This window comes from Callithrix jacchus, chromosome X, assembly GCF_049354715.1.
Source record: "Callithrix jacchus isolate 240 chromosome X, calJac240_pri, whole genome shotgun sequence".
Taxonomy (NCBI): Eukaryota; Metazoa; Chordata; class Mammalia; order Primates; family Cebidae; genus Callithrix; species Callithrix jacchus.
Genome location: NC_133524.1, coordinates 65230822 through 65807537, shown reverse-complemented (window position 1 = coordinate 65807537; position 576716 = coordinate 65230822). Strand labels below are relative to the sequence as shown.

At 40.0% G+C, this 576716-nt stretch overlaps 2 protein-coding genes, 1 non-coding gene and 4 pseudogenes across 12 annotated transcripts; 4 read left to right on the top strand and 3 right to left on the bottom strand.

The window, feature by feature from the left end:
• The first annotated feature begins 40579 nt into the window (after window positions 1-40579).
• Window positions 40580-40682, top strand: LOC118150755 (U6 spliceosomal RNA). The gene has a single exon (XR_004738903.1). It is a non-coding gene; the product is annotated as a U6 spliceosomal RNA (small nuclear RNA).
• Window positions 40683-43957: 3275 nt separating this feature from the next.
• On the bottom strand, window positions 43958-85543 carry YIPF6 (Yip1 domain family member 6). Its single transcript, XM_002762955.7, has 7 exons — window positions 85459-85543; window positions 71854-71982; window positions 70419-70497; window positions 65407-65449; window positions 62685-62810; window positions 61324-61481; window positions 43958-49250 (listed from the first exon to the last, which is right to left on the bottom strand). Exons 1-7 carry the CDS (start codon window positions 85513-85515, stop codon window positions 49132-49134), a joined length of 711 nt encoding a protein of 236 aa, XP_002763001.1. The 5' UTR covers window positions 85516-85543; the 3' UTR covers window positions 43958-49131.
• Window positions 85544-100950: 15407 nt separating this feature from the next.
• Window positions 100951-102159, bottom strand: LOC100404518 (nuclear distribution protein nudE-like 1; annotated as a pseudogene).
• Window positions 102160-138215: 36056 nt separating this feature from the next.
• Window positions 138216-564569, top strand: OPHN1 (oligophrenin 1). 10 transcript variants are annotated; one of them, XM_078363578.1, is made up of 25 exons: window positions 138216-138575; window positions 138719-138876; window positions 279568-279663; window positions 298011-298072; window positions 306558-306629; window positions 338984-339085; window positions 354301-354411; window positions 356366-356470; window positions 358366-358495; window positions 361543-361643; window positions 366423-366514; window positions 370852-370930; window positions 374040-374073; window positions 374583-374645; window positions 375567-375641; window positions 463708-463792; window positions 469460-469518; window positions 470498-470603; window positions 492352-492511; window positions 526392-526539; window positions 535142-535465; window positions 554111-554276; window positions 555330-555380; window positions 559387-559428; window positions 560664-564569. In XM_078363578.1, exons 2-24 carry the CDS (start codon window positions 138723-138725, stop codon window positions 559418-559420), a joined length of 2409 nt encoding a protein of 802 aa, XP_078219704.1. In that variant the 5' UTR covers window positions 138216-138575; window positions 138719-138722; the 3' UTR covers window positions 559421-559428; window positions 560664-564569. The 10 variants fall into 10 exon arrangements, with proteins under 10 accessions (XP_078219704.1, XP_078219707.1, XP_078219703.1 ...); XM_078363581.1 differs by lacking the exon at window positions 535142-535465; XM_078363577.1 differs by having other exon boundaries at window positions 138216-138876.
• LOC108589735 (akirin-1 pseudogene) lies at window positions 439976-452002 on the bottom strand (annotated as a pseudogene).
• LOC118150779 (U6 spliceosomal RNA) lies at window positions 480663-480726 on the top strand (annotated as a pseudogene).
• LOC108589840 (phosphoglycerate kinase 1 pseudogene) lies at window positions 527611-529412 on the top strand (annotated as a pseudogene).
• Window positions 564570-576716: the final 12147 nt, after the last annotated feature.

Below are 576716 nucleotides of genomic sequence, written 5' to 3'. Positions count from 1 at the left end.
AGGATTTGCCACACTGTCTTCCACAATGATTGAACTAATTTACACTCCCACCAGCAGTGTAAAAGTGTTCCTATTTCTCCACATCCTCTCCATCATCTGCTGTCTCCAGATTCATTAATGATCACCATTCTAACTGGCGTGAGATGGTATCTCAATGTAGTTTTGATTTGCATTTCTCTAATAACCAGTGATGATGAGCATGTTTTTAAATATGTTTGTTGGCCTCATGCATGTCTTCTTTTGAAAACTGTCTGTTCATATCCTTCGCCCACTTTCGAATGGGCTTGTCTGTCTTTTTCTTGTAAATCTGTTTTAGTTCTTTGTTGATTCTGGATATCAGCCCTTTGTCAGATGGGTAAACTGCAAAATTTTTTTTCCCATTCTGTTGGTTGCTGATTCACTCTAATGACTGTTTCTTCTGCTGTGCAGAAGCTGTGGAGTTTGATTAGGTCCCATTTGTCTATTTTGGCTTTTGTTGCCAATGCTTTTGGTGTTTTGGTCATGGAGTCCTTGCCTATGCCTATGGCCTGAATGGTTTTGCCTAGATTTTCTTCTAGGGTTTTTATGGTGTTAGGTCTTATGTTTAAGTCTTTAATCCATCTGGAGTTAATTTTAGTGTAAGGTTTCAGGAAGGGGTCCAGTTACTGCTTTCTGCACATGGCTAGCCAGTTTTTCCAACACCACTTATTAAACAAGGAATCATTCCCCATTGCTTGTTTTTGTCAGGTTTGTCAAAGATTGGATAGTTGTAGATGTGTTGTGTTGCCTCCAAGGCCTCTGTTCTGTTCCATTGGTCTATATCTCTGTTTTGGTACCAGTACCATGCTGCTTTGATTACTGTAGCCTTGTAGTATAGTTTGAAGTCCAGTAATGTGATGCCTCCCACCTTGTTCTTTTTGCTTAGAATTGACCTGGCTATGTGGGCTCTCTTTTGGTTCCATATGAAGTTTAAGGTGGTTTTTTCCAGTTCTGTGAAGAAGGTCATTGGTAGCTTGATGGGGATAGCGTTGAATCTGTAAATTACTTTGGGCAGTATGGCCATTTTTACTATATTGATTCTTCCTAACCATGAACATGAAATGTTTCTCCATCTGTTTGTGTCCTCTCTTATTTCATTGAGCAGTGGTTTGTAGTTCTCCTTGAAGAGGTCCTTTATGTTCCTTGTTAATTGTATTCCTAGGTATTTTATTCTCTTCGTAGCAATTGTGAATAGCAGTTCGCTCTTGATTTGGCTCTCTTTAAGTCTGTTATTGGTATATAGGAATGCTTGTGATTTTTGCACATTGATTTTATATCCTGAGACTTTGCTGAAGTTGCTTATCAGTTTCAGGAGATTTGGGGCTGAGATGATGGGGTCTTCTAGATATACAATCATGTCCTCTGAAAATAGAGACAATTCAACTTCCCCCTTTCCTAACTGAATACCTTTTATTTCTTTTTCTTGCCTGATTGCTCTGGCTAGAACTTCCAATACTATATTAAATAGGAGTGGTGAGAGAGGGCATCCTTGTCTAGTGCCGGATTTCAAAGGGAATGCTTCCAGTTTTTGCCCATTCAGTATGATATTGGCTGTTGGTTTGTCATAAACAGCTTTTATTATTTTGAGATACATTCCATCAATACCTAGTTTATTGAGGGTTTTTAGCATAAAGGGCTGTTGAATTTTGTCAAAGGCCTTCTCTGCATCAATTGAGATAATCATGTGGTTTTTGTCTTTGGTTCTGTTTACGTGGTGAATTATGTTTATAGACTTGTGGATGTTGAACCAGCCTTGCATTTCTGAGATGAATCCTACTTGATTATGGTGGATAAGCTTTTTGATGTGCTGTTGCAATCGGCTTGCCAGTATTTTATTGAAGATTTTCACATATATGTTCATCATGGATATTGGCCTGAAGTTTTCTTTTCTTGTTGAGTCTCTGCCGGTGTTTGGTATCAGGATGATGTTGGTTTCATAAAATGATTTTGGAAGGATTCCCTCTTTTTGGATTATTTGGAATAGTTTCAGAAGGAATGTTACCAGCTCCTCTTTGTATATCTGGTAGAATTCGGCTGTGAACCTATCTGGACCTGGGTTTTTTTTGTGTGGTAGGCTCTTAATTGCGGCCTCAACTTCAGACCTTGTTATTGGTCTGTTCAGGGTTTCAACTTCTTCCTGGTTTAGTCTTGGGAGGAGGCAAGTGTCCAGGAATTTATCCATTTTTTCCAGGTTTACTAGTTTATGTGCATAGAGTTGTTTGTAATAATCTCTGATGATGGTTTGAATTTCTGTGGAATCTGTGGTGATATCCCCTTTATCGTTTTTTATTGCATCTATTTGATTATTCTCTCTTTTCTTTTTTATTAATCTGGCTAATGGTCTGTCTATTTGTTGATCTTTTCAAAAAACCAACTCTTGGATTTATTGATTTTTTGAAGGGTTTTTCATGTCTCTATCTCCTTCGGTTCTGCTCTGATCTTAGTTATTTCTTGTCTTGTGCTAGGTTTTGAGTTTTTTTGATCTTGCTCCTCTAGCTCTTTCAATGTTGATGATAGGGTGTCAATTTTGGATCTCTCCACTCTTCTCATATGGGCACTTATTGCTATATATTTCCTCTGGAGACTGCTTTAAATGTGTACCAGAGATTCTGGTATGTTGTGTCTTCATTCTCATTGGTTTTGAAGAACTTCTTTATTTCTGCCTTCATTTCATTGTTTATCCCGTCAACATTCAAGAGCCAGTTGTTCCATTTCCATGAAGCTGTGCTGTTCTGAGTTAGTTTCTGAATTCTGAGTTCTAACTTGATTGCACTATGGTCTGAGAGACTGTTTGTTATTATGTCAGTTGTTTTGTATTTGCTGAGGAGTAATTTACTTCCAATTATGTGGTCAATTTCAGAGTAGGTGTGATGTGATGCTGAGAAGAATGTATATTCTGTGGATTTGGGGTGGAAAGATCTGTAAATGTCTATTAGGTTTGCTTGTTCCAGGTCTGAGTTCAAGTCCTGGATATCCTTGTTAATTTTCTGTCTGGTTGATCTGTTTAGTATTGTCAATGGGGTGTTAAAGTCTCCCACTATTATTGTGTAGGAGTCTAAGTCTCTTTGTAAGTCATTAAGAACTTGCCTTATGTATCTGGGTTCTCCTGTATTGGGTGCATATATATTTAGGATCATTAGCTCTTCTTGCTGCATTGATCCTTTTACCATTATGTAATGTCCTTCTTTGTCTCTTTTGATCTTTGCTTCTTTAAAGTCTATTTTATCACAGACGAGAATTGCAACTCCTGCTTTTTTTTTGCTCTCCATTTGCTTGATAATCTTCCTCCATCCCTTTATTTTGAGGCTTTGTGTATCCTTGCATGTGAGATGGGTTTCCTGGATACAGCACACCGATGGGTTTTGGCTTTTTATCCAATTTGCCAGTCTGTGTCTTTTGATTGGTGCCTTTAGTCCATTTACATTTAGGGTTAATATTGTTATGTGTGAATTTGATACTGCCATTTTGATGCTAGCTGGCTTTTTTGCCCATTAGTTTATGCAGATTCTTCATTGTGTTTATGCCCTTTACCATTTGGTATGTTTTTGGAGTGGCTGGTTCTGGTTGTTCCTTTCTATGTGTAGTGCCTCTTTCAGGAGCTCTTGTAAAGCAGGCCTGGTGGTGATGAAATCTCTGAGTACTTCCTTGTTGGCAAAGGATTTTATTTATGAATTTTATTTATGATTTTTTGAAACTTAGTTTCACTTATGAAGCTTAGTTTGGCTGGATATAAAATTCTGGGTTGAAAGTTCTTTTCTTTAAGGATGTTGAATATCAGCCCCCACTCTCTTCTGGCTTTTAGGGTTTCTGCTGAGAGATCTGCTGTGAGTCTAATGGGCTACTTTTTGTGGGTAACCAGACCTTTCTTTCTTGCTGCCCTTAGCATCTCCTTCATTTCCACTCTGGTGAATCTGACGATCATGTGCCTTGGGGTTGCTCTTCTTTCGGAATATCTCTGTGGTGTTCTCTGTATTTCCTGGACTTGAATATTGGCCTGCCATGCTAGGTTGGGGAAGTTTTCCCAGATAATATCCTGAAGAGTATTTTCCAGCTTGGATTCATTCTCTTTGTCACATTCAGGTACACCCATCAAACATAGATTAGGTCTTTTCACATAGTCCCGTATTTCTTGGAGACTTTGTTCATTCCTTTTCACCCTTTTTTCTCTAATCATGCCTTCTCATTTTATTTCATTGAGTTGATCTTTGACCTCTGATAGCCTTTCTTCTGCTTGGTCAATTTGGCTGTTGAAACTTGTGCATGTTTTGCGAAGTTGTCATGTTGTGTTTTTCAGCTCCATCAATTCACTTATATTCCTCTCTAAATTGTCCATTCTCATTAGCATTTCATCAAATCTTTTTTCAAGGTTCTTAGTTTCTTTGCATTGGGTTAGAACATGTTCTTTTAGCTCACAGAAGTTTTTCATTACCCTCTCTGAAGCCTGATTCTGTCATTTCATCACACTCGTTCCCCATCCAGCCTTGTTCCCTTGCTGGTGAGGAGTTGTGATCCCTTGTAGGAGGAGAGGTGGTCTGGTTTCAGGTGTTTTCATCCTTTTTTGTCCTGGTTTCTTCCCGTCTTTGTGGATTTGTTTACCTGTCATGTTTGTAGTTGCCGATTTTCAGATTGGGTCTCTGAGTGGATGTCCAGTTTGTTGATGATGAAGTTGTTTCTGTTTCTTAGTTTTCCTTCTAACAGTCTGGCCCCTCTGCTGTAGGACTGCTGAGGTCCACTCCAGGCCCTGCTTGCCTGGGGATCACGTGCAGCAGCTGCAGAACAGTTGCTACCAGTTTCTTCTTCTGCTATCTTTGTCCCAGAAGGATACCCGCCAAATGTCAGTTTTATCCCTCATTTATGAGGTGACTCTGGATATATGGGGGTCAGTGATCAGAGCTGCTGGGCAGGTACATTTAAGTCTGCTGCAGCAGAACTCATAAACTCCTCTTTTTTCCCAGGTGTTCTGTCCTGGGGAGTTAGGGCTTTATTTATGAGTTTCCATTGTACTGCTGCCTTTTTTTCAGGGCTGTCTTGCCCAGCAAGGAGGCAGCCTAGTCACTGTCTGCCTGCAGAGGCTTTGCTGAGCTGCCATGGGCTCCGCCCTGCTGCCATGTGAACTTCCCTGCAGTCCTGTTTATATGGGTGTAGTTAGAACTGCCTCGGCAATGGTGGCCCACCTCTGTAATTCACTTTAGTATATAGCGCTTTTAACATGCTGTTGTATTCAGTTGGCTAAAAATTTTATTGCGTAATTTTGCATCAATACTGAAAGAATATTGGTCTGTAGTACTCTTCTGGTGATGCTCTTATCTTACTGTTATAGAGATAATACTGGCCACCTACAATGAGTTAGGAATTTGATACTTTTATTACTAACACAATCTCTATGCTTGTTATAAGTCTCTTCAAACTTTCTACTTCTTTTTGACTTATTTTTGATAGTTTACATGTTTCCAGAAATTTCTATAATTTCTTGGCATATGTATTAGTCTCAGTTCTCCAAAGAAACAGAAGCACTGGGATATATGATGAGATTTATTATAAGGAATTGGCTCACACAATTATGGAGGTTGAGAAATTCTACAATAAGCTGTTTATAAGCTAGAGACCCAGGAAAGCTGAATGTGTGTAAATTTGGTATTACTCTTTTTTTCCTTTATAAATTTTTTTAATTTTTAATTTTTGTGGGTGCATAGTGGGTATATATATTTATGGTGTATTTGAGATATTTTGGTACAAGCATGCAATGTGTAATAATCACATTATGAAAATAGTGTATCCATCACCTTAAGCATTTATCCTTTGTTTTACTAACATGCTCCCTCCATGCATGGGTGCTGGCTGAGCCTGGCATGGTTTTATTCTCTGCTGTGACAGGGCAGCACTGAGTTCAATGTAAAGTACCCTAGTCACTGTGCTCTCCCTCCCACAAGTGCACAGATTCTCTCTCTACTGCCAGGGGATGAGAGAGGGGTGGTGTTGGTGACTTAAGACTGTTTCTCCAACCCTCCTTAGTGCCACTTTCCACAATATGTAGTTAAAACCAGGTACTGTGAGTGCCCACCTGATTGTTGGTTCTTATGATGGTGCTTTTCTGTGTGCAGATAATTGTCAAAAGTTCATGTCTCAGTGAGGGGAATAAACGATGTAGCCTTCTATTCCACCGTCTTGCTACACCCTCTCTGGTGTTATCCTTTATGTTTCTTAAATATCTAATAGAGCTCAAAATTATATCTGGGACTAGAATTTTCTTTCAAGAAGAAGTGTTAATCTTGTTTTCATTTAACTTATTCTGAATTGACGAGCCCTTTCAATTTAAATAGTCATGTCTTTCCAGATGCACACGAATGTTCATTGCAGCACTGTTTACAATAGCAAAGACTTGGAACCAACTCAAATGCCCACTGATGATAGACTGGACAGGGAAAATGTGGCACATATACACCATGAAATACTATGCAGCCTTAAAAAATGATGAGTTCGTGTCCTTTGCAGGGATATGGATGAACCTGGAAACCATCATTCTCAGCAAACTGAAACAAGAACAGAAAATCAACCACCACATGTTCTCACTCATAGGCTGGTGTTGAACAATGAGAACACATGGGCAAAGGGAGGGGAGCATCACACACTGGGGTCTGTTGGGGGGAACTAGGGGAGGGACAGTGGGGGATGAGGAGTTGGGGAGGGATAACATGGGGAGAAATGCAAGATATAAGTGATGAGGAGGAAGGCCGCAAACCACATTGCCATGTATGTACCTATCCAACAATCTTGCATGTTCTTCACACATACCCTGGAACCTAAAATGCAATAAAAAATATATTTTTTAAAAAATAGTCATGCCTTTCTTCACTTCTGAGAAATTATCTTTCTTTAAAAAGTTATTGCCTCGCTTCCATTTTAGCTATCCTCTTTTTAAGGAAAAACTATTAAACTAAAGTTGGGCTGATTCTCCATGTCTCAATTTTTCTCTTATTTTTTAGCTTTTTCTGGTTTTGCTTCATGTTCCTTGACTTGGTATTATAAATTTATAATATAAAGTAATAAATGTAAAGCATAAAACAATAAATTTTCATGTATTTATTTTTTAATTTGTAAGAAGTCTTTTTTTATCCATGATTATTCTTTTGTTGCAGCATCCTGTTCTTGCTTTATCAATTTAACATATACCTGAATCTCTGAGTGTATGAATTTGAATGTCATAAAAGCTACACTCCTTGTTCTTGAGTTATTCTCTCTTTCTCTCCCAATTTGTTGAGTTTTCTCATTTGAAACCTTCCATTTTGTTCTTTTTGTGTGCTATTCTTCCTAGTCACTCAGATACCCAGCCTGAGGAAGCAGCCATTATTTCTTTTTTTGGAGACAGAGTCTTGCTCTGTTGCCCAAGCTGGAGTGCAGTGGTATGATCTAAGCTCACTGTAACCTCTACCTCCCAGGTTCAAGCAATTTTCCTGCCTCAGCCTCCTGAATAGCTGGGACCACAGGCACCTGCACCATGCCTGGCTAACTCTTGTATTTTTAGTAGAGATGGTGTTTCACCATGTTGGCTAGGCTGGTCTCTAACTCTTGACTTTAAGTAATATACCCACCTCGGCCTTGCAAAGTGCTGGGATTACAGGCACGAGTCACTGTGCCTGGCCCCGTTATTTCAAATGATGCTGGTTGCCATGAAAGAAGGAAAGAGAGTCTTATAGGTTCTCAGTCCTCTGGCTTAAAAGCAATAGATGCCACTTCCATTCATAAATCTTTGGCCTGAATAGTCATATGGTGCCATCAATTCTACCAGGACTGCTCATTCAAGTACCAGAGTCATATAGAAATTAGTAAATTCATCCCACTTTCCTCACCACATAATTACCTCTAGGTGTGTGTTAGCCCATTCTCACACTGCTATAAGGACATACCTGAGATTGGGTAATTTATTAAGGAGCAAGGTTTAATTGACTTACAGTTCTGCCTGGCTGGGAGGCCTCAAGAAACTTTCAATCATGGCAGAAGGGGAAGCAAACACGTTCTTCTTCACAGGGTGGCAGGAGAGAGAAGAATCAGAGTGAAGGGGGTGGTGGGAAGCCCCGTATAAAACCATCAAATCTCGTGAGAACTCACTGTCATGAAAACAGCATCAGGATAATGACCCCCATGATTCAATTACCTCCCACTGGATCCCTCCCACAATACATGGGGATTATGGAAACTACTATTCAAGATGAGATTTGGGTGGGGACACAGCCAAACCATATCAGAGTGCTAACTAAGACCAGCCTGGGCAACATAGTGACCTAAACAAAAATTAGCTGGGCATGGTGATGCACACCTGTGCTTCTAGCTACTCAGGAGGCTCAGGTGGGAAGATCACTTGAGCCTGGGGGGTCGAGGATGTGGTGAGCCATGACCATGCCACTACACTGCAGCCTGGGCAACAAAGCGAGACCCTATCTCAAAGACAATGGACAATTAATATCATTGAATATCTTGCCAGTGTTCAAATTTTTGAAATGTTTCATAATATACAGATACATATACAGTTTGTTTGAAACCGGATCAAGATAAAATCCACACGCTGCAATTCAATAACGTCTATTAAGTCTCCTTTAATTCATAGATTTTTCCCCTCCATCTCTCTCTTCCCATTCTTTAAAGTGCATTTGTTGAAGAAATGGAGTCAGTTTTCCAGTACAGTTTCCCACATCCAGAATTTTGATCGCGGCCTCCCTTTGGTGTCATTTAAAATATTTCTCTTACTCTATATTTTTTGTAAATTGATAGCTGATACAAAAGCTTGATTAGATTCTAGCTTGTATTTTGTCAAGAATACTTCATTGGTAGTGTTAGGGTTTTCAACAGGAGGCACATATAATGTCTAGTGTCTTGTGATGTTATCAGATAGTAATGCTTAATATTAAATTCACTAACAATTACATTAGAATGGTTATATTCTAATTCTATCATTATTTTTCATTTCTTAGCTGGAATAAGAAGAAACTTCCCCACATTTATTACTTGATTATCCTTTGCATATTAGGAAAGAGGAAAAACGCTTGTATCTTTACCTTTAGTTTTCAGTTTTCAAAATGTTAAGTTGGTTATACTGGAATTCTTTAACGGTGACTACTGTCATTATATGATATCATGCATTTAAACACACTTTTATTACTTTATTCTTGTGTCCCTTTGTTGCTCATGCTGCTTCTATCACACCTGTGTATGCTCTCCTACTCTCTTCCCAGTGAGATGCCAGCCAATTCTTGAATTGTGATTGGTCTGGCCTAATCCCCATGAGGTTGGCTTGCCTAGCCAGTAGGTGATCTCTTCTTATTTTCTCTCTCTCTTTCTTACTTTGTCTCTCACCCTTGCCTTATATCTCTCCTTTGAGCATGATTCACAAGCCATCAGCCCCTAAAAAGCATGACAGTGCAAGATTGAGGACAGAAGCTTCCTTCCGATTTTCTTCAAATCAGAAGGGACCAAACCTTCTATGAATTGCTGTTGCCAAATTCTGTCCCTGTTGTTTATTGTCAAGGGACACAGTAACATCAGAGCTTCCTATGAGTTTGAGAATTGTGTGTAAGCCCCAGGAACCTCTAGTAAAAGGCTGAAACAGAGGTTGACTGCAGGTCAGCTAGAAGAGATGAGATAGCTTAATGAGCTACTATTTCCTGGGCAATGGTCTCAGTACCTTACATGTATTCTCATTTACTCGTCACAACTCTCAGAAATAGAGATTATAATTTACATTTTACAAACAAGGAAACTGAAATTCAGAGTTCCCCATAGCTATTTAAGAGCAAATACTATAATTGGAGAGCAAGCATCATCATAACAGAAAAACCAAGAGAAGGAAAATGAATCATCAGGTTTCATCCCATTCCCTCAATAAGTGTGTAGTCTTGGGGCCACATAACACCAGCGCACATTGTGAAGCAGGAGAACTCTGGCTGGGATTTTCACAGGCTGAGGTATCAAACTCCTGATCTAGGAGCTGAAATCAACTGTCATCCCCTGCTTCCTTCTAACTCTATTCAGGCAATTATCAGTGAACACCAAGGTATCTGTGAACTGTTTTGCTCCTCTCCAGCAGCCAATAAGACTTTCTTTCCCACATATTCATGAATTTGGAAATGGTGGAGATTTCTTTCATGTCTGAGAGAAGAGGCTGTAGGTTGACCATATATTACCTCATTATGGAGTCAGAGTGAGCCCAGTGGAGGCGTTTTCCAAAGTGGCCAGGGAAGGGCCAGGTGCAGTGGATCACACCCATAATCTCAGCCCTTTGGAAGGCCTAGGGGGAGGATCTCTTGAGGCAAGGGGTTCAAGACCAGCCTAGGCAACATGGTGACACCCCATCTCTACAAAAAACAAAAAACCCAAAGTGGCCAGAGGTAATGCAGCTAGAGCAGATAATAAAAAGCATTGAAGAGTCAGCATTATTGCTAGGAAAAAAAAAGTCTGAAATGTAGACAAGGACAAAAATGAAAGTATTGGAAAGCCAGAAGGGTGAGGAATGGGATGATATCAATTATGAGCAAATTGAGGAGTACGGCCCAGAACTAACACTGTCAGTGGTGAATTATGTGCTAATGTGCCCCTTTTATGTGGTGCATAGACGTGTTGTAAGAATAGGTATGAGAGGTTTTTTTTTTTTGAGACAGGGTCTCGCTCTGTTCCCCCAGGCTGGTGTGATCACAGCTTACTGCAACCTTGATATCCTAGGCTCAAGTGATCCTCCTGCTTCAGCCTTCCGAGTAGCTGGGACTACAGGGATGGGTACCATGCTGGCTGATTTTCTAATTTTTGGTTTTATTGTAAAGACAGAGTCTCACTATGTTGCTTAGGCTGGTTTTGAACTCTTGGGCTCAAGCCATCCCTCTGCCTCAGACTTCCAAAGTGCTGAAATTACAGACTTAAACCCAGTGTTTAAGTAAGCCACCCAGCTCAAATCCTTTCTGAAATGAGATGTAGTATAGAAAATAAGCAGGAGAACTCTGGCTGGGAATTTCACAGCCTGAGGTATCAAACTCCTGATCTAGGAGTTGAATACACTCATTCCTCTAGCCTCAGGCTTTTGCTAGGTAAGCTGAGGCTGCAGATGGATTGGCTTCATGAGTTTGCAAGGCTTCTGAGAGGTACTTAAGGGGAGACTTGGGCTCTTATGAGCATCCCTCGGGCCCAACCTGCTGGAGTCTATTGAATGGGCCTGGGAGTCCAGAGTCCCCGTAACCATATACTTAGGCTTTCAATTCCTGAAGGTATGGTGTGTGCAGTGGTCTAAGTGGACTGGGCCTAGTGAGGAATGATGAAAGACTAGGTGATGTGTGCAGAGTGAGGGATGAAGGCAGAAAACAGTAGGATTTATTCAGCCATTAAACAAATGAGTTCCTTCTGGGTGCCAGCACTGCTCCAAGTGTTAACAATATAGTAGTTACCAAAACAGATGTTATCTCTGCCCTCGGGAGCTTAAATTCAACTGGAGAAGAGGGGCAAAACAAATAGGCAAATTAACAAATATATGAAGTTATGTATGGTGAGTTCTGTGAAGAAAAATAAAACAGGACAAGGGGATTGAGACTGATGGCAGGGCAGCTACTTCAGATTGAGTTATCAGAGAAGACCCCTTTGAAGAGGTAGTATTTGATCAGAGACCCAAATTACGTGAAGTCATGGGAACGTCTTAGGGAAGATTGTTTCACATAAAAGAAACACCAAGTAAAAAGACCCTGAGGCAGGAATGAGCTTGGTCCTTTCAAGGAAAACCAGACAAAGCTGACTGACCCAAGGAAAGAGACGGGAGAAAGTGTTAGAGAAGTAGACTGAGGCCAGATTACACAGGGCCTTGTGGGCCATGGGAAAATTAGGATTTTATTTTAAATATAATACTAAGAAGCCATCACATGAAAGGTTTTAACTAGAAGAGTGACATAGTAAAGTTAAAAATTTTTAAAACACCATTCTGGGTGTGTGCGAAAAATTTTGATGGGGCTAAGAGTGAAATCAGGGATCCCAGTTAAGAAACTACTGCAGTCTTCCTGGTGAAAGATGACAGTGGCTTGTACTAGGGTAATAGCAGTGGAGACGGTGAGAGGTAGAGCTGATAGCTGCTGATGGATTGGATTTGGGGTTTGAGGGAAAGAGAAAATTCAAAGATGCCTGTCGTCTAAGAAACTGGATAAGTAGTGGTATCATTGACCATTGGGACAGGCTGGGGAATGAGCAGTTTTAAGGTAGGAGAAATTAGGGGCTATTTTTTGAAACAGTTTGAGACACCTACTAGATATGCAAATGGAGATGTCATATGTGCCGTCAGATATACAAATCTGGAGCTTAGCAGAGGGTGTCAGGGCTAGAGATATAACTTTGGAGTATATAGATGTTATTTAAAGGCATGAGATTGAATGAGATCATCCAGGAAGTAAATGTAGACAGAAGTCTGAGGACTGAAGCTTGAGTCACTCTTAACATTTTGAGATGAGGAAGAGGAGTTGGGGAAATCAAAGAGACTGAGGAAGAGTGGGCAGTAAGAAGGGAGGGCAACCAGGAGACTGTGTTTTTCCAGAAGCCAAGCCAAAAAAGTGTTCTAAAGGCAGGGTACGCTGGCTCACCCCTGTAATCCCAGTACTTTGCGAGTTGAGGCAGGAGAATCACCCAAAGTCAAGAGTTTGAGACCAGCCTGGCCAACATGGTGAAACTTCATCTCTACTAAAAATACAAAATTAGCTGGGCTTCGTGACTTGCGCCTGTAGTCCCAGCTACTCTGGGTAGGCTGAGGCAGGAGAATTACTTGAACCCAGGAGGCAGAGTTTGCAGTGAGCCCAGGTCATGGCACTGCACTACAGCCTTGGTGACAGAGTGAGACTCTGTCTCAAAAAAAAATGTTTCAAAGAGAATAGTCGAATGAACTGTGTTAAATGTTTCTAAGTTGATGGGATTTAGCAAGATGGTAGTCCTGGGAACCTTAATAAAAACTTGACAAGAAAGGTTGAAAAAAGAATGAGAGATGAGAAAGTGAAGCCAAAAGGTACAGTCAATTCTTCGTAGAGCTTCACTAAAGAGGGTTACAGAGAATTTGGGAGTAGTTGGTTGTGGGCATAAGGTGTAGACAAACATATTAGTAAGCTGATGAAAGTGATCCAGCATACAAAATGCTTATGAATGCAAGAGAAAGAGGGTTTGTTTTTTTTTTTTAATAGGAGCAAAGTCCTTGAATTGGCAGGAGGGTCTAAGTGCTGGGGCATAGTCAGTTTATCATTCGTATCAAGAGTAACAGCAGAAGGGATGAGGATAGATGCTAGTAAAGTGACAGATCCGATTGTGGGAAGATGAGCTACTTCTCTTCTGATTGCTTCTTTTAGGCCTAAAAAACAAAAGTGAAGCTATTGCTACAAGCAGGGAGAAGGAAGGGTTGATTAGGCGATGTACTAAGCTAAGCAAAGATAATGAATGGCCCAGGTGATAATGGGAGGCTTAAACTTCCTTCTTGTGGCAACAGATAAGTAGGAGTGTAAGGCACGAGGGGTAACTAGTTTTGAGTCTTTTAAATAAAAGGTGGCTCTCGTAACTCTAGCCTTCTTCCTGTTTCTCAAACACACCATGCTCATTCATATCTCAGGCCGTTTAGCACTTGCTGTCCCCTCTCTTGAAACACTCTTGCCCCATGGATTGCTACCTCACTGCGTTCAGGACTTTATTCAAATGACAGGATCTCAGAGAAGACTTCCCTGCTCACTCTATGTAAAACAGCAACCCCTCTTCTAGTCATTCTCTATTCCCTTACTCTGCTTTATTTTTAAAACAGCTTTATTAAAGTACAGTCAATATACAAAGAATTGCACCAACCTAATATTTAATGCATACAATTTGATGAGTTTGCACATATGCAAACACCCACAATACCATCACTGCAAGCAAGGTAATAGCCATATCCAACACTTCCGAAAGTTTCCTTGTGTCCCTTGGGTTTGTGTATGTGTGTGTGTGTGTGTGATATGTGTATGTATATATTAACAATGTTTACCATGAGATCTACCCTAAACAAATTTTGAAGTGCACTATCCCATATTGTTAACTATTAGTACTAGGTTATACAGCAGATCTCTAAAACTTATTAATCTTTCATAACTGAAACTTCATACCCACTGAGTAGCAACTCCCACATTAGCCCCTCACCCCAAACCCTGGCAAGCACCATTCCATTTTCTTCTTCTAGTCAACATGGCGAAACCCCATCTCTACTAAAAATACAAAAATTAGCCAGGCGTGCTGACATGCACCTGTAGTCCCAGCTACTCAGGAGGCGGAGGCAGGAGAACGGTTTGAACCCAGGAAGAAGAGGTTGCAGTGAGCTGAGATCATACCACTGCACTCCAGCTTGGGCAACAGAACAACACTTCATCTCAAAAAAAAAAAAAAAAAAAGAGGGTACATAAGAGTAAAAGGTAGTAAAGTAACTAGGAATTTATTAGTTTTGAGTATTTGCTATCTATGTTTTAATGTATTTAATAGTAAGTTTATGTACATTAATTTTTAATAATGGCTGTGACTAATAATCAGCAAGCAAAATTTCTTAACATTTCACAATCAGCTCTTATAAGTCAATATAACCTACCTCTAGCAACACCACTAGTCTCAGCTTTCTCACTCCAGTACCACTGTTACCCAATCAGGGCAGAGAGAACAGAGGAAGTATGAATATGTAAATGAACAATTTCCTTCTCCCAGTGGACTGAGAAATTTCTCAGCAGTGATAGCAGGGTACCTAAGAGAAAGCACACAATCTGTCCTAGAACAGGCAAAATGCTAGTGCATGTGTGTCTAAACGCAGACTTTAGGGAGACACAGCCCTTCTAACCTTGCAAGCTCATTCTTAGCCTTAGAAGTGACTCATGTCACATGTACTCCCAAACCTAAAATGCAATAAAAAAAGAGAGAAAAAAAGATTTGCATTACTTCCCCTTCAGCTTTTGTCATGACTGTAAGTTTCCTGAGGTATCCCCAGCCTTGTGGAACTGTGAGTCAATTAAACCTCTTTTGTTTATAAATTAAAAAAAAAAAAAGAAAAGAAATGACTCATGTAAGTCCTGAGTCAAGTAGGTGGCTCCCACGCATACTCAGAGACACCAGTTTAGTCAAGCTTCCATACTTACAGTAGAGGAGCTTGAAAACTCCTCCTAGAATTTCCTTGCTTGGTGCCATCATTCGAAAACAAGACCTGTGGATTAACTAATCCACCCTTCCACTGGAAAAGATAGAAAGTAGATATGTTGATGTGCTCTGCTCAGGGCAGCAGAAGTTTGACTATCCCCTCCCTGCTCACACACAGAGAGCTGCCAGAAACCACACAGAATATTTCGAGAAAAGAAAAGCCTGCCTAGGAAAAAGTCTTATCTATCAAATCTGCTACTGTCTGCAGTCATCTGAAGGCTTGCATGGAGCTGGAGGATCCCCTTCGCTGATGTGTCAGTCATGTGGCTGCTAGCAGGAGACCTCAGTCCGTCACATTGTGGGCCTCTCCACAGGTTACTTGAATACCCTGAGGACATGGCAACTAACTTACCCCCAGAGCGAGTGCTCCACTAGAGAGGAAGCCGCGCCGTCTTTTTTATGATCTAGTCTCTGAAATGGCACAATCACTTCTGCTTTATTCTATTCGTTACAAGCCAGTCACTGATGAATATCTTTATCCTATTTATTAGAAACAAGACATTAAAAGCAGCTCACCCTCAAGGGGAAGGGAATAGGGTCTTCCTTTGAAAGGAAGGAGTAGCACAAAATTTGTGGACAAATTTCACAGCTACTGCAGTTCTCCCTCTTCCCACCAGCTATTGATACTCCTCCCACATGCAAAATACACTCACTCCTCCCAAGGCTCCCAAAAGTCTCATCCCATTACAGTTCAATTTGAAGTCTAGATTCTCATCACTGAGATCAGGTCCAGGTCCAGGTGCACATAAGGCTCCTCAGATGTAGTTCTTTCAGTATAGTTTCTGGGGTAAAGTTCCTCTCAACCTGAGGATCTGTGAACCAAAGAGACAAGATATCGGCCACAGATGCACCCAACATACAATGGTGGAAAAGCGTAGAATAACCTCTACAGCTGCTACTATACAAGGAAAGGGGGAAACAGGCACAAAGGAGGCACTGTTTCATAAACAATTCTGAAATATACCTAAAGATATGTTGCGAGTTCCTCGATTAGGACTCACTCTGGGAATAATTCTCTGCACCTCTTGACTCTGCCTGCTGGGCTCTTGGTTCATCCTCCGAGTCATCTTTTCTTTTCACAAAAAAATAGTCTCTGTTTACAGGTGCGTGATTTTTCTCAGCTTTCTTCCTGCCGGTAGAATTTTGGAGATCCAGAGATCTCTTGTCATTTTGTATTGTATCTGTTCCTTTCAGTTCAGGCTGGAAGTGTTTCCATAAATATATTTCTCTTTAAAACTTCATGAGTGTTCTCTGAATCATATTAAGGTTTACCCCATTACACTAAAGACTTGTCCAAAAATATCTTTGAGATAAACCCTTCCTAACATTGGACATCTCCTGTGACTACTGAGGGACAGTGCCGTTAGGCTTCTTAAAAGCCCCATTGCTTGACTGAACAGCTCTTTAAGGCATGACCTTGGATCTTTCTGAGGCTTTAACAAAGGATTTTACAGTCATACCTCCAGTTTTATTTTTAGACTATGCTTTCCAGAGAGTACCCTGGATTTTACCTTTGTTCCAAGGCTATTTCTTAATTTTGGCATTGTTTACCCTTGGAGGATCTCATAGTTTTCAAAACCAGCACTCCTTATTGTTTACCATTTCTTCCTTAAGCGTATCTCTTTCCTTTCATATTTTACTATAAGCAACAAGAAGCAACCAGGTAGCACCTTCAGTGCTTTAGCTGGAAGTTACTTCAGCTACGTCATCCAGTTTATTTGATACATTTTCTACTTTCCAAATAATTTCAGGTGACAGTATAGCTAAACTTTCTGCTGCTACATAGCAAGGATTTCCCCTTCCTTCACTTTCCTATTAACATATTCCTTACTTCTATTTAAGCCCCCACTGGTAGCCTCCTCAAAGTTCAGACTTCTCCAGTCTATTCAAGAAATTTTAGCCTTTCATGTATACTCTCTTCAAAGTCCTTCCAGCTTTTGCAAAACTTCCTAATTCCCAAGCTACCCCCACATTTTTAGATACCTGTTATGATGGCACCCCTCTTCCCGGTAGCCAAATCTGTATTAGTTATCTGTTACTGCATAAAAAGTTACTCCAAAACTCAGTGGCTTAAAACAAAAAACATATATTATCTCATAGTTTCTGTCTGTCAGGAATTTCAGAGTGGTTTATTTGAAAATGTAGGCTCAGGGTCTGATATGGTTTGGCTCTGTGTTCTCACCCAAATCTCATCTTGAATTGTAATCCCCATGTGTCAAGGAAGGGACGTGACAGGAGGTGACTGGATCATGGTGGCAGTTTCCCCCATGTTGTTCTCATGATAGTGAATTCTCACGAGATCTGATGGTTTTATAAGTGTTTGACAGTTCCTCCTTCATGTGCTCTCTCTCACCTGTCCCCATGTAAGACGTGCCTGCTTCCTCTTCTGCCATGACTATAAGTTACCTGAGACCTCCCCAGTCATGTGGAACTGTGAGTCAATTAAACCTCTTTCCTTAAATTACCCAAGCTCTGAATCCTCCTCTCTCACCCTATACAAAAATCAACTGAAGATGGATCAAAGACTTAAATCTAAGACCTGAAACCATAAAAATTCAAAAGATAACTGATATGGTTTGGCTGTGTCCCCACCCATATCTCATCTTGAATTGTAGCTCCCATAATTCCCATGTGCTGTGGGAGGGACCTTGTATTAGTCATGGTTCTCTAGAGGGAAAGAATTAATAGGAATACTAGTCAGCCATAAAAAGGAGCATAATAATGGCATTTGCAGCAACCTGGATGAAACTGGAGACCAATATTCAAAGTAATGTAACTCAGGAATGGAAAACCAAACATCATATGTTCTCACTCATAGGAACAGGTACGCTATGAGGACACAAAGGCATAACAATGATACAATGGACTTTGGGAACTCAGAGTAAAAGGGTAAGAGGGGGATGAGGCCTAAAAGGCTACACATTGGGTACAATGTACACTGCTCCAGTGATGAGTGCATCAAAATTTCAGAAATCACCACCAAAAAATTTATTCATGTAACCAAACACCACCTGTTCACCAAAAACCTATTGAAATTTTTAAAAATATATATGAGGAAGAAAATATAACTGTTTATATTTAATTGTATACTGCATGTTTTAACAATTATATTTTTGTTTATGTTTCATATATGTAAACAAGTATAATGGATTAAAAATAGATATCAAGAGTGAGTGTTCAAAATATCTTAGTCATCAAAAAAGTTTGGATGCTATTGTCATGTGCCAATGAGAAGAGTCAAACTCTGTAAAACATTTGAAGAGATGTATTCTGAGCCAAATATGAGTGACCATGGCTTGTGATACAGCCCTCAGGAGGTCCTAAGAACATGTGCCCATGGTAGTTGAGGTGCAGCTTGGTTTCATACATTTTAGGGAGGCATGAGATATCAATCAAATACGTTTAAGAAATACATTGGTTTGAGCTGAACAAGGTGGCTCATGCCTGTAGTCTCAGCACTTTGTGAGGCCAAGGCAGATGGATCACCTGAGGTCAGGAGTTCGAGACCAACCTGGCCAACATGGTGAAACCCTGTCTGTAGTAAAAATACAAAAATTAGACCCCAAAAAGGTAGACCCACTGACAGCTTGCACTGTGCACCTGGAAAAGCCACAGGTACTCAATGCCAGCCCGTGAAGGAGCTGGCCAAGGCCATGGGAACCCACCTCTTGCATCAGCATGATGCAGGTGGGACCCACCTCTTGTATCTGTGTGTCCCAAATGTGAGACATGGAGTCAAATGAGATTATTTTGGAGGTCTAAGATTTAATGACTGCAAGCCGGACATGGTGGCTTATACATGTAATCCCAGCACTTTGGGAGGCTGTGGTGAGCAGATCACTTGAGGTCAGGAGTTCAAGACCAGCCTGGCCAATATGGTCAAACCCCATCTCTACTAAAAATACAAAAATAAGCCAGGCATGGTTGTGTGTTCCTGTAATCCCAGCTACTTGGAAGGCTGAGGCTGGAGAATCACTTGAACCTGGGAAGTTGAGGTTGCAGTGAGCTGAGATCATGCCACTGCACTCCAGACTGGGAGGCAGAACAAGACTCTGTCTTCAAAATATATATATATATATTTAATGACTGCCCTCCTGGATTTCAGACTTGCATGGGGCCTCCAGCCTCTTTGTTTTGGCCTGTTTCTCCCATTTGCAATGGGAACATTTATCCAATGCCTGGTCCCCCGTTGTATCTTGGAAGTAACTAACTTGCTTTTTATTTCACAAGCTTGTAGTCAGAAGGAACTTGCCTTGTCTCAGATGAGGCTTTGGACTTGGACTTTTGGGTTAACATTTGAATGAGTTAAGACTTTGGGGGAACTGTTGGGAAGGCAAGATTGGTTTTGAAATGTAAAAAGAACATGATATTTGGGAGGGGCCAGGGCAGAATGATATGTTTAGCTCTGTGTCCCCACCCAAATCTCATCTCGAATTGTAATCCCCATAATCCTCACTTGTCTAGGGAGGGAACTGGTGGGAGGCAATTTGATTGTGAGGGTGGTTTCCACCATGCTATTCTTGTGATAGTGAGTTCTCATGAGATCTGATGGTTTTATAAGTGTTCCACAGTTCCTCCTTCACATGCTCTCTCTTGCCTGCCACCCGATCCTTGGTGGCTTTCACGTGGTGTTGGGCCTGTGGGTGCACAGAAGAACATGGAAGATGTGCCTGCTTCCCCTTCCACCATGATTAAAAGTTTCCTGAGGCCTCCCCAGCCACGTAGAACTGTGATCAATTAAACCTCTTTTCTTTATAAATTACCCAGTCTTGGGAAGTTCTTTATAGCAGTGTGAGAATGGACTAATACAGGGTCTGTCATATTTAGGATTTAAGCAAGTCTAGGCCAGGTGCGGTGACTCACATCTGTAATCCCAGCACTTTGGGAGGTCGAGGTAGGTGAATCACTTGAGGCCAGGAGTTCAAGATGAGCCTAACCAGCATGGTAAAACTCCATCTCTACTAAAGATACAAAAATTAGCCAGGCACGGTAGCACACACCTGTGGTCCCAGCTACTCAGGAGGATGAGGTGGGAGGATTGCTTAAACCTGGGAGGCAGAGTCTGCAGTAACCTGAGATTGTGCCACTGCACTCCAGCCTGGGTGGCAGAGCAAGACTCTGTCTCAAAAAAAAAAAAAGATATAAGCAAGTCTACTATAATCTGAAGGCTTGAATGGTAATAGAGGATCTTCTTCTAGGATGGCTCAGTCACATGGCTGTTGGCAGGAGGCCTGAGCTCCTCAACACACAGACCTCTCCTTAAGTGTCCTTATGACATGGCAACTAACTTCCTCCAGAGTGACTGATCCATAAGAGGAAGCTCAGAAGAAGCCACACTGCCTTTTCTGACCTAGTCTCTGAAATCTCTGAAATTGCACACTGCTTCATGCTATTCATTAAGAGCAAATCCACATGGGAGTGGGATTTAGGTTCCTGTCTTTGCAAAGGCCAAAGAGTTCGTGGACATATATTTAAATCATCACACTCCTGCTTTTCTCCCAGTATGTCATGGCTAGGACAGACAAGCAGAGTTCTCTAACCTCGGCAGGAAAAAAGGAAGGCTCAGAGATATTAAGTGGCCTGACTGATATGCACAACAGTTTTCATGGATTAGCAGAGCTTTCAACCCAGGTATTGCTAGAGATGGCCAGAAGAGAGGCGAGGACACAGGAGTTGGACAACCCTGCATCTTCTGAGAAGGATGCCATATAATATCATCTGTCTTTTCACCCAGAAAATACCACATCTTTATGCCAAATTTTAGCATATGTCAGTCACCATGCTAAGTGCTTTAAGTGCATTAGCTTAGTCAAAACTCATAAAACGCTTTGAAGTAAACACTTTTATCATATTCACTTTACAGTATGAAATCCGTGGCTCAGAGGAAGGAAGAAGGAATTTACATGGTCACAGAGCTACTGGCAGAAAAGCCTGGATTCAAACTCAGGTTTGTCTAACACTAGAATGCTTTAAACAACACAAGATGAAAGTTTCTGTCTTGATGATCCAAGAGAAGTTTGAGTAAAGACATATCTATGCTCAGCCTGACTAGCAGTAAGTAGCACTATCAATGTATCTTGAGAAGGTATGGTTTTAAAAGAGCAAAGACCACCATTTGGTAAGCACCTGTTATTTTCTAGATGCTTAACTCATTGAAGTACATTTGATCTTCACAGCAGATATGTGGAATAAGGATAACTAGATACATTCTAACGGATGAGGAAGCACAGAGAGATGAAGTTACTTACTCAAAATGGCACAAATAGTCATGTATGTTTCCAAAACCTGGCTCCATGCCAGGGATTTTTAAAGAGCTCTATGTAGCCTGAGGGCTTAATGAGTCATTGGAAGGTCCTTGATTTTGCCTTATACAGAGCTGTTCCTCCTCTTTTATCTAGTTGACATATTGAGCTTCTGCACAATACATACTTCATTTAAATCAAGGATATCTTGGCTTTAGAAGAGAAAAAAACACACACACACAAAGCTATTTTCAAGTACACCATACGGCTTTCTTTGAGTGCTCAGGCTTATGAAACCCTTGCATTTGTCTCTCATCCACTCTTCACTTCTAACATCATCTTCAAGTAGAATAGTCACAAAGATCCTCAAGGCAAAGTAAGCATGAGCCTAAGGAAGTTGGGGTCTTCAGGGAATTGTCCAGATAGTACTGTCAGTAATTTAAGAATTTTTAGTCTGTGCTCATGACACTGGGATAACCATCATTGTATTTATTTCTGAAATAGTATTAATCATTTTAAGTAGTAATCATTTTAAAAATAATAATAATAATTAGGAATTCCTATTCTGAGTAAGCACATTTTACACTGTCTCTCTCACTGAATGCAACCGTAAAACCTTGTCAAATTGGGGACTCTGAAAAGTAAACAGTAGCAGGAGGGTTACGAAAGAAGACTGGAGTTGGAGTAGGACCACAACTGGCAGTGAGTTTACTATTTGCTTCCATTCAGTATCCCCCAGCCTGAATTCAATATGGCCCAGAATCCAGAAGTGGGAGTTAGTGGAGATAGAGTTTCAGGAGAAGCCCTGTAGTTCTGGTGCAAAGCTGAAAAGGGGTCTCTTAATGTTCAGAGACGGTGTAAAAAATCCTCCATTTTTTGCCCTTTGTTTCCTTTTCTCCATTCCCTGGTGCCCCAGTCCCTAGCAATACTGTGCAGTAGTGGCAGTGGGGGCAACTGTAGCCCATAGAGTGCAAAACATGGAGAGGGAGATATTCCTCTCCATCAGAGCTGTGGTGGTCCCAACCAGGTGAAGTGAACCCCCTTTGCAATTTTCCTCTCTCTGTCCTCTGCCACTTGGCCCAAATGTGGGCACAGTTGCAGGAATTACATGACAATATAGAGTTACTGAAGTCCCAGCTTTCTAGCTGGGGGATCAAAAAGGAGAGCTCCAGAAAAGTGGAAAATATCAGGAATATTATGGAGAGGGAGGAATTCAGAAAAGTGACCTTTAAAGCTGCTTACGAACTGCTGGGTTTACATCTCAAGCTGCATTTGCATGGATCTGATCCAAAATAACATATACAGATTTTGAGAACGGAGGGAAAGAACACACCACCACCACACTCAGACTGGCCACCGGGTGGAGCATCACTGGGCAGATCTGAAGAGCATTGCAAAGGCTTTGCAAACTGCATGGACACTGAAACCCATTTTCCTGATTAGTGAGCTTTTGTGCTCTATCCTTTTTGTTGTTGCTGTCTTTTTGTTTTTTTCCTTTTTGTGGAGAACAGGGTCTTGCTATATTGCCCAGGCAGGTCTCAAACTCCTGGGCTCAAGCTATCCTTCTGCCTCTGCCTCCCTAAGAGCTGGGATTACAGGCATGAGCCACAGCGCCTGGCCTCTGTCTTTTAATTTATTGATGGCATCATATATGTGGGCCAGACTGGTTTATATGAAAACAACATTCTTCATTTAGGAATAGGCAAAGACCTCCTTTTTCAGCAGTCAGTAAATCAAGACCTCTGTGGTTTTGGAGGACAGCTGCAGCTAGGGAATTTACTTAAGCTCGAAGAAGGGATAGTGATTGAGTTAATTCTGCAATGCTAGCAGAGAAATCACTAAAGAGGCTACGTAAGATGCCGATTGAAGTGGTAAGGCCTGTGCCAAGTGCAGCAGCAATTCCTAACCCTACATGTAAGGGGATCAACAGAATAACCCGCTTGTGTCATGTCGGGAACAGAAGGGGAACAGGGATGCTTTTGTCTCCACTGGCAAACTGGATCTGGGGAGTAAGGAAAACTAGGAAAGAAGTGCCTGTTCAGTTGGAAGGAAAGCAGATGTAAGAAGAAGATCCACAGAGGGAAAGAAGTACAGAACTGGAAGTGTAAACTGAAAAGGTGAGAAGGTGTTTTGAGGATCCTGGAGCTTTGGACCCAAATGCCAAGGGAACCAGCAAGGGGTGTGGCTGTTAAAGGTTGTAGCGGGGCTTGGTATGGTAACTGTGTGGAGGGAGAGCTTTTGTTTTCATTGGAGATAGAGTCACGGGATTCAGGGTTTGGTATTAAGTGAGAGACTGGGTTGAAGTCAGGTCCAAGAGCAATGGTTACTTTGGGGGTTTCAATAAAGAGTGCATAAAGCTGGAGAAGCCAAGGGGCTGAAAGTGTGTGAGGTGTGAAGAGGAAACTAAACTTTGGAGGTTGTGAGAGCTATACAGGGTAAGTGGGGCATAGCCTGTGACACTGAGGGATTCTAAGAGTATCATGGCGGCAGCTGCTGCCACACATAAGCACGAGGGCCAGCCCAGGACTGTGAGGTTAAGTTGTCTGGATAAAAAGGCTACAGGCTGTGGGCCTAGCTCCTGGGTAAGAATTCCAATGGTGCAGCCTTTTATTTCTGCTGTGTAGAGAGAGAAGGATTGAGAGGAGTTGGGAGTGCTAAAGTAGGAGCAGTCTCTAAGGCCTTTTTTAGAGAATGGAAGGAAGAATGGGGGAAGGATTTTTGGTCTATGGTGTCAGCTAAGTTTCCTTCTGTACGTTCATAAAGTGGTTTGGTTAGAGGGTCAAAACCTGGTATTCAGAGACGAAAGTATCCTACAATGCCTAGGAAGGAGAGAAGCTGTTGTTTAGTGGGTGGGTTTGGGGTTTGGGAAAATAACTGGATAAGGTTGGCAGGGAGAGCGTGTATGCTGGTGAAGGATTATATAGAGATAGGTAACAGATGGGGAAGAGATTTGGGCTTTAGAAAAAAGCATTTTTGAGATCAAGAACAGAGTAGTGAGTTGTGGAAGGGAATGTGGAAGATAGGAGGGTATAGGGGTTTGGTACAACCGAGTGGATGGGAAGTATAATCTGACTGATGAAGTGAAGGTCTTGGACTAGTCTGTAGAATTTGTCTGGTTTTTGGACAGGTAGGATAGGGGAAGTGTAAGGAGAGTTTGTAGGAATTAAAAGGCCATGTTGTAGTAGATGGGTAATAACAGGATTTAGGCCTTAGGCCTTTTAGAGCCTATTGTGGAATGGGATACTGGTGCTGGACGGGATAAGGGTGGTTAGGTTTTAAGGGGATGATGAGGGGTGAGTGACTGGTAGCAAGGGATGGGGAGGTGGTGTCCCACACCCTAGGGTTAAGGTGGGGGGACATAAGGGGACCTATTGAGGGAGGTACAGGTTCTGGGAGGAGGGCGACAATGAGGTGTGGCTGTAGCCTAGGAATAGTTAAGGAGACAGGCAATTTTGCTAGGATATCTCAGCCTAACAGGGGAACTGGACAAGTGCGGATGATTAGGAAAAAATGTGGAAAGGAGTGCTGGCCTAATTGACGCCTGGAGGCCTTGCCGTCAATTCCCATGACAGTTATGGAGGCCAAGGAGACAGGTCTTTGAAAAGAAGGCAGCTTGAGGTGGGTGGCCCCATGTTGATTAAGAAGGGGATGGCCGGCCGGGCACTGTGGCTCATGCCTATAATCCCAGCACTTTGGAAGGCCAAGGGGGGTGGATCATAAGGTCAAGAGATCGAGACCATCCTGGTTAACATGATGAAATCCCATCTCTACTAAAAATACAAAAATTAGCTGGGCATGGTGGTGCGTGCCTGTAATCCCAGCTACTTAGGAGGCTGAGGCAGGAGAATTGCTTGAACCCAGGAGGCAGAGGTTGCTGTGAGCTGAGATAGCGCCATTGCACTCCAGCCTGGGTAACAAGAGAGAAACTCCGTCTCAAAAAAAAAAAAAAAAAGAAGGGGATGGCCTTACCCTCCACCATAACAGTTACCGGAAGCTCGGCGTCCATGATGGTTCAGTGGCCTCCGAGATGTTTGGGTAGCCTCAGTCTTCAGCAGCCAAGCCTATTCAGTCTGGAAGCTTTGGGTTGGAGCTCCAGGAACTCTGGGAGCAGTGACATGAGTCAGACAGTCCCACTTTCCATGGGGCCCCGCCCTAACGGGGCAGGGCTTGGGAGGAATTCTGGGCTGCGGGCATTCCCTGGCACAGTGGCCAGGTTTCTGACACTTGAAGCAAGGTCTGGGAGGGGCGGCTGAACGCTGCAGTCTGGGCACTTTGAAGGTTTTCTGAGCTGGTGGTGTGGCTGGGGTTTCTCTTATGGCAGAGGGCAAGCATCTGTAGTTCTGAGATGTGCTGCCGCCGGGCAACTTTTTCCCTATTCTTGAACACCTTTAAGATGAGGTTGATTAATTCCTGCTATGCGGTTTGATGGCCAGATTCTAATTTCCATAGCTTTTTTAATGTTAGGGGCTGATCGGGTAATAAAATGCATATTAGGCATTCTTCAGGGTGAGAGTAGAAGGATGACATTTAAGTCACTCCAGGTGAGACTATAGGACTGGGTTAAGTATCGAAACTCTTGTATATATTTAGTAGGATCTGATGAAAAGGAGCCTAACTTTTGGCCAATTTGGGAAAGGTCTGATGAAGAGAAATGAACGTGCACCTTGACTATGCCTTTGGCTCCATCCACATCTGGACAGAGGAATTGTTGGGAAAGGGTGAAGGAGTTAGCTGTGGAACTAAACTGTAAGCTGGATCAAGTATGAGGTGTGGAGGTGACAGGAGGGGCATAAGGAGGAGGGTTGTAGGCAGAGGAAGAGGAGAGAGGCTCTGGGGGGGGATTGGTTTGGCCTCGATTGGGGCCTGGTTCAGACAGGCAGGGAAGAGAAAGGTCGGAAGGGTAGATGAACAAGGAGGATTCTGGGTTACTGGCAGAGGCAGGAGGGGCGGAAGGAAGGGAAGAGAAGGAGCAGAGATTAGAGGGGAGGGTTAGAGTGTAGAAAAAAATACCTGGATGCCTGACACCTTAGACCATTTTCCCATTTGTTGACAAAAATTGTTTAGGTCTCACAGAACAGAAAAATTGAAAGTGCTGTCTTCTGGCCATTTGGAATCATAGTCTAATGTGTATTGAGGCCAGGCCATGTTACAGAAAAAAAAATAAGACATTTAGGTTTCAGATCAGGTGACAGTTGAAGACGTTTTAGGATTTTTAAGACGAAGGCTAGAGGCAAAGACAGAGGAATAGAGGGCGGAATATTGTCCATGGCAATGGAGGTAAGTTTTAAGGAAAGGAGTAGAGACTAGGAGAAGGAGCAAGCAGCTACCAGGTTTTCAGTAGGCGTCCCTGACTGATTCCTGGGCTGTAACGTGGGTGAGTGATCAAGGCAGGCATCCCTGCAATTGACCCCACGCCAAGGGAAGACTGTCTTCCTTAGTCCGTGGCCCACATCAGAGTTTTTGAGCAAGAGGGAGAGACTTGTCTCTCTGGCTCTACATGGATAAAGAGTGTCTCTTTGTCTCTACTAGGAGAACTATTTGAAGGAAAAGAGAGAGAAAGAGGGAGGGACTGCTTACCTGATCTGAAGGTGGTGAGAGCACTAAGTGATCTGGTCTGGTCTGGTCTGATGTGTTGAGGTCTCAGGTGGGTCCCTTCACAGAGGGAGAGCAGGGATGGAGGCTGGTCTCCCCAAAGGAGTACCCCTGTCCCGGGTTTTGGCAACAAATGCTAAAATGCACACTCTGAATGAAGAGACCACCCAAACAGGCTTTGTGTGAGAAACATGGTTGTTTATTCACCCGGGTACAGGTAGGCTGAGGCCAAAAATGAAGTCAGCAAAGGGTGGTGGGATAGGAGTTGGTTTTATAGGTTTGTGGGGAAGGCAGTGGAAAGTTACAAAAGTTAGTTTACAGCATTTTTTTGCAAGCTGGGAGGGGTCGTAGGTTGTGGAGTCACGAGGTTGGCCAAGGTTGGTTACAAAGTCCAATGACCTTGTCAATTGAGGCTGGAATAAGGAACAACAGAAAAATGTCTCAGGTTAGTTAGACACCACAGGGGTTGATTTCTTCTTACAGGAACTCATCTGGGGTGTATATGCAGGTCACAGAGATTACCATGCCTTTCATGGTGTGGTCACACGTTACAATTACCAGGGAAAATTTTCACAAGGAAGTGAAATTATACTGGAAAGAAACTTGGACCATCAAAAATGAAGGAAGAGCAACAGAAGTGGTAAATAGCTGAGTAAAAGTAATAGCTCATTCTTGTATTGAGTTGTTTAAAATATGTTCCATATTTGAAAAGAAAATTATACCATTATCTGATGGTGAAGGTTTGTTTGCTTGTTTGTTTTGAGACAGGGTCTCCCCCTGTTGCCCAGGCTGGAGTGCAGTGGCAGGATCACAGCTCATGGCAGCCTCCATCGCCCCAGGCTCAATCCTCCCACGTTGGCCTCCCAAAGCAGTGGAACTACAGGCATGAAGCACTACAGTCAGCCTGATGATGGAGTTTTTACTTTATGTACCTGTAATTACTAAGGCAACTACAACATAAATGAGGGAAGATAAAAGAATCTATGAGATTATAAAGTTTCTAGATTCCGTTTAAAGTGGTAAAATATTATTGAAAAATACACTGTTCAAAGTTAAGTGTGTTTATTGTAATCACTAAAGCAATTGCTAAAAATGCAAATAGATATGGTAAATTAATATGGAGTACTAAAAATGTTCAAAAGAAGGCAGAAAGAAAAAACAGAGTCATGAAAATACAGGGAAAAAAAGAAATAAATACTAGTCCTAAACCCAAGCAAGTTAATAATTACATCACATGTTAATGTACTAAACACATCAATTAAAAGATGGAGCATGTCAGAATAGATAAAAATAATAATGTGACCCAACTAAATGCTTGCTAAAAGAAACTCAGTTTGAATATAATGATATAGAAAATTTAAAAGTAAATAGATATACCATATAATACTAAACAAAATAAAGCTGGAGTAGTTATATGAATATCAGACAAGGTACACTTCAGAGCTAAGAACATTACAAAGAAAAAAAGAGGGACATTTCATAATGAATGAAAAAAGGGTCCATTCACCAAGAAGACATAAAAATCTTAAACATATATGCACCTAAAATCATGGTTTCAAAATACATGAAACAATAATGCACAGATCTGAAGTGAAAAATAGAAGGCACTATAATTATGGTTGGAGCTATCAACAGTCTTCTCAGTAAAAGATAACACTAGTCAGCAGAAAATCATCAAAGATATAAAGGAACTAAACACCGCCATCAATCTGAACTTGTTTCTTAGCATGGACAGATTTTTATTAATATAATAGATGTTTGTTGATAGTTTATAGTTTACTTCCTTTCCAATTTGTATCCCTTTTTTTCTTTTTCTTGCCCAACTGTCCTGGATAGGACCTCCAGCACAACGTTGAATACAAATGGCAATAGCAGATGTCCTTGTCTTGTTCCTGATCATAGGAGGAAAGCATTCAATCTTTTGTCATTTAGTAAAATGTTGGTTGTTGATTTTCTGTAGATGCCCTTTATCTGGTTGAGGGCATTCCTTTCATTTGTGTGAAGGAATGTGGGATATTTTAAAATCCTTCTTCTGTTTCTATTTAGATGATCATGTGGTTTTTGACTTTTATTAAAATGATGTAGTATATTGATTTTTGTATGTTGAACCAATTTTGCACTCTTGGAATAAATGCCACCTGGTCATGGTCATGCTTCCCAATTTCAGAGTTGCAGTCATGAAGATTAGGTTGCAATAGCAAAAGTATAGACACATTAATCAATGGAACCAAACTGAGTCTAGAAGTAGATAATATAACAACACATATGGCCAATTAATTTTGATAAAGTTATAAAGACAAATTCTACAGAGAGAGGGAAGTCCTTTCAACAAATGTATTGGAACAACTGGACCTTCACATGCAAAAGAATAAAACTTGACCTAAACTGACACCGTACACAAAATTAATTCAAAGTGTACCATAGATCTAAATCAGGGCTTCCTGACCCATGCAAAATTGCCCCTGGTTAACAACCACTGATCTAAATATAAACCATAAAACTATACAGAAAAACTATACAGAAAAAATAGGGAAAATCTTCATGACCTGTGGTTATGCAAATAGTTCTTAGACACTATACCAAAAGTATGATTGATAAAAATTGATGATTTGGACTTCATCAAGACTATAAATCTTAACTCTGCAAGAGATGTTGAAAGGGTAAAAAGACAGACTGGAGACTGGGAGATAGTATTTGTAAATCACACATCAGACAGTTGACTTTTGTGCAGAACATATAACATGTAAAGAACTGTCAAAATTGAATGGAAAAAGTACAAGCAAGCCAATTAGGAAATGGGCTAGACATGAAAAGATATTTCACAGAAGAAGATACATGGTTGGCAAATGAGCACATGAAAAGATGTTAAACATCACTAGCCATAAGAGAAATGTAAATCAGAGTAACTATGAGATGGCACTACACACTAATTAGAATAGCTAACATTTTAAAACACTGACAATACAGAGTGCTGCTGAGAATGCAAAGCCACTAGAATTCTCTCACATTGCTGGTCAGAACACAAAATTTAATGGCCATTTTGGAAAACAGTTTGGCAGTTTCTTAGAAAGTAAGCTACACATTTACAACGTGACTCTGCAATCCTACTCCTAGGAAAAATATAATCATACAAGACTCGACAGGAATATTCATAGCAATTCTATTAGTAATAGCGCAGAACAGGAAACAACACAAATGTCCTGCAACTGGTGAGTGGATAAACAAACATGGTACATCCATACAATGGGATGCTAAACATGAATAAAAAGGAGTGAGCTATACATTCACACAAAAACATGGGTGAATCTTTCTTAAATTTTTAGAATTAGGGGTACATGTGCAGGTTTATTACATAGATATATTGTATGGTGCTGAGGTTTGGGCTTCAAGTGGACCCATCAGCCAAACAGTGAACATAGTACCCAATAGTTATTTTTTCAATCCTTACCCTACTCCCTACCTCTCCTTTCGAATAGTCCCCAGTGTCTTTTGTTGCCATCTTTATGTCCATGTGTACACAATATTTAGTTTCCACTTATAAGGGAAAACATGTGGTATTTGGTTTTCTGTTTCTGCATTAATTTACTTAGAACAATGGCCTCCAGTTGCATCCAACAACATGGATGAATCTTAAATGTTAAGTGGTAGAAGTCAGTCTCAAAAGGGTTACATACTACATAATTCCCTTTATATACTATTCCCTAAGAGACAAACCCTAGGGGTTCAGAACCAGGGGTTGCCGGTGCTCAGTGGGTAGGGAGAGGATGTGACTATAAATGAATAGCACTACAGAAATTGTTTTGGTGAATGGAAGTGTTTTGTATCCTGGTTAAACAAATTTATTTCTATGTTAAAACTCATAGAACTGTATGCACCATCAAAAGTTTATTTTAAGCCTGGCGCATTGGTTCATGCCTGTAATCCCAGCAATTTGGGAGGTCAAGGCAGGCGAATCACTTGAGGACAGGATTTTGAGACCAACATACCAACCTGGCCAACATGGCGAAACCCTGTCTCTACTAAAAATTTTTTTAAAAAAATAGCTGGGCGTGCTAGTGCACGCCTGTAATCCCAGCTACTCGAGAGGCTAAGACAGGAAAGTCGCTTGAACTGAGGAGGTGAAGGTTGCAGCGAGCCAAGATGGCACTCCAGCTTGGGTGACAGAGTGAGATTGTCTCAAAAAAAAAGTCAATTTTATTGTATGTGACTTTAGAAAATGAAACTGATAATTCATGTAAAGTAAAATATCTGTTCCTATTGTCAAATATACTAGGGAAAATAATACATTCAGAATTTATGTAGTACTTTATTACAAAGTGCTTTCACATACATATTTCACTTAATCCTCACAATGAATTGAGAAGCAGGGACATTATTCCCATTTCATATATGGGGAATATGAGAGTAAGTGGGATTGACTCTCCCATAATTGTGTATGTATGTAGTCGATGGTCAAGGCCAGGGTGAAACCCAGTCTGTCTGATCCTCAATCCAAACCTTTGTCCACTTTTCACGCTGCTTCTTCCAACCCGCAGATCTCTAATCTTCTAGGTCTGTAATGTAGAGCAAGGCATTATACCTCAGTTTCTTTCTCTGTGAAATGGGGATGATAATGTCCACTTGACAATGAAATTTTGCCTCACATCTTTTCCTTTTGGGACCTTCCCCTCCTCCGCTGTGTGATTCCTACCAGTGATCAATCAGTAGGAGTTAATCTCCACCACTACAGAGAGAGGCACCAGACCTAAAACAAGCAATCTGATTGCTCCAATTCCCCTGGACATAGTGAGCCAAGGAAGTATAAATTTCCCAGGCAGGATTCATCAGAGACCTTTGAAGAGGATTGTTGGTGTGAGAGAGAAGGTCCCGTGCTTAGACAGTATAATTTGAGTTCTAAGGACCGTGTACATTGTAAGTAGCTTGGGGGACATACTTGCAACACCATGAAGAGAGTTTGAGAATCAACCCCCAAAGCTGACAGAAGAGGAGAGGATACACAGACACGCAAGTCTTTTTTTTTTTCTTTTTAAGACAGGGTCTTGCTCTATCACTCAGGCTGGAGTGCAGTGGTGCAATCACAGCTCACTGCAGCCTGGACCTCCCAGGCTCAAGTGATTCTCCTGCCTCAGCCTCCCAAGTAGCTATGACTACAGGCACATGCCACTACACCCATCTAACTTTACAATTTTTTTATAGAGATGGGGTTTCATCATGTTGCCTAGGCTGGTCTTTAACTCCTGGGATCAAGTGGTCCTCCTGCATTGGCCTTCCAAAGTACTGGGATTACAGGCATGAGCCACTGTGCCTGGCCAACACGTGAACCTTAATGACGTTGTTTGAGCATGTGGATCCAGTTGTTTCTGAAGCTAACCCAGCCCTTTGGACTTCCCTGTTAAATGAGTACTTTTTTTTCTTGAGCTAGTTGAGCTTCTGTTACTTGTAACTAAAGGTTTATAAATGTTGTCATATTAAAGACGTTATAAATGTACAATATTTAGCCCAGTGCCTGACACATAGTTGACACTGAATAAAAATTAACTCAATTTAATCCCCATCTACCTTCCCTAAATATACTAAATTAACAAATACAGATCAAACACTATGGATTTTTTTTCCTTTTGCTATCACCTCATCTGCAGGCCACTTGTTGTTTATTTTTCCAACATTTCTGCATGGATCCAGATGGAAGCTTCAAAAAAACATATGGGACATGGCAGAGCAGGGCAGGTCTCCATATTCTGGTCCTATTAGGGACCTATTTCCTATGAAACATTGCTAGCTCTTCACTTCTTAGAGAGCTTTACAATCACCTATTCTCAATATTTCATATAAATGGAATCCTACAATATATTGCCTTTTGTTTCTGGCTTCTTTCACTGTGCATAATGTTTTGAGGTTGATCTACATGGTAGCATATATCAATACTTTATTCCTTTTTATGGCTAAGTAACATTCCATTTGCATATATATAGCACCATTGGTTTATCCATTCATCTGTTGATAGGCATTTAAGTTGTTCCCCTCTTGTTGAGTAGTGTGAACCAGTACTTTTGAGTAGCTGTGAACATTTGTGTACAAGTATTTGAGTACCTGTTTTCAGTTCTCTTGGTCATACCTAGGAGTGGAATTGCTGGGTTGCATGGTAATTCTATGTTTAAGTTTTTGAGGAGCTACCAAACTGTTTTCTAAGGCAGCTGCATTTTTATCTAATTTGACAAAGGTTTGTTAAGAACAAGCTGGCCAGGCGCGGTGGCTCACACCTGTAATCCCAGCATTTGGGAGGCTGAGGCAGGAGGATTACTTGAGCCCAGGAGTTCAAGACCAGCCTGAGCAACATAAGTAAAACTTTGTCTCTACAAAAATTTTTTTTAAAAAGTAGCCGGGCATGGTGGTGCATGCCAGTTGTCCCAGCTACTTGGGAGGCTGAGATGGGAGGATGGCCCCAGCCTGGGAGGTAAAGGCTGAAGTGAGCCAAGATCACGCCACTACACTCCAGCCTGGATGACAGAGCAAGACCTTGTCTCAAAAAAAAAAAAAGAAAAGAATAAAAGAAACAATTTACATAAATAATTCCATTTATTTTTACTTTGAGAGTCTTAATTATATGCTTGTTCATTTATATCTCCATTTACTTAACAGTCATTCATACACAAGCCTATTCTTCTCTATGTTGCCCAGGCCAGACCTTGAACTCCTGGGCTCAAGTGATCCTCCTGCCTCAGCCTCCCAAAGTGCTGGGACTGTAGGCATGAACCACCATACCCAGCCTAAGTTTATAAAATTGTAAATATCAAGTGTTGATGAGGATGTAGAGCAATGGATCACTCAAACACCTCTGGTGGGAGTGTAAACAGGTATAACTACTTGGGAAAACTACTGGGCAAATTTTTATAGAGTTAAATATACACTTACCATGTGACTCAGCAATTCCCTTCCTAGGTATCTACCCAAATGAAAGCACAGCCCACAAAAAGTTTTGAACAAGAATGCTCATAGCTGCATTATTCATGATAGCCAAACAGAGACAGAGAAGGGACTGCTCATGTGGGCCTGCTGGGTCCCCAAGAATGAAAATAAAGTAAAACCTTGTGTTCCTTCAAGTGGAATTCCAGGCACCTGGCTAGCCTTGAAAAGTAAATAAGCAAACTGATAAGCAAGAAGGCAATAATAGCTCAAAACAATAGCCAAGGAAGTAAGACCTACAAAATGTTTGGTTCCCTATAGAAACTAAAGATAGCATCTTAACATATGTCCCTAAGGCTGGGCACGGTGGCTCCCACGTGTAATCCCGGCACTTTGAGAGGCTGAAGTGGGCCAATCACCTGAGGTTGGGAGTTTGAGACCAGCCTGACCAACATGGAGAAGTCCCATCTCTACTAAAAATACGAAATTAGCCAGGCACGGTGGCGCATGCCTGTAATCCCAGCTACTTGGGAAGCTGAGGCAGGAGAATTGCTTGAACCCAGGAGGCAGAGGTTGCGGTGAGCCGAGATTGTGCCATTGCACTCCAGCCTGGGCAATGAGAGCGAAACTCCATCTCGAATCAAACAAACAAACAAAAAAGTCCCTGAGTTGTTTTTCAGAAAACTGGACCCCCAACAAATGGAAAATGTCTTTTCTGCTGAGAAAAGCTTGACCAATCACAAATCAGAAAATCTTTGGGCTGGGCATGGTGGCTCCTGCCTGCAATCCCAGCACTTCAGGAGGCCAAGGTGAGTGTATCATCAGAGCTCAGGAGTTTAAGACCAGCCTGGCCGACATGGCAAAATCCCATCTCTACTAAAAATACAAAAATTAGCTGGGTGTGGTGGCAGGTGTAGTAACCCCAGCTACTCAGAAGGCTGAGGCAGGAGAATTGCTTGAACCTGGGAAGCGGTAATCACAGTGAGCCAAGATCACACCATTGCACTCCAGCCTGGGTGACAGAGCGAGAGTCTGTCTCAATTAGAAAAAAAAATAATCCACCTATGATCTATGGGACCCCCACTTTTACATGTCCTGCCTTTTAAAGCCAAACCAATGTATAGCCTACATGTATTGATTTATGACTTTTCCTGTAACCTCTGTCTCCCCATCTTTAAAAACCCTTACATGCAAGCCATTGGGAGTTTGAGTCTTAAGTGCGAGCTGCCCGATTCCCCTTGCTTGGCTCCCTGTAATAAATGCCTCACTTTATCTTGGTCCAAATCTTGATGTTTGGCTTTGCTGCCCCAGTCGGGCAGATCCACGCTCATTTCTGTAACAACACTGGAAATAATCTGTGTTAGTCTGTGTCCTCTGAAAAGTAGATGTCAAGATTGGATTTAATAGACAAGAAATGTATCAAAGAAAATCTTGTGAGAGAAGATGAGTAGGGAGCTAATGGAGATTGGGAGAGCCATCAGACCATCATGCAGGTATGATCCTGAGTGAAGAAGAGGGGGAAGGAGGAAAGTCAGATAGAAGCATCTCAGATTGCAGTGCCATTCTGAAAAAAAAAAAAAAGTGAAGCAAGGCTGTTGAAGAGTCCTTAGAACCGAAATCACCCATCAAAGTAGTCCCCTTATCATAGGAATGGGCCTGTCAGTATGCCTATCCTACTTAGTCATTGCAGGGAGAAGCTCATGGGAAGTGTGGCTTCAGTGAGAATGTAGGATGGATTTTAGAACACAGATGAAACATCCATTAACAGGAGAATGATTTATATAACGAGACACTACTTGGCAATAAAAGGGAGCAGACTGCTGATGCACACAACAAGGATTGGCCACAAGAACATGCAGAGTGAAAGACATTAGACACAAAAGACCATACGAAAATTCTATAACAGGAAGAACTGATCTAAAGTGACAGAAAGCAGATCACTAAATACCTGAGGCCAGGGATTGGAAGAGATTGATTATAAAGGGACACAAAAGATCCTTTAGAAACAAAAATATTCAATATCATGAATGTAGCGGTGAAAATGTTCAACATCTTACATGACTGTTAACAGTTATCAAAACTCATCAGCCTGGACATTTAAAAATGAGTACTTACTGTACATAAATTATCCTTAAATTTATTCAAACAAAGAATTATGACAGAGTGTTTGCTGTACTCAATATCAAGTCTCCCTTCTTTAATAGCAATACTTTAAGTTTATTTGGGATAGCAATGTATGGAGCTAAAAGAGTGCATTTGTAAGCCCCCTTCCCTCCCTCCGCAACAGCTAGATTATGTCCATGTGACTAAGCTCCATAGCAATGACATGTAAGTAGAAGTGCTGTGTTTAACTTCTAAGAAGTGGCTTAAAGAGAGCTAACTTGCCTGGAAAAAATTGCCCTTTTTTCCATCCCTACTTCTAACTGCCGCCTGGCAGGTAGACATAATGAACTGGCCTCTCACAGCCATCTTGGACCATCAGGAAGGATGGTGATAACGAGGATGGTGGCACCAGGAATTTAGAGCTTCTTAGGTCCCAAATGACCAGATAACCATCATACCAGCTCTGGACCTCCCACCTTTAGACTTTTTTATATGAGAGAGAAATAAGCCTCTATCTTATTTAAGCCATGTTTGTTTTGGATTCTTCTGTTACATGCACCCTACATTCAGCTAATTCTAGTTGAATATGTTCTCTAGAATCAGACTGAATTCAAGTGCCAGCCCTGCCACTTACTAGCTGTGCGGCCTTGGATAAATCATTTCATCTCTGAGTCTCTGCTTCCTCATTTGTAAAATGGTGCTAATAATACACATCTTGCAGGGCTAATATGAAGGACTCAGTCAAAGTATACCCTAAATATCTAGAATATGGTTTCTCCCTTGTCAGCAGAGGAGCAGGTTTCCCCTTTCCCAGAGAAGAGTGTCAACATACATAGTGAATGGCTTCATGGCCCACCATCTTCACCTCAATGCATTTGATAAAAATGTTCCATCCTTGGGCTCTCGCAGCCTTTGGCCATACTTCTTTAAAGTGCTTTCCACATTGTAATTAATGTATCTCTACTTGTCTATCTTCTCCTGTTCCCCAGAGATCAGACATCCAATATCCCTTCTACTAGTTGATATAATTTGGAGGTTTGTCCCCTCCAAATCTCATGTTGAAATGTGATCCCGAACTTTGGAGATGGGGCCTGGTGGGAGGTTTTTGGGTTATGGGCGAAGATCTCTTATGAATGGCTTGGTGCCTTCCTCTCAATGATGAGTGAATTCTCATTCCATTAGTTCACATGAGATCTGGTTGTTTAAAAAAAAAACCTGGCATCTAGGCACAATAGCCCATGCCTGTAATCCCAACGCTTTGGGAGGCAGAGGAGGATCACTTACATACAGGAGTTTGAGACCAGCTTGGGCAATACAGTGGGACCCCCGTCTCTACAAAACATTTTTTAAAAATTAGCAAGGCATAGTGGTACATGCTGGTAGACCCAGCTACTCAGGAGGCTGAGGTGAGAGGATTGCTTGAGCCTGGGAAGTTAAGGCTGCTGTGAGCCATGATTGCACCACTGCGCTCAGCCTGGGCAACAAAGTGAGACTCTGTCTCCAAAAAAATAAGGCAGGGCATAGTGGCACATGCCTGTAATCCCAGTTCTAACTACTGGGGAGGCTGAAGTGGCAGAATCATTTCAACCTAGGAGGTGGAGGTTGCAGTGAGCTGAGATCGTGCCACTACATCCCAGCCTAGATGGCAGAGTGAGACTCTGTCTCAAAAAAAAAGCAAAAAAAATATTCTAGTTCTACTCTCCCTTTCTTTTGCTCCATCTCTCACCATGTGACACACCTTCCTCCATGAGTGAAAGCTTCCTGAGGCCTCACCAGAAGCTGAGCAGATGCTGGTGTCATGCATGTACAGCCTGCAGAACTGTGAGCTAAATAAACCTCTTTTCTTTATAAATTATCCAGTCTCAGGTATTCTGTTATAGCAACACAAAACAGAATACTATGCTAGTCTTCTAGAACAACTCTTGAGTCTAATTAATTGAACAAATACTGTGCCTACTATGTACCAAGAGTGCCTACTATGTACCAAGTTTCAGGCTAGATGTGAGGACAAAGAGGTAGTTCATCGTTGTGGGAGTACAGAATTCAAGGCTGGGAGAGAGGAAAGCTAAGGCCAGATGACAGAAGCCCTTGCGATCAATGGCATAAGAAGCTTCAGTTTTGTCCCAAAGAAGATGTGTAGGCAGTAGAGCAACTTAAGCTCACGAGAGATAGGGTCAAATGTATACTTAAAGTAGGTCACTTTGACAATAGTGTGACAATGGATTTGAGCAGGGAAAATGGAAGCAGATTACTTAGCTAGTTGTTTTTATAGGCCAAAAAAGAGATGAGAACTTGAATCAAACCATGGCAGTGGGACAGAGAGTAAGAGATGGAGTTGAGAAATGTTTATTGGGTAAAATTAGCAGGATTGGTGACTGAATGGATATAAGAAAGCAAAGGAGGGTTAAGGACAATTCTCAGACTTCTGACTTGCCTAACTAGATATAGTAGTGGTTCTCCAAAATAAGGAACACAGGAGGAGCAGGGTTTGGGAGACCTGCCCAGTCTAGTTGAGACATGACAAGTTCAAAAAGCAACTCAAGTGACTGTCCAGCAATTGTTTCTCTATCATTTTAGAAATCATATGTCAGAGTCATAAACTGGATATTCTGGAGTCTTCAGAACTCCTCAAGCTGATTTATTGGCTCATCCATCTGAGGATGGAGCTTTCTGCCTTCAGGCACAGCTGGACTCAGGGCTCAAACCTCATGAAGTTTCCCTCAGTACCAGCTTCTCTTCCTGTGATAGACTCTTTCTCTTCTGATATCGTGATGAAAAAGTTGGCCACTCACCACTCCAGGCCTCCATCTTTACAACTCATAATACAAAAGTAAGACAATCTTGCTTATTAGGTCTAGCAGAAAAAACCTAGAAAGGCCTCTGATTCGCCCAACTTAGCTCAAGTATTCATTACTTAATCGCTGTGATCAAGGAAAGGAGGTAACGTGGCTCAATCTAGGTCAGTCTAATAAGGGAGGAATTCTCCAGTGGAACTAGAGAGAAGATGAAAACGTATGCTGTGCAGAAAAAAAAAAAAAAAACAAATAGTTTGAATAGCTTGAATGGTAATTGAAATTATGAGAGTGAATTTTGATATCTAGGGAGAATTTGTAGATTGAAAAGAGCAGGAGGCAGAGAAAATAGTCATTTTCAAGGGCAAGGTGGAAGAAGAGGAGTACTTTAAGAAGAAATAGACTATTATGAGAATCAGGGGAGTTCGCTGTTATGGAAGACAAGAAAGAAAAATGTTTCCAGGAGGAATAGGAGTTAACCACAATGTCAGTGCTGTAGAGTAAGGTAAGGACTTAGCAATTTTAGTGAGAGCAGTCACTCTCTGAGAATGTTCATCACATGGGCATGAAGCCAGACTGCAGTTGGTTGAGGAGTGAACATGAATGTAGACAAGCTTTTCTGAGAAGTTTGGATGAGAGCAGGTTAGCATCTGGATGACAGCTGGAAGGGAACACATTCCCACTCTTGGATCTGAAGCTATAGCACCAGCCCCACTATCCTGGATTGTATATCTCTTTGGATTCTGGATGCCTGCCTGGACTACATTAGCTGAGTTCTTGATCTCAGTTTTCAATCCCTCTTCCACCCCTGCCCGCTCCAATCATTCAACATATTACCCCAGCCCATGGCTACCATTATTGCCTGTGAGCTTCCCATTCTTTCATTGGCTTGATTGCCCCTTCCTTCTCAACATGCCATATAGTTGGAACTATCAAACTGCATCCTATTGGCAGCTAGTACTGATAGCAGAATACTAGCCATTTTTTAATCCTATTTAGTGTAGTAGTTGACAGTTCAATAGCTTATTGAATGTGTGAACACTCATCATCCATGCCCTAGCCACTTATTCTTCCTTTCTGTCTCACAAAAGGTTTCTCTCCTTTCTCTAAAACTAAATCTACCACCTATATTCTGAATTCCAGCCCTTACTTTATTTACGGTGTTGCTGTTTTAATAAACTGTTTTCCTTAGAGCATATCACTTTTTCTCATGAGCTCCTTCCTTTTATGCTATTAAATATGCACATATCCACTGACTTAAAAAGAGTTGTGGGCCAGGCATGGTGGCTCACGCCTGCAATCCCAGCTACCTGGGAGGCTGAGGCAGGAGAATTGCTTAAATCCAGGAGGCAGAGGTTGCAGTGAGATCGCACCACTGCACTCTAGCTTGGGCAACAGAGCAAGACTCTGTCTCAAAAAAAAAAAAAAAAAAAGAGTTGTGGATTTGTTTTTTTTTTTTTTAACTTGCATTAGGTTATCATCCTTTTAGCTACTGTACTGTCATGTAGTGGAAAGAGCAGTGAACCAGAAATGAAAACAACTAACTGGTTCCTTCCAACAACATTGGGTAAATGACTTTCCCTCTCTGAACCTGTTTTTCATTGGTAAAATGAGTAAATTGAAATGATTATCTCTAACATTCTTTTAATCTCTAATGTTCTGTGGCTGATCTGAATCTACAAATAAGGAACAAATATTAGGAGCCTCCATCTCCTACCTATCAATACTTTTGGGGTGCTTAGGTAGCACATACACTAAAATTGGAACAATGGGGAGAACATTAGCATGGCCCCTGCAGAAGGATGGCACACACATTCATGAACACTTCCATATTTTTAAATAAATAAATAAATAAAATATTTGGTTGCGTGGTGGCTCATGCCTATAATTCCAGCACTTTGGGAGGCCGAAGTGGGTGGAATGCTTGAGCTTAGGAGTTCAAGACTGGCATAGGCAACATGGCAAAACCCCGTATCTACAAAAAATAAAAAAATTAGCCATGGCGGTGCACACCTGTAGTCCCAGCTACTCAGGAGGCCAAGGTGGGAGAATGACTTGAGCTTGGAAGGCAGAGGTTGCAGTGAGCTGAGATGGCACCACACGACACTCCAGCCTGGGTGACAGAGTGAGACCCTGTCTCAAAGAAAAAACAAAAATTAAAAAAATATATAAAAACTAAAATACATTTGAAGACTTGCTTCCTGAGAAATATAAAAATGGCCTTTGTATCCTGTTATCTATTGCCACTACAATACTGCATTTTGAAACACTCAAAATTCAGTAGCTTAACACAATAAGCATTTATTTAGTTCTTGAGTTTGTGGGTCAGCAACTTAGGCTGAGTCCAGCTGAGCAGTTCTTCTGGTCAAGGTGAGCTCGCTCGTATAACTGGTGGTCATTTGGTTGTATGCTGATCTCGATGACTGGGCTCTGTTCCATATGTCCAACAGTCTAACTTAGGCATGTTCTCAAAGAGACAGCAGAGAAACCAGAGACAAATGCAAACACACAAAGCCTCAAGTTTCAGGGTCCAAACTGACACACCATTACATCTGTCACTTTTTTTTTGAGACGAAGTCTCACTCTGTCACCAGGCTGGAGTGCAGTGGCACGATCTTAGCTCACTGCAACCTCCGCCTCCCAGGTTCAGGCAAATTCTCCTGCCTCAGCCTCTTGAGTAGCTGGGATTACATGTGCCACCACACCCAGCTAATTTTTGTATTTTTAGTGGAGATGAGGTTTCACCATGTTGGTCAGGATGGTCTCAAACTCCTGACCTCATGATCCACCTGCCTTGGCCTCCCAAAGTGCTGGGATTACAGGCGTGAGCCACCGTGCCCGGCCTACATCTGTCACATTTTATTGAGCAAAGCAAGCCATCAAGATGTAAGGAGTGGAGGAATGGAGAGGAACTGCAGGCACAGGCAAAGGGCATGGATTCAGGCAAGAGCAAAATATTGGGACCACTAGTGCAATCAGTTTTCTTAATTCTCATTTTTTATCGCGCCTCGGCATGTAGCTTGTAATATCTATTACTACCCACTTTCCTTTCCTAACTAACTCAACACATTTCCTGAACACCTACTTTGTGCAAGGCACAAAACTTTCTTTGAAAGGGTAATAGCAGAGCAGAAAGCACCAAGGCTTTGGAGTTCAGGCAGACCTATATTCACGTTCCACCTCTGCCACTTACTGTGAGCAAAGTATTGAATCCAAACTTCTTCCTCTTCTGAAAAAAAATGGAGGGAATGATCTCACAGAGTTAGTATTAGATGAAGAGAGCAATGCGAAAATCTGTGTTAGCTTCATAATTTTCTCCTCCTCATCTTCCTGGCTACTTTTCATAAGTCTATCATCCAGCAACTGTGGTCATCATCAAGACTGTGCCTGGGACACATTGTTCTCTCGACATGCATCACATCTGTAAGCTCAAATTTACACTTCTAGCTATGACTTCTATAATACTACCCTCCATGTGCCTATCTTCAGTGGTCTGTAGAATATCACCACTGTGACAGCCAAAGTCAGTTCCCCCACAACTGTTAGCACACCATTCTTCCCGACGTCAGACATAAAGGTTAGAAATCGATTCGCACTCTTTTCTTCCCTCCACCCTCCTCCAAATCCAGTTCTCACCATGTCCCCATTTATTCCTTTGAGGTCACTTTCATCAAGATACTTCCCTTGAAGGCACCCTATTTCCCACCACAGTAAGACCTAACGTCACAATTCCCTGGTTTTCAATACCTACTCTCAATAATTTGGTCTTATCTTAGCCAACTAACTTCTTCCATTTCCCAATTCAGTTGAATTCACTTGAACTTCTGCGTTCTCATTAGAAAATGAGAGATTGTATTAACATGAAGAACAACCAATTGCATTCTTGAGACTGCCTTTGTAACCCAGGAAATACTTCTCTGAGCCTATTTCTTTAGCTATTAAGATAAGCTAATTAGCTTTATCTACTTTGCAGAGTGACATAAAATAAAGGCACTAGGAGAATGAAGTGTAACAATGCATTGTGACTATGTAAAGAACAAGGTGCCACACTCTCACATGTGCACATGAACAGCTATACAGACAGACCTGCTTGCTTCCTCTTACCTTTGCTTAAAAGTATTCTCTACCATCAGGAATGCCCTTCCTCTTCTCCTCTTGGATGATACAAATTCTCTCAATACTTCACAAACTTCTTGTTTTTACTGATTCACCCTGCTATTTTATTTGGTACCAAAAAATAAAAGCCATGATATTTTTCAACTGTTATGTGTGTAGGGCAATGTGGAATTTTGTTTCTCCAAGTAGTTTATAAGGCAAAAGCAGGAACAGGTATAGTCCCCAGCAGAAATCTGAAAACCCAGTTTTTTCTCACCAAGCTCCTAAATTGCCCGATTGACCTGGCTTAGCTTCACTCAAGTGGGTAGGTATGGCTTTAATTTAGCAAAGAACCAATATAGAAAAAAAAAAAACAAAGGAGTTTTGCAGTCATAAAACCTGAGTTTGAATTCTGGTTGCACCATTCACTATGTGACTCTGGGCAATTTAATCTCTGAGCCCCGGATCTCTCATATTTTTTTTTTTTTTTTTTGACACAGGGTCTCAGCCTGCCACCCAGTCTGGAGAAGCACCATCGAACCTCACAGCATCCTCAAACTCCTGAGCTTGTGCAATCTTCCCGCCTCAGTTTCCCGAGTGGCTGGGACTACAGGTGCACACCACCAAACCTGGCTTTTTTTCTTTTTTCTTTTAAGAAACAGTCTCCCTATGTTGCCCAGGCTGGTCTTGAACTCCTGAGCTCAAGAGATCCTCCCTTTTCAGGCTTCCAAAGCACTGAGATTACAGGTGTGAGCCTCGAAATGCAGCCATATCCAACTTTAAGGATAATGCCTCTGATCTCAAAGGCTGCTGTGATCAGAGGAGATACTGTTTGTAAAGCAACTAATAAAGTGCCAGGCATGATATACAGCATTTGCTCAGTAAGAGTGACTTCCCTTTCTTACTTGCTCCCTGCACAATCTACACAGCATTCAATATTGTCAGATGACAATATATCTGAAATCAGTATGTAGCAAGTATCTCTGTGCCTTCAGTACAAGAACAGGCATGCACAAATTCTTTTTCCAGTGTTTTTATTTGCACATTTAATAGTCACAAATCTTTTTACAGATTTCTTTTCACAGGTTTATTATTTATAGAAAAAATCAAAATTAAAATGGAGTATCGAAACGGACCAAGAAATTACCAGCAGTGATGGCAAAGTACAAAGGCTTCGAAAGAACAGAGTAAACAAGAGCAGTGGTGTGGCCACTTTCCATCAGGCAGAACACTTGACTTCATTAAGGCAAAGCCTTTACTCTGTTACTTCTTCCTCCCACCTAGTTTAACCCAAATAGAAAGACATTCTATTCTCAAACTACCACTCTCTAAGGTCGTAGGAATATAACTGGCATGATAAGCAACCAGATGCATCCCTTGACTATTAATACCTAAATAGACAAGTTAAAATTGTGATGCATGAACCATCCCTCTGGGAGAATTAAAAACAAAGAAGCAGAAGTTGTTTGATTCTTAAGATTGAGAAAAAGGGTTTTATGTGCGTGGTGGTGGTGGAAGGGGGGAAAAAAGAGGTTCAAGGAGGGATAAGGGCAAGAAACCTAACTCTTTCCAATGTCTAACTGTTCTTATGTTCTCAAATGCTGCTGATACAGTGTTCCATTACTCCGAAAACAAATGGTATCTATATCCGGTTAGTTCTAGGGTGCAAAGACTAACAATATGGAAAATACCTTGGGGAAGGGATGTATTCATTTTAGGTACATAACAATGGAATTCAAAATTGTGTCCATGTTCTCATCTAATGCGTTATTACTGTTGTAAATCAAATTACCGTGTGACCCTGGACAATTTACTTAACCTCTCAGTGCCACAGTTTTCCACATAAAACGAGAATTGTAGCATTGGAATTAGAGGAGATGCATGAGAAGCATGGAAGAATAGTGTCTGGCCAAATCAATAGAGACAGAAAGCAGACTGGTGGTTGCCAGGGGCTGGGATGAAGGGGAATGGAACTGACTGCCAACGGACCTGGGGTTTCTTGGGGAAGTGACAAAATGATCTAAAATTGGATGGTAGTGATAGCTGCCCAACTTTGTATGTGAATATACTAAAAACCACTGAAGTGTACATCTTAAAAGGTGAATTTCAGCCAGGCATGGTGGCTCACACCTGTATTACCCGTGTTTTGGGAGGCCAAAGCAGGCGGATTGCTTGAGCCCAGGAATTCAAGACCAGTCTGGGCAACATGGCGAAACCCTGTCTCTACAAAAACTACAAAAATTAGCCAATTAGGTGTCGTGACGCATGCCTGTAGTCCTAACTACTCAGGATTCTGAGGTGGGAGGATCGCTTTGCTTAAGCCCAGGGAGGTTGAGGCTACAGTGTGCCATGATTGCACCACTGGCACTCCACCTTGGGTGACAGAGTGAGTCCTTGTCTCAAAGAAAAAATTAAATTAAAAATAAAAAAATAAAAGGTGAATTTCATGGTAAAGCGTATTTCAATAAAGTTGTTACTTCAAATATTTTTTTAAAAAATAGAATAGTGCCTGACACACAGTAAGTGCCAAATAAAGGTTAGCTATTAATATTAGTAATATCATTGTCATTATTTGGCCATTCTATGGTCTGAGTAAATCCCAAGAAATTCTCTATTTTTAATAAAAGCCTACAGAATCTAAAAAAGTGTTTCTAATTTATATAAATGAATTAACATTTATACATTTATTTCCATCAAATTTCTCAGAAACTAACAGTCTAAGGATCACAATTTCAGTGTTGTGCACTGAGCTAAAACAGCTGCATGCAATGGCTGTCTTATCAAATCACGATAAGCTTTAGATAAATTCTAATGACCTGATGTTACCCAAGAACTTGAATGGAGAGATTTTCATTTTTGCCTCCAGGAATAAACAGGAAGTCCAAATACAGTTAGTAGTTATATTATATAAAGTATACAATTAAGTGTCCAAATACAGGCTTGCTAGCCTTCTAGTGACATTTTGGGAGATACCGTTTATAAAAAGACAAATATAGTAAACAATAAAATGCTTACCAGTCTCATGTCCTGTGACCCCACCTTGCCCAACAACAGGAAAACCCCACCACAATGAAAAGATCAAAATCAACTAATGTAATAAACTTCTTCAGAGGCAAAAGACTTAATGATTAATGGTTGACTTTTAAGACTATACTGCACATTCAACTATGTTGGCATCAATTGAGTTTTTGTACTCTAAACAGCATTAAATCCAGTCTTTACCCTTTCTATTGCTAAAGAATATGACAACAGAGACTTGGTCTCAGACGTAGGAGCAGCAAGTGATTACTCATGATGGCAGTGATGCGCCACATTCTGCAGTGATGCTCGCATGCCTGAATTTCATCTGAAGCATGAAGTCCCCAATTCCTGCAACCGGGTTTCCTTTGTTGGAGTCCCCTGTCCTTGCTGTCTTTACTTCTATAATCAGCTATGTGCCTTTGCAGCAAATCAGGAAAAGCTACGTTGATGGTTACAACTTCCAGACATTCAGGTTTTAACTTCCATCACAGAAAGCCGTGCACTTTTTTGCCTACGCTAAGAAAATATTTATTCATCCCTTCAAGCCACTCATTTTCAGAAAGACAAACATTTTATCAACCTTCATTTAACCCTCTTCCCATTTAGAAAACAAAAACAGAGATAAAAAACTGCCAGTGCTAATTTACATAAACATACTCTTTGAGGCTGAAGCAAATCTAACCGACTTTCAATGTGAAAAAATACAAAAACTGAGTTATTTCTAAATAGAACATCAGAACTGTGTTTCAAAAAAAATGGATTCATCAAATGAATCTTCAGCCAACAACTTTTCGAAAATGATGTTAACGTCATGCGTAGGCATGCTACGTTTTCTAGGATTTGACATTTTCAGAGGTCAAGAATGACTATATTTTATAGCTGGAAATACCGCTACTAAAAAAAGAATGCTATAAATAGAACGATGTCTTTTGTTTCCAAAGTCAATATACTAGAACAATATGAAATATTTCATGGCAAAGTTATCTTGGGGTAAATGCTACAGCCACACATGCCGCTGGTGAGTATTTTCGAGGAAAACAGAAAAAGGGTTAAATCAAATCAATAAAATAAAATCATTCCCTAAGTCACCCAAGAGCAAAGATAAAAACACAGAACAAGCTGCCGTTAAGTCCCAATATGTGTAAACCACCCACAGTGTACACCTACACAACCTCCCCAAAGCTGTGGCCTTAGAATTTCTGACCAAACAATTAGCCTAAGTAAAATTCAATAAAGACTTAATTCCCTTTGAGAAGCATGGCTACTTCTTTAATTTTACATTATATTCATTGAGACAGATTATGAAACAACTTCGGCGGAGAGAGAGCTTTAGTGGGAAGTAAGAATTTCAGACATTGGAAAGGGATCATTAGAACCAATTTCAAAATGAGGATCAGTTCCAAAGTATTTTCTTTACTAATTCAAAGTTGAAACATTGTCTCTGTGTACACAAAGGTTTATTTTACAATTTAAAAGGTAAATTGTAATAAATAGAAATATGTAACAAAAAATTCTGGACAAGGTGGGAATCAAGGGGACCCACTTTGTAATGTTTTGTAATTACCATTCCAAGAACCCATTTGGCCCAGTATTCACTTGGCTTATGTGGGGATGGAGAAAATATGAGTTTGGAATCATATATCTACGTGTAGGTAGTCTTTAAATAAAAAAGGAATAAATATTTAAATTCTATGATAAACAAAAAATGTGGAATAAGAAAGTCCTATGTTTATCAACTAATAGTATATTTACAATGAGTGTTTTCTGCCTGACACCTAATCTTTGTCTGTTAGATGTGCAATTTATAGAAGGCAACAGTTCATACTGCTTTAAAGGAGCCCTGTTTAGCTCAGAACCAACCTGTCCCAGATGCTCTGCTCCCTGAAAAACCTTCACACTTGTGTGCATAAATATCTGAGAGTACACGTAGGTGCACATGTGCAAAATGTACTTGTCTAAAGGGGAGCTAATTAGCTTGACAAAGTCTAAAACCAAGAAAATAAACTGCTATTTCCCAACCCAAAAAACACATCTAATGGAAAAACTGCTAAGCCCACTATGAAAAGGCAGCAGCTGTACACTCATCCCATCTCACGTCATGCTCTAAGCATCTAGCTGTTCTATTAATCAGCCATTGGAACACTAAATCCCTCCCTGTTCACATGGTTAAATGCAAGCTTCTGATTTAGCTTTACTTTCTAGTTAAGAGGCCAGACTACAGAAAATAATAAAGAGCTCCTTTTAACTATGCTGCATCTAAACTGCCTCATTCCACCCTAAGAGAAGGTGCCCACATGATAATATGGACTAGAGATCTACCAATCTAAGCTTCCTTAGGTCTTCTTTTTGGATAAGCTCTAGCACTGGAACATTGTCAATTTCAGTCAAGAAAAATCACATGTTGACTACTAATATTTTAGACTGAATATTCAAAGCTAAAGAGCAAGATTAAAACTAGAGTGCCAACCAAGATGCTGTTAAACATGGCAGAAAGGTGACTATACACAGGGACCAAAGAGGCTGATTCTTTGGAGGCCCTTTGCTCTTTTTTTTTTTTTTTTTTTTTTAAAGCAACAAGTGTAGAATTTCCTCTGATCAAATTCTGAATATTGGTTAATGCATGTTTTCTCATTCTCCATGTATGAACCCCCTCCTAACCTCTCTCATTGCCTTTTTAAGCTTAAGAGAGAGAAATAAAAGAAAATGGATATAGACCATCCATTTTTATTTGTGAAAAGAGAGGCATATTCTAATAGTCATAAGGCAATGTGTTTAAGAGCTGCACCAGAACCAGTATTCTCAAAACTAAAAATATTTACCAACTCTATTCAACTTGTAAGTCATATCCATGTGCTTCCCAAGTCACTGATTGTCACCCAAATGGACCATGGTGACTCCATCATGCCTTAAGGTGGCATTGCATACTGTGTGTAGTATGCACATGTAGTTTTAAAGAAATGACATTAAGAGAGAAAAGAATAGCCTTTCAAACATCAGTTCCTCACAAAAGTGGTGACAGTGCTATACGGCTCCCTTTCAATCTCCTCACCTACCCAGTTACCAAATACCTCCAGAATTAGACAAAAGAGGGTCAGAGACAAAGTTCCATGGTGAATTGCATCTTTCAGATGTGCTTTCAATTCACTGGTTTTTAATTTTCCATTCTTGATTTACTGAGGAGTAAAGGTGAGAATCATCCAACTGATGACAAAGTAAAACAGGAAAACAGGATAAACAGCTAGGGCTCTGCGGTTTGGAGGCTGGCTATCAGCAAGGAAAGCTGTGGAGGCTAAACAAAACAAGACAAAATAAAAAGGAATGTTTAATGCAGTAACATTGTCACAACTACTAACATTTACTAAACATTCAAATGCTTGACATAATCTGGAACACAGAATTACACTAAAAGTTTAGTTATACTGGTGTTCCTCAGAGATAAAGGCATTCTGGAAGGTAGTTTTTCAGAGAGGCGAGGGTTTCTTATTTCAAGAACTAAACCATTTTCGATGGAAACCTTTCTAAAAGGAGTTTTTACTCTTTTCTGGAAAAGTTACTGAACTGTACTGAAAAGGCTTATAAAGATGTGTAAGGTTATTCACTCCTATGGTAAATGGCCTTGGGCTGCTGTGCTTTTGGAGCTAACTGTTCTTCAGAAATTATCAGCTCTTTTAAATGCAAGCCCTCTCTTGTCCATCTAAGAAAAACCTATTCATCATTTTACTCATCAAGAATCACCCTTCTGGCCAGGCGTGGTGGCTCATGCCTCTAATTCCAGACTTTGGGAGGCCAAGGCAGGTAGATCACCCAAGGCCAGGAGTTTGAGACCAGCTTGGCCAACATGATGAAACCCTCTCTACTAAAAATACAAAAATTAGCCGGGTATGGTGGCGGGCACCTATAATCCCAGTTACTCAGGAGGCTGAGGCAGGAGAATCGCTTGAACTCAAGAGGCGGAGGTTGCAGTGAGCCAAGATGATGCCACTGCACTCCAGCCTGGATGGCAGAGCAAGACCCAGTCTCAAAAAACAAAACAAAACAAAAGAATCACTCCTCTCACTGGGTGCCATGGCTTGTGCCTGTAATCTCAGCTACTTGGGAGGCTGAGGTGGGAGAACTGCTTGAGGCCAGGAGTTCAACACTGCAGTATGTTACGGTTCCACCACTCCACTCCAGCCTGAGTGACAGAGTGAAATCCCATCTCTCTTTTTTATTTTAATAGAAATAGGGTTTCACCATGTTGGTCAGGCTGGTCTCAAACTCCTGACCTCAGGTGATCCACCCATCTTGGCCTCCCAAACTGCTGGGATTATAAGCATGAGCCACCACACCCAACCTCTCATCTCTTAAAAAAAAAATAATAGGAGGTGGCTGGCAAGATGGCCAAACTGGAACAGCTCTGCTGTGCAGCTCCCAGAGAGATCAATGCAGAAGGCAGGTGATTTCTGCATTTCCAACTGAAGTACCCAGCTTATCTGACTGGGACTGGTTAAACAGTGGGTATAGCTCACAGAGGACGAACTGAAGCAGGGTGGGGAGTTGCCTCAACCAGGAAGCACAACGGGTCCAATAACTCCCTCCCCTAGCCAAGGGAAGCTATGAGGGACTATACCGTGAGGAATGGTGCATTCTGGCCCAAATACTATGCTTTTTCCATGGTCTTTGCAACCTGCAGAACAGGACTCTCCCTTGGGTACCTATACCACCAGGGCCCTAGGTTTCAAGCACAAAACTGGGTGGCCATTTGGGTAGACACCAACCTAGCTCCAGGAGATTTTTTTCATACCCCAGTGGCACCTGGAATGCCAGTGAGACAGAACTGTTCACTCCTCTGGAAAGGGGGCTGAAGCCAGGGAGCCAAGTAGTCTAGCTCAGAGGATCCCATGCCACTAAGATCCACTGGCTTGAAATTCTCACTGCCAGCATAGCAGTCTGAAGTCGAACTGGGACACCTGAGCTTGGTGCGGGGAGTAGCATCCACCGTTACTGAGGCTTGAGTAGGCAGTATTCCCCTCACTGGGTAAACAAAGCCTGGAAGTTTGAACTAGGCAGAGCCCACCACAGCTCAGCAAAGCTGCTCTAGCCAGACTGCTTCACTAGATTCCTCCTCTCCAGACAGGGCATCTCTGAAAGAAAGGCAGCAGCTCCCATCTCCCTAGGACAGAGCACCTGGAGGAAGGGGCAGATGAGGGCGCAGCTTCAGCAGACTTAAACGTTCCTGCCTGCCAGCTCTGAATAGAGCAGTGGATCTCCCAGCATAGCAATCGAGCTCTGCTAAGGGACAGACTGCCTCAAGTGGGTCTCTGACCCCAGTGCCTCCTGACTGGGAGACACCTCCCAGCAGGGGTTGACAGACACCTCATACAGGAGAGCTCTGGCTGGTATCTGGCAGGTGCCCCTCTGAGATAAAGCTTCCAGAGGAAGAAGCAGGCAGCACTCTTTGCTGTTCTGCAGCCTCTGCTGGTGATACCCAGGCAAACAGGGTCTGGAGTGGACCTCCAGCAAACTCCAGCAGACCTGAAGAAGAGGGGCCTAACTGTTAGAAAGAAAACTAACAAATAGAAAGAAGCATCAACATCAACAGAAAGGATGTCCACACAGAAACACCATCCGAAAGTCACTGACAGCAAAGACCAAATGTAGATAAATCCACGAAGATAAGGAAAAGCCAGTGTAAAAAGGCTGAAAATTCCAAAACCCAGACACCTCTTATCCTCCAAAGGATCACAACTCCTCACCAGCAAGGGAACAAAACTGGATGGAGAATAAGTTTGATGAAGTGACAGAAGTAGACTTCAGAAGGTGAGTAATAATAAACTCCTCTGAGCTAAAGGAGCATGTTTTAACTCAATGCAAGGAAGCTAAGAACGTTGAAAAAAGGTTAGAGGAATTGCTAACTAGAATAACCAGTTTAGAGAAGAACATAAATGACCTGATGGAGCTGAAAACACAGCACGAGAACTTTGTGAAGCATACACAAGTATCAAGCTAAATTGATCAAGTGGAAGAAAGGGTATCAGAGATTGAAGACCAACTTAATGAAATAAAGCAGGAAGACAAGATTAGAGAAAAAAAAGAACGAAAAGGAACGAACAAAGCCTCCAAGAAATATGGGACTATGTGAAAAGACCAAACCTACCATTGATTGGTGTACCTGAAAATGACAGGGAGAAATGGAACCAAGCTGGAAAACACTCTTCAGGATATTATACAGGAGAACGTCCCAAACCTAGAGAGACAGACCAACATTCATATTCAGGAAATACAAAGAACACCACAATGATACTCCTCAAGAAGAGCAACCCCAAGACAACTTCACCAAGTGAAACCCAAGTCAGATTCACCAAGGCTGAAATGAAGGAAAAAATATTAAGGGCAGCCAGAGAGAAAGGTTGGATTATCCACAAAAGGAAGCCCATCAGACTAACAGTGGATCTCTCAGCAGAATCTCTACAAGCCAGAATTCAACATTCCTTAAAAAAAGAATTTTCAACCCAGAACTTCATATCCAGCCAAACTAAGCTTCACAAGCAAAGGAGAAATAAAATCCTTTACAGACAAGTAAATGCTGAGAGATTTTGTCACCACCAGGCCTACCTTACAAGAGCTACTGAAGGAAGTATTAAATATGGAAAGGAAAAACTGGTACCAGCCACTGCAAAAACACAAATTGTAAAGACCATCAATACCATGAAGAAAGTGCATCAACTAATGGGCAAAATAACCAGCATCATAATGACAGGATTGAATTCACACATAGTAGTATTAACCTTAAATATAAACAGGCTAAATGCCCCAATTAAAAGACACAGAATAGCAAATTGCATAAAGAGTCAAGACCCATCAGTGTGCTGTATTCAGGAGACTCATCTCACATGCAACCCATCAGTGTGCTGTATTCAGAAGACCCATCTCACATGCAAAGACACACATAGGCTCAAAATAAAGGGATGGAGGAAGATTTACCAAGCAAATGGAGAGCAAAAAAAAAAAAAGCAGGAGTTGCAATCCTAGTCTCTGATAAAAGGGACTTTAAACCAACAAAGATCAAAAGAGACAGAGAAGGGCATTACGTAATGGTAAAAGGATCAATGCAACAAGAAGACCTAACGATCCTAAATATATATGCATCCATTGCAGGTGCACCCAGATACATAAAGCAAATTCTTAACCTACAGAGAGACTAAGACTCCCACACAATAACATTGGGAGACTTTAACACTCCACTGTCAATATTAAACAGATCAATGAGACAGAAAATTAACAAGGATATCCAGAACTTGAACTCAGATCTGGACCAAGCAAACCTAATAGACATTTACAGAACTCTCCACCCCAAATCCACAGAATATACATTCTTCTCAGCACTATATCACACCTACTCTAAATTGACCACATAATTGGTAGTAAATCACTCCTCAGCAAACGCAAAAGAACAGAAATCATAACAAAGTCTCTCAGACCACAGTGCAATCAAATTAAAACTCAGGATTAAGAAACTCACTCAAAACTGCACAACTACATGGAAACTGAACAATCTGCTCCTGAATGACTATTGGGTAAATAACGAAATGAAGGCAGAAATAAATAAGTTCTTTGAAACCAATGAAAACAAAGACACAACATACCAGAATCTCTGGGACACAGCTAAAGCAGTGTTTAGAGGGAAATTTATAGCACTAAATGCCCACAGGAGAAAGCAGGAAAGAGCTAAACTCAACACCCTAACATCACAATTAAAAGACCTAAAGAAGCAAGTGCAAACAAATTCAAAAGCTAGCAGAAGACAAGAAATAACTAAGATCAGAGGAGAACTGAAGGAGATAGAGACATGAAAAGCCCTTCAAAAAAATCAACGAATCCAGGAGCTGGTTTTTTGAAAAGACCAACAAAATAGATAGACCACTAGCCAAACTATCAGACATCAGAGAATACTATAAACACCTCTAGGGGCTTTACCCATGGGTAAAGTACCCAAGCTTAATATACAATCTTTGGCATATTAATTCTGGCTCTCACAAATCTTTATTGGATTACTTTTTAGCTTTCAACCATGTTCCAGAGCAATAAGATGTTACTACTTAAAAATATTAAGCAGTCAGTCTATCCATTAAAGCAGAAAGTGAACACTTCTAAATTTAAGCTGGAATTTTAAGAGAACGTCAGGAATGTAAAAACAATGAGCATACAGCATTCATTATCATTGCTATAGGCCCTTCCTAGTCTTTAGAAAAATATTCTACTGAAGCAGAAAAGTGCTATATAATGATACTTACAATCTACACTAGAAAGTGGTATAGTATAATTCTTAAGGATTCATGACTGCCTGGTTTGCAATTTCACTCCCTTACTCACTAGTAATGCAATCTAGGGCAAGGTGCTCAACCTCTCTGTAACTGTTCTTCACCTATAAAATGGAACTAAAAATAGTATTTCTCTATTAGAGTTGCTGTGAGAACTAAACAGGATAATATATGTAAAGCACTTAAACAGTGCCTGGCCTTTGATAAGCAATCTGTAAATGTTATTTTTATTTTAATTAGTTGGTCAGGAAAACATCAAAATCATTTCACAGTCACCTAATGCCTTGTATATGTCAGGACTGGGCTAAATGCAGTGTAATCTACTTTCCCTAAGTGGATTTTTTTTAAGAAAAAAGATATGACTGAGGGAGGACTCAAGATGGCGCTGTGAGAACAACCCAGGATTGGAGCTCTTCTCGTTGAATCCGCAAACGGTGAGTCAGAGCGGCATTTCCAGACTGATCTTTGTTGCCCACAGAACGGGGAAACTCCCAAGTATAAAAAAGACACGGGACGCCAGGCAGTAGGTCTGCCTGGCGAAGCCGGCAGCCGGGGCGGCGGCGGCCGGCCCTACCCAGCAATCCCCACAGGGCGCGCTTGTCTGGGGGCCCTGTTGAACCGGCAACCTGAGACTTGAGAGGGCTGGACTTGAAACTGAACGAGACTTGGACACTAGGCCAGCCCAGGGGATTGCAGGGATTGGGATACCCAGTGGGACCAACAAAACCGCGATTTCAAACTATCCCAAGCAGACGGTCCGAGACGCTCTGTGGGGGAGGGGCGTCCACCACTACCGAGGCAACCCGCCCCAACTGAGATACACGCCCACTGCTGATGCAGCCAGCCGTTGCCGAGGCAACCCGCCCCAACTGAGATACACGCCCACTGCTGACGCAGCCAGCCGTTGCCGAGGCAACCCGCCCCAACTGAGATACACGCCCATTGCTGACGCAGCCAGCCATTGCCGAGGAAACCCGTCCCTACTGAGATACACGCCCACTGCTGACGCAGCCTGCCGTTGCTGAGGCAACACGCTACAACGAAGAGACTCCGCCGCAGGGCGTAGCGGAGACCACAGCAGAGCCGGCAGGAACAGCGCGAATCACACAACAGCAGGGCGGAGCCTCGGCAGCCAAACAGTGGCTAGTCTGCCTTCTAGCTGGGCAGGACACCTGATCGGACATCCAAAAATAAAGCCCAAACCCCTCAACACAGAGTATTTGAGAAAAAAAAAAAAAAAAAAGGGTTTTTTAATGAGCTCTGTTGCAGCAGAATAAAACATAGCAGCCTAACAGCCCTGAAAGAACAACAGAGTGCACAGCTCAGCAATTAAACCCCTATAGAGTACAAACTGTCTCCTCAAGCAGCTCCCTGACCCCTCTATATCCAAAAGACTGACATTAGGCAGGCATCATCCTGGGACAAAGAGAGCAGAAAAAGAAACTGGTAGCATCCCTCGCTGTGCCACAGCTACTAGAGGTGCACCCCAGACAAGCAGGGTCTGGAGTGGACCTCAGCAGTCATACAGAGAAGGGGCTAGACTGGTAGAAGGAAAACCAAGCAACAGAAATACTTCATCATCAACATTCTGGGTGTCCACTCAGAGACCCAAACGAAAAGTCAGCAACTACGCAGACGACCAGCGGACAAATCCACAAAGATGGGAAGAAACCAGCGCAAAAAGGAGGAAAACACCCGAAACCAGAACACCTCGCCTCCTAGAAAGGACCAAAACTCCTCACCAGCAAGGGAGCAAAGCTGGACGGAGAATGACTGTGACGAAATGACGGAATCAGACTTCAGAAGATGGATAATGAGAAACTTTTGTGAGCTAAAAGATCATGTATTAAATCAATGCAAAGAAACTAAGAACCTTGAAAAAAGATTTGAAAAAAGATTCGAGGAAATGATAACAAGAATGGATACCTTAGAGAGGAATATGAATGAATTAAAGGAGCTGAAAAACACAATACGAGAACTTCGCGAAGCAAACACAAGTTTCAATAGCCGAATTGACCAAGCAGAAGAAAGAATATCTGAAGTCGAAGACCAACTCAATGAAATAAAACGAGAAACCAAGATCAGAGAAAAAAGCGCAAAAAGGAATGAACAAAGTCTCCAAGAAATGTGGGACTATGTGAAAAGACCTAACCTACGTTTGATAGGTGTACCAGAAGGGGACGAAGAGAATGAATCCAAGCTAGAAAATACTCTTCAGGACATCATCCAGGAAAATTTCCCCCACCTAGCAAGACAAGCCAACACTCAATTGCAGGAAATACAGAGAACACCACAAAGATATTCCACAAGAAGAGCAACCCCAAGGCACATAATCGTCAGATTCAACAGGGTTGAAATAAAGGAGAGAATACTAAGGGCAGCCAGGGAGAAAGGTCGGGTCACCCAAAAAGGGAAGCCCATCAGACTCACAGCAGATCTCTCGGCAGAAACACTACAAGCCAGAAGAGAGTGGGGGCCAATATTCAACATCCTTAAAGAAAAGAACTTTCAACCCAGAATTTCATATCCAGCCAAACTGAGCTTCAGAAGTGAAGGAAGAATAAAATCCTTTGCGAACAAGCAAGTACTCAGAGATTTTGTCACCAACAGGCCTGCTTTACAAGAGCTCCTAAAACAGGCACTACACATAGAAAGGATCAATCAGTACCAGCCATTCCAAAATCACACTGAAAGCTAAAGAGCTTCAACATAATGAAGAAGCTACAACAACTAACAGGCAAAACAGCCACTTAGCATCAAAATGGCAGTATCAAATTCACACATAACAATATTAACCCTAAATGTAAATGGACTAAATGCACCAATCAAAAGACACAGACTGGCAAATTGGATAAAAATCCAAAACCCATCAGTGTGCTGTATCCAGGAAACCCATCTCACATGCAAGGATACACAAAGGCTCAAAATAAAGGGATGGAGGAAGATTTACCAAGCTAATGGAAAGCAAAAAAAAGCAGGAGTTGCAATTCTCATCTCTGATAAAATAGACCTTAAAGCAACAAAGATCAAAAGAGACAAAGAAGGCCATTACATAATGGTAAAAGGATCGATACAACAAGAAGAGCTAACGATCCTAAACATATATGGACCCAACACAGGAGCACCCAGATACATAAGGCAAGTGCTTAATGACTTACAAAAGGACTTAGACTCCCACACAATAATAGTGGGAGACTTTAACACTCCACTGTCAATACTAGACAGATCAACCAGACAGAAAATCAACAAGGATATCCAGGGCTTGAACGCAGACCTGGAGCAAGCAAACCTGGTGGACATTTACAGAACTCTCCACCCCAAATCCACAGAATACACATTCTTCTCAGCACCACATCACACCTACTCAAAAATTGACCACATAATTGGAAGTAAAGCACTGCTCAACAAATGCAAAACAACTGAAATCATAACAAACAGCCTCTCAGACCATAGTGCAATCAAGTTAGAACTCAGAATTCAGAAATCGACCCAGAACCGCACAGCTTCATGGAAACTGAACAACTGGCTCTTGAATGTTGACTGGGTAAACAACGAAATGAAGGCAGAAATAAAGAAGTTCTTCGAAACCAATGAGAATGAAGACACAACATGCCAGAACCTCTGGGACACATTTAAAGCAGTCTCTACAGGAAAGTATATAGCAATAAGTGCCCATATGAGGAGAATGGAGAGATCCAAAATTGACACCCTATCGTCAAAATTGAAAGAGCTAGAGGAGCAAGATCAAAAAAACTCAAAACCCAGCAGAAGAGAAGAAATTACTAAGATCAGAGCTGAGCTGAAGGAGATTGAGACACGAAAAACCCTTCAAAAAATCAATAAATCCAAGAGCTGGTTTTTTGAAAAGATCAACAAAATAGACAGACCACTAGCCAGATTGATTAAAAATAAAAGAGAGAACAACCAAATACATGCAATAAAAAATGATAAAGGGGAAATCACCACAGATTCCACAGAAATTCAAACCATCATCAGAGAATATTACAAACAACTCTATGCGCATAAACTAGTAAACCTGGAAGAAATGGATAAATTCTGGACTCCTGTGTCCTCCCAAGCCTAAACCAGGAGGAAGCTGAAACTATGAATAGACCAATAACAAGGTCTGAAGTCGAGGCAGCAATTAAGAGCCTACCACACAAAAAAAGCCCAGGTCCAGACGGGTTCACAGCCGAATTCTACCAGACACACAAGGAGGAGCTGGTACCATTCCTTCTAAAACTATTTCAAACAATCCAAAAAGAGGGAATCCTTCCCAAATCATCTTATGAGACCAACATCATCCTGATACCAAAACCCGGCAGAGACCCAACGAGAAAAGAAAACTTCAGGCCAATATCCATGATGAACATAGATGCAAAAATCTTCAATAAAATATTGGCAAGCCGATTGCAACAGCAAATCAAAAAACTTATTCATCATGATCAAGTAGGATTCATCCCGGGGATGCAAGGCTGGTTCAACATACGCAAGTCTATCAACGTAATTCACCACATAAACAGAACCAAAAACAAAAACCACATGATTATCTCAATTGACGCAGAGAAGGCATTTGACAAAATTCAACAGCCCTTTATGCTAAAAACCCTCAATAAACTCGGTATCGATGGAACGTATCTCAAAGTAATAAAAGCTATTTATGACAAACCAACAGCCAATATCATACTGAATGGGCAAAAACTGGAAGCATTCCCTTTGAAATCTGGCACTAGACAAGGATGCCCTCTCTCACCACTCCTATTCAATATAGTACTGGAAGTTCTAGCCAGAGCAATCAGGCAAGAAAAAGAAATAAAGGGTATTCAAATAGGAAAGGTGGAAGCCAAATTGTCTCTATTTGCAGACGACATGATAGTATACCTAGAAGACCCCATCGCCTCAGCCCAAAAACTCCTGAAACTGATAAACAACTTCAGCAAAGTCTCAGGATATAAAATCAATGTGCAAAAATCACAAGCATTCGTCTACACCAATAACAGACTTAAAGAAAGCCAAATCAAGAGCGAACTGCCATTCGCAATTGCTACAAAAAGAATAAAATACCTTGGAATACAACTCACAAGGAACGTAAGGGACCTCTTCAAGGAGAACTACAAACCACTGCTCAACGAAATCAGAGAGGACACAAACAGATGGAGAAACATTCCATGTTCATGGTTAGGAAGAATTAATATTGTGAAAATGGCTATACTGCCCAAAGTAATTTACAGAATCAACGCTATCCCCATCAAGCTACCATTGACTTTCTTCACAGAACTGGAAAAAACCACCATGAACTTCATATGGAACCAAAAGAGAGCCCGCATAGCCAAGTCAATTCTAAGCAAAAAGAACACAGCGGGGGGCATCACACTACCGGATTTCAAACTATACTACAAGGCTACAGTAATCAAAACAGCATGGTACTGGTACCGAAACAGAGATATAGACCAATGGAACAAAACAGAGGCACCGGAGGCAACACAACATACATACAACTATACAATCTTTGATAAACCTGACAAAAACAAGCAATGGGGCAAGGATTCCATGTTTAACAAATGGTGTTGGGAAAACTGTCTAGCCATGTGCAGAAAGCAGAAACTGGACCCCTTCCTGACACCTTACACTAAAATTAACTCCAGATGGATTAAAGACTTAAACATAAGACCTGGCACGATAAAAACCCTAGAAGGAAATCTAGGCAAAACTATCCAGGACATAGGAGTAGGCAAGGACTTCATGAACAAAACACCAAAAGCATTGGCAACAAAAGCCAAAATAGACAAATGGGACCTAATCAAACTCCACAGCTTCTGCACGGCAAAAGAAACAGTCACTAGAGTGGATCGGCAACCAACAGAATGGGAAAAAATTTTCGCAGTCTACCCATCTGACAAAGGGCTGATATCCAGAATTTACAAAGAACTCAAGCAGATTTACAGGAAAAAAACAAACAAGCCCATTCAAAAGTGGGCAAAGGATATGAACAGATACTTTACGAAAGAAGACATATATGAGGCCAACAATCATATGAAAAAATGCTCATCGTCACTGGTCATCAGAGAGATGCAAATCAAAACCACATTGAGATACCATCTCACGCCAGTTAGAATGGCGATCATTAAAAAATCTGGAGACAACAGATGCTGGAGAGGATGTGGAGAAAAAGGAACACTTTTACACTGTTGGTGGGAGTGTAAATTAGTTCAACCATTGTGGAAGACAGTGTGGCGATTCCTCAAGGCCTTAGAAATAGAAATTCCATTTGACCCAGCAATCCCATTACTGGGTATATATCCAAAAGACTATAAATCGTTCTACTATAAGGACACATGTACACGAATGTTCATTGCAGCACTGTTTACAATAGCAAAGACCTGGAATCAACCCAAATGCCCATTGATAATAGACTGGATTGGAAAAATGTGGCACATATACACCATGGAATATTATGCAGCAATCAGAAATGATGAGTTCGTGTCGTTTGTAGGGACATGGATGAATCTGGAGAACATCATCCTCAGCAAACTGACACAAGAACAGAAAATGAAACACTGCATATTCTCACTCATAGGTGGGTGATGAAAAATGAGAACACATGGACACAGAAAGGGGAGTACTAAACACTGGGGTCTATTGGGGGGAAAAGGGGAGGGCCAGTGGGAGGGGGAGGTGGGGAGGGATAGCCTGGGGAGAAATGCCAAATGTGGGTGAAGGGGAGAAGAAAAGCAAAGCACACTGCCATGTGTGTACCTATGCAACTGTCTTGCATGCTCTGCTCATGTACCCGAAAACCTAAAATCCAATAAAAAATTTAAAAAAAAAAAAAAAAAAAAAAAGATATGACTCTCCACATCTTCTAAGTCCAGATATCCACCTCAGATAAGATAGACAGCATCCCCATCAATGCCTACCTAGGGAAGAGGGGTCTATGGATAATACTGGCAAGAATCATATCATTCACATCTAACTTTGGAGTTACACTGCTCCTCATCTGGTCTTCATCTTTAAATCATGTTTTTGTCTGTTCTACTATTGTAGAAATAAGCACATACTTACCAACTATAGACCAGGCAAACATCACAATCACCACAAAAAGCCGAACCATGAAGTTTACAGGTCCTGGTCCAGCCAAAAGTACCAGCCGGCAAATCAGCATTGCTACTGTCAAGGGAAGTATACAGTAACCCAACACACAGAGGCTCTGAAAAAAAGATCTTAAAAACAAAATACATTCATAAAGATCATAAATACAGCTGATGGGTGTTATGACACAGCTTATTACACACATTTCTCTATACAATGGACTGTTGCCTCCTTCTTAGTATATAACATCTATATCCTAACATTAATTATTAAGTACATGCTTTTGGACGGGTGCTGTGAGTAGCTCACACCTGTAATCAGGAGTTCGAGACCAGCCTGGTCAACATGGTAAAACCCCATGTCTACTAAAAATATAAAAAAATTAGCCAGGCATTGTGGCGGGCACCTGTGATTCCAGCTACTCAGGAGGCTAAGGCAAGAAAATCACTTGAACCCAGGAGGTGGAGGTTGCAGTGAACTGAGCTCGTGCCACTGCACTCCAGCCTGGGTGACAGAGTAAGACTCCATCTCAAAAAAAAAAAAAAAAGTACATGCTTTAATTTTCTTTCCCCATAGTCTCCTTCCTCTCTAACCCCTTAAGAGTCAATCATTTAACACCAGATGATCTGCTCTAATTCCTAGAGATATGTTTCTCTGAACCTCTAAGACAGTGGTCCTTAATCCTTTCTAGTGTATAGACCTATTATACTTGAGAATTTGTTGAAGGCTATGGACCACTTGCCCCCTAAAATGTACATACTCTTCTAACACAAGAAAATCTACCTATGATTTCAGGGCCTGGAGAGAGCATGTGAAGCTTATCAAAGGACCTCGGATTATTTAAGATTATTTAACTCAACAAGGTTATCCCTGTCCAGTGGTAGTGGTTTTAAGAGCACTTCTCTTTGGCCCTTATTTGATTTTTCTTTTAAAAAAATATTAGGCCAGGCATGGTGGCTCATGTCTGTAATCCCGGCATTTTGGTAGGCCAAGGTGGGAGGATCACCTGAGTCCAGGAGTTCAAGACCAGCCTAGGTAGTACAGTGAGACCCCGTCTCTACAAAAAAAAAATTTTTTTTAATTAGCCAGGCATAGTAGCATATGCCTGTAGTCCCAGCTACTCGGGATGCTGGGGCAGGAGGATCCCAGCTACTTGGGATGCTAAGATTGAGAGGTAGAGGCTGTAGTAAGCCATGATTACACCAATGCACTCCAGCCTGGGTGACAGAGTGAGATCCTGTCTCAAAAAAAAAATTCTAACTAGCTTGTCCTCCTTAATCTAAGATATATTACCTGCAAAGGAGAAAAAAAGAGTGCATTTTAATAATACTCACATGTTCCCTCCAAGAAGTTTTGAGTTGAGGGTGATGGTAACTGCACCAAACCAGACTATGACAAACACCTCTGCAAAATGGGGCCCTCCATCTTTTTCACTATCTGCAGGGTCTCTTTGCAGCATTCTGAGAAAAGGAAACAGCATAAGAATTGCTTAATCTTTTACTCACAGCAACAAAGTTAAGGCATAGGTTCTCAAACTCTGATTCAGATTGCCGTGCTACACCTCACCTGAAGATCTATAATATGCAGATTGTGCTAAAAGAGAAATGGCACAAGTATTTGCAAGGCCGCCTTACTGCAAATTCCAAATGCCTCAGGACTACAAGGGGTGCTCCATTTGACCTTGCTGAAATGTTTAAATGGATTACTTGAAGGCCTTTTTTGTTTAAGCAGTGGTTATAAACTGAAGGGTCAAATGTGGCTTACAGATATGAGCTTTTGGGCTTATATAATCTTTAAGATGATTTGGATTTAAGTTGACATTATTTTATTTCACATAAGAATATGAATTTCTGGATTTTCTTGAAAAAAAAAAATTATACTTTCTAACACTGAGCCAGCATTCCAACACTGCAGCAATCAAATATAGCTGACATAGGTGCAAGGGGCTTACAGTCACCATATCACTACTACATGCCTTTAGGTTACTTCTCTAGCCTTTAGACACATCTGAACTTATAATTCTTAAAGGTTTCAGTTGAGATATTTAAAAATGGAAATAGGCCAGGTATGGTTGCTCAGTCTACAATCTCAGCACTTTGGGAGGCCAAGGCAGGCAGATCACTTGAGGCCAGGAGATTGAGACCAGCCTGAGCAACATGACAAAACCCCCGTCTCTACAAAAAATAAAAAATTAGTTGGCCATGGTGGTGCACACCTATAGTCCTAGCTACTAGGAAGGCTAAGCTGGGAGAATTGCTTGAGCCTAGGAGGTTGAGGCTGCAGTGAGCTGTAATCATACCACTGATTCAGCCTGGGTAACCGAATGAGACTCTACCTAAAAACAAAATAAAAATAATAAATAAAAATGAAAGCAGTCTATAAACCTATTTAGTTGTTGATTTTTAAAAAATCAAAACATACAGATTATTACTAAAGGGTTTTGCTTTGGAACGGAGTAGTTGAACAGCCACTTAAATATCCTTTGTCTAAGAATTTTACAGATGTAAACAGTTTTGAATATTTGCACTTAGTGTTAATAGCAAGAAAAATAATAACTGTAAGCTCACAACCTCTTCTTATTAAGCAGTATAGAGAAGTCACACTGTAAGTCTTTCTTGCCCTGCTATGCTGCTTAGCAGTATGCACAGGCTTTTTTATTCTATGCTATGCATATTCCATTCCAAGTCCTGACAACCAGACGCAAAGAATGTGCCAGCACTCATCACTTGTTGTCTGGAATCCCTATTGCTTCAGCATGGTATGAAGGAAAGAATATTAACTAGCCTGGAAGGCAAGAGACCCAGAAACTGATCCTAGTTCTGTCACTAGATATGTCACTTGATGTCCTGGGACTCCAGTTTTCTATGCAACCAAGTGGGGTTAAACTACATAATCTATAAGATTAATCTTTCAAAACTATATATATATATATATATATATATATATATATATATATGCTTGGGACTTCTAATATAAACCCCCTCCATCAAGGCATTAGGCTGCTTCCCTTGACATGGTTATTAAAAGCATAAGAAATAACACTCTACATTATTACCTAAATTAATATATGCTCAATTTAAATTTAAAAAATTAAGAAGTCAGCAAGAAACTTAGTGAATTTAGAACCATAAAGGGTTAAACCTGGAAAGGATCCTTAACCATCTCCCTTTACAGATATGGAAGAGGAGAGCTGGAGTGACCAGGTGGGAAGAGAAGTGTAATGAACCGTAGAGGTACAGATTAGGTAGTGAGGAAACCTGAGGTTGAATCTCAGGTCTTCCACTGATTATGTGCTCTTAGTTAAATCCTCAACCTTTTTGAATCGAAGCTTGTTCGTCAAAAAAGAAAAAAAAAAAGAAAAAGAAAGAAAATAATTTTAATTATTGCTATAAGGTTAAAATAAGAGAAAGTATTTAAAAGTTTTCTGCAAACCGGGAAAAATTATACAAACATTAATTATTAGTAACCCAAAGTCACATAGTTATCTGATAGCAGAGTCAAAATGCGCACTCAGAACTGAATTCCAGGGCAGTATTTTTTTCCACTCTATGAATGGTTATATTCCTCTCTCTAGTGTAACCTTCCTCTCCTTCCTCTGTCCTCTTCCTTTCCATACAATGTGTATGGAAAAGTACAACACTCTGAAACATGATCTTGCTTTTAACTCTACTACTTCTATTCTAATTTATTCTCATTCTCATTCTTCTTTTTAGTAAGAGTTACAGAGAATTATGTTTGCAAAGCGTGCTTAAGCCTATACTTAATTCACTTAGTTTAATAATGGGGAAGAACAAGAAAGTAAATGAATAAATAAATGTTTGTAGAACAGACATGGCTAAAACAGACTAAAATACCATTGATTAAGGAAGGTGAGCCTAATTTCATCATTTTTTAATTGATTTGGAAAGTGACTTTCGAGGCTTAAATACCTGAGGAGTACAACATGTCATACAAGTCCTAAATGAAATATTCAATCAAGATCCCCCACAATTTTGAAAATCCACAAAAAAGTCTACTCTAGCTCAAATGATAAAGAAAGAAAATGCAAGTACTTACAATGCGAGTGTCACACAAAGGATCAAAGGGCCCCACAAATCCCCTACAAGACAGAAGCACAGGTAGTATTTTCTATCTTTATTCCAATAGCTACCTCTTGCACTCCTGGAATTCTGACATCAAGGCTCTCTTTGTTTGCTGAAGACTTCCTACCTCTGCTCTCCCACTACCTGCCCTCCCTGTCCCCTAATCCTGAATGCACTTCTTCGCATAGACTTTAAGTTTTGTTTGCTTCATATCCCACAAACCACACTTTCATTCTCCCCATCTACTAAGCCACATACTACCATGCTATAATTAAAGACCAATGGACAGTCAGAAGACCTAGGTTCCCTACCCGACACTCAGAAAAAAAAGACTACAGCCAAGGAACTTTACCGGTCAGAGACTGCATTAGACAAGGCAAATATAATCACACTCAGTTCACAAATACAAAAAATGAAGCTGAAAAGGAAATGACTTGCTCAACTTTATCTGTGGAGGTGGGACCAGAACCTAGGGCTTCCGATTCTGGTTTTTGTTGTTGTTGTTTTGAGATGGAGTTTCCCTCTTGTCGCCCAGGCTGGAGTGCAATGGTGCAATCTCGGCTTATAGCATCCTCTGCCTCCAGGTTCAAGTGAGTCTCCTGCTTCAGCCTTCCAAGTAGCTGAGATTACAGGCACTCGCCACCATGCCCGGCTAATTTTTCAGTTTTAGTAGAGACAGGGTTTCACCATGTTGGCCAGGATGGTCTCGAACTCCTGACATCAGATGATCTGCCCACCGTGGCCTCCCAAAGTGCTGGAATTGCAGGCGTGAGCCACCGCATCTGGCCTGATTCCTTTTTATTTTTTTTAATGTTTTTGAGACAAGGTCTCACTGTTGCCAGTGGTATGATCATGGATCACTGCAGCCTCAACCTCCCAGGCTCAGGTGATCCTCCTACCTCAGCCTCCTGAGTAGCTGGGAACTAAAGGTACATGCCACCACACCCAACTAATTTTTGTAGTTTTTGTAAAGATGCAGTTTTGCCATGTTGCCCAAGGCTGGTCTCAAACTTCTGGCCTCAAGGGATTCACCGGCCTCAGACTCCCAAAGTGCTGAGATTACAGGCATAAGCCACCACACCCTGCCTGGTCTTTTGATTCTCAGACCAAAACTTGCCGTCTGTCACACTGCTTCCATTTTATAATGAGTATATTGAATTAATATAGAGTTGCTGTTCTTCTAGGTAAAAAACAGCCCACTATGGGTAATTCACAAGGTTAAACTTTAATAAATAACATATGAAAGCTTTCTGAAAACTGAAAAAGGCTCTGTAGGCTCTACCAACATCAGGTCTAGCAAACATGGTCCTCAATCAAAGGCTGCAGGCTAGGTACAGTGGCTCACGCCTGTAATCCTAGCACTTTGGAAGGCCGAGGCAGGCGGATCGCCTAAGCTCAGGAGTTTGAGACCAGCCTGGGCAACATGATAAAACTCTGTCTTTACTAATATACAAAATATTCGCTGGGCATGGTGGTACGTGCCTGTAATCCCAGCTACTCGGGAGGCTGAGGCATGGGAATTGCTTGAAACTGGGTAGCAGAGGTTGCAGTGAGCCAAGATCACGCCACTGGCACTCTAGCCTGAGTGACAGAGCAAGATTCTGTCTCAAAAAAAAGAAAAAGAAAAGCTGCTGAGTGATTTGCCCTGTAATCCCAGCACTTTGGGAAGCTGAGGCAGGAAGATCACTTGAGGTCAGGAGTTCGAGACCAGCCTGGCTAACATGGTAAAACCCCGTCTCTACTAAAAATATAAAAAAAATTAGCCAGGCATGGTGGTACATGCCTGTAATCTCAGCTACTTGGGAGGCTGAAGCAGGAGAATCGCTTGAACCCAGGAGGCAGAGGTTGCACTGAGCCAAGATCACACCAACTACACTCCAGCCTGGGTGACAGAGCAAGACTCCATCTCAAAAAAACAAAAAAAGCTACTGAGTGATTTGTATGCCAACAGTTTAGTAGCACACAGCTTAGAACACAATTACCTTCCTCAACTCATTCCAAAAAGGCACATATCCCACCCACATCTAACTTTAACTTCACATGTATATAACCTTACCCAAGAGAGGTATGCAAATTTATATACTTAATAGTGTTTATTTTTAATTATATAAGTTAATTTTGACACCATTGTGGAAAGTTTAGAAAAGATGTAAAAAAACCATAATCCTACCACTTCTAATAAAACTGCTGCTTATTTCATTAATTTTTTTTAACTTCTCAACTTAAAAACTGAATTCAAGTATACAGTCATGTGCCACATAATGACATTTCGGTCAATGATAGTGGTCCCATAAAATCATAATGGAGCTGAAAAATTTCTATCACCTAATGACATCTAGTATAACACATTACTCACAAGTCTGTGGTAATGTTGGTATAAACAAACCTAGTATGTAGCCAGTCATATAAAAATATAGCACAGTTATGTACACTACATAATACTGTACTTGATAATGATAAAAAATGACTAGGTTACTGTGGTTTATTTATTATACTATACTTTTCATTGTTACATTGGAGTATACTTTTACTAAAAAAAAAAAAACGTTCAGCCTGGGTAACATAGGGAAACTCTGTCTCAAAAAAATAATTTTTTTTTGTAGAGACAGAGTTTCTCTCTTGTCACCAAAGCTGGAGTGCAATGGCACAATGTTGGCTCACTGTAACCTCCACCTCCCAGGTTGAAGTGATTCTCCTGCCTCAGCCTCCGGAGTAGCTGGGACTATAGGCGCTTGCCAACAGGGTCAGCCAATTTTTGTATTTTTAATAGAGACAGGGTTTCACTATGTTGGCCAGGCTGGTCTGGAACTCCTGACCTCAGGTGATCCACCCACCTTGGCCTGACGAAGTGCTGGGATTAGAAGTGTGAGCCACCGTGCCTGGCCAAATTTTTTTTTTTAATTAGCTGGGCACAGTGGCACAGGCTCTGGGCATGGGAGGCTAGGGTGGGAGAATGGCTTGAGCCCAGGAGTTTGAGGCCGTAGTAAGGTAGAATCACGCCCCTGCACTCCAGCCTGAGTGACAAGAGCAAGATCCTGTCTCTAAAAAAAAAAAAAAAGTTAACCATAACACAGTCTCAGGCAAATCCTTTGGGAGATATTCCAGAAGGCATTGTTATCATCGAAGATGGCAGTTTCATGTGTGTTAATGCTCCAGAAGACCTTCCAATAGGACAGATAGAGAGGTGGAAGACAATTGTACTGATGATCTAATCCTGACCCTGTGAAGGCCTAGACCAATGTTTGTACTTTTGTCTTGGTTTTTAACAAAAAGTTGAAAAAATTAAACATTGGCTGGGCACAGTGGCTCTTGCCTATAATCCAGCAATTTGGGAGGCTGAGGTGGGCAGATTGCTTGAGGCCAGGAGTTTGAGACAAGCCTGGCAACACAAGGAGACCCCTATCTCTATAAAATATTTAAAAACTAGTAAGGCATAGTGGTGCATGCCTGCAGTCCCAGCTACTCGGGAGACTGCGGCAGAAGCACTGCTTAAGCCCAGGAGTTTGAGGCTGCAGTGAGCTATGATTATGCCACTGCATTTCAGCCTGGTTAACAGAGTGAGAACCTGTCTGTTTTGACAGAACTCTAATAAAGAAAGCAGTCATCAGACTAAATGATGGGCTTGAAAATGGAACTGTCAATAAAGGTACTATTAATTTGTTAATTGTTTATGGGTATTTACTATTATAGTAATTTAACACCTATTCTTGGAGTTGTGACTCTTGCCTGTAATCCCAGCACTCTGGGAGGCCGAGGCAGGTGGATCACTTCAGGTCAGGAGTTCGAGACCAGCCTAGCAGTTATGGCAAAACCCTGTCTCTACTAAAAATAAAAAAAATTGGCAGGGTGTGGTGGCAGGCACCTGTAATCCCAGCTATTCTGGAGGCTGCAGCAGAAGAATCGTTTGAACCCTGGAGGCAAAGGTTGCAGTAAACTGACATTGTGCCATTGCACTCCAGCCTCGGCAACAGAGCGAGACTCCATGTCAAAAAACTAACAAACAAAAATTTAAACATTTGTCTTTCCTTGGAGATCATTAATTCTTTAAATGTCAGCAGCTTCCAGGAATATTATGTAATATATGTAGTATATATAAATATTATGTATTAACAGCTTCCAGAAATGTATTTAGTAGTAACCATTACAGCATTTTAAACATTTATATATTTTATTTGTTGAGATAGGTCTCACTCTGTCACTCAGGCTAGGGTGCAGTGACGCAGTCACGGCTCACTATAGCCTTGATCTTGGCTCAAGCAATCCTCCCACTTCAGCCACCCAAGTAGCTAGGAATACAGGCATGCACTACCAGACCTGACTAATTTTTTTTATTTTTAGTAAAAATGAGGTCTCACCCTGTTGCCCAGGCTGGTCTCAAACTCCTGAGATCAAACAATCCTCCTGCCTCGGTCTCCCAAAATGCTGGCATTACAGGTATGAGCCACCATGCCTGGCCAGTATACATTTATTGATGAGGACAATATAATAAGCAAAATCTTTCAATCTCTGAGATTCCAATCTAAATTTTTAATTTCTGCCTGTAATCCTAGCACTTTGGGAAGCCAAGGCGGGTGGATTACCTAAGGTCAAGAGTTGAAGACCAGCCTGGCCAACATGGTGAAACCCCTGTCTGTCTCTACCAAAAATACAAAAAAATTAGCCAGGCGTGGTGGCAGGTGCCTTTCATCCCAGCTACTCAGGAGGCTGAGGCATGAGAACTGCTTGAACCCAGGTGGTGGAGGTTGCCATGAGCAGAGATTGCACCACTGCTCTCTGGCCTGGGAGTCAGAGTGAGACTGTCTCAAAATAAAATAAAACCAAATTTTAATTTCTGCCAGTAGTTTGATTTACATATCCATTTACATATTCTTTAATCCTGCAAAATGATGTCAGTTTTATTACCACAGAGCCTTTGCCTTATAAAGTACTTATGATAAGGTACAGTGAGATAGATAAAGTAAACCCTTAAAAACCTCATATACTTACAATCTCTCAAAAGAGTATTACTTTTCCTTGGGTACAAAACATGCATGAATTTTTTCCCAACAGCTTTTAGATCACGCATCTGAAAAATAGAAACAACTTGTTGTATTGTGATGACCAAGGTTGTCAGCAGCCTTACTTAATTTGCTAAAATTTCTTTCATTTCAATCTCCTGGGAACTCTTCATTGAATCTTCCAGATAATTCCAGTCCAATTCCTGCACTACACAAACAAAGCAGAGAGGTAGGGCATGCTTTTTCTATTAACTCCTTAAGCCAACTTTTAATACTTTTCCACATCTGTTTTGATCTGTTCTGTTTTGATGTTGAAAAATTCATAAAGGAGAAACACAGCCCTCAGAATAGGCTGCTTAAAGAAACTAAAACAACTGCACTACAAAAAGCTGCTCTACACAAAATATAGTATGTAACATTCAGTTCGTAGAAGATGAGGTCCCAAGGACCAATTAACCTGCTCTCTAGCTATCATATTCTTTGAAATATATAAAATAAATTTCCAATATCCCCAATTTAATTGGTAAATGACTCTTAGAAGCCAGATACAAAAAAAATCAAGAAACTGGAGGAAGGGTTCAGTAATACAAACACAACCTCTTAAAGTACCACTGAGCTAATTCTGCTTTAGTTTTTTTCACCTAGAGTTTTATCCATCTTATTAAACACTTTGTAAACATAATTTTTAATAGTTGTTTAGCATCCCACTACAAAGATGTAACATAATTTACTTAACTAATACCTCATCTGTTGTTCATTTATTTCTAGCTTCCCCTATTACAAAGAATGCTATAATAAACATCTTTGTATATTGATATTTTTATGTTGAAAATTTCTGTTTTATTTTTGAAAACTTTCCTTATACTATATTTGGAGGAGTATGATAATATAATGATTTTAAAAGATTTGGACATTTTAAGATTCTTTTTGGTTTTTTTTGAGAATGAGTCTCGCTCTGTCACCCAGGCTGGAGTGCAGTGGCACGATCTTGACTCACTGCAACCTTCACCTCCTGGGTTCAAGCAATTTTCCTGCCTCAGTCTTCCGAGTAGCTTGGATTACAGACACATGCCACCATGTCTGGCCAATTTTTATATTTTTAGTATTTTAGTAGAGATGGAGTGTCACCATGTTGGCCAGGCTGGTCTCGAACTCCTGAGCTCAGGTGATCCGACTGCCTCGGCCTCTCAAAGTGCTGAGATTATAGGCGCGAGCCACCACGCGTAGCTAAGATTCTTAATATGTGTTATAACCAAACTGCTCTCCAAAAAAGCTGCAACAAATTATTCTCTAGGATAAAATATTAAACTTCAGTATATAAAATATATTCAAAATCAGTAAACCAAATGAAAATATTGCAAAGTACTATTAGTTACTTAGTCCCATGATACTGAACAGGAGTTCTTTCAAGTAGTCTAACTTACAATGGTATTGTGAACAGATTCGTTTAATGTGGAGCTGTCAAATTCCCGGATGCGAGATCTTATAGGAATGGTGATTTCTCCTTCTACTGGAATGTCTTGTGAGATGGTTATATCTGAAAGGCCTGCAAACTGAGAAGAGTCAGGGGAAAAAAAGTAAGCCTGTAATAAACTGCAGCATTCCTCATATATATCATCATTTCCTAGAGAGTAGGGACCATGTATTTTGCAGGGTTTTACAAAGGAAAGGAGGTGTTAGCTCAACAGACGTTAAGCAATGCAGTTAACTATAATTCTCAAATTTATTTCTTTAAAGATGAAACATAATGAAAAAACAAAAGTAAATGTCATACAGACCTTCTTGCCTATCAACATTTAGCATAAAATCTTCACATGGCACAAGCTAGTAAGACTGAGATAATAATTATAAAGTTATTAAAAAGTGACCTTTTAGCAATCATTCTTAGAACGGCCACATTTCTGTTCTGCTCCCTAGCAGGCGCTAGTGGCCTCTGCTGGCTACAAAAGAGCATTACATGAACCATAAAGGCAACTGGGAGGAACAGGGAAATGGCAAACACACCTTGATTACACTCTTTACAGGTTACCTGGCAATCACAGAGCAAATAAAATTTTCAAAGTGAATAAAGAATGTGAACTTTTAAATTCATGCTCATCTGCCAAATTTTATTACAACTGAAACTCGAATCTACAAATTCCTAAGAAAATAGAGGCAATGTCTCCTCATACAGTTTTTGGCCCAGTAGGCACAATTTTTTGTGGGCAACAGTTGCAGATAAATGAAACACAAGACAGTATACTGACATTTTAGAAAGAATGAAAATGTTCAAAAAACTTGTAAACTCCAGTTTACTGCTGGAGGAAGGGCTAGAGCTTAGAAAGAGACTCACCAGACATGGTGGCTCACGCCTATACTCCCTCCTTAGGGAGGCTGAGGTGGACAAATCACCTAAGGTCGGGAGTTCGACACCAGCCTGACCAACATGGAGAAACCCTATCTCTATTTAAAATACAAAATTAGCCAGGCATGGTGGTGCATGCATGCTTGTAATCCTAGCTACTCAGGCGGCTGAGACAGGATAATCACTTGAAACTGGGAGGCAGAGGTTGTGGTGAGCCGAGATTGGACCATTGCACTCCAGCCTGGGCAACAAAAGTGAAACTCTGTCTTAAATAAATAAATAAATAAGAAGAACTTATAAAAAAACAATTTCTTAATGACAGTCATATTTCTTAAATAAAGAAATATACCATATGATTTTTTTTTTAGGTTTTCCTGTAGAGGAAAGAATGGAATAGGATAGAGCAGGCAGGAAGAGAAACTAGGCTTTTTTCAATATGTTGTTCTATATATATCTCTTGCAATCACATAAACAGTTCATACAATTATGAAATAAAATTAAAATTCGAACAAAGCAATCCCTGAAACTGAGAGAAAAATTAAACCAATGAAACTACCATGCTTTGAATTAAACATACAACCACAAAGACAGAATCTATTTTAAGTAACTATATAACACTGTAATTTGACTTCTGATTAAGATACAGGAAGCTGGAAAGACCATTCCCCAACCAGAACAATGAGAAGAGGTTAGAGACTTTACTGAATCATAACTTCCCCTGAATTCATCAGAAACCTGAGATTGTAAGGGAGACCAAGTAGCCTGGATGAAATCTAAGGAAACCGAGGTGCTTCCACGAGGAGACATCAGCACTGGCTCAACAGTAGCAAAGCATGAGGAGAAGACAATGCTGTGCACCACACAAATGGGTAAGAATCAGTGAAAATTTTAAATAAATTGCTAAAGTCCAAGTATTGACTAGCATGAGAGTACAGAACCCCTGGAAGCAACAGACACAAGGGAGTTCACACACTTGTAGGCTTTTCGCTAGACTTCCACTGGGGACTCACAAAAAAAAGCCCCTACAGAGAAAGAGCCTTAAAGCCACTTAGACAAAAACAAGTCGCCTTCAGAACACAGGCGAAAACTCACCGTAGCTGGAGAAAAGGAAAAGAAAAAGCTCTCTACTACTAGAGGATGGACAGGAAACCATTCTGGGCCCAGACCATTAAGAGTTTCCTTCAGCTAGGAAAGGGACAGGATCACTAAGAAAGTGCCACCCAGGAGACTCAGGAACACATGAGTCTGCCTAAGGCAGCGGCTAGATTATGACAACAAAGAATCCCCTTTTCCTGGCCCCTACCACCAGGCTAGCAAGTATGGAGTAACAAACAGCAGTTTATTGCTGGAGGAAGAGCTAGAGCTTAGAAAGAGACTCACCACGACATGCAAGGGCAAAGACAGAAGCTGAGTATAGAATATGAACATTAATAAAAACACTGGGGCTGGGTGCGGTGGCTCATGCCTATAATCCCAACACTGGCAGGCTGAGGTAGGAGAATTGCTTGAGGCCAGGAGTTCAAGACTAGGCTGAGTAACATAGTGAGACCCCTCCCATCTCTACAAAAAAATGTTTTTTAAAAATTAGCTGGAGCCGGGCGTGGTGGCTCACGCCTGTAATCCCAGCACTTTGGGAGGCCCAGGCGGGTGGATCACGAGGTCAAGAGATCAAGACCATCCTGGCCAACATGGTGAAACCCCGTCTCTACTAAAAAAAATACAAAAATTAGCTGGGCATGGTGGTGCGTGCCTGTAGTCCCAGCTACTCGGGAGGCTGAGGCAGGAGAACTGCTTGAACCCGGCAGGAGCAGGTTGCAGTGAGCCGAGATTGTGCCACTGCACTCCAGCCTGGCACCTGGCAACAGAGGGAGACTCTGTCTCAAAAAAAAAAAAAATTAGCTGGGCATGGTAGTGCACACCTGTAGTCCCAGCTACTGAGGAGGATAAAGTGGGAGGATCACTTGAGCCCAGGAGATCAAGGGTGCAGTAAGCTATGATTGCACCACTGCACTCCAGCCTGGGTAACAGAGTGAGACCCTGTCTGAAAAAACAAAAACAAAAAAATACTGGTATAATGTAGCACCCACCCTAAACACAAGGTAACAGCAGATAAATCTGAAGCTGGTGATGCACTGAAGGTACCCATAGTAACAACAAAAAAAAATCCAAACAAAGCTCAATTCCTGACTAGATTGACTTAACCCCTACTGACAACTCAGCAGCAGAGATGTGTCACTTCTATCAGTGTATACATGATGTCCAGCATTCATTATTAGTAACAAATTATCTCCCTCATACACACATGAAAAAAAACCCCACTACAATGAGACAAAGCAATCAACAAAACCAGACTCTGAGATGACTAAAATGTTACAATTATGAGAAAAGAAATTTAAAATGACTATGTTTAATATTCTAAAGGCTATAGTAGAAAAGGTACAAGCATGAATGATGAATTTCTGCAAAGAGATGGAAATTGTAAGAATCAGACGGCAATGCTAGAAATACATGAACATAGTAACAGATGAAGAATGCTTTTGCCAGCCTTATCAGTTAACTCAACACCAAAGAAAGAATTCAGAGTGAGGTCAGTCAAGATTACCCAAACTAAAACAAAAGGAGAAGATTAAAAGAAGAAAAGAAAAAAGAATAGGGGATCCAGGAAGTATGGGAAAACATTAAATGGTCTTATTATGTAAATAATCAGAATCCCAAAAGAATAGAAAGATAATGGCTCTGAAGAGATATAGGCCAAGTGCAGTGGCTGACACCTGTAATCCTAGCACTTTGGGAGGCCGAGGCAGGCAGATTGCTTGAGCCTGGGAGTTCCAGACCAGCCTGGGTAACATGGTGAAACCCCATCTCTATAAAAAAATATTAAAAAATTAGCCAGGCGTGGTGGCAGACACCTGTAGTCAGAGCTACTTAGGAGGCTATGGTGGGAGGATCACCTGAGCCCAGGAGGTTGAGGCAGCAGTGGGTGGAGATCGTGCCACTGCACTCCAGAGTAAGACTCTGTCAAAAAAAAAAAAAGTAGCTGAAAAATTTCCAAAAATAATGACAGATCAAAGAACAGATGCAAGCCAAGAGAACCCCAATCAAGAAAAATACCAAAGGACAAAACGAAAAAATCCACAAACCTAGACACAAACTATGGAAAACCAAAGATAAAATCTTGAAAGTAGCCAAAGATAAAGGCACTGCATTCATAGGAACAAAGGTAAGCATTATAATAGAAGGCTGGGTATGGTGGCTCACACCTGTAATCCTAGCACTTTGGGAGGCCAAGGCAGGTGGATCATCTTAGCTCAGGAGTTCGAGACCAGCCTGGCCAACATGGTAAAACCCCATCTCTACTAAAAATACAAAAAATTAGCCAGATGTGGTGGCAGGCACCTGTAATCCCAGCTACCTGGGAGTCTGAAACAGGAGAATCACTTGAACCCGGGAGGTGGAGATTGCAGTGAGCCAAGATCGTACCACTGCATTCCAGCCTGGGTGACAGAGCGAGACTCTGTCTCAGAAAAAAAAAAAAGAATTATAATAGACATCTCTAACAAAACATAAACAAAGAAACAAACAAAGAGACATCTCACGAGAAACTACACAAACCAAAAGGAAGTAGAGGGATAGTGTGCCAAAAGAATAAAACTATCAACACAGAATTCTAATCCCAGCAATACTTATTAAAAATAAAGGCAAAGTAAAAACGTTATTCAGACAAGCAAAAGCTAAAACATATTCTACAAGAAATGCTAAAGGAAGTTCTTCAGGAAGAAGAAATATATCAGAAGGAAACTTGAATGTACACAAACAAATGATCTCTCAAAGTGGTTAAAATGAAGGTAAACATGACATTTCTTCCTAATTTTAATTATTCCAAAAGATAATTGCCTAAAGCAAGGGTCACCAAACTTTCTGTAAAGGGTCAAATAGTAAATATTTCAGGCTTTGAGAGCCATATGGTTTCTGTTGCAAATGCTCAACTCTGCCACTGCAGCATGAAAGCAGCTAAAGATAACACACAAATAAATAAGTGTAGCTCTCTTCCCAGAAAACCATACTTTGAAAAACAAGCAGCGGGCCAATTTTTAAATTGTAAAAAGATAACATTTAGGAGATAATTGGAAATTCAAAACCTAATGAGATATTTGATATTAAGAAATTATTAATTTTTACATGCATTAATTTATTGTAGTTATGTTCTCTTTAAAAGCAGAATTCTAATTTAGGAACTGTGGCACACACCTACAGTTCCAACTAGTTGGGAGACTGAGGTGAGAGTGTCACTTGAGGCCAGAAGTTGAAGGCTGCAGGGTGCTATGATCATGCCTGTGAACAGCCACTGCATGCCAGCCTCAACAACACACCAAGATGGCAAATCTAAAATAATACAAAATTTTAAAAATCCTTATTTATGCATTTATTTTTTTTTAAGAGACAAAGTCTTGCTCTGTCATCCAGGCTGGATTGCAGTGACATGATCATAGCTCACAGCAGCCTCAATCTCTGAGGCTCAAGCAATCCTCCCACCTCAGCCTCTCAAGTAGCTGGGACTGTTAAGCATGTGCCACCACACCAGGCTACTTTTTACATTTTTAGTAGAGACAGGGTTTTGTCATGTTGCCCAGGCTGGTCTCAAACCTCTAGCCTCAAGCAATCTGCCCACCTCAGCCTCTCAAAGTGCTGGGATTACAGGTATGAGCCACCATGCCCAGCCAGAATCCTTACCTTTTAAAGATACATACCAAATATTTACTAATGTAATGATGCCTGGGATTTGCTTCAAAATAATAAAGAAAGTAGGTAGGGCTGTAGAAGAAAGAAGATTCATCATAAGTAGATAATCGTTGAAGGTGTATATGGGGATCTAATGAACCATTCTACTTCTGTATATTTTGAAATGTTTCTTCATAAAAAGGTAAAAAACAATTTTTCCTTCTTTTTTTTTTTTTGAGATGGAGTCTCACTCTGTTGCCCAGGCTGGAGTCCAGTGGTGCTATCTTGGCTCACTGCAGCCTCTGCCTCCAGGGTTCAAGCAATTCTCCTGCCTCAGCCTCCTGAGTAGCTGGGACTACAGGTGCATGCCACCACGACAGCTTTCTTTTTTGTATTTTTTGTAGAGATGGGGTTTCACCATGTTGGCCAGGGTGTTCTTAAACTCCTGGCCTCAAGTGATCTGCCCATCTCAGCCTCGCAAAGCGCTTGTATTACAGACGTGAGCCACCACACCAGGCCTGGATCCCGATTTAAACAAACAGCAAAAAGGACTTTTTTTTTTAGAAAATTGGGAGATGAACCGATAGTGATTAGATATTAAGAAAGTATTAATTTTTTATGTATTATAACAAAGAAAAAGTCCTTATCTGTTAGAGAAACATAGTTAAGCATTTACAGATGAAGTTAATATGTCTGGGCTTTGCTTTAAAACACTTAGAAAAGACTATGAAAGATAAAACTCAAGAACCATTACAGATGAGAAGAAATGAAGGAAAAATAACAACTAAATGCAATGTGGAATCCTACATAAGATCCTGGAACAAAAAAGGCCATTAGTGGAAAACCTGCTAAAATTCAAATATGGTCTATAGGTAATAGGGTTGTACCAATGTTAATTTCTTGGTTTTGATCAGTGTACTATGCTTATGTACAATGTTGGCATTAGAAGAATCTGGGTGAATGGAATACAGAAACTCTCTGAACTTTTTGTACTTTTCTGTATGTCTAAAATTAGTTTCAAATAAAAAGACCAAAAAAATGTGGTGAGACAATAAAATAGCAGAATATTGATAGGTACATGAGGTTCATTCTACTACTCTTCATTTTATTTATGCATTTGAAAGCTTCTGTAATAAAATTTAAAAATATATCACTCCCTTGTTTCTGCCATTTGCTCAAACCACTCTCTTTCTTCTCTTGCTTGATCAAACTTCTCTTTACTTTCCCACTTAATCCTCTATAATCTGGCACTGGCCTTCTCACCACTTTACTAACATTGTGCTCTCTGATAGTAACATAATCAAGAAATACAAGGATGTTGATTCAGTCCTCATTCTCTTTGAATACTCTGCAGTATGTAATGTGTAAACAACCCTTTTTGTTTGTTTGTTTGTTGTGAGATGCAGTCTCTCTCTGTCACCCAGGCTGGAGTGCAGTGGCACAATCTCAACTCATTGCAACCTCCATTTCCCGGGTTCAAGCAAGTCTCCTGTCTTAGCCTCCCAAGTAGCTGGGACTACAGGCACACACCACTGCACCTGAGTAATTTTTCTATTTTTAGTAGAGACAGGGTTTTGCCATGTTGGCCAGGCTGGTCTCAAACTCCTGACCTCAAGTGATCCACCTGCCTCAGACTCCCAAAATGCTGGGTTTACAGATGTGAGCCACTGATCAGCCAAAACCAAGCCTTTTTGAAGCCACATTTTCTCTTCACTACTACAACACTGCCCTTTCAAGTGCCAGCACTGCTTGTTTTCAGTTTCCCTGCTGCCTGCTACTGCTAGGAGAAGCAGGGTAGTACAGTAGAAAAAAAAAGGCTTTAATGCCAAACAGGGATCTCACATGGAAACAACACTGCTATAAAAATAAATAACACCTGTACAGCACTTAGCACATAAGGCTTAACATGGCATTTGGAGAATACTGGTTAACAGTGCAGGCCAAATAGCCTGAGTTCAAATCCAGCTCCATCATGTACTACCCATGTGACACTGAGCAGTTATTTAGCCTCTCTGTGCTTCAGTTTCTTACTCTGTAAAACTGAGATATTATATGATACCATCATCAAAGGGTTATTGCGAGGAAGAAATGTATTAATACAAGAACACGGTAGGGGCTAGATAAATGTTAGCTCAAGTTCAATATTCCCATGGAGTCAATTCCAGTTCTGTCACTATCGTATAATAAAGAATTTAGCTGGTCTTTGTCCCCTGTTCTTGAAAGCCTCTAAATTTAGAATTTCCTGAATAATGGGGGAGTATTTCTGATATTCACAGGGACTCTGATAGTTTATGTTAACAGGTGAGTCACAGTAGGCCCTTATGTAGTTTGTGCTCTGGAGATGACTCAAGATGGGGGCTAACCACGTCAGAAACACCACATGTGACTAGAGGTTTGGGGCTTCAGGTCACAACATATAAGCCCAAACTTTGGGGAGTAGTGGGACCCTGGAGATTGAGTTCAATTATGTGACCAATAATCTAATTAATCATGCCTAATAATGAAACCCCAATAAAAACTCTAGACACATGAGTGATCCTCCCTGGTTGACAATACTCTGCATATTGTCACATAACAAACCAGGAGGGTAACATGCCCTGAATCCACAGGGCCAAGACAAGGAATCTTTGTGTTTGGGACCTTCTCAGACCTCACCCTGTGCATCTCTCTTTTGCATGTTTGGATTTGTATCCCTTTGCTATAATAAAATTGTAATTTTAAGTACAGTGCTGTTCTGAGTTCTATGAGTCATTCTAGTGAATTATGAAACCTGAGGGGCAGGACAGGAGTCATGGCTCATGCCTGTAATCCCAGCAATTTGGGAAGCCAAGGTGGGTGAATCACTTGAGATCAGTTCTAGACCAGCCTGACTAACATGGTGAAACCCCATTTCTACCAAAAACACAAAAATTAGCCAGGCATGGTGGTATGTGCTGGTAGTCCCAGATACTCAGGAGGCTGAGGCAAAGGCTGCAGTGAGCTGAGGTTGTGCCACTGCACTCCAGCCTAGGCAACAGAGTGATAATCTATTTCAAAAAAAAACAACAACAACAAACCTGAGGGGATTATGGTAACCCTTGAATTACAACTACTTGCTCTGAAGTAAGGATGGTCCTAGGAACCCCCAAAATTGTGGGTGGTATCTAAAGAGCAGTCTTGTAGAAGACTGTGCTTTTAACCTGTACAGTTTGGCCTAACTCCAGGTAGTTGGTATCAGAAGTCGCTGTAGTCACTGAAGTGCCATGTGATCCCCTACTCTCTCCCTCTTATCACTTCAAAAACTAGCAACATTGTTCCATGACCTGAGTCAGGAACTATGGCCCTTCAGCCCAATATAAAAGACAGGACTTCCAGGCCCTCAGCTAATAGACTCTGCTCTCTGCCAAGCCCTCAGCAGGAAAGGCGAATTAGCTCCATGCCCCTCCCCTTTCCCATCAGTGGGCAGACTCCAGCAAATATATACATGTGCTCACAGAAACACACATGCACACTGCTCTGCCTGGCTTGGGCCAGTAAGGGGAACAGGTAGAGGCAGGGCCAAAAACACAATAAAAGCAGGGACTGTAACCCTAAAAAAAATAGCTGGGAGCAAATGTGTTATACTATTGACCAAAATCCTGGTAAAAGGAATCAACAAAGGGAAACATGAAGCAGGAATCAGCTCAGTCCAAGAGGCCTGGCTCCCAGGAATGGATGAAGGGGTAGCTAGTAGCATGGTCTCCAGCCAGCGCCTTCACCTGGGGGCAGCCTCCTCATAGCCTAAGCTCTTGCAAGGATCCCTGACTATAGTTTGAGACCAGCCTGGCCAAAATAGTGAAACCCTGTCTCTACTAAAAATATGAAAATTTGTTGGGCATGGTGGTGTACGCCTGTGATCCCGGCTATTCAGGGAGGCTGAGGCAGGAGAATTGCTTGAATCCAGGAGGTACAGGTTGTAGTGAGCCAAGATGGCACCATTGCACTACAGCCTGGGCGACAAGAGTGAAACTCCATCTAAGAGAACATCATTCTCAGCAAACTGACACAAGAACAGAAAATGAAACACCGCATATTCTCACTCATAGGCGGGTGATGAAAAATGAGAACACATGGACACAGAGAGGGGAGTACTAAACACTGGGGTCTATAGGGGGAAAAGGGGAGGGCCAGTGGGAGGGGGAGGTGGGGAGGGATTGCCAGGGGAGAAATACCAAATGTGGGTGAAGGGGAGAAAGCAAACAAAACACACTGCCCTGTGTGTACCTATGCAACTGTATTGCATGCTCTGCACATGTACCCCAAAACCTAAAATGCAATAAAAAAAAAAAAAAGAAAAAAAAAAGATCCCAGACTGTAGCCACTGTTATAGCCTACCTAGTCTTCCTGCCCCCTAAATACAGGCATTACCCAAGGTTCTTTTTAATCCTGTGCAGATGACTCCTAAATCAACATCTCTAGGCCTGACCTCTTCTGAGCCCTGAAGTATAGGTTGCAAATCCAACTGTCTGTTGTGTATCTATTGAATGGTCTCCAGTATCTCAAACTAAACATGTCCAAAACTGAATTAATCAACTTTTAAGGTCCTCATCCAGCTAACCGTCCTTGTATACTATCTATTTTTGTTCAGGGTGTCACTATACTCTTGGATGTCTATAGCCATGCTCTTCAAAATGTGGTATTGGGAGCAGCAGCAGCAGCATCACCAGGGAGTCTGTTAAAAATGCAGATCTCGGGCCAACTGAATCAGATCCTGCAAATTAACAAGATTCCCCAGATGACTGCTAGCACACTAAAGTTTGGAAAACACTGATCTAAGACAAATCCTTCCTCACACACTACAAACCCTCATGGATTCTGCCTTGTCTCAAATCCTCTTGTCTCCTGCTACTGCTGTAGTCCAGATCCCTAGCATTTCTTCCTGGAAGTACTGCAACAGCTTCAGGGGTCTTCTAGATTCCAGATATCTCCCACTGTAACTCACCCTCTATTATGTTGTCCAATTCATAATTTCAAATTCTTCCCTCCTCAAAAATTTCCGCCAGCCCCTTGTAGCCCAGTAAGCCTCCCAGGTTAGTAGCCAATAATAAGAAATAACGCTTATTGCATTATTATGTGCCACATAGTCTACTAAGTGTGTTAAGTTATTCAATGTGTTAATCTGCCTAACAACCCTATGAACTAAGTGTTGCTATATCTCTATTTTACAGATGGGGAAACTGAGGCAAGGAAGGGTTTGGTAATTTCCCCAATATCCCACTAGTTAAGTGACAGTGCTTAGAATCAAACCTAAACAAGCTGACTCCAGAGTACACCTTCCTAACCACCACTGTTCCATACTGCCTCCCTAACTCAGTAGGCTTACCCCTGAAGGCTTATCTCCTAATAATTCCTTGTGCTTCAGCCAAAGTGATCTACCTGTTATTCTATAAATATATTAGCACCTTCCAACTTCTGTGCCTTTGTTCAAGAGAGGCTATGTAGCACAAACAGATATAGTCTGGGCTTCAGAGTCAGATCTAGGTTCAAATTGCAGGCCTGGGGACTAACTGGATGTAGACCCTAGGGAAATCACCAAACCTCTCTGCATCTCATATCCTCATCTGCACATAAAGTGTAGTTAAAAGCCACCTAACTGAAATAGTTGCTGTAAAGTTTAGAAAATATACAGAGGATGTCTAGCACAACACCTGGCACATAGCAGGTATTCAATTATTGATAGCTCCTATGCTCACCTGCAATTTCAAATCCTACCCATCCTTTTAAGTCCCTTCAAATGTAAGTTCCACCACGTAGCTTGGTTACCCCAACTGGACATGATAGCATTTTCCTTTAAATTTCTGTAATATTCTCTGTGTAACTTTCTCTTATAGACACCTTTATTTTAGCATTGTATACTTGTCTTATTTCTACAACTTAGACTGGTAGCACCATAGAGGCAGGCCTTCTGCATTCCCTGTATCAACTAGCACAGTGTATTACTTGTTGTGGGAGTTCACCAAACATTTGTTGAATAGAAGTGGATTGCATACTGAGTAATGAGTGTTCAGAACCACTGAAGTTAACTGGAGAAAGCTTCACAGAAGAGGGGTGGGGCATTTAGATGAAAGATAGAAACTAAAAACTGCCAAGCACCTATGACAATGTCATAGTAGGCACTACGTGTATATTATCTCATTTAGTGCTCTCACTAATTCAGTCATATGTTCCTATCACCATTTTCCAAATGAGGAAACTGGGGTTCAGCCTGATTTTACTCAAGGTTATAACTGCTCCGTGAGAGCGGTTAGAACTTAACACAACTCACTCTTATTGCCATATCCCGAGTGCCTAAAGGAGTGCCTGGAACATAGTAATGGATGCTCAATAAATATTTGTTGAGTGAATGAAGAGGTGAAGAAATGGAGCTAGTAAGCAGCAGAGCTAGGACTAGAATCAAGTTCCCTCATCTCCCAGTTCAGTTCACTATGTTAAGTTGCTAATTCAAAGCAGAAGAAAGGAGTCCAGGTGCGGTGGCTCAAGCCTGTAATCCCAACACTTTGGGAGGCTGAGGTGGGCAGATCACCTGAGGTCAGGAGTTCGAGAATAGCCTGGCCAACATGGTGAAACCCCATCTCTACTAAAAATATAAAAATTAGCCAGACGTGGCGGCAGGTGCCTCTAATCTCAGCTATTCAGGAGGCTGAGGCAGGAGAATCACTTAAACCCCAGAGGCAGAAGTTGCAGTGAGCTGAGATTGTGCCATTGCACTCCAGTCTGGTTGACAAGAGCAAAACTCTGTCTCAAAAAAAAAAAAAAAAAAAAAAAGAAGAGGAAAGGGAAGAACCATTTACTGAGCAACTACTATATAATGCAAAACAATGGGAAGAGGGACAGGAGCACAATGTTGACATCATTATACTCCTCAGTTCATGGTACTGATAGTATTAGGCACTTTACGTAAATTATGCCAGTTGATCTAAAAACTCTTTTGAGGCAGGTATTTTTATCCCCATTTTACAGATGAAGAAACACCCTCCATGAAATGACGCCCAAATTCACAAAGTGGGTGGATTCCATCCCAGGTTAAGTTTAACTCCAAAGCCTGTGTTCTTGAAACACTTGTCCACATTTTGGACTTGCAATGGAAATTCTGTCCCTTGCAGAGACAGAAGCAAGAGAGTACGGTGAAGATGGCTGGGCACAGTAGCTCACACCTGTAATCCTAGTACTTGGGAAGGCCGAAGCAGGAGGATAGTTTGAGCCAGGAGTTCAAGACCAGCCTGGACAACATGGCAAAACCCCATCTCCACAAAAAATTAGCCAGGTATGGTGGCACACACCTGTGGTCCTAGCTACTAGGGAAGCTGAGGTGGGAGGATCACGTGAGCCTGGGAGGTAGAGGTTGCAGTGAGCAGAGACCGCACCACTGCCCTCCAGCCTGGGTGACAGAGTGAGACCCTGTCTCAATTTAAAAAAAAAAAAAAGAGAGAGAGAGAGAGAGAACAAGTATGGTGAAGGAGATGGCAAGGAGCTGAGACAGGAAGGGCAGGGGTTAAACCTGGCCTACTGTGGTCACTGAACAAGTCAATACTAAACTTATAAGCAATAAAACGTTAATGTCCCATGGGAAGCAATCTCTCATTATTCCTTCAACAAAGGCTGGTGACAGGTTTTTGATAAAATGAGGGGACAGCAGAAGAAAAGATAAGAATTATCACCTAAAGCTTGCCATTTAACACAATGCTGGGGAGGAGCACGAGCCCTGGGAGGATGGAAAAGGAAAGATGGGAGTTACACAAAAAGATGTGGAAGGAACCAAGAGGGCAAGGGGCAAAGCGGTTAGCGCAAAGAACAGGTGCAGTGTTGGGACTGGTTCTGGCGACGGGTACAGGAAGCGCCTGCCGGGCGGAAGAGGCTCCGGCTCTCAGGCCACGAGCCGGTCCCCCGACTTCCTTAGGGGGCACTCTGCCTCACCCTCAGTCCCTTTTGTTGCAGATCCCAAGCTCACCAGGGGCCTGGGCGATGCTGTCCCCGGGTCTCCTGGAGACTCCTCCGCTTCCGCCATCTTGGCCCTCCTCCCGGGTCGCTCCCACAGGTCTTTGCGGAACCTGCGACGTGGAGGCCACGGCGGGTCAGCGCGTCATCGCATGGCGGCCGCGTCACCGAATGGCGCCCGGCAATTACTGGCGGCCCTGGCCCTACGCTGTCCCTCGGTTCTCGGGGTGTCGGGGACAGCTGCGCTTCACATTGTCTCTCTTCTTTGGGACCACGGGTCCCGCTAGACACCCTCCCGGTTTAAAACTCAAGCCCGATCCTTAGACCGGCCGGTAGCTGTCACGACCACTGCTGCCCTCTCCACGCCACCGACGGCCCGCCCATTTCCGGCTCTCAGGAGTTGGCTTGGCATGCCAAACCCTGGAGCACCGCACCTCTAGGAAAGAATGTGCCTCCTCCTTCACTCCCTGGCCGCCGAGCGACTTTAAATTTCCGTGCCCCGGAATGAAGAGCTCAACCCCAAATCTACTGCTCCCTCCGCCGCCGCCCCTGCCCCGCTGACTCTGCGCCGCTCCTCCCGTTCCTAAGCCTCTTCCTACTTTCTTGACTTTTATAAACCTCTCTACTGCCTCCACACCGACCCTCCAGGATTACTTTTCTCTGGCACCCACTTTGGTGGCGGGCGAGGAAGAAGCCAATGAATGGCCAAATTTGTTAATCCCACTTCAAAAGTTGTACTGAAAATGTTCAGAGTTCTGAAAGAGTAACTATATAGTGAGAATAAGTGAAAACAAACAAAAGATAATTTGCATGTCCCAACCTCTTTTCCTTACCTCGTCCTAGGGCTTTGCCGGTATTTCTGGTCCCAGTTTACCTTGGCCCCAGGCTAAAATGTAGTCAGACAACGCAGCCATAGTTGACAGCATCAGTATCCAGGATACCTGGGTGCCCTTTGGTGGCATTAAGCATTTAACCAGCAACGCAGGGGATGGGTGTGAAATAAAAATGTTATATTTTTGGATAGGCAATCCAAGTAGTAAACTTAAGGAGGAAGAATGTGGAATGTAGAGGGCCAAAATTCCAAACGAATGGAGGGTTTTTTTGTTTTGGTTTTGGTTTTGGTGTTTGTTGTTTTGTTTACGATAATTCCCCTTCAGACCAAGCACAATTTTAGTACTTGCACAAATACTGGTGGAAGTGATATTAAAATTGAAGCCAGTAGATATGAAATCTTCTTTTAATTGCAAGAGAATATCATGTACAAATGCCCCAACCCCAACTTCAGCCTCTCACCTCATCCTCCCACTCCCATTATTATCGGATCACCAAGTCCCATCCCACTTCCCTGAGGCCATTGATAACCTTTTCTATTTCCTTGCCAAACTCCAAAATTAGCTATCCCTCCCTAACCACAAGCCCCTAGCTTCTACCCCTTCTAACCTCATCTATTGGCCCTCTTGGCCACTTATTTCAAGATAGCCTTGGTGCTAGGTTAAGAGGAGGACTGGCCATAGAACAATTGAGTCAGGCAGTGCTCAGGTTACTTGGGCATTATATAGACTACCAATGTCTGTTCTCCCCATTTAACTAATAGGGTACTGGTTGGGTGTGAGACAATATGCTTTGAAGAAAGACAGGAAGGAAGGTTGTGAAGGAAGGGGCAGCATACGGACAAGCTCCCAAAAATAGGAATTATTCTATGTTTTTAGTTGCAAATGTATCTCAAAAAATTGCCAGAGTAACTCAGAGTTCTTTAATACACTTACAGTCATTACTCTGCCAAGACCATGGATATTTACAATACAGCAGGACTTGCATGACTTGCCCAAAGTTACTTAGAACCTTTGTAAGTGGTAGAAGTGGAATCAATATTTAAATCAATAGGTATGGAGAGCTTTGTTGGCTAATCTATGTTTCAGGACAATATAACATACAACTCTATGAAAATAACCAGGAAATATTAAGGAAATAACTTCCCAGAAAAATGGTCAGAATTGACTCAAAAGAAGTAGGGGAATTCATTAAAAAAAATTTGAGGAGGAAAAACTTAAAATATATACAAAAAGCTGGACGGGCATGGTGGCTCACGCCTGTAATCCTAGCACTTTGGGAGACTGAGGCGGGTGGATTGTCTGATCTCAGGAGTTCAAGACCAACCTGGGCAACATGGTGAAACCCCATCTCTACTAAAACTACAAAAGTTAGCCTGGCATGGTGGTGCGTGCCTGCAGTCCCAGCTACTCAGGAGGCTGAGGCATGAGAATCTCTTGAATCCTGGAGGAGGAGCCGAGATCACACCATTGCACTCCAGCCTGGGCGACAGAGTGAGACTCTGTCTCCTAATACATACATACATACATACATACATACATACATACATACATATAAAAAGCAAGATGCAGACAGTTTGTATGGTATGCTATCAACTGGGTAAAAAATGTAAGGTCAGTGGATAGAATCCATACACCGTACTTGAATATTCACAGTCCAGAATATACAAGAAGGCTATGCAAAAAGCTGTTAACTGGTTGCCTGTATGGAGAGAAACTGGCAATAGGGGTGGATCGACTTGCAAGTGAGAACTGTCTGACAGACAGATGCCACACGAGGATGGTTGGACAAGAACTTTTGCTTTTTCTCACATAAAAATATTTAAAAATAGGCCAGGCGCGGTGGCTCATGCCTATAATCCCAGCACTTTGGCAGGCCAAAGTGGGTGGATCATGAGGTCAAGAGATCGAGACCATCCTGGTCAACATGGTGAAACCCCGTCTCTACTAAAAATACAAAAATTAGCTGGGCATAGTGGTGCACGCCTGTAGTCCCAGCTACTCGGGAGGCTGAGGCAGGAGAATTGCTTGAACCCAGGAGGCGGAGGTTGCAGTGAGCCGAGATCGAGCCATTGCACTCCAGCCTGGGTAACAAGAGCGAAACTCTGTCTCAAATATATATATATATTTTTTTTTAAAATATATATATTTAAAAATAAATAAAATTTTCAACTAAAAAAAGTACATTTGTTGTAAAAACTGAGACATAGTTATATAAAAATATGAAGTTAAGTGTTCTGTGTCTGTTAGAATGTGCTTTGTGTTTGTGTGTGTGTGTTTTGAGACAGAGGCCCATTCTGTCACTCAGGCTGGAGTGCAGTAGCATGATCTCAGCTCACTGCAACCGCCAACTCCCAGGTTCAAGCTATTCTCCTGCCTCAGTCTCCTGAGTAGCTGGGATTACAGGAGCGTGCCACCACACACAACTGATTTTTGTATTTTTAGTAGAGACGTGGTTTCACCATGTTGGCTAGGCTGGTCTCCAACTCCTGACCTCAAGTGATCTACGTGCCTTGGCTTCCCAAAGTCCTGGATTACAGGTGTGAGCCACTGTGCCTGGCCAGAATGTTTATGTTTTTTAGTAAGACAAAATCAACCTACACTGCCAGTGATGGATTGGAGAGAGCAAGGCCCATGAATAGAGAATTGAGATGGGAAGCCTTGAGGTCAGACAGTTGGAAGGTGACATAAAATTATTCTGTCAGCAAAGTCAGGCCAAGGGGCTGAAGGAAGCTGAAGAGTAAAATGGAACTTGGATAAACTGAATGGTGAATGTTAGTATCTAGCTAGCCAACGGGAGATGTTCCTCCCCCTATTGTTTTCCATTGTTCCTCCTGCCTTTTTTTCTGGTCCTTCACTACCTTGCTTCTTGACAGCAATGCCTCCCCTTTTTGTAACTGAAAAAAAGGTGGACACAGGGCCACTATGGGCTAATGTATGGTCAATATTTGTTCTGAATGAGTTCATCTAAAAACTGAACTTCTGAAGAGCAAACAAAACCTACACAATTAGGTTGCCGTTAAAATGACACATAGTGCAAAGAGCAATGTGTCTGTTATGCTACACACTCCTACTTTCCACTTCTCCCCACACCACTTTCTTGAGGAAGACGAACCTGACAAAGAAAGAGGAAGAATAGCAAAGGAAAGGATACTCTTAGGAGTATGCAATGGCACCTCAGTACTTCCCATGCTTCCCAGGTTAAAGTTTGAAGCAAATTGTAATATAAAAAACACCAAACGAGGTGTTTTTGATTTAGCAAATGAGCACATAAACTCCACACGTGCAGTGGCTCACAGCTGTAATCCCAGAACTTTAAGAGGCCAAGGCAGGCAGATCGCTGGAGCCCAAGAGTTCAAGACCAGCCTGGACAATGTGGCAAAACCCCATATCTACAAAAAAAAAATACAAAAATTAGTGGAACCTGGTGGCAGGTGCCCATAGTCCCAGCTACTTTGGGAGCTGAGGTGGGAGGATTGCTTGAGCCCAGGAGGTTGAGGCTGCAATGAGTCCACTGCCCTCTAGCTTGAGCAACAGAGGAAAGAAAAGAAAGAAAGAAAGAAAGAAAGAAAAGAAAGAAAGAAAGAAAGAAAGAAAGAAAGAAAGAAAGAAAGAAGAAAGAAAGAAAAAAGAAAGAGAGAGAGAAAGAGAGAGAGAAAGAAAGAAGGAAGGAAGGAAGGAAGGGAGGGAGGGAGGGAGGGAGGGAGGAAGGAAGGAAGGAAGGAAGGAAGGAAGAAGGGAGGGAGGGAGGGAGGGAGGGAGGGAGGGAGGGAGGAAGGAAGGAAGGAAGAAGGGAGGGAGGGAGGGAAGGAAGGAAGGAAGGAAGGGGGAGAGAGAGAGAGGGAGGGAGAGAGGGAGAGAGGGAGAAAGGGAGAGAAAGAGAAAGAAAGAAAGAGACGAAACAAAAAAAGAAAAGAGAGAGGAAGGAAGGAAGGAAGGAAGGAAGGAAGGAAGGAAGGAAGGAAGGAAGGAGAGAACCACATCAGAATTATTTTAAAGTTTTCTCTCTAATAAGATTGGGAACAGAGAATCCTGTGAGTGGCTATGACAAACGGCAGCAGAGGCCACTGAGTTTCTAACACATTGCAGTCCCTTAGGATGAGTAGATGACTCACTAATATTTGAACTACTTGGATGCAGATGTATGTATGTATGTATGTATGTATGTATGTGTGTGTGTATTTTTTGAGGCTTATTGCAGCCTCAAACTCGGGCCTTCAGGTGCTCCTCTTGCCTTGGCCTCCTACAGTGCTGGGATTATAGGTGTGAGCCACTGCTCCTGGCCTACAAAATTTAAAATATAGTTAATTCTTCAGTCCAGCCCTCCAGATTATTTCCCACTTCTGTCTATGTGTGGATTCTCAGAAAAGCACAAAGCTTTAATGTATGTGACATAAGGTCTAAGAAAAATCAAGCAATAAAAGCTCAGGGAAAGAGACAAGACCACCTCATTCCTACACTCTAATCCTATTGAGACCTACAATCCACTGATTTGCCAAAGTTTTACTGTCTTTTATCCCCCAATCTCCACTTTTCTCTCCTTATTCAGTTTAAACTCCACTGGCAATCACCACAATCATTTCTTTGCAATATTCTCAAGTCCCTTGTCCCTCTTTTGCGTTTGTCTCACTCATTTGAAAAAGTACAGCCCTGGTTAAACCCAACACTCTATATGCTTGGTGTTTGCATGGTCAGCTAAATATGATCAGAGCAGAACACACAACTTTGCTGACCAGTCTCGCGTTAAGAGACCACAGAGCTTCGTAGACCCTTAATGTTGCCTGGTGATCACACCAATTTCTTAAGTACATTTACTTGCCCACTCACCTAAAGATTCTTTCACACTTTCTTTCTCTTCAAATCTTCAATGTCTCCTCTCCAGTTCCGAATTTCAGATGAAAACTTTGCCCCCTACTTCACTGAGAAAATGAAAGCAATCAAAAGACACCTTCTGTTGACTCCCACCACTGCGTGTACCTACTTGTTAGCATCTGTAACCACATTCTCTGCCATTGCTCCTCACAACCAAATGTACTATCTAAGGCACTTATATACTAGGTCTCATCCCACATCTTCCCACTTGAGGGTAACAGCTCAAGGTTGAAAGGAAGAGTTCACATACATGAAGTGACTGCATTTAAGTCTCCTAGCAGGTTAAAAATATTAATTAACATCTGCATGAATTCTACTATTTTACAAACTAATTTCACATACATTATTGTACCTTATCCTCACAAAAATTTTATGAGGTACCTTTTATTCTTATTCCCATTTTGCAAGATAATGAGACTCCAAAGAGGTAAATTATTTGCTCCAAACTGCTTGGAAATTTGGTTAGTGGTAAAGATGGGATTGAAATTTAGGGCAAGAATAATAATGGAAAATTGGTTTTTATTTTTAATTTACTTGAGAGTGCTATGTACAAATCTATGCAAATAAGTTTGAAAATGTCAAGGAGATAGACTGTTTCTTAGAAAAATTTAAATGATCAAACTGACCCAAGAGAATTTAGAAAACATCATCAGAACAACTACTATGTAAAAATATATTTAGGCTGGGCACAGTGGCTCACGCTTGTAATCCTAGCAATTTGCGAGGCTGAGGTGGGTGGATCACGAGGTCAGGAGTTCAAGACTAGCCTGGCCAACACAGTGAAACCCCGTCTCTACTAAAAATACAAAAATTAGCTGGGCATGGTGGCAGGCACCTGTAATCCCAGAAACTTGGGAGGCTGAGGCAGGAAAATCGCTTGAACTCAAGAGGCGGAGGTTGCAGTGAGCTGAGATCATGCCACTGTAGCACTCCAGCCTGGGTGACAGAGCTAGACTCTGTCTCAAATATATGTATATTTAAAACTGTCAGAGAATCAGGCCGGGAACCATGACTCAAACCTGTAATTGTAGCACATTGGGAGGCTGAGGTGGGTAGATCACTTGAGGTCAGGAGTTCGAGACCAGCCTGACCAAAATAGCAAAACCCCGTCTCTAGTAAAAATACAAAAATTAGCCTAGTGTGGTGGCATGTACCTGTAATCCCAGCTACTCCAGAGGCTGAGGCACAAGAATTGCTTAAACCCAAGAAGCAGAGTTTGCAGTGAACCAAGATCGTGCCAATGCACTCCAGCCTGGGTGACAGAGCAAGACTCCATCTCAAAAAAATCCCCCAAAACAAAAACCAAAAAACAACCAAGCAAAAACGGTCGGAGAATCAATCCCCTAAATCAAAAATTGACAAATATTTTATGTAAAAGGCCATATCATAAATGTTTTAGGTTATGTAGACCATCAGTTGTCTCTGTTGCACCTGACACCATGGCTCCTGCCTGTAATCCCAGTACTTTGGGTGGACGAGGCAGGAGGATCACTTGAGGCCAGAAGTTCAAGATCAGCCTAGGTAACGTGGAGAAAACCCATCTCTACAAAAAATTAAAAAATTAGCCACGTGTGGTTGCACACACCTGTAGTCTCAGCTACTCTGGAGGCTGAGGAGGGTGGATTACTTAAGCCCAGGAGTTCAAGGCTACAGTGAGCTATGATGGCATCACTGCACTCCAGCCGGGGCAACAAAGTGAGACTTTATCTCAAAAAAAGGGGGGGGGGGCTGGATATCACTTGTAGATGGACAGTCCTTGCTTTAGATTCAGCCACCAGTTTATAATACAGAAAATAGAACATCATGTTCAATGACACCATGGGATACAACCAAAATCCAAATAAAGGGAAACTCTAATTTACAAACAGCCCTGTTTTTGGTTTATCCTCATCTTCAAAACTTGAACATCATTTCAATCCTGACTTGCAAATAAATTTCAAGGGCAGAATTGTAGGGGGGAGAATCTATAATTAAATGAATGTAAGACCTATATAAATGAATTGTAATGCGTGGATTTTATTTGGATCCTAATTCAAAAAAGCAACAGTAAAAAAATTTTAGACAATCAAGATAAATTGAACACTGATGAGTTGAACAGTTGATGATATTAAGGAATTGGTGGATTTTTTATATGATAAAATGACTTGTTTATATCTACAAAAAAGTCTGCTGGGATTTTAATGTGAATTACGATTAATCTGTAAGTCAATTTGGAGAAGACTAACATCTTAATAGTATTGAGACTTCCAAAACATAAATACAGAATGTATCTATTTATTTGTATCTTTTCTTTCATTCATATTTTATAGTGTTCAGCAAGATAAATGCATATTTTGTTAGAATTATGCTTAAGTACTTCATTTTATTTGCATTTTGTTTGCAGTGCTATTATTGTAAATGACATTTAAAAAATTTTTAATTCCAACTACTCATTGCTGGTATACAGAAATATGATTGGCTTCTTTTATTTTTGTTTTAAGACAGGGTTTTGCTCTGTCACTCGGGGTAGAGGGCAGTGGTGTGATCATAGCTCACTGCAGCCTCAAACTCCTGGGCTGAAGGGATTCTCTTGCCTCAGCCTCCCAAGTAGCTGAAATGGATAGCTAGGGTGAATCCCACTCGGCAGGCATCTGTAGTCCTAGCTAGTTGGTGAGGATCCCTTGAGCACAGGAGTTTTCAAGGTAACAGTGAGCTATAATGTCGTCACTGCACCCTAGCCTGCACAGCAGAGTGAGAGCCTGTCTCAAAGACAAAAAAAAAAAAGTATGCTGTTTAATTTCCAAATATTTGGGGATTTTTCAAGATATCATTTTGTTATCAACTTCCTATTTGGTTTCCTTCTGGTTTGAGAACATATTTTGTGCGACTTATATTCTTTTAAATTTGTTAAGGTTTGTTTAATGACTTAGAATATAGTCTGTGTTGGTGAATGATTCAAGTGCACTTGGAAAAAATGTCTCTTCTGCTGTTGATGTGTGGAGTGTTGTAAATATCAATTAGGTTAAGTTGGTTGATAACGTAGTTCACATTATCTATATTCTTACATATTTTCTGCCCACTTGTTTTATCAGTTACTGAGAGAGGAGTGTTGAAGTGTCCAACTGTACCTGTAGATTTATCTATTGCTCCTTTTATTTTTGTTGTCTTGCCTCTTTTAGACCTATCGGTTTTGCCTCATAGGTTGAAGGAACCAAAGTTACCCTTCTATTATTATGTACTATCTGTATTTCTAGTACTATCTCTCTCTTGCTCTGAACTCTACTTTTTCTGAAATTAATGTAGATAATCCAGCATAATTAGTGTTCACATAGTATGTCTTTTGCTGTTTTGTTACTTTGCGTATAATAATAGATCTTTTTTTTGAGATGGGGTCTTGCTGTATTGCCCAGGCTGGTCTTGAGTTCCTAGGCTCAAGTAATATTCTCCTCAGCCTCCCAAGCATAGAATCACAGGAGCATATCACTGTGCTAGGCTAGATCTTTATACTTAAAATGAGTTTCTAAGAGACAGTATATAGTTGATTCTTACTTTTTTATCCAATTGTTTGTATTTTAATGGATATATTTAGACTATTCACATTTTAAAAAGTATTCACATGGTTGGATTTACAAATACCATCTTGCAATTTGTTTTATATTTGTTCCATCTGATTCCGCTGCCCTTCATCTCTTTTTCTGACTTTCTTATTATTTTTATCATTCTGTGTTTTTTGTTTGTTTGTTTGTGTTTTTTGAGATGGAGTCTCACTCTGTCACCCAGGCTGGAGTGCAGTGGCATTATCTTGGCTCACTGCAACCTCCACCTCCCAGGTTCAAGCAATACTTCCACCTCAGCCTTCTAAGTAGCTGGAACTACAGGCAGCTGACACTACACCCTGCTAATTTTTGTATTTTTAGTAGAGACAGGGTTTCACCATATTGGCCAGGCTGGTCTCAAACTCCTAACCTCAGGTGATCCACTAGCCTCAGCCTCCCAAAGGGCTGGGATAACAGGCATGAGCCACCATGTCCAGCCCCAATCATTCCATTTATTTATCCTTGTTAACCTATTGGCTATAACCCTTTGTTCTGCTGGTATAGTGATTGCTTTAGGGTTTATGTTAAATAGTTTTAGTATATCACAGTCTAGTCTATGGCCATACCACCCTGAACGTGCCCAGTCTCATCTGATCTTGGAAGCTAAGCAGGGTTGGGCCTGTTTAGTATATCACAGTCTAACTTCAAATGATGTATGCTATTAGATTTACAGTATGAAAGCTGTATTTACCAGTATGAGGGTCCTTCCATTTCTCCTTTCTGGTCTTTATGCCCTTATTGTTGTATATTTTACTTCTACATATATTATAAACCCTATCATGCATCTTACTGTTTTCCTTCTTTTGAAACAGGTTCTCACTTTGTCGCCCAGGCTGGAGTACAGTGGTCCAATCTCGGCTCACTTCAGCCTCTACCTCTTGGGCTCAAGCAATCCTCTCACCTCAGCCTTCCAAGTAGCTGGGACTATAGGCACGCACCACAGTGTCAGGCTAATATATATATATATATATATATATATATATATATATATATATAAATTTTTTGTAGTGACAGGGCCTCATTATATTGCCCAGCAGTCTAGTATCAGACTGCTTGGCTCAAGTGATCCTTCCCTCTCAGGCCTTCCAAAGTGCTTGAATTACAGGTGAGCTACCTTATCTGGACATGCGGCTGCTTTTTAAACAGTCAATTTTCTTTTAAAGAGATTTAAATAAGAAAGTTCTTTCTATTCATACATGTAATTACCCTTTCTGATGCTTTTCATTTCTGTATATAGATTCGGGTTTTTGACTGGTGCCATTTGTCTACCACTTGAAGAAATTAAAAAAAAATTTTTGTAGTGTGGGTCTACTGGAAATGAATTCTTTCAGCAGTTTCATGTCTGAAATAGCTTTATTAAAACTTCAGTAGGGCCAGGCATGGTGGCTCACATCTGTAATCCCAGCACTTTGGGAGGCCGAGGCAGGTGAATTCCTTGAGCTCAGGAATTCGAGACCAGCCAGGGAAACATGGCAAAACTCCATCTCTACAAAAAATACATAAAATTAGCCAGGCCTGGTGGCTGTGCTCCCAGCTACTCGAGAGGCTGAGGTGGGAGCACCACCTGAGCCCAGGGAGGTTGAGGCTGCAAAGAGCTGTGATCACGCCATGGCACTCCAGCCTGGGTGACAGAGTGAGACCCTGTCTCAAAAGAAAAAAAAAGAAAGAAAGAAACTTCAGGGCTGGGTGTGGTGTCTCACGCTTGTAATCCAAGCACATTGGGAGGGCAAAGTGGGAGGATTGCTTGAGCCAGGCATTTGAGATCAGTCTGGGCAGGATGGCAAGAACCTGTCCCTGCAAAAAACTTAAAAATTAGCTGAATATAGTGGTGCACACCTGTGGTCCCAGCTATTCAGGAGGCTGAGGTGGGAGAATGACTTGAACCCAGGAAGTTAAGGAAGTTAAGGCTGCACTGAGCTACAATCGCACCACTGAACTCTAACCTAGGCAACAGAATGAGACCTTGTCTCAAAATAAATGAAGAATTAAATAAATCTGAGTCTGATGTCTTCCCTGGAAAAACTCAATCAATAAAACTTCAAGGGTTTTCACCATGGCATGTGTATACTTATGTAACAAACCTGCACGTTCTGCACATGTACCCCAGAACTTAAAGCGTAATTAAAAAAAAAAAAAACTTCAAGGGTTTTGTAACAGCTTTATTGCAATATGATTCACATGTCCTATGATTCACTCCTTTGAAGTGTGCAATTGAATGATATTTAATATATTCACAGAGATATGCGTCTATCACCACAATCAATTGTATAACACTTTCATTGCTCCAGACAACAGCCCTACACCCCTTAGCCATCACCTTCAAATCCCTCATTACCCACCCCCAGCCCTGGGCAACCACTAATCTATTTTCTGTGTCCATATATTTGCCTATTCTGGACATTTTATATAAATAGAATCATACAATATGTGGGCTTCTTTCACTTGGGATAGTGTTTTCAAGTTTCATCCATGCCATAGCATGAATGTAGTATTTAATTCCTTTTTGCAGCTAAATAATATTGCACTGTACAGACATGCCACATTTTGTTTATCCATTCATTAGTTCATGGACATTGGGTTATTTCCATTTTTCAACTATTATGAGTAGTGCTGCTGTGAACTTTTGCATGTAGTACATGGGCATAAGTTTTTATTTTTCTGGAGTATGTATCTATGAGTAAAATTGCTGGGTCTTATGGTTACTCCATGTTTAACATTTTGAGGAACTTTCAGGCCATTTACCAAAATAGCTATGCCATTTTACATTTCCACTAGCAATGTATGAGGCCCTCAATTTTTCCACATGCTTACCAACATTTGTTGTTACATGTATTTTCATCCTAGTGGGTGTGAAGTGATATCCAATTTTGGATTCGATTTGCATTTTACAAATGTCACAGATACCACAATTAGACGATGTTGAGGATCTTTTCATTTCCTTATTGGCAACTTATGTAACTTCTTTGGAGAGCTATCTATTCAAATCCTCTATCTATTTTTAAATTGAGTTATTTGTCTTCTTATTGTTTAGCTTTTAAGAGTTCTTTATACATTATAGATAAATGTTTCTTATCAGATATATGCTTTGCAAATATTTTCTCTCATTCCGTGGGTTGCTTTTTCACTTTCTTTATGGTATCTGTCTTAATTCATTTCCTGTTGTTATAACAATACCAGAGACTGGGTAATTTATAAAGAAAATATGTTAATTTAGTTCATGGTTCTGGAGGCTAGGAAGTCCAAGAGCATTGCACCAGCATCAGGTGAGGGTCTTCTTACCATGTCATAACATAGCCAAGGGCATCACATGGCTAGAGGGAAAGAGCAAGAGGCCACAGAAAGCTTGCTTTTCTAGCAAAGCCACCCTCATGATAAAAAGCCCACTCCCATGATAGTGACATTAATCCATTCATGAGGGCAGAAGGATTAAGTTTCCAACACATAGGCTGGGCACAGTGGCTGACACCTGGAATTCCAGATGAGCCCAGTGAGCCACAGTGACACCACTACACTCCAGCCTGCACTACAGCGTGAGACCTTGTCTTAAAAAAAGTTTTTGACACATACACTTTTGAGAGATAGATATAAAACATAGCAGTATCCTTTGATGCATGAAAATTTTTAATTTTGATGAATCCTAATTTATTGGTTATCTTTTGTGGCTTGTGCTTTTTGTTTCATACCTAACCTAAGGTCATGAAGATTTGCAGCTATATTTTCCTCTGAAAATTTTGTAATTTTAGCACTTACTTATAGGTTTATGATCCATTTTGAGTTAATTTTCATATCTTGTATAAGATAAGGTCCAAGTTCAGGTTTTGCAGTTGGATAGCCAGTTATTCCAGCATCATTTTTTGAAAAGACTACTACTCATTCCCCATGTGAATTGTTTTGGCATCCTTGTTGAAATCAATTGATTATCAAAGTAAATGTTTATTTCTGAACTATCAATTAAATTCCATTGATCCATATGCCTATTCTTAGGCCAATACAACAGAGTTTTCGCTATATTTTTGTAGTGAGTTTTAAAATCAGAAAGTGTGGGATCTCCAAGACTGTTCCTCTTTTCTTTTTTTTCTATAAAATTTGTTGTATCCACATTAAAAGACTTTTTTTTTGAGGGGAAGTATTTTTGTTAACTGTGTTATGATCCTACACAGCTGCCCAGATTAGGACACTATCATAAGTCATTAACATGCTGTATGAGTTCTGAACAAATAAAAATTACAAAACACAAGTTACATACAAATGTCTTAGTCATATTTACAAACCTATGTATTACGTTAGTGCAAAAGTAATTGCCCTTAAATCTCTTGCTTCATCTTTTAACCTCTGTACAGAGACAGATAACATTCTTTTTCATGAAGTTCACTTTCTAAAAATGGATTTCACTTGTTTTTTTTTTTTTTTTAATTTTCTTCTTTTTTTTTCAAGATGGGGTTTCACCATGTTGGCCAGGATGGTCTTGATCTCTTGACCTTGTGATCCACCTGCCTTGGCCTCCCAAAATGCTGGGATTACAGGTGTGAGCCACGGCGCCCAGCCAGATTTCACTTATTAAAAGTAATGGCAAAAGTGCAATTACTTTCGTACCAACCCAATACAATAAAGCAAATGGAAACACTAAATGCAGCATGAGAGTGATCAAGCAATGCCCAGGGACAGCCACTTTTGCTCAGTCAGCTCCCCCAACGAGCCGGCACCAGCCAGCCCTGGAATCAGGCCACTCAACCCTTTCTAAACCAACTGGGCTAGCCCTCAGAAGAGAAAAAAAGATGATCTGAAGATGTCATAGACCCAAAGGACTAAAAAGCTGGTGAAGGGATTCCTGCCATCCCCCCACCCCCCGCATCTCAGGCACATGGAGAAGAAGACAGCACAGAGGCTTAACCTGTGTGTCCAGGCCCCAGAGGTTCCTGCCAGCTGGGGCTCAGACAGGCATTTTGCTGCTTTGGGAGGCAAGTCCATGGAATGGTAACTACTTAAGTAAAATCAGAAGGTGCAGAAAATGTTCCCTAATTCAGTAACCTTCCTGACTCTTTGCCAGAAATAGGCCCAAACTGTGAAGGGTAGAGTTGAGGGATACATGATCATGAGCACTGAAGATCCTTGATTGGGAGCTCAGGAAGAAGGCACACATTGACCTGATTTCCTGGAGAACTTCCAGAATATTTGCAATGGCCTAAACACAACTAAATCCTATCAGTACAACAGAGTGGGAGCTATGAGGCAGGTGTGATGAATGGGTATTTCTAGATCCAGTAACCAATTAATACGCATATGTATCACCTGTGACCCACAAAAGTGCAATCATATGGAAGCAACTGCTCTATATAGCCAGTATTGATATCACGCAGCTTCCTAGGGCTGGGCAGGGCCCAGCAACCACCACTGCATGCAGCCTGCCCCTGCCAGCCTTGGGAAGGCAGTTGGAGAGGCATGGGGCTGGGCCCTGGCACCAAGGGGTGAGGCATGGGTGTATTGGGTTGTTGGAGGAGGGCAAGAGCCTCCCCCTGGAGGCCACGCACTCACACTGAAAGGCACCATACCCAGTGCTGGCAACTGGCATGAGGAGCACAGACCAGGAGAAGGAACTGGATCAAAGCCGTTTGCTACATTATGAACAATGTGGGAAATATGACTTTTAATTAATTTATTTATTTTTGAGACAGTCTCACTCTGTCACCCAGGCTGGAGTGCAGTAGCACAATCTCAGCTCACTGCAAGTTCCACTTCCTGGGTTCAAGCAATTCTCCTGCCTCAGCCTCCCCAGGAGCTAGGACTACAGGCATGTGCCACCATACCTGGCTCATTTTTATAATTTTAGTAGATACGGGGTTTCACCATGTTGCCCAGGCTGGTCTTGAACTCCCAGCCTCTAGTGATCTGTCTGTCTCAGCAGGGTTTTTGTTTTGTTTTGTTTTGTTTTTTGAGACAGCTCTGTCACCCAGGCTGGAGTATGCGATCTAGGCTCACTGCCACCTCCGCCTCCTGGGTTCAAGCGATTCTCATGCCTCAGCCTCTTGAGTAACCGACATTACGAGTGCCCACCACCATGTCCAGCTAATTTTGTATTTATGGTAGAGACGGGATGTCACTGTGTTGGCCAGGCTGGTCTTGAACTCCTGACCTCAAGTGATCTGCCAGCTTTGGCCTCCCAAAGTGCTGGGTTTATGGGTGTGAGCCACTGTGTCCGGCTGGAAATAGGACTTTTTCTTGCCCTTCATCCTATTGGGAGAATGTCGTGCCATTGGCATTCAGCCCCCCCGACCGTTAACATTTCCTGAAATACAGGATTTTCATGTTTGGTCCTTCGCAAAATTCCTGCAAACTGCTAATTAGGATGGCAAAGTTCCTAATTTTCCTATGAGATCCCCCATGGTGGTTAATGCTGATAGCCCAGCAGAAGAAGGACTGCTACCAAAACCATTTGGTATAGCTTTCGGGAAGGAAAACTTTCCTTTCCTTTGCCGACAGGAGTGGCTGGCAAGAAGAGAGATCCTTGGACAATGGAGATTGTCTTTTCACTGTCTAGAGTTGGAGAAGTAGGAGCCAACTTTCTGGTTACTTCCTTTCCTGAACTGCTGGTTCTTGCCATTAAATCTCTTGCTCCATCTTTTAACCTCTGTACAGAGACTGACAACATTCCTTTTCATGAAGCTCACTTTCTAAAAATGCATTTCGTTCAATGGCCTGATTTCGCCTTTGTTCAAAGTCTTCTAGTGAAGTGAGGGTGCAGTGGCTCACGCCTGTAATCCCAGGAGGCTGAGGCAGGTGGATCACTTGAGGAGGAGTTCAAGACCAGCCTGGTCAACATGGAGAACCCAGAAGGCAGAGGTTGCAGTGAGCCAAGATCACACCACTGCACTCCAGCCTGGATGGCAGAGCAACTCCGTCTGAAAAAAAAAAAGAAAAGAAAACCAAAGTCCTTTAGTGAAACGATTGTTGCCCTTTTTGCTTGCTCCAGGTCATCACTGGCCTGTTCTGGCTCCCTCACATACTTAAGCAACCACACCTTAATGGCCTACATCTGACTTAAATCATCTAATATTGAGACCTGCTTGTAGCTCTGTGCATATTGATGTTCTGGTTTCTCCTTTAATGCCTCCACTTCATATTTCAGTCTTTGGCTATCAAGTTGCAAGTCTCTATTTCTGTGTTCAGGCTGTACTAATTGTGCTGCCAAGTCTGCTTCTAATTCTCTGTTTCCCTCCTGAAATTCAACTAGCTCATGTCAAGCTTCCTGGAAGATATGTTTATACTTCAAGGACATTTCCTTCCAATAAGTAGTTTCATCCTCTACACTTGAAAAATCTGGTATATGTTCATCATCCATGATGAAAAAAGTCTCTAATGTGTCAACAGCACATGTTCACAATTGCTTGACCCCTGTCTCTCCTTCACTGGCTTGGCCAGGCTGACCCAGCTGCTCAGCTTTGCTCCCTCCCACAGCACTGAGCTCCACTCCATTCTGTTCCTCTTTCTTGAGGTCGTTTAGCTACTCTGGGTCCCTTGAATTTTCACATGAATTTTAGAATCAGAAAATAAATTTCTGCAAAACAAAAAAAGTCAACTGGTTTTTTTTTTTTAATGTGTATTTCTTGCACAGATGGGGTCTTATTTTGTTGCCCAGGCTGGTCTTACAACTCCTGGCCTCAAGCAATCCTCTCACCTACTGCCTCCCTAAGTGCTAAGATCACAGGGGTGAGCCACTGTGCCCAGCACTGACTCGGATTTTGGTGGTGATTGCATTAAATCTATAGATTAATTTGAGGAGAATTGCTATCTTAAAAATATTAGGTCTTGGGCCAGGCACGTTGGCTCCTGCCTGTAATCCTAGCACATTGGGAGGCCGAGGCAGGAGGATCATGAGGTCAGGAGTTGGAGACCAGCCTGACCAACATGGTGAAACCCTGTCTCTACTAAAAATACAAAAATTAACCGGGCATGGTGGCACGTGCCAGTAACCCCAGCTACTCGGGAGGCTGAGGCAAGAGAATCGCTTGAATCCAGGAGGAAGAGGTTGCAGTGAGCCGAGATCATGCCATTGTACTCTAGCCTGGGCAATAAAGCGAGACTCCATCTCAAAAAAAAAAAGTCTTCCTAACACATGAGCATGGTATATCTATCTCTCACTTTATTTAGATCTTCTTTAATTTCTTTGAACAATGTTTTATAATTTTTGGAGTATGAATATTTTTATTTTTTATTGAATTTATTCCTTAGTATTTTATTCTTTTTGAAGCTCTTTTAATGGGATACTTTCTTAATTTAACTTTTGGATTGTACGTTACATGTATATAGAAATACAACTGCTTTCTGTATATTGAGTTTGTATCCTACAATATATGCCTTTTGTTTTTAGTTCTAATCGTTTTTTTGTAGGCCAACCATGGTGGCTCACACCTGAAATCCCAGCACTTTGGTAGGCCAATATGGAAGGATCTCTTGAAGCCAGGAGTTCAAGACTGGCCTGGGCAACAAAGCAAAACCACATCCCTACAAAAAATTTAAAAATTATCTGGCCATGGTGGCACATGCCTGTAATCCCAGCTACCTGAGGGGCTGAATTAGAGGGATTGCTTGAGCTCAGGAGTTTGAGGCTGCAATGAGCCATGATCGCACCACTGCTCTCCGGCGTGGCCACTGCACTCCAGCCTGGGTGACAGTGAGACCCTATCTCGAAAGAAAAATAGATTTTTGTGAGTTCTTCAATTTTTTTTTTTGTAAGAGACAGGGTCTCACTATGTTGCCCAGCCTGGAGTACAACAGCTATTCACAGGTGTGATCATAGTACACTATAGCCTTGAATTCCTGGGCTCATGTGATCCTCCTGCCTCTGCCTTCTGAGTTGCCAGGACTACAGGTGTATGCCAGTGTGCCCACATGGATTCACAAATTTTTTTTTGAGACTCTTCACCCCTGTTGCCCAGGCTGGAGTGCAATGGTGTGATCTCAGCTCACCACAACCTTCGCCTCCCGGGTTCAAGCAATTCTCCTGCCTCAGCCTCTCGAGCAGCTGAGATTACAGGCATGTACCACCACACCTGGCTAATTTTGTATTTTTAGTAGAGACAGGGTTTCTCCATGTTGGTTAGACTGGTCTTGAACTCCCAATCTCAGGTGATCCATCTGCCTTAGCCTTCCACAGTGCTGAGATTACAGGCTTGAGCCACCACGCCCGGCCAGATTTTTTATATACAATATCATGTCTTTGGCAAATAAACATAGTTTTATCTCTTCCTTTCATTTCTGTATCCCTTTTACTTCTTTTACTTGTCCAGCTGTCCTTGCTAGAACCTTCAGTACAATATTGAATAGAAGTAGTAGTCTTGTCTTGTTCTTGATTGTAGGGAGAAAGCATTCAGTCTTTTTCTTTTAAGTAATATGTAAAGTAATATGTGGAATTTTCACAGATGCTCTTTACCGAGTTGAGTAAGTTTCTTCTGTTCCTAATTTGTTGAGTATTTTTTATTATGAAAGCTTGTTGGATTTTGTCAAATGCATTCCTTTTTTTGCTTCTATTGAGATGATCATGTTTTGTCTCTTATTCTATTAATTTTTATGTATTATAGTAATTTTTAGATATTAAGCCAACCTTGGATTCCTTGAATAAATACAAGTTTTAGCCATGTTATAGAATCCATTTTATATGTTGATGAATTTGTTTTGCTAGTAGTTTGCTGAAGATCACTGTGTCTGTACTCATCAATCATATTGGTCTGTAATTTTCTTTCCTTTGATTTTCTTGTCTGGTTTTGATGTCTGGGTAATTCTGTCTTCATAGAATGAATTGTGAAGTTATTCTTCCTATTCTAATATTTGAAAGTACATGTAAAAATAAGCATTAATTCTTTTAAAAAAACTTTTGGGCTGGGCATGGTGGCTCAACCCTGTAATCCCAGTACTTCAGGATGCTGAGGTGGGCAGATCATCTGAGGTCAGGAGTTCAGGACCAGCTTGGCCAACATGGTGAAAGCCTGTCTCTACTAAAAATACAAAAAAAAAAAAAAATTCTGGTCTTGGTGGTGCATACCTGTAATCCCAGCTACTCAGGAGGCTGAGGCAGGAGACATCACTTGAACCTGGGAGTCAGAGGTTGCAGTGAGCTGAGATCACACCACTGCACTCCAGCCTGGGCAATAGAGTGAGACTCTGTCTCAAAAAAAAATATATTCTTGGGCTGAGCACAGTGGCTCACGCCCGGCCTGTTGTCTCAGCTCTTTGGGAGGCCAAGGCAGACAGATTATTGAGGCCAGGAGTTCGAGACTAGCCTGGCCAACATGGAAAACCCTGTCTCTACTAAAAATACAAAAATTAGGCATGGTGGCGGGCACCTGTAGTCTCAGCTACTTTGGAGGCTGAGGCATGAGCATCGCTTGAATCCGGGAGGCAGAGGTTGCAGTAAGTTAAGATTGCATCAGTGCACTCCAGACTGGGCAGCAGAGCAAGACTCCAACTCAAAAAAAATTTTTTTCTGAAATGTGTGAAAATAAATTTACTAGTGAAGCGATCTGGGCCTATGATTTTCTTTCTTTCTTTTTACTTTTTTTTCCCCCCCGCCCAGGTTGGCACCAGCCAGTGGCACGATCTCAGCTCACTGCATGCAACTTCTGCTTCCCAGGTTCAAACAATTCTCCTGCCTCAGCCTCCAGAGTTGCTGGGATTACAGGTGCTTACCACCATGCCCAGCTAATTTTTTTGTATTTTTAGTAGAGATGGGGCTTCATCAAGTTGGTTAGGCTGGTCTAGAACTCCTCACCTTAAATGACCCACCTGCATTGGCCTCGCCTGTGCTGGGATCACAGGGGTGAGCCACCGTGCCCCGCCTGGGCCTATGATTTTCTTTGTGGGAAAATTTAAAATTACCTCTTCAATCCCCTTAAATGTTACAGGTCAGGTCTATTGAAGTTTTTAATATCTTCTTCTTCTTTTTTTTTTTTTTTGAGATGGAGTTTCACTCTTGTTACCCAGGCTGGAGTGCAATGGCGCAATCTCGGCTCACTACAACCTCTGCCTCCCGGGTTCAGGCAATTCTCCTGCCTCAGCCTCCTCAGTAGCTGGGATTACAGGCAAGCGCCACCATGCTCAGCTAATTTTTTGTATTTTTAGTAGAGACGGGGTTTCACCATGTTGACCAGGATGCTCTTGATCTCTTGACCTCATGATCCACCTGCCTTGGCCTCCCAAAGTGCTGGGATTACAGGCTTGAGCCACCGTTTTTAATATCTTCTTGTTTCAGTAGTTTGTATTTCATAAGAATTTGTTCTTTTGAGTTTATCTGATTTGTTGGCATAGAATTGCCTATAGTAATCTCTTCTAATTCAGTTTATGTATTTATTTATTTATTTACTTCTGAGCCATAGTTTCACTGTTGTCACTGAGGCTGGAGTGCAATGGCAGGATCTTGGCTCACTGCAACTTCCGCTTCCCAGTTTCAAGCAATTCTCCTACCTCAGCCAACTGAATAGCTGGGATTACAGGCGCCTGCACCATACCCAGCTAATTTTTATAATTTTAGTAGGTATGAAGTTTCACCAGTTTAGTCAGGCTTGTCTCGAACTCCTGGCCTTGATTGATCTGCCTGCTTCGGACTCCCAAAGTGCTGGGATTACAGGTATGAGTCACTGCACCTAGCCAAGTCCATTTGATTTCTATCAGGTTGGAAATAATATGTCTTCTTTCATTTCTGATTTTAGGAATTTGACCCTTCTCTCTTTTTTTTGTAATCAATCTAGCTAAAGGTTTGTGAATTTTGTTAATTGTTAAAGAACCAACTTTTGCTGTTATTGTTTTTCTCTAATTTTATGTGTATTTCTATATATTATATTTCATTAATTTTCACTATAATCTCTATTTTTCCTCCCATCTGCTTGCTTAAGGTTTAGTTTGCTCTTCTTTTTCCAGTGTCTTAAGGTTGAAGGTTAAGTTATTGATTTAGATCTTTCTTTTGTAATGAAGGCATTTCTAGCTATAAATTTCCCTCTCAGTACTTCTTTAGCTGCATCTGATAAGTTTTGGTATTATATATACGTTTTCTTCATGTCCAAGTATTTTCTTATTTCCCTTGTGAATTTTTCTTTGAAGCATTGGTTATTTAAGAGTATGTTGTTTACTTTCCATGTATTTTTGAATTTCCCAAATTTTCTTCTGTTACTCAGTTCTAATTTCATTTCATATTTAGAAAATATACTTTATATTATTTCAGACCTTAATATTAAAGTGAGGCTTATTATATAGCCTAGCATATAGTTTATCCTGGAGAATGTTTCACATGCAGTTAAGAAGCATGATTGGTGGGTTCTGTAGCTGTCTGTTAAATAAAATTGGTTTATAATGTAGTTCAAATCTTCTACTTCCTCATTGATCTTGTGCTTAAATTTTTCTACTCATTATTTAAAATAGTGTGTTGAAGTATCCGATCATTTTTCTTTGGAGACAGGGTCTCACTCTGCTGCCCAGGCTCAACTGCAGTGGCATGATCATGGCTTACTGCAGCCTTGACCTCCCAGGCTCAAGTGATCCTCCCACGTCAGCCTTTCAAGTAGCTGGGACTACAGGCACATGCCACCACACACCCAGCTAAATTTTTTAGTTTTGTAGAGGCAAGATCTCACTATGTTGCTCAGGCTGGTCTTGAACTCTTGGGCTCAAGTGATCCTCCTGCCTTGGCCTCTCACAATGTTGGGATTACAGGTGTCGGTCATTGTACCTGGCCTATCCAACTATTGTTGTTGAGCTGTTTATTTCTTCCTTCATTTGTTTATTTATTTATTTTAATTATTTATTTTTTTGAGACAAAGTCTTGCTCCGTTGCCATCTCTGGAGTGCAGTGGCACCATCTCAGCTCGCTGCAACCTCCACCTCCTGAGTTCAAGTGAACCTTCTGTCTCAGCCTACTGAGTAGCTGGAACTATAGGCATGCACCACCATGCCAGGCTATTTGTGTGTGTGTGTGTGTGTGTGTGTGTGTGTGTGTGTAGTAGAGATGGGTTTTTGCCATGTTGGCCAGGCTAATTTCGAACTCCTGACCTCAAGTGATCTGCCTGCCTCAGTCTTCCAAAGTGCTGGGATTACAGGTGTGAGCCACTGCACCTGGGCAACAATATTGTCTTTCAGTTCATGAACATAGTGTAGCTTTCCAGTTATTTAGATCTTTAATTTATCTTACAAATATTTTTCAGTTTCTACTATAGAGAGTTTAGATGACTTTTGTTATATTTATTTCTTACTATTTCATATTTACTGTATTTGGAATTTGTTAAACATTTTTCACTTTCTATTTGCTAGAATTTAAAACAGTTTTTTATATATTAACCTTCTATTCTAGGCTAGGTGCAGTGATTCATACCTGTAATCCCAGCATTTTGGGAGGCCTAGGTGGGCAGATCACTTGTGGTCAGGAGTTTGACCAGCCTGGCAAATATAGTGAAACCCCCTCTCTACCAAAAATACAAAAATTAGCCAAGCATGGTGATGTGCACCTACAGACCCAGCTAGTTGGGAGGCTGAGGCACAAGAATCGCTTGAACCTGGGAGGCAGAGGTTGCAGTGAGTACAGATCATGCCATTGCACTCCAGCCTTGGCAACAGAGCAAGAAAGACTGTTAAAAAAAAATCCTTGCAGTCTAGGACTTGGCTAAATTCATTTATTATGAATTATTCTAATAGTTTTGTTTTTGCCATACCATACTTTTTCATTTTACCCAATCTTGTGGGTATGTAGCAGTATTTTATTGAAGTTTTAATTTGTACTTTTGATGATTAATTACATTTGTACGTTTTAACCTGAACATTCATGTATCTACCATTCATATATCTGCATTTGCTAGGTGACTGTTTATATATTTTGTACATTTTTAGTTATGTTTGTCAGAATTAGAAAAGTGTTTCTTTTTAAAGTTTCCTTTATTGTGAAGAACAAGTGTGCTAATAACTCTTTGTTAAGCCCTAACCTATGTAGCTGTTAGACATGCCATACTTACAGGCATGTAGTACATTCTATATCCTTGTACTTTAACCAAGATATCTGTGCTGGACATGCTCACAGGCATGTCCTAGCTTTCCATGGCTTTTACCTGTTTAGAAAAGTTTTACGTTGTTAGCCAATTGGGTTTTAGTTTCGATTGTGAGGTCTGACTCCAGCCAACGGAGATCAGACACAGCAGTAAGGATGACCCCAAATGCATAAGGGATAAATTTCTGTATTTTCCTTTGTTCATTGTACTCTCATGGCAAGATGGCTAGTAAGAGTACCCTTTCTGCAGTCCAGGAAGTAAAAATTGTATTGCTGAAAGGTCCTTTGTCTCAGTGCTAATTTTTCTTTGCGGCAATGAGCATCTATTTCCAACAATGTTGTCTGTCCTTTTATTATTGAGTTGAGTACTTTTTTATATATTCCAGGTACCAGTCCTTGGTAAGATAGTTGCTTTGTATTTACAGTATTTTCCTTTCTGCAGTCCAGGAAGTAAAAATTGTATTGCTGAAAGGTCCTTTGTCTCAGTGCTAATTTTTCTTTGCGGCAATGAGCATCTATTTCCAACAATGTTGTCTGTCCTTTTATTATTGAGTTGAGTACTTTTTTATATATTCCAGGTACCAGTCCTTGGTAAGATAGTTGCTTTGTATTTACAGTATTTTCTCCCAGCCTGTGGCTTATCTTTTCATTCATTTTTGTTTGTTTGTTTGTTTTAGAGACAGGATCTCACTATGGCACCCAGGCTGAACTGCAGTGCTACAATCACAGATCACTGCCACATCTAACTCCTAGACTCTAGCAATCCTCCTGCCTCAGTGTCCCCAGAGGCTAAGACTACAAGTATACATCACCAAGCCCAGCTAACTTTTTTTTTGGTGGGGATGAGGTCAGAAGGAGTCTTGCTATGTTTGACCAGTCTGGTCTTGACCTCTTGGCCTCAAGCGATCCTCCCACCTCAGCTTCCAAAAGTGCTGACATTACAGGTGTGACCCCAACCTTGTAATGGTATCTTTTGATGATGTTCTGCATTCTAACTATGACTCTTGTCAAGAATTTATGTTTTCCTGGTTTTGGATTTGTTGGGTCTCTTGAAACTGTTGATTGATATATTCATCAGCTCTGGGGAAACCTCAACTATTATTTCTTTATCCTCTCTCCCAATCTCCCTCGATTTTTTTCATTTGCTCTCAAATAGAGCATAGATTAGACCTTCTCATTGATTTATCTATGTCTATTACCCTCCCTTCTGTCGTTGAACATTCTCTGACACTTTCTAGATAGCTTCTTTTACCCTCTCTACTGGATTACTGATTCTTTCCTTAATTTCTTAATCAGTTCACTGTTCTTCACTTTCTTAATTTCTTGACCTGTTCACTGAATTTATTTCTTTCCTTTTTTGAGATGGTGTTTCGATTTTTGCCCAGGCTGGAGTGCAATGGTGCAATCTCGGCTCCACCTCCCAGGTTCAAGCGATTCTCCTACCTCAGCCTCCTGAGTAGCTGGGATTACAGGCACACACCATCATGCCCGGCTAATTTTGTATTTTTAGTAGAGACAGTTTTTCACCATGTTGGCCAGGCTGGTCTTGATCTCCTGACCTCAGGTGGATCCACCCACCTCAGCCTCCCAAAGTGCTGGGATTACAGGCATGAACCACAGTGCCCAGCCTCCTTTTTTTTTTTTGAGACAGTGTCTTGCTCTGTCATCCAGGCTGGAGCATAGTAGTGTGATCACAGTTCACTGCAGCCTCAACCTCCTGGGCTCAAGCCATCCTTCCACCCTATCCTCCTGAGGATCTGGGGCTACAGGTGTGCATCACCATGTTCAGCTATTTTTTAAAAAAATTATTTTTTGTAGAGATAGAATCTCACTGTGTTGTCCAGGCTGATCTCACACTCCTGGTCTCAAGTGATGCTCCCACCTTAGCATCTCATAGTGCTGAGATTACTGGTGTGAGCCACCATACCCAGTCTGTTTTCTTTTTTATCTACATGTTATATCCATCTCAAGCTTATATAAATGTGGGGGGTTCTCCTTTTAAGATGAAGTCTTGCTATAACATTGCCAATTGAACTCTAACTCCTAGGCTCAAGGGATCCTCCCACCTCAGCTTTCCGAGTAGCTAGGACTACTGGCACACATCACTATATTCACCTAATGCTTATATAAATGTTGAAAGTGCAGTATAAGCTTTTTTTTTCTGACGTATTTGAGATTGAGTTGCCATCAAAAAATGCTATTAGCTCTGAATGTTTTAGTGTGTATTTCACAAAAGCAAAGACATTCTCTTACATAGCTACGGTACAGCATTAAAATCAGGAAATAATCATCGATACATTACTACCATCTAATCCTCAGACCTGATGCAAGTTTCTTCATTTTCCAATATTGTTCATCAGAGCAAAGTGTCTTTTTAGTTGCTTTCAGAATGAAACAGTTTCTCAGTCTTGCCTTGGCTTTCATGATCTTAATACTTTTAAAGATTACAGGATCGATCCACAACTTGGATCTTCTAATTTTCTTCATGATTAGGTGTAGATTATGCATGTTTGGCAAGTTTATCAGAAATGATTCCACATTCTTATTGCAGCCTATGAGATGTTACATGATTTTTATTTGTTCCATTGTATTATTATTATTACTGTGAGACAGGATCTTGCTCTGTTACCCAGGCTGGAGTGCAATGGAACAATCATGGCTCACTGCAACATCCGATTCCTGGGCTCAAATGATTCTCCCACCTCCGCTGTCACAGTAGCTGGGACTACAGACATGCACCACCACTCCCAGCTAATTTGTTACATATTTTTAGAGACAGGGTCTTGCCATGTTGCCCAGGCTGGTCTCAAATTTCTGGTCTCAATGATCCTCCCACTTCGGCCTCTCAAAGTGCTGGGATTACAGTTTTGAGTCGCTGTGGCCGGCCTGATTTGTTTCTTTATTAATGATGCTGACTTGAATTACTTGATTAAGGTGGTGTCTGGAAGGGTGTTCTGCTGTAATATTACTCTTTTTCCTTTGTAATTGATATTTTTTTTTTGTTAGGAGCTATTTTGAGCCTAGGTAAATAGTCTATTACTTATCAAACTTTCAGTTTGCTCTTTCAATATAAGTTCGGCTTCATACAGTCCCATTTTATTCAATGAGTTTATACTTCTCAACCAGTATTATTTGTTTTGATATTCGGATTGTCCTAAACTTGGCCAATGAGAGTCCCTTGAAGCTGAATTCTCTGTCCTTTTGACAAGATCCCTTCGTTCTTTGAGCACTCCTTTGCTTTCTGGCATAAGAAGATCTTCCAGGCTCATTTTGTATTTACGATGCCTCAGGCCAGGACTCAGTCATTTCTCCAAGTATCCCTGCTTCTTTTGAGTAGAGAATGAGATTTAGAAAGCAATACTTGGGGTCGATTGCAGTGGCTCACACCTGTAATCCCAGCTACTCAGGAGGGTGAGGCAGGAGAATCACTTGAGCTTGGGAGGTGGAAGTTGCAATGAGCTGAGATTGTGCCACTGCCCTCCAGCCTGGGAAACAGAGCAAGACTTCATCAGGAAGGAAGGAAGGAAGGAAGGAAGGAAGGAAGGAAGGAAGGAAGGAAGGAAGGAAGGAAGGAAGGAAAAGGAAAAGAAAAGAAAGATTGATTTTGGTGCTAAGTGTGCATATTGCTATGGAGGTATTCCTATTCTCATCTATCCTAGTGCTCAGAGCTAGGGAATATACGTGGATGATTTCATCATCGCATGTGGGCTCTGACACTATGTGACAGGTCATTAATTGCTTCCACATTTTTTTTTCTTTCTGAGGCAGAGTTTTACTCTGTCGCCCAGGTTGGAGCGCAGTGGCGTAATGTCAGCTCACTGCAACCTTGGCCTCCTGGGTTTAAGTAATTCTACCTGCCTCAGCCTCCCAAGTAGCTAGGATTACAGGTGCCCCCCCACCACACCCAACTAATTTTTGTATTTTTAGTAAAGATGGGTTTTCACCATGTTGGCCAGGCTGGTCTTGAACGCCTTACCTCAAGTCATTCACCTGCCTTGGCCTGTCAAAGTGCTGGGATTATCAAAGTGAGCCACTGCAGCTGCCCCACCCTCCTCACTCTGATCTGTCTGAGATATCCTGCTTTGGGCCACCATAGCTTCCCTCAACAGTTCAAAAATCTGCTTTTCTTTGTCACTTTTAAAGTCTTCTGATCTGAATTATTCAGGAAGAAACGGGCAAAGTAAGAAAAGGAAAGGAGGCCAGGCACAGTGGCTCATGCCTGTAATCCCAACACTTGGGGAGACCAAGGAGGGTGGATCACCTGAGGTTGGGAGTCTGAGACCAGACTCACCAACATGGAGAAACTCCGTCTCTACTAAAAATACAAAATTAGCTGGGAGTGGTGGCACATGCCTGTAATCCCAGCTACTTGGGAGGCTGAGGCAGGAGAATCACTTGAACCTGGGAGGCAGAGGTTGCAGTGAGCCAAGATGGCGCCATTGCACTCCAGCCTGGGCAACAAGAGTGAAACTCCGTCTCAAAAAAGAAAAGAAAAAGAAAGGGAAAGGAAGGGGAGAGTAGAAAAGGGAAAGTGGGAAATTAGAAAGGGAAAGGGAAGGATGAGAAGGAAAAGGAAAAGGAAATGGAAGAAGAAGAGCTTCATTGAATTCTTATTTTCAGTTATTATACTTTTTAGTTCTAGAATTTCTGTTTCTTCTTTTTTTTTTGCAAATCTGGGATATATCTGTTTTGATGTTTATTATGGAAAACGTCTAGTATACACAAATAAAGAAATAGTATAGGCTGGTGGCAGTGGTTCATGCCTGTAATCCCAGTATTTTGAGAGGCCGAGTCTGGAGTATCACTTGAGATCAGGGGTTGGAGACCGGCCTGAGCAACTATTCTTCATTACTAAAAATAATTTTTTAAAAAATTAGGTGGGCATGTTGTCCCAGCTGAGATGGGAGGATCGCCTGAGCCCAGGAGGTTGAGGCTGCTGTAAACCAGGATGGTGCCACTGCACTCCAGCCTGGGCAAAAGAGTGAGACCCTGTTTAAAAAAATAAAATAGTATAATGAACTTCCTTGTACTCATCACCAGCTTCAACAGTAATTGATTCATGACCACTTTTGTTTAATTTATTTTCCCTGCTTTCTCTGATTATTTTCAGCCAATCCCGTATATCATATCTCTATTTTTAAATTTATTTTATTATCATTATTTTTTGAGACGGAGTCTTGCTCTGTAGTGGCACGATTTCAGCTCACTGCAACTTCCGCTTCCCAAGTTCAAGCAATTCTCCTGCCTCAGCCTCCCAAGTAGCTGGGATTATAGGCACCCGCCACTGCACCCACTAATTTTTGTATTTTTAGTAGAGACAGGGTTTCACCATCTTGGCTAGGCTGGTCTTGAACTCCTGACCTTGTGATCCACCTGCCTTGGCCTCCTAAAGTGCTGGAATTCCAGGCATGAGCCACCGGGCCCAGCCCATATCTTTTTTAAATAAACTTTTATTTTAGAACAGTTTTAGGTTTACGGAAACATTGAGAAGATAATATAGAGAATTCCCATATACCCCACATCCCGTTTTTCCTATTATTATTGTATTACACTAGTATGGTACTTAAAAAAAAAAAAGCAATTAATGAGCCAGTATTCATATATTATTGTTTCCGGAAAAAGGTCCCAATCTAGACTCATAAGAGAGGGTTCTTGGACCTTGCATGAGAAGGAATTCTGGGAGAGGCCACAGAGTAGAGTGAAAGCAAGTTTATTAAAGTAAAGAAACAAAAGACTGGCTACTCCATAGGCAAAGCAGCAATGCAGGCTACTTGACGGAGTATACCTATGGTTATTTCTTGCTTTATGAATTATTCGTGAGGTTTTGGGAAAGGGGGGCCAATTCTTGGAACTCAAGGTCTCGCCCCTTTTTAAACCATATAGGGTAACTTCTGGGCATTGCCATGGCCTTTGTAAACTGTCATGGCGCTGGTGAGAGTGCCTTTTAGCATGCTAATACACTATAATTAACATGTAATGAGCAGTGAGGACCACCAGAGGTCACTTTCACTGCCGTCTTGGTTTTGGTGGGTTTCAGTCAGCTTCTTTACTGCATTCTGTTTTGTTTTTGTTTTTGTTTTGTTTTGTGTTTTGAGACAGAGTCTCACTATGTTGCCCAGGCTGAAGTGCAGTGACGTGATCTTGGTTCACTGCAGCCTCCACATCCCTGGTTCAAGCGATTCTCCTGCCTCGGCCACCTGAGTGGCTCTTGCCACAATGTCCCACTAATTTTTGTATTTTTAGTAGACACGAGGTTTTACCATGTTCCCTAGGCTGGGGTTGAACTCCTGAGCTCAAGCAATCTGCTCGACTCAGCCTCCCAAAGTACTGGGATTACAGGCTTGAGCCACCATGCCCGGCCCCTGGATTCTGTTTTATCAGCAGGGTTGTTATGACCTGTATCTTGTACAAGTCATTAGGATGTACATGTCATAATGACCTCCTATCTCATTCTGTGACTAAGCTTGTCTAACCTCCTGAAAATGTGACCCAGTAAGTCATAGCCTTATTTTACCCAGTACCTATTAAAGATGGAGTCACTCGATTGGAGCCCTCGTTGAATTCGCAAACGGTGAGTCAGTGCTGCATTTCCAGACTGATCTTTGTTGCCCACAGAACGGGGAAACTCCCAAGTGTAAAAAGACACGGGACGCCAGGCAGTAGGTCTGCCTGGCGAAGCCGGCAGCCGGGGCGGCGGTAGCCGGCCCTACCCAGCAATCCCCACAGGGCGCGCTTGTCCGGGTGCCTTATTGAACCGGCAACCTGAGACTTGAGAGGGCTGGACTTGAGACTGAACGAGACTTGCACAGTAGCCCAGCCCAGGGGATTGCAGGGACAGATCGTTTGGGATACCCAGTGGGACGAACAAAACCGCGATTTCAAACTATCCCGGGCAGACGGTCCGAGACGCTCTGTGGGGGAGGGGCGTCCACCACTACGGAGGCAACCTGCCCCAACTGATATACACGCCCACTGCTGAGGCAGCCAGCCGTTGCCGAGGCAACCCGCCCCAACTGAGATACACGCCCACTGCTGACGCAGCCAGCCGTTGCCGAGGCAACCCGTCCCTACTGAGATACACGCCCACTGCTGACGCAGCCTGCCGTTGCTGAGGCAACACGCTACAACGAAGAGACTCCGCCGCAGGGCGTGGCGGAGACCACAGCAGAGCCGGCAGGAACAGCGCGAATCACACAACAGCAGGGCGGAGCCTCGGCAGCCAAACAGTGGCTAGTCTGCCTTTGAGCTGGGCAGGACACCTGATCGGACATCCAAAAATAAAGCCCAAACCCCTCAACACAGAGCATTTGAGAAAAAAAAAAGGGTTGTTTAATGAGCTGTGTTGCAGCAGAATCAAACATAGCAGCCTAACAGCCCTGAATGAACAACACAGTGCACAGCTCAGCAATTAAACCCCTATAAAGTACAAACTGTCTCCTCAAGCAGCTCCCTGACCCCTCTATATCCAAAAGACTGTCATTAGGCAGGCATCATCCTGGGACAAAGAGAACAGAAAAAGAAACTGGTAGCATCCCTCGCTGTGCCACGGCTACTAGAGGTGCACCCCAGACCAGCAGGGTCTGGAGCGGACCTCAACAGTCGTACAGCGAAGGGGCTAGACTGATAGAAGGAAAACCAAGCAACAGAAATACTTCATCATCAACATTCTGGGTGTCCACTCAGAGACCCAAACGAAAAGTCAGCAACTACGCAGACGACCAGCGGACAAATCCACAAAGATGGGAAGAAACCAGCGCAAAAAGGAGGAAAACACCCGAAACCAGAACACCTCGCCTCCTAGAAAGGACCAAAACTCCTCACCAGCAAGGGAACAAAGCTGGACGGAGAATGACTGTGACGAAATGACGGAATTAGACTTCAGAAGATGGATAATGAGAAACTTTTGTGAGCTAAAAGATCATGTATTAAATCAATGCAAAGAAACTAAGAACCTTGAAAAAAGATTTGAAAAAAGATTCGAGGAAATGATAACAAGAATGGATACCTTAGAGAGGAATATGAATGAATTAAAGGAGCTGAAAAACACAATACGAGAACTTCGCGAAGCAAACGCAAGTTTCAATAGCCGAATTGACCAAGCAGAAGAAAGAATATCTGAAGTCGAAGACCAACTCAATGAAATAAAACGAGAAACCAAGATCAGAGAAAAAAGCGCAAAAAGGAATGAACAAAGTCTCCAAGAAATGTGGGACTATGTGAAAAGACCTAACCTACGTTTGATAGGTGTACCAGAAGGGGACGAAGAGAATGAATCCCAGCTGGAAAATACTCTTCAGGACATCATCCAGGAAAATTTCCCCCACCTAGCAAGACAAGCCAACACTCAATTGCAGGAAATACAGAGAGAACACCACAAAGATATTCCGCAAGAAGAGCAACCCCAAGGCACATAATCGTCAGATTCAACACGGTTGAAATAAAGGAGAGAATACTAAGGGCAGCCAGAGAAAGGTCGGGTCACCCACAAAGGGAAGCCCATCAGACTCACAGCAGATCTCTCGGCAGAAACACTACAAGCCAGAAGAGAGTGGGGGCCAATATTCAACATTCTTAAAGAAAAGAATTTTCAACCCAGAATTTCATATCCAGCCAAACTGAGCTTCAGAAGTGAAGGAAGAATAAAATCCTTTGCGAACAAGCAAGTACTCAGAGATTTTGTCACCACCAGGCCTGCTTTACAAGAGCTCCTAAAAGAGGCACTACACATAGAAAGGATCAATCAGTACCAGCCATTCCAAAATCACACTGAATGCTAAAGAGCTTCAACATAATGAAGAATCTACAACAACTAACAGGCAAAACAGCCACTTAGCATCAAAATGGCAGTATCAAATTCACACATAACAATATTAACCCTAAATGTAAATGGACTAAATGCACCAATCAAAAGACACAGACTGGCAAATTGGATAAAAATCCAAAACCCATCAGTGTGCTGTATCCAGGAAACCCATCTCACATGCAAGGATACACAAAGGCTCAAAATAAAGGGATGGAGGAAGATTTACCAAGCTAATGGAAAGCAAAAAAAAGCAGGAGTTGCAATTCTCATCTCTGATAAAATAGACTTTAAAGCAACAAAGATCAAAAGAGACAAAGAAGGCCATTACATAATGGTAAAAGGATCGATACAACAAGAAGAGCTAACGATCCTAAACATATATGGACCCAACACAGGAGCACCCAGATACATAAGGCAAGTTCTTAATGACTTACAGAAGGACTTAGACTCCCACACAATAATAGTGGGAGACTTTAACACTCCACTGTCAATACTAGACAGATCAACCAGACAGAAAATCAACAAGGATACCCAGGGCTTGAACTCAGACCTGGAGCAAGCAAACCTGGTGGACATTTACAGAACTCTCCACCCCAAATCCACAGAATATACATTCTTCTCAGCACCACATCACACCTACTCTAAAATTGACCACATAATTGGAAGTAAAGCACTGCTCAACAAATGCAAAACAACTGAAATCATAACAAACAGCCTCTCAGACCATAGTGCAATCAAGTTAGAACTCAGAATTCAGAAACCGACCCAGAATCGCACAGCTTCATGGAAACTGAACAACTGGCTCTTGAATGTTGACTGGGTAAACAACGAAATGAAGGCAGAAATAAAGAAGTTCTTCGAAACCAATGAGAATGAAGACACAACGCGCCAGAACCTCTGGGACACATTTAAAGCAGTCTCTAGAGGAAAGTATATAGCAATAAGTGCCCATATGAGGAGAATGGAGAGATCCAAAATTGACACCCTATCGTCAAAATTGAAAGAGCTAGAGGAGCAAGATCAAAAAAACTCAAAACCCAGCAGAAGACAAGAAATTACTAAGATCAGAGCTGAGCTGAAGGAGATTGAGACACGAAAAACCCTTCAAAAAATCAATAAATCCAAGAGCTGGTTTTTTTAAAAGATCAACAAAATAGACAGACCACTAGCCAGATTGATTAAAAAAGAGAGAGAGAACAACCAAATAGATGCAATAAAAAATGATAAAGGGGAAATCACCACAGATTCCACAGAAATTCAAACCATCATCAGAGAATATTACAAACAACTCTATGCACATAAACTAGTAAACCTGGAAGAAATGGATAAATTCCTGGACTCCTGTGTCCTCCCAAGCCTAAACCAGGAGGAAGCTGAAACTATGAATAGACCAATAACAAGGTCTGAAATTGAGGCAGCAATTAAGAGCCTACATCACAAAAAAAGCCCAGGTCCAGATGGGTTCACAGCCGAATTCTACCAGACACACAAGGAGGAGCTGGTACCATTCCTTCTAAAACTATTTCAAACAATCCAAAAAGAGGGAATCCTTCCCAAATCATTTTATGAGACCAACATCATCCTGATACCAAAACCCGGCAGAGACCCAACGTGAAAAGAAAACTTCAGGCCAATATCCATGATGAACATAGATGCAAAAATCTTCAATAAAATATTGGCAAGCCGATTGCAACAGCAAATCAAAAAACTTATTCATCATGATCAAGTAGGATTCATCCCAGGGATGCAAGGCTGGTTCAACATACGCAAGTCTATCAACATAATTCACCACATAAACAGAACCAAAAACAAAAACCACATGATTATCTCAATTGACGCAGAGAAGGCATTTGACAAAATTCAACAGCCCTTTATGCTAAAAACCCTCAATAAACTCGGTATCGATGGAACGTATCTCAAAGTAATAAAAGCTATTTATGACAAACCAACAGCCAATATCATACTGAATGGGCAAAAACTGGAAGCATTCCCTTTGAAATCTGGCACTAGACAAGGATGCCCTCTCTCACCACTCCTATTCAATATAGTACTGGAAGTTCTAGCCAGAGCAATCAGGCAAGAAAAAGAAATAAAGGGTATTCAAATAGGAAAGGTGGATGCCAAATTGTCTCTATTTGCAGACGACATGATAGTATACCTAGAAGACCCCATCGCCTCAGCCCAAAAACTCCTGAAACTGATAAACAACTTCAGCAAAGTCTCAGGATATAAAATCAATGTGCAAAAATCACAAGCATTCGTCTACACCAATAACAGACTTAAAGAAAGCCAAATCAAGAGCGAACTGCCATTCGCAATTGCTACAAAAAGAATAAAATACCTTGGAATACAACTCACAAGGAACGTAAGGGACCTCTTCAAGGAGAACTACAAACCACTGCTCAATGAAATCAGAGAGGACACAAACAGATGGAGAAACATTCCATGTTCATGGTTAGGAAGAATTAATATCGTGAAAATGGCTATACTGCCCAAAGTAATTTACAGAATCAATGCTATCCCCATCAAGCTACCATTGACTTTCTTCACAGAACTGGAAAAAACCACCATGAACTTCATATGGAACCAAAAGAGAGCCCGCATAGCCAAGTCAATTCTAAGCAAAAAGAACACAGCGGGGGCATCACACTACCAGATTTCAAACTATACTACAAGGCTACAGTAATCAAAACAGCATGGTACTGGTACCAAAACAGAGATATAGACCAATGGAACAAAACAGAGGCACCGGAGGCAACACAACATATCTACAACCATACAATCTTTGATAAACCTGACAAAAACAAGCAATGGGGCAAGGATTCCATGTTTAACAAATGGTGTTGGGAAAACTGGCTAGCCATGTGCAGAAAGCAGAAACTGGACCCCTTCCTGACACCTTACACTAAAATTAACTCCAGATGGATTAAAGACTTAAACATAAGACCTGGCACCATAAAAACCCTAGAAGGAAATCTAGGCAAAACTATCCAGGACATAGGAGTAGGCAAGGACTTCATGAACAAAACACCAAAAGCATTGGCAACAAAAGCCAAAATAGACAAATGGGACCTAATCAAACTCCACAGCTTCTGCACGGCAAAAGAAACAGTCACTAGAGTGGATCGGCAACCAACAGAATGGGAAAAAATTTTCGCAGTCTACCCATCTGACAAAGGGCTGATATCCAGAATTTACAAAGAACTCAAGCAGATTTACAGGAAAAATCAAACAAGCCCATTCAAAAGTGGGCAAAGGATATGAACAGATACTTTACGAAAGAAGACATATATGAGGCCAACAATCATATGAAAAAATGCTCATCGTCACTGGTCATCAGAGAGATGCAAATCAAAACCACATTGAGATACCATCTCACGCCAGTTAGAATGGCGATCATTAAAAAATCTGGAGACAACAGATGCTGGAGAGGATGTGGAGAAAAAGGAACACTTTTACACTGTTGGTGGGAGTGTAAATTAGTTCAACCATTGTGGAAGACAGTGTGGCGATTCCTCAAGGCCTTAGAAATAGAAATTCCATTTGACCCAGCAATCCCATTACTGGGTATATATCCAAAAGACTATAAATCGTTCTACTCTAAGGACACATGTACACGAATGTTCATTGCAGCACTGTTTACAATAGCAAAGACCTGGAATCAACCCAAATGCCCATTGATAATAGACTGGATTGGAAAAATGTGGCACATATACACCATGGAATATTATGCAGCAATCAGAAATGATGAGTTTGTGTCGTTTGTAGGGACGTGGATGAATCTGGAAAACATCATCCTCAGCAAACTGACACAAGAACAGAAAATGAAACACCGCATATTCTCACTCATAGGTGGGTGATGAAAAATGAGAACACATGGACACAGAAAGGGGAGTACTAAACACTGGGGTCTATTGGGGGGGAAGGGGAGGGCCAGTGGGAGGGGGAGGTGGGGAGGGATAGCCTGGGGAGAAATGCCAAATGTGGGTGAAGGGGAGAAGAAAAGCAAAGCACACTGCCATGTGTGTACCTACGCAACTGTCTTGCATGCTCTGCTCATGTACCCCAAAACCTATAATCCAATAAAAAATTAAAAAAAAAAAAAAGATGGAGTTACTCTGATTCGAATGCCTCTGACATTATTATTAAATGAGTTCCATACTTTATTCAGATTTCCTTAGTTTTAACATGATGTCCTTTTTATGTTCCGAGATGTTATTCAGCACATCATGTCTCCTTAGGTTCCCCTTGACTGTGACAGATGACACGATATCTTTTTATCTATACATATTTCCATGTGTATTTCTACAATACAAGAACTCTGTAGGGGAGGAAAAATAATTTTCTCTCTAAACTTCATAGTTCTTAATTAAGATGGACCCCTGTAAAAAACTGATTAATGAGAAAAGTAAATGGAAGTTTATTGACATGTGTATCACATCTATACATAAGAGATCCCAAGAGAAATGAGTAAATTTCAAAGAGGTGGCTATGAATTCTGGCTTAAATATTATCATACACTGAAACAAAGAAACCAGGGTGCAGGCAAGGCCAGTTATGGTGAGATACCCAGGAAAAGCACAGTAAAAAGGCTAAGATTTGTTATGCATAGTTAAGTTAATGACTTCTCCTTTGATGAGTATCTAGTGATTTAGTCATCCTTCTTTTCCTGGAGCAAAGACAGGGAGAGATCCTGAAAAATGGAAATTTCCTTTACAAAAGGATAACTCTATGATGTTTTCAGACCTTCTAGGTCTACAGTTTCTGAAAATAATAAACTCGAAATAATCCTATATCAAAGAGGCATATTTTATTGTGGCATATTCTGGTCTCCTATTGAGGCAGGAGAATAGGGCCTGGAAGCAGGGAACCTAAAGGCTTCCTAGAACTAAATCAAACAGAAACACTTCAGCTATGACAGTAAATATCCTCTTCATTTACATAGGGTATACATTGAGTAAATAACTTGGTAACTTTACTTCATCCTCTTCATTTACATAGGTGTAACCAAATAAATAACTTTATAACTTCATTTTAACCTCTTCGTTTACATAGAGAATATACCAAGTAACCAAATGGAAACCTCTAGAAGGTATTTAAACCCCAGAAAATTCTGTAACGGGGCCCTTGAGCAGCTTGCTCCATAGACTTCCACCCTGTGGAGTGTGCTTTCATTTTCAATACATCTCTGCTTTCTTTGCTACATTCTTTCCTTGCTTTGTGTGTTTTGTCTAATTCTTTGTTCAAAATGCCAAGAACCTGGACAGGACACCCCCAACCAGTAACACTACAACTCTGTCAAAAATAAATAAGCCGGGCACAGTGGCTCATGCCTGTCTTCCCAGCACTTTGTGAGGCTGAAGCAGATGGATCATCTGAGGTCATGAGTTTAAGACCAGCCTAGCCAACATGGTGAAACCCCCGTCTCTACTAAAAATACAAAAATTAACCAGGTCACGCACCTGTAGTCTCAGCTACTCAGGGGGCTGAGGCGGGAGAATTACTTGAACCCGGGAAGCAGAGGTTGCAGTGAGCCAAGATCGTGCCAGTGTACTCCAGCCTAGGGGACAGAGTGAGATTCTATCTCTAAATAAATAAATACACAAACAAAATATCTTCATTACCTTAACAAATTAAATAATAAATCTTTACTATCATCGAGTTACTGTTTAAATTTCCCCAATTGCCTCAATTTTTTTTAACAGTTTGTTCAAGTGAAAATCCAAAATCCAAAAGTGGTCCATATAGTGTGATTGATAGTGGTCCATTCAGTATGATTGATTGATACCTTTTAAGTTCCTTTCTTTTTTTTTTTCTTTTTCTTTTTGTTTTGTTTTGTTTTGTTTTGAGACAGTATCTCACTCTGTTGCCCAAACTGGAGTTCAGTGGCAAGAACTCAGGTTGCTGCAAACTCCATTTCCTGGGCTCAAGCAATCCTTCCTCCTCAGCCTCCCAAGTAGCTGGTACTACAGGGCATGCCTCATCATGCCTGGCTAATCTTTGTAGTTTTGTAGAGATGGGGGTCTGCCTTGTTTCCCAGGCTAGTCTGAAACTCCTGGAATCAAGCCATCTGCCTGCCTCAGCCTCCCAAAGTACTAGTATTACAGGCAAAACCCATGGCACCCTACCTTAAACTCCTTTTTATCTGTAAATTCTTTGTCTTTTTTTTTCCTGCTCTCCATTTTTTTATTGAAGAATTTGTCCTCAGAGATTTCCACAGTCTGTATTTTGATGATTGTGCTCCTATGATGTTGTTTAACACATTCCTTTGCATCCTTCATTTCCTGAAAACTGGTAGTAAATTCTAGAGTCTTAAATAGATTCAGATTTGAACATAATGTTCTATTATTTCTCTTTCTGTGATGTTAGTAGCCAATGATGATCATTGCCCAAAGCCATTATTTTATTAGGAAGTTGCAAAATTATGATGCTCTAATTCTATCATCCTTTTTTATTTTGTTAGCTGGAATATTTCTTTCTTTAATGTTTTTTCTTTTTAGGAGGCAGGGTCTCTTTCTGTCACCCAAGCTGGAGTGCAGGTATGCAAACACAGCTCAGCTCATCACAGCCTTGACTTCCCAGGCTTCAGCGATCCTTGTGGCTCAACCTCCCAGTGGCTGGGACCACAGGTGCCTGCCATCATACTGGGCTAAGTTTTGTTCTTTTTGTAGAGATGGGGGTTTCGCCATGTTGTCCAGGCTGATCTCAAATTTCTGAGCTCAAGCCACCCTTCCCTCCTCAGCCTCCCATGGTGCTGGGATTAAGGCATGAACCACTGCACCCAGCCTATCTTTTACATTTTCTTTCTTTTTCAGGGTTTCACTTCCAGTTGCCCAGCATGCTGGAGTGCAGTGTCGAACTGTCTTCTCACTATAACCTCTACCTCTAGGGCTCAAGCGATCCTCCTACCTCAGCCTGCTGAGTAACTGAGACTAGGCACACACCACCATGCTCGGCTAATTTTTGTATTTTAGTAGAGATGGAGTTTCACCAAGTTGGCCAGGCTGGTCTTGAACTCCTGGCCTCAAGTGATCCATCTAGGGCTCTCACAGTGCTTGGATTACATGCGTGAGCCACTGTGCCTGGCCTACATTTTCTTCTTCAGACGTGGAATCACCATTTCTCCAATGAACTCTGGTTCCTGTACACTGTTTATTGAGTGGATCATAGCTTTTAGGCCATTTTAGTGGTCACAGTTCAGAAATATATGCATATATATGTATGCAGATAGATAAAGATATTGCTACACATAGATACACATAAGATATATAGATATGGTTATATATATGTATATGTAGACATAGATATTTTTAAGAGAAAATACATCACATTTTAACACAGATATTTCCAAATCAAGTGAGTTTTTAGGGCTGGGTACTAGTGGCTCATGCCTATAATCCCAGCGCTTTGGGAGACGTCAGCAGGAGGATGACACTAGACCAGGATTTTAAAACCAACGGTGGCTGGGCGTGGCGGTTCACGCCTGTAATTCCAACACTTTGGGAGGCTGAAGCAGGCAGATGGCCTGAGGTCAGGAGTTTGAGACCAGCCTGGCCAACGTGGTGAAGCTCCATTTCCATTAAAAACAAAAATTAGCCAGGTGTGGTGGTGCGCACCTGTAATCCCAGCTACTCAGGAGGCTGAGGCAGGAGAATCTCTTGAACCCGGGAGGTGGAGGTTGCAGTGAGCTGAGATCGCACTATCACACTCCAGCCTTGGCTACAAGAGCAAAACTCTGTCTCAAAAATAAATAAATAAAACCAGCCTGGGCAATAATAGTGAGACCTCATCTCTAAAAATTATATAATAAAATAAAAAACAAGTTTTTAACTGAGTTAATTTTATAATTGTACCTTTTTTTACACTGAAAAGCTGGGGGTTCCCAACATCATTAACATAATTATATATTTTCTTTATCCTATTGTTATACTATGAGTTTTGATACTGTTACTAACAATATTATTATAAGATGTGGGTGACAGGGGGATGGAGGCAGCAAATCACCTTGCCGTGTATGTACCTATGCAACAATCCTGCATGATCTGCACATGTACCCCAGAACCTAAAGTACAATAAAAAATGAAAAAAAAATAAAGAAAAATAAAATAAAATTATACAATCTTTTTAATCTCACAACTTTTTAAAATAAAAATTTGATATTCCTAATTAAAAAAACTAAGACTTACATTGTTCATTATTTTACAAATTTATGCCTTTAGGAATTTATGGTTAAATTATTATATTTCGGCCAGGCGCAATGACTCACACCTGTAATCCAAGCACTTTGGGAGACCGAGGCAGGCAGATCATCTGAGGTCAGTAGTTCGAGACCAATCCGGCCAGCATGGTGAAAGCCCCGTCTCTACTAAAAAAATACAAAAATTCCTGGGCATGGTGGCGCGTGTTTGTAATCCCAGCTACTTGGTAGGCTGAGGCAAGAGAATCTCTGGAATCCAGGAGGTGGAGATTGCAGTGAGCTGAGATCATGCCATTGCACTCCAGTCTGGGTGACAGAGCCAGACTTTGTCTTAAAAAAAAAAGAAAAATTACTATATTTCAAATTTACTTAAAATAATCCCCTTTTGTGGGTTATGCTACCAATATGATGCACAGGTTCATTTGCTTTTGACTTTTTTGATGTTTTAAAATTTTACATTATTTAAAAATTAATGTTTACATGATCCCAAAGTCAAATCTACCAAACAATATGTACTCAGAGAAGGGTAGTTTCTGTCCTCGTCTTCTCCATCCTATTATCTTTCTTTCCCTTCTCATATAGGTAACTATATAGCTAACCTTTTTCTGTTTGTATTTTCATCAATATCTACAGAGAATATATTCATGTTCTCTTCCTTTCTTCAAACAATAGCACACTATGCACACTTTCCTCCACTTTTCTTCCTCTTCTCCTTCTCCTTCTCCTTCTCCTTCTCCTTCTTCTTCTTCTTTTTTTGGTAGAGATGGGGACATCCTGATAATCACTATGTTGCCTAGGCTGCCTCAGCCTCCTGAAGTAACTGGGACTATAGGCACACACCAGGGCACCCAGTTATTACCCATCCTGCTTCTTTTTTTCACTTAAAAATATATCCTTTAAAGTAGCATATAAAGATATTCCATATTATTTTCATCTGGTTTCATTGTTGCTCGGTAATTCACTATTTGGATATTTCATCATTCATTCGTCTTGTGGCACACGAATAGTTATTTTCGTTGTTTCCAGTCTTTGACTATTACCCTTAATGCTTTGACACCTGCCTTATGCATACATTTTTTCATACTTTTTAGTGTGTCTTCGTGATAGATTCTTTTCCCTAATTACTACTGAATTTTAAGGCACTATAACAAAAGTTTTTCCCACTCCTAGGTTATAGAGGAATTCATTCATATTTTCTTTTACTTGCTGTGTCACCTTTTAGTTGCCAGTTCTCTGATAAAAACAAGCTTGGATTTTTATTTATTTGAACATTGAGAGAGTTATTTTATGGTATGTGCTTGATAATCATAATATCCATTTTTTTTGCATGTGGATCTGTTTCTGTTTCTTTTGGCTATTGTTTCTAAAGATACTTTTCTTATTTTGTTGTATGCATGTTTTTCTTTGATTACGTGGTATAATATATTTGTAAAACTAAGTGGAGGCAGCTGGGCGTGGTGGCTCACACCTGTAATCCCAATACTTTGGAAGGCTGAGACAGGCAGATCAGTTGAGGTCAGGTGTTTGAGACCAGACTGGCCAACACAGTGAAACCCCGTCTCTACCAAAAAATACAAAAATTAGCTGGATGTAGTGGCGGGCACCTGTAGTCCCAGCGACTTGAGAGGCTGAGGTGGGAAAATCGCTTGAGCCTGGGAAGTGAAGGTTGCAGTACTCTGAGATCATGCCATTGCACTCCAGCCTGGGTGACAGAGTGAGACTTCATCTCAAAAAAAAAAAAAAAAAAAGGCTGGGCACGGTGGCTCACGCCTGTAATCCCAGCACTTTGGAAGGCCAAGAAGGGTGGATCCCAAGGTCAAGCGGTCGAGACCATCCTGGTCAACATGGTGAAACCCCGTCTCTACTAAAAATACAAAAAATTAGCTAGGCATGGTGGTTCATGCTTGTAATCCCAGCTACTCAGGAGGCTGAGGCAGGAGAATTGCCTGAACCCAGGAGGCAGAGGTTGCGGTGAGCCGAGATCGCGCCATTGCACTCCAGCCTGGGTAACAAGAGTGAAACTCCGTCTCAAAAACACACACACACACACACACACACACACACACACACACACAAAAGATGATCATAATCTAGATACTAATGTGCAACTATTTTTAGCTAATATTGTTCATTTACACCCTTGGATGTATTTTCATAATCATTCTCTTTCACATGTGCATAATTTCCCATTGCATGGATGTATATCATTTGTATAACGATTCCTATAGTAATGGTCATTTGAAGGGATTCCAGTTTTCACCACTAAAAAAATGCTTAGCTGATATATTTGTTTATCTCTTTGCATGCTTCTGTGGAGAAATCTAAAGCACAAATTCTTAAGTAGACCCGATGGATCAAAGAGTACACGTATTTAACATTATGGTAGATATTGCCAAATTGCCTTCAAAAATGTGCATACCAGTTTACATCCCCAAAATCTATGAGAACTCCTGTTTCCTTTTGTCAACATCAATTTTTAGCAAACTTTTAAAGCTTGTCCAATGTGATGAAAATGGTATCTCAGCACAGAAGCAGGCTAGCACAATACTTGAGTGAGGGTCTCACAGCTGGGTGTGATGGTTCATGCTTGTAATTCCAATAGTTTGGGAGCACGAGACTGGAGGATCACTTGAGGCCAGGAGTTCACGACCAGCCTGGGCAACATAGCGAACCCCATCTCTACCAAAAAATGGAAAAACCAAGTAGTTGAGTGTGGTGGTTTGCACCTGTAGTCCCAGCTACTTGTGAGGCTAAGGCAGAAGGGCTGCTTAAGGCTGCAATGTGCCATGATTGCACTGCTGCTCTCCAGCCTGGATAACAGAACAGGACCCTGTCTCTAAAAAAAAATTTTTTTTTTGGCCAGGCGTGGTGGCTCATGCCTGTAATCCAAGCACTTTGGAGGCCAAGGTGGGCAGATCACCTGAGGTCAGGAGTTCAAGACCAGCCTGACCAACATGGTGAAACCCCGATTTTGTAAAAAATAAAAAAAAAAAAAATTTTAAAGAGTGAGGGTGAGGTTCTCGGGCCTCAGCAGCTTTGGACAAGTTGCTTCACCTTTCTAAGCCCCAGTTTTCTCATCTGGACATTGGGAATGACATAATAGTACCTACTTCAAAGGGTAGTGGTTGTAAAGATTAAGCACTTGCCTTGGACATAGTAAATGTTGATGTTCGTGTTTCGATTACCATTCAGTATTATTAACTTAACATTCAAAATTGTTCTTCTTAAGCTAAACAGGTAGAGTAACTTAGTGGTCTGATCAAGCTTTCTGAAGGCTGAAATGTGAATTCACCCACAATTACTCTTAGTAAGTTTCTGAAACCAGTTTCCTTCCTGTGGTAATGTTGGTTTAACCACGTGAGAGAGAAAGCATGATTGGCATGTGTCGGGGCCTTGCCAGAGCATTGCCACCACACTGTTGCATTCTTTTGACAACTATCTCAGTATCCATTGCCTTGTGTGGTGTGTCCATTTATAAAATTACTAGCATGAAAATTATTGTAAGTCTGTGAGAAAAATTAATATTGTGGAAAAAAATTAATGTTGCCCTTAGAATCCTTTCTTAAAATGCTTTATTTTGTATCTGTTTGGTTCTGCTCTAAGTACAGATGTACACTGTTGGAAATAGATGTTGGAAATAGATGCTCAATGCCGCAAAGAAAAATTAGCACTGAGACAAAGGATCTTTCAGCAATGCAATTTTTACTTCCTGGAGTTCAGGAAGGGTACTCTCACTAGCCATCTCGCCACGAGAGTACAATGAACAAAGGGAAACACACAAATTTATTTCTTATGCATTTGGGGTCATCTTTACTGCTGTGTGTGATCTCCGTTGGCTGGAGCCAGATCTCACAATTTAAACTAAAACTCAATTGGCTAACAACTTAAAACTTCTAAACAGGTAAAAGCAATGGAGAGCTGGAACATGCCTGTGAGCACCTCCAGCACAGATATTTTGGTTAAAGTATAAGGGCAAAGAATGTACTACGTGCCTGTAAGCATGGCATGTCTAACAGCTACATAGGATAGGGCTTAACAAAGTTATTAATTAGCATACTTATTTTTTAACGAGAAAGGAAATTTAAAAAGAAATTTTTCTACTTCCCACACACATCCATTTACAGTCATGACAAATTATGACTTTTGCCTATTGCTTGTTTTGTTGTTGAAAGGGAAAGATAATTAGATATTGGAAAGAATTTTGTATTTCAGCTTATGTCATTTTACTTTAAAAGAAAGTAAAAGAACTTTGTGGGGCTCAATTGCCTGAAAGCTTCTTCATGTTTTCCAAACCTCAGGGCCAGAAACTTGTTGAAAATATTTGAGTTGTATATTTTTCTCAAGTTATCATTCTGCTAAAGAGTATGCAATGTGCTCTGTGATGCTGGTGAAAATGACCACATATAAAATGTTACGCAAGTCAGATGTGGTGGCTCACGCCTGTAATCCCAGCACTTGGGATTGGTGGATCACTTGAAGTCAGGAGTTAGAGACCAGCCTGGCCAACATGGTGAAACCCCATTTCTGCTAAAAATACAAAAATTTACCAGGCATGGCAGTGGTCACCTGTAATCCCAGCTACTAGGGAGGCTGAGGCAGGAGAATTGCCTGAACCTGGGAGGTGGAGGTTGCAGTGAGCCTAGATTGCGCCACTGCACTCCAGCCTGGGTGACAGAGCGAGACTCCATTTCCAAAAGAAAAAAAATGGTAGGCAAATTCCACAGTTAATCATGTTTATTTAATTATTAGCTTTGAGTCAGATGCAAAATGAACTGAAGTAGTACGGAAGCCAGAAAACCTAATGTTGCCAAAATGAGGAATAGAAATTTTCACTCATGTTATTAAAAACCATTGTTGTAGGAGGACTGTCATATGCTGATCAGTTTTTGACCAGTTTTTAGTAGATAAAACCTCACACTGAGCAGAGTGTGGTGGCATGCTCCTGTAGTCCTAGCCATTTTAGTGGCTGAGGTGGGAGGGAACCGTTTGAACCCAGGAGTTTGAGGCTAGGCTGGACAACACAGCAAGACCCTGTCTCAAAAAAATCCCCCCAAAACCGTATCAGTGCATAAGACTGGATGCCTATATTATGGACATCCTCCATCAGAATCACCTGTTGTACTTATAAAAAATTTAGATTTCCCAAGGCCTTACCTAAGACCCCACTTCCCCAGCCACATCAGTTTCTGTTTCTTTTTTTTTACTTTTGGGCCTCAGTTCATATTGTCTGGCCTCAGCTCACACCTCAATCCATATCATACTAACAGAATCTCTGAGAGAGGGGTCCACGGAAATCTAAATTTTCAATAAGTCCCCTAGGTGATTCTCATACAAACCAAAGTGCAAGAATCATTAGCAGAACATTATAATTTAGTTTCCATGATTCAGCAGGCACCTCTAGGGGCTGCTGGGAAATTTCTGACCCCTCAGTAGAACGTATTATCTTCTAAGATGCTATAAAATGGAGTATCCCAGCAGGCTGTGCTGGGATGCTGGACATTAATATCTTCCTGGGAGCTAAAAAGTAATACAACTGTGCCTTTATTGCTCTTACAAAGCCTTTTAGAATTGAAATAGACCTTGTTTGAATTTTTTTTTTTGAAATGAGGCTTACTAGGAATCAATGCCCAAGGAAAAAATGCCCAGGTTGTTCCCAATAGATAGCTTTGATATGGTGCTGCTGGTGTGAAAATGTGATGAAAATGGTGAATTCTACAGATAAAGAATTTTGGTGGATATTGAATCACATTGATTCAAATAGATTATATTTTTAAAGCTGTACATTGGTGGCTTTTTTTTTTTTTACCAAGCAATTCCATAAAGAGAAATTTGAAGGGAGAGGGTAAATGGGGAGCTGGAGGTACAGAGAATTATAAAAGAGGATTTTTCCTTTCTTTGACCATTTGCAACTTCTCACTCCTAAAAGTTGTAAAATCTTGGCTTAGGTTGAGGAAAAAAACTAAGCCAAGTTCAGTCAAAGCACAGGATGGACCAGAGCCAAGCCTGGAGCTGGGAATGGTGCCAACAGTAGTAAAGGATTTAGACCAGGCTAGGACTAGGGGTTCGGCTAGCAGTGTTGTTGGGCTGAGGGGCAGTTATCCACTTTGTCTTATGTCTTATGCTGTGCAGGTCTGGAAATTCTAGAAAGCTGAGCATATGTAGCTTGGGAGCCAGTTCTGTCAGCTAGCTCTTCAGAGAAGTTCAACGTAAAGCCTCTGTTAATATTCAGCCTGAGATAATTTCAAATCATTTGCTGAAGTTACAGCAAGTGACCCAGAACTATTTTTTCCATATTATAGTTCCAAGTACATTCAGTCACATAAGCAGGAGAGAATGAAGATTAGATGCTGATGAGTTAGACTGAAAGGCACTGTAGTGCAATGGCACAACATGACTTTGAATTCAGACCTGGATTTGAATCTCTAGGACATCATTTATTCTCTCGGTGACCTTGGCCAAGTAGCTTAACTTCTCTGAGGTTCGGTTGCCTCATCTGTAAAATGTAAGTGACAATAGCACCTTCCTCAATGAGTTGCCATGGGAAGTAAATGAAATCATTCATGTAAAGTGCCTGGCATAGGAGAAATCATCAGCAACTTGTGGTGTCCCCTCTCTCTCCTCCTGTCACCTCTATTTTACCTCCAGGTTTTCTTCTTGTTATTGGATACAAACCAGTAACTTCCTTTACCAGGAATTTCCTCTACCACCTTTGTTGCTTGAAGAAAAACATTTCTTTTCAAAATGAGAGGCTTTCATTAAAGAAAAGGAAAAAACAGTTAAAAATTTTTTTTTCTCTACCTCCTTGTGAAGGAAGGATTATAACATTTCAGGACAAAGACCTTTAGGATCCTTTATAAGAAGCATAGGGTTTATAAAATATTACTTTATATCTTTAGGATCAAACTTTTTTTTCAGACACAGGTTCTCCCTATGTTGCCCAGATTGGAGAGCAGTGGCTATTCACATACGTGAGCATAGCTCACTGCAGACCCAAACTCCTGGGCTCAAGGAATCCTCCTGCCTCAAGCTCCTGGCGAGGAGGACTCCAGGCGAGTGCCACCACACCCACCAGGATAAAACTCTTTTTAAAACACATTTAATAAATTATTGAAGTCTAAACATTCATTTGGAAAATTGCCTTTTCTTTCCAGCCTCCCAGACCAGTTTTCGTATCTTTTTTTTTTTTGAGACAGAGTCTCGCTCTGTTGCCCAAGCTAGAGTGCAGTGGTGTGATCTCAACTCACTGCAACCTCCACCTCCTGGGCTCAAATGATTCTTATGTCTCAGCCTCACGAGTAGCTGGGATTACTGGCACACACCACCATGCCCAACTAATTTTTGTATTTTTAGTAGAGACAGTGTTTCTCCATGTTGGCCAGGCTGGTCTCAAACTCCTGGCCTCAAGTGATCTGCCTGCCTTTGCATCCCAAAATGCTGGGATAACGGACGTGAGTGACTGGGCCCCTCCTAAAATGGGATTTCTTTTGCTTCCTTGTAAAATAGTGGCAAACCCTGCTTACAAATGCATGTGTATGTGTATTCCTTTTATTGTCACAGACTCAAATTACATCTAACTAGTGGAGTTTGTCAAACTCTACTAGCTACATGAGACTAGGCAATTATTGAAATTCTCTGAGTCTACCATCCCTCACATATAAAGTGAGGATAATGATACTGTAGCAGCTGTCTTTACACTGGGGTAAGCCTAGCCCTGAAGGTATGTCTTAGTCCATTTGGACTGCTATAACAGAAGTATTATAGACTGGGAGGCTTATAAACAACAGAAATTATGGCTGTGCACGGTGGCTTTGGGGGGCCAAGAGGGCAGATCACCTGAGGTCGGAAGTTCGAGACCAGCCTGACCAATACTGAGAAACCCTGTATCTACTAAAAATACAAAAATTAGCTGGGCGTGGTGGCGTGTGCCTATAGTCCCAGCTACTCGGGAGGGTGAAGCAGGAGACTCACCTGAACTCAGGAGGCGGAGGTTACAGAGAGCCGAGATCCCACCATTGCACTCCAGCCTGGGCAACAAGAGTGAAACTCAGTCAAAAACAAAACAAAACAAAAACCCAGAAATTTATTTCTTACAGTTTTGGAGGCTAAGAAGTTCTATTACTGATAGTGGGTTTTGACTGCAACTTGTCTAGGTTATTGGCATTTTGAGCAAAGAATTGGACAAAACATACAGCAAAGCAAGGAAAGAATGAAGCAACAAAAGCAGGGATTTACTGAAAATGAAAGCACACTCCACAGTGTGGAAGCAGGCTGAGCAAGTGTTTCAAGCACCCCCATACAGAATCTTCTGGTGTCCCAATACCCCCTAGACTTTTCCCATTGGCTATTTCATGTCCACTCCGTGTAAATGAAGTGGTGGCCTGCAATCAGTCTGATTGATTGTAGAAAGCAACCAATCAGAGGCTGAAGTGATGTTACACAGAGTGGTATTGGTGACATATCATCTGATCCCATTGAGATAAAAGTTCTCAGCAAACTTGTGTGAACCAAAACTGATAGAATGACTGATGTTCCACAAGTGATAAAGAGACCCCTGGCATCAGACACTTAAGGAGGACTTTGCTTCTACATTTACACTCCTATGCTTTCAGCAACCAATCAGAGGTTCTTTCAATTTTCCATCTGCCCCTCAGAAAAGGAGGCATTTGCAAAGGGAGTAGCCTGTGGTCCTTTTGTTACTTAGGCATGGAAAGTTGGGATCTTCCTTTCAGTTTAGTTACAGGAAGTAAGTATGAAATGGCCTTAGGTTCCCTGCCTCCAGACCCTATTCTCCTGCTTCAGTCCCACATCAAGGCATATTGCAGATGAGTGTCTGCTGAAGGCCTGCTTCCTGCTTTGTAGACTGCTGTCTTATCTCTGTCCTCACATGGTGGAAGGGACAAGGGAGCTCTCTAGTGCCTCTTTTACAAGTCCACTCATCCGGCTCATGAAGGCTCCACCCTCATGACCTAACCAAGTCTCAGTGCCCCACCTCTTAATACCGTCATCTAGAGAGTTAGATTTCAACATATAAACTTTGGGTGAATACAAATACTCAGTCCATCTCAAGGTACATGGAAACTGTCCAAGGGCTTTGAGGTCACGAGGTAGCCGAAAGGGAACCAATTTCCAAATACACAATTTTCTTTAGTACTTTTTCTAAAAATCATTTGCCTGAGACCTTACCTCCAGTTTTCCTTTCCTATCTCCCTTGCTCAATAACTCAAAGGAAAGCATACCTTTCAAAGGTCAAGAACCTTACTATGGTGCTTTGGCCCAGAACATAAAAACCCTTGGGGCTAAACATAGAAAAAATTTAAAATATTGGTATCCAGGAATCTTCTTTAACTGAATGCCCTGAAACCTACCCCTTTCTCATCCATCTTACTAAGAGATGCAGTTCCAATAAATTTTGAGTCTCACTCTAATGCCCAGGAACTCTGTCTCAAAAAAAAAAAAAAAAAAGATGTCAACTTAAAAATGAAGGAGTACATAGCTCCCCAAAATTCTTTTAAGGGTTATGTGAACAAAATTTAAAGACTCTCAGCCACGTAGGGTTGCTGTGAGGATTAGGGAGAAATTCTGCAAAGCATTTAAGATAGTGCTTGATGAATGCAAGTATTATCTGAGGAACTGAGTTCTTTTTTTGAGACAGACTTGCTCTGTCACCCAGGCTAGAGTGCAGTGGCACAATCTTGGCTCACTGCAACCTCTGCCTTCTGGGTTCAAGCAATTCTCCTGCCTCAGCCTCCTGAGTATCTGGCATTACAGGTGCATGCCACCACACTGGCTAATTTTTGTATTTTTAGTAGAGATAGGGTTTTGCCATGTTGGCCAGACTGGTCTTGAACTCCTGACCTTAGGTGATCCGCCTGCCTTGGCCTCCCAAAGTGCTGGGTTTACAAGTGTGAGCCACCATACCCTGAGTGAGTTCTAATTTTACCCTGTTTCTTCTTCTGTATTTGGTCTAGGGAATTTGTTTTTTCTGTGCTTTAGTTTCACTGTCTAGATAAAGGATAACACAGATGACTGAAAAATACTTTGAGTATAGAAACTTAGATGAGTATGATTGAATCTAACACCAATAATGTCAAAAGCAGCTGGACAAGGTGGCTTGCACCTGTAATCCCAGCACTTTGGGAGGCTGCAGTGGGTGGATCCCTCTAGCCCAGAAGTTCAAGGCCAGCCCTTTGAACTTTTGTACAAAATCCCCTCTGTACAAAAAAAAAATAGCCAGGCGTGGTTGTCTGTGCCTGGAGTCCCAGCTACTTAGGAGGAGGCTGAGGTGGGAGGATCACCTTAGTCCAGGGAGGTCGAGGCTGCAGGGAGCCATGACTGAGGTATTGATTGCACGTTAGCCTGGGTGAGACCCTTTCTCAAACAAAAAATAAATAAAAAATTTTAAAATGGCAATGGCAATTTTTATAGTGATGAAAATATATGTATAGGCTCTATAAATAAAAGTATATAGCAGCTGTTCAAAAATGCTTGTTAAATGAGTGAATGGATGCTAAAAGGAAACTTACTAGAGTGAAAGACCATATACTTATTGAATAGGCACCTTCTTTTAGTACCTGCTGTTTTCAACCCATGGTGCATTTAAAACTTATTTTGGACAGTTTCCTATAAATTTACCTTAAAGATAAAAAGAGTAAGAAACAAAACTTCTCCCTGAGATGTGGCTACTTATTTATTTTCAGAGGGTGTTTTCTCATTGGACTCTGCCATTCTGCTATATAGTGTAGTGGTCAAGAGCGCTACCTCTATCTAGAACCAGCCGTGCTAGGCTCAAGTTCAAGTGCTGCTACTTAACTAGCTATGTGTCCCTGGTCAAGTCACTTAAACTCTCTTTGACCCAGTCTCTCCATCTTTAAATGGGTATAATAATAAGACCAGCCTCATAGGGTTGTTTGGAAGATTAGTGAGGTGGGCGATAGGTTGTGTGGGTAATGCTTCCTCCTTCACAGATGTCCCTGTTCTGATCCCCGAAACCTGTGACTATGTTATTTTACGTGGCAAAAGGAAATTTTCAGATGTGATAAAGTTAAGGATGATATGATGGGGGAGATTATCCTGTGACCCAGTGTAATCATGGGGGTCCTTAAGGGGAGGCCTGAGTCACAGTGATGCAGCATGAGAAAAACTTGACTGGCCAGTGCTAGGGGCTGTGAGCCAAAGAATGTGAGCAGCTTGAGCCAGAAAAGGTAAGGAAACAGATTCTACCCCTAGAGTATCTTCTAACATCTTGATTTGATCCCAGTGAGGCCCATTTCTGATTTCTGCCTTCTGGAGCTGTAGATTGTAACTTTATGTTGATTCAGGCCACCAAGTTTGTGGTAATTTGTCACAGCAGCAACAGGACACTAAGTCAGGTGGGTTAGCCACTATTAATAATGTTTACAGTCCCCTTTAGCTCTGGCTTTCTTCACAGTGCAATCTAAAAGACTTCTGCAAAATTAAAGGGATTTCTTCGTCCACGCACACACTATTTTTTAGTTTTTTGAGCCTCTAGCCACCCTTAGTCTCAAGGCTGTTGCCTTCAAGGCAAGCTGCAAGACAATTTATAACATCCTCTTCTTAGACTTTCCACTTACACATGGAAAATCAAATGCATTCATCATCGGCATATGCCACAAAAGCCATGCTGTGAGGTCCTATTCAGGAAAAAATTAACTCTGAATTATGGCCTCCCTTTCTTTGGCAGGGGGCTCTGAGCTTCACAGAGACCCTAGAGTAGGAGTCTACCCTTCAGGTCTAAGGCCCACGGGAATTAGAGCGTTTGGCGCAGGAGACATGGGAAAGGAAAACGGAAAAGAAGGTGATAGGTCCGAAGGAGCCTGGAAAGGGGGGAAAGCAAAAGAATACACAATCCAGCCGAATCATGGGACAAGACAGATGGCCTCCTGCAATCTAGTCTTGCGGGTTCTTGCTGTAGTTTCGGAAACTTCCCCGCAGAGTCCAGCGCCGCGCACCTGCCCCTGGCGGCCGGGCCCTGCTCTCGAGCCTGCGGCAGGCCGGGAATGCTGTTCTGGGAGAGCAGCCGCCCAGGCGGGTGGTGGGGAGACTGCAGGGAGGAGTCTTGGGGAGTGCAAACGGAAAGACTACATCTCCCAGGCCGCCACGCTTTCCAGCTGGAGTCCTAGGGCGCTGACTGCTCCCCAGTTTCCGTAGGGAAACGCTGGGCCACCGCGGCTATTGTGCGTCGCGCTCTTGCCCTCCTCTTCCCGCTGCGGTGTCAATGGAGCCAGGCTACGGTTAATTGCCGCAAGGCTTAACCCTTCCGGTGCCTAACAGGACGGCCAGCAGGCTTCTTTGCACCAGGAAGAAGTCTTAGCAGCCGGCGGGCCCTGGTCACGAAACCTTAGGGTACAAGGAAGACAGTTGAAGAAGGAGCCTGAGCGCTCCTGTTTGGTCCTCGGGCTTCACTGGGGCGGGGCGCAGGCGTTGGCTTTAAGAAGGGGGAGGGGACAGTGCAATCCGGGTTGCCCGCGGAGTTCGGCTAAGGAAGTCTTCCGCTTGCTTGGGAGCGAGGACACTGTAGCCAGGAGAGGCTGCTCCCAGCTGCAGCTCTCACCCTCGCCTACGCCCTGGGCGGGAGGGCCCAAGTGTCACGTTTGCAATTGCTCAGGAAGGATCCGGCCCGTCTCCGGAGGCAAGTCGGGCTGCGGTTTCTGCCGCCTATCTGGGGAGGCGATGCCTAGGGGGCATGCTGCTTGCTAGGCAGCATCCTGCCGGGATCCGACTGCGATAGTTAGCTCTCTCTGGCTCTGAAGCCACCGCCGGGGTGCCTGTTCTCTGTCCGGACCAGCCAGCGCTCCCCAGGAATCTCATTGAAACAGGTACCTGTCCTCCAAAGGGACAGAGGCTGTAAGCTTCCTTAAGCGGGTCGGGCGCTCAGTCCGTTCCCTCTACTTCCTCTACTGTGCCATTGATGCTCCCGGTCTTTGTGTCTTCCCTCTAACCCCCTACTCCCGGCCATCAGAACCATGGGGCATCCCCCATTGGAGTTCAGCGACTGCTACCTGGACAGCCCTGATTTCCGAGAGAGGCTCAAGTGTTATGAGCAGGAACTGGAGAGGACCAACAAATTCATCAAAGACGTGATCAAAGACGGCAACGCACTTATCAGCGCTATGAGAAGTAAGTGCAAAGCTTCGATGAGCTGTTTCTCTGAGCTGGTGGCTCTGGCCTTTAAGCTTTTCCACACCACCAGGGGAAGGGAGGTTGCAGGGTGACTCCCAGCCCAGATCTCTGAGGCAAATGGGATTCCCACACTTGGGGAGTGGAGATGGTAGAAGTGGAAAGTGGTGGATACAACGAGAACTTTGGGCCTTTCTCTTTAGTGGCTTTGACCTTATAAGACATGATAGGTAGCTGTGCCAGGGACCCTTTTGTTCAGCAATTACCCTTACTTGGCAGATGTTTGTTCCTAAGGGACAATCTGCTGTATTTTTAGATATATTCAACACGCCTGTCTGGGGCAAAGTGATATCTAAGCTGACCAAGGAACTACCACAGCACCTCCTAAACAATTGGAGATTAAGGTCAGCTGCTTGAATATTTTGTCCTGGTCTCTGTTTGCTACAGATAAGTGTGGGGGACAGTAAAAAATCCCCCATGGCAAGTTATTTTTTAAGGAAAACACCTTTGCCCCAGTGAATTATTTTCTTGATCACACTGAGCTATGGTTAGGTCAAGGTCAATCTAAGTTCAGGATTATTGGATGGCTTCACATGCCACTGAATTCTGCTTGAGTGTGGAACAAAGAGCTGCCTACTTACTCCCTGGCACAAGGGGCTCAGCCCCCAGAGAGTAAAACAGGGATAAGGTTGGAGGCTGCTGGGCTGAAGGAACTTCACCTAGCTTGGCTTTTCCAGTGGTCACAGCTGACTCAGCTACGGGAAGCTCTTTTCTTCCCCCATTGTGTGTGGAGGTTTTCTTTCTGCCGGTTGGCAGGAGGCTTGGAGTAAAAAAGAATAATAAACAACCCCAATGAGAGTGCAAGCAAGCCAACCCTTTATGCCAAAGCCTATACCCGGAAGAATGGAGGGTAATGATTGGGTGGAGTGAGAATTAATTTTTTCTCTTGGCTGAAAGATGACTGTGAAAAATAAAGTCAGAGTCATTGACAAGTATGTCTTATACGGTTATAACTTTGTTTTGAGTGGATTTATCACCAAATACAGAGTTTAGGACCAATATGGCAACCTTCTTAGGTGGATGCAGTGAACCAAGAGCAGGGACAAAGAAAGGTTTGAACGTGGTAGTGCAAGGCCGGGTATGGTGTCTCACACCTATAATCCCAGCACTTTGGGAGGCCGAGGCGGGTGGATCACCTGAAGTCAGGAGTTTGAAACTAGCCTGGCCAACATGGTGAAACCCTGTCTCTACTAAAAATACAAGAAAAATTAGCTGGGCATGATGGCAGGTACCTGTAATTCAAGCTACTCGGGAGGCTGAGGCAGAAGAATTGCTTGAACCTGGGTGGCAGAGGTTGCAGTGAGCCAGGATCGCACCACTGCACTCCAGCCCGGGTGACAGAGCATCTCAGAAGAAAAAAAAGAGAAAAAGTGCCGTGGTAACTGCTGCCAGCTGGTAGTTCTTGTGTAGCCCTTCTGATTTGCCCCTCGGAGTCTGTGCTTTTCCTGCATATGTTCTCTGCTCACTTTTGGTCAGAATATGTACACTGTCGAAGTTCCTGCAGCTCATTCGATTGCGTTTGATTATTTAATGGTTTGTTTTACTGTGGCCTGACCAAGAGAAAACTCCTGGTATAATCTGAAATGCTGATCCTTAAGAGGTTAAGGATATGCGAGTTGTGCTACATAAATAGAAAGGTGAAAGGAAAAGGAGGAATGTTTCAGCTTTGTTTTGTTTTGTTTTGTTTACACATTACAGTAAACTGCTTGGTGCTGTATCCACAGTAAAACGAATCTTATCACAAGCCCTAGGAACAGAATGGCTTTGTGAAGTGGATGCTAACTGAAAGTGTGCTAAAAATCACCAGCTAGTGCATATCAGAGAGATTAAGATTAGTAAGAAAAAAAAGCAGTTCAATAAAACATGGTTGAAGGACAAAAGGTTCATAAGCTAGGGGCAAGTAAGGGTTTTTATTCTTTTCTTTTTTTTAAAATTTTTGTTTTTTGACATTACGTCTCTCTCTGTCACCCAGGCTGTGGTGCAGTGGCGTGATCTCAGCTCACTGCAGACTGGATCTCCCGGGTTCAAGTGATTCTCCTGCCTCATCCTCCCTAGTAGCAGGCACTACAGGTGTGCTCCACTGTGCCTGGCTAATTTTTGCATTTTTCGTAGAGATGGGGTTTCACCACATTGGCCAGGGTGGTCTCGAACTCCTGACCTCAGGTAATTCAACCCCCTCGGCCTCCCAAAGTGCTGCGATTACAGGCGAGAGCCACTTCGCCTGGCGTCTTTCCTCCTTTTCTAAGACTCAAAGTGGTAAGAGTCAACAATTAAGCGGACAACAATTAAGCCAGGCCTGGTAATTTTTGTATTTTTAGTAGAGATGGGTTTCACCATGTTGGCCAGGCTGGTACTGAACTCATGGCCAAAATTTTGCATATGAGCAAAAGATCCAAGAGATATTCTAGATCAGGGGCTCCTTGAAATTTGTGGTAGTTTTCTGTTTCTGAGTATACACAAAAAGCTAAAAATAGGACAGGTAGAAGATAAAACTCAGCAGCTAACCCATTCTCCGTTTCTTTCCATTCAGTTGCTGGATTCTTAAAGTCTGATTAGTTAGAGGCAAAGGTGGGATGTTTCCCACTGTCTTGACCACAGTGATGTTTATACTCCCACTCTGCTTCCTCACAGTGTCCAGCAGAGCGACTTTCTGAAAGTAGGTAGGGTGGAAGCAAAACAAAGTTATGCTCTCAGTTTATGTGGAGAGAAAGAAACACTGGAATCGGAGTTAGAAGACCAGGATTACATTCTTGGCTTTCAACAACTTGGGATGTAACACAAATCACTTTTTTTTTTTTTCTGAGACAGAGTCTTATTTTGTCACCCTGGCTGGAATGCAGTGGCATGATCTTGGCTCACTGCAGTCTTCGCCCTTTGGGTTCAAGTGATCCTCATGTCTTAGCCTCCTGAGTAGCTGGGACTACAAGCACACACCACCAGGCCTGGATAGTTTTTGTATTTTTGGTAGAGACAGAGTTCATCATGTTGGCCAGGCTGATAGCAAACTCATGGCCTCAAGTGATCAGCCCATTTCGGCCTGCCAAAGTGTTGGGATTCCAGGTGTGAGCCACCGCACATGGTCCCACAAATCACTTTTCATTTTTCTTGTTTTAGAGACAAAGTCTTACTTTGTTGCCCAGGCTGGAGTATAGTGGCACAATCAGAGCTCACTTTCACCTCAAATTCCTGGGCTCAAATGATCCTCCCATCTCATTCTGCCCAGTATCTGGACTACAAGTACACGCCACTATGCCTGGGTAATGTTAAATTTTTTTTAGAAACTGGGCTCACTATCTTGCCCAGTCTGATCTGGAATTCCTGGGCTCAAGCAAGCCTCTCACCTCAGCCTTTCAAAGTGTTGGGATTATAGGGGTGAGCCACTACACCCAACCAAATCACTTTTTTTTTTTTGAGACGGAGTTTCGCTCTTGTTACCCAGGCTGGAGTGCAATGGCACGATCTCGGCTCACCACAACCTCCGCCTCCTGGGTTCAGGCAATTCTCCTGCCTCAGCCTCCTGGGTAGCTGGGATTACAGGCATGCGCCACCATGCCCAGCTGATTTTTTGTATCTTTAGTAGAGATGGGGTTTCACCATTTTGACCAGGATGGTCTCAATCTCTTGACCTCGTGATCCACCTGCCTCGGCCTCCCAAAGTGCTGGGATTACTGGCGTGAGCCACCGCGCCCGGCCACTTTTTTTTTTTTTTTTTTTGAGATAGACTCTTGTTCTTTTGCCCAAGCTGGAGTGTAGTGCTGTGATCTCAGCTTACTGCCACCTCCACCTGCTGGGTTCAAGCAATCTTGTGTGTCAGCCTCCTGAGTAGCTGGGATTACAGGCACCCACCATGATGCCTGGCTAATTTTTTTGTATTTTTTGAGTAGAGACAGGGTTTTGTCTTGTTGTCCAGGGTGGTCTCGAACTCCTGAGCTCAGGCAATTCTCCCCACTTGGCCTTAGCATGAGCCACCGTGCCTGGCCCCAAATAACTTTTACTTCATCTGTAAAATGGGGGTAATTATACCTCCCTCCCAAGATTGTTGTGAGGCTCAAAGGAATTAATGGATTATAAAAATGCTCTGTATATGGAAATGGCTAAACAAAGTTGTGAATAATACATCTTCAGATTATTAATGTATCTGTTGGTGAATGTGCCATTTTCTGTAGGTTTCTGAAAGGAAATCCATAAGCAGTAGTAGTTGAAACCTTCCTCACTTAAATGTGATCTCTTTATAATTATTGGAGTGCAAGGTGATTATAACTTAAACTAGTGGAAAATAAAAACACTATCCCTCTGAAAGGTGACTGTGTTACCAACTTTTCTGTTTGTCCTTTATTTTTATGTTGGCAGCTTCAGTCTCTGATGTTGTTTGAGTATTTGCTAAATAATGAGGCTAGGCGTTATTCAGAACAACTGATGTGGCCCCTACTTATAGTGCAAGGCAACATGACACATCTAATTAAGTGGCATATATAGTTAGCAAACACATACTATTAATTCAAAACATACTTGTGCACATACTGTGTTTAAGCCATTGTTCTTGGGACTGTCAGGCTTACAGAGTGAGTCACAGATGGATACTGCTTTCAAGAAGTTCTTAGGCTGGTGGGGGAGACAAGACATGGGTAGAAATGTGTGTCATATAAGGTAGCAGATACAGATGGGAGCCATAAAAGTGGGAACAGGTGGACATGATGATATATGACATGAGAGCTGATTTCCCAGAGGGAGCACAAGGGAGGAGCCAAGGAGGAAGCACCGTTGGAGTTGGGTAGAATTAGTAGCACTATCACTTGTTTAGCTGTTTCTATGTGCCAGGCATTACATCTTGTAACAGATTTTTGAGATAAGGATTATTATTGCCATTTTATAGATGAGGAAACTGAAGTTCCGATGAGTTAAGTAACTTTCTCAACTAGTAGGGTCAAGAGAACAATGAGAACACATGGACACAGGGAGGGGAGCATCACATACTGGGGTCTGTTGGGGGGAACTAGGGGAGGGACAGAGGAGGGTGGGGAGTTAGGGAGGGATAACGTCGGGAGAAATGCCAGATATAGGTGATGGGGAGGAAGGCAGCAAACCACATTGCCATGTATATACCTATGCAACAGTCCTGCATGGTCTTCACATGTACCCCCAAACCTAAAATGCAACAAAATATATATATATTTTTAAAAAGAGTCTGAATTGGAACCTAGACCTGACTCTAAAGGGCCTGCTTATCCTACTGCATGACACTATTCAGGAGAGGGCATTTCATGTAGCAGGGGTGACACAGAATATAAAGGGACAACAAATAATTTGAGTCGTCTGGGATGTAGGCAGCAGAAAGGGAGGTTTGGGAAATGAGGTTGGAATGAAAGGTTCAGACCTGACCTTATGGGACCTGTTAAGGGCTTCAGACTTTCCTCCATAGGAAAGGAGTGCTAAGAGAAGGTTTTTGAAGAGGGGTGTGGTTTGAGCTGTGTTTTAGGAAGATTCATCTGAGAATGATTGATGTATAAGGTGTTAGCAATCCCTCACAAGTATTTGTGACTTTCCAGCAATCAATTTAGAGCTTTAATTTTTATTTTTATTTATTTTATTATTTATTATTTTTCTTTGTCTTTTTTTAATTGCATTTTAGGTTTTGGGGTACATGTGAAGAACATGCAAGATAGTTGCATAGGTACACACGTGGCAGTGTGATTTGCTGCCTTCCTCCCCTTCACCTATATCTGGCATTTCTCCCCATGCTATCTCTCCCCAACTCCCCATCCCCTGCTGTCCCTCCCCTATTCTCCCCAACAGACCCCAGTGTGTAGTACTCCCCTCCCTGTGTCCATGTGTTCTCATTGTTCATCACCTGCTTATGAGTGAGAACATGCGGTATTTCATTTTCTGTTCTTGTGTCAGTTTGCTGAGAGTGATTTTCTCCAGGTTGATCCATGTCCCTACAAAGGACATGAACTCATTGTTTTTGATTGCTGCATAATATTCCATGGTGTATATGTGCCACATTTTCTCCAGCAATCCCATTACTGGGTATATATCCAAAGGATTATAAATTGTTCTACTATAAGGACACATGCACATGAATGTTCATTGCAACACTGTTTACAATAGCAAAGACCTGGAATCAACCCAAATGCCCATCGATGATAGACTGGACAGGGGAAATTTTTATTTTTTTGAGATGAAGTCTCGCTCTGTCATCCAGGCAGGAGTGCAGTGGTGTGATCTTGGCTCACTGCAACTTCTGCCTCCCAGGTTCAAGCAATTCTTCTGCCTCAGCCTCCCGAGTATCTGGGACTACAGGCGCGGGCTGCCATGCCCAGCTAATTTTTGTATTTTTAGTAGAGACGTGGTTTCAGAATGTTGTCCAGGATAGTCTCGATCTCTTGACCTTGTGATCCACCTGCCTTGGCCTCCCAAAGTGCTAGGATTACAGGTGTGAGCCACCGCGCCTGGCCAGCTTTAAATTTTTCTTGATATAGCTCAGGGATCAGTAAATCTTTTCTGTAAAAGACCATATAGTAAATATTTTGGGCTTTAAGGGCTGTGCAGTCTCTGTGGCAACTACTCAACTCTGGATTTTTGTGAGAAAGTGGCCATAGAGAATATATAAACAAAACAAGTGTGGCTATGTTCCAATAAAACTTAATTTATTGACATTGAATGTGAGTTTCAGTTTCACATGTCACAGAACATTATTCTTCCCTTCGATTTTTTTCAATCATTAAGAAATATGAAAAACAGGTCAGGCATGGTGGTTCACATCTATAATCCCAGCACTCTGGGAGGCCTTGGTGGCATATCACTTGGGGTCAGGAGTTTGAGACCAGCCTGGCCAATAGGGCAAAACCTCATCTCTACTAAAAATACAAAAATTAGATGGATGTGGTGGCGTGCACCTGTAATCTCAGCTACTCAAGAAGCTGAGGCAGGAGAATCGCTTAAACCTGGGAGGTGGAGGTTGTGTTGAGCCGAGATCACACCACTATACTCCATCCTGGGCAACAGAGTGAGACTCCATCTCAAAACAAACAAACAAAAAACAGCAACTATAAATATGTATTATATCTGCCCACCTCAGATAGATATATAGATATGTATTTGGAGAGATATATATGGATTTATATTTTACCTTTTCAGCTTAGCTGGGGGAGGAGGACATGCAAAATTGGTGGCAGGCTGGATTTGTCTCAGCAACTGTAGTTTACACACCTCTGGATAGCTAGTTAACCTGAAAGACCTAATTGGATTTTTATTGGTAAGGCAGTTAATGTAGCTATAGGTAGAACATAATGCCATATTTCACGTTTTCCATTAACCAGTTTTACTTTGGCGTGCTATTAATTATGTCTGCTCTGAATTCACGGATCTCAGGCTCCAATGCTGTCACAGGCCAAGGAGAAAACAGAAAAAGATAAAGCTGCTGGAAATGGACTAATAGCACTAGAATTATTGGGGTAAAATGTAGCAGCCTCACTCCAGTAAAACAGTGTTTATATTCTTATTTTATTTTTTGAGATGGAGTCTTGCTCTGTCACCCAGGCTGGAGTGCAGTGGAGAAATCTCAGCTCACTGCGCCCTCTACATCCTGGGCCAAAGCAATTCTCATGCCTTAGCCTCTTGAGGAGCTGCATTACAGGTGCACGCCACCATCCCTGGCTAATTTTTGTATTTTTAGTAGAGACAGGGTTTCACCATGTTGGCCAGGCTGGTCTCGAACTCCTGGCCTAAAATGATCCACCAAACACCTCCCAAAGTGTTGGGATTACAGGCATGAGCCACCGCACCCAGCCTACTTTCTTACTTAAAAAAAAAATTTGTGGTAGCTAAATAAAACATTTTCATAGGCTAGATTCAGTCAGGTTGCAACCCCTGAGCTAGATGATGCAGCACTACCAGTCTGACTCTTGGACTCTAATTGGCTAGGAGAATGGAGGATACAGTCTTTAGATAGGGGCTTTCCTGGGGAAGCAATACTGGATAGATTCTCTTTGCAAATGAACAGAGGTGGAATGATGGTATAATGGGAAAAAACCCTGGACATGGTATCTAGATACCTAAGGAGCTGATTCTGCTGCTAATGGGATCTGTGACCTTGATAAGCGATTTCTCTGGGACCCCAGGGTCTGAGGCTTTGCAAAGCTGGGGCTGAGGTAGGAGGTTTATAAACCTAACATTCTATGACTTATTATTTTTTGCATGGCATATTGTAGTTTTAACGATTTGAGACAGGAATAACTAACCCAATTACAGGATCTTATTTTACGCTTACATAAGTTTTCACATATTTTAATGGAAATGACAGTATTTAATTAAACAAAAAATTAAAACAGAATTTCTTTCTTTTTTTTTTTTTGAGACAGAGTTCACCACTCTGTTGCCCAGGCTAGAGTGTAGTGGTGCCATCTCAGCTCACTGCAACGTCCGCCTCCTGGATTCAAGCGGTTCTCATGCCTCAGCCTACCAAATAACTGGGACTATAGGCACATGCCACCATGCCCAGCTAATGTTTTTCTTTTGTAGAGATGGGTTTTCACCATGCTGGCCAGGCTGGTCTTGAATTCTTAACCTCAAGTGATCTGCCTGCCTCAGGCTCCAAGTGCTGCGATTACAGGCAGGAGCCACCGTGCTTAGGCTGAAAGAGAATTTCTAAATACCCTCTTCCAGACCAAGGATAACATGCTTTATAAGTCTGTTTTTGTTTTAAGAGTCAGTCTCACTCTGTCACCCAGGGTGACATACTTATAAATACAGTGGCACAATCATGGCTCACTGCAACTTCGAACTCCTGGGCTCGTAGGATCTTCTGGACTCAGCCTCCCAGGTAATTGGGACTACAGGCACACACTACCAATATCAGCTAATTAACTTTTTTGGAGAGATGGGGTCCTGCCATGTTGCTCAGTCTGGTCTTGAACTCCTGGGCTCAAGTGATTCTTCCTCCTTAGCCTCCCAAAGTGTTGGCATTATAGACATGAGCCACTGCGCCCAACCTATGTGTATGTTTATATATATAAAATAGATGTCAGAAAAAAATATATCGTTAAACCCACACATATACATGCACAATCACACATACATAGGCTCTCTTGGACTAATGGAAACTTATGTTTATTTTTTGTTGTTGGGATAGAGTCTTAGTCATCTATGCTAGAGTGCAGTGGCATGATCTTGGCTCACTGCAACCTCCACCTCCTGGGTTCAAGCGATTCTTGTGCCTCAGCCTCCCAAGTAGCTGGAATTACAGGTACGCACTACCATGCCCGGCTAATTTCTGTATTTTTAGTAGAGACAGGGTTTCACCATGTTGGCCAGGCTGGTCTGGAACTCCTGACCTCAAGTGATCCACCCATCCCTCCTGAAGTGCTGGGATTACTGGTGTGAGCTATTGCACCCCACCAAAAATGTATGTTTTAAAAGAATCCAGGGTCGGGCTCATTTGCTCATGCTTGTAATTCCAGCACTTTTGGAAGCTGAGGCAGGCGGATTGTTTCAGTCTAGGAGTTTGAGACCAGCTTGTGCAACATGGTGAAACTTTGTGTCTACAAAAAATATGAAAAATTAGATGGGCATGGTTGTACATGCTCGTAGTCCCAGCTACTCAGGAGGCTGAGGCAGGAAGATTGCTTGAGCTTTGGAGGCAGTGGTTATAGTGAGCACAGATCACTCCACTGCACTCCAGCCTGGTCTACAGAGTGAGACCCTGTCTCCCTGTATCCAAAAAAAAAAAAAAAAAAAAAAAGAAAGAATCCAGTCCAGGTGCATTGGTTCACACCTGTCTCAAAAAAAAAAGAAGAATCTAAAAGATATATTTTATACTCTAAATGTACATAAAGTTGATAAAGTAGAAATAATATAAATCTATAGTTTTAATAACTCAGTCTTAATTATTTAAAAAAGTCACTTTCTTACATTCTATACTTTTAAAGTTAGAGTTTTAGATGTTTACATTAAGGTCACCTTTTGGGGTGCCTTTTCAGCTTTCACTTTGGCAACCGGGACACCTATTTTTTGAGTGATTGCTTTACTGGAAGGATGGGTTGATTCCAAGTCTTCTACTAGCTAGCTCTATGACTTTGAATAAGTCTTTCATTTTGTTGGTTTCAGTTTTCCCATTTTATAAAATTAGAGGTTTGGCCAATAATATTTACAGTTCCTTCTGGTTTTATTTTGTTTTCTGGCTACCACTATGTTAGTCAAATAGTCAAACAATGTGAATTGATTCTATCATATTCTTCAAGAGCCAATTTATTTTTACTCTGGGAGAATAGGCAAAGGGAAAATCCAAGTAGTATGTCCAGCATGAGTAGATGACTTGCTGACCTACTTGACTATCCTCTCATTGAATGCTTCTTGGTAGGTCTCAACCTGATTCCCTATCCTGAATAGCTGTATAATGAGGGACACCAAAGCTTTTAATCCCTTTGGGATGGCTCTAGTGCCATGGTGTGTGAGAGGAGTTAGTGATATAATACGCATTCTCACTCAGCAGGTATCTTGTCATTATTCCAGTGATATTTTATCAGTGCCTCTGAGCACATGGAGTTATTTGACACCTCTCCAGAGTCACTCAGATCAATATAATGGGTATGTTGTTTGGTGCTGCTGTTACTATTAATAGATGTGAAGCAATGTTAAATGGAATTTGATGGAGATGAAATATTGCCATATTCATTGGAGACCCTCAGAAGATCAGATTCCAAAGTAGCTGGATTGTGGGTACTATGGGAACTAGGGTTGAAAAGTGAACCAAGCCAACCTTTCAGTGTGTCCATTTATAAGAAACTATTCTTACGTAGGGGTAGAGGATGGTGGGGTAGGGAAGATTTTAGCTTGACTTGCCCATTTCGAAAAGTTTTCCAATCAGATTTTAGAGTGATGAAGAAAATTTATTTTTCAGCCTCATTTTTATAGCCTTATTTTTTTTAAGCATAGCCAAAACCTTTTGTTTAATCTGGCATATGTTTCTCTAATCAGTTACTACAAAAGTTTCCTAAAAGCCTGTGAGGATCTGGAAAGTTACACACTTTTCCATGGGAGTACCCTGGAACTCTTGAGCTGATTTTATTTTCTAGTAGGGTGGAAGGCCCTCCTGATGCTTTACCAGGCTTGTATCAAGGGCTAAACCTTGGGCAATGTAAAGGCAATTCAATTTAATTCCAGAAGGATTTGCTAAGCACCTACTATGTGTCAGGCACTGTCCTGAAAACTGGGGATATAGTGGTGAATAACTATAGGCGCTGCCCTTTCGGAACGTATGTTAACTATCAGATTACCCTCTTAAATAATTCAGTGTGTATTTTTTTTTTTTTGAGACAGAGTCATGCTCTGTTGCCCGGGCTGGAGTGCAGTGGCGTGATCTTGGCTCACTGAAACCTCCACCTCCCAGGTTCAAGCGATTCTCCTGCCTTAGCCTCCCAAGTAGCTGGGATTACAGGTGTCAGCCACTATGCCTGTCTAATTTTTTTTTTTTTTTTGCCAATCAGTTTGAGCTTATGAGGTTGCTCAGGTTAGCCTTGAACTCATGACCTCGCCTTCACAAGTGCCACGACCTCCGGCGGGAGCCACTTTGGCCCCCCTGCCTAATTTTTAACTTTTCAGTTGAGACAGGGTTTCGTCATGTTGGCCAGGCTGGTCTTGAGCTGCTGACCTCAGGTGATCTGTCCACCTCGGCCTCTGAAAGTGCTAGAATTACAGGCATGAGCCACCATGACCAGCCTATAACAGAATTATTTATAATGGCCAAAAAGTGGAAACAACCTCTAAATGTCTATCAACTGAAAAATAGATAAATAAAAGGTAGCATATCCATACAATGGAATAGTATTTGGCAATAAAAAGTGATGAATTACTGATAGATGGTACAATAAGGATGAATTTTGAAAACCATATGATAAGTGAGGAAAGTGTTATAAATGACTGCATATTGTTCATGATTCCTTTCATATGAAATGTCCAGATAAGCAGATCTATTAGAGAGAGTATCAAGTTAGTGGTTGCTAAGCTGGAGGGTTGGAATATATTGTGACTGCTAATGGGTAAAGGGTTTCTCTTTGGGGTCATGAACATTTTTTAAGATTGGATTGCAATGATGGCTGTACAACCCTGTGAGCCATTTTGTTGGCTGTGAGTCATATCTCAGAGCTGTTTTAAAAAAACCCATTGTGTCTGGAGAAACAGGTGACAGGAGCTTGTCTTACATACCTACGTCTTCCTTTAGCTTTGTCTTATAGAACATCAGACCTGGAAGATTGTTTAGAAAGCTACACATCTACTCCACTGAGTTTATATGTAGGGAAAAGAAAGTCAAGACAGAGAATTACTCCTCCAGAGACCTAGACTTGGAGTCAAATTGTGACCAGAATTGGTTTCCCATTCCAAGGCTTCTTTCCTTCCTTCCTTTCTTCCCTCCCTCCTTCCTTCCTTCCTTCCTTCCTTCCTTCCTTCCTTCCTTCCTTCCTTCCTTCCTTCCTTCCTTCCTTCCCTCTGTCCCTCCCTCCTTCCTTCCTGCCTTCCCTCCCTGCCTCCCTCCCTCCTTTTTTCCTTCCATTCTTCCTTCCTTCCCTCCCTCCCTTGTTTCTCTCTCTTTTCTTCTTTCCTTCTTTTTCTTTCTTTCTCTCTCTTTCTTTTTCTTTTTTCTCTTTTTTCTTTCTTTCTTTTTCTGCCTCCCTCTCTCTCTCTCTGTCTTTCTTTCTGTTTTTCTGTCTTTCTTTGTTTCACTCTGTTGCCCAGGCTGATTGGAGTACAGTGGCAAGATCATAGTTCACTACAGCCTCAAATCCCAAGCCCAAGCAATCCTCCCACCTCAGCCTCCCAAGTACCTGGGAACCACAGGCATGTGCCACCATGCTTGACTAATTTTTAAACTTTTTGTAGAGATGGGTTTTTGTTGTGTTGTTGCCCAGGGTGGTCTCAAACTCCTGGGCTCAAGCATTCCTCCCACGTCAGCCTCCCAAAGTGCTGGGTCCAAGGCTCTTTCTGTACTATACTCTGAAGCAGGTAGCTTGCATTCAAACTGTCTTGATGTTCTTTATTGGGGCTGGGGGCGATTTTGTTTGAAACAATGCATTTGGCAGGAAAGATCTGCATTAGACAGCAAAGATCTGCATTAGTGGAAGGTGACTTTTCATTCTTTCCTCCCCATTAAAGCTGGGATCAGGTGATTTACCTGTTGAGCAATCTAGCTCAGTTTAATTAGGGTATGGTTATGTTTTGTTTCCTTTGTCATAGAAGAATGGCAGTACATCTTGGTGGTTTGACACCTGTTCTCTTTGTTTTGTGCTCCAAGAGCCTACACCAGCTGGTTGGGCAGTTTCCAAAGTCTCCCCTCTTCTCTGCACATCTGTCGACCTCTTAGGGCAAACACAGCTGCTTTTCATGTAGTGAGTAGTGTATATTGGGAAACACGTAGCATTACTAATGGATGACAAAGTCCTCTCCCCATATTATTTTTATCCTAAGGCAGCTTGGAATTTTTCATAAGTGGTGAGCAGTTAAGTCCAGCACTATAGTTCCATATGAGGAACTTCAAGGCAGTTCTTTACAAAAGGTTTTCATTAAGGACTTCCCAAAAGCAGGAGGGTCACGCTTCAACTTCTATCTCTTTCCAGAGCCAGGCTGTCATGGAAAAGCCTTCCTCTGTGATTGGAAAAATATATATTATGTATGTGGCAATTGACAGCTGGAGACTAATTTTGAATTCATCCATTCTGAATTCATTAGGTGGGAGTGAGTGCAGACAAAAAAAAAAACAAAACCCTGGAACATTGTAAAGTAAATGCCTCTGTCACCATCATCACTATGCTGAATTTCTTTTGCTCTGCAACATGGGAAATATTGATTTTTTTCCCCTGTTTGGTTGACGTGGAGAGAATTGTCTTGTAGAATCCATGCCCAGTGTTAGAGGGATTGTGGGGATGAGAGTTCTGTAATGGCACTAAATGGGAAAGCGAGGGGTGCCAGTGTGCTAATTGGGTAACAGCTCAGCCAGGGATTGGATAACCATGTAAGCAGAGGAGAAGGGGAGGGAAAGCTGGGGCTTCTGGGCATTTTATTTGCTTTTGCTTTGTGAGGAGTAGATGCTATTTGTATTTAACCACTTCCTTTTCTTTTTGACTAATATAGTATTTTGCTGGAAATGGACTCAGAGTTCAAAGGGCCTTTTGAACATTCATTTAACGCCTTCATGTTTCAGATGAGTAAACCAAGGTCTATGAGGGGTGTTCCTTGCCCAAGGTCACAGAGCCAGTTAGTCAAAAAATCAGTACTGAAACCAATAATCGGTCTTATTGTGTTTCATGAAAACAGTTTTTATCCTTTAGGAACCTCTCTTTGCTGAGACTGTGACATATATATATATATGTATATATATATACATATATGTGTATTTTCTGTTAAGAATCACTTTCTGCTTATGAAAGAAAGAAAAGAGTTGTTTTCTCTTCAATGCCTCTTGCCAAGAATGCACCTTCAGTGTCAGCCTGAAGGCAGCCACACATTTTACAGATCTGTAGGAATGAAGTAGGGGAAGGTACTGGGAGTCTGAAGTTACTTCTGGAGTTTTTCTGGGAGCTTGATTAAAATAGAAGATCAAGAGATAGACTTTCTTCTCAAGCAATTAAAAAAAAAGAAAAAAGAAAAGAAAAAAGATAGACCTTTCCCCCAAATACATGAAATCCAGAGAATCAATTTATGAATGAGGAAGAAGCAGCTCTAACACAAATTGAGTTGGGTTTTAGGATGTGGATATATAGGTAGATGTAGGTATAAACTATCATTTGCAGAGCTCATTATAGTATACAAGGCACTTTAACATATATTCTGTAATCTAACAGGGAAGAAAGATGTTATTACCTCCAATTTATAGATGAGGAAACTAGGATTTAGAGAACTTAAGTACTTCCCTAAGATTGCATAGCTAGTTAGTAGTTGAGCCAAGACTTTGATTTTCTGTGTATTCTTTCCACAGTTTCCCATTTTTTCCCCTTTAGTGATGAAAGAGAATATAAGTGCTGTTCAGAAGAATATGTAGTTCAGAAAGTAGAAGTATCAAGAAGACATCTGGGGTCTTCTGTAGATAAGTGGAAGTAGCCGTCAGTACACATGCCCATAGGAAGTGGCCACTAGAAAAGGTTTGAAAGCTGGAGAACAGCATTAGAGAAGTGGGTAGCTGACAGGCTTGAGACACCTGAACTCAATTTCAGGTAAGAATTTCCATGTACTGTTCTGTGAAGCCTGCTGAGGAAGACAGTCCAGACCAAGATAGATGTCTTTAAAGGAGAATTGCCTGAAGCCAGTGAGGTGGTTAAAAAAATTGGGGAAGATTCCTATTGGTGATAAAGGTAGGCTGAGCACTTTTCATTACGTCTTTAGGGTAGAAAACAACTTAAAAATTGTAAAGTAGTGGCTGGGCGCAGTGGCTCATGTCCATAATACCAGCACTTTGGGAGACCGAAGTGTGGCAGATTACTTGAGCTCAGTAGTTCGAGACCAGCCTGGCCAACATGGTGAAATCCTGCCTGTACAAAAAAATACAAAAATTAGCCAAATATGGTGGTACTCACCTGTAATCCCAGCTACTCAGGGAGCTGAGGGGGGAGGATGGCTTGAGCCCAGGAGGCAGAGGTTGCAGTGAGCTGTGATCATGCCACCGCACTCCAGCCTGAGCGACAATTAGACCCTGTTTCAAAAAAAAATAGGGCTGGGTGTGGTGGCTCATGCCTGTAATCTTAGCACTTTGGGAGGCTGAGGAGGGTGTATTGCCTGAGGTCAGGAATTCAAGACCAGCCTGGCCAGCATGGTGAAACCCTGTCTCTACTAAAAATACCAAAAATTAGCTGGGCGTGATGGCAGGCACCTGTAATCCCAGCTTCTAGGGAAGCTGAGGCAGGAGAATGGCTTGAACCTGGGAGGTGGAGGTTGCAGTGAGCCAAGATCGTGCCATTGCATTCCAGCCTGGGCAGCAGAGTGAGACTCTGTCTTAAAAACAAATTGTAAAGTAGTTAAGAAAGAAGAAAAATAGGATGATATTTTATATAGACCACTTGCTTTTTTATTCTAGAAGTTTCACAGATGGTGCAGACATTATTTAACCCAAGTTACCTGTGAATGGTGAGTGTGGGTATGATTGTTCTGTAATGGTGTTTAATGGGGAAGTGAGGGTGCCAGTGTGGTAATTGGGTAACAACTCAGCCAGGGATTGGATGGCCACGTTAGCAGAGTAGATGGCTCACGCCTGTAATCCCAACACTTTGGGAGACCGAGGTAGGTGGATCACTTGAGGTCAGGAGTTCAAGATCAACCTGGCCAACATGGTGAAACCTCGTCTCTACTAGAAATACAAAAAAAATTAGCTGGGTATGGTGGTGGGTGCCTGTAATCCCAGCTACTCTGGAGGTTGAGGCAGGAGAACAGCTTAAATCAGGGAGGTAGCGATTGCAGTGAGCTGAGATAGCACCATTGCATTCCAGCCTGGGCGACAGAGCAAAACTTTGTCTGAAAAACAAACAAAGAAATTAAAAAAAAAAAAAAAGATGAAGAAGGGGAGGGAAAGCTGGGGCTTCTACCTTGCTTGGAACTAGTTTCATCCTTAAATGGAGTTGTGTGTTTGTAGTGATACTACTCATAATACTTCACAAAAATAATGACAGTATAATTTCCTTCTTGGTATTTTTCAGTTCAACAACAGTTTCACCTATGATCTCAATTTGATCTTTACAACAACCCTTTGAACTAATCAGACAGGGCATTATTAGTGCCCTCAGACAGGTAAAGTAACCAAGGGCAGATAATGGTCCCTTGTTTTACAGATGAGGAAATTGAAATTCAAAGTTATTTGCTCAAAATCGCTCCACTAATGTGTGGCAAGTTGGGATTCAAACTCGGATATTCTGTCTCCTAGAGGTGGCAAATTTTTTACCCTATTATGATGTATTGTAGAAGGAGGTGAGTGGTTATGCCTTGCAGGGGGGTTTGGGAAGTCTGTGTCTCTGGGCTTTTCTGTATGGTCTCTTGCCATTGTAGTTACCTGATTCTCCCTGATGTCTGTCCCAGCTGGCCTGGCTTTGCACTTAGCCCTTTCCTGCTCCTTGAGCTTCTCTTCCTGACACCATCTTTGTACCCAGCTCACTCTCCGTAAAACCCTGTCATGTTCCTCCTCGGGGTTGCCTGTATCTGCTGCTATTCCTTCTCCCTCTAGGACCTGAGGAAGCCCTCTCAGAGACCTTGCTTATTGTGCCTTGTTTTTAAAATTGCTCTCCTAGCCAGCCATCCCTGCTCTAATGATTCAGCTTCAAACTATAATTTCAAGTCTTTTGGACCCTCTTATGCCATGTGGTAGGCAGCCTCTGACATTCAGAGGGGCTCATAAATATAGGTATGCTATGGTAGGATATTTAGCACCAGTTCTTTTGCCTTATTCTTACCCATATGCCTTTAATCAGCTTCTGCTTCTCTGGCAATATGGGCATAATTGGCATGTGTTTTCAGCAGAGTGTATTATAGAGATTTCCATTGCAGCAGGCAATTTTGTGCTAGCCCCTGTCTGGCACTATTACCAAAGCTATTGCCGTTGTTTTGTCAGGTCTAACAGGTCCAGCAAGGTCTGGCTGATTGAAGCATTCATTCATTTGGCCACTGGGCAGGGAAGCAGTTGCTTGGCAGGTCTTCTCTTCAGGGAGAATTTTCTTTTTTAGTAGCAGTCTCACCTCTAAGGAGTCAGCAGCCCCCTTTAGAACTGGCTTTCCCAAAGTGTGTTTCCACCCACCCCAACCCAGTGGCTTCCAGTTGTTCTGAAAGCTGCTGGTCAATTGTGCCTTTCATGTTTCTAATGACAGGAGTTAATAACGTGATGTTTAATAGAAAACATGTGTCATCCTATTGGCAAACTAAAGAAGGCAGCTATGGTCTCTCCATTAAACCAGGAAAGATTTTTATTTTTTAATGGTGATAAGTAGAAGTAAGTAGATTGGATACCCACAGGCATCTTTTACTTTGAAGTCTTCTATAGCTTCTGCTTTTGAGAATAACTGATGGAGGAAAACTTCTTAGCCTTGTACATTTTTGCTCCTTTCCAGAAGTTCTGGGCATAAGAGAGAGGGGATAAGGAATAGTAACTTGAGGCCGGGCACGGTGGCTCATACCTATAATCCCAGCACTTTGGGAGGCCGACTGGGTGGATCACTTGAGGTCAAGAGTTCCAGGCAAGCCTGGGCAACATGGCAAAACACCATCTCTACTAAAAATACAAAGATTATCTGGGCATGGTGGTGTGTGCCTGTAATCTCAGCTACTTGGGAGGCTGAGGCAGGAGAATTGCTTGAACCTGAGAGGTGGAGTTCGCAGTAAGCCGAGATTGCACCACTGCACTCCTGCCTGTGTGACAGAATAAAACTCCATCTCAAAAATAAATAAATAAATAAATAAATAATTTTAAAAATGGAATAGTAACTTGATTTCTGAAGGAGATCTATTTGTAGTAAAACAGGGGTCAACATGCTGTGGCTCATGACCAAATCCTGTCTACCACCTCTTTTCTTAAATAATGTGTTTTTGTAAATAACATTTTATTGGCACATAGCCACACCTATTTGTTTATATATTGTCTATGGCTGCTTTTGCAATAAAATGGCAGAGTTGAGTCACTGCAGTAGACACAGAGTAGCCCTCTGAGACTAAAATAAGCTGTGCAACATTAATTGGCTGTTGTTGGGTAGGGTAGTGCATTAAGTTCCTTAAGTGTTCCTTAGACCTTCTTGTTTGTGTCCAACTCCTGCTGAGTTTGTGTAGAGAGGTATGTAGGGAAATGGTTTTAGAAATGACCTATTCCCACATACATAATGAAAGCTTGGAATGCAGGTTGTGCTATGAGGTGTTTTCCTGTTTGAATGGGCAAAGTGTTCATCCTCAGAGATATATTCCTATTGCCTACCCCGGGGCCTGACACAATCTCAGTTCTGATCCCAAGAAACTCTCATACAGGGGTTTTGCTTTTCCCAGTGGTCATTTAGAAACACATTGGCTCACTAGTGCAGAAACAGTTCATTCTTTCTGACTGTCTTTGTGTATTTGGTCATGAACTCCTTTTTCATCTTTCCCATTATGGATACTAGATGGGATGTTTCACAAAGCCCTTGAATAGTTTATATATGTTTGTTGATTTTGAACTTTGAATTGATATATATATATATGTACAAGTATATATATATACATGTATTATTTTATTTTATTTTATTTCGAGATAGTGTCTAGCTCTGTTGCATAGGCTGGAGTGCAGTGGCATGATCTCAGCTCACTGCAACCTCTGCCTTCTGGGTTTGAGTGATTCTTCTGCTTCAGTCTCCCAAGTAGCTGGGAGTACTGGCGCCCACCACCATGCCTGGCTAATTTTTGTATTTTTAGTAGAGATGGGGTTTCACCATGTTGGCCAGGCTGGTCTTAAACTTTTGGACTCAGGTGATCAACCTGCCTCAGCCTCCCAAAGTGCTGGGGTTACAGGTGTGAGCCACGGTGCCTGGCCTTGAAGTGGTATATTAAACCCTAAAGTGTATTATACAATTGGATGATATATAAGTAGTTTACAGCTCCGTTGGCAGAGAAACCCATGGTTTTTGATATGTTATTTGTCATAAGATAACAGGGACCTTATTCTCTCTTTGACAGATTTAGAAAGTTCTTTATTAAAGGGCCAGACAGCAGTTCCCTTTATAGTTAATAATGATGTAATACACCAAGTAGTGAAGTCTACAGTACAGGAACCACAGAAGTCACCACAGGGCATATTGCCCAGTCAGACTTTCTCCAACTAGTCAGATAATATTTAACTGGGGTCTAAAGTAAAGGAATAATATGAACAGGAGCAACTCTCTCCTTCCCTGATTCTTTATTCCTTCTGATTGATTGGTATGATCTTGTTATTTCAGGATGATTATTTTGGTATGATTTAATATTGATTTTAAAAGTGTGGAAGTTACAAGTTTCAATCTTATGCTATTCATGGTACCTTTTCTAAAATGGAGCAATCTGGCCTCCAAAATCTAGCTTCAGAGAATAATCACAGGTTCCCATGTGTTAGTAGGGCAAAGAGAATCAGAATTACAGTATTAGAAAGAGTATTGAGAGGTCATGGAGCCAATTATTCTGCTTTCTAGTTACCTAAATCAGCCAAGACAGATGTGGCTAGAAAGCAAATGGAATTAGATTGTTGCCTTGTAGATGTCTTCTATCATTAACTCTGTTCTTGTGAGAGCACTAGAATCTACTTTGTTAGGGGAAATGATAACTTTTGGACTGCAGGACTTTAATTAAGTCTTTTTAAAAAAAAATCTTATGCACCTGAAGAACACTTGGGACTAAAGTGGTTAAAGACATAGTCTTGGTTGAAGTTAGGTTACTGAGCTTAGGTTTCAGCACATTCTCTGTCTAGGAAATTGAGCTCATCAGCAAGTAATGGTAATGGCAAGGCTTAGCGCAATGGCATTTAGTTGCCAGAATGAGCATTGGCTTGGGAGGCACACAGATCTGGGTTCAAATTTCCTATTTACTATCTGAGTGGCATTTGAACAAGCTATAAAATTCTTAAAGTCTCGGTTTCCTCAATTATAAATGGAAACAGTAATGCCAACCTTGGTTATGGAATGTATACAGGAAATCACATATTTGAAGGTAATACACTCTTAATAAATGTTAGTCTCTTTAAGAATATAATATATTTTTAAAAAACATATAGCAATGCTTGTGCAATAAACTTAAATTCTTGCAACTAATAACTTAGTTGGAGTTTGGATGTGGCTTATTTCTTGAAAATTCAAGAATACACTTCACAAAGAGAAAAGGAATATGAGTGCATATTTCTCACTGTCACACAGCCCTGCAGATATTCCAGTGACAGTAAAGTGGGGACTGATCAGAAAGCCTTCTGTGATAGCATATAACAGCAGCCACACTCACCAAGAAAGGATTGGTGTGCCTGATCCTCTTCTCCTTTTCAGTAATGACCGTTTCAGAAAGATTTGCATTGTTATTTATAGTGCTCTTGGGTCTGATGTTATATCATTGTGGTTCTACTGGCACTGAGAAAGGGAACAATCTTTAGTTCTGGTCAAAGTGCCTAACATAGCACCTGGCCCTCAGTAGTCTCTAAGTATTTTGTTTTAATGAATGAATAAGACCCTATTTTACAGGAGCTAAATCGAGACAGAACAGTTAAGTGGCTCATCTAAGGATTAGCAGAGATAGTAGTCTTGTCAATAATGGGACCTGGTCTACTGCCTTGGTTCTTAACACATATTCTTCCCTTTCCAGGCTGTCTTGTCCCATGAATATTGTGTAGTGTACTGTAAAGAGACTTCCTTCCCCTTCATCAGCTGGTGATTTGCTTGTACCTAAATTAAGAGAGTGCCTTATGGCAATTCAAAGTATAATGTTTTCTCTAGGATTTCATTTTCTTGCTTTTTTTGTTTGTTTGATTTTTGTAGAGATGGGGTCTTATTATATTGCTCAGGCTAGTCTTGAACTCCTGGGCTCAAGTCATCCTCCTGCCTTGGCTTCCCAAAGTTCTGGGATTACAGACGTGACCCACTGCACCTGCCCTATTTAGAATTTCTTAGTTGTTGGAATTGCAACAGATAGGGAGAACTTTTTTTTGTATGTTTCGTCTGAGCTGAAGTTGAACAAAGGGGCCTGGGTGGGGGTGTGGGGAAGGATAGGTGGTCACGACATGGATTTTATAGGCAGATGGTGTTGGCTTGGAAGAAAAGCACAGTAACAGTAACATGTGAGTGTGGGTGTAGAGGAATGTCTTCTTTTCCAGCACCATGTCTTTGAATCTGCCCACCTTCCCCTGAGAATTGGTTTTGTATACCTTGAGGTTGGTTATTCCGATAGACTAAGCTGCAGGGGAGAGCTAATGTACATTAATGGACATCTTTGTAGAAATCATCTCACAGAATATACAGACATTCTCTGCCTCTAGTAAGTTGGCCTCTTTTTGAACTTCACACTATGTCCTAGTTGTTACAGAAGTAATTTAGAAACCCCAGAAGAAATATATAAACAGGATCTGTTGCGTACTGGGCCTGAACAAGCTGGAGAGGAGTAATTTCACATTTGATGGCAGGCTATTTTACTTGTTTGTCTTTCTTCTCCCTTTGCTTTCTGCCTTGCTTTGAGTCACTGCAGCAGCTTTCTGTGATTGTAGGGAGCCTTGGCCAATGTGGGAATGGGACCCAGGAATTCGAATTTCTCATCTGACATCCGGAGTATTTTCAGAATGCTTCTGAAACTGATATAAATGAAGAAATACTCTAAAGATTACCATTGAACAACAAAATAAACAGTTTAGCATGAAAAACCATATTCAGTTGCATTCTTCCATTTTCAGGTCCCAAGTACATAGTTGAGATGGGCCTAGTGTCTTTCTTTTTATGTACCATTTTAGGCAAGTTCATCTCAGTTTGTAAATAGACTTTCTCATTCGCAACCCTTCTTATGAGGGCAGGAAAAAGCATATGTTTAATAGAGTCTGACAAATAATTTTTAATTGTTTTAAATTGTGATGAAATATACATAACATAAAGGTACCATTTTAATCATTTTTAAGTGTATGGTTCAGTGGGATTAAGTACACTCATATTGTGGCATAACCATCACCACCACCCATCTGTAGAACTCTTACCGTGTTGCAAAATTAAAACTATACACATTAAACTTTAACTTCCCAGTTTCAGCTGCCTTTATCCCCTGACAACCATAGTTCTACTTTCTGTCTCTATGAATTTGACTACTCTGTAAGTACAAGTACCTCATGTAAGGGAAAGTAGATAGTTTTTGGGCTGTTGTGACTGGTTTATTTCACTTAGCATAATGTTCTTAACGTTCACCTAAAGGAAACCCAAATATTTCACTTGAAAATATACTTCTTTGACATATTTTAAGATGACTGTTCAGAGCACCAGTAAACAGAAGTATCCCTGCAAAGCTGTCTTTCTGGGAAGATTTGCAGGTGTAGGGAAAATCTGCACTGATGTAGCCAGGTTTTCTCTGAGACCCTCCCTTGTCCACATCTAGGAAAGATAGTAACGGACAGTCTGAAACCTATAAAGGTCTGAATAAGCTTTCACCATCTATTCTGAGGGCTGCTGCCTGCGAAGTTTTATGTACATAACAAGATCACTTCTGCTCACCAGGCTTCCTCTTCTCTCTCTCCCCAAACCTGTCCTGCCACCATAACCTGATTTTCTACCATAACCTGTTTTTGGCCATGCCTGGATGGAGCTCCCATTCTTTCTGTAACCTCAAGATGGTATAAAAGCATCAACCCTATGCAAGCTCTGAAAGAAAACATAGGAAAATACCATTCTGGACATAGGAACAGGCATAGATTTTATGACAAAGACACTAAAAGCAATTGCAACAAAACAAAAAATTGACATATGGGACCTAATTAAGCTAAAGAGCTGCTGTGCAGCAAATAAAACTATCAACAGAGTAAACCAGCTATAGAATGGGAGAAAATATTTGCAGACTACACATCCAACAAAGGTCTAATATCCAGAATCTATAAGGAAGTTACACAAATTAACAAATGAGAAACAAACAACCTTATTAATAAGTGGGCAAAGGACATGAACAGACACTTTTCAAAAGAAGACATATATGGGGCCAAAAAGCACATGAAAAAATGCTCAGCATCGCTGATTATTAGATAAATGTAAAAACCACAATGAGATATCATCTTACCCAGTCAAAGTGGCTATTATTAAAAAGTCAAAAAATAACAGATGCTGGCAAGGTTGTGGAGAAAAGGGATCAGTTATACGGTGTTGGTGGGAATGTGAATTAGTTCAGCCACTTTGGAAAGCAGTTTGGGGATTTCTCAAATAACTTAGAATAGAACTACCATTCGACCTAGCAATCCGATTATTGGGAAATTATTGGGTGAGGGTTGAAAAACTACCTATCATACTATGCTTATTATCTGGGTGACAAAATAATCTGTACATCAAACCCCCATGACATGCAATTTACCTATATAATAAACCTGCACATGTATCCCTGAACCTAGAAGTTAAAAAAATAATAATAAAATGAAAGCACCAGCCACATTGCCTTTCTTTGAGTTCTTATATTTTGTATGATTCCTGTGCACATTAATAAATTGTATGCCTTTTCTACTATTAACTTGCCTTTTGCCAGTTGATTTTTCAGAGAACCACTGAGGATGGAGGGAGTTTTCCCTTAGCCCTTGACACATCCATCTTTTAACATGTGTCAGAATTTCATTCCTTTTTACGGCTGAAATAATATTACATTATGTGCATATACATTTTGTTTATCCATTCACCTTTTTTTTTTTTTTAAGACAGAGGCTCACTCTGTCACCTAGGTTAGAGTGCAGTGGTGTGATCTCAGCTCACTGCAACCTCTGCCTCCTGGGTTCAAGTGATTCTCCTCCTGCTTCAGCTTTCCGAGTAGCTGGGATTACAGGTGTGCATCACCACACCCAGCTAATTTTTGTGTTTTAGTAGAGATGGTGTTTCACCAGGTTGGCCAGGCTGGTCTCAAACTGCTGGCCTCAAGTGATCTGCCCACCTTGGCCTCTCAAAGTGCTTGGGATTACAGGCATGAGCCACCACGCCTGGCTCCATTCACCTGTTGATGGACACTTAGGTTGCTTCCACCTTTTGGCTATTGTGAACAATGCTGCCATGAATATGAGTGTACAAATACCTCTTTGAGACCCTGCTTTAAACTCTTGGGTATATACCCTGCTATGGTCTGAATGTATATCCCCAAATGCATGCATTGGAAACTTAATCCCCAATGCAACAGTATCAGGAAGTGTAGCCTTTTGGGAGATGTTTAGTAATGAGGCCCCTGTTCTCATGAATTGATTAATACCCTTATAAAAGGGTTTGGTGGAAGAAGTTTGTGCCCCCCACATTTTTATTTTTTGAGACAGAGTCTCACTCTATCATCCAGGCTGAAGTACAGTGGTGCTGTCTTGGCTCACTGCAACCTTCTGCCTCAGCCTCCTGAGTAGCTGGGATTACAGGCGTGAACCACTGCATCCCGACTTTTTGTTTTTTGTTCTTCAGCCTTCTGCCATGTGAGAACATGGCATTCCTCCCCTATGGAGGCAGTGCCATCTTGGAAGCCGAGCCTGGACCCTTGCCGGATACCTAATTTGCCGGCAACTTGGTCTTAGATTTCCCAGCCTCTAGAACTGTGAGAAATAAATTTTTGTTCTTTATAAATTACTCAGTCTGTGATAATTTGTCATAGCATCAGAAATGGATTGAGATATACCCAGTAGCATAATTGCTGTAATGATATAGCAATTCCATTTTTAATTTTTTAAAGAACTTGATAAATAATTTAAAAGTTTTCTTCAGGATCCATAATATTAGCATGAACTGAGTCATAAAAATATTGGTTTTGCTATTTTGATTCAAATCCATGATTCATTCAGCCAGGGGTTTGGTTTTGGACAGTGGCATTAGGAGATAGTTTATGAGAAAGCTGAAACTATTTAACACAGTAATTAAATATTCTCGAAGTCCGAATTTCTCAATGTCTTGACTTCATAATAATTTTTCTAACTCCTTCTTACACCTGTTTATAATTCTAACCCACATAAAGAAGTTTCCTAAGTCTACTCATGAAAATAATACATTCTTTGATTTGTCCTAAAAATGATTCTTAGAAACTTCAAGAGGAAGTTTCAAGTTCTGTTTTTTTAGACTTGGTTAAAAAAGAAAGTTATTCGCATATCCTTACATTGTGTGATTTTAAAGATATGTATTTTTGGCCGGACACGGTGGCTCATGCCTGTAATCCCAGCACTTTGGGAAGCCGAGGCGGGCGGATCACGAGGTCAATAGATCGAGACCATCCAGGCCAACATGGTGAAACCCCATCTCTACTAAAAAATACAAAAAATTAGCTGAGTGTGATGGTGCACACCTGTAGTTCCAGCTACTTGTGACGCTGAGGCAGGAGGATTGCTTGAACCTGGGAGGCGGAGGTTGCAGTGAGCCGAGATCACGCCACTGCACTCCAGCCTGGCGCCTGGTGACAGAGTAAGACTCTGTCTCAAAAAAAAAAAAGATTTGTATTTTCAGCCCTCAGTCCTCATTCCTCATATTTGCATACAAAAGAATTGTAATTTTTCTGTTAGCACCCTCATTTAAAAACATATTCTTTGCTTGGAGAGTTTCTTGTCCTCTTTCTAGATCATCTCCTGCTGTCTTACGACATTCTGAACATTGTCCTCAGCATTCTAGGGCATTGCTGAAGCCTGTAAAAGAGATTTTGGTCTGCAAAGTTTGTAACCCCCTACGTAGTGATAATCACCTTATTGTTGGGCCTGTGTGTTTTGGAAATAGTTCACAACTCCTCCTCTCCAGGACTGCAGCCAAAAAATGTTCTCCAGAGTGTGTTAGTGTGTTCATGAGAGTCAATGTGGCCCAGCAGAAAAGCACTGGCCTACGGTTTATAGAATTAGGATTCTAGTCTTAAATCTTTGCTAACCATGTAATCTTAGGTACAGTGTTCATCTTTTGGTGCCTCAGTTTTCCTATATGTGAAATGGGATCAAGAACACCTACGCTGTTCACCCCCTAAGATTATTCTGAGAATCAAGTGAGATCATGGAAATGAAAGTTCTTTCTTATTAAGAGCTATATGCCTGTAGGCAATGTTGATTGAAACTTAAAGACTATAGGTGGTATCAAGTAATTTTGCTTTTCTGCCTTAATTTTTTATTTATAAGCCCATGGATTAGTTGCTAATTATTATTATCTTTTTTTGAGACACTCTGTTGCCCAGGCTGGAGTGCAGTAGCATGATCTTGACTCACTGCAACCTCCGCTTCCCAGGTTCAAGTGATTCTTCTGCCTCAGCCTCCCAAGTAGCTAGGATTACAGGCATGCACCACACCTGGCTAATTTTTATATTTTTAGTAGAGACAGGGTTTGCCATGTTGGCTGGGCTGGCCTCAAATTCTTGGCCTCACTGTCCACCTCGGCCTCTCAAAGTGCTGGGATTACAGGCATGAACCACCATGCCTGTCCCAGTTGCTAAGTAGAATAAGTAATTTAACATGCATGTTGATTAGAATCTTGTCACTGCTATTACCTCATTATATTAATACTACTGGACATTTGAAGGTCAGTATTCTAATAATCTCAATATCCAGAATAAAGCTGGGAATCTAGAGGCTGACCTCTCCAAAAAAGGTCTCTGAATAGCTAAAATGGTTTTCGGTGTGCCCTATTCCATGGGAGAGAATGTTGTCCTGAGTTTATTGGCTCTTCATTTAAATTCTGATGTGGTTTCTACCCCTTAGAAATTTACAAGTAGAAACTAGGAATCTGGAGGTAAAGTGACGAGGAGTCTAGAACCAGAATTTTGATATGAAAAAGAATGACAATGGAATTGAAGTGTGTGTATTTACTGGGGGAGCCTGAAAATATTTGGGAAAACAGATATAAGGTCTATAAAGCATTGTGCTTTGTGTTTATTTTATGTAGAGTTCAGTAGTCCTATGTACCTGAGCATTCTTTGAGTATGTGACAGCCTCCGATTGACTGATGGTGTCACAACGATAAAGCTGAGTCATCTACAAACCTTATAAGAAATCAGAAAGCTGGGCATGATGGCATGTGATTGTAGTCACAGCTGCTCAGGAGGCTGAGGCAGGAGGGTTGCTTATGTCCAGGAGTTCAAGTCCAGTCTGGGTAGCATAGCGAGAGAGACCCTCTCTCTAAACAACAATAACAACAACAAAAAAAGAATGCAGGAAACTGTTAGCTTAGATTTCCATTAAAATGGTTAAATTACAGAAGTTCTCAGTGTTTGAAGAGATAAGCTTTATTTAAATTGAAAATTAACTTATGGTAATGGATTATTAGCTGATAATGCTCAAAAAACAAGACATTATTGAATTAATATTTTGATCATTATCTTGCGAAGGTATTTTTGTTATTTTTCCTGGTTGGATAATTTTGTATGGTTATATCTAATTTATAGTAGAGGATACTGACAAGGTATGTTTATGCCAAATTTGTGGCATCGTTTGGAGAGGAATATATGCATCTTATTTATTCTGATATGTTACCATGCTATTAATTGAATAGGGCTTTCCCATAGGGATTGTTTCATTTGACCTCCATAATGATCCATTGAGGTACATTGATGCCCCCATTTTACAGATGGAAATACTGAGGCTTAAAACAGGATCAACATATTCATAAAAGTGGTAGAGCAATGGATTTAAATGTTGGTCTTTAACTCTAAAGCTTTTGTTTCCTTAGAGGAACATGTTCCTTAGAGGAACATGTCTTCTATGTAGGTATCATCATTATGCCTTGTATTTTGGAACAATTCTGTAAAAAAAAAACATATAAGCATCATTATCCCTATTTTACTATATGAGTATATTGAACTGAAAGATACCAAGCAAACTGTCCAATGGACACATGATGGCTAGAACCCAGGTCTGTTGATTTCTGGACCATTAACTACTTTATTTTATTTTGTGCATGTATTTATTTATTTTCAGACAGAGTTTTGTTCTTGTTGGCCAGGCTGGAGTGCAACGGCACAATCTGGGCTCACTGCAACCTCTGCCTCCCAGGTTCAAGTGATTCTCCTGCCTCAGCTTCCTGAGTAGATGAGATTACAGGTACACACCACTAACCTCAGCTAATTTTTGTATTTTTAGTAGAGATGGGGTTTCACCATGTTGGTCAGGCTGGTCTTGAACTCCTGACCTCAAATGATCCACCTGCCTTGGTCTTTCAAAGTGCAGGGATTACCGGTATGAGCCACTGTGCCCAGCCTTAAAGTCAGGACATTTAACACAGATATAATACTATTATCTAACCTAAAGTCTATATTAAAATTTAACTAATTGTCCCAATAATATCTATTTTATTTTCTGGCACAGGAAACAAGTCCAGGATTCTGAATTGCATTTAGTTATCACTGGAGTATTGCTTTTTTTTTTTTTTTTTTTTAAGACAGTCTTGCTCTGTCAACCAAGCTGGAGTGCAGTTGGCATGACCTCCGCTCACTGCAGCTTCTGCCTCCTAGATTCAAGTGATTCTTGTGGCTTAGCCTTTTGAGTAGCTGGGATTACAGGCATGTGCTGCCACACCTGCCTGTTTTTTTGTATTTTAGTAGAGATGAGGTTTCCACCATGTTGGCCAGGCTGGTCTTTAACTCCTGGCCTCAAGGGATCCACCTGCTCCAGCCTCCCTAAGTGCTGGGACTATAGGTGTGAGCCACTACACCCAGCCTGATTGCCTTTTATGTAATATCTTGTTGCTTTTTTTTTAGCCCATTATGTCCCAAAAAGAAAACATCTCTTGGGTGAAAGATGTACATAAAATAAATTAGACGTTAAAAAATGGGAATGTGGATACTCTCCTTTTCAGTCACCTCAGGTTGGTTGCATTTTTTGTGAAAACTCATGTACCACTTACACCTGATAAAGATAGAGATCATTTATTCTGCAGCAGCTTCTGCTTCCAACAGAGTGGGGATTTGGGCCCCTCCAAGCTTTTCTGCTGAAATTTAGGAAATCCCGGGTGTGCACAGGTCTGGTCTGAGCTGTAATGCAGGAGTGTGGCTGTACCAAGCTAGGGAAGAAACAAAACTACCCCAAAGACTATAATGGGCCGGGCATGGTGGCTCATGCCTATAATGACAAGGCATTGGGAGACCAAGGGGAGAGGATCAGTTGAGCCCAGAAGTTGGAGACCAGCCTGGGCAACATACATTACAACACTTTCACTTAAATCCTTTAGCATGTATTTCCCAAGAATAAGGATATTTATTACATATGCATGGTACAACTATTAACGTTAGGAATTTTTTTATTTTTAAGATGGAGTCTTACTCTGTCGCCCAGCCTGGAGTGCAGTGGTGTGATCTTGGCTCACTGCAACCTCTGCCTCCCAGGTTCAAACGATTCTCCTGCCTCAGTCTCTCAAGTAGCTGGGACTACAGGCATGTGTCACTATGCCTGGCTAATTTTTGTATTTTTAGTAGAGACAGAGTTTCTACTAGTGAAACCTTGGCTCTAAAAATTTTTTTTAAAAATTAGCCAGTTGTGGTGGCATGTGCTTGTATGGGAGGCTGAGGCAGGAGGATCACTTGAGCCCAGGCATTCAAAGCTGTAGTGAGCTCTGATCACACCACTTCATTCCAGCCTGGGCAATAGAGTGAGACCTTGTCTCAAACGAACAAACCAAAAGACTGTAATGAGTGGGCTAGGGGAATTGATGGACAAGCAAATGCTGTACCTGATGTAGGACATTATTATTTCAAATGTGCATCGCTCTTATGATAATGTTTGTATCACATACTGATTCTTTTTTTAAAATTGTGGTGAAAAAACACATAACATTAAATTTACCATCTGAACCATTTTTAAATGTACAGTTCAGTAGTGTCAAGTAGATTCACATTGTTGTGCAACAGATCACTAGCGTGTTTTCATCTTGCAACATTGAAACTCTATATCCACTAAATGCTAATTCCCCCTCCCTCCCCCACTACCTTTTTATTTTCTTTCTTTTTTTTTTTTAAAGATGGGGTTTCACCATGTTTGTCAGGCTGGTCTTGAACTGCCGACCTCAGGTGATCTGCCCACCTTGGCCTCCAAAGTGCTTGGATTACAGGCGTGAGCCACCACGCCCGGCCTTTATTTTCTTTTTCTATGATTTTGACAGTTTGTGTTGCTTCATATGAGTGGAATCATACAGTATTTGTCTTTTGTGACTGCCTTATACTAGCTTATTTCACTTGACATTCTCACGGTTCTTTCATGTTGTAGCATGTGTCAGAACTTCTTTTTTTTCTTTCTTTTTTTGGTTTATTCCTTTTTAAGTTTCTATTCTCCCACCCAAATGTGTCAGAATTTCATTCCTTTTTAAGGCTGCATAATTATTGCTTTGTATGTATATACAACATTTTTTTTATCCTTTCACCCACTAATGAACATTTGGGTTGTTTCCACCTCTTGTCTCTTGTGAATAATCCTGCAGTGAACGTGAATGTGCAAATACGCCTATGAGATCCTGTTTTGAATTCCTTTGGGTGTGTACCCAGAAGTGGGATTGCTGGATTATGTGATAATTCTATTTGAAAGGTTTTAGGAATCACTGTTTTCCATAATGGCTGCATCATTTTGGCATCCCACCCCAATTCTTTGAAATAGGTAGAGTTGTTATCATTAAGCCTATTGTGCAGATAAAGAGGCTGAATGACTTACGTATATACAAAGTTACCTGGTGGTAAGGTAAAACTGAGACTTCAACCTAGGTCTCCTGAGTGCTCAGCATCTCATTTGCTCTTATCTTATGCTTCTGCTTGTGCCGCCCCTTTGGAGCTCCTCAGACATGACTGTGGCACTTTACTCTTAGTATTTTTCTAAGTATAGATGGTACAACTGTTTCCTTTGCTCAAGAAATGCGCCCCCCCTTTCAAGCAGTGTATCTTGTGCAGTACCTGAGTTCTGAATGCTGCCTCTGTTTAGACTCACCATTGCCCTTTTACCTTGTTCTCTTGATTGCAGTATCGTATGCAAGGCACATTTGAGGAAGCAGCCAGTTGGCACGGCTCTGTGAGTCTCTACAGCAGTAGGTCTGTAATAGGGAAGTTTATTTTCTAAAGTCAAAAGGCACAATTGCTCTTTGATTTAGTTGCTGAACACTGAACCCCTGCTTACATTTCTGCAAATTGAAAGCAGCTATCATTTCAACATCAACACCTTCCAAAAGAAAACATGCTTTCACATGCTTAAAAAATTGCTGATCTGTAGGGAAGAGTAGCAATTCCAAAAAGGAAGGCATGTGATTTTTGTCTTTCAGTTGTAATAAACACTACCCTTCTCTCTAGGAATGCTTCCTGCCAGGAGTTGTGTCTCCCTGAGTTGAGTTTTGTGGATTTGGTTTTTAAATGTATTTGGTGCCATTTTTCCTTCCTAGGGATCATTTCAACATTCGATTCCACTTAAAGTTAAAGGTATTTGACACTGGTTCTGTATCTGGGCTCTGAGGCTAGTGGTATGAAGGCTTCCAAGACAAACTCCCAAAACCGTAGATTCCTGAATCAAGTGTCTTGCTGGAGTCTGTAGACTTGAAACATTTGGCAGCTGTGCTGTTTTTCCTACTTAACACACAGGGACGTTGGCAGCTAGGACTGTATCTTAATCCTCCGTCTTTGGCTTGGCTTTCTTGATGAAGAAAGATCTTCCACCTCACCCATTTGTGCAGTGTTGTCTTTTAGGACACTGTCATTCTTTCTAGGCAGGCTGTCAAAATGTTCAGTCTTTACTTCAGATACTCCTGTACAGTTACACCTCTCTATTAGTTTTGTGAAAACCTCTCCACCAGTTTTATCTTTTAACTTGTGAATATGTGCACGTTTGTTTTCTCAGAGAGAAAGAGGATATCTCCCTAGAGTTTACTTGACTCCCAAAGTTTAAAAACTACTGGCCATATGTGGAATCTGTCTTAACCCTCTTCATTATGCCAATGCCTAGAGTCATTTGCAAAGGTGACCTGATAAACACTCCTCTGAAGATGTTTTCAGGGCCTATTTCTTTGGTTTCTGGTTCTCATTATAGCACTACCTATAACTCTAACTGGGCTGTTTGAAGAGAACAGATCATGTGGCCCATCAACATAAAATATGCAGTAAGATTTCTTTATCCTTAGGGTTTAATGATTCGATTCATACTGAGATTAGGCATTATTTACTTTGTTTTTGCTTTGAGTCAAAATCCAGCTAAGCATTTTCCCCACATCCTACTGACTTCCTTATTTTGGTCATGGTATTCGTAGCCTGCCAGTTGGCCAGAACTGAAACCTCAAAGACAGGCTATTTTCTTTTCTTTCTCTTTCTTTGTCCCCTTCTTCCTTTCTTCTCTCATGACCCATGCATCCAATAAATGCCTAAGTCTGGTAGAATCACCTCCAACAGTGTCTTTTCATTTGTCTTCACCTTTCTCTTGGCCCTTCTTGCTGCTACATTTCAAATACTTGTCACATTTTGCCTGAGAAAACACTAGTCCCCAACATCTATCCCTTTCTCTTTCATTTCATCTCATACTGGTTTCAGATAAACTGTTCCAAACCAAAGCACTCATCATGCCACTTCCTGTTCAGAAACCTTCAGTGGCTTCCCATACTGCCAGCTTCCTCAAGAGAAGAGTGTTCAGACTGACCTTCCAAGGTTTTCCAGATTATGGGCCCAACTGTCTTTTTTTTTAATCATCTTAAAATCAATTTTAATAAAAGACATAAATATGAAAACAGGTTAATAATTGCCTATAACAAGGGTAATAAAATTAGTAAGTAAAAAACGGATGAATTTCTTTTTTCTTTTTTTTAATTGCATTTTAGGTTTTGGGGTACATGTGCAGAACATGCAAGACAGTTGCATAGGTACACACATGGCAGTGTGTTTTGCTGCCTTCCTCCCCTTCACCCACATTTGGCATTTCTCCCCAGGCTATCCCTCCCCAGCTCCCCCCCATGCTGTCCCTCCCCTATTCCCCCCAATAGACCCTGATGTGTAGTGCTCCCTTCCCTGTGTCCATGTGTTCTCATTTTTCATCACCCGCCTATGAGTGAGAATATGTGGTGTTTCATTTTCTGTTCTTGTGTCAGTTTGCTGAGAATGCTGTTCTCCAGATTCATCCATGTCCCTACAAAGGGCACGAACTCATCATTTCTGATTGCTGCATAATATTCCATGGTGTATATGTGCCACATTTTCCCAATCCAGTCTATCATCAATGGGCATTTGGGTTGGTTCCAGGTCTTTGCTATTGTAAACAGTGCTGCAATGAACATTCGTGTTCATGTGTCCTTATAGTAGAAAGATTTATAGTCCTTTGGATATATACCCAGTAATGGGATTGCTGGGTCAAATGGAATTTCTATTTCTAAGGCCTTGAGGAATCGCCACACTGTCTTCCACAGTGGTTTAACTAATTTACACTCCCACCAGCAGTGTAAAAATGTTCCTTTTTCTCCACATCCTCTCCAGCATCTGTTGTCTCCAGATTTTTTAAGGATCGCCATTCTAACTGGCGTGAGATGGTATCTCAATGTGGTTTTGATTTGCATCTCTCTAATGACCAGTGATGATGAGCACTTTTTCATATGTTTGTTGGCCTTATGTATGTCTTCTTTTGTAAAGTGTCTGTTCATATCCTTTGCCCATTTTTGAATGGGGTTGTTTGTTTTTTTCCTTTTAATCTGTTTGAGTTCTTTGTAAATTCTGGATATCAGCCCTTTGTCAGATGGGTAAACTACAAAAATTTTTTCCCATTCTGTTGGTTGCCGATTCACTCTAGTGACTGTTTCTTTTGCCGTGCAGAAGCTGTGGAGTTTGATTAGGTACCATTTGTCTATTTTGGCTTTTGTTGCCAATGCTTTTGGTGTTTTGTTCATGAAGTCCTTGCCTACTCCTATGTCCTGAATGGTTTTTCCTAGATTTCCTTCTAGAGTTTTTATGGTGCCAGGTCTTATGTTTAAGTCTTTAATCCATCTGGAGTTAATTTTAGTGTAAGGTGTCAGGAAGGGGTCCAGTTTCTGCTTTCTGCACATGGCTAGCCAGTTTTCCCAACACCATTTATTAAACAGGGAATCTTTCCCCATTGCTTGTTTTTGTCAGGTTTATCAAAGATTGTATGGTTGTAGATATGTTGTGTTGCCTCCGATGCCTCTGTTTTGTTCCATTGGTCTATATCTCTGTTTTGGTACCGGTACCAGTACCATGCTGTTTTGATTACTGTAGCCTTGTAGTATAGTTTGAAATCTGGTAGTGTGATGCCTCCTGCTGTGTTCTTTTTGCTTAGAATTGACTTGGCTATGCAGGCTCTCTTTTGGTTCCATATGAAGTTCATGGTGGTTTTTTCCAGTTCTGTGAAGAAAGTCAATGGTAGCTTAATGGGGATAGCATTGATTCTGTAAATTACTTTGGGCAGTATAGCCATTTTCACGATATTGATTCTTCCTAACCATGAACATGGAATGTTTCTCCATCTCTTTGTGTCCTCTCTTATTTTGTTGAGCAGTGGTTTGTAGTTTTCCTTGAAGAGGTCCCTTACGTTCCTTGTAAGTTGTATTCCTAGGTATTTTATTCTCTTTATAGCAATTGTGAATGGCAGTTTGTTCTTGATGTGGCTCTCTTGAAGTCTGTTATTGGTGTAGAGGAATGCTTGTGATTTTTGCACATTGATTTTATATCCTGAGACTTTGCTGAAGTTGCTTATCAGTTTCAGGAGTTTTTGGGCTGAGGCGATGGTGTCTTCTAGGTATACTATCATGTCGTCTGCAAATAGAGACAATTTGGCTTCCACCTTTCCTATTTGAATAGCCTTTATTTCTTTTTCTTGCCTGATTGCTCTGGCTAGAACTGCTAGTACTATATTGAATAGGAGTGGTGAGAGAGGGCATCCTTGTCTAGTGCCAGATTTCAAAGGGAATGCTTCCAATTTTTGCCCATTCAGTATGATATTGGCTGTTGGTTTGTCGTAAATAGCTTTTATTACTTTGAGATACGTTCCATCGATACCGAGTTTATGGAGGGTTTTTAGCATAAAGGGCTGTTGAATTTTGTCGAATGCCTTCTCTGCGTCAATTGAGATAATCATGTGGTTTTTGTTTTTGGTTCTGTTGATGTGGTGAATTACATTTATAGACTTGCGTATGTTGAACCAGCCTTGCATCCCCGGGATGAATCCTACTTGATCATGATGGATAAGTTTTTTGATGTGCTGTTGCAGTCGGCTTGCCAGTATTTTATTGAAGATTTTTGCATCTATGTTCATCATGGATATTGGCCTGAAGTTTTCTATTCTTGTTAAGTCTCTGCTGGGTTTTGGTATCAGGATGATGTTGGTCTCATAACATGATTTGGGAAGGATTCCCTCTTTTTGGATTATTTGGAATAGTTTTAGAAGGAATGGTACCAGCTCCTCTTTGTGTGTCTGGTAGAATTCGGCTGTGAACCCATCTGGACCTGAGCTTTTTCTGTGTGGTAGGCTCTTAATTGCTGCCTCGACTTCAGACCTTGTTATTGGTCTATTCATAGTTTCGGCTTCCTCCTGGTTTAGGCTTGGGAGGACATAAGTGTCCAGGAATTTATCCATTTCTTTCCGGTTTACTAGTTTATGTGCATAGAGTTGTTTGTAATATTCTCTGATGATGGTTTGAATTTCTGTGGACTCTGTGGTGATTTCCCCTTTATCGTTTTTTATTGCGTCTACTTGGTTGTTCTCTCTTTTCTTTTTTATCAGTCTGGCTAGTGGTCTGTCTATTTTGTTGATCTTTTCAAAAAACCAGCTCTTGGATTTATTGATTTTTTGAAGGGTTTTTTGTGTCTCTATCTCCTTCAGTTCTGCTCTGATCTTAGTTATTTCTTGTCTTCTGCTAGGTTTTGAGTTTTTTTGATCTTGCTCCTCTAGCTCTTTCATTTTTGACAATAGGGTGTCAATTTTGGATCTCTCCATTCTTCTCATATGGGCACTTATTGCTATATACTTTCCTCTAGAGACTGCTTTAAATGTGTCCCAGAGATTCTGGTATGTTGTGTCTTCATTCTCTTTGGTTTTGAAGAACTTCTTTATTTCTGCCTTCATGTCGTTGTTTACCCAGTCAACATTCAAGAGCCAGTTGTTCCCTTTCCATGAAGCTGTGCTGTTCTGAGTTAGTTTCTGAATTCTGAGTTCTAACTTGATTGCACTATGGTCTGAGAGACTGTTTGTTATGATTTCAGTTGTTTTGTATTTGCTGAGGAGTGATTTAATTCCAATAATGTGGTCAATTTTAGAGTAGGTGTGATGTGGTGCTGAGAAGAGTGTATATTCTGTGTATTTGGGGTGGAGAGTTCTGTAAATGTCTATCAGGTTTGCTTGTTCCAGGTTTGAGTTCAAGCCCTGGGTATCCTTGTTAATTTTCTGTCTGGTTGATCTGTCTAATATTGACAGTGGAGTATTAAAGTCTCCCATTATTATTGTGTGGGAATCTAAGTCTCTTTGTAAGTCGTTAAGAACTTGCCTTATATATCTGGGTGCTCCTGTATTGGGTCCATATATATTTAGGATCGTTAGCTCTTCTTGTTGTATTGATCCTTTGACCATTATGTAATGACCTTCTTTGTCTCTTTTGATCTTTGTTGCTTTAAAGTCTATTTTATCAGAGATGAGAATTGCTTCCTGCTTTTTTTTGCTCTCCATTTGATTGGTAAATCTTCCTCCATCCCTTTATTTTGAGCCTTTGTGTATCCTTGCATGTGAGATGGGTTTCCTGAATACAGCACACCGATGGGTTTTGGTTTTTTATCCAATTTACCAGTCTGTGTATTTTGATTGGTGCATTTAGCCCATTTACATTTAGGGTTAATATTGTTATGTGTGAATTTCATATTGCCATTTTGATGCTAGCTGGCTGTTTTGCCCTTTAGTTGATGCAGATTCTTCATTTTGTTGATGCTCTTTAGCATTTGGTATGTCTTTGGAATGTCTGGTACTGGTTGTTCCTTTCTATGTGTAGTGCCTCTTTCAGGAGCTCTTGTAAAGCAGGCCTGGTGGTGACGAAATCTCTGAGTACTTGCTTGTTTGCAAAGGATTTTATTTTTTCTTCACTTATGAAGCTCAGTTTGGCTGGATATGAAATTCTGTGTTGTAAGTTCTTTTCTTTAAGGATGTTGAATATTGGCCCCGACTCTCTTCTGGCTTGTAGTGTTTCTGCTGAGAGATCTGCTGTGAATGTGTTGGGCTTCTCTTTGTGGGTGACCCGACCTTTCTCTCTGGCTGCCCTTGGTATTTTCTCCTTCATTTCAACCTTGGTGAATCTGACGATTATGTGCCTTGGGGTTGCTCTTCTTGTGGAATATCTTTGTGGTGTTCTCTGTATTTCCTGGACTTGAATATTGGCCTGCCTTGCTAGGTTGGGGAAATTTTCCTGGATAATATCCTGAAGAGTATTTTCCAGCTTGGATTCATTCTCTTCATCACATTCTGGTACACCTATCAAACATAGGTTAGGTCTCTTCACGTAGTCCCACAGTTTTTGGGACTTTGTTCATTCCTTTTTGCGCTTTTTTCTCTAATCTTGGTTTCCCATTTTATTTCATTGCGTTGATCTTCGACTTCTGATATACTTTCTTCTGCTTGGTCAATTCGGCTGTTGAAACTTGTGCATGCTTCGCAAAGTTCTCATGTTGTGTTTTTCAGCTCTTTCAATTCATTCATATTCCTCTCTAAGTTATCCATTCTTGTTATCATTTCCTCAAATCTTTTTTCAAGGTTCTTAGTTTCTTTGCATTGATTTAGAACATGTTCTTTTAGCTCACAGAAGTTTCTCATTACCCACCTTCTGAAGTCTGATTTCGTCATTTCGTCACAGTCATTCTCCGTCCAGCTTTGTTCCCTTGCTGGTGAGGAGTTTTGGTCCTTTGTAGGAGGTGAGGTGTTTTGGTTTCAGGTGTTTTCCTCCTTGTTGCGCTGGTTTCTTCCCATCTTTGTGGGTTTATCCACCTGTTGGCTGATTAGTTCCTGACTTTTTGATTGGGTCTCTGAGTAGACGCCCACATTGTTGTTGATGAAGTATTTCTGTTACTTAGTTTTCCTTCTAACAGTCTAGCCCCTCTGCTGTAAGACTGCTGAGGTCTACTCCAGGCCCTGCTTGTCTGGGGTACACCTGTAGCAGCTGTGGAACAGTGAGGGGTGCTACCAGTTTCTTCTTTTGCTATTTTTGTCCCAGAACGATGCCCTCCAAATGTCAGTCTGATCAGTCCTTTTTGAGGTGACTCTTTGGATATACAGGTGTCAGGGAGCTGCTTGAGGAGGCGGTCTGTACTTTATAGGAGCTTAAGTGCTGAGCTGTGTTCTCCATTGATCATTCAGGGCTGTAAGGCATGTACGTTTAAGTCTGCTGCAGCAGATCTCTTAAAATCCCTTTTTTTCCTCAGTTGCTCTGTCTCGAGGAGTTAGGGTTTCTTTATGAGTATCCTTTGCAGTGTCCTGCCCAGCTAGGAGGCAGTCTAGTCACTATTTTCCTGCCGAGGCTTCGCCCTGCTACCGTGGGCTCTGCCCTGCTGTCGTGGGCCCCACCCTGTTGGCAGAGTCTCTCTGTTATGTTGGGTTGCCTCAGCAATGGCAGGCTGTGTCAGCAATGGGAGTGTACCTCAGTAGGGGTGGAATGCCTCGGTAATGGCGGACGCCCCTCCACCACCGAGCTGCAGCGTCCTGGGTTCAGCTGTACCCACAGTGAAACTCTCAACCCTAAGCGTTTCAAATAGCCGTTTTATTTGTCCCTGTGGGGATGGAACCTGCCGGGCCTGATCATCTGGCTCCCTGCCTCAGAGCCCTTTTTTTTTTTTTTTTTAAGTTGAATGGTTGACTCTCTCCCAGGTGTTTCAGTCGCCTGCTGATAGGGCACCAGGATCTGTGTGATTTCCCGTGCAGCGACCCACTGCGCCGGCTCAAACGTCACTTCCCGGGAATATCCTGGTCTGGCTCACTGTCCAAGTCCCTTTTAATCAGATGGATATGCTAATCTGCCCTCCCAAATCTCAGATTGCCAGTTTAACAGGGCACCCAGACCAGTGCGTTTTGTGCAGAGTGCCACTGCGCCGCAGCACCGGCCGAAACGGCCTTGCCAGCCAAAACAGCTGCGCTGGTATCTCTTGTCTCTCCTACACCTGGGAATTTCCCCATTCTGTGGGCAACAAAGATCCGTCTGGAAATGCGGCTTGCCCTCATCCTCTGCGTCTTCACTGAGAGCTGCAATCCTGAGTTCCTCCCACCGTGCCATCTTCTTTTTCCTCCCCAACTGTCTTTTTCCAGCATTATCTCCTCTTACCTCCCTTCTTATCTTTGGCTATCAAAATAAATTGGACTCTGCACTATTCTTCAAGCCTGTGCTCAGCTCTGTTCCTCCTCAGTCTTGTCTCTTTTGCTCAGGCCATTTTTTTTTCCCTGCAATGCTCTTGCCCCCATACATCTGTTTATTGAAATCTGCATATCATGAAAGGCCCATCTCAAATCTGACCTCTTCCTTGCAATCTTCCTAGATCTCCCCAACTGAATACAATTTCTTTCTCATTTGAACTCTCTTGGTACAATCTACATCTCCTGATGTTTGTATAATGCTTGGTATTATGCACTCATCTTCACTACTACATTGGTTGCTCTTGGAAGATAAGAGTTGTCTCTTAGCAGTCCCATGTTAACTGTATTACTGTACAAGTTGAAACTTAAAGCCTTGTGCATATCAGGCTTTTATATTGTATTTGTGGAATTGAGTAGAGTTTTATTTAGCTTTCTTTGTAATTTTGGTAGTCTATCTAGAATCTTTCCAGGTCCGGCCAAATGTCACGACCTTTGGGGATATCTTCTCAGTTAGAATTAACCCTTTGTTCCCTGATGTTCACTTACAGGTTGTTTACACTGTACTTGTAGCCATGCATCTTATTAGTAAGTTAGCTGTATTGTGAATATCTCCCTTCCTTCCTTTGTGAGGGATTGGTTCTGATTTATCACTGTATATCTGATATGATTTGGATCTGTGTCCCCACCCAAGTCACATGTTGAATTGTAATCCCCCATGTTGAAGGTGGTGCCTGGTGAAGGTGGTGCCTGGTGGGAAGTAAAAGGATCATGGGGGTGGTTTCTCGTGGTTTAACACCATCCCCCTTGGTGTTGTCATTGTGATAGTGAGCTCTCCTGAGAGCTAATTGTTTAAAAGTGTATGGTACTTCCCCCTACCTTCTTGCTCCCTCTGGCCATATAAGATGTAACTGAAAGAAAAAATAACAACAACAAGAAGAAAAGATGTGCCTGGCTGGGCACGGTGGCTCACACCCATAATACCACCCTATGGGAGGCTGAGGCAGGTGGATCACCTGAGGTTGTGAATTGGAGACCCGCCTGGCCACCATGGCGAAACCCCATCTCTAGTAAAAATAGAAAAATGAGCTGGGTGTGGGGGCACACGCCTGTAATCCTAGTTACTTGGGGGGATGAGGCAGGAGAATTGCTGGAGCCCAGGAGGTGGAGGTTGCAGTGAGCCAAGATCATGCCACTGCATTCCAGCCTGGGCAATAGATTGAGACTCCATCTCAAAAAAAAAAAAAAGAAAAAGAGAGAAGAAATAAAGAAAAAAAAAAGATGTGCCTGCTTCCCCTTTGCTTTCCTCCATAATTGTAAGTTTTCCGAGGCCTCCCTAGAAGCAGAAGCCACTATGCTTCCTGTACAGCCTGCAGAACTGTGAGCCAATTAAACCTTTTTTCTTTATACATTACTCAGTCTCAGGCATTTCTTAAAACAGTGCGAGAACAGAGTAATAAAATATCTCATGCTGATTAGCGTAGTACCTAGCTCATAATGTCACCGGTAGAGGGTTGTGACTGCAAGTTGTCCAGGTTCTTGGCATTTGAACAAAGAACTGGACACAATGCCCAACAAAGCAACAAAAGAATGAAACAGTGATGTACTGAAAACAAAAGTACACTCCACAGTATGGGAGCAGACCCGAGCAGTGGCTGCAGAAAGTAGTTACAGAAACCAGCCAATCAGAGCCTGTAATCCCAGCTACTCAGGAGGCTGAGGCAGGAGAATGGCTTGGACCTGGGAGGCAGAGGTTGCAGTGAGCCGAGATTGTGCCATTGCACTCCAGTCTGAGCAACGAGATAGAAACTCCATCTCAAAAAAAAGAAAAGAAAAGAAAATAAACTAAAACAAGACCAATGTAGTTGGAAGGTATGGAGTAGTTGCCCAACCACTCAGGGCCCATAGGTCGTGTTAGATACAATGTGAACCTCTCAGAGCGTTTATTTATTTATTTATGTAGAAAGTCTCACTCTGTCACCCAGACTGGAGTGCAGTGGCACGATCTCGGCTCATTGCAACCTCCACCCCCCGGGTTCAAGTGATTTTGCCTGTCTCAGCCTCCTGAGTAGCTGGGTTTACAGGTGTGCACCACTACGCACAGCAATTTTTTTTCTTTGTAATTTTTGTAGAGATGGAGTTTCACCATGTTGGCCAGGCTGGTCACGAACTCCTGACCTCAAGTGATCCGCCTGCCTTGACCTCCCAAAGTGCTGGGGTTACAGACATGAGCCACTGTGCCCGACCCCTCAGATGGTTTTAAATAGGAAGATTCAAGTGATGTGCTTAATATTTGAGCTTACTTTGGCTGCACAGTACAGAATGAATCCAAGAAGGCAAGAATGGGTGAAGGGAGACCGGTTAGGTGGTAGTATATGTGGTATATGTGGAAGAATGAAACAGTAGTATATATGGAAGATGATGATGGCTTGGATGAGGGTGGAGATGGAGAGAACTGTATTAATGGGATATTTAGGAGTTTACATAAATGGGACTTGGTAATGAATTGGATATGGAAGGTGAGGGAGATGGAGCTATCAAGGATGGCTCACTGGTTTGTAGATAGATGGTGGGGCCATTCTTTGAGATGGTTAATCCTGGAGAGAACCAGTTTTGTGTAGAAGATTTGGCATATTAGATTATATATATCCACAAAATATATATAATTTTATTACATATTTTGTAGATTACATATATAATTACATATTTTTATTTATGTAAAATAAATTATATATATATATATAAACACACACACACTTTTTTTTTTTTTTTGGGACAGAGTCTCACTCTGTTGCCCAGGCTGGAGTGCAGTGGTGCGATCTTAGCTCACTGCAACCTCTGCCTCGCGGATTCAAGCGAGCTCACTGCAACCTCTGCCTCCTGGGTTCAAGCAATTCTCCTGCCTCAGTCTCCCGAGTAGCTGGGATTACAGGCACCTGTCACTGCACCCGGCTAAGTTTTGTATTTTTAGTAGAGACGGGATTTTACCATATTGGCCAGGCTGGTCTTGAACTCCTGACCTTGCAATCTACCCACTTCAGCCTCCCAAAGTGCTGGGATTACAGGCATGAGCCACTGTACCTGGCCAGCTTTGTATATATATTGTGGACCTTCCCTGATTCCCAGTCAGAGGCAGCACATTGCCTTTAGGTTAGGGCCTTAGCTCTGTGATACTGTGTAAATGTCATCCTCATTCAAGGCAGGCGGACCAGAGCAAGTGACTTCTTTATAAACCTGATAGCCCTGTGTTTCTATGTGGTTTCTTTTCCACCATTAAATGCATCATCACGACAGCAGTGGAATACATAGACGGGGTTTGGAGAACATTTTGTGGGTTTGAAAATTTCAAATGAAAAATATGTTGGCTTGAAATCTTTGGAAACTATTCCACTAGGTTATTATAGTTGCAGCTGAAAACAATTAATGGAGCAACAGATGAAAAACCAAAATATGCAAGCACTGGGGCACTGCAGAAGAAAGGGGTCATTTAGGTGAGCCTTTCTACCATTGGAAAGGGCATAAGCTGAGGAAAGTGCATACACGTGTAGTCATAAGCAAGTATAAACGTGTCTTCCCAAAATACTAGCAAATAATGAGCTAGTAAATGGAGGTGGAGGAGAAAAAAAGGCCAGAGACTACATAAGATCAAAGAGCTTCTGTTTTTTCATAGCACTTTGTGCCCCTAGCATGGCAGTTTTTCTACAGATGCTCTGGTCAGGAAACAGCTGTTCCTAGGGCTGGCTCTCAGTCTCTCCTGGCAGTCCCCACACCCCAAGCAAGATCATTAAATCATATTTTTGTCAAAGGAGGATGGGAGAAGCCTAATCTGAGAAAAAGAAAAAGTGAGGAAGAACAGGGTTACACCTACCAGTGATAAAAGGAAGACTGTGGCAATAAGGGAAAAAATCCCAGGGGAGTAAGAAAGGGTTAACCTATGGCCGGATGTGGTGGCTCACACCTGTAATCCGAGCACTTTGGGAGGCTGAGGTGAGTGGATCACTTGAGATCAGGAGTTTAAGACCAGCCTGGCCAACGTGTCTCTACGAAAAATACAAAAATTAGTCGGGCATAGTGGTGGGTGCCTGTAATCCCAGCTATACGGGAGGCTGAGGCAGGAGAATCACTTGAACCCGGGAGGCAGTGGTTGCAGTGAACCGAGATCATGCCACCACACTCCAGCGGGGCAACAAGTGAGACTCCATCTCAAAAGAAGAAAAGGGTCAACCTAACTGATTACACAGACAAAAGAATAATATAAAAGGCCAACAGAAACAGAGTCTCAGGACTCAGGATATGATAAGGCTGCAGTATGGAAATGAATTCAGCTACCTAGGAAACTTGCAGAGTTGTAATTGGGAAATACAATAGTCTTCTCTGATAAGAAGACTGAGGCACCGAGCAGGCCTGTTTTTTAACTCAGAATCCTTTAGCAAGCCCCTGTGGTTCCTGGTTTATAGCCAATTAGAAGTTAGAAGGAACAATGGAAAAAACAACCAAAGGAAAAGGTCTTTAACAGTTGCCATGATTTTATCTAAATAGAACTTCCATTACAGGCTGAGAGAAGATTAAAGAAATCTGTGTGAAATGTGCTAGAGGGTGAAGGGTCTTCCAGCACAGCTCCTGCTAAGCAGTCCTGGTGTTGCTCAAAGGCAATAGCAGCTTGCTATCAGGAGGTAGTTTTTCCTAGCCACCCAGAGAAGATTAACCTCAAGACCCAGGTATTTGTAATTTATGTGTGCTCCTCAGTCCTGGGAGAGTCCCATGCCCCTGGGGGCAAGCTCCCCTGGAATGGGAGAGGAGTAACGGGTAAACTTCCAGCCACTTACTACTCATCAAGAGCTCATCCTGTGAGAGCAGGATACTCATTAGTATTTCTGTTTTTTTGAGACAGAGTCTTGCTTTGTGGCCCAGGCTGGATTGCAGTGGCATGATCTGGACTCACTGCAGCCTCCGCCTCCAGGTTTCCAGCAATTCTCCTGCCTCAGCCTCCCAGGTAGCTGGGATTACAGGCACGTGCCACCATCCCTGGCTAATTTTAGTATTTTTGGTAGAGATGCAGTTTCACCATGTTGGTGAGGCTGGTCTCGATCTCCTGACCTCAGGTGATCCGCCTGCCTTGGCCTCCCAAAGTGCTGGGATTACAGGTGTGAGCCACCACACCCGGCCAACTTGTTAGTATTCAGAGTCAAGGACTCCCTGATTGTCCCTCATACAAATTCTCTTGCCCTTAAACACAGGGAGAGGCATGTAGATTCATCTAGCCTCCACAACCTTTTATTTTTATATTTTTGAGAGCAGTGGCACAATCGTATTTCACTGCAGCATCTCAACTCTTGGGCTCAAGTGACCCTCCCATGTCAGCCTTCCAAGTAGCTGGGACCACAGGTGTGTGCCACCATGGCAGGCTATTTTTTTTTTTGGTAGAGACAGAGTTTCATTATGTTTTCTAGGCTGGTCTCGAACTCCTGGGCTGAAGCAGTCCTCCCACCTAAGCCTCCCAAAGTGCCGGGATTACGGGCGTGAGCCACCATGCCTGATCCACAGCCTTGATCCTTACTGGCCATACAAGGAAGTCCTGCCTTGTTCTCTTACAGGGAGGAATGTTTGAGGGTTCCACCAGCCAGCCTCCACTGTGAGTAATCTATTGGTATGACTCCCGGATATACCTTCAAAGAAGGATCTTAGATTCCTTAGGCATCCTGAAATCAATTGCCTTCATATAAACAAGTAACAATCAGACTATATGATGGAAGGAAAGATCCCATTTTAGTAACAACAGATAAGAGAAAATACTTAAACTTAATGGCTGGGCAAGGTGGCTGACACCTATAATCCCATTACTTTGGGTGGCCAAGGTAATAGGACTGCTTGAGCCCAGGAGTTTGTGACCATCCTGGATAATAGAGCAAGACCTCATTCCTACAAAAAAAAAATATAAGAAAATTAGTTGGGCATGGTGTCGTGTGCCTGTAATCTCAGTTGGGTGGCGAGGGCAGGAGGATTGAGCTTAGCAGTTGGAGGTTGCAACAAGCTAAAATTGCATCACTTGTTTGTTTTTTTGAGAAAGGATCTTGTATTGTTGCACTCCAGCCGAAGCAACAGAACAAGACCCTTTCTTAAAAAAACAAAACAAGACCAGGCGTGGTGGATCACACCTGTAATTTCACCACTTTGGGAGGCTGAGGTGGGTGGATCGCTTGAGGTCCAGAGTTTGAGACCAGCCTGGCCAACATCTACCAAAGATACAGAAAATTAGCTAACCGTGGTATTGCATGCCTGTAATCTCAGCTACTCGGGAGGCTGTGGCATGAGAATTGCTTGAGTCTGGGATATGGAGGTTGCAGTGAGCTGAGATCGTACCACTGTACTCCAGTCTGGGCAACAGAGAAAGACTCTGTTTCAATAGATAGATAGATAGATAGATAGATAGATAGATAGATAGATAGATATGTCGGGCACGGTGGCTCATTCCTGTAATCCCAGCACTTTAGGAGGCTGAGGAGGGTGGATAGCTTAACACCCAAGTACATTTCAGACAAGGAATTCGAGACAAGCCTGGTCAACATGGTGAAATCCTGTCTCTATTAAAAATACAAAAATTAGGTGGGTGTGGTGGCACGTGCCTGTAGTCCTAGCCACTTGGGAGGCTGAGGCAGGAGAATTGCTTGAACCCAGGAGGCAGAGGTTGCAGTGAATTGAGATCGTGCCACTGCATTCTATTCTGGGCAACAGAGCGAGACTTAGTCTCAAGAAAAAATAAATATAAATAAATAAAGACAAAAAATATGTAAGTTCTATGTGAAGAAAAAATATTGCTTAGGAACATAAAAGAAGACTCAGGTAGTCTCAGGTATTCTTGAATAGAAAGATCACATAAAACATCAATTTAAGTAAATTTATTAGAATATATTAAACTCAGTACAAATAATGATACAGTTTTTTGTTAACTAGACAAATGGATTCTAGAAGTTGTATGTAAAAGCAGGCAAACATGAAAACTCAGAGAAATTAGTAAATGGAGTAATTAGGGGAAGTTAATCCTATCAGATATTAAAATATAGCATGTTATTAAGCTACAATAAAGCATGATTGATACTGATGCATGATGTGGTACTGATGCATGATTCTAAAAACAGTGAAATAGACTAGAAAGTCTAAAAATAGATTGAACTCAGAAATTTCATATCTGATAAATGTGGCATTTCAGAGCAGTGGGGAAATGATGTATTATTTACAAAGGCTATTGGATCACCTTGATAGCCACTTGGGAAAAAAGAGAGTTGTGTCCATACCTCATGCTTAACACCCAAGTACATTTCAGATAGATCAAAGATTTACGTGTGAAAAATAGGGCCACGAAACTTCTGGAAATAATGGGAGTATGTAAAAATTAATTTTAGAGTACAGGTGCCTTACTTACATGGTACAAAATTAAGAAGTTAACTTGAAAAATAGGAATAAAAATGGAACATTTAAAGTATAATTGAAAAAAAAACAAAGGAAAAGGATAATATGTTTGACACACGAGACTCAAATTTGTATATGGAAAAAGCATCATGAATAAAGGCAAAAGTCAAAAAGTAACCCTCATGCATTGCTGCAGTAGAAATTGACAGAATCTCTTTCCAGTGAGTTTGACACTTTGAATCAAAATTAAAAATATTAGCTGGGCGTGGTGGCATGTGCCTGTGGTCCAAGCTACTTGGGAACCTGAGGCAGGAGGATTTCCTGAGCCTGGGAGTTTGAGGGTGCACCCAGCTGTGATTGAACCTCTGCACTCCAGCCTGAGTGACAGAGTGATATTTTGTCTAAAACAACAAAAACAACAACAAAAATCACTTTATTTTATTTTTTTAAAGAGACAGTGTTGCCCAGACTGGAATGCAGTTGAAATGGGATAGTTTCTTGACCCCCCAATTGTAGGACATGCAACAGGGGTGTAAGTCATCTGGTCGCTGCCACTGCTCAAACCCCTTATGGGAGGGGGAGCATGCAGATAGACAGGTTTAGGAGACCAAGTGGGTGTGTGTTACAGTGTGCCCTTTTAAGCCCTGCTATCTGTGGACAGCTTGAGTGTTAATCAGCTCAGTGGACCCTCTGCCTTTCTGCAAGGGCAGAGGGCCAGTGTGACAGCTTTCTGTAACTCTTTTCCAGCATCCTGGAAGAATCGGGTCACATACGAACTTGAAGGATGAATGCGGGTTTTTTTTTTTTTTTTTGAGACCGAGTTTTGCTCTTGCTGCCCAGGCTGGAGTGCAATGGCAGGACCAAAGAGGCTCACTGCAACCTCCGCCTCCCAAGTTCAAGCGATTCTCCTGCTTCAGCCTCCTGAGTAGCTGGGATTACAGGCATGTGCTACCATGCCCGGCTAATTTTGTAGTTTTAGTAGAGACGGGGTTTCTCCATGTTGGTCAGGCTGGTCTTGAACTCCTTACTTCAGGTGATCTGCCCGCCCTGGCCTCCCAAAATGCTGGAATTACAGGCGTGAGTTGCCTCCTGCCCGGCAGGAATACGGGGTTTCATTGAGTGGTAGAAGTGGCACTCAGCGGGCCTGAGGGGGAGCTGGAAGGAGGGATGGAGTAGGAAGATGATCTTCCCTTGGAGTTTAGCTGCTACACAGGAGCCAAACTCCTCTTGGCATTCAGACATTCCTCCTGTTCTTTCCTTATCTGCTGCATTGTTCTGCTGTTCATCTGCTTGTCTCCTCATTTGCTTTTGGAGCCTTGAGTTCGGGGTTTATATGGGTACAGGATAGGGAGTAGGGTGGGCCAAAAGGCACCTTTTTGTCTGTGAAAACAGGAATGAATGTCCCCATTTACAGCTTTCGGTCTCCAGGCTTGAGGATGGGGCCTTTGTTGGGGAACCACCCTCTTCTACCTGTATTTCCCTGTCTCCTATCTGTATCACAGTGGTGCAATCATAGCTGAGGGCTACCTTGAATTCCTACACTCAACCCATCCTCCTACCATGCAGCAAAAAATCTGCTTATAACTTTTGACTCCCCCCAGATTTAACTATTAATAGCTTACTGTCGACCAGGCTTATTGATAACATAAATTGTAGATTAACACATATTTTGTATGTTATATGTATTATATGCTGTATTATTACAATATAGTAACCTAGAGGAAAGAAAATGTTAAGGATCATGAGAACATGTTACCCTAAATGCCAAAAGGAAATTTGCAGATGTGATTAAGGATCATGAGATGAAGAGATTATCCTGGATTATCTGGGGTGAGCCCTTATAATAGGGAGGAAGAAGGGTCAGATAGAAGATGATGTGGTGGTAAAAGTAGCTGTCTAGGATACAAGTAATATGTGTAGCCTCTGGTAGCTAGAAAACTCCAGGATTGAATGAGCTTTGAGAAAGAATGCAGCCCTACCAACACCTTTGGACTTCTGACATCCAGAATTATAAGAGAATAAATTTGTATCATTTTAAGCTACTAAATTTGTGGTAAATTGTTTCAGCAGCATTAGGCAATTAATACTGTCTTTAAATCGTAGGCACTTCTACATAGCCTTAAACATGTTTTATGAATACTGTAATGGGTGTTTAGTGTTACTGCTGTTTATTTATTTGCTGTCTCTTTTAGACTGCAGGTTGCATAAGGGCAGGGACCATTTATGTCTTGATCACCATTATATTTCCAATGTCTTATCTGCAGCAGCCCCTTAATAATTATTCATTTAGTAAATCAGTGAATACACCATAATTTATCTAACTTTTGTTTTTGAGACAGTCTCACTCTGTCACCTGGGCTGGAGTGCAGTGGCACAATTTCTGCTCACTGCAGCCTTGACCTCTTGGGCTCAGGTGATCCTCCCTCCTCAGTCTTCTGAGTAGGTGGGACTACAGACACACACCATTAGTTTTTGTATTTTTTTGTAGAGGTGGGGTTTTGCCATGTTTCTCAGGCTGGTCTCAATCTCCTGAGCTCAAGTGATCTGCCTACGTTGGCCTCCCATAGTGTTAGAATTACTGGCATGAGCCACTGTACCTGGCCCCAGTGTTTTTTTTTTTTTTTTTGAGTAGTTCTTGACATATATAGCTGATAATAATATTAATAACAATATTTTGAGTGCTTTACATACTGATATGGTTTGGCTGTCTCCACCCAAATATCATTGGGAGGTAACTGAATCATGAGAGCAGTTACTGCCTTGCTGCTCTTCTTGTGATAGTGAGTTCTCATGAGATCTGATGGTTTTATCAGGGGCTTTTCCCCCTTTTGCTCTACACTTCTCCTTGCTGCTGCCATGTGAAGATGTGTTTGCTTCCCCTTCTGTCATAGTTGTAAGTTTCCTGAGGCCTCCCCAGCCCTGTGAAACTGTGAGTCAATTAAACCTCTTTCCTTTATAAATTACCCAGTCTCAGGTATGTACTTACAGCAGTGTGAGAATAGGCTAATACACATACATTATCTCAAGTTAATCCTTAAAAAAACCTCATGATGAGTAAATGCTATTATTATCTTCCTTGCCCAAAGTCCCATAGTGAGTAAGTGGCAGAAACCTAGATCTCTCAGGCTCCAGATTCAACATTCTTAACCACAACACTCTATAGCCTGCTAAAAAATTGAAACATCCTGTACATGCTGATTTTGATGGTTTTCTTTTTTTAAAATGAAATCACACATATTAACATCTTCCCATGTCTTTATACATTTCTATTTATTTATTTATTTATTTATTTTTGAGAGAGAGTCTTGCTTTTTTGCCCAGGCTGGAGTGCAGTGGTGCAATCTTGGCTCACTGCATCCTCTGCCTCCTGAGTTCAAGCAATTCTCCTGCTTTAGCCTCCCAAGTAGCTGAAATTACAGGCACCCTCCACCATGTCTGACTAATTTTTGTATTTTAGTAGAAACAGGGTTTAACCATGTTGGTCAGGCTGGTCTTTAACTCCTGACCTCAAATGATCCACCTGCCTTGGCTTCACAAAGTGCTGGGATTACAGGTGTGAACCACCATGCCCGTCCCATTTTTAACTGTCATTAAAACATGTTCCAGCCAGGTGTGCTGGCCATTACTTGTAATCCAAGTACTTTGGGAGGCTGAGGTGGGAGGATACTTTATCCCCAGGATTTTGAAACCAGCCTGGTCAATGAAGTGAGACCCTGTCTCTACAAAAAAAAAAAAAAAAAAAATTAGCCAGGGGTGGTAGTGTGTGCTTATAGTCCCAGCTACTTTGGAGTCTGAGGCAGGAAGATTGCTTGAGCCTGGGAGGTCAAGGCTGCAGTAAGCCATGATTGTGCCACTGTACTTCAAGCTGGGTGACAGTGAGTTCCTGTCTCAAAATAAAAAATAAAAAAAAACATGTTGACTAGTATTCCATTGTCTATATCTACCATAATTTCTCAGTAAGATCTTATTACTACTAAATAGGTCTTATTACTAAACATTTTAGATTATTTGCATTATAAACTTAATTCAGTTTGTTTTCATTTTTGATATGGAAAATTCAAATATGTAGAGAAATAGAGGGAATACTATAGAGAACTGTTGTGTCTCCATACCCAGCTTCAACAATGATTAACATATGCTAATCTGTTTTATCTGTACCCCTCACCCAGTACCTTCCGCTTTGGGCCTGGATTACTTTGAAGCAGATTCTCAGACATCATATCATTTCATCTGTGAATATTTTAGCATTAAACACAATTTTTATACTATAAAATTGCCTCTGTTGCCTGGATTATCTTCCTAAAATACACATCTGATCAGACACTCAGTATATTGCTGTTGAATGGTTTAATCCCTTTCCCTGGTTGCTTGAAAATGCAGCTTACTCCCCACTGTCTAAAGAATTAATACCAAATTTCTTTTCATTTTTTTTTTTTTTGAGTTGGAATCTTGCTCTATCGTCCAATCTGGAATACACTGGTGCAATCTTGGCTCACCACAACCTCCGCCTCCCGGGTTCAAGACATTCTCCTGCCTCAGCCTCCCAAGTAGCTAGGATTACACATGTGCGCCACCACACCTGGCACATTTTTGTATTTTGAGTGGAGATAATGTTTTACTATGTTGGCCAGGCTGGTCTTGAACTTCTGACCTCAAGTAATCCACCCACCTCAGCCGCCCAAAGTGCTGGGATTACAGGCTTGAGCCACTGCACCCAGCTCAAACTTCTTAGGCATACGAGACCCTTTATACTCTGACCACAGCTCACCTCTTCAAGCTTTCTTTTCTATTATTTATTCCCATATGTATCTTCCACTCCACCAAACTGCTTTTTGTTTCCTGACTGTAGTCAATATTCTTGTGGGCCCTTATCTTTGCTTAAGATTCCGTTCTTTGCTTGTGCTGTTCCCTTTGCCTGCCACACTCATCACACATTTTTCTCCATCTGGAAAATTTACTCACTCTTCAAGCTCCAGCTCAAATTTCTACTCTTCTGTAAAGTTCTCTGCATTACACCCAAACATAGTCAGGTGACCCCTCTTCTTACTTGCAGTACCTTTGAGTTATATTTTATTTTTGTTTTCAGTATATTGTATTATAATTATTTAATGTCTCTGCCCTTCCTGTAAATTCCTTCAGGACAGGAACATGCCTTATTTTTCTTCATCAAACCATAGCACCTAGCACAGGTTTGTCAGATAAGTATGCACTAAAAAATTTGTGGTGGCTCACGCCTGTAATTCCAGCATTTTGGAAGGCTGAGCCGGGCAGATCACGAGGTCAGGAGTTCAAGACCAGCCTGGCCAACATGATGAAACCCCGTCTCTACTAAAAATAAAAAAATTAGCTGGGTGTGGTGGTGCGCGCCTGTAATCCCAGCTACTGGGGAGACTGAGGCAGGAGAATGGCTTGACCCAGGATGTGGAGGTTGTAATGAGCCAAGATCATCACTGAACTCCAGTCTGGGTGACAGAGTAAGTCTCTGTCTCAAAAAAAAAGTTTGTCAAATAATCATTCATTCCACAAATATTTCTTGAATATCTGTATGCCAGGCACTGTTCTAGGTGTGCAGATATGTTGGTGAAAGAGCCAAAGTCCCTTTTATGGAGCTTGTATTTTTCATAAAGACAGAAAATACACTAGTAAACAAACAAATACAGTATTTTCTTACAGGAATAAATGCAATAAAGAACAACAACAGGATGGTGAAAGAGTATCATATAGTTTGTATTTTCAAGATACTTCTGGCTCTGTGCATTGAATGGATTATAAGAATAAGAGTGGAAGCAGGGCAATCAGTTTTGGAGGATATTACAATAATCTGAGTAAGAGAATAGTGACTTGGACTAAAGTGGTGGTGGTGGTGGAGATGGTGAGAAATGTGTAGAGATTTAGGATATACTTAGAAAGTAGAATAATCATTACCTGCCCATGGAGGGAGCAGGGTATGGTGGGGGGGAGAGAGAGAGAGAGAGAGAGAGAGAGAGAGAGAGAGAGAGAGAGAGAGAGTGAGAGAGAGAGAGAGAGAGAGAGAGAAAGAGAAAGAGAAAGAGAAAAAATGGGAAGAGAAGAGAAAAGAAAAGAAGAGTTGAGTTTTGTTTGGACATAAATTTCAGATGCCTATTTGAAATGAATAAACCAAGAGTAGTTTTCGGTGGTCTGGCTTCATTCCCCTATGTTTATTGTTCTCTGATATTTGGGAACAGAGGTGGGAGAAGGAAGAATTTTGACAGTTGAAAATCATTTCACTGTGACATTCAAGTCGCTACAGTTTACCCAGGGTTTTCTTATATCCCACCCTTTCCAAATGTTAGATGGCAACAAGGTGGTGTTCTTCTCCCCTCTCCTTCCTTCTTCAGTTTACAAAATAAACCGACCCACACAACTGGCCCTTAGCAAGGGTTGTGTAGGTCTGCGAAGGTTAATAACAGTTGCAGATAGATTGCCTAAGAGAAGTCAACTGGTGGGTGGCAGGGCAAATAACGGATTCACCAGAGCCAAATATGGATATTAGTTTCCCCAGTATATATGAAAACTTGCTAGTAGCAAATGATTCTTAGAAGTCAGACACTGCTGAACAGTAAAGATGATTGTTCAGTATTGAGTTTGGCCTTATTTTGAAACATTAGACCCTAGAGTTTGGATACTGGCCCAGTGAGGCCACTGGCAAAAACTATTAGTGCAGATTCAGGATTTTTAAATTTCTGGAACTCAGGGCTATATTCTTGGAGACTGCTGCCAAGGTAGGCCTGGCCACAGAGGTCTGCCTTTTCTGCCATAGAAAATAACTGCCTTTTTTTTTAAAAAAAATAAATCCTTAAAAGAAAAAGTTTATTCATTGTAGTTGCTTGTCTAGTTTCATGAAGGGGTTAAATTTAACTTTAATTAGTAGAGGGTTTGGATGGAGTTATCATAAATTGTGTCCAGAAAAATCAGAAAAGCTATTTTTTCCCAAAGCCATGTTCTCAAAGGGTTCTATTTCAGTGTTAGCCCTTCGTCTCTGAGGGTGCTGAAAGCTTTGATGTTTTTTTTTTCCCTCTCTGGCTTGTGGTATTGTATTAGTAAGTTAATTGCTGGTTCACAGCAGTTTGTGGTTAAGTCCTTGGAATCAGAATTTTTATTCCAACCAATTTACCTTTGGGATGACAAGTAGCAGAAAGAAAGAGTTCATTGTTTTCAATCTATAAGGCAGAGTACGTAATGCAGATTGGTGGGAAGCATTTCAGATCAGGCATTAAAAATAATAAATTATATTAATAAGCAAAGCCTCTCCAACTCCACCCTCTTGACTCTTGGGATGAAGCTGATAAACAACCACCCATGTTCTTTTATTGGCTCCAAACACACATGCAACCAGCAAACTAAACAACTTGCTGCTCTATGCACACTTTTCCAATCTTTGTTTTTACTTGCCCCAACTCAGACTAACTTATATTTCAAATGTGAACAGCAGAGTCTAACGGAATTCACTGTTTATGATTTTTTTAGGCAAATGGTTGTTGAGAAGCATCTGGTTGTAGTTAATAAAGTTCCTCGTGTGTATGTGCGTGTGTGTGTGTGTGTATGAGTATATGTGTATGTGTGTGAGATATGTTTTAAGTTGTAAGGCTTATTGCCGCATTCAAATCTTATTCTTGTCATGCTGGGTTCCAGAAGACATTTTGTTAATCATACGAGTTTCAGAAAATGAAATGTAGAGGAATTTTTTTCTTTTTCTTTTTCATTCTCTTTGTTTACCAAACAAAACATGACTGTTTCATCACTCTTCAGACTTAATAGGACAGTTACAGTTTAACAGTATTCTTTGTTATATTGGCCTGTGGCAAAAAAATTTTAGAAGTTGCCAAGATCTTAATTATTTTGTGCAGTTATTTCTAGGGGAGGATGGGTAATATGCCTTTGGCATTGGACAGCTTAGTTCTTCATTGCTTGTCTGGCCTGGGCATTGCTAGATGTCCAGTATTCCTAAATACCCGCAGTGCTCCCCCAGCCATTGTGCCAAGCAAAGTCACCTCTGCATCTTACCAAATGCCCCCCAGGAGTAGTACTGCTTTGAGGTTGAAACTACTGATCTGGTTTAAACCCTTACTATTTCAGAAGGAGAGACTGAGGACCAGAGGGACCTGTTCAAGGCCACACAAAACTGTACTAAAAACTCAGTTCTTCTGAGGCCTGAATGAGTGTCCTTTATTGCAATATATTTTGAGGGGCTTATTTAAATATATTTATACTGATTTTTCTTAAAAATTTTATTTCGGTAGTTTTTGGGGTACAGGTGGTTTTTGGTTACATGGATAAGTTCTTCAGTGGTGATTTCTGAGATTTTGATGCACCCATGACCTGAGTAGTGTACACTGCACCCAATATGTGATCTTTTATCCCTCACCCTCCTCCTAACCTTCCCCCAGAGTCCCCAAAGCCTATTATATCATTCTTATGCCTTTACATCCTTGTAGCTTAGCTCTCACTTGTAAGAGAGAACATACAGTGTTTGATTTTCCATTCCTGAGCTACTTCACTTGGAATAATGGCCTCTAACTCCATCTAAGTTGCTGCAAAAGACAGTATTTTGTTTTTTTATGGCTAAGTAGTATTCCATGGTTATCCTGATGTTTTTTGTGCCCATAGAGCTTTTTGACTAGTGAGAGGGTCTTCCTAGGCATAAGTATGATCAAAAGGTGGTGGAATATGGAATTTAACTAAAACATACTATACCCTCATTTTTATTTAATCAAGAAAATTTGTTGAATGTCTGCTGTGTGACAGTCTGGGAAAATGGTAGTCTCATAACCCTCTGCTCTTGAAATACTATAAATGGAAGTGGGTGGTGATATGAAGGAAATTACTTGACAATTTAGAGGGTGACCGGTTTTTAAAAGTTGAAATGCAGTGAAATGCTTATTGCATACTGAATTAGTTATTATCTAGGAACCAAGTATAATCACCAGCTATTAAATTTTTTCTTCAGTCACATAAATTTTCCTCCTTCACATAAATTTCTCCTCACTCTTCAGTTATTTAGCCCAGGTCAGAGTGTAGAGTGATCAGGTACCTGGCAAAGGTTCCTCCTTAGGGAAACAATTCCAAACTCACTCCCTGGTCAAATTGCTTCTGGATTTTGGCTTTGTTACTAGTAACACTGAGGCAAAGATGTAAACAGGGAACAGTCTTCTTTGCCATGGAATTTTTGCCTGAGACTACCAAAATGCAATTAGATCTCTCACGGATGAGAGAAAGAATTGAAAGAATAAGTTGGAGCTCTCTGGGGATCCGTGAGGGCTTGTCCTCTTCTGGACGGCCTGTTGTTTTCCATTTACTTTTTCTTGTTTTCCATGTTGAGCTTCCCTTTGGAGGACGTTCCTCCAACAGTGCCTTTTTTTGGGGGGGAGACGGACATTTGTTCTCACTCAGGCTAGATTGTTGCATGGTACAACCTCAGCTCACTGCAACCTCTGCTTCCTGGATTCAAAGAATTCTTCTGCCTCAGCCTCCTGAGTAGTTGGGATTACAGGAGTGCACCACCAGGCCCGGCAAACTTTTTTCTTGTATTTTTAGTAGAGATGGGGTTTTACCATGTTGGCCAGGCAGGTCTCAAACTCCTGACCTCAAATGATCCACCCACCTTGGCCTCCCAGAGCACTGGGATTACAGGTGTGAGCCACGACGTCCAGCCAAACATTGCCTGTTTAATTCCTTTTTGGTCATGCCAAAATGCTCTCTGAGTCAACTTAGCAGTCTGCACTTAGTCTGAGATGATAGGTGACTTATTTTCTCCCCTTCCATTTCTGATCCTATTCAATAGCATTTTCTTTTTTTTTCTTTCTTTCTTTTTTGGTGGAGATGGAGTCTCTCTATGTTGTCCAGGCTGGTCTTGCACCCTTGCCTCAAGTGATCCTCCCATTTTGGCCTCACAAAGTGCTGGGATTACCAGCATAAGCCACTGAGCTTGGCCTCAGTAGCATTTTCAGTGTAAGCTCCATCCTTAGCATGACGACTGTCATTCCTCCTCCGGAGTGGCCCACACACTACAGAGATCTTGCTTATCACCAAAAACAAAAGTGGACTTCATGAATTCTATAGGCTTTGACCAAATAGTGTTAAGAACTTCTTTTGGGGAGAGGCCCTTTTCTGTTCTACTGTCCATTCCAACTTATCTGTAGATATGAGATCTGTTCTTTTTTGGGGTTAAAAAATAGGTTTATTGAGATAAAATTCACATATAAAATTCACCCATTTATAATGTACCATTCAATGTTTTTTAGGATATTCACAGAGTTGTACAACCATCACCACAATCAATTTTCGAATATTTTCATCAGTCTAAAAAGAAACCTTGTACCCATTATGAAGAAGGCCTACTCTAAAACTTAGTTCATTGTCAGTAATAATAATAATAATAATACTTGGTGAGAGCTTATTATGTACATTAGGCTGAGTACTTGCTTATGTTATCTCCTTTAATACTTATAACCATCCTGTGGGTTAGGGACTAATATTTTTCCCATTTTACAGATGAGGAAACTGAGGCATGTAGAAGTTTAAAACTTGTTCCTAACCAAACTGGTTGTAAGTGGTGAATCCTAGATCCTAACTTAGGCCATCTGGTGCCATAGTTTTTTTAGTTTATTTTAGTTTAGTTTAGTTTATTTTTTCAAGACAGAGTCTTGCTCTTTTGCCCAGGCTGGAGTGCAGTGGCGTGATCTTGACTCGTTGCAACCTCCACCTACCAGATTCAAGTGATTCTCCTGCCTCAGCCTCTTGAGTAGCTGGGACTACAGGTGTGCAACACCATGCCTGGCTAATTTTTATATTTTTAGTAGAGATGGTGTTTCACTATGTTGGCCAGGCTGGTCTCGAGCCTCTGACCTCAAATGATCCACCTGCCTTGGCTTCCCAAATTGCTGAGATTACAGGTGTGAGCCATTGTGCCTGACCTCATGTCATAGGTTTTAACAAATCATAACACTGTCACATTTTATTCATAGGCTAGGACCAAGCACAGTTTTCACCCTTTTTCATTTACATTAATTATAATTTGAGATTTCCTGTCATAAGCAGGTCACTGAGTCATTATTTATTAATCACTTGTTATAGATACCAGATACTGGGACAGAGGCAATGTGGAATGCAGAGAGGGGAGACAAAGAGACAGCAAGAGAGAGAGAGTGAGAGAGAGAAAGAGAAGAGGAGAGAAGTGAGAGAGAGAGACTGATCCTTTCCTCAAGAAGCTTGCCATTTAGTTGGTTGGTTGACCTTGTAGAGCCACACTGGAGAGATGCCATACACATGCCACAGATGGTTGGTACTCTTCAGCTCTGTAGAAGGAGACATTAATGTGGTCTGGAGTGATGAGAGAAGGCTTCCTGAAAGAAGTGGTCTGTAGCAGAACCTAGGTGAACCTAGGTGGAAGAAAAATCAAATGGATAGGAATGAGAATGCCAGGAAGTATGTTGGAAGGGCCTTGAAATAGATTGGAGATGGTTGGGAGACCTTTTGTGAAGGGCCTTGCATGTCAAGCAAAAATAGTTTGTTAAATAAATATTTAGCAGATATTTATTGAGTATTTACTATGTGCTAAGCACTTGTAGTCATTGGGGTAGAGCAGTGGGCAAAAGACAAAAAAAATCGATGTCCTCAAGGAACTTGAATTCTATTTGCAGAAATAGATGAAAAATAAGCAAGTCAGTTGTATGATCAGATAATGTGATAAAACGAAGAAGGGGGCATAGGAAGTGTCATGTGTAGGGGGTAGTGGCTACGTATTTAGATTTTGAAATTTTTCTTTTAGGTACAAACCAGCCATTGGCAAACTTCTCATACTATGTTTTGGCATAGTGTTTATCCTTGAGATTGCCTAAGAGAAGGAGAGCTTTAGAACTGAGAAGTGAGTCTTGGAGAGGCATAGAGGCAGGTAGGAAGGTCAAGGGCAAGTGAGAGCTAGGCGTAGCCTCTGAGTCTTGCAGCTGTGGTATAGTGGGAGAAGCACTGGATTTGGATATATACACTTTGCACTCTGGCAGGAACCTTAGGTCACTTCACTTCTCTAAGCTTCGTTTCCTCTTCTGTATAGTGGGGATAGGAACAGCTTAAGAAAGAAGTGTTATCAAGATTACATATGAAGGCTGGGTGTGGTGGCTCACACCTGTAATCCCAACACTTTGGGAGGCTGAGGGGCGTGGATCACCTGAGGTCAGGAATTCGAGACCAGCCTGGCAAACATGGTGAAATCCCGTCTCTACTAATAATATAAAAATTAGCTGGATGTGGTGGCATGTGCCTGTAATCCCAGGTACTCAGGGGGCTGAGGCAGGAGAATCACTTGAACCCGGGAGGTGGAGGTTGCGGTGAGCTGAGATCGTGTCATTACACTCCAGCCTGGGTGACAAAGCAAGACTCTGTTTCAAAAAAAAAAAAAAAAAAGATTACTTGAGATGTGAATGAAACCTTGGTTACTTGTATACTGCTCTACAAATAAGAAAAGTTAGCCTTGTGGATGGTGCCTGTGAAAATTGCAGTGCTGTTCTTTTCAGTCCTTCCAGGAATCCAACAGTGGTAATTGAATTTTTCATGTCAACAAAGTCATAAATTAGAATTTTAAATCATGAAGTACAGTTGGTACAAGGCACTCTATAAGGGGTACTGTGCTGGATAGTGGGAACCTAGTGGTAGCCAAGGCAGCCTTCAGGGAGTTTTCTTTATGCTATGTTTAAGTCTGCCAGCATGGAACAAGGGAAGCATGACTGAGCAGTAGGTGCTCTATGCAGTGTGGCTACCCTCCTTCCGTGGCCTTGCCTCTGCCCTTTATAGCAACCAGTAACACACCCACCAAGCAGAACCACATGTAGTTCCATGATCTCTCTCTTCTCTTTCTCTATCTCTGTTTCCTATCTCTTTCTCCCTTTCCATCTCATTTATCTGTCTCTGCTCCCACAACCCCCAATTCATTCCTTTGCACCTACTGCCTTCTGCCTGAAGTGCTCTTCCGTGCCATATTTTCCTGGCAGACATTAATTTCACATCCTCAACCTCTGTCTCCTAGAAAGCCTTCTCTGATCTTTCCACTGTCTGAGTTATTGCATTGAACTGCAGTTGTTCCATTTGAGTTTCCTTCACTAGAATGAGTTCCTTGAGGGCAGGATTTTGCTTTATCTGTCTCTGGGTCCCTGGTTCTTAGTGCTGGGATTGGCATTAATTAAGGAAATGCTTGCTGACTTAACATAATTGTAAAAGTGGAAGACTTTACAGATAACCAAGCCTTACCTAGGAAATCCTTCAAGACTTCTATATTTATACATCTTTAATGAACTTAAACATAAACCACAGACCCAGTCACTAAAGAGTAGATCAAGGAGAGGCTGTAGAATATGGTAATAAGGCTATATTGCAAAGTGTTGGGAACATAATTGTGGAGTCAGACTCTGTTATAGCTCCTTCACTTCCTAGCTGTGAGGCTTGGAAGTGGGTCATTTCATCTCTCTGTGCCTCAGTTTTTTCATCCATAAAGTGAAGATTATAATAGTTTCTACTTTGTTGGGTTTTTTTGAGAATTATATAATTTAACATACATAAAATGCTTAAGCACCCTGGGCAACATAGGAAGACCCTGTCTCTACAAAAAATCAAAAAAAATTAATTAGGTGTGGTGGCATGTGCTTGTAGTCCTAGCTACTCTGAGGCTGAGGTGCGTTGATCACTTGAACCCAGGAGTTCAAGACCATGCTAGATAATAGAACAACACCCTGTCTCTACATAAAAAGAAAAGAAAAACTGAAGACAGTTCCTGGCACACAGCAAGCACTCTATAAATGTTTGCTCTTCTCATCTAAGTAAAATAGAAGTATATTCAAATAAAGGAAGTTTGGGGTAAGTCTAGAGATCTTTTTTTCCCCCTCAGAGATCTCTGTTCTAAATCTTTTTTTTTTTTTTTGAGATGGAGTCTTGATCTGTTACCAGGCTGGCGTGCAGCAATGGTGCAGTCATAGTGCCCGGCAGCATTGACCTTCTGGGCTCAAGCAGTCCTCCCACCTCAGCCTCCCAAGTAGCTAGGACTACAGGCGGGTACCTCCATGCCCTGGTAAGCTTAAAAATGTTTTTTGCAAAGACCAGGTTTCACTATGTTGGACAGGCTGGTCTCCAACTCCTGGCTTCAAGTGATTCTCCTGCCTCAGCCTCCCAAAGTGCCTGGATTCCAGGTATGAGCCACCATGCCTGGCCCATTTCCAGTTTTTGATGATTACAGATATAGCTACTGTAAACATTATTATATTTATTTTTTGTGAACACACATTATGTCTACAGGGTAAATGCCCATGGGCTGGACTGTGAGCTCATATATGTACATGTTTAATTTCATAAGAAACTTCCAAACCATTTTCTAGTGTGGCTGTGACAATTTATATTCCCACTAGCAATGTATAAAAATTCCAGCTTCTCTATGTCCTTGGCAGCACATGGTATGGCCACTGTTATTTTAGCCTTGCTAATAGCTGTGAAGTGGAATCTTGTCTGGGTGTTAGTTTGCTTTTCTCTTTTTTTTTTTTTTTTTTTTTTGAGACAGAGTCTTGCTCTGTCGCCAGGTGCCAGGCTGGAATGCAGTGGTGTGGTCTCAGCCCACTGCAACCTCCGCCTCCCGGGTTCAAGCAATTCTCCTGCTTTAGCCTCCCAGGTAGCTGGGTCTAGAGGCGCACGCCACCATGCCCAGCTAATTTTTTTGTATTTTTGGTAGAGATGGGATTTCACCATATTGGCCAGGATGGTCTTGATCTCTTGACCTCATGATCTGCCCGCCTCAGCCTCCCAAGGTGCTGGGATTACAGGCTTGAGCCGCCGCACCCAGTTAGTTTGCTTTTCCATAATGACTAATGATGTTGAACATATTTTCAGGTGCTTAATTGCCCTCTGTGTATCTTTGGTCAAGTATCTGTTCGAATATTTTGCCTATTAATGTAAATGGTTTATTTTCTTTATTGAATCTTATGTATTCTGATTCTATTTACATAACAAATAAATAAAATAATAAAGTTTAGTAACTCTTTTATGATTTCTGAGTATGGGTCCTTTGTCAGATATATGATTTACAAATATTTTCTTTTAGTCAGTGGCTTTTTTCTAAAATCGTCTTATGGAAAAAATTTGCCAGGCATAGTGATGCATGCCTGTGGTCTCAGCTGTTTTGGAGGCTGAGGCAGGAGGATTGCTTAAGCTGGAGAGATCAAGGCTACAGTGAGGTATGATCATGCCACCGGACTCCAGCCGGGTAACAGAACCAGACCCTGTCTCAAAACCCAAACCAAACCCCAGATCCTCTCATTAGGGTCTTTCACAGAGCAAAATATTTTAATTTTGATGATGTTCAATTTATTCACTTTTAAAAAACGGATTGTACCTGTGGATGCCTGAGAACACTTCACCTAATCCTAGGTCATGGAGATTCTATCTTCTGTTTTCTTAGGTTTTATATTTAGATTTGTGATCTATTTTGAGTTATATTTTTGTGTATGATGTGAGGTTTAGGTAGAAGTCCCTCCCCCCCACCACAATTGTACTAGCACCATTTGTCACAACTTAACTAGGGCACCTTAGAAATCACTTAACCTGGCCGGGCGTGGTGGCTCAAGCCTGTAATCCCAGCACTTTGGGAGGCCCAGGCGGGTGGATCACGAGGTCAAGAGATTGAGAGCATCCTGGTCAACATGGTGAAACCCCGTCTCTACTAAAAATACAAAAAATTAGCCGGGCATGGTGGCACGTGCCTGTAATGTCAGCTACTCGGGAGGCTGAGGCAGGAGAATTGCCTGATCCCAGGTGGCAGAGGTTGCGGTGAGCCGAGATCGCGCCATTGCACTCCAGCCTGGGTAACAAAAGTGAAAACTCCGTCTCAAAAAAAAAAAAAAAAAAGAAATCACTTAATCTGTCATGGCCTCACTCTTTTTTTCTCTAAAATGAAGATAATAATAGCATGTCGTTCATGTGGTTAAGGGGAAGATTCCAGACTAGGAATATGTAAATGCAGAGCACACAACAAATAGCTATTATTGGTATTCGTTTTATAGAGTTTCAAATTCTGAGGTTTAATTTCATGATTGACAACATTTGATAATATATAATACACATTGTCCCTTTTCATCCCTTCCAAGGATGTTGGGGTACATGGGCCAGTGCTGAGGTAGGGTTCTGGTAGATGGATTTTATTTGGGTGATGGCTGAAACCACTTAGAGTCAAGAAATGACAGTAATTTCAGGTTGGGAGGGGAACTTGAGGCCAGAGTCAGTTCAATACAAGGCAAGAGTGTGTAGCGAGAAACACAAAATGACAAATTAAGTCACATGTGATGGATCAAATGGGTAAACGAAAAAGGGTTTTGGACCCTGACTGCAAATAAAGCAAGATGTTGGGGCTCCCTGTCACAGAAGGAACACTAGTTCTTTATCCTTGTTTAAAAGTGCTGCACTTGGTTTTTCTCTTAGAGATGCCCCTCAGTGGCTGCGTGGGGAGCCTCTTGCCCTGTTCTTCAGACAAATCCAGTTTAATACCGTGTTTTGCTGTGAGCACTGCTGCTTTAGTGTCAATAACCTGGTAATGTGCCAGTTCCCCTTTGGGGAGTTTTCTAAAACATACTGCTCAGCAGAGCTGAAAAGGCTGAAAAACCTTCTCCAGAAGCTGATTGTGCCTGTGGTAGGTCTTGGTCTGGGAGCCATTTCCAAAGCTGGATACCACGGCCACTTTGTCCATTCTCACGATGCTCCCTGGCACTCCATGCCATGTAGGCTCCCCAGCAACTCTCCTTAGTCTCCCTGAGAAAGCTGACAGTTGCAATGTCTTTTTTTTTTTTTTTTAACTTCCTATTTGATCAGTGTTCTGAGATCCTATGTGAATACTTTTTGGTGACAAGCATGTGCAAGATACACAGACAGGAAGTAATGGCTACTAAGTGGAAAAGTTGTAGTCACAACCAGTCTGGCCAGAGATCCTTATCAGTCTGGTCAAGTGTAATGTTTTACCTGCTTGGAGTAGTGTCACTGGAAACTGATACTGCAATTGACATGGTTTTTGAGCTTCCAGATATGGCAAAAGAAATGTTTTATTGTGCAGAACTGAAGACACAACTTAGTTTGGTGTTTTATGTGTAAATCTCCAAGGTGATATTGGCACCTGACTTTAGCCCTTTGCAGCTTAGAAAGTCCTGTCATGTTTCCTGTTTAATTTGATTTTTACAATAAGAATGAGAGAGGTGGGGCAGAGATTATTATTCATATTTTACAGATGTCAAAACAGGGAGGCAGAGTTGGAGGGGTACATAGGGTTCAAGAGCATAGACTCTGAGGCATATTTTGGTAATATATATCACATAAAATTTTTGATTTTGACCATTTGTATGTGTACAAATTAGTGGCATTGTTTACATTCAGAACGTTGTACAACTATCACTCCTGTTTCTAAAACTTTTTCATCACTCCAAGCAAAAACTCTGTAACCATTAAACAGTATCTCCTCACTCCCTCTTCTTTTCTGACACTAGTAATTGCTAATCCATTTGCTGTCTGTATGAATTTGCTAATTCTAGATATTTCATATAAATGGAACCATATCATATTTGTCCTTTTCTGTCTTATTTAATTTAGCATGTTTTTTTTTGTTCATCCATGTTGTGGTACATATCAGTATTTTTTAAATTGCCAAATAATAAATATTCCATTGTATGTCTATACCACATATATTTTGTATTTTTAGTAGATATGGGGTTTCATCATATTGGCCAGGCTGGTCTCAAACTCCTGACCTCAGGTGATCCTCCTGTCTCAGCCTCCCAAAGTGCTAGGATTACAGGTATGAGCCATTGTGCCTGGTCAGTTTTAGCTTTTATTAATTGATTGATTGATTGGTTGACATGGTCTTGCTCTGTTGCCCAGGCTGGACTGCAGTGGTGTGATCATAGCTCACTGTAGCCTCAGACTCCTTCGCTCATGTGATCCTCCTGCCTCAGCCTCCCAAGTAGCGAGGACTATAGGTGCACACCGTCATGTATGCTAATTTTCAAATGATTTAGTAGAGACAGAATCTTCCTATGTTGCCTAGGCTCATCTCGAATTCCTGGACTCATGTCACCCTCCTGACTTGGCCTCCCAAAGTGTTGGGATTACAGGCAGGAGCCACTGCACCTAGCCTTAGCTGTTAGGTTTTATCTGTTTTGATTTTTTTTTTTTTTAGAGATGGGGTTTCATTGTGTTGGCCAGGCTGGTCTCGAACTCCTGACCTCATGTGATCTGCCCTCCTCGACCTCCCAAAGTACTGGGATTTCAGGTATGAGTCACCCACATCCACCAGGTTTTATCCATTTTGAGTTAATATTTGTATACGGTATCGTGTAGTATTCCAGATTCATGTTTTTAAAATTTTGATGTGGAAATATAGTTGTTCCACCTCCATTTGTTGAACAGACTCTTCTTTCTCCATTGAGTGGATTTGACTTCCTTATTGATTTTTGACCTTAAAGTCTCTTTTTTCTGATATTAGCAGAGCCACTTCAGTTCTCTTTTGGTTATTATTTTCATGGAGTTGCTTTTTCCATCTTTTAAGTTTCAATCTATTTCTGTCTTTGGGTCTAAAATGCGTCTGTTATGGATAACACATACAGTTGTGTCATTTAACAATGAGGATACATGGCTGGGCACAGTGGCTCACGCCTGTAATCCCAGCACTTTGGGAGGCCGAGGAGGGCGGATCACATGAGGTCAGGAGTTCAAGACCAGCCTGGCCAACATGGTGAAGCCCAGTCTCTACTAAAAATACAAAAATTAGCCAGGTGTGGTAGTGGGCATCTATAGTCCCAGCTACTTGGGAGGCTGAGGCAGGAGAATCCTTTGAACCAGGAGGCAGAGATTGAAATGAGTGGAGATGCGCCACTGCACTCCAGCCTGGGCAACACAGAGCAAGACTCTGTCTCAAAAGAAACAAAAGAAACAAACAAAACCCAATGGGGATACATTCTGAGAAATATGCCATTAGGCAATTTTGTTGTTTTGTGAACATCATAGTGTGCATTGACACACACCTATATGTTATAGCCTACTACAAACCTACCTAGGCTATATGGTACAGTCTATTGCTCCTAGGCAGTGTTTTTGAAGTCTTTGTCTACTAAATCTGAAGTCTGGAGTTCCTCAGAACAGTTTCAGTCAATTTATTTTGTTCTTTGAATAGGCTGTACTTTCCCGTTTCTTTGTTTGTCTTGTGATTTTTTTTTTTTTTTTGTTGAGGACAACATTTGACTATTATAATGTTTGAATCCTGGAAATAAGATACTCACTCTTCTCCCTTCTCCAGGAGTTGCTGGGGTGTTTGTTTGTTTGTTTTTTGTTGTTATTTTGTTTCTGTTTTGTAGAGATGGAGTCTTGCTATGTTTCCCACGCTGGTTTTGAACACCTGGTCTCAAGTGATCCTCCCGCCTCAGCCTCTTGAGTAGCTAGGGCTATAGGCATGTGCCATTATGTCTAGATTTTTGTTTTATTGTTAAAATTCTTAGTAGTATTTTGGTTTGCTTACTTTTCCAAACTACTTTTGCAAAGACTATAGTTTGTCCTATACGGTCACTGAGGTCTCTGTTCCTTATATTGTGTTCAATGAGAATTTTGATATAGAGTTTCTTAAATACAAGGAACTAAAAACAAACAAATAAGCAAATAAAAACCACCTCTACTTGTTTTTCCTGATTTATTGTGTGTGTGGGTACTCCTTCAGCACTTAGCCAGACTTGCACTGCATCTAGGAATTGGCCCAAGGGGAAAGCTTAATCCTCTCAGGACTTTTCTGATTATGCTTGTTTTCTTGGGCATGCATGTGGCTTTCTAAAGTCCCCATATACATAGTTAGTTTTTTTTTTTTTTTTGAGATGGGTGGTCTTACTATTTTGCCCAGACTGGAATGCACTGGTGTGATTATGGCTCACTGAAGCCTCTGCCTCCTGGGCTCAAGCAATATTCTGCCTCAGCTTCATGAGTAGCTGGAACTACAGGTGCATGACACCATGCCCAAATAATATTTTTTTGTTTTTATTATTTGTGCTGATGAGGTCTTGCTATATTGCTCAGGCTGGTCTCCAACTCCTGGCTTCAAGTGATCCTTCTACCTCATCCTCCCAAAGTGATGAGATAACAGTCATGAGCCACCATACCTGGTCAACAGTTGCTTTTGAACATCCTCATTTTCTAAGGAAACCATCCATCTGCCCCCCCCACCAGATTTTTCTCCCATGTCTTAGCCAATGTATTGTTTGTTTCAACTATAATCATATGTCCCAGACATCTGAGGGTTATTAGGTCAGCTTGCAATGTTTTTGGACTACTCACCATTTCCAGCTTGAGTTATTTATTAGGTAAAACAAACACAAGTGCCTGACCTCAGTTCTTCAAGTAGCCTCTAGACTAGTTTGAACAGATGTGTGGTTAGTCTTTTCTCACAATGCTATAAGGAACTGCCTGAGACTGGCTAATTCATAAAGGAAAGAGGTTTAATTGACTCACAGTTCTGCATGGCTGGGGAGGCCTCAGGAAACTTACAGTCATGACTGAAGGCACCTCTTCACAGAGTGGCAGGAGAGAGAATGAGAATGAAACCATCAGATCTCATTAGAACTCACTCACCATCACAAGAACAGCATAGGGGAAACTGCCCCCATCATTCAATTATCCCTTGACATGTGGCGATTATTACAATTCAAGGTGAGATTTGGGTGAGGACGCAGAACCAAACCGTATCAAGAAGTATACAATTTGTGATTAAGGTCTGTTTTACTGCCTCTGGAATCGGCCCAGGATCGCACACTGGGAATATAGGCTACCATCACTTTAAAACAAAAAATGCCACTGTGCTAGAGAAGGGGTGGGTTAAAGGCAAGTAGAAATGCCACAAACTTTCCTACTATTTTGAGGTTACCTATTTTTTGATTCAGCATTCACTTGGATCATGTAAAGTTTTGACTTTTTTCCAGAGTTCAGTAAAGTTGATTCTGAGAGTTTCTGCTTGTGGGTTTTTTTTGTTTGTTTGTTTTTTGAGAGGGAGTCTTGCTCTGTTGCCCAGGCTGGAGTGCAGTTGTGTGATCTCAGCTAATTGCAACTACCACCTCCCAGGTTCAAGTGATTCTCCTGCCTCAGCCTCCTGAGTAGCTGGGATTACAAGTGCATGCCACCACACTAGGCTAATTTTTTTGTATTTTTAGTAGAGATGGGGTTTCACCATGTTGGCCAGGCTGTTCTCAAACTCTTGACCTCAAGTGATCTGCCTGCCTTGGCCTCCCAAAGTGCTGAGATGACAGGAGTGAGCCACCATGTCCAGCCTCTGCATGTGTTTTTGATGTTTTTGTGGGAGAACAAGAGCTTGGAGCTGCCTACTCCACCATTTTACTGATGTCACTCTGACTACACTTTTTAATCCACACTGCCTAATTTATAATAGCATCCTGGCTCCACCACTTACTAATTCCATAACCTTGAACTAGTTACTTAACCTCTCTGTTTTCTCTAGTGCAAAATTTGGTATAGTGATAGTACCTACCTCAAAGGATAGTTGTAAGAATAAAATAACATAATTAATTTAAAGCCATTAGTATAATGTGTGGTACATTAAGTGCTCAATAAACATTACTCATCTTTGGAAATTACACCGTAATTATACATACTACTAAGAAAGAACAAAATGTCAGTTAACATATGATGTGTCATTAATAGTAAAATGTATCCTAATTTCAAAAATGTTAAAATGTAAAATATGGCTGGGCATGGTGGCTCAAGCCTGTAATCCCAGCATTTTGAGAGGCCAAAGTGGGAGGATTGCTTGAGGCCAGCAGTTCGAGACCAGCCTGGCCAACATCGTGATACTCTGACTCTACACACAGGCACACACATACCCACACACCCACCCCCCTACACACAAATTAATTAGCTGGGCATGGTGGTGAACCCTTGTAGTTCCAGCTACTTGGGAGTCTGAGGTGGGAACATTGCCTGAGCCCAGGAGGTCAAAGCTGCAGTGAGCCATGGTTATGCCACTGCACTCCAGCCTGGGAGACAGAGTGAGACCCTGTCTCAATTAAAAAAAAAAAAAAAAAAGTCGGCCAGGCATGGTGGCTCACGCCTGTAATCCCAGCACTTTGGGAGGCTGAGGCAGGCAGATCACAAGGTCAGGAGATCGAGACCATCCTGGACAACATGGTGAAACCTCGTCTCTACTAAAATACAAAAGAATTAGCTGGGCGTGGTGGTGCATGCCTGTAGTCCCAGCTACTCAGGAGGCTGAGGCAGGGGAATTGCTTGAACCCAGAAGGCAGAAGATGCTCTGAGCCAAGACTGTGCCACTGCACTATAGCCTGGGTGACAGAGCAAGACTCCGTCTCATAAATAAATAAATGAGGCCCGTGCGGTGGCTCATGCCTGTAATCCCAGCACTTTGGGAGGCTGAAGTGGGTGGATCACCTGAGGTTGGGAGTTCAAGACCAGCCTGGCCAAGGTGGAGAAACCCCATTTCTAGTAAAAAAAAAAAAATACAAAATTAAGAAAGAAAGAAAAAAAAAACCAAAAAAAAAAAACAAAAAAAAATTAAGAAAGAAAAAAAGAAAAAGAAATACAAAATTAGCTGGGCATGGTGGTGGATGCTTGTTATCCCAGCTACTCAGGAGGCTGACAGGCGAGTCGCTTGAACCCAGGAGGTGGAGGTTGAGGTGAGCTGAGATCACGCCACTGCACTCCAGCTTGGGCAACAAGAGTGAAACTCCTTCTCAAAAAAAAAAAAAAAAAAATTAACAAGTCAAATAGGTGTATTTTACAACTGATTAATTATATCACCATCATTATCACTGTGATCACCAGTCCTCACCTGGTGCAGGTTTTACATTTTGCAGGTGAGCCAGCTAGTCCTAGAGAGGATAAGTTACTTGCTCATGGATATGTAGGCATTTATGTCATAGCCAGATCTGGATCAGGTTCCCTGACTCTTGTTCTGGGTACAATTTTGTTGGGGTCCCACTCTCTCACAACTAGTAGTTTATATTATAAATACTGCCTTGCTATATCTCAATGTTGTAGGTATGTTAGATGTTTGTCAGCAATGTGCTCAAAGTGAGAAGAAAAGGAGAAATTATTATCATTTTTTTTTTTGGAGAAAAATTTGCTAAAGTCTAGCTGGGTAAGCTGAGTCTTTTCTGAGAGCATGGATGTGAAATTCAAAATCAGATGCCATTCTCTTGATGTGAGACCTTGGATAGTCACTTAGTTTCTTTGAGCCAAACAGTGTTAGAAATAAAAAAAAAGGGGGGAATAATTGCTACTCCATAGAGTTGTTTTAGAGTGTGAAATGATATCACTTCTAAGAATACTGACTGGCACATGGTAGATTTCCACTCAATAGTAGTTCTCTTTTCTACTCCTTTGAGAGAAGTGGGCTCATTGATATTCTCCCTGCTGAGCTCAAACCTTGTTTGTGATTATGGGTGTGTAGAATTAGATCAACATTGTTCTCTGTGGTGAATTTGTTAGTGGCTGAGGGAAAGGTAGCAGCTGGAAGCTGTAATTCTCTAGAGAGACATTCCTACTGCTGAGTAAGGAGAAGAGCACAGCTGTTTGTGGATAATGAATGAAATGGTAATTGCCTTATGTCAGCTGGTACATTCTGAGCCTTTTGCTTCCTGTTGATGTTTTCTTCAGTGGCTGCTTTATATTAAACATGCCGCTACCCATTTGCTGCAGTGGTCTAGTTCCAGCTTCTCCAACATGCTACGTAGGCTCTTTCATCTTACACTTCGTTCACATGGTTTCTCTCAACCGCCAATGTTTTTTTCCTCTTTTGTACCTGGGAAACTCCTACATATCCTTTAAGCCTCTGCTCAAATGTCATTTCCTTTGTAAGGCCTTGTTGAATGACTCTTTTGAAGAGTAACATTATTCTTACATCTGGAACAACATGGTATAATTTGTTTGTTTAAATGAATTTCTCCTCTATTAGAGTCTATGTTCATTTGAAGGCAGTGGCCATGTTTATTTCTTCTTTGTATTGCACAAGCCTAGCACATGGAGCAGTTATCATAGTAATTGATAACTGCTCCATGTGCTAGGCTTGTGCAATACAAAGAAATTCTGATAACTCAGAATTTCTCTCAACTGTTCTTATTTCACCAGTTACTCTATTAAAGAATCTGAATTCCATTCTGATGGAAAAAGAATGATCACCTTTTCTGAAGACAATTATATATCTTTTAGCAGTCTATCATTATTTAGACTTAGTGTTAAGGAGGTAGAAATTGGAAAAGTTGTTGTTGGTAATAAATGTTGTAATCACTTTTATTTATTCACTATATTTTATTCCACTTTAGGTTCTGGGGTACATGTGAAGGACATGCAGGATTGTTGCATAGGTGCACACATGGCAATGTGGTTTACTGCCTCCATCCCCCTCACCTGTATCTGGCATTTCTCCCCATATTATCCCTCCCCAACTCGCTACCTCCCCTAGTCCCCCCCAACAGACCCCATTGGGTGATGCTCCCTTCCCCGTGTCCATGTGTTCTCATTGTTTAACACCCGCCTATGAGTGAGAACATGCGGTGTTTCATTTTCTGTTCTTGTGTCAGTTTGCTGAGAATGATGTTCTCCAGATTCATCCATGTCCCTACAAAGGACACAAACTCATGTTTTTTGATTGCTGCATGATATTCCATGGTGTATATGCGCCACATTTTCCCTGTCCAGTCTATCATCAATGGGCATTTGGGTTGGTTCCAGGTCTTTGCTATTGTAAACAGTGCCATGATGAACATATGTGTGCATGTGTCTTTACAATAGAACGATGTATAATCCTTTGGATATGTACCCAGTAATGGCATAACTGGGTCAAATGGAATTTCTATTTCTAGGTCCTTGAGGAATCACTACACTGTCTTCCACAATGGATGAACTAATTTATACTCTCACCAACAGTGTAAAAGTGTTCCTGTTTCTCTACATCCTCTCCAGCATCTGTTGTCTCCAAATTTTTTAATGATCGCCATTCTAACTGGCGGTCTCAATGTGGTTTTGATTTGCATTTCTCTAATGGCCAGTGATGAGCATTTTTTCATATGTTTATTGGCCTCATATATGTCTTCTTTTGAAAAGTGTCTGTTCATATCCTTTGCCCACTTTTGGATGGGTTTGTTTGTTTTTTTCTTGTACATCTGTTTTGGTTCTTTGTAGATTCTGGATATCAGCCCTTTGTCAGATGGGTAGATTGCAAAAATTTTTCCCATTGTTGGTTGCCAGTTCACTCTAGTGATTGTTTCTTTTGTCATGCAGAAGCTCTGGAGTTTAATTTGATCCCATTTGTCTATTTTGGCTTTTGTTCCCAATGCTTTTGGTGCTTTAGTCATGAAATCCTTGCCTATGCCTACGTCCTGAATAGTTTTGCCTAGATTTTCTTCTAGGGTTTTTATGGTGTTAGGTCTTATGTTTAAGTCTTTAATCCATCTGGAGTTAATTTTAGTGTAAGGTGTCAGGAAGGGGTCCAGTTTCTGCTTTCTGCACATGGCTAGCCAGTTTTCCCAACACCGTTTATTAAACAGGGAATCCTTTCCCCATTGCCTGTTTTTGTTGGGTTTGTCAAAGATCAGATGGTTGTAGATGTGTGGCATTGCCTCCAAGGCCTCTGTTTTGTTCCATTGGTCTATATCTCTGTTTTGGTACCAGTACCATGCTGTTTTGATTACTGTATTTTTGTAGTATACTTTGAAGTCAGGTAGTGTGATGCCTCCTGCGTTGTTCTTTTTTGCTTAGAATTGACTTGGCTATGCAGTCTCTCCTTTGGTTCCATATGAATTTTAAGGTGGTTTTCTCCAGTTCTGTGAAGAGGGTCATAGGTAGCTTGATGGGGATAGCATTGAATCTATAAATTACTTTCGGCAGTATGGCCATTTTCACAATATTGATTCTTCCTAACCATGAGCATGAAATGTTTTTCCATCTGTTTGTGTCCTCATTTCCTTGAGCAGTGGTTTGTAGTTTTCTTTGAAGACGTCCTTCACATCCTTTGTTACTTGTATTCCTAGGTATTTTATTCTCTTTGTAGCAATTGTGAGTGGCAGTTTGTTCTTGATTTGGCTCTCTTTAAGTCTGTTATTGGTGTATAGAAATGCTTGTGATTTTTGCACATTGATTTTGTATCCTGAGACTTTGCTGAAGTTGCTGATCAGTTTCAGGAGATTTTGGGCTGAGACGATGGGGTCTTCTAAATATACAATCATGTCATCTGCAAATAGAGACAATTTAACTTCCTCCTTTCCTAATTGAATACCCTTTATTTATTTTTCTTGCCTGATTGCTCAGGCTAGAACTTCCATACTGCATTGAATAGGAGTGGTGAGAGAGGGCATCCTTGCCTAGTGTCAGATTTCAAAGGGAATGCTTCCAGTTTGTGCCCATTCAGTATTATATTGACTGTTGGATTGTCGTAAATACCTTTTATTATTTTCAGATACGTTCCGTTGATACCTAGTTTATTGAGAGTTTTTAGCATAAAGAGCTGTTGAATTTTGTCAAAGGCCTTCTCGGCATCTGTTGAGATAATCGTGTGGTTTTTGTCTTTGGTTCTGTTTATGTGGTGAATTACATTTATAGACTTGTGTATGTTGAACCAGCCTTGCATCCCCGGGATGAAGCCTACTTGATCATGATGGATAAGCTTTTTGATGTGCTGTTGGATTCAGTTTGCCAGTATTTTACTGAAGATTTTTGCATTTATGTTCATCATAGATATTGTCCTGAAGCTTTCTTTTCTTGTTGAGTCTCTGCCAGGTTTTGGTATCAGGATGATGTTGGTTTTATAAAATCATTTTGGTAAGATTCCCTCTTTTTGGATTGTTTAGAATAGTTTCAGAAGGCATGTACCAGCTCCTCTTTGTATGTCTGGTAGAATTCAGCTGTGAACCCATCTAGACCTGGTCTTTTTTTGGTTGGTAGGCTGTTAATTGGTGCCTCATCTTTAGCCCTTGTTATTGGTCTATCAGGATTTTGGCTTCTTCCTGGTTTAGGCTTGGGAGGGTGCAAGTGTTCAGGAATTTATCCATTTCTTCCAGGTTTACTGGTTTATGTGCATAGAGTTGTTTGTAGTAATCTCTGATGGTAGTTTGTATTTCTGTGGAATTGGTGGTAATATCCCCTTTATCATATTCTATTGCATCTATTTGATTCTTCTCTCTTTTCTTTTTTATTAATCTGGCCAGTGGTCTATTTTGTTGATCTTTTCAAAAAACAAGCTCCTGTATTTATTAATTTTTTGAAGCCTTTTTTGTGTCTCTTATCTCTTTCAGTTCTGCTCTGATCTTAGTTATTTGTTGTCTTTTGGTAGCTTTTGAGTTTTTTTGATCTTGATCCTCTAGCTCTTTCAATCTTGATGATAGGGTGTTGATTTTAGATCTTTCCTTGCTTCTGATGTGGGTATTTAGTGCTATAAATTTTCTTCTAGACACTGCTTTAAACATGTCCCAGAGATTCTGGTACGTTGTGTCTTCATTCTCATTGGTTTAGAAGAATATATTTATTTCTGTCTTCATTTCATTGTTTATCCAGTCAACATTCAAGAGCCAGTTGTTGAGTTTCCATGAAACTGTGTGGTTCTGAGTTAGTTTCTGAATTCTGAGTTCTAACTTGATTGCACTGTGGTCTGAGAGACTGTTATGATTTCTATTCTTTTGCGTTTGCTAAGGAGTGATTTACTTCCAATTATGTGGTCAATTTTAGAGTAGGTGTGATGTGGTGCTGAGAAGAATGTATATTCTTTGGATTTGGGGTGGAGAGTTCTGTAAATGTCTATTAGGTTTGTTTGGTCCATATCTGAGTTCAAATCCTAGATATCCTTGTTAATTTTCTGTCTTGTTGATCTGTGTAATATTGACAGTGGAGTGTTAAAGTCTCTCACTGTTATTGTATGGGAGTCTAAGTCTCTTTGTAAGTCATTAAGAACTTGCTTTATGTATCTGGATGCTCCTGTATTGGGTACATATATGTTTAGGATCGTTAGCTCTTCTTGTTGCGTCGATCCTTTTACCTTTATGTAATGCCCTTCTTTGTCTCTTTTGATCTTTGTTGGTTTAAAGTGTATTTTATCAGAGACTAGGATTGTAACTCCTGATTTTTTTTGCTCTCCATTTGCTTGGTAAATCTTCCTTCATCCCTTTATTTTGAGCCTATGTGCATTCTTGCATGTGAGATGGGTTTCCTGGATACAGCACACCAATGGGTTTTGGCTTTTTATCCAATTTGCTAGTCTTTGTCTTTTGATTGGACATTTTGCCCATTTACATTTAAGGTTAATACTGTTATGTGTGAATTTGATCCTGCCATTTTGATGCTAGATGTTTGTTTTTCCCATTAGTTGACACAGTTTCTTCATTGTGTTGATGCCCTTTACCATTTGGTATGTTTTTGGAGTGGCTGGTACTGGTTGTTCCTTTCTATGTTTAGTGCTTTTTCAGGAACTCCTTTAAGGCAGGCCTGGTGGTGATGAAATCTCCGAGCAATTCATTGTCCATAAAGGATTTTATTTCTCCTTTGGTTATGAAGCTTAGTTTGGCTGGATATGAAATTCTGGGTTGAAAGTTCTTTTCTTTAACGATGTTGAGTATTGGCCCCCACTCTCTTCTGGCCTGTAGGGTTTCTGCCGAGACATCTGCTGTGAGTCTGATGGGCTTCCCTTTGTAGGTAACCTGACCTTTCTCTCTTGCTCCCCTTAGCATTTTTTCCTTCATTTGAACTCTGACGAAAATGACGATTATGTGCCTTGAGGTTGCTCTTCTTGAGGAATGTCTTTGTGGTGTTCTCAGTATTTGCTGGACTTGAATATTGACCTGCCTTGCTAGGTAGAGGAAGTTCTTTTGGACAATATCCTGAAGAGTGTTTTCCAGCTTGGATTCATTCTCTCCATCACATTCAGGTATACCTACCAAATGTAGATCAGGTCTTTTCACATAATCCCATATTTCTTGTAGGCTTTGTTCATTACTTTTCACTCGTTTTTCTCTATTTTTGCCTTCTCGTTTTATTTCATCGAGTTGATCTTCAATCTCTGATATCCTTTCTTCTACTTGATCCGTTCTGCTACTGAAACTTGTTTATGTTTCGCAAAGTTCTCGTGTTGTGTTTTTCAGCTCCAGCGATTCATTTATATTCTTCACTAAGCTGTTTATTCTTGTTAGCATTTCATCAAACCTTTTTTCTAGGTTCTTAGTTTCTTTCCATTTGGTTAGAACATGTTATTTTAGCTCAGAGAAGTCTGTTGTTACCCACTTTCTATAGCCTGTTTCTGTCAATTCATCAGACTCATTCAGCCTTGTTCCCTTGCTGGTGAGGAGTTGTGATCCCTTGGAGGAGGAGAGGCATTCTGGTTTTGGGTGTTTTCATCCTTTTTGTGCTGGTTTCATCCCATCTTTGTGGATTTATCTACCTGTCGTCTTTGTAGTTGGTGACTTTCAGATGGGGTCTCTGAGTGGACATCCTTTTTGTTGATGATGAAGTTATTTCTTTCTGTTTTTCAGTTTTCCTTCTAACAGTCTGGCCCCTCTGCTGTAGGACTGCTGGAGGTCCACTCCAGACCCTGCTTGCCTGGGGATCACCTGTGGCAGCTTCAGAACAGTCAGGGTTGCTTCCAGCTTCTTCTTATGTTATCTTCATCCCAGAAAGATACCCGCCAGATGTCAGCCTCAGCTCTCCTTTATGAGGTGTCTCTTTGGATATATGGGGGTCGGGGAGCTGCTTGAGGAGACAGTCTGTCCCTTATAGGAGCTCAAGTGCTGAGCTATGAGCTCTGTTGTTCTGTTTAGAGCTGCTGGGAAGATACATTTAAGTCTGCTGGAGCAGAAGTCATAACCACCTTTTTTTCCCAGTTGCTCTGTCCTGGGAAGGTGGGGCTTTATTTATAAGTTCCTGACATGTGACTGCCTTTTTTCAGAGATGTCCTGCTCAGCGGAGGTAGCCTAGTCACAGTCTGCCAGCAGAGGTGTTGTGAGGTGCCGTGGGCTCTGCCCAGCTGCTGTGTGAACTTCCTTTCAGTTTTGTTTATAGAGGTATAGTTAGAATTGCCTCTATAATGGCAGTCTGCCTCAGTAATAGTGGACTATCTGTGTAATGGTGGTCTGCCTCAGTAATGGCAGACTGCCTCGGTAATGGCGGACTGCCTTGGTAGTGGTGGACAGCCTCGGTAATGGCAGATACCCTTCCCCCCACAGAGCTGGACCCTCCAGGGTCCAGCTGTGTTTCCTGTGAAACTCTCAATCCAGAGTGTTTCAGATTGCTGGTCTTTGTGGAGGTGGGACCCACCATGCTAGATCACCTGGCTCCCTGTTTCAGCCCCCTTTTTTCAGTTGAATGGGCAACTCTGCCTCCCAGGTATTCCGGGTGCCAGCTGAAATGGCCACCCAGATTTTTGTGTGGAGATGTGCTGTGCTGGCTGAAACAGCCATGCTGGAGACTCTTGGTGCTTTTCTGCCTGGGAATCTCCTGGTCTGTGGGGAGGGAGTAAAAATTTGGAGATGCGGTGATCACTCACCCTCTATGTTCTCACTGGGAACTGCATTCCAGAGCTGTTCCTATTCAGCCATCTTGGATCCAACCTCCAGTAATCACTTTTCAATCCAGTTTTCCCCTATATTAAGAATAAAGTACAAAGATGAAACCGATTGCAATAGATTTCTGGAGGAAGTGTTACTGCTCTGGCTAAGACACAAATAGACAAAAATAATTATTCCAAAGGAAGTTTAAAATCACAAGGATACTACAGTCTAATACAGTATGTATATTATACAGTCTAATACAGTATAATAACAATATACTGTATACATGAAAATTGCAAGTATAGATTTTAAATGTTCTCACCATGAAATAATTATAATGTGTGAGGTAATCGGTATGTTAATTAGCTTGATTTAGCCATTCCACATGTATACATAGATGAAAGCATCATGAAGTACACCCAGGAGCTTAAAAAGAAGGAGGAAGGGATAAATAGGTGAGGCACAGGGTGGAGGATGGGGGATTTAGAGCATTGAAAGTATTCTGTATGATGCTGTAATGGTCAATACATGTCATTATGCATTTGGCAAAACTCTGAGCATGTATAATACAAAGTGTGAATTCTAATGTAACCTACGGATTTCGATAATAATGTAGCAATCAATATTGGCTCATCAGTTATAACAAATGTCTCACACTAATGCAAGATGTTAATAGGGGAAACTGGAGGAGGAGGATTGGGAGGTATATGAGGACTCTGTACTTTCCCCTCAGTTTTTCTGTAAAACTGAAACTGCTTTTAAAAATATTTGCTGGGCACAGTGGCTCACACCTGTAATCCCAGCATTTTGGGAGGCCAAGGTGGGTGGATCACTTGAGGTCAGGAGTTCAAGACCAGCCTGGCCAATGCAGTGAAACCCCATCTCTACTAAAAACACAAACAATAGCCAGGCACAGCGGCATGCACCTGTAGTCCAAGCTACTCAGGTGAATGAGGCATGAGGATCACTTGAAGTGGGAGGCAGAAATCACATCACTGCACTCCAGCCTGGGCAAAAGAGCGAGACTCCATCTCAAAAAAAAAAAAAAAAAAAGAAACATATTTTAAAAATAACAAAAAATTAAAAATAGAATCTATTAAGTTTTTTTTTTCTTTTTTAATGAGACAGAGTTTCGCTCTTGTCGCCCAGGATGGAGTGCAAGAGCATGACCTTAGCTCACCAAAACTTTGCACCTCCCAGGTCAAGCAATTCTCCTGCCTCAGCCTCCTGAATAGCTGGGATTACAAGCGTGTGCCACCATGCCCAGCTTATTTGTTTGTGTTTTAGTAGAGAAGGGGTTTCACCATATTGGCCAGGCTGGTCTTGAACTTCTAACCTCAGGTGATCCACATGCCTCAGCCTCCTAAAGCTTCTGAGGTGGGAGGATCACTTGAAGGCAGGAGTTTGAGACCACAGTGAGCTATGATGTGACTCTGCACTTCAACTTGGGTGACAGAGTGAGACCTCATCTCTAAAATAGACAAAACAAAACAAAGTGCCTTAAGCCACTAGTTGAGCTGATTTACAAAGTGCTATCCAATTATATTTCCCTGTGTATGTAATTGCAGACACTGTTCTAAGCACTTTACACTTGTTAAATCTCGTCAGGCAAAGTTCGAAATTCAGTATTCCCTTTGTATAAATTCTGCTTGAAAAGACATCTAGGAGAAAGAGCACATGACCTCCTGAGGTAGAAAGTCCCTATATACACTGACTTATACGCCAAACTGACTTTTTCTCTTCTCTTCTCTTCCCCTCCCCTCCTTTCCCCTCCCCTCCCCTCCCCTCCCCTCCCCTCCCGTCCCCCTCTTTCTTGAAGTGGAGTCTCCATTGCTCAGGCTGGAGTGCAGTAGCGTGATCTTGACTCACTACAACCTCCCCATCCTGGGTTCAAACGATTCTCGTGCCTCAGCCTCCTGAGTAGTTGGGACTACAGGCACGCACCACCACACCTTGCTAAGTTTTATATTTTTTTTAGTAGAGATGGGGTTTTTGCTATGTTGGCCAGGCTGGTCTTGAACTACTGGCCTCAATTGATCCTCCCACCTCGGCCTTCTAAAATGCTGGGATTATATGCATAAGCCACTGTGCCCGGCCCTAATGGACTATTTTGTAATGTAATTAGTACTTGCTACTTATTGCTTGGGTCCCTAAAGAGTATGTTTTCATGGAATAAACAACTCTTCTGGCCTATTTCGGCCTTTAAATATATCTCAATAAAAACAGTTAAACAAAATCAACAGGCATCTTAACAAAAGAAAAACACAGATAAACTGTTTTGCTGAGAGCTGGAGAAATACTGTGGAAAACCTGGAAGTAGCTGTGAGAATATATATGTCCTAGCTTATTTAGGTATCATTCACAGAGCAAAGAATTTACCCATTTAAATTGTACAATTCAGTGATTTTTTTAGTAGCATATTTAGATATTTGGTATATTTACAGAGTTTTGTGACTATCACCACAATCAATTTTAGAACATTTTCTTCACCATAAAAAGAAGCCTCATACCAAATAACAGTAACTCCTTGTTTTCCCCCCATCCCTGCTAGCACTAGGCAACAACAAATCTTTCTGTATCTGTGGATTTGCCTATTCTGGACATTTTATATAAATGGGATCATACAGCACAAGGTCTTTCGTGACTGGCTTCTTTCATTTCCCATAATGTTTTCCAGGTTCATCCCTACTGTGGAGACTGTTTTTAAAATCTCTGCATTTGGAGGTCAGACCTTAATGTGTTCATCAGGGCTCTCTAGAGACTTAGAACCAATAGGATATACATATGCGCGTGTGCGCACGCGCACACACACACACACACACACACATATCCTTATATATATGTGTATGCGTGTATATATATGTGTGTATAAAACTAATAGGATATACATATATGAAGAGGGGACTGGTGCGATGGCTTATGCCTGTAATTTCAACACTTTGGGAGACTGAGGCAGGAGGATCATTTGAGGTCAGGAGTTTGAGACCAGCTGGGCAACATGGCGAAATGCCGACTCTACTAAAAATACAAAAATTAGCCAGGCATGTTGGTGTGCATCTGTAATCCTTGCTACTGGGGAAGCTGAAGCAGGAGAATTTCTTGAACCCAGGAGGTGGAGGTTGCGGTGAGCTGAGATCGCGCCATGGCACTCCAGCCTGGGTAACGAGAGCGAAACTCTGTCTAAAAAAAAAAAAGAAAAGATTCATTTCAAGGAATTGGCTCACGTGAATGTGGAGTCTTGGAAGGTCCAAAAATCTAATGAGAAAGGCAGGCAGGCTGAAGACTCTGGAAGGAGTTGCAGTTTGAGTCCAAAGGCAGTCTGCTGGAGAATCCCCTCTTGCTTGGGGGTAAATCAACCTTTTGTTGTATTTAAGCCTCCAACGGATTGGTTAAGGCCCACCCAAATGATGAGGGCAATTTGTTCAAAATCCACTGATGTAAACGTAAATCCCATCCAAAAACACACCCACAGAAACATCCAGAATAATGTTTGACCACATATTTGGGCACCAGCCAAAATGACATAAAATTGTCCCACTTGGGCGATTTTTTTTTTTTTTTGAGATGGAGTCTTGTTCTGTTGCCCTGGCTAGAGTGCAGTGACACAATCTTGGCCCACTGCAATCTCCACCACTCGGGTTCAAGAGATTCTCCTGCTTCAGACTCCTGAGTAGCTGGTATTATAGACATGTGCCACCACACCTGGCTAATTTTTGTATTTTTTTGGTAGAGATAGAGTTTCGCCATGTTGGCTAGGCTGGTCTCAAACTCATGACCTCAGGTGTTCTGCCTGTCTCGGCCTCCCAAAGTGCTGGGATTACAGGCGTGAGCCACCATGCCTGGCCACACTTGGCTATTTTTATCCTGTGAATAGGTAAACAAAACTAACATTGAAGATTGTCTTCCTTGGAAGCCTATGCAATTTAAAATTAGCACCAGCAATTGCTGAATTTTGAATCTCTTTGTGTAAGCAACTACTCTGAGATAAAGAATGACTTTTGAAATGACCCAGAAAGAATATTGATGTTGAACAGTAGCCTCAAAGCTAAGTAAAGAAAGAAGTTCTTTTCTGTCTTCTTGAAATAGGAAAATATTTCATCTTGAAAGCATCTGAGCCTTTCTTCTTACCCTGGATAGCCTATATCAGAATATGAACTGGAGAGAGAGATTAACCACATGTATCAGCCAGAAACTCAAATGATCAAATGTCAGGATTACCTTCAGGTTTTATTAGTCTACATTCCACAGCAGACATTAATCTTCCACAATGGACAGATGCAATGTTTTATGTACTTCTGTATTTTATCCCTGCCTCTGTCCTATGCAATTTCCTTTCCTGATTTCTTAAAATGAGTTCATTTTCTTGCAGATTCTAGATGCAGTTGTTAAGTTTTCTGACACAACTAGAAAGATTTTCCTTTGTCTTTGCCTTTCAAGAGAAAGCTTCTCTAGTCACAGTCATGTAAAATGTAAAACTCTTCAGAGTACAAATGAAGGAATTTTGCAGAGCTTGAATAAATACAGGCTGACTAATATGTACATATTACTCAGAGTCTCCAGTCCTGAGCCCAGCAGTTGTGTATGTGAAGACAGGATCTGGATGTACATGCGGTGCCCCAGAATTTGTACCTAGGATATATGTACTGGTAACATCTGAGAGAACGTTTGACTGGAGATAGGAACCAATTAGGGATGAGCACAGCTTTATGACCACAGAGGCAGTGGGAGGTATGGTCAGAATTTGAACTACAAACCCAGTGTTCTTTCTATCTCATCATGACTTTTCTTTTCTTTTACTTTCTCTTTCTTTCTTTCTTTTTTTTGAGATGGAGTCTTGCTCTGTCGTCCAGGCTGGAGTGTAGTGGCTGCGTGATGTCGGCTCACTGAAACCTCCACTTCCCAGGTTCAAGCAATTCTCCTGAGTAGCTGGGATTACAGGTGCCTGGTTCAATACCCAGCTAATTTTTGTATTTTTAGTAGAGATGGGTTTCACCATGTTGACCAGGCTGGCCTCAAACTCCTACCTCAAGTGATTTGCTGGCCTCGGCCTCCCAAAGTGCAGGGATTACAGGCATGAGCCACTGTGCCTGACCTCATCATGACTTTTCAAACACTGCTCAACGATGCCTTGTCCAGAGACATTATCAGTGGCTAATATGTTGATATTCTTTTATTAAACTATATGTGTACTGAGTTTGTATAAATAATTGTGGATTTAAAATGTGTATCTGTGAATGGGAACTTTATTCTTGAAATAATATACCCTAACTTTTTCTCTTTCAGCATGTTTTGATGAGTCTTCATCGCTATCATCTAGGATGTTACATTAATAATATTGAAAGGTGTGCCTGTATATTTTTCTTTAGTACTTTTTACAAGATTATGTCTTAGGAAGAAAAAAAAAGACTAACTTATGCCTTGTGGTGTAGCTCCTTTGAGTGCATATTAAAATAATCACAGTCGCTGAGATGAAAAGTTGAGCAATGGAAATTATTAAAGTAGAATGGAATCTTACAAATGTTAGTGTAAGAAATAATTAGAAGGTATTTTCATTTTCTCAATAATTTAGATCAAATTATTGAGGACTATTAAAGGTTAATCGTCTACAAAAGAGTTTGTAATTTTAAGCAGAAAACAAAAACATTATCAATTTACTTTTTACACTTTATTTATTTGAGATGGATTTTCTCTCTTGTTGCCCTGGCTGGAGTACAATGGTGTGACCTTGGCTCACTGTAACCTCTGCCTCCTGGGTTCAAGCGATTCTCCTGCCTCTGCCTCATGGGTGGCTGGGATTAACAGGCACCCACCACCACGCCTGGCTATTTTTTGTTATTTTTTTTGTTTTGTTTTTAGTAGAGACAAGGTTTCACCATGTTGGCCATGCTGATCTCAAACTCCTGACCTCAGGTGATCCACCTGCCCAGCCTCCCAAAGTGCTGGGATTATAGGTGTGAGCCACGATGCCTGGCCTACTTTTTACACTTTAAATGGGTGAATTTTATGATATATGAAGTATATATCAATAAAGGTGTTTATTAGAACCTACACTTAATCTCCCTGTTGTTCTGATTTTTCTTAATGCACCTTTTTTTTTTGAGACAGGGTCTTGCCCTGTCTCCAAGGGTGGAGTTCAGGGGTACAAAGTCATGGCTCACTGCAGCCTCGCCTTCTTGATCTTAAGTGATCTTCCCACCTCAACCTCCTGAATAACTGGGACCACAGGTGCAAGCCACCACGCCTGGCTAATCTTTATTTTTTGTAGAGATAGGGTCTTCCTATGTTGGCCAGGCTGGTCTCGAAATCCCAGGCTCAGCAATCCACTCATCTCAGCCTCCCAAAGTGTTGGGATTACAGGCGTGAGTCACTACACTGGGCCTGATACAGGTTGTTTCTTCTGAAGAAACTTTTCTTTTTCTTTGTGGATGACTGTTTCCTTCTTACCATAAAGCATTGAGATGTTCCTCCTGCTTTGTTGTTCTTTCCTATTACTAGTTTTAAAAATACTTATCTCAATTTTAGAGAAAGTAAAACCTTTTCTAGTTCTGACATTGGAAGGACTTTATGAAGGATTTTGTGGTTTAGTTTCACCAAAGTCTCCCAATGAAACCTAAGTTGCTTTCCATTCTAGGCTTGGTGTTGATTTTAATAAGTGGATGTTTTCTAATAGTTGGAGGAAGTGTCTAGGCCACATCCTCCTCTTTCTGCCAATAAATATGTTATAATTGTAGCTCCAGTGATACTATTTCTTTACATTAAGGTGAAAGCTTACAAGAAATGCCTGCATAGCAAATCAATGGGCTGTGGGATCAAAGCACTGTCAGGCTGATCATCTAGTTTCCATCAAATACTGTTATGTTTTGTGGAGGGCTGGGTGGTGGTTTTTTTTTCATTTATTTTGGTAATTAATATGTAATAAAGGCCTTCTATTTTTCTGGAGACTGTCTACTAAATCTTCCGAACAGGGAAAATTTTCTAGGAATGATATTAATATTCTTTGGAAAATTTTCCAAAGTTTAAGCATCTTAAGAGGGTTTTACCTTCTGGGCAGAGAGTTGGATTTAGCAGACATTTCTTTGGTGGCTGCTGGGAGGTCCTGTAGTAGACCTAGGGGATGGAGAGATGAAGCAACCACAGTGCCAGCCTACAGGTGTCCTGCAGCTGGATGAGAGAAACAGGCTAATTCACAACTAGCTGTGCCGTGGTGACCATGTTTAGTGAACCAAATTTGGAATATATGGTCGTTATTAATAGCATTGTACTTATGTGCTAATGGTAACAATGAGATGGAATATTTTAAATTGGTGCCATTCCTTATTTTCTGGGACATATAGTATTATACAGATAAATAACAATTTTTTGACTCTTGTTCAAGAGCATTCCTGAGTTTACAGTCAGTGTTGCAGTAAGAGGGAACAGTGTTACTGATTCTTTGCTTTTTTCTCTTACCCCAACCCCCGACATTTTCAGGTGGGTGAAATCTGGTTGAGGGGACACCAAAAGAATTTCAGAAAAATAGGCTGGGCACAGTGGCTCATGCCTGTAATCCCAGCACTTCGGGAGGCCGAGGCAGGTGGATCATGACATCAGGAGATTGAGACCATCCTGCTTAACAGGGTGAAACCCCGTCTCTACTAAAAATACAAAAAATTAGCTGGGTGCATGCCTGTAATCCCAACTACCCAGGAAGCTGAGGCAGGAGAATCGCTTGAACCTGGGACGCAGAGGTTGCAGTAAGCCAAGACCACACCATTGCACTCCAGCTTGGGCGACAGAGCGAGACTCCATCTCAACAACAAGAAAAAGCTTATTTAAAAAATTATTTATTTTGTTGATATATAATAGATATGCATATTTTCAAATAAATCAGGGTAATTGAAGTATCCATACCTTACATATTTAACTTTCTTAATGCTGGGAACATTCAAATTGTTCTCTCCTAGCTGTTTTGAAATGCACAATAGATTAATGATGATTAATCTATCGAGCTTCAGGTCTTAGGAAATTTAAATTTCTTTAGATGGCATTCAAAGCTATTCACAGTTTTTCTTCTATTTATACTACTTCTCCAGTTTTATCTCTGATTGCTCTCCCTGTTACCTCCTACTTGCCAAATGCATTGGGCTCTCAGAATATTTCTAATTTTCTTTTCGATTCCTTGTCTATTTAACTGCTGTTTCCTCTGCCTGGAATTTCCTCCTCCCTTCTCACCTGGGTGAACATCTTCTTATCCTTGAAGTCATAGCCAAATATCTGTCACTCTTTTGTGAAGCCTTTCCTATGCCGAAACAATTACTCTCTTGTTTGTCTTTGTAGCCCTAGTGCCTATTACAATGCTTGTCACCAAATAGGTGCTGAGTAAACATTTTGCATGAAGTTCATTCATTCTTTTTTTGCTATAGTAGCAAATATGCTCCCTAAGGAAATTTGAAAAATACAGAAGAGTATAAGTAGGAAAGTAGCAATCATACACAGCTCCATTAACAACCACTTTTTTTTGACATGTTCTCGTCTTTTTTCTAAGCATATCATATATTTTGTAGATGGTTGAGATTATTTTGGTAAATGCTTCATAAATTGCTCCCTTTATTATTTCTTTCTACTCATGTTTCATGATCCCCTGATGGTCTTCTTGCTCTGGCTGTGTTCATATAGTTATATTCTCTTTTCTCCCCATCTTCCAGTTATACACTTGGTAGTTCCCTCCTCAAAACCTAATTAGATGTTCTTCTCTCTGCTAGCTGTGTCCTCCACCTTCACTAACCTTGTTTCTCATCAAAACCTGTAATCAAATCAATATTCACAATGAGTTTTGCATGATTGAACCCATCTGCTTCTCTATCTGGTCTTCTAACACTGATGGAAATTAAATATGGGTATTTAAGCTGTAAGTGACCTTGGGGAGGCTAGTCCTCTTCTGTCATTTTCAGATATTTCATGTGCCCCACACATAGGCAGTGGTCAGTGCATAGTAGTGCCCTCCCTGCTCCCAGCCTCTTGTTCTCACTGAGGTTTAACAGCTGGTAATTGGCAGCATCGGGACTAGAGTCCAGGTCTAACTGATTCCCAGGCTAACACATATTCCTTGACAGGTTGCTCTGTTAAAATGTTATTTGGTTGTTGAAGATAACTTTTGTCTCCAAAATCCATTTGTCTTTTCTCTCTCACCAAACTTCTTTGCAAAATTAGTATTCCTCACACATTAGCCTGACTGACCAACTGATTCAGGATAGAATGGTTCCTTGCTTTGGAACATCTTCCAGGCTTACCCAGAGAGCTTCTTAGCAGAGCTAGGAATAATATTCATACCTTCTAACGCCTAGATTTTCAGTTCAGGCCATGAGAGCCAGCTGAGTTCTCTGAGGAGAGTTCCTCATTTTCTTATAAGGAAATATAAATATCAACATGTGGGTGTTAGCTTGGCACAGCGGCCCTCCTTTTTGGGAGGCTGAGGCAGGAGGATTGCTTGAGCCCAAGAGTTTGAAACCAGCCTGAGCAACATAGGGAGACCTCGTCTCTACAAAAAATACAAAAATTAGCTGGGCATGGCGGCACATACGTATGGTCACAGCTACTCAGAAGGCTGAGATGGGAGGATCGCTTAAGCCTATGAGATTTGACACTGCAGTGATCTGGTATCGTGCCAACGCACTCCAGCCTGGTTGACAGAGCAAGTCCCCGTCTAAAAATACACACACACACACACACACACACACACACACACACACACACAGACGTGTTAAAATTTGATGACTAGCAATGTTAATTCAGGATTCACAGAATCATAAGATGTTAGAACTGGGAAGAGCCTTTCTTTTTTTTTTTTTTAATTTTTTATTGGATTATAGGTATTGGGGTATATGAGCAGAGCATGCAAGACAGTTGCGTAGGTACACACATGGCAGTGTGCTTTGCTTTTCTTCTCCCCTTCACCCACATTTGGCATTTCTCCCCAGGCTATCCCTCCCCACCTCCCCCTCCCACTGGCCCTCCCCTTTCCCCCCAATAGTCCACAGTGTTTAGTACTCCCCTTTCTGTGTCCATGTGTTCTCATTTTTCATCACCCACCTATGAGTGAGAATATGCGGTGTTTCATTTTCTGTTCTTGTGTCAGTTTGCTGAGGATGACGTTTTCCAGATTCATCCATGTCCCTACAAACGACACAAACTCATCATTTCTGATTGCTGCATAATATTCCATGGTGTATATGTGCCACATTTTTCCAATCCAGTCTATTATCAATGGGCATTTGGGTTGATTCCAGGTCTTTGCTATTGTAAACAGTGCTGCAATGAACATTCGTGTACATGTGTCCTTATAGTAGAACGATTTATAGTCTTTTGGATATATACCCAGTAATGGGATTGCTGGGTCAAATGGAATTTCTATTTCTAAGGCCTTGAGGAATCGCCACACTGTCTTCCACAATGGTTGAACTAATTTACACTCCCACCAACAGTGTAAAAGTGTTCCTTTTTCTCCACATCCTCTCCAGCATCTGTTGTCTCCAGATTTTTTAATGATCGCCATTCTAACTGGCGTGAGATGGTATTTTCAAGTTCTCTAGTGCAGCCCCCTGTTTTACTGATGAAGGAAATGGGGTCCTGAGAAGGCCCAAGGTCACATAGCTGTAAATGGTAGGGAAGGTACTAGTAGGAGCCTCAGGCCTCCAGTACTAAAAGACACTGGAGAATATATTAGGCGGGGCCACAAGGTAGGTGAAGAAGAAAGACTTGGGATACGTGTCTTTTCCTCTGATATATTATAGCATCTGTCGTATTTGCAAATGTGAGGAAGTCCGCAAAAATAACATTTGCTTCTTACACTCTAGTTTTATGTTGTGTATACACATGAAGGATTGTCACAAGGTAGGTAAACAAATTAGATTCTTTCCCCAGAATAATTCTCTGCAGAGAAATTGAGCTTGCTTTTGTCAGCTTTTTATGATGAACAAAATTTGGGGTATATTGATTTGGGGGCTGTAAGTTCCCCTTGTGAAAACAGTAATATTCTTAGCAAAAACACTTTGCAGAAAGCCGTTGGATTTGGTGGAAAGAGGTCTGTCCTGGGATTAAATACTGATCCTGCCAGAAACTTAAGGTAGATAATTAATAGGGACCTTTTCCCTCTTCCAGCCTCAGTTTCCTGTTATGTAAAATTAGAGATTACATTTGTTCCTTTCATGGGTTTTCCTGTCTTGATATCTTACTTTCTAAGGTCATTTTTTTCAGCTTTGTGCTGAAACAGTCAGTCCTCCCAGCTACTTGCTGTATTCCAGAAGAGGCCCCCATTCTCTCCTTATTGCCTAATTAGATTGTTGTATACTATAGACTGATGGACATGCTGTGCTTTTCATTTATGCAGATGCCTTGGTTTTCTCTTGGATTTCCCAGTTGTTTTGCTTCTTGTTGACTTATCCTTGGACTCAATTGTTATTTGATACAGCCTCTTATTAATAGAAGTTTGTCTTTTTGGTTACTTCTCTCTTCAGTTCGTCAATTCTGAAAACTGTCTTTTCATTCAGTGCTCAAAAGACACCACTCTTATTTCATTTAATCTGAGATGCCTCCAAATATAACAGTATGTGTATTTCAAGGCCATGCAGTTTGTATCTGTGCTGATAGTCTCTGTGGTTTCTTTAAAAAGGACATTCATTCGTTCATTCATTCATTCATTCATTTATTTGAGACAGAGTCCCTTTCTGTTGCCCAGGCTGGAGTGCAGTGGTGCGATCATGGTCCACTGTAGCCTCAACCTCCCAAGCTCAAGCTATCCTCCCACATCAACCCCCTAGTAGCTGGGGCTACCAGTCCACACTACCATGCCTGGCTAATTTTTCATATTTTTTTAGAGATGGGGTTTCACTGTGTTGTCCAGAGTGGTCTCAAACTCCTGGACTCAAAGGACCCACCTTGGCCTCTCAAAGTGTTGGATTATAGGCATGAGCCGATTTACCCAGCCAAAAAGGGCATTTATGTATTATTATATACTATTATAACATTCTTGTAGAAATTTTGGAAAATATTTTTACTTGTAAGCATAGTTCTTGTTGAATTGTATCCATATTTGAATATATATATATGTGTGTATACACATATATATATGTGTGTATGTTTCCCAGGCCGGAGTGCAATGGTGTGATTATGGACCACTGCAGCCTCGAACTCCTGGGCTCAAGCAATCCTACCACCTCAGTGTCTTGAGTAGTTGGGACTACAGGCAAGTGCCACGATGCCCGGTTAATTAAACAAACTTTATTTAAGAGACAGAGTCTCACTATGTTGCCCAGACTGGTCTTAAGCTCCTGGGCTCAAGAAATCCTCCTGCCTCAGCCTCCCAACGTGTTGGGATGATAGGCCACCACACCCAGCCATATATATATGTTTTAATGCAACTACCTAAAAATGCATGGAAAATAAGAAAAACAAATCTTCAGAATGATACCACAGTATTTTAACCACTTTCGTAATCCATTCAGGCTGCTACAACTAAATACAATACACCGAGTGGCTTATAAACAAGAGAAATTTATTCTTTACAGTGCTGGAGGCTGGGAAGATCAAGATCAAGGCACTGGCAGATTTGGTGTCTGGAGAGGGCCCTATTTCTGCTTTGCTTTCTTGTTGTACTCTCACATGGCAAAGAGACAGTGTGCTGGTCAATTCTACTTTTTTTTTTTTTAATGGAGTCTTGCTCTGTCACCCAGGCTAGAGTGCTGTGAAGCAATGTTGGCTCACTGCAACCTCTGCCTCCTGGGTTCAAGCAATTCTCTTGCCTCAGCCTCTCAAGTAGCTGGGATTACAGGTGTGCACCACCATACCTGGCTAATTTTTATATTTTTAGTGGAGATGGGGTTTTGCCATGTTGGCCAGGTTGGTCTTGAACTCCTGACCTCAGGTGTTCTGCCCACCTTGGCATCTGAATTCTCCATGGGGTTCCACCTTTATGACCTCTTCTAAATCTAATTATCTCTATTGAGGGTTTAGGAATCGAACGTATGAATTTTGGGGGGATATGTTCAGTCCATGGCAATTGCTATTAATATTGTGGTATATCTCATTCTAGTTAAAAAATAATATAATTATGGCATACATACAATTTTGAAGTTTTTCATTAATGACAGCTCTCAATCTGGTCTCATGAAAGGAGGGTTCCCAACTCCAATGCTTATGGCTGGAACCCATGCTATACCTGTCTCTCAGTTCAGGCCATGGAAGCTTCTTCCTCACTCAAGACCATATCACCAATGTGCAGCCTGAGACTTTCCAAACCGGTAGCTGCTACCTGTGCTGGCTGCCAGGTTCCCATGAAGCCCACCATGAACTAGGATCAGGAATGGTCTCCTTCTATCAGTGCCCAGGTGTGGGACTGTGTGCAGGTCACTTCCTGCTGCCATTTCTTGTCACAGGCTCCTGACTGATCCCGAGATCTAATCCAGGTCTTGGGAGGATCAAAGAGCTTCCCAGTAGCCTAGATCGCTTTTTGCCTGTAGCCTAGATTATTTTAAAATAATTGCAGATATATAGAATAGTTGCAAAAATAACACACACAATTCCTACATAAACTTTATATTTTTCACCAACTTTATATTCTTCATATGGTAACATTTCCTACATTTTTCTTAATCATTCACCCTGTACTTTATTTTTTTCTGAAATGTTTCAGAGTAAGTTACAGACATGATGCCCTCTTACCTCTACATACTTCAGAGTGTTTTCTATAAGTAATGACTCTTTCCTGCTCCCTCCCTCCCTCCTTCCTTCCCTCTCTTTCTTCCTCTTTCTTCTTTCTTTTTCCTTTTTTTTAAAAAATAGGGAATCACTTTTGCCTAAGCTGGAGTACAGTGGTGCAATCATGGCTCACTGCAGCCTTGACCCCCTGGGGCTCAAATGATTCTCATGCCTTAGCCTCTTGAGTAGCTGGGACTACAGGTGTGAGCCACCACATCTGGCTAATTTTTTTTTGTGTGTAGAAATGTGGGTCTCCCTGTGTTGTACAGGCTGGTCTTGGACTTGTGGACTCAAGTGATCTTCCTGCCTCAGCCTCCCAAAGTGTTGGGATTATAGGCATGAGTCACACTGCACATGGCCAAAATAATGCCATTTTCTTATATAAACATAGTACAATTATGAAAATCAGGAAATGATTATTGATGCAGGCTATTTTATGTACATATGTGTGTATGTGCTTAATTTTTTTGAAACACAGTCTCTGTTGCCTAGGCTGCAGTGCGGTGGCAGGATCATGGCTTAGAGCAGCCTTCACCTCCCGAGGCTCAAGTGATCCTCCCACCTCAGCCTCCCTAGTAGCTGGGACTACAGGTGTGTGCTACTACATCTGACTAATTTTTGTATATTTGGTAGAGAAGGGGTTTTGCCATGTTTCCCAGGCTGGTCTGGAACTCCTGGGTTCAAGTGATCTGCCCATCTCAGCCTCCCAAAGTGCTGGGATTGCAGGCATGAGCTCTCAGATGATACAAGACTATTTTCTAATCTACAGACTTTATTCAAAATGTACCAATTTTGAGGTTTTGAAAACAAATTTCATTTTGTAAAACTCACCTTCACTGAGATTTTGCTATGAATTAAGTAATCTCCATTTTTGGACTTTGAGAGAATTATTTTTTGTTTTGGTATTTGTTTGAGTAATGCTATGTGCATTTTTGTACATACAGGTTTTTAATCTCTTTTCAAATTATTTCTTTAAGATATCCATTTCTACTCAGGGTTGTTGGTCAGAGGGTATAAACGTTTTGATGACGTTGGTAAGCTGAACTCCATTCTCTTGAGAGGAAGCTTACACAATGTGTGAAAGCAGAAGTATTGGAATGAAACAGACTTTGTTTAAAGTCCTGTTTGTAACACTTGCCAGCTGTGTGATCTCTCTCAAGCGTCTTCCACTTTCTGAGTGCTTCTTTCTTTATTTGAAAAATGGAAATTACAATTTGTACCCTGCAGAGTTGTTTGAAGTTTAAATGAGAAAAATTTATGTAGTACAAAATTAGCACATTATGACAATAGGTGTTATGATTTTCTCCTCTTGGGATTGTAAATTCCAGGAGGGCACAGATGTTGACTGTCTTGATCTGTATGTTGTCTCTGGCACCTAGCACAATACTTGGTGCAAAGTAAGTACTGAAGAAATATTAGTCAAAAAGATGAATGTCATAGACTATAATATAGTACCAGCAGTAGTTTTTAAATTCTATGTGTTTTCTTGCAGTCCTATAAGCATAGAATTTCATCAAGAAGAAAACCTTTCTGCTCTCTGCTATTTTAATGTGTTCTTTTCTGATTAGCATTTTATGTTTTCATTATCTTTTTTTAATTTTTATTTTTTGTAGGGGGCATCTCACTGTGTTGCCCAGGCTGACCTCAAACTCCTGGGTTCAAGTGCTCCTCCCCACTTGACCTCCCACAGTGCGGGGATTACAGGTCTGAGTCACTGTGCCTGGCCTGCTTTTATTATTTCTTTTTCTTTCTTTCCTTTTTTTTTTCTTTTAGAGACAAAGTCTCACTCTGTTGCTCAGGCTGGACTGCAATGGTGCGATCTTGGCTCACTGCAACCTCTGCCTCTTGGGTTCAAGTGATTCTATTGCCTCAGCCTCCTGAGTTGCTGGGATTACAGGCACCCACCTCCATGCCTGGCTAATTTTTATAATTTTAGTAAAGGTGGGGTTTCACCATGTTGGCCAGGTTGGTCTCGAACCCCTGGCCTCAATTGGTCTTCCTGCTTTGGCCTCCCCAAGTGCTGAGATTACAGGCATGAGCCGCCACTCCTGGCTATTATTTTTTACATAAATTTTACATATACATTGGTTAGGGCTTCTTTTGAATGTGCCAATGAGAAAGTAGCCATTGGTTGGTCAATTAAAAAGATGGGTTTTTCATAGACGTTCTATCTTTCCTTTGTTAGAATAAAGTTTAAACAGGTTCAGTGTCAAACAAGTTAAACTACACATTTTACCTTTCCAAAAATGGCGTTGACCTGGCCTAAGGGTTGATACCTTTGGATAGTTCCCACATTCTTACATCATTGCTAACACTTACTAAATTGATAGGATGGTTATAACAGTGCTTTTGACACTTACATGTGTATATGAATCACGTAGGATATGTTAAAATGAAGACTGATTCAGCAGATCTGGAGAACACACTTTGAGTAGCAAGGCTATACACTAGTCTTGAAGGTGAAAAAGTGAGAGAGATCAGTAGTTACATCGGGTTGAGGGATCAAGGCAGGGTTCTTTTTATTTCAGGATGGGGATTACTTCAGTGTGTTCATTGGTCCAGTGAGTTTATAACTACTCTGTTCATTTCTGAGTCACAAGGGCTATTCAAGACATGGCAAATACTGCTTTTCTGTCTGTACACAAAGGACTTCCATGTCCATTGTTTGAGTCAGTGTTTGTTTCACAGCCTTTTTTTCATTATCATCCCCTTAAGGAGCCTTTTTAGATATTCTTATCTTCATTGCAACCCACATCGATTTTTTTATATGACAGTTTTAATGAGACATAATTCACATCCATACAAGTCATTGGTTTCTATTATATTCAGAGTTGTGCAACTATCACCACAGTTTTAGAACATTTCATTACCTAGTGAATATACCCATTAGCAGTCCCTCCTCATTTTCCTTCAAGCCCACAACCACTCATTTATTTTTTATCTGTATAGATTTGCCTTATTTTCTTTTCTTTCAATTTTTTTTTGAGAGTTTTGCTTTTGTCACCCAGGTATGCCACTGCATCTGGCTAGTTTTTGTATTTTTAGTAGAGATGGGGTTTCACCATGTTGGCTGCCCTGGTTGTCTTGAACTTCCGACTTCAGGTGATCCACCTGCCTCACCCTCCCAAAGTGCTAAGATTACAGGCATGAGCTACTGTGCCCTGCCTTTTCTTTTTCTTCTTCCTTCTTCTTTTATCTTCTTTGTCTTCTGAGATCTCACTCTGTCACCCAGGCTAGAGTGCCTTGACATGAACTTGTCTCACTGCAGCCTTTACCTCTCGGGCTCAGGTGATCCTCCAGCCTCAGCCTCCTGGGTAGCTGGGACTACAGGTTTGCACCACCACACCTGGCTAGTTTTCTATTTTTTATAAAGATGGCATCTTACCATGCTGCTCAGGTTGGTCTCAAACTGCTTGGCTGAAGCAATTCTCCTATTTTGGGCTCTGAAAGTGCTGGGATTGTAGATGGGAGCCACCATATCCAGCCTGATTTTTCTATTTCATATAAATGGAATCAAACCACATGTGATCTTTTATTACTGCTTTCTTTTACTTTTTGAGTGTAATTTATTTTTATTGTATATATTTGTATTCATTTACTTTTAAAACATAAAAGTAGAGAGAATAGTATAATGAACTTGATGTGCCTATCAACCCTCTTCAACACTTACCAACTTATGGCCACTTTTGTTTTATCTGTATACCTATCTACTTTCCCTTTTCCCATTGGATTATTTTGAAGCAAGTCTCAAATAACATATTACATTGCCATATTTACCTCACAAAATAAGAACACATCACACCTAAAGCAATTTAAAGTCTTTTCTTGGCTGGGTGTGGCAACACATGCCTGTAATCCCAGTACTTTGGGAGGCTGAGGTGGGTGGATTGCTTGATCCCAGGAGTTTGAGACCAGCTTGGATAACATGGTGAAATCCCTTTTCTACAAAAAAATAGAAAAATCAGCCCGGCATGGTGGTGTATGCCTGTAGTCCCAGCTATTAAGGAGGCTGAGGTGGGAGGATTACTTGAGCCCAGGAGATCGAGGCCACAGTGAGCAGAGACTGCTGCTGCACTTTAGCCTGGGTGACAAAGTGAGACCTTGTCTCAAAAAAATACTAAAAATTAACTTTTTTCCTTAATAAATAAAGAATAAATATGAGAATTTTAAAATTTGAAAATCAGGAATCAAAGTTCATATAATGCACCAGATTGATATATTTCGTTTTTCTTTCTCTTTTTTAGATAGGGTCTGGTCGTGTTACTCAGGCTGGAGTGCAGTGACACCATCATGACTTACTGTAGCCTTGACTTCCTGGCTCAAGTGATTCTCCCACCTCAGCCTCACGAGTAGCTGGGACAACAGGCTCATGCCACCATGACTGGATAAATTTTTACATTTTTTTTTGTAGAGACAGAGTTTCCCTTTGTTGCCCAGGCTCGTCTTGAACTCCTGAACTCAAGCGATACACTTGTTTTGTTCTCCCAAAGTGTTGAAATGACAGGTGTGAGCTACCATGCCCTGCCAATATGTTTCTTAAATCTGTTTTAAAAATGCTACCTCTTTTTTTCCTACAGTTTTCTTGTTGAAAAAATCGGTAGTTTGACCTATTCTGCATTTTAGTGATTGTCATTTTACATGTTCCCCTGTTTCATATATAGATATATTTATTTATAGCTAGCTAGCTAGATAGATAGTGTGGTTTTCTATTGCCTGATACAGGAGGTACATAATATCTGGTTATTTCCGTTTTTTTTCTGTGATTTTGAGATTTATCAGTGTTTGTAGAGGTTTTCAGCTTGATCTTTGCATTATGAAATTTCCCATCAGCTTATCTTTCACCTAATGGTTTTAGCAGTTATTGCTTAGATATACTATTTAATTATGGGTTGCAAAATGATGATATTTTAATTTTATTGTTACAACTTTATTTTTTATTTTTATTTTGCAGTTAAAAAAAATGTTTGATTGAGTTGAGGCAGGCCACATGGTTCTTCTTCTTCTTTTCTGAAACAGAATTTTGCTCTTGTCGTCCAGGCTGGAGTGCAGTGGCGTGATCTTGGCTCACTGCAGCCTGTGCCTCCTGGCTTCAAGTGATTCTCCTGCCTCAGCCTCCTGAGTAGCTGGAATTGCAGGTATCTGCCACCATGCCTGGCTAATTTTTTGTATTTTTAGTAGAGACAGGGTTTCATCATGTTTGCCAGGCTGGTCTTGAACTCCTGGCCTCAGGTGATCCACCCACCTTGGCCTCCCAAAGTGCTGGGATTACAGGTGTGAACTACCACACCCAGCCGTTTCTTTATTTTTAAAACTACTTTTTCTCTTGTTTCTTGTGTTTTGGGTATCATACCTATGAAATCATTGCTTAGTCCATGGTCATGAGATTTATCCCTATGTTTTCTTTTAAGAGTATTATAGTTTTAGATCTTGTATTTAGGTCTGTCAACCATTTTGGGTTAACTTTTGTGTACAGTGTGAGGTAAGGTACAACTTCATTCTTTTGCAGGTAATACACTTTTGTGCCAGCACCATTTGTTAAAGAGAGTATTCTCTCTCCACTGAATTGTCGAGACACCTTTTTTGAAAATAAGTTGACCACAAATGTGAAGGTTTATTTCTGGATTCTTAATTTTATTTTATTGATCTATATGTTTATGCCAAGACCACATAGTCATGATTACTGTAGCTTTGTAGTAAGGTTTTAAATTAAGAAGCGTGAGTTCTTTAACATTGTTCTTTCTCAAGATGGTTTTGACTATTTTTGGTCCCTTTAATTTCCATATGAATTTCAGATCACCATGTCAACTTCTGTCAGAAAGACAGCTGGCATTTTGATAGACATTGCAGTAGAGCTGTGGAACAATTTGAGGGAATATTTCCATCTAAACAACATTAGGTGTTCTGATACATGAACATGGAATGCCTTTCCATTTATTTACGTGTTCTTTCAATTCTTTCATCAGTGTTTTGTAGTTTCCAGTATACAAAGTTTGCATTAATTTGTTAAATTCATTTCTAAGTATTATTTTTCAGGCCATTGTTCGTGAAACAGTGTTCTTTAGTTTTGCATTGTTTATTGCTAGTGTATAGAAATGCAGTTTGTGAGCCGAGTGAAATGGCTCATGCCTATAATCCCAGCACTTTGGGAGGCTAAGGCAGGTGGATCACTTAAAGTCAGGAGTTTGAGACCAGCCTGACCAGACCAGTGGCACATGCCTATAATTCCAGCTACTTGGGAGACTGAAGCATGAGAATCACTTGAACCCAGGAGGTGGGGGGTGCAGTGAGCTGAGATTGTGCCACTGTACTCCAGCCTGGGTGACAGAGTGAGACTGTCTCAAAAACAGAAAAAGAAATACAATTGTGTTTGTATTGATTTTATATCCTGAAACCTTGATGAACTTGTTTATTATTTCTAATCGTTTTTTTTTTTTTAAAAAAAAAACTGGATTCCATTAGATTGTTTTGTAGACAAACTCATGTTATTGGCAAATACATAGTTTTATTTCTTCCTTTCCCTTCTTTTCTTTGCCTGTGTCTTGATTCAGATCTCTAGTACAGTGTTGACTGGAACTGGTGAAAGCAGACATCCTTGTCTCCTTCTTGATATCATGGGGAAAGTATTCAGTCTTTCACCGTTAAGTATCAGGTTAGCTGTGTGTTTTCTATAGATTTTCTTGATGAGATGGAGGAAGTTTCCTCTTATTCCTAGTTTGTTGAGTGTTTTTGTAGTGAAAGATTTTGGACTTTGTCAAATACTTAATCTGCATCTGGTGAAATGATGATATGGCTTTTCTCTTGTATTCTATTTATGTGGTGTATTACATTAATTTTCATATGTATACATTTTTTTTTCAGACAGGGTCTCACTGTCACCCAGGCTGGAGTGCAGTGACACAATCAAGACTCTCACTGCAGCCCTGACCTCCTGGGCTCAAGTGATCCTTCCACCTTAGCTCCCAAATAGCTGGGACTACAAGTGTGTGCCACCATGCCTGGGTATTTTTTTATTTTTTGGTATTTTTAATAGAGTAGGGTTTCACTATGTTGCCCAGGCTGGTCTTGAACTCCTGAGCTCAAGGGATCCTCCTGCCTCAGCCTCCCAAAGTGCTGGGATTACAGGTATGAGCCACTGCGCCTGGCATTTTTTTATATGTTGAACCAACATTGCATTATTGGCATAAATCCCACTTTGTCATTATGTATAGTCCTTTTTATATGTTTCTGGGATCAGTTTGCTGTTTGTTGTTGTTGAAGGTTTTGTTTTTATATTTATATGTATAAGAGATTTTTGTATTTAGATTTCTTGTGGTTAGTTTAATATTTATGTTAGGGTAATACTGGCCTTACAGAATGAGTTGGGAAGGTTTTGTATGTTGTGTCTTTATTTTGCATTTACCTGAAAATATTTTCTAATTTGCTTTGTGATATCTTGTCTTACCCATTTACTGCTTCACGTTGTTCATCTTCCACATATTTGCAAATTTCTCAATGTCTCTGTTATTAATTTCTAATTTTATTCCTTGTGTTCATAAAACATACTTCCTATGATTTCAGTTCTTTCAAATTTATTGATGGTTGCTTAATGAAGTAGCATATACTCTATCCTGGAGAATTTTATTAGTGCACATGAGAAGAATGTGTGTTCTGCTATTGTTGGGTGAAGTGTTATATAGAAGTTTGTTAAGTCTAGTTAGCTTTTCATATTTTTGAAGTCTTATATTTCTGAAGTGTTGATTTTTTGTCTAGATTTAACCATTATTGAAAGTGAGTTGTTGGCTGGGTATGGTGAGTCTCGCCTGTAATCCCAGCACTTTGCGAAGCCAAGGTGGGCAGATAACTTGAGCTCATGAGTTCAAGACCAGCCTGGGCAACATATTGAGACTCTGTCTCTTTAAAAAAATAAATAAAGAAAATGAATCATTGAATTCTTCAATGTCTATTGTTGGATTGTCTATTTTTCCCTTCAGTTTTGTCATTGTTTGTTTTATGTATTTGGGCTCCAGTGTTATGTGCATACATGTTTATAGTTGTTACATCTTCTTGATTGATTGGTATCATTATAAAATGTCCCTCCTGATTTCCATTGTCATTTTTTTTGGTTTAGAGTATATTTTGTCCTATTCTAATATAGCCACTCCAGGTTTCTGTTACCTTTTTCATATTAGCTTTTAACTTATTTGTGTCTTTGAATGTGAGATGTGTCTCCTGTAGACTGCATACAATTGTCTCTTTAAAAAAAATCCAGCTGGGTGTGGGGGCTCATGCCTGTAATCCTAGCAACTTAGGAAGCTAAGGGAGGAGGATCGCTTGGGGTCAATATTTTGAGATCAGCCTGGGCAACATAGGCCTTGTCTTTACAAAGAAAAACAAAAATCAGGTTTCCACTCACACTACTTTGTATTGTTTAATGTATTTCTGTTCAATGTTATTATTGATATAGGTGGATTTACATCTGCCATTGTGGTTTAAAAAATTTGTTTTATGCCTTTTTCGTTGCTGTATTCCTCCTTAACTGCTTTATTTTGCATTCAGTGCTGTTATTGTTACACATATTTTATCTGTAATATTTAGAAATCCAACAATACATTTTTATAATAATTATTCTAGAGTTTTTATAACTTTTAAAGAAGTTTATGGGTAAGAATAGAAAAAAATTGAAAAAGAAAAACAATGAACATACAGAAACAACTTAAAAAAAGAAGTTGAAAGAAGGGAACAAGCGTACCTTTATAGTGTTTTTTATGGTAACCTTTTTGGGTATGATTTCTGGTTCTTTTCATTTGTTTTTGTGGGTTCATTTTACCATTTTGTGTCATTTTCTTACTTCATAATAGCTTTGTTTGTTTGTTTTGTGACAGAGTCTCACTCTGTCACCCAGGCTGGAGTGCAGTGGTGCTATCTTGACTCACTGCAACCTCTTTCTCCTGGGTTCAAGCGATTCTTCTGCGTCAGCCTCCTGAGTAGCTGGGATTATAGATATGCACCATCACGTCCAGCTAATGTTTTTGTATTTTTCATAGAGATGTAGTTTCACCATGTTGGCCCGGCTGGTCTCGAACTCCCGACCTGAAGTGATCCTCCCACCTCTGTCTCCTGAAGTGCCAGCATTACAGGCGTGAGCCATGATGCCTGGCCCATAATAGCTTTGTTTTAATTCACTTTTGTGATTATATTGGAAAATAAATTTTCTTTAGCTATGAGTTCTCAAATACACACACACACACACACACACACACACACACACACAGTTTAATGCAATTGCTTTTTACATCATTTAAGAGAAGAAAGAAGAAGATATGTACATTTATACTTTTTCCTTTTTATGTTTTGAGACAGGGTCTTGCTCTGTTGCCTAGGCCAGAGTGCAATGGTGCGATTTTGGCTTACTGCAACCTTGATTTCCCAGGATCATGACAGTCTTCCTACCTCAGCTTCCCAAGTAGCTGGGACTGCAGGCATGAGCCACCACACCCAGCTAATTTTTTAAATCATTTTTGTAGAGACGAGGTCTCAGTCTGTTGTCCAGGTTGGTCTTGAACTCCTGGGCTCAAGCAATTCTTTCTGCCTCGGCCTCCCAAAGTGTTGGGATTACAGGTGCGAGCCACTATTCCTGGCCTATACTGTCTTTAATGATTATAGAATTTCCTTTACAAGAGATCTCAGTTTTAAAAACATTAGTTAATTACCTTTTTAGCAAGTATTTCTGTGAAAGAGAGATCTCAGTTTTTTATGTGAATTTGAATTACTCTCTGTGGTCACCTGCTTTGAGTTTGAAGAAGTCCTTCAGTATTTCTTGTGAGTCCACTAGCAAAGGAGTCTCTCAGTAGAATCTGGGAGATTAAAATCAGCATCTTTGAGGGTACAGCCTAGGCAATGGTAGTTTAAAAAAATTGTATCATGTTATTATTTTTATTTTTTTGAGGTGGACTCTCACTCTTGTGCCCAGGCTGGAGTGCAGTGGCATGATCTCTGCTCATTGCAGCCTCTGCCTCCCCAGTTCAAGAGATTCTCCTGCTTCAGCCTCCCAAGTAGCTTGGACTACAGGTGTATGCCACCACGCCCAGCTAATTTTTGTATTTTTGGTAGAGATGGGGTTTCACCACGTTGGTCAAGCTGGTCTCGAACTCTGGACCTCAGGCAATATACCTGCCTTGGCCTCCCAAAGTACTGGCTTTATAGGCATGAGCCACTGTACCCGGCCAATTCTGATAATAAACCAAGGACTATAAACACAGGGTTAGATGAGTTCCAGGGACTCATGTAGCTCTCACATTGTGTGACACTGTGGATAGATTTCTTAGTTCATGTTTAACCACATATTTGTAGCATATTAGTCTGGCATAGGACTGTGGTTCTCAAAGCTTTGTCCCTAGAAAAACAGCATCAGCATCTCCTGGTAAAATGTTAGCAATGCAAATTCTCAGGCACCACTCTACATGGAGTAAATCAGCAATGGACATTCCTGCAAAGGACACAGCAGTATGTGTATTAACAAACTCTGTGTCTCCATGCGATTCCATTGCAATGTAAGTTTGAGAACTACTGGCATAAAGAAAGAGCATTGTGAGCTTTAGGGTCTGAGGACTTCTTATGAGTCTTGGAGAGGTATAAAGGGCCAGCTCTGCGGTTATTTTGAGCAACTTACATATTTTCACTGAGCCCCTTTTTTCTTTCTTTCTTTTTTTTTTTAAGGGAGAAGAAGAATATTTGCTTTTTCTGAACTCAATGATTGTTGTGAGGCTAGACCATTTATGTCAAAGCCCCTTTGTAAACTGCTAAGCACATATGCACACAGGAGTCATTGTGAGCAAGGGAACTACAATTCATCGAACATTTATTCTGGGACAGGAACTTATGTTTATTTATTTATTGAGACATGGTCTTGTTCTGTCGCCCAAGCTGGAGTGCAATGGCGCGATCTTGGCTCACTGCAACCTCTGCATCTTGGGCTCAAATGATCCTCCTGCCTCAGCCTCCCAAGTAGCTGGGACTACAGGCATACACCACCATGCCTAGCTAATTTTTGTATTTTTTGTAGGGACGGGGTTTCACCGTGTTGCCAAAGTCTCAAGCTCCTGGACTCAAGGGATCCTTCCACCTTGGCCTCCAAAAGTGCTGGGATTACAGGCCTGAACCACTGCACCCAGCCTGGAACTTTATATTTATTATATTATTTGATTCATAGCCACTCTACACATAGTGAAATAGTTATTTAGAAATCCAATTTAGTTTTTGAATTGTATTGAAATTTATACATTGAAATTCAACATTGAAATATAATTACCTAAAAATCAGCTACATCAAAAATCTAACTATATGGAAATTCTTCTGTATCAAAATCTAAGTATACAAAGATCAAATTGCATCAAAATTCAGCAGGAGAGCTAGGAGAAAAATGGTGTTTATTAAAATACTAAGAGCATTTTGCTGCACTCTCCCACCTCCTCAAAACAAAAGCTCAAAATCTTGTCCTGTCATACCAGTAGCTAAAGCATGTTAACACTTAGCTCTTACACTAAGCTGGTTACTTCTTTGACTTAGGGGAAGTTATGCTTCCTTACTGGATTGGACTTTAATCTATTTTAAAATTAATGGTTTTACAAAAATAAAAGCTTTAAAATATTATCCTTACCTTAGTCTGTTTAAAATGTGCTGTTACAGCTTGGCATAGTCGCTCACGCCTGTGTAATCCCTGCACCTTGGGAGGCTGAGGTGGGTGGGTCACTTGAGGCCAGGAGTTTGAGACCAGCCTGGCCAACATGTCAAAAGCCTGTTTCTAAAAATACAAAAATTAACGGGGCATGGTGGTGCACACCTGTAGTCCCAGCTTCTTAGGAGGCTAAGGCATAAAAATCGCTTTATCCTGGGAGGCGGAGTTTGAGGTGAGCTGAGATGGCACCACTGCACTCCAGGCTGGGGGATAGAGCTAGACTCTGTCTCCTACCCCTCAAAAAAATACTCATTTGAGATTAGGGAAAACTTCCCTGCCAACACTGGTCCTTAAGAGTGTGATTAGGAGTGCTCAGAAGTCACTGGTTTTATTCTGAAATTAATAACACTTGTTTCCCAATTGAGAGGTACTCACTGTGCATTGGAGTATTTTGATGTTTTGTCATAGCCATTTCATACGTGGAGGTGCCTGTGTGTGTGCTTTATTTTTTATTTATTTATTTAGTTTTTGAGACAGAGTTTTGCTCTTGTTGCCCAGGCTGGAGTGCAATAGCGAGATCTCGGCTCACCGCAACCTCTGCCTCCCAGATTCAAGAGATTCTCCTGTTTCAGCTTCCTGAGTAGCTGGGATTACAGGCATATGCCACCACACCTGGCTAATTTTGTATTTTCAGTAGAGGCGGGGTTTATCCATGTTGGTCAGGTTGGTCTTGAACTCCCGACCTCAGGTGATCTGCCCACCTCAGCCTCCCAAAGTGCTGGGATTACGGGCGTAAGCCACTGTGCCCGGCTGCATGTGTACGTGCTTTAAAACGTTAATCTTATTGGATGAATATTATTACATTATGTCACATTTGCATGCATTCTATTGTTATTCGTCGAGATGGTGGTCTCATTAAGTTGCCCAGGCTGGTCTGAAACTCCTGGCCTAAAGTGATCTTCCTTCCTGTACTGAGATTATGGGCATGAACCACCATTCCTGTCCTTTCAAAAAAATATTATTTATTTATTTATTTATTTTTGCATGCATTTTATGGCCACTGTTATGTGTACTATGACTTTACAGGGGCTAGAATGTGAACTTGAAGTTTTAGTATTTCAGTTCCTTTCTCTGTAAATTTGAATGGAACCTGAGGCCAGCTAGTGATGGAGCATTCAGTCTCTGAAGAATATATTCTTGGCACTAAAGAAATAAATTTGCTCCCACTTTCTATTATTCCTGCATCCAGGCAGCAGAATCTGCTTTATTTACTGAAGATTCGTGTACAGGCACAGCACCAGCCTGTGTTTCTATGGTTTGAAGGCTTTAAGCTCTGTGCTTCTTCGCTTTTTTTTAAAAAATGATTTCCACAAATTATCATTTAGAGCTAATAGAAATGGTTGGGAGGTTATAAAGATTTTTCCTCTATCGTTTTTTGGCCCAGAAATCTCCTGCTTTGTTCTCTCAAAGGCTGAGTCTTTAGCAGAGGCTTTGCCAAAAAGAACTGGAGTTTTCCCTTGGGAATCAGAGGAAGGGCTCAGTATTCAGTAAATTTGAAAGCAAGCTTTTCAGATGTTAATAAGTCTAAACAGGACCCAGGAAGATCTGCAGTCTGGGAGGCAGATTAAATACCCAAGCGGTATAACGTTTCCCTTGGCTGTGGCCAGGTTCTTACTATTGGTGATAACTTTAAGAAGGGATCACAAAGGTGGAATTTTCCCAAAGGTCATCTCTCTGAACTTGGAATGCAATACAAGCTTCAAAAGTCACAGCAAGACATAAGCACTGGCAACACCAGGCGCCTATTTGGGTGCCAGATTTTCACATTTTCTTTGGGTTTCTCACCATGTCACTAACCCCAGCTGCTAGTGAATGCTTAACTGCCAGTTGCTGTCACAAACGTAATGTTGGAAACATGAAAAAAAAAAAGTTATCTGCTTTGGAAAGAGTGCAGGAGCCACAGCAAAAAGCTAATTAGTTATTTTCATCATCATCATTATTAATGCAAATTTAAAAGTTCAGTGTCATAAAATAGACATTGTGTATACATGTCCTCAAGATAAATATTTTGTCATATTTGCTTCAGATCATTCTCATTCTTTTTCTTTCTTTCTTTCTTTTTTTTTTTTGAGACAGAGCCTCGCTCAGTCCCAGGATGGAGAGCAGTGGTGCAATCTTGGCTCACTGCAGCCTCCGCCCCCTGGGTTCAAATGATTCACGTGTCTGTGTCTCAGCTTCCCAAGTAGTTGGGATTACAGTCACCCGCCACCACACCCAGCTGATTTTGTATTTTTAGTAGAGACTGGATTACACCATATTGGTCAGGCTGATCTCGAATCCAAGCCTCAAGCAATCCGGCCGCCTCAGCCTCCCAAAGTGCTGAGGTTACTGGCTTGAGCCACTGCACCTGGCCCAGATGGATCTAATTCTCTAAGTAAAACATAGAGATAGCAAAGTATGCATTTACCTGTTTCCCCAGTCCCTATTGCTTTCTCTCACCAAGGGCAGCCACAATCCTGAATTTCGTATTTATCCCTATTGGCCATGTTTTCTGTTTATATATAATATTATAATCATTATGTAATTTGACTATATATTAATACATGCATCTAATATATGTGATTAATACAAAACATAATTATAATTATTAAGATATAAGTATTATATAATTATGTACTATATTGTATATATTATATATTTTATACAAGCACAATATAGTTTTACATAAATTACATAAATATAACTAAATTATATAAATATATAATTTTATTTATATTATAGAAGTATAATTTTATAGAATTATACATTTTATGTATATTATATATGAGATATATGTTAGACATATACTAGATATATGCATTTGTTGTTTGTATCTATATATATGAAATAGAAAACATGGCCAAGAAGAATGCATGCCAAATATATATATTTCAATATATTTAATATATATTATATTTAATAAGTATATTTAATACTTAAATATTTTTAGTTATATAAATATATAAATGCTTATATTTATAGAGACTACAAATATTATATAGAAATACATAAATATAGATTTATGCTGGAAATGTTTTGTTTAAATTTTTTTCACAAGTAGAATCATACTATGTGTTCTTTTCTACTTAGCATTATTCTTTTTAGATTTTTAGATATTTTCATGTTGATATACAGTATATAGATATAATTCACTTTTCACTTTTTATTAAAGGGACACAGTCTCATTATGTTGCCCAGGTTGAGCTTGAATGCCTGGACTTAAATGATCCTCCTGCCTCAACCTCCCAAGAAGTTGGAACTATAGGCACTTGTTGCCATGCTGGGCTTCATTAACTTATAATACTAACTAGGACACTTCTGTTATGAAAATTGTTGGGAAAATTATAAATTAAATCTCTTGTTAACATAGAAAATCCTTTTCACAAATGTAGAAAAGAAAGAAAACCGGCCGGGAGTGGTAGCTCATGCCTGTAATCCCAGCACTTTGGGAGGCCGAGGCGGGTGGTTCACCTGAGGCAAGGAGTTCAAGACTAGCCTGGCCAACATGGTGAAACCCTGTCTCTACTAAAAATACAACAATTAGTTGGGCATGATGGAGGGTGCCTGTGATCCCAGCTGCTTGGGAGGCTGAGGTGGGAGAATTGCTTGAATATGGGTAGGCGGAGGTTGCTGTGAGCCAACATCTCACCATTGCACTCTAGTGTGGGGGACAGAGCCAGACTATCTCAAAAAAAAAAAAAAAAAAAAGAAAGAAAGAAAAGAAAGAAAAACATTGTGTTACTGCCGAAAGCATTAAATCAGACGTGAATGACAGGCAATACACTAATGAGACTGTAAGCGCAGAAAGAAATGTCACATTTTTACATAGGCAAGAAGATACGATCCATTTATATATGTGTTCTCAATACAAAGCATAACTTGCCCTCCAGTTAGATTCGACAGCCCTTTTGTTTTACATACTCCAGGCAATATTCACTTTGAGGTGGCCGTATGTTGGTTAATTGCCTTTATCCAAATAAAAACAATATAACTTCTCTTGTCTATATGCCCAGCAGGCATAAGATTTAAAGCTAGGAACCTAAGCTAAACTCCCTGAGGTAACAAGGAGATAGGGGTATACCTATCTTGATGTTAATGTTTCAAAGGAATGGATCCCAGGTCCTTAAGAAAAATTTTAGGTGGTCATGCTGGCAAGAAGCTTATTTAGCTCTTAAAAACATTTGCATAATTTTTAAGAGCTAAATAAGCTTCTTGCCAGCATGACCACCTAATATTTTTCTTCTACCCGGGAGGCTGAGGCAGGATAATTGCTTTAACCCGGGAGGCGGAGGTTACAGTGAGCCGAGGTCGCGCCACTGCACTCCAGCCTGGCACCTGGTAACGGAATGAGACTCTGACTCAAAAAAAAATTTTTTTTGCATAGTTATCAAAAAGATGGAAGGTGGCTTTGTAATATCCTTTTCTTGAGGAAATGCTCTAAGAAAAGGAAGAAGGGAAAAGCCTTTTCCTATTCAGCAACTGGGAACATTCAATCCTACTATGTACTACATATTTATTTATTCATTTACTTATAAACGGGCATGTAGACTGTTACTGATTTTTCATTATTTCTGATAATATGCCAATGAACATCCTTATCTATGCCTTCCTGGGCAATGTGCAAGAGTTACTCAGCTTATGAGCATTGTTAACACTACCAGATATTTCCCAATTGTACTCCTGAGCAGTTATAACCATTTATACTTACAGTAACAAATATAAGACTATCAACATTATTCATTTGTTCACATTATTAAGATTTGAGGCCGGGTACGGTGGCTCATGCCTGTAATTTCAGCACTTTGGGAGGCTGAGGCAGATCACTTGAGTTCAGGAGTTCAAGACCAGCCTGGCCAACATGAGGAAACCCTGTCTCTACTGAAAATACAAAAATTAGTGGGGTGTAGTGGTGGGCACCTGTAATCCCAGCTACTTGGTTGGCTGAAGCAGGAGAATCGCTTGAACCGGGAAGTCAGAGGTTGCAGTGAGCCAAGGTCGTTCCACTGCACTTCAGACTGGGCGACTGAGCAAGATTCCTTCTAAAAAAAAATAATAATAATAAAAAAAGATTTGAAATGGCCAAGCCTTAAACATTTTGCCAATTTGCTGGATGTGAAATGGTATCTCATTATTCCTTAATTTTTATTTTCCTAATTACTCATTGAGTATGTTACAATGTGTTTATTAGCCATTCACATTTCCTTTTTTTGTGACTTGCTTATTTTTGCAATATTTGCCTATTTTTATTTTGGGTTTTTGGTCTTTACTATTGATTTATAAGAGCTTTTTCTATATTTTAGAAGTTAGTATTTTATTTGTTACATATGTTGCAAATAATTTCCCCTATTTCTAATGTTCCCCATTTCCAAAGTCAACTGCATTGTTAATTTTTATCCTCCTTTCATTTTATTTCCTGTATTTTTGTCATGCAGAAGTTATGTCTATTTTCCTTTATTACTTGTGCTATTTGCATCTAATTTAAGAAATTCTTTCATATGATGATGATAGAGATGTTTTCCCATATTCTTTTAAAAGTTTTGCTTTTCACATTTAGATGATAATTCATGTAGTTTTACTTTTGTGTATGGTATGACATAGATATCTAGATTTGTATATAGATAGCCAATTAATCCAACATTTTTAATGTAATAATATACCCTTTTTCAATGTTTTGTGATGTTTACTGTGTCATATCATAATTTTTATATATATATGTGCATCTATATCTGGGATTTCCATTTCTGGGCCAGCTGGCTATTTGTCTCTCCCTGCACCTAGACTTTCTTGATTATTGTAGCTTATAAAAATTCTAGCTTATTGGAGAGTCTGATTAACTTGGTTTCCAGTATTTTTCTAACTGTTTTTAGATTGGCACTTGTTTATTGAATGACTGAGTTCATCAAGTTCCATTAAAAAAATCCTACAGATTAGAATTGCATTGACTTTACAGATTTGTTGAGAGAACAGATCCCATGAGTTTTCTCATATGTGAATATGGGTAATTGTTTTAACTATCAGGGGTCAACTTCTGCATGACAAAAAAATACAGGAAATAAAATGAAAGGAGGGTAAAAATTAACAATGTTGTTGACTTTGGCAATGGGGAACACTAGGAATAGGGGAAACTATTTGTAACATATGTAACAAATAAAATACTAACTTCTAAAATATAGAAAGAACTCTTATAGATCAATAATAATGACCAAAAACTGAAAAGAAAAATGGACAAATATTACAAAATAAGCAAGTCATAAAAAAGGAAATATGAATGGATAATAAACACATTGTAACATTCTCAATTAGTCGTTAAGAAAACAAAAGTTAGGGAATAATGACATACCATTTTACACCCATCAGATCAGCAAAATTATCTCTTTTGGAGACAGAGTCAGGCTGGAGTGCAATGGTGCCATCTTGGGTCACTGCAACCTCTGCCTCCCAGGTTCAAGAAATTCTCCTGCCTCAGCCTCCTGAGTAGCTGGGATTACAGGCACCCGCTAATTTTTGTATTTTTACTAGAGACGGGGTTTCACCATATTGGCCAGGCTGGTCTCGAACTCCTGACCTCAGGTGATCCACCTGCCTTGGCCTCCCAAAGTGCTGGGATTACAGGCATGAGCCACTGTGCCCAGCCTGTTATGTCATTTTTATGCCCTTTCATCCTCATCTTTAGTTCCCACTTATAAGTGAGAACATACAATGTTTGGGTTTTCCATTCCTGTCACTCATACTTTGGATAGAATGGAAGCCTGCAAACCTGAGTGGCTTCATGCTGGGAGACTTTCATTTAATATGATGGACTAGACTAATTATTAATGATTGAATGTGATTCTTGTAATGTGGCAGTATCTTTTGAGTTCTATATCCTTTTGATATAAGGCCAGCAGGATTCTAAAGGATAGAGGGTAGGGACTTGTGATATTATAAAATGTATTTGGTCTTTGACCAGGTTTCCTGACATACAACTCTTAAACACCTTGGAATCTTCTAAGTGATATCTTTTTGTATACTAGCGGCTGGTCACCATAGAGACTAAGGCAGGAATAGAGGGTTGGGACTTTGAGCCCCACTCCCAGCCTTCAGGGAGGGGAGAGGGGCTGAAGGTTAAGTTGATCGCCAATAATCAATGGTTTAATCAATCATGACTACATAATGAAACTTCCATAAACGCCCAAATAACTGGGTTTGTAGAGCTTCCAAATGGATGAATACATGGAGGTTCCCAGAGGGTAGTGTGTCCAAGGAGAGCATGGAAGCCCTGTTTCCTCTTTCCACATGCCTTGACCTATGTATCTCTTCGTCTGTATCCTTTGTAATATCTTTTATAACAAATCAGTAAACCTAAGTGTTTTCCTGAGTTCAGTGAACCACTTTAGCAAATTAATAGACCACGAAGAGGGGTAATGAGTATTCCAACTCGAATCTGGTCAGTGAGAAGTTCCAGAGGCCTTAACTTGGGTCTGGTGTCTGAATTGGGGTAGTCTTGTGGTACTGAGCCCCCAATCTGTGGAATCTGATGCTCCAGGTAGTTAGTGTCAAAATGGAATTGGAGGATGCCCAGCTGGTGTCCACTGCAAAATTGATTGCTTATTTGGGGTATGGGGAATAATTCCCAAACATTTGGTCACAGAAGTTGCATGTGTTGATTGTTGCTGTGTTGTGAGAGTATAGGAAAAATGGCAGGGGTCGGTGGGGAAGTGGTTTCATTTATAGGAACTGTCAAAGTGTTTTCTAGAGTGGTTTTACAATTTTACATTTGCAGTAATGTATGAGAGAAATTCAGTTTTTCTGCATCCTCACCAGCATTTAGTATTGTCACTGTTTTTTATTTTAGCCTTTCTGATAGCTGTGTAGTAATAATCTCAGTATCTTTGTTTTTTGTTTGTTTGTTTTGAGACAGAAGCTCACTCTGTCACCCAGGCTGGAGTGCAGTGGCATGATCACAACTCATTGCAACCTCTGCCTCATGAGTTGAAGTGATCCTTCTGCCTCAGCCTCCCGCCTGGGATTATAGGCGCCCACCACCACACCTGACTAATTTTTGTATTTTTAGTAGAGATGGGGTTTGGCCATGTTTGCCAGGCTGATCTCAAACTCCTGATCTCAAGCGATCCACCCACTTCAGCCTCCCAAAGTTCTGGAATTACAGGAGTGAGCCACCGTGCCCGGCTTCTCTTTATATTCTGTATATTTACTGATCAGCTGTTTATGTTGAGTATATTTTCTTATGCTTATTTGCCATCTGTATATCCTCTTTAAACTTTTAAAATATCTGTTGTCCATTTTCTGATTGGACTCTTACCTGTTTTTAATTTTGAGTATTCTTTATATGTATGAAGAGTTTTATATATGAGTCCATTGTGTGAGATATATGGTTTGTGAATACTTTATCTCAATCTACAGCTTGTTGTTTCATCCTAACAGGGTCTTTTGTAGAGCAAAATTATAAAATTTTGTTGGAGTTTAGGTTGTAGATTTATTTATTTTAAATTTTAATTTGTTTATTTTCTTTGAAGAGAGAGTCTCACCCTGGTCTCCTAGGCTAAAGTGAAATGGCTTGACCCCAGTTCACTGCAACCTCTACCTCCCAGGCTCAAGAAATTCTCCCACCTCAGCTTCCAGAGTAGCTGGGACTACATGTGAGCGCCACTACACCTGGCTAATTTTTGCATTTTTCATAGAGATGAGGCCTTACTGCATTGTCCAGGCTGCCTCTCGAACTCCTGTGTTCAAGTGATCCACCTGCCTCGGCCTCCCAAAGTTCTGGGATTACAGATGTGAGCCACCATGCCTGGTCATTTTTTTTTCTTTTATAGGTCATGATGTTGGTATTATGTCTAAGAACTCTTCATCAAGGCATAGGATCTAAAGATTTTCTTCAAACGTTCTGCTAAAAATTCCATTGTTTAGTGTTTAGGTCTGTGATGCATTATGAGATAATTTTTGGATAAGGTATCAGGTTTAAGTTGAGGTTCATTTTTATGTCTCATGTTCCGTGGCTCCAGCACCATTTATTGGAAAAGTAATATTTCCTCCAATTGCTTTTGTGCCTTGGATAAAATTCACTTGGGTAATAATTTGTGTAGATATTCCATTTCATCCTCAGGAGTGCATAAATGTGGACTGCACATAGTGATTTTCTTCCTAAGATACAATACGGAAAGGAGGAAAGAAAGAGCAATATGAGAGTGGAGAAACCTGACAAATACTGCTGCATCCAGGTGATGAAGGTCAACATAAGTAGTGATAAGTCATGCTGATAGTATATAGCTGTGGTGTGATGTATGACGATGGCATTTTATCTCAGTAGTATTTCTTCCCAAAATTTATAATCCCAGTGTAATCATGTGAAAAACTTAAGACAGATCCCAATTGAGAGACATTCTACAAAATACCTGAGCAGTACTTGTCAAAACTGGCAAGGCCATCAAAAGCAAGGAAAGTCTGAAAAACTACCATGGCTAAAAGGAGCCTAAAGAGTCACGATGACTAAATGTAATGTGGGATCCTGGATGGGATTTGGAAAAGAAAAAAAACCTTAGGTAAAAACCAAGGAAATCTGATTAAAGTATGGACTTTAGTAATAATAATACACCAATGTTCACTAGTTGTGACACATGTACCATGCTAATATACACTGCTAATAACAGAAAAATTGGGTGTAGGGTATATGGGAACTCTGCACTCTCTTTGAAATTCTTCAGTAAATCTAAATCATTCTAAAGTTTATTTAAAATAATCAGGCTGGGTGCTGTGGCTCACACCTGTAATCCCAGCACTTTGATTTTTAAAAAGGAGCTATTTTAGTTTTTTTCTGTTTCCATATACATTTTAGAATTATTTTGTCTGTCTTGTCCCAAAAATATCTTGCTATGATTGTGATAGGAATTGCCTGAAACCTGTATATCAATTTGGGGAGAATTGATATCTTTACTATGTTGAATCTTATAATACATAAACATGTTAAGTTTCTGCACATATTTAAACTTGTCTGTGTTTTGTTTTCAGTATACAATTCTTGACTAGGTTTAGTTAGAATTACATCTACTTGTTTTTTGGGGGGATTTATTGTAAGTGGTATTGTGTTTTTTTGTTTCAGTTTTACTTGTTCAATGCTAGTATATTACAAATACAATTGATTTTTGTATGTTGATCTTGTATGGGGCAGCTTTGCTGAATTGATTTATTCTAGGAATTTTGTGGCAGATTGCTTTGTGTTGTTTTATAAACTATCAGTCATCTGAAATAGCGACACTTTTGATATGTTGTAACTTTAATTTAATTCAGTTCAATGTATAGTTTTTTTTTTTTCTTAAGATGAGAATTCAAAATGTTGGGATTACAGGTGTGAGCCACCTTTCCTGGCCTCAGCGTGTTGTTAATTTCCCTTGAGATTTCCTCTTTGACGTACAGATTATTTAGGAATGTGTGATTTAGTTTCCATGGGTTTGGAAATTTCCCTGATCTCTTACTATTACTGATTTATTTCTTTATTTTTCTTTTCTTATTTTTTTTTTATAAATTGAGATAGAGTTTTACTCTGTTGCCCAGGCTGCAGAGTATTGGCACCATCATGGTTCACTGCAGCCTCAAACTTCTGGGTTCAAGGAATCCTCCCATCTCAGCCTCCTTAGTAGGTGAGGGTACAGACATGCATCACCATACCAGGCTAATTTCTTGTAATTTTTTTTAATAGATGGGGCTTTGTAATGTTGCCCATGCCTTTCTCAAACTCCTGGGCTCAAGCAATCCACACACCTCAGCATCCCCAAGTTGTGGGATTACAGGCTTGGGCCACTGTGCCCATCGTGTTACTGATTTCTAGTTTGATTTCATTCTGACCACAGAATATTCCCTGTAGAATTGAAATTAAAACAAATTTTTGAGGTTGACTTTATGGCCTAGAATATGGCTGTGATAGGCAGAATAATGGCCCTTAAAAGATGTCGACATTCTACTCACTGAAATTTATAAATGTTATATTGCATGGCAAAAGGGAATTAAGGTTGCAAATGAGGTTTGCTGATGGCCTAATTTTGAGATGTGGAGCATATCCTGGATTAGCCAATTGTGCTAATGTTTTCATAATGGTCTTTATACATTGAAGAGGGAGGCAGGAAAAAGAGAACCAGAGTGGTGGAGGTGTCATAACAACTTGATCTGACATTGCTGATGTAGAAGATGGAATAATCTTTGGTCAGGAGCCATGTAATGTGCATGGCTGGGAAAGGCAAACAAAGATTCTCTTTCACATACAAAGAACAATAAAAATAAAAAAAATAACATTAAAAAAAGATATTCTCATCAAAAGCCTCCAGAAGGAACACATACCTGCTGACACTTTGTAGCCCAGTGAGACCCATTTTGAACTTTTGACCTCAAAACTGTAAGATAATACAATTGTTTTATTCCGGGCGCAGTGGCTCACACCTTCATTCTCAGCACTTTGGGAGGCCGAGGTGGGTGGATCATTAGGTAAAGAGATGGGGACTATCCTGGCCAACATGGTGAAATCCCATGTCTACTAAAAAATACAAAAATTAGCTGAGCGTGGTGATGTGAAGCTGTACTCCTAGCTACATGGGAGGCTGAGGCATGAGAATTGCTAGAACCCAGGAGGTGGAGGTTGCAGTGAGCCAAGATCACGCCACTACACTCCACCCTGGCAATAGAGCGAGACTCTGTCTCTAAATAATAGTAATAATAATAATACATTTGTATTGTTTTAAACCACCAAGTTGGTGGTAATGGTAGCCAAGAGAAAACTATTGGTTATGAGACTGTTATTATAACACTATTTTTGTTTGTTTGTTTGTTTTGAGACAGAATCTCACTCTGTTGCCCAGGCTGGAGTGCAGTGGCATGATCTTGACTCACCACAACCTCTGTCTCCTAGGTTCAAGTGATTCTCCTGCCTCAGCCTCATGAGTAGCTGGGATTACAGGTGTGTGCCATCACTTCCAGCTAATTTTTGTGTTTTTAGTAGAAACGGGGTTTCCCCATGTTGGCCAGGCTGGTCTCAAACTCCTGCCCTCTTGATCCACCAGCCTTAGACTCCATAGTGCTGGGATTACAGGTGTGAACCACCATGCCTGGCATTATTATAATAGTATTAAGTCTTATAATCCATGAACACAGATGCCGTTGCATTTATTTGCGTCTTTTATTTCTTTTTTTAATTTTATTTTTTATTGCATTTTAGGTTTTGGGGTACATGTGCAGAACTGCAAGACAGTTTCATAGGTACACACATGGCAGTGTGTTTTGCTTCCTTTCTCCCCTTCACCCACATTTGGCATTTCTCCCCATGCTATCCCTCCCCAGCTACCCCCCACCCGCTGGCCCTCCCCTTTTCCCCCCAATAGACCCCAGTGTTTAGTACTTCCCTCCCTGTGTCCATGTGTTCTCATTTTTCATCACCTGCATATGAGTGAGAATATGTGGTATTTCATTTTCTGTTCTTGCGTCTCTGTTTGCTGAGAATGATGTTCTCCAGATTCATCCATGTCCCTACAAACGACACAAACTCATCATTTCTGATTGCTGCATAATATTCCATGGTGTATATGTGCCACATTTTCCCAATCCAGTCTATCATCAATGGGCATTTGGGTTGATTCCAGGTCTTTGCTATTGTAAACAGTGCTGCAATGAACATTCGTGTACATGTGTCCTTATAGTAGAACGATTTATAGTCCTTTGGATATATACCCAGTAATGGGATTGCTGGTTCAAATGGAATTTCTATTTCTAAGGCCTTGAGGAATCGCCACACTGTCTTCCGCAATGGTTGAACTAATTTACACTCCCACCAACAGTGTAAAAGTGTTCCTTTTTCTCCACATCCTCTCCAGCATCTGTTGTCTCCAGATTTTTTAAAGATCGCCATTCTAACTGGTGTGAGATGGTATCTCAATGTGGTTTTGATTTGCATCTCTCTGATGACCAGTGAAGATGAGCATTTTTTCATATGATTGTTGGCCTCATGTATGTCTCCTTTCGTAAAGTGTCTTTTCATATCCTTTGCCCATTTTTGAATGGGCTTGTTTGTTTTTTTTTTCCTGTAAATCTGTTTGAGTTCTTTGTAAATTCTGGATATCAGCCCTTTGTCAGATGGGTAAACTGCAAACATTTTTTCCCATTCTGTTGGTTGCCGATTCACTCTAGTGACTGTTTCTTTTGCCGTGCAGAAGCTGTGGAGTTTGATTAGGTCCCATTTGTCTATTTTGGCTTTTGTTGCCAATGCTTTTGGTGTTTTGTTCATGAAGTCCTTGCCTACTCCTATGTCCTGGATGGTTTTGCCTAGATTTCCTTCTAGAGTTTTTATGGTGCCAGGTCTTATGTTTAGGTCTTTAATCCATCTGGAGTTAATTTTAGTGTAAGGTGTCAGGAAGGGGTCCAGTTTCTGCTTTCTGCACATGGCTAGCCAGTTTTCCCAACACCATTTGTTCAACAGGGAATCCTTTCCCCATTGCTTGTTTTTGTCAGGTTTATCAAAGATTGTATGGTTGTAGATATGTTGCGTTGCCTCCGATGCCTCTGTTTTGTTTCATTGGTCTATGTCTCCGTTTTGGTACCAGTACCATGCTGTTTTGATTACTGTAGCCTTGTAGTATAGTTTGAAATCTGGTAGTGTGATGCCCCCGGCTGTGTTCTTTTTGCTTAGAATTGACTTGGCTATGTGGGCTCTCTTTTGGTTCCATATGAAGTTCATGATGGTTTTATCCAGTTCTGTGAAGAAAGTCAATGGTAGCTTGATGGGGATAGTGTTGATTCTGTAAATTACTTTGGGCAGTATAGCCATTTTCACAATATTAATTCTTCCTAAACATGAACATGAAATATTTCTCCATCTGTTTGTGTCCTCTCTTATTTTGTTGAGCAGTGTTTTGTAGTTTTCCTTGAAGAGGTCCCTTACTTTCCTTGTGAGTTGTATTACTAGGTATTTTATTCTCTTTGTAGCAATTGTGAATGGCAGTTTGTTCTTGATTTGGCTTTCTTTAAGTCTGTTATTGGTGTAGAGGAATGCTTGTGATTTTTGCACATTGATTTTATATCCTGAGACTTTGCTGAAGTTGCTTATCAGTTTCAGGAATTTTTGGGCTGAGGCGATGGGGTCTTCTAGGTATACTATCATGTCATCTGCAAATAGAGACAGTTTGGCTTCCACCTTTCCTATTTGAATAGCCTTTATTTCTTTTTCTTGCCTGATTGCTCTGGCTAGAACTTCCAGTACTATATTGAATAGGAGTGGTGAGAGATGGCATCTTTGTCTAGTGCCGGATTTCAAAGGGAATGCTTCCAATTTTTGCCCATTCAGTATGATATTGGCTGTTGGTTTGTCATAAATAGCTTTTATTACTTTGAGATATGTTCCATCGATACCGAGTTTATTGAGGGTTTTTAGCATAAAGGGCTGTTGAATTTTGTTGAATGCCTTCTCTGCGTCAATTGAGATAATCATGTGGTTTTGTTTTTGGTTCTGTTTATGTGGTGAATTACGTTTATAGACTTGCGTATGTTGAACCAGCCTTGCATCCCCGGGATGAATCCTACTTGATCATGATGGATAAGTTTTATGATGTGCTGTTGCAATCAGCTTGCCAATATTTTATTGAAGATTTTTGCATCTGTGTTCATCATGGATATTGGCCTGAAGTTTTCTTTTCTCGTTGGGTCTCTGCCGGGTTTTGGTCTCATAAAATGATTTTGGAAGGATTCCCTCTTTTTGGATTATTTGGAAGAGTTTTAGAAGGAATGGTAACAGCTCCTCTTTGTGTATCTGGTAGAATTCGGCTGTGAAGCCATCTGGACCTGAGCTTTTTTTGTGTGGTAGGCTCTTAATTGCTGCCTCGACTTCTGACCTTGTTACTGGTCTATTCATAGTTTCAGCTTCTTCCTGGTTTAGGCTTGGGAGGACACAGGAGTCCAGGAATTTATTCATTTCTTCCAGGTTTACTAGTTTATGTGCATAGAGTTGTTTGTAATATTCTCTGATAATGGTTTGAATTTCTGTGGAATCTGTGGTGATTTCCCCTTTATCATTTTTTATTGCATCTATTTGGTTGTTCTCTCTTTTCTTTTTAATCAATCTCGCTGGTGGTCTGTCTATTGTGTTAATCTTTTCAAAAACCCAGCTCTTGGATTTATTGATTTTTTGAAGGGTTTTTCGTGTCTCAGTCTCCTTCAGCTCAGCTCTGATCTTAGTTATTTCTTGTCTTCTGCTGGGTTTTGAGTTGTTTTGATCTTGCTCCTCTAGCTCTTTCAGTTTTGACAATAGGGTGTCAATTTTGGATCTCTCCATTATCCTCATATGGGCACTTATTGTTATATATTTTCCTCTAGAGACTGCTTTAAATGTGTCCCAGAGATTCTGGCATGTTGTGTCTTTGTTCTCATTGGTTTCGAAGAACTTCTTTATTTCTGCCTTCATTTCATTATTTATCCAGTCAACATTCAAGAGCCAGTTGTTCAGTTTCCATGAAGCTGTGTGGTTCTGGGTTGGTTTCTGAATTCTGAGTTCTAACTTGATTGCACTATGGTCTGAGAGGCTGTTTGTTATGATTTCAGTTGTTTCGCATTTGCTGAGGAGTGCTTTACTTCCAATTATGTGGTCAATTTTAGAGTAGGTGTGATGTGGTGCTGAGAAGAATGTGTATTCTGTGTATTTGGGGTGGAGATTTCTGTAAATGTCTATCAGGTTTGCTTTCTCCAGGTCTGAGTTCAAGCCCTGGATATCCTTGTTGATTTTCTGTCTGGTTGATCTGTCTAATATTGACAGTGGAGTGTTAAAGTCTCCCACTATTATTATGTGCGAGTCTAAGTCTCTTGTAAGTCATTAAGAACTTGCCTTATGTATCTGGGTGCTCCTGTGTTGGGTCCATATATGTTTAGGATCGTTAGCTCTTCTTGTTGTATCGATCCTTTTACCATTATGTAATGGCCTTCTTTGACTCTTTTGATGTTTGTTGCTTTAAAGTCTATTTTATCAGAGATGAGAATTGCAACTCCTGCTTTTTCTTGCTCTCCATTTGCTTGGTAAATCTTCCTCCATCCCTTTATTTTGAGCCTTTGTGTATCCTTGCATGTGAGATGGGTTTCCTGGATACAGCACACTGATGGGTTTTGGATTTTTATCCAATTTGCCAGTCTGTGTCTTTTGATTGGTGCATTTAGTCCATTTACATTTAGGGTTAATATTGTTATGTGTGAATTTGATACTGCCATTTTGATGCTAGCTGGCTGTTTTGCCCGTTAGTTATTGTAGATTCTTCATTATGTTGATGCTCTTTAGCATTTAGTGTGATTTTGGAATGGCTGGTACTGGTTGTTCCTTTCTATGTGTAGTGCCTCTTTCAGGAGCTCTTGTAAAGTAGGCCTGGTGGTGACAAACTCTCTGAGTAGTTGCTTGTTCGCAACGCATTTTATTTTTCCTTCACTTATGAAGCTCAGTTTGGCTGGATATGAAATTCTGGGTTGAAAGTTCTTTTCTTTAAGGATATTGAATATTGGCCCCCACTCTCTTCTGGCTTGTAGTGTTTCTGCCGAGAGATCTGCTGTGAGTCTGATGGGCTTCCCTTTGTGGGTGACCCGACCTTTCTCTCTGGCTGCCCTTAGTATTTTCTCCTTAATTTGAACCTTGTTGAATCTGACGATTATGTGCCTTGGGGTTGCTCTTCTTGCGGAATATCTTTGTGGTGTTCTCTGTATTTCCTGCATTTGAATGTTGGCCTGTCTTGCTAGGTGGGGGAAATTTTCCTGGATAATGTCCTGAAGAGTATTTTCCAGCTTGGATTCATTCTCTTCGTCACATTCTGGTACACCTATCAAGCGTAGGTTAGGTCTCTTCACATAGTCCCACATTTCTTGGAGACTTTGTTCATGCCTTTTTGCGCTTTTTTCTCTGATCTTGGTTTCTCGTTTTATTTCATTGAGTTGATCTTCGACTTCTGATATTCTTTCTTCTGCTTGGTCAATTCAGCTATTGAAACTTGTGCATGCTTCGCGAAGTTCTCGTATTGTGTTTTTCAGCTCCTTTAATTCATTCATATTCCTCTCTAAGTTATCCATTCTTGTTATCATTTCCTCAAATCTTTTTTCAAGGTTCTTAATTTCTTTGCATTGATTTAAAACATGTTCTTTTAGCTCATAAAAGTTTCTCATTATCCACCTTCTGAAGTCTAATTCCGTCATTTCGTCACAGTTATTCTCTGTCCAGCTTTGTTCCCTTGCTGGTGAGGAGTTTTGGTCCTTTGTAGGAGGCGAGGTATTCTGGTTTCGGGTGTTTTCCTCCTTTTTGCCCTCGTTTCTTCCCATCTTTGTGGATTTATCCACCTGTGTTCTGCGTATTTGCTGACTTTTCGATTGGGTCTCTGAGTGGACGCCCAGACTGTTGATGATGAAGTATTTCTGTTACTTGGTTTTCCTTCTACCAGTCTAGCCCCTCCACTGTACGACTGTTGAGGTCCACTCCAGGCCCTGCTTGTCTGGGGTACACCTATAGCAGCTGCAGAACAGTGAGGGATGCTACCAGTTTCTTTTTCTGCTATCTTTGTCCCAGAATGATGTCTGCCAAATGTCAGTCTTTTGGATATAGAGGCATCAGGGAGCTGCTTTAGGAGATAGTCTGTACTTTATAGGAGCTCAAGTGCTGAGCTGTGAGCTCTGTTGTTCATTCAGGGCTGTTAGGCTGCTACGTTTAATTCTGCTGCAGCAGAACTCATAAAAAAAAATCTTTTTTTCTTAGATGCTCTGTCTCAGGGGGTTGGGGCTTTCTTTGTGAGTTTCAGTTGTGCTGTCGTGCCCAGCTAGGAGGCAGTCTAGTCACTATTTGCCTGCCGAGGCTGTGCCCTGCTGGTGTGAGGTTCACCCTGTTGCTGCAGACTCTGCCGTGCTGCTGCGGTCTCTGCCCTGCTGCCACGGGCTACGCCCTGCAGCGGAGTCTCTCTATTGTCGCGGATTGCCTCAGCAACGGCAGGCTGTGTCAGCAATGGGCGTGTACCTCAGTAGGGGCAGATTGCCTCGGTAATGGTGGACGCCCCTCCGCCATGTAGCTGCACCGTCCTGGGGGGTCAGCTGTGCCCACACCTGGAGCGTTTGGAATCGCTGTTTTGTCTGTCCCACTGCGCTACCCCAAACCCTGTTTCCCTGGTATCTCCTGGGCTGGCTCACTGTCCAAGTCCTGTTCAGTCTCAAGTTCAGCCCTCTCAAGTCTCAGTTTGCCAGTTCCACAGGGCACCCGGACCAGTGTGCTTTGTGCGGAGTGCTGTGGAGCGCCGCTGTGCTACAGCGCCGGCCAAAACCTCTGCCTGGCGTCCTGCCTCTCTTTTATACCTGGGAATTTCCCCATTCTGTGGGCAATGAAGATCTGTCTGGAAATGTGGCCCTGACTCACCCTGCGTGCATTCACCGAGAGCTTCAATCCTGGGTTGTTCTCACCTCACCATCTTGAGTCCCTCCTCGCATCTTTAATTTCTTTCATTAACGCTTTTTAGTTTTCACTGTACAAGTCTTTTGTCTCCTCGGTTAAATTTTTTCCTATGTATTCTTTGTGACACTACTATAAATGGAATTATTTTCTTAATTTTTCCAATTGTTAATTTTCTAGCGTATAGAAATGTAACTGTTTTTTGTGTATTGATTTTGTGTCCTGTAATTTCTAAATTCATTTGTTAGCTCTAAAAACATTTTTTGTGGATTTTTAGGGATTTTTCTGCATATGAGTTTATGTCATTGGCAAATAGAGATAATTCTACTTCTTTCTTTACAATTTAAATTTACATTTTATTTTCTTTACTTGCTTAATTGCTATGGCTAGAACTTCCAATATTGTATTGAATAGAAGTAGTAAAGCTTCTAGACTTTAATAATTGAGTATGATATTAGCTATGGGGTTTTCATATATGGCCTTTATCATGTTAACAATCTTCTATTCATGATTTATTGTTTTAAGAAGAAATATGTTGAATTTTGTCAAATGAAATGTGTAGAACGATGTTTTGCATAAATCGAGTTGAGTATGTATCTTTCTTGCTCTCTCTCTCTCTGTCCCTTCCTCCCTCCCTGCCTGCTTCTCCCCCTCTCTTTCTTTCTTTCCTTCCTTATTCCTTTTCTTCCCCTTCTTTTCTTTCTTCTGACGTTGTCTTTGTCACCTAGATCACCTAGGGTGGAGTGCAGTGTTGTGATCATAGTTCCCTGCAGGCTCGAACTCCTTGGCTCTAGTGATCCTCCTATTTCACCCAAGTAGCTGGGAACCCAGGTGCATTTGATCATGCTGGGCTTCCATTTGTTTTAATTAAATGATGTATAATATTGATTGATTCTCTTTTTCTTTATTTGAGATGGAGTCTCGCTCTATTGCCCAGGCTGGAGTGCAGTGGCATGATCATGGCTCACTACTACAACCTCCACCTCCTGGGTTCAAGCGATTCTTCTGCCTCAGCCTCCCGCATAGCTGGGACTACTACATGCATGTGCCACCATTCCCAGCTAATTTTTGTATTTTTAGTAGAGATGGGGATTTGCCACCATGTTGGCCAGGCTGGTCTTGAACTCCTGACCTCAAGTGATCCGCCTGTCTTGGCCTCCCAAAGTTCTGGGAATACAGGTGTGAGCCACTGTGCCTGGCCAGGATGTCCATTTTCTTGTAGTGTTTTTGTCTAGCATTGGTATCTGAGTATGGGTGGCCTAATAGAATGGGTTAGAAAGTGTTCTCTCCTTTTAAATGTTTTGAAAAGGTTTGAGAAATATTGGTGTTAATTGTTTTTTAAATTTTTGGTAGAATTCAACAGTGAAACCACCTGGTCCAGGGCTTTTTTTTTTTTTTTGAGACGGAGTTTCACTCTTGTTGCTCAGGCTGGAATGCAATGGCACAATCTCAGCTTACTACAACCTCCGGCTCACTGCAACCTCCACCTCCTGGGTTCCAGTGATTCTCCTTCCTCAGCCTCCCAAGTAGCTGGGATTACAGGCATGCACCACCACACCCAGCTAATTTTGTATTTTTAGAAGGACAGTGTTTCATCATGTTGGTCGGGCTGGTCTGGAATTCCTGGCCTCAAATGATCCACCCACCTCAGTCTCCCAAAGTATTGGGATTACAGGCATGAGCCATTGCACCCGCCCTGGTTGGGAGGATTTTGATTATTGATTCAGTCTTCTAATGGCATTCATTTATTTTCTGTTTTTTTGTTATTTGGTTTTGTAGGTTGTGTGTTACTAGGAATTTGTCCTTTTTATCTAAGTGATCCAATGTGTTGGTGTGCAATTGTTTATAATATTCCCTTATAATCCTATTGATTCATGTAAAATTGGTAGCAATATCCTCACTTTCATTTCTTTTTCAAAAATTTAAAATTTTTAGTTTTTGTGGGTATGTAATAGGTATATATATTTATGGAGTACATGATATATTTTGATACAGGCATACAATAGTTAATAATCACATCAGGGTAAATGAGGTATTCAATCATGTCAAGCATTTATCATTTCTTCATATTGTAAACCAATTATACTCTTTTAGTTATTTTAAAATATACAATAAATTGTTGTTGACTGTAATCACACTGTTGTGCTATTCAGTACTAGATCTTATTCATTCTAACTATATTGTTGTACCCAGTAACCATTCTTACTCCCCTCCTTCACTTCCCACTACCCTTCTCAGCTTCTGGTAACCATCCTTCAACTCTCTGTGTTAATGAATTAAATTATTTTATTTTTTAGCTCCCACCAATAAGTGAGAACATGCGAAGTTTGTCTTTCTGTACCTGGCTTATTTCACTTAACGCGATCTCTAGTTCCATCCATGTTGTTGGAAATGACAGGGTTTCATTCATTTTTATGGTTGAATTGAGTACTATTCAGCCATAAAAAAGAATGACCAAGTCTCATTTGTGGTATTCGTGAATGATATGGTATATATACGACATTTTCCTTATCCATTCATCTGTTGATGGACACTTAGAGTGATGCAACAAACATGGGAGTGCAGATATATCTTTGATATGCTGATTTCCTTTCTTTTGGGTATATACCTAGCAGTGGGATTGCTGGATCATATGGTAGCTCAATTTTTAGTTTTTTAAGGAAGCTCCAAACTGTTCTACATAGTGGTTGTACTGATTTACATTCTGACCAACAGTGTTCCCCTTTTTCCACATACTCGCCGGCATTTATTATTGCCTGTCTTTTGGATAAAAGCCTTCCCTTCCCTCCCCCTCCCCCTCCCCCTCCCCTCCCCTCTCTTTCCTTTCCCCCTTTTTTTTTAAGACAAGGTTTTGCTTTGTCATCTAGATTGCGATTCAACCACAGGATCATCACACATTGCAACCTCAAACTCCTGGGTTCAAGTAATACTCTGGCCTTAGCCTCCCAAGTAGCTGGGACTACAGGCACGCACCACTACACCCACCTAATTTTTATTTTTTGGTGGATACGAGTCTCGCTATGTTGTCCAGATTGGTCTTCAGCTCCTAAGTTCAAGCAATACTCCTGCCTCGGCCTCCCTAAATGTTGGGATTACAGGCATGAGCCACCATGCTCGGTCCCTAATTTTATTCCTGATGTTGGTAATTTGTGTTATTTCTATTTTTTCTTATTCAATCTAGCTAAAAGTTTGTCAGTTTTGTTGCTCTTGTTGATCTTTTGGCTTCATTGATTTATTTTCCTTGTTGTTTTTCTATTGTCTATTTTTTGATATGAAAACTTTTTTATTTTCTTCTGCTATCTTATGTTTAGTTTTCTGTTTTTCATGTTTTTTTTTTCTTTGAGACGGAGTTTTGCTCTTGTTATCCAGGCTGGAGTGCAATGGCGTGATCTCAGCTCACCACAACCTCCGCCTCCTGGGTTCAGGCAATTCTCTTGCCTCAGCCTCCTGAATACCTGGGATCACAGGCACGCACCGTCATGCCCAGCTAATTTTTTGTATTTTTAGTAGAGACGGGGTTTCACAATGTTGACCAGGATGGTCTCGATTTCTTGACCTCGTGATCCACCTGCCTTGGCCTCCCAAAGTGCTGGGATTACAGGCTTGAGCCACCGCCCCTGGCCTTTTTCAAGGTTTTTAAGGTGTAAAGTTAGATTGTTGATTCAAGCTATTTCTTCATTTTTAATGTAAGCATTTACAACTATAAATCTGCCCTTCAGTACTGCTTTTACTGCATACCATATATCTTGCAAATTAAGTTGTGTTTTTGGTTTCATTTATCTCAAGATACTTGCTTGTGATTTCTTTTTCGACTCACTGGTTGTTTTAAGAGTGACTTACTGGCTGGGAGCACAGACTCATGCCTGTAATCTCAGCATTTTGGGAGGCCGAGGCAGGTGGATTGCTTGAGCTCAAGAGTTTGAGACCAGCCTTGGCAACATAATGAGAACCTGTCTCTACAAAAAAAATAAAAAATTAGCCGAGCCTAGTGGCACATGACAGTAGTCCCAGCTAATTGGGAGGCTGAGGTGGGAGGATTTCTTGAGGCTGGAGTGGGCTGAGATTGTGCCAATATACTCTACCTGGGGCAACAGAATGAGACCCTGTCTCTAAAAAAAAAAAAAAAAAAAAAAAAGAACGTTATTAATTTTCATGTGTTTGTGATTTTCCCTGTATTTCTTACATTATTAATTTCTAGTTTAATTCCATTTTTATCAGAAAATAATTTTGTATGATTTTAAGCTTTTTTAAAATTAAAAAAAAATTTTTTGAGACGGCGTTTAGCTTTTGTTGTCCAGCTTGAGTGCAATGCAATGGCGTGATCTCAGCTCACAGCAACTTCTGCCTCCCGCGTTCAAGCGATTCTCGTGCCTCAGCTCCTGAATAGCTGGGAGTACATGCACCAGCCACCATGCCTGGCTAATTTTTGTATTTTTAGTAAAGACAAGGTTTCACCATGTTGGCCAGGCTGGTCTCAAACTGCTGGCCTCAGGGAGTCCACCCGCCTTGGCCTCCCAAAGTGCTGGATTACAAGCATGAGCCACTATACCCCGCCAATTTTAAGTTTTTAAAACTTATTAACATTTTTTTGTGGCCTAACATGTTGTCTGTTCTGGAGATTTTTTCATGTGCATTTCAAAATATTTCAAAACAATTCTATTGTTGTGGGATGAAGTATGCTTTATATTATCTCTTTGGTCCAGTTGGTTTATATTGTGGTTTAAGTATGCAGATTCCTTACTGAACTTCTGTCTGGTTATTTTATCCATTAATGTATTTACTATTGCACAACTATCTGTTTCTTCCTTCAGTTTTGTCAGTGTTTGCTTCACTGGCCAGGCATGGTGGCTCACACCTATAATCCCAACATTTTGGGAGGCAGAGGCGGGCAGATCACTTGAGGTCAGGAGAAACCAGCTTTGTCAACATGGTAAAACCACGTCTCTACTAAAAATACCAAAATTAGCCGGATATGGTGGCAGGTACCTATAATCCCAACTACTTGGGAAGCTGAGGCAAGAGAATCCCTTGAACCCAGGAGGCAGAGGTTGCATGGAGCTGAGATTGCATCCCTGTACTCCAGCCTGGGTGAGAGAGCGAGACTACATCTCAAAAAAAAAAAAAAAAAAAAAGGAAGAAAAAATATTTACTTTATTTTGAGGATTTCATGTTTGTTGCTTGCAGGTTTATAATTTTTATGTATTCTACATGAATTGACCTTTTTAGTGTATAATATCCATTTTGTTTTATAATTTCTTTGTTGATATTCCCATTTTGTTCTTTTTCTCTTTTTTGGGGAGCAGGGACAAGGTCTTGGTCTGTTGCCTAGCCTGGAGCACTGGTCATGGTTTACTGCAAGCCTTGACCTCCTAGGCTGAAACCATCCTCCAGTCTCAGCTCCCCACTAACCACCTTAGCTGGGGACTACAGGCATGCACCACCATTCCTGGCTAATTTAAATGATCTCTTTTTCTTTGGAGGGGTAGAGACGAGTTCTCATTATGTTGCCCAGGTTGGTCTCAAACTCCTGGCTTCAAGCAATCTGCTTGCCTTGGCCTCTCCAAGTGCTCGAAGTGTGAGTCACAGCACCTGGCCTCCCCCATGCCTTTTATTCCCTTATTTGGGTTTCCTTATCAGTGCCTCTTTCTAGCCTTATCTCCTCATTTTTCTTTTATATTTTGCAGCTGTTTTTCTCTCTGTGCTGTGCTCTGGATGATTTCTTCAGATCTGTTTTCTAGTTTGCTACTAGTATGTTAATGGTTATTTTCTCTTAGCAAGTAAAAGCTAATAAACCATTTTTTGACAGTGTTACTGTTGAGAAAATGACTGTCATTCTGATTTTTGTTTCTTTTGAGATAATCTGTGACTGGTATATGGATTCTGATTTTTCCTATATTTTTTTGAATCTTTAAAGTATTCCTATTTAAAAATTACTTTTTGGAGTGTAATATAATCTTAGATCTTACAGAAGAGAATCCACTTATTTGCCTTTACTGCTGCCTGACTCCTATGTTGGTTTCCTAGTGTGGTTTATGGTTTTCAGCTGTGGAGTTCTGAGGGGGCAGTTGTTTCGTTGGGATTCCCTTATGTGCCCTGGGTTATAGAGGTGTTCTTATGGGGCAGTTTTTCTTTTGCCTCTTCTTAGAGCTTGCTTGATGCTGGTTCAGGATTAGTTTAAAAATTAATTTTTAGAAACCTTTGTGAGCAGTATAAACATTCTAATTAGCAAAAGCTTGTGGTTCTGGGTAACTGTTTATTTTACCACAGTGGAAGACTCTCTAGTTTATTCCCTACAGTGTCATATGCTGGTAGACTTCATGAAGAGACCTCATTCCAAGCTTCCAGCTTTTAAATAATGTCCCTTTGCCTGCTGATAAAATTCCAACTCCCACATACCGTCAGCTTTTGTTATTCATGGCAGTTATATTCTGTAAAATCAATGTAAACATTGGTTAGTGAATACTGAACCATTTCTCTTAGAGGAAATCCAGGGTTAGGTACCTGTGAGTCTCAACATTTTCAGCAGCCAGTCAATACATAAACTTGTTTTACATGTGTTTCTGTTTAAAGACCCCTGATTTTATCATATATATAGTTGATTCATTAACATTGAACGCATGGCTAACAGCACTATAGTATGTAGCTGAATGAAACTCATTTTTCTTGTCGTTTTCTCTGTAAGGATGTCTCAATCTCTTTCCTTTAGGACCACCAGATAGCACTTCAGCGCTATGCTAAGGGGCCACATTAAACAGCTATCTCATCAACAAGAAGTAGAAAAATGTGACAAATATGGCACTAAATAGACCAGGAAGAGGACAATTGTTTACAGTATGAGAGCTGAAACAAGAAGGCAGTATCCCCCTTTTCAATTTCAGAATGTACATGTTGGTGACTAACATTTTTCATAGCTCTTTGCATGTCCGTGAATGAGGGGGGAAAGGTATCATAAGTATTGATTTTGGTGTTGCAAATACATTTCATTGACTAGGCAAATTTGCAAATAGAGAATCTGTAAATAATAAGAACTGAATATATCTAGTTCTGATACCTTTCTACAGCCTCGGGTACTGCTCTCTGTTGGGGCTTTGAATTTTTTCTTCATTTCTAGTACTTGGGAGCTTCTTTTTCTTGCTTTCCCAGTCTATTATGTATTTTAAAAATACATACATGTTTGTTGCCTTTTTACCCAGTATTTTTATGTATTTGGATTATGAGGAGGATATTTTGGTTAAATCAATCTGATTTATAGAGTGGCTACTTCATTTACTCATTTTAAAAAGAAAAAACGGATACTTAAGAGTGTTAAACAGAAGAGACCTTGAGGATTATCTTGTTTATTGGTTCTTAACTTGGGTTTCTCAGGGTATCTGGGACTGCAGAGATGGTACAGAAGTTTGTGTTACATACATCTTTCTGGGAAGAATGTATTTCTTATCACTTTTTCAAGGGGTCCTATAATCCTTTAAAAATGGAAGATCTGTGGCACATATACAGCATGGAATACTATGCAGCCATAAGAAACGATGAGTTCGTGTTCTCTGTAGGGACATGGATGAATCTGGAAACCATCATTCTCAGCAAACTGACATAAGAACAGAAAATTAAACACCGAATGTTCTCACTCATAGGCGAGTGTTGAACAGTGAGAACACATGGACACAGGGAGGGGAGCATCACACACTGGGGTCTGTCGGGGAGAAATAGGGGAGGGACGGGGGGGGAAGGGAGCTTGGGGAGGGATAACATGGGGAGAAATGCCAGATATAGGTGACGGGGGGATGGAGGCAGCAAACCACATTGCCATGTATGTACCTATGCAACAATCCTGCATGTTCTGCACATGTACCCCAGAACCTAAAGTGCAATAATATATATATATATATATATATATATATATATATATATATATGCAAGATCTAGGCTGGCCGCAGTGGCTCACACTTGTAATCCCAACACTTTGGGAGGCTGAGACAGGAAGATTGGTTGGCCCAGGAGTTTGAGATCAGCCTGCTCAATATAGTGGAACCCCATCTCTATAAGGGAAAAAAAATAGCCAGGTCTGATGGTACACAGCTGTTGTTCCAGCTACTTGGGAGGCTGACGTGGCAGGATCACTTGAGCCCAGGAGGTTGAGGCTGCAGTGAGCTGAGACTGTGCCACTGCACTGCACTCTAGCCTGGGCAGCCAAGCAAGACCCCATCTCAAAAATCAGAACAAAACAAAACAAAAAACAAATGTAAGAACCACTGTCCTACTCTAGTTTTATTTCAGTTTTATAGGATAATTGAATATATCCTCATTAGTTCCTATCAGTCTACTTAATAGTAACGTTAGCCCAACTTTAAAATAAAAATAACCAATTACATTTAGAAAGTGATTTTTCTTTTTTTCTTTCTTTCTTTTTTTTTCTTTTGAGATGGGGTCTCACTCTCTCACTTAGGCTGAAGAGCAATGGCCAGATCTCAGCTCACTACAACCTCTGCCTCCTGAGCTCAAGTGATCCTCCCACCTCAGCCTCCCGAGTATCTAGGACCACAGGCATGCACGACCACATCTGCCTGATTTTTTTTTGTATTTTTGATAGAGATGGGGTTTTGCCATGTTGCCAGGCTGGTCTTGAACTCCTGAGCTCAAGAGATCTGCTTGCCTTGGCCTCCCAAAGTGCTGGGATTACAGGTGTGAACCACTGTTGCACCCGGCCCATTTCTGTTTTGTGAAAGAATTTCACCATGCCATCTTATTTTAATTCCCCCACAAGCCAATGAAGTAGATGATATTATGTTTCTTTCACAACTGTAGGAAATAAAGGGAAGGCACAGTAACTGGTAAGTAGTAGCATTTTTTGGTTTTGTTTGATTAATTGAGGCCCAGGGAGGCAAATTAACTTGCCCAAGCTCATAAAAGATTTGTTCCAGAGGCACAAATCACTGTCTTAGTGATATTTCTACTACCTCATTTTGCTTTGGAAAGGTAGACAACCTTACCAGGTGGTAATGTGATGATTCGTTCAAACTAAAAATTTATAAGTATAAAGGTATATATGTGTTAAGAGAACATTTTTTATTTTAAACTGGAAGTAGTCAAAACCACAAAGCCTAGGAATCCCTTCGGCATTTTCACTGTGTAATCTACTTTAGAAGTAGAGTCGCATCCATGAACTTCTGAGTCATATTGAAACTTGACTACCTAAGTTTCATCCCAATTTAAAAACTAGGTGCAAATGGAGTTATACACAATGCAGGTAAATATATATACCTGTACTTGTTGATAACATTTTATACATGTTCCTGTTTTGTACATGTTGCGTTGTAGTTTGTCTCCTTTATAAGTGGAAACTAAATAGGACTTGAGCTTCATTATTTCCTTTTCTTGATACATCCTTTTTCTATTCCCTGGATTGATCTGTACCTTTGGCACTAATATCTCAGAACAATTTTCTATAGGTTATCCTTATGCAGCTTTTAGGGCATAATGGATTACTGGCACAATTCACATGGAGTTTGGTATATCTATTTGCTATAAATTCCTTTTGTTTTTTTGAGACGGAGTCTCGCTCTGTCACCTAGGCTGGAGTGCAGTGGTGTGATCTTGGCTCACTGCAATCTCTGCCTCCTGAGTTTAAGTGATTCCCCTGCCTCAGCCTCCCGAGTAGATGAGACTATAGGTGCACACCACCACGCCTGGCTAATTTTTTTTTTTTTTGTATTTAGTAGAGACGGGGTTTCACCAAATTGGCCAGAATGGTCTCGATCTCCTGACCTCATGATCCTCCCGCCTCGGCCTCCCAAAGTGCTGGGATTATAGGCATGAGCCACCGTGCTGGGCCCTTTTTTGTTGTTGTTGACATAGGGTCTGGCTCTGTCACCCAGCTTGGCTCAGTCACCCAGGCTGAAGTGCAATGCATGCACTTTACTGCAACCTCTGTCTCCTGGGCTCAAGCAGTTCTTCTGCCTCAGCTTCCTGAGTAGCTGGGACTACAGGTGTGCACCACCATGCCTGGCTTTCTTTTTTTTTGTAGAGACAGGGTCTCACAATGTTGGCCAGGCTGCTCTTGAACTTCTGAGCTTCAGGCGATCCGCCTGCCTTGGCTTCCCAAAGTGCTGGGATTACAGGTGTGAGCCACCATGTCTGGCCCTCTCTATAAATTCCTAATGTAATACAACTATAGTATTGAAACTGTAAGCTGTGCTAAATTTTTTCAGTATTTGTTTAATATTACTGAGACCACCGAAATGGCAGTAAACTGCTTATATATTAAAGTGGATTTGGGGGCTGGGTGTGGTAGCTGATGCCTATAAGCCCATCACTTTGGGAGGCCAAAGTGGGAGGATCACTTGAAGCCAGGACTTCAAGACCAGCCTGGGAAACAAAGCAAGAGTCTGTCTCTACAAAAAGTTTTGAAATTCACTGAGTGGAGTGGTGTGTGCTTGTAGTCTTAGCTACTTGGGAGGCTGAGATAGGAGGATCACTTGAGCACAGGAGGTTGAGGCTGTATTGAGCTGCTGCCACACCACTGCACTCCAGCCTGGGTGACACAGTGAGACCCTATTTCAAGAAAAGAAAATGAATTTGGGGAAAAAGTAGATTTAATTTTTCAGATAGCTTCAACCTTTAAAAATAAAAAAGTTGATTTATTCTTTTAAAGTCATACATTTATTCAGCTAACATTGAGGACCTACTTTATACTGAACATTATTTTAGATTTTGAGAGTATGGGTAAGAAAAGATTCTCTTTTCTCTGAAGTAGCTCACAAATTTTTCTCCTCCTTCGTTCTTACTCCCCTTCTTTGTATCTCCCAACTTCCCATTCCAGTTAGTTACTGATTTCTGTCCAATCTTCTGATCAAGTTTCTTATAATCTAATACATAGAATTTTTTTCTAACATTTGCTCCAGTAATGAGTAGCAGTCAGCTCCAGTATTGAGGAGTTTATTGTCTTTACCTGGCTTCCCCCTAAAAGCAGAGAGAGCTTGACGCAGAGGCTTGGGAGCAGAGGTAGTTTAAGTGGAAGCAAGAGTGAGGGACAAAGAAAATGATCAATGCAGGGAGTGGAAATGGGAAATGGGAAAGGAGGAAAAGCCAGTATTTGGATGCGTTATTTAGTTGGCCAATGCTCAGACAACTGGTTTAATCATGCTGGAGCTTCTGAAGAGCTTTATGAAATGTGACAGAACTATCCATCTGGGAACTGAACAGTGAAAGAATTTATTCAGCATCTCTTTTTACCACCTATACATTTTAATTGGTTCTTTTAAATTATTTTCATTATTTTATTGATATTTTCTCTTTGGTAAGACATTGTTCTCAGTCTTTCCTTAGTTCTTTAGACATAGTGTCTCCTTGAGCATGGGCTATTGTTTCCTGTGTCTTAGTGTGCCTCATAATTTTTTGTGGAAAAGTGAACATATAAAATGATGTGGCATCTCTAGAAATTAGATTTTTTTCCCCTTCCCCAGGGTGGTTGTTATTGTTTGCTTGTTTATTGATCTTTTGGACTAATTTTATAAAGTGTGTACTTTTTGTTGTTAGAAGCCACTGAAGCTTCCCGTAGGTTTGCTTAGTGGGCAGCTAATGACTGAATGATGATTTAATTTAAATACTTTGAACCAATAAGTCTTCCAGCTTTTGCTGCTGGTCATTGTGTGTATTGGGATATGCTTTTAACAACGTTCACCTGGGCAGATGACCATCCTGCCTTATCTTTCTCTTCCTACTTAGGCTAAGCAGGAAGTGAGAGTTTAGGAACTTCTTAAGTCCTTCATGGGCCCAGGCATAGCTTGGAACATGCACATGTCCCTTTTTATGACCCATGATTTTCTAGATTTTATGTTACAACTTTTTAAAGCCCCCTATGGGCATGTCATTGTCCATTAACAATTATTCTGATTAATATTTTGAGATGGGGTCTCTCTCTGTCACCCAGACGGCAGCCTCAACCTCTTGGGCTCAAGCAGTCTTGCCACCTCAGCCTCCTGAGTAGCTTCGACCACAGGCATACACTACCTCACCTGGCTATTTTTGATTTTTATTTTTTTTAAAGATGGGGTCTCGCTATGTTGCTCAGGCTGGTCTCAAGCCATCCTCCAGCCTCGGCCTCCCAAAGTGCTGGAATTATAGGAATGAGCCACCAAGCTTGGCCTGTTCTTCAATTTTATTTAATTATTATTATTATTATTTTTAACCAAGTGTTTTGGTCAGCCTCTTTTTAATTTTAGCTTGTCACACTGCTTCAGGCCACCATAATCTTAAACGATTTCAGATGCAGATGCCCCAATGGCAGTGTTGTTTTCATAGAATGAATTTTAAATCAGAGCAGACTAAGACAAATTTTGAGTATAGAGCTTACAGGACATGTTCAACTGGATACAGAGTGGCAATTCTGGGGGTAGGGCCTTGTGAAGCTTCAACTGCATTCTGTCTTTTCCAGTGGCTGATAAGCTATTGATTCTCACAGCTGTTGTAGCTGTGTGACTGTTGGTTTTCAATGTTACTGCAGAGATGGAGATGGTGCTTTGATTAGGATACCTTAATATTCCAAAAAGGTCACTGTTCTTAGAGATTCGGTCTTTTTAAAATTAAATAAACAGTATTCAGATTGTTAAGCCTTTTGTGAAAGAATATTTACAATACATTTATCTGGCAAAAGACTTGTTTGCAGAATGCATAAAGAAATCTTGTAGTTTAATAATAAGACAACTCAATTATAAAAAGGGCAAGAGATTTAAACAGACCCATCTTGAAAAAAAGATACGGCAAATGGTCAATAAATATATAAGACAGTCATACCGTTAGTCATAAGGAAAATGCAAATTAAAACTAGTGAGATAACATTACACACTCATTAGAAGGACTAAAATGAAAGTAAATAGATAAATAAATAGCCAAGTGTTGCCAAGCACGTGGATTAACTGAAATTCTCCTACAGAATGTAAAATGGTATAATTATGTTTGAAAAAAAAAAATGGGGCCTGGCGCAGTGGCTGAAGCCTGTAATCCCAGCACTTTGGGAGGCCGAGGTGGATGGATCACGAGGTCAACAGATCGAGACCATCCTGGTCAACATGGTGAAACCTCGTCTCTACTAAAAATATAAAAAATTAGCTGGGCATGGTGGCACACGCCTGTAATCCCAGCTACTCAGGAGGCTGAGGCAGGAGAATTGCTTGAACCCAGGAGGCGGAGGTTGCAGTGAGCCGAGATCGCGCCGTTGCACTCCAGCCTGGGTAACAAGAGCGAAACTCCATCTGAAAAAAAGAAAAAAAATGGCCATTTATTTTATAAAAGATAGTCAAAATCATTTTTATTTGATACATATTTATACATATTTATGGGATGCAATGTGATATTTCAATACATGTATATAATGGGTGTAATGATCAAATCAGAGTAATTAGCATGATCTAAGATATTTAGCATTTCTTTGGGCAACATTCAAAATCCTGTTTTCTGTCAATTCGAATATAGACAATAAAATATTGTTAACTATAGTCACACTGCATTGCAATATAAAGTGGAACTTTTTCTTTTATCTAGCAGTAATTTTGTATACATTAACCAACTCTTCTTTGTTTCTTTGAGACAGGCCTAACCAACTGCTGTTTATCCCCTGCTCCTCCCTACCCTTCCAAGCCTCTAGTAACCACTACTCTATTCTCTACTTCTATGAGATCAGATTTTTAGCTCCCACATATGAGTAAGAGCATGTGGTATTTATCTTTCTTGTCCCTGGCTTATTTTAGTTAACATGATGTCTTCAAGGCTTATCCATGTTGCCATGAATGCCAGGATTCATGTTTTTTAATTGCTGAATAGTATTTCACTGTGTGTATATATTACATTTTCTTTCTTTCTTTCTTACATTTTTTTGAGGTGGAGTTTCACTTTTATCGTGCAGGCTGGCGTGCAGTGGCATGATCTCAGCTCACTGCAACCTCCGCCTCCTGGGTTCAAGTGATTCTCCTGCCTCAGCCTCCCAAGTAGTTGGGATTACAGGTGTGCACCACCACGCCCAGCTAATTTTGTATTTTTTTTTTTTAGTAGAGATGGGGTTTTACCATATTGGTCAGGCTGGTCTCAAACTCCTGATGTCAAGTGATCCACCTGCCTTGGCCTCCCAAAGTGCAGGGATTACAGGGGTGGGCCACTGTGCCCAGCCCATTTTCTTTATTCATTTATATACTGATGGACCCTTAGGTTGATTCCATATTTTGGCATTGTGAGTAGGTGCTGCAATAAAAATGATGCTGATATCTCTTTGACATACTGATTTTGGGGTCTTTTGTGATTCCAGATAAATTGTAGCATTTGTTTTTATATTTCTGTGAAGAATGTCCTTTGCATTTTGCTAGGGATTGCACTAAAGTATAGATTGTTTTGGGTAGTGTGTTCATTTTAGCAATATTAATTTTTAAAATTCATGAACATGGGATGTCTTTTCCTTATTTTGTGCATCCTATTCACTTTCCTTCATCAGTGTTTTACAGTTTTCCATGTGTAGATATTTTACTTCCTTGGTTAAATTTATTCCTAGGCATTTTTTTGTAGCTATTGCAAATGTGATTGCTTTCTTTTCTTAATTTTTATTTTTTTAAGTTACAGGGTCTCACTGTCACCCAGGCGGGACTACAATAGCATGACCATAACTCACTGTAGCCTTGAACTCCTGGGCTCAATCAGTCCTCTCGCCTCAGCCTCTCAAGTAGCTAGGACTACAGGTTTGCACCACCACGCATGGCTAATTTAAAGAATTTTTGTGTGTGTGGAGACAGGATCTCACCATATTGCCCAGGCTGATTGCGAACTCCTGACCTCAAGCAATCCTCCTGCCTTGGCCTCCCAAAGCTCTGAGATTAAATGTATGAGCCACTGCAACCTGCCTGTGATTGCTGCTTTTTTGATTCTCTCTCTCTTTCTTTCTCTCTTTTCTCTTTCTTTCTTTTTTTGGAGTCTATCTCTGTTGCCCAGGCTGGAGTACAGTGGCAGGATTTCGGCTCTCTGCACTCTGCCTCCTGGATTCAAGCAATTCTCCTGCTCCAGCCTTCCAAGTAGCTGGGGCTACAGGTGCATGACACCACACCTGGCTAATTTTTATATTTTTAGTAGAGACAGGGTTTCACCATGTTGGCCAGGCTGGTCTCGAACTCCTGACCTCAAGTGATCTGCCCTCCTTGGGCTCCCAAAGTGCTGGAATTACAGGCATGAGCCACCGTGCCTGGCCCTTGATTTCTTTTTAGCTAAATGTGGCACTCGGATTATGTAAACTTATCAATTTACCATGTAACCCATGCATTGGAGAAATGAAAACATATATCCTGAAGAGGCTTGTGCATGAATTTTCATTGAAACTTTATTCACAATGGTGAAAAACTGGAATAAACACTAATGTCCATGAACGAATGATGAATAAACACATTGTGTTATATTTACACAATGGAGTGTTACTTAGCAACAAAAGGAATACATTACTGATACTAGTGATAACATGGATGAGTTTTAAAAGCATTGTGCAAACCTAAATGATTCTGATATAAAGGAGTCTATTTTGTATGATTCTATTTTTATCAAACTCTAAAGAAATATTGAGATGAAAAACAGCAACCTAAATGATGATCAACAGATGAATGAATAAAGAAAGTGTGGTACATATATACAATGGAATAGTATTAAACCATAAAAAAGAATATGATCCAGTCATCTGCAACATACAGATGGAACTGAAGATTATTATGTTAAGCAAAATAAGCCAGGCATAGAAAGACAAATATCATATGTTATCACTTATTTGGGGGATCAAAAAATTAAAACAATTGAACTTACAGAGACAGAGAGTAGAAGAATAGTTACCAAAGGCTGGGAAGGAAGTAGAAATAGTAAATGTATAAAAATATAGTTACAAAGAATGAATAAGACATACTTTTTCTTACAACATGGTGACTATAGTCAATAATAACTTAATTGTACATTTTTAAATAACTTAAAGAATGTAATTGGTTTGTTTGTAACTGAAAGGATAAATGCTTGAAGGGATGAATGTTCCATTCTCCATGAGGTATTTATTTCACACTGCATGCCTGTATCAAAATATCTCATGCACCTCATAAATATATATATCCACACAAAAAAGAAAAACAGGTGTCTACACTATACCAATTAATTAATTAACCTGGTTCATATTCTACCTCATTCCCTTAAAGTTCAAAGTGCCTAAAAAGCACTATCCAACTACATTCTATAATGAGTAAAGAAAAGGTGAAATAAAGACATTGTGAAAGACACATACATAAGTAAGATGATAGAGAGAGAACCCTAAAAGTTGGACTGAAAAATATTGACATAGTGGCGGGGTGGATGGGGATGGGGAAGATAAAATTATGAGTTCACATTGTTTGGAGTGACATAGTGAATATTTTAAGATGATGAGGAATTAAATGTGTCACACGCAACAAGCATTTCTAGGTTATCTATGGATTCTTTGTAGTCTAGAAGTCATCCACTTTACTTATATATCTAAAATATATGAGTCTTTTCCAGGACTTTTCTCAGCACAGGGGGCAACTATATGGGAGCTTGTTTCAGGAAGAGCTATGAATTTATGCTTGTTCAGGTTTTTTTTTTTTTGAGATGGAGTCTTGCTCTGGCACCCATGCTGGAGTGCAGTGGCATAATCTCAGCTCACTGTAACCTCTGCCTCCTGGGTTCAAGTGATTCTCCTGCCTCAGCCTCCTGAGTAGCTGGGACTACAGGTGCCCAAAACCACACCCAGCTAATATTTGTATTTTCTAGTAGAGATGGGGTTTCACTAAGGTGGCCAGACTGGTCTCGAACTTCCAACCTCAGGTGATCTGCCTGCCTCAGCCTCCCAAAGTGCTGAGATTACAGGCGTGAGCCACCACACCTAGCTGCTTGTTTCTATTTTTGAATGGAATTTGTGTGCATTGTTTCATTTTTTTTGTTCGTTTGATTGTAAGGTGAGGACAGTATTTCCTACTTTTAGGTAGTTGGGAGCAGTAAATGGAAATGTTTGTGGAAAGTTCTTCTTCATAGAAGTTCAAGGCCTGTTGCAGATGTAGTGTTTTAAAGACCCAGAGTCTGGAGGAAAGAAGAGATAGGTAGAAATAATGAAAAGGGAGACTAGTTGTAACTTCTTCCTTACCTTTTTTTCAAAATACTACAAATGTTAAAGATTGTAGTATTGGTGGTTTTTGAAATTTTGAGATAATTTTAAGAAGAGAAATAATTAATAACTGTCCATCTCTTGGCTCAAATAATATTTAGGAAATACTAGTATGTGTAGGAGAGCAACACAATAAATGTTTTTATTTAATTTCCCTGAGCATAACAGAGAGCAGATGGGGAATTCTGGGCCTGCCCTGTTTTACTACTAGCCAAGGAGAGCAGAGAAAAGCAAGTGTTTTCCAGACATGGAGCCAGTTTTGTGTTCTCGTTGCTGATGTACTGTGAAAGGATTTGAAGGGTGTGCATGTGCTTGTCACATTCATGTGGCTTAGATTTGTATTGGAAAATGTGGTTCTAGATTGTCAACATTGTGAGAAGCCATGGTAACCTGGTCTGTGAAAAAAGGTCATTATTATTGTTATCATTACTATTTTCAGTGATTTGTTCAAATAGTTAAGACTTAAAATTCTGAAAACAAGTATTTCTGAAAATGGGACAAAGACAAAATGCTAAAAAATTCTCGGCATATAATTTGTTTTAGCCTAATGCTTGAGCTTGTTTTATTGTGTCTTTGCTTAACTGTGATGGCTTTTCAGGCTCAGTAAGTGCATGCATATGATAGGTTTGAAAATGCAGGATGAGGAGGACGATGAAACTAGGGAGAGAAAGAAGAAATTGGAAAAGGGAAACAAAAATAACCAACAAGGTTAAGCTTTCCTGGAATATAGTCTAATAGGTTAGCTTAGTTGGTAAGAGCAATGCGCCTCAAAGTTAAAGAGTATATGAATACCCTGGGGCTTATATAAACATGCAACTTCTGATCGCATGTTTATAGGGTAGGGCTGGACAATGTGCATTTCCTTCTACCTCCCAGGTGATGATGCTGCTGCTGGCCTTAGAACCACTCTTGGAGTATAACAAGGGTCAAAAGGCGGGTTGGACCTCTTAGCAGGAACATTAACAAATATCTCAATAAAGATAACTTCTCAAAAGTATAGCTAAACATGATTTAATTTTATGCCAACTTATATACTAAAATATATTTTAAAATTCAAAATCATCTACCAAAAATAAAAGCTTTTGTCTGGCCATATCACCCTGATTGTTTTCATTCATTGCTTCCTTGAGTTAGGTCTCTTGACAAATACTCTGTGAACAAGTTAAGTCTCTTCATCTTCCAGATAGCATCTTAACCCAGGTTGTCATCTGGTTAACATGTAAAATGTCCAGCTGGTACCTGTATTGTCATGGATAGGGCTCTGGAGACGCACACAGGCCACCTGGCTTCTATTTCCAGCTTTGCCACCCAGCTTTGGGACTTTGAACTTCACATGTATAAAATGGAAAGCGACTAGTGTATTGCCCATAAAATAGGGGTTTAGGAAATACATAAGGAGACCCTCTTAAGGCTGTAACTAAGTGGTTTCATGTCTTCCATGCTTTGAGTAGAACAGGTCAGAGAGGAGAAGTGTTGAGGATAAAAACGTGTCCCATAACTTTTAAAGACTTTACTGAGCTGTCCCATCCTTTCTTCTCGTGATTTTAGTTGCTCAAACTTTCTTCTACTGCATGTCTAATCTTTTGTTTTATTTCATTTAAATGCAAGTTGCAACCTGCTCAGAGCACTTACCTTTGGTTTTCTTTTATCTGTTCTTAGAGAGATGGGGAAATAGATTAAAGCATAGCATTGTTGACCATTTCTCTTGTTACTCTTCCTTTGCAGATTATTCCTCTGCTGTTCAGAAATTTTCCCAGACGCTGCAGTCATTTCAGTTTGATTTCATTGGAGACACTCTGACTGATGATGAAATTAACATTGGTAAGTCTTCAGCTATGTGTGGTCACATACCTCTTGAGGCAGCCCTGAGGCCATGTAGTCTTTTTGATTTGTGGATACAGAGCACTTGGACCTCTTCATCCATTGTGGTCTAATGCCAAGACCCTGGGAGGTTTCTTAGGAAGGAAAAGGAAACTTTCCCTGCCAGTCCCATTTCCCCCTCAAACAACAGCAATCAAAAGATACTCTTAAACTTCTACTGAGGTTTGTTACTCAGCCAGTCTGCAAGTAACCTTTTCTTTAAAGCGTATTTTCCTAAATGATACATTAAAAGGGATTTTTTTTTGTTTATTTTTCAAAATGGTTGGAGTCAGATTCTTCTAAGGAACAAATTTCCTTAGAAATCTTTCTTGGGAACTAGATTTAACAACTCACTCTATTAGTTGTATAATCTTGGACAAGATATTTCTGTCTCTGAGTCTCAGTCTTGTCCTCTGTAAAATGGGGTTAATATCTATCAAAGATGTTAAAAAGAGGAGGTTGAATTGTAGAAGTCAAAAGAAGTTTGCATTTGTATTAGTTGTTATGAATTAAAGAGGAGAGGTTAACAAACCCCGATCCCATTCCAGCTTACTACCTGCCTTTGTAAATAAAGTTTTATTGGAACTTATCCATACTCATTTGAGCATTTTCTATGGTTGTTTTTGTGGCACAAGAGTAGCACTGAGTAGATAGTAACTGCCACTGGATCATCCTCAAAGCCTAAAATAGTTATCTTCTGGCTGTTTAAGAAAAAGTTTGCTGATTCCTGAGTTAAAGGGCTAGTATAGAGTGTTTGCTAGATGAGAACATTGAACCAAAGAGCTATTATGAATGCTCTGTTGTTACTGGAACAAGTTAGTAACAGTTATTAGCCCTGGAACTAAAATATAAAAATGTATTATTATTAATAAATGCCTATTGTAGTCAATTTGAATAATATATTAAAATATAAGTTACTTATGATAGGAAGATATTTCTGCACAGAAGTAGCATATTGGACATGCTTTTGTATTATTGTTTATGTCTTTTTCTCTACATGTGTCTGTTTTCTTTGTATGCAGTGTAGTTCATACTGAATATATAATATTTTCTTTCTAACCTAACATTATAAGCATTTTTTCATGTCATTTAAATTTTTTCATAAGTTTTATGGGTGGTGGGTATGGACTTGTTTTGTTCACTGCTGTTTTTCTATTACCTGAAGGAGTGCCTGGCATATAGTAGATGTTCAATGTAATTTTGGTAAATGAATGAATAATGGATACATTCAAATTTTATTACTACAGGAGTGATACTTTATTTACCATTTAGCTATTCTTGGAAATTTAGTTTATTTCCATTTTTTTGCTATTTTAAGTAATATTGCAATGAATTTTGGTGAGTGTTTTGGTTAAATGTGACTGTGTAATTACTGAGTCAGATATTTGTATTTGTGTTTTTATTACTTTCTTATTCACTCCCTTTTATTTTACTTCAGTACATCTATCTGGGTCCAAGTGCATGACTTTATTTAAAAGTTAACATTATGGGCTCTGGAATAAAGTAACCCAAATTTGAACTCTACCTCTACATCTTAATAGCTCTGTAACTTTGGCAAGTGACTTCACCTCTCTAAGTGTTAATTTTTCTCATCTTGTAAAATGGGAATGAGATAATGTCAAGTGGGTACAGTGTCTAAATGAATACTAGGTATTTCAACATTATTATTAATGTTGAAATTTTGTTATTATTAATAAAATATATTTTTTATACTTTAAAAAAAAATAACAGCTACTTGCCTGTCAGTTGGAAGACTGGGAGATATATGGTACATGAAATTACATAAATGGCTCCTTTTTCTGGTACAAGGGTCTGATTTTGAACAGGTGCCCATTTATACCAAAGCCACCAACAGATATGAGACTTTTCTCATGTCTTCCTTTATGGTGAACTTTGAGCCTTAATTCTCTTAAACCCATGAACCTCACCACAAATGTCAATGAGTGCTATGCAGGAAAAAGGGTGTGTGAGCATGAGCATAATGACTTATAAGCAAAAGAAAAATGACTCCTTGGTGCTGTCAGGTTCCTATGGGGGTCTGTGGGGCTCCATGAGAGCTCCTGTCTATGACATCTTTGCTGCTTAAGAAAAAAAAAAAAGGAAAGAAGGAAAGACAGGGTCTTGCTTTGTTTACCAAGGCTGGTCTTGAACTCCTGGGCTCAAGTTATCCTCCCACCACCTTGGTCTCCCAAAGTTAAGTGATTACAGGCATCAGCCACCACACCTGGTCTCTTGCTTTTTGTTTTTTTGAGATGGAGTTTCCCGCTGTTGCCCAGCTGGAGATCAGTGGGCTCGCTGCAATCCCTGTCTCCCAGGTTCAAGCTATTCTCCTCCCTTAGCTTCCCGAGTAGCTGGGATTACAGGCACCCACCACCATGCCTGGCTAATTTTTGTATTTTTCGTAGAGACAGGGTTTGACTCTGTTGACCAGGCTGGTCTCTAATACCTGACCTCAAGTATTCCACACACCTCGGCCTCCCAAAGTGCTGGGATTACAGGCATGAGCCACCATGCCCAGCCTTTTTGCTTCTTAATTTATGATTTACAATAACTCTTTAACTCAGTGATCATTTGCCTGCCAGTTTCAGAATCTCCTACTTATCATTTGACCACTGCTTGTAGGGATGCTGACTTAATGAGCTGACTTTTATTATTGAGGACTGAAGAGAGGTTTTGAAAATTCGTTGCCCTGTCATGTTCATTGTCCTCGTTGAATTTCATTTTGAAAGCTGGCAATTGTGGTAGTAGTGAGAGGAAGAGCCAGTGCTCTAGCAGCTGATGCTGAGGCTCTTTGGAGGCTTTGAGAAAAAATCTTGGGGACCCTACTGGGAGGCTATTGTTGGGAAAGAGTAGTTGCTTTGGAAGCTCAGAACGCAGAGTGTGCCATGCCCTCCTTTTGCCAATACTGCTAGCCTTGAGTCAATACATTTTGTTTCACTGGAAAATTGCTAAAAGCACACTTTGGATGGAATTGTGATACCCATTTGGATTTCACATTATATGTTCAGAGGGACTTCCCATAATAAAATTTTCATTATTGGCTCCAAAGGTCACTCAGTAGCATTGACCCCATTGTAGGTACTCATTATTTAGCAGAAATGACAGTGCTTCCTAGAGCTCATGGAGACAGCCTGAGGACTCTGAAGAGTTATTCCCCTTGATGATCAGCTCTAGGACTTACCCTGAATAGTTTGTGTCTAACAGGGACAAGTGGGAGGCCATGTGTCATTGATCTGACCATGACTTTTTTCACTACAGAGTTAGATATATATGCCTTCAATTGGCATTGCCTTGTCTTTATCTCTATGTCTCAGTCAGCAAAAGAAATCCCAGATGTTTAAGAAGTCTTGTGCCTGCTTAGATTTGAATTTTATTTGTTAGCTGTGGGATATTGGCAACATTAATTGAGCTTGTTGAGCATCTGTTTTTCCTCATCGGTTTAGTGGGGGAGTATAATCCACCTCGCAAGGTCATGAGGAACAAGTCAGATAATACATATATCAGAGGGTGTCTGTAAATCCTTTAGCTCAGTGTCTGGCATATAGTTGGTGCTCAGTAATTCATCCTTATTGATTCTACTAGGAACACAGTAGAAGGCAATTTGTGGAAAACAGTGTTGGTTTGAAATTATATTTCCCAAATTAACCAAAGGAAAATGTAGGATTGTGAAATGTCCGTGTTGGCAAGGACCTTAAATGTATTTAGTTCATTATTTCTCATATAACTTCATATCCAAGTCTTCTGAGGATCTTGTTTATCCCGAGTCATAGGACCTACCTTATATTCAAAGAATCAGAATCTCTATAGTGGAGCCCAGGGCCTTGATTTTTACATAGTCTTTATAATATCAGTGAGCATTTTGGAACCCCAGGACAGATCTCAGGCTTTCCCAAACTGTGCTCCTTAGAGCCTCAGTGTCTCCCATGTTTCATGATCAAATGAAGCAGCGGTTTATATTGGGCTTTCATGTAAGACTTTGCTTGAAAAATGGGATTTCTAGATTAAATAAAAGAAGCAGACACTTTTAGAGTGCTACTAAATAGCAGGTGTCCTTCTAAGCACTTTATATAAACTTATAAGAGAAAGAGAGAGAGAATAGTAGCAAGTTTACCCCTCAATTCAAAAGGATGGGGAAACTGAGATCCAGAAGTGGGGATGTGATTGTTGAAGGTCCTACACAGCTACATAGTACCACATTTACTATTAGAACCTGATTCTCCTAAGGCCCAATTGATTCATTCAGTAACATTTTATTGAGCATCTGCTATAAAGCTTGTCCTCATAGAGTTTCCAATCATATATGTTTTAGCATAGGCAAATGGCTTGCAATGTCATCACAGTACCAGGAGCTAGAAAAAGGCTTGTTTTCCACATAGGGTTAAGAGAATCTGCTTTTTACATTTTTATTTTTATTTTTAGTAGAGACAGGGTTTCACTATGTTGGCCAGACTGGTCTTGAACTCCTGACCTTGAGATCTGTCTGCCTCGGCCTCCCAGAGTGCTGGGATTACAGGCATGAGCCAACACACATAGCTACTTTTTTTTATTTGAGGTGGAGTCTCATTCTTGTTGTCCAGGCTGGAGTGCAGTAGTGTGATCTCAACTCACTGCAACCTTTGCCTCCCAGGTTCAAGAGATTCTTCTGCCTCAGTCTCCCGAGTAGCAGGGATTACAGGCATGTGTCACCACACTCGGCTAATTTTTGTATTTTCATTAGAGTTGGAGTTTCACCATGTTGGCCTGGCTGGTCTTGAACTCCTGACCTCAGGTGATCCACCCGCCCTGGCTTACCAAAGTGCTGGGATTACAGGCGTGAACCACTGTGCCCAGCCAGCTTACTCTTTTCTCAGGATCCCTTATATGTACGTTTGTTCTATAGTGAATAGGTAGAGAGTGTCCACTAAATGACATAAACAAGGGATTCAGAGACATTGAACACATCTTCCTGCCCTCAAGGAGCTCATAGTCTATTAAACGAGGCAGATGGGTAAATAGACAATGGCAGCACAATGTGGTAAGAACTATGGTAGAGGTAAGCACATGGTAGCCCCTCATTCAGATTAGCATGTGTATGTATTGAGGGACAGGATGATGGAGAGAATAAACAAGGAAGCCTTCTCAGAGAGATGATATCTGAGTCAGTTCCAGGGTTAAAGTGAGACAAGGCAGGTGGCTAGGGCTCAGATTTAAAAAGGCACTCACTCTCAGGGTTGTGCAAGTACAGGCTGGCACTTGAGAGTGAATATACTCCTTAAAGTTTGCAGCCTAGGCACCTGGGGACTATTTGGTGAGATTCTTCCGAGAGCCTCATATTTTAACCTCAAATTTTAGTCTTAGGCCGTGCGTGGTGGCTCAAGCCTGTAATCCCAGCACTTTGGGAGGCCGAGGTGGGTGGATCACGAGGTCAAGAGATCGAGACCATCCTGGTCAACGTGGTGAAACCCCGTTTCTACTAAAAATATAAAAAACTAGCTGGGCATGGTGGCGCGTGCCTGTAATCCCAGCTACTCAGGAGGCTGAGGCAGGAGAATTGCCTGAACCCAGGAGGCAGAGGTTGCAGTGAGCCGAGATCGCGCCATTGCATTCCAGCCTGGGTAACAAGAGCAAAACTCAGTCTCAAAAAAAAAAAATATTTTTTAGTCTTGTTATCACCAGAGCAAAGCATCCATCAGGAGAACAATGATAGCATAGTTCTTTTCTTATGTGTATCTACCTTGCTACGTCTTTTCCAGAAAATGTCACCCATTGGGTTGTAGTGGCTTGTTTGTTTATGTCAGCGGGAAAAAAAAAACAGTGTTCTAAATCTCAGACTGTAAATCACATTTCCGCTCCAGTTATTCTAAAATATTTGAAGAAACATCTTTGTGAACCAAGAAGATTGATTGAAGGTCAGACTTGCAGATAGAAAGTTCCATCAGCCACCCATTACTGCTTTCTGAGAGACAAGAGTTCAACATTGTTAGTTCCCCAATCCTTATTTTTGTTCAATGTGAATATTATTCATTGCTAAACAACTCACAGCAGATCATAAACCTCTTGGTTGGGATAAAGAAGGGCCTAAGAAATAGTCTCTTGAGGGCTTTTCTTGGTATTTTTTTCTACAAAACCAGTTGAAGTATCCTTTGAGAAGTGGTGGCAAATGTCAGTTGTTTTAGAGTCCTGGAGGTCAGGTGTCTTAAAAGAGGAATGGCTAAAATGAGAAAAAAAAAATAAGCCCTAATATAAAATATTGTGTTTAAGTAAAGAGCCAGGAGTTGAATTTTAAAGGTTCAGTGATTTTCATGAGCTTGGTGGGGAAAAACCTTTTGGTTATACATCTCAAAGCTCTTAAGCATATATGTCAGTGCGTTTGGTGACATTGTTCACCATATTGGTTATCTTTCATATGGGGAATGCATGAACCAAATATTTTGCCAGACTTTCTTAGTTCAGGCAATAGCTTTTCTGGGGAACGTTCTAGCCCAATGCACATTCTGCTGTGGTGATAAGCCCTTGGAGGTTTATATCAAGTTGTTGGGCTTGACTTTATAGAGCTTCTTCTCAGATCTTGAAGAAAAGAGACAATGCAAGGTAATCAGAAGTCTCTGTTGGAATCTGGGCAGTCAGGTTTTAGTTCTCCATGACTCAAAGTCATAGGAGAAGGTGATAATCACGTTGGTCACCACGCCTCATGCCTGTAATCTCAGCACTTTGGAAGGCCAACGTGGGTGGATCACTTGAGCCTAGGAGCTGATTCTAAATACTTTCAGGGAAGCATCAGATTAAAACATAAAAATTTATGTATAGATGAGAAAAGACTTAAAATGGCAGTGGCTAACATTACTGATCATTTTCAAAAGTGGAAGACTTGATATTTGATTACAAGAAGAATAATGCAACTGAAAAGTACATGGGGTTTATGTGGCATATAAAAAACAAGAAACATCATTCCAAAAAAGCATTTTACAAAAAATCTATAATTATAATAACCCTATTTTCAAAGAAGAGTGAATATTAAATTTAATTTATAAAAATTGATGAACACAACCTTTATAAAGAAAAGTCTTCAGACATAACATAATAATTATGATATGATATATCATGAATATACCAAGCTTGTAGTTAGAATATACCAAGAATATATCATGATTATCAAGTAAAGCTGTGCTCAGTGATGCATCTCTGTAATCCCAGCTACTGAGGAGGCTGAGGTGGGAGGATTGATTGAACAACCCCCAGCCACACAAAAGGATATCAAGTAAAGAGATTGAAAAATCTTAATAAAACATACCATGGAAAGCAAGAACACTGATGGTTCTCTAAGAACTTCCTGTATAGCATTCAATTTCTGGAGTATGTACATCAGTAACATTTAACCCATTTAAGCTAGGGAAGTCTAAACATCTCTTTTGATTACACGGTGCTTCCTATGCAAGTCAGACAATGAAGCAAAAAGCACCAAAACTATGTACCGGACAGTTAAGGAAGTTATTGCCATAGGGAGAACCTTTGTTAATGAGGAACATCTCAAAGAAAAGGAAAGAAATTGGGATTATTGTAGAGGCAGGTAAACAAGGGAGTCACCTGCAAATCTTATGGGAGGCATGAAGAAGGATGGAGATTGATGTTATATGTATATGAGGTGGTCCTTTGCAGTCTAGCTACTTTTCAGAACATAGAAGGGTGTGGGATTTCTTAATACGGTCTGGGCACAACCCAGTGTGCTTTCAAAGCTCCTAGACCTTCTGAGGTTCCACTGGGAAATTCGAGTGAAGAAGATGGCACCTATGCAGAATGAGGAGACTGCTGGACATGAGTTCCCTATTCTCATGGGCTTTTTATACCTTTTTGCCTATTTCTCATCTGACTGATCTGGAGACTGACCGCTGGTTAAGTGCCAGCCAGGGTCAAGTAAATGGTACAAAATGATCCAAAGATGGTCCTATTAATTGAGAGATCTAGTGAAGTGAGTGTTATTTTCTCAGGAGCATCATTTGGCAGGCCCAGCCTTCAGTCCTGTCTGCCATTTACTCTTTCTTCCTCAATAAGGTCTCTTGGACTCCAGTAATCTTTCACTCTGAGCTCTCCCCTCTATTCTGTTCCTGCCACCATAATGTATCCATAGCAATGACCCTTATATCTTGTCTTACTTTTCTTTATGGGGATTTGGTAGGATTTAGACACATGGTCTTAGATTTGGCTGGACCTGAGTTCAGATTCTGACCTGTTGTTCACTGGCTACATGATCGTAGGCAGTTTTCATTAAAAAAATTAATAATTGAGCAAAACACACTGCCGTGTGTACCTATGCAAATGTCTTGCATGTTCTGCACATGTACCCCAAAACCTAAAGTGCAATTAAAAAAAAGAAAAAAAAACAAAAAAAAACAGAAAAAAACAAAAAAAATTAATAATTGAGCTTATTGGTATCATTGCATTATAATATAAAGATACTTTATTACAAAAATATGGAAATAGACAAAAAAGATTATTGTTAGCTTCCATATACTGAGCCCCTACTGTGTATATACTGCTTCGTGTATACTATCTAATTCTCAGAGCAATTTTAAGGAGGTAGAATGAGGCAAATGGAGGTTAAGAAACTTGTCCAGGATCGCATAGCTAAGAAGTAGTGTAAGTGGGATTTTTTTTTTTTTAGAATCAGGGTCTTGCTCTGTCACCCAGACGGCGGTGCAGTGGCGGGATTGTGGCTTACTGCAACCTCGACCTCCCAGGCTCATTTGGTTTTTCCGTCTCAGCCTCCTGAGTAGCTGGGATGCACACCTCAGCCAGCTGATTTTTGTAGTTTTTATTGTTATTGTTTTGTTTTGTTTTGAGTTGGAGTCTTGCTCTGTTGCCCAGGCTAGGGTGTAGTGGCACAATCTCAGATCATTGCAGCCTCCACCTCCCATGTTCAAGTGATTCTCTTGCCTCAGCCTCCTGAGTAGATGGGATTACAGGTACCTACCACCATAACTGCCTAATGTTTATATTTTAGGTAGAGATGGGGGTTTCACCATGTTGGCCAGGCTAGTCTTGAACTCCCTCAAGTGATCCACTGGCCTCAGCCTCCTAAAGTGCTGGCATTGCAGGTGTGAGCCATGATGCCTGGCCCTAATTTTTGTAGCTTTTTTTGTAGAGTTGGGTTTCATCATGTTGTCCAGACTGATCTTGAGCTCCTGGGCTCAAGCAATTTGCCTGCCTTGGCTTTCCAAAGTTGTGGGATTACAGGCATGAGCCACCATGCCCAACTTTAAGTGAGACTTTAGACTTTAAAGCATTTCATTTTTGACTTTAAAATTTACACATATATGTACTCCACAAAGAATCACACTTATTTATTTATTTATTTATTTATTTATTTATTTATTATTTGAGATGGAATCTCACTCTGTCACCCAGGCTGGAGTGCAATGGCATGGTCTCAGCTCACTGCAACATCCAACTCCTGGGTTCCAGCTATTCTCCTGTCTCAGCCTCTGAGTATCTGGGATTACAGGCATATGCCACCATGCTTGGCTAATTTTTGTATTTTTAGTAGAGATGGGGTTTCTACTTACTGGCCAGGATGGTCACAAATTCCTGACCTCGTGATCCGCCTGCCTTGGCCTCCCAAAGTGCTGGGATTACAGGTGTCAGCCACTGCACCTTGCCAAGAATCATGATTATTTTGGTATGTTTTTTCTTGGCTTTTTTGGGGGTCAAAACACAATTTTCTGCATATAGTTGTACTTGTGTACAATTGTTGTGTGCAGATTTTTATATTCTGCTTTTTAAAAATAGTGTGACACTCTATTTTGTCATGTTCAGAAAATTTTGTGTAATTTCCTTTTTAATAGATTCAATAATAGTCCATTAAGTGAACATACTTAATTATTCCCCAATCATTGGATATTTTATGTGTTTTCATTTATTCATCATCAGTAATAGTGTTGAATGCCTACCTTTGGATATAAAGATTTATTCCCCTGTATTCAGAATTAGTTCTGTTTGTTTGTTTGTTGTAGAGATGGGGGGGAGTCTCACTGTGTTGCCAGCAGACATTCGAGGAATCCTTCTGCCTTGGCCTCCCAAAGTGTTGAGATTACAGGTGTTTTCCACCATGACAATTCCATGATTAGGTTTTAGGTATGGTTTCCCAGATATGAATTTACAATGTAAAAGGGTATAGATAATTTTAAACTGTTTGATTCACATTGCCAATTTTTATTAGAAATTAACAATATTTTTTGGAAGACAGTACATGACACTGTAATTTATATGACCTTGCTAAATTAAACCTCAGTTTTCTCATCACTAAAGTTATAATGATGAATAATAAAAAACTTGAGAAGCATATACCATATTGCTTTTCCCTTCTCACTTCTCTTAACTTTTTGTGATTTATTCTCTGAAATTTTTCAAGGATAATGTTCTCTTGCTGTGATCTTTCTTAAAAAAATCTTGGACTGCTAAACATTATTGAGGAATATTGCAGTGAGTTTTCTAAGCCATGCTTTGTGGTGGTGTTAGGGCAGGGGATGTTGCTATTATTGATGATGGTGTTGTTGTTGGTTATGGTTATGTGGACCTGTCTTCTTCTATTTCTTAGAAATTTTCTTAGTCCCTGGTTCTAGTATCTGAAAAGAGGGCAAAAAGACTCTCTTTAATGACTTTGTGCTCCTTAATGACTATTTTCTCCCACACTCTGTAATGGACAGTCTGATCTCCTCACTAAAGCTTTTATTGTCTTCCATTAATTCTAGAGAGCCATTTGCAGGTTTAGTTTTTAGAAGGTGCTGTGATTAATTATCCGTGATATTTGGTTAAAAAGAGATCTATAGGAGGCTTTATAGGAACTCAAGATTCTGAGTCAGAAATAACCCTTGTCCAAACCTTCTGCTTTTGCCCTTTTCTTTTCTCTCTTTTTTTTTTTTTGAGAAAAAATTTTGCTCTTGTCCCCCAGGCTTCTTGCCCTGTGCCACACACTTCTGTAGGCATTTGAAGTCTTCCTATCAAGCAATAAACGTACTCATAGGGCTTTTTCAGGCCACTCAACAATGAAGTTTTTATTGACTCAGCAACTTAATTTTAAAGTGATTTAACAATTACTGAAGCTGTATGTTAATTGAAAGTAAGGATCAAAAAGCCCTGACCAGGTTACTTTGGTGGAAATGGTTGAAAAATGACTTCCAAAAATTTGATCTTTCATAAAAGCAGCAAAAACACTGTCCAAAGTCAACTTTTTAAAAACTCCAGAAATGAACCAACATTTTGCAAAAAACAAGGCATGTTTATTTAAAAAAATGGCGGAGTAGTTGAGAAAACACTGAGCTCTGTGACATTTTGATTTGCTATGTTCCCAATCCTTGCTGCAGTTCCATAGTAGCTTTGAAAACGAACGTCTCTATAAACCACTATTCTAGCAGCCATGGGTGAAGGTAGAATGGGTTTGAGGTTCCTCAAATCTAAGAGATATCGCTCACAGGGCTTATGTTATTTGAGCCGACTCAGAGTTTGCTCTTTAAATGGTTTGTTTTTTACCAGTGAGTTTTCTTTCATTCTTTTTGTTTGTTTGTTTTTTGAGACGGAACTCCTGACCTCAAGCAATCCTTCTGCCTTGGCCTCCAAAAGCTCTGAGATTAAAGGCATGAGTCACTGCAACCTGCCTGTGATTGCTTTCTTGATTTCTTTTCTTTATTTTTCTTTTTTGTTTTTTTTTTTTTTTGAGACAGAGTCTTGCTCTGTTGTCTAGGCTGGAGTGCAGTGGCAAGATCTCTGCTCACTGCAACTGCTGCCTCCTGGTTCGAGTAATTCTCCTGCCTCAGCCTCCTGAGTAGCTAAGACTACAGATGCCCACCACAACGCCTGGCTAATTTTTTGTATTTTTAGTAGAGACAGGGTTTCACCATGTTGGCCAGGCTGGTCTTGAACTCCTGACCTCAAACTATCCACCTGCCTCAGCCTCTCAAAGCCCAAAGTGCTGGGATTACAGGCATGAGCCACCACGCCTGACTGCATTTTCTTCCCCTCCCCTCCCCTCCGCTCCCCTCCCCTCCCCTCCGCTCTCCCCCCATCCCCCTCTTCTCTTTTTTGACGGTTGCACGCTGTCATCCAGGCTGGAGTGCAGTGCACGTCTCACCTCGCTTCAACCTATGCCTCCCAAGTTCAAGTGATTCTCCTGCCTCAGCCTCCCAAGTAGCTGAGATTGCAGGCACCTGCCACCATGCCCAGCTAATTTTTGTACTTTTACTAGAGACCGGGTTTCTCCAGGTTGGCCAGTCTGGTCTTGAACTCCTGGTTTCGAGCAGTCCACCTGCCTGAGCCTCCCAAAGTGCTAAGATTACAGATGTGAGCCACTGCACCTGCCCCCTGGGGCATTTTCTAAAAACAATCAGTGGTAGTTGTTTAGTACTACATTTTCCACAGATGGCAAAAAGAATAACGTAGGAAAAAGAAACTGAGCAATAAACCTAAAAGGACAAAATGAATGAATTATCTTTGGAGAGCTTTGAAAAGCTGTGAGATATTCCTGGAAATCTAGGAGGTCATGCATATGAGAAGGGCTTTGTACATACCCAGCGTTTGCACCTGTCTAGAAGAAAGACTGCAGACATCTCTAATCTCTCACTTCTGGCTGACCTTCAGCTCTGTACAAAGAGGAGTGAAGGCTAAGGTACAGTTACAAACTGTCTGGCTGAATGTTGAATACAATACACAGAGAGCCCTTTGACAAAGGCTTGGAGATATTCATTCAAACCATTTAAAGAAATCTCTGTCCAGTCACTTGTTGACCAGTGAGCTTACTGACCAGAGAGTTTAGTGGCTTCATATGACAAAGAATACAGACTATAGAATTAGTCCATGAAGACACAAACAACCAGCAACCACAAGAACAACAAGCTCTGGGGAAAGAGAGGAGTTTGATTTCCAAAGTTGCCACACTATTTAGAATGTTAACTTTTAAGAAATGAGACATGCAAAGAAATAGTAAAATATGACCCTTGAACAAGGGAAAAAAGGCAATTAATAGAACCTGTCCCTGAGAAAGCCCTTGCATTAGATTTCCTAGACAAAAAGTTTCAATTACCTATTTAAATATATTTAAATTAATAAACGAGACCATGTCTAAAGAACTTAAGAAATGAATGAGAACAAAATAGATAATATTAATAAAGAGATGGATTTTTTTAAATGAATTAACTGAAACTTGCAGTTGAAAGTTGTAGTATAATAACTGAAATGAAAACTTATCACTGGGGTTTCACCATCATATTTGTACTGGGAGAATAAATGATCAGCAAATTTAAAGACAAGTGAATTGAGATCATTCAATGTGAGGGAAATACAGAATAATAATTGAGAAAAATGAACAGAACCTCAGATACCTGTGGGATATCATCAAGTGTAACAGCACATGCAGAATGAGAACCTCAGAAGAAGAGAGACAGGGACGAAAGAATATTTGAAGAAATAAATTGACAAATTTGGTGGAAAACATGAATCTGCATATCCAACAAGTTAAACTTAGAGATACAAGCCTAAACATATTGTAGTCTAACTAATTAAAGAAGATGACAAAGAGATACTCTTGTAAAAAAAATAAGAGAAAAATGAAAGAAAAAATAGAAATGAATGAAAACAGTCACAACATACTGAATCTTATGGGATGCTGCTAAAACAGTGTTTGGAAGGAAATTTGTACCTTCAAATTCCTATATTAAAAAAGAGCAAAGCTATCAAATCAATAGCCAAACTTTCCATCTTAAGACACTTGAAAAACAAGAGCAAACTAAAGAAACAGAAGCAGAGAAATAATAAAGACTAGAGACGAAATAAATGAAATGGAGAACAGAAGAAGAATATACTAATAAGGCAGTCTTGTCAACATAACAAGATAATCATTGAAACCAAACATCTATTCTTCATAAAGTTAAACAAAATTGACAAACCCTTGGCTAGGCTGACCATGAGACTACTTGAATTACTAAAATCAGAAATGAAATAGGGACATTACTGCTAATCCTAGAGAAATAAAACTGATTATAAGGAAATACTAGATATAGTTGACCCTTAAACAATATGGGTTCAAACCGCAGAGGTCCACTTACATGCAGATTTTTTCTCTTTGATTTGGATAGAAAAATACAGTATTTGTGGGATGTGAAATTTACATTCATGGAGGGCCAACTTTTCATATGTGCAGGTTCCACAGGGCCCATGGTGGGACTTGAATATGTGTAGATTTTGCAATATGTGAGGGTCCAGGAACTAATCCCTCACATATACCAAGGCATAACTGTACAATTCTATGTGAAGACATTAGATAACTTGTATGAAATGAGCAGATTTCTAGAAAGACACAAACTACTGAACTGATACAAGAAGAAATAGAAAATGTGAATGGACCTATACTAAATGAAGAGACTGAATTTGTCATAAAAAAAAATTCCACAAAGCAACATCCAGGCCTGGATAACTTCACTGGTGAATTCTATCAAATATCTAAGGAATGAATGCTGTTTCTTTACATACTCTTTCAAAAAACTAAAGAGGAAAGACTGTTTCACAACCTATTCTGAGGCCAGTAGCACCTTAATATCCAAACCAAAGACATACCTAGTTCATGGATAAGAAGTCTTAATATTGTTAAGTTGGCAATAATTCCAAAATTAATAATAAAGCAAATAACTATCCAATTTTCAGCTGCCCCTTTTAAAGAAATTGTCAAGGTAATAAGAAATTCATATGGTTATCCAAGGATACCAGAATAGCCAAACTATCTTGAAAAAGAACAGTAGGGGAGGACTCACACTTTCCCATTTCAAATCTCATTTCAAATGTGCTGTTATTATAAATGTGTGGTATTACATAAGACCAGACCTAGAGATCAGTGGAATACAATTAAGAGTCCAATAAGCATCCCTTAATTTTTGGTCAATTTTTGACAAAGGTGCCAAGAGTATTTAATAGTGGAAAGACTTGTTGACAAATGGTGCTGAGATAATGAAAGAGACACATGTGAAAGAATGAAGTTGGACCCATACCTCACACCATATACAAACATTACCTAAGAATGGACCAAGTAGCTAAAAGTAAAGAGCCAAGACTATAAGTCTCTATATAAATTTGTACCGGGATAAATCTTCATGACCTTGTCTAGGAAGTAGTTTCTTACATATGACACCAAAAGCACAAACAACAAAAGAAAGAAAACATCAACTGGACTCCTGGAAAATTTTAAACCTTTATTATTTAAAGGACTCTATAATGAAAGTGAAAATACAATTCATAGAATGGGAGAAAATTTTTGCAAATCATCTATCTGATAAAGACTTGTGTCAGATTGTATGAAGTATTCTAACTCAACAATAAAGACAAGTAATTCCATTAAAATGGACAAAATAATTAAAAATACATTTATCCAAAGAAAATATACCAATAGCCAATAATCACATGAAAAAATGAGAAGATGCTTAATTTTATTACTCATTGAGGCTAATGCAAAATGATACCATGATGAGATACCACTTCAAATCCACTAGGACTGTGGGTGTCAAAAAATGAACAATAACAAGTTATTAGTGAGGTTGTGGGGAAATTAGAACCCTCCTACATTACTTTGGGTAATATAAATTGGTGCAGGTGATTTGTATAACAGTTTTGGTATTCCCTCAAAAAATTAAACATAGAGTTACAATATGATCTAGCACTACCCAAAAGAATAGAAAACATGCATCCACATAAAACTTGTTTATAAATGTTCATAGTTGTATAAACCAGATTCAGAGGTCACATATGTTTCCATTTATGTGAAATGTCTCGAGTAGGCAAGTTCATGGAAATAGAAACTAGATTAGTGGTTATCAGGATATTGGGAGGAAGTGGTAATGGGGTGTAATGCTAATGGGGTTGGGGTTTCTTTGGGGGTTGATGAAAATGTTCTGCAATTATACAGTGGTGATAGTTGTACAACTTTATGAAAATACTAAAAGCCACTGAATTGTACACTTTAAAATGGTGCATTTTATTGTGTCTTAGTCTGTTTACATCACCATAAAGGAATACCTGAGGCTAGATGATTTATGAAGAAGAGAGGTTTATTTCACTCATGGTTCTGCAGACTGTATAGGAAGCATGGCATCAGTGTTTGCTTCTGGTGAGCACCTCAGAAAGTTTCCAGTGGTGGCAGAAGAAGAAAGGGAGTCAGTGTGTTGCATGGCCTGAGATGGAGCAAGGGAGAGTGGAGGAGATACCGGGCTGTTTTTCATGGTCAGATCAGGAAGTGGGAGGTAATACAGGTAATACAGAGAGAAGTCACTCATTACTGGGAGGACTGCACCAGTCCATTCATGAGGGGTCCACCCCTATGACCCAAACACCTTGGACCAGGACTCATCTCCAACACTGGTGATCAAATTTCAGTATGAGATTTGGAGGAGATAGATATCCAAACTATATCATATGGCGATGTGGCATGACAATAATATCTTAATTTCAAAAATGGTGTGACCAGCCAGGCAGGTTGCTCATGCCTGTAATCCTAGCACTTTGGGAGGCCGAGGCAGGTGGATCACCTGAGGTCAGGAGTTCGAGACCAGCCTGGCCAACATGCCTCAATTAAAAATACAAAAAAATAGCCTGGCGTGGTGGCAGATGCTTGTAATCCCAGTTGCTCGGGAGGCTGAGACAGGAGAATTGCTTGAACATGGGAGGTGGAGGTTGCAGTGAGCCGAGATGGTGCCACTGCACTCCAGTCTGGGCGACAAGAGTAAAACTTCATCTAAAAAAAGGAAAAAGATCTGACCTTTTAGCCAAAGCTCACTTTGAGACATTCTGAATACTATTTAATTTGGAATTTCTTTCCTCATAAATGGTGAAGTCAGGCTCATTTTAAAATCACAGCTGCTGGTAGTAGTGACTTTCCTCTAGCTATTATCTGTGCTTATCTATTTAAATGGTATATGATAATCCATTTAGATGATATTTAGTTACGTAATCATCAGTTATCTGCTTAGAGAGTTGTTGGCAGTGTGACAGTGGCAATACCTTAGTTGTGGCAGCAAGACAGTTCTGGATTTGATACCTAGCTTTTCTATTTGTTTCCTGAGTGACCTTAAATAAGTTACTTACCCTCTCCTTCAATTCAGTGATAATAAGAAGTACCTAATAAAGCTATTGTCACAATTCAAGCCTCCAGCAGAAGGCTTGACACATTTAATATCCATGAAATTAGTCTTTTGCTTTAAATGTTTGAATATGATATTTATCACATTTCCTTCAGAGGTAAACTGATCATGTCTGGGAAAACGCCAATCAAAAAAAATTTCTCTGACTCTTTTTGTAGCATAAAGTATTTGGGGACAGAAAGTCAATAAGCATTTCCATGTGTTCCTATTTTTGTTTCTGAATATGGTGTTTACCTTCTTTATGCTACGGTTGAACTCTGAATGAATTTAGTGTTTGCAAAGGTGATCTCCCTAGGTATTTGCAGCAACTTAATCCTCAGAAGAAAGAAATGTCATTGCCTTGTATCCTGTGTTGACCCCAAAACTCATTTCCTTGACACCAGGAGTATTGGATTTGTTCAGTTCTTTTAAGGAGGAAACCCAAATTTTAAACTAACATTTAAAAATGTTAGTATGGACAAATTTGTTTTTTCAGGCTTTCATTCAGACACCAGTTGAAAATATACTTCCTGCTTCTGGAGAGAAGTTAAGGAATTTGAAGAGGCATTAACGACTAATTAGCTTAATTTATCATTTTGTATATAAAGACATTGAATTTTTGAGAAGGGAAGTGATTTGCCCAGTCGCCCTGCTAGTAAGGGGCTCAGTTGGCACTCTAATAGTAGAAACTTTGGGAGGGTAGAAAGGGTAATTTACTTTGATTTTAAAAGGTAATTTTACTTTGATTATTTACTTTGTGTTGACACTCTACATTTGCCATCCAATTTAGTTTTTACAGCAATACTCTGTGGTTGGTCAGTAATGGAACAGGGACCCAACCTCATTTCAGGGTTCTATAGCTGCCAGTCATTGCACTGCAAACCCCTGGTCCTTTCCCTAATCTTTTTGCTTGTCTATGAAATAAGAGAAATTCTAGCTACTCCTGAGTGGCTGTAAGGATTAAATAAAATATTAAAGCATATGGGGATAGATAAAACAGGAAAGAAAAGAAAATAAACATTCAACAGGTACTGAACACCTGCTTTTGTCCTCAGATTTGACACCTTCCTCTAGTGGCCATGTGGGCATAGGGCACTGGTCCCTACTTCCGTTGCACAGATCTCTGTTTTATCTATAAAGCACCACGATTAATTTGTTTTACATTTTATTCTCTCCTTCCAGCTGAATCCTTCAAGGAATTTGCTGAGTTGCTCAATGAAGTAGAAAATGAGAGAATGATGATGGTAAGTCACTAACACTGTCACTGAAGCTGAGTTCATGGCTGATAGAGGGGATTTTTCCTGTCCTTTATGCTTGGATTAATCCTATACTATTTTGATTTCTGTCAGACAGCTTCTTGGTGCTGTAAAGATACTTAGGTAATAGATGTGGTTATTCTGTTTCAAGCTTTCACCCTGAGAGTTTGGCATTAGGTAGAAGGAAATTAATGTACAAATCCCATCTGTATTCATTTCAGTGAAAAATAATTTCAGTGAAAAATAATTTCAGTGGACATTAAACAGGACCTTTGAACATGTTGACAGAGATTAAGGTGTTTAGTGTTTTTAACCAAATTATCCATTTGTTAATCTTTAATTTATAGAATAGTTTTTTTGTCTTTTCTTTTTTATTATTATACTTTAAGTTCTGGGATACATGTGCAGAACCTGCAGGTTTGTTATATAGGTATACATGTGCTATGGTGGTTTGCTGCATCCATACCCCCATCATCTACATCAGGTATTTCTCCTAATGCTATCCCTCCCCAATCCCCCCACCCCCTGCTATCCCTCCCCTAGCCCCCCCACCCCCCTGACAAGCCCCAGTGTGTGATGTTCCCTTTCCTGTGACCATGTGTTCTCATTGTTCAACACCCACTTATGAGTAAGAACATGTGGTGTTTGGTTTTCTTTTCTGGTGTCAGTTTGCTGACAATGATGGTTTCCAGCTTCATCTATGTCTCTACAAAGGACAAGAACTCATCCTTTTTTATGACTGCATAGTATTCCATGGTGTATATGTGCCATATTTTCTTTATCCAGTCTATCATTGATGGACATTTGGGTTGGTTCCAAGTCTTTGCTATTGTGAACAGTGCTGCAATAAACATACATGTGCACATGACTTTATAGTAGAACGATTTATAATTTTGGGGGTATATACCCAGTAATGGAATTGCTGGGTCAAATAGTATTTTTGGTTCTAGATCCTCGAGGAATCACTGCCCTGTCACCCACAATGGATGAACGAATGTACAATTCCACCAACAATGTAAAAGCGTTCCTATTTCTTCACATCCTCTCCAGCATCTGTTGTCTCCTGACTTTTTAATGATCATCATTCTAACTGGTGTGAGATGGTATCTCATTGTGGTTTTGATTTGCATTTCTCTAAGGGCCAGTGATGATGAGCTTTTTTTCATGGCTCCAACACTATTTTTTGAAAATACTATTCTTTCTCCTTTGAATTACCTTTTGTTCTTTATCAAAGGTCACTTGACAATATTTGTATGGGTCTGTATCTGGGCTATTTCTGTTCCATTGATCTATTTATCTGCTCTTTCACCAATACCACACTGTCTTCATTACTTTCACATTGTAGTAATTCTATTGTAAAAAGCATTGAAGTCAGGTATAAGCTTAATCAATTTGTTTATATCCACAAAATAACTTGCTGGGATTTTGATTGCGATTGCTTTTTAAGATGCTAGAGGTATCTTTTTGATTTGTATTAGGATTTGCTTTTAAGATACCAGGGAAAAACTGATTATCTTAAAAATATTGACTTTTCCTAATTGTGAACATGGGTTATCTTGCCATTTATTTATATCTTTTTGATTTATTTTATCAGAATTTTAGTTTGCTTATATAGAATTTTTACATACTTTGCTAGATTTATACCTGTTTCATTTTTATAAAGTCTATTTTAACAGCCTAAAAAATAATCTTTTTGTGTGGTCCTTAGACTCGGCAGTACCATCGTGACCAGCACCAGCAGAAAATTGTTGGAAATACTGGTCCTTGTTCCCACCCCAGACTTATTGGAGACTTAAGTGTTAAAATGTCTATGTTGATCAATATTCATTTGTATTGGGGGCATAATGGTAAGATGGGAATTCCGTAGAGAATATCAAAATGGTCTACTTTACCTTTTTCCATCAGATGACTTTTTATGGACTTCTCAGTTTTCTTAAAGCTATTTATTCCCGCAGCTAGAACTCATTTACCTATAAAACCTCTTTCTTTTTGATAGTGTGGTACTGCCTTCTCAAAATACTGCTCATAGAATCTAGACTCCTAGAGAAGTAGGATTGAAGGCAGAACTTGGAGGTAGGGGAATTAGAGAATTAAGGCTCTGATTCTAGTTCTGTCACTAACTTGTTGAATTCAGATTAATCACTTCATTTTTCTGGGCTTCTTTTTCTTATTTGTAGAGTGAGGAAAATAATTCCTACCTCTTATGGGTGTTTAAACTGCTCCAAATAATACAGTAAATATGGAAGAGTTTTACAAGGGGAAAAATACTGATTACGTAAGCATGGTTTTTAGTTGTCTTTAGTTACTCGCAAGATTCTGCTTGTGGATATATGACTTGGGAATTTTCTCAGTTTAAAACATTTGCTTTTAAATGTACTAACAGGAGACGAATATTCATGCTTTTCCTGGAGCCTCTTAGATGGCCCCCTTGCTAATACACACTCTACTAAATGTTCTTCTCTGCCCACAAAGTTTGTGGACTACTGCCCATGTTGTTTTCAAAGGCATTTGCACCCATTTCTTTCAGATAGCACTAGAAAGCTCAGCTGTATTTCTCTTTAGCCCTAGTTGTTTCTCCATCTCTTCTATTTACCCAGTAACAAAGCCCTCACATATTGAAGTAGTATTCATCTTTTGAGATGTTGTTTTCTCACCGTTCTTGCTGGTACTTTGCCACATGACTGACTCATTTTCTTCTGTGTTTAATTATGTTGTGCCCTTTTGTCCCAACAACTTTCAATCATATATCGAGTGTTTGCTCCCTGTTTCCCACGTAATTCCAGGAATGCTGAGATGGTTAGGCTTAATGAGTGCCCTTCACCCCATGCCAGGAATTCATTGCTTGATTGTAACTTTCCCATTTCCTGGGGTTGTAGCAAAAGGAGCCCTCTATCCCAATCTGGATAATTTAGTGGTCTTATACTGTATTTTATTCTTTCTAAAACAAGAGTCCAAAATAAGCTTTACAGTATCAGTAAGAAAGTTCGCAGCCCTTGAGCATGGTAATTGCCTGTGTCTGGTCATCTCCATAAATGAATATAAATTGGGGAAGGAATTATGAAGTGAAGTAATGAGGAAGGGCATCCTGTGATGTTCTCAAGGGTATCCTGTTAGGGCTGGATGTGGTGGTTCACGCTTGTAATCCAAGTTCTTTCAGAGGTGGAGGCGGGCGGATCACTTGAGGCCAGGAGTTCGAGAGCAGCCTGGCCAACATGGTGAAACCCCGTCTCTACTTAAAATACAGAAATAATTAGCCGGTTAGAATGGCGATCATTAAAAAATCTGGAGACAACAGATGCTGGAGAGGATGTGGAGAAAAAGGAACACTTTTACACTGTTGGTGGGACTGTAAATTAGTCCAACCATTGTGGAAGACGGTGTGGCGATTCCTCAAGGCCTTAGAAATAGAAATTCCATTTGACCCAGCAATCCCATTACTGGGTATATATCCAAAGGACTATAAATCTTTCTACTATAAGGACACATGCACACGAATGTTCATTGCAGCACTGTTTACAATAGCAAAGACCTGGAATCAACCCAAATGCCCATTGATGATAGACTGGATTGGGAAAATGTGGCACAAATACACCATGGAATATTATGCAGCAATCAGAAATGATGAGTTCGCGTCGTTTGTAGGGACATGGATGAATCTGGAGAACATCATTCTCAGCAAACTGACACAAGAACAGAAAATGAAATACCGCATATTCTCACTCATAGGCGGGTGATGAAAAATGAGAACACATGGACACAGGGAGGGGAGTACTAAACACTGGGGTCTACTGCGGGGAAAAGGGGAGGGCCAGCGGTAGCGGGGGGGAGCCGGGGAGGGATAGCCTGGGGAGAAATGCCAAATGTGGGTGAAGGGGAGAACGGAAGCAAAACACACTGCCATGTGTGTACCTATGCAACTGTCTTGCATGTTCTGCACATGTACCCCAAAACCTAAAATGCAATAAAAAATAAAAAATAAATAAAAAAAGAAATAATTAGCCGGGCGTTATTATGCACCTGTAGTCTCAGCTACTTGGGAGACTAAGGTGGGAGAATTACCTGAGTCTGGGAAGGTCAAGGCTCCAGTGAGCCATGATCATGCCACTGTACTACAGCCCGGGGGAGTAAGACCTTGCGTCAAAAAAATAAAAAAAGAGGGGGGCCTCAAAAAGTGTGGATTGCACACTTCTTGTATGATTATAAAGCTTGCCTAGATATCTTTCTGACTGCAAAGGGGCATCTGTTGGCAATGTGCAAGGTCTGTCTTTGAAGACTGCCAAAAGTGACCTAAAGTGGCCTCCATAATATTTTAGCCTGTCTTTAGTACTCTCTCTCTCTCTCTCTCTCTCTTTTTTGTTTTTTTTTAAACCGAGTCTCTCTCTGTTGCCCAGGCTAGAGTGCAGTGGCATGATCTCGGCTCACTGCAACATCCACCTCCTGGGTTCAAGCAATTCTCATGCCTCAGCCGCCCAAGTAGCTGGGAGTACACATGCCTACCACCATGCCCTGCTAATTTTTGCATTTTTAGTAGAGATGGGGTTTTACCATGTTGGCCAGGCTGGTCTAGAACTCCTGGCCTCAGCCAATCCTTCCGCCTTTGCATCTCAAAGTACTGGGATCACAGGCACGAGCCACTGTGCCTGGCCTAGTGTTCTCTTTTGATATTTTGTTTACCATCAAAGATTCCTGAGCAATCCTGCAATACTGGACTAAATATCATCTGTATCTGCTCAACACCTTGTTCAGTGTTACTTTGGTCTTTATTCAATAGGATTCTGATGATTAAAAACTCACTAATGAGTTTAGGATGTCACTTCTTATGACGGAGATTCTACCTGAGATAGTAGGTAGGAGTTTTTGTCCCCAGTGAGCTCACAAAATGAATGCAGTGATTAGAAAAGAGATTAAAGGCTAAGTGTACTTAAAGGGGGAGTCATTGGTAGAGTTCTAAGAGATTTAAGAATAAAATACAATGAAAAAAAAAGAGCAAATCCTCAATGTGACTTTTTTCTATATTCCTAAGTCTCTCTTCTGACAAGAAAATAGTGTGATAACCAATGAGTATCACAGAGAGGAAAAGATTCAGAGTATCTGTTTGTGCTATAAGAGACTGGGAGCAGTGTTGCCAAAGTGCTTAAGGGAAAATGATGTACTGCAATTCTAGTAAACCATGGACTACTTTTCTAGACTGAACGGGGATCAAACATGCAAAAGGCAGTGGCCTTATGGACCCTGTGAGAGATGTTGCTGACACACTTGCTTACGCAGGACAGTCCCCTTTGGAGAATGAAAAGCTAGCAACTCTGCCTTCCTGGGGGTGCCTGAATACGCAAAGGCACAGCTCCATACAGTGCTTTAGAAAGTGGTATGTTCACTTCTTATTCAAAGGCAAGTTTCTTCAGTGTTTCCCAGTTGGCCACTTTTTACATATTACCTTTTAAATTTAATTAATTAATTAATTAATTAATTAATTAATGTATTTATTTTTGAGACTGATTCTTGCTCTGTCGCTCTGGCTGGAGTGCAGTGGCACAAACTCAGCTCACTGCAACCTCCACCTCCTGTGTTTAAGTGATTCTTCTGCCCCAGCCTCTCCAGTAGCTGGGATTACAGACATGTGCCACCATACCCAGCTACTTTTTGTATTTTTAGTAGAGACAAGGTTTCACCATGTTGTCCAGGCTGGTCTTGAACCCCTGACTTCAGGTGATCTGCCTGACTCGACCTCCCACAGTGCTAGGATTACAGGTTTGAGCCACTGTGCCTGACCTATATTACCTTTTTTAAACTGCAAGTTGTTTTTCTAATTGTATATTGCTTTTTATAACAACTTTTTCTAAAGTTAGTGGCTTAAACCAGGGTCCCCAACCCCTGGGCTGCGGGGTACCAGTTTGTGGCCTGTTAGGTGCCTGGCCACACAGCAGGAGGTGAGCGGCAGGATAAGGAACATTATTGCTTGAGTTCTGCCTGCTATCAGATCAGTGGTGGCATTAGATTCTCATAGGAGCGACCCCTATAGTGAACTGTGCATGCAGGATCTAGGTTGCATGTTCTTTATGAGAATCTAATGCCTGATCTGAGGTTGAACAGTTTCATCCTGAAACCATCTCCACCTCCTCCTACAATGGAAAAATTGTCTTATATGATTCTGGTCCCTGGTACCAAAAAGGTTGCAGATAACTGGCTTAAACTAATTATTTGTAATTATTTGTAAATTTGTAAAACTATTTGTGATTATTTTGTGGGTTAGGAGTTCAGATGGGTCAGCCAAGTGATTCTTCTGCTCCATATGATGGTATTCACCTGGCAGATGAGTTGATATGGAGGGTCCGAAATGGTTTTTCTTAAGTCTGGCACCTTCCAGTGGGGTTGGCAGGAAGGGTGGATTCAGCTGGTAGGAGACATTGACCAGAATTTGGCCTCTCCTATTTGGTAATCTCAGGGTAATTAAACTTCTGACATACTGTCTCTCAAGGCTTCTAGTAGGAGTATTCCAAGAGAACTGGGAGAGAACTAGTGCTGGCATTTTGTGACCTAGCTTCAAATGTCACAGAATGTTACTTCTAAAGTACTCCATTGGTTCAAAATATTAACAAGCCCACTAACATTCAAGGATAAAAGACATAGACCTCATCTCTTAATGGAAGTTACGTCAGAGTTTGTGGCCATGTTTTAAGGCCTCTACAATAGTAAAGTAGAAAAATGACTTTCTGTACTGGGCTTCTGGCACCAATGACTTGATTTTGGGTGGTTTTAGTTAAGAAGTCTTATTTTCAATTAAGGAGAGTCATTGGTGTAATTATTTTTGATACTTTAATTAGTACTGGAGCTTTGATTTCATAACCAAACAAAACGAATCTTTCTATGAATCAGACCTGCATAGAGAAGTCTTTACCAGGGGCTCTTGTAGGTTGGAATTTGTAGACTTTCCTGCCTTTGGCTAATGAGCACAATCAGGAATAAAGAGTATGTTAAGGTGTCATACTGGGAGGTAGGTTATAGTACGATTAGGACTCAACGGGGTTTCATAGATCCAGTAGAAGAGAAGAGATGTGATGAGAATCAGACAGGGTCTGGAGGTGTTAGCAGGCAAGAGGTCTTTTTTTGCAAAAATCAACAAACTTTGGGAAGGGTTGAATGATTTTATAAATCTAGGTGTGTAGCAAACAAGTTTTAGAAAGCCAGCTATAAAAGCACTGGAGATCAGGAGAAATAGAGAATGACTGTTCTCAAGGCAAACTTTTTTTTTTCTTGCCTAGTTTTATATTTTTTGCTGGGTGCTGGACATCCTGGATGATAGCGTTAGGAGCTGCAGAAGATCAGAATGTCAGGGTTCACTAGGTTGTTCTCATAACAAAGGCTAGCAGTGCCATTTTAGGAGTTTGCCCATTTAGTTGAACCTTGAATCATACCTACACACAGAACAAGCGTCCCAAATTACCTGAAAGACATGTATAACCTATGCACTAATGCCCCGCAACTTTCCATACTTTTGGGGTGGTAGGTTGAAAATTGCTTCTTAGATTGGAGAACTCAGATCTTGTCAAAACTGGCTTTTCCCCCTGTTGTCTATTTTTGTTATGAAGATATATCTTGTGTATCTGACACCTATGTCTCTTATGACGAGGAAACTAGTCTTTTAGTTTTCTGTCTTGTAATCGATAAAAATTAATGCCATGGTTCCCAAAATGCAGCCCTTCAGATGCCTTCTCTAAGGTCTTCCATTTTAGTGATTCTCTCACCACTGAGGTACAAACCCCACTTGTTGCCTTGGTCAGATGCAATCTCCTAAGAGGTTTGTTTATATGAAGAAAAAGCCTTGTATACCTTTGTCTGCCCAAAGAACAAGGAGTCTTCTTTGAATCTGATGTTTTTATATCTCCAGAATGTATTTATTGTTGCCGATATTAATAATCCCTGAACAGGCCATTCCTATTAGCTTCTGAGCATTTATATTTAGGTAATTTGAAGGCCTAGTCTAGTACTTTCTGTGATGCTGTAATGCACTCCACATTCTGCTGGTAATGTTCTGGTTTTATGGCACAGGCAGGACTGTAAATGATTTTTCCCAATGCTATCTCTGCACAGTCATTTGCCTCTGATGAAATGATTTGCGCTTGTTGCAATTGTCTTTTTCTTGTATTGGCCATTCTCTTTTCTCTTTTTCACCTGTCCTTCAGGTCTCCTGTGTCTTCTTCTGGACAACACAGATACTTATTGATTAAAAACTCAGGTCAGACTACCATTAAAATTACAGAGTAATGCCCCTATTATTATTCTCTCATTTCTTCTCAATGCATTTGATTTTCAGAAACAATGTAGAAACAAAAGAGTAACAAAAACCTACAAATCAACAAACCATATAACATTTTTCAGGATGGTGTATAAATGAAAATGTCACAGTAATAAGGAATCTTGTATCTGAACCTTGTTAACCTGGAAATTGTTCTGTTTGTTTTTTCTTTTTGTCTAGGTACACAATGCTAGTGATTTGCTGATTAAACCCCTGGAAAATTTCCGGAAGGAACAAATAGGCTTCACCAAGGTACATTTTCTGTATATGTTTTTTTTTTTAAATAGTAATGAGTAGTTGTATGAGTGAGTACTCTTCACTTTAAAAAAAATAAGCAGCAACCTGCTGGTGCTTTGCTCTTGGCCTAGTCACCCTCCTAAACTGTGTAAAATAAATGTTTGTTGTTTAAGTTACTCTGTCTATGGCATTCTGTTATAGTAGCCTGGACTAACATGATAAAGGAGGAGGGGTGGGGGATTAGTTGCTATAAGAAAAATGATCAGGCCAGATGCGGTGGCTCATGCCTGTAATCCTAGCACTTCGTGTGGTCAAGGCGGGTGGATCACCTGAGGTCCGGAGTTTGAGACCAGCCTAACCAACATGGAGAAACCCCTATCTCTACTAAAAATGCAAAATTAACTGGGGGTGGTGGTGCATGCCTGTAATCCCAGCTACTCAGGAGGCTGAGGCAGGAGAATCACTTGAACCCAGGAGGCAGAGGTTGCTGTGAGCTGAGATCGTGCCATCGCACTCCAGCCTGGGCAATGAGAGCAAAACGCCATCTCAAAAAAAAAAAAAAAAAGAAAGAAAGAAAAAGAACGAAAGAAAGTAAAAAAATCTAGAATTGGCCTCTGACTTTGTGGTCAACAGACTCTGTGTCTGTGCATAAATTGCTTCTCCTTTTGGTGTTTTGTCTGAAAAATTAGCTATCATTTATCAACTGCCTGCTATGTTGAGCACTGGGCTAGGTTCTTTACGTTCATTCTTTAATCACAAGAACCTCATGTGCTTCTGGCATTTTCTCATTTGACAAATGAAGTAACTGAGCCTTGGACAAGATAAATAACATGACCAAAGTTATCTAGCTAGTGATATAGTTTGGATCTGTGTCCCCACCTAAATCTCATGTTCACTTGTAATTCCCAGTGTTGGAGGTGGGGCCTGGTGGGAGGTGATTGCATCATGAGGGTGGACCCTTCATGAATGGTTCAGCACCATTCCCTTGAAGCTGTGATTGAGTTCTCATCAGAATTGGTTGTTTGAAAGTGTGTAGCAGCTCTCCTGCTCTTGCTCCTACTCTGGCCATGTAAGATGTACCTGCTTTCCTTTCACTTTCCGCCATGATTTTGTTTCCTGAGACTTCACCAGAAGGAGAAGCTGCTATACTTCCTGTACAGCATGCAGAACTGTGAGCCCATTAAACTTCTTTGCTTTATAAATTACCCAGTCTCAGGTATTTCTTTATAGCAGTGTGAGTACAGACTAATGTGGTTAGTAAGTATACTGGCCTGGATTTAGACCTAAAGGTCTTTTTAGCTTTACATTCTATGCTTTTTACATTAAGCGATGGTATCTAGATCTTTGCTGTCTATTGTGGTAGCCACTATCTATTTAAATAAAACTAAATTAACAACTCAGCTCCTCATTCTTTCTAGCCACATTTCGAGTGCTCAGCAGTCACAGTGTCTAGTAGTTTACTGTGTTGGACAGTACAGATAAAATACATTTCCGTCATTGTGGAAAGTTCTATTAAACAATGCTGTGTGCCAGATAATTTCAAATTCTGTTCAGCTTAACCATCCATGTATCTATGATTCTCCAGTGTCTCATTAAGGGATGTGAATAATTTTCATTTTGAATCTTTTCAGCTCAGTGTAAGTCTGTTTCATGAGCTCTCAATTTGTATCCACCATGTAGCAAAGGTAGTTTCTTCTACCAGGGCTAAAATACAGCATCTTGACCAAGCATCCAGGTTTTTTTAGGACTAAGAGTAATGAATGTTATCTGGAATATTATGACAATCAGTTTGGATCAATAATTTGAAAATAGCCAAGTTTTTCTTTTTATTATTATTGAGTTTTTCTTCTTTTAAGAGACACGAACTCCTGATGATCTTGCCAACTCAGCCTCCCAAAGTGCTGATATTACAGACATGAGCCACAATGTCTGGCCATGAAAGTAGCAAACTTCGAGATGAAAGAGCAAATTTGTGGTTGAGCTCCCGCTACCTGCTATCATCAGTCAGGTTGACGTGGGCATTATTAGGTGTTCAAGCAAAGTGAGTTCCCCTGATAGCCCAGCAATACCGGATTCTACTTGTTTCACTGGAGTCTCATTAACATCAATACTTAGTTGGGAGAGGATATGATTGAAGGACAGAAGTATATTTAAAAATTACAAGTGGCCAGGCACGGTGGCTCACACCTGTAATCCCAGCAGTTTGGGAGGCTGAGGCAGCTGGATCACGAGGTCAGGAGTTTGAGACCAGCCTGACCAACATGGTAAAACCTCGTTTCTACTAAAAATACAAAAATTAGCTGGGTGTGGTGGCACATGCCTGTAATCCCAGCTACTCAGGAGGCTGAGGCAGGAGAATTGCCTGAACCTGGGAGGTGGAATTTGCAGTGAGCCAAGATCATGCCACTGCACTCTAGCCTGGGTGACAGAGTGAGACTTTGTCTCAAAAAAAAAAAAAAAATTACAAGTGAGGATAAAAATAACCACTTGTGGAATAATTTTATTTACTTTCATTCCTTTATAAGAATAACACTAGAAAAGCAAGGATATACTATCATGGTTGCCCTCGTGTTATCTGAGCAAACGGAAATGAATTTGTATTATGTGCAGTGATGCATTGCTTAGCGTTTTGTTCTGGGAAATGCATCATGACCTGCTTTCTTGGTTGTGTGAATCTCATAGGAGTGTGCTTAACACAAATCGCAACAGTCTAGCCTAATACACAACTAGGCCAGATGGTATAGCCTATTGCTCCTAGGCTGCAAACTTGTATGGGTGTTAACTGTGCTAAATAGTATAGGCAGTCATAACCTGATGGTAAGTATTTGTTTAAACATAAAAGATGTACAGTAAAAATACTGTATTATAATCTTATAGGACTGTCATTGTATATGCAGTTCATTGTTTACTGAAACATCATTTTGTGTTGCATGACTGTACTTTCTGTGCTAAGGATTTAACTTATGCTTTCTTCCTTAATTCTCACAGCAAAACTGTGAGGTAGGATTTTTTGATATCCATTGTCTCAATGAAGAAAGTGAGTCTCAGAAAGGTTACATACATATCTATCTTTTTTCATACTTCTTTACCAGTAAGGCCAATGTGCACATCTACAAAGGAGACCAAGTTAGTATGAGTCATGTCTCCAATAAACTATCTATCTAGAATCCCAATAGTCAAAATGTAGCTTACAGTCTACCCCTATGTGTTATCAATTTATTGCCAATTAGTTCCAAGCCTCTCAATACCCGCTCTGTGATAATGGACAGATTTTCTTTAAGCATCTCACCTTTATAGTGAGCATGCTTTTAAGCTCTTTCAGTAGAGGGAGGTGGAGGGACACTGTAGGAGGAGGGAGATCTCATGAAGTTTTCAGCTGTGGTGGGGGTGGGGCGGGGGGAGGACAGCTGATGGAGCTCTGACCTAGCCACCCACCCAGACACGTGGTGCCTCAATCTCCTTGAAGGCTTCATGACCATACTGTCCCTCAGCTTCCCTCTGTAGACCCCCTATCCCACATGGCCTGCTTGATGGCTGAAGAGTTATCATGGAGCTATTACTGCCTCTGCAGAGCCCTCATACATTGAGCTTGCACCCTAGGGGGCTCCCACCAAACCAGGCTGGCCCTGCTGAGCTCACCTGGAATGCAGTTTTCCCACGTTCTTTTTCTGCCTTCTCTGGTGGTCACTGTTGGTCTGCCTTTTTATACTCTGGTGAGTTGCCTCCTGCTTATGTAATGACTATGAACCACCAGGCCAAAGCAGCAAACATTCTGCTATCTGGTGTGTTAAATTACTCCTTCTTCTTCTTCTTCTTCTTTTTTTTTTTTTTGTGAGACAGGGTAGGTCTCACTCTGACACTCATGCTGCGGTGCAGTGGTATAATCATGGCTCACTTCAGCCTCTACCTCCCCAGGCTCAGGTGATCCTCTCACCTCAGCCTCTCGAGTTGCTGGGACTACAGGCACATACCACGAAGCCTGGCTAATTTATTTGTAATTTTTATACAGATGGGGTTTCACCATATTGCTCAGACTGGTCTCAATCACCTGAGCTCAAGCAGTCTTCCTGCCTTGGTCTCCTAAAGTGTTAGAATTACAGGCGTGAGCTACCATGCCCCACCAAATTACTCCTTTTCAAGTGAGGTCTGAACCCCATTAAAATTTGTCCTTATTTGAGTACTTTTTCTTAGCCTTAGGGTACCATATAGAGTTTTCTTCTATGTTAATTATTTGTAATGTTCTCTATCTCCTGATTGGACCTAGTCTCATACACTCAGCATTGCTGCTAGCTGGCTTTGAGAGTTCACTGGTTATGGTAGGTGCTATATTAGACTCTTATGTATATAGATCCATGTTCTCACTTGAACGCCAGAACAGTCTTATAAAGGTTATTATCCACCATTAAAAGATGGGGACACCAAGCTCAGTGAGGTGTAGCCTCTAAGGTCATTCAATAGCTTGGATGTGAATTGAATTCTGGTTGTAAGTCTAGGGCTTATTTCACTTTACAGGAAACATCACTTCTCTCTGAACCTCAGTTTTCTCATGGCTCCTGACAACAAGAACAATGGGCAAATATTCCAAATCTGATCTTCCGCTAGTTTGAGATTCTAAGGGTAATTAACTAAATATTTGTCCGCTGAGTACTAGAAATGCGGTAGACAGAACTTGTTGTGCTCTAAGTGTAAAATATACCATGGATTATGAAGATAGTAAGAAAAAAAAAGAAAATGTTACATTTTATTTTGATTATATGTTTAAATGATAATATTTGGTCATCTATTTTTTGTTTTTGAAATGTGACTACTAAAAATTTTCAAATTACATGTGGCTTGCATTATCTTTCTATTGGATAGCACTGAACTAGACAAAGAAATTACATTCCATAGATAGCTCTTCCCCATTTGGTAGGTAGTTTATAGGCTTTCTGGGACTTCAGAATCAAGAGGAGGAAGTATTTGATGAAAATTTGTATACAGATAGTTATTCAATTAATTAAATTAGTTGACATATATAAAGTTCTTAGTACAGTACCTGGCAAATAATATGTGCTAAATAAGTTTCTTTCATCAATAATATGCACTAAATAATTTTCTTTCATTATTATAATTCTTGTTAGTACTGGTAATAGAATAGGGAGTACAGAATGTGCTCCATGAAACTGTCCAATTGACGATGGACTTAGTGTGAATTACAAATCAAAAAGAACTGAGATGTTAATGAGTGAGGCAGGAACAGAGGGATAGGGGTGTTGAACGTTGAATGCTTCCCAAGTGACTACTGGCATATGAAGAGGTTTCATGTTACTAGGTCTCCTGGTATGTGTCTCTGGCTTCGCAGGATGTGAGAGGTTATCTTTTTGTCATAGAAGTGGAGGGAGGTAGGGAGGATGGATGAAAGCAATGAAGGAAGGAAGAAAATAACACAGATAATGCTCCTAACTAATAGTGACCACATTCTGTATAAACTCATCCTGTTATTCAAGCAGGATTAACTTCCTCAAGTGGCACTGATTCTTCAAGTGGCACTTTCCCTTGGCTGTGTTTTCTATAGTGGAATTTTAGGGCAACATGTCCTTTATAACAAAACTCTATTGGTTAAAAATATTTGTAAACCACCTCCTTATGGTTAAACCAGATAGATCTTCCTGTTTTCAATTAAATAGGATATGTCTTTCAACTTCTGTATGGCAGTTGGCATATTTATACAATGAGATAAACATTTGTTTTTTTCTAACTTTAATGTGTGATCTGCAGTTTCATCAGACTAGCCTCATTTCACAATCCGTACTTTTTGAGAAAATAATTAGTGCTGATTTTTCCATTTTAAAAATTAAAATTTTATAACAGATATAGGTAGAGACATTTTTTAAAAAATAAAATAGTAGTACAGATTCTACAAAGAAAATCAAAAGGCTTCTCATATTTTCCCACTACCCAGAGGTATCCACTTTTAACCATTTATGTTTCATTCTTCTGTTAGTTATTTTTATAGTTTAAAATGCTTATATTACTATGTTTTATTTTAGTTTAAAATTATTTCTCCATGCTGTGAATACAGGAGATCATTGTTCACACTTCCATCTTACTCTCCCTCTTCTTCCACTCTTTGATAATTATAACACCATTTTACTTCTTGTACTGCTTACCTCTGTTATTTTAAATGATATACTTAAACTCTTGTTTCTTATTTGACCAACTTTTGACTACAGCTTTGTAAGATGAAGGTACTAGCACTTCTGTCTTGCTTAATTAACCCTTTTAGCTCTCAACTCCCATCAGTCACACATTCACTTTTCATTTTAGGGGTTATAACATTTCTATTCTAGTCTGGAAGCTTAGTGTAATCTTCTTGATGTTATTAATAGAGTCATTTTACAGTGGCAAAAACCAGTGGACAATCCAGGATTTGTACTCAGGTTCCTTGGCCGTGAGTCCATGAGTTAATTTCTGGTACCAAGGAGAGACGAAGGATGATTTCTTTCTTTGCCCCTTTATCCAATTTCTTCTCTACTAGGTTTAGAGTTCTTTGGGCAGCCACTCTAGATTTGTTTGGTTCACTCTTACCCATCTCACCTCTCAAAACTCCCAACACATGCAAAGTTTGTGTGTCCTCCCCAATGTGTGCACTTTAGCTATCACTTGGTTTGCAGAACTTTTCTCACCACTATTCCCCTTCCTATCACCATGCAACTCCCCACCGCCCACTTCTCTGAGCCAAGATTAAGGGAAGACAAACAAGTCTTAATCCAGCTCTGTTTATAATGGGTCTTTCATTTTGCAGTGTAGAATGCTAGACTGTCCAGTAGAGACGGCAGAATAAAGACTCAGTCATCCCCTCTAGCCTCATGACAGGGAGAGTATTTGTACCCTTTGATTCATATTTTTTGGGTCTTGTCAGAGTTGCCCACAGTATGATGTTTTCAGTTCTTTTTCAAGGGTACCCTTGCCAGAGAGGAACAGCCACTGAATTGAGTCTTTTTGTGGTTTCTGGTGGGACCAGGGCCAAATCGTCTGACTAAGACATCTGAGTCTGCATTTAACCCACTTCATGAAGAGTGGGAGCTGGTGTGGAAGCTATAATATAGTGTGTTCTCACCCAAGAGATGGCAGGCAAGAGGGCATTGATGACAGGACGTGGGGTTGTCAGTCTTAATGCTGTTTCTCATCCATGTACAGATATCACAGAAAGAAATTTAAGAAAAGGGTCTGTTCTGGAGGTAGATGAGACTGAAAACACATCAAGGGTGGAACAAACCTGACAATGTAGATGAAGACAAACATGTTAGTGTTGGTCCACATTCCAAAGGCCAGTGCTTGCTGTGGGAGAGAGGGGAAGGAAACAGCAGCAAACTACCCAGTGATAGCTTCAAAAAATTTGAATTTCCATGTTTGGGTTTCAGTGGCTACCAGAGTGCATTAGCAGGGAAGATCAAGTGGTCAAGGTGCCAAAGAATTAAGCTATATGACAGTAATCTGTAAGTGATTTTCAAGTGTACAATAGCCTTATAATAATAGCTACCATGTACTAGGTACTTAGTTTATGTCCTTTCAATTATTATTATTTGTATCCTACAGGTAGGGAAGTCAAGATCTGTAATGGCCAAATAACATGTAGAAGGGCACATAGTTATTAACAGAAGCTAGTTTCAAACAGATTTTTGTCACTCCAGGGACTGTACTCTTTCTACTGCACTGCACTCTGAACCCTGCTATATGGGGCTTATATCAGAAGATTTTTAAAAAAGGATTAATAATGCCTGTCACCTGTTGAATGGATATATATGTTGTGGCAAATTGTCATTATTCTATAGCAATGAGAAGAAATGAACTAGAGCTGTTGTTCACCGTAACATAGATGAATCAGTTTGGGACACATAGTACACACCATATAAATATTTCCCATCATTGTTTTTCATATTTATAAGAAAAGGAATGATCTGCATGTGCTCTTTTATATGTTGTTTTTTTCTCATGATTTCTTTTTTTTTTAATTGTACTTTAGGTTCTGGGGTACATGTGCAGATCTCGTGGTTTCTTAAACAATTACCTTTTTTTTTTTTTTTTTTTTGAGACAGGGCCTTGCTTTGTTGCCCAGGCTGGAGTGCAGTGGTATAATCACAGCTCACTATAGCCTTAAACTCCCAGGCTCCAGCAATCTTCCCATCTCAGCCACTCGAGCAGCTGAAGCTATAGGCGCATAACATCAAACCTGGCAAATTTTTTAAATTTTTGTTGAGATGAGGTCTTCCTGTGTTGCCCAGTCTGGTCTCAAACTCCCGGTCCCAAGTGATCTTCCAGCCTCGGCCTCCTAAAGTGTTTGGATTGTGAGACACTGTGCCAGGCTCTTTATCTTGTTGATGAATGAGTCATTTGCTTCCATTTTTTTATGCGAATGCAAGCAATACTCCTGTAACAGTGATTTACATGTCTCCTTGTGCACATTTCAACACTTCTCCTGGATATATACTTAGAAGTAGAATTTCTGTGTTATAGAATCTATGCATTTTCACTAGGTGTGTTGCCAAATTGGTCTACAAAGTGGTTGTTTCAATTTATGTTAGCATTCATCATTAGCAGTATAAAAGTATTTTATTTGCTACATATTCTAGGAAAATGAGTTAGTTCAAAAAGATGCAAGAGAATTTGATTCAACAAATGTATATTGTGTCTCTAATCCTTATATAGAAAACGAAGCAGTCACTCGTGGAGAGAATTCTACTGTACAGATTTTTTTTTTTTTTTGGGAGATAGTCTCACTCTGCCTCGCTGGCTGGAGTGGTATAATCTTGATTTACTGCAACCTCTGCCTCCCAGGCTCAAGCAATTCTCATGCCTCAGCCCCTCCCAGGTAGCTGAGATTATAGGCACATGCCACCACGCCTGGCTAATGTTTTGATTTTTGGCAGAGACGGGGTTTCACCATGTTGCCCAGGCTGGTCTTGAACTCCTGACCTCAGGTGTTTGGGAGGCCGAGGTTTCCCAAATTGCTGGATTGCAGGTGTGAGCCACTGTGCCCAGCCAGAAAAGGCTCTTTTCACATGACTTTGTCTTTTATCCAGAAGAAAAATGTCTTACCACAGTTGCCAGCTGACTTTTCCTAATAACTCATTGGCAATAGCAGAGTTGTGGGCAAACTCCTAGGACAATATTTAGGAAAAAGAAATAGGAGTACTAAAATTCCCCTTTGGCCTGGGAGAGGGGCTTGCTTTTTTTGGGAACATTGCTTGCCTGCCTGATATCTGAAGAAATCAGAAGAAGGAGGATGACTGTTGAATTGGCAATGAACAGTGACTGCCATAATGGCCTTTTGAGAATAGAGATGTTGGAATGTAATCAGGAGCCTCTGGAATATATTCAAAGGGCAGGAAAGAGAAAAATACTGGCTATGTGTCTATAGAACTTTAATATAATAATTACAGAGGCACTTTCACCATACCTTGTCTTCCAAAGAGAGACTGCCTCAAAGACCCGGAGAGGGAATGTGACCTCTCCTAGGTTCTATGGGAAGCTAGTGGCAGAGCAAGGAATAAAACTCATGTTCTTCTGCTACCTTCATGCTCCTTATATCACTTTTGTTCATCCAGCAGGTCTTAAGCACTGTTCCACAGTGAGCAGGTCTATGCACACCTACCCCTGAAGTCTAAGGAAGCTGAGAGGCTGAAGAAATAAGCTGATATATCCAGTTTCTGAAGGATAAACATTTAATAGATATTTACAAATAGAAGCCATAGTCTTGGACAGCAGTGAGACAAGATGGTGGATCCCTGTGCCATTACCCCCTAGACCCAGGGCTTACATAATATAGGGAAGGAACATGTAGGACAGTTGAAGTTGATCTTCCCGGCAAAGACAAGAATGCTTATGTGAATCTTTCTAAGGGCAGGATCTATGGTCAAGGTTATTTTGATCTAAGGGCAGGATTGATAACTATCTAGATAAAGTAGAAATCTTAGAGGCATTCCCAGAACAAAGGTTAATCAGAAGTCAATATAGTGGATTAGCATCCAAGATGGAGTTGCTTTAGCTTCTACAGGCACTTATAAAACTTATATGGCAATGATTTCTGCCTATATGATGTAAGCATATTGTGGTTTAAAATTTTAAAAAACTTAACTGAACCTGACTTATTACTATCCATTTATATTGTAGCTTATGTTTAGTAGCAGAAGATACCTTCAAAGTTAATAGTCCCACCTCACTTTACAGTTGAGGGAACTGAAGCTTAGAAGGTTAAGTGATTGACCTAGGGGCATAGATGGTTAGCAGGGGAGATGAGGTCAGAGCCCAGGTCACCTGATTCCTAGTCAGATGTAGTCACCCATTTCTTCAGAGATATTCCATAAATATGATATTTTGGACAGAATTCTATGAGTTCTATTTTTGTTCAAGTTATGTTGAGATACCCTTGTAGGCCCAATATCTTGGCCCTTGTTTAACCCATTCCGGCTTTAGCCATTTCTCTTCAGAAAGAATCAGATGCACCTTTTTGCGTCACAGTTTCCTTATCTGAAAAATACAAGGGGAATGAACTATATAGTTTATTTTGCTTCTAAAGTTCTGTGATTAATACAAGCCAAGACTAGAGTCTAGCTGGGTCTCTAGATTTCTATTTTGAAAATTGAGGGGTATATATATATATATTTTTTTTTAATTTTTTATTGGATTATAGGTTTTGGGGTACATGAGCAGAGCATGCAAGACAGTTGCGTAGGTACACACATGGCAGTGTGCTTTGCTTTTCTTCTCCCCTTCACCCACATTTGGCATTTCTCCCCAGGCTATCCCTCCCCACCTCCCCCTCCCACTGGCCCTCCCCTTTTCCCCCCAATAGACCCCAGTGTTTAGTACTCCCCTTTCTGTGTCCATGTGTTCTCATCTTTCATCACCCACCTATGAGTGAGAATATGCGGCGCTTCATTTTCTGTTCTTGTGTCAGTTTGCCGAGGATGATGTTTTCCAGATTCATCCATGTCCCTACAAACGACACGAACTCATCATTTCTGATTGCTGCATAATATTCCATGGTGTATATGTGCCACACTTTTCCAATCCAGTCTATTATCAATGGGCATTTGGGTTGATTCCAGGTCCCCGCTATTGTAAACAGTGCTGCAATGAACATTCGTGTACATGTGTCCCTACAGTAGAACGATCTATAGTCCTTTGGATATATACCCAGTAATGGGATTGCTGGGTCAAATGGAATTTCTATTTCTAAGGCCTTGAGGAATCGCCACACCGTCTTCCACAATGGTTGAACTAAGCTTGTTTTTTAACCAAAGCGGATGTTTAAAAATGTTGCCGTTCAACTGGCACTACGTTGTCAGTCTCACCAGGCACAGCAGTCTTCGAGGAGGTCCATCTTCCAAAGCCAGACTTCCTCTGAAAAAAGCTCCCCAGGGAACTGGCTTCTGCTCACAGTAGGATATGCATGTCCAGAGAATTTTTTTTTCATATTTACTTATATAGCCTCTGTGTGTGTGAGTCACAGCTGCTTCTCACTTCCTTTAACAATTAGGAAGGGGCTGGCGTTATTAGGTAAGTAAGGGGGAAAAACGGCCTGCGCCCCAACCAGAATTCAATAGTTAAAAGGAAATGGTTAGCATATTGTTTTCAAAGCATTTATTTTCCTTTCCTTGATTGTATCAAGGAAGATGCCAATTCATCATCATCACTGCTATTCTTATGAAACACTCAATATGTTATTAAATATTTATCATGCAATGTCTTTTCAGCCTTGTGACAACTTAATGATGCAGCCTTTACTGTCACATTTATTTTGAAGATGAGAAAACTGAGGCAGGAAAATAAGAACTTTAAGCAAGCTGGTGTTTGAGTTCACGAGTAAACCCTCACATTGGAAAAAGGAAAATTGTTGGTAGATGATGTTGCCTGATGATATGTATGGCAATTTAATCAGGGCTCACATTTTTGGATCTTTAAGACATTCACATCACCAGGAAATAATTTTCTGGGAATTCCAGAAAACCTTACATATTGGTTAGATATCATAATAATAACACAATAAAGCATCCCAAAATTCAGTGGCATACAGCAGTAAGCATTTATTTCTGGCTCACACATCTATGGATTGGCTGAAGTAGTTTTGTTTTTTTCAGTTAGGTTCGATGGGGCTTGGCTCAGGCCACAAGTTTCATTTAGGTATGGTATATGTCTCAATTTTTCAGACATCAGAGGATCATCTGAGGCATTATTCTCAGGATGATGGCAGAAGTGCATGGTGAGTAAGCAGAGACATGTGGGTCTTTCAAAGCTAGGCTCAAAGCCAGCCTACCACTGCTTCCTTACAAATTCAGTTGGCCAGAACAAATCATATGGTCAGGCCCAACATCAGTAAGGAGTTGAAACACATTCTTCCTTTAGCAGAACTGCAAGGTCACATGGCAGAGTACATGGATACAGAGAGATGGGGGAAATTTGGGAACAATAATTCAATCTACCATGCCTTGGCTGAAAAGTAATGGTTGTAGGAAGTCAGAAGATGAGAGCTAGAAAAGATATTCTGATGGAGAGTGAGAGATGTAGTTGGAAGATCCTTGTGGTTAGGAGGTCTGGTTTTGAGTTCTAATCATGACACTTCCTTAGTGTGACCTTAAGTCATTTTCCTTGATATTTGAACATTAAGTGTTCATGTGATCTCTTCATTTTGTGTTTTCATTTTCCAGATAAGGATTCTAGAGTAAGTGGATGCAGTGATTAGTCTATGTTCAAACAGCCAGGTAGAATCAGTCTAGACTGGAACTTTGAGTTCTTTTTCTAATCCTCAATCTTCATTGCTTTAGAAGAATAGTTAATATTTGAGGAGGGGGATTGGAAGAGGTTTCAGCTCTCCTTCTTTTCTCATGAAATTAAAGCTGTTTTACTACAATTTTACTTTCCACATTGCCATGCTTATCTGTTTTCCATTTTTTCAAAGACCTGAGCAAAGAGAAGTAGGCCAAAATCATAATAGGAAGAATTGAAGTTCAGGCAGAATAAGTACTTTTTGCATGTAACTGTACTTAAATATTGTATGTTATTAGGAAAACCGGTAACATTGCTGTCCCCAAAGATCTTTTAGAGAGGCATCTGTTGCTATGTGATGTGTTAAGTGGAGTTATTCTTGGAAGCAGCACAGTGGGCTAGATATGACTCATGGCCTCTTCTGTCTTTATGCTATTATAGCATATTTATATGTGTTTATTTGTCAGACATTCATATGCTCATACAGTGCCAGGTATTCTTCTAAGAAGTCTACAGATACTCATTCATTTAATCCTCAAAAATACTCTATAAGGTAGGGAGTCTTACTCATTCCTGTTTTACAGATTTAAATAAACAAAATTACCAAACACAAATAAAAAACAACAACAACGAAAATCTAAGGCACAGGGAGGTGACATAACTTTTGTACAGTCAAGAGCTAGAAAGGAGCAGAGCTGGTACTTGAACCCAGGTTATCTGATTCCAGAGTCCACACCTTTGGCTACATGGCACATAGGTGTCGGAACTGAGCAGACCAACTCTGCTCCTTACTGATTTTGTGACATGGAGTGAACTACTTCACTTCTCTGAGCTTTGTTTTCAACTCTAAAATGTGAACAATAATGATATTTGCCTCATAGCATTGTTGTGAGGATTCAGTGAGATAGTGCATAAAACATGTTTGGCATTGAAACATTAGTTCTATTTCTGTGAAGTACTTCTATACATTTTAAAGATGACTTTATAAGTCTTCCTTTTAACTTATAGGTTATAAACCCTTACAAGGTTTATGATCCTTGGCTTGATTGATTTATCTGTATGACTGATTCCTTAGCAGTCTAAGACCATTTAGCATTGCCATTTTTGTCTGACACAGGAAAAGAGCAATGAGGCAATTCCCCTTGGGGCAAAGATTGAGAGCCAGTAACCTCATGTATCTTGGCTGTCTGGGAAGTTGCTGAACTGTGCCATCTCCTTTTTCTACATTTATCATTCCTTAAAAATAGTCATGAATCTGAATTTTGTATACAGTGTTGAAGGTGAATCTTACATTTTAGTTTTTAGAATTCTTATTCATTATGCTCATTATTTCTTCTCTGGAGGCCCCAGCAAGAATTTAGGAAATCTTTGCTGGAGTGCCCTTGTGAAGAAAGGCCTTAGTTTGTTACATGCCAAAGTGCCATATCCTGCTGACAAGAAGCGTTCTCCTCCTGTACAAAGAGTGATACGGTATTCACTGAGAGCTCACAGCAGCCCTGCCTGTGCTGCATGCTGGGATCCTCGGGGACTGGTGCAAGTGGGTGGAGGAGGTTATATAAGCTCACATCTCCTTCCAAGTGGGAAGAGGCGAGGGACAACAGCTGTCAGTTCCACAGCTGATCTTGCCAGCCCAAGTGATCCCAGCTTTATTTGACCAGAGAAGGAGTCTCCTCAGTACACAGAGGGGAGATTTCCTGAACCACAGCCAATGTTTTAAAACTTTGGCAATTTTTGCTAACTTCCTCTAGCTAGGACAGACACTTATTGGCTCTGGCTGCCTGGACATGGTGTTCTCGAGGCATTTTGTATCATCCTGAATTGGGCCCCAGCCAGCTGCTCTTCTATAGGAGATTCTCATGAAATGGTACAAAGCTCATTACCCTCAGACTTTTGGCTGGGAAGTTGTTCTTGCATCAGTATGCACTTCATTACATTAAACTAAAAGAATAAAATAAATTCTCAAAAGGCAGATATAGAAAAACAACTATCTCCACAGACCATTTTTTTAATAAAAAGTTTTTTTTTTTGTTTTTCATTTTTGTGGGTATAGTAGGTATATACATTTATGGGGAACATAGGATGTTTTGATACAGGCATGCAATGCATAATAATCACATCAGGGTAAATGTGGGTATCCATCACCTCAAGCATTTATGCTTTGTGTTACTAACAGTCCGATTATACTCTTTAAGTTATTTTAAAATGTATGGCTAAGTTATTATTGAGTGTATTCACTCTGTTTTGCTATCAATAAGTCTTATTCATTCTTTCTAATATTTTATACAAATGGCAAATGGGCAGATGAAAAGCTGCTCATCATCATTGATCAGGGAAATGCAAATCAAAACTACAACAAGGTATCATCTCACCCAGTTAAAATGGCTTATAACCAAAAGACAGGCAATAACAAATGCTAGGGAGGATATGGAGAAAAGGGAACTGATGTACACTGTTGGTGGGCATGTAAATTACTACAGCCATAATGGGGAACAGTTTAGAGGTTCCTCACAAAACTAAAAATTGAGCTACTAAAAGATCCAGCAATCCTACTGCTGGGAATATATGCAAAAGAAAGGAAATCAGTGTATCAAAGAGATATCTGTACTCCTATGTTTGTTGCAGCACTGTTTACAATAGTTAAGATTTGGAAGTAACCTAAATGTCCATCAACAGATGAATGGATAAAGAAAATGTAGTATGTATACACAGTGGAGTAACTATTCAGCCATAAAAAAGAATGAGATCCGGTCACTTGCAACAACATGGATGGGAGTGGAAATCATTATGTTAAGTGAAATAAGCCAGGCACGGAAAGACAAACATCACATGTTCTCACTTATTTGTGGGATCTAAAAATCGAAACAATTGAACTCATGGACATAGGATATAGAAAGATGCTTATGAGAGTTGGGGGAAGGTGGGGAGGTGGGGATGGTAAATGAGTACAAGAAAAACTAGAGAGTGAAGAGAAAATTGTTGTTTGCCTATGGCCTTAATTACTTTGGAGACAGGCAAATTTACAAGGACAGTATATGGGGTCGAGGTTATAATATGATCATGTACACAGAGAAAGCAGAGGAAGGACGGCAAACAGAGATAGGATACGGGGATATGGAGGAAGACTTAGAGAAGACACCATTGAGAAGATGATACATGCTTGGAATCTTGAAGGATGATTTGAAATTAGACAGTGAAGTGGAGCGTGAGGTACAAGGATGCTAAGTGGAGGGCTCAGCTTGTGCAAAGATAGAAGGTTTTCAAAGTACACATTGCCGTCTCATGAGGGCTCATGCATATCCTCTCCAGGTATGTATACTTAGTCCTATAGTTAATATGGAATGCTTTGCAGCAGAGGAATGCAGTAGATTTTAGTTACTTTTCTCCTCCTGTTACTGTTTTTTTTGCCTTGAGTAAGATATTTAATCTTCCTGAGGTTTAGTTTCTTAATTTGTAAATCAGTACTACTAAATTTTATTATATGGCAACTGATGATTACATGGGGATCAAATATCTAGACTATGCATGGTATATTAAAGCTACTCAGAAAATAACGTTCTCTTTTCTTTGTACTCATGTTTGATTTCCTGTATTACATTATATTTTAATTTAACAAGTGTATCTTGAGCACCCATGTTCACCTGTTTCAATGCTAGACCCTAGGGGAAGAGTTGAATAAGATACCATCCTTGGCTTTAAGGAGCTACAAGGTATGTAAACTAACTATTCTAATCACAGGACCATGGTTTCTTGTCTCCTCTGTGCCACTGGGCAACCATCGAACCACTCGTTTTCTAGCCTTCTGCAAAGCTCCTTTTTATCCTTACCTGTCTTTGCCCTTTTATCTCCCATCTCAGAAAACATCCTGGCCCTTCTCCTGCCCATGGATGATCTCTTCATTTGGGGTTTTTATCCCATTCCTTATCTTTTCTTACTTTTTCTCCCTCCATAATAGCAACATACTTACATCTCTCCTGTACTAAAAACAGAGCCCAGTTCTTACTGTCAAAGCCTGGAGAGACCACAGCATAACAATTCTGGCTAAATGATAATAGTCAACACATTGTAGCAGCAGGAACTTGGGAGTTCCTCAACGTCCTTAAGATAGTCCGTTAGCAGGGAACAAGGTGCTTAGCTCAGTGGTGGCAGGAAGGAAATAATGGCAAGTATCAAGATTGTCCATAGCATGGTAGCTAACACCTGTAATCCCAGCATTTTGAGAGGCTGAGGCAGGTGAATCACCTGAAGTAAGGAATTTGAGACTAGCCTGGCCAACATGGTGAAACCCCGTCTCTACTAAAAAGATAAAAATTAGCCGGGTGTGGTGGCACGCACCTGTAATCCTAGCTACTCAGGAGGCTGAGGCAGGAGAATCATATGAACCTGGAAGGCAGAGATTGCAGTGAGCTTAGATCGCACCATTGCACTCCAGCCTGGGTGACAAGAGTAGAACGCCATCTCAAAAATAAATAAATAAATAAATAATAAATAAATAAAGATTGTCCATAACCAAATATGATCCAGTTCTAGAGGGCATGATTATCAATGGAGGGTGTGATTCACACAACATTCATCTGGCACTCAAGTGGTATGCAAGGTAGAGACTGGGAATTCTGAACCAGATAGAAATCCTGAAAAGTCAGAGTCAGGCTAGTAGCCACACTGACATGACAGTAAGTCTAGTGTATGGGGCTAGAGTTTTTAATCCACCTTGCCTCACTGTAGACTTGTTCTCAGCAATTAGAGCCAAGGCAAACCTGTATGAGCAAATTAAGTAGCCTCTACTCTTGAAAGAAGAAACCAGTCAGCTAAATGCCCTGCTACTTAAATAAGGAAACCTTTGAGAAAGTATGTTCTAAATGGAGGATATCATATGGACAAAAAGCACAGTATGAAAAAGTGTGACATATTTGGAGAACATAGAGTAATCTGGTGTGGTTAGAATATAAGTATTTCGTACAAGGAATGCAAGAGGTAAAACTGGAAAGTAGATTGGGGTGGGGCTAAAGGGCCTTGAATGCAAGGCTGAAGAGTTTGTACTTGGTACTGAGTTAAGTCTACTAGTCCTGTCTTTTACTTGGTGTCTGTGGGATCTCATTTAAGGGTGTACTGTGTCCTTAAAGCCTTTACTTACAAAATGTATGGTGGTTTCTTCACAAGGTTATCTACTTCTACATTGGGAATATTGAGAGTCAGAAGGTTAAAATTTTTGTTTAAGGTAATGTAAGTGGTAAATGGAAAATGCAGAATTTGAACCTGGTTTAGTGCCCTTTCCTAGTATGTAACCTAGTATATTGTCGAGGTTTAAAGTAAGGGCTTTGGAGTCACTTGTGGGTTTGAATCTCCATTTCCTTTACGTCTATTAGCTTGTGTAACTTTGGAACGGTTCATTTTCTGAGGCTCAGGCTCATTCCTCTTCTGTAAGATTGGGATAAGAATAGTAACATTCACAGGCTTGCATGAGGATTCAAAGAGGTAATGCAAATTAAGTACTTAACATGACAACTTACAAAGAATACTTAATAAGTGGTAACTATTTCTAGTAATACATATGTTAGATTAGAAAATTGTGTTTTTACTTGAAAAAGTTACTCAGAATAGTAGAATAAAAGTCATTGATCCAGTATTCTGATGTTATAGTCATACTTGGATAGCAATTCATGCTTGTTTTGCACTGAGGTTGCAAATTCGGTTCATGTGTTCATTCACTGATTCACTAAACAGATATTAATTTGGCCACACTCTGTACTTGACACCATTCCTTGTACAATGAACAGGAGAGCTGAAGTCTCTGCTCATGTAGACCTTACATTTTAGTGCTGTGCCAGAGGGTAGGAGGCAGATGTTAAACAAATAATTAGATAAATAACTTCAGATGGCAGTAGACATTGTCTTTGAAGACAATGAAATGGGTGATTTGATAAGATGTTTCTTGTAGGGGTGGACTTGGGTCTAGGGCAACTTTAGAAGGAGTCATAATGGAAAGCCTCCTAAGATGTGACACTTCAGATGTGACCCAAACATTGAAAAGGAGCCAGTCATGAGAAAAATTGGAGAAAGAGTATTCTAGTCATGGCAAGCACACAAGGGTCCTGAGGTAGGAACAAGCTTAGTGGTTTGTCCAAGGAACTGAAAGAAGGCCATCATGTCTGAAGTGAACACTGATGAGAGAGTGGTATAAGATACAACAATAGAAGTAGGCACAGGCCAGATGATAGAGGATTTTGTAGGTTATAGTATTTTATCCCAAGTGCAGTGTGGATTTGATCCCAAGTGCAGTGTGGAGCCCCGGAAGTTTTTAACTGCAGGGAATGATATGATTGATTGATTTTTTTGATAAGAATGATAGCTTTTGTTTATTGGACAGTGATAAACACATTATGTTCATTTATTTCATTTAGTTAGTCTTCACTCAACCCAGCAAAATACAATGTTATTTTTGTGATTGTTTTAGAGATTAAGAAATCTGATGCTTAGTAAGGTCAATTTTTTAAAGGTCACAAAATTATTGTTATTCACAGAACCATCATTTGAGTTTGGGTTTATTTGGTCCTAAGCCTACATGGCTTTTATTAAGCTAACATATATATAACAGGCCAGGTGTGGTGGTCCACACCTGTAATCCCAGCACTTTGGGAGGCCAAGTCGGGTGGATCACTTGAGGTCAGGATTTCGAGACCTGCCTGGCCAACATGGTGAAACCTCATCTCTACCAAAAATACAAAAAATAGCTGGGCTGGTGGCCAGTGCCTTTTATCCCAGTTACTCGGGAGGCTGAGGCAGGAGAATGGCTTGAACTCAGGAGTCAGAGGTTGCAGTGAGCCGAGATCATGCCACTGCACTCCAGCCTGGGTGACAGAGTAAGACTCCATATCAAAATAAATAAATACATAAAATAAACTATATATAACAACATTGGCTATTTTAATCATTTTAAGTCTGTAGTTCAGAAATATTAATTATATTCAAAATGATATGCAACTGTCACCATCAAATATTACCACAATCCTTTCATCACCCCAAGCAGAAACTCTGTATCCTTTAAGCAATGACTCCTCATTATCCCTAACTCTGGTAAAATCTAATTTACTTTCTGTCTCTATGAATTTTCTTATTCTAGCTGGGCTCGGTGGCTCATTCCTGTAATCCTAGAACTTTGGGAGGGCAAGGAGGGCAGATCACCGGAGGTCAGGAGTTCAAGACCAGCCTGGCCAACATGGAGAAACCCTCTGTCTACTAAAAGTACAAAACTTAGCCAGGTGTGGTGGTACACACTTGGTATCCTAGCTACATGGGAGGCTGAGGCAGGAAAATCACTTGAACCCAGGAGGCAGAGGTTACAGAGAGCTAAGATTGCACCACTGCACTCCAGCCTGGGCAACACAGCAAGACTTCATTTTAAAAAAATAAAAAGAGTTTTCTTATTCTAGATATTTCATATAAACGAATTCATACTGTATTTCTCTTTTTGTGTCTGACCTATTTTAATTAGCATAATGTTTTTCAGGTTCATTTGTGTTGTAGCATGTATCAGAAGTTCCTTCACTTTTACGGGTTAATAATATTCTATCATATATATATATATACACCACATATTTTTTCCCAATTATCCATTAATAGACATTTGGGTTTTTTTTTCCACCTTTTGGCTATTGTGAATACTGCAGGGAGCATTGGTCAGCAAGTATCTGCTTAAGTCCCTGTTATTGATTATCGTGGGCATATACTTTGGGAGGAAATTACCTGGTTATATGGTAATTCTGTGTTTAAATTTTTGAGAACATGACAAAATATTTACCTGGGTGCCTATACCATTTTACTTTCCCATCAGCCATGCATAAGGGTTCCAATTTCTTCAGATACTCAAATCCACTTATCTTCCACATAGAAAATTTTCATTACTTAGTTTTTTTAGAGGCACTGTCACCCAGGCTGGAGTGCAGTGGCAAGATAATAGCTCACTGCAGCCTTGAATTCCTGGGTTCAAGAGATCCTCCCATCTCAGCTTCCTGAGTAGCTAGGAATACAAGTATGTGCTACTGCATCCAGTTTTTTTTTTTGTAGAGATGATGGGGGGGGGTCTCACCATGTTGCCCAGGCTGGTCTTGAACTCATGGCTTCAAGCGATCCTTCAGCCCTAGCCTCCCAAAGCTCTGGGATTACAGGCTATTTTCTGTAGCTTTCATTTTAGACATCCTAATAAGTGTGAAGTCATATTTCATTGTGATTTTGATTTGCATTTCTAACAACTAATGATGTTGAGTATCTTTTTATGTATTCATTGACTATTTCTGTATCTTGTGATATGGCCATATGTCTATTGAAATTTTGCTCAGTTTTTTTAATTGTTGAGTTTTTTTCTTTTTTTGAGAGTTTTGCTCTTGTTGCCCAGGCTGGAGTGCAATGGCATGATCTCGGCTCACTGCAACCTCCACCTTTTGAATTCAGGCAATTCTCCTGCCTCAGCCTCTTGAGTAGCTGGGATTACAGGCACCCACCACTGTGCCCAGCTAATTTTTTATATTTTTAATTGAGACAGGGTTCACCTTGTTGGCCAGGATTGTCTTGGACTCCTGACCTCAGGTGATCCAACTGCCTCAGACTCCCAAAGTGTTGGGATTACAGGCATGAGCCATGAGTTTTAAGAGGTCATTTTATGTTTTGCATATTAGACTTTTATCAAATATATTTGCATAATTGTGTATAATTTTATATAAATATGATCATATACCATTCTGTTTTGTAACTTCTTTTGATACTCACTAATCTCATGGATATCCCTCTAGGTCAATAAATGTTATTTTCTTTTACTGTTTGTAATGACTCATGATGTTCCATTACATAAATGATTTATAATTTAGTTTGTTTTTTTGTTCCATTTTGCTATTATTAATAATAGTATATATAGCAAACATTTTTGTAAAACATGAACTTAATGAAGTAGTTAAAATGGCAATTTTATTGGAACTTTTTAACATTTGCCTTTCTGAAACTGTAAATAATTGCCCAGAAAAATAAGTGACAATATCAAAGTCTTAACAATACAATAAATTTGAGCTATTGTATATACACAGAATACACAGAACTTTGAATCCAACAAACAGAGGATATATGTTCCTTTGGGTACAAAGACAACATTAACAAATATAAAGTATGCATTAGGGTATAAAGGAAGGCTCAAAAATTCAAAAGATTCAATATCATGTAGAGTATGTTTTCTAATCATAAGAAAATAAAAATAAAAATTAATGATAAATATTAAAACATTCCATATTTGGGACCTAACATAATGGCAAATATTCTTTGGGTTAAAAAATATATATTTTACAATGAAAGGACAATGAAGTCAGTATATATCCACATTTGTGCGACACAGTTCAGTATGTAGAAAGAAGTTCATTGCTTTAGATATATTGATTAACAAACAAGAAAGAATAAAAACAAATGTATTCAGCATTTAAATTTTAAAAAATTGATAACAAAACCTACCCAAAGTGACAAAACAGCTGGACATACAGGACTGAAGGGCAGAAGTCAAATAAATTAAAAAAACAGCTATAACAATATAAAATGGTAGAGGTAATTAGCAAAACCAAAACTTAGTTATTGAAAGAATTAACAAAATAGGCTGGCAGGAAGATGCAAACAAACACAGTAGAGAATATAGAGTAAAATAAATGAAATATTACAGACACAATGGGTTTGTTAAAGAAACCATCATTCTCAGCAAACTGACACAAGAACAGAAAATCAAACACCACATGTTCTCACTCATAGGTGGGTGTTGAACCATGAGAACACAAGGACACAGGGAGGAGAGCATCACGCACTGGGGTCTGTCGGGAGGAAGTAGGGGAGGAACAGCGGGGGGTGAGGAGTAGGGGAGAGATAGCATGGGGAGAAATGCCAGATATAGGTGATGGGGAGGAAGGCAGCAAATCACACTGCCACGTGTATACCTATGCAACAATCTTGCATGTTCTTTACATGTACCCCAAAACCTAAAATGCAATAAAAAAGATGAAATAATTATAATACATTTGAAAAAAAGAGATGAGGTAAATTCATAGAAAAATGTAAATGGCAAAAGGAAAAATGGAGACTTTGAGTAGGCAGATATATATTAAAGATATTGAAATGGAATTCATATATCCTCTCTCATTCACTCCCTCAGAAAAAGTAGTCCAAAAAAATGAGCCTTAGAAATGAGCCGGTTCAAATCTTTTCATTATTAGTGTAAAAGGAGAAAGATCATGTGGTTATTGTAATCAACCTAGAATTGCAGTACAATTACTTAAGTAAATAATATTTACATGATAAAAACCTATAGCAAACATTATACTAAATGGAGAAACTTTAAATATGTTCGTCTTAAGATGGAGAACAAGACAGATACTCTCATTCGTCTACTATTGTTTAACCCAGTACTGCAGAGTCTCACCAATACAATTAGAATGCAAATTGACCAGACGCGGTGGCTCACGCAGGTAATCCCAGCACTTTGGGAGGCCGAGGCAAGCAGATCACTTGAGATAAGGAGTTCAAGACCTGCCTGGCCAACATGGCAAACACCCATCTCCACTAAAAATACAAAACATTAGCCAGGTGTGGTGGCTCGTGCCTGTAGTTGCAGCTACTTGGGAGGCTGAGGCAGGAGAATCACTTGAACCCAGGAAGTGGAGGTTGCAGTGAGCGAGGATCACATCACTGCACTCCAGCTTGGGCGACAGAGTGAGACTCCTTCTCAAAAAAGGAAAAAAGAGAATTAAGTAAGTGCACAAAGATGGGAAGGAAAGATTTAAAATTGGTTACTATTTGAAAAATATTACAAAACAGCTTGGTGTTATTTGCAGATTATATAATTATATACCTGGGAAAATTGGCAGCATGAGTAAATTTTATGAGGACTAATAAGAAATTTGCCGTTGGCAATGACACAGTGATTTACCAAAGTTAATATTTTTAACATGTGCAATAAGTAACCAGTAAATGTGATAAGTAATATTGACATGGGAGGAGAGCAGGGAAGTGCTGGGAAGAGAAAGGGGGGAACGCTGGCTAGGGTTTCACCCCTGGGCCTGTGCCCATGGACCTAGGTGAGGACAGGGATTGCTGTTTTCATGCCCAAATGTTGCATTTTCCAAAACTACCCTGGCCCACTATGCCCCCATGCTGTGCCTGTAAAATCCCCAAGACCTTAGTGGGCAGAGACACAAGTGGCTGGATATCGAGAGGAACACACAGGCGGAAGAACACACAGGCAGAAAAACACAAAAGCGGCTGGACGTGAAGAGAAGCAGAGGGATGGCAGACACCAGCAGATGCCAGCAGGCCATCTATGGCAGGACATCGTGGAGTTCAGCCCAGGGCGGTCAGAGGAGAGCTTGGCTACTGAGCGGCCCGACTCCTGGGGAAAACCACCTTCCCACTCCATAGGCATTCTGGCTCTCCATCCATCTGCTGAGAGCTACTTCATTATTCAGTAAAACCTTGCACTCATTCTCCAATCCCACGTGTGATCCGATTTTTCCCGTACAGCAAGGCAGGAAACCCGGGATACAGAAAGCCCTCTCTCCTTGTGACAAGTCAGAGGGTCTAATTGAGCTGATCAACACAAGCTGCCTATAGACAAAAAAAACTAAAAGAGCATACTGTAACACACGCCCACTGGGGCTTCAGAAGCTGTAAGCGTTTTTCCTTAGATGCTGTGGTGGGGTTGGAGCTCACGTGCCCCACAGCCTGCCCATCTGCTTGCGCCCCCTAGAGGTTTTAGCGGAAGGGCACTGAAAAAGTGAGCCACACCCCCATCTCATGCTTTGTGAGGGGAATAAGAGAACTTTTCCCATTTCAATATTATTCACATTAGCAATAAAAACTAAAATATGCAGAAATTATTTTTAATTTCTATTGTGAAAAACATTAAAGTCTAGTAAAGGACATGGAACAAAATCTAAATAAATTCTAGACCTTTCCTGTTTTCCGATGGGTTTTGTTAATATTATACAGATGTTAATTCTCCTCCAGTTAATCTATAAATTATAGTTCAGTTGGGTTTTTAGCTTAATATTCACAAATAGCTAAGTAAACCTTAACAAAAAGATAAAAGAAGGGAGATTTTCTCTACCAGGCAGCACACATATTACAAAATCAGTGGTGTGAAAACAGTCTGATATTGATCCTGAAATAGAAGGCTAGTCAAACAGAATAGATAGATGAAGTTCAAACCCATCTAGTAATTTAATATAAAATAAAAACTGTACTCCAAATTAATGGGGAGTGGAAAAAATCATAGGTGATTATAGGAATAATGAATATATAGAGAAATATAAAACTGGACTCCTACCTGACATCACAAACAATGCTGAATTCCAGATGGATGAAAGGCCTACAAGTGAAAAGCAAAACTCAAAGATTGTTTTGTATCCTGTGACCTCCTCCCCATGTGATCATCTAAGTGGAAGTTCAAGGTCCCTAGGGATCTGATGAAACCTTTAGGGGTAATGCCCTCCCAGGGCCACTCATTTCACTTTGTTATAAGGGCTCTGTACAGGTCTTGTTTTGTGCCATTTATTAATTAGTTTTAAAAGATTAAACATATTTTGTTCAGCATTTTAGAATTTTAGCCCAGAGTCAGCATATCTTATCGATCAACCATCCGTCTAAGAATGGAACTCTCCCCTTATGTTTTCATTTTCAATCTAGCGGAAAAATCCTTCCTGGTTCTGGAAGAGTGCTGCAGTGTATGTTCTAACTCTGCTTTCTTTTAACATTTCTGCCTTGCGGGAATTAAAAATTGCTCCTATGGATCATTCAGTCATTATTATCATTTTGTCATGGGGCATATGGAAGGTTAGCTATCCAGAAAACATATTGACTGGTTTTTGCATGATATTTAAATTACAGATATTTTAGGCCACTTTTAAACTGAATGACAGAAATAGGTGCTCTTGTCAGAGAAAATTTGAATAGTAGGTTGCTTTTGCCAGACACAGGAGAATTCATTCATCTCATTCTGAGGCTCTTTGCCAAAGGATAGCCTTTGGCTTGTCTACCATATGGATCTGTGATCTGTCATAAAGCTAGTAACTTTATTTCTGGGACATGCTTTATCAGTAGATAGTAAAAGTTAGATGTGGCCTAGTCTTTGATTAATATTTAAGGAGGAAGAAGTATTTTTCAAAATATCAGAGTTCTATTTGTTTGGATCACACAGAATACTCATTGTCATGTAGCACAACACTAGAAGGCTACAAAGAATTAGAATGTTTGATGGATAGAGAATAGGCTAAGGGCAAGGAAACCAAGTTGGAAACCTGAGCACTGCATCCCCTTACTTACCTAAAGCATATTTCATGCTCAGATACATAATTCCTATTAATTGCCAGTTGTGGGAAGGAGTAGTTGGACAACCACAATTGAAATTGTTTTAAACTTACTTATATACTGGATTGAGATATCATATCTTAAAGAAGAGCTAATTTGAATAGCTAAAATTTAATACTCTTCTTCACAAATTTAGATTTGGATTGTCTGCTTAGGTTTCACTTTCTAACCTGATTACTTTGGCCCAAGACCCTACTCAAATTATTTGAATGCTTAGAGTCACTAAAATTGTTCATCTGTGTCAGCCTTTGGTATCTCTTTTATAAAGTGCAGATAATAAAATCCTATCTCACACTCAGAAAATAAATCAGGCAAAATGTTTAATAGTCATTACCTTTATGCAGTTGGCTTTGCAAAAGGGTAAGATTTTCACTTTTTACGAGCTGTATACTTCTGAATTGTTTAAACTTATTTTACTTTATACAGGTATTGTTTTCATAATTTTTAGAATAAAAAATAAGATTAGAAAAGGTCATAACCGATATCCAGGTACAAATGATAGACCAAACATGGAAATTGAATTATACTTTATCAGGAAACCTGACTGAAGCTATTGTAAAGAGACTCTTTAAATAAAATTTAAAGACCCAGAAGAACAGGATAATTGGAAGAAGAAACAACACAATTTTGCAAACTAGAATAAAAATGGATGAATGGTATCTTACTTACCAGGTGTAGCAAAGCTTAAGATGGCAATGGAGAAAGCCAAGAACAATCCTGATTGATTGTAGTGGTGAATCCTGAAGACTCAATTTTAAAAAAGCAATTATGAACTTCAGGGAATATAAAGAGTTGTATAGGAAATTAAGATTAAGCATACTATGCTATATGAATCAGCTATAAATAGTGTTTGCATAGTAATAATAGTGTAAATACTGAATGTAGATGAAACACAATTTTCATAAAAGTATATTGGGGGTATGAGAGGAAAAGAAGTGTGTGTAGGGGAAAGTGATGTTGTTACTGGTGGTTGTAATAGGACAGGAAGAATAAAGAGAGCTAAATTTTCATTTTTTCATATTGGAAAGTTAATAGGGAATGCATAAATATTAAAAATTAAGAAACAGTAATTAAAAAATTAACTCCAAGACTCTAGAGATATGAAAGTAAAGACAAAAAGAATGAACTTAAAGAGATCAAAGTTGTTTCTGGGAAAGGGGAAATAGAAAAAGGACAGAGGATTGTTGCTTGTTTTAACCAAGTACATGGAACTAGATGCTTATTTGATTAAAGAAAATCTTTTATAAAATATCTTAAGCTTTAAATATTTATTAAGCGATGATTTGTACCTTATGAGTGTGATGGTGCAATCCAGCTCTCAGGCTTTATTTCCTCTCTTTACTCTCTGATTCCTTATAAAATTGTATAAATTGCTATGATATAAGAAAAAATTTAAATGTTAAACCTAGCAATCAGAGTTAATGTGAAAATTTCAATTAAATAATGTATAATAAAGAACCTCATACTGCCTGGCAAATATGTGTTCTCCAGAAATAGAATTTCCTTCCCCTTCTCCATAAGGTCAACAAGTCTCTTGGTACAGTGCTTTTATTGAACATGGGAACTGACTTTTGATAAGAGCTTCTCCTATATTTGGGACTTTCAGTGAAATTGATCTTAGAATGAAAGTTCTTTTTAGCTAATGTTTGGATGTCTCAGAAGTAGTAGGCTATAGTTATTGCTAGTTAACTTTAGTAGAATTAATTATAAGTGGGCTCACGAAGGAATAGAAAATCTGAATAGACTTATAACGAGTGATGCCGTTGACTTATTAATCAAAGAACTTTGCAGGAAGAGAAGCCCAGGATTAGATGGCATCACAGGTGTATTCCACTAATTGCTTAAATAATTCACACTAACTCTTAACAAATATTACAAAAATAAAGGAGGAGGAAACACCTTCCAACTCATTCTGTGATTCTAATACTTTGCTCTAAGTATTATACTTAAAGCCAGACAAGAAATTAGAACTATAAACCAATATCCCTTACAAATACAGACACAAAAATCCTCAACCTAGCAATTTAAATACAACAGCATATAAAAATAATCATATACCATAACGATGTGAGATTTATCCTAGAAGTACTTGGTTGATTTAATGTCTAAAAAATTAATCAATGTAATATACATAGATTATTACACAAACATACAAAGATATTAATAGGTTAAATAAGAAAAAGCACATGAACATCTCCATAGACCTAGAAAAATCATTTGACAAGATTCAACAGTTTTTCGTGATAAATTTATGGAACAAACTAGGAATTCAAGAAAACTTCTTCAACTTGATTAATGGCAGCTATAACCAAAATCAGAAGTTAACATCACATGTAAGGAAAAGACTAAAATCTTTCCCCCTATGTTAAAGAACAAGATAAGGATGTCTGTTCTCCTCACTTCAATTCAACATTGCACTGGAGGTTCTAGTTAGCATAATTAGCCAACACTGGAAAGTAAGAACTATGTCTATTTGCAGATGACTTCATGTTGTATATAGAAAATCCTAAGGAACACACACAGAGAGAACTAATGAAGGCATTCAACCCAACATTGTGTAGAATACAGGATCAGTATGTAAAAATAAATTTTATTGGCTGGGCACGGTGGCTCACGCTTGTAATCCCAGCACTTTGGGAGGCCGAGGTGGGCTGATCACGAAGTCAGGCGTTCGAGCCAGCCTGGCCAATATGGTGAAACCCGTCTCTACTAAAAATACAAAAATTAGCCAAAGGTGGTGGCATGCACCTGTAATCCCAGCTACTTGGGAGGCTGAGGCAGAATAATTGCTTGAACTTGGGGGACAGAGGTTGCAGTGAGCCGAGATTGTGCCATTGCAATCCAGCCTAGGCAACAGAGCAAGGCTCCATTTCAAAAAATAATAAAAATAAATAAATTTTATTTCTATCTACTTTGGAATAAAATTATATTTCCATTGACATTAATAAATAATGTGGCCATTAAGAAAACAATCCCATTTAATCAAAATGATTAAAATACGTAGGTAAAAATTTAACAAAAGATGTGCAAGACTTATATGCTGAAAGTTACAAAATATCACTGAAAGAAATTAAATAATCCCTAAATCAATAGAAGGACAACTTGTGTTCATGAACTGAAACCCTTCATATTGTTAAGATGGCATTACTCATCAAGTTGATCTACAGATTCAATGCAAGCCGTATGAAAATCCCAGCTGGCCATTTCCCGCAAATTGATAAGGTGATCCTAATATTCACATAGAAAGGGAAAGGACCAGAATAGAAAAAAAATGTCAAAGGAAAATTTTTAAACTTATTACATAAATTTACATGTAGTAAATTCAAAACTTACTACAGTCTGGGTGTGGTGGCTCACACCTGTAATTTCAACAGTTTGGGAGGTTGAGGTGGGCAGATTACCTGAGGTCAGGAGATCAAGACCAGACTGGCCAACATGGTGAAACCCCCATATCTTCTAAAATACAAAATTAGCTGGGTGTAGTGGTGTATGCCTGTACTCAGTTGCTTGGGAGAGTGAGGCAGGAGAATCTCTTGTGTGTGTGTGCGTGTGTGTGTGTGTGTGTGTGTGAGAGAGAGAGAGAGAGAGAGAGAGAGAGAGAGAGAGACACAGAGTCTCGCTTTGTCACCCAGGCTGGAGTGCAGTGATGCAATCTCAGCTCACTGCAACCTCTGCCTCCTGGGTTCAAGTGATTCTCCTACCTCAGCCTCCTGAGTAGCTGGGAATACAGGTGCATACCACCAAGCACAGCTAATTTTTGTATTTTTATTAGAGATGGGGTTTCAACATGTTGCTTAGGCTAGTCTAGAACTCCTGACCTCGTGATCTGCCCCCCTTCAGCCTCACAAAATGTTGGGATTACATGGAGACTCTCTTGAACCCAGGAAGTGAAGGTTGCAGTGAGCTGAGATCACACCACTGCACTCCAGACTGGGCAACAAGAGTGAAATTACATCTCAAAACAAAACAAAACAAAACAAAACAAAACAAAACAAAACAAAACAAAACTTACTGCAAATCCACAATAATCAAGATGGTGTGGTGCTGACATAAAAATAGATGAATAGATCAATAGAATAGAAAACTGAGAGTCCAGAAACAAACATTTATGGTTCATTGATATTTTACAAAGATGTTAAAAACAGTCAATTGGGGAAGAATACTGTTTTGAATAAATAGTGGCGGGACTGCTGGATATTTACTAGCAAAAGTAAATGTAGGAAGCCCGTCACCAAAGGCCATAGCTCAGATTCCAGTTAGTATGAAAGGTGTAGAATAGGAAAATCCATAGAGATAGAAAGTAGACTGTGGCTTTTTGAAGGTGGGTGGAAGAGAGAATGGAAAGTGACTACTAGTGTGATTAAGATTTCATTTTGAGGTGACGAAAATATTTTGGAATTAGATAACAGCAATGGTTGCATAGCTTTGTGAATATGCTAAAAACCACTGAACTGTATGCTTTAAAAGGATGAATTTCATGATATGAGAATTATATTTCAGTTTTAAATTTAAAAATTGAATTGAAGGAGAAAGTATTCCACAGAATCTTATCAGTTCTTGGTGAAGGCTGTAAGGTTTTTCTGGCTCATGCTTTTGTCAAATAATTGCTACTGTAAATCGATTCAACAGCTGAAGGAACAGTTCTTTCCTATGTTTCGTGTGAAATGTCTACCTCCTGTGTTTTGGTATCTGAGTTAGGGTTGGGCTATGGAACTACTCGAGTTTTATTTATAAGATGTTCTGATTATTTATAAGCCCCCTGAATGTTATTCTACCCATGATAATCTGAACTACATGGACTATGACCTTGGATGTTAGTTCGCCTTATTTGAACCTTAATTTCCATTACAATATCTGCTTGTCAGGGTTGTAAAGTCTAAATGAGATAACAGATTTTAAGTGTCTATCATAGTGCCTGGTACTGATGTAGGGCTTGGTTAATGAATATTAGCTTCCTCCCTACATCTTTCCTTCATTAAAATAAATTACTCTGGTAAAAAGCACATTTCTTTTGTTTTTTTCCCCCCTGAGCTGGAGTCTTGCTCTCTCGCCTAGGCTGGAATGAAGAGGCACGATCTTGGCTCACTGCAACCTCCACCTCCCAGGTTCAAGCAATTCTCCTGCCTCCACGTTCCAAGTAGCTGGGATTACAGGCATGTGCCACCATGCCCCACTAATATTTTTTTGTATTTTTAGTAGAGATGGGGTTTCACCATGTTGGTCAGGCTGGTCTCGAACGCATGACCTCAGGTGATCAGCCTGCCTCGGCCTCCTAAAGTGCTGGGATTACAGGCGTGAGCCACCATGCCTGGCCAAAAGCACATTTCTTGTAGGTCACAGTTCACTCAGCTCTGTCCTAGCTTCCTGCCCAGCAAGAGATTGCTTGTAGCAATGAACCATGGGTGAATTTTTTTTTTCTTTTATCTGCGTGTCCCCTGCTATGCGTCTTCTACTACCTGGCACATTGCAGGTGCTCAGTGGTTTTGGATTTCACATGAGACAACACAAGCCATTTACACTGATTTTCCAGCATGACGCTAAGAGAATAGTAGACTGTCAGCATTAATCTGTGACAAAGGAGCATTGTTCATGCTACTTTAGATGCTGTTTTTCTTCCAGTTGTGCTGAGCAGCAGAGAACTTAATTAAATTTCATATTCAAGAAGAGTAAAGGCCGAGTCCTTCATCTGCCATAAATCTTTTCAGCCCTCGCTTTCTAGTTAAACTTTCCAGGATTTTTTTTCTCTGTTTTTAATATCAGCTTTTACTATTCAGGAGCAAAGTGCTTAAGTAATACCAAGTAATTCATTTACTCCTAACCACGGGGACAAACTGTTTGCAACTGCTTGAGTTGGGGACATTAGGAGTGAAGTGCTTAATAATATCAAGCAATTCATTAAAAGAGACAATCCCAGGTTCCTGTTTCTTTGGAAATGTTTTAGTTCTTATTAGCTATCTAAGTGCATTGTAGATTAACCTTTTATGACAGATATTTAGTATACTTTTGTGTTATGTCTTCTTCCTTTGTAAGAAAATTTGAATAAGTGGTTAATGTATGTGAAAAATTTTGGAGGGAAGAAAAGATATCTACTATACAGGCCCTTTTAAGGTATCATTCCCTGAGGAGCAGCTTCCATAGCTTTCAAATGTACAAATAGGAACTGCCATTTCTGCTGTTCATTTCTAAGCAGACAGAGTTACAGCTACAGACATTTTATTTTTGCCTTTCTCTCCCACCTCTAGGAGCGGAAAAAGAAATTCGAAAAGGATGGTGAGAGGTTTTATTCTTTGCTGGATCGGCACTTACACCTGTCTTCCAAAAAGAAAGAATCTCAGTTACAAGAGGTATGTTCACGAAGCCTGCCCCTGCCTTCAATTGCTGGCTATGCCTTAGAAACAGTGTGAATTTTGCACTGCAAGGCTTTTCCCATATCCTGTCTCAGCAGGGAACTTCATGTGATAGTAGCACTTGTAGTCAAAACTGTGGCCTGAGACTCAGAAGCCCTGAGTACTAAGCCAGCTCTTCGCTAATTCAGGGTGTCACCTTGGATAGGATATTTCTTTCTTTGCTTCATTCCTGTATCTGTAAGAAGAGTCGAGAGTCCCTTTCAATTGCAAGTCCAAAATCTATGTGAGGATAAAGTTAAACTAGTGTTGTATTTGGTAGAGATCAGGAACAGATCTCCTACTTTTTTTTCTGAGATATTCCATAACCTTTTTTTTTTGTGGGGGTAAGGGAGTGTCCTGTTTTGGGACTACTGCTTACCTGGGTCTTGCAGTGGCTTCTGTTCAAATTAGCTACCATTCAGTGGGACCCTACCACATGCCAGGAACTGTACTGCATGCAACATGACTACAGAAACAATGAGACATGGTTTCTGCCCTTCTGCAGCTTACTGTTGGGCTACTAAATAACAAAACATATTACTCTTAATACAAACAGAATTTTTTACATACATTAATGTGTATATGGTTCTTTTGTTGAGGGTGGGAAAAGAGAATAGAAGACTTATGTTTGGATGTGGGGAATTACCTTTGTGGAAGAATGTTGCCTTTCCAATTTGATGTGGTAGTTAAAAAAATAGGTAAAGTGTTTGACAGGTGACAATGGAGAAATGGGCCTTTCAAACAGAGACCAATGGCCCAAAGGATGGAAGGAACATAATAAGTAGAATTCTGTTTTAGGAATCTCAAACTGGCACAGGTTGTAGGGTGAATTCGATCAGGGAGAGAGTAGAAGCAGGATAACCAGTTTACGAAACTATTGATCTAGGAAATGATCTAGGTGAAAGGGTCAGAGCCATAAGAGAGACACTGGGGAATGAAAAGAAGGAATAAACTGATTGAGAATTTTTCTAATGGAAGAAGGGATCTGTATGTTCAATGAAAGATTCAGTAATAATGGAGATTTTAAAGATTCAAGTATGAAAAGAAATATCTGATGGAATAAGGTCATAGGCATGAGATGCCATCTTGTCCACGGTAACAGATTGTGGCAGAGCTGGAGCTTACCTCCTGATAACTGGTTTCATAGATATCCATCACATCATCTGAGGTGCTTGAAGGTGATAGGTCAAGAGACTTAGTGTGGCTGGGTGTGGTGGTTCATGCCTGTAATCCCAGCACTTTGGGAGGCTGAGATGGGTGGATCACTTGAGGTCAGGAGTTCTCGACCAGCCTGGCCAACATGGTGAAGCCCCAGCTCTACTAAAAATACAAAATTAGTGCGCCTAGTGGTACATGCCTGTAATCTGAGTTACTGGGGAGGCTGAATCACTTGAACCCAGGAGGCAGAGGTTGCAGTGAGCTGAGATCACACCACTGCACTCCAGCCTGGGTGACAAGAAGGAAACTGTCAAAAAAAAAAAAAAGCTGCTTGTGGATGGAGTTGGTGTTGCAAAAGAGAAGGACTACTTTCCTTCCACAAACCAGAATTAATTCTGGGATCGTCTTTCATTTTCCTTTTGCCCACTTTTGTTTTCTTCCTTTTCTATATATTCCGTGTCACCGTTTCTGTGCAGAAAATAGTTAACAGGCCCAAGACTGCTATGCTTAAAAAGACCTGTTTGCAAAATTAGCCCTTGGAGGGCATCTGAGAACTTCACTGATAAATAGCTCCCAACATTGATGTAGAAGTTTCCCTTAATGGGTAAGAATGGCTGACTGTGCCAAGCCTGGCTGTACAAACAATGTGGCTTCTGCTGAACACCTTTTTCTTTTGGTAGTCTTGAGTTTTGGTTGGTGCTGGGCAGAGTGTGCCTGTGTAACTAGTCCCCAATAAAAACCTAGGCTATGCATTATCTTATGAGTTTCCCTGAATGCCAGCATTTTCTCTGTGTTGTTATAACTTGTTGAAGGAAGAATTAAATGTGTCTTGGGTGACACCACAATGAGAGGTCTTTTGGAAGCTTATACCTAGCTTCCTCTGCATTTTCCCCCAGGGACCTTTTCTCTTTGCTCATTTGGTGTTGTATGCTTTCACCGAAATAAATCCTAGCTTTTAATGCTATTATGTTGATCCCTTTGAGTCTTGCTCAAAGAAGAGTTATTAAACATGGGGTGGTCTTCTGGACCCTAGACACAATCCAAACTATTGGAGACTTTTGCTATGACAGCTTCTCGAGTGTTCTAGGTGTTTGGTGCTATATATAGATGTCCCTTTATTACTTATTCAATAAAAAATGAGCAGGGGAATCTGATATAGTCACTTTTTAAAAATTTAGATTTCTCATATGCCCCTACTTCTTCACACAGTTTCTCATATTCTTTTAGGATCATCTTGCATTAGTATGATACATTTGTTAGAATTTATGAGCCAATGTGTTAAACATTTTATGGGTTTTGACAAGCATATAATAACATATATCCAGCATTACCATATTGTATAGGACGGTTTCGCTGCTGCCTTAACAATAAAGCCCAGAGGGGCTTTATCCCTCCCTCCTTCTACCTATACCTCTGACACCGTTACCCAGGTTGGAGTGCAGTGGCATGATCTCGGCTCACTGCAACCTCTGCCTCCTGGATTCAAGTGATTCTCCTGCCTCGGCTTCCTGAGTAGCTGGGATTACAGGCACATGCCACCACGCCCATCTACTTTTTGTATTTTTGGTAGAGACAGGTTTTCACCATGTTGGTCAGGCTGGTCTTGAACTCCTGACCTTGTGATCTGCCTGCCTCAGCCTCCCATAGTGCTGGGATTACAGGCGTGAACCACCGCTCCTGATCCCACTGATCTTTTAATGGACTCCATACTTTTGCATTTTCCAAAATGTCATATAGTTGGAATCGTATGATTTGTAATCTTTTTAGATTGGCTTATTTTCATTAGCAATATGCATTTAAGGTTTCTTCACATCTTTTCTTGGCTTGATAACCCTAAAGAGGGCTGAATAATATACCACTGTCTGGTTGTACCATGGTTGGTTTATGTATTTGCTTATTGAAGGACATCTTGGATTCTTCTGAATTTTGGCAACCATTAAAGCTGCAATAAATAATTGTGTCCAGGCTTTTAGGGATATACATTTTAATGTTGTTTGAGTTAATACCAAAGAATAGAACTGCTACATCATATGCTTAGACTTTATGTAGTGTTGTAAGAAGGTGCCAAACTGTCTTCCAAATTGGCTGTAGCAGTTTTTATTTCCACCAGCAATGAATGATAGCTCCTGTTGCTTCACATCCTTGTCACTCTTTGATGTTGTACCATTAAAAGTAATGGCAGAAACCACAATTACCTTTGCACCAACCTAATATGTACATGAAACATCTTTCCATTAATTTTGACCTTTGATTTTTTTCATCAGTGTTTTGTAGTTCTCCTCTTAAAAATCTTGTCTTTCTGTGCCTGGCTTATGTGACATAACAAAATGACTTCCAGTTCCATCCATGTTGTTACAAATGAGGGGATCTCATTTTTTCCCCTTTTTTTATTTCTGATGCTAGTTATTTGTGTATTTACTTTTTCTTACTTAATGTGGCTAAAATGTTAACAATTTTATTGATTTTTTTTTCAAAGAACCAGCTTTTTGGCTTTGTTGATTTTCTTTGTTGACTTTCTGTTGTTAAATATCATTGGCATCTTCTTTAATGTGTATTTTTTTAATTTTTCTGCTTAGTTTGGATGTGATTTATTCTTCTATTTTTAGTTTCCTAAGGAGGCAGCTTAGATTATTAATAATAGATCTTTCTTCTATTCTAATATATGGATTTCATTCTATAAATATTTCTCTAAGCACTGCTTTTGTTGCCCACAAATATTAAATTGTGTTTTCATTTTTATTTAATTTAAAATATCTTAACATTTCTTATTTTATATTATTTTTAGTTTTTGTACAATTGAGGTCTTGCCATGTTATCCAGGCTAGTCTCAAACTCCAGTCTTCAAGTGATCTTCCCGCCTTGGCCTCCTAAAGTGCTGAGATTACAGGCGCGTGCCACAATGCCCAGCCTTACATTTCCTTTGAGTCTTTCACTCAGGTTTTATTTATAAATGTACTGTTTAATCTCCAATTATTTGTGGCATTTTCAGCTTTTAAAAATTGATTTCTGGTATAATTTAATTTTGGTCTAATTGTGTATTTCATAAGATTTCTACTCTTTTAAATTTCTTCAGGTATATTTTGTGTCCTAGAATATGGTCTATCTTGGTGATTGTTCTGTGTGACTTTGAGATGAAAGTGTATTCTGCTGTTGAATGAAGTGTTACAAAGATGCCAATTAGATTCAGTTGGTTGATGGTGCCGTTCAGGTCAACAATGTCCTTACTGATTTTCTGCTAACTGGATCTGTCCATTACTGTTAGAGGAGTATTGAAGTCTCCAACTCTAATAGTCTCTCTCTCCTTGTAGTTCTCTCAGTTTTTACTGAGAGAATGTATATTGATACTCTGATGTTAGGCAAATTCACATTATGATTTGTTATGTCGGGTGGGGAGGGACAACATGGGGAGAAATCCCAGATATAGTATGCACCTAAAGTTAAATAAATAAAAAACTTAAAAAAAAGAATTGTTAGGTCTTCTTAGAGTCTTGCCCTCTTTATTATTATATTATGATTTAATATCATAATATTTTTCCTTGGTAGTTTTCTTTGTTCTGAAGTGTGCTTTTTATGAAATTAACATAGCTACTCCAGTATTTGATTAATGTTAGCATGATATATCTTTCTTTATACCTTTACTTTTAATCTATCTTTGTTTTCTTTGTATTTTAATTTTATTTCTTTTTTTTTTTTTAATTTTTTATTGGATTTCAGGTTTTGGGGTACATGAGCAGAGCATGTAAGACAGTTGCGTAGGAACACACATGGCAGTGTGCTTTTCTTTCCTTCTCCCCTTCACCCACATTTGGCATTTCTCCCCAGGCTATCCCTCCCCACCTCCCCCTCCCACTGGCCCTCCCATTTTCCCCCCAATAGACCCCAGTGTTTAGTACTCCCCTTTCTGTGTCCATGTGTTCTCATTTTTCATCACCCACCTATGAGTGAGAATATGCGGTGTTTCATTTTCTGTTCTTGTGTCAGTTTGCTGAGGATGACGTTCTCCAGATTCATCCATGTCCCTACAAACGACACAAACTCATCATTTCTGATTGCTGCATAATATTCCATGGTGTATATGTGCCACATTTTTCCAATCCAGTCTATTATCACTGGGCATTTGGGTTGATTCCAGGTCTTTGCTATTGTAAACAGTGCTGCAATGAACATTCGTGTACATGTGTCCTTATAGTAGAACGATTTATAGTCTTTTGGATATATACCCAGTAATGGGATTGCTGGGTCAAATGGGATTTCTATTTCTAAGGCCTTGAGGAATCGCCACACTGTCTTCCACAAAGGTTGAACTAATTTACACTCCCACCAACAGTGTAAAAGTGTTCCTTTTTCTCCACATCCTCTCCAGCATCTATTGTCTCCAGATTATTTAATGATCACCATTCTAACTGGCCTGAGATGGTATCTCAATGTGGTTTTGATTTGCATCTCTCTGATGACCAGTGACGATGAGCATTTTTTCATGATTGTTGGCCTCATATATGTCTTCTTTGGTAAAGTGTCTGTTCATATCCTTTGCCCACTTTTGAATGGACTTGTTTTTTTTCCTGTAAATCCGTTTGAGTTCTTTGTAAATTCTGGATATCAGCGCTTTGTCAGATGGGTAAACTGCAAAAATTTTTTCCCATTCTGTTGGTTGCCGATCCACTCTAGTGACTGTTTCTTTTGCCGTGCAGAAGCTGTGGAGTTTGATTAGGTCCCATTTGTCTATTTTGGCTTTTGTTGCCAATGCTTTTGGTGTTTTGTTCATGAAGTCCTTGCCTACTCCTATGTCCTGGATGGTTTTGCCTAGATTTCCTTCTAGGGTTTTTATGGTGCCAGGTCTTATGTTTAAGTCTTTAATCCATCTGGAGTTAATTTTAGTGTAAGGTGTCAGGAAGGGGTCCAGTTTCTGCTTTCTGCACATGGCTAGCCATTTCTCCCAACACCATTTGTTAAACAGGGAATCCTTTCCCCCTTGCTTGTTTTTGTCAGGTTTATCAAAGATTGTATAGTTGTAGATATGTTGTGTTTCCTCTGGTGCCTCTGTTTTGTTCCATTGGTCTATATCTCTGTTTTGGTACCAGTACCATGCTGTTTTGATTACTGTAGCCTTGTAGTATAGTTTGAAATCCGGTAGTGTGATGCCCCCTGCTGTGTTCTTTTTGCTTAGAATTGACTTGGCTATGCGGGCTCTCTTTTGGTTCCATATGAAGTTCATGGTGGTTTTTTCCAGTTCTGTGAAGAAAGTCAATGGTAGCTTGATGGGGATAGCGTTGATTCTGTAAATTACTTTGGGCAGTATAGCCATTTTCACGATGTTAATTCTTCCTAACCATGAACATGGAATGTTTCTCCATCTGTTTGTGTCCTCTCTGATTTCGTTGAGCAGTGGTTTGTAGTTCTCCTTGAAGAGGTCCCTTACATTCCTTGTGAGTTGTATTCCAAGGTATTTTATTCTTTTTGTAGCAATTGTGAATGGCAGTTTGTTCTTGATTTGGCTTTCTTTAAGTCTGTTATTGGTGTAGAGGAATGCTTGTGATTTTTGCACATTGATTTTATATCCTGAGACTTTGCTGAAGTTGCTTATCAGTTTCAGGAGTTTTTGGGCTGAGGTGATGGGGTCTTCTAGGTATACTATCATGTCGTCTGCAAATAGAGACAATTTGGCTTCCACCTTTCCTATTTGAATACCCTTTATTTCTTTTTCTTGCCTGATTGCTCTGGCTAGAACTTCCAGAACTATATTGAATAGGAGTGGTGAAAGAGGGCATCCTTGTCTAGTGCCAGATTTCAAAGGGAATGCTTCCAGTTTTTGCCCATTCAGTATGATATTGGCTGTTGGTTTGTCATAAATAGCTTTTATTACTTTGAGATAGGTTCCATCGATACCGAGTTTATTGAGGGTTTTTAGCATAAAGGGCTGTTGAATTTTGTCAAATGCCTTCTCTGCGTCAATTGAGATAATCATGTGGTTTTTGTTTTTGGTTCTGTTTATGTGGTGAATTATGTTTATAGACTTGAGTATGTTGAACCAGCCTTGCATCCCCGGGATGAATCCTACTTGATCATGGTGAATAAGTTTTTTGATTTGCTGTTGCATTCGGCTTGCCAATATTTTATTGAAGATTTTTGCATCTATGTTCATCATGGATATTGGCCTGAAGTTTTCTTTTCTCGTTGGGTCTCTGCCGGGTTTTGGTATCAGGATGATGTTGGTCTCATAAAATGATTTGGTAAGTATTCCCTCTTTTTGGATTGTTTGAAATAGTTTTAGAAGGAATGGTACCAGCTCCTCCTTGTGTGTCTGGTAGAATTCGGCTGTGAACCCGTCTGGACCTGGGCTTTTTTTGTGTGGTAGGCTCTTAATTGCTGCCTCGACTTCTGACCTTGTTATTGGTCTATTCATAGTTTCAGCTTCCTCCTGGTTTAGGCTTGGGAGGACACAGGATTCCAGAAATTTATCCATTTCTTCCAGGTTTACTCGTTTATGTGCATAGAGTTGTTTGTAATATTCTCTGATGATGGTTTGAATTTCTGTGGAATCTGTGGTGATTTCCCCTTTATCATTTTCTATTGCATCTATTTGGTTGTTCTCTCTTTTATTTTTAATCAGTCTGGCTAGTGGTCTGTCTATTTTGTTGATCTTTTCAAAAAACCAGCTCTTGAATTTATTGATTTTTTGAAGGGTTTTTCGTATCTCAATCTCCTTCAGTTGAGCTCTGATCTTAGTTATTTCTTGTCTTCTGCTCGGTTTTGAGTTTTTTTGATCTTGCTCCTCTAGCTCTTTCTCTTTTGTCGATAGGGTGTCAATTTTGGATCTCTCCATTCTCCTCATATGGGCACTTATTGCTATATACTTTCCTCTAGAGACTGCTTTAAATGTGTCCCAGAGTTTCTGGCATGTTGTGTCTTCATTCTCATTGGTTTCGAAGAACTTCTTTATTTCTGACTTCATTTCATTGTTTACCCAGTCAACATTCAAGAGCCAGTTGTTCAGTTTCCATGAAGCTGTGCGGTTCTGGGTTGGTTTCTGTATTCTTAGTTCTAACTTGATTACACTATGGTCTGAGAGGCTGTTTGTTATTATTTCAGTTGTTTTGCATTTGTTGAGCAGTGCTTTACTTCCAATTATGTGGTCAATTTTAGAGTAGGTGTGATGTGGTGCTGAGAAGAATGTGTATTCTGTGGATTTGGGGTGGAGAGTTCTGTAAATGTCTATCAGGTTTGCTTGCTCCAGGTCTGAGTTCAAGCCCTGGATATCCTTGTTGATTTTCTGTCTGGTTGATCTGTCTAATATTGACAGTGGAGTGTTAAAGTCTCCCACTATTATTGTGTGGGAGTCTAAGTCTCTTTGTAAGTCATTAAGAACTTGCCTTATGTATCTGGGTGCTCCTGCATTGGGTCCATATATGTTTAGGATCGTTAGCTCTTCTTGTTGTATTGATCCTTTTACCAGTATGTAATGGCCTTCTTTGTCTCTTTTGATCTTTGTTGCTATAAAGTCTATTTTATCAGAGATGAGAATTGCAACTCCTGCTTTTTTTTGCTCTCCATTTGCTTGGTAAATCTTCCTCCATCCCTTTATTTTGAGCCTTTGTGTATCCTTGCATGTGAGATGGGTTTCCTGGATACAGCACACTGATGGGTTTTGGATTTTTATCCAATTTGCCAGTCTGTGTCTTTTGATTGGTGCATTTAGTCCATTTACATTTAGGGTTAATATTGTTATGTGTGAATTTGATACTGCCATTTTGATGCTAAGTGGCTGTTTTGCCTGTTAGTTTTTGTAGATTCTTCATTATGTTGAAGCTCTTTAACTTTGAGTGTGATTTTGGAATGGCTGGTACTGGTTGTTCCTTTCTATGTGTAGTGCATCTTTTAGGAGCTCTTGTAAAGCAGGCCTGGTGGTGACAAAATCTCTGAGTACTTGCTTGTTTGCAAAGGATTGTATTTTTCCTTTACTTCTGAAGCTCAGTTTGGCTGGATATGAAATTCTGGGTTGAAAGTTCTTTTCTTTAAGAATGTTGAATATTGGCCCCCACTCTCTTCTGGCTTGTAGTGTTTCTGCCGAGAGATCTGCTGTGAGTCTGATGGGCTTCCCTTTGTCGGTAACTCGACCTTTCTCTCTGGCTGCCCTTAGTATTTTCTCCTTTATTTCAACCTTGTTGAATCTGACGATTATGTGCCTTGGAGTTGCTCTCCTTGCAGAATATCTTCGTGGTGTTCTCTTTATTTCCTGCATTTGAGTGTTGGCCTGTCTTGCTAGGTGGGGGAAATTTTCCTGGATTTTCCAGCTTGGATTCATTCTCTTCGTCCCCTTCTGGTACACCTATCAAACGTAGATTATGTCTTTTCACATAGTCCCACATTTCTTGGAGACTTTGTTCATTCCTTTTTGCTCTTTTTTCTCTAATCTTGGTTTCTCGTTTTATTTCATTGAGTTGGTCTTCAGCTTCAGATATTCTTTCTTCTGCTTGGTCAATTCGGCTATTGAAACTTGTGCATGCTTCGCGAAGTTCTCGTATTGTGTTTTTCAGCTCCTTTAATTCATTCATATTCCTCTCTAAGTTATCCATTCTTGTTATCATTTCCTCATATCTTTTTTTAAGTTCCTTAGTTTCTTTGCATTGATTTAATACATGTTCTTTTAGCTCACAAAAGTTTCTCATTATCCACCTTCTGAAGTCTAATTCCGTCATTTCGTCACAGTCATTCTCCGTCCAGCTTTGCTCCCTTGCTGGTGAGGAGTTTTGGTCCTTTCTAGGAGGCGAGCTGTTCTGGTTTCGGGTGTTTTCCTCCTTTTTTCGCTGGTTTCTTCCCATCTTTGTGGGTTTATCCACTTGTCGTCTGCGTAGTTGCTGACTTTTCGATTGGGTCTCTGAGTGGACACCCACATTGTTGATGATGAATTATTTCTGTTACTTGGTTTTCCTTCTACGAGCCTAGCCCCTTTGCTGTACGACTGCTGAGGTCCACTCCAGGCCCTGCTTTTCTGGGGTGCACCTCTAGCAGCTGTGGCACAGTGAGGGATGCTACTTGTTTCTTTTTCTGCTATCTTTGTCCCAGGATGATGCCTGCCAAATGTCAGTCTTTTGGATATAGAGGGGTCAGGGAGCTGCTTGAGGAGACAGTCTGTACTTTTTTGGAGCTCAGTTGCTGAGCTGTGAGCTCTGTTGTTCATTCAGGGCTGTTAGGCTGCTATGTTTGATTCTGCTGCAACAGAGCTCATTAAAAAAAACCCTTTTTTTCTCAAATGCTCTGTGTTGGGGGGTTCGGGCTTTATTTTTCAATGTCCGATGAGGTGTCCTGCCCTGCTAGATGGCAGACTAGCCACTGTTTGGCTGCTGAGGCTCCGCCCTGCTGTTGTGTGATTCGCCCTGTTCCTGCAGGCTCTGCTGTGGTCTCCGCCACGCCCTGCGGCGGAGTCTCTTCGTTGCAGCATGTTGCCTCGGCAACGGCAGGCTGCGTCAGCAGTGGGCGTGTATCTCAGTAGGGACGGGTTGCCTCGGCAATGGCTGGCTGCGTCAGCAGTGGGCGTGTATCTCAGTTGGGGCGGGTTGCCTCGGTAGTGGTGGACGCCCCTCCCCCACAGAGCGTCTCGGACCGTCTGCTCGGGATAGTTTGAAATCGTGGTTTTGTTCGTCCCACTGGGTGTCCCAAACCATCTGTCACTGCAATCCCCTGGACTGGCCTACTGTCCAAGTCTCGTTCAGTCTCAAGTCCAGCCCTCTCAAGTCTCAAGTTGCCGGTTCAACAGGGCACCTGGACAAGCGCGCCCTGTGGGGATTGCTGGGTAGGGCCGGCCACTGCTGCCCCGGCTGCCGGCTTCTCCAGGCAGACCTACTGCCTGGCGTCCTGTGTCTTTTTTATGCTTGGGAGTTTCCCCATTCTGTGGGCAACAAAGATCAGTGTGGAAATGCAGCTCTGACTCACCATTTGCGGATTCAACGAGAGCTCCCATCCTGGGTTGTTCTCACAGCGCCATCTTGAGTCCTCCTTAATTTTATTTCAATAGGTTTAGGGGTATAAGTGGTTTTTGGTTACATGGATTAATTGTATAGTGGTGAAGTTTGGCCTTTTAGTGTACCTGTGTCACCTGAATAGTGTACATTATACCCAATAATAGGTCATTTTTCATCTTTCAGCCCCTTCTAACCACCCCTCTTCTGAATCTCCAATGCCCATTACCACTCTGCATGCCTCTGCATACTCAAAGCTTAGCTCCCACTTATAAATGAGAATATGAGGTATATGGTTATCCATTCCTGAGTTAGTTCACTTGGAGTAATGGCCTCCAATTCCAGTTCCTGTAAAAGACATTATTTTGTTCTTTTTCATGGCTGAGTAGTATTCCTGTGTGTGTGTGTGCACGTGTGTGTGTGTGTGTACACACACATACACATATATACCCACTATATTTTCTTTATCCACTCATCAATTGATGGACACTTAGATTGATTTCCTATTTTTGCAATTGTGAATTGTGCCAAGATAAACATAGGAGTGCAAGTGTCTTTTTTGATGTAATGACTTTTTTTCCTTTAGGTAGATGCTCAGTAGTGGGATTTTAGATCAAATAGCATTTCTATTTTCAGTTATTTGAGATTCCTCCATACTGCTTTCCATAGAGACTATATGAATTTACATTCCCACTAAAAGTGAATAAGCATTCCCTTTTCACCACATCTGCAACTTTTGTTTTTTGAGTTTTTAATAATGGCCTTTCTGAGTGGAGTAAGGTAGTATCTCATTGTGGCTTTAATTTCCATTTTCCTGATGATTAGTGATGTTAAGCATTTTTTCATATTTATTGGTCATTTGGGTATCTTCTTTTGAAAAATGTCTGTTCATGTCATTTGCCCACTTTTAAACAGGATTCTTCGTGGTTTTTTCCTTGCTGATTTGTTGGGGTTCCTTGAAGATTCTGGACACTAGTCCTTTGTCAGCTGTATAGTTTGTGAATATTTTATTCCATTCCGTAGGTTGCCTATTTACTCTGTTGATTATTTCTCTTTTTGTGCAGAAAGATTTTAGTTTAATTAAGTTTCATTTATTTTTGTTTCTGTTGCTTTTGCTTTAGGTGTCTTAGTAATATATATTCTTTTAACTAGGCCATTGCCTAGAAGCATTTTTTCTAGGTTTTCTTTTAGAAGTTTTATGGTTTCAGGTCTAACATTTTGTATATCTTATTTAAAATGATATCTTTTAGTTAACATAGTTGGCTCTTAATTTTTGTGTACTCTGACAATCTATCTTTTAATTTTTAGACCATTGTCATTTAAAATGGTCATTGATAATGGTGTAATAGTATCTACTGTATTGTTTACTATCTTCTACTTATTGTTTTTGTTCTTATTTTTGTCTTTCAGTCTTCTTCTGCCTTCTCTTTTTTTAAGATAACATTTTATATGATTTTATTTTCTGTCTTCTCTTACCATGTCAATTATACTTCTTTTTTGTTTTTTAGTGATTGTCTTACAACTTGCAATATGCATTTATGGTTAGTTTACATCCACTTTTCCCATTCCAGTAAGATAGTTATGGGTTGCACAGGATCAACAGACTATTTCCAATTTCTCCCTTTAGTCCCCTATAATGGTGCTGTCATTCTTTTTACTTACTTGTAAGATATAATCACCAAATGTATCATTACAATTATTATTATAGACAAATTCTTATCTGTTAGATCTATTAGGAATTTGAAAAAAAAATTTTATCTTTTTTTTTTTCTTTTCTGGTGCTCTTTTTTTTCTTTATTTAGGTCTATATTTCTGACATGTCATTTTTCTTCTACTGGAGAGTATCACTTAACTTTCTTGCAAGACAAGTTTTGTGGTGACAAAGTGCTTCAATTTGTGTTTGTTTGAGGAAGTCTTTGTTTTACCATCACTTTTGAAGGATAATTTCACAGTATACATATTTCTAAGTTGTTGCCTTTTTTTCTTTCAACACCTTCAAGCATTTTACGGCACTCTCTTTTTTTTTTTTGAGATGAAGTTTCGCTCTTGTTACCCAGGCTGGAGTGCAATGGCGTGATCTTGGCTCACTGCAACCTCCGCCTCCTGGGTTCAAGCAATTCTCCTGCCTTAGCTCACTCTCTTCTTTTTGCATGGTTTCTTAAGAGAAGTCTGGTATAAATCTTTATCCTTGCTCCTCTATATAGTAAGTTATTTGTTTGTTTTTCTCTCTAGCTTCTTTCAAGATTTTCTCTTGTGTTCCATTTTCTGCATCTTTGAATATCATATACCTACATGGAGATTGTTTGGTATTTATCATATTATTGTATTTATTGGTATTTATCCTGAGCTTCTTGGATGTGGGGTTTGATATCCGTCTTTTATTTTGGAAAATTCTCCGTCATTATTTCTTGAAGTATTTCTTCTGTTTCTGTCTCTTTCTTCACCTATTGGTACTCTGAATATGTGTATATTAACATCTTTTTAAATTGTCTATCAGTTCCTAAATATTCTCCTCCCTGTTTTTCATTCTTATTTTCTCTTTGCATTTCAGTTTCCCACATTTTTGTTGATATGTATTTAAGCTTACTGGTTCTTTCCTCAGTCTTGTTCAATCTACTGGTGAACCCTTTAAAAGTAGTCTTCATTTCTGCTACATTGTTTTTGATTTCTAGTCTTTCTTGTATATTTTCTCTTGCAGTTTTCATCAACCTGCTACTGGTACCCATCTGTTCTCATGTGCTGTCCACTTTTTATATTAGAGCCCTTATCATATTAATTATAATTACTTTAAATTTAGGCTTATATTTCTTTTTTGTTTCTGATATGGAGTCTCACTCTGTTGCCCGGGCTGGAGTGCAGTGGCATGATCTCAGCTTACTGCAGTCTCCACCTCCCAGGTTCAAGTAAGTCTTCTTCTTCAGCCTTCTGAGTAGCTGGGACTACAGGAGCACACCAGCACGGTTGGCTAGTTTTTGTATTTTTAGCAGAGACAGGGTTTCTCCATGTTGGCCAAGTTAGACTCGAACTCTGGACCTCAGATGATGTGCCCGCCTTGGCCTCCCAAAGTACTGGGATTACAGATGTGAGCTATTGTACCTGGCCTACAGTCTTATATTACTACAATCTTTACCTTATCTACCTTTGATTCTGATGCTCCTTTTTTCTCTTCAGACTGTGTTTATTGCATTTTCATATGCCTTGTAATTCCTTGTTGAAAGCCAGCGATGATGTTCAGATGAAAGGAACTGAGCCAAACAGGTCTTTAATGTGAGGTTTTGTGTTGATCTGGCTAAGTTAGCTGTAGCTGTCATTGTCTGACTCTAAGATTTTCCCTAGCATCATTATTTATGTGATCAGATTTTCTCATTTCTTTTTAAATAAGGCTCGAGACTTGCAGTTCTTTCTGTTGTCATCCTCTCAGCATTGACCATAGTAGCACGCTTCTGCTCTTGGGCTTCTGCTCTTGTTAATTTCTTATTCTCTATATTCATGTCTCTGTAGTTTTTGAGGGAGCAGATTTTCCTCTGACTTCAATTCTCTGTTGGATATAAGAAAATGTGTTGATTTTATAGTTGTTCAGCTTTTTTTTCTTTTTGTTGGAGTGGGTGTAATGACTTCAGGGTTTTTTTTTTTTTTTGAGATGGAGTTTCGCTCTTGTTACCCAGGCTGGAGTGCAATGGCGCTATCTCAGCTCATGGCAACCTCCGCCTCCTGGGTTCAAGCAATTCTCCTGCCTCAGCCTCCTGAGTAGCTGGGATTACAGGCACGCGCCACCATGCCTGGCTAATTTTTTGTATTTTTAGTAGAGACGGGGTTTCACCATGTTGACCAGGATAGTCTCGATCTTTTGACCTCGTGATCCACCCTCCTCGGCCTCCCAAAGTGCTGGGATTACTTTTTTATCTCTTGGCTTTAGGTTGTTTATCTCTAAAATAAAGGGCAACATCACTAGTTGGTGGCTAAATGCTCATCTAGCTCTAGCATTCTGTTCGGTCCTTAAGCACTGACTTTCATGAATGAATATCCCAATATGTAATGTTTGTTTTCCTTCTTCTGCAGGCAGACCTACAGGTGGACAAGGAGAGGCACAATTTTTTTGAGTCCTCTCTTGATTATGTTTATCAAATTCAGGAAGTTCAGGAGTCCAAGAAGTTCAATATTGTGGAGCCTGTAAGTTTTCTCTGTTGATGAATGGTCTAAAAATACTTATCAATTGCCTGGTAAATGTAAGAACTTTGATCATAAATACAGAATCTCAATGAACGTGAAGGATAATCAGAGTTGAATAATGAATGTCCAGAATATAGTTACACTAACTTATATTTATCTTGTTCTTTAACTAGTATACTTTTTTCCTCTCTCTCCTTTCCCTGCAACCCTTTTCTCTCTTTTTCTATGGCTATTTTCTTTCCCATTCCTTTTTTCTCTCTCCTTCCTCCTCTCCCTCCCAGAATTTTTCTGCCACTCTTCCTATTACTTTGTTTCCCTCACTTTCTTCTTCTTGTGCTTTCAGAAGCTTCTGAAAGTCTCTCTCATATACCAGGTACTGTGCTAGGGACTCATGGTCCTTGCAGTCAATTACTTCTCATTCTACCATTTTTACTTTTGTCTTGTGTAGTTTTTTTTCCATTTCTTGTAGTTTTTTTTCATTCCATTTACTTCTGTCTTGTGTAATATTTTCCATTTCCATTTGTTTGTTTGAGACAGGGTCTCCCTGTCACCCAAGCTGGAGTGCAGTGGTGCTATCTCGGCTCACTACAACCTCTGCCTCCTGGGCTCAAGTGATCCTCCCACCTCAACCTCCTGAGTAGTTGGGACTACAGGTGCATACCACCATATCTGGCTAATTTTTTGTATTTTTTTTTTTGTAGACAAAGGTTTCACCTGTTGCCCAGTCTGGTCTTCAACTTTCGGGCTCAAGTGATCTGCCTACTTTGGCTTCCCAAAGTGCTGGGATTACAGACATGAGCTACCGCACCCAGCCCATGTGTTTGATTTTTAATGGGGTTGAATATTTACAAAAATATATATTGCATATCATTTATATGTCTTTTGTGCAATCCTATGAAACATTTCTAATTTTAAAGTTGGTTTAGACTCTTGATCTTTTAGCATTATGACAGTCTTCATTAAAGTAAGGTAGAAAAATCTTAGTTTATTCATTTATCTGTTTACTTCATTCATTCAAGAAATATTTATTAAGCACCTATTGTTTGTGGTTGCTGAGGCTATATAGAGGAAAGATGCAGTTCTTTCACATAGTGTTCAAATGATGAATGTCTTTGTATGAGATCTGGGCAAGCTCTGAAATAATATATATATATATTTTTTTGAAATGGAGTTTCACTCTTGTTGCCCAGGCTGGAGTGCAATGGCGCAATCTTGGCTCACTGCAACCTCTGCCTTCTGGGTTCCAGTGATTCTCCTGCCTCAGCCTCCTGAGTAGCTGGGATTACAGGCACCCACCACCATGCCCAGCTAATTTTATATTTTTAGTAGAGACAGGGTTTCTTCATGTTGGTCAGATTGGTCTAGAACTTCCAACCTCAGGTGATCTGCTTGCCTCGGCCTCCCAAAGTGCTGGGACTACAGGCATGAGCCATCATGCCCAGCATAAATTTGTTAATAGTTCTTATTTTCTGAAGCTGAGTCAAGGGTAAATGATTAACCTGATATGAAAATAGTTGTGTATATTGTGTGTTTGACCGCATTTAACGCTATGCTAGGTAAACACCGTGGAGTTGTTTGTTTTTTTGGTGAAGTGTCACTCTGTCACCCAGGCTGGAGTGCAGTGGTACGATCTCAGCTCACTGCAACCTCTGCCTCCTGGGTTCAAGTGATTCTCCTGCCTCAGCCTCCTGAGTAGCTGAAATTACAGGTGTGTGCCACCATGCCCAACTAATTTTTATGTTTTTAGTAGAGATGGGGTTTCATCATGTTGGTCAGGCTGGTCTCAAACTCCTAACCTTGTGATCCACCTGCCTCGGCATCCCAAAGTTCTGGGATTACAGGCGTGAGCCACTCACCTGGCCACACTGTGGAGTTTTTTTGTGAGTTCATGTTTCTTTTGTTTAGTTTATTAGAATATGCCAGAGATAAATTTATTTTTACATGTTTTCCCTAGGTCTTGGCCTTTCTTCATAGTCTGTTCATTTCTAACAGCCTGACTGTGGAGCTCACACAGGATTTCCTCCCATACAAACAGCAGCTCCAGCTCAGTTTACAGAATGTGAGTTTGCATGTAGATTTTTCTCACCAGTCTTTCCATTCCATTTGAATTTCAGCCCCAGTGAGTTTGATTTTGGAATTCTAGATTACCATCCTAGCCAATTTGTCGAGATATACTGGTGTCGATCACAAATATTTAGTGTGTTAGACTGTTCTTGCTCTTCTGCTTTCACCTCTTTCCTGTTTTTGAGGCTGACCGCAGTTCAAACCCACCCTTCCACACACCAACACCTTTATCTATCCAATATTTGTTAAGTATTACTAATTTTCTGAATCTCTCTTAGATCAGGACCCAGCTATAGGCTTATTTGAGCCCAGGCCTTGAGCTACTTTTCTGCTCAGTCAAAACACTCTCACTGTGAACTTTGTTACCACAAACACTCATTTTATCTTCTCTTTCTTTTCTCAGTACTTATTAGTAAAGTCACGTAAATTATTTTTAAAGGTTTTCTCTACCTTCTTTGTCATGCTGGTTCTTACAGAAGGGCATATAGGCACAGTGTCCCCATCCTTTTCACATGTATTCCTTTACATGTTCCTTTATTCAAGCCACATGAAACAAATGTTTATGGAAAAAATGAACATAAGCTTTGTGTCAGACATTGTGGAAGGCAGTGGGCATACCATGAAGATGCATGCAAGCTTTTTTGTCTTAAAGGAATATACAGTTCCTTGTAGGAGACAGAAATAAACAGAGATAAATCATAATCAATTATGATAAGTGCTATAGTAGAATCAAGGCCAAAGTGTTTTTAAAAAGTTCAGAGCATTTGGCTATCTGGTAGAGTCAGAGAAGGCATCACTGAGTTGGTGACTTTAGAATCGGTGTTAAATTGCATGAAATTTATAGATGTAGTTTTAGATGAAAAATGCTCGTACATTATAGTAAAAATAAATTCCCCTTGATTGTTTAGGAGGATTAGGATTTACAGTTGTTGTTATTTTTTCTTTCTATATACCCTCCATGCAGAAAGGAACTAGGGCCTCTCACATTCTCCAGAACTTAGCAGCATGATTCTGCAGAACCTAGCATTCTCCAGAATGTGAGAGCCCCTATCGTTTCCTGATTTACAACATCTTCCTACAACCAAGTTAATCCCTTGAATCTTCCTCCATATATTATTTGATGTGTATAAATATAACAATAAACCTTTGATTGTATACATATGGGTGAATTATTTACAGGATAATGATAGCATGGGTCAACTAGATGGGCAGCACAGATCACCTTTCTCACTAACATCATGTCATAATTTTAAGACTGAGTACTATAAACTTATCTATAGTGATTTTCATACTCACATTTCAACACATGTCTTCCCATTGTGCTTTAGTTGCATAGATTTAAATAGATTTATTCTCATCATTAGGCCTTGGTATTTGTGAGTATGAAAACACAGCTTCTGTTGGCCTGTCTCCTAGGAGAGCAACCCCTCATATATTTTATCCTCTTGACCAGAATTTCATTCAATATCAACTAGGCTGTGACTTTGAGACACAACTTAGAAGTTGCTATGAGAATGCTACCTTTGGGAACCTTGTCTGCCATCTCCCTTGTTGTAAAGCAGGGAGTCATGTTCACACTTCTCAGATTTCTTATTTATTAGAGCCTTATGTGATTCCTATTAGTAAAAAAGTCTCCAAGTTGTTATTTTATGAGGGTGTTGCTCATTATATTCCTGTTTCCTATGCAGTTTTTAGTACCATTAGACTCTATAAACTTGTTTTCTATTCACTATGCCATTCACCATTTCTTTCTTTCTTTTTTCTTTGTGGTTACACGTACTGTAAGCAGGGAAAACTCTGTACTGAGTCTCTGACCAAGAAATAGTTTTTCATGATGATGATGATGATGATGATGATATAATAGTGATTTTCATGATGATGTCTTGACAGACAAGAAATCATTTCTCCAGTACCCGGGAAGAGATGGAAGAACTTAAGAAAAGGATGAAAGAAGCTCCCCAGACATGCAAACTTCCAGGACAGCCCACTATTGAAGGCTATCTCTATACACAAGAGAAATGTGTGTGGGGATACAGGGGTATCCATTGGGTTTCAATAAGCCAGGAACTACTGCCACTTGTCAGCTCTGAATTATGGGCACCCTTATTGTTCATAGACCCCTGATAGCTACAGATCCCTTGGAGTGCAGACAGGGAATACTGAAAAGGAAAAAAGGAGAAACTGAAAGGAAGTTAAAGATCAGCCTTACAGAGACTCTATACTGATAAGACCTAAGGTTTTCTCTGAGATTATTAGTTCTTTAATCCTTCTGATTATGCTTTTGGGAAAAAGGGAGGTAGAGGAAAGGAAGTAGAAAAATAATATTTCCTATACCTATTATGAACCAGACATGGTACTAAGTTCATTAAAAACACTTCCTCATTTAATCTTTGCATCCAATTTATGCCCATACACATAAGGCTACTAAGGCCCAGAGAGGTCACCATTTGAAAGTCACCCAACTAACAAGCGTCAGGACTAAAATTAAATTTAGGTCTGTGAAATGTCAAAACCCATGATCCTACTATAGTACCCTATATCTTCATCTGCATTAGAGTCATGTGTTTGCTCTTTTTAAAGACAGGATCTCACTCTTGTTACCCAGGTTGGAGTGCAGTGGCACCATTGTAGCTCACTACAGTCTCATACTCCTGGGCTCAAGCAATCCTCCCACCTCAGCCTCCTGAGTGGCTGTGATTAAGGCACCTGCCACTGCGCTCAGCAAATTTTTGAATTTTTTGTGGAGACAGGGTCTCACTATATTGCCCAGGCTCATGGATACTCTTACGGCACATAGTGAACATCATGATTCCAGTGGGAAAGACAATTATTTGTTTATCATTGGTGACTAAGGCAAATGGGTTAACTTGTTCAGTCATGGAATGTTGCAGAGCATTCGATCGTTCCCAGTTCCTCAGTAACATCCACACCTGTATGTGTGATTTGATTTTATTTGTCCTTTGAACTATGACCCAATATTCCCTATGTTTTATTTGGTTTTGCTCAGAGTTGTTATATCTGGAAAGTAGACAGAAGACACATACCCAGAGGCTACCAGTGGCAAAAATCACTGTCATTCACAAAGTGTAGTACTTCAGTAGTGAAATTATCACACTTTTCTTTCCATAGAGCAATTTACTTCTAATGATTTTCAAAGATGTGTTCTCCCACTTGTCAGGTTCATCTCTTCAAATGTACATCACACAATTTCTCAATCTTAGTGCTGTTGACATTTCAGGCTGGATGATTCTTAGTTCTGGGAAGTGGTCCTGTGTATTGTAGTATATTTAGCAGTATCCCTGGCCTTTCCTCACTTTGTGCTCATAGTAATAAGGTTTCATAATCTAAAATGTCTCTAGATGTTGCCAGTTGTCCCCTGGGAGGCCAAATTGCCCCTAGTTGAGAACCACTGCTGTATGCTGTGTGATCCTTCTGTGCTTCACTATTCTGATTTGTCATATGGGTATGACATTGCTACTCAATTGAACGTATGCTTAATGAGCACTGTTTCAGCCACATACTGTGCAATGCACTGGGGACACCCTCAAAAAAATGAATCAACCATGATTTTTGTCACCAAGAAATGTAAAATGATGGGAGAGATAGACAGGTATATCAATAATTATAATGAAATGTGGTTATCACTGTATTTGTGGCATATATCTAAAGACTTCACCAAGAAAGTGATATTTGAACTAGAATGTGAATGATGAGTGGGAGTTTGATAGGTAAAGAAAAGGAAGAATGGCCAGGTACAGTGGCTCACACCTGTAATCACAGCACTTTGGGAGGCTGAGGCAGGCAGATCACCTAAGGTCAGGAGTTTGAGACCAGCCTGGTCAACATGGTGAAACTCTGTCTCTACTAAAAATACAAAAATTAGTTAAGTGTGTTGGTACGTGCCTGTAATCCCGGTTACTTGAGAGTCTGAGGCAGGAGAATCGCTTGAACATGGGAGATGGAGGTTTCAATGAGCCAAGATCATGACATTGCACTCCGGCCTGGGTGACAGAGTGAGACTCTGTCTCAAAAATAAATGAATAAAAAATAAATACATAAACAAATGAGAAAGAAAAGAAAAGGAGGAAGGGAATTCCAGGTATATACCACTGCATGAGTAAAGGCAGGACATAGTTGATGGACATAGTTGATTTCTAGGGCCCTCGTTGGCCATGAATAGTCCCACTTTACCCCTGTTGTCCTCATGTAATTATTAATAATACTGTCTCATTCAGTCTTAAGTCTGGGATTTTGGGTAGAAATTATATGGCTACCTATTTATGTGGGAACTAAAGGTAATTCATTGAGACAGGAACACAGAGGTAGGGTGCCAAAAGAAAGCTGGAAAGGTAAGTTTCGATCATGTTGTCAAGGTTATTGTAGGCAGGCTAAGGAGTGTGGAGATAGTGGGAAAACCATGGGTGGTTTTTAATAAGGGGAATGATAAAAATAGAGATATATTTTTAAAATAATCTAGCAAAAGAGTGGAGAATGAATTGGAACGGAGCAATCAGAGATTGGGACAATAGGGAAATCAGAGAGATGCCAATGAAATGATTAATTGGTGAGATAGTAAGTTTTTGTTTTTTAAAAATATGTCTCATTAAAAAATGAAAAAAATAAGACAGTGATAGGGTTCTTAACTAATTCAGCATTAAAAGGAATGGAGATGAAGAGACAGCTAAAGGAGAGATGTGTCGAGTTTTGTACTGGTTAGAAGAGGCATGACCCAATGACCAGTCACATGGAACAGGTACAGAGACAGTGAAGTAAATGACAATATTCTCCAGCTTCTGGGATATATGGTGATACCATTTATAGGGAACATGACAGGGAGTGTAGGTTTTAAGCAAGCCGGAAGCCGATGTGGGAAGCAGTTGGTGAAGGTTAAGATCTCCCTGTGTGCAGTAGGTAGGTGGCTATGAAAGGAGGGTGGTCAGGGCAAGGGAAGAGCTGGATCTGAAGTTTGACTCTGAAGAGCAATGTGTAAATAGCCTCAATTTTATGGATTGACTGCCTATACAGTTAAAACAGTTATTGTCTGCTCAATTTTACTTGTCCTTGTAGGGGCTTTAGGAATATCCTGGGTGAAATACTATTGTCAGTATGAGAAAGAGACCAAAACACTCACCATGATGCCTATGGAGCAGAAGCCAGGTGCTAAGCAGGTCAGTTCTTGTTTGTGCCACGTTTTTGGAAATGGATCTGTGGCTGGTTCTCACAAAAGAATAGTGTTGACTTAGTATCGAATCATCAAGTTCATCGCTGTCATGGGAAGCCATGACTTTATATGTACACGTTGGCCTAAATTTGAGTCTGATAGCACTGAGTTGAGTGAAAAGTCTCTCTGTTAATTAGAGAGCAAGCCTTTTCAAAATTCCTGTATTCTTTCAAACCAGTTATTTTTACAAGTGCCAGTCACATTGTACAGTCAATTATGTATAAATATGGATGAATTACTTTTAAGAATGCTCTACTCTTAAATTCTTTAAAATACCAAGTTTTAAAAATATTAATTGAATTCCCAAAATCCTTTATTTACAGGAGTGTGTTTGTGGCCTACAGTTGGAATAACCTATAGTCACATTCTATGTACTACTCAAGTGTCTTTAAGCAGTTATTCACTCTTCTGCCCTCCAAACCTTCTCTCACTCCTGAAAATGACAAAATAAATTTAACACACTGAAAAAATAGTTTCCACACTGAAGAACCTGATCTTTTACACACACACACACACACACACACACACACACACACACACACGAGTTTCTTAAGCTAAAAACTGATCTTTAGACAGATTGTTTATATTCTTAAAGTAGCTCAATGTGTCTCTTTCCCCTTTAACTGGTTCTCAGACAGGGTCTTAGTGCATGATTTTTAAGCATTTGCACTCTACAAATTGTTTGTTGGAAGTGCTTCAAGGGTTACTTGTTAACATTGAAATAGTACATGAAGACCCAATTTAGGTAAGGAGGAATTTGGAGAAAAATTGGGACAGTTTCTCTCCCTTGCTGGTCCTTTCCATGGAAGATCTCTTTCGTATGGCTTGTTCATATGAAATTAGAGAGGATGGAAATGTGTTTGCAGGCTATTGAAAATTTTTTTGGAGTGAGGGTGGTTTTAACCACAAGATTTGCCTCCCTGCTTTAATGTGCTTTGGCGATAGGATGGACTTGTAGAAGATGTTTTATCAGAGTTTCTGGAATCCTTGGCTATGCTTTATTATTATTATTATTATTTTTGAGACGGAGCTTCACTTTTGTCACCCAGGCTGGAGTGCAATAGCACGATCTCGGCTCACAGCAACCTCCACCTCCTAGGTTCAAGTAATTCTCCTGCCTCAGGCTCTTGAGTACCTGGGATTACAGGTGTGCACCACCACACCCAGCTAATTTTTGTATTTTTAGTAGAAATGAGGTTTCACCATGTTGGCCAGGCTGGTCCCGAACTGCTGACCTTAAATGATTTGCCCATTTCAACCTCCCAAATTGCTGGGATTACAGGTGTGAGCCACCATGCCCGGCCGACTGTGCTTTTATCATGGGCCAGTTACTCATTGAAAACCCTCCTCAGTTTTCAGTCTGCCAATTGCCAAACCACCTTTCAGTGTGATTCCAATAAATTCATCCTGGTTTTAGCACTGATTTGTTCCAAGTCAGTCAGAACTTAGCTGATTAATCTGACTGGGAAGTGCTTATAGGCGACACTGGCCTGCAGTCTCTTTCTTTTATTTTTCTATACATATAACTTTTCAAATACCAGAGAGGAAAGCTTCTTTGGTAGACAGTAATTTCCTTTAGGCAGTTACTCTGAGGCTGCTCAAAGGTGCTTATTTCAAAGCCCAAGACAGAGTCAGCAGATACCACTTTCATATCCTCCTGACAGATGCCAGCAAGCCCTCCTTTTAGTTTTTCTTTCCCTCTTCCCTTTTCATTGAGTAGCTGCTTGCAAAACTTCAATGGTGGTGGCCTGAGCATTTTTAATGTGGTATTCCTTATGGAATGGAAAGAACTTAGTTACTCACTTGCAGAGGGAGGTGGTGGGAGTTACTTGGATTTCACCAAATTGGAGTTGGAAGTAATTTCTTCCTGTCAGTTCTGTTCCACTTCCTAATACTAGTTTGTATTTTACAATCATAAATTTTACAAATAAATGACACCATAATAACACTACAAAAGCCACCTTTTCTTGAATACTTGCTGTGTGCCAGACACTGAGCTAGACCCTTCTATCATATTCATGCTCCTCATTTGCCCTCCTAGCAGCTGTGTGAAGTCAGTGCCCCAATTTGTGTAGGAAGTGAGACCAATTTGAAGATGCAGGAATTGGCCATCTTTCTGACTATGGCACTTAGTATAGTATTGGTCCCACTACTTTAGCCTGTCAGCTCTCATCTGTGTTGTCATGTTCAATTTTCTGGTCATCTTCTCAAATAATAATTTATTGGATCTTCATCCCTTCTTTGTTAGGAATTTGTAGTCAGAAGGAGTACATTTTGAATCCCCAGACCTGTGTTTAAATTTTCTCTGTGGTCTGGTAGCTTTTTGACCTTGAGTAAATTCCCTAATGTTGCTCAGTCTTAGTTTCCTCATCAGAAAAGTGGTAAGGATGATAAAGTAATTCATCAACATTTATTGAGCACTAAGTATTTCCAGGGTACTGGAGGTATAAAGATGAATACAACACTGTTCATGTCTTTGAAGACTTCCTAGTCAAGTAGTGAAATTAAACATAAAAACAGGAAATTTTATTATTATGTGCAAAGCACATCGTGGGCAATGTGTTGGTTTGAAGAAGGATTTTTGAGGAAGTGAAAGCTGAACTGCAGTTTGTGGAATAAATAAGAGTTTAGTCAGGCAAAGAAGATAGACAAGGCCATTTTGGGTGGAGGGATTAATATATGCAAAGTCATGGAATCATGAAATAGCATGATATGTATGTGAAATAAGAGTACTTTTGCATTGTAGGAGCATTAAACAGGTGGGCAGCTGCTGGAGATGAGACTGGAGTGGTGGGCAGGGCCTAGTTCCCTGAGCTGCAATGACATTGATGCTGAGGGCATTGAGAATTTAAAGAGATAGAGTGAGTCCATGACTTTGCTCATAACTCTCGTTTTGAAAGACTAACATGCGATATCTCAAGTTTTGGGATAGGAAGGCATACTGAAGGATTAATTTAGAGTTGAGTTGTTATAGTCAGGAGCAGAGAAAGATTGGCCTGCAGGTGGTTGAGTGTGCTGATGAGCAAAAGTAATAAGCCACATGGGCCAGTTTGTATGTAATAGTATGTAGGCACGTGGGCAGTGTTTCCTAACTTAAGATAGCACAGTGGGTTGTGTTAGTCCCATTTTATAGATTATGAAGTTAAAACTTAGGGAATATGATTTTTTTTTTTGAGATGGAGTCTTGCTTTGTCATCCAGGCTGGAGTACAGTAGCGTGATCTCGGCTCATTGCAGCCTCTGCCTTCCGGGTTCAAGCATTTCTCCTGCCTCAGCCTCCTGAGTAGTTGGGATTACAGAGTTTCCCATCTCTGTGCCCAGCTAATTTTTGTATTTTTAGTAGAGACAGGGTTTTGCCATGTTGTCCAGGCTGGTCTCCAACTCCTGACCTCAGATGATCTGCCCGCCTCGGCCTCCCAAAGTGCTGGGATTACAGGCGTGAGCCACCACACTTTGGCCAGGGTCACATAACTGGTAAATGGCATAATTGAGACAATACCCTAGGTCTTAAGCTTTCTAGTGTATTGCTATTTCCACTATACCAACTTGGATGAAGTGTCACTTCTCTATAATGGTTGTTAATAAGAAAAGTGGCTTAAAACTACCTAGTATACGCCAGGTGCGGTGGCTCACACGTGTAATCTCAGCACTTGGGAAGTCTGAGGTGGGCAGATCAAGAGGTTAAAAGTTCGAGACCAGCCTGACCAACATGGTCAAACCCCATCTCTACTAAAAATACAAAAAAATTAGCCAGACATTGTGGCAGGCACCTGTAATTCCAGCTCCTCAGGAGGCTGAGGCAGGAGAATAGCTTGAACCTGGGAGGTGGAGGTTGCAGTGAGCCGATATTGCACCACTGCACTCCAGCCTGGGCAACAGAGCAAGACTCCATCTAAAAACAAAATAAAACAAAACAAAACACCACAAACAAACAAAAACCTAGCATAATATATGACACATAGCAGGTGATAAATGTTACGTCTCTTTCCTGTATCACATGGTCTGTGTTGAGATAAGAGAGAGAATCTGGACAATGTGAGACTGCAGAATTTTAGTCTGTGGACACAATGGATTTCAATTCCGTTAATTACCTACAAGACTCAATTGGGCCCCACTGTCCTTGCTGCACATATGAAATATCAAATGCCACCATGACTAATACACACATTTACTATTTCTTCTACTTTTGCCCTACCTTTGGACTATTATGTTTGTGATTTCTGTCATTCTCAAGAGTCTGGAGTTGGGGGACAGAAATTTTGTCTCCCCTCCTTCATCTGCCACTTTAATGGAAGCTTCTTTGCTCAGCTACCCCCTGACTTTCTAAGGGAGGTTTTAGACAGCCCTTTACCCCATCACAATTTCCCTCCCTAGAGGCCTCATGAAAATTTTATTCTGCTTAATGCCATTCGGACAGCCCATTTCTCCTATACTCCTTTTACATGATGTGTATTGAGCTTCCTATTAAGTCCTCCTGCTTGGGAAAGAGTGCTGGACAACTCTGAACATTTTCTCCTGGTCTCAGCCATTGATTCTTAGAGCAGGGAGAAACCATCTGCCATATTGCTGCAAATACTGTTTGAAGGGACAAGATTCTCAGTGAGTCTACACATTGCTCCTGCTGCCTTGACAGATGCCTTCCAAGTGACACTGAGGACACTGGAGGAAACAGAAATAGTTTCTGTGTCTTTTAAAAAAATTGCCTGTTAATTCTTCTTTCATATCAGGGGCCTTTGGACTTAACACTGAAGTACTGTGTGAGAAGGAAGACGGAGTCTATTGACAAGCGGTTCTGTTTTGATATAGAAACTAATGAAAGGTAAGCTGTGCCACTGTGACTTGGCAATGTCCCCACGTGCCAGATGCTTAGCCTGGGTAGGTCTTTTATTTTCCTCCGTCATCCCTCGTTGATGACAATGAGTAAGTCTATTCAGGACTTTGTTGTGAGTCTATTCAAGCCAGCTCTTCTGGCTGCCCTTCCCAGGGATCCCTGTTAGACCTGGCCCAGTGCTGCTTTTCTCTGTGCAATCTTCTGTCAGCTTTGCCTCACTTGTTCTGGTAAGAAAACGTCTCTCCTGGGATTTAATTTGCTATCATATGTGCAAAAAGTCAACATTTGGTGATCTTGCAAGAAGGAAAGGATAACAAAGCTCATTTCTTTTAAAATCTCCTAATATCACATAAAAGAACAAATGAATTGGCACACATTTTTGAGGGAGAAAAGATGGAGTGGAGGGTCATGGTACTATTAGAAAGTATTTTTCTCCCATTTGGTGCAAAAATGATGCAGACTTTCCCTACTTTGTAGATATTCATATGAATTGGAAATAGTGTGATTATCACCTTTCAGATCTTAGAACTAAGGCTTGCACATGTTGGACTTCATTGTATTTGTTTTTCCCCAGTGCCCTCTTTTTTAACTTGAATCTGAGCAGTTTTATCGGAGGAGAATTTTAACCATAAAAATTTCAAATGCGTGCATTTGGCATTATTGCGGAGAAAGGCATGCTTTATAGTTGGGTGACTGAATCAAAATAAACAGAATGAATCTGTTTCTAGATTTTATTTCAGCCTTTTATTTCTATATGTTAGGTGCTTAGTAATAGAATAGAATTCCACAAAATGATCAGATTTCTAGAAAGGAACTTGAAGGGTGAATTACATTATCATGTGAACAAAACTAGCAGTGACTGGGATCGTAACAATTAGACTAAATGATGAGGGCATTTTTTAAAAATCAGGGAATAAAGGACTTAGCTTGTTTCCTTATTTTAAAATTGAGAGATTATACTTTGACCCTCACAATTTTTATTTGTGAATCGATAGAAAAGGGATGGTCCCAGTCAATGTGGCTATGGAAGTATAGATTGTTGCTAACAACCACAAGACTGTCACTCATTTACCTGATACTCAGTTCCAGTAGGAAGGGGAAAATTACTGTTGGCTGTAGTTTCCCTTTTAGGCAAGTAATATCCCCAATTCAAGCAGTTGTAAACAGTTTGTCCCTGTGGTTAGGGCTAGGATCAATTTATGTTTCTTGTTACTGGTGCTATGCATGGCTCATGATAAGTACTAAATTTGATGTTTATTTTTAAATGTGTTTTTTTTCTTATCCCAGAATGCTGAATAATTATGACACTAGAACCCAGGGATTAAAGTTTTGATGCATCTACACTTTTAGTTATTATATACTGTGCACTTTACAAAACATTCTCTCATTTAATCTATTCCTCATTTTACAGGTAAAATACATTTTTTTACTGTAAAATACATTTTTTTACATTTTACTTTACAAGTAAAAAATACATTTTACTTACTTACCCAAATAAAGTCACACAGTAAGTGGTTAGGCTGAGCTCAAACCCTGGTCTGTATGTCTCCAAAGCCCATGCTGGTTTCTTTTTGTTTGTTTTGAGACAGAGTCTGTCTCTGTTGCCCAGGCTGGAGAGAAGTGGCGTGCAACCTCTGCCTCCCGGGCTCAAAGGAGTCTCCTGCCTCAGCTTCCCAAGTAACTGGGACAACAGGTGTGTGCCACTATGCCTGGCTAATTTTTGTATATTCAGTAGAAATGGGATTTCACCATGCTGGCCAGGCTCGACTTGCACTTCTGGCCTCAAGACATCCTGCCTCGGCCTCCCAAAGTGCTGGGATTACAGGCGTAAGCCATCACACCTGGCTCTATGCTGTTTTTAATTTTGTTCTATTGTCTATTATAAGCAGAAGAAACAAGTTGCAAAATAGATCATTAAATATAATAATGAACAGGTGCTGAGGCCCCTCTCTGCATGTGGAATCTTTTGAGTGACATGACATCTGCTTTTCTGGCTAGTCAATCTGATAGAAGGAACAGAGTCAGGCTTCCTAGCAGGCGTCAGGCAGCTGTACTCAGCTCTTTGAGTCATTTTTTCTATGTCAGGAATAGAGGATAAGATTTTTTATTTTTTTAACTTTTAATTTTTTAGAGAGAGTGTCCTACTCTGTTGCCCTGGCTGGTTTGCAGTGGCATGGGTTCAAGTGATTCTCTTGCCTGAGCCTCCTGAGTAGCTGGGACTGACAGGTGTGCACCACTACATCTGGCTAATTTTTTACTTTTTGTGGCTATTGGGCCTTCCTATGGTGCCCAGGCTGCTCTTCAACTCCTGGGTTGCAGTGGTTCTGTCGTTTCAGCCTCCCAACATGCTGGTATTACAGGTGTGAGCCACTGCACCTGGGTTCTAAATCGAGACTCTTATCAGTATTTAAAATGACAGGCTCATAGCAAGGCAGAGCTCAAAATGTCTTAACAACAACAACAATAATGGTAATAATAATAAAAACAATTGCTAACATTTACCAAGTACCTCCTATGTGCCAGGCACTGTTATTAGCCATTTAAGTGTATAATTTCCTTTAGTCTTCACCCCAGTCATGTGAGGGAGGTGATAGGATTAGAATTTTGATTTGTGAATCTAAACCATTTCTGTGTTAACAATGGATGACCCCATTCAAGAGAGCTGTGAAAGTATATATTGTTGCCCGTAAACCACGAGACTGTCATTATGGGGTGCTTTAATGAAGTAAGAGGTACTAGAACAGGAACCCCATGATTCCAGCTGGTAGAACAGGATTCCTATGATATCAGTAACGGAAAGGACCTTGCAGCTCCTGTGTTCCACCACCCTTTCAGATAAAGAAACTGAGGTCTAGAGAGGCCTAGTTATTTATCCAGGGTGGCTGAACTCTCTTGGCATTGCTTTTATCATTCTATGACTCTAGGAGAGGTCTCATCTTATCATAGAAGTTGTGGAAGGAACAATGTTTTCCTAATGGCTCAGCTGGCCAAGAGAATGCAAGGAGACTTTATACCTTGCATAAAGTATGGTTAATCTCAAAATTGCAATTGAGACACAAAGATCTAAAAAGACGCTAAGGAGCATACCAACTTGGAATATCTCTGGATAGTGAGTAGTTTCTTAGTCCATTTGTGATGTTATGACAAAATACCTGAGAATCAGTAATATATAAACAACAGAAATTCATTTGTCACACTTCTAGAAGTTGGAAGTCCAGGATCAAGGCACTGGCACCGTCAGTGTCTGGTGAGAACCTGGTCTCTGTTTCCAAGATTGGTGCCCTCCAGAGAGCACCAATACTGTGTCCTTATATGTCAGGAGAGATGGAAAGGAATGAAGTTTTCGTAAAAGGGCCCTAATCCCATTCGTGAGGTTCTATCCTGATGACTAACTCACCTCCTAAAGGTCCCATTTCTTAATATCATCACCTTGGCAGTTAAGTTTCAACATATGAATTTTGGGAAATATTCAGACCACGGCAGGTAGCCTGCAAATAAATCGAATAAAACAGAGTCTGAAGCTGTGTGCCATGCAGAAGAGGCCTTATATTGTAGTAGTGAAAAATATGGCTGCTGGACCAGACTTTCTGGATTTAAGTCCTGCTTCTAGTAGTTCCCTGCTATATGACCTTGGATAATTACGCTGTGCCTCAGTTTCCTCTTCTGTGAAATAGGGATGATTACCATAACAACTGCCTTATTGTATGTATTAATTCAGTTAATACACATAGTTTACTTAGAAAGCAATTTGTTACCTAGTAAGCATTCAGTATATATTAGTTGTTATTAGTCATAAAATTGCTTGTTAGCCAAAACACCTCCTCCCTGTGTCTCAGCCAGTACGCATGTTGTTGAATTTATTCCAACTCAAAATGCTTCTTGGACATTGCAGGTGCTAGAAGAAGCAAAGGCATTTTACTGACAGATGAATGTGCCTGTGATGTACATGCTCACTCCAAAGCTCAGACAAAGTGGCTGGCTTCCAAGAGACGAAGGCAGGGAGAGCCTCTGTTTGGTTTGAGCACAGTGCAGCCAATTTAGGTGTGCATTATGGAGGCGTCTTGACATTTACCTTCCTATTTCTTATATTATCTTGGCACAAGACCACAAAGATGCCACCCCCACCTCCATGGTTCCCAAAGTTACTGTTCTCTAAATTGCTCATTGTTTTCCTGAGTAAAAGAGATTTTTGAAAAATCCGTATTCTGTAGGCCTGTGATTGTTCAGTCTGACAACCTCCAGGGCAGAGAGGGACCCTAGATCACAAGACTATTCTTTCAGATGAGTTTTCTGCTTTAAACTTATCATTCCCCTCCCCCCTTCAGGCCAGGAACCATCACTCTGCAGGCCCTTTCAGAAGCTAACAGAAGGCTTTGGATGGAAGCCATGGATGGGAAAGAGCCTGTAAGTTACCTGACACTGGGGCAATCTCCCCAGCATATGCCAGTGTATAAGTGCCCTCTAATGGTACCAGTGGGTCTAAGACAATTAAATGGTAAATGGATTGTTTAGTCTCAAAGTTTTAGAGTTGTAATTGTTTCTACATCTCTTAGTAGGTAAAGCAACTGGAGTTCCAGAAAGGTTGAGGGACTTTTCTGAGATCATGCTCGGAGAAGACATCAAAACTAGGCTTAGAATGCAGATGTCTCAGCTCCCTGCTCTAGTGTTAGACTATGTAGCTATGTCCATAAGCTTTTCTTCAGAAAGAATTAAGCCATTTTTCAGGTTATAAAATCAATATGTGTTAATTAGTTATGTTAATATGAAAAATAATTGCCATAGTTATAAATAAGCCCTTATTAAGCTTTTATTCAGAATGATTTTTCTGCCTCACTGTTACACCACCAACTCAGCTTATTCTGTTTAAGGGTACTGCTGGTAGCGGAGATGGCATTGCCATCCTGTATCCCAAGATGTACTGTTCCATTTAGAGCACCCTTAGGCAGGAGGACACACAGTCCCTTGAAAGGGTTACTGAGTATCATCAAGCAACCAGTAGGAACAGTTGGAAATCACTGAAAAACATTCTGATTTCTTATTGGCATATGAAATAATAGCTTCCTGGTGTTGGAATTCCAAAAGCTTGGATACAGGTACTAGTGCTGCCATTAAAAGGCTATGTGACCTTAGGCAAATCATTTCACCTCTCTGAGGTTTATTTTCTTCTCCTCAATAAAATGGCTTTAATAATTTCTTTCTATCTGTCTCACCGGGTTGCTTACGAAAACCAGATGAAAGTCATCTTGTAAACCACAGTGTGCTAGCTGATCTGAATGAGGGGATGCAAAACTCCTAAGATCTAACAGTGTTCAGATACAGTCTTATTTCCTTGCTTTATTCAAGTGAAAAACTGGCTAGGAGGGAAAATACATTCCAGGTTTTTCTTCATATGCATCCTAAGTATCCTGGAGATTTAGGAAGGGTAACTAGATCCCAGATTGCACTTACAGTAAACTGGAAGGTAGCAGGAAAGACTTGGCATTCTGAAGACTGCCATTGAGAAAATATGCCAGGACTGTCTTCCCTCTGTCACCTCGCCGAAACCTGCTGCTGAACTCTTTCATGCTTATGAGGTTTCTGTAGGCAGATGCTATGAAACTCAGCAAGGCATTTATCTTTTGATGCCCTCTCCCAAGTTTGCTCTCCCTTTAGGTTTTTAAAAATCAAAGAATGCAGATGGCTTTTTGTGGAGAGTGATGGGAGCACATGGGCCCACTGAATGTGGATTCCTACCAACTTGATCATGGCAGATTTTTCACAAATCCCTTGTTTAGAAAAGTGGCAGCAAAGGCTGGCCGGCACAGGAATCTCTCCTACTGAAATATCTGTGGGCATATACACATATGTCGAACTTATTTTAGGGGAGGCTGTTCAAACAGACTCTTAACAGATGGCATATAGAGGGCTCATTTCCTGCAGCGTCACATTACTAATGTTGTTGCTGCTTTACTAAACACTCCACTTCACTAGTGTTACATATCTTGTCCATGCCTTTGCCTAAACTGTCAAAGAAGATCAGGGCTTGAAGGAACATCTACTCCTGATCACTTTACTGATACAAATTTTGAGATCTGGAAAATGGAAAGGGCATGCCCAAAATTTCCTAAAGAGGTAGAGGCAGAGCCGGGACTCGACTTCAAGAGTCAACAGTCTCCTTTCTGGTCTCTCACATAGCTATCACAGTGCATACTCCAAGATAACCCAGACTAATCTTGGTGTGTTCATGGATCTCTTTCAGATGGACGTTTGCCTTTCTGCAGAGAAGCATTCATCAGCTAGTCTTTGAGGGTGGAGATTGGTGTTAGGAATATTTAAATTTTATAATGCCCATTAGACAGGTACATAGCCATGAGGAAAACACTTTCTCCTCCCTTGCCTTATCATAAAAATGCTCCAGGTATTACATAAGTAAATATCTAAGATGGATTGGCTACAACTTAGATACAGTGAACTGTGTGAAATTCAGTGTAATTTTCAGGAATTGTTCAAGTATTTTCTTTTTTTTCTTATCTTTTTTTTTTTTTTTTTTTTTTTTGAGACAGAGTCTTGCTCTGTTACCCAGGCTGGAGTGCACTGATGTGATCTTGGCTCACTGCAACCTCCACCTCCTGCTTTCAAGCCATTTTCCTGCCTCAGCCTCTCTAGCAGCTGGGATTACAGGTGCACACCACTATGCCTGGCTAATTTTTGTATTTTTGTAGAGATGGGTTTCATGATGTTCACCAGGCTGGTCTTTCTTTTTGAAATTCAAAAACATTTAATAATTCACTTAACATAATAAACTTATTACACATTGATATCAATAACATTTTTATTTTTAAAAACCTAGATATTTTTAAGGACAAAATGGTCTAATAAGAAGAGCAGTATCATTTTATATATTTTCAAGTCCCTTTAACAGCTGGCTATATAGAAGATGGCTGGATTCTCACATCTGTCTCTGTACTCAATCTGTTGCATTACCACACATTGCAAAGCTTCTGTAAAACTCCACTGCATAGTGAGAGAGCAAGAGTGAAAAAGGCAGATAATATCTTAGTATTATATTATTATAAAAATAGTTCTGACCTTATGGAGGTCCTGAAAGGGTCTGGGGACTCCCACGGGTCCCTGGCCAGACTACACTTTGAGAACCACAGGCATTGGCCTTTCTGAAGCTTTGATATAGTGCCTCAATTCTAGAAGCCACTCAGTGCTTCATTCTAGAAGCAACATCTAGTGCTATGGTGAGGACCAGGCTGGTCTTAAACTCCTAATTTCAAGTGATCTGCCTACCTTGGCCTCTCAGATTGCTGGGATTGCAGGCATCAGCCACTGTGCCTGGTCTGTTCAAGTATTTTCTAGCAATCTTGGCAAAATGGTTACATTTAACCCACTTTACTCTCTTGTTAACCTACTGGAGTTTCTAGTCATTTTTTAATGCCTATCTGGGGAAAGAGATTTACTATTAAGTTCTCTTTTCCTATATTGATTAACAGTAGCCATGGATCGTTCTGTTTCTCTTCTTTTGTAGATCTACCACAGCCCTATAACAAAACAGCAAGAAAGTGAGTCATTCAAGTTTTTGTTCTACTGATGTTATAAATCATTAATGATTATATAATCATTAATGATGTGTACTATTAATGCAAGTCTGTATATGGATGCCTTTGTGTGAAATGAAATTCAGCCATATATTTTTTTTAATGCGTCTGGTAATTGAACTAAGGTAGATACTTCATGTTAGCTTACATTGTGGGTAGAGAAACGTATTATATCCTTTCTGTTCTGGAAGCATGATAGAAACTCTGTATATTTCTTGCTACCATTTCACATATGACTTTGCTCATGCTGAAAGTAGACAATGCAAAGAGCTAAATAGAAGTATTTTGTGTTATGAGAGTTAAAATGCTAAACCTCCCCTGAATAAATGAATTTTTCCATTTAAGAGTGATTGGAGATGAGCAAACAAAAACCGTAGCTCTCTCCATGCAGTCCCTTTGCATTGTCATTAAATGTTTAGTAGGTGACACTTGTTGCAGCAGAATCTAACTCTGTTTTCCTTTGCTTGAAACAGTGGAGCTAAATGAAGTGGGCTTCAAGTTTGTTAGGAAGTGCATCAATATTATTGAGACCAAAGGTAAGATCTGAACCATAGCCTTGGCATTGTCTGAAATCTGGTCACTCTGATTTTATCCTGGGTAATTTCTCTGAAGTAGCATTTTAGGAATGAAGACTGTTTCTAAAGCTTGTGTATTAGATGCAAGCTATAAAATTTCAGAAAATTCTAAACATATCTAAAATTATCTTTGGATAATTTGTGGATTCTTCCAATTAGGTTTGAAAAGGTTATAGGTTTATAAGTTTATAGTTTATAAAGTATTCTCAAATAGTACCTGGAACTCATTAAGCAGTGTCATGATGATTCTATTCTAAGTAATCAAGAGTTCAATTTCTGCCACAATACATATTGGTATAAAAATTGATGCAGGGCTGAGCTAAACTCAGGGAGATGTGGAATCAGCATTCTTCCTGGTTTCCGATATGCCCTGGTTTCCTTCTGAGGATATTTAGACTGTGGGCAAGTGTAGTGTATGAATCATGCCTGTTTGTTCTTTGAATTTTTTTTAGTCTTTCTGGTGCAGGAAATGGCCTTTTGTTTCACAGCTGCCTTACTTTAGCCCTCTCCTGCTTTATATCACTGCTTAGAAGAACTTGAGGGTTGATACTTCCTCCTTTTTCAATTAAATGAACTCCTTTCTAAGATGGCAGCGCCATTTTCAGCTTTCTGCTGCTGCCCAAACTAAGCATATATTTCTATTTACTACAGGGTTTGTTTTCTTCTCTTCAAATTAATGAGGGCTTGGTACACTCCAAAGGAAAGGATGGATAATTTGGAGAGATGCTTTAGGACTATTCCCCTGTTACAGGGAAGGCTGGGGAACTTGGAGTAGTATGTAGTGTGACCCCTTCCTATCTGAACTGACTCTAGCGTACCAGAGGGAGATGACAGCTCTAGCTATATAAGTGAAACTAACCTGTTTTTTTTCCCCCCCACTAGGGATCAAGACAGAGGGGTTGTACCGCACTGTGGGCAGCAACATTCAGGTTCAAAAGCTCCTGAATGCCTTTTTTGGTAACAATTTTACTTGGATAATTCTTATTGGGAGTACTTAAGTGTTACAAAGAAATTTGACTGGAAGAGAAAGTAGACACTGCTAAGAAATTTGATAGAATAGCTGAAAAAATTGTTTTCTAAGGTAAAACATACTACATGTAATTGCCTACCCTGGGCAAAGGCAATCTTACCTTCAAAATGGCTGTCATCTCTCCTTCTTCATATCTCATTCACTCCAGAAACTCTCAGCAATCCAACTTCTTCCCTTACGTCTCAACTGGAACTGCATGGCCAGGCTTAGTAGGTATCTTTTTACAAAACCCAGCGAACACTTTTGAGTTTCTGTCTTATTTGATCTCTTTGTTGACCACTTTCTCTTTTCTGAAACTTCATCCTTGCATGACTTCCATAACACACCACTCTCCTGATTCTTCTCACATTTTTTTTTGTTTTTGAGGCAGGATCTAGCTCTGTTCCCTAGGCTGGAGTGCAGTGGCATGATCATGGCTCACTGCAGCCTCAACCTCAGCCTCCTGAGTAGCTGGGACCATAGGCATGCACCACTACATTAGGCTGATTTTTAATTATTTTTTTTGTAGTGATAGAGTCTCACTATATTGCCTAGGCTGGTCTTGAACTCCTGGCCTTGAATAATCCTCTTGCCTTTGCCTCCCAAAGTGCTGGGATTACAGGCATGAGCCACAGTGCCTGACCTCTTCTAATATCTTACAGGATTCCTTTTCAGTAAGTTGCTGAACCTTTTTTTTTATTATTTTTTATACCTTGACTGAGTGTTTCCTACAGTTCTGTCTTTGTTCTGGTTTACTTCTTTTTTTTTTGCATGTTTTTATTGATTGATTTTTTTTTAAAATCCTGGTTATGGCTCACATTTTTCTTTCTTAAAAAATATTTCTCAAAATCTTTATTAGTTGCTGGATATTGTGACTTACTGAGTGTCTTGATTTTGTTTATTTCTTTTAAAGAGGACTGAATTTTGTTTTGTGGGCAGTTACTTGTGCATCAGTTTGACTTATTTGAGCCTTCTTTTTAAGCTTTGTTAGGCCAGATGTAAAGTATCCACCCCCAGGTAAGGTTGTTGCGCTCTTATCTACATAGCTAACTATTCTCTGGTACTGTGCCCTGCTAATTCTAGCTGCTTCAGCCTTCCTAAACTTTGATCCTTATCCCTTCAGCTGAGCAAGACTTCCATGCTCAGCTTGAGTTCCCGCTCCATCTGCTACAATCCAAAAAGCGCTTTTAAGAAGCAAGCTGGGCTGGGCGTGGTGGCTCAAGCCTGTAATCCCAGCACTTTGGGAGGCCGAGGCGGGTGGATCACGAGGTCAAGAGATCGAGACCATCCTGGTCAACATGGTGAAACCCCGTCTCTACTAAAAATGCAAAAAATTAGCTGGGTACGTTGGCGCGTGCCTGTGATCCCAGCTACTCGGGAGGCTGAGGCAGGAGAATTGCCTGAACCCAGGAGGCGGAGGTGGCGGTGAGCCGAGATTGCGCCATTGCACTCCAGCCTGGGTAACTAGAGCAAAACTCCGTCTAAACAAAAAAAAAAAAAAAAAAAGAAGCAAGCTGGCTGGGCGCAGTGGCTCACGTCCCAGCACTTCGGGAGGGCGAGGTGGTAGGATCACCTGAGGTCTGAAGTCCAAGACCAGCCTGACTAACATGGAGAAACCCCGTCTCTACTAAAGATACAAAATTAGCCAGGCGTGGTAATGCATGCCTGTGATCCTAAGTATTTAGGAGGCTGAAGCAGGAGAATCACTTGAACCCCGGAGGTGGAGGTTACAGTGACCCGAGATTGCACCATTGCACTCCAGTCTGGGCAAAAAGAGCGAAACTCTGTCTCAAAAAAAGAAAAAGAAAAAAAGATAAGCTGTGGAGAAGGTAGCAGTTAATCTTGTTTGTATTCCTCTTCTCAGAGTCATAGTCCTGTGTTATCCATTGTTCAATAATACACACGGGAGTTTGCTGTATACTGTCCAGTTTTCTTGTTACAGCAGGAAGGCAGGTCTGATACCAGTTAGTCCGCCATGGCTGGAAGTGGTATTGTCTCTTCGTGCTTTTTATTAGTACCTGTATGCTGACAAAATCTGTGTTCCAGACATCATCTGATGAGTTCTAAATGCAAATATTTACTTGCCCATTGCACCAGTGCGTCTCAGTCATATTAAGGTCATGGCACACATCAGAATTATCATCTTTATATTGCAAGCTTGGGTAATTGGACATCACTGAGGCAAGAAGCCCTAAAGGCTGAGGGAATCACTGCACAAGTTCCGTCTATATAGATGGTCCACAGGTATCTACTTGTATTTCTCTCCCCGCAAATCTACTCTTTTTTCTTTTTTGTGAGTGGTGGTGCAGCATCTGGTAAGCTGAGTTTTCACAATATTAGAGAACAAATTGAGTGTGGAAAACTGCAGTTTGGATAAAGTACATATGTTTTGGTTCTTACTGTGATGTATAGCTAATCTCTCACAAGCCTGCAGGTTGGACAACCAACCCTATTTACATTTGAGGATGTTACAGCACTCAGTCATAGCAGGTGTGGTTTTTCAATTCCAGATTACATCATTAGTACCTCAGTATCTGTTTTCATTAATCATTTACATTCTTGACTTTAAAAATTTTGGATTGCTTATTCCTGGTCAATTTGCAACCCATCTCACTAGCTAAGGATACTTTTTCATGTGTAAAACAGTTGACAGCATGGTCCAGAATATTGAATCTCGGAAAAATGATTGAACTCAGATATTTATTTGGATAGTTATTGAACTATTGAGAATTCTGTTTCCAGTATCACTCCATTCTTATATCTGATGTATCATAAGCCAAAAAATGTCATGCCAGGCATCCCACTGATTCTCTTATTGGCTTTAATAGGACTGAAGTGGTTCCTTCGAATCACACATGGCAGTACAATTTGATTTAAGTATTAAGGAAAGTGGCACGGTTGGTGTATTTCATCTATTCAACACCATCCTCCAAATACTAGCTCTCATAGAAATAATCTAAAATATAGACCAGGAAGTTCTAGATATAAATATTGATAGATACAATATAAAACTGTTGACTTCCTTATTTGTATATGAAAGTGGCAATCCCGATCCCCGCCCCAAATGTACGAATGTCCAGATGTGGTAATCCTCATTCATTTATTTATTTATTCAGCAAATATTTGCTTGCCTACCCGAGCATCAAGCATTGTGTTCAGGGCTGTGGACTGAACAGTAAACATACTCCCTGTGTTTTCCACCTTTGTGGGGCTTACATTCTTCTGGGAAACTCTCAGTTACCTTTCAATGTCTAGTTATGTGGGGAGACCTTCCTTCTAAGTTCCTTTCATGTTATATCCTCTGGCATTTTTCACCGGGATCCTCTAAGTTGTCTTGCTTCTTTTCGCCCTTTCCTGATCTAGTCTTACACCACCAGGGGCTTGTTGCCTTGGCTGCATGTGGACCCATCATGACTTATCCTGGAGGGTGAGCATCCATTGCCTTTTGGTTGTGTACCATCTCTCCCTTTTTTTTTCTTAGGTCTCATGCTCTATGCTAGCCAAAAGGATATTTCTTGTTACTTCGGTTAACCTAAACAATCCTCAGACTTCTTTCCCTATGACATCTCCTATAACTTGTACTGTAGCCTTTCTTCTATTGTTTACTAAAGCCTTTCCTTCTTCCCCTACACAAGAATTTGTCTTTTGGGGAAATAAAATATGACACAGTAAAAAGTCAAAGGCAACACATTCATAATCAATAGTTATTTTCAATCAGGCTGTTGGTTGGTTGGTCACATTCCTTGCCTACACCAGATTTTTATGTGATACCTTACGTTAATAGGTCTTATGCACTGAGAATTAGAGTCTTCACTGGTGCTGGATCCATTGTAAGTCACCTTGGCACAGAGAAGCCAATCTGATCATCTCAGGGACAACTTGGAACCTCATGTAAAAGTTCTGTTTCTCTTTCCTTTATCTAGCTATAACTATCTTATTAATGAAAATACCTCCCATTGTCATTACAGTCTTAATAATCATTTTGTACTCCAGAGACTCTTAAGTATTTCACAATGGAGCAGAGAGGTGAGATGGGGCGTGAAGAGCAATGAGATTGATTCTGTCAGCAGGGGCTCTTGATAGAGTTGAGCCTGGCTGGCAGCCATAAACAGGAAAGTGTTGTTCCCATAATCCCCTTACCATGCCAGAGGCTTACTGATCTAAACAGAAAAGGTCCTGCCTTAGTGAGTGAAGTAACAAGTCACTTGGAAGACGTTATTTATGTTATTTTTATTTCCTGTTTAGATATTTAAATTTCTCATTTCATCATTATGTATTCCAATAAGTAGACTTTTCAGAAACCAAGTGGAATACCTAATATATATAGACAGATAATAGAGTAGGAATATGCATGCAGTCACTTTTCTATTTTCATAATTAATGTGAATTATTCAGTATCTGGGGACCTTAGCATTAAATTCACGTATATTTGGACAAATAGATAATAAATGCATTTCAAGTTCTATGATCTCTTTGTTTGAATGAGCAATTCAGAGTCTCCTAGAAAATAAAACAAAAACATACCACACCCTAGGAGTTGCAGAACTTGAACTCTATGCATTAATCTTTCAAAGAACTGTATATATTAATCATCTTTCTGATACTGTAGTATAATGTGATCTTTAGCTTTCCATACATATCAAAATACTTTTATTCGTATAGCCAGATCCTTGTATATGTGTGTATATGTATACATGTATGTCACGAATAAATTTTATATAGGTTCAATACATTAATCATTACTATACTTACCACTTTAAATACATTGATTATTCTCAAATCATGCTTGCTTTGAACTAGTATCACTAGAAGTTGAAGTAATTTATGTAAATGAATATGTACTGTTACTCTTTCAAAATTATTTTCTATTTGCATTCGATTACAAAATTGAATCCAAAAACTTTTAGAAATAAAGTTCATTCCTTTTCTAGTATTTTCTCAAGATCTGAATAATTGATAGCAAATTCATTTTTAGTTCTCAGCTGACATAATGCCATTTCCTAGCATTCTTATAAGTATGTAAACAGTAGGATAGGAATTTTTCTCTTAAAGGTCTTTAAATTTAGCAAAAATAAATTTACTTTTTGACATATGAATCCAGTAATGCTGTTATCCCACCTGCTTCCTGCTGCAGTGTTTCTGACTTGGGGCGAGTCTGTCAGCTATGTCACTATGCATAAGGATCCAGGGGATTTTTTGTATTAGTTTCCTGTGCTGCTATAATAAATTACCACAAACTTAATGGCTTAAACCAATACAAATTTATTCTCTTATAGTTCTTGAGGTCAGACGCCTAAAGTAATTCTTATGGAGCTAAAATCAGGGTGTCAGCAGGGCTAGATTTTTTTTTTGAGAAGACAGTCTGTTCCCTTACGTTTTACAGCTTCTAGAAGCTGCCCACTTTCCTTGGCTCATGATCCACTTTAGCAACACCAGGCAGAGTCCCTGTCATGCTGCCATCGCTCTGGTTCTTTCTCTTCTGCCTTCCTCTTCTACTATAAAAGACCCTTGTGATTACATTCCGTCCACCTAGGTAATCAGAATAATCTATCTCCAGGTCAGCTAATTGCGAACTTAAACCTATCTGTAACCTTAATTCTGCTTTGGCATGTGACTTAACATATTCCCAGGTTCCTGGCATTAGGTTGTGGACACATTTGGGAACCAGAAATCTGCCTACCACATACGCTATTCCATTCAGAGTTTTAGGACACTCACTTTGATCTCCTAAGTGGACCCCAAGGTCATCCTTGATTTTTTCTTTTCGGAATACATGATTAAACCTTTAGGCAGTGGTTATCTCATTGACCTATGACTCTCTGTGATGTGTTCTCACTTATTTCCTTAAAAGGAGCAGAAGTAAATTCCTTTCATTGGCATATGACATCTGTTAGGGAGTGGATGATTGTACTTCATCCCCATTTATACGTTGAAACTGATTCCTCAGTATGATGGTATTGATATGGGGCCTTTGTGAAGTAATTTGAGTTGGATAAGATCATAAGGACATAGTCTTCATGAATGGGATAAGTACCCTTATGGGAAGATGCCAGAGGGCTAGCTTGCTCTCTTTACATCATGTGAAAATGTAATGAGGAGTCATGTCTGTAGCCTGGAAAAGGCCCTCATCAGAACCCAACCATGCTGGCACCCTTATCTTAGACTTTCAGCTTCTAGAACTGTGAGAAATAAATTTCTGTTGTTTATAAGCCACTCAGTCTCTGGTAATTTGTTATAGTATCATGAAATGGCTAAGATACCATGCTTTCCAAGATGTCTCAGTTCTTCGAGCCAGAGTATCATTTACACTTTTCTCTGGAGAAACTTGTTCTGTACTCAGTCAGTCTGTTCACTTTTTTCCTACGGCATTTCTTTTCGCCACTAGCCTTTTTTTAAAAAAAAAAAACAAAACTGTAATATTGTCAAACATGCTGTATCCCAGAGCCAGTTTCAGGTCATCTGCCTGAAATGGATTATGGACTCAGAGCAACCAGTTTACCCTCTTGATTTCTGTTGGTAATACTAGGATCCCCAAAACCCCCATTTTGAGCCAGGTTAGGCAGATGAACAATGCCCTGACCATCTGTTATGCCTGCAGTGTTCATTCCTGCATTCATTTCATGTAATATTCCTGAGTGCCGCCTAAGTGCCAGATACCGTATCAAGTAGTAGAGATGTAACAGTGAAGAAGGCGGACACAAATCGCTGGCCTCCTGCAGCTCAGTATCTAGCAGCAGCTATAGTTCATAGATACCGTCATACATTTTTCTCCCAGAATAAACTCTGGACTATCCCAGATTCAGGATTCTGTTGATCCTCACTGGCAGCATAAGGACATGAAGCAGTATAGGCAACTGGAAAAGCGAAACTGTAGTCTTCCCCTTGGAAAAAAAAGCAGCCTGTTTCTTAAACCAAGATCTTTCACCATCTTAATGTAAACCGTACAAGGAGAATATATTAACTTTGGGAGACTATAACAGTTTTCCTTTTCTGGATGTGTAACGTATACTTTATTTTAGCTGCTTGAACTCCAGTGGCTTTCAGTTTTTTCCAGGTCTTATTGTTTGTCTTCTCTCCTGAGCCTTTGTCTTGCAGCTCTCTCTCATTCATTAATTCACACAATATTTACTGAATGCATGCACTAGTTTTTAGGGCTACAGCTTACCTCCCTTTCTCTTTTTTTTTCTCTTCACGTATCTCCTTTGCCTCCTGACATGCTTATACTATGATTAGCAACCCATTTTCATAAAATCTTTTCCATGAGCATACACTGGTACCCTTCTTGATACAAGTACCCAGTCAAGGTGATCAGAAATGAAAGACTAGTCTTCCCTAGATCAAATGTGGCTGTCATCTGGGAAAATTGGATTTATAAAATTCCCAGGTAGGTAGTACATGCTCTAGCGTTTCTCTATTCATGTTTCTTTACTAGATGCCTGGCTCTCTAGGAATATGGTATTGAGCACAGTGGCTGACACACAGGAAATAGTTGTGGAATTAATGAATACTTTTTGTGATGCATGTCTCTCCCTAGAGAATGTTTCTTTTCCTCAAAAACATGAACCATTCCATACCTGGTTATATTTTGCTATACTATTGCACGGGGTTTCTATTGTATGTAGTTTCACAAAATACAGCTTTTGTTGATTTCTACAGATAGCATTAGGACCACCAAGTTGTCTGAACTGACACGTAATTAATATTTGCAAACAACAGATAATAAACAGCAAATCAGTAGGATTTTCTTATAGGAAGCCATATTTCTCAAAGATTTGTACGTCCTTATCAGAGGTGATTCTTCATTTAACCTGTGTAGATGATAACGGGTAAAGGGAAGTTGTAGCTTCTTTTCTCTGTTGAAGATCATCTTTTATTTCTTCTTTTTGTTGTCTTTGTCTTTTCCTCAGTGCTTCCTTTGTTGACCAGATGATCACATCCAGCTTTAAAACCATTTGTGGGCGTGGTGGCTCATGCCTGTAATCCTAGCACTTTGGGAGACCAAGACAGGTGGATCACCTGAGGTCAAGAGTTTGAGACCAGCCTGGCCACCATGGTGAAATCCCATCTCTACTAAAAATACAAAATTAGCCGGGCATGGTGGTGGGTGCCTGTAATTCCAGCCATTCTGGAGGCTGAGGCAGGAAAATCACTTGTACCCAGGAGGCAGAGGTTGCAGTGAGCTGAGATCACATTGCACTCCAGCCTGGGCAACAAGAGTGAAACTGTATCAAAACAAAACAAAAGCATTTATACATGAATACAGTGTTGATCCAACTCCCCCCCCTTTTTGTGAGACAAAGGAGTCTCTATCTGGAGTGCAGTGGTGCAATCTCGGCTCACTGCAGCCTCTGCCTCCTGGGTTGAAGCAATTCTCCTGCCTCAGCCTTTCGGGTTCAAGCAATTCTCCTGCCTCAGCCTCCGGAGTAGCTGGGATTATAGGTACATGCCACCACCCCTAGCTAATTTTTGTACTTTTAGTAGAGATGGGGTTTCACCATGTTGGCCAGGCTGGTCTCAAACTCTTGACTCAGGAGTTTGATCCGCCTGTCTTGGCCTCCCAAAGTGCTGGGATTACAGGAGTGAGTCACAGCGCCCAACCCCATTCCTCTTTTTGACTCATTCCCTTTTAAAGCATGCTGTAGTCTCCCTCTAGTGGAGGAATTGCCATCTCAAAGGGAAAAAAAAATCACAGTCTAGAGTCAGGCCGTATTTTTCATGCCTCTAAATTGCTGCTTATCAGTCAATTTTCCGTTTAGGTGTTGTAGGGTAATAAACAGTTTTTTTCAACTCTCATAAATTCTTAATTGGAACATACCCTTGTAACAAAAGATAAGATTAGTAAGAGAAAACATATACCTGGGGGATACCCAGGAAATGAGTAATTCTCAAAGAGGTAGCTTTGAATTTCAGGTTATAGAGCACATTCAACAAAGAACAGTGTTTTTTAAAATTTTGTGTTAAAGAAGTGACAAGACAAAGGAAAAGGAATTTGAATCTCTAGGGGCAGCAATATCTGGAAAGCAAAATAAATGAGAGATGACAGCTAGTTAGTAAGGCTTGTTAATAAAAACTCCTCTGCTACCATTTCTAGGCCAATAAGTGTCTAAAGTTTTCTTCAGTGATTTAACTTTTTAACCTTTGTTCTCCCTGGTATAAAGGGGTTTTGGGTCAGGATACCTTTGTCTTTGTAAATCTATGTCCTGCTTTTAGGCAAATGGAGGGCAGAGAGCTTTCCTGTACCTGCTGCTTCTTAATTTTCTTCAGGCCAACAATTCTTTATATTTTAGGGTGGCATATTATGACTTCCCATGGTATTGTATCCTCTGAAGTCAAACCTCATCTTACTCAAAACAGTTAATCACCTCCTCTTCTCTACCAGATATGTACTTAGTGCAATTTATATTATTGTAGATTTCTTGCTGTTATGTAGTTACTTCTGGGTATATCTTTTCTGCTTCACACTTCAGCATCTTAAGTAGAATTTCTTAATCTTGGTTGACAATCCTATTTAGAATTTCCAGAATCTTTAATTTAATGAAGTGTTATTATGGGCCTTTGTATTTTCCATGTCCCTCTGAAATTCCTGGAAGTGTCTGGGCCCGGCTAATTTTTGTAGCTTTTGATAGAAACAGGATTTTACCATGCTGGCCAGGCTGATCTGGAACTCCTGACCTCAAGTCATCTGCCCATCTCCTCCCAAAGTGCTGGGATTACAGACGTGAGCCACTGCACCCAGCCAGAGCCTCTGTTTTCAACAACTTCAGTATTTCCATGGAGCCCCCTAGGCCAGTTCATTATCTTTTCACAGCCTCAGCTTGGTGCTCTTACCTTTGGGTACCTTTTAGACATTAACAACCCGTACCTCCTAGATTTCTGAAAAGGCCAGAGGAAGATCTTGTAGTTCCACTTCTTTGTTTCTTGAATGTGTCTTTCTTCTCTCTCCTTCCCTCTCTTCTCACTTCCCCTCTCTCTTTCTCTCTGTCTCTCTCTCTCCTTATCCTCTTACTCTTCAGAGTCCTCCTGTCCTGTGAGGCCTCTGTTCCCCAACAGTTCATTGTCCAAGAACTATGCATGTCCCTGGGGGTCCTCTGGGTAGGACCCCCTCAGTGAATATTAGTTATTTCAACTGTGGAGGCTCCCCCTAGTGGAGAAACTACCATAATAGAAAAAAGGAGACTACAGAGCTTTTAAGTCAGTCCCAAGATTTTATCAAACTGTAATTATTTACACACTTCCAGTCTGTTCCTCACCCCAGTGCCCAAGATGTAGCCATTATTCTATGTCTATATGTACCCACCAGTGGTCTGGGAGATCCTACCACTTTCAAGCCAACTTGAATTTGCTGGGTAACTTGCCTCCTGCAGAGATGAAATACTTGTTTTAATGGCTCTGGCCATCCAGCCTCAGGCCAGAGTTCTAGACATAGGATTTGTGAACACAATGTTCTTGAACTCAGAATTTAGATGTAAGTGGAAAGTGACACTAAGATAAAGATGGAATTGGTTTGCCAAATTTATTTATTATTTATTTATTTAGTGATGGAGTCTTGCTCTGTTGCCCAGGCTGGAGTGCAGGGGCGCAATCTTGGTTCACTGTAACTTCCGTCTTCCAGGTTCAAGTGATTCTCCTGCCTCAGCCTCCTGAGTAGCTGTGATTACAGGCACCCACCACCACGCCTGGCTAATTTTTAAAAATTTTTAGTAGAGACAGGGTTTCACCGTGTTGGCCAGGCTGGTCTCGATGTCCCAACCTCAAGTGATCCACCTGCCTTGGCCTCTTAAAGTGCTGGAATTACAGATGTGAGGCACTGTGCCTGGCCCAGGGTTGCCAAATTTAGCAATTAAAAAATGAAATACAATGCGGGTGCTGTGGCTTATGCCTGTAATCCCAGCACTTTGGGAGGCCAAGGCAGTTGGATCACCTGAGGTTGGGAATTTGAGTCCAGCCTGACCAAGATGGAGAAACCCCATTTCTACTAAAAATATATAATTAGTTGGGTGTGGCAGTGCATGCCTGTAATCCTAGCTACTGGGGAGGCTGAGACAGGAGAATTGCTTGAACCCAGGAGGTGGATGTTGTGATGAGCCAAGATTGTGCCATTGCACTCCAGCCAGGGTGACAAGAGTGAAACTCCATCTGAAAAAACAAACAAATAAAAAAATTGAAGTACAGAATGCCCAGTTAAAATTCAAATTCAGATAAACAGATTTAGGACACACTTATACTAAGAAAAAAATAGCCATTGTTTATAAGCAATTCAAATTTAACTGGAAATTCTGAATTATGTCTGGCAGCCTTAATCTGGTTCCAGGTTTTGCAAGACCTTATCAGTCATGTGAAGGATTTTATTCCTTAGTATAATAGCAATGAGGAACCACAGAGGGATTTTAAACAGGGAATTTGCATCTTGTCAAATAATGATTCGAACAGGTCACCAAAATAGCCTTCACATCAAACAAAAATTCAGGCTTGTTACTTAACAGCACTAAGGAAGGCCACTACCATTACAATATTGTCTTAATAACCTTTCAGAAGGGGAAAACCAAATGTCGGGGGATTCATATTTAAAAGGTTTTTAGAATATGGTTTGAGTCTGGTCTTTCATTGTTGGGGTCTGAATGATTGAAATTAGACAAACCTTATGATACAATTTTATGTCAAAGTTTGTGATATATTTTTTCAATAGTTTTTATGTAAAACTTTGAAGAATAAACAGTAATTCTATAAGCCCATTTGAGAGATGTACTGAGAAGTGGCTCTTTACTCATAGGAGGATGCACCAGATGACAGTGTCATGCTCTTGGGTTCCCTAGCCTCCAGAATTGCAAGTCAATAAACTTGTTCATAAATTACCCAGTCTGTGGTATTGTTATAGCAGTAGAAAATTGCCTAAGACATTGGGAAGCAGTGGATAGAGAAATGCTAAGAGGAAACATCAGGAGTAACAGAGGATTGTGGCTAAACTGACTTGATAAGATACTTGCTCAAGACAGGATACTGTGATCAGACACTGAGGATAGGAGATTTTCACTAAACTGATTCAGCAGGATTCTTGCTGCAATCAGACTACGAGGGTCAAAACAGGACCCAAGGTTTGGGGACCTAATCAGAAAGAGAATTCAGAGAAATCGGACTCAAGTTTGCTCAAGGAGAGAATCTTTTTTTGTGATATAAATGTTTTATATTCTCAGCAGTGTTAGAGAACTGGACAAGGATATACATTATTGCCTCTCTCAGAGAATAATATTCTGTAAGGATTAGTCAATGAAAGATGAGAACTAAGGTAGAATCTTAAAAACTGGAAAGGATGAAGCAATATCCATATATTAGAGAGACTATCCTTGTATTGTTAGAAATATCAAGAGCTTCCTGAATGAACAATGGAGCTCACAGCTCAGCACTTGAGCTCCTATAAAGGACAGACTGTCTCCTCAAGCAGCTCCCTGAATATCCAAAAAGTATATCCAAAGAATCACCATATATCCAAAGAGTCACCTCATAAAGGAGAGCTCAGACTGACATCTGGAGGGTATCCTTCTGGGAAAAGGTAGCAGAAGAAGAAACTGGCAGCAACCCTTAGTGTTCTGCAGCCGCTGCAGGTGATCCCCATGCAAGCAGAGCCTGGAGTGGACCTCAGCAGTCCTACAGCAGATGGGCCAGACTGTTAGAAGGAAAACTAAGAAACAGAAAGAAATAACTTCATCATCAACAAACTTGATGTTCACTCAGAGACCCAATCTGAAAGTCAACAACTACAAAGACGACAGGTGGATAAATCCACAAAGATGGGAAGAAACCAGCGCAAAAAGGAGGAAAACACCCGAAATCAGAGTGCCTCTTCTCCTACAAGGGATCACAACTCCGCACCAGCAAGGGAACAAGGCTGGATGGAGAATGAGTGTGATAAATTGACAGAATCAGGCTTCAGAAGATGGGTAATAAGAAACTTCTGTGAGCTAAAAGAACATGTTCTAACCCAATGCAAAGAAACTAAGTACCATGAAAAAAGATTTGACGAAATGCTAATGAGAATAGACAACTTAGAGAGGAATAGAAGTGAATTGATGGAACTGAAAAACACAACATGAGAACTTTGCAAAGCATACACAAGTTTCAACAGCCGAATTGACCAAGCAGAAGAAAGGATATCAGAGGTCGAAGATCAACTCAATGAAATAAAACGAGAAGGCAAGATTAGAGAAAAAAGGGTAAAAAGGAATGAACAAAGTCTCCAAGAAATATAGGACTATGTGAACAGACCTAATCTATGTTTGATAGGTGTACCTGAATGTGACGGAGAGAATCAATCCAAGCTGGAAAATACTCTTCAAGATATTATCCTGGAAAACTTCCCCAATCTAGCAAAGCAGGCCAATATTCAAGTCCAGAAAATACAGAGAACACCACAAAGATATTCCTCAAGAAGAACAACCCCAAGGCACATAATCGTCAGATTCACCAGAGTTAAAATGAAGGAGAAAATGCTAAAGGCAACCAGAGAGAAAGTTCGGGTTACCCACAAAGGGAAGCCCATCAGAATCACAGCAGATCTCTCACTAGAAACCCTACAAGCCAGAAGGTAATGGAGGCCAATATTCAACATCCTTAAAGAAAAGAACTTTCGACACAGAATTTCATATCCAGCAAAACTAAGTTTTATAAGTGAAAGAAAAATAAAATTTTTTGCAAATAAGCAAGCACTCACAGATTTCATCACCACCAGGCCTGCTTTACAAGAGCTCCTGAAAGAGGCACTAAACATAGAAAGGAACAACCAATACCAGTCACTTCAAAAACATACCAAATTGTAAAGAGCAACAACACAATGAAGAAACTGCATCAATTAACGGTCAAAACAGCCAGCTAGCATCAAAATGGCAGTATCAAATTCACACATAACAATATTAACCCTAAATGTAAATGGGCTAAATGCCCCAATCAAAAACACAGACTGGCAAATTGGATAAAAAGCCAAAACACATTGGTGTGCTGTATCCAGGAAACCCATCGCACATGCAAGGATATGCAAAGGCTCAAAATAAAGGGATGGAGGAAGATTTACCAAGCAAATGGAGAGCAAAAAAAGGAGTTGCAATTCTCATCTCTGATAAAACAGACTTTAAAGCAACAGAGATCAAAAGAGACAAAGAAGGACATTATGTAATTGTAAAAGGATCAATGCAACAAGAGGAGCTAATGATCCTAAATATATACACACCCAATACAGGAGCACCCTGATATATAAGGTAAGTTCTTAGTGACTTACAAAGAGACTTAGACTCTCGCACAACAATAGTGGCAGACTTTAACACCCTATTGTCAATATTAGACACATCAACCAGACAGAAAATTAACAAGGATATCCAGGGCTTGAACTCAGACCTGGAACAAGAAAACCTAATAGACATTTACAGAACTCTCCACCCCAAATCCACAGAATATACATTCTTCTCAGCACCACATCACACCTACTCTAAAATTGACCACATAATTGGAAGTAACACACTCCTCAGCAAATGCAAAAGAACGGAAATCATAACAAACAGTCTCTCAGACCACAGTGCAATCAAGTTAGAACTCAGAATTCAGAAACGAACTTAGAACCGCACAGCTTCATGGAAACTGAACAACTGGCTCTTCAATGTTGACTGGATAAACAATGAAATGAAGGCAGAAGTAAAGAAGTTCTTTGAAACCAACGAGAACGAAGACACAACATACCAGAATCTCTGGGACACATTTAAAGCAGTCTCTAGAGGAAATTATATAGCAATAAGTGCCCATATGAGAAGGAAGGAGAGATCTAAAGTTGACACCCTGTCATCAAAATTGAAAGAGCTAGAGGAGCAAGATCAAAAAAATTCAAAACCTAGCAGAAGACAAGAAATAACTAAGATCAGAGCAGAACCGAAGGAGATAGAGACACGAAAAACCCTTCAAAAAATCAATAAATCCAGGAGCTGGTTTTTCGAAAAGATCAACAAAATAGACAGACCACTAGCCAGATAAATAAAGAAGAAAAGAGAGAATAACCAAATAGATGCAATAAAAAACGATAAAGGGGATATCATCACAGATTCCACAGAAATTCAAACCATCATCAGAGATTATTACAAACAACTCTATGCACATAAACTAGTAAACCTGGAAGAAATGGATGAATTCCTGGACACTTGCATCCCCCCAAGCCTAAACCAGGAAGAAGTAGAAACCCTCAACAGACCAATAACAAGGTCTGAAGTTGAGGCCGCAATTAAGAGCCTACCACACAAAAAAAGCCCAGGTCCAGATGGGTTCACAGCCGAATTCTACCAGACATACAAAGAGGAGCTGGTACCACTCCTTCTGAAACCATTTCAAATAATCCAAAAAGAGGGAATCCTTCCAAAATCATTTTATGAGACCAACATCATCCTGATAACAAAACCCAGGAGATACTCAACAAGAAAAGAAAACTTCAGGCCAATATCCATGATGAACATAGACACAGAAATCTTCAATAAAATACTGGCCAGCCGATTGCAACAGCACATCAAAAAACTTATCCACCATGATCAAGCAGGATTCATCCCGGGGATACAAGGCTGGTTCAACATAGGCACGTCTATAAACATAATTCATCACATAAACAGAACCAAAGGCAAAAACCACATGATTATCTCAATTGATGCAGAGAAGGCCTTTGACAAAATTCAACAGCCCTTTATGCTAAAAACCCTCAATAAACTAGGTATTGACGGAATGTATCTCAAAATAATAAAAGCTATTTACGACAGATCATCAGGCAATATTATACTGAATGGGCAAAAACTGGAAGCATTCACTTTGAAATCTGGCACTAGACAAGGATGCCCTCTCTCACCACTCCTATTCAATATAGTACTGGAAGTTCTAGCGAGAGCAATCAGGCAAGAAAAAGAAATAAAGGGCATTCAAATAGACAAGGAGGCAGTCAAATTGTCTCTATTTGCTCATGACATGATTGTATATCTAGAAGACCCCATCATCTCAGCCCAAAATCTCCTGAAACTGATAAGCAACTTCAGCAAAGTCTCAGGATACAAAATCAATGTGCAAAAATCACAAGCATTCCTATACACCAATAACAGACTTAAAGAGAGCCAAATCAAGAACCAACTGCCATTCACAATTGCTACAAAGAGAATAAAATACCTGGAAATACAACTAACATGGAACGTAAAGGACCTCTTCAGGGAGAACTGCACACCACTGCTCAACAAAATAAGAGAGGACACAAACAGATGGAGAAACATTTCATGTTCATGGTTAGGAAGAATCAATATCGTGAAAATGGCCATACTGCCCAAAGTAATTTACAGATTCAATGCTATCCCCATCAAGCTACCAATGACCTTCTTCACAGAACTGGAAAAAAACCACCTTAAACTTCAGATGGAACCAAAAGAGAGCCTGCATAGCCAAGTCAATTCTAAGCAAAAAGAACAAAGCAGGAGGCATCACACTACCAGACTTCAAACTATACTGCAAGGCTACAGTAATCAAAACAGCATGATACTGGTACCAAAACAGAGATATAGACCAATGGAACAGAACAGAGGCCTTGGAGGCAACACAACATATCTACAACCATCCAATCTTTGACAAGCCTGACAAAAACAAGCAATGGGGAAAGGAGTCCCTGTTTAATAAACGGTGTTGGGAAAAGTGGCTACCCATGTGCAGAAAGCAGAAACTGGACCCCTTCCTAACACCTTACACTAAAATTAACTCCAGATGGATCAAAGACTTAAACATAAGACCTAACAGCATAAAAACCCTAGAAGAAAGTCTAGGCAAAACCATTCAGGACATAGGCATAGGCAAGGACTTCATGACCAAAACACCAAAAGCATTGGCAGCAAAAGCCAAAGTAGACAAATGGGACCTAATCAAACTCCACAGCTTCTGCACGGCAAAAGAAACAGTCACTAGAGTGAATCGGCAACCAACAGAATGGGAAAAAAATTTTTCAATATATCCATCTGAAAAAGGGCTGATATCCAGAATTTACAAAGAACTCAAACAGATTTATAGGAGAAAAACAAACAAGCCCATTCAAAAATGGGCAAAGGATATGAACAGACACTTTACAAAGGAAGAGATACATGAGGCCAACAAACATAAAACAAATGCTCATCATCACTGGTCATTAGAGAAATCAAATCAAAACCACATTGAGATACCATCTCAAGCCAGTTAGAATGGCGATTCTTAAAAAATCTCGAGACAACAGATGTTGGAGAGGATGTGGAGAAACAGGAGCACTTCTACACTGTTGGTGGGAGTATAAATTAGTTCAGCCTTTGTGGAAGACAGTGTGGCGATTCCTCAAGGACCTAGAAATAGAAATTCCATTTGACCCAGCAATCCCATTACTGGGTATATATCCAAAGGATTATAAATCTTTCTACTATAAGGATGCATGCACATGAATGTTCATTGCAGCACTGTTTACAATAGCAAAGACCTGGAATCAACCCAAATGCCCATCGATGATAGACTGGACAGGGAAAATGTGGCACATATACACCATAGAATATTATGCAGTGATCAAAAACGATGAGTTGGTGTCCTTTGTAGGGACATGGATGCACCTGGAAATCATCATTCTCAGCAAACTGACACAAGAACAGAAAATCAAACACCGCATGTTCTCACTCATAGGCAGGTGTTGAACAATGAGAACACATGGACACAGGGAGAGTAGCATGACACACTGGGGTCTGTTGGGCGGAATAGGGGAGGGTCAGCGAGGAGTGGGGAGTTGGGGAGAGATAGCATGGGGAGAAATGCCAGATATAGGTGAAGGGGAGGAAGGCAGCAAATCACACTGCCATGTGTCTATCTCTGCAACAATCTTGTATGTTCTTCACATACACCGCAAAACCTAAAATGCAATTAAAAAAAAAAAGACTAAACTTGTGATTTTTCAATTTAAAAAAAAAAACAAAAGAAAAATTAAGGGCTTCCCTTAAAATATTCCTTAGGATAATTTAGTGACGTAGCTGATTACAAATTTAATGTGCAGAAATTTATTTCCTATATACAACCATAAATTATACAATACAATAGAAGAAAAGTTCTCTTTGAAGAAATTAACCAAACATAAAATATCTAGGTCTATACTGAGCAGGAAATGTGTAACACCTATATGGCAAAAAGCTTTGGGCCAGGCACGATGGCTTATGCCTGTATCCTAGCATTTTGGGAGGCCAAGGCGAGCAGTGTCTCCTGAGGTCAGGAGTTCCAGACCGGCCTGGCCAACATGCTGAAACCCGGTCTTTACTAAAAATACAAAAATTAACTGGGTGTGGTGGCGGGTGCTTGTAATCTCAGCTACTCAGGAGGCTGAGGCAGGAGAATTGCTTGAACCCAGGAGGCGGAGGTTGCAGTGAGCTGAGATCGCGCCATCGCACTTCAGCCTGGGCAAGAAGAGAAACTACATCTCAAAAAAGGAAAAAAAGAAAGGAAAAGAAGCTTGGAATGCTGAAGACGAAGTAGAGAGAAGGCTTGAATTATACAAACACAGAGCAACTTTTTGAATTGGGTTATCCAGTGTGGTAAATATGTCAGTTGCTTACTGTACAAAATATGAGGCAGTCATGATGAAAAATATCTGGAAATTAATTTGTTTGGAACTAAACAATATGTTTCTGATGTTTATATGTATGTATCATCTTGAGTCAAGAAATATTTTAAATAGAAGAAACATACCTAGAAGTAAGATATATAAGAAGGCTGCAATTGACAAAAACAATTTGGAAGTGGTACACGCTCATACAGTCAGAACAGTATAGTGAATTCAAAAGTAAACCTGGGCTGGGTGCAGTGACTCATGCCTGTAATCCCAGCACTTTGGGATGCTGAGGAGGGTGGATCACCTGAGGTCAGGAGTTGGAGACCAGCCCGATCAACATGGTAAAACCCTGTCTCTACTAAAAATACAAAAATTAGCTGGGCATGGTGGTGTGCATCTGTAATTCCAGCTACAAGGGAGGCTGAGACATGAGAATTGCTTGAATCCAGGAGGCAGAGTTTGCAGGGAGCCAAGGTCATGCCACTGCACTCCAGCCCAGGCAGCAGAGATAGACTCTGTCTCAAAAAAACCCACAAAAGTAGATTCAAATATATGGGGGAATTTATCATATAATAAAGGTAGAATTTCAGATCATTTGGAATGGAGTGGTTAATTCAATCTATAGTGTTGATAACTGGCTATACATTTGGGGAGGTATACATTTCACCTTATAAAATCCTTTGCACTGTTAGAATTTTGAGCCCTTTAACAAAGAGCTATTTTAAAAAAATAAAGGATTGATATGATTAGGACATTTTAAAATGTATATTTATCTGTCTTGGTCATTTCTCCATGTTCACAGACAAGGCAAAGGAATAAAAATGCTGCTATAGGCAAACAAAAACCTACCTAACATAGTGTGTAGTATTTTGACATGGATATATCAGAGATCAATAAAATTCTCCCAAATATAATTATTAATGATAGAATTTCTAAATTTTTCCAATTGACATAATACAAAACAATGTATATGCTGCCAGTCAATTGCCATAACATTCCTATATAAAATATGTCTATTCTGTGGGCAACTGATATGGTTTGTATCCGTGTTCCTGCCAAAATCTCATGTCGAATTGTAATCCCCAATGTTGGAGGTAGGAGATGATTAGATCATGGGTGTGAATTTCTCATGAATGATTTAGCCCCATCCCCTTGGTGCTGTTTGGTGATAGTGAGTTCTTGCAACATCTGGTTGTTAAAAGTGTGTAGCACCTCCCCATTCTCTCTCTTTCTCCCACTCTGGCCATGTGAAGTGCCAGGTCCCCCTTTTTGCCTTCTGCCCACGATTGTAAGCTTCTGGGGCTTCCCAGAAGCTGAGCAGATGTTAGCACCATGCTTCCTATACAGCCTGTGGAACTGTGAGCCAATTAATTGCTCATTCTCAAGAATTTCTTTATAGCAATGCAAGAATGGACTAATATAGCAACTGACTAGATTATCTAGCTGTGACTGTGTATTCTTAAAATTTCATATAGGGTTAATCAAGCCCCTAGATGAAAGGAGTATTTATTGTTGCTATTTTTATTTTTAATTGCGGTAAAAGATGCATGACAAAATTTACCATCTTAACCATTTTGAAGTTTATCATTCATTAGTGTTCATTGTATTCACATTATTTTGCAACTAATATGCAGAGCTCTTTTCATTTTGGAAAACTGAAACTCTATAACAATCGACAACTTTCCATCCCCCTCTCTCCCTAGTTGCTGGAAACCACCATTTTACTTCCTTTCTCTAAGTGTTTGACTACTCTAAGTACTTCATATAAATGAAATCAAATTGTATTTGTCTTTGTGTGACTGGCTTATTTCACTTGGTATAATATCTTCTAGATTCATCCATGTCTTAGAATGTGTCAGAATTTTCTTCATTTGAAAGGCCGAATATTACTGTATATCTGTGTGTCTGTGTATATAATGCATAAAGGACAGTTTTTCAAACAAATGATGCTGGAGAAACTGGATATCTACATACAAAAGAATTAATAGACATATCTACATACAAAAGCATTAAATATTAATAAGCATTTATATATAAACTATATATATATTGTTTATTCATTCTTCTGTGGATAGACACTTGGGCTGGTTCTACCTTTTGTCCATTATGAACAATACTGCTGTAAACATGGATATACAAATATTTCTTCGAGCAGCTGCTTTTGTTTGTTTAACCCATTTATGCCTAGTGTTCCATTATTGAAATGCTAAGCATGTAGGAGTTATATATGTCCTACTGCTCAAGGTCATCACCAAGGTCTGATTGCAATAAATGGGTCTAAATATATGTTGGGAAGTAGAATTGCTGGGTTATATATTTTTAGCTTTTCAGGAACCACCATATTATGTTGCATAGTGGCTTTACCATTTTACACTGCCACCAACAGTGTACAAGGATTCTAATTTTTCCATATCCTCACCAACACTTCGAATATTCCTTATTTATTTATTTTTGATATGTGCCCATTCTAACGGGTGTGAGATAGTATCTCATTGTGGTTTTGATTTGCATTTTCCATGTGACAATGTTAAGTATCTTTTCAGGTGCTCGCTGGCTATTTATTTCTTTTAAGGAATGTCTATTCAAATTCTTCACTCATTTTAGATCAGTTTGTTTATTTTTTATTGAGATTTAGGGGGTCTTTATATATTTTCAATATTAACCACTCATCTCTAACACACACATGATTTACAGATATTTTGTCCCATTTGATGCACAGAAGTCTTTAATTTTGTTGTAGTCCAATTTATTTATTTTTCCTTTTCTTTCTTGTGCATTTCATGGCATATTCAAGAAATTGTTGCTAAATAAAATGACGTGCAGTTTTCCCCCTATATTTCCTTTTAAAAGTTTCATAGTTTTGCTCTTTCAATTAGGTCTTTGATCCATTTACAGTTAATATCTTCTAGATTAACTGTAAACTAACTGTAAATAAACTATATAGTATAAAGTCAGGATCTAACTTAATTCTTTTGTATGTAGATATCCAGTTTCTCCAGCATCATTTGCTTGAAAGACTGTCATTTAGGCATTAGATGGTCTTGGTATCTTTGTTGAAAATTATTTCACCATACATATGAGGGATTCTTTGTGGGCTCTCTGTTCTATTCCATTGGCCTGCAGGTCTGTCTTTATGCCAGTACCGCATTGTTTTGAGTACAATCGCTTTGTCAAAGACAAGATGTTCCAGACCATTAGGGAATGCTGTTATTTAGACTGTTGCAATAGGGAGATCCTTCATTATTGAGGAATATCTCCTAGAAGAATGAGATTTAAGGTTTTTATAGAGGCAGATTGCAAGAGAGTCATCATGAGGCTTGCATGAGTCATGAGGTAAGATGGAAATGTGCCCTATATGCAAAGACAGGGTAGACTTTGAAGTTACTTGTTTCTGAGGACACAAAAAGATTGTGTGTGAGGGGGTGGTATTTCCAAACCATTGATATTTCTTTGGAGCACAGGGTTCAAGTGAATTTCAATGTTGTCACTATGGTCTGGACTTTGAATAGACAATGATTATTTTTCCTTTTTCAATGATTCAAATAGGAAAAAAAAATCCTTGTTTGGCTTAAGTAGTTACATTTCTTTTCCAGCAACTCTACAATTTATTTTTCCCACCACGCATAATATAAATATAACCAATTATGTACTCAGATTACTCTCTGCCTTCCAAAATAATACTTTGTGACTCAGAAGACATTTAAAAAATATACTTAAAGGAACATAATTATTAGGTATGCAGTATAAATTTACTTCTAAAACTTTTTCCATTTTTATAGTTGAAACCATCTTACACATAATGATGCTTATATCTGCTCTCTGCAGGGAAGAATTTGTAATTCTTTTACACAATTCTGAATATTTTACAGTTTTGAGGGATTTTTTTTTTCCTAGACGGAGTCTCACTGTTGTCGCTGAGGCTGGAGTGCAATGGTGTGATCTTGGCTCACTGTAACCTCTGCCTCCCAGGTTCTAGTAATTCTCCTGCCTCAACCTCCCGGGTAGCTGAGATTATATAGGTGCGCACCACCATACCTGGATAATTTTTGTATTTTTAGTAGAGACAGGGTTTCACCATGTTGGTCAGGCTGGACTCGAACTCCCGACCTTGTGATCCGCCCTCCTCGGCCTCCCGAAGTGCTGGGATTACAGGCATGAGCCACCTTGCCCAGCTGTTTTTTTTGGGATTTTAAAGTAACCACTCCAGGCTGGGCTGAGTGATTCATACCTGTAATCCCAGCACTTTAGGAGGCTGAGGTGGGTGGACTGCTTGAGCCCAGGAGCTTGAGACCAGCTTGAGCAATGTAGGTAGACCCTGTCCCTACAGAGTATCAAAAAATTAGCTGAGCATGGTGGCTTGTGCTTATTATTCCAGCTACTCGGGAGGCTGAGGTGGGAGGATTGCTTATGCATGGGAGGTTGAGGCTGTAGTAAGCTGTGATTGTAACACTGCATACCAGCCTAGGCAATAGAATAAGACCCTGTCTCTAAAAAAAAAAAAACAAAGAAAGAAAGAAAAAGGAAAAATTAATAAAATAAACATTCCTAGGAAGACTGACTTTAAATTCTCATCCTAAATATTAAAGTTTTAACTTTTTCCTACTTTTGAATTATTGAAACTTTTTTTTTTTACTATCAAGAAGGGTTGACTATATTTTCTTATTGAAAACATATTTGCTAACTCTGCAGTCATATTCTTTTGTTACAGCCCTCTCATTTAATTTTTTTCTTGAATTTTGCTTCTTGTTATAAAGGGTGGCTTTGCATTGACCATGTTCAGGTTTGTGGTTTTGTTTCAGAGGAAAGTAAGGCAGCTTGTTTCTTTTGGGCTTTTTTCCCCCCATTTTTTAATTGAAGTGCAATTAATACACAGTGAAATGTAAAAATCTTAACTGTGTATTTTAAGGGAAACTTCAAAAAAAATTGTTCATTGATTCACAAAAGTGCAGAAATCTCAGTGATTTTTCAAAAAAAAATGAACTAACCCATGTAAACCCACACTGAGATCTAAAATAACAGAACATTCTTGGTAAACTCAAAAGTCCTTTTTTGAACCTTCCCGTCACAATGCCACCAAAGGTTAACCTTTGTTTAGACTTTTAACAGAATAGTTAAGTTTTTTTTATAGAAATAGAATTACACTCTCTAGAAATAGTATATGCTTTCTTGTTTTGGCTTTTTTCACTTAACATTAAGTGAAATTCATTAAGTGAGATTCACCCATGCCCTTGTGGTAATAGTATGGTTATAGTTTACTCATTCTCAATGCTATATAATATTCTGAGGCATTAATATACCACATTTATCCATTATGTGTTGATGGATATTAGGGTTGTATTTCTTTCCCCTAATTTGGTCTTGCAGTATCTCTCTGGAAAGTAGCTATAAACTTTAACTATTCCCCAACAGGTTCCAGGAGACTTGGTTCAGTATGTTTACAGTGTACCTTTCGCAGGATACTTCTTTATCCTGGCACAAAGTATGATACCTAATTGTCTGAGGTGTCACCAAGTGTCTTTCTCACCACAAATTATTCTATACTGGCGGATGCTGGTGGCTATTATCAGACCTGAGTCCAGTTTATTCCTGTCAATGTAGCCACTGTGTAGGAGAGGCCTAACTGGTAGAAAAGTTAGGTCTGAATGTGTCAGCCTGGGGAAATATAAGTGTGTCAGTTGGGTAATGCTGCATGGGGGAGACAACAAAACAAAAACAGATAAAATAATATAAATGGTTTATTATTCACAGGTTGATGGGACAACAGGGGTACTGACAGGGGCTGTTGGAAAGACTGTAGGGGCAATGTCCCCAACCAGCAGGTGGAGAGATAATGAATGGTGGCCTTTATTGGGTCCAGTATATTACCAAAGCAGGTTATCTATGGATGAGTTCTCATTGGTGGGTTTAGAACAAGCAGGCAAGAGTTATATAGGATCAATGTCTTGATGGGGAGGTTGTCACTGTAGCTTATCTGCACAGTCCATGCAGGGTGGAAGGGATCAGTGGGCTAAGTCAACTAGGTTATATCTATGTGTTCCATAGGGAGGTGGTCACCAGGAAGCAATTGTATAAGATACATATCTGGATGGAACACATTAAGGAACTGGGAGGAGGCAGAACTGGAAACCATCAAGGGTAACATATGGAGCCTGGCTTGGTGTGAAAAAGTTAAACCTGTATTCAAAATGGATACCGAGACAACCATAAAATTTTAAGAATTCACTGTGAGTGTTGCTTACACTTGGGGTTACTGCAAATGTGACTGCTGTGAACATTCTTGTACCTGCCTTTAGGTGAACATGTGTATTCAATTCTTTTGCAGATATATCTAGGATTGAGATTGCTGGGTCAAGGTGGATGCATATATTCAGGTTTCTAAAAAAAATCTTTCTTTGGGTAATTTTTTTTACATATTATAAAATCACGGATTTGAAGTGTGCAATTCAGTAATTTTTACCACTTTAATAAGTGGTGTACCTGAATGATAAATCTGTCATAGAAAATTTTTAGACCCCCAATAAGATCCCTCAGCTATATTTACAGTTAAATCCTGTCTTATCCCAGCTCCAAGCCACAGTAATCTTTCTGTCTTCACAAATTTGTCTTTTCTGAACATTTCATAAAAATGGAATCATACCCTATGTGGTATCCTCTGTTTACCTTCTTTCACTCAGTATATTTTGAGAAATCATCCATGATACACCCATACATCAGGAATTCATTCTTTTTTATTGCTAAATACTATTCTACAGCTTGTCTTTCCTTTCGTGAGTTGCTTAACATTTGGGTTGTTTGTAGTTTTTGACTTGTTTGAATAATGCTACCATAAATACTTTTCTTCAAGTCTTTGTATGAACATATATTTTTATTTCTCTTGGGTAGGTACCTGGGAGTAAAATTCTGGCTTGTATTTATGTTTAGCTTCGTGAGAAACTGAAAAACTATTCCAAAGTAGCTGCACTATTTTACATTCCCAACAGTAATGCATGAGGAGAGGGTTCCTGTTTCTCCACATCCTCACCAGCATGCATTATTTTCTTTCTTATATTTATTATAGCTATTTACGAGGGTCTGAAATTATATTGTGTTGTGGTTATAATTTGCATTTCCTTTATGACTAATGGTGTTGGACGTTTTTTATTTACTCATTAGCCAGTTATATATATCTTCTTTTATGAAATGTCTGTTCATTGTTTTCTCCATGTTTTGATTGGGCTGTTTATGTTATGTTTTTTCTTTCTCTCTCTCTTTTTTTCTTTTTAATGGAGTTTTGCTCTTATTGCACAGGCTGGAGTGCAGCACTGCGTTCTCGGCTCCCTGCAACCTCCACTTTCCAGGGTTCCAGTAATTCTTTTGCCTCAGCCTGCCGAGTAGCTGGGATCACAGGCATGCACCACCAGCCCTGGCTGAGTTTTTATTTTTAGTAGAAACGGGGTTTCACCATGTTGGCCAGACTGGTCCCAAATTCTTGATTTCAAGTGATATGCCCACCTCGGCCTCCCAAAGTGCTGAGATTACAGGCATGAGCCACTGGGCCCAGCCAATGGTTTCTTTTTAGGTGCAAAAGTCTTGAATAATTTATTATTTCTTTCTAGTATTCACTTTACCCTTGGTTTCATATCTAAGGAAACTTTGCCCAACCTACACCTCAAAGATTTTCACCAGTATGTTTTCTTGTAAAAATTTAACTTTTGTAACCCTTTTATTTAGGTGTTTGATGCATTTTGAGTTGTTTGTATATAGCATGCATTGTGGATCTAAATGCATCTTTTTGCAGTTGTTTATATTGTTATATAAAACACACTTCCTTGAATAGGCTTCCCTTCCCCATTGAATTGCTTTGGCACCTTTGCTAGAATTCAATTATAAATGTAGTTTTTGAATTTTATCATACTGATTTATATGTCTTTCCTTATGCCTGATTTACACCATCTTCCAAACTAATTTTATATAGGCATACTTCACTTTAGTGCACTTAACTTTATTCTGGCATACCTTATTCTATGACAGTTTGCAGATACTGTGTATTTTTAAAAATATATATTTTATTGTGTTTTAGGTTTTGGGGTACATGTGAAGAACGTGCAAGATTGTTGCATAGATACATACATGACAATGTCATTCTCAGCAAACTGACACAAGAACAGAAAATCAAACACTGCATGTTCTTCCTCATAGGCGGGTGTTGAACAATGAGAACACATGGACACAGGGAGGGGAGCATCACACACTGGTGTCTGTGGGGAGGAAATAAGGAAGGGATAGTGTGGGGTGGGGAGGGATTACATGGGGAGAAATGCTAGGTACAGGTGATGGGGAGGAAGGCAGGAAACCACAAAAGAGGAAGGAAGGAAGATACTGTGTTTTTTAAAAAAATTATTTATATAAATTGAAGCACTGTGGCGATGTTGTACTGAGCCAGTTTCTTAGTGCAATTTTTTCAACAGCATGTGCCCACATCTTATCTCTATGTCACATTTTTGTAAATATTAGAATATTTCAAACTTTTAAATTTGTATTATATCTGTTATGGTGATCTGTGGTCATCAATCTTTGATGCTGCTGTTGTAATTGCTTTAGGGTGCAATGACAAACTAAATCTGTAAATGTTGTGCTGTGCTCTGCCAATCAGTAGTTCCTTATCTCTGTGCCTCTCCTTGGGCATCCCTGTTCCCTGAGACACAGCAATATTGCAGTTATGCCAATGAATAACCATAACCATTGTCTCAGTGTCCAAATGAGAGTCACACATTTCTTACTTTAAATGAAATACTAAAAATGATTAAGCTTAATGAGGAAGGCATGTTGAAAGCTGAGATAGGCCAAAAACTAGGCCTCTTGTGCAAAATAGTCAAATTGTAAATGCAAATGAGAAGTACTTGTAGGAACCGTTTTTTTTTTTGTTTTGTTTGTTTGTTTGTTTGTTTTTTGGTAGAAAATTAAAAGTGCTGCTCCAGTGGAGACACAAATGATAAGAAAGAACAACAGCCTTATAGTTGACATGGGGAAAGTTTGAGTGATCTGGATAGAAGATCAAACCAGTCACAAAATTCCATTAAACCAAAGTTTAATAAAGAGCAGTGCTCTAACTCTTCAATTCTTTGAAGCTTGACAGTGGCAGAGAAGTCGCAGAAGAAAAATTTGAAGCTAGCAGAGGTTGGTTCAGGAGGGTTTAAGAAAAGAAGCTGTCTGTATAGTATAAAAGGGCAAAGTGAGCAGCATGTTGTCTAGAAGACATAGTTAGAAGGTGTAGCTAAGATCGTTGATAAAGGTGTCTGTAGTAAAAAACAAATTTTCTATGTAAATGAAACAGCTTTCTATTGGTAGAAGATGCTTTTTTTTTTAATTTTTTATTGGATTATAGATTTTGGGGTACATGAGCAGATCATGCAAGACAGTTGCGTAGGTACACACATGGCAGTGTGCTTTGCTTTTCTTCTCCCCTTCACCCACATTTGGCATTTCTCCCCAGGCTATCCCTCCCCACCTCCCCCTCCCACTGGCCCTCCCCTTTTCCCCCCAATAGACCCCACTGTTTAGTACTCCCCTTTCTGTGTCCATGTGTTCTCATTTTTCATCACCCACCTATGAGTGAGAATATGCGGTGTTTCATTTTCTGTTCTTGTGTCAGTTTGCTGAGGATGACGTTTTCCAGATTCATCCATGTCCCTACAAACGACACAAACTCTTCATTTCTGATTGCTGCATAATATTCCATGGTGTATATGTGCCACATTTTTCCAATCCAGTCTATTATCAATGGGCATTTGGGTTGATTCCAGGTCTTTGCTATTGTAAACAGTGCTGCAATGAACATTCGTGTACATGTGTCCTTATAGTAGAATGATTTATAGTCTTTTGGATATATACCCAGTAATGGGATTGCTGGGTCAAATGGAATTTCTATTTCTAAGGCCTTGACGAATCGCCACACTGTCTTCCACAATGGTTGAACTAATTTACACTCCCACCAACAGTATAAAAGTGTTCCTTTTTCTCCACATCCTCTCCAGCATCTGTTTTCTCCAGATATTTTAATGATCGCCATTCTAACTGGCGTGAGATGGTATCTCAATGTGGTTTTGATTTGCATCTCTCTGATGACCAGTGACGATGAGCATTTTTTCATATGATTGTTGGCCTCATATATGTCTTCTTTCGTAAAGTATCTGTTCATATCCTTTTCCCACTTTTGAATGGGCTTGTTTTTTTCCTGTAAATCTGTTTGAGTTCTTTGTAAATTCTGGATATCAGCCCTTTGTCAGATGGGTAGACTGCAAAAATTTTTTCCCATTCTGTTGGTTGCCGATCCACTCTAGTGACTGTTTCTTTTGCCGTGCAGAAGCTGTGGAGTTTGATTAGGTCCCATTTGTCTATTTTGGCTTTTGTTGCCAATGCTTTTGGTGTTTTGTTCATGAAGTCCTTGCCTACTCCTATGTCCTGGATGGTTTTGCCTAGATTTCCTTCTAGGGTTTTTATGGTGCCAGGTCTTATGTTTAAGTCTTTAATCCATCTGGAGTTAATTTTAGTGTAAGGTGTCAGGAAGGGGTCCAGTTTCTGCTTTCTGCACATGGCTAGCCAGTTTTCCCAACACCATTTGTTAAACAGGGAATCCTTTCCCCATTGCTTGTTTTTGTCGGGTTTATCAAAGATTGTATAGTGGTATGTATGTTGTGTTGCCTCCGGTGCCTCTGTTTTGTTCCATTGGTCTATATCTCTGTTTTGGTACCAGTACCATGCTGTTTTGATTACTGTAGCCTTGTAGTATAGTTTGAAATCCGGTAGTGTGATGCCCCCCACTGTGTTCTTTTTGCTTAGAATTGACTTGGCTATGCGGGCTCTCTTTTGGTTCCATATGAAGTTCATGGTGGTTTTTTCCAGTTCTGTGAAGAAAGTCAATGGTAGCTTGATGGGGATAGCGTTGATTCTGTAAATTACTTTGGGCAGTATAGCCATTTTCATGATGTTAATTCTTCCTAACCATGAACATGGAATGTTTCTCCATCTGTTTGTGTCCTCTATGATTTCGTTGAGCAGTGGTTTGTAGTTCTCCTTGAAGAGGTCCCTTACGTTCCTTGTGAGTTGTATTCCAAGGTATTTTATTCTTTTTGTAGCAATTGCGAATGGCAGTTCGCTCTTGATTTGGCTTTCTTTAAGTCTGTTATTGGTGTATAGGAATGCTTGTGATTTTTGCACATTGATTTTATATCCTGAGACTTTGCTGAAGTTGCTTATCAGTTTCAGGAGTTTTTGGGCTGAGGCAATGGGGTCTTCTAGGTATACTATCATGTCGTCTGCAAATAGAGACAATTTGGCTTCCACCTTTCCTATTTGAATACCCTTTATTTCTTTTTCTTGCCTGATTGCTCTGGCTAGAACTTCCAGTACTATATTGAATAGGAGTGGTGAGAGAGGGCATCCTTGTCTAGTGCCAGATTTTAAAGGGAATGCTTCCAGTTTTTGCCCATTCAGTATGATATTGGCTGTTGGTTTGTCATAAATAGCTTTTATTACTTTGAGATAGGTTCCATCGATACCGAGTTTATTGAGGGTTTTTAGCATAAAGGGCTGTTGAATTTTGTCAAATGCCTTCTCTGTGTCAATTGAGATAATCATGTGGTTTTTGTTTTTGGTTCTGTTTATGTGGTGAATTAAAGACTTGCGTATGTTGAACAGACTTGCGTATGTTGAACCAGCCTTGCATCCCTGGGATGAATCCTACTTGATCATGATGAATAAGTTTTTTGATTTGCTGTTGCAATCGGCTTGCCAATATTTTATTGAAGATTTTTGCATCTATGTTCATCATGGATATTGGCCTGAAGTTTTCTTTTCTCGTTGGGTCTCTGCCGGGTTTTGGTATCAGGATGATGTTGGTCTCATAAAATGATTTGGGAAGGATTCCCTCTTTTTGGAATGTTTGAAATAGTTTTAGAAGGAATGGTACCAGCTCCTCCTTGTGTGTCTGGTAGAATTCGGCTGTGAACCCGTCTGGACCTGGGCTTTTTTTTGTGTGGTAGGCTCTTAATTGCTACCTCAACTTCAGACCTTGCTATTGGTCTATTCATAGTTTCAGCTTCCTCCTGGTTTAGGCTTGGGAGGACACAGGAGTCCAGGAATTTATCCATTTCTTCCAGGTTTACTAGTTTATGCGCATAGAGTTGTTTGTAATATTCTCTGATGATGGTCTGAATTTCTGTGGAATCTGTGGTGATTTCCCCTTTATCATTTTTTATTGCATCTATTTGGTTGTTCTCTCTTTTATTTTTAATCAATCTGGCTAGTGGTCTGTCTATTTTGTTGATCTTTTCAAAAAACCAGCTCTTGGATTGATTGATTTTTTCAAGGGTTTTTCGTGTCTCAATCTCCTTCAGCTCAGCTCTGATCTTAGTTATTTCTTGTCTTCTGCTGGGTTTTGAGTTTTTTTGATCTTGCTCCTCTAGCTCTTTCAATTTTGACGATAGGGTGTCAATTTTGGATCTCTCCATTCTCCTCATATGGGCACTTATTTCTATATACTTTCCTCTAGAGACTGCTTTAAATGTGTCCCAGAGGTTCTGGCACGTTGTGTCTTCGTTCTCATTGGTTTCGAAGAACTTCTTTATTTCTGCCTTCATTTCGTTGTTTACCCAGTCAACATTCAAGAGCCAGTTGTTCAGTTTCCATGAAGCTGTGCGGTTCTGGGTCGGTTTCTGAATTCTGAGTTCTAACTTGATTGCACTATGGTCTGAGAGGCTGTTTGTTATTATTTCAGTTGTTTTGCATTTGTTGAGAAGTGCTTTACTTCCAATTATGTGGTCAATTTTAGAGTAGGTGTGATGTGGTGCTGAGAAGAATGTGTATTCTGTGGATTTGGGGTGGAGAGTTCTGTAAATGTCTATCAGGTTTGCTTGCTCCAGGTCTGAGTTCAAGCCCTGGATATCCTTGTTGATTTTCTGTCTGGTTGATCTGTCTAGTATTGACAGTGGAGTGTTAAAGTCTCCCACTATTATTGTGTGGGAGTCTAAGTCCTTTTGTAAGTCATTAAGAACTTGCCTTATGTATCTGGGTGCTCCTGCATTGGGTCCATATATGTTTAGGATCGTTAGCTCTTCTTGTTGTATTGATCCTTTTACCATTATGTAATGGCCTTCTTTGTCTCTTTTGATCTTTGTTGCTTTAAAGTCTATTTTATCGGAGATGAGAATTGCAACTCCTGCTTTTTTTTGCTTTCCATTAGCTTGGTAAATCTTCCTCCATCCCTTTATTTTGAGCCTTTGTGTATCCTTGCATGTGAGATGGGTTTCCTGGATACAGCACACTGATGGGTTTTGGCTTTTTATCCAATTTGCCAGTCTGTGTCTTTTGATTGGTGCATTTAGTCCATTTACATTTAGGGTTAATATTGTTATGTGTGAATTTGATACTGCCATTTTGATGCTAAGTGGCTGTTTTGCCTGTTAGTTGTTGTAGATTCTTCATTATGTTGAAGCTCTTTAGCATTCAGTGTGATTTTGGAATGGCTGGTACTGGTTGATCCTTTCTATGTGTAGTGCCTCTTTTAGGAGCTCTTGTAAAGCAGGCCTGGTGGTGACAAAATCTCTGAGTACTTGCTTGTTCGCAAAGGATTTTATTTTTTCTTCACTTCTGAAGCTCAGTTTGGCTGGATATGAAATTCTGGGTTGAAAGTTCTTTTCTTTAAGAATGTTGAATATTGGCCCCCACTCTCTTCTGGCTTGTAGTGTTTCTGCCGAGAGATCTGCTGTGAGTCTGATGGGCTTCCCTTTGTGGGTGACCCGACCTTTCTCTCTGGCTGCCCTTAGTATTCTCTCCTTTATTTCAGCCCTGTTGAATCTGACAATTATGTGCCTTGGGGTTTCTCTTCTTGCGTAATATCTTTGTGGTGTTCTCTGTATTTCCTGCAATTGAGTGTTGGCCTGTCTTGCTAGGTGGGGGAAATTTTCCTGGATGATGTCCTGAAGAGTATTTTCCAGCTTGGATTCATTCTCTTCATCCCCTTCTGGTACACCTATCAAACGTACATTAGGTCTTTTCACATAGTCCCACATTTCTTGGAGACTTTGTTCATTCCTTTTTGCGCATTTTTCTCTGATCTTGGTTTCTCGTTTTATTTCATTGAGTTGGTCTTCGACTTCAGATATTCTTTCTTCTGCTTGGTCAATTCGGCTCTTGAAACTTGTGTTTGCTTCGCTAAGTTCTCGTATTGTGTTTTTCAGCTCCTTTAATTCATTCATATTCCTCTCTAAGTTATCCATTCTTGTTATCATTTCCTCAAATCTTTTTTCAAATCTTTTTTCAAGGTTCTTAGTTTCTTTGCATTGATTTAATACATGATCTTTTAGCTCACAAATGTTTCTCATTATCCATCTTCTGAAGTCTAGTTCCGTCATTTCGTCACTGTCATTCTCCGTCCAGCTTTGTTCCCTTGCTGGTGAGGAGTTTTGGTCCTTTCTAGGAGGCGAGGTGTTCTGGTTTCGGGTGTTTTCCTCCTTTTTGCGCTGGTTTCTTCCCATCTTTGTGGATTTGTCCGCTGGTCGTTTGCGTAGTTGCTGACTTTTCGATTGGGTCTCTGAGTGGACGCCTGGAATGTTGATGATGAAGTATTTCTGTTGCTTGGTTTTCCTTCTACCAGTCTAGCCCCTTTGCTGTATGACTGCTGAGGTCCGCTCCAGACCCTGCTTGTCTGGGGTGCACCTCTAGCAGCTGTGGCACAGCGAGGGATGCTACCAGTTTCTTTTTCTGCTCTCTTTGTCCCAGGATGATGCCTGCCTAATGTCAGTCTTTTGGATATAGAGGGGTCAGGGAGCTGCTTGAGGAGACAGTTTGTACTTTATAGGGGCTTAATTGCTGAGCTATGTGCTCTGTTGTTCATTCAGGGTTGTTAGGCTGCTATGTTTGATTCTGCTGCAACAGAGCTCATTAAGAAACCCTTTTTTTTTTTTTTTCTCAAATGCTCTGTGTTGAGGGGTTTGGGCTTTATTTTTGGATGTCCGATGAGGTGTCCTGCCCAGCTAGAAGGCAGACTAGCCACTGTTTGGCTGCCGAGGCTTCGCCCTGCTGTTGTGTGATTCGCCCTGTTCCTGCAGGCTCTGCTGTGGTCTCCACCACACCCTGCGGCGGAGTCTCTTCGTTGTAGCGTGTTGCCTCAGCAACGGCAGGCTGCGTCAGCAGTGGACGTGTATCTCAGTAGGGACGGGTTGCCTCGGCAACGGCTGGCTGCGTCAGCAGTGGGCGTGTATCTCAGTTGGGGCGGGTTGCCTCAGCAACGGCTGGCTGCATCAGCAGTGGGTGTGTATCTCAGTTGGGGCGGGTTGCCTCGGTAGTGGTGGACGCCCCTCCCCCACAGAGTGCCTCGGACCGTCTGCTCGGGATAGTTTGAAATCGCGGTTTTGTTCGTCCCACTGGGTATCCCAAATGATCTGTCCCTGCAATCCCCTGGGCTGTGCTACTGTCCAACTCTCATTCAGTTCAAGTCCAGCCCTCTCAAGTCTCAGGTTGCCAGTTCAACAGGGCACCCGGACACGCGCGCCCTGTGGAGATTGCTGGGTAGGGCCGGCCGCCGCCGCCCCGGCTGCCGGCTTCGCCAGGCAGACCTACTGCCTGGCGTCCCGTGTCTTTTTATACTTGGGAGTTTCCCCGTTCTGTGGGCAACAAAGATCAGTCTGTAAATGCAGCTCTGACTCACCGTTTGCGGATTCAACGCAAGCTCCAATCCTGGGTTGTTCTCACAGCGCCATCTTGAGTCCTCTCAGAAGATGCTATGTAGGACTTTCATCGCTAGAGAGGAGAAGTCAATGCATGGCTTCAGAGGACAGACTGAGTCTTGTTAGTGGCTAATGCAACTAGTGATGTAAAATTAAAGCCAGTGCTCATTGACTATTCTGCAAATCCTAGAGCACTTAGAAATTATGCTAAAGCCTCTCTTCCTGTGCTCTATAAATGGAACAGCAATGTCTGGATGAAAACACATCTGTTCACAGCACAATTTACTGAATATTTTAAGCCCTCTCTTTAAACCTACTACTCAGAAAAGAACATTCCTATCAAAATATTACTGCTGATATACAATGCACTTAAGTCACCCAAGAGTTCTGTTGGAGATATATAAGGAGATTAATGTTGTTTTCCTGCCTCATGAAACAACATCAATTCTGTAGCCCATGGATCAAAGAGTAATTTTGCCTTTAATTCTTATTAAGAAATGCATTTTGTAAGGCAATAGCCGCCATGGTGATTCCGCTAATGAATATGGCAGAGTATATTGAAAACCTTCTGGAAAGGGTTCACCATTGCAGATGCCATTAACAACATTCATGACTCATGGGATCATGAGCAGTTCAATGAATTCTATTGCACCGTAAGTTCTTTTGGCTAGATTATCTAGCTTTTTGACCTTGGACACATTATTTAACGGTGAGCCTGATCTCCATCTATAAAATGGTAATCATAGTAGTATGCACCTCATAGGGCTGTTGTGAGGATTAGATGACATTTTGTATGGAAAATGTCTGCAGTAAACTGTCCATAAATGGAAGGTTTCTTAAAAATGATGTTGGTATAATCACCATTATGATCTTTATGATTCCATGTTTTAATCTCATTTTATAATTTTATTCTGTGATTTTTTTTTACCTTAGCATCACCCTTTATAGGATATAACCACATTTCTTCTCAATACCTATACCATCAGCACTAATTTTCAAAGAAATGCAAGTCAAAACCACAATGAGGTACACCTCACACCTATTTGAATGGCTATTATTAAACAGACAAAAGATAAGTGTTTTGAGGGTGTGGAGAAACAGGAAACCTTGTATACAGTTGGCAGGAAGGTAGTTAGTATAGCTACTGTAGAAAATAATATGAACATTTCTAAAGAAATTAAAAATAGAATGACCACATGACTCAGTAATCCCTCTTCTGGGTATGTCCCCAAAGGAAATGAAATCAGTACCTCATAATGATATCTGCATTTTCATTTTCATTGTACTGTTATTCACATTAGCCAATATATGGAAATAACCAAAGTGTCTGTTGACAAATGAATGGATAAATAAATTGTGGTATGTATATACACACACACACAGAATGGGTTATCATTCAGCCTTAAAAAAGAAAGTGATATACCATTTGAGACAACATGGATGAACATCATAATGATATTAGCCCAAAAGAGGAAGAAAAATACTGTGTGATCTCGTTTATATGTGGAATCTACACAACAAAAAATTCAATGGTTTTTGTTTAAATTAGTACAATAGAAGATCCAAGGTAGAGTACTTTAAACTATTAACATATTTCTAACTATACATTTTAAGAACCATTTTTATTTTTTTTTCAGCTTGAAACCACGACCTTTAGATATCAAAATGCCCTTTGTAACTCAATTTTTATTCTTTTTTATGAGAGAGGTGCATGTTTTTCAGGTACATTTATCTGTTAACAAAAATAATTATAGTTCATTAAAGCCTATTATTTAGGCAAAGTCCTCCTTTGAAAAGATTCAGATTAAAGTACCAGCAGGTTTTTAATAATACATGATTTATTATCTTTTTTGTTTTTGAAATGAGAAAAAATGTTTTATAACTTAATAATAAAATAAGTTGTTTCTTCTAGCAGAATGCCCGGTAAATACATTTTATTATGTGATCAACTCCTCTGTATTCTAAAATAATAGCTTATGACTTAGATGAACCTATTCTTTCACTTGATTAAGTAACATAATTATCTGATTTACAATGTAAGACATATTCCTAAAACCCTTTTCAGCTTTGAAATTTCGAATGCCACTATTTGTATATAATGACATCGGAATTTACATTTTAGGAAGCATAAATTAAAATTATATATTTCTATGATTTTAAGGCTCTTGGCCAATTTAAGTAGAATAATTTCATAGAGGGACAATTCTTCCCTCCTACTCTATGTATACTCTAATGTTGTCTACTTCTTTCTTCTGTTTCTACAGTGTTACTTACATTTCTTATGCTATCCAGTGGCTTAGGCTGTTTGCCTTTAATGACATGGTTATATATTGCTCAATTATACTCTTAAAAAATAATCTTTATTTAATTTCTTTATTTTATTACTATTAATTTGTAATGAAACTTGGTTTATATGAAGGATCTTAAGTAATATATATAAGGTATAACCAATAATATAATGAACCTATAAGAACTTAGCTTAAAAAACAGAACACTACCAATAGCTTGAAAGCCTCCTACATGCCCATTCACATAACTCTCCCAGATCACATTGGTTTTCTGCTCTGATACAGATAATCAGTATGTGGAATTTAGTATTTAAAATTCTTTTACTTTTGTTTTCATTTTATAGGTTTACTGTATGTTTTGGTTTGTACTAAGTGAAATGGCCACTACTCAACCATTTTTGGTGTATAATTATAGGAATTTTATATGGTTCAACTGAGTACACATACACACATGCACACTACCAAACAGACTGGCCTGTTTTTGAACATTATGTAAGTGATGTTACAGTGTAGTATTCCCACTGCTTTCTCTTTTTACTCAACATTATCATCTAGAGATTCATTCATGTTGCTGTGCAAAGCTCTATTTAACAAATATATGCTGCCATACAGTATTCCTTTATATGAATATTTCCCAATTCATAAATTTTCTTGTTTATGGACATTTATTGCTGCTTTCAGGTTTTTGATGTTTTGACTTTTATAAGTAATGCTGCCATACTTCTTTTTTCAAATATCCCAATAAGTGTCTCTAGGCAGGTATATAAAGTAGTGAAATTAGACCTAGGACATATACACATTCATTTCTTATAAACAGTACTAATTTTCCAAAGTAATTGACCAAAAGTATACTTTTACCATCGATGTAAAGATTATTCCTTTGTACTATATGTTTATCAGTTTACCACATTTTTTCGTTTTGTGTTTTTGCTCTACTGGTGGATATTATGTGGTATTTAACTGATCTTTGACTTTGCATGGTATCTAATTGAGGTTCTAATTATTAATGAAGTGGAATATTTTTAAACAAATTTATTATCCATTCACCTTTCCTCCATTGTGAATGGCCTGTTCATGTTATATTCTGGTTTTGGTATTAGGGTAATATCAGCTTTATAGAATCAATTGGGAAGTGTTTTTTCTTTAAATTTTTGGAAGTTTGTGAAGGATTTGCATTAATTATTCTTGAAGTTGTTGGTAGCATTCACCAAATTAATCATTTTTAATTAGTAATTTAATCTCTTTACTCACTGTGGGCCTATTCAGATTTTCTATTTCTTTTAGAGTCTGTTTTCTTAGCTTGTATCTTTCTAGGAATTTGTCCATATTATCTAGGTTATCTAATTTGGTGTCATATAGTTGGTATCTCTTTGTGTTCTTTTTAATTTCTGTAAGGTTGGTAGTAATGTTCTCTTTTTGTTCTTGGTTTTAGTAATTTTTTTTCTTAGTCACTGTAGCCAAAGATTTGTCAATTTTGTTGAATTTTCATGTTTTTCATATTGCATTAATTATGTTTATTTTTCTATTCTCTATTTCATTAATTTTATTATTTCCTTTCTTCTTCTTTCTGTTAGGTTTACTTTGCTATTTTTGCAGTGCTTTAAGGTAGCACGTTAGGTGATTGATTTGAGATATTTCTTCTTTTGTAATATAGGAATTTACAGCTTTAAATTTTCCTCAACTCACTGCTTTTAGCTGTATCACAGAAGTATTGCTATATTATGTTTTCATCTCTATTCATCTGAAAATATTTTCTAAATTTTATTGTAATATTATTTGATGTGTTGGGTTTTTAGGAGTATGTTGTTTAATTTTCACATTTGTGAATTTACAAAATTTGTTTGTTATTGATTTCTAATTTTTTCCATGTGCTCAGAGAACATACTTTGTATTATTCCTGTCCTTTAAAATTATTGATGCTTGTTTTAAGACCTGGCTTATGGTATATTCTGAATATGTTCAATGTGTATTTGAGAAGAATGTGTGTTCTGCTCTTTATGAGTGGCATGCTCCATAGATAATCTGTTATGTATACTTGGTTTATAGGCCTATTCATGTTTTCTATTTCCTATTCATTTTCTGCCAAATTGTTCTATCCATTATTTAAAGTGGGGTATTGAAGTCTGCAATTATTTTTGTGGAATTATTTATTTTTCCCTTCATTGCTCAGTTTTGCTTTAATGTACTTTGGTGCTCTGATGTTAGTTATATGTGTATTTATACCTTTTATGTATTCTTGATGGATTGACCTTTATTATTATTATAAAATATTCCTCTTTCTTTCCATAATATTTTTTGGTTTGAAGTCCATTTTTTTTTATGTTGGTATTGCCACTCCAGCTTTCTTGTGCTTGCTCTTTGTATAATATATATCTCCCTTCTTTTACATTTAACATAATTGTATGTTTAAATCTAACATGTGTTTGCTGTAGAAAGCATACAACTGCACCTTGTTTTTTTTTTTAATTTTCCAGTATGCAAATGTCTGTCTTCTGATTAATTTATGTAATTAATTAATATTTAATGTCATTATTGGCATGGTTGCACTTATGTCATCTCTTTGTCTTCTATATGTATAATCTTTTCTGTTCCTCTTACTGGTTTCTTTGTATCAAGTGGATGTTTTTTGTTGTAACATTTTAATCCTTTAATGATATTTTCTTATTTTACTAATTTTCTTAATTGTTGCTCTTGGACTTAACAATTTATACGAGAACTTACCAGAATTTCTTTCAGATGTTAAATTTTCATGAGTTACAAAAATGCCTTCTCTATTCCCTTGATTCCTATTTCTCCTTCCTTTTTTGGTGCTGTTATTACACATATGACATCTAAATACGTTATATGACTCCAACAATACATTATTACAATTGTTACTTTTGATTGTTTTTTGTCTTTTATTGAACCTGAGAGGAATGGAGAGAAGTATATAATTTAAAAAACTTGTTTTTAAACCTACTTACTATTTCTAATGTTCTTCATTTGTTGGTATCATACCCAGCTGTTATCCCTGAGTAATTGTTGACTGATTGCTATACTGACTTTGACAGGTTTCTGGGACATAATCTGCTACACAGTGATACATTTAATTTTGGACCCCTTAGCAGGAGTAGTCTTCGAGGCCAGTGTTTTATGCTTGCTCCAGCCATAGGTGGGCTCTTCTCAGCGATGTGTTTCTTTGTTTCTCACTTTTAAACTGGCTGGTCTGTGACTTAAAGAGCTCATTAAACTACTAACCTCCTCATAATTGCTTACCACAAAAATCTACACTGTTTTCAGGGACTCCCTTAGGCTCAAACTTCCTTAGACTCTGTTTTAAATAAAATCAGTTCCCTTCTAGAGAGCCCTGAACCTGTTTTTTAATGGCCTGCCTCTCCCCCTGTGCAGAACGTTTGCACTAATGCTTTGGGAGGTGGGGGTGGGGACAGTGGATCTTTCTCTCAGAATGGCATCCATACTCAAGAAGAGGGCATTGGGTGAAAATAGTAACCCATAGTCTTCTTGGCTTCCCCCTCCCTGCATGAAACCTCTGCCTTGTGAATGCTGGTGCAAGGCTGATTGGGGCCTAGTATTCTCAGATTGCTTTTCCTAGGGTAGAGCTTCTGACTGGACACTGAATTGAGTAAAAGAGTTCCAGACCTCTATAACATGTTTGCCTCCATAGAGCTTTTGCAACCTAGGGCTGAGGGTAGGGCGAAAAATTCCAGTCACGTGCTAGAAGGAAAGTGCATGCCAGCAGTTTTTGGCTGCCCCAGGCATAAGCAGAAGCTGGGGAAGCGGGGCAGCGGGACGGAGCAGGTTGTGGCTCAGATGCCACAGACTCTTGCTGTTATTACTGAGATTTCATAGATTTTACTAAAAATGTTTCTCCATTTGCTGTATACCATCAGGATAGTTCCTAGAGACTCTAAATGGTTATTTTTCAAACAAATAATTTTCCCCAGTTATGGTTGTTTTGCTGGGAGTTCCTCATGTTGCCATTGCATAGGTATCTCTTCTAAAGTGGAGAAACATTTAAAATACAAAAAGTATGCTATAATAACAATATAACCAAACTTTCCAAACAACAGCAGGGTTTCCCCCCAACATCTGTGTTTGATACACAGTTGCTTACATTTTGTTTATACTCTTGTATATGTCACTGCCCTGCAGCCATAGTACCTGTTTTTGAAAACATGTCCAGCTGTACCTGCCTCAGGCCTTTGTTACTAGCTAGTTTCTCTTTCTACACTGCTTTTGCACAAGGCTCTTTCTCCATTTTCTTCAGATCTCAACATAAACTTCACCTTATTACAGACACTTTCCGATACCACTGTATAGAAAATAGCATTTCTTTATTTGTCTTGATCCCTCCTATTTCATTTTACCAATACTTAATACGTTCTTTTTCATAAATGTTACTTATTTGTTTATCCTCTCTTTGCCATCATTAGTACTCATGCTTCATAGGGGTATGAATTTCGTCTGTTTTGTGTTTTGTGGTATGCCTAGTGCATAGATAAGTTCCTTGCACAAAGTAGACTTTTTATTTTATTTGGTTATTTATTTGAATTTTCAGTTTTATTTTAGATACAGGGGGTGCATGTACAGGGTTGTTACATGTGTATTCTGCAACCAGGTAGTGAGCATAGTACCCATAGATAGTTTTTCAACCCACGCCCTCCTCCTTTCTTCCCTTGTATAATAGTCTTCAGTGTCTATTGGTCCCATGTTTATATCCAGGTGTGCTCAGTGTTTTGCTTCCACTTATTTATTTATTTATACTTCAAGCTCTGGGGTACATGTGCAGAACATGCAGGTTTGTTATATAGTTACACACGTGCCACGGTGGTTTGCTGCATCCATCAGCCTGTCATCTACATTAGCTATTTCTCCTAATGATATCCCTTCCCTTGCCCCCCAAACCCCCAACAGGCCCTGGTCTGTGATGTTTTCCTCCCTGTGTCCATGTGTTCTCGCTGTTCAACTCCCACTTATGAGTGAGAACATGCAGTGTTTGGTTTTCTGTTCTTGTTTTAGTTTGCTGAGAATGATGGTTTCCAGCTTCATCTATGTTTCTGCAAAGGACATTAACTCATTCTTCGTTACGGCTGCATAGTATTCCATGGTGTATCTGTACCATAATTTCTTTATCCAACATACCATTGGATAGTATACATTTCATAAATATTTTTGAAGTGAATAAATGAGTTATGGTATGGCAATTTTATCTATCTCCAGAGGATTACTGTCCAATACAACTTTCCATGATGATAGAAATGTTTTCTGAGTTATCCAACATGGTAGATGTTAGTTACATGTGATCATAGAGGATATGAAAGGTAGCTAGTGCAACTGAGAAAGTATATTTTAAATTTTATTTCATATAAATTTAGGGCTGGGTGCAGTGGCTCATGCCTATAATCTCAGCACTTTGGGAGGCTGAGGTGGACAGATCACCTGAGGTCAGGAGTTCGAGACTAGCCTGGCCAACATGGTAAAACTCTGTCTCTACTAAAAATACAAAAATTAGGCAGTTGTGGTGGCAGGGGCCTGTAATCCCAGCTACTCAGGAAGCTGAAGGAGGAGAATCACTTGAGCCTGGGAGGTGGAGGTTGTAATAAGCTGAGACTGTTCAATTGCACTCCAGCCCAGGCAACAGAGCGAAGCTTCAGTACATATACATATATATATATAATTAGGTGAAATATGCATATGGTTACTTTACAACATAACTCCGAAAAGGCATCTGCCTTGCTATGGCATTTTTCAAGGCATACTTTTTACCTTTTATTCCTATTCATGGAGTTAATTTTGGCATTGCTGGTATTTTCATCATTTTTCCTACATACTATATGCATTGTAAGCATCTTGGGTCCTTATAGAAACTCCTTTTGGTTATACTTGATTCAATAAACAAGGTTGCAATTATGAGGATTTGTCTACAAATGAAATTACATCCTGAATTTTGCTTGATTTTGGAAACAAGCATCTAGTTGTCTCTTCATTTCTGCTTTCACATATGATACATTTTGTATGTTTTTTTCAATGTCATATTGGTGTTGCATTAAAAATGGCATGAAGTACTGATGTATGTAACAACATCAATCCACCTTGAAAACGTTATACTAAATGGAAGAAGGCAGTGATAAAAGATCAAATGTTGTTTGAGTGCATTTATGTGAAATTTCCATAATAGGCCAATTTACCGAGAGAGAAAGTCAATTAGTGGTTGCCCAGGTTGGTGGGGAAGAGGGGAAATGGGGACTGACTGCTGAAGGGTTTGGGCTTTGTCCATGTTGAAAATTTTCTATAATTAATTATGGTTATAGCTGGACAATTTGTGAATATACTAAAAGCCTCTCAATTGCCTATTTCAATATATGTGTGTGTGTCTGTTTTTTTAATATTTATTTTTATCTTTTTTAAAAAAATTACCCAGAATCTGAGATATTAGTGTTTTTTTTGATCTCTTCCCTCACAGATTCTGATTCATCAGAACTAAGATGAGAATCTGCGTTTTAAACAAGCAACCCAAGTGATTCTGATTTAGGTTGCCAAAAGAATTTTTTCTTAATGTCTCAGGCATGGATGCTATTAATTTTTCTTTAAGGAATTTCTGATAAAGTAGGGAAATGCATATCTTTCCCCTAATCATATATGAATATCCTGGCCTCCTTGATACCATGGTTATATTTTTAACTGAAATTTTTAGATATTGATGATGTTGACGCATTTTCTCTTTTTCACATGCCACTGCTACTTTAGACATATAAGGACACTCAATTGCTGTATGATACTCAGATGGCTTTATCTTATCAGTTGAAATTTCTTCTTATTCTTTGTATTTTTCTTTAACAAATAGATTTGGTACTTGCTGTACTATAACCTCTGTTATTCCATCTGTTTTACCATTGCTTTGAAACGTACTGTAGAGAAACCAAAACTCTTGCTCTAATTATCCTTGTCTTCACATTTTGTAACCTGCTTATCAGATTGCGTTTTCTAGTAAGATATTGGAAGCACAGCCTACACAGGGGAGAATATGTCCAATGTGGTGGTGGGCAGTCTGTATCTGAATCATCTGGAATGTTTGTTAAACATCCTGAGATCTGAGAATCAAAATCTGTGAAGAGGTAGTGTAATAGTCTGTTTTTACACTGCTGTAAAGATGCTATCCGAAACTGGGTAATTTATAAAGAAAAAAGGTGTAATTGACTCACAGAGCCACATGGCTCAGGTGGCCTCAGGAAATTTGCAATCATGGCGGAAGGCGAAGGGGAAGCAAGGACCTTCTTCACATGGCTGCAGAACAATGTGGGGGAACCGCCGGCATGAGGCAATCACCTCCCACTAGCTCTGTCTCTAGACATGTGAGGATTACGGGGATTACAATTCAAGATGAGATTTGGGTGGGGACACAAAGCCTCACCATATCAGGTAGCCTGAGCATATAGGTTACTATCATGTCTGTTGAAGTCTGAGAGCCACTGACTTAAATTTTTCTTTTTCCTTATTTTGTGCCCAAACTATAAATACGAGAACCCCTGATTTATGTAGTGATCTGTGCCTTTGTGTTCTCTAATACACAACTTCAGAACAGTTTTTAAATTCATTCTCATTCTTCTTTAACTTGTTCATTATATTTGCTTTTCTTGGGTTGGGTAGAATTTTGCAGTTTCACTTGCAACTGTCTATTTTCTCTCTACTTGATCTTGCTCGTCTAATAAAAACTGTGCTTTTGCAACTTGTAGCATGCTTTTGGTTGCCCGGCTCTACCCCCAATTTCTACATGGCTTAACTTGGTAGGCATGGACTTCACCTTTTATAGACTTAAAAAAATCTGTACTACTCCATTTGCGCGCGTGTGTGGTGTGTGTACTATTGTTCCTGTTAATGTTCTTCTATGCTTTAGTCCTTCTTAGAAATCCATAAAACTGTAGAAATAACAGTATTACAATTTTAAGTACCTGCAACCTCTGACCTTTCACAGAAAATATGAAATCCTTAGAAATATTGACCTGACCATTTCTAAATTGCTATGGCTTCTGACCTTTCCCAACAATCTGAAAAGTTGTGGGAATTTACATTGCCTTTGTAAAGGAAGGATTGAGAACTGTGGCTTCAAAATAAGAATGATAGTAGGCCAGTTTTAAAATGCACTATCTAAAAAGCTAGGCTTCACATTTAAGATCCTGGTATTTGAATCCTGTATCAGACATTAAATATCAGAGAATTATTCCAAGAGAGGAGGAAGAATTGATATAATTTTAACTGGCAAAATATATTAATATATTTCCTTATCAGTTCTCACAAAGTATAAGCTGTCCTTAGGCTATATATTTATTTGGATTCTGCTGTTTTTTTTTTTTTTTTTTTGGTGGCAACACCATGCCTGAATAGATGAAAGGGGGCTCTGGAATCTTAAACCCTTGTCCCTGCCATCTGCTAGTTATGCTGCTAGTCTAATTGGCTCTCCTGTCTGAGCCTCTCTTTTTCCACAGGCGAAAGGGGAAAAAAATAGACCCCATGTGATAGAGTTATAGTGAGGAACATCTGAAATAATTTACAGAAAGCACTTAGTACAATGTTTGGCATATGGTAAGCTCTCTGCAAATATTAGCTGCTATTATTTTCATGATTGTTAATAAAATTGCTGCCAATGTTGTTCTTTGTCTACAGCAGCGTTTCTCAATCCTTTGAGACATAAGGTCTTTCTCTTGTAACAAATATTTGGTAACTCCTCCTTTGATATTATTAAATGAAAATCAAAGATATATAACCTACATACATATAATTTTGAAAAACGTTAATATTATCCTTTAATGGTAATAGAAGCAAAATAGTCCAGGGCTACAGTGTATGGCCATTATATCACAGATCCCCAAGACCTCTCTCAGGTTCATAAATTTACCAGAAGGACTTATGGGATCTCAGCATATACTTGTATTAGTGGCTGAGGGTTACTATAATGGCATATGTGAGAACGCATAGCCAAATCGTAAGGGAAAAAGACACGGGTGGCATGTAGAGGAATCCTTGCGCAAACTTGCTATGCTCTCTCCTTTCCACAAGGGGTCACACAGAGCACATTCTTACTTCAGTAACAAAAAGCAACACCTGCAATGTTTTTGCCTAGGGAAGCCCATTAGACACTCAGTGTTCAGGATTTTCACTGGGGGCTGGTCACACTCTCTGCCTCATACTTACCACAATTACAGATAAAAGAAAGTATTCAGTCATATTGTTTGAAGTGCTTGAGAGGGTATCTGGTGGTCTAACTGCTCCTTCTACAGAATTTCATTTCTCCTATTTTCACCTCTCCCAAACACTACCCACTTACATAAGTAATCCTAATGGGTGTGGCTTTCTGAGGTTTGGTGCCAGAAGACAGCTTGTTTACTATTGTTGTCAAAATATTTAAGCTGGTTTGAGATTTTTCTGGAACAACAATCTATTAGTAATTTGTCCTTCCTTCCTTCCTTCCTCCATCCCTCCCTCCCTCCCTCCCTCCCTCCCTTCCTTCCTTCCTCCCCTCCTTCCTTCCTTCCTCTCCTTCTTTCCCTTCCCTCCTCTCCTCTCCCCTCCTCTCTTTTTTTCCTTTCATATGGAGTCTTGCTCTGTGGCCAGGCTGGAGTGCACTGGCATGATCTCAGCTCACTGCAACCGCCACCTCCCAGGTTCAGGTGATTCTCCCACCTCAGCCTCCCAAATAGCTGGGACTACTGGCACCTGCCACCTCACCTGGCTGGTTTTTGTATTATTAGTAGAGTTGGAGTTTCACCATTTGGCCAGTCTGGTCTTGAATTCCTGACCTCAGGTGATCCGCCCACCTTGGCCTCCCAAAGTGCTGGGATTACAGGCATGAGCCACTGCCTCTGGCCTGTCCATTTACTTTCTAATTTACAACATTTTGTTAACAGCTATTGTCTGACTTATAGCCTCTCCTCCTCTCTATACATGTACATTCTTCAATAAGCCAACATGAGGATGTTTATTTGCTGACCATGAGGAGCTAGCAGATTAGAAGTGGATAGAGATATTAAGAGGGAATCAATAGGGTAAGATCAGGCTGAGTGCTATGGCTCATATCTGTAATCCCAGCACTTTCGGAGGCCAAGATCGGTGGATCACTTGAGTCCAGGAGTTCCATATCAGCCTGGACAACATAGTGAGACCTTGTGTCTACAAAAAATACAAAAATTAGCTAGACATAGTGGCACATGCCTATGGTCCCACCTACTTGGCAATCTAAGGTGGTAGGATCACCTAAGCCTGGGGAGGTTGAGGCTGCAGTGAGCTATGATTGTGCCACTGCACTCCAGTCTCAGGACTAAAATCTGTCTCAAAAAAAAAAAAGAATAAAAAAATAGGATAAGGTTCTGAGGACACTGAAGAAAAGGTCTGAGATGTGGAGCACTTATTGAGAGATGAGCCTTTGGCCTCCTCTGTCAGTGTAACAGGTTAAGTGGAGAGGTTTTAGTAAACACAAGAAGCTTTGCTAACTTTGGAAGGAAAAGAGAAGGAAGTGTTTGTATGGTAGCTTCTGCCTTCTCTATGAAGTTTATGGTAGGGCTACTTGCTAAGAGGGATGATATGGTTTGGATATTTGTTCCCACCCAAATGTCATACTGAATTGTAATCTACAGTGTTGGAGGTGGGTCCTGGTGGAAGGTGATTGGATTGTGGGGGTGGTTTCTCATGAATGGGTTAGTAACATCCACTCAGTGCTATTCTTGTGATAGTAAGTAAGTCCTCACAAGATCTGATTGTGTGCAGCACTTCTTGACCCCACCCCTGTTTATCCTGCTCTGGCCATATAGACATGCCTACTTCCCCTTCTCCTTCCACCATGATTGTAAGTTTCCTGAGGCCTCGCCAGAAGCAGATGCTGCCATGCTTCCTGTACAGCCTGTAGAACCTTGAGCCAATTAAACCTCTTTTCTTTATAAATGACCCAGTCTCAGATAGTTCTTTATAGCAGTTCAAGAACAGACTAATACAAGGGAGTAAAGATGTGAGGGATTTCAGGTTTTAGGAGACTGGAGAAAGTTTGAAATAACTGTTTCAAGGGAGGGAAGGAATAAATTGACCTGAGAACACAGACTTGCTAGAAGGTGTTAAGTGCCCAGGGTTACATGCCTAGATTGCTGATTGTGAGTATATGGTGACACCAGTCTTACCTGTTGTGTGACTTTTTTAGCAGCATCTAGCTGCCCCTGTGCAGGACTTGTCAATGTTGGGTTCACCTCATCCCGGAATGGAATAAAAACTGCTTATAGAATCATAACAGGTTCAGTGTTACGGTCTATGAAGTTTAGGTTCTTTCCTTGCTCAGCATCATTTTATTTTCATGATAGTTTGTGGGAGGATGGGTCTCAATATGTCTTTCAGCCTCAGTTGACTTGTACCTACTAAGACTGGAAAGCCATGCTTGCTAGCCAGCTGATCTCTTGAATAGGCAATGGTAAACTATTATCTGCTGCCTGTTTTTATAAAAGTTTTACTGAAACATAACCACACCCATTCTTTTACTTGTTGTCTATGGATACTTTCCCCCCAACAATGGTAGAGGCAAATAATTGTGATAAAAACTGTATGGCAGGCAAAATCTAAAGTGTATATGTCACCCTATACAGAAAAAGTTTGCCAACCTCTGGCCTCTAGGCAGTTCCTGAAGCCACTGCTACACCATGTGCTATTTACTGACATGTTTTTCCCTTAGGTGGTGTCATAGTCCTGCATTTTTGGCTACTTAATCTAGTTCCTTACTTAAATATGTAATTTCATGTACTTTTTATTCATCTACTAAATAAATTATACATACACAGAGAGAGATAGAGAGACATGTATATTTTAGTATAAGTTCTACCAATGTGAATTAACAAAGAAGAACTGTTATAATAATAATGGGCATAGAATTCTAATTTCAGACTCTTTTTTTAATCATAAAACTCTATTTACTGACAAATATGTAGCTACTCTTCCGTAGAGATTTTTCAGAGTTACTTAATTTCTTCTGGTCTTGCCTCTTTGGGAGGTAATTTAGATGAAATGGCTTTTAAAAGTTACAGTTTCACAGCTATTCCTTCAAAGTCCTAGAATCTTTATACTTTTCCGACTCTACTTGCTTAACTATATTTGCTAATCCATGGCATTAGTCAACACTTGGCAAATCTAAGTGTACTCATCAATCTATTACCTTTTCATCCACTTTAGTCTTGAGTAAACAATGCCAGTTCATGTTCTCAGATACTCAGATGTAGGTTTAACTGTTACTATTTTCTTCATTATTGCAAAACCTTTTGCTGCTGAATTTTAATATTAAAATAATGATGGGTCAAATTTGTGCTCAGAACCTATTATTATGTTCCAGTTTTTCCCACTCAACTGTACATTATGTACCCTTCTTCAATATAACTGTACAGACTGATTTGTACAAATTTCAGTGTGACATTCTTTTTTTAATTGAAATGGAGTTCACATATTAACTATTTTCAAGTAAAAGTTCAATGGCACTTCATATCCTTAGAGTGTTGTACAGCTACCACCTCTATCTAATGCTAAAACTTTTCCCTCAACCTAAAAAAAACTCCATTTCTGTTAAGCATTTATTCCCCATGCCTGTTTTTTTCCTAGTCTGGTAACCACTAGTCTTATTTCTCTTTTTGTAAATTTTCCTATTCTGGATCTCCCACTCATATCTAGATGGTTCTATATATATGGAATTTTGTAATGTGTGATATTTTATGTTAGGATTTTTTCACTGAGCATAATGTTTATGAGTTTTATCCATATTGTAGCATGTTCAGTTTTTCATGCTTTGTCATAGTTAATAATATTCCATTGTTTCTATATACCATGTTTTCTTTATCCATTCATCCATGGATGAATATTTGAGGTGTTTCTACTTTGTAGTTCTTGTGTGTAGTGCTGCTATGGACACGCATGTCAATGTACTTGTTTGAGACCCTGTTTTCAATTTTTTTGGTATATAACTAGGAGTAGAATTACAGTATCATATGGCAATTTCATATTTAAATTTTTGAGAAACCATGAAACTGTTTTTCATCGCAGCTGAACCATTTTACATTCGCAACAGCAATGTATGTGGATCCCAGTTTTTCCATAGCCTTAGCAGCACTTCTAATTTTCCAGTGTTTTGATTATAGCCATCCTTGTATGTGTAAAGCAATATCTATTTGTGGTTTTGATTTGCATTTGCCTGCAGATTAATGTCAAGCATCTTTTCATGTGCTTTTGGCCATTTGTATATCTTCTTTGCTGATGTGTTCTTGTTCATCTACTTATTTTTCCTTCAGAAGAAGGAAAGGGTATATATATATGTGTATATATATATACATACACATATATATATACCCTTTATATATATATATATATACACATATATATACCCTGTATATATACATATATATATATATACATATATATATACCCTGAAGAAGACAGGGTATATATAAAATGATACTAATTATGAGAAAAATCATAGTCATGGAAAATTTTGAGACTTTAGATCAGTAGCTTCATATCTACCATGGAGGTTAATTTAATGCTTGTTAGCTAAAATTTGGTAAAAGCTCTCACAAATTGGTTTGCTTCATATTCATCAGAGCCTTCCACTCAAAGATGTCATAATTGTTATTTTCAGTTTTTGCAAGGGATTGGAAAGGTCAGTGTATGTGGTGATTTTTCATTTGACTGGTTGAATTATGAAAGTTATAGGAGCTAGGAGTCCTTTATTGGAATGAGTCTTGCAGAGTCCTTAAAATACATATCTCAGGTATGGCTTTGTTACTCTTCATAATGACATTTCTGAATTTGGGAATTCTGACAAGGTATCAGCAGGGCCAAATTACAGCTTTCACGGGCAACAGGTACTTTTGTTTTCTGGGGCATAAAAAATTGTGCTAAATAAAATATATTACAATATCTTTCAAAAATACTAAAAATTTCCATGAAAATATTAAAAATTCTATGTTATGTCTATATTGCTATAGAGATGAATATTTTACAGGGTGCCTTGTATTCATATTTCCTTCTGATTTTAAAAGAAATTAAAACATTACAGAGCCTCTGACAGTATCCTGGGCCCAAGGCATTATGCTTACTTTGTGTAGTTGGATGTGAGCCCTGGATATCTGAACATGTCTGTCATGATTTTGTTTAGCCCTTTGTTATTGTTATTGTCATTGATATGTGAATTCTTGACAGTTACAATGATTACTTTCCAATAATAATGTGCTCTTTATGGCTACTTTGAAATGTCCAGTTCATATAACTCACATCATAATAAACTTGCCCGTTTTCCTCATTAACATTATGGGCTTAACATCTCAGCTTGTTCAGTTTTATTTTCATTTTCCTCCTCATATTCTGCTTGTTACCATTTGAGCTCTCAGCTGCTGGAAAGCCCTTCTCAGAGCAGGTCTTTGGGGATAACAGGTTTCACTAAATCGGTTTCAAAAGGTGAAGTTAGTATTCATTTGGTATCCACTGGCAGCCCTGAAGAGACATGATAACACAGGTAGCCTGGAAAATAAAAATTCTAATTTCATAAAGAGCATTCTGTATAGTGTTGGCATAAACAACCCTGATACTAGCAAGGAGAACAGACTAGCTTTGGGATAATATATGTTTATTGCTAACTCTTCTTTTTTTATGATGTTATCATACTGTCATAGCTCTTTAACATCCTTTGCGGGTTTTTTTCTTATTCCATGCTCACTTTTCCTAATCTCATTGCCTATCATCATCTTCCTTCCATCACTGGCATTTTTTATTAATGATCTGCATTCTCCTTTCTCATAAGCCAGTCCTAGTGTCTTCTAGCAATGTCATTTAAACTCTCACTTTCCCATTCAAGCCACAGTCTATAGCACTAAGCCTTTCTTCTTCCTTTGTCAGAACTGGAGATAACAGATCTCTCAGGAAACCTTCATTTCCGTTACTGAAAGATGGTGCTCAAGTCAAAAACACAGGAGCTTACATAGCAAATTCTTTAGAGATCCTTGATTACAGGAAAGCAGTCCGCAGGTCATGTTAAACAATTGATTTTTGATCTGTAGAGCATATATTCTGCCTAAAGAGTGCAGCCATGTCTCAATTTTCACAGACTAGCGTTACTAGAATGTGGGCTTTATCCTGCTAGAGCTTCTGATTTTTCAAGAAACTTTTGGAATCCAGATATTTGTGTGAAAACTAAGTTTTCAATGTTAGCAGTTAATTCTGATTTTAAAATACAATGTCATATAGAGACACGAAAATTTTCTCAGAGTAAGGTTTTTTTTTTTAGTTTGGTGCATAAATAATTGCTGGTTTTGCTACTACTTTTAATGGCAAAAATGGAAGAATGGCATTCAAAAATGACAAAAGTGGAAAAATGGAAGAAATATACCTGCCCATTAGCATGTTGTAAATTCAGTCCATGAACTACTACCCAGCAAATATAATGAATAAACTATTACAGGAGTTGAATTTTTTTTTTTCTGTAAAGGGTCAGATAGTAAATAGTTTAGACTTTCAGGTCCATATGGTCCCTGTTTCAAGTACTCAGTTCTGTAGTTGTAATATGGAAGCAGCCATAGACAATAAGCTAATGAAAATGGTGTATTCCAGTAATATTTACAAAAACAGGTAAAAGCCTATTTTGGCCCAGTAGTGGTAAATTTGCCAACCCCTGAATTAAATAAGATATATCAAACATGTATAAGTATCAGAAACATAATTTGACTAAACAAAGTAAGCTGTAGAAGGAATCATACATTTTATTACCATTTAGATTAAATGTAAAGACATGCCATACAATGTGTTTATGGGTATATGCATGTATTTGAATGATAAAGATTGAATTTATCATAGTGGTTATCACTGGAGAGGGAAGGATGTGAGTCCGGAGAGGGTCAACTTGATTACAATATTTAATTTCTTTATAAAAAGGATCTGATGGAAATATGGCATTAGATTAAGATATGATTAATACATGGGTATTTGCTGCCCCCCACCTTTTTGTCTTTATATTTCAAATATTTTACAAATAAAAAACATTAGTATGCAAGCCAATCAAAACATATCTGCACACCTAATTTGACCCAGATGCCATCATTTTGAACAACCTCTGCTGTTCATGCATGCAAGCATTCTAATGATATCAGCTTTGTGGGGAATGATGAGTATGTCAACAATTTGGAATCTACTACCCATATATTTGGAAGTTTTCCATGCACTAACAGTTTGTGATAGGTGATATGAATGTTAACCAAGATGTAAGCTGGTTTTCATCAACCTATATTATTTCTTTATTTCTGTTTACAAAATCATGCATAGCTTCTTGACAATGTACATATATTAAATTACTTTTTTATGACCTTGTTATCTAGCATTCCTCATAGTATCTTTCTGTTCCCTCTGAGGTTTCTCAGACTTTTATGCAGTTCCAGCTTGTTCTCATTAGATCTAATTATTTCATAATCCAATTTGCCACCTCTACTCATCATGGAAGACTTTCCTCAATACTGTCCTAGAAAACCTGCAAAGCACTGTCCATTTCTAATAATATGATATTCCACAATTATTGTTTTTCCTGTGACAAAATCAAGGATGGCATACTTTTCTGTTGACCCCAAACTCATTTAGTTACAAGTCATGAAATGATCCATATACTGAGCTCTATGAAGGGCAGAGGTTTTGTTTTGTTTACTTCTGTATCTTTAGCACCTTGAGACAGGGCTTGGCACAGAATAGCTACTCAATAAACTTGTGGTAATAAATGAATGAATGCCATTATTCTTTTCAGAGGATATAATTTTACATGGTTTCTGGTGAGATGTGGTGTTATTCCAAAGGCAGCTTTAGATACTGCAGTGGCAGAGGGAAACTTTTAAAATTCTGAGTTTATGATTTATTAACTTGAAGTTTCACCCTGTGTTCCCTAAGTTTTTACTTCTTACATTAATATAATTTGATTTCTGAGTTCTCAGTGTTTTCTTTTTACTTCTTTTTGTAAATGTTAATGTCTGAATTCCAACTATGTTCCTTTTTCTCACTGAAACTCATTTGAGTGACTCTGCGACCTTTCTTTATACTTCTTATTATCTATGTTATTGTCATTTCAGTGTTGTTTTTAGTCCTTCACTTTCTGTCACTGCTACCCTTTATGGTACAACCTGGCCTAGTCAGTTGAGTTGCCAAAAGATTAAAAAGAAAATTGTGGCTGGGAATAGTGGCTGATGCCTGTAATCCCAGCACTTGGGGAGGCTAAGGCGAGATCGCTTGAGCCCAGCAGTTTGAGACCAGACTGGGGAACATGCAAAACCCATTCTCTACCAAAACAAACAAACCCAAAAACAAAAATTAACCAGGTGTGGTGGCGTTCTCTTGTACTTGGGAGGCTCCTAGCTCCTTGGGGAGGTTGAGGTGGGAGGATTGCTTAAACCCAGGAGGTCAAAGTGACAGTGAGCTGTGATCATGCCACTGCTCTCAAGCCTGGGTGACAGAACAAGACTCCATTTCAAAAAAAGAAATGAAAAGAAAGTTGTAGTTCTTCCTGAACAACTCCTGAAATGCCTTTCCCAAATGCATTGAGGGTCTTTAAGATCACCTCCAGGTTTGGTAATTCGTTAAAAGAACTCACAAGATGTGAGTCACAAGATATATTGTTACTCATGGCTGTGATTTATTATGGTTAAAATGTACAAAGCAAAATTAGCAATGGTAAAAGGCACATAGAGTGCTGTTCAGAGGAAACCGGAAACAGCCTTCCAGGAATCCTTCAGTGGAGTCACTTGGGATGTACAAAATTCCGCCAATATTGCTTGTGACAGCACATATGAAGTGTTATCTACCAGGGGATATTATTAAATTATTAATTGGCAAACGTTTATTGGGGGCTAGTTATGAAGGCAACCTCTGTCCAGCACATATGAAAATGCTAGACCCCCAGAAGGAATGCAGGTTTTCAGCATAAACCACATTATCCAAGCAGTCTAAGCATAGTGAATCATGTTATCAGTGCTAGTAGTCACTGTCTCCTCAGCCCCATTAACAGCTGTGGATGGGCCTTTGTCATCATCAAGGTACGAGTTTCCCGAAGAAATCTGATTTTATTTTGTTGTCTCTTGGTGTCAAAAACATAAAACCATTTTTCCTCTCCTAGACAACTTCAACTCTAATGCCTTCACTACCAAGCATAGCTTCAAACTTCTAGGGAGCTTCTCTCTGTAACTAATTGGAAAGTCTCTTTTCTGACCTCCTTATCCTGTATGGAGGCTGTTGGTTTTATATTTAGTAGATAATTAAACAACAACATGTTTTTTAAAACATTTGTACTGAGGCCTGACATTGGGTAGTTTCTCCCTGCAGGTTACCTGTCAGAGATGGCGCATGACTCCAAAGAGCATTAATGCATGTTTTTGTTATCTGAAGTACCCTTGGGGCTTCCAGAATCCTCCTGAAGAGCCCATGTTTCTTTAGTAAAAGAGGTTTTCAAGTGTGAATCCAGGACAAAGGAAGTCAAATGAAAACCTTGTTCTGTTAGAGTCTTAACATAAAAGATAAGAGGCCACTAGTCATGAACTCGAATTTGTAGAAACTGAGCAATTTCAATCAGACTTGACAAAAAGATCCTTGCAAGAGAATATATACCAGTAGTAGTACCTAATTCTCATCCAGTTTTTTTAAGCTATGTAATTTCCATTTGGCCACTTATTATTTATAGATTGAATTTGATCATAGATTTTCATTAAATAAAATAAAGCACAGCCACAATTCTAGTGCTGTCCATAACCTATCCTAGTAAACCTTTCACACACACCATGTCTGAGATATTCTAAATATTGTCACAGATAATCCCAAATCACCTGTGTCAGCATCCTACAGGTTAAGTCAAACAAAAGCCGAGAATAGGAAAATGTATAAAATAATAGATGTTATTTGAGGAGTCCTATTTAGAGTGATTGCCAGATCCATATTTTTCACATAATTTTATTCCTCAATAACTGGTACTTTGTCACAAATTATCAAGCAGACATTTGATGTTATCTGAAGATTTTATTTCATAAGCTTCCACATTAGTGATGCTGTTTGCTAATAGAATATCTGTCCTTAACCAACATAATACCAGCTGTGGAAAAGGTCTTATTCCTTTTAATTAGTAATTGCATATTTGTCCCTATCTCATTATACTGTAATATTTTATTTTGAGTCTGTCTCCTATACTACACCACGTATGTGCTTTAAGACTTTGAATTATTCTTTGTATTTTACATTTATATAACACCTATGTGAGCATGCTCTTACAAGAATTTCCCAGGGTCATATGGACTGGAGTATTATCGCTTGTATCCTTTGTTAATTCCATCTAAAACATGGACTAGGCACTGTTAGGTTTCAGTTATCTGAGTAGATGTTTAATCAGAACATTTGAGAAACTATGTGGGAAAATTAAAGATAAATGATGATGGTGGGACTTGAAGCCTGTTTTCCAGGGGCCCCAGTTGTGAATATCATTTGCAGGACTGTCCAGAAACAGGGACAACTCCCTGTCGTTTGTGACTCTTCCCATCTTGGCTCTTGCTTCTCTGGTTTCTGTTTTTTTGTTTGTTTTTTTTTTTTTTTAAATCAGCATCACCATCATTTCTGCTATTAAACTGTCACCATCTTATATCTTCTCTCCCTCTTTTGGCTTTTACTTTACTGGCCATAGTGTACTTCTGGTTTCTTTTGGGCATCCTGTCTCTGACCTTTTTCTCTCTGCCTCTCTCTCTTTCACTTTCTGTGTTTTAAAATATAATTTATACTTTATTAAAATCAAACAATCCTTGCAACTCTAAAAATTGTATTTTTATGGCATCGTATAACTTCATTGTTCTTTACCAAACTTAAAGAAGATTTAAAAAGATTTGTACTATATCCTAAATATCCTGTGACTTATGAAACTTCTTAAAATAACTTAGAGTGTATATCTTGTGGCCAAGGTACTATAGACCTAGTAGGGAAGAGCCTGCCCAAGTGAACATAAACATCACATTTCACTGATTGTAAGGCACACTTTTCCACATTTTGACATCTCTTAAATTGGGATTCATCTAATGCTTCACAGTATAATTGGTGAATTTTTTCCTTAATATTACAAATGATAATGATGGGACTTATAATTAAAGGCATCTTCAATTTGAAGTAGCCAAGGTTTAAGAAAGTTTACAAAGTCTGACTGGTAACCTTCACACACGGAAGTTTTGTTTGCATGTAGTCCTCTTCTTCACTGCCCTTGAGATGGGATTTGTTCCCTTGACCTTGACCCCCTTTGTGGGCAGAGAAACTGGAGTGGCTCATTTCACCCAGATTGCAGTCTATGGATGGCTAAGTGTTAACAGCTCAGTAATGGGTCAGGGTGACAGGATCCTGCAACTGCCCTTTTTGACACCGAAGTTCTTGTTTGGTGTCCAGGAAGAATCAGATCATACAAACTATTTGAAGGGTAGTGTATGCAGAGGATTTATTGGGCGACCGAAGTGACTTTTAGCGGGATGGGGAATTGGAAAGGGGATGGTGCAGGAAGAAGGTAATCTTCCCTGAAGCCTCACTGTCTGAAGTTAGCTGCATCTATCCGTAGTCTTTAATGCTCAGCTGCGTGTATCCTGGAGGCTCAGCAGCGTGCATCCCCAACTATTTGCATCAGCTGCTTGTATTGCTCTTTTTTTTTTTTTCCTGCCAGCTGATCTGGTTTTCATGGGCACAGGATAGAGGGTGGGGCAGGCCACAAAGGCAATTATTTGTATGGAAAAATGGGGTCAGCTGTTTTCACTTATGGCTAAGGTTCCAGGCTTGAGGGTAAGGTTTAGCCAGGAGCCCAGCCCTTCAGGGTCAGCTGCTTTCACTTGTGGCTGAGGTTCCAGGCTTGAGGGTGGGGTTTAGCTGGAAGCCCAGCAGTTTTGTATCACCCTCACCAGGTTACTTCGTGCTGGCCTGCAAGTGGTTCTGGTTATTCTGGCCTCTCTTGAGTCTTTCAGTTAAATCTTTATTGCATATTTACTGTGTGGTAAGAAATGTGGTAAGTGCTAGAGAGAAAGATGAGGAGAGTCATACATGGTCTTTGCTTTTCTGATTTAGACTCTTCTAAAATAGTGTTAACCATTAGCATTATAAAATGGCCCAATCATAGTCCAGATCATTCTGTTGTTTCTGTGGTGTCAAGATTTCTTAACCTTTCTATCTTACATAAGGAAGGAGCCATTCTGGGTGATCATTTAGGACTCTGTATCCAGTAACGCTGTATGGGTATAGTAACAGTTTGGGTTGACTACTTGAAGGTGGTTTACCTCCTGCATGCCTTCGCCATTTACTTCTCAGAGGTTTTCTTCATACTGTCTGGATCCAATATGTTGCATCTGTTTTTGTCAAACTTCCCAACGAATTATATATAGCATGTCTAAATGGAGTTGCCGTAGGGTTTAGTTTCCCTCTTTACTAAGTGATTATTTGATACAGCTCCAGGGAATATTCCACTGAAAATGTGTGTCAGCTGGCACTCCCTGAAGCCTACAGTGAAGCAGTTGTTTCATTTTTTATGTTCAATTATTCTTAAGAGGTTGGTGTCTGGGTTCGAGATTTCTTAGTCCCCTACCTATTTTCTTAGCGTTCTCTGCTGGAATCCATAACCAACTCCCCGATGGACTGCAGGCAGCCACCATGCACTCTCTTGGTAGGACCTTGCCAGCAGTAAAGTTTGCATTTGTTTAGTAAATTTAATTACTTTTGTATTGGTTATAAATGTAGTTGGCACAAAATTTAAAAATTACAAAAGGTAAACAGTAAAAAGAAAGTCTACTTTACCCCTGGCTCCCAGCCACTCCATTGCCATCCCAGGAAGCAACTATAGTTACCAGTTTCTCTAACGCTAGTATTTTTTTAAATAACTTTTTATTATGTACAATCTAAAATATATATGGAAGAGGATAATATGAAGAGCCTCCTGTCCATCATCTTGCTCCAACAATTATCAACAAATAACCAATCTTGTGTTAGCCCTACTCCCATCCACTTTCTTGGATTACTTTCAAGTGGGTTTCAGATGTCATATCTAAAAGATAGTGCTTCTTTTAAAAAAAATATAGCCATATTACCATTTTCACACTAAAAAGCAAAAATAATTCCTTAATATCATTACATTTAAAATTTTTCAGTGATGTGTTTTGTTTTGTTTTACAGTTTGACTGTTTGAATCAGGATCCAAATAAGGTCCACACATTGCATTTTGTTAAGTCTCAAGCCTCTTTTAATCTATAGCTCCCCTCACTTTTGTTTTTCTTTTTATTTATTTGTGGGAATAACTGGGTTGTTTATTCTGTAGAATTTCCCTACATTCTCCTGGTTCTGTTACCAAATATAGTCTGGTGACTGTTCTTCCTATACATTGGTATTTTGATATAGAGGCTTAATCAGTTGTAGGTTTAACTTTTTGGCAAAAATATTTTAGAGGTGGTATTCAGTTTTAATTTTACAGATAAGCCAGGTAAGTTCCTGGTTACTTTTCATTTGTTTGTTTTGTTTTGTTTACAAAATAGTTTTTAAGTACATGGGCTCTATAGTCAGACTATCTGGGTTTGTATACCAGCTCCACAACATAGTAGCTGTATGACCTTGGGTAAGTCATTTCAAGCTCAATGCATTTCTCCTTATTTGTAGATTGTGGATCATAGTAGCATGTAATTAATAGTACTGTTGTGAGGAATAACCAAATTCAATGTGTGTAAAGCATTTTGAACAGTGTCTGTCTTTGAGTAGGTATTTGGTGCACATTAATTATTATGGTACAGTATTTTTATTTCTCCATTGTCTTGTATGGTATAGCCAGGGCCGCCATATTGTTCTACTCCAGGGGTTACTGTTTATCTTGCAGACTTTTGAATGATGCTTATTATGGTGCTGTACAATGAGTAGTCTGTATGGTCATATGTAGCAGCCCATATATTCATACAATATATGAACTTGTATTGTTCAGCTCTTTTATGTTTTCCATAGCACTATGATTTTATAAACAGGATTTAGTGTCCATCTCGATTTCTTGTTAGCAGACTCATGTAGTACATTGGCTCTTTGTTTCTATACCCCTCTTCCTTGAAATGTACATGTGTATGTGCCCATAGATACACATCACGTGCATTTTCAAAGTCAAAGCTAAATAATATTCCTCTTACAACCTCTCTTCCAACTGAGTGATGTGAAGATCATGTAATTTATACTGGTTTCCACTTAAAACATCTATGGAGAGTTGAGGCTATCAGCCAGATACCAACAAAGAGGCAGCGAATCAATCAGCAGCATGCTGGCGGGGGCTGTGTAGACATGCTCACCAATCTCATGTTTTTATATGATCTGTCCTTGGGATCTGGCCAAGGGTCTTGTATTTTTATCAATATGAGATAGATACTTTCAAAATTAGGACCCCATGCGGTGGCCCATGATAAACTGGACATGATTTTTGTCAAGTTTAATAGTTTCTCTGTGAACAAAATAGCTTTTTGTGTGTGTATGTCTCCTTCTTAGATCTGGCATAAGAAAGCATTTATGGAAAAGTGTACCTTTCTATACTGCACTTGAGAGGTGGTAAGCCTGTGCAAAGGGAAGAACAGAGTAGGTCATTAATAAAATGTTACTCATATCCTATCTAATTTAATAAAAATGTCAATATAACTTCTACAGATGTGACACTAGGGAATGAAAGAATACAGAATCCCAATTATTCAAGTTTTCTAATGCACAACTATTTCACTTATATACACACACGTACATACATACAGGCCCAGCTAGCCAAACAATATATAGTTACAAGAATCCTTTACAAGACGTCAGTTCCAGTCTTAGTCAAACCAGTAGCAGGTTTAGCTCATGGAATAGTTTAGATGGAATGTGCTTAGGAAGGTCTGACTTCAAAGAACCTTTAGTCAGAGCCCAAACGACTTTCTCAGCCCTCTCTGATGATTTCATTTTTCTCTTGGCTAATATATTTTATCCATCAGTGTCAGGTTGGGCCAGAAATGCTTGATTTTGAGATAGGAGTCATTTTTTTTTAGGTTTTTAGAAAAATAATTAAATGTATTATTGTTTATTATATATGGGGATAGAGATAGATATAGATTTATTAATCTATATTTTCTAAGGTCCCCATATTGTTGACTAGAGTAGGCAGATGGGCCACAAGCCCAGCATGTCTCTACTCAGGCTTATCCAGGTAAACAAATGCAAATTCAGATTCTAACATGCTCTTTATGTATGTGTTGCCAAAGCGGACACATGAAATGCTCTTCATAAGTTAGCCCCTTGTATTTCCTTTCCTTTGATTTAACTCATGTTTTTGTTGATACAGGCTCATTTAATATTACCTATAACCATTCACCTTATGAAAGATTGCTGTTATGTTTCGCCAATACAATGTAAATTGGAGAGTTGGTCCTGGCAAATGCTAACATCTTGGCCCATCCTGCCTCATATTGTGTCACTCCTCCCATATATACTTCCTCATATTCATAGTAGATATAGTATTCAAGAACTTTACATACAGCAGAAATATTTTTACACACATTTACTTGTCCATCTAATTTCTTACTCAAAATACTATAACCGGCAAATTTGTCACTGTGGTTATCACAACACAAAAACATACCACTGACACAGCACTTACTATATGCCATGGTTTATAATAAGCAGTATGTAAATTTTTGCTTATTTAAACCTCATGTCATGTTTATAAGTTAGGTTTTATTATTCCATTTTACAGATGAAGAAAATAAGACACAAAATTTAAGTAAATTTCAAAAAGTAGATCCGGAATTTGAATTTAGATATTTTGACACTAGCATCTACGATCTTAAACACTGCCATTTTTACTACTAAAATTATGACTTGTTACACTTGCCTTTGTTTCTTTGTTTTATATATGTATGTGTATATGTGTGTGTAATATATATATATATATATATATATTTTTTTTTTTTTTTTTAATCTCGGCCTATGGAACCCAACATTGCACAGTCTAGAGAACATTTTGTGCTGATGGAAATGCTCCTTATATATTCTGTCCAGTATTGGAAGGCACTAGGCACATGTGGCTATGTCCTTTTGAAATATGGCTAGTTAGAATAAGGAACTTTGTATTTAATAATATTTAATTTTAATTAAAATTTTAAATACCATATGTAGCTAGTAGTGGCCCTATTGGACAGCACAGATTTCAGAACAACACCTGACTTAGGGATGACACTCCATACATATTTGTTAAAGGAAGTAATGACTTCCAGATTTCTCCAGCTCAGATCTCTCCCTTGACCTTCAGACCCATATATGTAGTTTCTTATTTGACATCTTCACTGAATTTCTGGTAGACATTTTCACACTGTCTATTAGACAGTTACAAAGACATGTCCAAAATGAACTGTTGATTTTTCCTTCCAAGTGTATTTAAGCTTCTCCATTTCAGTTTCTTCTACTCTCTCTGACTAAAAACTTTAGTCATGTATGATTTCTGACATTAATCTATAAACAAATTCAGTAGGCTCTTATTTCAAATTACATACATAGTCTGATCACTTCTAGTCACCTCCACCAGTTTTACTAAAATTTAAACACAGCCATTTTTGTTCCATGTTATTGCAATAGACCTTTTATGTGTCTGTTTTCTCTGCTGTTCCTGTTACCCTTTTACTGTTGTCTCCACAGCAGCTACACTGTTCTGTATTCATGTGAGGTCAGAGCAGACCATTCCTTTGTTTAAAACTCACCAGTAGTTTTTCATCTCATTTAAGGTAAAAGCAAAAGTCCTTCCAATAGCCTCAAAGCCCTATGTAATAGCTCCTACCCCTCCCCCCAATACCCTGTTCCTTCTTTTGATCTCATCATTTTCAATACTCTCTTCTTTATCCCACTTTACTTTCACTGGAAATAAGGCTTCCTTATTATTTTTCTTTTCTTTTTTTTTTTTTTTTTTTTTGAGAAGGCGAGGTAAACAAATAGCTTGCAACTAACCTTGTTAACACTGTATAATGAAAATGTACAAAGAATAATGTTGCAGTTTTTGGTTAGATTTAAGTCAAAGACATTTATTAATAAGGAATCTTTGAATGTGAATATTCCAGAAATTTCTCTAAGCCATCTGATCAGAACAACTGTCTCTCAGTATTACCTTACTTTGGAAGGTATTGGCATACATTTGAATTAAACTCAGATTTTTTCAAAAGAAGTCCTAATTAAAGAAACTATTCTATATTCAAACTAAAAGGATATAAATAGAACTTTCCTTTCCAGAAACAATAAAGGAAACAAGGCATTTTGTAAAAGATGGCCCAGAACAAGTCTCAGTAAAAAATAAATGCATACTTCCACCTGCTCTAAACAGAGGCTATTTTCTGTTCCTCAGCCTTGGAAACAAGGTGATGAACAGCCTATATGCGACTTCGGGCAGGGGGTTGCCAAAAAAGAGCTCAAGCAGTTGATCGTGAATACCTCAAATGATTTTGGGAGAACCTGACCAAAGGATCCAAATTCTGTTTTTAATAACTGATACAAAGGTGAAGTGGCTCCTCTCAAGTAGTAGTGCTGCTGGGGCCTGGCCCTGGCCCAGGCGCAGCTCTGAGCTCACCTGCTATGATCCCAAGCAAACCTTGATGCTCCTGCTTCAGGATAGACCTTTTCCCTCTAGGGCTTCAGTGTCCAGGGAGCTCTGTGATTGTGTGAATGAGGTGAGTGCTGATTCTATGTGAGTATTTTAAGACTTGGAGTCAAAGTACTTTTTCTAACACACTTAGGCAGAGTTCATGTGTCAATGGCCCATCTCCAGTTTGTTCTGATTTCTCACCACACATTTGTAGGTCTAGGACAGCAGACCTTTACTATATTATCATAATCACAGCTAATGTCCTTTGCTCTATTATCATAATCACAGCTGTGATTCATATTCTGTGTCTGAAAAACAGTCCCTGTATTTAACAATAATACCTACACATAAAAACAATCCACTGTCCACTGATGCAACTTATATAGTCTCACATGTTAATGATCTTCTGTAGACCAAACAAATACTTTTTGGTTTTTGTTGGGTTTTTTTTTTTTTTTTTTTTTGAGACGGAGTCTTGCTCTGTCACCTAGGCTGGAGTGCAATGGCGCAACGTTGGCTCACTGCAACCTACACCTCCCAAGTTCAAGTGATTCTCCGTCCTCAGCCTCCATGCCCAGCTAATTTTTGTATTTTTAGTAGAGACAGGGTTTTACCATGTTGGCCAACCTGGCCTTGGACTCCTGACCTCAGGTGATCCACTGCCTCTGCCTCCCAGAGTGCTGGGATTAGAGGCATGAGCCACAGTGCCCGGCCAAGCAACTGCTTTTAACCACAATTGTCATGTATCAGACTCACAGCCAGAATCCCCAAGATAAAAAAAAAAAAAAAATTGCACAATGCAAATAATAACTTGAAATACACAAACACACACTCTCTCACACACTTCTTACAGAATTGTACTTCGGGAAACTCCATCTGTTGAGTGCCACTGAAGGCATATTTTGCTAAACTGCTGCTCCAGGTATTTTTGTTTGGAAACTCTTTCACAGTAGGGCACAGCTGTTTACTGGACCAGCGAAAAAGAAACAAAATGTGTCTGGCAATTAGAAAGTTTTAATGTCTTTCAAGTTGATGAACCTGCAGAAATGTTCGGCTGTTCTCAGGATGCAAAGGTGGAGCTGAAATGTGATATCAAACCAGTGGCAGAAAGTGTACAGCAGCCATCTCTTGAGATCAAACCTGGTACCCAGATATGCAACAAAGCTTCAGGACACATAGCTTGTTGGCTTTGTCTCATACCGCTGCATAATCTGATCATGTGTGAATTTCACAAAAGATTCATTCATATTGTTCTGCTAGTTTAGCATTGAGGATTTGCTCATACTCCTCCCAAATCTTATCTTCATAGTCTAAGACACGCTCACATGTTACTTCAATTTGTCAGAGGGTAAAGGTGGGCTTGTCCTTCTTTATCCATTAGGAACCTGGAGAGCCAGGTGCTAGCAGTGCTGAGGAGTGAGGTTGACTTTCTGAAGCACAAGCTTCACTCTGATTAAGAACAACTTCTAAATGTCTCCACCTCTGATAACGGCTAGATTCTTGTTTTGTGTTCCGAAAAATTTGCTCCGGAGTTGGAAGGCGCCTCTCGCTGCCGGGTGGGGCGGGCTGCTGCAGACTTGGTGGTGGGGTCTGCATCTGAAGCGGCGGCAGCGACGGCGGCTTGACGTCCCAGTGCCTGAGGTCCGGAGTGGGGTCGGGCAGAGGGGCGCCAAGCAGCCGCTTCGGGGGAAACTGGGACTCTCTAGCGCCTTCCAGAACTCCCTGGGCCGCTGCAGCGTCGCCCCTCTCACCAGGCCGCTGAAGGGCCAGGGACCGGGAGTGGTAAGTGCGGCGGAAGCTCCGGCTCCTCACCAGGGGCTCCAAGTCCTTTGTTTCTTTTTCTATTGAGATACAAGCCAGTCCTTTTTATTTGTGAATTCTGTATTGCTGAATTCTCCTGACATTTAAATTTGTTTGTCACCCCTGGTATATTTGTACTTGCTTGTATATTTCTTCTTTTTTGATAAAGTTAGGTTATGGCTTGTCTTTGTTAATTTTTTCAGAAAATTGTGATTTTGATTTAGCATTAGATCTGTTTTTCTATTCTCTACCTCATTAATTTCTGCTCTTATGTTACTATTTTCCTTTTCATTTACTGTGTTGTTTCTTTTGCCTTTTTAGCTAAGAATGTAAATTTACTTTTAATTCTTTTATTGATGAACGTGTTTAAGTTAGTGAATTTTCCTCTAATCACCTCATTAAATTTACCCCATAGATTTTGATATGCAGTGTTTTCATGATCATGTTTTAAAAACATTCTGTGATTATAATTTGTATTTCTTTCTTTAAAGAATTATTTAAGAGAAAGCTTAAAATTTCCCGTGTGGAATGGACTTAAAAAGTGATTTCTAGCTTTATCACATTATTATTAGATAATGTTTATAACATGTCAACTTTATGGAACTTACTGATACTTTTTTTTTGTAATTTAATATATGATCACTTTTTGTTAGTGTTTCATGTGAAATTGAGAAGTGCAGTCTCTATTACCAGGACATAAAATTTGATATATTATCTGTAAGATTGTTATTTAGGTCTTCCACATCTTTACTTACTATTTATCCACTTGATTTGTTGTTTAATGAAAATTATGTCTTAAAGTTTCTTATTTTTAGTGTTCTTTTATATACCTCTCCTTGCATCTCCTGTATTTTTGCTTTATAAAGGTGGTGGCTGTATTACTTGATGCACAGCTATTTAAAAATTGCCATATCTTTATTTGGACAATGGTTTTTAGCATTTAAACTGTTCTTTGCGGCCAGGCATGGTGGCTCATGCCTGCAATCCCAGCACTTTGGGAGGCCGAGGCAGGTGGATCCCTTGAGGCCAGGAGTTCAAGACTAGCCTGGCATACATGCCAAAACCCCGTCTCTACTAAAAATACAAAAATAAGCCAGGTGTCATGGCATGTGCCTGTAGTGCAACTTGAGAAGGCTAAGGCAGGAGAATTGCTTGAACCTTGGAAGTGGGAGGTTGTAGTGAGCTGAGATTGCACCACTAAACTCCAGCCCGGGCCACAGAGCAAAACTTCCTCTCAAATAAATAAATAAATAAAATAAAGTGTTCTTTGTTTTATTTAATGCTTTTTGGCTTGAAATCTATGTTGTCTGATATTGATTCTATTTGCCTGGTAGACCTTTGACCATCCCTGAATTTTCCTCTTTTGCTTCACATTTCTTTAACCACCCAGTCTTCACAGGGTATCTCTCCCTTATTTTTGCCACCTTGACTCTTACAAATGATACCTTTCAATGTCTGCCTTTTGAAGACTGCATAGAAAACTTTTCCCCAATGCTCTTATCTACCCCAGTTTTGTCATTATTTTTATGCTTTGTGTGGACTTTGTCTTTCTGGTTGTGAATTCAGATTAATCTTAGGCTACCAGCCCCTTCTTTTCTCATTAACACACTCATTTCAGCATTGTCCTTGCTCCCTGGAAAGACCTATAGAGGTAATATGCGTCATAACTTTCTGGGATTTCTTGTTTTTTTTCCTACTTTCTATTTAATATCTAAGTCTTTTATTATGTGGGTGTTTTGTTTCTTTTTGTTACATGAAGGCTATATGTTTTTCTGGTGGCTCTATGTTGTTTTGTGGAGGATGTGTTTGGAAATTTTGATTTACATAGTCAACAATTGTCTTAATGTTTTCTATATAGATAAAAATACTTTGTAAATATTTTAATGGCTATATGATATTATGATACAAAAATATACCATAATCTTTTCAATAATTTTTCTCTTTAGCATGCTAGTTTTTTTCTTTTATATAATGACATATTTGTGCCTAAGTTGATCCCGATACATACTTTGGGTAGACTTGCTAAAATATAAATTTTGCCTCAAGGTTATAAATATTATTAATAATCTTGATATAGTTTGAATACAGGGAGAATCAATGGGTGTATGGGTTTATTTTAACCTGCTAACTAGGGTAGCCTCCACCCTTTTTTCAGGTAGCACCTTTTTCTTTACATATATATTAGAAGCCTGGCCTAAAATTGCTAGTAGGTACCAGTATGGCTATTTCTGGTGGTTACAGCCAGCATCTCTATTGAGTAACAAAACCGTGTGCCAATATTAGTTATTAAGGTTTTGGAAATCTTCCACCTCCACGGATTATAACATTTGTTGTTCAGTGGTTGGATTTTTTTTTACTTAGTACACACACTTGTCTTATAAACAGCAATAACGAAAGAACAAGTGGCCTTTCCTTTATTCTGGCATCCCTGGGTTTTATAATTGAAGATGAGGGGTGATGATTAAGAGTCTGAAATTAATCAATCTTCGCATTAGTCATTACTGCCTTCGTGGCTTATGTCAGAGCGTTATGGGCTTATTTCTGCCCACACTTTCTATTAGTCACTTGTTTTTCCTCTCACTTGATCTGTTTTATCAACTGCAATTAATCAGAGCTGGGCTTACTATTCATGCAACTAGATTTTTTCACAGTAATATTATATTATCTACCATTTCCTGAATTAACTGGGTCACTCTGACATGATCTATGTACTTTTGGTGAGCTATTGTAACTTTCTATAGTTGTTTTGTCTCTGAATTTAAAAATAGCATTGTGTTTTTATTTGAGTGTGGTGGTTAGAATCTTTACCAATATATTTACTTTGATTATTTTTACTTCCAATCTTATTATCCATCACATTACGTGGTAGATGACTTAGCAATATTTAGACAGCAATTCTACAAACCAGCCTCATCCTAGAATCACCTTTGAGACATTATGGTTTTTTTTAAATACGAATTACCAGTCCTCAGCGTGGACCCAATGAATTAATCTCTTGCATTGGGATCAAGGAATCTGCATTTTAAACATCTCCCCAAGTGACTCTCATGCAATTTGGTACCTGGCTGTAGACTCAGTTTTGAGATACAAAGTTTAATGCATACCCTACCAAATCATGACCCCAGTACAGCTCTTAAGTGGTCATCTCTGTGCTAGTTTTTAGAGCTTGTCACCCTTGCTCTAGATACATGGCATGCTCCAGGGTGCATTCAAAGCTTTATTTTCTCCATATGTTTAGAAAGTCATTCCTTAACCCAAGAACCTATTAAAATACACTTCTGTTTTCTTTGTATTGTTTAGTCATTGTATTTTACATTTTATCTCCTCCATGCACTTGAAATTGAATGTGTTGTTTGCTTGTGAAATAGAGATCTTATTTTTTTCCCAAATAGCTAATTGTCTATGTTCCATTTTTTTTAAAACAATTCTTCTTTTTTCCCCACCAATTTAAAATGCTGCTTTTACTGTATATTAAGTTCTTATATTTACACGATGGTCTTATTCTGAGAGCTTTCATTTTTTTCCACTGGCCTAACTATTCTACTATAATACTACTATGACCATGCCACATTATTAATCATTTTCCTTTTGAGTAGCAAAACTTTCCAAAGTTATTCTGTTTAAAAAATGTTTCATTTGTTTTGCTACTTTATTATTCCATGTAGACTTTACATTATTTTATCACATTCCAGAAAATTGGCTAGTTGACATTTTGATTACAATTATACTTAATCTATTAATTAATTGGAATCAAGTTGACAACTTGTAATATTTAGTCTTTCTATCCAGGATAACAAAATTTTGTTTTTCATTTATACAAGTTTTTTTTTGTGTGTAATACTTTTCTTTAGGTAAGTCCTGCATATTTATTTATATTAATTCTGAGACTTAAATAAATCTCTCTCCTCTCTTGCTCTCTCATGCGCGCGTGCACACAGACACACACACACACAGTGCCATTTTTTCTGTTACAATTTTGAAGTGGCTATTACTAGTATATAGGATGCTTATGACTTTTATATCTTTATTCACTGACCAGAAATTTTAACAAGCTTTCTTATTAATGTTAAAAATGTATCAATAGGGCTAAGCATGGTGGCTCATGCTTGTAATTCTAGCACTTTGTAAAGCCAATGCAGGTGGAGTTCTAGACCAGCCTGGGAAACATAATGCGACCCCATCTCTACAAAAATAAAAAATAGAAAAATTGCCGGGCATGGTGGTGCAGCCTATAGTCCTAGCTAATTGGGAGGCAGAGGAGGAGGGGTCCCTTGAGCCCAGGAGTTTGAGGCTGCAGTGAAAGCACTGTAGCCTGGGTGACAGAATGAGACCCTTTCTACAAAGAAAAAAAAAGTATCAGTAGTTTATCTTGCATTTTTTTTTTTTTTTAAATTTTTTATTGGATTATAGGTTTTGGGGTACATGAGCAGAGCATGCAAGACAGTTGCGTAGGTACACACATGGCAGTGTGCTTTGCTTTTCTTCTCCCCTTCACCCACATTTGGCATTTCTCCCCAGGCTATCCCTCCCCACCTCCCCCTCCCACTGGCCCTCCCCTTTTCCCCCCAATAGACCCCAGTGTTTAGTACTCCCCTCCCTGTGTCCATGTGTTCTCATTTTTCATCACCCACCTATGAGTGAGAAGATGCGGTGTTTCATTTTCTGTTCTTGTGTCAGTTTGCTGAGGATGATGTTTTCCAGATTCATCCATGTCCCTACAAACGACACGAACTCATCATTTCTGATTGCTGCATAATATTCCATGGTGTATATGTGCCACATTTTTCCAATCCAGTCTATTATCAATGGGCATTTTGGTTGATTCCAGGTCTTTGCTATTGTAAACAGTGCTGCAATGAACATTCGTGTACATGTGTCCTTATAGTAGAACGATTTATAGTCTTTTGGATATATACCCAGTAATGGGATTGCTGGGTCAAATGGAATTTCTATTTCTAAGGCCTTGAGGAATCGCCACACTGTCTTCCACAATGGTTGAACTAATTTACACTCCCACCAACAGTGTAAAAGTGTTCCTTTTTCTCCACATCCTCTCCAGCATCTGTTGTCTCCAGATTTTTCAATGATCGCCATTCTAACTGGCGTGAGATGGTATCTCAATGTGGTTTTGATTTGCATCTCTCTGATGACCAGTGACGATGAGCATTTTTTCATATGATTGTTGGCCTCATATATGTCTTCTTTCGTAAAGTATCTGTTCATATCCTTTGCCCACTTTTGAATGGGCTTGTTTGTTTTTTTCTTGTAAATCTGCTTGAGTTCTTTGTAAATTCTGGATATCAGCCCTTTGTCAGATGGGTAGACTGCGAAAATTTTTTCCCATTCTGTTGGTTGCCGATCCACTCTAGTGACTGTTTCTTTTGCCGTGCAGAAGCTGTGGAGTTTGATTAGGTCCCATTTGTCTATTTTGGCTTTTGTTGCCAATGCTCTTGGTGTTTTGTTCATGAAGTCCTTGCCTACTCCTATGTCCTGGATAGTTTTGCCTAGATTTCCTTCTAGGGTTTTTATGGTGCCAGGTCTTATGTTTAAGTCTTTAATCCATCTGGAGTTAATTTTAGTGTAAGGTGTCAGGAAGGGGTCCAGTTTCTGCTTTCTGCACATGGCTAGCCAGTTTTCCCAACACCATTTGTTAAACATGGAATCCTTGCCCCATTGCTTGTTTTTGTCAGGTTTATCAAAGATTGTATAGTTGTATGTATGTTGTGTTGCCTCCGGTGCCTCTGTTTTGTTCCATTGGTCTATATCTCTGTTTTGGTACCAGTACCATGCTGTTTTGATGACTGTAGCCTTGTAGTATAGTTTGAAATCCGGTAGTGTGATGCCCCCCGCTGTGTTCTTTTTGCTTAGAATTGACTTGGCTATGCGGGCTCTCTTTTGGTTCCATATGAAGTTCATGGTGGTATTTTCCAGTTCTGTGAAGAAAGTCAATGGTAGCTTGATGGGGATAGCGTTGATTCTGTAAATTACTTTGGGCAGTATAGCCATTTTCACGATATTAATTCTTCCTAACCATGAACATGGAATGTTTCTCCATCTGTTTGTGTCCTCTCTGATTTCGTTGAGCAGTGGTTTGTAGTTCTCCTTGAAGAGGTCCCTTACGTTCCTTGTGAGTTGTATTCCAAGGTATTTTATTCTTTTTGTAGCAATTGCGAATGGCAGTTCGCTCTTGATTTGGCTTTCTTTAAGTCTGTTATTGGTGTAGACGAATGCTTGTGATTTTTGCACATTGATTTTATATCCTGAGATTTTGCTGAAGTTGTTTATCAGTTTCAGGAGTTTTTGGGCTGATGCGATGGGGTCTTCTAGGTATACTATCATGTCGTCTGCAAATAGAGACAATTTGGCTTCCACCTTTCCTATTTGAATACCCTTTATTTCTTTTTCTTGCCTGATTGCTCTGGCTAGAACTTCCAGTACTATATTGAATAGGAGTGGTGAGAGAGGGCATCCTTGTCTAGTACCACATTTCAAAGGGAATGCTTCCAGTTTTTGCCCATTCAGTATGATATTGGCTGTTGGTTTGTCATAAATAGCTTTTATTACTTTGAGATACGTTCCATCGATACCGAGTTTATTGAGGGTTTTTAGCATAAAGGGCTGTTGAATTTTGTCAAATGCCTTCTCTGCGTCAATTGAGATAATCATGTGGTTTTTGTTTTTGGTTCTGTTTATGTGGTGAATTACGTTGATAGACTTGCGTATGTTGAACCAGCCTTGCATCCCCGGGATGAATCCTACTTGATCATGATGAATAAGTTTTTTGATTTGCTGTTGCAATCGGCTTGCCAATATTTTATTGAAGATTTTTGCATCTATGTTCATCATGGATATTGGCCTGAAGTTTTCTTTTCTCGTTGGGTCTCTGCCGGGTTTTGGTATAAGGATGATGTTGGTCTCATAAAATGATTTGGGAAGGATTCCCTCTTTTTGGATTGTTTGAAATAGTTTTAGAAGGAATGGTACCAGCTCCTCCTTGTGTGTCTGGTAGAATTTGGCTGCGAACCCATCTGGACCCGGGCTTTTTTTGTGAGGTAGGCTCTTAATTGCTGCCTCAACTTCAGACCTTGTTATTGGTCTATTCATAGTTTCAGCTTCCTCCTGGTTTAGGCTTGGGAGGACACAGGAGTCCAGGAATTTATCCATTTCTTCCAGGTTTACTAGTTTATGTGCATAGAGTTGTTTGTAATATTCTCTGATGATGGTTTGAATTTCTGTGGAATCTGTGGTGATTTCCCCTTTATCATTTTTTATTGCATCTATTTGGTTGTTCTCTCTTTTATTTTTAATCAATCTGGCTAGTGGTCTGTCTATTTTGTTGATCTTTTCAAAAAACCAGCTCTTGGATTTATTGATTTTTTGAAGGGTTTTTCTTGTCTCAATCTCCTTCAGCTCAGCTCTGATCTTAGTAATTTCTTGTCTTCTGCTGGGTTTTGAGTTTTTTTGATCTTGCTCCTCTAGCTCTTTCAATTTTGACGATAGGGTGTCAATTTTGGATCTCTCCATTCTCCTCATATGGGCACTTATTGCTATATACTTTCCTCTAGAGACTGCTTTAAATGTGTCCCAGAGGTTCTGGCACGTTGTGTCTTCATTCTCATTGGTTTCGAAGAACTTCTTTATTTCTGCCTTCATTTCGTTGTTTACCCAGTCAACATTCAAGAGCCAGTTGTTCAGTTTCCATGAAGCTGTGCGGTTCTGGGTCGGTTTCTGAATTCTGAGTTCTAACTTGATTGCACTATGGTCTGAGAGGCTGTTTGTTATGATTTCAGTTGTTTTGCATTTGTTGAGCAGTGCTTTACTTCCAATTATGTGGTCAATTTTAGAGTAGGTGTGATGTGGTGCTGAGAAGAATGTGTATTCTGTGGATTTGGGGTGGAGAGTTCTGTAAATGTCCACCAGGTTTGCTTGCTCCAGGTCTGAGTTCAAGCCCTGGGTATCCTTGTTGATTTTCTGTCTGGTTGATCTGTCTAGTATTGACAGTGGAGTGTTAAAGTCTCCCACTATTATTGTGTGGGAGTCTAAGTCCTTCTGTAAGTCATTAAGAACTTGCCATATGTATCTGGGTGCTCCTGTGTTGGGTCCATATATGTTTAGGATCGTTAGCTCTTCTTGTTGTATCGATCCTTTTACCATTATGTAATGGCCTTCTTTGTCTCTTTTGATCTTTGTTGCTTTAAAGTCTATTTTATCAGAGATGAGAATTGCAACTCCTGCTTTTTTTTGCTTTCCATTAGCTTGGTAAATCTTCCTCCATCCCTTTATTTTGAGCCTTTGTGTATCCTTGCACGTGAGATGGGTTTCCTGGATACAGCACACTGATGGGTTTTGGATTTTTATCCAATTTGCCAGTCTGTGTCTTTTGATTGGTGCATTTAGTCCATTTACATTTAGGGTTAATATTGTTATGTGTGAATTTGATACTGCCATTTTGATGCTAAGTGGCTGTTTTGCCTGTTAGTTGTTGTAGATTCTTCATTATGTTGAAGCTCTTTAGCATTCAGTGTGATTTTGGAATGGCTGGTACTGATTGATCCTTTCTATGTGTAGTGCCTCTTTTAGGAGCTCTTGTAAAGCAGGCCTGGTGGTGACAAAATCTCTGAGTACTTGCTTGTTCGCAAAGGATTTTATTCTTCCTTCACTTCTGAAGCTCAGTTTGGCTGGATATGAAATTCTGGGTTGAAAGTTCTTTTCTTTAAGAATGTTGAATATTGGCCCCCACTCTCTTCTGGCTTGTAGTGTTTCTGCTGAGAGATCTGCTGTGAGTCTGATGGGCTTCCCTTCGTGGGTGACCCGACCTTTCTCTCTGGCTGCCCTTAGTATTCTCTCCTTTATTTCAACCCTGTTGAATCTGACGATTATGTGCCTTGAGGTTGCTCTTCTTGCGGAATATCTTTGTGGTGTTCTCTGTATTTCCTGCAATTGAGTGTTGGCTTGTCTTGCTAGGTGGGGGAAATTTTCCTGGATGATGTCCTGAAGAGTATTTTCCAGCTGGGATTCATTCTCTTCGTCCCCTTCTGGTACACCTATCAAACGCAGGTTAGGTCTTTTCACATAGTCCCACATTTCTTGGAGACTTTGTTCATTCCTTTTTGCGCTTTTTTCTCTGATCTTGGTTTCTCGTTTTATTTCATTGAGTTGGTCTTCGACTGCAGATATTCTTTCTTCTGCTTGGTCAATTCGGCTATTGAAACTTGCGTTTGCTTCACGAAGTTCTCGTATTGTGTTTTTCAGCTCCTTTAATTCATTCATATTCCTCTCTAAGGTATCCATTCTTGTTATCATTTCCTCGAATCTTTTTTCAAATCTTTTTTCAAGGTTCTTAGTTTCTTTGCATTGATTTAATACATGATCTTTTAGCTCACAAAAGTTTCTCATTATTCATCTTCTGAAGTCTAATTCCGTCATTTCGTCACAGTCATTCTCCGTCCAGCTTTGTTCTCTTGCTGGTGAGGAGTTTTGGTCCTTTCTAGGAGGCGATGTGTTCTGGTTTCGGGTGTTTTCCTCCTTTTTGCGCTGGTTTCTTCCCATCTTTGTGGATTTGTCCGCTGGTCGTCTGCGTAGTTGCTGACTTTTCGTTTGGGTCTCTGAGTGGACACCCAGAATGTTGATGATGAAGTATTTCTGTTGCTTGGTTTTCCTTCTACCAGTCTAGCCCCTTCGCTGTACGACTGTTGAGGTCCGCTCCAGACCCTGCTTGTCTGGGGTGTACCTCTAGTAGCCGTGGCACAGCGAGGGATGCTACCAGTTTCTTTTTCTGCTCTCTTTGTCCCAGGATGATGCCTGCCTAATGACAGTCTTTTGGATATAGAGGGGTCAGGGAGCTGCTTGAGGAGACAGTTTGTACTTTATAGGGGTTTAATTGCTGAGCTGTGCACTCTGTTGTTCATTCAGGGCTGTTAGGCTGCTATGTTTGATTCTGCTGCAACACAGCTCATTAAACAACCCTTTTTTTTTCTCAAATGCTCTGTGTTGAGGGGTTTGGGCTTTATTTTTGGATATCCGATCAGGTGTCCTGCCCAGCTCAAAGGCAGACTAGCCACTGTTTGGCTTCCGAGGCTCCGCCCTGCTGTTGTGTGATTCGCGCTGTTCCTGCCGGCTCTGCTGTGGTCTCCGCCACGCCCTGCGGCGGAGTCTCTTCGTTGTAGCGTGTTGCCTCAGCAACGGTAGGCTGTGTCAGCAGTGGGCGTGTATCTCAGTAGGGACGGGTTGCCTCGGCAACCGCTGGCTGCGTCAGCAGTGGGCGTGTATCTCAGTTGGGGCGGGTTGCCTCGGCAACGGCTGGCTGCCTCAGCAGTGGGCGTGTATATCAGTTGGGGCAGGTTGCCTCCGTAGTGGTGGATGCCCCTCCCCCACAGAGCGTCTCGGACCGTCTGCCCGGGATAGTTTGAAATCGCGGTTTTGTTCGTCCCACTGGGTATCCCAAGCGATCTGTCCCTGCAATCCCCTGGGCTGGGCTACTGTGCAAGTCTCGTTCAGTCTCAAGTCCAGCCCTCTCAAGTCTCAGGTTGCCGGTTCAAGAAGGCACCCGGAGAAGCGCGCCCTGTGGGGATTGCTGGGTAGGGCCGGCCGCCGCCGCCCCGGCTGCCGGCTTCGCCAGGCAGACCTACTGCCTGGCGTCCCGTGTCTTTTTATACTTGGGAGTTTCCCCGTTCTGTGGGCAACAAAGATCAGTCTGGAAATGCAGCACTGACTCACCGTTTGCGAATTCAACGCGGGCTCCAATCCTGGGTTGTTCTCACAGCGCCATCTTGAGTCCCCTCTATCTATCTTGCATTTTTAAGTTAGACAGTTATATGCTAGGTAAATAATAATTATTCTATCTCCTTTCCAATAGGTTTAACTTTTCTGTTTTTGTTTCTTTTTAAAATTAAATTGAGAATCCAGTGCCTCACCACCTTTGCTGTTCATTAAACTCAGTGAAGAGTTTTAAAAAGTATCAGGATTCATCTGAATCACAGATTCTGGTTTACATGATGTAGGTGGAACCTGGGTATTGTTCTTTTTAAAAGCTTCTCAGATGTTTCTAGAAGCTATGTTTAAGAGTCATTGTTCTAGACACTGACCAAATGATAAGTAGTACTAGTGATAGCAGACATCCTTTTTTGGCTTCTGATCATAAGCTTCTTGTATTGCACCATTAACAGTGATATGAGCTGATCATTAAGATTGACTCAGTGGTGTGTTGGAGGCAGCTCATACCAGCTCCAAAGGTGTAACTGTAGACATCTTTTCCCAACTTCACATTCATTGACATGTTGATCAGTTCAAATCAGCCATGGTTGAACTATTCACATCATTGAAATTGACAAATGCTAAAATCAGTGCTCCCCACTTTCTCTGTTGACCTGTTATTTACCAGCACATTATAGTAGATCTTTATTAGCTTAAAGAAGTATTCTTAAAAAAAAAGTATTTCTTTATTATTAGGCTAAGAATAATTTTTGTCCTTCATTATCATTTGTATTTCATTGCACCCACCTTTTAATCACATTGTCATCGTACATCAACAAAGTTCTAAAACCTTGTGTTTCTCACTGTAAATGCTTTTTTCCAGGAGGATTCCTGTATTCTGATTCTTCAAAGAGTTTTCCTTCTATTGAACTACATTGACTTTTCCTAAACCTAATACTCTTTTTATGGAGGAGCCTTTTTTCTTCTTCATCCTTTCTCCTACCCTTCCTGTCCTCTGATACTCACCAATCTACTGTGTCTTCATGAGATCCACAGACCTAAGAACTTTTTTATTTTGTTATTTTGATTGGTTTATAGACAAGCAGGAGTCAAATTTGACTTTGTAAGATATCAGTGTGAGTTCTTGCATGAAAATTTCACATACAAATGAGTAAAAAAGTTAAAAGTTCTTCCAATAATCACTGCTGTGGTGAGCCACGGATTCAGAGGGTAGGGTATTTGGGTGGAAAAGAGTGGTTCACAGTGACCAACCTAGAGGAACAGATGGACTGCATGTTCTTTGGGCAATCCTCTATGAATACTGTCTTGTCACAAAGATGTGTATAAGAATTAGACTATTGCTGGGCATGGTGGCTCATGCCTGCATTCCTACCAGTTTGAGAGGCCAAGGCAGGTGAATCACTTGAGGTCAGGAGTTCAGGACCATCCTAGCCAATGTGGCGAAACCTGCCTCTTCTAAAAACACAAAAATTAGCCGGGTGTGGTGGGTCACACTTGTAATCTCAGCTACTCAGGAGGCTGAGGCATGAGAATCACTTGAACCTGGGAGGCAGAGGTTGCAGTGAGCCGACTTCGCACCACTGCACTCCAGCCTGGGCAACAGAGTGAGACTCTGTCTCAAAAAAAAAGAAAAGAAGAATTGCATCCTATAAAGCTGGAATTGTCATTCTCTGAGATGACAAATCATCATCTTGTCAGATAAGTGTAGACCAATATGCTATACAATCAAGCTGAAATTGGAGTTGACAGTGTCTTATGACTATTAGGGATCCTAAACAGACACGTGCCTAAATTGGTGTTGATTTTCACTGAGAATGGAACAGGCTTTGGGGCAGGGCCATGATTTTTCTATACCTAGATTTTTGAAGGTTTTTATCCTGAAGGGATATTGAATTTTATCAAATGTTTTTTCAGTATCAATTGACATGATTGTGTGGTTTTTGTCCTCCATTTTATTGATATGATGTATGATGATATGATATGATTTATTTGTGTATGTTGAACTATTCTTGCATCCCTGAGATAAATCCCACTTGGCCATGATAAGGAATTTTAAAAATTTGTTGTTGAATTTGGCTTGCTAGTATTTTGCTGAGGTTTGTTTATATATATTGATCAATAGTAATGGCCAATAGTTTTTGCTGGTTTTTTTTGATGAGTCTTTGTCTGGTTTTGGTATCAGGGTAATATTGGCCTTGTAGAATGAGTTTGGAAGTACTCCCCCCTCTAGTTTTTCAGAATAGTTTGAGTAGGTTTGGTATTAGTTGTTCTTTAAATGTTTGGTAGAATTCAGCAGTAAAGCCATTAGGTCCCAGACTTTTCTTAGCTATTAAGGCTCTTTATTATGCCTTTGATCTTGTTCCTTGTTATTGGTCAGTTCATGTTTTGGATTTATTCCTGGTTCAATCTTGAATAGGTTGTATTTGTCTAGGAATTTATCCATTTCTTCTAGTTTTCCAATTTATTGGCATATGGTTCCTCGTAGTAGCCACTAATTACCCGTTGAATTTCTGCAGTATCAGTTGTAATGTCTCCTTTCTCCTCTCTGATTTTATTTATTGGGATATTCTCTCTTTTCATCTTAATGTGGCTAAAGGTTTGTCAATTTTATGTATCTTTTCAGAAAATCAACTTTTTGTTTTATTGATATTTTTGTATTATTATCCTTTCAAATTCATTTTATTTCTGCTGTAATCTTAATTATTTCTTATCTTCTATAATTTTGGGTTTGGTTTGCTCTTGCTTTTCTAGTTCATTAAGATACATCATTAGGTTATTTATATGAAGATATTCTTTTTGAGGAATGCATTATAGCTATAACCTTTCATCTTAGTACTGCTTTTACTGTATCCCATAGGTTTTAGTATATTGCATTTCCATTATCATTCATTTTAAAGATTTTCTTCTTAATTTTGCCTTTAGTTACTGATCATTCAGGAGAATATTAATTTCCATGTGTTTGTATAGTTTTGAAAATTCCTCTTGTTATTGATTTCTAGCTTTTTTTTTTCTATTGTGGTCAGAGAAGATGCTTGATATTATTATTATTATTATTTAATGTTTTAAGACTTGCTTTATGGCTGGGTGCAGTGGCTCATACTTGTAATCCTAGAACTTTGGGAGGCTGAGGTGGGCAGATTGCTTGAGTCCAGAGGTTCGAGACCAGCCTGGGAAACATAGTGAAACCCTGTCCCTACTAAAAGTACAAAATATTATCCAGATGTGGCGGCACACACTTGTAGTCCCAGCTACTGGGGGTTGGGGGTGGGGGCGGGGCTGAGATGGTAGGACTGCTTGAGCCTAGGAGGCTGAAACTGCTGTGAGCCACTGCATTCCAGCCTGGGTAATGGAGTGAGATCTTGTCTCAAAAGGAAACTTGTTTTGCGACCTAACATATGGTTTGTCCTTGAAAATGATCCATGTGCTGAGGTGAAGAATGTGTATTATGTAGCCATTACATGAAATGTTCTGTAAATATCTGCTAGATCCATTTGGTCCATACTGCAGATTAAGTCCAATGCTTCTTTGTTGATTTTCCATCTGGGAGATTTATTTACTGTTGAAAGTGGGGTATTGAAGTGTTTAGCTGTTATTGTATTGAAATCTACCTTTCCCTCTAGCTCTAATAATAATTATATGTTTGGGTGCTCCAGCATTGGGTGTATTATATTTAAAATTGTTATTTGCTCTTGTTCAATTGACCCCTTTATCATTATGGGGTCATAGTGATCTTCTGAAGATTTAAAGTAGTGAAGAAAAGAATAACTTTTATTCTAGAATAGTATATCCAGTGAAAATGTCCTTCAAACATGAAAGAGAAAGACTTTCCCAGGCAAACAAAAGCTGAATGATTTCATCGGTACGAGATCTGTCCTATGAGACAGATAACCTTTGTCTCTTACAGTTTTCGTCTTGAAATCTGTCTTTTCAAATATAAGTATAGCTACTTTGTTCTTTTTTGGTTTCTATTGGCATGGAATCTCTCTTTTCCATCCTTTTATTTTCAGTCTATGTGTGTCTTTACAGGAGAAATGCATTTTTTGTAGGCAAGAGTCATTTGATCTTGATTTTTTAATCCATTCAGTTACTGTATGTCTTTTGATTGGAGAGTTTTGTCCTTTTACATTCAATGTTATTATTGATAAGTAATGATTTGCCCCCTCCCATTTTATTATTTGTTTTCTGTTTGTTTTGTAGTCTTGTCTTCCTTCTTTTCTTCACTTTTTAGTGAAGTTCATTTTCTCTGGTGGTATGATTTTAATTTCTTAGTTTTTATTTTTTGTGTAACCATTGTATCTTTTTTGATTTGAGGTTATTGTGAAGTTTGCAAATTCTCTCTTATCCATTATTTTAAACTGATGACAACTTAAAACTGATCACATAAAGAAACAAAAAAGGAAAAATAAAACTAATAAAACCTCTACACCATAATTTTGTCTGCCCACTTTTCAGCTTTTTGTTGTTTCTATTTATGTCTTATTTTACTCTTTACGACTTTAAAAGTCATTGTAGGTATTACTTTTGATTGGTTCATTGTTGAGTCTTTCTACTTAAGAGTAGTTCACACATTACAGTTGTGATGCTATAATATTCTGTGTTTTTCTGTGTACTTACTATTACCGGTGAGTTTTATATCTTCAGATGATTTCTTAGTGCTCATTACTGTTCTTCTCTTTCTGATTGAAGTACTCCCTTTAGCAATCTTGTAGGATAGATCTGGTATTGATGAAATCCCTCAGCTTTTGTTTGTTTGGGAACTTTATTTTTCCTTCATGTTTGAAGGACATTTTCACCAGATACACTATTTTAGGGTAGGAGTTTTTCTCCTTCAGCACTTTAAATATGACATGCCACTCTCTCTTGGCCTGTAAGGTTTCCGCTGAAAAGTCTGCTGCCAAACATGTTCGAGCTCCTTTGTGTGTTACTTGTCTCTTTTCCCCTTGCTGCTTTTAGGATCCTTTTTTTTTTTTTAATTCTTGATCTTTAAGAGTCTGATTATTAAATGCCTTTAGATATTTTTGTTTGGGTTCAATGTCTCTGGTATTCTGTAACCTTCTTGTACTTAAAAATTGATATTACTGATACTATCTCGTTGAATGAGCTTGCAACCCCTATCTTTTCCTCTACCTCCTCTTTAAGGCCAATAATTCTTATATTTGCCCTTTAGAGATAATTTTCTAGATCCTATAGGCATGCTTCCTTGTTTTTCATTCTTTTCTATTTTGTCTCCTCTAAAATGTGTATTTTGAATAGCCTGTCTTCAAGCTGATCCTTTCTTCTGCTTAATAATTTCTGTTATTATAAGACTCTGATGCATGCTTCTGCATATCACTTTATTTTTCAACTCCAGAATTTCTGCTTGGTTTTAAAAATTATTTCAATGTCTTTCTATATTATGTTGAATTTCTTTGAGTTTTCTCAAAATAGCTATTTTGATTTCTCTGTCTGATATGTCACATATCTCTGTTTCTCCAGGATTAGTCTCTGATGCCTTATTTAGTTCATTTTGGAAGGTCATATTTTCTTGAGTAGTCTTGATGCTTGTGAATGTTCATCTGTTTCTGGGCATTGAAGAGTTAAGTAGTTAGCATAGTATTTTTAGTCTGGGCTTGTTTGTATCTGTCATTCTTGCAAAGGCTTTCCAGATATTTGAAAGGACTTGAGTGTTTTGACCTAAGCCATATCTGCATTAGGGAGCACCCTATACCCAGTAATTCTGTGGTTCTTGCAGATTTGTAGAGGTACCACCTTGATGGTCTTGAATAAAATCTGGAAGACTTCTCTGGATTTCTAGGCAAAGACTCTTGTTTTCTTTACTTACTTTCTCTTTTGACTTATAAAGTCCCCTTTTACTTTTCCCTCTTCTTTTCTTGAATAGAAGGAATCTCTTCCCACAGCTACCACAGCTGGGAATGTGCTGAGTCATATGTGAAGCCCACAAACTTTCGTCTAAGGCCCAAGGAGTAATATCTGAGTATTGTTTCTGGTTATTTAGGGCCCAAAAGTTCTTTAGTCAGCATGTGATGGGTCCTGCCAGGACTGGGTTCTTCATTCAAGGCAGTGGGTTGCCTTCTGGACCCAGGTGTGTGTAGAAATGTCTGGGAGTGAGGGCCTGAAAAAGGGACCTTAGGACTCTGATGAATGCCCTATGTTACTGTGGCTAAGCTGGTATACAAGATGCAAGACAAAGTTCTCTTTTCTCTTGACCCCTCATTTCTTCAAGCAGAAGGAAGGGGTCTCTTTTTGAGCCTTGAGTTGTGCTGTGTGGGGTGGTATAGGCAATCCCATTGCCACCCTGTCTGGTGTCTCAGTAGTTTGCATGCCTCCCAGGTTCACTGGCTCTGAGCCCAGTTCAACACTAGGACTAATACAAGAGTTGCCGTCCTTGTGGCTTAGAGTGCCCTTCAAGTTCACTTAGGAATCCAGAGCACTTTAGCCTGCAGTGTCAAGGCATAGAACTGGGATGTGTGATTCCCCTCTAGCTAGGACTGGTTTAAATGTTCCCTGTGTGTGTTGTCCTTAGCTGAGTTCGGCCTGGTTTTGCTTTCTGGCTCTGTGACAAGGTAGCATGGAATTCAATGCTGTGTCTCATAATTGCTGCACGCTCTCTTTCTCAAGTACACAGATTCTGGTGTCTCTTTTTTTGTTTGTTTGGAGAAACTTTTCCTCATATTTTCTTATCCTTTTTTACTTGGGTTATTTGTTTTCTTGTTTTTTGTTTCTTTTATATTTTGGGTATCAGTCCCTTATCAGATTTATGGTTTGCCAGTATTTTTACCCAGTCCGTGAGTTTTCTCCTCACTGTGTTCTTTTTTTCCTTTTCTTTGAAGAAGCTTTTTAGTTTGGTGCAATTCCATTTGTCTATGTTTGCGTTTGTTGCTTGTGCCTTTAGAGTCCTATCCAAGAAATCATTGCACAGACAAATGTCATGGAGATTTTCACCTATGTTTTCTTCTAGTAGTTTTGTGGTTTCTGGTCTTACAGTTAAGTCTTTATTCATTTTGTGTTGACATTTATACATGTGTGAAATAGGGTCCAATTTCCTTCCGTATGAGGATATTCAGTTTTTCCAACACCATTTATTGACTAGAGTATTCTTTTCCCATTGAGTGTTTTTGGCACCTTTGTCAAAAAGTAAACAGACTGCAAGTACTTGGGTTTATGTCTAGACTTTCTATTCTGTGCCATTGGTTGATTGGCCTGTTTTTATGCCAGTACCATGCTGTTGTGAATATAGTAACTTCAAAATATATTTTGAGGTCAGAGAATGTGATACCTTCACCTTTGTTCCTTTTGCTAAAGACTGTTTTAACTATTTGGGGTCTTTTGTCATTTCATATGAATGTTATGATTATCTTCTTCTATTTCTGTGAAGAAAGACATTGGAATTTTGATAGGAATTGCGTTGAACTTAGAGAATGCTTTGGGAAGTGTGGACATTTTAATAAGATTAGTTATTCTAATCCATGAATGTGGACTATGTTTTCATTTGTTTGTGTATTTAGTTTGTTTCATTAGTGTTTTACAGTTTTTAGTATAGCAGTTATTCACTTCCTTGGCTAAATTTATTCCTAAGTTTTTTTCTTTATTTAATACTATTGTAAATGGGATTGGTTTTGAAATTTTTTCAGCTAGTTCATTGTTAGTGTGTAGAAATATGGTCAATATTAGACAGATCAATGAGACAGATAATTAACAAGGATATTTAGGACTTGAACTCAGCTCTGGACCAAGAGGACCTAATCGACATCTACAGAACTCTCCACCCCAAATCAACAAAATATACATTCTTCTCAGCACCATATCACACTTATTCTAAAGTTGACCACATAATTGGAAGTAAAATACTCCTCAGCAAATGCAAGAGAACGGAAATTGTAACAGTTTCTCAGACCACAGTGCCATCAAATTAGAACTCAGGATTAAGGAACTTACTCAAAACCACACAACTACATGGAAACTGAGCAACCTTCTCCTGAATGACTACTGGGTAAATAACGAAATTACGGTAGAAATAGGTTTTTTGAAACCAATGAGAACAAAAAAACAGCATACCAGAATCTCTGGGACACATTTAAAACAGTGTCTAGAGGGAAATTTATAGCGCTAAATGTCCACAGTAGAAAGCAGGAAAGATCTAAAATCAACTCCCTAACATCACAATTAAAAGAACTTGAGAAGCAAGAGCAAACAAATTCAAAAGCTAGCAGAAGACAAGAAATAACAAAGATCAGAGCAGAACTGAAGGAGAGAGAGACACGAAATACCCTTCAAAAAATATCAGTGAACTCAGGAGCTGTTTTTTAAAAAGATCAACAAAATAGATAGATTGCTAGCCAGACTAACAAGGAAGTAAAGAGAGAAGAATCAAATAGATGCAATATAAAACGATAAAGGGGATATCACCACTGATTCCACAGAAATATGAACTACTATCAGACAATATATAAACACCTCTACACAAGTAAACTAGAAAATCTAGAAGAAATGGATAAATTCCTGGATATGTACACCCTCCCAAGTCTAAACAAGAAAAAAGTCAAATCCATGAATAGACTAATAACAAGTTCTGAAATTGAGGCATTAAGTAATAGCCTACCTACCAAAAAAGTCCAGCACCAGACGGATTCACAGCCGAATTCTACCAGAGGTAAAAAGAGGAGCTGATACCATTCCTTCCGAAACTATTCCAAACCATAGAAAAAGAGGGACTCCTGTCTAACTCATTTTATGATATCAAAACTTGGCAGAGACACACACATAAAAAAGAAAATTTCAGGCCAAAATTCTTGATGAACATCAATGTGAAAATCCTCAATAAAATACTGGCAAACTGAATCTAGCAGCACATCAAAAAGCTTATCCACCATGATTAAGTTGGCTTCATTCTTGGGATGCAAGACTGGTTCAACATATGCAAATCAATAAATGCAATTTATCACGTAAACAGAACCAATGTCAAAAACCACATGATTATCTCAATAGATGCATTAAAGGCCTTCGACAAAATTCAATACCTCATCATGCTAAAAACTTTCAATAAACTAGGTATTGATGGAATATATCTCAAACTAATAAGAGCTACTTATGACAGACCCACAGCCAATATAATACTGAATGGGCAAAACCAGGAAGCATTCCCTTTGAAAACCGGCAAAAGACAAGGATGCCCTTTCTCACCACTCCCATTCAACACAGTATTGGAAGTTCTGGCTAGGGCAATCAGGGAAGAGGAAGAAATACAGGGTATTCAAATAGGAAAAGAGGAAGTCAAATTGTCTCTGTTTGCAGATGACATGATTGTATATTTAGAAGACCCCATCATCTCAGCCCAAAATCTTCTAAAGCTGATAAGCAACTTCAGCAAAGTCTCGGGATACAAAATCAATGTGCAAAAATCACAAGAATTTCTATACACCAATAATAGACAAACAGAGAGACAGATCATGAGTGAACTCCTGTTCACAATAGCTACAAAGAGAATTAAATACCTAGGAATACAACTTTCAAGGGATGTGAGGAACCTCTTTAAGGAGAACTACAAACCACTGATCAAGGAAATAAGAGAGGACACAAACAAATGGAAAAACATTCCATGCTCATGGATACAAAGAATTAATATCATGAAGATTGTCATACTGCCCAAAGTAATTTGTAAATTCCATGATATCCACATCAAGCTACTATGGACTTTCTTCACAGAATTAAAAAAACTACTTTAAATTTCATTTGGAACCAAAAAAGATCCTGTACAGCCAAGACATTCCTAAGCAAATAGAACAAAGCTGGAGGCATCATGCTACCTGACTTCAAATTATATTACAAGGTTACAGTAACCAAAACAGTGTGGTACTGATACCAAAACAGATATATAGACTAATGGAACAGAACAGAGGCCTCAGAAATAATGCCACACATCTACAATCATCTGATCTTTGACACACCTGACAGAAATAAGCAATGGGGAAAGGATTCTCTATTTAATATATGGTGTTGGTAAAACTGGCTAACCATATGAAGAAAACTGAAACTGGACCGCTTCCTTACACCTTATACAAAAATAAACTCAAGATGGATTAAAGACATAAATATAAGACCTAAAACCATAAAAACCATAGAAGAAAACCTAGGCAGTACCATTCAGGACATAGGCATGCACAAGGACTTCATGACTAAAACACCAAAAGCAATGGCAACAAAACCCAAAATTGACAAACGGGATCTAATTAAACTAAAGAGCTTCTGCACAGCAAAAGAAACTATCATCAGGGTGAACAGGCAACCCACAGAATGGGAGAAAATTTTTGCATTCTATCCACCTCACAAAGGGCTAATATCCAGAATCTACAAAGAACTTAAACAAATGTACAAGAAAAAAAAACAATGCCATCAAAAAGTGGATTAAGGATATGAACAGTATGAACAGACACTTCTCCAAAGAAGACATTTATGCAGCCAACAAACTTATGACAAAAAGCTCATCATCACTGGTAATTAGAGAAATGCAAATCAAAACCACAATGAGATACCATCTCATGCCAGTTAGAATTGTGATCATTAAAAAGTCAGGAGAGAACAGATGCTGGAGAGGATGTGGAGAAATAGTTTACACTATTGGTGGGAGTGTAAACTAGTTCAACCATTGTGGAAGACAATGTGGTGATTCCTGAAGGCTCTAGAACCAGAAATGCCATTTGACCCAGAAATCCCATTACTGGATATATACCAAAAGGAATGTAAATCATTCTACTACAAAGACACATGCACACGCATGTTTATTGTGGCACTAATCTCAACAGCAAAGACTTGGAACCAACCCAAATGCCCATCAATGATGGACTGGATAAAGAAAATGTGGCACATATACACCATGGAAAACTATGCGGCCATAAAGAAGGATGAGTTCATGTCCTTTGCAGAGTCGTGGATGAAGGTAGAAACCTTCATTCTCAGCAAACTAACACAAGAACAGAAAACCAAACACCAGATGTTCTCACTCAGAAGTGGTAGTTGAACAGTGAGAACACATGGACACAGGGAGGGGACCATCACACACCAGGGCCTGTCGGGGGTGGGGGACTGAGGAGGGATAGCATTAGGAGAAATACCTAATGTAGATGGTGGGGTGATGGGTGCAGCAAAACACCATGGCACGTGTATACCTATGTAACAAATCTGCACATTCTGCACATGTACCCCAAAACTTAAAATATATAAAAAAAAGAAAAGAAATGTGGCTGATTAGCTAGCTAGTGTTATGGTGGTAGAGGCTAATCATAACTCTGATGTTCTTGTTTTTGCATCCTCTGTTATTTTGGTTTTGCCTAAAGACTTAAATAATTACCTGAGAAGCACAATTCTTTTAGTCATATTTCCATGAGTACATATGAGGCCAATTGACATGGTGGTAAGGTGTCATGGGTGGGGAAGTCTTCTATAAGTCTATGAGTATGTCTCTGTCTTTTAGTGAGTTGTGCCCCTGGCCTGTGACTTACTTAAGTTCTCAGGTTTGTTTTGTTCCCCCTCCCCAGCCTTGGAAGAGACTTTAAGGGAAGTTGAGTCTGGAATTGGGTATTTCCCTTCACCTCGTTCACTTAGGTTCTGATAAAACTGCAGGAGGTTATAATCTGGTAAAAGTAGTTTCTTTTGAGGGCAGACCTTATTAAGAAGAAGAGAAGGATCTGTGAATATTTTTAAATGACTACTTATCTTTTCACCCTGCTGGAAGCATGAAGGGAGTTTTCACCATCAAAACTTGATAGGACTCCTGTAGTTAAAACTCACAAAAGTATGGGGGCCCTTTTTGGACTGGGCCCGACTGGAGTTTTCAACTTTTCAAATCCAAACATATTGAGCCTCCAGCAATTTGTAAATTACAGATTAGGTTATCCTATCCCAGTACTGTTTCCCAAGAAGTTTTCTACTCCTGGGCTTCTGTTACAATCAGATTTGGTTCTCTCTATCTCTCTATTTCCTCACTTTGGGGGGCAGTCATTTACTCTATGATCCCAGTTATCTGATGACTCTAAGGAGAATTGATTTTGTTTGTTCAGTTTTTCTTTGTTGTATGAATTGGATAGATTACTTCCTTATTCCTTATATGGTAGAGCAGAATGCAGTCAGGTTTTTGAAACATCAAAGATTTGCTTCTTCTAACGTTTTGACCTCTTAAAAGCTACTTAGCGTCATATTGTTTTTCTTTTAAAAGAGGTAAAATGTAAGGTTTTTGGATGATTAACTTGTTTTTTGTTTACTTTTCTCAAATAGATCCTAAATGCCCAGGAGATGTTGATTTTCATAATAGTGACTGGGACATTAAGACAATCACCAGCTCCTTGAAATTCTACCTCAGGTATGCCTGATTTGAATTGGGAGTTTGCATTTCATAGTTGGTGAAATTTCTCTGGGTGCTGAGTGGAGTTAATGTGGTCCCAGTTCCAGGAGGTTGCTTAGAATTGCTTAAGAAAAAGTATGTGAAGAGGATTTCTGGCCAAGGATGTGCAAAGACTGTCTTTTAAATCTGAGAGTTTAAGCAAGAGAAGCATAAAAATAATAGAATTGTTATTGAAAAAAGGCTAAAATGATTATTTTCTAAAATCCTGTACTTGAAATAATTGAATATGTTTTGCTGTTCACAGAGTGATGTCATGATGGCTTCACTAGCAGAATCATGAGCTGTGACTATTCAGGGCGGCTAACATGTTTTAAAGAATAATAACAATTTTGAAATGTCAAATTGCATTTGGGCAAAAATAGTATGCTATGTATGATGTGCTGCATATCATGCCTTAATCCAGATAATGGAAACAAAATCAAGAAAATACAACCGTAATGATGTTGGAGCTATATGAACTGTCAGCAGTATGTAAAAAAAGTAAACTCACCAACAAAATTTGGGAATGCACAAAATTGATGAATATATTGTTCAATTTATTGACATAAATTTATATTGTGCAAAAGGTGTTTGAGACATATATATTTTTTAAACACATTGATTTCTTACCACTCTTTATGTCTCATAGTATGTATCATACTTTACGTGCGAAAGCCTTTTCTTTTCAATGATTTTGCTCTTAAGCCATTAAGATTGATATTTAAGTTCTGGAAAATCTCATTAATCTAAACTAATTTGGGTTTAAGATATTGCTGTTAAATATTTTTCTTTTGTAGCATCATCTTAGGGCTTTACATAAACTTGAATGTTCTTTCCAGGAATATTTCTCCTGTATCTGCTGATGAAGAAAAGAACCATTATTGGAGGGGTTATTCTGTTCTAGGCTGTGGCCAGTTTACACTGATAGGGTCATTGTTTTTTTCTCCCATTAACTGAGTGTACTAGATGGTACTTGACTCATTTTGCAGATGAGGAAACCAAGGTGCCCCATTTCCCCCATTAAGTAATACCTATGATCCCAGCTTGTATTTATTAAATCTAAGTGTCTCTGATTTATAAGGCCCCTGGCACTGGGGCATCTTCTTCTCCTGCCCCCTACTTCCAGGAGCTTTGGCCTTCTTTGGATGGCTTGGTAATTTAATAAAGACAGAGAGCAATCTGTTATGAATAAGAAGACTTGTGACGAGAAGAGTGGGAATAAGTGATTCTGTATCTCTAGCTCCCTTCGAAGGAGTCTCAACATTTTCTTAGATTTGTAAGGACTTCCCCACATTGCATTATTCCCAGCTCATCCTGTAATAGGCAGTATGGTCCTTTTCAAAGATGAGAGGATCAAGCATGAAAGTGTGAGTGGGCAGCATCCCCAATAAGTGATACTTGTTCTTGTGACTCTCATCCATGGTTCTGTAATATACACCAGCCAGTAAATACCCTTTAGAGTTCTCAAAAGTAGCTGTGTTCCAGGGCAGATCTCCACCCTCTGTTCTAGGTAACTAAATCACCCCTTATCTATAGCCTCTCCAGAGAAGTTCTCTAGAAATCATCCCTTTTCTCTCCTATATTTTTATCCTCTCATTAAACTGGCTCTTTTTTTCAGCACGTAAGTATGCTGCAGCCATATACATCTTTAAATCATTAAATGATTCAAGAAAAATATCCTCAGTGCTTACTCAATGCCAAGTATGATGTTAAGGCACTAGGCAAACAGTTATGTATAGATATGGTCTCTGACCTTAAAGAACTAGAAGACAAATAAGCACACAGATGTAATAAACTCTAATAAGTACTCTGAAGGAAAGGTATACCTATGAAAGCATTTAATAGGAAGACCTCACCCATTCCGGTTGTTTAAACTGAGTTTTGAATTGTAAGTCAGAATTAACCAAGTGGGGGTTGGGTTCCAGAGAGAGGGAAGTGAATATGCAAAGTCTTGAGGCAGGAGGGAGGAAGTCCCCTTCAGGAAACTACATGAATCAGAACAGGGGGAGTATTGAGTGTAGAGAGGCAGGGAGAGGTATGTAGAAGCCAGATCATTTGGGACTTTATAGGATCTTTTAAAAATTAGGGGGTAAATTTATCTTAAAAGTAAAGGGAATGTATTGAAAGATTTTAAATAAGAGATGCATATTGAGATTTGTATTTTGAAAAAAAATGTATGGATATTAGGTTACAGTGATATAAAATGGGCAGAGATGTGGGAATCTTTCAGCAGGCTATGGCTGTCATTTAGGCAAGAGATGATGCTCATGCTTGGACTAGGGAGTAGCAGTAGCTATTCCTAGAAGTAAGCATATTCAAGAGATTTAGGAAGTCAAACTGATGAGGGCTGGAGATAGGGTGATAAAAAGGTAACTTTATGTTTCTGGCCCATACAACCAAATGATGGTCGTGTGTTTACTGATTTAAGATACACAAGAAAACTAAGTTTGAGGCAGGCAATAAGTTGGAATTTGGATATGTCAAATGTGGGTAACTTTGAAGAAATCAGGGCGTAATATTAAGCAGGCAATTGAATATATAGGTCTGAAAGTCAATGATGAGTTTTGGGCTTGATCTAAAATCTTGGTGATCATTGAGCATATTGATGATAGTTAGAGTAAACAAGATTGCCTAATGAGATGCTTTATCCCTTCTCAGTGAGAACTAAGCTCTGATTTTTTATTTTGCCCAAATTCCTTTCTAAGGGGACTGGGGAGTCATGCCCTACAAAGCATACATTCTCATCAGATGGGTTTTATTTAACCCTTTATATTGTGATTTACTTTCCAGTCTGACTCTGGCATAACAAGGGAAAAAATGAAAATGTTTTACCCCAAAATATATTTCCTTGCCATATCTTGAAATTGCCTTGCAAAGTCTCTTGTGGGAAAAATCCACATTCTATAGAAAATCCCCTTCCCCCATTGTTTTCTCTCTTTCTTTCTTTCCAGATCCAGGAGATAATTAACTAAGAGCCAGACACCCTTTTAGGTCTAATAAGAATCGTTTTACAACCTGCTGTCTCTGAGGTCTGCTATCTGAGAGATTCCTCTGCACAATAAAACTTGGTCTCCACCGTCTTTTGACTTAACCTCAACATTCCTTTCCATTGATCCCAGGTCTAAAGATAAACTCAACCAATTGTCAACCAGCAAATGTTTACCTATAGCCTGGAAGCGCCCACTTTGAGTTGTCTCATCTTTCTGAACCAAACCAATGTATTTCTTAAATATATTTAATTGATGCTTCATGCCTCTCTAAACATATGTAAAGCCAAGCTATACGCCGACCCCCTTAGGCACAAGTTGTCAGAACCTCCTGAGGGCTGTGTCACGGGCCATGGTCACTCATATTTGACTCAGAATAAATCTCTTAAAATATTTTACACAGTTTCACTCTTCATCGACATTAACCAAGCTTCTGTGTCAAGTAATATACAGTCTCTGTCTGTACTTCTTAACTCCCCAGGTCCCTCTTAACTCGTTGTAATAACTCTTACCCTCTCTGCTCCAATGAAGGTGCTTTTGCCAGGGTAACCAGGGATACCTTCAATGCTGTACACAAAGGACAGTTGTCAGTGTTTACCTTACTGGATCTTTTTATAACATTTGAAATTGCTACCAAGCCCTCCTTAATACTTTCTCCTATTTTGGACTCTGCTGAATCACTTACTTTTTGTTTTTCTCTAACCTCTTTGGTCATTTTTGTCAATCCCCTTTATGGGCTTTCTATTTGGTATTTCCCAGGGCTCTCTTCTCATTTTACTATAGTAGAGCAACTGAAAACTGAAATATCTACAGGGGCCAGGGAATAAAACTGAGTGAAGTAGACTATTTTCCTATTAAACACTTTGCACATTGAACCATTTTTTGCATGACAATCCCTTTGTTTACATACAAACAGCAGTGTTGTTTACTTCTACAAAGATCTTTGCATTTTTCAACAGGCAGGGGATATGGGTTTGTATGAAATATTTTTAAAATAAAAAAATTTTTATATGAAATATCTCATTTTTAAATATTTTGATCATTGATTCAATTCCATTTCACTTTTATACACTGTGCTGGACAAAGGAGAAATGTCAGAAGGCCTCATGTAGCTGTTTGACTACCAGTTTGCCAGCTCCTCTGGAGCAGTGGCATCTGTTCTTGTGGTTTTATCATCTGTCCAGGTTCCTGATTTTCACATCTGCTTCTCTGATGTAGCAGAGCCTTGTATCTAGCTTCTTAGTAGATATCTCCTTCCTGAGGCCTCCCTGAGCATCTCTACTTTCCTCTTAATCAACTTACTGTATTCACTCACCCAAACCAAATTGCTCTCTTGCCATCATACCCAATCAAAGAAGGAGTTCTTTTGTTAATATTTTTTAAAAAACTCTCCTCACCTATTCTTTCTATGCTTTGTCACGCAGGCTGGAATGCAGTGGTGTGATTATGACTCATTGCCGCCTTGCCCTCCCACCATACCCTTCTCTCTCTCAGGCTCAAGTGATCTTCCCACCTCAGCCCCTTGAGTAGTCTGGACTACAGGCACTCACCACCATGCCCAGCTACTGTTTTTACATTTTTTTTAAGAGGTGGGGGGGTCTCATTAAGTTGACCAGACTGGTCTTGAACTCTTGGGCTTAAGTGATTCTCCTAACTTGATCTCTCAAAGTGCTCAGATTACAGGTGTCAGCCACCATGCCTAGCCCTTCTGTCTTTTATTTATCTTTTGCTTGGATTACTGCAATAACAACAGTGGCAGGCAGTGTAGTATAGTAATTAAGAGCATGGACCCAGGAGACAAGACTTCCTGCTTCTGCCATTTATTAGCTGTGTAATTTTGGATGAGTTCTTTAACTTCACTAGGCCTCAGTTCCCACATCTATAAATTGGAAACAGTACCCACCTCACAGAGTTGTTACAAGCTTTATAAATGGGTTAATACATGTAAATCTATTAGAGCAATACAGAGTTTGCTATTCTTATAATTATTGGTTGATTTCTTACTTTCTCTGAGCCACCTACCATGTACCTTTATTTTATCATCATACTTGTCCCACTGCATTGCAAGTTTTGTGTATGGTGCTCTTCTCTACTAAACTATTAGCTTCTTGGAGGTTTGGACTATTTCTGTTTGTTTCTGGATTCCCAATACCTGGCATAATGCCCTGTACAAGTAGATGCTCAGCTAGTGTTTTTTGACTAAGTGAATAAACCCATTTGAGCCTGAGATTCCTCTTCCTATAAATGGGGATTTGAGTAACTGTTCTGCCTCACAGGATTATTGTAAGCGTCAATTGGGAGCACAATTGCAAAAGCACTTTGGAAATTCTAAGGATCTGTCTATCAAATTGTAAGAGATTCATGGTAACATTCAGAATGGGCCCCCTTTGGAATTTTGCAGGACTGGTTTGTGCCTCTTTTCTCTTTTGGGAGCTAATTGGAGACTTTGCCAGAGGCCTCAGTCCATGCTCTTGCAGGTCTTTTGTTGAATTACTAGCTACTTGGATTACCCTGATGAAGCTTCAGGTTAAGAGAAAAATGAATATAATCCCACTAAGTTGTAGGGTTCAGAAATGTCAGCCTTACTGTCTCCAGAACTAAGAATCCAGTACCCAGCTGCATACTTCCCAAAGAAACTGACAATTTTCATTCATTCCAGGAATCTTTCTGAACCTGTCATGACTTATAGGCTTCACAAAGAGCTGGTCTCTGCTGCCAGTAAGTATTTATGTTACTAATTAACTGTATTGTCCTAGTTTCTTAATGTTTACTGCAATTAGCCTAGAAAATTGTTTGGAGAAGTGATTGAGGGCACAGAAACCTAAAACACATAAACAAATTATGCACAACTGCCAAATGAGAGTATTCTTGCTTGTTGTCTAACTCAAGAGTTGTATTATTTTTCATAATTAGTGTTACTTAAGAGGGCTTGAGAAAATTGGTTAACTTGAGGAATATGATGAATATAAAGACTTTATTTATATATTTATTCATTGCCTCTTCCATCAGAACAAGAACATTTGCTCGCATTACCAGGGGACAGCAAAATGGTTACACGACAATTGCTGTTTCAACTTCCTTCAGCATTTTGCCTGTTTAAAAGCTTTTCCATTGTGTTGTGAACCATTGTTCTTAATCTGATAGCTCCAGCGTCACATTTTCTAGATGAGAAAACTGAGGGAGAGGACGTTAGTACATGGGAAATAAGGCATATAGAATCACCCCCAAAAGTTGGCGATTAAAGAAGCATTGAAAGTTTTGGCTAAGGTCACTGTATGGGTGCCCCTCCCACTTCAACATTACCCTTATTCTGCATCATATCCTGTGTGGTGTTCAGGAAAAAGATTCAGGGGATTTAACATCATAATGGGTCTTTGTTGAAACAAGGGAGCTTTTTTCTTTACTTCTGGGCTCTCTCAGTGATTTTCACAGGAATCCAGAGGCAGCAGCACACTTCTTAGTACCAAAAGGAAGGTGGATGGGAATAGGTTTCCAGCTGGAAGTTTATCTGTGAGACTTTAGAAACAACCTTCTGTGCCTGGACTTCTGACTCTGTCTGAGACAGTCTTCTCTCTCTCTCTCTCTCTTTGTACTTGCGTGTGTGTGTGTGTGTGTGTGTGTGCATATACATGTAAAAATTTGCTTGATCTAGTTGCCCAGAATGCCAAACCATTTATCTCCTACTGTTCTCTCCCAGAGTCTGACAACCTGGATTACCGCCTGGGAGCTATTCACTCCCTGGTATATAAGCTACCAGAAAAGAACCGAGAGATGCTAGAACTTCTGATAAGACACTTGGTCAAGTAAGTAACTGCTGGATTTTCAGAAAAAGTTTCTCTTAGATGACTGGCCCATGTGGTTGGACTACACAGAAACTGCTTCACAGCTCTTTCAGCCCCAGCCCTTAACTGCTTCCTTGGAAGGCTGAGTGTTCTGTGAGGAAGGCTATTTTGCCTTGACCCATGTATATATCCTCTTGGAGTCATCATGCATGTGGATTGTCTCAGTTGAAAGGTAACAGCAAGGTAGAGTGGAGTGGACATAGGCTTTGCTGTCAGATGAACCTGGTTTTGAATTGGAGCTCTCTAACTGATTTAGCTATATAATCTTAGGCAAACCTCTCTGAATCTGTTTGATCATCTGTACAGTCCCTACAGTGAAGGCCAGTTATGTGGATTAGAATGGACACAGGTAAAATGCATGTCACATGAGTGGCTTTCAAGAAATGGAACTTTTTGTTAAGGTTCTGGTCCACTTCTTGCCCTGGTGTGGCTGACAGTAACAGACAGTGGGATTATGGAAAATAGTCCTGGTGATGGGCACTGAGGCAGGCAGGTGAAAGGGGCACATGTATTGCACAGTGATGCTTCCTGGCCAGAGGATTTAATATTGTAAATCAAGATGAATTTACTTGGCTCAAAAAAGGCAGAAAGTGTTCTGTCCAGGAGCCAGCAGACCTGAGCTCTAGTTTCATTTCTGCTTTCTGCTATTAGTTCATTTTATGACCAGGAACAGGTCATTCTTAAGGCCTCTCTTGGTGTACTAAACAGTAAAGCAATGTGAAAATAAGTTTAAAAATTATAATGTATTTTAAGTTTATATATTTAACAAGTACAGTTGTCTGCATACTCAAAAGATGCAGTAATCATACATTTTAGCCTCAGTTGGAGAGGATCTCAAACACCTAAATTGAGGCCTTTAATGAAGGCGAGTTTCCAGGTTAATGGCTCTTTTGGCCTCCCCCTGTAGTAAATTCTGAGTGCTTTGCCTATCTGGACCTTGAGTTTTCCTATTATATGTGAGATCTCCAAATCTGATTCAGCTCTGACTTTCAAGGGCTGTTTTTTACACTTCTATAGCAAATGAATATTATGGACACTGATATAGGTAATAAGCAGAATTAACAAGAGAGGATAGCTTTTATATTTATTGCCAGTGTTTGCAATTTGAGCAAATAGAGGACAGTAAGAGGCATATGCTCTCCAAAAAGTAGTTTGTGATAATCTCAGTAAATGTACAAAACCCAGCAAAGAAACCATTTGCATGTTAATGTAAAGTTACCCTGGAAGAGTCTTTGGCTCAAGTTCTAGATCTGCCACAAATATGCTGTGTGACCTAGAGAAAGTCTCTCCCACTCTCTGGGCCACAAGTTTGTTCATCTATAACACAAAGGGACTGAAGCAGCTAATCCCAAAAGGTTCCTTCAGCTCTGACTTTCTGAGAGTCTCAACATGTTACAGGAGCCAAGGACTCAATTGAGGATGTCCCTGCTTAGTGAGCGACAGTGTGCCTGCCTCTATCTGCCCAAAGGCTGAATGCCTGGCTTACTTCAAGAATCTTAGTCCTCAAATTCTTGAAATCAGAAGAAGACATGAACAAATAGATCACAGAAATAGCATGGCAAATACTCTTAAATATATGGAAATATACTCAAGTTCACTCATAGTAACAAAAATACAAATTAAACCTATACTGAGCTACCATTTATTGACAGATCCTAACATTTGTTAATGAGACTATGGGGAAACTGTCCTCTACTAAATTTATCATATTAATGCAGTACAGTTCCAGAAGAGGGGATTTGGCAATACCTAACAAATCCGCATATTCAGTTATCCTTTGACCCAGCAAAACAAGGCATATAATATGTTTGCTTTTTTTTTTAAGGCATGTACTCTAACGATACACCTTCACAAATACAAACAACACATGCACAAGGTTTGTCATTGCAGCACAGTTTTCAAAAGCAAAAGATTGGAAACAGCACAAATATCTGAAAATAGGGGACAAGTCAAGTAAATAAGGGTGTATTCAACAATGTAGTGTTATGTAGTAATTTAAAAAAAAGAATGAGGAAGACCTCTATGAACTTTGTTTTGTAGTGGTTTCTGGGGTGTATTACTATTTTCCAGCATGTAAAACAAACAATTACATTTAAAAAACTCAAGCTGTAAAACAAGGTTTATAATATGCTAGCTTTTCTTTTGCAAGAAAAAAGAGGAAAATAAGATTATGTAAGAATGCACACACATTTCAAAAAAATTTTTGTCAACTGAATCATACACTAAGATAAATTAAAAAAAAACTAATGACTCCAAAAGTTAAATGTATAGTTGCCATAAATCCAGCAATTCCACTCCTAGGTATAAACCTAAGATAAATGAAAACATGTGTCCACACAAAAACCTGTACACAAATGTCCATAGCAGCATTATTCGTAGTTGTCAAAAAGCAGAAACAACCCAAATGTCTGTCAACTAATGAATAGGTAAACAAAATGTGATATACAGGCAATGGAATATTATTCAGCTATAAAAAAGGATGAAGTACTGATACATGCTACACCAAGGATAAACACTAAAAGCATTATGCTAAGTAAAAAAAAAACAAGATACAACAGTACATATATTATATGATTCCATTTATATGAAATGTTCAGAATAGAAAAGTCCATAGAGAAAGTTGATGAGTGATAGTCTGGGAAATGGGGGCTTGAGAAGTATGGGGGTAATTGATGATGAGTGTGAGGCTTCTTTTTGGAATGATGAAAATTTCTGGAATTAGATAAGGTGACGGTTGCACAGCTCCATGAATATACTAAAAACCATTTAACTGTACCCTTTAAAAGGGTGAATTTTATGATATGTGAAATATATTTCAATAAACTTGTTATAAAAATAAACTAACGAAAGTGGTTATTATGGTGGATAGATGTGGTAAGTAGCGTGTAGGGGATAGGGATAAGAGCTGGATTCCTCTAAGTACAACTCCTTATATATTTCTGACTAATAATGTTTTACATATCCAAAAAATAAAATTAAATCAAAAATTATAAACCATAAAACAACACCAAAAAAAGCAAATGAATTTAATGAACATAAGTGTTTATCAACTTGATAACATAATCACAGAGAGAAAGCAGTTATTTCAACTAACTTGTCAGCACAGTCCTCTGACTCGTCCTTAATGAGATATACTCTAGAAACAAGAAGAGCAAATTTTTAAGCATCACTCGGTAGGTTTATTTATAGTAGTAATGTAATTTAACTTGAAACACACACACATCTTATAAAGAGCAAAGAAGTAAATATGTTAATGTTATCATAAGCTAAGCTATATAGTGTACAAAAAAGAGACACAGATATAAAATTAAAGACATAATTTTATAACATTAAAATTAAATTAAGAATGTCAATATGAATCCATAATTTAAAGAGAAAGCAACAAGAAGAAAAAACTTTATTCACTGAAGCAGTCTTGAAGGGATTCTACCCAAAAAGAAGTGAATATACTTAATGTGCAGTTTTTTGTTTTTAAATAGCATTTCCTTTACAAAGCAATCAGAATGGCTGATTCCATGTCTAGAGCAAGGAAAATACAAGGTTAGTCTTGTATAAATAGTACCACAGAGCAAGAAAGAATGGAGTCACACCAATAGTGTCATGTTCAAAGGACATGGAAACCTTGAAAGGGCTGACACTGATGATGTTTGAGTCAATCTGAACATCAGTAACAATAAAAAATGTATTTGATTATTACATGTTGAAAACCAAAACTCCTGGAGGTGGATAGAGGAAGGAAAGTTCTTTAATGCAGAAAGAATATCAGCTAATATACGTAGGAAGAATGGCAGAATTAGAAAAATCATTAGTTTGCAGTCTAAGTGGTCTGTTTTAGACATGAATCAAATCTATTGGGTAAAAGAGTATTGAGGAATAGGATCTTGACATTATTCCAGTGTATTACTGACAGGTTACCTACTAATCACAAATTTTAAAAATGTATCTTTACAATGAATCTATCTGGCAGATACCACCTTAAGTAATTGATCAAAGTTAGCATAAGTAATAATGGAGCTGGCCAGGCACGGTGGCTCATGCCTGTAGTTCCAGCACTTTGGGAGGTCGAGGCAGGTGTATCATCTGCGGTCATGAGTTCAAGACCAGCCTGGCCAACGTGGTGAAACTCCGTCTCTAGAAAAGTACAAAAATTAGCCACGCATGATGGTGAGTGCCTGTAATCTCAGCTACCCTGGAGGCTGAGACAAGACAATTGCTTGAACCTGGGAGGTGGAGATTGCAGTGAGCCGACATCATGCCATTGCATTCCAGTGTGGGTGACAGAGCAAGACTCAACTGCTCCCTGCCCCACCAAAAAAAAGTAATAATGGAACAAACCACCTTATATACCTCCTAAATAGATATAAAAATTTTAAAACATAAACTGAAATATTTTTGCCAAAAATATGTAGCCTGAATCAAATTATTTTTTTTCAGTTTGCAGGAAATAAAGAGTATAGATAAACACAGAGTGTTTGACATTCTATAAAACTTTTGAAGGCCAGGCTCAGTGGCTCACGCCTGTAATCCCAGCACTTTGGGAGACCGAGGAGGGCAGATCACAAGATCAGGAGTTCAAGACCAGCCTGGCCAATATGATGAAACCCTGTCTCTACTAAAAATACAAAAAAATTAGCCAGGTGTAGTGGTGTGTGCCTGTAATCGCAGCTACTTGGGAAGCTGAGGCAGGAGAATTCCTTGAAATTGGGAGGCTTAGGTTGCAGTGAGCTGAGATTGCGCCACTGCACTCCAGCCTGGGCAACAGAGCGAGACTCCGTCTCAAACAAACAAACAAAAAGAAACAAAAACACTTTTGAAAAGGCTTGGACTTTCCAAAAAGTCAATGTTGTGGGAAAAAGTGGTAGAGGTACTGTTCTACATTAAGAGACTAAAGAAACAAATGCAGTACAAGAGCTTGGATTGCATCCAGATTTGAAAAACACAGCTATAAAAGACTTTTTTCTCCTGTAACATTTGAGAAAATTGGAATATGGACTAGATATTAGATGATATAGAATTATTGTAAATTTTCTAAGAAGCAAACATGTTATTGTGGTTTTATAGGAAAATGTGCTTATTCTTTGACAATGAATGCTGAAGTATTTAGGGTTGAAGCAATTTACTTTCAGAGGATTAAGAAAAAAATATAGAAAGAGAAAGCAAATGTGGTAATATGTTAATTTTTGAATCTAGGTATAGACAGTATGAGTCTTCCTAGTACCACGCTTCCAACATTTTGCATGTTTGAAAAAGTTTATAATGAAAATTGTAGGGAAATGTAAATAAAAAATTGACTTCGTTTCAATAGAGAAATTTACACAGGAGAAGAAGAAAATTCATGTGTTTTTAAAATGCACATGATTATCCTGCCTGTCAACTGCTGCTTTCATCATCAATTACGATGAGTGCATTTATGCCTTGGTACTGTGTTTCTACTGCCTACCTGTTTTCCAGGCTAATAACAGGTAGACCCAAACTGACCTCAGCCAATTTGAAGTTCCCAATTATCCAGTTCTTTTTGGTTAGTATCTGCGGCTTCTATTAGTCAGAGATGGGAGAACTCTAAGGTCACCTCCCTGGCAATCTTACTACCAGTGGAATATTACAATAGAAGCAAGCTTTGGACCTAATTCTGCCATCCTTACAGCTATTTATCAGAAGGCAGAGGAAAAATGACTTGTACAACCTGTTCTGCAAACTCAGATGAAGTCCCAGCTCTCTGTCCTTTCAGATGCCCTGCCAGCATCTTGAATGAAAGGTTCACTGGAGGCAGATAAGATTGGAGTCAGGCAATAAAATTCTGCAATCTAGTACCCCTTTGTAACCATAGTCCTGGGCTACCGTTCTGAAGGGTATGGGTTATTAGGCTTACTAGATTCTTAAAATTTTTCTAATAATATTTCTCTTATTTGAGAAGCAATACTGTGCATTGTAAAAATTAGAAAATATTAAAAAAGCAGAAAATAAGTAAAAGCGTTCTATTCCCAACCTTCAGTAATCATTACTGTTTATGTAGTTTAGGTTCTTTCAGATCTTTTTCTCTCCCCCCTCTCTCTCTCTCTCTCTCTTTCTCTTTCTCTGTGTGTGTGTGTGCACGTGTGCGTGTGTACATGCATGCATTTTTGTATACACATACATGTTTGCTCTTTTTACCAAAATGAGATTATGCTGTTCTTTAGTCTACTTTTATTATTTTAACAATTTTGACTTTTCCAGACCATATTACCATTTTCCCAGTTGACCCAAAAAGTGGCCTTTTATAGATGCTTGTCCAATCTGGTATTCAATGTAGGGCCACACATTATTTATGTCTTCTTTGTCTTTTTAATCTAACACAGTGCCTTTTTTCTTTCTTTTTTCTTTTAAATTATACTTTAAGTTCTGGGATACATGTGCAGAACGTGCAGGTTTGTTACACAGGTATGCCCATGACATGGTGGCTTTGCTGCACCCATCAACCCATCATCTACATTAGGTATTTCTCCTAATGCTATCCCTCCCCTAGCCCCTTACCCCCCCGACAGGCCCTGGTGTGTGATGTTCCCCTCCCTGTGTCCGTGTGTTCTCATTGTTCAACTCCTACTTATGAGTGAGAACATGCGGTGTTTGGCTTTCTGTTCCTGTGTCAGTTTGCTGAGAATATGGTTTCCAGTTTCATCCATGTCCCTATAAAAGACATGAATTCATCTTTTTATATAGCTGCATAGTATTCAGTGGTATATATGTGCTACATTTTCTTTATCCAGTCTATCATTGATGGGCATTTGGGTTGGTTCCAAGTCTTTGCTATTGTGAAAAGTACTGCAGTAAACATACATGTACATGTGTCTTTATAGTAAAATAATTTATAATCCTCTGGGTGTATACCCAGTAATGGGATTGCTGGGTCAAATGGTATTTCTTGTTCTAGATCCTTGAAGACTGGCCACACTGTCTTCCACAATGGTTGAACTAATTTACACTCCCACCGACAGTGTAAAAGTGTTCCTATTTCTCCACATCCTCTCCAGCATCTGGTGTCTCCAGATTTTTTAATGATCGCCATTCTAACTGGCGTGAGATGGTATCTCAATGTAGTTTTGATTTGCATTTCTCTAATGACCAGTGAGGATGAGCATTTTTTCATATGTTTGCTGACCCTCATGTATGCCTTCTTTTGTAAAGTGTCTGTTTATATCCTTTGCCCACTTTTTGATGGGGTTGGTTTTTTCTTGTACATTTGTTTAAGTTCCTTGTAGATTCTGTATATTAGCCCTTTGTGAGATGGATAGACTGCAAACATTTTCTCCCATTCTGTAGGTTGCCTGTTCACCCTGATGATAGTGTCTTTTGCTGTGCAGAAGCTCTTTCGTTTAATTAGATCCCATTTGTCATTTTCGGCTTTTGTGGCCATTGCTTTTGGTGTTTTAGTGATGAAGTCTTTGCCCATGCTTATGTCCTGAGTGGTATTGCCTAGGTTACTTCTATGGGTTTTATGGTTTTAGGTCTTATGTTTAAGTCTTTTTTTTTTTTTTTTGAGATGAAGTCTCACTCTTTCACCCAGGCTGGAGTGCAGTGGCACAATCTTGGCTCACTGCCACCCCCACCTTTTGGGTTCAAGCAATTCTCCTGCCTCAGCCTCCCAAGTCGCTAGACTATAGGCACATGCCACCACACCTGGCTAATTTTTTATATTTTTAGTAAAGATGGGGTTTCACCATACTGGCCAGGCTGCTCTCAAACTCCTGACCACATGATCCACCCAACTTGGCCTCCCGAAGTGCTGGAATTACAGTGTCTGACACATTTAAGTCTTTAATCCATCTGGAGTTCACTTTTGTATAAGGAGTAGTTTCTCTTTTCTGCATATGGCTAGCTAGTATTCTCAATAGCATTTATTAAATAAATTGCTTGTTTTGTCAAGTTTGTCAAAGATCAGGTGATTGTAGATGTGTGGTGCTGTTTCTGAAGCCTCTGTTCTGTTCCATTGGTCTATATATCTGTTTTGGTATCAGTACCAGGTTGTTTTGGTTACTGTAGACTTTTAGTATAGTTTGAAGCCAGGTAGTGTGATGCCTCCAGCTTTGTCCTTTTTGCTTAGGATTGTCTTGGCTATATGGGTTATGTTTTGGTTCTATATAAATTTTAAAGTAGTTTTTTTTCTAATACTGTGAAGAAAGTCAATGGTAGTTTGATGGGGATAGCATTGAATCTATAAATTACTTTGGGCAGTATGGCCATTTTCACAATATTGATTCTTCCTATAAATGAGCATGGAATATTTTTTCATTTGTTTGTGTCCTGTCTTATTTCTTTGAGCAGTGGTTTGTAGTTCTCCTTGAAGAGGTCCTTTACATCCCTTGGAAGTTATATTCTTAGGTATTTAATTCTCTTTGTGGCTGTTGTGAATGGGAGTTCACACACGCTTTGGCTCTCTGTCTATTATTGATGTATAGGAATGCTTGCAATTTTTGCACATTGATTTTGTATCCAGAGACTTTGCTGAAGTTAGTTATCAGCTTAAGGACATTTTGGGCTGAGATGATGGAGTTTTCTAAATATGCAATCATGTCATTTGCAAACAGAGACAATTTGACTTCCTCTTTTCCTATTTGAATACCCTTTGTTTCTTTCTCTTGCCAGATTGCCCTGGCCAGAACTTCCAATACTAATACTATGTTGAATAGGAGTGGTGAGAGAGCACATCCTTGTCTTTTGCCAGTTTTCAAAGGGAATGCTTCCTGTTTTTGCCCATTCAGTATGAATATGGTTTTGTCATAAATAGTTCTTATTATTTTGAGATATGTTCCATCAACACCTAGTTTATTGAGAGGTTTTAGCATAAAGGGGTGTTGAATTTTATCAAAGGCCTTTTCTCCATCTTGTGAGATAATCGTGTGGTTTTTGTCATTGGTTCTGTTTATGTGATGGACTATGTTTATTGATTTGCATATGTTGAACCAGCCTTGCATCCCAGGGATGAGACTGATTTGATCGTGATGGATAAGCTTTTTGATGTGCTACAGGATTCAGTTTTTCAGTTTTTTGTTGAGGATTTTCGTGTTGTTGTTCAACAGGGATATTGGCCTGAAATTTTCTTTTTTGTGTGTGTGTCTCTGCGAGGTTTTGGTATCGGGATGATACTGGCCTCATAAAATGAGTTAGGGAGAAGTGCTTCTTTTTCTGTTGTTTGGAATAATTTCAGAAGGATTGGTACCAGCCTCTCTTTTTACCTCTGGTAGAATTCAGCTGTGAATCCATCTGGTCCTGGGCTTTTTTTTGGTTGGTAGGCTATTATTTACTGCCTCAATTTCAGAACTTGTTATTGGTCTATTCAGGGATTTGACTTTTTCCTGGTGTAGTCTCAGGAGGGTGTATATGTACAGACATTTATCCATTTCTTCTAGATTTTCTAGTTTATTTGCATAGAGGTATTTATAGTATTCTCTGATTGTAGTCTGTATGTCTGCGGGATCAGTGGTGATATCACCTTTATCATTTTTTATTGTGTCGATTTGATTCTTCTCTCTTCTTTATTAGTCTTGCTAGTGGTCTATGTGTTTTGTTAATCTTTTCAAAAAAAAACCAGCTCCTGGATTCATTGATTTTTTTTAAGGGTATTTCGTGTCTCTATCTCCTTCAGTTCTGCTCTGATCTTTGTTATTTCTTTTCTTCTGCTAGCTTTTGAATTTGTTTCCTCTTGCTTCTCTAGTTATTTTAATTGTGATGTTAGGGTGTCTATTTTAGATCTTTCCTGCTTCTCCTGTGGGTGTTTAGTGCTATAAATTTCCTTCTAAACACTACTTTACCTGTATTCCAGAGATTCTGGTACATTGTGTCTTTGTTCTTATTGGTTTCAAAGAACTTATTTTATTTCTCCCTTAATTTCGTTATTTACCCAGTAGTCATTCAGGAGCAGATTGTTCAGTTTCCATGTAGTTGTGTGGTTTTGAGTGAGTTTCTTAATCCTGAGATCTAATTTGACTGCACTGTGGTCTGAGAGACTTTTTGTTATGATTTCCATTCTTTTGAAGTTACTGAGAAGTGTTTTGGCAGCACATATACTAAAATTGTGATGATACAGAGAAGATTAGCATGCCCCTGCACAGTGCTTTTTTTTTATTATACTGGTTTACTAACAAGAGAAGACTAATTGTCCTATAGAATGTTACTTCCTAGTTTTGTCTACTTTCTTCTTTGTCATATATTTCAGCTAGATCCTCTACTTCCTGTATTTTTTTGTAAAGTAGAAATTATATCTAAAGGCTGGATGGCGTCAAGTTAACTAATTGTTGGCTGGAACAAATCATAGGTGATGTTGTATACCATATGCTGCATCACATTTGAAGATGTGTAAGATAGGTTGATTCACTTCATGGATGTTAAGATTGACCATTGCTATATCTTTCTACCCTGTTAATGCACAGCTGGGAGTGTCTGTACAATATTTTCAGCCAGTCCATATGTCTTTAATACATCTAGGCAATGATAATTCATTTTTGCCTTATGTTTTGCTCATTAACAAAGCCTTTGGTGTTGACTAGAGATAAAGTTAGCTGAAACTTATAGGAACTGCTCTAGCTTTTATCTGTGTCTTTTAAATACTCGTTAGTAACCCCTAGAGTATGTAGAGTATGTATGTATTCACAAATAAAATACTATAATCATAACTAACATGTTTTAGAGTATACATGAAAACTAACAGACATATAAACCAAATTTCATCAGTTCTCATAACACTTTTTTAAAATTGTAATCTGAATTTTATACACATCTGAGAATCAATGGTTTCTTAAAATTACAATTGTCAGGCGACCATTTTGATGTAATTATCATAGCCTCCGCATGCATGAACTTGTAATAGCTGCTTATATTATAGTCACTTAAGTTAAATTATGTTCACTGTTGAGTTTATTTTCTATTTAAATATCTTTAAAAATATTATATGATGATATGACAATGAAATTACTTTTCCTTCTTAGTGGTATATAAATAATGTTGGGCTTGTAACTGATGACCGATGAAATTCATGACATCATATGGACTTTGTTGAAGTATTTAAAGTAAAGTAAAATAATATAATACCAGTAAAGGAAGCCAAAGCTGTCAGCCCTTAAAAAAAGGCACCATCCTTGGGGAGAAGGACCTATTCACTTGTGACCCTGACTCACTGTCCCCTTCCACTGTTGTCTTTTCCTTTCAAAGAACTTTTTACTATGCAAGATTTCAAGTATATATGAAAAGAGAGGAAACAGTATAGGGAAGTCTTGTGTTTCTATCACCCCTCCTTTAACTGTAATCAGCACATGGTCAATCTTGTTTTATCTATATCCTCACCCATTTTCCCTCTACCCATTTAATTTGAATCAAATCCAAGACATCATATTATTTCATTCATAAATATTTCAGTTTATGTCTTGAAAAGATGAGAATACTTTATAAATATTATCATATCTAAAAAGAAATGAGTAATACTATTATCAATTATTCTGTGTTCAAATTTCTGCTTCCTTTTTTGTTTTGTGTTTTCAGGGGCTTTGTGTGCGTGTATGTGTGTGTGTGTGTGTGTGTGTGTGTGTGTGTGTGTGTGTTGTGTATATATGTATGCATAGGGTGGGAAAGGCAAACACACTAATAGATGGTTCTGTATTCTTTTTTTTTTTTTAATTTTTTATTGGGTTTTAGGTTTTGGGGTACATGAGCAGAGCATGTAAGACAGTTGCGTAGGAACACACATGGCAGTGTGCTTTTCTTTCCTTCTCCCCTTCATCCACATTTGGCATTTCTCCCCAGGCTATCCCTCCCCACCTCCCCCTCCCACTGGCCCTCCCCTTTTACCCACAATAGACCCCAGTGTTTAGTACTCCCCTTTCTGTGTCCATGTGTTCTCATTTTTCATCACCCACCTATGAGTGAGAATATGCAGTGTTTCATTTTCTGTTCTTGTGTCAGTTTGCTGAGGATGACGTTCTCCAGATTCATCCATGTCCCTACAAACGACACAAACTCATCATTTCTGATTGCTGCATAATATTCCATGGTGTATATGTGCCACATTTTTCCAATCCAGTCTATTATCAATGGGCATTTGGGTTGATTCCAGGTCTTTGCTATTGTAAACAGTGCTGCAATGAACATTCGTGTACATGTGTCCTTATAGTAGAACGATTTATAGTCTTTTGGATATATACCCAGTAATGGGATTGCTGGGTCAAATGGAATTTCTATTTCTAAGGACTTGAGGAATCGCCACACTGTCTTCCACAATGGTTGAACTAATTTACACTCCCACCAACAGTGTAAAAGTGTTCCTTTTTCTCCACATCCTCTCCGGCATCTGTTGTCTCCAGATTTTTTAATGATCGCCATTCTAACTGGCGTGAGATGGTATCTCAATGTGGTTTTGATTTGCATCTCTCTGATGACCAGTGACGATGAGCATTTTTCCATATGATTGTTGGCCTCATATATGTCTTCTTTGGTAAACTCTGATGACCAGTGACGATGAGCATTTTTCCATATGATTGTTGGCCTCATATATGTCTTCTTTGGTAAACTGTCTGTTCATATCCTTTGCCCACTTTTGAATGGGCTTGTTTGTTTTTTTCCTGTAAATCCGTTTGAGTTCTTTGTAAATTCTGGATATCAGCCCTTTGTCAGATGGGTAAACTGCAAAAATTTTTTCCCATTCTGTTGGTTGCCGATCCACTCTAGTGACTGTTTCTTTTGCCGTGCAGAAGCTGTGGAGTTTCATTAGGTCCCATTTGTCTATTTTGGCTTTTGTTGCCAATGCTTTTGGTGTTTTGTTCATGAAGTCCTTGCCTACTCCTATGTCCTGGATAGTTTTGCCTAGATTTCCTTCTAGGGTTTTTATGGTGCCAGGTCTTATGTTTAAGTCTTTAATCCATCTGGAGTTAATTTTAGTGTAAGGTGTCAGGAAGGGGTCCAGTTTCTGCTTTCTGCACATGGCTAGCCAGTTTTCCCAACACCATTTGTTAAACAGGGAATCCTTTCCCCCTTGCTTGTTTTTGTCAGGTTTATCAAAGATTGTATAGTTGTAGATATGTTGTGTTTCCTCCGGTGCCTCTGTTTTGTTCCATTGGTCTATATCTCTGTTTTGGTACCAGTACCATGCTGTTTTGATTACTGTAGCCTTGTAGTATAGTTTGAAATCCGGTAGTGTGATTCCCCCTGCTGTGTTCTTTTTGCTTAGAATTGACTTGGCTATGCGGGCTCTCTTTTGGTTCCATATGAAGTTCATGGTGGATTTTTCCAGTTCTGTGAAGAAAGTCAATGGTAGCTTGTTGGGGATAGCGTTGATTCTGTAAATTATTTTGGGCAGTATAGCCATTTTCACGATGTTAATTCTTCCTAACCATGAACATGGAATGTTTCTCCATCTGTTTGTGTCCTCTCTGATTTCGTTGAGCAGTGGTTAGTAGTTCTCCTTGAAGAGGTCCCTTACGTTCCTTGTGAGTTGTATTCCAAGGTATTTTATTCTTTTTGTAGCAACTGTGAATGGCAGTTCGTTCTTGATTTGGCTTTCTTTAAGTCTGTTATTGGGGTAGACGAATGCTTGTGATATTTGCACATTGATTTTATATCCTGAGACTTTGCTGAAGTTGCTTATCAGTTTCAGGAGTTTTTGGGCTGAGGTGATGGGGTCTTCTAGGTATACTATCATGTCGTCTGCAAATAGAGACAATTTGGCTTCCTCCTTTCCTATTTGAATACCCTTTATTTCTTTTTCTTGCCTGATTGCTCTGGCTAGAACTTCCAGAACTATATTGAATAGGAGTGGTGAAAGAGGGCATCCTTGTCAAGTGCCAGATTTCAAAGGGAATGCTTCCAGTTTTTGCCCACTCAGTATGATATTGGCTGTTGGTTTGTCATAAATAGCTTTTATTACTTTGAGATACATTCCATCGATACCGAGTTTATTGAGGGTTTTTAGCATAAAGGGCTGTTGAATTTTGTCAAATGCCTTCTCTGCGTCAATTGAAATAATCATGTGGTTTTTGTTTTTGGTTCTGTTTATGTGGTGAATTACGTTGATAGACTTGCGTATGTTGAACCAGCCTTGGATCCCCGGGATGAATCCTACTTGATCATGGTGAATAAGTTTTTTGATTTGCTGTTGCAATCAGCTTGCCAATATTTTATTGAAGATTTTTGCGTCTATGTTCATCATGGATATTGGCCTGAAGTTTTCTTTTCTTGTTGGGTCTCTGCCGGGTTTTGGTATCAGGATGATGTTGGTCTCGTAAAATGATTTGGGAAGTATTCCCTCTTTTTGGATTGTTTGAAATAGTTTTAGAAGGAATGGTACCAGCTCCTCTTTGTGTGTCTGGTAGAATTTGGCTGTGAACCCGTCTGGACCTGGGTTTTTTTTGTGTGGTAGGCTCTTAATTGCTGCCTCGACTTCTGACCTTGTTATTGGTCTATTCATAGTTTCAGCTTCCTCCTGGTTTAGGCTTGGGAGGACACAGGAGTCCAGGAATATATCCATTTCTTCCAGGTTTACTAGTTTATGCGCATAGAGTTGTTTGTAATATTCTCTGATGATGGTTTGAATTTCTGTGGAATCTGTGGTGATTTCCCCTTTATCATATTTTATTGCATCTATTTGGTTGTTCTCTCTTTTCTTTTTAATCAATCTGGCTAGTGGTCTGTCTATTTTGTTGATCTTTTCAAAAAACCAGCTCTTGGATTTATTGATTTTTGAAGGGTTTTTCGTATCTCAATCTCCTTCAGTTCGGCTCTGATCTTAGTTATTTCTTGTCTTCTGCTGGGTTTTGAGTTTTTTTGATCTTGCTCCTCTAGCTCTTTCTATTTTGATGATAAGGTGTCAATTTTCGATCTCTCCATTCTCTTCATATGGGCACTTATTGCTATATACTTTCCTCTAGAGACTGCTTTAAATGTGTCCCAGAGGTTCTGGCATGTTGTGTCTTCGTTCTCATTGGTTTCGAAGAACTTCTTTATTTCTGCCTTCATTTCATTGTTTACCCAGTCAACATTCAAGAGCCAGTTGTTCAGTTTCCATGAAGCTGTGCGGTTCTGGGTCGGTTTCTGTATTCTGAGTTCTAACTTGATTGCGCTATGGTCTGAGAGGCTGTTTGTTATGATTTCAGTTGTTTTGCATTTGTTGAGCAGTGCTTTACTTCCAATTATGTGGTCAATTTTAGAGTAGGTGTGATGTGGTGCTGAGAAGAATGTATATTCTGTGGATTTGGGGTGGAGAGTTCTGTAAATGTCTATCAGGTTTGCTTGCTCCAGGTCTGAGTTCAAGCCCTGGATATCCTTGTTGATTTTCTGTCTGGTTGATCTGTCTAATATTGACAGTGGAGTGTTAAAGTCTCACACTATTATTGTGTGGGAGTCTAAGTATCTTTGTAAGTCATTAAGAACTTGCCTTATGTATCTGGGTGCTCCTGCATTGGGTCCATATATGTTTAGGGTCGTTAGCTCTTCTTGTTTTATCGATCCTTTGACCATTATGTAATGTCCTTCTTTGTCTCTTTTGATCTTTGTTGCTTTAAAGTCTATTTTATCAGAGATGAGAATTGCAACTCCTGCTTTTTTTTGCTCTCCATTTGCTTGGTAAATCTTCCTCCATCCCTTTATTTTGAGCCTTTGTGTATCCTTGCATGTGAGATGGGTTTCCTGGATACAGCACACTGATGGGTTTTGGATTTTTATCCAATTTTCCAGTCTGTGTCTTTTGATTGGTGCATTTAGTCCATTTACATTTAGGGTTAATATTGTTATGTGTGAATTTGATACTGCCATTTTGATGCTAAGTGGCTGTTTTGCCTGTTAGTTGTTGTAGAATCTTCATTATGTTGATGCTCTTTAACTTTTAGTGTGATTTTGGAATGGCTGGTACTGGTTGTTCCTTTCTATGTGTAGTGCCTCTTTTAGGAGCTCTTGTAAAGCAGGCCTCGTGGTGACAAAATCTCTGAGTACTTGCTTGTTCGCAAAGGATTTTATTTTTCCTTCACTTCTGAAGCGCAGTTTGGCTGGATATGAAATTCTGGGTTGAAAGTTCTTTTCTTTAAGAATGTTGAATATTGGCCCCCACTCTCTTCTAGCTTGTAGTGTTTCTGCCGAGAGATCTGCTGTGAGTCTGATGGGCTTTTCTTTGTGGGTAACTCGAACTTTCTCTCTGGCTGCCCTTAGTATTCTCTCCTTTATTTCAACCTTGTTGAATCTGACGATCATGTGCCTTGGAGTTGCTCTTCTTGCAGAATATCTTTGTGGTGTTCTCCGTATTTCCTGCATTTGAGTGTTGGCCTGTCTTGCTAGGTGGGGGAAGTTTTCCTGGATGATGTCCTGAAGAGTATTTTCCAGCTTGGATTCATTCTCTTCGTCACATTCTGGTACACCTATCAAACGTAGATTAGGTCTTTTCACATAGTCCCACATTTCTTGGAGACTTTGTTCATTCCTTTTTGTGCTTTTTTCTCTAATCTTGGTTTCTCGTTTTATTTCATTGAGTTGGTCTTCGACTTCAGATATTCTTTCTTCTGCTTGGTCAAGTCGGCTATTGAAACTTGTGCATGCTTCGCGAAGTTCTCGTATTGTGTTTTTCAGCTCCTTTAATTCATTCATATTCCTCTCTAAGTTATCCATTCTTGTTATCATTTCCTCATATCTTTTTTTAAGTTCCTTAGTTTCTTTGCATTGATTTAATACATGTTCTTTTAGCTCACAAAAGTTTCTCATCATCCACCTTCTGAAGTCTAATTCCGTCATTTCGTCACAGTCATTCTCCCTCCAGCTTTGCTCCCTTGCTGGTGAGGAGTTTTGGTCCTTTCTAGGTGGCGAGGTGTTCTGGTTTCGGGTGTTTTCCTCCTTTTTTCGCTGGTTTCTTCCCATCTTTGTGGGTTTATCCGCTTGTCGTCTTCGTAGTTGCTGACTTTTCGTTTGGGTCTCTGAGTGGACACCCAGATTGTTGATGATGAAGTATTTCTGTTACTTGGTTTTCCTTCTACGAGCCTAGCCCCTTTGCTGTACGACTGCTGAGGTCCACTCCAGGCCCTGCTTTTTTGGGGTGCACCTCTAGCAGCTGTGGCACAGTGAGGGATGCTACCCGTTTCTTTTTCTGCTATCTTTGTCCCAGGATGATGCCTGCCAAATGTCAGTCTTTTGGATATAGAGGGGTCAGGGAGCTGCTTGAGGAGACAGTCTGTACTTTTTTGGAGCTCAATTGCTGAGCTGTGAGCTTTGTTGTTCATTCAGGGCTGTTAGGCTGCTATGTTTGATTCTGCTGCAACAGAGCTCATTAAAAAAACCCTTTTTTTCTCAAATGCTCTGTGTTGGGGGGTTCGGGCTTTATTTTTCGATGTCCAATGAGGTGTCCTGCCCAGCTAGAAGGCAGACTAGCCACTGTTTGGCTGCCGAGGCTCCGCCCTGCTGTTGTGTGATTCGCCCTGTTCCTGCAGGCTCTGCTGTGGTCTCTGCCACGCCCTGCCGCGGAGTCTCTTCGTTGTAGCGTGTTGCCTTGGCAACGGCAGGCTGCGTCAGCAGTGGGCGTGTATCTCAGTTGGGGCGGGTTGCCTTGGCAACGGCTGGCTCTGTCAGCAGTGGGCGTGTATCTCAGTTGGGGTGGGTTGCCTCGGTAGTGGTGGACGCCCCTCCCCCACAGAGCGTCTCGGACCGTCTGCTCGGGATAGTTTGAAATCGCGGTTTTGTTCGTCCCACTGGGTGTCCCAAACGATCTGTCCCTGCAATCCCCTGGGCTGGCCTACTGTCCAAGTCTCGTTCAGTCTCAAGTTTAGCCCTCTCAAGTCTCAGGTTGCCGGTTCAACAGGGCACCCAGACAAGCACGCCCTGTGGGGATTGCTGGGTAGGGCCGGCCGCCGCCGCCCCGGCTGCCAGCTTCACCAGGCAGGCCTACTGCCTGGCGTCCCGTGTCTTTTTTTATACTTGGGAGTTTCCCCGTTCTGTGGGCAACAAAGATCAGTCTGGAAATGCAGCTGTGACTCACCGTTTGCAGATTCAATGAGAGCTCCAATCCTGGGTTGTTCTCACAGCGCCATCTTGAGTCCGACCGGTCGGTTCTGTATTCTTCTAACAGGAGACACAGAGTGTGGTTGTCTTTGCCCTACGTTATTTTCAAGAGTATGACTTTCTTAGATTCTCTTAATTGTCAGAGCTGGAAGTTCACTTAGATCATCTAATAACTTCATTTTACAGATGAGGGAACAGATACCTAATGATGGAAAAAGATAGACCCAGAGACACTGTACTTTAGTAAAGGACCCAAAATTATTGAAGGTAGCTTTTTTGTTTAGGAGTCAGAGGGCATACAGTTCTTAGAGTCACTGGATGCTAAAGTTGGGCGAGACCTAAAAGTTCATATAGATAGCTTCTCATTCTCCCAGAGGTCTTAGTCTGGCAGTCTGTTGGCAAGATCCAGACCTCAAATATATTTTATTTGTCCTGCAGTGTTTTGGGAAAAATGTGATTGGCTTCAACATTTTAAAAATCCAGATAGTTCACATCAAAGTATACATTTCAGGAAAAAAAAGAGGATCTTAGCACGCTGGACTTGCATGCCTCCGTGGCAGTAATCTGTTGGAGTTGAGTAATGGTCTCTTGCTTTGGAATGGGCAGAAGCTTCTAATTTGCCATAGCCTCCACCACTCCCAAGTGTTTTAACAAATATTATATTAGAGTTACATTAGATGTGACCTAGGAATTTCCCTTTCTTAAAACTAGAGGTACTTCTGTTGATGATGTGTCTCTATGTGAGTGGTGGGAAAATGGTGGTCTAAAGAATGTCTGCTTGTTTAAATGTGGCAGCCACTTCTCACCAGGCCCATTTCTCTCATGTAAGTTACCTACCTTGCCCCTCTAGACATTTAAATTTATGTCCTCTAATCTAAACCATGCAGTCAGGGTTCTTTTATTCTCTGCTGGAGACTTATTTTTTTTTTGAGACAGAGTTTTGCTGTTGTTACCCAGACTGGAGTGCAGTGGCACGATCTTGGCTCACCACAACCTCCACCTCCTGGGTTCAAGCAATTCTCCTGCCTCAGCCTCCCGAGTAGCTGGGACTACAGTCGTGCACCACCATGACCAGCTAATTTTTGAATTTTTATTTTTGAGATGGAGTTTCGCTCTTATTACCGAAGCTGGAGTGCAATGGCGCGATCTCAGCTCACCGCAACCTCCACCTCCCGGGTTCAGGCAATTCTCCTGCCTCAGCCTCCTGAGTAGCTGGGATTACAGGCACATGCCACCATGCCCAGCTAAGTTTTTTTGTATTTTAGTAGCGACGGGGTTTCACCTTGTTGACCAGGATGGCCTTGATCTCTTGACCTCGTGATCCACCCTCCTCGGCTTCCCAAAGTGCTGGGATTATAGGTGTGAGCCACTGCGCCCGGCCTGGAGACTTCTTACAACCAACCTCAGTGGACTAGAGAGTTCAAGATTCCTTTGCTGTCAAATAACATCACATACTCTTGTTTTTGGTTTCATTCATCTTGTTAACCAACAATTTGGGATGTGACTTATCCCTTTTACTGGTTTGCAAAATATATAATAAAAAGAGGGATGCTAAATGCAAAGCAGTCTCCTCAAAGAATAGGTGAACTTCCAAATCTCCTAAGAAGGCTAAGAAGGAAGAGTATCCTAAATGGGATGCCAAGTAGCTTCCTCAGAGAAACAGAAGGTCATTTTAGCTTAGAAGAGCTCACATATCAGTTTTAATTTCTCTAGAAAGTTAGACAAGCAGGTAGTGGGATGCAGTGGAATGACTATAATACTTGGGTAGCAACAAATACGGGTTTGAATCTCTGTCTTGCCATATGACTTTGCTAAGTGCTTCACTCTTGGTAAACCTAGGTTTCAAAGCTAAAATATTCGCCTTTTTGGAGTTGTGATGATTCTGTGAACTGATGGGACACTGAACAAAGATCAGTTCCTTTCAAAGCTCACAAAAAGAGATAAGCAAGTGTCCTTACCTTTTTACTAGTGGTTTAGCCTTTTTGGGTGACTTAGTGGTAGCATGGAGATACTTTTCCATTTTAATATCTGAAAAAAAATTCTGTCACTAAAGAATAAAGGTTAATTGCAGGTGTATTGAAACTGTTAAAAGGAACATATCACTAGCCCAGCAATATCAAAACCTATGAATGGTTGCTGTTCATTTCCACCTGAAAGGTGCTTACACTTTGTCTAGGGCTTAACAGATTTCACACTAAGATTTGTCTAAGGATTCTGTTCCCCTCAGTTACCCACTCAGTGTTAAGAACCTGCCATTCTCTTCTGGGCCTTAGACTTGGTAGGTCTGGTGAATGAGTGTTTTGGATACACAGTTGGGCTGTCCCTATAGCCAAACTGACCAAAAGGGATTCTTGCCTTTTACTTGGCTGCCTCCAGCACTGTTTGAAAGAGCACCAGCGGAGCTCAATTCCTTTACAAATAATTTATTAGTACCTGCTGTGTGGGAGGCACACACATACTTGGAAGTTGTTTATCATCTAGTAAAGGAGGCAAATAAGTAAAGAGAAAATTGCAACTTACTTTGCTTGCCAGTGGTTTTAGTTAAGATGAACACAGTGGGCTCTGGGCTCCCTGAAGGAGATATAACATTATATGCATCTCCAAGGATAGATAGACATTTTGTAGATATAGGGAAAGGGGGACATTCTTGGTAGAGAGAACTATGTAAAAGAGGTATGGGGGTCTGCAACAATGTGGTATAACCATACAACCCTAATCTAAGCAGTTTAGTATAACAAGAGTGTCAGAGGTCAGCAATGCCTGAAGGCTCCTGAAGAGATAATAAAAACAACAGATACTTCCCGGGGTGCGAGGTACCATGCTAAAGTAGTTTATCTTTATTTTTTTAACGACTCTCTGAAGTGGATGCTATTTTCCCAGGTGGGGAAACTTAAGTTCAGAGAGGTTAGAGTGAGAGAACGCTCTGTTGCGCAGCTGGTGAGTGGCCATGCTGGGATTCAAACCCAGCTTCGGAGCCTAAGCTATGAGTAGGAATTGAATATAGGGATCAAGTTACTCAAGTTATGGAGGGCCTCATTTGCCACTTTGAAGAGAACTGGTCCTATCCCAAAGTGATAGGAAGCCACTAAAGGGAATTTAAGCAAGGCAAGTAACAAGGGATCAGAAAATCTGGGATTACAGGTTCTACTCTATAGCTAATTGACTGTGAAATTCCTTTTTTTCTTTGGGTCTTTTTTTCATCTGTAAAATAAGGAAGATAATCAAGGGCTAATCTTAATGATCCCTTTCAGGTCTTTCAGGTTTTTGCTTCTCTAAAGGTGGGAGGGAAGGGGGTTGGGAAGGGGCTGATTTAGGAAACTGGTAGGCATTCTCTCAATGTGCTTTGTCATTCTTTGTACATGCTTTATACTTATATGGGCTGTTCCTCTTGCTTTGAATGCCCTCTTGCTTCCCTCTTGCCTCTCCAAATAATATCCAACTAACCGTTGTCCCTCCCCACATCCCCATCTGTCTCTTAACTCCTTCAATGCTGTTAGCTAGGTTTGCTGTGTCTAACCACTTTGACTCCTAGTTTTATGCTATCTTGTATTCTTCGCTAATTGTCTCCTTTGTGACCTGTTCCTCCAATACATACTTGAGGCTGCTCCTTTCCTTCTACTTTTTAGTTTCTCTTACCCTCTTTAGAACCTAACACAGGCTTGGTTGTAAAAGGGTACTGGAGCAAATTTTGTTAATCTTGCCCCTTTTCTTCTGGCAGTGTGTGTGAGCACAGCAAAGAGAATCTTATGACCCCCTCCAACATGGGGGTGATCTTTGGGCCCACCCTGATGAGAGCTCAGGAGGATACTGTAGCCGCCATGATGAACATCAAATTCCAGAACATCGTGGTGGAAATACTAATCGAGCACTTTGGCAAGGTATGCTTTTTCTGTTCTCACCACCTCTCCTCCAAACATGTGACACCTTCCCCCAACTGTCTCTAAGTGCTGTGTCTTCCTCCATGGCTCATGTTGACAATGAAAGGAAATCCCTTTATGACACAACGACATTTAATGGCAACTCTGACCCTGGGAAATTCCTTCATTCAGCAAATATTGCTTAAGCTTATAACTATATTATTTTCAGACACCATGCTAAAGAAAAAGTCACTGTCTGTGCCTTTAAGGAGTTAACAATATATAATATGGAGACAGATGGGTAAATAGGAAAATGACAGTATAAAAATGGTTTATATACAATGAAACTGTAGGGGAGAAGATATTTATGTTCTCACCCATTGCTAGGTTCATGGCTAAGACCCCTATAACAAAAGACCAATTAACAAGAGAAAAGCATACAAACTTATTTAATAAGTTTTATGTGACACAAGAACCTTTAGAAATGAAGACCCAAGGAAACAGGTAAACTCTTGCATTTTTTATACTAAGTTTGATGAAGTGGATTGTTGTGAGGATTAGTGATTAGAGGACAGAAGGGTATGATCCAATAGTAATAAACTTAGGGGTATCTTAGCAAGGCTTGTTTGTTCAGATTCTTGGTGCTTCTGTGTCTTTGAGGATAGAGATGTACTTTTCCTCCAGTTATAGGGAGGGTACCTGTGGAATGACCTACTTTAGAGGAAGGTTAGAGAATTCTTTTATGGCCTGCTCCAGGGAAGAAGGTAGAGAAACCTTGCTTCTGCTGTTTCCACAAATGCCAAGGCACCATATTTTGGGATAGCAGGTCCTGAACTCCAGCAAAAGTATAAAGAAATCAATACTTATACTTATTTGAACGCCATCTCATTCCAAAAAAAATATGATAGTATATTTTATATCACATATATAAGGCATCATACATTATAATGAGGTGAAGTACAAAAAGTAAAACAAAGGTAGAGTCAGAAAATGATGCCCAGAGTGAGGTTAAGACAAATATTTATTGACAGTTCTTATACACTTGCAACAGATGGCCCTACTCTGGGGTATAAGCTTCATGGTAGCTAATGCCATCCTAGGGCAAATCATATTTCAATAAAGAAGGACAGGGAGGCAAAGGCAGTAGGACTTGGTGACTGGAAGTAGGGGATGTGGGAGAGGGAGATTTCTGAATCCTGATTTTCTGACTTGACTGACTGAGTGGAGAGGGCTGCCCTTCATACATATAAGAAATTCAGAATGGGAAAGTTTGAGGGAAATAGAGAAAAGTTCAGTTTGGGACAGGCGGCATTTGTGATTTCTGAAAGATATCCAGAGAGCAGTGCCTGGGGAGGAGTTGACTATGTGACTCTAAAGGGGATCAGAAAGCTTTTCTTTAAGGGACCATATAATAAATACTTCAGCCTTTGTAGGCCATGGATCTCTGTGACAACTACTTAGCTTTGCCATTGTAGTGAGAAAACAGCCATAAACAATATGTAAACAGATGGTTCTGGATGTGTTCTAGTAAAATTCGATTTACAAAATAGGAAACAGGCCTGTGGGCTGTAATTTGCTAACCCCTGTTCTAAAGCCCAGATGTGATAAATTGATAAATCAATTGATTCATTCAACAAATATGTATCAAGTACCCACTATATACCAGGTACTGTTTTAGGAACTGTAGATATCATCTTCATAGAGTTTATATTCAAAAGGAAGTAAACAAACAGTATTCAAAGTAAGTAAAATATATAATATTTTAGATTGTAACGAACATTGAGAAAAGCCAAGAAGGGAAATAGGAAGGGTTGGAAAGTGGTTTTGCAGTTTTAAATACAGAGAGGAAAGAAGAAAATAAGGAAATGAGGAGGGCCTCACAGAGAATATGACCTTTCAGCAGAGATCAATTAGAAGTAGAGGAATGATTCATTCAGCTATCCAGGGGGACAAAATTCTAGGCTGAGGAAATGGTTAAGTGCAAAATCCCAGAGGCAGAAGTGTGCCTGTCCTGTTCACAGTAGAGCAAGGAGGCCAGACTAGAATAGATTAAGCAAAAGACAAAATAGAAAAAGATGGGTTCAAAGAGATAATGGAGCGGGACAGAAGACTATATCCTGCAGTGGAACCTTAGAATCCACTGGAAAGATTTTGGATTTACTCTCTCTGGGTAAGTAGAAGGAGGGTTTTGAGCATGGGAGTGACACGATTTGATTTAGGCTTAACAGGCCTATTCTGGCTGCAATGTGGACAATAGCTGTGTTAGACAAGGGTAGAAGCAAGGAGACTAATTAGGAGGCTGTTTCAATAGTACAGTCTTAAAAACTGGTTATGCCTTGGATGAGAATGGTAACAGTGACGATGGAGAAAGTCAGTCATATTCTAAATATATTTTGAAGGTGGAGCCAACAGCATTTACTGACAAATCATATGCAGAGTATGAGAGAAAAAGAGAAGTCATGGGTAACGCCAAGCTTTATTTATTTTATAAATCTGAGCAGTTGAAAGGATAAAACTGCCAATTACTGAGGTGGGTAAAGCTGCGGGGATGAGTAGATTTGAATGAGAAGAGCAGGAGTCAGCTTGGGATATGTTAAATTAGCTATGCCCGTGAGATATCTGCAGTCAGAAGAGAACAGGATTAGAGAAACAGAGTTAGTCTTCAGTAGCATAGGGGTGGTGGTTACATCTGTGTGAATGAATATTCTTGTCTAGGGAGTACTTGTAGCAAAAGAATATGTCTGTGGTGGACATATAGAAACTGAAATTAAAAATATAGTACCATTTGCAAAAACTTAAATGAAATTCTTAGACGTAAGTCTAACAAAACATTTGTCGGTCTAATATGCTGAAAATTACAGATTGCTGATGGAGGAAATAAAAGAAAATCTAGATAAATTGAGATACATACTGTGTTCATGGAGTGGAAGACTCAACATGGTAAAGATGTCAATCTTTAAAAATTAATCTGTAAGTTTTTTTTTTTTTTTTTGAGACGGAGTTTCGCTTTTATTACCCAGGCTGGAGTGCAATGGCGCGATCTCAACTCACCACAACCTCCGCCTCCTGGGTTCAGGCAATTCTCCTGCCTCAGCCTCCTGAGTACTTGGGATTATAGGCACGTGCCACCATGCCCAGCTAATTTTTTGTATTTTTAGTAGAGATGGGGTTTCACCATATTGACCAGGATGGTCTCGATCTCTTGACCTCGTGATCCACCCATCTCGGCCTCCCAAAGTGCTGATTAATCTATAAGTTTAAGGTAATCAGTATCAAAATCCCAGCAAGATTTTTTGGAGATAAAGACAAGATCATACTAACATATATGTAGAAATGGAAAGGAACTGTAAAGGCTAACACAATTTTGAAAAAGAATAAACTGTAGGTATTAATAATATTAATACTTACTGTATTGCTTCAGTAATCAAGACAGTGTGCAATTGGCAGAGGTAACTTGATAAGTCTTCTTGTCCACTTATTACGTAAACAAATAGAACAGAATAAAGAATCCACAAATAGCCCTACAGAGTATGGCCTGATTATTTTCATGAAGGTACAAAACCATTTCAAGGGAGGGAGGGTAGTCTTTTTAGCGAATTGTATTGGAGCAGTTGCAGCTCTATAGGTAATAAAAGTGAACCTCAATTTAAACCTCCCATTTTATATACAAATGAGCTCAAAATGGATAATACATTTACATATAAACCATACAACTATAAAACTTTAGGATTTATTGAGCAGACATTACACCAAAAGCATATTCCATTAAAGAAAGTAGTCAACAAATTGACTTCATCAGAATTAAAAAGTTTTGCTCTGTTAATAAGATGAAAAAAATAAAGCTACCGAGTTTTGTAGAAAATATTTGCAAAACACATATCTGACAAAGGATTAGTATCTAGAATGCATAAAGAACTTGCAAGACTCAATAGGACAAAAAATTATTCTAATTAGAAAGTGGGCAAAAGACATGAACATGATGTATGCATGGCAATTAATATGAAAAGATGTTCAAGATCGCTAGCCATTAGGAAAATACAGATTAAGACTAGAATGAGAGGTCGCTACACACCTATTAGAATAGCTAACATTAAAAAAACATAGTGACAATACCAACTGCTGACAAGGGTACACAAAAACTGAATCTCTCATATACTTCTGGTAGGAATATAAAAATGGGGTGGCTGCTCTGGGAAACAGTTTCAGAGTTTCTTAAAAACGAAACATGCACTTCTGTAGAATCCATCATTTACACTCCTGAGTATTTATCCCAAAGAAATGAAAACATGTCCACGTAAAACCTTTATAGGGATGTTAATATTTGAAAAAAAAAACATTATTTGAAGCATTTTGCACATTAGCACATTTTTTACACCTCGTTTCACATGAGAAGAAACCAAAGCACACAGAAGTTCGGTGACTTGTCCAGGGCCATGGGATGAGTTCAAATTGGAGCTCAAATTTGAAATCAGGCAGTTCAGATGTATACTTCACCACCTCTAGATCTTGTGTCTTGCAAATGGATACCTGAAGTAAGTGAAAGTGAAGATCATTAAAGATGAGAGGGCTAAGGAACTTAGAGGCAAGAGTTGATAAAGGGTCATCCACATAGTGAAGAGTTTTGATAGATAATAATTTTCTAATCCTAGCATTTGGTGGTCAGATCATGGTTCTTATATGCTTGGCTAAGGAGTTTGGTCTTTATCCTGAAGGCAGTAGGGAGCCTTGGAAGTATATTCTGAACATTCATTATATCATGATTTGCATTTTAAATGTCCTAATTCATTTATGAGTGGGTAAAGGAGTGACATAGTGTTTCATCATTAGCCTAGCAAAATAATTTTTCTTTTGTGTTTATCTATGCATTTTTTAGGGGGCAAATGCCAACTTAAATTTTATTAGAAAATGTGTTGGTTGGCAAATGACCTCAATCCCAATTTAGTTCATAAAAGTATGATTTCTTTATGTCCAAGGCATATTCCGTAGCAGGATTTGAAAAGCAGTTAAATCCTAGTTATCTCTTATTCAGAGGATATAATAGGAGACCATTTCTATTAACTAGTGGTCAGCTGTTAAGTGAGGTTTTCATACCCTTGAAACCTGTTAATATGTGTTAAGTATTTGAAGTTCTGACCTTTGTGTGATAGCAGAGATGTATGCTGACCATGTTTTCCAAACAAAGGCATAATAACCAAGGATCTTTCTGATTTATGAATTTATTTCAAATGAAACATCTTACATGGAGATATAAAATGAAGCCCCAGTTTATTAAATACTTATCAAGTTACCTTTTTTGAAAAATAACAGAATAATAGCTGTGTGAGAATGTTCCAGAAATTCTAGACTTTATGTAGGTATAACCTCGCAGGTGGCTGAGGGGATTAAAAGAGATAACATGTGTGAGAGCTGATGCCGCTTCACACATATTGGGGATTATATGTTCCTGCCAAGTTGTTCAGTTAATGGGGTATAATTTTTCAGTTGAAATATATTATAATTTCAGTAATGTGTTTTTTCAATTTACCCTTGCTCTTTAATAGAAAAGGGCTTAAACACATTGGTTTTAAGTTTCTCTGTTATTCCCTCTTTCAGTCTGTCTCTTAAGAGCATCCAAGTTCGGTAAATAAAACGTAAGTGCATCAGAAGAATTCATGCTTAAAGGAGTCTATTCCTTTAGTCGTTCTTAACATTTTTTTTTTAACAATCTGAATTATCCTTTCTAAATTTTTTCTAAGTAGGAAACTGGGTAAATGATAGGGAAAGATCTACCTCTACACTGATTCTCTAGAACAACGTTGCCAATTATTCTGAAGTTCTCTCTCTTCCTACCTCACTTAGCAGTATGTATCAGGTTGCCTGAACCTGATGTTGCTAGCTTGAGGCACAGAGGTAATTTGTACTGATAGAGGAAGGTTGACTTCTGTTTTCTTAACATTTTGTTTTGGGGAGCTGCTGGGAATTAGTGGGCAAGAGAGAGGTCATCTCTGAAGGTAGTTCTTAGCAATTTAGTTTTGAGGACAGAGCTATTTAACCTAAGGGAACAAAATATAGAGTAGATCCATTTGAATTTTAGAACTGGAACGGGACCCTAAAGACCTTTAGGTCCAAGCTTTTCATTTTATATGAAGCCTCTTTTCTCATGACATAGTAGTGGTAACAGGTTTGGATTTCTGCAGCTTCATTCCTGCTTGTCTACTGTTTGGAACATTAGCTCTCCTCTTCCCAGCTAGTTTATAAAAGAAGACACCAGCCATAAACTTTTACCAGTTGTCTCATTTGTGCTTTGCAAACCCATTTTCTCACCTGAACAACCTGGCATCAGCTGTTTTCCTCCTTTATTGCTTCCAAGACCACTGTCAAAGAGCTAAAAACCAGTGGTTCTGCTCCTGTATACTTAGATTTGTATTTAGTGAACGTGGAATAAGTGTGGGACAATGTATTTTCTAGCTCGTTTAATCATTTTTCTAACTCTGCGAATGATGGATTGTATTTCCATTTCTGAGAATAGGAAATGGAGGTGTAGTAAGTGGCAAAGCTGAGAGTTAAATCTAGGTCTATTGGGTTAAGGCTCCCCCTCAGGGAAAGGGGGACCTGTTTTGTGTGAGATGTGCTTTTTTTTTTTGCATCATTGATGTTGACTTAGCTGTTCTAGGTGTTCTTGAGTTCCCTCCTTATTGCCAGTCTTTCCTTTTTAGTGGGTGGGCATTTGCTTTTTAATCATACAGGAAAGATCTTGCCTCACTGTATACTTTTCTGGGAGAATAGTTGATTGTTTTTGAGATAATTAGAAAATCTATTATCAGGGTATGCCAAAATGAATTTTAGTCTTACTGTTTTAAGATATATGGTTCAGGGAAATGGAAGACCGAATGGTACAGTCTTTTCTGCAGACATAGATGGTTAAAGGCAATTCTTCCTGTAAACTGGCTTGAGAAACCTGGGTTGTTCTCAGGGTGGAGTTTGTGGGAACTCCAGTGTTGCCTATATTCTCAAATGGCCAAATGGGACCTCATCTAGGAAAAAGCCAATGTTGTACCAATGTGTAATGGATTTGAGAAGGAAAACAAGAGACCCTTTTAAGAAATGACTCTGATTTATATACTTTTCAGACACCCAGTCTAGCAACCTACAGGAAACAGACCCTTCCAGTCCTGGTCTGTCTGTCTTTTCTCGAAATGGTGGTGGTTGTGAATTTCAGTCTGCCACCAGAGGGTAGCAAGAGAACAGATGAATGTGTCCCTTCTGGAATAAGATAGATAGATAGATATTTTAAAATATAAGTAAATGTAAATATATAGTTATACTTTATAGATTTTACTGTATAGAGTTATATTTTATACATTTGCCTTTTAGAATGTATTTCCACCTCTATATCTACCTATCTATACACACACACACAAACACACACACACACAAACACACACACTTGTGGGAGAGGTATGTGTCGGTGTGTATAAAGAGAGAGAATCTAATTAAGGCAAGTCTCTACTTCTTCACATTTAATTTCTGAAATGTTAAGGTTAAGCTAAAAGTTATTGAAAATAACATTTTTTTATCTGTACATGTAAGGATATTTTCATTAGTCGGTACCTGTGAATCTAATATATATTTCACTTGGAATTTGGCAAACATTCTCAATTGAATCTGGAGAAAAAATATCTTCAAGTATGAATATTAAGATCAAAATGTAGCCTGGAGAAAAAATATCTTTGAGCAGAGAATTATTAAGATTGGGAGATTTTCGATGTATTTATTAGTTATAATGAATCTTTGAAAATGTATCTTCAAGTTTTCCACCTTGGCTAAGTGGAGATCTTCACACATTCTTCAAATGCCCAGGTATTTATAGCTTTGAAGTGAAGTCAGACCCTGTTTGAGGTGAATAAGCATGTCCAAACCCAGTGAGATAGGGTGATAAATAGGGTCATACAGTTGTGAGCTGAGGTTTGCCCCAATGTTCAGAGAGTAGAAAAGATTCCCCTTTTGATTCTGGTCATCCTAAGAATTATTTCAATGATTCAGAATAAGGTGAAAATGTCCACTCCTTCCCCTTTTCTTTCTCTAGTTGGGGCTGTAATAATAATTATCACAGTAAAAACAACAGCATTTTTTGACAGCTTGCTGTATGTCAGACATGGTGCTATGCATTTGACATATAGCAGCTCCTCGATTTCTCACAACTTTATGTAGTATTTACTTATAGGTAAACTGAAGCCTACAGAGGTTAAGTTTGTTATGGACTATCAAAATCAAATATCTGTTTTTTTCTTTTTCTTCTTCTTCTTCTTTTTGAGACGGAGTTTCACTCTTGTTACCAAGGCTAGAGTGCAATGGTGTGATCTCGGCTCACCGCAACCTCTACCTCCTGCGTTCAAGCAATTCTCCTGCCTCAGCCTCCCAAGTAGCTGGGACTACAGGCATGCGCCACCATGCCCAGCTAATTTTTTTGTATTTTTAGTAGAGACGGGGTTTCACCATGTTGACCAATATGGTCTCTATCTCTTGACCTTGTGATCCACCTGCCTCGGCCTCCCAAAGTGCTGAGATTATAGGCCTGAGCCACCGCGTCCGGCCTGTTTTTCTTTTCTTTTTGGAGGCTTCTAGTATATAGAATCAGAGATTTTTGAGAATTTGAAAAGATCTCCAAGGTCATATTGTCTATTCCCCTCAATGGCCAGAGATTTTCTTATATCATATGTTTTTTTCCTTTGCTGTTCTCCTTTGAGTGGCCTGAGGTCTCAGGTTGGAACACCAGAATCTAGACAATACAGTAAGACTGGGGCAAGTGTGCCAGAGGGCCAGATAGGTGTACTTTGGCAACTAGACTTAAAGCAGACTGAGCTTCAGCAGTCTAGTGATAAGCCATTAGGGATTTCAGAGAACAGGAGTCAGTGGAGGAGCATTGAGAGATTGGGTGGACTTTTTCTTTGCTCTGAGATTTGGAGACTGATGGCTAAATCACTGCTACTTTCTGAGATTAAAACTTCCTACAAAGAACTCTGAAAATGTTCAGGCCACATCTGTAAGCTCTTCAAATATCCCCAGATGTAAGAATAATGGAAAGAATGGAAAAATAGCTTTGAACCAGACAGTCCAGATTACATCCCAACTCTATCCTTTACTAGTTAGATGGTCATCTAAACGAGCCAGTTAAGCCTCCTAAACCTTGTTTCCCTCATTTAAAAAAATGATACTAATAATTAGACCTGCCTCATAGGGTTGCTGGGAGGAGTCAGTGAGATAAATATTTCAAGTACTGTGTACATAGTACATTGGCTGCCAAATTTTAGTACTTGCCCATGCCCTGTACCACCACCCCTTTGCTGTATTGACAGGAGATGAGCTTTGTCTTTGTGGTGGCATTCTCTCCTAATACCTTTATTAATACCTTGGTATCTACTAAGTCCTTGTAGTGAAAAGAGGCTTTTCTTAGAAGCCCTTACACCATTGTTTATGGTTGTTACATGATAGAGAAACTCTTTAATTTTCCAACGTAAAAGCATCTTAAGTTGATCTGATAAGAAATTGCACTTGAAATCTGCCATCTCATTCTTAGTAGAAAACTCATGATTCGTGCTGAGTAGATAGAGGTATCCTTAACAGGATCTGAATTTGTGTTCCCTCTTTCCCTTTATAATTTCTTCCCAAGACAACTGGCCAGGGGAGTGGAGAGAACAATCAGAACATGGATTACAGACCAGTTAGATATAATCAGTAGAAGTCTGCAGCTGTTTCATGCAGGAAGTACTGTGTTTTAAGGGGAAATGACACTCAATTAGGCATTAGAACTTTTGGATTCCAGTCTCAGTTCTACCATCTACTATCTTTGGGGCCTTGGGCAAGTCACTTCCCCCTCTTTGGACATCGATTTTCCTATGAGTATATTGGATGAGTAGGACTAGACAGGATTCTAGAATGTTACATCTAAAAAGGACTAATGGCTATGTGTTGCTGAGACCAAAGACAGCCTTAGAGACAACGCTTTTTTAAAAAGCTGGCTCTTGGTAATGACAGACGTGACATTTTCAAAGTTCTGTACATACTCTAAGCAAGCTTGGTGACACACTTGATGTTTAATGTAGTCTGTGCCAAATACTAAGAGTTCATTATTTTTGACCCTGTTGCCACCTTTGTTTCTAGGGTAGTTAAGAGTATGGTTTTTGCTAATATAACAAGACCCCAGAAAGCTCAACATAGCCAGAGTGTAAATGAAGACTCAATTGGAAAGCTGGGATTCATCAGGGCCAAGTCTTGTAGCTATGATTTATAGAAAGGCAAAATGTTTTTTTGTACAATCTGATATTTGCCGCCCTGAAGCGACATCTGGAAAGAATCTGGATAGTTGCTCATTTCTGCCAAGATTTCTAAGAGTTAGAATGAGTCTGGATCTCTTGGCCTTTGGCAATTGGAAATGGCCATCTTACATTAAATTTCTTCTGTCTTTCACACCTAAAGACATGACAAAGAAGAATTCGGAAGAGGGTTGATAAGTGACCAAACTCAGGCAAGCGGTTTGTTAACCCTTTTCCCAATGGAGGCAATCCCTCTCTTGGCAGTGTCTCAAAGCCCAGCAAATGTTATTATCTAGATTTAGTTCCCAGAAGCCCTCAAGAGAAAGATTCCAGGAGTTGGGCTCCTTTCTGACCACAACCCCAAACAACAGCCAGGGCCCATCAGAATGAAATAATATTCGTCAGATACTGAGTTCTCTTAGACCAGGTCTTTAGAATGGCACTCAGTGCCAACCATATGCCACCCAGAAAACAAATCAGCACTGGTTTGCCCCCAGATTCTCCTTTGGCCACCTTCTGGGAGTTTTTTTCTGAAGTCACTATCAAAGACCACAAAACCCTAATTGTTCTTCACTAGTCTACAGAAAGCCAGATCAGTCTGTACTTTTTCTGGAGTTTTGGAGGTTGGGAAAATAAGTTCTTCCTGATATTGTTTCCACCTAAGGAATTATTTTTAAACTTAAAATGTTTCCTTCTGTGGTTTATAGTGGAAAGAGTGTTAGCCTTGAAGTCAGACACTTCTGAGTTCATATCATAGTCCTGCTTCTTACTATCAGGTGACCTTGGACAATGCACATTCTTTATTCCCAGCCAAATCTTTGGCCTCACATCCTCTTTCTAGTCTTCTCCCTAGTGAGTTGATCTAGTCTGTCTATGAGTTAGGAATTCCTTCTTAATTTTTCAGCTACTGAAGAACCACTCCAGTTTCCAGAGGAGGGAAAATGAAGGCATATACACTTTCAAGTTCTAGTGATAATTTTCTCAACTTTCCATTCATTCAGCTTTCCAATTATTCTTTCCTCCCTTAATCCTATGGAAAAGGGTAGATAGAATGATTTATTTTATGGTTACCCTAATGTGCTAGTTGGTCGATCATGTCCTTTAGCCCAAGTTATTTTTTCAGAGAAAGGAATTTGTGTTCAGAGAACTGAATTTGTGAACATTCAATGAGTTAATGTACATAAAACATATGTGCCTGACATGTAGTAAACACTGTAAAAGAGTTGACCATTAAAACAAACTCTGACCCATGGCTTGAACTTGGAAAAATTTATTCCATAAAAGCCATTTTAGTCAGTCTTCTGGGTCAGCAGCTAGTACCAGCATTTCCATCTCCTACTGCCACTGTCCCCACCTTTTCACAATGATTGTGTGAGATGCAAAGTAACTGGTTTTGTATTCTGTGCCACCTGGTATTTGACACTGTCGAAAAGCCCCATATACTATGAGTTTCCCATTCCTTTAGGATTTATTTATTTACTTATTTTTGAGACAGAGTCTCCACTTCTGCCACCCAGGTTGGAGTGCAATGGCGTAATCTCAGCTCACTGTAGCCTCCGCCTCCCAGGTTTTAGCAATTCTCCTGCCTCAGCCTCCCAAGTAGCCAAGATTACAGGCATGTGCTACCACTCCTGGCTAATTTTTGTATTTTTGGTAGAGATGGGGCTTCACCATGTTGGCCAGGCTTGTCTTGAACTCCTGACCTTATGTGATCCTCCCTCCTTGACCTCCCAAAGTGCTGGGATTACAGGTGTGAGCCAGCACGCTTGGTCTTATTTCTGCTATTTTAAAAGGGTAGATTGTTATTCTGCTCTCAGAACCTGCTTGGAATAAGTCCTTTCATGGATTCACAAGAAGCCAATGGGGTATTAGGTAGAGCTGGCTAGGTTTCTTTACTTGGACCTGTTCTGACTCTCTTCTCAGCTCTGAAAGTTTTCTCATTAAAATTGGACTGCCAAAAGTGAGTTAAGAGAGCTTGGGTCCATATTCTCTTTCCTTCCTCCTTTCTTAAGAGAAACGGTGGAGTTTTCCCCAAGTTGCCTTTCCCAATCCCACTAGTTATATCTGTAGTTTATAATCCTGTTTTTAAGCTACCAATATCATCCCTTCATTCAATAAATACTAAGTTCTTACTATGGACAGGCAAAGTTCTAGGCTCTGGGGATACAAACAAAACAAAAGCCATTTTTTGTAGATTATATGTTATACTGGAGATAAACAATACATCAGGTGGTGGCAAGTGCTCTGAAGAAAAAGTAAAGCAAGGTAGTGGGTTGTTTCTTTATGGAAGATGGTCAGATAAGGCTTCTGTTAATGTGTTATTTTGGCAGAGAACTGAATAAAGCAAGGGTGTGAGATATGGTGGATATCTTTGGGAAGAGCAATTCCATTAATAGGAAAAACCTAGTACAAAGATCCAAAGCAGCATTGTGCTTGGCATGTTGAACAGCAAAGAAACTGGAGTGGCTGGCAGCAGGGATGACAGTCTGCTCCATTTGTCTTCCCAAAGCGAATAGCAGTAACACACAGCTTAATGGTCATCATTAAAAAAGAGTTTTGAGGAGAGAGATCCAATATGGCTCATTACTAGCAGCTCAGGATTGTAGTTCCCAGTGAAAGCGCAGAGAATGAGAGGACGCCACACTTTCAGACGAATTTTTGTTGCTCACGGACCAGGAGATTCCCAGCAGAGGAGCCCCACGGGTCACCAGCGCGACTCTTGTGGCCGGTGCGGCAGTTTTGCCGGCGCCCTGGTGCAGCAGTTCTTGGTACACAGTAAACAGGACTGGGTCCCCTTTTGGTCGATGTTTGGAGCTCTGGGAAGGCAGAGTCACCTATTCAGCTGATTGAAAAAGGGACTCAAGAAGGAAGCCAGACCAGAGATTCCTGGGCAGAAAAGCACCACGAATCTTAACGCCACTGTTTTAGCCAGTACAGTGGGTTGCTCAGATTCTGGTGCTGGGAATCAACAAGTTGGACATCCACTCAGAGACCTAATTTGAAAGCCGGTAATTACAAAGACGACAGGTGGATAAATTTACAATGATGGGAAGAAACCAGCGTAAAAAGGCTGAGAATACCCAAAATCAGAATGCCTCTCCCTCTACAGGGGATCGCAGTTCCTCATCAACAAGGGAACAAGGCCTGGTGGAGAACGAGTGCGTTCCATTAACAGATTTAGGCTTCAGAAGGTGGATAATAAGGAATTTCTGTGAGTTAAAAGAACATGTTCTTGCCCAATGTAAAGAAACTAAGAACCTTGGAAAAAGGTTTGACAAAATCCTAATGAGAATAGACAATCTAGAGAGGAATATAAATGAATTAATGGAACTGAAGACTACAATATGAGAACGCCACGAAGTATGCACAGGTTTTAACAGTCAAATTGATCAAGCAGAAGAAAGGATATCAGAGGTCGAAGACCAACTTAATGAAATGAAATGAGAAGACAACATTAGAGAAGAAAGAGTAAAAAGGAATGAGCAAAGTATCCAAGAAATATGGGACTATGTGAAAAGACCTAATTTACATTTGATAGGTCTACCTGAATGTCATGAAGAGAATGAATCCAAGCTGGAAAATATTCTTCAGGATATTATTCAGGAAAACTTTCCTAACCTAGTAAAGCAGAACAATAATCAACTCCAGGTAATACAGAGAACACCACAAAGATATTCCTCAAGTAGAACAACCCCAAGATACATAATCATTAGATTAACCAGGGTTGAAATAAAGGAGAAAATTCTAAGGGCAGCTAGAGAGAAAGGTGAGGTTACCCATAAAGGGAAGCCTATCAGACTCACAGCAGATCTCTCAGCTGAAACCCTACAAACTAGAAGAGAGTGGGGGTCAATATTCCATATCCTCAAAGAAAAGAATTTTCAACCCAGAATCTCATATCCAGCCAAATTAAGCTTCATAAATGAAGGAAAAATAAAATTTTTCGCAAACAAGCAAGCACTCAGAGATTTCATCACCACCAGGACTGCTTTACAAGAGCTTCTGAAAGAAGCACTATACACAGAAAGGAACAACCAGTATCAGTCATCCCAAAAACTTACCAAAAGGTAAAGAATATCTTCGTAATGAAGAATATATATCAACTAATGGGCAAAATAGCCAGCTAGCATTAAATGACAATATTAAACTCACAAATACCAATATTAATCCTAAATTTAAATGGATTAAATGCTCCAATCAAAGACACAGAGAGGAAATTGAATAAAAAGTCAAAACCCATCGGTTCGCTGTATCCAGATCCATCTCATAAGCAAGGACACACAAAGACTCAAAACAAAGGGTTGGTGGAAAACTTACCAATCAAATGGAGAGAAGAAAAAAAACAAACAAAAAACAGGAGTTGTAACTTTCGTCTCTGACAAAATAGACTTTAATAGTAACAAAGACTTAAAGAAACAAAAAAGGACATTACATAATGGAAAAGGATCAATGCAACAACAGGAGTCACTGATCGTAAATATATATGCACCCAGTATAGTAGTACCCCACCCGGATACATAAGACAAGTTCTTTTTTTTTATTTGTTATTTTTTTTTTATTTTTTTTTTTATTTTATTTATTTTTTTTTAAATTTTTTATTGGATTTTAGGTTTTGGGGTACGTGAGCAGAGCATGAAAGACAGTTGCGTAGGTACACACATGGCAGTGTGCTTTGCTTTTCTTCTCCCCTTAACCCACATTTGGCATTTCTCCCGAGGCTATCCCTCCCCACCTCCCCCTCCCACTGGCCCTCCCCTTTTCCCCCCAATAGACCCCAGTGTTTAGTACTCCCCTTTCTGTGTCCATGTGTTCTCATTTTTATCACCCGCCTATGAGTGAGAATATGCGGTGTTTCATTTTCTGTTCTTGTGTCAGTTTGCTGAGGATGACGTTCTCCAGATTCATCCATGTCCCTACAAACGACAGAAACTCATCATTTCTGATTGCTGCATAATATTCCATGGTGTATATGTGCCACATTTTTCCAATCCAGTCTATTATCGATGGGCATTTGGGTTGATTCCAGGTCTTTGCTATTGTAAACAGTGCTGCAATGAACATTCGTGTACATGTGTCCTAATAGTAGAACGATTTATAGTCTTTTGGATATATACCCAGTAATGGGATTGCTGGGTCAAATGGAATTTCTATTTCTAAGGCCTTGAGGAATCGCCACACTGTCTTCCACAATGGTTGAACTAATTTACACTCCCACCAACAGTGTAAAAGTGTTCCTTTTTCTCCACATCCTCTCCAGCATCTGTTGTCTCCAGATTATTTAATGATTGCCATTCTAACTGGCGTGAGATGGTATCTCAATGTGGTTTTGATTTGCATCTCTCTGATGACCAGTGATGATGAGCATTTTTTCATATGATTGTTAGCCTCATATATGTTGTCTTTCGTAAAGTATCTGTTCATATCCTTTGCCCACTTTTGAATGGGCTTGTTTGTTTTTTTCCTGTAAATCTGTTTGAGTTCTTTGTAAATTCTGGATATCAGCCCTTTGTCAGATGGGTAGACTGCGAAAATTTTTTCCCATTCTGTTGGTTGCCGATCCACTCTAGTGACTGTTTCTTTTGCCGTGCAGAAGCTGTGGAGTTTCATTAGGTCCCATTTGTCTATTTTGGCTTTTGTTGCCAATGCTTTTGGTGTTTTGTTCATGAAGTCCTTGCCTACTCCTATGTCCTGGATAGTTTTGCCTAGATTTCCTTCTAGGGTTTTTATGGTGCCAGGTCTTATGTTTAAGTCTTTAATCCATCTGGAGCTAATTTTAGTGTACGGTGTCAGGAAGGGGTCCAGTTTCTGCTTTCTGCACATGGCTAGCCAGTTTTCCCAACACCATTTGTTAAACAGGGAATCCTTTCCCCATTGCTTGTTTTTGTCAGGTTTATCAAAGATTGTATAGTTGTATATATGTTGTGTTTCCTCCAGTGCCTCTATTTTGTTCCATTGGTCTATATCTCTGTTTTGGTACCAGTACCATGCTGTTTTGATTACTGTAGCCTTGTAGTATAGTTTGAAATCCGGTAGTGTGATGCCCCCTGCTGTGTTCTTTTTGCTTAGAATTGACTTGGCTATGCGGGCTCTCTTTTGGTTCCATATGAAGTTCATGGTGGTTTTTTCCACTTCTGTGAAGAAAGTCAATGGTAGCTTGATGGGGATAGTGTTGATTCTGTAAATTACTTTGGGCAGTATAGCCATTTTCACGATATTAATTCTTCCTAACCATGAACATGGAATGTTTCTCCATCTGTTTGTGTCCTCTCTGATTTCATTGAGCAGTGGTTTGCAGTTCTCCTTGAAGAGGTCTCTTACGTTCCTTGTGAGTTGTATTCCAAGGTATTTTATTCTTTTTGTAGCAATTGCGAATGGCAGTTCGCTCTTGATTTGGCTTTCTTTAGGTCTGTTATTGGTGTAGACGAATGCCTGTGATTTTTGCACATTGATTTTATATCCTGAGACTTTGCTGAAGTTGCTTATCAGTTTCAGGAGTTTTTGGGCTGAGGCGATGGGGTCTTCTAGGTATACTATCATGTCGTCTGCAAATAGAGACAATTTGGCTTCCACCTTTCCTATTTGAATACCCTTTATTTCTTTTTCTTGCCTGATTGCTCTGGCTAGAACTTCCAGTACTATATTGAATAGGAGTGGTGAGAGAGGGCATCCTTGTCTAGTGCCAGATTTCAAAGGGAATGCTTCCAGTTTTTGCCCATTCAGTATGATATTGGCTGTTGGTTTGTCATAAATAGCTTTTATTACTTTGAGATACATTCCATCGATACCGAGTTTATTGAGGGTTTTTAGCATAAAGGGCTGTTGAATTTTGTCAAATGCCTTCTCTGCGTCAATTGAGATAATCATGTGGTTTTTGTTTTTGGTTCTGTTTATGTGGTGAATTACGTTGATAGACTTGCGTATGTTGAACCAGCCTTGCATCCCCGGGATGAATCCTACTTGATCATGATGAATAAGTTTTTGATTTGCTGTTGCAATCGGCTTGCCAATATTTTATTGAAGATTTTTGCATCTATGTTCATCATGGATATTGGCCTGAAGTTTTCTTTTCTCGTTTGGTCTCTGCCGGGTTTTGGTATCAGGATGATGTTGGTCTCATAAAATGATTTGGGAAGGATTCCCTCTTTTTGGAATGTTTGAAATAGTTTTAGAAGGAATGGTACCAGCTCCTCCTTTTGTGTCTGGTAGAATTCGGCTGTGAACCCGTCTGGACCTGGGCTTTTTTTTGTGTGGTAGGCTCTTAATTGCTGCCTCGACTTCAGACCTTGTTATTGGTCTATTCATAGTTTCAGCTTTCTCCTGGTTTAGGCTTGGGAGGACACAAGAGTCCAGGAATTTATCCATTTCTTCCAGGTTTACTAGTTTATGCGCATATAGTTGTTTGTAATATTCTCTGATGATGGTCTGAATTTCTTTGGAATCTGTGGTGATTTCCCCTTTATCATTTTTTATTGCATCTATTTGGTTGTTCTCTCTTTTTAATCAATCTGGCTAGTGGTCTGTCTATTTTGTTGATCTTTTCAAAAAACCAGCTCTTGGATTTATTGATTTTTTGAAGGGTTTTTCGTGTCTCAATCTCCTTCAGCTCAGCTCTGATCTTAGTTATTTCTTGTCTTCTGCTGGGTTTTGAGTTTTTTTGATCTTGCTCCTCTAGCTCTTTCAATTTTGACGATAGGGTGTCAATTTTGGATCTCTCCATTCTCCTCATATGGGCACTTATTGCTATATACTTTCCTCTAGAGACTGCTTTAAATGTGTCCCAGAAGTTCTGGCATGTTGTGTGTTCGTTCTCATTGGTTTCGAAGAACTTCTTTATTTCTGCCTTCATTTCATTGTTTACCCAGTCAACATTCAAGAGCCAGTTGTTCAGTTTCTATGAAGTTGTGCGGTTCTGGGTTGGTTTCTTTATTCTGAGTTCTAACTTGATTGCACTATGATCTGAGAGGCTGTTTGTAATGAGAGTTGTTTTGCATTTGTTGAGCAGTGCTTTACTTCCAATTATGTGGTCAATTTTAGAGTAGCTGTGATGTGGTGCTGAGAAGAATGTGTATTCCATGGATTTGGGGTGGAGAGTTCTGTAAATGTCTATCAGGTTTGCTTGCTCCAGGTCTGAGTTCAAGCCCTGGATATCCTTGTTGATTTTCTGTCTGGTTGATCTGTCTAGTATTGACAGTGGAGTGTTAAAGTCTCCCACTATTATTGTATGGGAGTCTAAGTCCTTTTGTAAGTCCTTAAGAACTTGCCTTATGTATCTGGGTGCTCCTGCATTGGGTCCATATATGTTTAGGATCGTTAGCTCTTCTTGTTGTATCGATCCTTTTACCATTATGTAATGGCCTTCTTTGTCTCTTTTGATCTTTGTTGCTTTAAAGTCCAGTTTATCAGAAATGAGAATTGCAACTCCTGCTTTTTTTTTGCTTTCCGTTTGCTTGGTAAATCTTCCTCCATCCCTTTATTTTGAGCCTTTGTGTATCCTTGCATGTGAGATGGGTTTCCTGGATACAGCACACTGATGGGTTTTGGATTTTTATCCAATTTGCCAGTCTGTGTCTTTTGATTGGTGCATTTAGTCCATTTACATTTAGGGTTAATATTGTTATGTGTGAATTTGATACTGCCATTTTGATGCTAAGTGGCTATTTTGCCTGTTAGTTGTTGTAGATTCTTCATTATGTTGATGCTCTTTAGCATTCAGTGTGATTTTGGAATGGCTGGTACTGGTTGATCCTTTCTATGTGTAGTGCCTCTTTTAGGAGCTCTTGTAAAGCAGGCCTGGTGGTGACAAAATCTCTGAGTACTTGCTTGTTCGCAAAGGATTTTATTTTTCCTTCACTTCTGAAGCTCAGTTTGGCTGGATATGAAATTCTGGGTTGAAAGTTCTTTTCTTTAAGAATGTTGAATATTGGCCCCCACTCTCTTCTGGCTTGTAGTGTTTCTGCCGAGAGATCTGCTGTGAGTCTGATGGGCTTCCCTTTGTGGGTGACCCGACCTTTCTCTCTGGCTGCCCTTAGTATTCTCTCCTTTATTTCAACCCTGTTGAATCTAACGATTATGTGCCTTGGGTTTGCTCTTCTTGCGGAGTATCTTTGTGGTGTTCTCTGTATTTTCTGCAATGGAGTGTTGGCCTGTCTTGATAGGTGGGGGAAGTTTTCCTGGATGATGTCCTGAAGAGTATTTTCCAGCTTGGATTCATTCTCTTCGTCCCCTTCTGGTACACCTATCAAACGTAGGTTAGGTCTTTTCACATAGTCCCACATTTCTTGGAGATTTGTTTATTCCTTTTTGCGCTTTTTTCTCCAATCTTGGTTTCTCGTTTTTTTTCATTGAGTTGGTCTTCGACTTCAGATATTCTTTCTTCTGCTTGGTTGATTCGGCTATTGAAACTTGTGCATGCTTTGCAAAGTTCTCGTATTGTGTTTTTCAGCTCCTTTAATTCATTCATATTCCTCTCTAAGTTATCCATTCTTCTTATCATTTCCTCGAATCTTTTTTCAAGGTTCTTAGTTTCTTTGCATTGATTTAATACATAATCTTTTAGCTCACAAAAGTTTCTCATTATCCATCTTCTGAAGTCTAATTCCGTCATTTCGTCACAGTCATTCTCCGTCCAGCTTTGTTCCATTGTTGGGGTGGAGTTTTGGTCCTTTCTAGGTGGTGAGGTGTTCTGGTTTCGGGTGTTTTCCTCCTTTTTGCGCTGGTTTCTTCCCATCTTTGTGGATTTGTCCGCTGGTCGTCTGCGTAGTTGCTGACTTTTCGATTGGGTCTCTGAGTGGACACCCAGAATGTTGATGATGAAGTATTTCTGTTGCTTGGTTTTTCTTCTGCCAGTCTAGCCCCTTCGCTGTACGACTGCTGAGGTTTGCTCCAGACCCTGCTTGTCTTGGGTGCACCTCTAGCTGCTGTGGCACAGCGAGGGATGCCACCAGTTTCTTTTCCTGCTATCTTTGTCCCAGGATGATGCCTGCCTAATGTCAGTCTTTTGGATATAGAGGTGTCAGGGAGCTGCTTGAGGAGACAGTTTGTACTTTATAGGGGCTTAATTGCTGAGCTGTGAGCTCTGTTTTTCATTCAGGGCTGTTAGGCTGCTATGTTTGATTCTGCTGCAACAGAGCTCATTAAAAAAACCCTGTTTTTTTCTCAAATGCTCTGTGTTGAGGGGTTTGGGCTTTATTTTTGGATGTCCATTGAGGTCCTGCCCAGCTAGGACGCAGACTAGCCACTGTTTGCCTGCCGAGGCTCCGCCCTGCTGTCCTGAGGCTTGCCCTGCCTCCGCTGTTCTGCTGTGTTCTCCGCCACACCCTGCGACGGGAGTCTCTCTGTTGTAGCGGGTTGCCTCGGCAACGGCAGGCTGCGTCAGCAGTGGGCGTGTATCTCAGTAGGGATGGGTTGCCTCGGCAACGGCTGGCTGCTTCAGCAATGGGCGTGTATCTCAGTTGGGGCGGGTTGCCTCGGTAATGGTGGATGCCCCTCCGCCACAGAGCGTCTCGGGCCGTCTGCACGGGGCTTGTTTGAAATCGCGGTTTTGTTCATCCCACTAGGCCACCCCTAACGCTCTGTCCCTGCAATCCCCTGGGCTGGCCTACTGTCCAAGTCTAGCTCAGTCTCAAGACCAGCCCTCTCACGTCTCCGGTTGCTGGTTCAACAGGGCATCCAGACAAGCGCGCCCTGTGGGGAGCGCTGGGCAGGGCCGGCCGCCGCCACCCCGGCTGCCGGCTTCGCCAGGCGGAGGTTCTGCCTGGCGTCCCGCGTCTCCTCTTCACTTGGGAATTTCCCCGTTCCGTGGGCAACAAAGATCAGTCTGGAAATGCAGCTCAGACTCACCACTCCGCGGACACAACGAGAGCTCCAATCCTGGGTTGTTCTCACAGCGCCATCTTGAGTCGGAAACAGGACAAGTTCTTAATGACTTATAAAGAGACTCGGACTCCCGCACAATAATAGCGGGAGACTTTGACACCACATTGTTAATATTCGACAGATCAATGACATAGAAAATTAATAGGGACATCTGTGATTTGAACTCAGACCAGGAACAACTAAACTCAGTGAATATTTATAGAATTCTTCACCCCACGTCCACAGAACATACATTTTTCTCAGTATCACCTTGCAGCTATTTTGAAAGTGACCACATAATTGGAAGTAAATCAGTCTTCAGCATTTGCATAACATTTCACAGACTTAAATGAAATATTGGTTAACTGTTTGTTTGTTATTTTCTTCCCTTATTCCTTTCTGTCTCCACTGTTAAGCACAATTATCAGCATAAAAGGACTTTTTAATACCTGTTTTTAGATTGCATTCCAGCCTGGGCAATAGAGCAAGACTCCTGTTCTCTCTCCCCCTTTCTCTTTCTCTTTCTTTCTTTGAAAAAAAAAAAAAGAGTTTTGAAGTGAGGCCTTTGGAGGGCCACAGACCAGAAAAAGAGGTAAGTGGATTCTTCTTACTATGGCAATTGCCAATATTTCCACATTAAAGCTTGGCTCAAACGTTTACATCTGTAGGCCAGCTTTGGGAAGAATGTTGCAATCCATGATGACTGTAGGGTTATTCAGGCCACATTTTAATTTTAGAGAAGACACACAACAGGAAGTTTCCCCTTTGCTTTTCTAGGCTTTTCTTACTTAAAGGGAGTGTGGTTTGAAGGCTACCAAACACCTTCTCTGAGCTCTGCCTACTGGCACATTGGCAAAACTGCTTTCAAATAGCTCCTTACCAATGAGCCTTTCAGTACACTTTCAGGAGACAGGTCCTGTGGACAACACTGTGTCCAGGTGGAATTGTCAGCTCTCATTATAAACCCTAGAAGTTAGTGAGCCCATAGCTATCTTACAGCCTGTGTAGCTTCTTGAAGAAGAACAACCTGCAAGGAAGGGTTTTTTTTTTAATGAGAAGTGAATAATTTTTTATAACTGGAGGAGGGAAATCAGATCATTTAATTGACAGAGCTCGAAGAGCCATTAAGTTCATATCACCTGATTTGCATAGCATATAACTGCTTCACTCCCTATTGCTCCAGTCTCAAAATCTCTGTTCCTTCCTCCCTTTCTCCATTCCTCTCTTCTCCCTCTTCCTGCCCCTCTCTCTTTCCCTCCCTCCCTCCCTCTGTCCTCTCTCCCTCCCCACCTCTTTGTGTGTTTGTGTGTTTTCTCTGTCTCTAAGGAAACATAGGTTTAAGTTCTTTTTAAGGTTCATAATAATTGCTATAACTACCACTTATTGAGTGCTCAGTATGTTCCAGGCTAGGTTATTTACATCAGGTATACCTTGCTTTATTATGATTTACTTTATTGGCCTTTGTAAATATTGCATTTTTTAAAACAATTTGAATTGGTGGCAATCCAGTTTTGAGCAAGTCTATTAGACCCATTTATCCAATAACATGTGCTTACTTCTTGTCTCTGTGTCACATTAGGATAATTCTTGCAGTATTTCAAACTTTTATTTCCTTCTTACATCTGTTGTGGTGGTATGCGGTCAGTGATCTTTGATGTTACTATGTAATTGTTTTGGGGCTCCATGAACTACACCCAGACAAGATAGCAAACTTAATAAATAAATGTTGTATGCTCTGACTGCTCCATTGACCAGCTGTTCCTCATCCCTCTCCCTCTCCCTCTCCTCTCATGCTTCCCTATTCCCTGAGACACAGCAATATTGGAATTAGGCCAATTAAAAACCCGACAAAGGCCTCTAAGTATTCAAGTGAAAGAAGGAGTTGCCTGTCTCTCATGTTAAATCAAATGCTAGAAATGATTAAACTTAGTGAGGAAGGCATGTTGAAAGCTGAGATAGACTGAAAGCGAGGCTTCTTGTGCCAAACAGTTAGCCAAGTTGTAAATATAAATGAAAAATTCTTGAAGAAAATTAAAAGTGCTACTCCAGTGAACACACAAATGATAAGAAACCAAAATAGCCTTATTGCTGATCGAGAGAAACTTTTAGTGGTCTGGATAGAAAATCAAATCAGCCACAACATTCCCTTAAGCCATAGCCTAATCCACAGGAAGGCTGTACCTCTTCAATTCTGTGAAGGCTGAGAGAGGTAAGGAAGCTTCAAAAGAAAAGTTTGAAACAGCAGTGGTTTGTTCCACGACATAAAAGTGCAAGGTGAAGCAACAACTGCTGGTGTAAAACCTGTACTAAGTTATCCAGAAAATGCAGCTAAGATCATTGATGAAGGTGGCAACACTAAAATACAAATTTTTAGTATACATGAAATAGCCTTCTATTGGAAGAAGGTGCCATGTAGGACCTGCCTAGCTGCAAAGAAGTCAATGTCTGGGTTCAGAGTTTCACAGGACAGGCTGACTCTTTCATTAAGCACTAATGCAGCTGATGAAGTCAATGCTTATTGATCATTCTGCAAATCCTAGGGCTTTTAATAATCATGCAAACTCTACTCTGCCCATGGTCCATATATGGAACAACGAAGCCTGAATGACAACACATCTGTCTATGGTGTGTTTTACTGAATATTTTAAGCCCACTCTTGAGACCTACTGCTCAAAAGAAAAGCTCTCTTTCAAAATATTGCTGCCCATTAACAATGTACCAATCACCCAGGAGCTCTGATGGAGATGTGCAAGGATATTAATGAATGTTGTTTTCATACCAACTAATACAACATCCATTCTGCAGCCCATGGATCGAGGAATAAATTCAACTTTCAAGTGTTATTATTTAAGAAATACATTTCATAAGACTTTAGATCCTGTAGATTGTGATTCCTGTGATGAATCTGGGCAAAGTAAATTTAAAATCTTCTGGAAAGTATTCACCATTCTAGATGTCAGTAAGAATATTCATAATTCATGGGAGGAGGTCAGAATATCAACAAAATAACAGGGGTTTGAAAAAGCTAATTTCAACCCTCATGGATGATTTTGAGGGACTTAAGCCTTCAGTGGAGGAAGTAACTGTAGATGTGGTAGAAATAGCAAGAGAACTAGAATTAGAAGTGGAGCCTGAAGACGTGACTGAATTGTTGCCAACTCAGGATAAAGGTTCAGTGGATGAGAATCTGTTTTTTATGAATGAGCAAAGAAAATGGTTTCTTGAGATGGAATTTACTCCTGGTGAAGATACTGTGAACATTGTGGAAATGATAACCAAGGATTTAGAATATTACATAAACTTGGTTCGCTAAAGCAGTGGCAGGGTTTGAGAGGAGCGATCCCAATTTTGAAAGAAATTCTGAGGGTAAAATACTATCAAACAGCATGGTATGCTACAGAGAAGTCTTTTGTGAAAGGAAGAGTCAACTGATGCAGTTAACTTCATGGTTGTCTTATTTTAAGAAATTGCCACAGCCACTCCAGTCTTCAGTAAGCACCATCCTGATCAATCAGCAGTCATTAACATAGAAGCAAGACAAGACCCTCCCCCAGCAAAAAAGGTATGATTTGCTGAAGGGTCAGATGATTGTGAGCATTTTTTAGCAAAAAATTATTTTTAATGAAGGGATATATACTGTGTTTTTAGGTATGATGCTATTGTATACTTACTAGACTATAGTATAATATAAACTTCTATATGCACTGTGAAACCAGAAAAATTTTGTGGCCCACTTTATTGTGATACATATTTTAATCTGGTGGTCTGGAGCCAAATCCACAGTATCTCCTAGGTATGCCTGTATATTACCTTATTCAATCATCACAACAACCCTATGAGGTAGATGGTATCATTATTCTCATTCTGCAGCTGACATTTGCAAAATGCAAACTGAGCTTCAAGTTTGAGATTAGTATACTTTAAGTATCTTGCCCCTGGTTACATAGCTAGTAGGTAGCAAAGCCCGAACACAACTGGCTCTGACTCTATCCTGACTTTTTGACCTCTATTTTGTACTCTCTCTTCATGATTATAGTTGGTGAAGGAATAAATGAAAAAAAAAGTTCTATTATTTAATATGCTCTAAAGGGCCTGGCAGCCAACATTTATCCATTCATTTTAAAAGCTGTCATTTGAGCTTCTTTTTCTTGCCTCGTGCCCTACTCTGCCCTAGCCTCTAGAGAAGAATCAGGAAAAAAAAAAGTCTGCTCCCTGGAAAGTTATGGGACTGGAGTATCTGGAACCAACTAACACTCAGGATGCAGTGTAATAAAGACTGGTGAAGATGTGCATTGGAGGCTATGTGAGCCCATGGAAAGGGAACTTATCTTTCTACTGGGAATCAGAGAAGTCTTCATACAGTGGGCAATGCATCAAGTGAGTTCTGAAAATCAGAGGAGTAGATTAATTAAGGTACAGGCTAACCTTCTGTAAGAAAGGTCCTTTTATAACAGAGGACTGTAAATTATTTGGCTTAAATACAATAGGGAGGAGTTCATTTTTCTCTCACATAAAAGTCTAGCATTGAATAGTCCAAGATCAATGGGAGTACTCCTACCATCCTCACCACTTGGCTTCAGTTTCTTGATCCTAGATAGGTATTCCATTTGTCCCCATTTACCAGCCAGAGAGAAGGGGAAAAGAGACACAATAGAATACAGACAGCTTCTTCATAAAAGCATGACCCAGAGGCTTTCATGCATTATTTCTACTTGCATTATGTTGTCTAAAACTTAATCGCATGGCCTTACCTACCTACAAGGGAGACTAAGAAAGGTAGGCATGGGTGCTCAGCTACCACTCAGTTACTTCCATTAGTAAAAGTAAGAAGGGGAAGGTGGACAACAGTAAGCAATTAGCAGTCTCTGCTATAAAGGGTAACAGTGAAAGCCTTTCCTGTATAAGCCACTCTGGATACATACAGGAATAAGATACCAGAGAAATTAAGTTCCACAAGAAAACCAAATAACTAGGTATCTAAGAGTCTAAAGAACTTTAATAATTCAGCATGGCTATAGTGGAGGATGAATGTAGGGGAATAGTGGAAGAGGGGACTGGAGATTTCAGGCTGTGGCCAGATTATTGAGTACCTTGTGTGCTAACTAAGGAATTTGGCCTTTGTTCCAAAGACAGTGAAGAGTCATTAAAATATTTTAAGCAGGTGAATAACATAATTAGATTAGAGTTTAGAAAGATCACTCTATCTGCACTTGGGGAGACAGATTAAAGGCAAGAGTGACTGGAGACAGAAGGAACAATTAGGAGACTATTATAATCATAGAGAGACATGATGAGACTCAACCAAGTCAGTGGTAGTGAGCAGAGTGGATAGATTAGAGAGACATTAAGGAAGTATAATTGATAGGACTTGGTGGCTAAACGGATATGGGATGTGAGAGAGAGGGAGGATTTTAAGTTAGTAATGTCCAGATTTTTGGCTTGGATATTGGTATTGTTTTAGGTAAAAAAAAATTTTAAGGGAAGAATTTTATGCATTTAATTCTAGAAATGTTGAGTTTGAGATGCCTCTGGGATACCCACAAGGTAACATTGACCAGGCAGTTAGATATATTGGTATAGAAACCAGTAGAGAAACTTGGTAGTGCCAGGCATGTGAGTGAATGATACGATTGAGAGAGCAAATGAGTGCAGATAAGTGAGATCGTTAGAAGGTTGAGGACACAATCTTGGAGAACATCAACTTTCAGAGAGAGCCAGGGAAAGAGTCAGCAGTGTTCAGAGAAGTAGAAAGGTAAAGAGAGAGGAATTTTTAGAAATGGAATGGTTAAGTATGTTGAATGTTAGAACACATTCAAAATAAAAATTGAAAAGTACCTGTTGGCATTGGTAATTAGCAGGCCGGTGGTGATCACTGTAAAAACAGTTACAGGGGAGTGATGTGGCAGAGACAAGGTTTGAAAAAATGGAAACCTAACTGTCTGGAAAGTGTAGAAAAAATGAGTGTGATGGCAGTGGGGAATCGCTTGAGTTCAGACGGGAGAGACTTAAGTTCGTTTAAATGCTGTTGAGAAACAGTGTAAGAAAGGAGATGAATGATGGAGGAAGGTCCCTAAGAAACAGGAAGAGATGAGATGAGATCCAGAGCATAGGTAGAGGCATTCTCCTTAGAAAGTGAGGAGGAGGTAAAGTAAGTTTATAAGTATGGATGCCAATGAGTTTGTCAGTATGGGGACAGAAAGTTGAAGTTGTTTACTTCTATTTATTTATTTATTTATTTAGAGACAGTCTCACTCGTTGTTCAGGCTAGAGTACAGTGATGTAATTTGGGTTCACTGCAACCTCCACCTTCTGGGTTTAAGCAATTCTCCTGCCTCAGCCTCTGAAGTAGCTGGGATTACAGGCATGCTCCACCATGCCTGACTGATTTTTGTACTCTTAGTAGAGACAGGGTTTCATCATGTTGGGCAGGCTGGTCTTGAACTCCTGGCCTCAAGGGATCTGCCTGCCTCAGCCTCTCAAAGTGTTAGGATTACAGACATAAGCCACCATGCCCAGCCGAAGAAGTTTACTTCTAATAATCTCCCTTTTCTCCGAAGCATGAGGTGAGGCCATCTGTGAGGAAGGGTGTCTATGGTCTGGTATATCATGAATGCCTCAACTAGGATGCCTTCTAACTGAACAAAGGGAAATAATAGATGATGAGTTTATCTTCATTAATAACACTCACTTGGGTTCAATGGGAAGAGATTGTTGGATGGAGAAATGCATGAATGGATACCCATAAACATAATAAATATGTATTTTGTTTTCCTCCACTCAGTGTTTTCAAAATGTTTTTAGAAATTCAGTTCAGGATTAAGTTTTCCTGAATCCCATCTGCATTAAGTATATTCTCATTTGTTATTCCTTTTCATTTTTCTTCATTTTTCTCGACCAACATTTTTCAGCCTTGGTATTATTTTGAAATTTTGGGCCAATAATTCTTGTTGTGGGGACTGCCCTGGGCATTGTTGGGTGTTTACCAGGATCTCTTGCCTCTCCCCACTAGATGCCATCCCCCCTTCCACACTTATGGTTATAAATATTTCCACAGATGACATGAAATGTCTCTTGGGAAACAGAATTACCCCCATTTGAGAGGTTCTATTCAAAACCAAATGGAAGGGTACTCGAGCAGGGGGAGATTTAAGCTAGACAAATACTCATGTACATTTATCAGTTGATCATGATGACAGCCATACTCATAGACATGATCCTCTCTTGGCAGATTAGACAACTGAGGCTCCAAGAGGTTAAATGACTTCCCTAAGATGACAGAGGCCATAAGTGATAGAGCTGGGGTTTGAACTCGTGTGTTAGATCCCTCAAATTTAGTTTTGTTCTTCAGCAACAACAACAGATATTTTAGAGGGATGTCCTTGTTATTATGTTTTTAAAAATCAAAATAAACTTAAAGTTCAGCACAAAATTTTAAATAATATAGACGTGTATAGACTAAAATAGGAATGTTTCTTTTGACATTCCTGTGTAATCCTATGCACTTTCCCAGAGGTTATCATTGTGATTGTTAACAATTTAATGTGTGTGCTTCTAGACCCTTTTCTTTGCAATTATAAATGACAAAGGACAGTGCATGCATATACACACAAAGCTATTTTTGAATAATAATATCATACTGTATATAATATTCGACTTTAAAATGTTTAATCTTTCCACCTTAGTTCTTATAAATGTACATCACTATCTTTTAACAGTTGTGTAATATTCCTCAGGGGGTGAACCACAATTTATGTAACCTTCCCATGTTAATGGTTATTTATGTAGTTTTATTATTTTCTTAATGGTACATGGAACTTGTATAAATATCAGTGTGTGTATGTGTCAGGATTTCTGCTCAATAGGGGTTCTAAAAGTAGTGAGCTCAGAGGACATGCCTATTTAAAATCATGATTGCTACTACCAGATTCACCCCCAATATGGCTAAACCAAATCACCCTCCCAGTAACAGCTTATGAAGGTGATTGTTTTTACCCACTTCTTTGTCAGTTTGGGACAATATCAATTTTTCTTAATTTATCAGTCTAATAGGCAAAATGAATTGTAGTTTTATAATTATTAGTGAAGTTGATTTTTATGTTCACAAGCTATTTCATTTTCTTTTCCTTTGCATGTCTTTTTCAATGCCCATTTTTTCTGTTGGCAGTTAGTCTTTTTCTTACTTACTTGATATTAACTAATTTATTATATGTTTTACAAATACATATTTTCCCCTAATTTATTGGTTACTCTGAGACTTTTTTTTTTTTTTGAGACGGAGTTTCGCTCTTATTACCCAAGCTGGAGTGCAATGGCGCGATCTCAGCTCACCACAACCTCCACCTCCCGGGTTCAGGCAATTCTCCTGCTTCAGCCTCCTGAGTAGCTGGGATTACAGGCACATGCCACCACGTCCAGCTAATTTTTTGTATTTTTAGTAGAGACGGGGTTTCACCATGTTGACCAGGATGGTCTCGAACTCTGAGACTTTTTAATGGTATCTTTTGCCTTAAAGAAATTATAATGTTTATAAGTCTAGGCTGTCACTGTTTTCCATGATAGCTACTATGTTTTTGTTTTGCTTAGGAAACCCTATTTGTGTTGTTTTATATTTTATAGTAGAACTCTAATGTGGAAAATTGACTATTCATTTGGTAAAACTGGAATTATCTCTTATCTCACACCACACACAAAAATAAATTCCAAGCAAAATATATATCAACACGAAAATTAGGAAATAGTACATAGAAAAATATTTTCATGATCTTATTACAGAGATATTGCTAAAAAACATTTGTGAGGAAAAAGGTACTCTTCAAACTGATGGTGTGAGTATAAATTGTTATGATCTTTCCTTAACTAGCTTTATAAAGATAAAGGGCTATAACTGCATGTTTAAAGTGTATGATTTTATAAGTTTTGACATATGTATACACCCATGAAACCATCACCACAATCAAGAGAATTAACATATCTATCATTCCCAAAAGTTTCTCCTTGTCCCTTTCAAATCCTCCCCTCTCCAACCTACCCCCACACTATACTCTTCACTTAAGGAAACCACTCATCAGTTCTGTCAGTATAATTTGTGTTTTCTAAAGTTTTCTATAAATGGAATCTTGTAGTATATACTCTTTTTTTGTTCTGGCTTCTTTCGTTCAGCACAATTTTTCTGAGATTAATTTAAGTTGTTATAATAAGTCCATAGTTCATTCCTTTTTGTTGCTGAGTAGTATTCCATCATCTATACCACAATTTGGTTGTCTATTCACTAGTTAATGGACATTTGGGTTGTGTCCAGTTTGTGTCTGCTGCAAACATTTGTGTACAGTCTGTATGATTATATGTTTTCTTTCTTCTTGAGTAAACCATGAAATAGAAATGACCGGGTCACATAGTAATTATACATTTAATTTTACATGTAAATGCAAAACTCTTTTCCTAAGTAATTGTACCATTATATTTTCTGGAAGAGACTATAAAACTCATGTTAATTTTGTATGTGTTTTGTGAAATCCTCCAGTTAGAGATTTCTTCTTTGGAAGTTTTTAAACTCTGAATTGAAATTTGTTAATGGTTATAGGACCTTCAAATGATCTATTTCATTGGGTGGTTTTTTTTAAATTCATTATGACATTGTATGATTTTACATTCCCATCAGCAATGAAAGTTCCAGTTCCTCCATATTCTTTTCAACTTGTGGTATGGCCAGTCATTAAAAAATGTCAACCATTCTGATAGGTGTACAGTGGTATCACATCATGGTTTTAACTTGCATTTCCCTATTGACCTAATGATGTTGAATGTGTTCTTTATTATGTTTGCCATTTATATGCTTTCTTTGGTAAAGTATGTGTGTAAATATATTTTGCTTATTCTTTAAAAACTGATTTACTTTTTTTTATTTGAGTTTGGGAGTCCTTTATATTATATATATATATATATATATATATATATATAAAGCAAGTCCTTTATCAGACATATGATTTACAGATATTTTAACTCAGCCTGTGGTTTTTCTTTTCATTCTTAACAGTCTTTTGGAAAATCATAAGTTATTAAATTTGATGTTCAGTTTATTGATTTCTTTCTTTTATGAATCATTGCATCTAAGAAATCTTTGCCTAACCTAAGATTACAAAGAATTTTTTCTCCAGAAATTTGATAGTTTCAGCTTTAAAATTTGATTATAGTCCATTCTGAGTTTGTTTTCTTATGTGGTATATGAATTCAAGTTCCTTTTTATTTTTTGCCTGTGTAGGTCACAGTATTCCAGTACCATTGCTATCCTTTTTCCACTGAATTGCCTTTGTAAAATATGGAAGTAAATTTATCTATATAAGTGTGGGTCTATTTTGGGCTATTTTGTTCCATTGATCTATTCATCTATCTTGACACCAGTGCCACACTGTCTTAATTATTGTAGCTTCATAATAAGACTTGAAATCAAGTAATGGTAGCCTTCCAACTTTGTTTTTCTTCTTCAAGATTGTTTTGGCGATTCTAAGTTCTTTGCATGTCCCTGTACATTTTTGAATCAGCTTGTCAATGTCTATATACAGTCTTACTGATATTTGTGTTGTGTTCCATCTGTAGATTAATTTTGGGGTAATTTATATCTTAACAATATTGAGTCTTTCTACCTGTGAACAAAATATATTTCTGTTTATCTAGATTTTCTTAATATTTCTCAGCAATATTTTGAAGATTTGAAGATTTTAGTGTACAACATCTTTTTGGCACTTTGCCCTACAAACTCTCACTTCCTTGGTTTCCCACACTCCCAACTCAATCTTCTCAATGTAGGGATACTACTGGGCTCCACTTTGGATTCCCCTCCGTGTATTGTGGCCTGCAAAACTCCAAGCTGGGACAATCATAGGGCTGACCTCATTGGTTTATTTTCTGTCTCTCAGGATTCACTGTCCTTCACTGCTGGATTTTCAATGCCTTTAACACTATTGTAGCATGTATTTTTCCTAGTCTTTTTTTGTTTGTTTTTTACTTGTTTCAGGCTGAACAAGGAAAACTAGTTTTTGTGCCCTATCTTGGCCCCGGAATAAGAAGTAGCTGTTAGTAGTAGCATTTTAGTAGTAGTAGTAGTAGTTAATAGTAGTAGTGTTTTTAGGTGACAGTTTGGTTTTTTACATTAGAATTGTAAATGTATTTGTCTTTTGACTCAGCAATTCCAGTCCCTCTTCTAGGTGGTAGAGATAGAGCAGTGAACATGACAGGCATGCTTTTATATTGTATAAAATCTAGCTTGGAGACAGACAGCAAACAAAATCAATAAGTATAACATGTTCTATGTTAGAAAGTGATAGGAAATGCTGAAGAAAAAAAAATTAAACACGGAAGCGAGATAGGAAGGGTTGGGTAGAGGGAGGCATGTCAATGTTTTCAGTGTGTTGACCTGGAAGGGCTTACAGAGAAGAGCATATTTGATTAGATATGTGGAAGATCTGGAAGAATGGATATCTGGAGGAAAATCAGTCTGCGTGAAAGAAACAGTCAGTGCAAAGGCCTCATGTATTTGACGAATAGCAAGGAATATTTGTAACAACTACAATAGTGTTTGAGCAGATGCTCACGAAATGGTAGCTCTTTAGACTATTATTACTAATGATGGTGGAATTAGGAATATGACCTAGAACTGTATGACCTCAACATTAATCTGCTTGCTGTTAAGTTACATTTTTTCTTTATTACTATCATGATGCATATACTCATGGCTTGTGCTTGTTCATGCATTGTTTCTTATCATTGTCCAGCTTTTACACAGGTTTGCCTTGTGTTCTCAATCATGTTATTTCCATGCCTGTGTAGTCTGTGTTAACCCTTGCCTCATGGGATACTGAGCTCTGACATTTCTCTTTACACTAATCTTTGGGGTTCATTTTTCTAGTCTCACTGGCTAGACAGTGGTCCCCTTTCTCCATCACATATGTGTGTCATCCCAAAGTGTGTGCATCCTGGCTGAAAGGTAGGTCTCCATGGAGACTGAAAAATCCTTAGGTACACATGAGACATTGTATAAAAATTCTAATCACAGCTCCGTCTGCATTTCTTCAGCACTTCTTATAGCATCCAAGGCACTCTGTTGTTGCTTTTTAATTTTATTACCTTTTTGTTGAATAGGTAATGTACCACGGCATGAAATTATAAAAGAACAAAGTGACATAGGAGGGAAAACTCAATTGTTCTCCCTCTATTCCCCAGCCAATCATCATTCCTACCTTGAGACAATGTAATCAGATTCTTTGGTATCCCTTCAGTACTATTGAGGGCGTATGTATCTATGGGCATGTAGTTGTGTTTAGTCTCCTTCCATGTCCCACTCCCACCCACAGAAGGCACCTCAACAGCCCCTTTCATTTCATTCTTACCACACCCTATGAAGTTGGTAATGCCGTCTGTATGTTACTGATGAGAAAGCCGAGGCTCAGAGAACGGAGGTAACTTGTCTAATGTCTCCCAGGAAGGAAGTGTAAAATCCAGGACTGATGCCATTGTTTACATGCATTTTTTCTTCCACAATGAGAAGTGCCAGATTGTGTACCTTGAGCATGGTAGGATATATCTAAACACTGACTGGTAGCTAGAGTGATTAAGAAAATCTCTCTGATTCTTTGAGTCTTATTAGTATGCATGTGGTAGACTCTAAATATAAGGCCAGCAGTCATCATCTGGTGGATAGCATTTAGAAGACAAAAACTTCATCCAATTATTCTCTAGATATCTTCCTTCTTTCTCCGCAGATCTATTTAGGTCCACCTGAGGAAAGTGCTGCACCCCCAGTGCCTCCGCCTCGGGTGACAGCAAGAAGGCACAAACCAATCACGATTTCAAAGCGCCTGCAGCGGGAAAGGACGGTTTTCTATACTTCTCCCCTGGATGAAAGTGAAGGTCAGTACTGAGATTCACCCTTAGCTTTTGAGTGGTGATTAGATACAAAGAGGATGTCGAAGGACAGAAGTGTTAGCATGACCACTTTTCTCTCGATAAAAGTAAACTTTTCCTGACTCCTGAGCTTAAAAGCAACCAGGGTTTGTAGTTTGTAGTTTGTAGGGAAGGCTTAATTCCCTCTCTGAGCACAAACTACAAACCCAGGCTTGATAAGATGGCAATGAACTTGTAAAGGAAGTTATCATGTGGAGGATTCCCATAAGACCAGTGGAAGATCCAAGGTGTTCTTAGATTTATGCCCAATACATTGAAATGAGTGAGCAAGGTGAATGTTGGGAAATTTTAAATTCAAATATAATAAGTATGGATTAGATAACTACTATGTGCCAGTTACTGTGCTAGGTGATATTAAGATATATTGCCTGGCCTCAGAGGAGAAGTGGAGACATAGATAAGTGAACAAATAAATAGCTTCAGTGGAATAATTGCTAATGTGGAGATGATACCCATTCTAAATGGGCCTCTGCCCTCACTACTCCACTAAGGCCACTTTTGTCAGGTTTGCCAATAATTCCCATGAGGCCAAACCAAATAGCTACAACATTGTTCTCATCATACTCAGTTTGTGAGTAGCATTTGACACAGTTGACTAACTCCTCCTTCTTGAAACGCTTTATTCATTTGGCTTTCAAGATACCAGATTTTCCTTTAATCTCACCAGATAATCCATCTCAGTCTTCTCTCCTGGGTTTCCTTCTCTTCCCAACTTGACACGTCAGAAGGTTCCAGGGCTTTTTTCTTAGTCCTGTTCTCTGTTCGTGTTCTTTTCCTGTGTGATCTCATTAAGTTTCATGGTTTTACATATCATTTAAATGCTAAAGATGATTTTCAAATTTATCTAAGAATGGTATCTTTTCTCTTTTGCCATACCAAATTTCTTGCTCAACTGTTCTTCTTGGATGACTCATGGGCATCTCAATTTACACTATGCAAAATGTAACTGTTGATCCCCTACTCTTTCTTAACCTGCTCCTCCTCTGGTCTCCCCCATCTAAGTAATTGGCAGCAGAAGTCATCCAGTTGCTAAGGTTAAGAACTTTGGAATCATCGCGCCATTGCACTCCAGCCTGGGTAACAAGACTGAAACTCCAACTCAAAAAAAAAGAACTTTGGAATCATCCTTGGTTAGCCCTTTCCCTTTTTTCCTTCACATTGAATTCATTAGCAATTCCTGTCAGCTCTACTGCACATTATATGCTAACTTCTAATACTGCCCACTGCTTCTATTACTGTGAGCCACTATCATCTCTTACCTGGTATCATTGCTTGCTTTCTTCCTTGCCTATAATTCATTATCCCTGGCAACCAGTAACATGTACATTCTTTAAAATATGGAAATCAGGATTCTGCAAGCCTCCCAAGTGCATGTCAGCAGCGGTTCCCTTGGTGTCTGAATCACTGACCTCTCTACCCCACTGTATTTCCAAAATGTGGCTTTCTAATAAGCTGACACTGGACAAGCTGCAAGTAAAAGGGAAGCGGGTCATTATGAGAGTCGACTTCAGTGAAGAAAACCAGATAACAACCAATCACAGGATTAAGGCTACTGTCCCAAACATCAAATTCTGCTTGGAAAATGGAGCCAAGTCAGTAGTTTTTGTGAGCTACCTAGGCTGGCCTGATGGTGTCCCTATGCCTGACAAGTACTCCTTAAAGCTGGTTGCTGTAGAACTCAAATCTCTGCTGGGCAAGGATGTTCTGTTCTTGAAGGGCTGTGCAGGCCCAGAAGTGGAGAAAGCCTGTGCCAGCCCAGCTGCTGGGTCTGTCATCCTGCTGGAGAACCTTCGCTTTCACATGGAGGAAGAAGGGAAGGGAAAAGATGCTTCTGGGAACAAGGTTAAAGCCGAGCCAGCCAAAATAGAAGGTTTCTGAGCTTCACTTTCCAAGCTGGGCATGTCTATATCAATGATGGCACTTTTGGCACTGCTCACAGAACCCACAGCTCCATGGTAGGAGTCAGTCTGCCACTGAAGGCTGGTGGGTTTTTGATGAAGAAGAAGCTAAACTACTTTGCCAAGGCCATTGAGAGCCCACAGTGACCTTTCCTGATGATCCTGGGTAGAGCTAAAGTTACAGACAAGACCCAGCTGATCAATAATATGCTGGACAAAGTCACTGAGATGATTATTGGTGGTGGTGGAATGGCTTTTACCTTCCTTAAGGCACTCGGCAACATGGAGATTGCCACTTTTCTGTTTGATGAAGAGGGAGCCAAGATTGTCAAAGACTAATCCAAAGACTAATGTCCAAAACTGAGAAGAATGGTGTGAAGTTTACCTTGCCTTTTGACTTTGTCACTGCTGACAAGTTTGATGAGAATGCCAGGACTGGCCAGACCACTGTGGCTTCTGGCATACCTGCTTGCTGGATGGGCTTGGACTGTGGTCCTGAAAGCAGCAAGAAGTATGCTGAAAACTGTCATTCGGGCTAAGTAGATTGTGTGGAATGGTCCTGTGGGGGTATTTGAATTGGAAGCTTTTGCCTGGGGAACCAAAGCCCTGATGGACGAGGTGGTGAAAACCACTTCTAGGGGCTGCATCACCATCATAGGTGGTGGAGACACTGCTACTTGCTGTGCCAAATGGAACATGGAAGATAAAGTCCACCATGTGAGCACTAGGGGTGGTGCCAGTTTAGAGCTCCTGGAAGGTAAATTCTTTCCTGGGGTGGATGCTGTCAGCAATATTTAGTACTTTCCTGCCTTTTAGTTCCTGTGCACAGCCCCCGAGTCAACTTAGCATTTTCTGCATCTCTACTTGGCATTAGCTAAAACCTTCCATGTCAAGATTCGGCTAGTGGTCAAGAGACGTACTGCCAGGAACCTTTAAAGTGTTATACAGCATCTCAGGTCATCTTTACTGTACCCTGATTTGCCTACATTCTTCAAGATCCCGTTTGAATTTCTTAGTGACTAAACTACTGTGCATTCTAGAGTTCATATATTTATAATTTGCCTGTTTGAAAAAGTGAGCTTAGTTCTCTTTTGATGTAGCTTATTCTGATTAACTTTGTAACAGGTTGACTGCTCACCGTGGAAACAAGATGAAATTCCATTCGTAGGCAGAGAGATAAAATTGATGATTCATTAAGTAAACAAAAAAGTGTCCCCTGAAATCGTGGAAAAAAATGGAAATCAGATGACATCATTCCTTCTGTGCCAAATTTTCAGTAACCTCCCTTCATATCTAGAATAAAATTTGCAGTTTATTCTTCATTATGTGACTGTTGCTTATTTCTCTGACCTTTCATTTCTGAACTTTGTTCTCTCACTGTCTCTTGCTGTCTGCTGTAATCTCATTGGTCTTGCAGATCCTCATATGTGTGAAACTTACCTAACGGCCTTTACATTTGCTATTCTCTTGGCCCTAAACATTCTTCCTCCAAAACTTCACAGGGCTCACTCTTTCATTCAGATGTCTACTAAATGCCATCTTCTCAAGCAACCTTTTCATAACATTCTACTTAAATAGTTCTTTCTCCTCCTCCAATCACTCTATCCTTTATACAACTTTATGCTACTCATGTCTCCTGCTACTGTTTGTTCACGTGTTTATGATCTCTCTTTCCCATTAGAATGTAAAATCTATTTGATTACCAGGCCCTAGAACAACTCCTGGTACATATATCATGTATTCAGTAAATATTCTGAGAATGGAGATTATCACTTAGCTTAAGGGATCAACTCTTTCAAAAAGGAGGTGAGCTGGCATTCGGGAGAAAGTAGAAGGGAACATTGAATGCCTGTCTGTTGTTCCATAGTCTCATTTTTACAGAATGGATTTATTTGTTTACTTAGAGTCTCCCCAAATATAAACTCTATTCCAGTAGAAACTTGTTTTTTTCACACCGTATCCACAGCACGAAAACAGCACCAGGCATATAGTAAGTCCTTAATAAATGAGTGCAAAAAATGAATGAACTGGGTGTCAGTAGACAGAAGGTCTAATTTAATCCTGGCTACTAGCCAGCTGAATGACTTCAGCTAGTCACTTCCCCTCTCTGGGCCTCAATTTGTCCCCTCTGTGCTGATGAGGACTTTGGACCAGAAGATCTCCAATGAGGTTACCCAGTCTAGACATTTATTTTGTATTTTTACCTTTTTTAAAAAACTGAGATAAAATTCACATACTATGAAATCCAGCCTTTTAAAATAAACATTTAATGGTTTTTAGTATATTTTGTGCAACCATCTTATTCCAGGACATTTTCATCATCCCAGAAACCCCATACTTTTAAATGTACTCCTCCCCCAACCTCTGACAGTTAGTGATCTACTTTCTGCCTCTACAGATTTGCCTATTCTGAACATTCCATGTAAATGTAATCATAGAATATGTGGATTTCTGTGGTTGGCTTCTTACTCTTAGCATAATATTTTCAAGGTTCATTCACATTGTAGAATGTATCAGTACTTCATTCTTTTTTATGGACAAATAATATTCCTTTGTATAGATGTAGCACATTTTATTTATCCATTGATCAGTTGATGGTCACTTGCATTGTATTCATTTTTTGGTTATTATAAATAATGCTGCTGTGAACATTCATGCACAGGATTTTGTATGGATGTCTGTTTTTAATTATCTTGGGTATATACCTAAGACTAGAATTGTAGGTTATATGGTCAGTCTATATTAAAATGTTTGAAGAATTGCCAGTCTGTTTTTCAAAGCAGCTGTACCATTTTACTTTTCCACCAGCAATGAATGAAGGCTCCAGTTTCTCCACATCCTTGCCAACATTTTGTATAGTCTGTCTTATTTATTCTAGCCATCCTATGTGGGTCTGAATCATAATCTTACTTAATGTTCAACACTCCTATGTGAGGTAGGTATGTTGAACTCTCTTTTATAGTGAAGGCAATGGAAGCTCAACGATGATGAGTAGTTTCCCAACTAACGCAGCTACTAAATGGCAGAACAATTTGCACCCATCTGTCTTATCCCAAGGCTTATTTATTTACTATAATATTGCATATCCTGTAACCTGTCTGAAAACTGTTCTGATAAGAAACCAATCCTACTTACCAGTAGCATCTCATTATCTTACTCTGAAATTTGTTACCCCTTTTGTATATAGTATGTCAGTGACTCCTTTTACCCTCGCCATGGACTCCATCACACTTCCATAACTAAGCCCTGATTATTCCACTTCTTTAACCTCTCTTGAATCTGTCTCCCTTTTCTGATGCAGCTCTAGTTTGGATCCTTTTCATCAGCAGTCCCCTAGCTGGTCTCTCTGCCGCCTGTCTTTCTGGTCCAATCTACTTTTTGTAATGAACCCAAAGGGATGTTTACAAATGCATATTTGATAATGCCACTTCTCTCCAACTCCAGTCCTCTGTTCCCCAAAATCATTGTCCTGTGTGACTCAAAGGCAGAGTACATACTCTTTATGAAGAGAGAGTTCATTGCTCTGTCAGGTAATGAAAGTTCAGTGCCATCCCCTTTCCCTAACCAGCCATCCATTTCTATAGGAAAACACATAAATGAGCCTCAGGAACTTCAAAGAACTGGGAGTGAATCAGGATCAGACATGAGCATGGTATTCCTGAGCATGGCATTCATGGCCTTCAAGAATAGGCCCCAACCTATTTCAACAACCTCACCTCCAGCTACCCACACTTTTTCATCTATAATTGGTCCCTATGCTCAAGCCAAACCAAACTTTTTATTATACTTTCTTAGGCAAACTATGATCTTTCACTCCTCCAAGATTTTTGTTTGAATGCCTTTTCTACTTTGCTCCATCTTTTGGAATTCTTCAAGGCCCAGATCAAAAGTTGCCTCTTTTCTAAAGACCCTCTCTAATCCTTCCAGTCAGTATTAGTACTGTCTTACTCCTAGCATCAATTTGCATGAATCTGCTTGTATTGATTTATTTCTATTACTGAACTAGTGTGTATCCTCTCAAAGCTTCTCCCCACCTCTTACCCACCCATAGAAGAGAGGCCTCCACTTTAATGGTTAGCCCTGTGCCTATTTATGAGGCCTCTCTGTCTGATCCTGATTTACTCCCAGTTCCTTGAAGTTCCTGAGGCTCGTCCATGTGTTTTCCTATAGAAATGGATGTCTGGTTAGGGGAAGGGGATGGCACTGAACTTTCATCACCTGACAGAGCAATGAGCTCTCTCTTCAAAAAGTGTGGACTCTGGAAACAGACTTCAAGATTTGGAACTTGGCATTGCCACTTAGTAGCTTTGACATGGATACTCTGTGTGCCTTAGATTCCTTATCTGTAAAATGGGGCTAATAAGCATGTACTACTTTATAGAGCTGTTTTGAGGATTATATGAGATAATCCAGGTAAAGCACTTAGAACAGGGCCTGCCTTGGTGTAGGTTCTCAAATAATGGTGTGTGTTATCTTCATCACTATTATTCTCCTTATTACTATCAATATCACTATTATCATTATTTTTATTCATCATACCCCAGAACCTAGAAATAGTTTCCCTGCTGAAAGGCCTAGCTCCAAAGTCATCATGGCTTCTATCATTACATTTCCTATTTTCCCAAGCCAGCAGAAGACACTTTTATGTGGAAGATAGCGACCTCTCTACGGCTGTATATGTGGATCCTCTTTATAAAAATTGGCCCTCTTGAGATGGTGATAATACTCTATGGCCTGTATGGCACAGGCAACTCTTGATGTCTTCCCTAAGGGAAAGCAGAGATGGAGTCTCTCAGCCAGAAGAAAATATTCAGACAGGAACTTGAGATGTTGGGCTAAAGCAGGGAAAGAATTTATGTCATCGTGCACGTTCTTTGGAGAGCGTAGATGTGCTTGAGTTACTCCTGAGTGTTGTATGTTTAAAGATGGCCTCTGTCACAAGGTATGTCCTGGAAGCCAGAGGCTCTAGTTACTTGGCACTCTTGTGCTCATGTTCATGCCATTATTTGTGAGCCTTTGGTTAATTTTTTTGTTTGATGGCCTCTGATTGCACTTGCACTAGGGTTAATAAAAAAGGGCTATGTGTGTACTTTGGGATGAAATTAGGGAGACTGCAGGGGAATTACCCTTGGTTCCAGCCCCTTCGGCAGTGGCATCAGTGATTAGTGGCAGATTCCCAAGGAGAATAAAACTGTCTTGGGGCAAAAGTCTTTGCAGCAAGACTTCCCCCATGGAAACTCTTGCCTCACTGCCCACCCGCCACATAATAGTTTAAATAATAACCACCAATTAATGAGTGTCTGTTATGTGCCAGGCACTGAAATAAGTATGCCATCTCCTGTGATCCTTACCACAACCTCATGAGACCGGTATTCTTATTATTCCCATTTTACTGAGGAGAAAATTTGAGGTACAGAGAGAATAGGGAACTTGTCCAAGGTCTCACAGTTGGTAAGAAGCAAAGCTGAGATACAGACCTGGCCCGCTGGCTTCAGGGCCTGCATTTCTTTTAACATTTTATTATGAAGAATTCCAAATGTAAACAGAAATTGAAAACAAACATATTGAACTCCCCACATTTCAGCATTTAAAAACACATACCCAGTCTTATTTCATTTATACCCCTACCCCCAACCTATTCATCATGTCATTTCATTTGTAAATGTTTTAGTATATATCTCTAAAAGAAAGGAACTCTTTAAAAAGCAAAACCACAATATCATCTTCATACCTAAAAGAAAACAAAACAGTGATTCCTTAGGATCAGCTATCCAGTCAGTCTCCACATTCTCCTATTATCTAATTTTGTTTTTTAAAAAATCAGGATCTAAATAAGATCCATGTATTGCAATTGGTTGATATACACCTCAGGTTTCAATTTGTTGGCAGAACCTCTCTTCTTAACTACTACACTCTTAAGTTTTTTATGCTTATGGAAGGTGTCGGTTTCTTTACAGCAGGCATTCTCAATTTGGGGTTTATTGTCAGCTTCATAAGGCTCTGTGAATCACTTAAAAATTAGTTTTCAAAATTTTCGCTATATTTGTGTGGGTTAATTTTTCTAGAGAGATGGTCTCTGGGTCTCATTAGGGTCTCAAAAGCTTTAAGTAAGTCTCAGAACCACTGAAAAACATGTACTAATGTCAGAGGAAATTGTAGACCACAAAAGCTGGGGGAGAACAGTTGGAGGTTTCCTTCCGGGTTGGAGAAAGAAGTTAAAGTATGTTATACTGATTAACTTAAAATTTGAAAGAGCTTAACAAAATACTTTTCAGAGAAATGGTTAAGAATTAACTGATGATGTCTTCATTTGCAAAGTATACAATATGCCATTGATTGGGGACTTTAAGTCTCTTTTGAATGGCATATTCCTTTAATAAAACCTCTTGGTTTATTGTGGCTTATTGACTTGTGGTGATAAAAATCATACTCGGATCTTGAATTCCCTATTTGGATTGGATCTGTGGCTATACATGAACTGGAAAGGGTAGAGAATGATTTTGTAGGAGATAGTTGGTTTGTGCCACAGTGATACAACTACTCTGAAAATGTATACAAATTTTCAAAATTAAGTATGTATTGCATGTATCAAAATGAAAAAGTTTTAAAGATTATCATTAATCTTCCCTCTTTGCACCAACTTTTCCCAGATGAAATCCAACGTCAAACACCAAATGGTATGATCACTAGCAGCATAGAACCCCCCAAGCCACCACAACACACCAAACTACCTATTCAGAGGAGTGGGGAAACTGATCCTGGGAGGAAGTCCCCAAGCAGGCCTATTTCGGATGGCAAGTTGGAGCCCTGCCCAGAGGTGGATGTGGGGAAGTTGGTATCAAGGCTACAGGATGGAGGGACCAAGACTACCCCAAAGGCCACCAATGGACCCATGCCAGGCTCTGGGCCCACCAAGACCCCCTCTTTCCACATAAAGAGACCAGCTCCCCGGCCCCTGGCCCACTACAAGGAGGGTAAGTGCTTGGGAATCCCATGGGAGCCAGAGTTGAACCTAGCTACTTTACACCTTGAGATCCTTCTGAGTTTGGAGAGATATTTAAGTGGAAATCTGTTCCAGTTTACTACCACTAATACTGGAACCATAGGCAGGATTACAATAACCAGTCACAATAATCACTAGAATGTAAGGTCTGTGAGAGCAGGGATTTTTTTACCTGTTTTGCTTACCTCTGTATCCCAAGTGCTATGTGCCTGGCACTGTACTAATTGCTGATATACTATTTCCTTTTTTTTTTTTTTTTAGAACATAGCAAGAAGTTATATTTCATTAATTATTTTTAAATTTTACTTTAGGTTCTGGGGTACATGTGCAGGTCATGCAGGGTTGCTGCATAGGTGCATATATAACCAGGTGGTTTGCTGCCTCTATTCCCCCTTTGACTAAATCTGGCATTTCTCTGCATGTTATCCCTCCCTACCCCCTGCTGTCCCTCTCCTAGCCCTTCCCCAACTGCCCCCAGTGTGTGATGCTCCTCTCCCTGAGTCCATGTGTTCTCATTGTTCAACACCTGCCTATGAGATGATATACTATTTCTTATCCTCCGAATCCCACTGTGAAGAATGTATTATTCTTAATTTTTTTTTTTTGAGACCGAGTCTTGCTCTGTTGCCCAGGCTGGAGTGCAGTGGCATGATCTCGGCTCACTGTAGCCTCTGTCTCCCAGGTTCAAGTGATTCCCTTGCCTCAGCCTCCTGAATAGCTGGGACTACAGGCACTCGCTATCATGCCCGGCTAATTTTTGTATTTTTAGTAGAGACAGGGTTTTGCCATGTTAGCCAGGCTGGTCTCGAACTCCTGACTTCAGGTGATCCACCTGCCTGGCCTCCAAAGCGCTGGGATCACAGGTGTGAGCCACCACGCCTGGCCAAGAAGGTATTATTCTTGTTTTTTGGGTTTTGTTTTTAGGTTAGGAAATGGAAGCTGCTGTAGATAAGTGACTTGCCAAAGATTCACACCTAGTAATTGGCATAGCTGGGATATAAATCTTAGCATGTCTCACAGGCACCAAAGTCTGTGTTCTTTGCACTGAGGCAGAACAATCACTGTACCTTTCTATAAGAAGCTTTGAATCTGTGCACACTTGTTTTCTTATTCTTGCTTTCCAGTTTGGGAGAAATAGGGACAAAGGGGCACGACTTCTGCAGAACTCTGGACTTTTGAAATTTTTACAAGTTCAAGGTGTGGCTGATTTCAGAAAATTTAATTAACTATTACATATAGAGACTCATGTTGAGAGATTGGGGCTAATCCAGTAGGGGGTTTTAGGGGACATAATTCTGTGAAGACAGTAAGGCATAATGGACAAAATAAGGATTTGAGTATCAGAAAGGCTTGGATCTAAATCCTGGCTCTTTTACTTTATAGCTTTAAGGAATTTCACAATATAGCAAAATGTAAAACCTTAAAAAATGGTTAAGAATAATTTATTTGACAAATATTTATTGAGTACTTACCGTGTACCTGGCCCCATTCTATGTGCTGAGGACATCGGAATAAATAAGATTTATGAGGTCCCTGTTCTCTTGAGGTTTAGCTGAGAACAGGACAAACTATGGCCTGTGGACCATATTGGGTCCACTGCACTGCCTCTTTTTATGTAGCCTGTAAGCTACGAATTCTTTTTTACATTTTTTAATGTTTGGAATTAAAAAGGAATAATATTTTATGACATAAAAATGTTGTGAAATTCAAACTTTGTCCATAAACATAAATATACCCCTTTATTTACATATTGTCTATGGCTGCTTTCATGCCACAACACTGCAATTGAGTAGTAGCAACAAAGACTTTACGGCCTGCACAGCCCAAAGTATTAACTGACATTTTACAGAAAAAGTTTGCTGGACTTTACCTTAGATTCTAGAGTACTGATAAAAAACACATGAGGCCCAGAATGGGGGTCAGGAGATTGGGGGAAGGGAGGACAGCAAGGAAGTGGCAGGAATGGAGTTAGTACATAAAATATTTGCCATGTATCCTTAAACACTTAATGGAGCAGTGTCATAGATTTGGTTCCAAATTTTCTAGAGAAAACAAAAAGGGAGCAGCCACAATGTTATATAACTAAATTCCTAAGGTAAAAACAAGCCAATTGTTCAGGTAAACTGTAAGTTTTCTGCTTTTGAGACTAGGGAAAAATTTCCTCCATGGATTATTTCAGGTAATAACCTCAGTCTGGACCAATGGCATTGTCTCAGAGCACAGTTTAGTAAAAGCTATTTAATGTGGTGATGCGGGAGTGGGGGTCCAGTACAATTTTTACAAGTCCAGTACAGTTGCCACAAGTAATTGACTCTGAATGCTCTGGTTTGATTCACTGGTGCTGATGTGATTACTCATATGATCACAGTTAATTTATTTAAGCTGTTTACACCTTGGTTTCCAGATCTGTAAAATGGGAAAACAGTTTACCTGATAGAATTATTATTGCTAGGATTAAAAGGAATAACAAAATATCTGGTGCATAATCAGCATTCAAAATATGATATTTATTTCCCTCCCCTCTCCTTCTTCTCACTGTAATTTGGCTTTTCTGGGACATAGCCAAGAAATGGCAAACTTTAATGTAGACCTCTGCTTCCGTTCCTAAGTCATGTAGTGACCTTCCTAGCTATCTGGGTAGAAGGTTGGGTAACTCAACTTATACTCATCACAGTAAAATTTGTCTTGTCTATTGCCAAGCCTTGAGATTGGCAAGATCCTATCAGCTCAGTGCACACAGTAACTCAGCCCTCCTTCCCTCTCTCCTGGAAAGTTCAATCCCAGTGGCATTCCCCTCTTCCCCTTCCTCCACAGTCTTGCCCTGGGCTACTGGCGGCAGATACTCTGATCTAATGGTCTCAGTTAATGTAAGTACTGATCTGACTTGTTCAGTATCAGCCTAACTATCTAAATCTGGGCCTCAGCTTAGCCTGGCTTCATTTTCTGCTTTCAGTCAGTTAGCAACAGGCTGGCATAATGCAGCTTTTTTTCAAAGCCCTGTGCTTCCAGCTTTGGCTACAGAAAGGAGAACTGAGATGGTTTGGGTCTAGGTGGAGAACCCGCCAAACCTCTGGTATAGTTGCCTCTTTGAACCTTACCTATACTATCTACTCACTTCTAACTTCCTCCTTGCTCCCTTCCTCATTCTGGCTGCTTCTAGTAGACTCCCCCGGTATCTGAGCAGTTATCAGTTAAGCAAAAGCTACACACCGCTCTGACCCTGTGCTATAATTGATAGTTGTTTACTCCTGGCACTAGCCAGTAACATGAATGGCAGTATCAGAGGGAGGAAGCTGTCACCTCAGCCAGCCCACTCTGAACCTTGCAATTGTCATCCCATTTCAGCTCTGTTGTTTAAGACTTTGCCTGCCATTGAGTGGCATTAACATTCTTCACATTTTTCTCAGCAATTAAAAATAATGAAAGCATGGTACATGTTAAATAGCCTTTTTTCCCATGACAGTCAACTTTAAAATAAGAATCAATATTGTATGCTGATGGAATTTTATCAAGGGTCCTTTTCTGTTCCGGACATGAGCTTGATAATTTCACTTCTTCTCTTTCATCTAATCATTGCGATAGGCCTTGTGAGGTAGGATTTACCCTCCCCTTTTTACAGATGGAGAAACAGAGGCTCACAGACATAAAACTACTTGCTCAGCGTTACCTAGGTTGTAAGGTGCAGACATGGGGCTTGACCTCAGCTTCTTGGATTCAAGATTGGAACTCTTTCTTTATACCATATTTCTTCAGCTGCTTTGGCCACCTTCTCCTTTCTATTTCTCTAAAGACCACTTACTTTTGGGGGGTACAAAATTATACAAGCCAATTTTTTTTCTGCCTTCATTTGAGTTTACTGCCTCTTAAGTGTCCTGGCTTTGCAAAAGGCAGGCATGTAGCTTCCACAAAGGGATTTAGGACTTTCCTTTGGGGAATGAAGAGGGAGGAGGGCTATATCCCATCTACTTGACATGCATTTGTTTATTTAATCAGGCGTAATCCTATGCAAAGGGAAAGACAGAGATGAAAAGCCATTGTCCCTGCCTTCCAAAGGTTTGTAGTGACACTGGCATGCAAGCAATCAGTCCCAGCCCAGTGTGAACCATATTCTAGAAGGGGTGAGGAAAAATTCTAGTAGGAGCATGGAACAGGGAGACCTTCATTCTACCTGAGGTGTTGAGATAAAAGTGAAGAGCACACCATGGACTGGGACTTTATGACATACACATTGAGGGGCCCTTCTTAGCTCATTTCCTCTGTCTTGGCTGGAGAGGAAAGATTGCATCTGGTTGCATGCTTTTGGGCTTGTAAGGCCTTGCTTGGTCACAGAGCCATCAGTTCTCCACTGAGGTGACTAATGCTATGAGTGGCATTTGCATCTGCTCTAAAAGTATTAGGAACAGACTTGCTCTTGCAGTAATGGGTGTTACTGGCCATTATCCACATTTTCTTGTTTGGACTTATGCTTTAATGATCTACTGTTTGGTTTTTATTCTCTACTTTTCTTGAAGCCTTACTCCAAATTGCTTTACAAGGATAAATAATGACTAAGGAAGCAGGAAGCCTTTAAGGTGAGCATGGAAGAGTGTCATAGCAAAAAAGAGATAATTCTGGGAGACCAGGGGAATCTGCAAGAGGAAACAACTTCCTCCTACTCTGTGCGTTCGGGTTTGGTATAGATGAGTATAAGGAAAGGTGGAAGAAAGTTGCTAAGGTTTAATACTGGTGACAGTCAGGTCACAATAAATCTGTACATGTTAAGATTCTTTGGTTATGGTCATTTGACAGAGATTAGAGAGAGAGGGAACAGACTGGGCTGGAGAGGGAGATCAAGTTTGTAGTAAAACCCAGATTGTGGACCAAGGTCGAAAAGAAATTAAAAGGAAGTACAGCTTGGTGGAAAGACCATAGGCTCAAGAGACTTAGTAGTTAAAATCTCAGGCTCCAGAATATTCCAGATGTCTGTTTGAAATCTGGGTCTGCCTCTTCCTAGCTGTGAGACCTTGGGCAGTTTACAACCTCTCTGAACCTCAGTTTTCTCATTACAATGAGGATAACATTTGTGCCCATAGGATTGCTATAACAACAAAATGAGACATCTACATGCCTGGCACATCAAGAGTACTCAATAAATAATAGCAGTTGTTCCGCTTTCATTGGAGACTATTATTAGCTACTTGATCTTGGTTAGGTCAGCTTTACTTCTTTGAGCCAGTTTTCTCAACTGTAAGTGGGGTCAATACCACCATTGAAGGCAAGGATTTTCCATGGTTTAAATTAGATTAAGTATACAAAGAGTCTGGTAAAATAATAGAGGCTTAAGTGGTAGTATTACTAGGTAACAACCTCTTAGGAAATGGCAGGCGTGGAAGATGGGGATGTCTACTATTCTGTATTCGAGGCCCTTTGAGGAGCCTCAAGCCTAAAATGTAGATAGCGTAAAAGAGTTCAGAGTTATATTTTCAACCCACAACCTGTCCCTACCATGCCAAACACCTAGGAAGAGGCAAACTAACCTCAAGATCTAGCTCAAGTCTTATTCTGTTCATGAAACCTTCTGACAATCCTACCCCAGTTAGCTCTCCCTTGATTCACTTATTTTGGCACCCGAGATTGGCCCTCTAAGTGGATGTTGATTTATAGTATTCATACTTATTTCCCATGAGTATGACTTCTCTCCCCAACTCAGTTTTGAGTTTTTAGAGGGCAGGGGTCATTTGTGTGCCTTTTTTTTTTCTTTGGTGAGGGTGTAAGGTTGGGCACAAAAGCCCTCACAAAACCCCCATATTGAATACCTTTCAATTTAGGTTTCAGAGAGGGAGACAGAGGGATTAATTTGTTTACAGCAGGTTAAGTACATGTAGAGTACTTCAAAAGCAGCCTATAAAAGTCAGCAGGGAGAGATACAGGTTTATAGGCTTAGGTGAGTGACTCATTCATCTGGAAAACAGTCCAATCCCCGTGTTATACTGGTAAGGAAATGATCTCCTGAAGGTCACACAGAAAGTAAGTTTTAGTATTAAGCATCGAATCCAGGTTTCTTGACTACCAGTTATATGACTCTACTCTTTCTACCTCATCAGTTTGACATTGTGGCTTAAATGTGACTGAGACAAATTAGAGGCAAAAGAGAACAGCATTTAGGTCTTCATGCAAGAAAATCCTTTGCTGCTACCTCAAAGCTTGACTTGTAATGAATAATCATTTGGAGGTAGCAATAAAGGGCCGGAGAGGACACAAGGTAATGATGTTTGTTTTCCAAGGCTTTAGGTTCATGTTCATTAGGATGTGGCTATCACTTGGGAATGAATGGGGTTCATATATTAGGGATGTCATCTGGTTCACTCATCAAGGAAATTGATAGCCCTGGAATGGGCATGGGTTCAGGTAGACATGTTTTCCAGCTTGGACAGTCCAACATATAATTTCTTTACAATTCCCGCCTTTCTTTCCTGCCAACTCTGCCCCCCAGCAGTAACCAGTGGAAATGGGACAGCACTCTCAGCTTTTGTACTCTGTAGGCTGCAGTGAGGAAGCAACATCATATGGCCTAGTGGTCCTCAATCTTGGCTGCACATAGCATCACTTGGGAGCTTTTAAAAATACCCATGCTCAGAGTCCATACTAATCAATTAAACTAGGATGTATGAGCGTGGGGTACAGGTACTTTACAATTTTAAAGCTCCTTGCATGTTTCTAAGGTTTCACTAGGGTTGAAAAACAGTGGTAGTTGGGACTACATAGGTTTCAGAAATCAGATGGACTGATCAACTATAAGGTTACTTCTTATCTCTGAGTTTCTGTTTTCTCAACTGTAGAATGGAGATAATACTTTCTACCTGGCAAGATTATAGCCAATGTTGAATGAGAAAAATGTACATAAAGCACTGAGTACAGTATCACAGTACCTGGAACAGAAAAGCTGTTCAATAAAGGTTAGCTAAAAAACTTTTTGCCAGTACTATTGTATTACCATTATTATTATTATTTCTAATTTTATATTACTAATGATAACAAAACAGCAGACAACTGAGAAAGGCAGTGGATGTGGAAACAGGAGGTATGGGTTTCAGTCCTCACTCTGCCATGTATCCAACCTATGGTTGTGGGTGAATCAGTTCACTTTTGTGAACCTCATTTTCCTTCTCTATAAAATGGGAATTAAAAAGACCTACTTATTCATCACTCTCAAGCTTATTATAAACATTAAGTGGTTATCATCTGGGAGAGTGCTTTTAATAGTATAAAGTACATAAGGAAAATTGGATTATTATTATCATTTTGGTTATTTTTTTCTGCTTCGATTCTGTATACCCAGCCTGGTGTTAAGGGGAATGACATGTCCAGAATGTAAGATCCAGAATAAATGGAGAGGTGATTTATATGTGTGTACATGAATAGTGTTTCTCTTCCTTAATTAGAACACTGATCACACTGTATTATCCTTATTTCTTTTTTTTAAGTTTAAAATAATGTTTTTTATTGCATTTTAGGTTTTGGGGTACATGTGCAGAACATGCAAGATACTTGAATAGGTACACAGGTGGCAGTGTGATTTGCTGTCTTCCTCCCCTTCACCTATATCTGGCATTTATCCCCAAGCTATCCCTCCCCAGCTCCCCCCCTTCTGTCCCTCCCCTATTCCCCCCAACAGACCCCAGTGTGTAGTGCTCCCCTCCCTGAGTCCATGTGTTCTCATTGTTCATCACCCACCTATGAGTGAGAATATGTGCTATTTCATTTTCTGTTCTTGTGTCAATTTGCTGAGAATGATGTTCTCCAGAGTCATCCCTGTCCCTACAAAGGACATGAACTCATCGTTTTTGATGGCTGCATAATATTCCATGGTGTATATGTGCCACATTTTTCCAGTCAGTCTATCATCGATGGACATTTGGGTTGGTTCCAGGTCTTTGCTATTGTAAACAGTGCTGCAATGAACATTCGTGTGCATGTGTCCTTATAGTAGAATGATTTATAGTCCATTGGATATATACCCAGTAATGGGATTGCTGGGTCAAATGGAATTTCTATTTCTAGGTCCTTGAGGAATCGCCACACTGTCTTCCACAATGGTTGAACTAATTTACACTCCCACCAGCAGGGTAAAAGTGTTCCTATTTCTCCACATCCTCTCTAGCATCTGTTGTCTCCAGATTTTTTAATGATCACCATTCTAATTGGCGTGAGATGGTATCTCAAGGTAGTTTTGATTTGCATTTCTCTAATGACCAGTGATGATGAGCATTTTTTCATATGTTTGTTGGCCTCATGTATGTCTTCTTTTGTAAAGTGTCTATTCATATCCTTTGCCCATTTTTGAATGGGCTTGTTTGTTTTTTTCTTGTAAATCTGTTTGAGTTCTTTGTAAATTCTGGATATCAGCCCTTTGTCAGATGGGTAAACTGCAAAATTTTTTCCCATTCTATTGCTTGCCAATTCACTCTAGTGACTGTTTCTTTTGCCATGCAGAAGCTGTGGAGTTTGATTAGGTCCCATTTGTCTATTTTGGCTTTTGCTGCCAATGCTTTTGGTATTTTGGTCATGAAGTCTTTGCCTACTCCTATGTCCTGAATGGTTTTGCCTAGATTTTCTTTTAGGGTTTTTATGGTGCCAGGTCTTATGTTTAAGTCATTAATGCATCTGAAGTTAATTTTAGTGTAAGTTGTCAGGAAGGTGTCCAGTTTCTGCTTTCTGCACATGGCTAGCCAGTTTTCCCAACACCATTTGTTAAACAGGGAATCCTTTCCCCATTGCTTGTTTTTGTCAGGTTTATTAAAGATTCCATGGTTGTAGATATGTTGTGTTGCCTCCGAGACCTCTGTTCTGTACCATTGGTCTATATCTCTGTTTTGGTACCAGTACCATGCTGTTTTGATTACTGTAGCCTTGTAGTATAGTTTGAAGTCCAGTAGTGTGATACCTCCTGCTCTGTTCTTTTTGCTTAGAATTGACTTGGTTATGCAGGCTCTCTTTTGGTTCAAGGTGGCTTTTGCCAGTTCTGTGAAGAAAGTCAATAGTAGCTTGATGGGGATAGTGTTGAGTCTGTAAATTACTTTGGGCAGTATAGCCATTTTCACGATATTGATTCTTCCTAACCATGAACATGGAATGTTTCTCCATCTGTTTGTGTCCTCTCTGATTTCGTTGAGCAGTGGTTTGTAGTTTTCCTTGAAGAGGTCCCTTACATTCCTTGTGAGTTGTATTCCTAGGTATTTTATTCTCTTTGTAGCAATTGTGAATGGCAGTTCGTTCTTGATTTGGCTCTATTTAAGTCTGTTATTGGTGTATAGGAATGCTTGTGATTTTTGCACATTGATTTTATATCCTGAGACTTTGCTGAAGTTGCTTACCAGTTTCAGGAGTTTTTGGGCTGAGGTGATGGGGTCTTCTAGATATACAATCATGTCGTCTGCAAATAGAGACAATTTGGCTTCCTCCTTTCCTATTTGAATACGCTTTATTTCTTTTTCTTGCCTGATAGCCCTGGCTAGAACTTCCAGTACTATATTGAAAAGGAGTGGTGAGAGAGGGCATTCTTGTCTAGTGCCGGATTTCAAAGGGAATGCTTCCACTTTTTCCCCATTCAGTTCATACTGAATGGGGAAATCAGCCAATATCATACTGGCTGTTGGTTTGTCGTAAATAGCTTTTATCCTTTTGAGATACGTTCCATCAATATCGAGTTTATTGAGGGTTTTTAGCATAAAGGGCTGTTGCATTTTATCAAAGGCCTTCTCTGTGTCAATTGAGATAATCACGTGGTTTTTGTTTTTGGTTCTGTTGATGTGGTGAATTACATTTATAGACTTACATATGTTGAATCAATCTTGCATCCCCGGGATGAATCCTACTTGATCATGGTGGATAAGCTTTTTGATGTGCTGTTGCAATTGGCTTGCCAGTATTTTATTGAACAGTTTTGCGTCTATGTTCATCATGGATATTGGCCTGAAGTTTTCTTGTTGGTTCTCTGCCGGGTTTTGGTATCAGGATGATGTTGGTCTCATAAAATGATTTGGGAAGGATTCCCTGTTTTTGGATTATTTGGGATAGTTTCAGAAGGAATGGTACCAGTTCCTCTTTGTGTGTCTGATAGAATTCGGCTGTGAACCCATCTGGACCTGGGCTTTTTTTGTGTTGTAGGCTCTTAATTGCTGCCTCAACTTCAGACCTTGTTATTGGTCTATTCATAGTTTCAGCTTCCTCCTGGTTTAGGCTTGGGAGGAAACAAGAGTCCAGGAATTTATCCATTTCTTCCAGGTTTACTAGTTTATATGCATAGAGTTGTTTGTAATATTCTCTGATGATGGTTTGAATTTCTGTGGAATCTGTGGTGGTATTCTCTCTTTTCTTTTTTATCAATCTGGCTAGTGGTCTGTCTATTTTGTTGATCTTTTCAAAAAACCAGCTCTTAGATTTACTGATTTTTTGAAGGGATTTTTCTGTCTCTATCTCCTTCAGTTCTGCTCTGATCTTAGTTATTTCTTGTCTTCTGCTAGGTTTTGAGTTTTTTTGATCTTGCTCCTCTAGCTCTTTCAATTTCGACATTAGGGTGTCAATTTTGGATCTCTCTACTCTTCTCATGTGGGCACTTATAGCTATAATTTTTTTCTAGAGACTGCTTTAAATGTGTCCCAGAGATTCTGGTATGTTGTGTCTTCATTCTTGTTGGTTTCAAAAACGTCTTCATTTCTGCCTTCATTTCATTGTTTATCCAGACAACATTCAAGAGACAGTTGTTCAGTTTCCATGAAGCTGTGAGGTTCTGAGTTCGTTTCTGAATTCTGAGTTCTAGCTTGATTGCATTATGGTCTGAGAGACTGTTTGTTATGATTTCCGTTCTTTTGCATTTGCTGAGGAGTGCTTTACTTCCAATTATGTGGTCAATTTCAGAGTAGGTTTGATGTGGTGCTGAGAAGAATGTATATTCTGTGGATTTGGGGTGGAGAGTTCTGTAAATGTCTATCAGGTTTTCTTGTTCCAGGTCTGAGTTCAAGCCCTGCATATCCTTGTTGATTTTCTGTCTGGGTGATCTGTCTAGTATTGACAGTGGATTGTTAAAGTCTCCCACTGTTATTGTGTGGGAGTCTAAGTCTCTTTGTAAGTCATTGAGAACTTGCCTTATATATCTGGGTGCTCCTGTATTGGGTCCATATATGTTTAGGATCGTTAGGTCTTCTTGTTTTATTGATCCTTTTACCATTATGTAATGGCCTTCTTTGTCTCTTTTGATGTTTGTTGCTTTAAAGTCTATTTGATCAGAGACGAGAATTGTCACTCCTGCTTTTTTTTTTTTGCCCTCCATTTGATTGGTAAATCTTCCTCCATCCCTTTATTTTGAGCCTTTGTGTGTCCTTGCATGTGAGGTGGGTTTCCTGGATACAGCACACTGATGGGTTTTGGCTTTTCATCCAATTTGCCAGTCTGTGTCTTTTGATTGGTGCATTTAGTCCATTTACATTTAGGGTTAATATTGTTATGTGTGAATTTGATACTGCCATTTTGATGCTAGCTGGCTGTTTTGTCCATTAGTTGTTATAGATTCTTCATTATGTTGATGCTCTTTAGCATTTAGTGTGATTTTGGAATGGCTGGTACTGGTTGTTCCTTTCTATGTGTAGTGCCTCCTTCAGGAGCTCCTGTAAAGCAGGCCTGGTGGTGACAAAATCTCTGAGTACTTGCTTGTTCGCAAAGGATTTTATTTTTCCTTCATTTATGAAGCTCAGTTTTGCTGGGTATGAAATTCTGGGTTGAAAGTTCTTTTCTTTAAGGATGTTCAATATTGTCCCCCACTCTCTTCTGGCTTGTAGTGTTTCTGCCAAGAGATCTGCTGTGAGTCTGATGGGCTTCCCTTTGTGGGTGACCCGACCTTTCTCTCTGGCTGCCCTTAGTATTCTCTCCTTTATTTCAACCCTGTTGAATCTAACGATTATGTGCCTTGGGGTTGCTCTTCTTGCAGAATATCTCTGTGGTGTTCTCTGTATTTCCTGCATTTGAGTTTTGGCCTGTCTTGCTAGGTAGGGGAAATTTTCCTGGATGATGTCCTGAAGAGTATTTTCCAGCTTGGATTCATTCTCTTCGTCACATTCTGTTACACCTATCAAATGTAGGTTAGGTCTCTTCACATAGTCCCACATTTCTTGGAGACTTTGTTCATTCCTTTTTGCGTTTTTTCTCTGATCTTGGTTTCTCATTTTATTTCATTGAGTTGATCTTTGACTTCTGATATTCTTTCTTCTGCTTGGTCAATTCGGCTATTGAAACTTGTGCATGCTTCACAAAGTTCTCGTATTGTGTTTTTCAGCTCCTTTAATTCATTCATATTCCTCTCTAAGTTATCCATTCTTGTTACCATTTCCTCAAATCTTTGTTCATATCTTTTTTCAAGGTTCTTAGTTTCTTTGCATTGATTTAAAACATGTTCTTTTAGCTCACAAAAGTTTCTCGTTATCCACCTTCTGAAGTCTAATTCCGTCATTTCGTCACAGTCATTCTTCGTCCAGCTTTGTTCCCTTGCTGGTGAGGAGTTTTGGTTCTTTCTAGGAGGTGAGGTGTTTTGGTTTCGGGTGTTTTTCTCCTTTTTGCACTGGTTTCTTCCCATCTTTGTGGATTTATCCACCTGTCATCTGTGTAGTAGCTGACTTTTCGATTGGGTCTCTGAATGGACACCCAGATTATTGATGTTGAAGTATTTCTGTTACTTGGTTTTCCTTCTACCAGTCTAGCCCCTCTGCTGTACGACTGCCTAGGTCCACTCCACGCCCTGCTTGTCTGGGGTGCACCTATAGCAGCTGCGGAACAGTGAGGGATGCTACCAGTTTGTTTTTCTGCTATCTTTGTCCCAGAATGATGCCTGCCAAATGTCAGTCTTTTGCATATAGAGGGGTCAGGGGGCTGCTTGAGGAGACAATCTGTACTTTATAGGAGCTCAATTGCTGAGCTGTGAGCTCTGTTGTTCATTCAGGGCTGTTAGGCTGCTGTGTTTAATTCTGCTACAACAGAACTCATAAAAAAAAACCCTTTTTTTCTCAGGTGCTCTGTCTGGGGGGGTTGGGGCTTTATTTTTGAGTGTCCGTTGTGCTGTTCTGCCCAGCTAGGAGGCAGTCTAGTCACTATTTGCCTGCCGAGGCTATGCCTTGCTGGTGTGAGGTTCTCCCTGTTGCTTCAGGCTCTGCCTTTCTGCTGCGGTCTCTGCCCTGCTGCCACGGCCTACGCCCTGCGTCGGAGTCTCTCTGTTGTAACGGGTTGCCTCGGCAACGGCAGGCTGCGTCAGCAATGGGCATATACCTCAGTAGGGGCCGATTGCCTCGGTAATGGTGGACGCCCCTCCCACGCGGAGCTGCGCCCTCAGGGAACCTCTCCACCAGGAACGTTTGGAATCGCCATTTTGTTTGTCCCACTGTGCTACCCCAAACGCTGTGTCCCTGGAATCTTCTGGGCTTGCTTACTGTTCAAGTCCCGTTCAGTCTCAAGTTCAGCCCTCTCAAGTCTCAGGTTGCCGGTTCAACAGGGCCCCCGGACTAGTGCCCTTTGTGCAAAGCGCTGTGTAGCGCCACTGTACTACAGCCTGGGCCGCCACCGCACTGGCTGCCGGCTGCACCAGCCAAAACCTCTGCCTGGCGTCCCACGTCTCTTTTATACCTGGGAATTTCCCCGTTCTGTGGGTAACAAAGATCCGTCTAGAAATGTGGCGCTGACTCACCCTCTCCGCGCATTAACCGAGAGCTTCAATCCTGGGTTGTTCTCACAGCAGCATCTTGAGTCCTCCCCCGGGTTTTGGCTTTTTATCCAATTTGCCAGGCTGTGTCTTTCGATTGGTGCATTTAGCCCATTTACATATAGGGTTACTATTGTTATGTGTGCATGGAATATTATGCAGCAGGCAAAAATGATGAGTTCGTGTCTTTTGTAGGGACATGGATGAATCTTGAGAACATCATTCTCAGCAAACTGACACAAGAACAGAAAATGAAACACCACATATTCTCACTCATAGGCGGGTGATGAACAATGAGAACACATGGACACAGGGAAGGGAGTACTACACACTGGGGTCTATTTGGGGGAATCGGGGAGGGAACACCGGGGGAGGAGCTGGGAGGGATAGCATGGGGAGAAATTCCAAATGTGGGTGAAGGGGCGGAAGGCAGCAAAACACACTGCCATGTGTGTACCTATGCAACTATCTTACATGTTCTGCACATGTACACCAAAACCTAAAATGCAATCGAAACTTAAAGAAAAATAAATAAATAAAAGATTCTGATGCATTCTTCAGTAAAAAAAAATTGTTATGTGTGAATTTCATACTGCCATTTTGTTGCTAGCTGACTGTTTTGCCCATTAGTTGATGCAGATTCTTCATTTTGTTGATGCTCTTTAGCATTTGGTATGTTTTTGGAATGGCTGGTGGGGTGACAAAATCTCTGAGTACTTGCTTTTTCGCAAAGGGTTTTATTTTTCCTTCACTTATGAAGCTCAGTTTGGCTGGATATGAAATTCTGGGTTGAAAGTTCTTTTCTTTAAGGATGTTGAATATTGGCCCCCACTCTCTTCTGGCTTGTAGTGTTTCTGCTGAGAGATCTGCTGTGAGTCTGATGGGCTTCCCTTTGTGGGTGACCCGACCTTTCTCTCTGGCTGCCCTTAGCGTTTTCTCCTTCATTTGAATGCTGGTGAATCTGACGATTATGTGCCTTGGGGTTGCTCTTCTTGCGGAATATCTTTGTGGTGTTCTCTGTATTTCCTGGACTTGAATATTGGCCTGCCTTACTAGGTTGGGGAAATTTTCCTGGATAATATCCTCAAGAGTATTTTCCAGCTTGGATTCATTCTCTTCGTCACATTCAGTTACCCTATCAAATGTAGATTAGGTCTCTTCACATAGTCCCACATTTCTTGGAGACTTTGTTCATTCCTTTTTGCACTTTTTTTCTCTAATCTTGGCTTCTCATTTTATTTCATTGAGTTGATCTTCAACTTCTGATATTCTTTCTTCCGCTTGGTCAATTCGGGTGTTGAAACTTCTGCATGCTTCGTGAAGTTCTCGTGTTGTGTTTTTCAGCTCCTTCAATTCACTCATATTCCTCTTTAAGTTATCCATTTTTGTTATCATTTCCTCAAATCTGTTTTCAAGGTTCTTATTTTCTTTGCATTGAGTTAGAACGTGTTCTTTTAGCTCACAGAAGTTTCTCATTACCCACCTTCTGAAGTCTGATTCTGTCATTTCATCACACTCATTCTTTGTCCATCTTTGTTTCCTTGCTGTTGAGGAGTTGTGGTCCCTTGTAGGAGCCTAGGTGTTCTGGTTTCGGGTGTTTTCCTCCTTTTTGCACTGTTTTCTTCCCATCTTTGTGGGTTTATCCACCTGGCATCTGAGTAGTTGCTGATTTTCCGATTGGGTGTCTGAGTGGATGTCCAGATTGTTGATCATGAAGTATTTCTGTTTCTTAGTTTTCCTTCTAACTGTCTGGCCCCTCTGCTGTAGGACTACTTAGGTCCACTCCAGGCCCTGCTTGCCTGGGGTACACCTTTAACAGCTGCGGAACCATGAGTGTTGCTACCCATTTCTTCTTCTGCTATCTTTGTCCCTGAATGATGCCCGCCAAATATCAGTCTGATCAGTCCTTTGTGAGGTGACTCTTTGGATATATGGGGTTCAGGGAGCTGCTTGAGGAGACTGTCTGTACTTTATACCTGAGGAGACAGTCTGTACTTTATAGGAGCTCAAGTGCTGAGCTGTGAGCTCTGTTGTTCATTCAGGGCTGCTAGGCAGGTATGTTTAAGTCTGCTGCAGCAGAACTCATAAAGCCCCTTTTTTTTCCTTAGGTGCTCTGTCCCAGGGAGTTACGGCTTTATTTATGAGTATCCATTGCACTGTCCTGCCCAGCAAGGAGGCAGTCTAATCACTGCTTGTCTGTAGTGGTTATGCTGAGCTCCCGTGGGCTCCACCCTGTTTCTGTGGGCTCTTCCCTGTTGCTGTGGGCTCTGTCCTGCTGCCATGGGCTCCGCCCTGTTGCTGTGGGCTCCGTCCTGCTGCCGTGTGTAATTCCTTGTAGTCCTGTTTATATGGGTGTGGTTAGAACTGCTGTGGTGAGGGTGGCCCGCCTCTGCAGTGGTGGACTCTCTCTGTTATGGCAGGTTGCCTTGGCAATGGCAGGCTGCGTCAGCAATGGCAGTGTACCTCCGTAGGGGTCAAGTGCCTCGGTAATGGTGGATGCCCCTCCCTCTCCAAGCTGCACTGCCCTGGGTTCAGCTGTGCTTGCCGTGAACTCTCAACCCCTAGCTTTTCCAATTGCTGTTTTGTTTGTTTTTGTGAGGGTGGGACCCACCGAGCCTGATCACCTGGCTCCCTGCCTCAGAGCCCTTATTCTTTTTTTTTTAAGTTGAATGGTTGACTCTCTCCCAGGTGTTCCAGTCGCCTGCTGAAAGGACGCCGGGATCTGTGTGATTTCCTGTGCAGCGACCCACTGCGCCGGCTGCAGTCACGTTGCTGCCTGGGAATCTCCTGGCCTGGCTTTCTGTTTAAGTCCCATTTAATCAGATGAATGTCCTAATCTGCCATCTGAAATCTCCAATTGCTGGTTTAACAGGGCAACCAAACCAGTGTACTTTATACGGAGTGCCGCTGTGCTGCAGCCCCGGCCCAAACAGCTGCGCCGGCCAAACAGCCGGGCTGGCGGCCCGTGCGGCTCCTACACCTGGGAATCTCCTGGTCTGTGGGCAATAAAGATCCATCTGGAAATGTGGCATCCACTCACCATCTGTGGATTCACTGGGAGCTGCAATCCTGAGTTGGTCCTACAGCGCCATCTTCTCCCTCTCCCTCCCGTTATTTCTTTACACATATATCTTGCTCACCAGAATGGCTAGATGGAAGAATTTTTTTAAAAATGTACATGATAATATATAAGAACTTCATGAACATTTACATGGATGTAAATTACATATACCTACTAGGGTGTTCAGAGGGTTGAGATTTTAGCTGGGTCTTGAGGAATGGTTATAATATACACAAGACATAAGACACATATAGGGCAAGAAGCAGGACAGAGTCTGACACTTACTTACCTCTGCTGTATGCTAGGTATTGTCTAGAGGCCATCTAATTGAGTCCTTAAAATCACTTTGTGAGGAGTGGTTTTCATACTCATTTCCCAGATGAGGAAATTTACAGTCATAGAGGTGAAGTACCTGTCTAGGGTCCCACAACTTGGAAGTAGCAGAACAAGGTCCCAAAGCCATGTCTACACAACTCTAGACTCTGTCTCACTTAGAAGCAAGAGTCAAGGATTTGCCTTAATGGGGTAGTAGGCAGACCAGTTTGACTAGAGTAGAATTGGTAGTTAAAGTCCAGGGATAATGCTTGGGACAAGAATATGAGACCAGTTCATGGAGGGCCTTGATTTTCTGTGAAGGAGTTTAAACTTTTGTCTTCCACATTTTAGAGCTGTTGGGAAAATCTTTAAAGAGCAGAAAACCAGTGTAAAAATACTTAAATTAAATTTTATAATTGTGTTATATGAATTGAATTTAGTATGTTTTTACATTGACTGTAAATATTTTTGTAGAAATAAATGGATTAATATCAAGATCTACTAACACCTTTGCATAGTTGCATACATGTCTATTTCAGTATAGTCTTCATCAGGCCATCCGCACTTTTTGTGAACTTTTTTTTCACTTGGTATTTTTTTGTATGCCTGTTTTTGTTTTGACTTGGTCTAAATTTTTGGCAGTTCACACATAATATGTATTGGTTAAATGCTTGTATGAATTGAATTGTTTGCTTAGCCTTTGTGGTTAGGTATGATTTTTTTCTGATTAGATGCATATTTTTGTGCCAATTTCTTTTTCTTAAGGTTTTTTTTTTTTGACTTTTGGATTATTCCATTTGGGCCTGTTCCCAAAAGCAGATTACTAGATCAACAAGTATGAACTGTCTCATACGTATAATTTTATATTTTATCCACATTGTTCCAGATTACTTGATGCCCTCTAGATAAAATAAGCCCAGTTCACATTGCCACTAGCAATGTGTGAGTTTACCTATTTCACTATAGTCCTACCAGAACCATCTTATTTAAAAAGTATTTATATTTATTTTGTACTAACTGACAAGTAAACTAAAGACACAGAGGCAGGAAGGTGAGTTAGAAGACAACTGTTACAGTCAAAGCCTAAGTGAAAAGGACCTGGATTTCAGTGATGATGAATTTAAGCAATTCAAATTCATTCATCATCATCAGACATTTAGTAAGCACCTACTATGTACCTGGCCCTGCACTAAATGTATTAGTACCTGATTTAATCCTCTCATTATCTCTGTAAGATAATATATTGTGGATCTTTTTTATATAGTTGGGGAAACTGAGACTTAGGGAAATGATATTACACAGCCAAGGTATCTGAAGCTCTAGCATTGGGGTTCAAATATTGACTTTCTGAAGGGACAGCTACCAGAAAAATTACAATTAAAAAGCAAGAGTTGTTAGTTACCAAGAAGAAATGGAGGCCAAGGAAGGTGGCTCAGGTAACTCTCATGTTGTTTGCCTGCTCATGAGTAGTGTTCTATTTGGCTAACCATGCAAGTTCCTGGTATCATTTTCTCTTCCAGGGGATGGTGACAGTTGCAGCAAAGTGCGGCCTCCAGGAGAAAAGCCGACCATCATCCGCCCCCCAGTGAGGCCCCCAGATCCCCCCTGCCGGGCAGCTACTCCCCAGAAGCCAGAACCCAAACCAGATATTGTGGCTGGCAATGCAGGGGAAATCACATCATCTGTGTAAGTAGGGTTGTACCTCAAACTTGACTGAAGGCCTGTCCTAGGCCACTAGGAATGCTTTCAGGATCACCATATTAAGGGTATACAGTGTACAACCCTGGGGCATCCTTCACTTTGTAGTATAGGGAAATACATAGGCCAGCCCTGTTGGGAGTATTCCACTCAATGCTCAAAGCTGAGGGATTTCTCTAAAGCTGAAAACTTTGATTCCTAGTACCTGCTAGGAGACCCATTTTTCTTAGCTTCCTTTATCTCTCCATGGTAATGTGATTACCTTCTGATTTTAGCTTCCTTGACTCAGAACATTTAAAAAAATTTTCTTGTTCCTACTGGTTTTAAAAGTAATTTAATGAACAGATTCGTTCGTTGTACTCATGCTTGAGGCTTTTATTTTAAGCCAAGGGTATGATTTTAAAATTTTTGTTCAGAATGACTTTGGTTCTCCAGAGTGCCTCTTACAGGGTAGGAGCTGAGCTGATGTCCAACAGGCCTTCCTGAGGCTGGGCGGCAAGCTAAGGAACCAGGGAAGGAGCAGGCAGCAGTGTGGGACCACAGCAGTGCTCAGGAACCAGCTTTGCTTGGCCACAATGCGCTTGCCTGTCCTCTCTTTATTGACTGGGACAGCTCTCAGTATTCTGCCTCCTGGTCTTCCTTTTTCTTGTGTTTCTTATTTTCCATAATTGTAAAATTGGAGAAAAAGAAGAACAAAGCCTCTACAGCTTTGACTAATTAGCTAAGATTATTTACAAAAAGCCAACAATTACACTTTGAAATCAAGACTGTTTTCATTTATTTCCCCCAAGAAGAGCATGACTCAGCAACCTACTCAGACCATTCTGAAGCAATGGGGATAAAGAGTGTCAGCTATGGCCTTAGGGGTGCCTATGGAGTCTGGGCCATTTCACATTCAGATGCGTAAGGCCTTTGCCAGCAAAGGCAGAGGCTGGCATTGGTGCTCCGTCTGGTTCAGAGTCTCCTGTCCTTTCTGTTGGCTATTGTTTCTCACACATATACCAAAGCAACTTATGGGACTTGGTTGGCTTCTGTTTACAGAGTGGCTTCCAGGACCAGGTTTTTTGAAACAGCTTCCCGGAAAACAGGAAGGTAAGAGATAGAGGTGACAAAAGAGAAACCAAATTGCCTTTTAATAACTGCATCATTAGCATGCATTTGTGTTCATTCAAGCATTCATTTTGTTTGTTTGTTTCTCTACAGCTGTCTCTGTCTCTCCGTTTGTCACTTTTGCTCCCCTAACTCTGTCTTTCCATCTTTATCTGTCTCTTACCTGTTCACCTGTGTGTCTATTTGTGTCTCTCATATTCTTTTTCTCACTTGGTGACTCTGTCCTTTTTTCTTGAGACAGTCTGACTCTGTTGCCCAGGCTGGAGTGAAGTGTCACCCTCTTGGCTCACTGCAACCTTCGCCTCTCAGGTTCAAGTGATCCTCCCACCTCAGCTTCCCTAGTAGCTGGGACTACAGATTCACGCCATCAAGCCCAGCTAATTTTTGTATTTTCAATAGAGACAGGGTTTTGCCATGTTGGCCAGGCTGTTCTCAAACTCCTGACCTAAGGTGATCCATCAGCCTCAGCCTCCCAAAGTGCTGGGATTACAGGCCTGAGCCATTGCACCCAGCCGATGTCTCTGTCATTCTCAATCTCTTTTTGTCTCTCTCTGTTTGTCTGCCTGTGTTCCCATATCTGTATTTATCTGTTTCTGTGTTTGCATCACTCTGTATGTCTGTTTTTCTCTTCCTGTGTCTCTGTATCTGTTGTCTCTTTGCCTCTCCATTTCTCCATCTCTCTCTTTGCTCCTCTTTCTCTTTTTTCTCTCTCACAAGCACATATGTATGTGCATGCTTGTGTGTGCATGTGCTTGCGAACACACACAAAGCAGTACCTCAAAGACTTTACACCCAATGTGGGTCTATTTTTGATTAGCTTACTTATTTAGGCTCCATTCTGTATTCAAAGGGCAGCTGACAGGGGTATCTGGAATATTACACGCTAACATAAACAGTCTTAGGGCCCCCATTTCAAGGGCAAACACTGGATTTAGGCAATGGTTCTCAAACTGGCTGTACATCTAAGTCACCTAGAAAACATGGAAAAAAAAGTCACATATTCCTGGCTTTCATTCTAGACCCACTAAAACAGAATCTCTAGGAGTGGGACCTGGGAATCTGATATTTTGTTTTATTTTGTTTTTTTTCCCCTCCTTCCCTTTCTTCTTTTCTATTAGTTTGTTATTAAAACTTCTTAAGTGCTGGTACAGACTGTCCAAGGCCTGGAATTTGGGACCCTTTGGTCTAGAACATCTAGAGAAATATTTGGTTAGCCTTCAGGGACTCTTTTGTGAGTTTGTTCCTTGTTGCTTATCAGAGAGCTTGAAATTGTTCTTTCTTCCTAACAGGTGACAGGAGCAGAACTCTTCTAGGTGGTCAGTTAAAAGCAGAACAAGATACCTTTCCCAGCAATGGAGTTGGGGTGGATTTGCTATCCTCTAGTCAAAACTATGGGAACGGACTCAGCAAGACACAGCAGTTCATTCGCGCTCTGCTTGTTAGTGAGCCACCTGGAACTTCAGGCTGGGCCAAATTCTCCTTAGATAATAATTTACCATTTATTCTACCATAACAGATGAAAGTCAGATCAAGGCCCTAGATTTTTCTTGCTGATAGCATGAAGATAAAAGTATTTATCTCAGAAGTTTTTAAAGTAAGCCTAACCAAATAGCTCCCTTGAGAAAAGAAATTAAAAAGAGAGAAGAAGAGAGTCTCAAATATTCTTAATAATGTGGCCTATCCCTCCCTGGAATATGCCACTTTAGAAATAAATAGCAAGGAAGCAGAACAATATAAACTGGAATGAACTGGATATGCCTACAGGAAGGCTTTTTAGAGGAGGTGATATGTGAGCTGGGGCTTGAAAAAAGAACAGAACTAGACAGGAAAATGTTGGGGGGGGTGGGTATTGACCTGCAAGCTTGGACAAGAAACAAAGGCATTGAGAAGGGAATATGTAAGAACCATGAACAAAGTCCAATAGAATTGTTAAGGCAGATAGACTTACAATAGGGAAGCTATAACCAAACTTGTCTTGAGAGCATGAGAAGATTAGTAGCCACTACCAATAGGTTATCAGCCAGTGCTCAAGGAGGCCTTAGATCAACCACAACCTACAAAGACTATGGCTAAAGCCGGCACTTCAGGCTAGTGTATCACTCTACCCACACTATGTCTGGGCTTCCAGAACCTCAGTTTAATCCTGTTCTTTATTCCTAGATTCCATTTTGGCAGGAATGTAGGTAAGACCAAAGTAGGTACACCTGCTCTCCATTATGTCATGAGCTACCATCCTGGGTACCCACGGGGTCCTCCCACTCAGCATCCACATAGGGAAAGCATCCCTTCCATCTAGGTCTCCACCTTATAACCACCACTTGCAGCAGTGCTTCCATAGGCTGGCCTCTGATCAAGATCCTCAGACCAGTCACACAGTCAGCCCCATCTATGGTCATTGTTGCTAAGTTCTTCTCTCATCTCTAATGAAAATAATGATCTTTTTAACCTTTATCTTGCCCCTTTTTGGTCCCCATTTGTATACCTGATTGTAGCCTAGTATTTGAATGACATCACTCCCTTACTCATTTCCCTTACACGATTAAAACAAAAATAACTCAAAAGAAAATGAGTAGTGACACATCAAGAAAAGAAAGGAGGGGAGGACACTTCAAAGAGGCCAAACAGCTTATGGTTTCAGAAGTGATTAGTGTTCTACTTTGGCTAGAATGTGGGAGTGAAAAGAGCGAAGCTTAGCTGGAGGTAGATTAGAAAGATGGATTAGAGCTAGATCATGAAAATTGTATAACATACTAAGGTTCTTGGTCTTTATACTGCAGTCCATATGCAGAGAAGCCATAGAAATGGTAGAAGAATTTTAAGCATGACAGTACACATTCTGAGCTGACCAAATTGTAAAAAGATCACTTTAGTAGTGGGAAAGATAGATGGGAGAGTAAACACTGGAGACCAGTTAAGGAGACTAATTGTTCTGGCAAGAGTCAGGGAGCCCTGGAATATGGCATTCCCAGTGGGAATGGAATAGAAAAGAAAGATTTGAGAAAGGCTCAATAAGATCTTGCTAAGATTTCAAACATGGAACATTGATGAACTGAGAAAGAGAAAAGTCTAACTTGGGTACTTAAGTAGATGGTACAGTAATTAATCATGGAGAAGCAGGTTTTATGGGAAAGGTTCTGTGCTCAATTTTGGACACAGTGGTTTTGAAGACACAGTTGTTAAATTGATAAAAAATTTAAAAAGACACTTTGAGACTTGGGTAGAGATGTTCAGTGGGTAACTGGAACTTAGGCTAGTAGTTAGAGCTAGACATACATATACATAGATTTTGAGGTAGATCTGTGATTATAGCCACTATAGAAGTGGCTATAATAGCCCCCCTGAGGAGTAAGTGTAAACAGACTGGAGTAAGTGTAAACAGATCATCCAAGGAGTAAGTGTGAACAGACTGGAGAGAAGAGAAAAACAGAAGACTGTGGACATAGCCCTGGGACCAGCTGTTGTACGGAATGCTCTGGCCACATTATAGTGGGTTTCATTTGCCAAGATTTTCTCTTCTCCAAGCTGTCCCTAGACAAGGGTAATTTAGAACTAATCCAAGAACAGCAAGAGGCTGGACAAGATTGGTTGGTTCTTCTAGGCAAAGGAGGATTCACCTTTAACATGGTACTTCTCCCTTATCCCTGTTAGAGATCATCACAGAATGTAGTTTGTGGTCTGGAGCCTACTTCTCTGGGTTCTCCAAGCTTCCCTGAGTTCTCCAAGCTTCCCATAGTCTGGAACTCAGAGAATTGTTCTGGCGCCTGAAAGATGTCTTCACATCTAGAATTCTGGGCTCTTTAAGCCTGCCAGAGAAGGAGCTCCAACTATAGGCATGGAGCTAGATGATTTGAAACATCTGGGCTGAATCACTTCTCCATTTTAACAATGGCCTCTTAAGCACTGGCTTGGAAGTTTCCCTCATTCTCTCAATTTGCCTTTCCAGTCCTGATTTCTAGAATCTTAGTGAAATGTCTTTCTTTATCCACAGTTCTCAAGGCAGACTTCCTGGAGATGAAAGTTGAGGCTGCAGGTATGTAGTCCCCGTCCCCAATTACAGAACCTTGTTCCATATAAGCCTTCATTGTGGGATCTGATATTGTGAGGACTGGAATAACAGGTAGATCAGAAGTGTGGGAACTCACCTCTGTGCCTCAGTACATTACCCTGTCACTGCATGACCTTACATTTAGTGCCTTTCAATTCCAAGGTTTTGTGTGACTTGAAGTCACCTTCCTCTTTTGTTTCTTTTCTCCTAGCCAAACTATAGTGCGTTTTTACAGACTGCCTTTGAATCAAATTTATAAGAATCCTAGGCTGCGACATTTTGGGAAAGTACATTTTCTTCTCTGAGCCTCAGTTTCCCAGTTTGTAAAATGAGAAGGTTGGAACCTTCTAACTCTGACACCTCTTAGTTCTTTAAGGAAACCAGTAACCTCCTTTTTGATATTATAACAGGTACCAAGAGGCTACCTTATTATCTGTAGATGGATTCATTCCTGCAGACCAAATAATTATTTTAGTCTTAGCCACCTGAACCTTCATTCTTAGTCCTTTATGTTTGTCCAATGCAAAGCACTTTCACATTTATTATTTTATTTGATCCATACCACATGCCAGGAGAAGGGAGGATAATATGTGTTCCAACTCAACAAATAAAGGAACTGAAGTTCAGATGGGATAAGAGACTTGCAAAGGTCACAGGAGACCCAGAGGTCAGGGAAATTCCTTTCTGTACCATAGGAGTTTTGATTGTTTGACTCTCAGATTGCTGGCCTGATGTGACCTGATACACACATAAATGAGATCCAAGTATCTGGAGCATGGCTTTCCATGTGCTCCCTAACCTTTTTTTGCCCTGTCACTGCCAGTCCTCAGAGGTTTATGGGTGGATGAGCTTCTCCTTATCAGCCCCTATGGAGGTAAAATCCCTGTTGAAAGGAAGTTTGTAGTTATTCTACAGCCATAGAAGTAGTGGGCAGTAATCTCAGAGGTTCTAGTATCAGACTTCTATTTCTCCAGGTAGATTCTGGGGAATTCGAGTTGAGGTCAAAGGCACAAAGGGTCCATCCCCGGTCATAACACCATCCTAGGCCTGTTTCATGAAATCTGACTTCTAAGAGCCTTTGCCCAGCAATCCGCTGTTGCTCAGAAGATGAACTACTAATTATAGGCTTAACTACCTACCAAGAGAGGCCCCACTAATCAGTGGCTGTTAGGTACTTGACCAGTCCTTGCTAATTCCCTACTTTCTTCTTTCTCTTTCAGGTTTTAGAAGCCTTGGCCTCAGAGGACCTTCTCCAGGTTCTGAAAGGGTCTTTCTTCGTCAAACCTTTGTGTGCAGAGTCATTTTGTGTTGAAGAGCAGCTCCTTCCTGGCATTGCACTTTCAGCTCTCTCTCTGGGAGGCCATAAAATAAGGCGCATATGTCCTAGACAGGTGTTTATGTCTCCTTTGTATTCAGTCTTTATCCCCTCAGAGGTCTCTGTTGCATTCCTGTAACACTGTGAAGAGCTGGACTGCCTCAAGCCAGACTCTGCTGAAACCAAGATATCCACTTACCTGAGTTGAAGAGGGCAGCTCAGTTTTCAACTCTTCCCTGAACTTCCTGCTTTCTGAGAGGGCCGTTGAACTTTGAGAGATTTGGGGCTGAAGACTGATCTCAGGGGTCTTACCTTGAACTGAAGGCCACTTGAGTTGGGGCCCTTGCTACCTTGTTTGGAGGGGAGTAGGAATGTTTGCTGAACATTGGAGAATCTCAACATGTCTCCTACTGAGGACATGGACACTGGTGTCAGGTCGGCGCTCTAGTGCTGCACTATGTTTTCAAAAGCCTGTCTGCTTCTGCGGGGCCAGACAGCTTGAGTGATGCCCCCACAGCCCCTCCATGTGGACTTAGGAAGGTGGCCTTCCTGCTGTTCCATACAGCCACTTAGGACAAATCTGCAAAGCATGTTTTGCATGTCAAAGCCTAGGTCTATTTGGATTATTCTTTCTCCTGTTTTTTCTTGACAGATTCCTTTACAAGCAATCAAGAAACAAACAGAAGCTGAATACATTTCTTTAAAAAAGGGAGACTGGGTTTCGCCCTACAGGAGTTCTGTATTAGGGTCAAATGCTAGAAAAATTGTTAAGGTGGATTGAGGCCAGGTAGCTATCACTGTTGCTTCATGTTTGCCTTCTGCAGATTAACACTTTTATCTCCTGAAAGGAGCAGTTCTTAACTCAGTGTCCATGGACTCAGAAACTCCATGATGCCCCTGAGGTAGTATGCACAATTCCATGACACCATGCCTTTTCTGGGAAGATGGTCCATAATATTCTACTAAATTTCAAATGGGCTCATGACCCAAAAAAAGTTCAGAGCCACAGCCCTTGACTAAAAGACTCTTTTTACAACCCATATAAGCCCTTGATTGGAAGGGCTTTTCAAAATCATTTAGTCTAACCCCCCAGTCTCCAGTTGGGGGGAACTGAGGCAGAGCAAGGTAGTGATCACACCAGGACAAGATCTCAGGGCCCTGGGCTCCTGTGCAAGGTTCTTTTCATTATATCACACATACCTAGCAAGGGACCTTGTGGTTTGTGGCTTTAGTGGCCATCATTTCTTGAGTATTTGCCACCAAGTGAAAAATGTTAAGACATAAGCCCCTGGTCCCTTTCATTTACTTTCTCTGTTATTGGAAAGAAACTAAAAATTAGTGTAATGGGGCATAATCTGAGGAATGGACATTTCTAATTCCTGTTTGTTGAAGGGAAGCTGCTGGAAAGAGCATCAGTACTTGTTTCTATGCAGGCGCCTGGGCTGTAGCTTGTCTGTAGAGTCTGTATAATTATAATGTTGCGCAGTGTGAGGGAAGGAGCTTTCCTACAGGCACTCTTCTACCAGGGCCCTGCTAGTGCACTGAATATAGTACTGAGAGAGAAGCCTAGATAAAAAGATAGTGAGTGCATGCACACTCGTGCGTAAACCCACTCTGAGATGCATTTGGAACAGTTACCGAAAGCAGTAGTCATTCTCAAGGCTGAATTCCAAACATTGTTTATTGGTGAGTTAGGAACATGTAAGGCTAAGTACACTGATGGCCTTTTTGAAAGTAATTGAGTGGAAACTTGATGCCATTCTAAAGGCATGTTCAAGTGGCCCCATTGAACCCTCTCCACTATACCCAGTCTCTAGGGCCAGGTTCCTAAGAAACCGGGAGTCAAAGAGCCAAGTAACTAACCATCATTTCACTTCCTGCTTGCCCCCGACAGGAGTCTCTGTGAGGCCTTACTGGCCTCACCTAGGATTACTTTTTGAGCCCTGGTCTCAGGGCTGTGGCCTCCCTGCTCTATCCTGAATAAAGTAGACAGGTGTGCAGATTTTGGCCACAAAAACAGGGTTAGCAGGGCCTCAGTCCCTTTAAAGAGACATGGTTTGACTCTGGTTTTCTTGGGGGAAAATACCACTATCACCAATACAACAAACATTGGAAGATTATTGAGAGCCCTAGAAAACTGCTGTGGTCTCTTTGGAAGATAGGTCCCAGAAATGTCATGAAATGGCTGTGTGTTGCCTGGGACACAGATGAAGGGCCTATCTTGAAGAGCTTGGGACTACCAGTCTGCCTGGAGGCCAGGGAGCAGTGGCTGAGTAGCTCTGCCCTTGCTCTGGTCTATACCTTAAGAATGTCAAAGAATGAATCTCAGCGCCTCCCTTGGCACTCTGACTTAAAGTGCAAAAAGCTTCTGTGGCAAGGCATGCTATCATGGAATGAGACTGGCTTGGCCTAGGCTTGACAGATGGGAAGTCATTTTGCAGAGACAATGGGAAGAGGGTGATCATAGAAGAGTGGCAGCTGTAGGAAATTATCAACGGACTTTGGCCAGCAGGTTACAGAAACTAGCAATGGATGAACTGAAAGTGATGAACTGGCAGGGATAACAGAGAACCTAACATTTATTAGGCACATATTTATTAAGTGCTCATTGTTTCGTATACATGCAAATATTCCTCTCATTTTACAGAGAAAGAAATTATGGCACAGGGGGCTAAAGGAACCAACCCAAGGGCACATTGAATGTAAATAAAAGAATCGTGATTTGTATCCAGGCCTCTCTTAGCCCATGCTGTTTTCCCTTTGCCACACTGTGTACGTGTTTGTTCCACATTGCCAGAGTTGGCATGACTCTTGTCTGCCTAACAAAATATTGAAAGGCTAACATTTGAAGGAGGGAGGGGATGCAGGTTCAGCTTATAGGGGAATGCAAACTGGGCTGGAAGATATTCCTGAGTTAGGCTTTCTCTTATTCAGCTTACCTGTTTAGTAATGTTTTTAAGATGATCATCTAATTTTATTTTGTGAAGTGAAAGATTTGTGTTTTAGTTGGTAATTGTTAAATCCTTGACTTGCCATTTTTCAAAAAGTAAAAAGGTCCTCACAGGTGTCTCTGTACTTCGCCAAGTTTGTAGCCTGGGCAGTTTCAGTTTTAGCCTAAGTGAATGGTGACATCCACACATGCAATTATAGAAGCAGAAAAGGTCTTGGTGCCTCTGCAGTACTTGATGTGTTGGGGTCAAATCTCTACAAATTTTCTGTAGTGATAGCAATATCAAGAGATGGCTTACAAAAAGAAATATTGAATTTTTATTTTTGAAGTTTTTGTTTTTAAAAAAGTTGGGGATGTTTAGCCACTGAGGGGCAAAACTCAGCATCTAATTTCAATAATAGTGTCATGCAGAGTACTTCTAATGTAATTGGTTATCATGGGAAAGTATTCTTTGTTCAAGAAGTTTTTTGATTCTATAATAACTAGAGCAAATAAAGTAGTAAAAGAAGAAGTAGTTCTGTGACTAGGAAAAAATTGCTTTTGAGAGAACGTAGATCAATTATACTACTTTTAAAGTAGCTGCAGATAAGTGGTCTGGACACATTAAAAGCCCAGAAAAAAACCTCAGAAATCATAGAAAATTTCAGAGAGTATCAAGATACCTGAAAGATAAGTTTTTGATAAAGAAAAGCCTTCATTTTCCTTGGGGGAAATGAAGCACTTGATGCCAGGAACATTAGAAGAGGGCTAGAAAGATTGCCTGTGTGAAAGACATATGCTACATCAAAATAATAAAACAGATGAGATCCTGGGGCTCATTCATGTGACTTTCAATAAAGTATGTAGACTGTCTAATATAAATGGCCTCCATCTCCAGTTTTGTCATGGAAACAATCTTTGAGCATATCAGGCATGATGATACGAGGAACCACTGCTACCTACTGCTTGTGTTGACTTCTACAAATCTAAGGAAACTTAGGTAAAGAGTTCTTTTGCACCTAGGAGTCTCCATTTACAGTCTGCTTTGAACAATGGCCTCGCAGTTCCCTCAGGCTTCACAACATCATTGTCCCTCAGGTGACAAGCCCATTTTACAGATAAGGCAACTTGAGGCTCAGGGAGCAGAGAAATAATTTGTCCAAGATTACACCGCTAGGTTAACTGGAAACTACAGACGCCTTCCCATGTCCATTTCTAATACAGCGCACAGTCCCCAGTATTAAAGAAAAATCCCAAAGGTAAATGGAGAAGATTCCTAGAAACAGGAATGATAAACATCTTCAAGTCTTGCTACTCAAAATGTGGTTTGTCATTAGCCTTGGCAAAAGCATTACCTGGGAGCCTACTAGAAATGCAGATTCTCAGGACCCACTCCAGCATCTGGAATCAGAATCTGTGCTTTCACAAGATCCCCAAGAGACTCCTATGCCCATTAAAGTATGAGAAGCAGATACGAGGTATTTGAGACAGCAAAGCAGCTTGAGGAAGGAGTCTTTTTGGTGAGACAAAGACCAAAAATGGTGGATAAGTATATGATCTGGTATGTTGGGAGTTGTTACAAAGATTGAGTCCATACCTTCCTGCTTCTTGCATTCCTTTGTACATGTGCTTTGCTGACAAAGTTTCTCCACCTCAAAGAATAGTGAAACCAGCCTGGGGAATAAGAAGACTGAAAAGTACTTGGCTTTCAAATCTCTGAGCAGTAGAAGTAGTGCAAAGACAAGATGAGGCCATGGGAAGAGCTCCTTTCAGGAGCCCTCACAGTCCAGAATCAGCTCTATTGTTGCCTCCCCTTAATGTTGAGCAAATCCCTCTCCCTCTCTAGGCCTCAAATTCTCTGCCTTTAAACCAGGTACTTTCAAAGGGTCTTTTCGGCTTTGATATTCTGTTATTTTAAGGTGTTAATTATACCACAGCCTACATTGTAATGAAAACATGGGCAACTCCACTGGCTTTTTTCTGGCCCATTTCACATCTTCATTTTACATAAGAAGGGGTAATTCAGGAGGCAAGTTCACAGTCATAGTAAAGCAACATGAATGGAAACCATAGGGAACTAGAAGGGTCATGACTCTAGTTAGCCAGCCTGAAATTGACCAGTATTTTAATTAAAGTATAACAAGGCATCCAAACTGCTTTGAACAAGCTGCTGCTTCATATCCCATACTGACAAATCAATTTATATATTCTAAGTAAGCTTTACTTTGAATGATTTGTAAAATAAACTCCTCTGACTTGGGCCTTTTGAGGGGGCAAAAAGGGCTTATAAAACCGGAAATACTACCGCTCCCCACAGCTACCACTCATCTTCAGGTGATTCTGATTCGCATTAGTTAAAGACCACCACTATAACCTAATCAATTAAGAGACGGAGAAACATACTGAGGGAGGGTAAGGGACTTGCTTAAGGCCACACACCAAAGCCAAGGACAGAAAACAGGTGCTCAGAGTACTACTAGTACAAGGGTTTTTCAACACTACTTTTTTGGGTGCTCACCAGTATCAAGACACCTGTTTCCAGTGGCAGGGCGCACAATGGGGAGGACTGAAAGGTTTCCCATCTGGGTGCTTTGTTTTCATGCTGATCGCTTCATTTGAGCCTTAACAGCCTATCATCTGGTCAAAGGAACAGGTAAGGCCAAGTACACTGAGAACCGTTTTGAAAGTAATTGCGTAGAATCTTGAGTCTAAATAGAATTAAGGATGATTATCCCCATTTTAATGACGCTCAGAAAGGTGACATAACTTACTCAAGGTCACATAGGTGAGAAACCGATTGTGCCCTAGGTTGTCAGATTTCTTCTATGCTGCCCTGCTTCTCTAGGGAGGACAAGCAGCACTCCAAGCCCTCAGCTCTTCTGGGAAATGTTAGGAGCTGGAAGCTCTTAATTGCTTCGGTCAATTGCTTCAAAACATTATTTTTTTCCTTTTGTAATATATAACAGTTGCCTGACTTAAAACTTTGCAGAGCATCCATAATTTCCCTTATATCATTTTCTCCTCATAATATCCCCCTAAGGTTGGAAGGACAAGGTATTTTTGCCCCAATTAGACGGATGTACGAGTTGAGACCAGAAGCACTGTATTAGTCTTCCTTTACTGCTATAACAAATTATCACAAGTTTAGTAGCTTAAAAAAATCACATATTTATCTCACAGTTTCTGTAGGTCAGAAATATGGGATAGCATGGCTGGATTTTCTGCTTATGGTCTCACTGAGCTAAAGCCAAAGTATCAGCCAAGCCTGTGGTTGTTGTCTTTAGCTTAGGGCCTCTCTTCCAAGCTCACTACATATCTATCTTCAAGCCAACAGCACTTTGGTTCTTTTGCTTTCTCTTCTCTTGCATCTCTCTGACTTTCCCTCTTCTGCTTCTGCTGTTAAGCCCTCGCCCTTTCATTGGGCTGATTTCATCAGGTTCACCCCAGTAATCCAGGATAGTCTCCCTATTTTAAGTTCAATAGTAACATTAATCAAATCTTCAACATTCTTTTTGCCATGTAATCACAGTCATGGGGAGTAGGACATAGAATCTTCTTAGGGGCCATACTAGCTGCTTACAACAGGCATGAAGTAGCTGCGAACAGAAGTCCTGCCTTTCAGTCTGAAGACACATGGTTGTGAAACCTTAATCTTTGAGAAGAATAAAATGATCATTTACATGTCACCTACATGGGCGGTTAGAAACCCCATTCAACCTCTCCCATCTCTCAAATACACACAGAGACAATTCGGGCAGCACATCAAAGGAAGTGGTAGCAGGAATGCAAGGGGGTATATTTAGCAACTGATGGTATTCCTAAATAGTATCTTGATGCTGGGGACCAGTCACTTAATTAGTCTCCTATCTAGGTCCTGGGGGAAAGGGGGAGAAGCAGTTTCCCCAAAGGCCAAAGATGAGAAGTATGCTTCCCATTGATGTATCTCATGGCCATTACAGCTAACACTTATGTGGTGTCTACTACAGGACAGATGTGTTTCTTAGTGCTTTTCATGGGTTTACTGAATTTGTTCATTTTAGTAACATTCCTATGAGGTAGGTACTGGTATTAGCCCCAGTATTAGGTGAGAAGACATGGAATGTTACAGCATTTGCCCAAGTACTTGTAATCAGGAAATGGGGAATATAGGATTCAAATTCAGACCATTCCCTTACCTAATCACCCGGGAAAATTTTAATCCACCAACCTGGGGAAATTCTCCTAGAGGATAAATTGAAGCCAGGTTGATTTCATAGTTCCTCATACCTTTGATCCTCCAAGCTTGCCCTTGGGGTCCTGGCATTCTGGCAGCACAAATCAGCATTGCTGAGGCTCCTGAAGGATTATTTTAAATTTAGAGAATTACTAGGTTTTATAAGGCAAATAGAATGCAAATTGAAGGTGATAGGTCTTTTCTCAGAGACCGGAAGTAAAGGAGACTGTTAGTGCAGGTTGGGTGGCCCCAGGAATGCCCTCTTTAGAGCAGTATTATCACTTGGGGGCTTCCCATGATATATGGATCTTCCTAATAGTTTTTAATATTAGTGTAAAATTCAAAATAAGTGTTGGTTATTCTTTGTGTGTTGATACATAATTTGTAAATATATTTTGAAGTACATGTGATATATTGTTATGTGCATAAAATGTGTAATGATGAAATCAGGGTATTTAGGATATCCATCACCTTGAGCATTTATCATTTTGATGTGTTGAGAACATTTCAAGTTCTCACTTTTAGTTATTTGAAAATACATTGTTAACTAGTCACCCTACTCTACTATCAAACATTAGAACTTATTCCTTTTATCTAGCATATGTTAGTACCCATTAACCAAACTCCTTTCATCCTCCTCTCCCTCACCGTCCTTCCCAGCCTTTGGTAACTATCATTCTACTCTCTACCTCCATGAGGTCAACTTTATTAGCTCCCACATATGAGTAAGTGCATGTGATACTTGTCTTTCTGTGTCTGGCTTAACACAGTGACTTCAGGATCTATCCATGTTGCTGCAAATGAAAAAATTTCATTTTGTTATGGTCAAATAGCATTCCATTGTGCACATATATCACATTTTATCCATTCATCCATTGGTGGATGTCAGGTCTCCATATGCAAGCCTGGATCCTGAAAGTCTGAAGTCCTGCTTGCCTTGGCTAATGTTTCCCACCCCCACCTGCATTCGCTATTGTCCCTAATTGTTCGGCAGTGGGGCTTCCCCGGACAAGCCCTCACCCAACCCTGCCATCTTAACTGTTCTTATGATGATGTCAATACCTCTTACCCAACCCTGCTCTTGTAATTTAACTTGTGATCATGTATACTCCCTTGCTCCTACCCCCCACCTCCGTAACTGAACTTACTCTGCAACATCTCCACCCCCCAAAAAACTACCCAAACCTATAAAACCAACTCCTATCCCATTGCCCTTTGCTAATGCTCTTTTCAGCCTTAGCCCACCTGCGCCCAGGTGAATAAACAGCTGTGTTGGTAACACAAAGCCAGTTTGGAAGGTCTCTTCATTCAAAGCGCGTGTTTTTTAACAGTGGACACTTAGGTTGATTTCATATCTTGGTTATTGTGAATAGTGCCTTCTTGATTTTTCTTTCAGCTATTGTTTCTTTTTCTTTCTTCTTTCTTTCTTCTTTCTTCTTTCTTTCTCTCTCTCTCTTCCTCCTTCTTCCCTCCCTCCCTCCCTCCCTTCCTTCCTTTCTTCCCTCCTTTCTTCCTTCTCTTTCTCTTTCTCTGTCTCTTGCTTTCTTCCTTTCAACAGGGTCTTACTCGGTCACCCAGACTAGAGAGAGTGGTGGTGTGATCATGGCTTATTGCAGACTCAACCTCCCTGGGCCCAAGCAATCTTCCAGCTTAGCTTCCTAAGCAGCTGGGACTATAGGCACATGCCACCACCACACCTGGCTAATTTTTTATATTTTTTGTAGAGACAGGGTTTTGCCATGTTGCCGAGGCTGGTCTCAAACTCCTAGGGTGAAGCCATTTGCCTTCCTCAGCCTCCCAAGGTGCTGGGATTATAGGCGTGAGCCACTGCACCTAGCCTCAGTTCTTTCTTTATTGATGTATAGAAATAGTAATGATTTTTTATGTTGATTTTGAATCCTGCAACTTTAGTGAATTTATCAGTTCTAAGAGATTTTTTCTTTTTATGGAGTCTTTTAGTTTTTCTAAATAGAAAATTGTGTCATCTGCAAATTAGGACAATTAGACTTCCTCTTTTCCAATTTGGGTGTCATTTATTTCTTTCTCTTGCCTGATTGCCATTGCTATGACTTCCAGTACTATGATGAATTGGAGTGATGAAAGTGGATGTCGTTGTCTACTTCCAGTTCTTTGGCAGAAGGCTTTCAGCTTTTCCCCATTCAGTACAATGTTTGCTGAAGGATTGTCATATGTTTTATTATGTTGAGGTACGTTCCTTCTATGCCTTGTTTGTTGAGAGTTTGTATCACGAAGAGATGCTGAATTTTATCAGATACTTTTTCTGCATCTCTTTAAATGATCATGTGGTTTTTGTCCTTCATTCTGTTGATGTGAGATATCGCATTTATTGATTTGTGTGTGTTGAACCACACATATCCCTGGAATAAATCCCACTTGTTCATGATATATTATATTTTTGATGTGATGTTGGATTCAGTTTGCTAGTATTTTGTTTAGGATTTTTATGTAAATGTTCATCAGGGATATTGGCCCGTAGTTTGATGCTTTTGTTGTATCTTTGTCTGGTTTTGGTATCAGTGTAATGATGGCCTTATAAAATGAGTTAGGAAGAATTCTCTTCTTTTCTATTTTTTGGGGGGATAGTTTGAGAAATACTGGTGTTAGCTCTTCTTTATACGTTTGGTAGAATTTGGCACTGAAGCCATTGGGTCCTGAGCTTTTCTTTGTTGGGAGTTTTTGTTTGTTTGTTTTCTGATTCAATCTTGTTACCTATTGATCTGCTGAGGATTTCTATTCCTTGTTGATTCAGTCTTGTACACTGTCTGTGGCTAGGAATTTGTCAATTTTCTCTAGGTTTTCTAGTTGGTTGGTATATGTTTGTTCTTTGTATATCTGTCATTTCAGTTATAATGTTTCCCTTTTCATTTGTGATTGTATTTATTTGGATCTTCTCTCTTTTTTGGTTAGTCTAACAACCGGTTTATCAATTTTGTGTATTTTTAGAAAACCAATTTTCATTTAGTTTGTCCTTTCTATTTTTTTTTTTTTTGCCTCTATTTTGTTTAGTCCTCCTCTGATCTTCATTGTTTCTTTACCTATGCTAATTTTGGGTTTGGTTTGTTCTTGCTTTTCTAGCTCCTTCAGTTGCATCATTAGGTTGTTTATATTTAAAATCTTTCTCCTTTTTTGATGTAGGTATTTATTCATCATACCACCACTTTTGTTGTATCCCATAGGTTTTGGTACGTTTCCATTTTCATTTGTTTCTAGAAATTTTAGCATATCCTTCTTAATTTCTTTGTTGACCCAGTAGTCTCACTCAGGAACATGTTAGTTAATTTTCATGTATTTGTATGACTTCCAAAGTTTCTCTTGTTATTGGTTTCTAGCTTTATTCTTCTGAGATGATATCTGATATGATTTTGATTTTTAAAAATTTTTTGAGACTTGTTTAGTAGCCTGAGATATGGTCTATTTTGGAGAATATCCCACATGCTGATGAAAAGCAAGTGTATTCTACAGCTGTAGGATAAAATGTCTTGTAAATGTCTGCTATGTCCATTTGGTCTAAAGTGCAGTTTAAATCCAATTTTCTTTTTATTTTCTTTCTAAATGATCTGTCTGTTGCTGAGAGTGAGGTGTTGATATCCCCACTATGATTATACTGGAGTCTATCTTTCTATTTTGATCTAATAATAATTGCTTTTTCTATCTGGTGGCTCCAGTGTTGGGTACATATATATTTAGAACTATATCCTTTTGCTGAATGGGTTCCTTTATCATTATATCGTGACCTTTTGTTCTCTTTTGTCTCTTTTTACAGTTTTGACTTTAAGTCTGTTTCATCTGATGTAAATATTGCTACTCCTGCTCATTTTTGGTTTCCATTTGCATGTGTCTTTACAGGTGAAGTAAGTTACTTTTTGTAGAGAGCATGTAGTCGGGACACTTTTTAAATCCATTCGCCAGTCTATATATTCTAAGTGGAAAATGTAATCCATTTACATTCAGTGTTATTATTTATATGCAAGTACTTATTCCTTTCATTCTATTAGCTGTTTTCTGATTGTTTTGTATATCCTTTCTTCCATTCATTCTCCCTTTTTTATCATTGTGTTTTAGTGATTTTCTGTAGTGGTGACATTTGAGTCATTTCTCTTCTTCATTTGTATGTTTCCTTTACCAGTAAGTTTTATACTTTTGTATGTCTACATGATACCAACCTTTTGATTCCAGGAGGCTCCTTTATGCATTTCTTATAGAGCTAGTCTAGTGATGATGAATCTTCTCCGTTTTTGCTTATTGAGGACGTCTTAATTTCTCTTTCACTTATGGAGGATGACTTTGCTGGATATAGTATGCTTCCCTGTCAGGTTTTATATCTTTCTTTCAGCACTTTGAATATATTGTTCCATTATCTCCTGGCCTGTAAGGTTTGTGCCGAGAAATTCACTGTTAGTCTGATTGTCCTTCCCTTATATATGGCTAGATACTTTTATCTTGCTGTTTTTAGAGTTCCTTCTTTGTCTTAGATTTTGACAGTTTGAGTATAACGGGTCAGGGAAATAACCTTTATAGGTTGTATCTATTTGGGAACTCTGGGCTTTCTGTATTTAGATGTCTCAATTTCTTGCTAGACTTTGGAAGTTGCCAGTTATTATTTCATTAAATAGGTTTTCTATGCCACCGATCTTCTCTTCATCTCTGGAACACCCAAAGTTTCAACATTTGGTCACTTTGCAATGTTCTGTACATTACATAGGCCTTCGTCTTTCCTTTCTGTTCTTCTTATTCTCCCTGTTCTCTCTTTTTGCCCAACTGGGCTATTTTGAAAGACCCATCTTCAATTTCTGAAATTCTTCTCTTTGATCTAGTCTGTTGTTAAAGCTCTAAATTGTATATTTTTCCATTTATTGCAGCTTTAGATTGTATTTTTTTTCAGTTTGTTGAATTCTTTAGTTCCAAGTTCATTTTTATAATATCTGTCTCTCTGGTGAATTTCTCCTTCATATCCTAAATTATTTTTATGATTATTTTATTTATCTGTGTTCTGTTGTATCTCACTGAGCTTCTTTAATATCAATGTCTTGAATTCTTTTTAAGGGACTTTATAAATTTCTTTTTCATCGGAATCTGTTGCTAGAGCATTATTGTTGCTTTTTTCTGGAGGTGTCATATTTCCTTGCTTTTTCTTATTTCTTATATCCCTTTGTTGATATATGTGAAAGTGGTGTAGCAATTGCTTCTTCCAGTTTATTTGGTTTGCTTTAATACAGGAAGACTTTTTCTGTAGATGTATTTATGATGTTGGTATGGTGCTTTAGGTCTGATTCTGAGTGTGTGCACTAGTGTAGTGTGTTAGCCCATTTTGTTACAGCTATTCCTGTAAAGGAATAGTTGGGAGTGGGTAATTTATAAGGAAAAGGGATTTATTTTCATTCATGGTTCTGAAGACTGTATAGGAAGCATGGTGTTGGCATCTACTTCTGGTGAGGCCTCAAGAAGCTTAGAATTCTGACAGAAGGCAAAGGGGGAGCAGGCATGTCATATGACAAGAGAGGGAGTAAGAGAGAAAAAGGAGGAGGTTCCAGGCTCTTTTATACAACCAGCTTTCATGTGAACTAATAGAGTGAGGAGACTCATTTATCACCAAGCCATTTATGAGGGATCCTCCTTCATAACCCAGACACCTCCTACTAGGTCACACTTCAACATTGGGGATCACATTTCAACATGAGATTTGGAAGGGACGATACATCCAAACTATATCATGTAGTCTCTGTATGGACCATGAACACTGTCAGTGGTATCTGTGCTTTTGTCAGCAGTTTAGGCTACAATTGTTAATGGAGCCTTCCGGAGATGGGAGGACAGGTGAGTCAGTTGTCAGGTCCAAGTGGTTGCAGCAGTAGGCCAAGTGAGCTTGTCATTGGGCCCCCAGGCAGTATACATGGACATTAGTGTTAGCAAATCCAGGTGGGCTAATTTTGGGGCCTCAGGCAGTTTGCTTGGGTCCCAGTAATTACAACCATAGGCCAGGCGGATTGGTGAGTCCTTGGGCCCCAGAGCAGCATACATGGTGTGGGTAATGGTCATTTTGGTGGCAGGGCAGCCCTTGGGCTCTCAGGCAGCACTCACTAATGTTAGTGGTAGCTGCTCTGAGCTGGGTGGGCGATTCCCCAGGTTCCCAAATGGAGTGTGTGGATGGGTGCTAACAGTTCTGATGGCGGCAGGCTGGGAAGCTCATCCTTGAGCCAACAGGAAGACTGTCCAGATTCCATCAGTGACGGATGAAGCAGAACAATTCCCAGACCTCTGGACAGCATGCTTTGATGCCAGCAGCAGGTTTTCTGGCTCTGTTTTTAGCCCCCCATTGTGGAGTGCATGCATTCCCAGAAGATTGATGTGGTGGAGTGATCTCCAGAATCCCAGTTGATGAATTCAGGCACTGGGAGAGGGGGACAGTGCCAGGTGGGGCAGGCCTGTTTTTATACCCCTTGGGGGTGTGCACAGGTATAGGCTGTGGTGAGCAGGATGGGGCAATCTCCAGGCCTCGGGAAGTGTGATCAGATAGAGGTGGCAGTGATGGCAGTTGGTGAGTAAAATCTATCCTCAGGGTGAATGCAATTGTGTGGTGGTACTGCTACTGAGGGAATAGGGTTGCTGTCTGTTGTAGCCACCCTGGGCAGAAGGCTCTCTAGCTCTGGGGGTACACATTTCAGTCCCTGCCACCTGCAGTGACAGCAGCAGGGGAAGGGATACCCATCCCTCAGGACACATACAAATATACTGTGATTCAGTTTCTGGTTGGGGCAAGGTTTCTGTCAGTGATAGTGGTCCCAGGTAGGTGGGTTTCAGGCTCTAGGGAGTATGTGCTTTTTTTTTTTTTTTTTTTTTTTGAGTTTAAATATTTTTTTTTTTTAATTTTTTATTGGATTATAGGTTTTGGGGTACATAAGCAGAGCATGCAAGACAGTTGCGTAGGTACACACATGGCAGTGTGCTTTCTTTTCTTCTCCCCTTCACCCACATTTGGCATTTCTCCCCAGGCTATCCCTCCCCACCTCCCCCTCCCACTGGCCCTCCCCTTTTCCCCCCAATAGACCCCAGTGTTTAGTACTCCCCTTTCTGTGTCCATGTGTTCTCATTTTTCATCACCCACCTATGAGTGAGAATATGCGGTGTTTCATTTTCTGTTCTTGTGTCAGTTTGCTGAGGATGATGTTCTCCAGATTCATCCATGTCCCTACAAACGACACAAACTCATCATTTCTGATTGCTGCATAATATTCCATGGTGTATATGTGCCACATTTTTCCAATCCAGTCTATTATCGATGGGCATTTGGGTTGATTCCAGGTCTTTGCTATTGTAAACAGTGCTGCAATGAACATTCGTGTACATGTGTCCTTATAGTAGAAAGATTTATAGTCTTTTGGATATATACCCAGTAATGGGATTGCTGGGTCAAATGGAATTTCTATTTCTAAGGCCTCGAGGAATCGCCACACTGTCTTCCACAATGGTTGGACTAATTTACACTCCCACCAGCAGTGTAAAAGTGTTCCTATTTCTCCACATCCTCTCCAGCATCTGTTGTCTCCAGATTTTTTAATGATCGCCATTCTAACTGGCGTGAGATGGTATCTCAATGTGGTTTTGATTTGCATCTCTCTGATGATCAGTGACGATGAGCATTTTTTCATATGATTGTTGGCCTCATATATGTCTTCTTTCGTAAAGTATCTGTTCATATCCTTTGCCCACTTTTGAATGGGCTTGTTTTTTTCCTGTAAATCTGTTTGAGTTCTTTGTAAATTCTGGATATCAGCCCTTTGTCAGATGGGTAGACTGCAAAAATTTTTTCCCATTCTGTTGGTTGCCGATCCACTCTAGTGACTGTTTCTTTTGCCGTGCAGAAGCTGTGGAGTTTCATTAGGTCCCATTTGTCTATTTTGGCTTTTGTTGCCAATGCTTTTGGTGTTTTGTTCATGAAGTCCTTGCCTACTCCTATGTCCTGGATACATTTGCCTAGATTTTCTTCTAGGGTTTTTATGGTGCCAGGTCTTATGTTTAAGTCTTTAATCCATCTGGAGTTAATTTTAGTGTAAGGTGTCAGGAAGGGGTCCAGTTTCTGCTTTCTGCACATGGCTAGCCAGTTTTCCCAACACCATTTGTTAAACATGGAATCCTTGCCCCATTGCTTGTTTTTGTCAGGTTTATCAAAGATTGTATAGTTGTATGTACGTTGTGTTGCCTCCGGTGCCTCTGTTTTGTTCCATTGGTCTATATCTCTGTTTTGGTACCAGTACCATGCTGTTTTGATTACTGTAGCCTTGTAGTATAGTTTGAAATCCGGTAGTGTGATGCCCCCCGCTGTGTTCTTTTTGCTTAGAATTGACTTGGCTATGCGGGCTCTCTTTTGGTTCCATATGAAGTTCATGGTGGTTTTTTCCAGTTCTGTGAAGAAAGTCGATGGTAGCTTGATGGGGATAGCGTTGATTCTGTAAATTACTTTGGGCAGTATAGCCATTTTCACGATATTAATTCTTCCTAACCATGAACATGGAATGTTTCTCCATCTGTTTGTGTCCTCTCTGATTTTGTTGAGCAGTGGTTTGTAGTTCTCCTTGAAGAGGTCTCTTACGTTCCTTGTGAGTTGTATTCCAAGGTATTTTATTCTTTTTGTAGCAATGGCGAATGGCAGTTCGCTCTTGATTTGGCTTTCTTTAAGTCTGTTATTGGTGTATAGGAATGCTTGTGATTTTTGCACATTGATTTTATATCCTGAGACTTTGCTGAAGTTGCTTATCAGTTTCAGGAGTTTTTGGGCTGAGGCGATGGGGTCTTCTAGG

What these genes read in the sequence shown, in the direction of transcription:
- OPHN1 (XM_078363578.1), top strand. Translation starts at nt 138,723, where the DNA reads ATGGGGCATCCCCCATTGGAGTTCAGCGACTGCTACCTGGACAGCCCT. An exon ending in TGATGATGAAATTAACATTG is followed by an intron (nt 279,664 to 298,010) that starts GTAAGTCTTCAG and finishes CTCTCCTTCCAG; the next exon opens with CTGAATCCTTCAAGGAATTT. An exon ending in AGTTCAATATTGTGGAGCCT is followed by an intron (nt 354,412 to 356,365) that starts GTAAGTTTTCTC and finishes TGTTTTCCCTAG; the next exon opens with GTCTTGGCCTTTCTTCATAG.
- YIPF6 (XM_002762955.7), bottom strand. Translation starts at nt 85,515, where the DNA reads ATGGCGGAAGCGGAGGAGTCTCCAGGAGACCCGGGGACAGCATCGCCC. An exon ending in CAGCATCGCCCAGGCCCCTG is followed by an intron (nt 71,983 to 85,458) that starts GTGAGCTTGGGA and finishes GACTCTTCTCAG; the next exon opens with TTTGCAGGCCTTTCAGATAT. An exon ending in GTTTGCCTGGTCTATAGTTG is followed by an intron (nt 49,251 to 61,323) that starts GTAAGTATGTGC and finishes TGTTTTGTTTAG; the next exon opens with CCTCCACAGCTTTCCTTGCT.